We start from the raw sequence: 560,149 nt of genomic DNA, 5'->3' as shown, positions 1-560,149 counted from the left end.
AATTACCAAAACACAGTAAACCTTTAAAATTAACTACGAATTTAAAAAGTGTATTAAATATAATTATATGGTTTTTTATAATGTTTAAGAAGTATATTAATATCTTTGAAAATCATCGAAAAATATCGGCTAACAAAAATATCTTCACCCGTATTGATATAGATATAGTGTATCGAACATTTGTTATTTGTATGTGTGGTCTAATCGTTATAAAGTACAAAACATAAATTTTACTAGAACTTTACATAGAATTACCTTCAGTTCTCATTTCAACTGAAGAGCTTCAAAAAATACGGCGAAAGCCTCATTAACAGGTCTCGAAAGCGATGTGACATTTGACAACCGTTAAATAAAAATATAATAATATATAAATAAACCCTCGCTCTCTAGAAAAATATTTAATTAATATATTCCACTTAAAAACCTAGAATCGATTAAACAGAGACTTTTTTGTGTGTATTTTCTGTTTCCTTTTTCCTTTTTTTTTTTTGTAAATGTGTCAGGGTAGATAATTTTATTTGGGCTACCCTGTGAACTGTTCGATATTAGCCGAAATAAATGGATACTGGATATTGATTTTATTTTTATGTGTTAGGTAAAATGTAATTACAGGGGACACCTCAAAGATTCTACGATAAAATCTTGTTTAATCAAAAAATTCTTTTCTTCTTCGTTTAGTTCGGTGTTTACTTTACGTCGAATGATCTGTTTATTTTTAGTATTAGTTATTATTTAGTGAATCTATATATTTGATTTAAATCTAGAAGAAATTAATGCGACGTTTCACGGTATTTTCATAGAGTTCTATTTATATAAGATATTGTTTTTTAATGAACATATTAAACTACACAAAAATCGTAGTAATATTATATCAAGAAATATGAATTTACCGCCCGAAGACACAAGTTATTTTACAGCACGATAACGTGCCATTTCATAAAGCAGAACCAGCCAAGTAAGCGTTGAAAGTACTTGGATAAGTTGTATTATCGCACCCGCTATACTCTCCAGACTTTGCTCCGTTCGACTATTAACTTTTCGCATCAATAGGACACGCGCTTGCAGGCCAGGACTTCGCCAACTTCGAAGAAGCTACAAAATGGCTCGATGAATGGTTTGGAAGGACAAACTGTTTTTATGTGATGACATTCGTAAATTGCAAGATGAAAAACATGGGCAGGATATATAGAATCAAAATGACTATACTTTGTAAAAATTCATTTATTTTGTCATCAGTTTCGTCGACCACCTCTTCATTCGACGTAAATTTCTTCTTAGCAAGCATTCTTTTGAGATCTGAGAACAGGAAATAGCCGCTGGGGGCCATATCTGATCTTGGTGAAGCAGAACTTTCTTTTTCTTCAAATGCGGCTGTTTTCCGGCGATTTCGTCCTTCAAATGGTCCAACAACACTATGTAATAGTCGCTGTTGATGGCCCTTTCTTTTTCAAGGTAATTAATGAAAATTATTCTGTGCGCATGCATGCAATGGAAATTCCATCCATCAATGGCGCATCCCAAAATACAAACACCATAACCTTGCCAGCTGACTGTTGCCTTTTCCCATGCTATGGAGCGGGTTCATCGTATGCAGTCAACTCGAATGACTGTCGATTGGATTTCCGGAGTGAAATGATGGAGCCATGTTTCATCCATTGCCACATGTCGACGCAAAAACTTGTGTTTATTATATTCTACGATAAAATCTTGTTTAATCAAGAAATTCTTTTCTTCTTCGTTTAGTTCGGTGTTTACTTTACGTCGAATGATCTGTTTATTTTTAGTATTAGTTATTATTTAGTGAATCTATATATTTGATTTAAATCTAGAAGAAATTAATGCGGCGTTTCACGGTATTTTCATAGAGTTCTATTTATATAAGATATTGTTTTTTAATGAACATATTAAACTACACAAAAATCGTAGTAATATTATATCAAGAAATATGAATTTACCGCGAAACTAATGTATTATCTAGTTTTTGCGATAAATATCATAGGAAAGTATATAAGGTTAAGGATTTCAAGGAAAAACAAAAGTATATTACAATTACAAACAATTTTAGGAACATTTTAAATATTCTAAATGTATATTAAAAATAGGCGTTCTTTACCGTTATCTTTAGAAATATTACACCAAATACTGAGGAATACTCGATATATTAGTATTGTGTTAGGTACTTCCATGTACTATGATTATATTTTTACTTTAGGAAAGCCTTTACGTAGGAAAAGCCGTACAATATGAATCACGTATGCACTTATTCAGTATTTCCAAACAATCCACCAACCAGGTCACACTGCATCCATCTGAATAAGTGGTAATCAATAATGCTTCACAACTATTATAATCTGTGGTCGAGTATTCTCATTCAAGATAATGGTTTTATGATTATTACTCAATATGGCTGGTCTTTTCTGAAGCAATAAGTGATTCTATTTATCCAATTAACGTTGCTAGACATATGACGTTACATTTCTAAATTCATTACACCTTACTGATCTTACGGTATGCAGAACAAACTTTATGGTAATCAATATTACTATTCGGTGTATACGTGAATTACTTTTTTCAATTGGGATTGCTGGAAAATTCCAAACACAGAAACCGAAATATTGAAACTATTCGAAATGGTAATTTTCCTCAATTCTAAACATTTCTAAAAATTTTTGATAGACCTCAACAGCCTATTTCTAAAAATAAAATAATAAAACTAGTGCTCAACGTCTATATAAACGACATATCTCTACCTAGGGCAATAGAAAAAGTACAAGTACAAGTACAAGTACAAGTGGTGGTCAACAAAATTTACAAATAGACGAACGATTGGAAAATTCAACTTAATAGCTCCTAATCTATCCATGTTAATTTTGCATTGCGGCGAAATAACAAAAACTTAATTATATCACTCAATGGATGCCCGATTCCTCAGGCAGAATAAACTAAATACCTTGGAATCCATCTTGACGGTAGATTAAATTGGAAACATCACGTTAGATGAAAAGCAAAACACATTAGAACCAAAATAAAACAACTATACTGGTTAGTCGGAAGATAATCTCAACTTGATCTAAAATCAAAGAGGTTGATCTATGAGACTATAATTGCCTAATTTTGACCTATGGGGTTGCACTAAAAATTAAAATTAACTAGTCATACAACGCTGTCAAAACAAGGTTCTTCGATTGATTACCAATGCCTATCGCTACGTAACCAACGAAGATCTTCACGATGACCTGGAAATCAAATGGATTTGCGAAGTTCCGAATCCAAGATTTCGCCTTGAAACACGAAAGAAGATTACTAAATCACACTAACGTTGAAACAATACAACTGCTGGACAGCGCACAGGATGTCAGGAGATTGAAGCGAACCAAACCTTACGAACTTATATAAAGTGTATACCTTTAGTGTAAACTATAGCTATAGGTTATTATAATTTTATTATTGAGGAATACATATTGATGTATTTTCTCGCACTTGTTTTGCTTGTGAATTAATCCAAGTACAAATGAAAAGTAAATACTAATACTATAATGATAAGTAATAAATTAATGTATAATTAAGATTGTACCAACAGTAAAACGGATAGTTATTTTAATTCTGACTGCGGTTTTTAAAAGTAATTCGCATGGTCTTTTTCAAAAATGCGGTTTATTTTAAGTTAACATAACACCAATAACATTCCTATAATTTTTCATTTCATTTCATTTCATTTGAAATATTGATACATAAAAAGTAGATTCTATTAAATTTGAATATCCGACTAATAAGATAAGAGACTAACTAAACCTACATTCACATATTTACAAAAATATATTCTGTAATGAAGTGGGGTTATATATTTATAAACCATAGTGACGAGCTAGATTAATTGTTCGTAAACAATGTATATGATCTGTTTGTTTTATTAGATTACGCTACAACTGAACATAAAAGAAATAAAAATAATCTTAAGTTTTACTTCGGAAAACTGGTATATAAAGAAAAAATAATATGACAGGATATTTTTACTCAATGTGCATCTTTTGAAATTTATTACAGTTAATATAAAGGTTTTCAATAAAGACACTATATCTTTTTATTGTCTTGTTATATGTTATTATTTCTTAGTTATCACCCAAAAAAATCCATATTATGTAGTTGGGCAGTAAGTCCAAATTATAAAAATTATCATCGAAATATCTCGTACAGAGATGTGTTAAATTGGTCATCGAGATCATCAGATTCATCAAAAATTATATCACTCAGATCCATATCACCATGAGCATCAACGGCAAATGCTTGAACGATGTTATATTCTATATATAAAAGCATACGTGGATTCTTTAAATTAAATCTAATTTCCTTAACACCTCAGACTCAACCTTTCATGTACTATAACTATTCCATTGTTTACAGTTATCCCCTTAGAATATTACAACAAATGTTTTATTGAAAAAACACATGAACTTTATTACCGTTATTATCGCAATAAAAAAACTAAAGATACATATGGTTTTAATATAATTAAGTATAAACAAGAAATGTTTTATTATTATTTCTGAAAACAAAATAAATTGAAATTTATGATGTAATGGGTTGTAAAAAATTGATATATGCTGTAATAAAAATATAGTTCATAAAATGCTTCGTGAAATATACAGTGTATTGGATATAGAAATAAGTTTGCGCCTTTTTCAGAGAAGTATCGCTGTTGCTACATTTAAGCTTTTATTTTCATGTTGCAAAATTGCTTTATTTTTATTTCGATGAGCGCATCGCAAGAAAAACTGTTATAGTTTACAGAAACACCCTTATTTCAATTAAACAGAAAAAGCCCCATGATTATATAGGGTGGGGAAATAGTCCCGCTTGTTCTTGTGGCGTATATTTATCCACAATAAAATTTGGACCTCTTCACAACACAATGGTTAAAGCCAAATTGAGCTAAACGTCGCATAACCAAGATGGCGAGCAATCAAGATAGTAGCGGAACTTTTGCCCCATCTTAGTGTCAATCAATATGGAAGCGGGACTTTTGCCCCGACTCTATATGTCTTCAGAAATATGACAGTAGATGATGTCAGTAAGTATATTTTAATGTCACAATACCGGTATAAACTTATAATCTATCCAAAGTAGGAATGAACACAAGTCATCTCAACTTCAGATGTCAAAACGTCCCCATGTTGTCACATTAACTTTGACTTTTAGTTTATTTTAGCTTTTATTTATTACAACATTCGAATACAAATAAAATAGTAAAACAAAAATGTTGTAAAATATCATTTATTTTAACATTATAGTTCACTGTTTACTGCGATTTTGGAAAGTCTATATATTAACAAGGCCCTCTATCGTCAAGCCCTGTTACCATTTATAATTAAATATATGTTTTCTACATAAGTACAGGAAATGTCAATTGCATTAGTTAACATTGGGCCAAAATATAATACAATATTTTTATCAGAAATATCACAGTTTACTTTGAGAAAGCATCACTTACAGAATTTTTCTTATATTATTACACATTCAAAGAAAAATGTTTTTCAGAATGTCCTATATCCAGAGTAATATGCAAGAAATGGTTTAGATAAAAACTTGTCCGAAACGATCATATACATACATATATATATATATATATATATATATATATATATATATATATATATATATATATATATATATATATATATATATATATATTTATATATATTTGCACCTGGTTTTTTAAAGGAAAATAGCGAAAATGGAATAACAGACACAACAAACTGTTTCTGTTACACAACAACGCTATTATGCTAGACCCCACATTGAACTGCCGATCAGAAATATTTAGGAGGATTGAGTTACCAGACATCGTTATCTTTTTTTCTCGGTTCGTACAATGTTTAATTAGCAATAAAAAATCGCATAACGAATAGATCGATTTAAAAGAGCTCTACTTTTCCTCTAATAATTTTCCAATTTTAAATTGAAACAGAACATTGTTTTTGATAATTTGGATTTGTTTTAATGAACCTATTAAATCTATTGTTAACATAAAATATATTTGTCAAATTATGCACTTCTATAACTATATTCATGTCAAAACTCCGTCATTGGGCCTTTAAACTGTGACATAATACTGAAGTGTAAACACACCTCAACTCCTAGATTCTCAAAATATATACAAATTAATAAATCTCTTCTTGCGGGGCGTTCTACGGGTTCTATTTATTATAAAAAAAAGTCTTATTGGACATTTTCGATCCTATTGAGAACTTTGATGAAAATATTTTACCAATAAATTGATTATGTATGCATGTATTAAAGCATTATGTGTGACGATTAGTCTTAATTTTGGTTTATAAACTTTCTGTTGAAGCAAGCAATATATCTAAGCGTTTACTGGTATTTGTACAGTACGATTTTTGTTTTCATTGAAAGAATATTCCGATAAAACGTCAAAATTACTCTTCATACAGAAATGGCAAAAGAATTGTACAAAGTGTTTGGCAAACTTCCAGTCAGGCACTATGAAATTATTCACTCGTACTCAATGAACTGTCTGGATATTTTAATTTATTGTTACTGTAATGCGTTACCACCATATTATAATATCTGACAATGTTACTTATACCATAGATATAGCTAATTGGTATAAGTTGTACAATATATACAGAGTTCTAACTTATTCACAAGATTATTATATAGTGTATATGTTCCGGTAGGTCGTTGTTTAATTCAAACTCATAACATAATCGCATTAATGACTTTAAAACCAATAACAATCAATCAATCGAACAAATGCTTTCCCTGTCAAAGTTCAATTAATGCAATTTTTATTGAAACAAACAATCGGTAGTAATGTGCGTTGCCTTGCCGGAAGAATACCTTTTCATTGTCATACATTTTTTTCTGAATGTCAGCTTTCAATCGATCGAGTAAAACCATGTACTATTTGTTGTTAATAGTTATTCCCTTTTCAATGTAATATATAAATATTCTACGCATATCCTAATATGAAGGTTGTCGTCTTATTATATCATTAGTTTAACATTTAGGCCGAAGATAATCAACAATAATGTTTAGAAAAATTTTGCAGATATTTAACAACCAGACAAGTTTTATAGGCTAATTCCCTTACATGTTTTGTTTAAAAAGCTAATTTTTGTCCAGTGGTCCGACTATACATTACCTAAATATAATATCGGGTGTACCCCGCGATTGAAAAATATAATAGGGATCATATACATCAGTTGCAATCCTTCTGGCCCAAATCTAGTAGAGTAGGTACACATTCGAGGGTATTCGTGAATTGTTAAGTTATTCTCTTTTCTTAATGAATACATTTGATCGCAGTTAATTAGATAAATTCAGAGAAAAGCACCCATAACCTCCTTAGAATAATTTTATTGACCACGTTAATGTTTGTTATGTATAAGGAAAACAAGAAGAAGCTACTCTATAATAAATGAAGCTAAAGCAAGAGTACCACAAGGAGGAGTACTGGGGGTAATGCTTTATGCACTCTACATTTGTGATATACCACAAATGGAGAATATTGCGATGACTACATTTGCTGATGATAGTGCGATTATAGCTGTCAGAGAAAATAGTGAAGAAGCCACGGGAAAATTACAATAGGCAAGTAACAATACAAATAATTGGACACAAGCTTGGAAAAAAAAATTACGAAAGTGAATCTGTGTATGTGCAGTTCACCTACAATTAGACCGTACAAGCACCAATAACATTAATAATACTATCATCCCATATAGCAACAACGCTAAATATCTCAAAATGAATCTTAATACAAAACTTCGCTGGAAGGAACATATAAAGAAAAAAAGAAAAGGACTGGAATAGAAATATAGGAAAATGTATTGGCTAATTAGAAGAAAAACACAATTATGACCACATAATAAATTGCTATTATATAAGCAAATATTGAAACCTATATGGACAAATGGAGTTCAATTATGAGGATGTTTTACAAAGAGTAACATAAATAAAATACAAATTTTTCAGAACAAAGTCCCGAGAAGTATTGTAGGCGCACCCAAATACTACACGACTAAGTACCTACATCGAGACCTTCAGATACCCAGATTCACTCAAGAAATCAAGAGAATTGCAAGGGAGAATGAGAAAAGACTGCATTCTCATAAGAATATTGAAGTATTGCAAATTTTGGATACCACCAGAGCGGGACACAACTCAAAAGAATCAAACCATCTGATCTTGTGTAGTGTTGTGTAGTGAGGTGCATGTAATAAAAAATACTGCAGTGACATATATAAACATTATTTCATCAGAGACTGAGATAGGGCCGATGGGTCCTGCTAGTTATATACCTAGATGTAAGTTATCATAAAGACAAATCGTAGATTAATCGGAAATGACTATTAACAATGTAATAATTAAAGAATAAAAAAAGAAAAAAATGTATATGGACGAACCATATTATTTAATTGGTTAACTGTTAAATAAATTTGTATTTTATTTCTCATTTATAAATAGGCTGAGAAAAAAGAGAGCTTCCAAAAATGCACAAATTATCTATTACACTTTTATTGGTATTTGTTTGAATTTTATTTGTTTTGATGAAAGAGTTTAATTGTTGTACATTTTTATATAGGATAAGATAAGATTAGATAAAGTACATTACTCACAGATACGATAAGAAAGCATTGTTACGGATTAATGGCCGTAGATTCATCAACATATCTGTAAGCCCTTTAAAACGCGAATATAAATTTCGATTATTACTATGAAAGTGTTTCGTTGTGTATTAATTAATCGTACAATTTATATCTATAGATCTATTATAAATCTGGGTAAATTACAAATGCTTGCAATGCATTCTAATATTTATACGTTAAGAAGGTTTTCATATATTGTGATTGTATAAATGTCGCATTTCTTCATTGTTGTATAATAGTAATTATTAAGGGCTTGCATCATTTTTAACTTTGAAAATTCTAAAATCATAAGAATTGGTATATTATATATTAGTCACAATATTTAATGCTACAATCACTTTCTACAATTTTCTGGGAACATGGTGATCCTGTTGTGTGAAAGATTCCAGTTAATAAAATCACTTATCCAAAAAAAAGTGGTCAAAATTACATTTTTGGCCCAAATTCATTTTTAACGAAATAACATACATTTTGTTATTTCTATCTTTTTTCCTTATATTTTTATATCTCTTATCTCTTTTATTTCTTATATGCCTCCTCTCATAAATGTAATATGACTTCAATATTTTCATCAAGATACCGGTTTAGGTACCACTATGATACCTAAACCGGCATAATATTATAGATTGATGATTTGAGGAGCAAGAAAAACCAAAAGTTTCAAACAATTCGTATTTTAATTCGCGTTGGTTATTGGAGCTATGTATATAGGTGAGTTATCTTGATGGAAATAGTTCTTAAATGAACTTACCTCATTGTTAGTAAATATGACATATGTATTCTGTATTTTATATGCTACATTTATACTCAACATTCAGCAGTTAAATATTTTATTTATGAACCTTTACTTTATTCGTTATACACTGTCAGTTTACTTTTTTATGCAAATGCTTGACAATGTAATGATTTGGCCGGTATCTACTAAATAGCACATGAAGAAATAGTTATAAATCATAAAATATATCATTTTGTTTCTGGTAATATTTACTTTTGTTGTGTTTATTAGGATTTATTATATTTACTCGCCTACATATAACCATATATTTTTTCCGTAATCCTATATGGTGCCTGAAAAGAATAAAGAATCTTAAAAGAGCCTGGTGTAATAGTGCAAGAACGAAAATCCGGTCCCCCAGAGTTGCTAGAAAATCTGAAGAGCAATTTAATTCGAAAGCACATAAGTTTGTATAGAGTGCTAGGATCAGTTAGAGGCATTTTAGTTAGAGTTAGATGCCAGTTAAGCTCCTTTCTAACTTATGCACAAATAATATGAAATAGGAAAAGCAAATCAGAAAATAAACCAAAAATCTAATTTGGAATTCATTGTAGATGAATATCTAACATCTCAAATACAAACTTAAACAGAATTTGATGTATTCACTGCTACAGATACAATCCATATGAATATGTTTAAAGCTAATACTTGACATATTTTTCACACATAATTTGATTTAACCACACCGGCTTGAAGGTTTTTTCTTCAACCTTTGAGTTAGTCCAGTATTGTCAAACAACTTAATGTTGTCACGAAATCTCTCTTCGTGTTTTATTTTGTAAATAGTTTGATGTCTTTTCTGACTGTAAGTAACCTTAGATCCCTGCGGGTATTCAAATTTATAATGTACCATGGGACACTGAAAATAGTCCGAAACATTTTTTCAGATATGCTTGTATTATATGCTTGCTTGTATTTTGATCAACGAGATCTGTTGGTGAAGTCATTACGTTTGTTACATTTATTGTTTGATTTGAAGAAGAAGCAGACTTTCAGGAACGTATGATGATTTTGCTCTATTATATCTCATATCTCTCATCTCATCTCTCAAGTAAGGATTTTCATTGAAAGTTGACGACAAAGCACAGCTTAGAAAATAAAAAAATGTTCAACGATAAGTTTGCAAGATCCAAATAGAGGAAATACGCAATTTCTATTTGTTTTATTGCTTGTTAAGAAAACTAAAACTAGTTTTCTGAGGCGTATTGTGACTGATTATAAAAAGTGAATCAATTACGATAATTCCAAAAATTTATATATTAATCCGCATACATCTAAATAAAGTGAAATATCCATGGCCATGAAGTGTTGCTGTGCATATTAGTGGGATCAGAAATGTATAAGCTGCTAAAACTGGATGATACTATCAGTGCTGTTGTCTTCCGCTATTAGTTTAACAATTTTAATGACGTATTATAGAAAAAATTATCAGAAATATCGAATAACCGACAAAAATCTATCCTCTTGCATGGGAGTGCTCAGTCACACATTACAATAGTTCTGAATTATACACTATTGTAGCTTGAATGAGCAGTTGTGCCACATCCAGCGGGTTAACCGGGCCTAGTTCCTTCTCATTATTACTTGTTCAGATCGGGGCAGCATAGTTTGAGTTACATACGATTTTGAATGCAGAAGAAGTGCGAAAATAAATCGACTGAATCGTTAACCAACTAACATCGTCAGAAAGAAACATGAGAAAACGATGGATATTATTTTGGAATAATTTTTTGGAAAATATTCCTCAATGGAAGTATTTTAAATCGCAAAAATGATCAAAATAGATGAGAGCAACTAATATTGTAGTGGTATTTGATTTGTTTGTGTACAATTTAAACTTTCTTGGAAGACACCTTGTACATTCCTTTAAACCCAAATATATTCATTATATTGCTCTAATTATAATGGCTATAATTTCTTTTTCTGTTCTTTCTCTTTTAAGATTTTTGTTGCAATTTATTTAAAATTATGTACTTATCTATTTACTTTAAATCACCGTTTTTTGTTTATTTGATATTGTGGTCCTAATCTAGATGATATTTGTCTTAGTTCTTCAGTTACTGATATCCAGACTATACAATATTTACTTATTGTCATCAATCCATGAGAAAAACGACAGGAGAATTTCGAAATACTTCTCTAACAAAATAAAATATTTATACACCATCTTCTGTATTTTGCTTGACAACTGACAGCTGAAGCCTGTGTAAAAAAACCTATCGCGCTGCTTGAAAAAAATATTTACTCCAACTCAATTTGATAATGGAAAAATCTTTTCCCTGATGGTAGTTTTTTTTATTTATTAATCCTGGTAAAGAATGGATATTGTGCAAAAGGAAAAAAGCTAATGCATGTCGTGAAAATGATATATATATATATATATATATATATATATAAAACTATATATATACATATATATATACATATACATATATATATATATATATATATATATATATATATATATATATATATAACTATATATATATATATATAACTATATATATATATATATAACTATATATAACATATACATGTTACACAGCGCGATTAATACAGTACTCGATATTTTAAGAAATCGGTCTGGTGATGTAATATTCATAATTGGTCTCCATTACATTAACTGATTATTTGTGCCTTTGTTCAATAAATCGCCATTTCTGCAAAATAAAATTAATTTAAAGTTGTACAAAAGTTTTGTTTTCAAATATTGAACGTTATATAACTTGCACATACATCATCCCATCTGACAAAAATTGGCTCCAGAATAAAAAACTAATGTTCTTTGAAGCAATTCAATTCCCCGAATAGTCCAAATAATTATTCTTATGCTGCAATCGAGATAATTTCTTCACAGTAAGTTTCAACAAGCCAGCGACGACTTTCTCCAACAACTTTATTTTGAATAATATATAAAAGTTACGGTTTCGCGCAAGTGCTGTTTTACTAGAATATAATTGGATCTTGTTATAGGATACAAAAATAATTTAATATATAAATATCTAAATTAAATATAATCACCTTTAAAAATTTCTGACGTAATGAACGAACAATATATTTATTTCATCATATATATTATGCACACACTGTATCATAATCCGTGTTGTCAACATGTATATATATATATATATATATATATATATATATATATATATATATATATATATATATATATAATATATTTATTTGTAGCGCAGATTACACAAAAATCTCTTGTTCAGTAACTTGTTCTTGTTCAGTAAATATATATTTAGTAAGTTAAAATAACCTGGCTCCATCATTTCACTCCGAAGCCCAATCGACGGTCATCCGACTGGATTTCACATAATGAATCCGGCTGGCAAGATAATGGCGTCTATATTTTGGGATGCGCATGGAATAATTTTCATTGACTACCTTGAGAAAAGAAGGACCTTCAACAGCGATTATTACATAGCGTTATTAGACCGTTTGAAGGGCGAAAAAAGAAAAAGAAAAAGAAAAAGAAAGTGCTGCTTCACCAGGACAATGCACCGTATCACAAGTCAGTGAAAACGACGACAAAAATCCATGAATTAGACTTGGGAATACATGGAATGTCTTCCTTGTGCACCATATTCTCCAGATCTGGCCCCCAGCGATTATTCCCTGTTCTCAGATCTCAAAAGAAATCTCGCCTGGAAGAAAGTTTCGTCGAATGAATAGGTAATTGCCGGAACTGAGGCCTATTTTGAAGCAAAGACAAATCGTTCTACAAAAATGGTATCGGAAAGTTAGAGGGTCGCTTAATCAGTGTATCAGCCCTGAAGGTAATTATGGTGAATAAAAAAACTAATTTTGACAAAAAAATGTGTTTTACTTTGGTAGGCCGGGGAGTTTTCAATCGACCTGTTATATTGATTTTAAAATAGTATTATTTAAATTTAATTTAAATATCTTCTAAAACTTTATTCAAACATATTTCCAACCAAATAAGTTAATTTAATCCAAATTGATAATTGACAAACCGTTAAGTCTAACATTAAATCTAACGATCCTCAATAAGTAGTGTTTTAAAAGTGACCCCCGACATTTCGACGAAGTAGGGAACGTCGAGTCGAGAGGAATTTTTTACAATCAATTTTGGTAAATTAAATTTCCAATATACGATCTTTAAAGCTAATAAATCCCTTCCTATTGAATTGGGAAAACTTTTAATGTGGTGAATGGGAAAACAAGGCAAGTGAAAAACTTTAATGTGGTAGTAGGAAATCTTATCAAAACATAGTTTGTTTGGTTTTTCTCTTTTTGAAAACTTTCTAAACTTAATATAAGTGATATATAATGGTCGAGTTAGTTTTTCTGAATAGTTAACAATATCAATTATATTCAAAAGTGACTAACAAAAACAATTTTTGATTTTCTCGAAACTCTTAAATACGTTTTCGTGGAATATGTTTTATATTTATATTAATATTTTCTAGATTTTCAAGTATTATTATTACATTACTTCAGGTTATTGAGAAACTCACGGCTAGAAATTAGTATCATGCCTCAACAATAATTTAATGTAATTAATTTTTTTTCTAATTTTCTCTCCTTTTTACCAAGTAAGGACTTTTTATCTGACCTATTGCCATTGCTTAACGTGGGCATCGAACCATGATCCTTTGTGTCCCACTTAGAGACCATTCCAGAGACATCCGGTCATAACCAGCCTGGTTATTTGCGTGAGCATCCAAAGCTCTTATTATCTTTGGCGACAAGGCGAATGTTTTGATGAATTGTTAATTAATATAAACAAACATAACAATACCTATGAACACGAGGTCCACTCAGATGGTAATGTATCCACAAGAAGTTTTAACTGGCAGTAAATATTTTTTAGAAAACGGTAAGGCTACCATAGTCAACACAGAGTATTATAGATACGAAGGTGACTATTTATATTTAGGGAATTGGTAACACTATTATTATGTGAGTCCATCTGATGGTTCCATCGTAAAGTTTTACATTTTTGACGATATACGGACCCAGAACATTTTGTCGCACGGACCCTATTTATTTATTTTATATTTAATTGAAAATCTCGTCTCGGCCAAAAGTGAAACTGAATCGTGCGATGAATTTTAACGATTTTCGACGTGGATTATCACAACAAGAGTCATCACTCAATCAACTTAATTTGACATTTAGCCATGAAGCTCCATCAAAAACTACCGTGTATCGCTTGCTTAATGAATTCAATCGTGATCGTAGTTCGTGGTAGGTTCATGTATCATGTTGTGCCAAAAAACATCGATGCTCCGTGCGAAATGATTAAGCAAGATCTGTATGTTACCTATTGTGAGATTTGGGCATCCCTAAGCATTAGTTCAAACAGCATGTATGCGATTTTATATTAACACAGCTGTGCGAAAGTTATGTTCGTGTTGGATCTTACAATTTGACAATCGCTTAAGAAAGGGTTCGTGTCGATTGGTGCAAAGAAATACTTAAGAAATTCAATCCCGGTGCTTCGAGAGACGTTTATAAAATCGGGTCAAGTGACGAATCATGGATATATTCGTATGACCGGCAGCAGTCGACTCTATGGGTGCTAGAAGATGAACCAAATCCAACAAAAGTTGTTCGCGTACGAGGCACTTCAACGAAAAGGTGGCCTGTTTCTTCGGGAAAACTGGTCATATTACAACAGTGCCTCCAGAGAATCGTAGAACTTGAAATTCTGATTGGTACACAACCATTTGTTTGCCAGAAGTCTTCAGTGAAATAAAGAAATCAATCGAAAAATTATCGTCTGTCATTATAGAGTAGTAGAGATTTTAAGTGTAAATAGTATTCACAATATCACTATGGAACGTTACTTATTAGACAACTACATGACTGGACATTGTTTTTAATAATGAAATAAGAAATTCATAACATGTAATCTTATTTATGTTAGAATAATTGTGTGACATAGTGTTATAGATGGATACAAACTCTATATATACTCTATACAAATTGAAGGGTCAGTAAAATAAATATACAAACTGAAAATATAAAAATAGAACAAACAACCATGAATTTGTTCTTAGCTAAAAATAAAAAATTCATTAACAAAAAATAAATATCAAACAAATCGAAAATTTAAGAATAAAAAGTAATATACAGAACAAGCCAAACATTCGTTTGCGAGACCTGGATATTGTCAAGAAGGGATAAAAGCACGATAAAATCAGTAAAAAGTAAATACCTCAGAAGAGTCAGGAGTATAACAAAGATGGATAGGATGAGAAGTAAAGATATAAGAAAAGATCTCAATATTAAACTCGGTGGGGACACTTGGGAACTTGGGGACCCAGCATACGGAGGACAAAAGACAGCTAAAGAAAATTTAGGAAATAAGGCTTTATTCACCACATATTGTTTCTTGTATGTTCAGTTAATAAACAGTTCTCATTATCTGACGCTATTAATATGTTTGACACAGCAGTCTTAAAGATTAAAAAGAAACAAAAATATATTTTTTTTAACAAAAGACGAGAATAATTAAGAATGAAATTAATAATATTAAGAATAATTAAACTTATTTGCTCAAGTAAATAATTTGTTGGATTTCAACACTTACATGTGATATGGCTAGAAATTTAATTTAAACTTTTTCAAAAATTTACATTAAATAAATCCAAATAATTTTAATTATTATCATTCAAGCCAACATATATATTGAATTATTTTAAGCAATGTTAAATCTAATATTAATACGAAGGTGCTATTAATAATGCATAATCACAACTAATTGGATGAAACTAACATGTCCACAACAATAATTCGACGCACCATCACGTGGTCAGTGGCAGCAAACTTAAATTATTGCCACTATTAGCATAAGCAATCTCTCAATAAATATTCATTTCGTATATCACGTAAATACCAAGGCTTTACTCCTGTGGAAGTTTTCATAAATACAGTATTTCACACCATCCATTAAATGTTATGCTGGCAAAACATTTTCAACTTGGTGTTACAATAATTTTAGTTACTTTTAATAAAAATTTCTGATCTATTTTGATAAGTATATATTATACCAATATATTACTTTTAATAATTAAGAAAGTAAAAGGTTAACTGAAAAGTCCATAGTGTAACACATCTTTTTTGGCAAAATAACTTTTTTATTCAACATAATTCCCTTCAAGGGTGGTACACTGATTATAGCGACCGTCCAATTTTTCGATACCATTTTTATAGTAATTAATACGGTGCATGAGGAAGCAATTCGAAACCCAATTCATGGATTTTTGCCATCGTTTTCACTGACTTGTGACTCGGTGCATTGTCTTGGTGAAGCAACACTTTCTTTTTCTTCAAATGTGGCCCTTTTTCAGCAATTTCGTCCTTCAAACGATCCAATAACACTATGTAATAGTCGGTGTTGATAGTCCTTCCTATTCCAAGTTTGTTAATGAAAATTATTCCATGCGCATCCTAAAATATAGACGCCATAACATTGCCAGCCGACTGTGGCTTTTTCCCACGATTTGGAGCAGGTTCATCGTGTGTAGTCCACTCGGATGACTGTCGATTGGACTTCGGAGCGAAATGATGGAGCCATGTTAGGAGCCGAATCATCAACTCGTTGTTTTGGTCAAAAGTGAGGTTGAGCGGCACCCACTTTACGCAGAGCTTTCTTATACCCAAATATTCATGAATGATATGATGTACGCGTTCACTTGATATCTTTAGAGTGTCTGCTACTTCACTAAATTTTAATTTACGGTCATTTAAAATCATTTTGTGGATTTTTTCGTCGGTAACAGCCCCTTTTGGGCGTCCACTGCGTTCACCGTCTTCGCTGCTCATTTCATCCCTTCTAAACTTAGCATAACAATGCTTGTTGGTTGATTTTTCTGGGTCAGTGTCCGAAAACTCGACATCAAGACAGGTTTTTGCTTCAACTTTATTTTTTCCCTTCAAAAAGCAATATTTTATCAGCAAGCGAACACATAATTTTATTTTCACAATAACACAAATTGCTTCACTCAAAATGCTATAATTCATAAACTAATGATCCGACAACTGTCAAATTAAAGACGCATCTTTTGAGGATTAGGGCTAACTGAAAAACATATGGATTTAATTCTAGTAGCGCCATCTATGTGTCAGGCCTGGGACCTTTCAATTGGCCTGTTACAGGTATTAGTACATCTATTAGTGGCTACATTAACAGTTTTCACTTGCCAAGTCTCGATTGTGAGTTTTCGATTGGGAGCATCATCAATTAAATATTGAGATTGCCGGCTTCGTTGGCGCAGTAGTCAAGGAGACCGGACGGTCCTCCTAATGTTGCGATAGTCGCGGCTTCGGATTCTACAGGGACATAGGTGTAATTTATCTTTAGGATTGTAATTGTAAATGTCTTTATAGGCAACGGTGGAAAATGGAACAACGAATCCAGTCACGCCAGTAACCAGGCTGGGTAAGACCGGATGTCTTCTGGGATGGTCTCTATGCTGGTCACTGGTCAGTCGGTAGACTTAATGCTGAGGCCAGTTCAAATAAACCCTCGTTGGAAAAAAGGAGACTTTAAAATATTTTAATAAAATAAACTGTAAAACTAATCATATATATAAGAGAACCCATCGGTCCCTATTTAGTCTCTATAGAAGTAATTTTCACGTCTTAATACTGATTTCTTGAGTAGCAGTTTATATCTGAAGTTCTCGGTATAAATAATCATTCCTAAAGAATATAGGTCATTTACCATATCTCCTAGGAGTGTGTTCTGAAAAACGTGTATTTTATTTATGTTACTTTCTGCATAACATATGAGATTTTCTTCCAATTAGACAATAAATTATTTATTATTTTTTATATAAAATTAAACATTTTATGTCCACTTCATTTCATTTGATTTTAATGCCCTCCGGCCTCAAATGTGGACCTGATGTGTATCTACCAACATTTAAAATACAAAATTCACAGTACCTATATTTGCAGATATATATATATATTGCGAAATCTGACCATACGTCCATACGTTTTGACCAATCAAGTATAGAAAGTAACACGGGTGCGGAAGAAATACTTCAGTATATCCCAATTTAAGATTAAATTATATTAGCTTAATGTATAGCTAAAACTATACACTTTATACAAGTTCGTGTGGTTTGGTTTGCTTTAATATTCTGATTTCGGGTGCCTTGATCAGCAGGTTTATTGCTTCCACGTTGGTGTGATTTAGTAGCTTCTTTTCCTTAGTTACTTAGAGACAAGTATTGTTAATTACTCGAACATATTGGCTGTGTTTCTATAAGCGTTGTATTAGTAGTCAATTTGGCAAACAACAGCAACTTAATACAACCCAATATTTATCATCCATAAGTGCAAATAGGCATTAGACCGAGTTAAAAGTGTCTCTCGAACAGTTCATAGTTACTTAGTGATATTCAAAACAATTTCATGGATATATCAGTTAGCCTGATAGCCACAATGGTAAAGGAATTCTTCTTTAGGGTACAGGTGCGGTTAGATAAAGACAATATATTCGACGATTTATTTCCGTACAAATGGAATATAATGATATGCAGAAGAAATATTTATTTCTAGACGAGCAGATATTAAACAATAAACCAGATATTAAACACTAAACAAAATCACACCATAAGAATATAAAAAGAAAGAAATGCACGTGGCAGGGTTACCTTCACGTGTTACGAACAGTGGCATGTCTGACCACTCTCATAGTCGGGAACGGAAAGAACTTCGAGGCGTCGCGTCATCCCCTAGCTTCACCACCCGAGGTTGCCACGTTGTACCCTCTGTCAGTACCACTTGTTGCCACCTCACCGTAGGTGCTAACTTCAGGTATGTGCAACGCCTCGAGTAGATCTGTGGGCTGCTGAGAATTGCGGGAAGATTCGAAACATCTGAAGGTCGCTACACTTCTATCTGAGGACTTCTAACTGCAGATTATGCTTAGAAACATATGGTTGCGAGTGTTTGGAATTATAAATGACCATGGATAAGAGTGTAAAATTCAATAAGGTAAATCATCACAGTCATGTCAGTAAGCACATGTCTTCTGGTATAGATTATTAAAGTAATGAACCTGACCAAATAATGATAATATAAACTCCCAACTCAGAAAGCAATGCAACGATATAGATGAGAAAAAGCAACTAATACGTATACAAGAAGAAAGGATACAAGAACCCGGGAGTGAAACAAGAAGAAATCCGTTGATAGGAAGGTAGGAGGCTTTCTAAAAAATGATGGTAAACATAACAAACAACGAAATACATGTAGTAAAATTTATACAATTTGTTCAAATACTGAATACAAAAATATAAATAATAAAAACTGACACTTGTTCTAGTATTTCTTTGAATCGGAATATCTGGATAAATAACAGAGATCCAAAAGATATTATAATCATATCTAACTGCTAAATTGATCATAACTAAGGAAGAGAGAAACCTGGAGAGGTACAGTAATAACGGTCAGTAATTTTTAACCGAAAACCAAGAAACACTAATAAAATACGAAAAAAAGTAGTCAACAAGTGGAAGGCAAGAACGTTGTTATAAGCTGGAAAAATGAGAACTGGACACAGACTGATCCGATCCAAAAGATCTAGAAAGCTCCTTTAGATGAAGTTTTGTCGCTTAGTGGGGTGTTTAAGCCACCCCTATATTTATCCTAAGGGAGTCCTCTAAATTTTTCATAATTATTATATCAGGGATTTCAAATAACACTGAAATAATATTAAATAAAACCAAATCGCTAATTATATACAAATCAGTATTATCAGATTATAAATCTAAAAATAATATACCTAATAATATTTGGTGAGTTAATTACAATCGAAGGATTAATATTACTTAAACATGATACCGTTTATAAAGTCAAACCCCTAACATAAGTAAAAAAATCTTTAAAAAAGTAATAGCTTTAAGCCAGAAGACATAAAAAAACCTTTGCAAATATTAACACACCATATTAAAAGAGTTTGGAGGAGATTTTGTAAAGAAAATTATTTTTATGTGTTTTTTTTGGTGTATCCCTCTGACCCTCGCGTAACATGAACAATAAAAATGACGCTCGGGTTTTAGAAATTCTCAACTGTTAAAATATTTCTCTCTGAATATTAAACAGTATATAAAATTTGAGCAGTTGTAGCAATTGTTAACAAAATCATAATTGAACGAATAATGTTTGCGAAATTATGTTTATAATATTAGTGTTCTCATATTTTAATATATATTTCTAATTAAATAAACAACTTTAAATGATATTTTAATATTTTTAATGTGTTGATATCAAAATAGCTATTTAAATATAATTTTATAATTCAGCAATATTTATTTATAATTATTTCTGAATAAAACAAAAATAACGCGTATACTTACGGTATAACTGTCAATCGTCAAATTCAGGTTTCTTACATTTTTATTGTGCTTTTTAGGTTCTATAATACAAAATGACCTATAAAATGAATTTGGGGAAAAGTAGCCTATAATTTTATGATTTATGACTCCTGATACTAAAACACACATTTTTCTATATTAAATAGATTTGTTTGGTTTGTGTGTTTCTACCACATCAATAATCATTCTATTTTGATTTTTCCTGGAGTTTTTATTCTTGGATAAATAAATTTAGATAACTTACTTCAATGCTTTATCCGACAAATAATATGGGACATGTTTTACTAGACACAAGAATAAATACAGGAGCGATTCAGCTGTTTTTTAATAATCTACGTATTTTATTTTTCTCTTATTAGTGTTATCTAGTAAATTTAGTAAATATCTAACTCAATTAGTCATGCAGTTATTTTATTAAATATCACAATGGGTAGACCAAGTAAAAGTGCAACCCGAGGGAGAAAAAATAGGAATAAAGAAACAATAATTAAAAAACGCTTCAGGCCCCGGAGTCCGCTACCTGGTCTAGATTGTTGTTCTAGTTTGGTTAGAACATTTGTCAAATCTTCTAACCTAACTAGAACAACAAAAACTCATTGTCCCCGCCGGGAATCGAACACGCGTCCTCTGCGTGTGAGCTGAATTCTCTAACTACTACACCATAGGGGCAGTTCCTGTAATTGCCGGTAATTGTAATTGCCTGTATTATATTTCTGCGGTTTCTCATATGATATGGTTAGTGCTTAAGCTGAACGACTTTGATAAACAAACCCTTTCTAAAGTCTCCTTAAGAACCCCTCAAGGATATAGTGGTCCGGTCCCTGCTTTCATCATCAGCTTAGCCTAATAACTTCAAAGTACACATTTACTTGTCTGTACATCACCATAGTATTTTAAGAAACATCTTCTAACTCCTAATTGTTGAGGAGTCGTATCTTTCGTCAAATCAGCTCAGCAATTACATTATACCCAAATATTTGATTATTTTAGATAAAAAAATAAGTGAAAACATTGGGTGAACCTTTGAAATTTGAGGATTTCCCTCGATTTCACCATCAGATCCTGACTTGGTTCAAATGGGATTACCTCGAATGTGCACTCTTTCGACTAAAAATAGTATTTTGGTAATCCGTTCACAATTGACGGGGAAATCGCTGAACATACATTAAAAAAATATACAGCCGAACATAGAACCTCCTCCTTTTTTGAAGTCGGTTAAAAAAGAAGCTAAATCATTTATATTTTAACGCTGCATGAATCTAATCCGCGATTAGTTTCAAACATCATAAACTAACTCTTGTTTCCTGTGTGGCTTATGAGCTTATTCTGAAACGTCTATGTCCATATCAAACTAAGTTTGTTAGGTAACCAACTAAATCTACTAAACAAATATTCATTAAACTAATTAACGAAGTTGCAATGGTTTTTTATTGTTGAAACTTGTATTTCCCCGGATATTGGATAAGCGTACTACGTATAGTAATCTGCAGCTATATGAAAATCGTTAGTATTTCGTTGGCTAATGGAAATTTAACCTGTAAATTATCAGTAAGTTTAACAAGGGAAACTCGGAAACTTACCTACAAACATTTTGTCCTATTATCTAGTAAAACCGAAATAATAGTTTCTATAACAGAAACAACAGTGAAAATATTAAAACGGAATAAGCATCTCCCTTTATGTAATTAAACTAATGAGATAAAATGAATAAACGAATTGAGAATGCAATAAAAATTTATTTCTAAACGTATCCGTACTATTCAAGGACCAAACTCAATATTCATATTTTATATTAAATTATTTTTCATAGATAACACTGTGTTTTAACTTAATAATAGTTGTTAAAAACTTTGTCTATTGATATGGTTATCTAACACGTCACGTTCCTTAGTAATAGTGTGAATACTATTTACGCTTAAAAGCTGTATTACTCCACAATGGAATCTATTAACATACCTTTTGCATATTCAGTGATTTTATAAAAAAAAACAGGGCGGTTTCACGAAATATTCTTGTTTTCTATTTTTGTGGGACAGCACAGACACCAAAAACCACTATGAACTTAAATATTAGCCAAAAAGAACTGACACTGTGGTAAATCAAACGCTAAAACCCTCTTATTCCACAAGAAAATGTGATTTTTCCACCTTTACATATAAAACTTGAAAATTTTGTCAAGGCTCTGGATAAAAATGGTAAAGGATTTTTGTAATTGAAAACTGTTTTCTCTAAATTAAATGATGTTAAATTAAAAGAAGGCATTTTTGTTGGCTCACAAATAAGGAAACTTCGGTGAAAATCTTACGGCAAAAATATTTGCGGCTTGGTTATCTCTAAAGATAGTAAGTTTCAAGGGTTCTTTCACTCAAGGGTTTTTAGGCAATCTTAAAGCTGAAAATGTCGAGTTTTTAGTGAATGACTAGTTAATGACTAGCCATTCTCTAAAATTCGAAAGAATTCACTAAGTGAATGACTAATGAAGACAAAAATTTAAAACCATGAGGTGCAGAATGTCCTTAAAAATACATTTCCTGCATTCCCATTTTGATCCCCCCCCTATACTTGGAATAGTGAGTGAACGCTTTCACCAGGATATAAAACAAATTGAAGAGCGATATCAAGGTAGATAGTATACTAAAATTTGTGTTGGGAACAATCGACTGAAATCGACTATCGACTGTTCAGTAATTGACTACTTTTTACTATCGACTATTTCAGTCGCTATTTTTATTTCGACTGTTTTTACTAGTAACTGTTTTCAGTCGCTATTTTCGGTCCGACTGATTTTGTTACTATTTACTATCGACTGTTTCAGTCGTTTACTTTTAGTTACTATTTTCGATTCTACTAGTTCATTCGACTGTTTTTTAACATTCTGGCTTTCCGTCCTAGCCGCGACCGTAAAAGTAATGCGCCGAATTTATGCTTATATAGATCTATATATGTAATATATGTGGTTTTATGTTTTTTTTTTGTAGTTTGCTTGTGAATAACTATATATTGTAAATTAATATAGCAGCATCTTGGAACGCTAGTTTTCGAGGGCAAAAAAATTAAATTGTAAATGATAAATAGTAAGATACTTTTGACTGGCATAATAGGTAATACTTTGGACTAGTATAATAGGTAATAATTTTTTGATAAACTTTAGGATTTTTGTTCAAGCGTCTTGTTTCTTGAAACTTTTTTCCTAAAATCTTGAAAACTTTAATTAGGTTCCAAAGGTTTCAGAAATTGCATAGATCCAAAAAATTTGAAGAATTTTTTACAGTAGCAGTTGTTAAATTTCTTTTAAAAATATTAACCGTAAAGAGGTGAATAAACTATATTAAATATTTTTAATAAATACATTTTCTGATAGGAAAACTCTACTTTAATATTAAACAATTTATTTTGTTGGCTATTAAGAAAAGCACCACAGTTTGTATTTGTTAACGAATGGACTATCTTAACAGAAGGTGTTCAACTTTTAAAGTCCATCGAAATAATGACCACCGTGTTATCTGGTGAAAGATATCCTAACGATGTCTTTAATTATACGGTTAAAAAGAGGACTGCAACATTCCATCAAATCCAGGATTTTAACAAGTGAATGGGGAAAAATTTACAAAATTGTCTATTAGATGTCATCAATAAAAAACTGGCAATTTTAGAGATGAGTACGATATGCCGGAAATCCACATTTTTAGATCCTAGATTTAAAAAAACCGGATTTGGTATTGTAAATAATGCTGAGGCGATACAAAAAGTTATTACAAAAGAAGTATCGTCGATTCTAACTTCAAAAAATACAGATATAGTAATACAACTCGAAATTCGAGACAAAAAAATAAAATAAAATAAATAAAATTGATTTACAATTTTTATACTGTCCTTATTTATTTATAATAATTTAATTGATCATAAGTTTAAAATAGTACGTGCTACAAAAAATGTATTTAAGTTTTTAGATTCAGCAGGTACAATTTAACATTTTTTGAAAAAAAATAGTAATTTTATTTAATGTTATAGAACTGTTATAGAAAAAAATGTGTCACAGCGTAATTACTTACTAACGTAGATTTAACATACTAATCCACCTTTTTCGGTGTCAACCACGATGTTTTCTACACATTTTATTTTTCACATACAGATTTTGCGATTAGCCTGCAGTTCACAAAATGTTACTCGGTCTATTATTTTTTTACCTGACAATTCAGGTGGAATCCAAGTAGAGAGCTCCTTTTGATTGATTTCAATTTGACTTGAAAAATTTCATTGGCTTTTACAATGATTTTGATGCTATGCAAGCAAACCAATTTTGACACTAAGTACGTATTTTTATATCCTGAATATTGGGGCTGTAACCTACAAACATATGGCTTTATTGAATCTTAATTACTATAAACTACTTTAAAATCATCGATTAGTAATATATATATATATATATATATATATATATATATATATATATATATATATATATATATATATTAGCACTAATATTATGGATATAATACCCTTCTTGTCACTTCAAGCTCTTCTGTATAAAATGTTTACATTATCATGCAAATCACGATATATTGGGATTTTTCATATTGAGTTCTATATAGGGCAAGATATAGAAAGCATATTAAAATATTTTACGGCGTGTGGTATGTGCCAAAAGCCAGATGATTTCTTGAAAAAAATGAGACTAGCATTGCATATTAGATTTAATAGCTATACAATACGAGAATTAATTACATTTTGAAGAGCAAATATAAAAACGTCTAGTTAGGTATAACCCCCTAATAAAATAACTAATATTCTTTGTTACCATTAAATGTTAATTTACCTTGGTAAATACTCATCCTATAATTGATATTATATGACGTCTAGTAGCGTAATTGCATTGCATTTATTAATTAGCTTGTTGATGTTTGTTTTAGTCAAAACTATCTTAATTATCAAGCTATTATAAGGACCCCAAAATCTATTAATTATTACACTTTTTTTAACATTATAAGATAACTCTATACTAGAGTTTCAATAGGTCCAGTTAATACCATCACGTTGTGTATCTTTTATGTTTATTAGTTTAATATATGTAATTTCGCTAAAACTATGAATTAGAACGATTATATTAACTCTGCAGTAATTCTACAGGATACAAGTGTATCCCACGTTGTGGCGAAACATTTCTGTTTCAATATAGAAGCTAATATAATAAGTATCACCAATAACGTTGGGATCTGCTGACTGAAAATTGTAGAAACAGTCGATAGTCGCAAAATAGTCGAACTAGCCCACATTAAAAAAACTGATGACTGAAAATTGTAATTACTGTTTCAGTGAAATGCACACTTCTACTATTTTTCTATTCGTGAGGACAGACGGAGGTATACGAATTCCTTCTAGTAGTAATTTTGAGACAGGAAAAGACGGAGATAATTGTTTGATTCTACGTGCTATACAAATCAGTTAATTTTAAATAATTAACAGATTAAGTAATAGAGCGAGAAATTAATAGAATATTGATTCCAAATGTACTTGTACTTATTTAAATATTCAGAAAGCATCAATGACATAATATAATAAAAGTAATTGTAAAGTATTTCATTCCAACATGCGGTTGATATTTTTTTCCAAAAGTGCCATAAGTGGAACAGAAATGTACATATTTCCTTTCGAATTTTCTTGTGCACAGAAAAGGAAAGAGATTATTACTGTATTTATTACCTTCAAAATAAGAGTTTCATTTTGAATCATTTTTATCATTCATATATTTAACTTGATTGCAAAGATCAATGGAGCAATTATCACTAAATATTTGTATCGTATTTTCTCAATCAATATTTATCAACTATTTAATCATTACACCATTTTTAAATAAAATAATAATTTTGTTTATCGTTAATAAGGTATATTTTATAATTATGAATATTATTATATGTTGAAAGTTACATGTAAAAAGTTTTAACTTTCAAAAGACTTGAATGAATATCGAGAGACTTCCAAAAAAGGTTTCCAAAATAACATAAATGCAGTCAAAATTAGTTTTCTATTTATCAATTAAAATGTTCTTTTTATCATATTACATTTAAAAATGATTTTGAAAATAGAATTCCAAATTGCTGCTATATTAATGTATAATACATTTTTAGTTAGAATTATATTACAAACAAAACATAAAAGAATATATATTACATGTAAATCTATGTGAGCATAAATTCGGCACATAATTTTCAAGGTTTCAAGCCAGAACGTTAAAAATTACTCGAAAAAAACCAGTTGGTCCGAAAATAATAACTGAAAGTACACGACTGAAATAGTCTATAGTAAAAGTAGTCAAATCATTAGAACCAAAAATAACGACTGAAAGCAGATGACTGAAACAGTCGGTAGTAAAAAGTAGTAAAATCAGTCGGCCCGAAAATAACAAGTGAAATAGTCGATAGTAAAAAGTGGTCAATTACTAAACAGTCGATAGTAGTTTTCAGTCGATAGTTCCCAACGCTACTTACAAAACAAATTCTGTTATGTCTATACCACAGTGCAGATTCGTCGTTTTTGCGATTAAAGTATTTAAATATGTATTTTGTTTACAGTTGAAGACAAGCGTACCTTCCGCAACTGTATATATTCGACTTATAATCGTTAACATACCACAGATACTTGATATGTTACATTCTCCAGTATTTTGTAAAAATATATGTCAGTAAGCAGGACATTAATTTGTAAGTTTTTATGTTAAAAAATATTAAAATTTGTACAGTCATTAAAACAAATAGTATAATTTCTATGCAATATATTAACTTTGTCCCAGAAATATTACGGAATATTAACATTATTTTGATCAGCGAATTTTTTTTTGAGAGAAGTATGAGAGTAGTAATGAGAAGTATCAGCTTAAACTACTGCTATCTAACCTAACATAATAATTATATTCAACTGTTTCTCTACATAAAATAACAGTTTCCCAATCAGTACCGTTGAACTATTCCAATGTGTAGACGAGCGAATCATAGCAACGCTAAAAATTTAATGTTCTTTCTTTTACAAACATCTGTAGAAACTGGTGATGTTCTGCCATTATTAGCGCCAAGCCGCCTATAATATAACAAATCATATTGATTACGTTATCTTGGATGACGCTATTTAATATATCACTGACAGGATGTTCATATTTACCCAAAGCCCTAGTAGTGCTGAATTAGTGTTTACGTTATTGGAGATTTACGATAAGTCCAGGGAAGCAAATGTGCCCCGTTGATCTGACAGACAAGAGTATTAAAAAAGGTCTAATGATACGAGATCATTATCGTTCCACGCCTTGTCGAGGGCCCTTCTCTAATTTCTAATGAAGAATTTAACTTGCATCTATCCTATATGATTTTGATATAAACGACAAAGAATGCCCTGAATTACCAAATAGTTGGACCAAAGAATTTTACTGAAAACCTATCTCAAACGTTTAGTCAACTTAGTCAAAGTTCTAGCATATGCAGCGTACTCACCGGACTTGGCGCCTTCTGATTGTCACTTGTTCAGTTTGATACAGCATGGCTCAGTTAGCATACGGTTTTGAAATACGAAATGAGTGCGAAAATGTATCGATGATTGGATTGCGTGTTCTTTCTCCACGGTATTCTCATGTTGCCCAAATGATAGAAAAAAGTCGTAGAAAATAATACAAACAAGTTTGGTTACATGATGAGAATACATGCAAGCATCTAACACCATCAATTCACTGTGTAATTTTTGTTGCTGAGTATTCGATGTAAAATAAGATGCTTTTATGAAAAAGCTGTCGATCGATCAGTGCTAAGTTAGAATTTCAAAAAAGGTTGAAACAAATCAATCTCTGGTTATATGTACCAGAACTATCGAAGTCAAATATGCTGAAAGCTTTTAAAGTCATATTCCGCTTAAATAATCAATAAGGTTTTTTTTATATAATATTGTTCACGCTTACACTCGTTTATTTCACCTCGGTTAAACCAAATTCATTTTTTATTCTTAATATATTTAAAAACGGCCCAATTTCATGTCGGTCCTTTTTACAATTCGCATAAAAAAGATGATGTAACTTTTTTATGATTATAACATCGCACCCAAACGTTCAACTTATTTTTATATCCAGCTTTTCGCAAATAATTCCAAACTGTATTTTATCAATAGTAACTTATATAGCTGTGTTGCAACATGTTGATGTCAAAGTTATCCATATAAAAATACTTCGCAATGCAGTATGTAAGACATTGACTAAATGTCTCCATTCCGACTTCTAGACAGCTCTAATAAAAAAATCATCCCATGAATTTCGAAACTACCGTCTTCGGATACGATCTATCAAATTTTCATCTCCAACATTCTATATTGGATAATATTATTTATAGAAACTCTGCATTTAATTGAGAAAATATTTTCTGATGATCCTAATTTTGTTCCCTAATGAAAACATTTTTAGATGTACTAGTGTAGCTGTACTACAGCAAAAGATAAATTAAGGATAAAGTAATCATTTCAGTTTTTTGGAATACTAATGGAATTTTATTTGTAAATTATCTCAAAACTGATAAACAGCCTCTCAGATTCTGATCACACTGTTTAGATCCGTATACAGTCAGTTAATTAAAGCACGAATTGTTTCAATCTGACTCAGTCTAACGCCCTATGACTTCTGACTCAACTCACACTTAAAAATCATTTTGATTTAAATCGATTTTCATTAAATAAAACCGTCTCCATTTCATTTCATGGTTCCTAGTTAGCCAGTTGGCTATCAACATCGGTTATGAGCACCATCACAGGTCTGTTTTGTCGTTTCTTCAAAAATATGGTACCTTTTATCTTTCTTCTTTATTCGTTCTTACAGCCTCTCTTCAAACAGTCAGCTATATTGTCATGGCATTCACACCTAGAAATCCACAACAATTAGTATTCTTCCAAAAATGCGAAACTCTCCACTGCTGTGTACACGAAAGTAGAAACCCGTATAGAGCTTTCGACCAAAACGGTTTCTTGGTCTTCGGTCGGTATGGGTGTATTTTTAAGTTTAGCTTAAGTGGTTTAGTTGTATTTTAATTTGGTAAATGCATATTAATCCCGTACTCGCCTTGCTTGTATATTAGTGCAAGTACAACAGGACAGTAGTAATAAATAAATTTATAAATTAAGATTATACTAAGCATATCTAATAAAAACAAATTAAATAACGTTATCAAACGGTCCAGAGCTCCATAGTTTATCCACGGCTACACACTTAAATAAAATCAGTAAACTGAATTTGTAAAATAGAAGCTTATCATTACGGAGTATATAAATGTAGGATAAATATAGTTATATTAGCAACAACATAAACTGTATAAACCATAATTTGTTTTTAAATCCATCCAAATTAATTAATTTTTCTATTAATTTAATTTGCAGTATAAATCACATAATTATTATTCTTACTATTAAGCAAAATATACAACAGGATTGACTTAAAAAACACTATTATAAACATTAAAACTGGTTGCAACTAAAATTATCAAAATACAAAAACCCAAATTGTTTATTAAGATACAGGCTTTAAGGGATGACTCAGAAGGCGAACAAGAATATACGACGTTATATGGAGACATTACCATCATTAATTCAGTATAAAATGGATTCCATGCATTTGTAATCGCCCACATGAGAGGACAAAAGCAAATGGGCAGAGGAAAACCGCAGAACCCCAAACTCCAGAAAAAGAATAATACGCTGAATATTGACGATTATTTGAAGCCATTAGTTGAGACAAAATTAATATGATACTCATCCGGAAATATCTATTGATCCATATATTTCCGGCTTCAATCAAAAAGTTTGTTCGGTATAATAATATAATATTTGTTAGTCGTTGATAAAAATTGTTTAGCTATTTGTAAAAAGTAAATTTTTGAATAACACATGTTTAATTATTCATTGTGTAAAGGTAGAATGTAATGTAGACCTATTCAAAACATTATGTCATGATGATATGTTGTAATATATATATATATTTCACATGCCTGACCTGTTCCCTGTTCCTCCCCCTCTACCCTCCCCCCCCCCTAACTACGTAACCATACACACTTACAGTCACATACAGCCACTATACATTTCACAGCAAAACTAGACATTCTCTGGTTGCTCTGCTTTTCAAGCTACTACTACTTGGATAAACTCTTTTTCTAGAAATATTTTCCATAAATATATGACGATTCCGTTTCGGCTTTTCCGGAGTTTTTCGTTGGTCGATGTTAACTCTGTTTAGTTGTTTTGTCGATACATTTCCCACTGAAATTCCTAGGAAAAATCGGACCACACGAACATTTTAATCACATATCTATTATATTTATATATTATATTATATTATATTTGTGTATAATATAAAATATTTTGGCGCACCAATCATGAATATAAAAATACAATTAGTAGTAAATAATTATATTATATTATATTTAAATATTACTATAAAAAACATAATAAACTATAATATTATTTTAAGAGTACTTAAATTTATTTTGACTTAAATTTAAGTTTTTATTTTACCCACTGTTATATTTGGAAGTCTTCTCCATCCCCATATTTTTCTTGGTATAATATAATCTTCGGATAGAAAAAATAACTATAGACTATGTTGTATTGATCAATACATGTGGTAATCGCGGAGAACAATATCCGATGAATACTACAAGTGATTAAGACTTACTTACAAAGCGATTTATGTAATTTTTCACAGGAAACGTTTTTGGTGAACTTGAATGATTGGATAGGATAAAAAGATATCTGGAGTAGGAGTTGTGGAGAACGGATGGCGAAAAAGCTACGGGAGGTAGAGTTAACGAAGGTAATGTGTAAAAACAATGCTGTAAGAAGCGGAATTATAAATATCATGGGGAATATAGTGAGGAGAAATTGCAACAACAAAAAGTAATATCACGGGAGCGATTGAACAACAAGACACAGTGGACATGCCATGAAAATTAATGCCTAAATAATATAATGTAATAATATAATATAATATAATGTAATGCTAATGATGTAAATGTAATAATGTAAATCGTGACGTGAGTCCTGAACACTAGCTAATAAGAGCTATGTCCTTCTATACAAAAAAAAATGTGTGGTAATCGCCTGGAACAATATCCAATACTACGAGTGTAGTAAAACTTATAAGGCGATTTATGTAGGTTATGACAGATTTTACAAAAGAATGCATATCTTGTTATATTATACAAATACCTTATGGCTTTTGTAATTGTATAATGGCAGTTTTCCTAAATATCGGCAGAATACTTCTCTTGAACATATCTCTAACAATCGATATCAACATTTCATCATTGTTGAATTGTTAAACGCAAATGTCAAACAATTTATTTTCTCACTTCTTTGCGTAAATTAATGTAAAAAGACGAGTTTGCTTGTTTAAATTAATAATACACAAATTACATAAAATGAAAGATGTTAAATCTATACGTAATCTTGAAAGAATCACAGGAATTGGATGGACTACTACTGTTCTGATCTTAAACCTCTAACTTGAGTGTTCTCGATTATTTTCTTCCTACCCTTCACCTTTGACTGTTGTTACCCCCATCAATTCTTGACTGTTCTGAAATTTATTTGTTCTTAATTCTGTCTAATTATGTTTTTCTCGCTGATTCTGTTCTGGCTGTACTTTTTCTGTTCTTCTCTTTTCTGGTTGAATCTCCCGGATAATTTTGCTTTTCACTGTAGGTGCATCATCTTTTTATAACGCGAGTTTCTTCCTTGGGTTCTTGGAGGTGACTGAGAAGATTATTTCAAAAAAAACCCTTTCCTGCATCCTTTGTTAACCATATGGTATTCGTGTTCCTCGGTACTCTTCAATAGTACTTACAATTATCTGCCCTAACCAAACATTCGATGCAACACGATATTCTATATTGTCTCAAGTCAAAATTATTTTCGAATGTGTTACAAATATTATAAACAACAGTTATATGATCTAATAAATCAGACCCCTAAATTATACAAACACATTTTAATTTTCCCTCAATTTAATATTAAGCAAATTTCTTAAAAATAAATAACTATAATTGCGTCGCAACAATCATTATAATATTTAAATTCAGCTTGAACTGAGTCACTGCCATTGGATGTATTTAAATTTCATAATAAATAATAATTTAAAATTTCTTGGGTTGAAGAGTTCCAGGCGTAACGTAAGACGTTTTTTTTTTGTTCAAAATTGACTTTATTCATCAACGCAATCTCCATCAAGGGCCACACAATCATTGCAGTTAAATACTGCCCTAACATTTAAATACCACTTTTGTAAAACGATTAATTATTTTGCCTCAAAATAGAGCTGTCACCAGTTGCTGTCCATTCAGATGACGAAAGTTTCATTTCGGCGTGAAGTGATGGATCTATGTTTCATCCACTATCACATATCACATATCGATCGTCTTTGTTTTTGGTCAACAGTGAGCAAACGCGGCACCCATCTTGAACAGAACTTTCTCATACTCAAATGCTCATGCAATATAAAACCAACACGTTCTTTTATGACGATGTTAGCTAAGTCACGTAACTTCACTTCTCGATCATTCAGAAATGATTTTGTGGATTTTTTTAAGTTACCACCTCATTTGGACGTCCACTGCGTTCTGCATCATCGGTGTCTCTACGATCACGTTCGAAGTCATCCTACCAATGTTTTGTTGTTAATTCTGATGAAGCAGAGTCTCTTCAAGTCATTGCTTCGCTTGAACTATAATTTTCCCATAAAAAAACAGTGTAAAATTATAAAACACAAAATCGTTTTTGATCCATTGTTTTAAAAATAACAAAAGCAGTGTCACTCTTAGCACAATAACTTAGAAACTTATGAGTGGAATATCATGAAATTTTAACAGCTAGTAACTTGAAGTAATACTGACTGAAAAAGCGGCGACTGCAATATCACTAGCGCCATCTATGCGTTAGGCCTGGCGATTTTCAGGTCATGTGTTAACTATGTATTTTTGAATAGATATATAATTATTTGAATATGTATTTTCAGTAATATATTAGTTTTATAATACTAGAATCACTCTGGCAACTATTATAAAATATAAAACCATTATTTTAAGTATCAATAGATAAAGGCCTTCCTCGTCGATGGGATATACCAATTATTAAAAATAAAGATTTAATTAAATTTTGAAAAGTCGGCAGGTTTTAGGAAATTAATTAATCTATGAAAATTTCATTTAATAGTTCCTTAAATTGGGATCGAGGACGAAAAACTTGACGACAATGATTAATAGATGGAAGCAATACAGCAAAAAATCCTCATCCAATAAAACTTTTAACTAAATTTATCACCGCTTTCAATCGCAAACTCTCCTGAAGTATTACTGGTATGTAAACATTGACAATTGTTTTGGAACTTTCCACAATCTTCCAGTATTTTGCAAACTTTTCCTACGAAATTAGTCACTCTTTTCTAATGGATCGAGATCGGAACTTTATCGTTAATATTGATACAGTATTATATATTTTTAAATATCATCTATATTTTTATTTTAATGATATTATACCTGTAATTGTTTACTTGGTTAAATTTAAAAGTACTGTTCTTCAACTTCTAAGAATTAAATATCATTTGTAGACTTTACAGGTTCTGCTACTTATTCAATAAGTCATGACTTAACTGTGGCCTCTGGCATCTTTTTCAACATCTATTAACATGAGACTAAGTCTGGCATATAGTACAACGGGAATGTGGCTTTATTCTTCAAATAAGAGTTAGAGCTTTGTTTTACAGCTTTGTCGCATTTGTGTTTGTGTAATTCTAATTTCATTTCGCTCAAACACATAAATTGCAGTATACAACAATCTTCATTGATTTTTTTCTGTTTAATTTTTCATCACTTAATGTTAATTTAAATAAATCACGTATTATCTATCATACATGTTATCAAATACATGTTGCTGGTTCGAATATATCGAAAAAGAATAGTATCGTTATTATCGTGTCTTCGCTTCGGTATCGTCGCTTCTAAAGAAGCGTTCTATTGCTACTGATGAAGCTAATCCACAACTACAATCAAGATAAAATATGGTGCTTAAGCTACAACAAAATAACACTCCATAATAATACACCCCAATGACAGAATTTTGACATGGATTATGGCACCCATTTAGGGTGTTAGTACAATAAAACTTTTAAATTTGTTCACATGTATTAGGTATATATGTATATTTTGATCAGTGGTCTCTACTGGTGAAAATGCAAATTTAACATTTTGGTTATGTCGCTTATACTAATACTTCGCATTTTCACCATTAATATTACTGATCAAAATATATGCACATAGAACTGAAATTAACCTATAATGATATATAGAGAAACAACTGCTTCTAATTAGCTTTTTTATAAAGTTTGTTAAGCTAATATTTAAATTGTATTGCTTCCTATTTATTAATAATAGATCATAAATAAAATAAAGCAGCAAAGATAAAAAGGCTATGATAATTGAAAATCATGTTTAAATCTATATTACAATATACTATATTACTTATATATATTTTTATTATTTTTTTAACCATGTAGTTGGTCTATTACTATTATACTTTTTACATATACTATAACAATACATTTATCAAGTAAACTAAGAAAAGATCCTTGAGACTCGACTATTTTTAAAACTGTCCTACTATTTAGCAATACGGCCAAAATTACTTTTTATTACTTATTTTACACAATCTTATATCAATAAATTGTAACCCATCAAAAAATCACATTCCCAAAAATTTCAAAAGGTTAAATTTTTTAGGTCCGAAGAAACCGTCATTGAAAAAGTTAAATCACATTAAAGTTTAATAAAATACAAATCATATTTCAAAACGTTTTATATTCAGATACCGAAATAAATGTTTCATATCAAAAAAACTTGGAAACCCCTTGAAAATATTCACGGATAATCGATAACGAATATAATTTATATCATCTTAAATTTGTTCGCAAATTATTTCAGATTTTCGTTCTTATCTCTTAGCAATACTCCTAATAATTATTTTCGCTTCAATTATCATTAATGTCAATCGGTGTTATTTGTCTAGAATATTTTAGCGGGAATTATCTTTAGAAATACTTATAGTATGGTTTATTTTATAAGTAGATTTATATTCGTCATGCGATTATAGAGTACCCACAAATATAGTTTTTCAATAAGAGTGGGTCGATGTTAAAATGGAATAAACAAAGTGTATAAAGGCCGGCTTGATTGGCGCAGTGCTAAAGAAGACGTTACGCTCCACCTGCTGTTGCGATAGTCGCGGGTTCGAATCCTGCCGGGGTATAGTCGTATATTTAAGTTTGTGATTGTTCAATATTTGTGATTGTCCTAGGTAAGAGCGCAAAAATCTGACAAGGAAAATGATACCAATCACGCCAGTAACCAGAAGACCGAATGTCTTCTGGGATAATTTCATAGTTGGTCACTGCCAGTCGGCAGACTTAATGCCAGTATACCACATATTTGAAATGCAGCTAATTTATAACAACTAGACATATCAGCCTCAAAATTATGAGAAGATATTTTCTAGTACGCCATAAAGAATTCGTTGCTGATGACCAGCGTCAATGCGCTTCCATCGAAAAACTTGCCTTTGCCAAACACTGCTTGAAAGCAATGCCTTTCCAATTTAATTTAACATATGACTGAAACCGTAAAATAACCGCGACCCAGAGACTTTTCAGTTGCCTTTGATTAAACCAAGCATTTAATTCAAAAAAAACTCCGAAAATGTTTCCAAACATCTCAAAAAGCGTGAAAAATATTCATGTTTATTTGTCCCTTTCTGCTTGTAACCCAGTGATTAGTGAAAGAAATAATATTTTTGAAGTAATATTAATCGCTTTATTAAAAAGGTAGATGCTCACTTTTTTTACAACTAGATATATCACTAGGACCATTCTTGGCAATCCTATGCATATCCTAAATTCCGTTGCTATTTTGTTGGGAAAGTAAAAGTTGTTGGCAGTTACTAATCGACCAAGTCGAAGAAAACGCATGTATTTTGTAAACCTTTGCTCGAACAATGGTTTATTTCAATCTTGTTTATTTTTACATACTATATTGATTTACATCATTCAACATGAATGAAAGTCTGACAATACGAAAGAATAAAAATCTTATCTAAAGACACTCAAACTAAATAGATTACAAACGTTAACTTCCAAAAATTACGCGACCTTTCTAATTCATGTTTCAGAATTCTACCCTGTAGATACAGTTATTTTAAGTACGCATACGGCTTTGTTGAGAATTTGTAACATATATATGCTTCCGAACAAGAGCAGATAAAACTGTATCTTTAAATAATAAATGCTCTTGGGATTATAATGCTCTTTGTGGCGTGGTATGTTCTTTACGATATATAGAATAAATTCAGTTACATGACACTTAAAGATATTTTTCTCCTCTCTATCTAAAAACATTTGCATTCTTACTTAGATTGTCTGGTTTATTTCAGGTTTAGAAAACATTTCTCAGAACGTCAATGCTACCTTGTTATATAGAAGGTTATTTGAAAGAATTTGCCTTAGAATTTATTGAACTAAAAATATATAACATAAAATATAATACAATATACGACATAATGATTTTAATACAACTTAACGTGAAAGGTAAGTGAGTTTGTTACTAGACAATAATATATGATATCCAATAAATAAGTAGTTTAATTATCATACTCAATTAAAAGTTATTTTACTTTAATAAGATACAGTTAAACCGTTTATCCGTTAACTGACCAGTTAACTTAATTGTGACATACTTATTATTGTTATGTAGGAAAATCTCGTTACAAAATAATTAATAATAGTGAATTATCATTAGATAAAATATAAGGTATCTTCCAATTATTTATATTGTACTTTCCTGTTTGATTTTCGTATAGCTTCTTCAGTATTGTCTCCGACAGCTATAATCGCAGTATCATCAGCAAATGTAGCCATAGTGATATTTTCCACTTGCGGTATATCACATGTATAAATAATTGACCATAATACACTTCCTGGTGGTACACTTGCTTTAGTTTATTGTATTGTAGAGCACTCTTCCTCTTATTTGACCCAGTCTGGATGTAATCTTTAATAGTGTAGTGTATTGCTTCGATAACATATTCCATAGCTTAGGCTATTCCTTGCGGATGGCTTGTGAACATGTCAGAATGTACCTTCTTTTATTAATCTATTAGAACGTTCTCAATCTATCCGTTGGCAAGAAGTATTATTATATGATTTCCGCTATATAATATAACCACCTTGTAGAAGATCACTACAGTAAGTGATCTGCTGTATAATTTATAATCCAAATCTTATTCTAGATACTATTCTAACTTATTTAAAAATCCATCCTAACTTATTGTAAAGACTATTCTAATCAAGTCTTCCTATTCGAGCAACTCGTAGCGAATGTGCTTCCTCATGGTTCATTGAAGGATTTAAAAACTGAAGCGTGTTGCGTCAGATATAGTTGGTCTTGCGTCTGTTAAGGTCATTTTGGGGTTTTTAAAAGCCCATCCATTTTTTCTGTTAAAGTAGCATTTTGGAATATCTAAAATCTCAAATTTATTGAACCGAACGGTATGACCACTTTTCAGACAAACCCGACTGGACAATGTGTCCATATTTCATAAATCGTTCTTTTTTATACGTGTATTTATCCTCCAGAGTTACAGAGCATCTGTAACAACTTCCCGTATTGTTTTTGAATATAACATTGATATTGTGTTTGTTTAGTACTATTCCAATACGGTCTATTATTCCTTAAGCAAACGGTACGAAAACTGCTAGGTTGTACCATCTCCTGATTCCTTCCTTGTGATAGGTAGGCATTGAATCTTATTGCTCTTTAGAACGAGAGAGATTTTCTTTTTATATCCCCCCAGCTCTAGCAATTTAAGCTACAACAAAATAACACTCCACAATAATACAGCCCAATGACAGAATTATGGCATGGATTATGGCATCGATTTAGGATGTTAGTACAATTTAACAAGTATTAAACTTGTTCACATGTATTAGGAATATGTGTATATTTTGATCAGTGCTATCTACTGGTGAAAATGCAAATTTAACATTTTGGTTAGGTCGCTTATCCTAATACTTCGCATTTTCACCATCAATATTACTGATCAAAATATATGCACATAGAACTGAAATTAACCTATAATGATATACAGAGAAACAACTGCTTTGATCCAAAATTACTTCTAATTAGCTTTTTTATAAAATTTGTTAGGCCAATATTAAAATTTTGTTGTTCTTTAGAACGAGAGAGATTTTCTTTTTATATCCCCCCAGCTCTACCAATTTTGCGGAAGAACACGCCAGAGGAAGAAGATATGGGGAGTAGCGAATTATAAATGAACGGGTTCAGGAAATCAGGAGAAGGATAATGGTGTGAGTTGTCCTGGGGAAAGCTGTCTCTATGTGTTAATTTCCTAAGAATTTAGTATCCTAGTTGACCATGGTTCTTTGGCCTAGTTAAAATGTCTACGGTCTCAGAATTATGTTCGGCCACCATGGTGAATTGAATATTTTTAATTAAAATCCAGGTGAGTTAGAATTTGGTTTCATTTGACTCTTCCATCATTCCAAATAACAAAGGTGTCGTCCAGATCTCTAGACCTCCCGGAAGACTTTAGAGGGAGATGGATTCAATTTGACTTGTTTTCTAGGTGATTTGAGTTTTATAAGATGGAAAACGTTGTTTGTTTTTGTTTGTATTTTTTTAAGTTTATAAATAATGTTGATGTTTGAAAAGATATACCCAGAAATGAATTAAGTGAGAACCAGTTTTCAAAAAAGACTTTACAGAAAATCCCAGCCATTATTGAAAACTTCAATTTACATGAAAATAATTCAAAATAAAATAATGATCTTTATATGGTTAATACCGTACCTATGAGTCTGAAAATACAATTTTTATAACAATACGTAGATAGAATTTAACCATAAATATGATAATAATATCCCTTCGGTTTCCAGTTATATTTAGAATTCATTAAATTTGACATCATTTGGAACGTTTATTGACGCAAAAAAAAAACAAAGACCAAACCACGACATTTACTTGATACAAATTATATTTGCATTTTAATGAATTTTAGGAAACTTAATATCAACCATTACGAATTCTTTGCTGCCATTTCCAAGAAAGACTCCCCTTTAGCTATACGATATCTTAAAGCTGATTTGTTATACGATAGCTTTTTCCGTCCAATCAAATTTGGTTATGGAACTTACTCATTTAAATATTTAATTGTCAATTATACAAATATATAATTAATAATATATATATATATATATATAATATATATATATATATATATATATATATATATATATATATATATATATATATATATAATATATATATATATATATATATAATATATATATATATATATATATATATATATATATATATAATATATATATATATATATATATATATATATATATATGAAATAATTCTGATGATTTTAGTCATCCTTTATTGTCAAAAAGTTAATATCCCATGAAGTTTGTTGAAGTAAAGCCAGGTTTGCTAATAGATCATCTAAAACTACAGGAATAGAAACACAAATTATGTAGCTGTAACTAGCGAAAACCTCCATAAATGTCTATAACTAAACGGTGCAATTGGCAGTTAAACGTTTCTATTGTGTATAAATCAATTCTCTCTAATGTATATGTATTTATGTGAATACGTATTTATATTATGTATGATAATTTCATATATTATTTTCATTAAAATTAGCTTTATTCTAATAATGTTATCAAAATTATTTGTTATGGCAAATTAATTATTTAAAAGATTTACTACTACATAAATAAATATTATAAACTACAAATTTCTGGCGAATACAATAACTGACTATTGTTATTTAGAATTAATATTTAGCTTCGCTTCGATTAACACCAACACTATGGAATATAAAAGCTCATCCTAGGAAAATCATAAATAAAAGTATAGTTATAAATAGAGTTGCATTTTTTGAGGATGATGCATATTGACATATTACAAAATTTTGGCTATGTATGGCTATAGCTTCATTGGATAGTAATCAGCAAAAATCAGTGTATCATCCTTGGAGGGAATTATGTTGAATAAAATAAACTGATTTTGCCAAAACAATGTGTTTTGCTATAACAGGCCGGAGACTTTTCAATTAACCTGTTATGGTGAAAATTGAAAACCAAATTAAGTGAATATTATAATTTAGTTAATTACAATCACATCCCTATAAATCTCAAATTAATAAAAACATTTTATATGGTAATTATTTTCTTTAAAGTGAAAAAAAAAGAAAAATGCCTGTTATTTAAGGCAACTTTTCATCATATAGAAAATAATATAAATGCAAATAATTCCAAAATTGAAAATTAAACATCACAGAGGAGCCGTAGAGGCAAATATACTGCCAAGGCCACATCTTAAAATATTACCAAAGAAAAACGCAGAAAAAAACATAAAAAACATTATTAAATTTGTATATGACAAAAGCATAAAAAAGTTTTACTTTACATTTACTTTCAAATCGAAATGCCTTCATAGAATATATAAAAAACCGAAAAACATAATGTAAATAAGTTGGTATTAAATAACAAGAACAAGATATATCGAATATAAACATAAATTTTAATCATTATATGGACCTCTATGAATATATAACACATAATTTTTATTTTTGAATGTTTTGTGACCCAGCTTTCTTATTTATTTTACCAACACATATCGAATATAGTGATATTCCAGAAACATTTAATAGAAGTTTATTTTTGTTTAAAGAAGTCTTAGAATATATGAGTCTATATATGGTTTATGCATAGATTTCTATGTATGCTACTATTTACTTCTATAACAATATGTATAGTGTGAATTACTGTTCTTCCGATAGATTTCTTGTAGATTTCAGAAATTTACCTAGATGATTGAATTCTAGAGAAACCAACTGCTTCATTAAAGAGTGGTTGTTTGAAATGGTGTTATGAAAACAGTCACATTAAACAGATTGCACTCTAGAAACATGTTAACTGAGTTTTTGTGATACCTATCAATTATGGACCAACTTCGGTTTCAACACGATGGTTCAATGGCGTATTACCAGGTGTACCGGAAAGTCATAAGCGGTTTTTTTATTACAGTATATTTTTTATATTAAGTAAATAATTTTCAAGAAAATGGATAAATGAATTTACTCAGAATATTGGACATTTGGATTCTATAAATCTTGCTTATCTTTCATAAAAATTATGGGTGCCATCCCAAAAAAAACTGTTTGTCTATTGAGCAATATTATTTATCGAGACATTTTCTAACTGCTTCGAAGTTCAGTGCTGCTGCTCCCTCTCTCTCTCATGGAGGGACAAGGTCTGGTCAGTCGGGGGTTGCGATAATATGCGCCATCCGAGTCCTTTCGACGCTTCCTTGACCGGTTTTGCTTAATGAGATGGCGCGTTATCGTGCTGTAAAATCATTTTACAGATATTACTCGATATTAGGTTAACTTGTAAACATCATGTTAGACAAAAACCAAAGCAAATTAGACTCAAAGTCAAGCAACTGAACTGGTTATTCGGAAGATACTCTCAACTTAACCTAAAATTAAAGAGATTGGTTATCAGTCAATCATAAAGCCAATTTGGACCTACGGGGTGCAAATATGGGGATACGTTAAAACAAAAACAAACTAGTAATCCAGCGCACCCAAAACAATGTTCTACGACATATTACCAATGCTTGTCGCTATGTAACCAACGAAGAAATGCACGATAACCTCGGAATCAAATGGATACGCGAAGTGATCCAAGATTTCGCCTTAAACCATGAAATAATATTAATAAATCACAGAAACATGGAAGTAACTACTGTACATCACACAGGAACTCAGATTGAAGCGCACCAAACTACACGAATTTGCTTATTGTTAGAACTTATCTTGTATTTAGCTTAATTAGATAGTGGATTAGTTTTATTTTTATTTTGAAAATACACACTGATGTATTAATCCCTTACTCGCCTGGCCTATGTATTAACGCAAGTACAACATAACAGTAGTAATAACTTAATTTGTAAAGTGAGATTGTATTAAGCATATCTAATGTAAGATGTAACTAGTAAAAAAATTATTTTCATTTTGGCATAATAATTTCAAAAAAATACATTCCATCTATGAATTACTTTGATGAAATAATATATACACCTAAAAAAAGATAAAAAAACTAGTTAAATTTTTATAGAGTATTTATGGAATTATTTATTCTGGCGATAACACTATCCAGATTGTAGGAGCTATTAAAATCTGTGGTTTTTTTTAACTCTCGCAAGGTATTATAACCTTAACGAAATATCGCTATGGTAAAACAGGATGCATTAATGCGAGAAATTGTATCCATTCCCGTGCTATTCACTTCCAACTTCCAACAACAGCTGCAACAAATTAAATTAAATTCAAAATGCAATATCTTGGCGATATAGCACTGATAATTAATACGAAGAAAATATATACGCGCCAATTAGAGCTCATATGCTCAGTTGCTCATAATTCGAATCCTCAAAATAAATGATATTACAGTAATCAATACTGGAGAATCATTATTGGTTTCAAAATTTTATTCGAGATATCTAGCGGTTTATGAGAGGACATTCTATATAACAAGAACCGTTACTATTGGTACCTTTTCTATTCAATATTGTGGAATGTAAACTCGAAAAGTGAATTAAAAAATTGAATAATTTCACTCATGAACTATATTTCTTTTCGTGTTATTTTTATAGATTGATATTTCAATTATTATAGATATAAGTCCTGTTTATCAACCCGAACAGCTGGCACAAAATGTAATAAGCATGTTAACATATATATTTAATGCCTATTTGAGACTGAAGCATGTCCCGGAATGTCTTAAGGATTCTCGAATAATTATGCTTAAAAAGCCTGATAAACCGGAAGATCTTGTTGAATCTTGCAGGCCTATTTCACTGCTATCTGTGATGTTAAATTTATTTGAGAAACCAATATTAAAACGTATTAAACCATTTATGGAAATACCCAATTTCCAGTTTGGATCTCGAACTCACCACTCGACAGTCGACCAAGTGCACAGAGTAAGAGCGGTTGTTGAAAAAGCATTCGAAGAAAATAAATAATACCCTGCATTATTCCCAGACGTCTCACAAGCTATTGACCGGGTATAGCATTTGGGATTAATCATCAAAATGAGCAAATTGCTATCACGGAATTACGGTCGACTGCTGGAATCATATCTTTTTGAAATAAAATTTTGAGTGTCGCATGATGGGGCATTCTCAACACTTAAACTTATTTCTGCTGGAGTTCCACAGGGTAGTGTCCTAGTATGTGTAGACCACTCTCTTATCTGCTCTATATTACTGATATCTCAACAAAAAAAAAAGAAACAGTACTTGAAGCATTTGCCGACTACACAGTTATCATGGCAAAAGATGAATATATGTCTAAGGCTGCAGAAAAAGTACAACTAGCAGTCAGCAGCATCTACAAAAGGTCTAGAGACTAGAAAATACAGCTAAGCTAATTCTATAACTTGACGAATGTAATCAATACTAGAGAATTATTATTTGTTTCAAAATTATATTCGAGATATCTAGCGGTTTATGATAGGATAATCTATGTAACAAGAACCGTTACTATTGGTACCTTTTCTATTCAAAATTGTGGAATGTAAACTCGAAAAGTGAATTAAAAAATTGAATAATTTCACTCATGAACTATATTTCTTTTCGTGTTATTTTTATAGATTGACATTTCAATTATTATAGATATAAATCCTGTTTATCAACCCGAATAGCTGGCACAAAATGTAATAAGCATGTTAACATATATATTTAATGCCTATTTGAGACTGAAGCATGTCTCGGAATGTCTTAAGGATGCTCGAATAATTATACTTAAAAAGCCTGATAAACCGGCAGACCTGGTTGCATCTTGCAGGCCTATTTCACTGCTATCTGTGATATCAAAATTATTTGAGAAACCAATATTAAAACATATTAAACCATTTATGGAAATACCCGATTTCCAGTTTGGATCTCGAAATCACCACTCGGCAGTCGACCAAGTGCACAGAGTAAGAGCGGTTGTTGAAAAAACATTCGAAGAAAATAAATTATACCCTGCATTATTTCCGGACGTCTCACAAGCCTTTGACCGTGTATAGCGTTTGAGATGAATCAACAAAATGAGTAAATTGCTATCGTGGAATTACGATAGACTGCTGGAATCATACCTTTTTGAAATAAAATGTTGAGTATCGCATGATGGGGCATTCTCAACGCTTAAACTTATTTCTGCTGAAGTTCCACAGGGTAGTGTCCTAGTATGTGTAGACCACTCTCTTATCTGCTCTATATTACTGATATCTCAACAAAAAAAAAAAAGAAACAGTACTTGGAGCATTTGCCGACTACACAGTTATCATGGCAAAAGATGAATATATATCTAAGGCTGCAGAAAAAGTACAAGTAGCAGTTAGCAGGATCTACAAAAGGTCCAGAGACTGAAAAATACAGCTAACCTAATTCTATAACTTGACGAATATAATCAATACTAGAGAATTATTATTTGTTTCAAAATTATATTCGAGATATCTAGTGGTTTATGATAGGATAATCTATATAACAAGAACCGTTACTATTTGTACCTTTTCTTTACAAAATTGAATAATTTCACTCATAAAATTATATTTCTTTTCGTGATATTTATATAGATTGATATTTTAAGAAAATATACATGAACTCAATGTCCTGTTAAAGAATTTTTTCATCATTATCCTATCAAAAAAATATAGGAAACATGTTGAATTCCAAAAATGTCAATTCCTAATGGTTGCCAGCTTCTTACTTTCTGACGGTAGGAGATTAAAATATATACCGTTTCCTTCAAAAATATTTTTAACAAAAATATTTAACCGACTACAAAATATAAATAAGGAACACACTAAAAGTAAAAAATAATCATACTTAGAATTTTAACACAGAAAAAAAAATTTAAATAAAATATTTACATTATAATCGTTGCAATAACTAAACTAAAATAGTCTAAAACGTTATTTAACCTATCTATGTTTATTCTATATTTTACTAATAAATTATTTAACAAATTAGATTTAATTTTGTTCGTAATTTAATTTTGTGTCACAAAAGTATGTTATATTATTATTATTGTATTGTTAGGGAACTTCTTTTTTTTCGTCGGTTAATAAAAATAAAAGTATCTGACTTGAAAGTGTAGAGAAGTGTACATCAATTTGAGCATGTGATGTGATGTGATGATTAGATTTTCTTTCAGTTTCTATACCCAATTTCTTATCTTTGTTGAAAGGAATTCTTCAGTTAACCAGGACTTTCTTGGTTTACTGTGTTAAAATCACCACATCTACTAAACCAACTCTGAAAATTTTAAACTAAAACTTATTATATTTTGTCAGCCTTTTTTTGTATATATTTTAAAGTCTCCCTTTACCAAGTATGGGTTTATCTGGAGTGGGCCTAAAGTTTAACCTGGGCTCCGAACCACGGTCCCCAGTATTAAGCTAACCGACTGGCGAGTGACCAACTTTAGAAATCATCCAAGAAGACATCCGGTCTTACCCAGCCTGGTTACTGACGTGACTGGGATCACTTTCCTTGTCGGATTTTACACACTTGCCTAGAACATTCACAAATATTAAACAATTACAAACATAAATTTACGACCATGCCCCAACAGGATTCGAACCCGCGGCTATCGCAACAGCAGGAGGACCGTCCCATCGATTTTACCACTGCGCCACCAAGCCGGCTTTGTCAGCTTTTATTACCAAACAAGGATCATAGTTACAGAATTATCTGTATATATAACTGCATAAGTTAATCAATTTAAGACGAGTTTTGTTTTTTTATCAACATTATTATTTACATATAAATATTACGTCGTGAAGCCATTGCGACACTGCATAATTCGACTAATTCCATACTAAAATGTTCTTGTGGGTGAATATATATTATATATTTTAATTATTATATTTCTGTACATTATAAGATATAGAACAGATTAATTTTAACAAGTCTCTATTCCTTCTTATTGAAGTTAAATATTTTAACTTAATTAAAAGTGTCCCGCCATCATAGATCATAATAAAACTAATATGTTGAAAGCTTAAAAATTAATTAGAAGTTTATATGTGACTGATGCGTGAACTTTATAAGGTGACTGAAGCTGACCTAAATACAATAAACAAAAAGTTCCGTTAACTATCTAAGAATGGCATATGATGCCACAAAAAAGTTTAGTATAGAATTTTTTAGACGCTGTTTGGTATCAAATGGCCGTATATAATAAAGACAACTCTAAAACAAGGCCCCATTCATTGTTTTCAACAGCAATGTTGTGTAAAAAGAGGAATCTGTAAATTAACCTTGTAGTTTACCAAATTAGGCTTTTGACATGCGACAATAAAAGGGATTAATGCAAAATATCCCCATTGTATTTGACAATATAATTAATTGCTATGGGGTTATATACTAAAGCTATTCATCCGTATCTCGAAAGACAGAAAGGGAAATTGGATTTATTAAAACAAATTTATCATTTATTTATTTGTTCTTTTGCTCAATAAATTTGTCCTTTATTAAAATTAAATGACAGAGATGATGTTTTGGGTGTTTGTTAATTTATTTGGTGATATTTTTGTTTTCGTTTCATTTCTCTTATCTCGATATGTAAATTATATGGCTTGTGTTGACAAATAAATATAATTTCTGGAAAATCAACAATTTATATTTGTTTTTCTTAATACGCTTCAAATATTCAAGCAAAATTAGGGGCTGATATATCGAATATTTATCAATGAAAATTCAAGATAATAAAACTAATACAATTTTTATAGATTAACCGCAGATAACCATATTACTCTAAAGATAAATTGATTAAAGCGTCTGATTTTGATAAATAGCATTGGCGTATGACTAGTCGTGGTCATGCTCCAGAGAACTTTGACATAAATATTTGAATTTTAAGATAAATTGTGCATCTAAATCACGGTGTTGTAGAGAGCAGAGCCACCAGAAGTTGTTCACTTCACTAATAAATATAACAATGCTAATCATCAAGAACTACTACGACTTCTACAGTATGCTATCTTAAAAGTAAATATAATCATAAAAACAGCTTATCGACCTTAATTTAATGATCTGAAATTATAAAATTAATAAACTTATTATCGATTATCAAGTAAGAATAGGAATTTTATATGTGATATATAGATTAATAGAAAAATACCAATACATATAACCATTTTGGATTGTAAATCCTTAACATCTTCGTTGCAACGTCTTCTTTTCATTAGCACTATTCTGTACATCGAATACTTGAAACCACACGATACCAAACCAGTAATGACCAAAATGTAATATCTGGTAGAAAAAAAAATTAAAAATGCTCACTGAACTTCAATGAAATGTTGATTGATATGTGATGAAATTTCTTATAATTTAGATTTCAACATCAATTATAGGATGATGATGAGGCAAAATTTTTGTAATTTTTTTCAATGGGATTTTAAAAAAACTTTGAACTTATCTACCTACTTATTATTGTATGTTAATTAATAAGAAACGCAATAAAAGGTTTACCTCAGGTAGAACAAAACAATATTAGTTGGCTTGGTTGGCGCAGTGGTAAAGGCGACAGAACGGTCCACCTACTGTTACGAGAGTCGCGGGTTCGAATCCTGCTGGGGCATGGTCGTAAATTTATGTTTATGATTGTTTAATATCTGTGATTATCCTAGGCAAGAGTGTAAAATCCGACCAGGAAAATGGTCCCAGTCACGCCAGTATCCAGGCTGGGTAAAACCATGTCTTCTGGGATGATTTCTATGTTGGTCACTCGCCATTCGGTTGGCTTAATGTCCAGGATCGTGGTTCGGAGCCCACGTTAATCAGTAGGTCCAGTCGAGAAAACCCCCCGTTGGTAAAAAGGAATCTTATAAAATATTTTAAAAAAACAATATTAATTTTTAAACCCATACCAACAAATACACTAGAAATGCCAGAAGTCAATTTCTAAATCCTATGTAGCATAAAATTTATTAGTATTTGTGTTTGATATATTTAGAAAGTATTTTTTCGCTTTTTCAGTAAATTCACCAAAAAATATAAAAAATAAATCATTCATGAAATTTAAAGACAAGCTACTATACTAACATATACACTACGTATTGTTTATTATACAATCGATCATACGTTTAAAGTGGAAGAGACGTATATCTCCATTTCCAGATGTATAAGAAAATAAAATGCCTGCTGATATTTATTAATAACTTACCTCAACATGAAGAAAAATTAACGGTATTAAATCGTCTTTTAGTGTTAATATTTATTTAGTAATTAATAATAATATTTTTCTCAAAAATATATTTCCTATTCATGGTTTTTGATTTTATATTTATTATTTTAATTCATTTTGAATAGATGAATAAAATAAGTTAACTGTTACCTAGCCAATTAATTCACAATTATTTTGAAAGACAATCAATAATTGGACAAGAATATGGAAAGATAACATTAAACAAACACAGGAACTATATTCGATATAAAATTCCAATACATAATTTATCTGATAACTGAAGAATACCTTTGTTCCAAATATATAAGAACTAATATATTATTCAAAGGGAAATCTAAAAATAACTAATGAAAATATCAATATCGTCCTTCCACAACAAAAAATCATGGTACGTTAATTCTTCAAATATAAATGATTTTAAACCACGGCAGGAAAATCAAGTCGGCTGTGTAATAAACTGTGATAATCATGGCGTGATCACAAGTATCTTAATTTAAAAAAAAAGGACCAAAGTTATGAACTCAATAATATACTAATTAAGAAAATGTTACAGTGTAAGAGTATTAGTTTTCAGTTAAATACATAAAAGTTAAGGTTTATGCCCTGGCTAGGATTTTAATTAAAATGTAACGTTATTAATTCTGCTGGGGCTTGAACCCTTTTAATTTGTTTAAAATTATTTCTAGATGAACGCCAAGAAAATTGCAATGGTACACAGTTAATTTTATTATTATTAAATGTTTGTAGCACTAATTCTACAATTGCTATAAAACAAAAAGGAACTGACTAATAATAATTAAATTTAGTATTTCACATAAACACCTGTTGTGGGAATTTTGGTGTATTTAATTTAATAATGTTATTATATAAAACAACAGCAAACTCTCTTATTTTTAATTTCTTTCATTTTTAGATATGTTATTTAGATATTCAGGAAAAATAGAGCTATTGAGGGATAATTTGATACGACGATATGAAATTGATATGTGACATTCTGCTGAATATAACATATGGTCATTATTATATCCACCCATATAGTTACTTCACGTTCATATAGCATTAACGGTAACACAAAATATAGCATCCTATAAATCCACAATACTAGATTGTCAATGCTACAATAAACTATATTTCTTGATATAATCTATTTTACTTTCATATTAACCACATTTACATTATAAGACATGTTTAGCTTCAAAATCAGTGGGATATTGGAATAATAAAACTGAATTTTCAAACTACCGAAGATGTAAAAAGCAGTTCTTAACCTAATAGGTCAATTGAAAAGTCACCAGCCTGACGCATAGATGGCGCTACTAAAATCAATTATAAAAATAATAAATCTCGTATTTTATTTAGCCCTAACCCTCCAAAGATGCGTATATCAATTTGACAGTTATCGGATCACTAGTTTGTGAATTATAGAATTTGAGTGAAGCAACTTTTGTTATTGTGAAATAAATGGATATAAAAGAATTTCGCGTGTTGACAGAATATTGCTTTGTGACAGGAAAAAATAGAGTTGAAGCAAAAACTTGGCTTGATACCGAGTTTTCCGGCACTGCCCCAGGAAAATCAACCATCAAGTATTGCTATGCTAAGTTTAGACGTGGTGAAATGAGCACCGAAGACGGCGAACGCAGTGGATGCCCAAAAGAGGTTTTTACCGACGAAAACATTAAAAAAATCCACAAAATGATTTTGAATGACCGTAAATTGAAATTAAATGAAATAGCAGACACTCTAAAAATATCAGCTAAACGTGTACATCATATCATTCCCGAATATTTGGGTATGAGAAAGCTCTGTGTAAAGTGGGTACCGCGTAAGCTCACTTTTGACCAAAAACAACGACGAGTTGATTATTCGGAGCAGTGTTTGAAGATGATCAAGCGTAATAAACCCTAGTTTTTGTCGATATGTGACAATGGATGAAACATGGTTCCATCATTTCACTCCGAAGTCCAATCGACAATCACCCGAGTGGACTGTACAAGATGAACCCGCTCCAAAGCGTGGGAAAGCGCAACAGTCGGCTGGCAAGGTTTTGGCGTCTGTATTTTGGGATGCGCATGGAATAATTTTCATTAGCTACCTTTAAAAAGCAAGGACCATGAACAGCGACTATTATATAGCGTTATTGGACCGTTTGAAGGACGAAATCAACCGAAAACTGCCGCATTTGAAGAAAAAGAAAGTGCTGCTCCACCAAGACCATGCATCGTGTCACAAGTCAGTGAAAATAATGGCAAAAATCCATGAATTGGGCTTCGAATTGCTTCTTCATCCACCGTGTTCTCCACATCTGGACCCCATTGACTATTTCTAGTTCTCAGACCTCAAAAGAAAATGCTCGCTGGGAAGAAAATTTCGTTGAATGAAGAGGCCTATTTTGAAGCAAAGGACAAATCGATTACAAAAATGGTATCGAAAAGTTGGACGGTCGTTATAATCAGTGTATCACGCTTGAAGGGAATTATGTTGAATAAAAAACTAATTTTGCCAAAAAAATTTGTTTTACTATGGTAGGGCGAGGACTTTTCAATTGACCTCTTATACATATTTAATTTTGTGTATATATTGAGAGAAGATTGTTTTGCATGCAATTTTTAAGGTAACGTTAGAACTGAAAGAACAAAATTAATAAACTTTTTATATTCATTTTGAATATTTTACTGAAATATTGTTTCATTAATTTTTCTTTTGTAAACTGAACCAACTGTAAACAAATGAGTTATTTATATTAAAATAAAGAGCCATGAGACTGCAATATTTATATTCGTATTCTGATTTCTCTATTTGTCTGGTTTATATCTCTAATAGTTATAATTATATACAGAACTTTAAATTCTTTAACTTCAGCATACACTAAATTTTGCAATCCTTCTACGATTTCTTACCCGTATTTAGTTATTCAATTTATCATTATGTAGTTAAGAGTTCATGAATTCAAATTAAATTTTGTACCTTAAACTAAAACGTAGTTCTTCCGAAGTAACTTATTACTTATAACTGTTACATGTTGAGGTCCTTAATTAGACAGAAGTTCATTCTGAAACGTAAATAGCAAGTTACTAACGTATAATATTAGGTAAGTTTTAATATAAACACAAAACACCACATTGTAAACGAGCAACCCTATTACGCTTTCATCAGATTTTCGCATTGGATATTCTGATTGAAGATTTCAGTTCAGACACTTTCAAAAGTTGTTAAGTGAATAAACAGTTTACAGAACGGTAGTGGTAATTTTATAAATTATTTTAAAATGTTTAGTGACACGCACACAAACATACAAGATCACGAGAACATCTAGAATCATTCAATTACACTATCATGTTGAAATGAAATAAGATATTAACAAAAAAAAATATATATATATATATATATATATATATATATATATATATATATATATTCTGGAGCCCTAATCTACCTAATAAACAATCGTATATTAGTAAAGTATCCAAGTAAGGTATTTTACTTTCATTAAAGAACATATTTACGTTTAGTTTTTGTTTCCTTTGGTGCAGTGTTTCCTTGTAAAGTCATATTAATATTACTATATTTCTTCTCAGCTTGTTCTGTTACTACCTGTATTCGTCTTTCTTGATAAAACTATATTTAACCACTGCATTCTCCCTAATGCATTTGCCATATCTGAAAAACAGTTAGCATTCATTCTTTTTTCATACATTTTAACCAAATGCTCATGTATATTCTGAAAAGTTAAAAACATATATATGCATATAAATCCTTCACACTACGATACGATTTTGTATAGCTATTCTATATTAGTTATAAGCACACCTTTAGTTGTTTCCACACTCATCACCCTTTTTTTTATATTTGTCAGCATCGAATCATAATCCCACATCCAGAGAGATTTATTCAATCACTTTCACTTTCGGAATCGCTATTCATAATTAAGCTGTTAATTTCGAATCTGTCTAACGCTTGTTCACAATTCCGCCATTTGTCAATTTCTTCTACAGTCTCTCTGATAGAGTTCAGACAAACTGCTTTATTCAAAACTGTTCTTTGCAGATATTCAGACTGTTTTTGCTTGTATATCCTTCTTGACCTGCATATCTATTGTAATAATTCTTTGCCAAAGTCCATGCAGTAATAGGAAGGAAGACGTAATAATCTGTGGTCATATTGTTCAGCGATCTGATCTACTATATATCTTTTCTAGACCTATTTCTAAAAAAGTTAATTACACAAAACGCAATTAAACATTTCATTTATATTTGCCTAGTAATAATTTAAAATAATTCAGTCTTTAACATGGTTCCTTCAAAATTCAATTTATACGTTGCAAGCCATAACTTAATTTCAGCCTTTGCCGATACAGCTGTTGGGATTTTTTCCATCAGCCTGCTACGGTACAGAACATTGTCCACATCATTAACTAATAATTCCTCTAAGTTCTTTAAGAGCTGATGTAAAAACTCTGCTGGTATGACCAAACCAATGTAAAAACGTGTTATGGTTCATTTCTCCATGGTAGTCACTCTTGGACCTAGAGTAAAATACAAACTCTACGCCAGAAATAAAACCATTCCTGTTTCCAACATGAAAAACAATATATCTGCAATGATTTATGAATAGATGTTGTGACTATTGAAACCTAATCAAAAGTTTTTCCAACTTTTACCTTTTTCCATGAACTTTTGTTTCCTTAAGACTATTTTTATTATCATTTTGCCATGAGTGACCATTGGATATATTGGTCCAATTCTGAAATATCCATATCCCATCTAAATACACAAATTAAAATAATAAGGCTCCCTTGGTTTTATTATATTCTTTTAAAAATTGTATGCTTTTAAGATCAATGTCTGGAAGTTCCCTTAGACCTCTTCGGGGATTATCTTTACACCATTTGAATCCTATATTACATAATAGTGTATGAAGGGATGTTCTACTTCCCTCAAAGAGCTACATATTTCTGAGCTTTCTATGGGTACTTTCCAGACTAACAGTTTCCTTTGAAATAATTATATTAAATTATGTTTATATTGAAGAATTTCTTAGAAAACTTCTCATTGTTTTTATGCATTTCATATATTTGATTTCTGATAAAACTAACATCAAGATGATCCTGATTAGTCATCCGCTTCGTATGAGGGCGGTTTCTGGACAAATTAATAGTCAGGTCAACTGCAACACGCTAAAACAAATTTTCAAGAAAGTAAATAAACAAAATAAATAAAATCCGCACTAACTTAATATTTAACAATAAAAATTCTTATCTGTCTAACAATTTTTTTACTGGCAAGAAGTTGTTCGAAGTAACTGACTAGAGACGCAATATGTTCTGTCTGGTTTCAGTATTTTGAATGAGAGTAATAATAAGCAGCGATTTGAAATTCATCAAAACTAGCAAAGCGTTAAAACAACGTTTGCCGGTTTATAACCTGTAGTTATTACAACTAATATTTTGAAGAATTTTGCAGACGTTTGACAACCGGACGACTTGTGCAGGCGGAATCGGTTATATGTTCACACGTATCATAAGATATTGTGTCTCTTTTTAACTAGAATAAAATGAGGGGGAAAAGTAATCTACTTACTGGTATCAAAGTAAAAATTCACCTATTGTATCAATATCAATGTTAAGTAACGTAAAATTGTTCCGATTTTTTCGATATATTTTAGAGTATCCTTTTTAACAACTAGGGTTTATTTGAATTGGACCTACCATTAACGTAGCCTTGGAGCTACGGTCCTCAACATAAAGATCATATAATGGAGTAGTTGAAATAGTTTTTCCTTGTCAGATTTAATAATGTTGCCTATCAACAATCACGAGTATTAACAATGGGCTGTGAAGTCGCCCTGATAGGATTATCGTAGCACTAGAAGGAAAAAGCATCACCAAGTTGCCTTAAAATCTCGTATCATAAGATTGGTCGTATTTTCACAACACAACCAACCAAGTATTACCGATTTTGTATCAATATCATGTTTTTAATTCTATTCCAGATACAAGTCAAATAGTTTGGGGAAACTTATTTACTCTACAATTTAAGTAAATATATTACAGTTATCATTAAAGTTATCGTTCCAGAAATACATGGAAATGCTAATTTAAATGAAAGAAGTTGTTGCTAACAGTTTCAAGAACTTGACTAATCGTATTCACCGTACATTGACCACTTCTTCCAATTAGCACTTACTATAGACAATACTATTACATTGTGATGTTTCTTTTTGTAGAATGATCATTTATTTTTAAACATTCGACTCAATTCATTAGTACTCGTAATTCTTCGTTTATAAATGTTTTCCCAGGATGTTGTACATTTGTAAAAGAAGTAACATATAAACCTCTCGCTAAACTAAATACATGCTATCACTACTAAATATAAATTTATAAGTTACTTAAGTAAACAAATAAAATATAATGTAAACACAGTGGATCAAAAAATACATATATAAGGAAATACATAGAAGTTTATTTGTAAATGTGATGTAAACATATTCTTCAGAAACTTTATTTTAAACAATGAGTTGCAAGAAACGCAAGAAATATTTCCGAAAGGGACCAGCGGATTCCTTTGTGTAACATTGAGATCACGAAAGGTCAAAATTAGACTTTCCTTCAGGTGTTGCCACCAGCATTATGCCAATAATGTCCTAAATTCTCCTATTTCCGACTTCTGCTCCAAAATAACTTAATCCCAAAACTGTTTAAAATCTTATAAATCTTTAGTTAATTAAAGTTGTTTCATTTTCGAGTACATACGTACATACATTTATATATACATTTATTGAGTTTAGAAGGGAGGAAATTCGTCAAAGTAGAACTGTTCTTGCCATTTAAAAAGTTTTTGAATAAATTAATTCTAAATTAGCAGTAGCAAATATAATTAAAATATACTAGAACTCCTTTATAATTTTATTCTATAAGTTTTTTTTTCAACAAATGCGCCCGTCGGTATTTAAGTGGAATGAAACAAGCTGTATATATGTTATATCGCGCGACTATACCTTTGAAGGTTTTAATAGCAGTGTATTTATGTTAGCCTGAAAGATATGATGAGAAAGACGTGTAGACACAGTGGTTTGGTTTATATTAGAAAAATGTTAAGCTGGCAGTATCGTTTTGGTATTGCTTTTCAAGCAAGTTGCAGCTTCTGTCCCTAAAACCAAATACTAATTTTTAGTAACTTTTTAGGTACACAATGCTACCTAGTGAACCTATTATTTTAAACTATCCATTATATCTATTAAACACAGCAATTCGTCCAAATATCTGCCCCCTCATCCCTAAAGGTAATATTTTCGGTACATTACATTCGGTACTCTTATCGAACACTCATTCTAATAAAATATACTGAGTCATATAGTACTAATTTGGCATCAGTGACCGATGAATAACAAATAAGAGTTTAAACAAACATCTCCAAAAAACATGACTCCATAAAACTGCCAAATTTTGTTATATTATTTAACATCATATAATAATAAAAATATAATGAACATTCGTAATAATAAATAATCCTTACATAATAAATAAAATATAACTTAATTAATATTTTCTTATTCGCTATCTGTTTTGATAATTTTTATCCAATCTTAATTTTTATATTCTATCGTCTTATGGGCTATATAATCCCACTTTTTCCCATCCAATATTTAATATTTTATTACATATATGTCTGAACACTCCTTAATAAGAAGTTGGGTTATATTATTACTAAACCAAATATTCTTAAATATTGTTAACAGTTTAAAATAAATAAGTAAAATTAGGAAACATTCTCTGACTTATTCATTGATATTACTTAATATTTGAAAAAATTTAATAAAATTAGAATTAGAATTTCTTATTGAAAATAATCTTTACGCCTTGATGCAATATTTTAGTCTTATATTTGGTCATATATTATTATTAATTGTCAACTATTTAATATTTTTGGTGACTGTCATCAAAATGTTGGAGGCCAACATTGGCTTGAAGATCCAAGGTACCACTGTAAACTTTTTTATACAAAATAATAGTTCTCCATTTAATATTATCAAGTTATTCAGTGTATATAGAGGATAATCACGGAATGATCAAAATTGCATTTTTACATTAATAATTTTGATTCTTTAATTTTTAGAAATCTGAGACTGTGATGAAATCTGAAATCCGTTCTACTTTTCTATTTAAAAGTGGTGATTTTGATGTCACTAACAACAGATGGCCTAGAGGATCACAACTGGCCAAATATAATGAATTGCAACACTTAATTAGACAAAGACCTAGCTCAACTCCCAAACTCTAACAGAAAGCTTAACAATTGAAAAAAAAAACTGTATCCAAACGTTGGCATGCGATAGGAGATAATCCAAAGGAGAGAAAATGGCACCCACATGAAATGAATAAAAATTGTATTTCCAACCCTGACAACATTGCGATTTCATTGCATGTTAGGAAAAATAGAACAGTTTTCTGCGAAGTATCATGAACGCTTATGCAAAGCAAAGCTACTACGACAATCCGAAAGCAAAATGTTATGAGTTTGTCTAGATATTCATAACTAAAATTGTACTTGACATTGACAAGTATTAGTTTTTAATCTCTATGATAATATACTGATACTGTTAATTTTGATTTGGTTGGGTTGCGCCGGGCAAAAAGAAGGATATTTAGACAATTCATATGATTACAAATTATCAATTTTAGTCAACCAATTCCTTCGTAATGATCGAAAATCAGAACATATTCATGTCGTTAAATTATAACAAAACTAGCAAATAGTAATAAAAATCGAAAATATAATAGTTTATTTGATAAATATAAATTAGTACTTCCAGTAAAGTACAGAAACATGTGTTAATTTTCATGCTATAAAATTTATAGATTATTGATAAAACTAATATCTTAAATGGAGAGATAAAAGTGAATCCTAAAAAGAAATAAAAAAGTTATCATCAAAGTTGGAAAATACAGTCGACTTGACACGGTGTATTTTATAGGGCTGCATTCGAACTTTTAAATATACCCCATAAACTGTAATGCCCCCAAAAAGGAAGCTTTATTGCATCACAATGTAAATCCAAAATAAATAATAGCACAGCTTAAACTGTTGGAATTTTATTCAGCCGCTGGTGTTGCAATCGAGATTGAACCATGTTTACCACGGAAAAAAAAAACCCTATTGGACCAATAGAACTTTTATTACTTTACGAATGTTGAGAATCATCGGCTACGTTGTAATCTTTGAACATAAAACTAAATAACAATCATTTAAAGACGACGATATTCGTACTTAATGCATTTATTTAAAACTATTAATTACTTAAACGTTAAAAATTGTATTTAATTTAAGGAAATGGAAAGCGACTTGTTAAACGGTGAAACAAAGCCAAACTGAGAGTTTTGATCTGTTAGAAAACAGACCAAACCCTTCTCACTGGTTTACCATTCAACCAGTTTTAAAACAGATAGCCCTAGTCACAATACCCAGGACTGTAACGGCTACATGATATAACACATCCCTCATAAAACAATGGACACAGGGATGTACGTGATTGTTCTCCCGTTAGAACAGCATATAATTGTAAAATTGTTTCAACCCGAATTTTCATAGTCTATCTTTCTATTAAATGCTTTTGATGACTACAGATTCCAATAGTCTACGGCTGAGAAACTGATATACCACAATCCTCCTTTGGTGATTGAACTTAAATTGCAAGCTTCTTTCCATATTCCAGTAGATTATGTTAATTCACAACAACTTTGAAGACCCACGAACTATGGCTATTTTCAGGCCTTAAATGTTTTTTATTTGTAACAGTTTATGTATTTGAACACCTTCAATCTACCTATTGTGACCTTACAGCTTCAGCTGCCATACTTTTGTTCGAACTGCACTTAACTACATCAAGGAGTGCTTCGTGTAACTTAAGATCTATTGCCAAACAAGATTATCAAATATATAAGATACGTGAACGTTTGACTATTTATATGCGTTGTTTTGATCGGTGAGCTTTTGCCATTTTTGTGACTAAACTATAATTTTCTCATAGTAGAACTTCTGAGATTTCTGAGGCAAAAAATAGAACCAAGTGGATTTCACTAAGCTGTTTTGAAGACAGCTTTAATCCACTACCATATTTTTACAGAAACCAGACCAAATGGTAGCCGGACAGACCAAGGTTCAGGCTAAACGGTGGATACATCATAACATCCTAACCAATCTCTCTCGATATTTACCATTGAAGATATATGTTGCCCAACATTGTGGTAATGGTGCTTTTGGAGGTTGAAGTTAAACATATTCAATTTATAACTCTAATTTCCAAATCCAAATCAATTCAATAATTGGCTTTCACTTTGGAGTATTCACGATCGTAAACATAACATCGTTGTTGGTGAGATTTTGTTGCCTTTTACCTTTCTTGAATCTCTATTTTTAGCTATTGATCGAGTGAACGGATATACTTAGAATATTCAATTAACTATTACCTTTCAAATGCCCTAGAATATGACTTCCTTGAAATACTACTATGGATATGCGACTTTAAAACGGTATGCTGTGCTAAAATATTTTCATGGTCTTAGAGTTTATGTTGTGTATCGCAAAAACCTATTGTTATTCATGGCGCTATTTTAACTGTACGCTGAAAACACTACCAAATCTCTCAATTATTGTTTTCGAGTCAAATGTTCGTGCATTTGGCAACATGTGATCAAACATTTTGATATTGCAACATTAGCATATGGTTATGATCCTTTTATTCTGATTTTCTTTCAACACTAGGTGTATGGTGACACAATGGATAAATCCTGATCTTTAAACATTTTCAATTAGCTCCTTTAACAAACGCAGGTACATACAATAATAAAAAGTTAATTCCGAATTCAATACTTCGCTATAACTTTTTTGTGAATATAATGTCAACATTCAATAGCATTCAGTAGTGTCACTTGTTTAAACTAAATATAACAAAACAAAACTTTTCTCAAATCTTAATAATTAGTTATAATAATAACAATAATAATACATAATTTACATAAAAAAAATAAATTATTTATTGTGTTATCATTAATTAAATAGTTTTAATCACTATATATAAAAAAACAATCAAAGAACCAAATATAATTGGCTTTTAAAATGAACATAACCCTTAAATTAAACAGAAAAAACAACAACTTGATTTAATTAAAAGCATTTTCTACTATATTGTATCATCAATTGTAAATATTCATAAATATATCAAAGCGTATTCATATAACAAAAAATAAAGTAAAACTCAATTTAAATATTCTAGAGGTAAAAAATTGAAAATTTGATACTGCAATTAAATATTTAGCAAATATACAAAAAAATATTATTAAAAAAATCGTTATATTTATTAAAAACAAATATATTCGTGTATATAATATTAAAAGTAATTATATAATATTAAATATATAATTCAATAATATAATTTAAAATACAAAAGTTAGGTTTAATATTTACCTCTATTCTAAAACCGCTGATATTTTTTATATTGTAAAGTCTCCTTTTTTACCAACGAGGGTTTATCTGGATTGGACCTACAGTTTAACGTGGGTTCCGAACCACAGTCCTCGGCATTAAGCCTACAGACTGGCTAGTGACCATCTTAGAAATCACCCCATAAGACATCCGGTCTTACCCGGTATGGTTAATGGCGTGACTGGGATAAATTTCCTTGTCAGAGTTTGCACCCTTACCTAAGGACAATCACAAATGTTCAATCATAAACATAAATTTACGACCATGCCCCAGCAGGATTCGAACCCACGACTGTCGGCAATAGTAGGAGGACCATCCTGTCGCCCTTCCCACTGAGCCAACCAAATCCAAGTTTATTTTTAATTATTATAAATTTATATAAAGATTATTACTTAAAAAAGAAATATATTACTTAAAAGTCATAAAAATACCAAAACATTTAGAATATTATTAATTGTTTGTGAAAATTATATACAAATATTAAAACATTATAACCAGTGATTGACCAATCTGGTGAAAACAATTAATTTATTATGTATATTTCGTTAATAATTTATTATTAACATAAAATTCTTCTCTATTAGTTAATTAAAATTATTATAGTTCCATATTATAATCACGATCAACACGATAAAAGAAGTGGAGAAACACCTTTCTAGCTTTGGATGACCATAAAGTGGTAAATTACCATTAAGAATCAGAAGTCGAAGATACTTCACTCAGGTGCATTGTTCGCTGAGGAGAATCAGATTATCTTGTATTATAAAGTTTCTGTTTCTATAATTGACTTTATTTCAAGGTCCAAGTGAAAAAAAATCGGTTATACACAATCAAATTATTTCACGGTTCTAAAGAAACGTAAATTTGCTTTAAATAACCAGATAAAGGCATGGCAGAAAAGTTTAAGAACTGTTCAAAGTGGCATGATAAGGCAGTTGACTATGTGACATGTCCGTAAAAAATTAATAACCTCCTTTAATACTAAAAATTTAGCTTCCCTCTATAACGGTAATATACAGGCGTAAGGCTGTTATATCAGGAAACTAATTTAATTAAATCCCAATTATAATGAAGCAATTTATAAATATATTTATGAACTAACAAATTAAAGTACAATATTCCATTAGAAGATATTTTAACTTACAAAGAGCGTATATTATTAGCATGAACAAACATAACACAACGGTACAAATGAGTATTTGAACAGTGGAAACAAAGAAGAGCGACCAAATATAAATTACCGACAGGTAAAAAGAATGATAGCTATCAGAAAAAAATTAAACTTCAATTAATTGTTTCTGTTGTTTTACCCCTACCATTAATGGAACATTGATCCTTTTTCATATTCGAAAGGCAACAAACAATATATCAATTGTAATTTTGTTAAATCCTTTTGAAATAAAAAATTGATTTGCCACACCACTGATCACGTTAATAATTAATATTCCCCCAACTTCTCGTAATAAAGGGGTGAATGTTTGATATATGTTTGATACATGTAATCATCTTAATGTCATGCCCTCCCATGATAGCAAAAATCTAGATTCTATAAAGAGATATATATTTAGCCGGCTTGGTGGCGCAGTGGTAAAGGCGATAGGACGGTCCTCCTACTGTTGCGATAGCCGTGGGTTGGAATCTTGTTGAGGCATGGTCGTAAGTTTATGTTTGTGATTGTTTAAAATTTGTGAATAATCTAGGCAAGAGTGTATATTTATATAAGAGATATATTTATTCTTTCTGTTTTAAAATTTGTGATGAGTTGAAGTTATTTTGAAGTAATATCAAAAAAAATTATCTCTCAAAATTTGTAGAATTCAGCTGGTAAGAAAAATATCCTCCTATTGGCCGTTATTAATTAATTTTATATAAATATGTTTTTTATATCTCTTGTTTGGGTACCCTGTTCTGATAGAGAACAAACTTGTGATGAAGATGAACAAAAAAAGGAAAAGAGCTATTGAAAGGCAGTTTTAGATATAGTGTAGATAATACTATAATTAGGAATCCTAATTTCCTATAATTAGGAATCCTAATCCTAATCTAATTTAAGTGATATTAAGAAGCTGGTATGTTAAAAGACCGTAATATAATTAGTAATAAAATTCTCAACTGAGAGCACAGAACAATATGATAGCCAAGATCAACAAATCTCAACAAATCCCTGCACCAGTTCCTCACACATCCGCCTGGTCAAATCAAGGAGGAAAAAGACTAGATACTCAGAAGAGATCGAGATCGAAAATATTCTGCCTCATCGATTAGTTTCATCCCGAGCAAAAAACCCACGACCAATTTCTCTTACTTTAAAATCCGGCCATTCATGTAACAACTTCCAAAAGGCCAGTTGTCAGGGCGGCGGCGGGGAAAGAGATTACCGCAGGATTTACACCAGGTAGACTGTTCTACTGGAAACCCCCCAGATATGCTAGCCCTACATTATAGTCATTATTTATGTGATTTCTCACCTCGCCTCTGATTCACTTCATGGTCCCATTTAGTTAGCCAATTGGGTATCAACACTGGTTTTTAACATCACAGGTCTGTTATTTTTTGTATTTCGCTGTTCTTACGGCCTCTTTTTACGACAATCAGTATTCTTGTATACGTCGGTAAAACACCGCATAGGGCTCTCGCGTCCCAAAACGGTTTCTCGGTCTTCGGGTACCAAAAATTTCTCTGGCTTTATAATGTATAAGTGTATTCTTAACTTTAGCTTAAGTAGTTTATTTTTGTTTTAATTAGGGAACTATTTATTGCTGAATTAATCCCGTACTCGCCTTGCTAGAGTAACAGAACACCAGTAATAAATAAATTTGTAAATTAAGTAATTTTTAACTTTTCGGACTAATATCAATAAGAGAGCTCAGGCAATATTAGTCATATAAATATGTAACAGATATTTCTTTTAAAATTCATGTTAAGCCTTGAATTCTATAGTGACGATATAATTTTAAACACCACTTTTATGTAAAATAATTTTGACATTTATCGATACCGAAGCTGGTTAAATTACCCTCAATTTTCGTGTCTAAAAAGGTTGAGCTAATCATAAAAAGTTGCTCGTCTTTTACCGATTTAAAACAATTCGGAAAATGTTAATTTCTTTTCATTTTCGACAAATTACCGATCTTAATTAAATTAAAATCGGTCCACTTCTTTTATTTTCAAATTCAGCCATTAATCAAAGTTCGACCCAGACAGGCGCAATAATCGATATATCGATTCTGATTCCATTGAATACTTTCAAATAGCAGAAAATCCAAAGTGACTTGTTGTATAAACGGTCAGATGTTTGTATGATTAATAGTGTTACAATATTTTTTTGTATTTTGTAGGAAATCATTTAAAAAGCGATATATTATTTTTGGATTTTTATACAATCTTGAATTAGGACTGCTGATATTTATACGAATATTAAAATAATACTATCACATTTAAGTTTTACCAATATCGGAATTCGATATATGTGAATTTACAATCATTGAAAAAGAATAATAGGTCATTCAAGAGTGAATATGGTTTAATTAAATATATTTATTCATTATTCATACTGTTGGCTACTGAGCCTATTTATAGTATAATTTGCTACTAAATACTAAATACTAAATTGCTATTAATCGTCAGTATTACTAAGACTGGTCTCTATAAGATCAATTGCACATTAAGTACCCAAATGCTTCAACGAGATACATTTTTACGTTAGCTGCAAGTTATATTATGAACATTGTGAGCAATTCATTGTACAGATCGCTTTGTCGAATCTTAAGCAATGCAGAAATCAAGATAATCGCTTAAGACACGACAATCAGTGAATAGTTGATACAAAAATCCGTAGGCGTAGATTACAATAGTTTGGAGATATTTGCCCAGAACACGAATGAATAATAAACGAACTAAACCAATACTTCTGTAAGGACACCGACCTTTAAGGTGGAAGACGCAGAAAACAACTCTGAAAAGGGCATGGAACAAGATCATAGAAAGCAATATGAAATATAGGAGACGAAACCTGAACAAGTTGAAGCCAACAAGTGTAAGTTTAGGTGAAGATTGTTGCATCAAAACTGCACAAAACTGAACACATTAGGATCATCTTATTTTCAAGAACTAAATTATTGAATTTTGCGCCATAATCTATTAAATATAAAGAATATTATAATATATTATAGGAAACTTTAATAAATATTATGTTTGTATGATATAAATTTTATATTATGTGACTTGTGATTGACTGATTATCTCTAAGTAGGTCAGTCGGTAGGCGTGTCGTCGATAACCCTGGTTTGAACCCTATATTAAGCTCTAGTTTCATACAAACGTAAAATTAAAAAAAAAAATTAAATTAACTTTATTATACTAGGCAAGTTTGAGAAATGTTTTACAGTCCGATTTATTTTGTTACATTTTAGTCACCTTTTTACTAACTAGGGTTTATTTGGACCGAAACTACCTGTTTCCAGTATATATCCGATCTGGTATTTTTCCGTGTCAAATTTTACACTCTTGCCTTTTGGATAATCACAATTACAAACAATTAGAAACATAAATTTACGACCATGCCCAAGCAGGATTCGAACCCGCAACTATCGCAGCAGTAGGAGAATATATTTTTAGAAATATGTAAGGCTATAAAGCTGCTTTTATTATCAACAATAAGTGTTCTAACTTCATCCTATTTATTAAAAGAAAATGTATCGGATATGCTTTTTGATTTATAACGTTTTAATACTACACATAACAGGATCTAACTAAATTTCCAGAAAATCCTAAAATAAATGTTTACAGGTTATTGTTCCTGATGTAAATAAACTGAGGCAAATAAATGGTAGCGATCAAGTAATACATAGAGAAACTCTTACTATGCACTAATTAAATTAAATTTGTTTCCGTTTTCACTAGAGTAACTTTGTTAATAATAAACTAATATAATATCTTCTCTTAAACCTAACAAGACGCAAAGTAGAGTGAATTCATAAAGTAGAAGAAAGGAGTAAAAGAAACAGACAATTGTATTGGCCATTTGATCTATATCTTTGTCAGCGTAAAATTTCTTAGAATGTTGGATGAACCAACTGATTCTGACAAGATTTTTTGAGCCTAGATTTATACCTCTAAGAGAGTTTTGTAAACCGAAGTAGCAATTGTCGGACGAGATAAAGTCCAAGCTATGCGGTGTATCCATGAGAGCGTTCAAGTCAACCACCCTCATTCTTTGCGTTGTCATCTAACATTGTGGTAATGGAAAACAACATATTTCTTGTTGATACATTTTAGCCATTTTAGTTGATAAATTAATTGTCAGCTTCAATTGCAATGATCGCTAACAGTAGAGCAGGTAGGTAAACTCATATGATTTATACAGATGAACTATACTGAAGAAATTAGATCATATTCACACATGTATTTATACTCTATAGGGAACAAACCGTTTGGACATATTATTGCTCTTTTTCGTGTAATTCTTTTTTACCGGTGCACCTTGTTTAACAACGCCGCTCGATTTCTTTATACATATCTTCCGACAATTCGAACCAAAAATTACATTCGGCCTTTCTCTGGTTATTTGAATAGCCGATCTGGGCTCGGTGAGAATTTGGAAATTTCTGTGTGATTCTTGTTTCAGCGCCTCTTCAATTTTCTGGCGTAGGATTGAATCACCTCTAATTATATAATCAATATATGAAGACGACCTCCAAATGGCAAGTAACGTGTCTAAGTCAAGCATTCTTAATATGTAGCACCACAATTCCATGGGTAACTGAGGAATGACAGCAACAGATGCCAAAGTACATGAAAAGAACTTATACATTTTCAGATATTTGTAAAGCAACATTAGCGGGAAAATGATCCATACGCCTATTTGTGGCAGCATATATAGTTCAAGATGTGCATAAGACCGTGAAGAAATCATTCAGGTGTAACACGAGATGCTACAGCATTATGACATTACTTGACTGTCTATATTTATTGTCAGGTGGTAATTAAGTATTATACCATGGTAGTAACACTTCAAATGAATATTGTAAAAGGGTAGGTCCTCTCAGATGATCGATGCAGACGAAATAGTACTTATATATCTCTTAATGAGACTACATTCACACCTGTATTTATACTCTATAGGAAACAAAGCGTTTCGATATATTATGGCTCTTCTTCGGGTAGTTCTTTTTTGCTGGTGCACTTGAACTTGGAAATTTCTGTGTGATTCTTGTTTCAGCGCCTCTTCAATTTTCTGGCGTAGGATTGAATCACCTCTAATTATATAATCAATATATGAAGACGACCTCCAAATGGCAAGTAACGTGTCTAAGTCTAGCATTCTTAATATGTAGCACCACAATTCCGTGGGTAACTGAGGAATGGCAGCAACAGATGCCAAACTAAATGAAAAAAACTTATACATTTTCAGATATTTGTAAAGAAACGTTAGTGAGATACTGATTCATATGACTATTTGTGGCTGCATATATAGTGCAAGATGTTCATGGAACCGTGAAAAAATCATTCTGGTGTAACACGAGAAGCTACAGCATTTTGTCATTACTTGATGACTATAAACATTTTCTAATTTTGCAAATCCCGATCTACTTTTTCTGTAACACATTGTGCCTATCAAATATTCTATTTTGTGAATACCCATATTCGACAGTTTTTTCAAGTAAAATTCAACACGAAATATGGTTCACTCAAAAATATGATGGTCTTAACACTCAAATATAATATAGGAGACTGAAAAACACTTAATTAAATATATTTTCTTAATTATTGTTAACAGAGCGTAAAATTTCATTTAATTAACATTGTATAATGTGTTATTTTATCTACGGAATAAAAACGTATATGTCTGTTAGTTTGCATATTTGTTAATTTACTCAATATACGAAGCTATAATTAATATACTCTACGAAGGTGTGGAGAAATTGTATATAAAACCCGGATCGATATTCTTAATCTTTACATGACAGGATATCCCCATTTAAACGGAACGGTTAATTTGAAATAACATGAGGATTAGTACGGGATCAAATAATATTACATCGATAATCGATTTTAATTGCTAATATAGGACTGAGTTCATAAGAATATAAATAACGAATTTACGTTTATTTAAAAAAAACTATCTATTACCATAAAATCTATTATGAATTATATATCTATTACAAGTACTGCTTTCACTATATATCTACACTTAGTTGATTGCTAATTAATTTTTATCATTCATTTTTCCTACTACTGTTCATCTTTTTTAAAGGAATATTGGGAAAAATTTTATTGGCGAGATAGAATCGATTTTATGACATGGAATAACGTATGTCAAATTACTTTCCATTAAGAGCAATAAATTTTTATAACGTGATTCTTTCCTATACGCATTTATCAATTCTCGTATTTGACAATAAAAGATGAACAAAAACCAGTAATTTTTGTTGTTTTTATCGGTGTAGATTAATATGTCTCGGTGTACTATGTACGGTATATAATCTACCTTTCGGTTCGTTATATATCTTGTTATAACCTCAATTCAAAATTATAAATATGATAGTGCTTTACGAAATCAATAGAGAGTTTATATGTTGGGATAAGAATAGATCTTTAGTTTTGGTATAAATATCTACTGATATATTTATGATACCTATTATCTCTTGAAATATGTTCTTTTGTATCTAGATCAGAAATATATAACATGATAATATCAACCTATAAAAATATATTTGTGGTTTGCTTTCATTATCGAAATTAAATTATAAATTCAAATATTCATGTTAAATTAGTGTATATACTCTTAATATATAACAAAGTACATGTACCAATATTAATAGGGGTACAAATAATTATTCACCTTCAACAAAAGAAGACGTTTTCCTCGGCCAAGACTTTTCCTCTTCTAAAATATTTCATAGCAATTAACTTGCAGCCATCATCAGTTGTAAATACAACAGGATAAATTTGATTGTTGTTGTAACTATCTCCATCGTCTGAGTTTTATCTTATCTTTGTATTCTTTTGCTGATTCAATATTAAAGTCTTTTCTTATTTCATTACTTTCTCATACTGTCAAATTCTATTATACCTCTTCCTCCGTATTTCGTTTCTGCTGTTTGTATTTTACTTCTATCTCTCTTTGATAATATTTCCGTCTCACAACCGAAAAGTTAACACTGCGAAACTACAAATCGCTTTGTATTCTTACCACTTTAGTTTTATTTTATTTTGTATTTGCGAATTTCCTATTTATAGGGAAATAAAACTTTATAATGTTTCCTTTCTTCTGCCTTTTTCCCTTCTTTACCTTTTTAAAACTTTCTATATGGATTTTAGGTTTTCTTTACCATTTATTTCAATTTTTTTCCAAATTTTATCCAAGTTTTGTTACTTTGTTACTTTTGTTTCATTTATATTTTTTTCTTTTGTTAATACCAGAGGTCATTTTCACTCCACCCAATAATGAATTCCCCATCTTCGTTGGTGCAATAGTCAGGGCGACAGTATGGCCCTCCTACTATTGCGATAGTCGCGGGTCCGAATCCTACTCTGATATTGATATACTTTATATTTGTGAGTGTAATTATAAATGTCTTTATAGGCAACAGTGGGAATTCCGACAAGAAATAACCATCTCAGTCACGCCAGTCATCAAGCTAGGTAAGATTGGGTTTCGTCTGTGATGGTCTCTAAGTTAGTCACTGGCCAGCCGTTACACTTAATATCGAGGAACATGATTCGAAGCTCACGTTAAACTGTAGGCCCAGTCCATATAAACCTTCGTTGGTAAAAAGGAGACTTTAAAATATTGAAGTGAGTTCCTAAAATAATTCCAAAACAAGAGAAGAATAAAAACAATATGTTGCAAAACATTAACTGATAATGATTTTGGAGCATAATCGCCTATCAAGCGTCTTAAAAGAATGTCGTTTATTGAATATTTATTGATTAAAAAACGTATATCTGAAAAATATTTATTAATTATTAGTAATTAAATAAATAATATACATTCAAATTTTTACATATAATAAATATATGTTCTACATTTTCAAATACGCAGTAACAAAAATAACATTATTCAAATGTAAAATCCGTTCATAAACTTCATCTTCAGAAAAAGTAAGGGCCTAAAATACCTCGCGCGAATGCTTGCATTTCAAATTCGTTACACTCCACTAACGGCAGTTTTGCTTATTTACGTGTCCATTAAGATGAAAATGAGCTTCATCCGAAAACAAGATGTTGGCAAAATGAAGCCTCTAGCATACTGGGGCGTTTCGTTCTTGCAACTATTGAATTTTGTAGGGGTTCAGCTTTAGGTTTTTGCAGAAAATGTGATGTAATGACGGTTTATTTGTATGTAAAGCGCCAGCTCCATCATCCTTGGCTCCATCGTTTCACTCCGAAGTCCAATCGAGAGTCATCCAAGTGGACTGCACACGATGAACCCGTTTCAAAGCGTGGGAAAACGCAACAGCTGGCTGGCAAGGTTATGGCGTCTGTATTTTGGGATGCGTATAGAATAATTTTCATTGACTACCCTGGAAAAGAAAGGACCATCAACAATGACTATTACATAGCGTTATTGGACCGTTTTAAGGACGAAATCGTCGTAAAACGGCCGCATTTGAAGAAAAAGAAAGTGCTGCTTCACCAAGACATTAACCGTGTCACAAGTCAGTGAAAACGATGGAAAAAAATTCATGAATTGGGCCCTGAATTGCTTCCTAATCCACCGTATTCTCCAGATCTGACAAGTCGTAGTACAAATAAGGTATCGAAACGTTGGAGGGTAGCTATAATCAATGTATCACCCTTGAAGAGAATTATGTTGAATAAAAAACATAATTTTGCCAAAAAATGTGTTTTTTTGACCTTATAGGACATCACTATCCATTTTAGTTGTTGCGTTTGTGCAAACCACTAGAAATATCTTTGTTAACTTAATATAATTATATATTTAACTATATTTACTTTACAGCAAAAATGCATTAATATTCTTAAAATGGTTTCTATTCTCGGTGATATTTATTACTAATAGGAGACAATCAACATACATAAATAACAATATTTCTTTGAATTTCCAGTGAACATAGTGTTAGAACCATGGTTGTATTGCGAGTTTTCCCAACACTTTCTGGATTCTAAACAGCGGTAAGTTGAACACTCAATATATAATTGGGTCATCACTGTATTTTACCCATACTCCAACATATTCTATAAAATTAATTCTACGTTAATCAACATTAATGTAATTCGAAGTATTGTATATTTAACTTACAAAATATTTATTTAAATGATATTAAATTTGTTATAATATTGTATCACACTTTGGTTAAGAGCCATTTCCATTTTATCTCTACATCAGAAAGTATCAATTGCAGAGGCATTATGGTAAAATTAAGGTGCGTTATTTTTGTAGCTGTAGCGAATTGTTATCGTTTACACCCATTCAATTCACATACTTGAGAAGACTTGATGATGCTACTCTAAAGGCGCAAACTATTATTGGTCTACCAGTGGTTTTCCTTTCCCAAATTTGTCCTGTTTCTATTTGAATCTCCATGTAATTTGTTTGGATTTAAATAGACCGTAGCATATTGGCCAAACACTTTTGGTTCTTATTTCCTTCCACTTCGTTTTATTGGTCTTTATTATTATCAAGATATTCGCATATTATCTGGAAACTAAAAACTTATTTAGGCTAAAGCGAATAATTGCTAAAGAACTCTTCATAAAAATAACTACTTCTATTTCAAAAATATTCGTAATAGGATTATTTTTCAGGCCTCGTATTCTGGATAAAATTTCAAAGCAGGATGATATATTTTTTTGTCGATTCACATGGATAAAATTTGATTTCAGACCTAAGCCACATATAAAATCAGCATCAAAAAGTGACAATTTTCCACGTAATTTGGAAAAACGATTCGGCCTTTTCTATATAATAAAATTACTGTATTTTCTTGTGAACTGTTTATGTTTGTCGAACATTTTATTTGATCGCTTAAAGTCTATGTTGAGTTTCTTTTTATACGAACAAAATCTTAAGTCGTCTTTTGTGGCTATTTTATTTATGTTTTAATAAGTAGTACGAAACATCAACATGCGGTATACACTACCGTTCAAAAGTTTCGAAACGACAATGTAATTAAAATAATCGACAATATAATAGATAAGCTAACATTTTAGTTAAGTTTGATAAGCTAACAAGTTAGTTAAATATACGAGGGTGGTTCAAATATGATCGAGAAAAATACTATGACACGTTTATTTTCTATTGAAAAAATTTACAAAAATGTACAGTTTTTCTGGGTATTTCCCCTCACTAGTTACGCATTTTGTCCATTTTTCCGGAAATTTTTTTGATGCCGGTATCGAAGAATTCCTTGGGCAACTCGGAGAACCATGTATGCACGAACTCCTCTACCTCTTCGTCGGTGTTGAATCTTTGACCTCCGAGACTTCTTTCAGTGGTCCATATATGTGGTAGTCGCAAGGTGATAAATCCGGACTGTAGGGGGGAGGTGTTCCAGTACCTCCAACGCTAATTCCGATATGGTGTGAGGGCGCTCGTTATCTTGGGGAAGAATCGCGCTTCGTGCCGGAATGCTCCTCAATTTTGAACGATAAGCGGGTTTCACGTATGTTTTCAGAAAGTTGAAGTAGTATGCATTAATAGTACGTTGGGTGCGCAGGCAATCGACCTATGGCACGCCCTGCCGGTCCCAGAACCTTACCCGCAGACCTGGTAGTCTTCGCTTTGACTGGCGCTACTTCCTCCTTCTTCCTTCACTCTTTAAACTACATCTTGCTTTCGGGAGGGTAATAGTATACCCATGTCTCGTCTGCAGTGAAGATTCGCGATAAAAAAAACCCCTATGCCCCGTATCGCGTCAGCCAGCGGAGACAAACTTTCAACCGCATAAATTTTTGCTCAAAGTTCAATAGTTTGAGAAACCATCGCGCTATTATTTTGCGATATTGAAGGTGTTCGCGGATGATAAACTCTACACTAGCAATACTGATGCCGAGTTCATCCGAAATATCTCAAATATTCATCCTACGGTACTCCAAAATTAGTTCTACGCGTTGTTCTACGCGGCGAACGTTGTCTGGTGTGATGACCGCGAACCAGCGGTCGATGATCACGCGGCTCATTCTGGACGGTTTCGGGGCCATCCTTAAATGCTTTGGCCCATTTAAAAACGGCAGCCCTTCTCAGGCACATACTACCGAACTGATTTCGCAAATACAGATTTATTTCCGTCTTTTTAACGCCTATCCACACTGAAAAACGTTCACGTTCACTCATGGTCATAGCACGCGCGTAAATCATGCGCTCCCGACGAAAACTATGCCACACTGTTGGTAAGGGACCCAGCTATCACATACTTAAGTCACGACCTTCAAAACATACATGCACCATCTACAGCTTTTCTCTGCATCATATTTGAACCACCCCCGTATTTAGTACAAATAACAATATTTGGCGACCCTTATTTTTTATTTTACTGTTTTTTATATAAGTTATATAAGTAAGTCTTTCCACAACTGGAAAACTTTATCCCACAGTAGTTCGATACACATTATTTGTAAAATTTCGTTGTTGCATTCTTGCTCTATAACTTTCTGACATAATTTTGACGAATATTTAGTGTCATTCTCTAGCTAAAAAACAAAATAGACCAATTAGATTCACTTCAGAAAAAATCGGAATTTTCAGAAATATTTTCATCTATTACATCCAAAATTCTGAAATTTGGACTCATTCGATTTTTGGGTTTTTAGCCCACTTCAGTTTATTTCTTTTATGATTAGTAGTGGATCGCGTTTTTTTTTTGGCTACTACGCATCCTCTCAGACCAGCATATAATAAATGTTTCTCTACAGTTGTTGAAATTTAGTTTTCTCGGGTTTCATTTGAAGTGGCAATAATTTGAAGCCTATCTCCCCCTTTTGGTTTTCATATGGGAGGTCCAGATTTCTTCCGATCTTGATTTGATCTAGTTTGTATTTTACAAGTAAATGTATAATGTAAATTTCTACATTACCTTTATGACCTTTTCTACAATTTGGCACATGGAATATCTTCTCACTTTCGTGTTAAAGAGAAGTGTGTGGCCTCTTTGCAATTTCTTGCGCTTATGAATTGTTGTAACTATTACATGTACGTCAGACGGTGCATTGAACTCTAGACGAATTGTTTTTGAAATGATAAATCCATATTTTTAACGAAAAAAACACCAATTTTAGATATCACCAATGGGCAGTGTAGTAACATTTGTGGTCACACCACACATGTGCCGCTCTCTTATCAAAATAAGGGACAATTGATAAGAAGATAGTAAATGTTGATTATTGAAATAAACGCGGTTGTAAAAATAATTGTTTTTTATGTCAACCAAATGGTGATTTCAAACTTTTGAAAGTTAGTGTATGTATACAATTTCACCTTTTCTATTTTTAAACTAAAATTCTCCTTCGTAATAAAATGATTGTCAGGCACTGAGTATCATAAAATATTAACACAGCATAAATAAAAATCCACTAGAAAACAATAACTTAGTCTGGGGGACTTTTATTTTAGCATTTTCATGAAAAAATACTTTAACATCGATCTTAACTTGATTAGCACCTCGCCCTTTTGAACTTCTTTATAAAAGTGTTTGTCGAACTAAATTGCCCAAGACGTTGGCTGTTATTTTTATCGTTCAACATATATATGAGATCAATTGATTCTGTTTTACTTGTTGTTACAACAAAAATTGATATTTACAATAACTCCATTTTGTGTGTAAGCAATTACTTAGTTTAAAATATTATATATTTATATTTATTATTTATTTTATAAAATACATTTATGTCGCGTACCAACTACAATTTTCTTAAACAAATTGATTAAAATTTACTAACACATTTTAAAATAAATAAATACAAAAATTGTTAATGTTAAAAATTTAAATTGATTTAAAGTTAATTAACCAATTTTTACTCAATTATGTATAAATAATTCCTACTATAAATAATAACATTATAACCTAAGCAACCTACAACTATTAAAGAATCGTAATTATTTCGTTATTTCATCAATAGTCGTACAATCTATGTAATATTTAATATTATATTAATTTATTTTACTAATTATTTTTAATTTACTAATTAATTATAATAAATTTAATTAAAAATCAGACTTATTTGATAAAATAATCATCCCTTTATTTTTATTTTAAAATAAAATTGCATCGTTGTTTACTTATTTATTTAACTATTCAATATTTAAAAGAGTAGCTCTATAGCGATGCTTTTTCCTCTCAGTAAATTTACTTATTTCAAACAGTCATTTTATGTAATATTCTGGAATCTCAGCAATACAGATAGCTCATCTTTAAGTTGTCTTCTGTGCTTTTCGTTAATCTACTGCTTTCTACCTTGCCTTTTGTCCCACCAAAATATATCTGAACTGAGTATATCTTTTGATAGGACAGACACATTAATTTGATATCCCTACATAATGTAAAATGATCTGCCGACATTTTGCTCTACAGAGGTGCCAGATTTACGTCGCATCGTAAAATTACACGTCCGTAGACGATCTACGTACAGATAATCATCTACTATTCTAAAATTGGAGCTAGCAGCGGGCAGTGGGTCGACAGGTCCAATGCAAATAGAGCCTAAAATATTTGTTTAAATATTCTGTCACCTATCTGACGGCTATTTCGGGTCGCTTGATTTGGGCGTATTCCGTTCTATTGGAATTTACTTATTTGTAGGGCATATCACACAAAAATTTTAGGCCGAAAAATTATTCCCTCGTATAGGCTTTAATCGAGCCAAATTTCACGGCTTTCGGTGCTCTCGTTTTCTTCAAAAATGGAGGCAAAATTTTCGCTTTTTACTGTTGCGATAGTCGTGGGTTCGAATCCTGCTGGGCATAGTCGTAAATTTATGTTTGTAATTGTTTAATATTTGTGATTGTCCTAGGCAAGAGTGTAAAATCCGTCTAGGCAAAAGGAAAATGATCTCACTCGCGCCAGTAGCCAGGCTGGTTAAGACCTTAATTCTGAGGACCATGGTTCGGAGCCCACGTTAAACTGTAGGTCCAAACCAGATAAATCCCCAGTTGGTAAAAGGAGACTTTAAAATATTACATATATATTTAAAAAATACATATATAGATTAATCAATATTCAATTTTCCATATACATTGTTTTTCGAAATCAAAAATCGCTTATTAAAAAAATAATAAATTAAATTAGTCATAATTATTTTATAATTATGAAGCTTTTATTTTAAATTGATTCGAAGCTAGTAACGCTGACGCTATCGGATTTCGTATTTGTAGAACTCGCCGTTTAAAATTTGGGAAAGCCGCGAAAAAAGGAAATAGTGGAAAAACAAAATCAAGTACATGTAATTCTATACCATCCTTTAATGGTAGGAAGAAGGCAAACATCTTCGTAAATTTTATATTTGACTGCTAAGTACGGCATCAGCTTTTAAATGGAAGATAGATTGGGGTCATTTGTGTTAGTTATATAAATTCCTCGGCTTCGGCAAGTCGTTATATAAACTCCTATATTTTGCTTTTATTTTTCGTAGTATAAATATATCTATAAGAGAGAAATCTAAGATGTTTATTTTCTATCTATAATAATATCTATTACACTCACAAAACTGTTATTTGTTACTAAATAAACCATTCTCTGAATAATAAACTAAAGTATATTATTGAATACGAAGTGTCATTGAAACAACTTGTAAACCAACCTAACCTAACTGATTAAATTTGATGATTTTGTAGAAAATAACGGAAAATATTAATATAAGTTATGCAAACTTTGCTCAATATTTATATAAATGACTTTGTAATGACTTTTTAATGCTGAAACATGATCAGGATATATGCAAGGGCCCAATATATTAATTATTACCAGTAATTGCCAAATAGTCATAGTTCATGAAGTTAACTCTGTTTTTTTTATGTGAAATAGTACAGATATAGTGAAAAATGTAAAGAATGATTTCATTGCTTACGAGAGTTTACCAATTCGACTTTAGCATATGTTGTTGTCCTTAATTTCCTGTAATACCGATCAAATTAAAATTTAATGAAACATCTGAAAAAGCACAATAAACATGTCTTATTTGTATTTAGTTTTAATACAATTATTTGTTTAATTTTTTATAAAGATTTTTAAAATTAAACTTAAAAAGTTTTTTTTTAAGTCTCATTTTACCAATTATGAGTTTATCTCTACTGGAACTACTATTTAACGTGGGATCCGAACCACGGTCCTCGGCATTAAGCCTACCGACTAGCGACTGACCAACTTAGAAATCATCCCAGAAGACATCCGGTCTTACTCAGCCTGGTTACTGGCGTGATTGGGACCATTTTCCTTGTCGGATTTTACACTCTTGCCTAGGACAATCACGCATATTAAAGAATCACGAACATAAATTTACAACCATGCCCCAACAGGATTCGAACCCGCGGCTATCGAACAGAAGGACGACCGTCCCGTTACGTTTACCACTGCGCCACCAAGCCGGCTTAAAAAGTTTTAAAACGCTGTTACTCAAAACTTAAGTATAAACGAGTGTTTTTAGGTATGTAGAACTTCTAATCGTATAATCTTTATTTTATCTATGCCGTTTAACCTATCACGTACCTGGACTAAGACTCCTAATGACTGTTAATTATCAAAATTACAGATATAATTGGCAATTCAATTCTTTAGAGGTGAAAGTTAAATAATAAAATAAAAGTACCGGCAAAAGTTCCCTTATTGCTATACAAAGTATATACTTGATGCTCATTTTTGTTTAACTGACTAAAGAATATATTGTGGTAAAGTTTCTAACCAATAAAACGATACTGTAGCGACTTTGAGGCATGTCGAATTTTACATAGTGGAATAACGGTCTACAGAATACCCAGAAATATAATCCCAGATGTTGAACACGGGCGGAGTGCCAGTAGCGCCAACTAGAACCCGATAACGAATAGCTGTCCACCCCGAGACGTTTATCTGGGATGTTATTAAAGGGTATTTCCATTCATTCAGTGCTCAACCCTCGTTTGGTTTAGCCACCATCGACTGCCCAAGCCTCGTCTCCAGGTAACACCGCTGCCATCCTTTTTATCATTTGTATTTTTCACATTTTTTATATAGCCAATAAATAACGGTCACATAATGTAAACACCACTGTTTCATACCGTTTTACCTCCATTCACCGAGCCACATCATTTACCCTAAATTATAATTCTAAAGGATCTTGAATAATTTTTACAATTTTAAAATTTTATCATAACATTAACCAAATTTAATTGAAAAATAAGCATAAAATATTCTGTTTGATAAATTTGTGCTTTAAATCCAATCCATTACCATAAAAAGTTGCTTAATAATATTAAAAATTCTCATTATATCTGTTAATTTTTCCCCACTACCGAATACTGATACATTCTGTATTAATTTTGCCCGGCTTGATATGGAAATTAGCAGCTAAATAATGAAAATAAGGCAGTAAACTGAACAAATCCTTTTCGAAAAAAATGGGGAAATGTGTCGGCAGAAAAAAAATCAAAGAAAAATATTTTAAAGGATATAACTTTTTTATGGAATGCCGTCGCTTAGAGGGTGTTAAGAGCTTTGCATAATTAAAAAGGCTGTTTTAAGCTTATGGTAGAATGTAATCATATAAAGCCAATGTTGGTTATGTCGAAAGTAACAAATAACCACATCAAATTTTGCATTTCATGCATTGCTTATAATTAATAAATCATTCCATTAAGGGCCTGTCTTTTATGTAGCCAAACATCATTACGGTTTGAATATTTAATTTAACTTGTTAACTTCTTGTTATCATAACTAATTATTAATATAAGAAGAAGACGGAAGAGTATACATTATCACTATTTTCACATAAATTTATCAATATAGTTTTATTTATTTATTATTACTATTTTTATCTTTACTTACCACTTTACCACTTATTTTTCATTTTATTTATTTATAACATTTACATTTCATTACCATAAATTTAATCCCTTTCACTAAAAAAATTGAGTACCTGTTTTAGGTGGTCCAAAAGTTTGATACTCAATTGATCTCATAGGCCAAGTCAGGTACTTACAGATATCAGATATTAAAGTCACACAAGATGTGAATAACTGTGATTTAACTACCGCAATAAAGAGAGGTACATAATAAAATTTGAGTAAAATGGCAGTAGCCGATCAAGAATCTATTGATGCTCTTTGGTAATGGTGGTTAATTCCAGGACACAGTCGGATTTTAGGATAATTTACTTCTTTCAGAAAATCATACTTTGGTTGAACCTAATAGTTGGTATTAATATTAACGTATTTAAGTTTTTACCGGCTACCGTCATTCGATAAAAGTGTGCGTAGTGGACAGTATCCTTGCCCAGTCTCTCAGACTGACTGTCGGTGTCTAGAATGAATTTGTGGTTTATTTCATATATTCCATATTTCTATTTAATATATGATGACACGATGAATATTGTATAAATTTAAGCAATTGACCCTAACTTATTTTGAGTTTTATTTATCGAAACTAACCCTTCTTAGTTTAAATATTTGATTACCAAAAATACTATCTAATCTAATTATTTGCCTGTATAACAGCTATAATAATATTATTACAGCCGGCTTGATTGGTGCAGTGGTAAAAGCGAATGGACGGTCCTCCTACTGTTGCGATAGTCGCAGATTCGAATCCTGCTGTGACCTGGTCGTAAATTTATGTTTGGGATTGTTTAACATTTGTGATTGTCCTTAGGCAAGCGTGCAATATTCGACAAGAAAAATGATCCCAGTCACGGCAATAACCAGGCTAGGCAAGTCTTCTGGGATGATTTGTAAGTTGGTCACTCGCCAGTCGGTAGGCTAAATTAATTTTACAAGTATGTAATTGTTGACACTGGCATTCTTATTTATTTATTATTTGGCAATGTATTTTTTTCTAGTAACACCATATGTTGACAGAACAACTATATGTTTGGACTATATTTCGATGTATTTATGATGCATAGAAATACGTGGCTGTTACTTTCCTGTAAAGCTTTTTGACTCTTTGAAGAAATTTTACACCTAGTGAATTAATTTTAAAAAGGTTGTCAGAAAGAGACTTTATATATATATATATATATATATATATATATATATATATATATATATATATATATATATATATATATATATATATATATATTTATATCAATATTTTCTCTGAAGTAGTTTTTTTTATTAATACATACATACAGGACTGGACTTATGGACTTATATGGACTTATATCTACGACTATATTAGTCTAATTGAGATGACAATAAGTTTTGGAAGGTTGAGAAAGATTGCTATCTGAATCCAAATATGATAAACCTTTTTCAGCAGACGTATTTTGCTCCTATTCAGAACTATCCCTTTTCTACTAACGCACAAACACCTCCTAAGAGATGATCCAACGTCCATCCCATCTGTACTGAATGTAGTTTACTAATGACAGTGAGCAATGTATTGATCTAGAGTCGTTGTCTTCGTGACTCGAAACCCACTAGGTTTTTCTAACAAATGTCGCCATTCTTAAGTATGCAATGTTATTATTTGACACATATGTCATTTTATTTTACTGGCATCAAGCTTCAAATCAATATATGTTATATTTTGCAAAAGTGACACTATCATAGATTTGTACCTCTTTGAAAATATCAAGTTTAGTGACTGAAAATGTGCTTTTGCGGCACGTATTACTTTTCTTCTTTTTTAATCTGATTTTTTCTTATTTAATCAAAAGAAAAAAGTTGCTGAAAGTCATCATTTGTTGGTAGAAAGTTACAGAGAGCATGCTCTAACCTTAATCAGATGTGAGACATGGTTTAGAGAATTGAAAAGCGGTGATTTCGATGTACAAGGTAAAGAACGATCTGGTAGACCGAAAATGCTTTAAGATGCGAAACTGTAAGAACTATTGGATGAAGACACAACCCAAATTCAAAAACAATTGACAGATGCGTTCAGAGTGGCCCAAGAAACGATTAGCGATCAATTACGAGCAATGGGGAAAATCCAAAACATGGAAAAATGGGTACCATATCAATTGAATGCCGAGAAAAATCGTGTGTGAAATGCGGCTTCAAAGGTATGGTCGGTATGACAAGTCATTTCTGCATCGAATAATGACGGGTGATGAAAACTGGATTAATGTTTAAAAGCCAAAATGTAACAAATCATGGTTATCACCTGCAAAAGCCGCTCGATCGACTCCAACGCCAAATCGTTTTGGTTGCAAAACAATGCTGTGTGTTTAGTAGGGCCGGAACGGCGTGTTGTATTAAGAAGTGTTGAAACCTGATGAAGCAGTTAATAGTGATCGCTACCGACAACAAATGAGGGACACGGTAAAGTGATTTTACAGCACTCATATCGCCTCGTCTCATAAAGCAAAACCGGTCACCGAAGCGTTGACAGCAGTGGGGTGGGACATATTATCGCATCCGCCGTACTCTCCATACCTTGCCCCGCCCGACTATCTACCTAACTTTTAGCATCAATGGGGCGCGCGCTTGCAGAGCAACCAACTTCGCCAATTTCGAAGAAGATAGAAAAGATCTCCATGAATGGTTTTGCTCATAGGACAAACAGTTTCTTTCGGATAGCATTCATAAATTGCCTAAAAATAAAGGGTAAGCTATATAGAACCAAATGGTAAACACTTTGAATAAACACATTTTTCTATTTTCTAAAAAACTACGTAGTACTTTTTTTCGAAAACCCCGGTAATGACTTTACTGTAAACAAAGCTATTATACCCAAAAAATCCAGCGGGCGCTGTTTGTATTAACTTTGTATTAAGTAGCATCAGTAATTACTACTAAATAAATATATAATATATTAATTATTAATTAATTATTTATAATACATTTTTCATAAGTAATAACATAGTATAAAAGTAATATGATATATTTTAATAACAATAACAATAACAACCGTATGTTAATATATTGTACCTAAAATTATATATTACAAATATATAAATCATTATGAACTTCAACTTTAATTAAGTGTTATTTATTGACTATTAATTTTTTATATATTTTAATATTTTGCAGAAAAAAAATATTCATAGAGCTCTATCAAATTTAATATATTTTATTAAATACTTTTGTGTATTTTATTTGTTCAAGGAACATATAATGTAAATGGGAGCAGTTATACGATTCCAATAAATTTAGCTCACAACAAATTAAGTTTTCAATTCCCCATTGTTCCGCCAAGATAATTAATAATTCATTTGACTGTGTTAACGTGGAAAGTTACTTTAAATGTAATATATTATATGTTCAATTAACGTAGCATATCTGTTGAAGTTAACCTTTAAGTTAGTGATTATTTTATTGTAATACGTTTTAGCATTCCTCATTTCTAGTTTATTTATTTATATCTCTACTCAACTATTCAACAAGTTAGGAACTGTTGAGGGTTTAAAAATAAAAATTTTTATTTACTTATTTTAGTATTTTATTTTATAATAGTGGCAATTTGTTCAACAGCAAAAACAAACAATATTGACGACTTAAATATATTCTAATATAAACCAAATCCCTATGTCCAGGCGTCTTAATCATTACACCATTCAGTGTTAAAACAAATTGCGTCATACCTACGAATATACGGTTTTCCTAACCAGGGCCATAAAAGTCGCGTAATGTAACATATAACATATATAATGCTTCATGTTCATGATCATAACGTCTTGCTGTGCATATGATAAAATCAGGGAGGTGTAATATATTACGAGCAGAAACCCAATTAAACTGTTGTCTACTGATAACAATTGAACAAATTAAATTACATAGTCAAGAAAGACTAGCAATAGCGAGCGACAGGACCAAAGTGATCCTTTTACGTGACAACGATCCTCACACTTTGCAAGAGTTTTGAATTATACTCTGTTGCAGCTTGAATGGAAAGTTCTGCCCAATCCAGCGTATGCACCAGACATAGCACCCTTTGATCATTTTTGCACATCGATTCAGAAAACTTAGGTAGCACCTGATTTCAATATTCTGAAGTGCGAAATGGATCGATGATTAGATCATTCTGAAACCAACATTATTTATTTCGACATGGTATCGCCATGTTGTCAGAAAGATGGGAAAAATTGTAGCAAATGTTATTTTTTACAAATGCATATATATATATATATATATATATATATATATATATATATATATAAATATAATTAAAGTTTCCTTTTACCAACTAGGAATTTATCTGAACTGGACCTACAGTTTAATGTGGACTCCGAACCATGGTCCCCCGAACTTAACCTACCGACTGGCCGGTGACCAACTTAGAAATCATCCCAGAAGACATCCGGTTTTACCCAGACTGGTTACTGTTGTGACTGGGATCATTTTCCTTGTCGGATTTTGCACTCTTACCTAGGAATATTACAAACATAAGTTTACGGCCATGTCCCGGCAGGATTCGAACCCGCAATTATCGCAAGAGTAGGAGAACCGTCCTGTCTCATTTACCACTGGGCCACCAAGCCGGCTAATAACATTTGTTAATATAGGCTTTACCAATTTTTCTCAGCAAATGAAAAATGTTCAGAATATATGCAAGCAACTATTAAACTAAAAGTTCTGTCTTCATAACACGTTTAATAACTTAGTGTATATATAAATCAACATTAGTCACGGTACATTTACAAACACTGTTTGAATATAGGAAGCAGTAAAAATATAAGTATAAAAGAATATAGAATATAATTGTCGCTAAATAAGAGCGTATAAATGTATTTAACAGATATAAAGGTATGAATACCAATTACCTTAGTATGAATGTGCGTAAATATCAAATGATAAAGGTAGTATATCATAAATGGCCTATAGGGCGTTCAATAAAACAGTGAATGAGAGTCATCTGAATTGATGACGTCAAAATGTCGCAATGTTGCCGCATCAACTTTGAGTTTTAATTCATTTTGGCTTTGGCATACAACCAAATTCTAATTTAAAGAAAATAATGAATAAAATATCAAATATAATTTATTTTAAATTTATATTACATGCATATAACTACAACTAACAACAATAACTAGCAAAGCTACAACTTATTACAGAGTTATAATAGTTTGTAGGTTATTGTTGTATTTTATTATATGTCCACACCACCTATGAGTTAGAGTTATAGGCGCGTCTTTTATGTAATGGTATCGCCTGGAGGACCATTTAATTAACAATTGTATATCCGAGTAATGCATTTTAGGTTCATTGGAGAGCATCTTTTACGTTTAGTTGTTGTTTCCCTCGGTACAGTGTTTTCTTGTAACGTCATTTTAGTATCACTGTATTCTCCCTAATGCGCTTGCCATATCTGCAAAAGAGTTAGTATTATTTTTATCTTCACACATTTTAACAAATGTTCATTTATATTCTTAACAATTTCACATATATCTATACACATACATATATTACACTTTACAATAAGATTCCCTATACTTATCGTATATTAATTATATATTCATCTTTTGTTGTTTCCACTCTCACCACCCTGTCTTGTGTCAGCATTGAATTGTCAGCATTGAATCATAATTCCACATTCAAAAAGTTTCATTCCAGTAAATAATTAAGCTGTTAATTTCCAAACTATCCCATATTTGTTCACAATTTCTAAATCAATTCTATTTCAATGTGTCTCATCAAGTTCATCCAAGCTGAAGGAATTATTAACCATTCCTGTTTCCAGGATGAAGAATAATATAACTTCAATGAATTTTTAAATAAATATTATGACTAATAAAACCTAATCAATTTTTATTCCAATGTTCACCTTTTTCCCTCAACTTTTGTTATTTTGACATTATTTTTATTAACATCTTGCAATAAATTAACATTGGGTATATTGGTCCCATTCTGAAATATCAATGTCTTATATAAATACACAAATTGAAATTTGAATTGAAAGTTCGCTGTTTTATAACTTTTGGTTTTAATAATTAATATTTTGAAGAATTTTGGAGACGTTTTATAACCAGGCGATTTTTGCAGGCTAGTTTGATTACATGTCCGAACTTATCAGACATTATTTTGTCTCTTTTTAAATAGAATAAAATGAGAAGAAAAATATTGCCCGATTCTAAAACGAGTGTATAAAATGCGGCAGGCAATATATTAAACATTTTGATGAAGTGAGTTCACTGTTATTTTGAATAGACTACATATCTAAACACTATAAAGTAATAAAGCAGGATAATTACTAGAAACAGAAAGCATAAAAAGTATATTAAATAATTATCAAATAATTAGTCTCACCATATAAAACCAAAATAGAAACTAATTTTAAATTGAACATATTTGATTAACTAAATGTTTTTAAAAGAGTTTATTCAGACAATTTGCATTGTAAATTGTAATTAACCTTTAACTTAACTGTTCCGCGGAATTTACTCGCATAAAAAAAACAGTTTTTCGTTGTCCTTTACTATAGCATCGCCCTTATCTCCCTTTTATTTAGTTACGTATGAGAATCTTTCAGGTAAGTGTTAATTTTTCTTTTCCTCTGACAGCGGCAGTCGAAGCGTTTGGTAAATATCTCACGAATTTTACGCGGAAAATTGAATATTCTTTCTTGGCAAATATATTAAAATTTCCAGATAAAAAGAAGTGGATTCCTGATATATTTCCATATTTTTCTCTGAGGTTACGTACCATGATAAGGGAGCCCAAATTTAATCTTTATTAAATCGCGTATAAAGAAGTTCCACTAAACTTAGTTTCGTCTTGAAGATTTTCTTCTGTTTTTTTTCCGTTTTGCTACCCCTTTGTTTTTATAATGTTGCTTGCAGGTATATAATTAGATATATTCGATATCTTTATATAATAAAAGTTTTCTGATAAATGATTTTTTTTCAACTATATAAATAAATAAATATTTCTCCCGGATTACAATGCCTAACATTTAATGTAGGGACCAAGATTAATATATAGGATAGGTTCAACTCACCACTTATCCCTACTGGTGAACTAAAAAATTGACCATCAGATAAAGAAAACCCATTCTATAAACTTATTTATTACAAAAAATATTCGTACAAATGTGTGTCAATTGAAACAAATACAAAAAAAGTGTCAATCAGAATCATCTTCTGACCATTCTCCAGAAATAATAACAGTTTTTTCGAAATTTATCATCAAAGATAAACCACCTTAATAATAGAACCAACTGGCCACTATACAGAGAAGATATATACATAATCTCTTTATATTTACCATTAAAAACAGAAATAGATGATATAGAAACAGCAGTAATAAGCTTAAAAAACGGAAAAGACAAGTAATATCTAAAATTTAATATATTTTATATCTGAAAGAGTTGATCCAAAATGATCAAAACCAAGGGATTCAAGAATACTTGGAAAGTCTAACGCCAACTGAGGCTACAGGTTATTTTTTATGGAAAGTAACGAGAAAGCTCTAAAGGCACCAGCAGTATAACCTAGATATTAAAAAAATAACAATGGTTGAGTCACAAGTCCAGTCAGTTGAGTTCCGCAAAAAAATGTACTGGGCCCAATACTGAATCCATTATATATAGTCGATCTACCGACCACAAAATCACTAATGTGGCACATCAATCTTAGCATCTCACGAAGATCCAATAACAGCATCAAATAACCTCCAAACACACTTAAATAAAATACAACAGTGGCTAAAGACGTAGGGTATTAAAGTAAAAGAAAGAAAATCTACACATCTAACATTCACTCAACGTAAAAGAACATGGCTACCAATAAATATCAATCTTAGTGTCCCAATAAGTTCCTCAAGCCGAGAATGTTATATATGTTATCTTGATATGCATCTAAACTGATGCCTAACCTGGAAGAAGCAGATACTTGCTAAACAAAAACAACTTGTTTGAGTTAATCTATATCAAATATATTGGCTTATAGGCACAATTCAAAGTTATCATTAGATAACAAGTCCGAACAAAGTTGAATGTCATTGTCGATGCTTCGTAATATGTCTCTAGTGAATGATATGACTCTATATCCCCTAGAACCCGTAAGGAATGTAATTCAAAATGTTTTTGTTAAGCACTTAATAACACGATTAAGAAATGCTTATTGTCCACTCGGCAGATTATTAAAGGAGTAATAATTAAAAAAGTCCCTGAAGTTTTTCTGAATAAAATTAAATTAAATTTATACGCATACAGTTAATACTGATTAATAATGTGTTTTCTGATAAGTTCCTCGACTAGTTTAACTTACTAATATTAATATTAGTTTATAATCTAAATCGTCTAATGGTGATGACGAAATATCAGTTATATTTATACTTATGTCTTTTTATATATTTTAAAGTCTCCTTTTACCAACTATGGGTTTATCTGGACTGGACTTGCTATTTAACGTGGGCTCCGAACTACGGTCCTCGGCATTAAGCCCACCGACTGGCGAGTGACCATCTTAGAAAACATCCTAGAGGACATCCGGTCTTACCCAGCCTGGTTACTAGCGTGACTGGGATCATATTCCTTGTCGGATTTTACACTCTTGCCTAGGACAATCGCAAACATAAATTTACCACCATTTTTTGGATTTGAACCCGCGGCTATGGCAACAGTACGAGGACCGTCCTGTTGCCTTTACCACTGCGCCATCAAGCCGGCATATTTATGTTTTATTTATACGTTTATTGTAACTCTACTACCACTTTCATTTTAAAAATACGAAGCTGGGCCTTATAGATTATCTGTAATCTAACACAATGGGCAGTTTTATTAAGTCTAATAATTCTACATACTTTTTGATTGCTTGAAGATTGCTTCAAAAACTAGATATTTCAATTAAAATACATATTGTTTTCGAACACGTACAACAAACAATAATAAGGTAAACAATTATTTAGCCATATTAGACAAACTTGTATGTAATTCACAAAATGTGTAGGTTTTAAAATGATACTTTTTTGTTTTACTTGATAACTACTAATTTATTGCAACGACCAAACCGGAAATACTGTTGATTCAATCCATTTCTACTGTAAACCATATCCTTAAGATTTCCAATTTCTTAGAATGTCCAGTGCCATATTAATCGCAAGATGTGACATCTATCTTCTAAAGAAATATTACCGTGACCATTGTCATGTTTGGACACCTTACTAACCTACGCATATATCTTCGTCTAGCTTGCCTTTGGCAAAATTCTGAATACCACTGTTATTATCCAAATTTGCAAAGTATACCATGTATGAAATAGCTTTCCAAGTTCTGGTGACTCCAAATCCTTTGGTGGCGGTAAACTTTGATTTGCTTCTGCACAAATTCCAGTAGATTTTAGTTCACAGCAAGTTCAATCCTATTTTCGAATCAGCCAGAACTGCGATGCTTTGAATGCACAGACTAGCGACATTTTCCAGATCATAGTTGTTTGCTATATGTTTGCTAATCATGTTGTTGTTTCTATAAACTAAAAAAAAAACTCTCAAATATACCATAAAAATATTTGTAATTCTTACTGTCTACTTCTTATTATTATCTTACTTGTATTTTCTTACGTTACAGTAATAGAACAGATTATTGTAATTAAAGTATATATTTTTAATTAAAAAATTTTAATACAATTAAATTACCTTAGTGTAAAGATGATTTGTAATCATATATAATTTTAAAAATATATTAGTCAATACTAAAATATGTTATAGGTATAACATATATATAGGTAATACTATAGTAAAATATTTTTAATTTTACTATAAAAGTAGCTCTCGAATATTAATCATTTCTATGAGGAAATTTATGTCCAATATGTCCTTTTAAATTAAACAGTACAGTCTGAGTAAATGTTGGTAGCCTCAATATATATCCCCAATTTTTTGCAAAAACTTCAGGAAAAGCAATTAATTTTTCATCCATTTTATTTTATTTATTTTATATTCCAATGTGATAATAAATTATTTGGCTGGCTTTATTTTGGTCAATAATAAAATATATATTGTAATATGATGATGAATTGTAAACAAAATCCGTATATATTTTATCAATAAAAGGCAACTTTGTTTTAAAAAAATATCTGTTGAATTCCTTCTCCATCTGTTATGTTTATCATATATGTTTGCCGGTGATTACAATTTGTAATCAGACCTCAGAAAGAAACATCCGAGGAATTACATTTGATTTAATAAAAGAAGCTAAGCGACCACAGATTCACATTTTGAACTCAATGGTAAAACCTCAAGCCATCTAACTGTTTTATTTCAGAAAAATGGATAAAAAATAAATTGAAAACTTTTCGATATAATATTAAAAACATAATAAAATGTTTAGTATATATAGTGTGTGACTAAAAAATCTCAAATAGACATACCGACATTAAAATTCTATATCTTCTCGAGTTGTTTTGTAACATTGCGCTATAAATTTCTTAAGTTCTGTTTTTTTTTCTTCTCCGCATTTCTTTTCTTATCCTTCCACATAAATCCAACGAGTTTCAAGTAACGGAATGGATCCTGTCACTTACAAAACTAAAACAATGTTTATACTTTATATATTGTCGTTATAAATCAGGTGTATTTTGAAAAAAAAAAGTCTCAAAAATATTTTTATACCCGTAACATTTCTTCTTATATTAAGTAGGTTATATTTGTAGGTTATGGAGAATAATGATTTATTTTTATCATCATATACTGTAAAAATATGTTAAGTTTAACATTAGATATATAGTCTAAACATTTTATCAGCCTTTGATCTAAATAATGAAGAATTTTTTAAAGAAAAAATAATTAATTGTATTTATATCCAACATATTCTTTTTTCTAAGTTGATATAATTAATTAATATATAAGAGTCAGCTTTAACTCACAACTGATGTCTTGATTTCACTTACGGATATATCTCTTATGGAAAGCTTTAAAATTCTGTTACAGAGAGGTCAGCATCAACAACAAATTTTAAACAATACCCTGCTTATTGATGTGCTATTGGTTATGATCTCTCTTATTTTGTTTTAATTCTTTGTTATACTAATTCTTATTCTGCAAGAAACTTCTCTAATAATAAATTAACCAATAATAAAATATTTTATATATTTGAATATTCTGTAATAAATTGTTTTTAATTGTGCTATAAGGATAATCTCCAAATCATTCAACCTCAACCTCAACCTCATAATTTCTAACCGAAAATATATATCTAATATGTTATTATAAATTAAACAATATGGTATGAGTAAACCTTGTTAGCTGTCAAATATGTCACTGATTTTTTATAAAAAACTTTAGGGCTTATTTTCCAAAGAATTGTTAAATGTTAGTAGAAATAGATCGATTGGCTTAAAAATACTTTTTATTATACCGACAAAGGGAGGAGATCTTCATATAGCTCTAAAAGCATGATCTATAGTAATACTTATCAACTACTGCAATTACTGATATTACAGGAACTTGCAGAAATGATCAAGTCTAGTGGAGAAACATTATTTCATCAGCAAGATCAAAAAACATACAGCGAACATGGAAAATGCAATAATTCTGACTATATTGAAAAATGAAGATAACAAACAATCTAAAAACAATAGGCAAGATTTTCTTCTGCATTCGACTTTAAGCAAAACGACAACCGAAAGAAAATGAACATGTTCCCCTAAAAACTATGAAAACTTCTTCAGATAACTTTTATATCATCTTTTCTCTGCCTTTCAACATAGTTGCTTTTCAACAAGTAGTGCAAAAAATTATGCGAGAATTAATTAGACATTAACTACAATGCTACAAAACTTCTTGGTTAATATTTTCGCTCATGGGGTTTCAAGAATTTGTCATGTTATGGTTAGTATTGGAAACCCATATGGCTGGACAATAATTATATGGAAGAAACGAATTGACTACCCACAGTTCGCCTACTACTGTCGTCAATGTCAATAGCACTATATATAAAGCAATATATATATATATATATATATATATATATATATATATATATATATATATATATATATATATATATATATATATATATATATATATAGAATGACTATTTTTGTATCAATAACGTTTCGTAATTTTATAAAAAAATATAAAAATATACGTGCACTAAATATGGGAGATACGTGATATATTTCAAATATTAAATACTAACATCAATAAAGATTAAAGCAACAAAAATATATCAATAATATTTCTAGGGTGTTCTATAAAAAAATTATTTTTGTAAATAATTCTTCATCGTTACTACCTAAATTATTAATATAATATATAACAACTCATAACAACTTTACCTTTTCAATTTCCTAAATTAGAAGGCTGTATATAGTCAGCTTTTATATGCGGCATTTATAATACTTCAGTAAAAAGAAGAAAAACATAATTTCAATAAAAGTTTAATACTGTAAGAGTAGGCTGTGCGTAAAATTTCCATCTTTTTTATTACACCAAAAGGAATGTGTATATCATAAAATAAAATATAACAATAATGCTAAAATTGGAGTGAAGCAAAATGTTCATCTACTAATAGTGTTTTGGAGGAGTTATAGTGAGCAACGATATCATTATGTTGTTTTGAAAAATAATTAGCAATTATTTACATTACCCTTTTATGATTATTTCATTTTAGTATATTAAAGAAAATATATAGAGGTTGCATGCAGTAAAAATATATCTTTTCTCTAGTTTTGAGCATTCTTAATTAGTAATTTACTAAATAATTTACTAAGTTCTAATGATTCATTACACTAATTCAGCTGTACTATATTGAGTTCATTATGCTTTCTTGGAAAAATTGCAATAACCCAGGGATATACCACTACTGATATACTGCCCTTGGTGGTCATACATCGCGGACTGCAAACTTCTGTTTTGTTGTAAACTGTAAGTTGTAAACCAAATTTCAATAAACCAGCACTAAAACTACATTAATGCACAAGGACGAGTTTGTTTATTTCAATGAATAGTATAAAAATATATACAATTAAAGATATTAGATCGATACGTAATGATGAAAGAATTATGAATTGGATGGAATGACTTAATAAATTCTCTGTGTAGTTTAGATTAATACTGATTCTGTTATCGGGCCTAACTGATTATTGTACACACGACATATAAGAATTATATTGTTCTTGATTCCTGACTTCAATTCTTGATACCTTTTCTATCGTCTTATTTCTGATTAAATCTTTATTCATGTCCCTTGATTAATTCTGTAATCTTTTTTCTTTAGAAACCTGTTAATTCTGCTATTCTGTTAAATTATGATGGAAAATTCTTTTAATTCTGATGTTCTTCAATTCTATATTCGCTATATTCTCCTGCTGATGCATATGTTATGTTCTTAATTGTTTAGTTCTTTCTAATTATTTAGCCAATTCTATAGTCTAGCCCTGATATCTGAATTCTCATTATCGGAGATACTCGACAACGAGCTGATGAGACATCCTTTTTGTTTGACACGTGTTTTCTGTTTGCTCGATGCCTTTCTTACAAGGGCCTTGCTTCACTATATATTCCACACAATGCGATATTTTATGTTGTTTAAAATTATATAATATATAATTTCCCATGTCACAAATATTACAAAAAATAGTTAAACGGTCTAATAAATTAGACCTCTGAACTGCACAATAGAAAAAACATTGCAATTTTCGTAAACATAAAATTAAACAATTTTCTTAAATATAAATAAATTGAATTACAACTCAACACTATCCTTGGCAGGATTATTAAATTTAAGTTATTGCCATTTTAATAAAAGATGCAATAAACATAAATATACCTAAAACTTATCAGGCTTATACGTTAATTGTAAAAGATTTATAATAAATGATGTTATGGTGTAGAGTAGCTATTCTAAGTGAAGCCTGACTGACTTTCCAGTATATTCAGTATTTGGAAAGTTTTACTTTATTACCTAAATTTGAAGAGAAAGGCAGCTGAAGGTCATCGAATGCTGTGTGAAGCTTATGGCAACAATGTTGCAACGATTTCAACAGGGAAATACTGGTTACCATGTTTTAAAAGTTTTCGAAATGATGATTTTGACATCGAAGACAAAGAGCGTTCTAGACACAAAAAAAAATGAAGACTAGAATTTGAATAATTTATTCGAAGAAACCATCAATGCATCAAAAGACACAAGGTTATTCTTCAGCTTGATAAGTCTCGACTGCATGTTACACAATTGGCGAAAATGTACTTGGAAACAATAAAATGGGGCTAGCATTCATACCCGTATATTCCAGACTCTTGTACCTTGTGATTAGTATTTGTTCCGATTAATGAATCGTGACCTGTCTGAGGAGCTTTTTATTCGACCGATCGTAGATAGCCTCAAAAGATATATCATTCGTGTGAAATGAAATCCGTAAATTGCCTGAAAGATGGAAACAGTACCGGCTATCAATGGACACTATTTTGGATCAAATACAATGTACCTGTTTTTTACGAAAAGCTTCAAATTTAACAAAAAATATTTAAAGCTAATCTATAGGGCTCATATAACAATGCAAATGATTAAATTCATATGATTTTTAACATATGCGATTAAATACGTGATATATACAAAAGAAAATATACACAGAACAATAAAATAAAATTTAATATGACGTCATTGCATTATATTGTCAGTTAAAATGCCATCCAATATTCTGAAAGTTTATGCCATTCTTGTAGAAGCACATGAATTCGAAATGCATTCATGAATGAAAAGATTAAATATATTTCGAAGCAGTTCAATCTCTAACCAATTCCTCGACTTCCTCACAGGACTGCGTAAATAAATTATGAAAGTTCTTGAATCAAATAAGTTATAGTCAGAAGGAGCAATGCCTAGAGAATACAACGAATAAGATATGACACCTGAACGAGACGTTTCCAATATCCTTAAACTGACTAGCAACAAGTGGTCGAGCGTCATCGACTAAAAGTTATACTGACATGTATTTAAGCATATTTAAGCAATTCGTGCTTCTATGTTCAGTTTAATGCTGTAAATTGTTGTTTATAACGATCAGTTATAACGTTTTCAAAGTTTTAATAGCTAATAAAATAATATGCCCTTCTGATTTACCCAAACACATAACATAACTTTTACGATACGAAGGTATCGTTTCGGTATGAATGTTGACGTCAATAGGCTGAAATCTTTCTACATCATTATTAAGACTTAAGACCGGTTAAAGTTGACTCACTTTTTTTTCATAAAATGAATCTAGTTTCCTTCTGTCTGAATTACGTCCATAGTTTATGAGCATTTACTTACAGTTTAGACTTATGCTAGACCATTATATGACCTTTATTTTCTATATTAAAACGTTTATTTCTAAATATTCCGAGTCAGGAGTCATTATGCGTGCATATTTTTTTTCGCTATAACTTTTCACATGCTGCAATTACTTTCAGCGGTAGGCTTATTTTAATTAAAACGTAAAAGTAATATTAATTTAGCATAATTTTTTCTTTACATTATCTTTCTTTTCTGCTGAAATTGACCTAATTTATAGAAGACGATAATTATTCATCATTTACTTTGATGACCAAGATGTTTCTACTTTATGTAATATAAGAATTCTTAGGTATTATATATAAAATAGTGGCCAAAAGAAGTTCGAAGATAATGAAGTTTCATTGATTATCAGGCAAAAAAAGAGTTTTCTGTGGCGTATTGCGTATAACCACTTGTTCAAGTCGATCTAGCATGATTTGGCTGGCAGACGATTTCAAAATGCTGAATAAATGCGAATATGGATCGAATATTAGATCGCTGCCAAAGCAACATTGTTTTTTCGATACATCAGCAGAGAGATGGGAGAAATTTGTTGAAAATTATTGAAAATGTTTTAATTAATATAGTTGAAATACGAATTCGAAATACTGAAAAATGGAAGAAAGTTCGAAAAATTATAAGCGCGAATCCAAAAATGTCTCTAAGTGTGTCTAGATTCAGTTAATTTTGTACCTTAGTATCAAACACAGCAGGTTTCCTCAAGAAGACAGCTCAAAAACTCTACTAGTCCAATAACCTTCCATCAATTTCAAAATAAACTATTCCGAATATTAGTGTCAGATTGGAAGAATAATCTCAATCACCTAGGGTCAACATGATATTATATCGCAGACTAGTATGTAATTTTATGACGTAGATTTTAAAATAGGAAAGCAAGCGAACCGAACCTCTAGAATATGTAAATAAGAAATATGAAACATTTTCAAATAAAACCATATTTAGGGAATAATAATTAACTGTGGATATATATTTGATATTAAACCATTCATATTTCTTATACTTAAAATTTTAAATTAAATTGTTGTTGGAAATGACTTTAATATTATAAAAATAATCAGTAACAAAATACCAAATAGTTTATATTTTATGGATTCCTATCATTCCCTTCCCATTTTGGTATCCGATGTAATGAAATGTTATTTCGGTGAAAATGTGCTACCCAATAAATATCACTCGCCAGATGTGTAAAGATTTTTCCAACACATTTTGGCGAATATAGAGGGAAGGCAATAGGCCTAAAATATTAAAATATCCGAATTTGGTATACGAACGTTAGAATGAAATCAAATAGGCGGTTTAGCTTGAAAAACAATCGCCCGTATAACTTCAATTTCTATTATTTGAAAATCATTATGAAATCATAATAAATATCGATTACTGTGTGTTAATTAAGTGATATATTTATTAATATATTGTGACGTATTTGTAATACGTTTATATTTTGAAATGAAAAACACTTGGTTCGAAATGGTTTTTGTGTCCGTATCATGTTCAAAGGCTAACATAAATAGAGGTACTGGCTACTTGTGGACTAAAATATCTCCTTTGTTATTTTTGTTCTTTTCTTTTGTTTTAATATTTATCGCATTTAAGCATTTAAGCCCATTTTGGTTTAGTTCTGCGATACATTTTTCACTTTTAGCTGTTGATGAAAGCCCTCTTGCCATAACTCTAATATACATAATAGTACTACAAAATTGAAATATATAATTGCAGTAATACTAATAATAGCACAAGTACTGTTCAAATAACAGTTTTTGATCAAAATAGAGCATACTCACGTTAACAAAACCGATTTAAATGCAAAGAAACGTAAATTTATTGCCGAAGAAAAACAGTACTTTTCATGTACAGAAAATATATATACACGTTTAGCTTCTACTAGCGACGATTTAAAATGCCATCTTTATCTGTCAGACCAAAAATCCGCTTTTTATGCGTCAAGTGTCCTTTAATTTTATTTATGTCCTTATTTTCTTTTACTGATTTATAACAGTTTCACGTTGAACGTGTTTTTCTTTATTGTACGATATTGGGTTAGAGTCATGAAATAGTTAGACAGTGAAATATTACAATACATTACACAAATCAACAAAAAATTATTTTATTAGTTTTTTATTTGTAAGTTATTTTATACGAAACAGAATATTCGTTAGTTTTCTAAAAGGCACCATTAACAACGCAAATAATTTTTCCGATAAATAAAATATATAATAATGGACCGGGCATTATATGAAATATTTAAATAGTTGTTGTACTGTCCGTACACGTATAATCATAATTTTCACAAAATCGCCTAAAAATGCTTTTAAAACCAACCAACCAAAAAGGAAATTATAGTATTATATGTATATTTTACATATGTATAAATAAAAGTTGACCATAAAATAAATAAAATAACAGTAATTTACAAGTACACAATAAATTAACACTTAAATTTTATGACACAATCCAATTTCCCTTAGGAAATTCCTTAAATTATCACATGATCCTGCTGTCAGTATCTCACTCAGTGATTATCTCCTGCGCCTATGTAATAGGAAAAAGCAATCTCACAAAACATGTAAGACAGATATTGGTTTGCCACAAATTACATTGATTGTCTTGTTGAAGCTATCAGATGAGAGTGGTTACAGAGCCTATATTTTTTTGATTAAATTAAGTAGAATTATAAAATATATTTTGTTGTAAAGTTGCTTATTTTCCCATCAATAACAGAAAACATAATTTCGAGAAATGTTACTCGATATGAAGAAAGGGTTCCATACAAGATAACATATTTAACTAATTAACCGACACTTCCATTTATATTAATGTCTAAGAACGATATATATTTTCTTACTGATTCTATTAGGAGTTTGCATTTACGATTAGTAATATATATGAGCGAAAATGCAAAATATCAATGTAAGAATACTGTTAAAAAGCCAAAGTTAAATATTAGGTTCAATAGTTTTGATAATTCTCTACATGAAATAACCTATTTCCATTTAGTACTATTAAGTTATTCAGTGTATACAGATGCTAAGCATGTCGAGTTTTAGATCGTGGAATATAGACCGTTATTAAAATACCCAGAAATATAAACCCAGATATTGAATACGGGCGTGGTACCAGCAGCGCCAATTAGTACAAGATAACGAATATCTGGCATCCCCGACACGTTTACCTGGGAGATAATTTAAGGGTACTTTCATTCTTCAGTTATCCCCAGAAAACGACTGTGTATAAAATGCTAGTCCGTCCAGTCTGCCTCTACGGAGCACAGGTGTGGTATAGATATGTCTTTGAGAGACAACTTGAACTTCTCCAAGTGTTCCAATCTAAAAAAGTCCGCGCGTTACTCAATACCCCATGGTTCATCAGGAAGATCAGTACTCACCTCGAATCAGGCATCGCGTTCGGGAAGAGTTTCACGAACATGCTCAGTATAAGTTTCTCCCTAGGTGCTTTAAAATACAACAACACCTTGACAAAATCCCTACCAGTAGTAACCCAGTGTCTCTATCGTCCGCAAAACATTTCACTATCCTGAACCCGAAGCGATATCAGCAAAAGACCATTTGGTTCTAGCTGATCATCTTGTAACAAGAAAAAAATTATTTCAGTCACATTAAAATTTAAACGTTAAGAAAGGCAATATCTAATTCATAACGGACGAGTCCAGCGCTTCTTTAAATTTTTATAGAAATAATACAATTTTTTATACAATTATACATTTTTTTTAAATATAAATTCGTTAATTAATTTTATACATCTCTTAACATCAACATCCACTTATTTATTTGGTCCCAATCTCCATTCCATGAACATTTAGGAACAGCAAACGGTCAGTAGCCAGGATCTTGATTATTTGCAATTTATCCTATTTGTCAATAGTTATCATCAATTTTGTAACACAGTGTATTATTTTGAAAGTAACAAAAATTGTCACGGTAAAATCAATGAAACTTTGAAGCTAAACTATAGATTGTTATGAAATATTACACATGTCGTTTCAAAGTTATTATTACTAGGTCAATATTAATAATATATTAATAATATTAAGAAGTGGAAACTTAATCAGTGATGTGCTTTAACACACAAAATTTCTGGAAAAGCGTACTAATAGCTTGATTATTTGATATTACTAGTGGTCGAAATTCGACCACGACTTATTAAATATATCATGTTTCTCACATAACGTAATAAAGAGATTAATTTAAAAATTATAAGTTTCAATAATCAACAATGTATTGTTAAGTTTAAATTACTGCCGCACTGAACATTATAAAAAAAGAAGTATCTTAGAGAAGTATCAAAGGTAAGGTTTTTTTTTCAGAACTGTTATAAAAACTTCATCAAATCAAAAAGCATCAAATACAATTCTTTATATTTTTATGATAAATATAAATAAGAAATAACAAATTAAGTAATATAGGTTCGTATATTAAAAGAGAAACCATATTTCGCTTTAGCATGTATATTCAAACAATAATAACACACAATTTAGAAATGTATATCAAAGGAATATATTTAAAATAATTAATATATAGATATAATTGATTTTAAAATAAAATTTCAGCATGCCTTAGTATTTAATTCTATTAAAAGTTGGCCACCACACATGATAACACATAATGCCATTAGTTGGGGAAATTGCCTTAAAAAAGATATTGCAGATGGTTAGTATAGTAATAAGTGATAATCTATTATAAGACTTATGAGAAGTGGATCACCGTAAATATTATAACGACATTATTAATTTCGTTGAACTATAATATATAAATTCAACTCAATATAAACAAATATTGAAATTTGATTGAAGAGTAATCGTACGCAACCATAACTAGGTGTCTCACCATTTCGGTCCTATTTACATTATTTTTGAATTTAGGTTCCATAAACTTTCTGATCATAAAATTTTCACTATTTATAATGCGCTAACTTCATACTTTGTTTTGTTTACTAAAACTATAATATCTTCTTAACAAACCCATATTAATAAATTTAATTAATGTTAAATACACAAAACAGACCTTTACAAGAAAGGAGAACAATATTCCCTTATAACAGAAATTCCCTAAACATTCCAAAACATCGTCAGAAGACATTCATCAACAAAAATAAAAGCGACGAATATAGTTAATAGTACATTAAATTTGTAGCCAAAGGTAAACTCGAAACTTTCAAATAGATACGTGTCTTGTTTTTGAAGTATGCCCTAAACCTATCTAGAATGTAACCAGATAAGAAAAGAATTTAAACTTTCAACGTTTTCAGATGTAAAACGGCGTAACTTAGTTTACAGAGAGAGGAAGAGAAAACGAAACAACTATTCAATGCGAGAAAATGACCTTCTGATATTTAAAATTGAAAACAACAAACTATAGTATAAAATAACAAAATGAAATTAGAATTCTTGTTGTCATTTTCGAAATCAAAAATATATAATCTGTTTCTCTTTTTTTATGTTATATTAAATTTTAAAAAAACTTCGCGATCTGAACATGACATCTCTAATTAAAAATCAATTTTATGTGGAGATAACACAAAACATATCGACATTTAAAAATATTTCAACACTGCAGAACAAAAATACATTTTTTAAAAAACAAAACTAAATATTTTGTAAATTGCTTTTTCATCGTTTGGTTGATGGATAAAACTGTAAAAATAATTAATTAATTAAATTGTAAAATAAACGTTCATATACGAGGGAGATCATATACGGATACAAAAACGTTTCAGTGCTTTTAGTACACTTCACCGCACAACTACACAAAATCACATATTTTTAACAGGAGTTTTTCAAATACTTTGGACATTACTGCTAGCAGTGAATTTGGTCGATAAGTTTTTACTTCATTTAATGTTTTTCCGTATTTCACAATCATAATAACTTCACAATAATTAATTACGTTGGTGAGTTTTATAACTGCCTTTTCATGATAGTCGGGTGCTTTCCTTGGATTGATGTCAATTTTTATAACATTGGACACTTCTTTTGATATAACAAGTTTAATCCGTAAATATTCGAACTCGCTGATCTATAGATAATGTTCAAACTCAGTTTCATTTGGTGTGAAGGTATGTTCTAAATTATCGGTGCTTAAATTATAAAGCTTCAGGTTTTGTTTATTGTTGCGTACCCAATTTTCCACTAGTCACACAATTTCACAATATTCTTATTTACTCTTCTTATATAGTATGTTTCCTCGTCATCTGTTACATCTCGCAGATTATTTATGAATTCATTTTTTATTTCCAATACATCCGTTTTTCACTTTTGTGTTATATTTTTTAAACTATTTTCATTTTTAGGTATCCTACTTTATTGCCATTTTTTCGTAGTTTTCTTTTTTCACCTACAATTTGTTTAATTTCTTTGGTATAATCAATTCCTTAAAATCTATTAAATTTAATTATTCTAATTGTTTTCCTCTTAATTTTGGGGTATTATTCCAGCAGCTATCTGGATGTCCACAATAAGTTTTTATGCTTCTAAGTTTAATAGTCTTGGGTGGTTTCTTCAACTTAATGCGACTGCCGAATTCTTCTGTAAATTCTTCCGAGTATATTTGCTTAATTATTAGTGTTGGTTTCCATTTTATTTTTATTATGTTTTTACTTAGTTTGAGAATCAATGGTGAGTGATCTGAGCTTAGCTTAAAGTTTCTTCAACTTGCAAATAGTTTGAATATTTGTGCCTGGTCATAAAATCATCTAACAGGTCTGTAATTTCATTATGTGCCAATCGACAAAAATTTGACTCTCCTACTAACGTGTTCAGCAGCTGCTTATGCAATTAATTACCTTTAAATTGAACACATTAAAAATGAAAATTCTCTAAATACAGTGAATTAAATGGACAAAAGGTGCAAGCCACTCAAGATTAATAATGACTATCAGCAGGACATCAAAGAGAGTTAAGTTTAAACGAGAAAGGTGCAGTGTTGTTAGATTTTTCATATCAATGCAATAATTAAATGAATATAAAATAAAATTTGCCCACTCTATTATTATTTATTCGTTAATTTTAAAAGGTACTGCAAGAAAAAAATTACTCGGTTGCTTATTTGTCATAACATATTTATACAAATTAATTAAAACAATGAAATAATTAAATATTAATTAAATTGTTAAATCAATTAAAAGCTTTGCCTACCAACTTAATATACTCTTTATTAAGTATAGATTAATATTAGTTATAATAATTTATTTCAAAATTATATATCGAATTGTCCATATTATGACCATTTTCGCGATATAACAAGTATTGTATAAAAATTGTTTCACGTAAATAACCATATAGAAAAAGAAAAAATATAATTATTTACCAAGCCAAACCACAGATTAGGTTAGGTTGGTCATAATCCTCATTGATTTTTTGAATTTGAAATAACCACAGTAAAATTTTAGATATTGGCTGGCAGCCAATAGAAAACCTCCTATAAAACCTGCATATTTTCCTTCGACTGTTCGACGTTTTTACTATTGGTGCAATGAAAGAGTAAAATATAACGAGAGTTCTTTAATCTTTCCCTTTCTGTCCATTTGCCGGAATAGAATTTTGATATGTCCTTTGCATAATAATATAGTAAATTTTGGTTTAGTATAGTTTGCTTTTACTAAATTTTAGTTTAGTCAAAATTCGAACAAACTAATTAGAATATAAACCAAGTTAAATAAATACGGTTACAAAAATATATTAATTAATTTGTGATTCCTTAAAAATGTTATAAATTAATTTACTCAGCCAACATATTATATATTTACTATATGTAACAAACAAAGAAAAGCAAAAGTACTAGTCACTTAATTTTTAATGAAACTATGAAAATATGTACTTGAATTATTATAATGATATTTAATGGCGAAATAATTATATACATTTGGTCTGATGTCTACATCTAGAGAACAGAACAAAACAGTCTAGGAATCAAATCATGTATATACATATATATAAATAGAAATTAGTTTGTTTGTAGAGCTCTAAGAATGGACTTAAAAATTTGATGCGTTTTAGTATTTCGTCTTCCATAAATAATTATAAATAATATAACTAAATGATTGAACTCAAGTTAATTTGATAATATTAAATGGTACTCATTGCGTATGGTATTCACATTTCCTTAAGATGGAAGTAAAATACATTATAGTGCGGTTTTAAAAGGGATTAATAGGTTTTTATACATTGTCTCACTATTTACGTGATTACAACTTTACCAGCTTCATCCTAAATGAAAATAAGAAACTAAGACCCGTGTAAACCCAGTTCTTCAGCTCCGAAGTATTAAATAGATAAAATGTAATAGTAAAACTGTTAAAATCATCATTATAATTCCAATGATATAATTCAAATAGTAAACTCTAAACTACGTTGACTAAAATTCGCTACAAAGTGTTTTTTATTTGACATGTTAAAATATAACACGTATGTGACAAGAGGTGATTGCATCTATTTGAATTAGTCATGTCTATTGATGAAAATTCGAAGTAAACAACCTAACTTAACTGTTAAATTTCATGGTTTTGATAATTCTCTACATAAAATTAGAGTTATGCAAAATTGGGGCTGAAATAAGTAAATCTGAAATCGAGATAAATTATCTGCTTGGTTGTCACATGGTTTCAAAATGCTGAAGAAGATCGAGAATGGATATGAATGGATAATGAGGAATGGATTGGATCCCTTCGACAACAACATCTTTATTACAACACGGTGTCTCCATGTTAACAGCAAAATATATTAATAAAAAAATTAAAGAAAATAACGAAAAAAATATTGTGTAATATAAGGTGGGGCAAAAGTCCTACCATTAACACAATTTCCGCTGAGTGCCAATAATTGAATGATCATTTTCAATAAATATTGTCAGTGTTTCTACTCCTTCTTGTGGCATATATTTATCCATAATAAAATTTGGATGTCTCAACACAATGGTTAAAGAGAAACTGAGCTAAACGTCACCTAACTAAGATGGCGCCCAATCAAGATGGTAGCGGGACTTTTGCCCCACCCTATATATACCGTAACAACTTATCACTGTATCACTTTACAGATAGTACATAAATAAAATTAAATAAACAAATAAAAAAGAAAATGTAGATATATAATAAATAGTAGTTCTTACATTATTTTTAAATATTTTAAAGGCTCCTTTTTACCAATGAGGGTTTATCTGGACTGGGCCTACTGTTTAACGTAGGCTCCGAAACACGGTCCTCGGCACTAAGACTACCGATTGGCCAGAGACCAACTTAGAGACCCTCTCAGAAGATATCCGGTCTTACCCAGCCTGGTTACTGGCGTGACTGGGATGGTTATTCCTTGTCTTGATTTTGCAGTGTTGCCTATAACGGCATTTACAATTACAATAATAAACAAGCAGTACATCCATGCCCCAGCAGGATTCGAACCCGTGACTATCGCAACAGTAGGAGGACCGTCCTGTCGCCTTGAACATTGCGCCAACGAAGCAGGCTTATATATAATACTTATTTTGGTTTTTGCAAAATTAAATTTTTTACTAATTACTAATTGAATAATCTCACTAATTTTATTGAGCAGAATTTTGTAATAAACGATATGTAAGGAAGTGTGAAGGAAATTAAAAAAAAACTCAAATTGACAATAAGACCTCATTTATGATCATTTATACAGATAGTAGACGCAGTCTTATATTGACGTTTTCCAACCATTCAAGAATCACTAATTTTTTATATTATATGTTCACGTTCATTACCTTCGTCACCATGGCGTAGCTCTGAATCGACTGAGAATTTTTTACTGTTGAGTTTTATCACCTTGCCCTTACCTCAGTCTACCACATAGTCGGAAATTGTCCACAACTCACCCAGCTTAGGCCTATGTATGGGCTACACAGATTTAGGAATTTCTTAACAGGAGAAAATACAGACACTCCTAGAATTTCTACGACAAATCGATTGTCTTGATAGAGTCTACCTTTTGCTGAGACAAGTGTCGCTGACCAAATCATCATTACCACGTCGTTGTGGGTGCTAGTGTGTGCGTTCTGGATTGACTCTCTATTTTGTCATGGTTGTATTTGTTGACTTGAATTTGTGGTTATTTTATTTATTATTTTATATATACACTTTATATATGTTATATTTCCTGTTTCTATTATTACTATTTTTACATATACAAGCATGTACTTGTATCATGATTTAAATCAAAATCAAGTGAATTAACATTTTTGTAAATAATATATCCAAAAAAGCACTAACAATATTTTAAAATATACATATTTATTAACAAATATTGATATTTGGTACCTGTAACAGATAATCCAATTGTCTACATTATTTATTATTTATATTAATCTTTCCTCAATTTTCAATAATTCATACCCCACAATACACCAAATATGTGTTATGATTATGTCTTATCTAACTACTTTTATTATCTTTTTATTAATCAACAGAGATATGTATTGATAATACAACAAATATAAATAACGCAAAAGTAACATATATTATATTTAAGAGATATTTTTTACTTTTATTTTTGTATGTAACTTATTATTTATAAAAACTTTTTATAAATTAATAATACAGGTTTGAGAGTCGCACAGCATTAAATTGAGTCAGAATTGTATGATGTTTTTATATATCAGAACGAAGGATGTCTTGAATTGTTCTGGTATCGTTTAGTATATACGCCAGATGTCGGCAAAATCTTAAGGAAACAACAAAACTAATTAAATGCTATATTGCCTGGCTTGTGCCCATTTAGGCGGGGATAAATGTGTAGGTATACGAAAATATGAACTCATATTTTATTTCATCAAGAGTCATGTTTCAAGAACGATTTTCTGTTGCAATATTTCCTAATACATTTGACACAATAAATACTTTATTTCTAATTTCCTGCGGCTGATTTTAAAACTAGTTAATATTTCAACTCGTCGACATATATTGAGGTTTTAATATTTTAATATTATTAAATGAAGGAAATTTAATTTTCACAATATATTATTTTAGAAGCAAAATTATAATATCATTATAAAAACAGTCTCATTTCTCAGCTAAAGATTTTTTTCTTTTGAAGATTATGTAATACTCATTGCTTACACAGCTAAAAACCCACTAAATCACTAAATTCAATAAATCATAAAATTTATTAGGAATTAATTCAGTCTACAGCTTATTCACCAGATTTAACTCCTTATGACATATATTCGCATATCTAACATTTGTTTCATGGACTGAAGAAATATGTTGTGTAGACCATCCAAAAAACCTTCAATTATGTGTTCCATGAATCCAATTTGAAGTTTGTTAAAATAAGTGGACCGAAATTAAAGGGATTACTGAAGAAAATACTTATTGAACTTTCTAGTATTAAATACATTACATTACTAGCAATTTTCTTGTTAAAAATATATAAAGTATAATAAGTTAAAAATATATTAATTATACGCAATGTTTGTTAGTTTAACATAATAGAATATTTTTAATATGACCAAAATAATTATAAAGCGGATAAAAAATATGCAACACTTTTGTGATTTTTCCTTAATTTCGTATGTAAATTATACTTTCTATATTTGCATATTCAAATATGTATAAGAGAAATACCTGACTCATATAACTCTTTTATTTTGTCATGAGTTATATCATTACACTTTTTTTCCTAAAATTATTTATATTGTAAATATTCATTAAAATAACTCCGAAATTAAATAACATGAAAATACCATTAAGTGAATAAATTTTATTATTGATTCAGTATATAAAAAAATTGTTTTTTTTTTGTATGAACTCTTTTTTATATTCTTTTATGTTGTTAGCTCATAAATAATTATTTTCGGATAATCATCGATCAAATCCTTCCAAACTAGGAAAGTGACTGGGGAAAGCTTTTCTTTGCGGTCTTATAATAGATGGTGTACCCTATACCTGCAAATATATTCATGGATTCGTACTAGTCAATCTCGGTGGGGGATTATTATGCCTTGTCGCTTCTGAACATTTGATATTGCGAAGAAATTGTAGAGAAGTACATGACACTTCATTATAACAGCAAAGCTGATTTGTATATAGACTTATGCCGAATTTCGTTTATATAAATGGTACAAGTACAAAATAGAATTAACTAATTTTAATATGCACAACTAGAAAAATTGAAATATGTGTCAGCAAATTAAGTACTGTGAAAGACAGAATTAAAAAATTGTAGAGATAAGTCATGTTAGTAGATTATTAATAAAAAATATATATTTTTTATATATATTTTAAAGTCTCCTTTTACCAACTATGGGTTTATCTGGAGTGGGCCTAAAGTTTAACGTGGGCTCCCAACCACGGTCGTCAGCATTAAGGCTACTGACTGGCGAGTGACCAACTTTAGAAATCATCCCAGAAGACATCCGGTTTTACCCAGCCTGGTTAATGGCATGACTGGGATCATTTTCCTTGTCGGATTTTACACTCTTGCCTAGAACATTCACAAATTTTAAACAATCACAAACATAAATTTACGATCATGCCCCAGCAGGATTCGAACCCGCGGCTATCGAAACAGTAGGAGGACCATCCCATCGCCTTTACCACTGCGCCACCAAGCCAGCATAAAAAATCTATTTGATGAAGCCATACAGTGTATTTGGAAGGAAACAGTTCATAAAACAGTTTAAATGAAAAAGTAGCACTATTAGTTTATTTAGTTAAAAGTCATTACACTTTGAAAATGGAGAGTAGAGAAGTGTGGTGTGGAAGAACAGTAGAAGATTTCTGGTAGGAAGTATTCTATTCGAATCAACGTACGGTTCTTTTCACCTATTTCTGCACTAACACTAACTTACCTTTAATTCAATTCATTTCAATTTAAAGTCAATAATGTAAATATACGAAAGTAATAAGTGAAGTTATAATCTAATTGAGTATGGCACAATTAATGGGCCTATTCAAGTCATCGTCAATTGAATGCCCTGTCTCCTGGTACCGTTTTATTACTCTAGAGATGATCGATCATTATATCTAGAACTAGCTTTCAAAATAATCTATAATGAGAGGCGATAGATATAATTGAATGAATACAAAATATATAAGTTTGTGAACAACATCTCTTTAACTAAAGTAACAACGTTAACAACATTTTAGCAGTATATTAAAACATACATTAACCACCACTAAAACTGTTGGCAGTTTGTCTAAAATTATTTACAGAGAAATAAATAATGATTATATAAATTATGATTATACTTATAAGGTAAACTTCTAATGTAATTTACGAAAACAAAAGAGTCAACCTAGAAAAAGGTCATCAATCGTCAGAATTAGCTTTCAAAATATTCAATTATGAAAGACGATAAATATAATTGAATGAATACAACATATATAAGTTTGTGAACAACATATATTGATGATACATCATATATCATAATTTTATTACATCATCAGTTTAAAGAACCTCCTCTTTACAATGGAGGTCTTCGCTTGTCTCTATACTATGGCGCAAGTGCTTTATTCAGAAATAGTCATTATATCAATGTTCAACTAATATATGAAATATTTTTGAGAAATAAGTATACCTTGCCTAGTAATTTATGAACTGATGCAGAGTAATATTAAAATACAATTTTCATTATTATTATTTATATGATATTATTCCTTTATTATTATCAAACTACCATATGATTAGACAAAAACAAAACAAAACTTACAAACTTACAAACAAAAACAAAAACTTACGAAAACAGAAGAGTTAATCTGGAAAAAGATTATAAATCCCCAGCGCTATTAAAATAATCAATAATGTGAGCCAATAAATGTAGTTGAATACTGACTTAATGAAGACGGTAATTACAGGTTCATTAATAAAAAATGTATATGTTAACTTTTTATATTACATAGTTTTAATACATCATCAATTTGAAAAATCTTTAGATCGTAATGGATGTATTGGTTAGTCTTTATAAATATATGACAAATTAACAGGTCATTTGAAAAGTCCCCGTCCTACCATAGTAAAACACATTTTTTGGCAAAATTAGCTTTTTTTGTTCAACATAATTCCCTTCTAGGGTGATACACTGATTATAGCGACCCTCCAACTTTTTGATACCACTTATGTAGTACGATTTGTCCTTTGCTTCAAAATAGGTCTCAGATTCGGCGATAACCTCTTCGACTTCTTCCCAGCGAGAATTCTTTTGAGATCTGAGAACAGGAAATAGTCGCTGGTGGCCAGATCTGGAAAATACGGTGGATGCGGAAGCACTTTGAAGCCCAATTCATGGATTTTTGCTATCATTTTCACTGACTTGTGACACGGTGCATTGTCTTGGCGAAGCAGCACTGTCTTTTTGTCCAAATGCGCCCGTTTTTCGGCGATTTCGTCCTTCAAACAGTTTAATAACGCTATGTAATAGTTTCTGTTGATGGTCCATGCGCATCCCAAAATACAGACGCCATAACTTTGCGTTTTCCCACGCTTTGGAGCGGCTTCATCGTGTGCCGATGACTGTCGATTGCACTTCGGAGTGAACTGATGGAGCCATGTTTCTTCCGTTGTCACATATCGACGTAAAAACTCGAGTTTATTACGCTTGATCATCTTCAAACACTGCTCAGAATCATCAACTCGTCGTTGTTTTTGGTCAAAAGTGAGCTAGCGCGGCACCCACTTTTCATAGAGCTTTCTCATACCCAAATATTCGTGAACGATATGATGAATATCTTCAGTTGATATCTTTATATATATATATATATATATATATATATATATATATATATATAAATATAAAGATATATAATAATTTTATCAAATTAATATAATTTTATATTATGTTACCTTTAAATGTGGTTTTGTTAGTTTTGCTTTTTTCATTTTGAGGACTATAGTCATATTAGCATTATGTTAATATTAACATGATCAGTGATAGTTCGTTTCGTAACATTTCGCTGAACTTAAATTAATCTATTTAGATCCTTGTGGAATTCAAATATCGGGTTTCTTAACAGGTTCAAGATATTTTAAGCGATTTTCGGCTGTTACCCGAGACACATTAAACCTATTTGAGATCTCTAGAACATTTATATGACAATTTTCTTGAATTACGCCTTTGATTGGGTTATCATTAATTTAACCACCGTTAGGTGAAAGATTCTTGAAACTAGGAATTTCAGAATTTAGGGAACAAACTATTTAAAACTTATATAGGACTAGGATAATATATAAGTTCAGTCATTTGATAAAAAACCCATTTTGTGCTTTGAAATGCATTAAAAACAACCTCCCAAAATTTTCTTAATTATAGATTCCAGCATTCCGTGTAGGTTGTATATTGCACCAACTTGTACTTATTCGAGATTGTTGAAATGTTTATTCTTCCGCGAACCATATTTTTTCTCACAAATGTTTACATCTAGTTATTCCAAAGATTACAGCATTAATCCATTTATTGTTTATCGTTGATAAAATACAAATTGCATCCTAACAAACCGATTCCTTGTATCATTTTTAAATACTAACAAAGTCCGTTTAGTCTTTTAAAGGTCCGATTCGTATCTATTTCTTTAAGCTTCATTTTATAGCAAATGTTGCACCACGACCCTTTCATTTTATTGAATTTGTGATAATTAATCAGAATATAAAATATAAAATGTTCTGACCAACTTATCAGTTACTGCACAATTTTTTGTGAAATAAATATTGAATAATTAATTCATTTAAAATACACCAACACAACATTTGGTTAATGTTAGGTATTTAAATTAATGATCAACACTAACTAATTATAAACCTATAGCTACATGATTTAAAATATATTTTAAAGCACTCCTATTAAATCAATATCTATAATACTCAAAAAGTCTATAACTATGCCAATTATTAACATTTAATATAATAACTTGAAAATGTGATTCAATACTGTTTTAATTTTATTTATAATTAGTGCAGAAGATTTGCCCGCTTCTAAAGAAGCTTTCTGAATTCTTTGGAAATAATTACTCTCTGACTAGTATTTACTTAATGTTTTTTGTCTTTGTGCTTCGCACTCTCTTATTATTTTCCCCATGTTTTTAATTTCATTTAATTTCCCACTTTTTCTTCATCTTTGAATCCTTTCTTTATCATATTTCGTTGTTTATCTTCTCTAACCATTTGCTCGGTTTTCCTCTGTTTCTCTGTAATTTTTCTATTTTCTACCCCTCTTCATTAATGATTGATTTCTAATTGAAATATATTGCTCTATTTCCTTGCCTTGCTTCTATTTTAAATGCTCTTAGAAATTTTCTTTTTTGTTAATTACATTTTTATTATTATTATTATTTTTCTTCTTATTATCATTATTATTTATATATTATTATAGTTATAATTATTTAGTTTTTTTTTCAACTAGGCCCTATCTGGACTGGACCTACTACTTGACTTGTGATGCTAATCACGGTCCTCAGCATTAAGCATATCAAATGACCGAGTTACAAGCGTAACTGGGATAATATTCCTTTCCAGAAGTTGTACTTCTACTTTAAGGATAATTATAAACAATCATTTAATAATTATAAGAAATCACAATAATAAATTTACAGCCATACTTCAGCAGGATACGAACGAGTAATTATTGCAACAGTAACGTTCAACATGGTGCAAAACAAGACGGCTTAGAAATTCCTAAATTCTTATTAGAATTTGCAGTATAATGGCCGCGCGCATGCCTCATAAGAGTCTAGTTCTGGAGAATCCTCGCATGCCCACAAGAATTTGAATTTGCAACGTTGTCAGTTGATAAAAGTATACGTATATTTGAAGATTGTAATATAAATAGATTTAGTTATATTGTATTCACAAGTTAACCTAATATTTCTGTTGAGACCGACGTTAGAATGTTTTGGTACATTTTTCGAAGAAATATAATATGAAGAATATTTTATAAACATCGTCCATTTTAAAATAATTTGAATATGAGAGAGTATGCAATTATTTGTCAATATATAAACACTCAATAACAAACCAAAGTTATTATACTTGTAAATTATTCTTATACTTAAGGACTATTGTACAAGGACTATAAAAACGCAAGTATCCATTGATCCTTAAAATTACTCAATAACATATCTTACTTGTCACTAAAAAATACCATAGAATGCAAAAACAGTATAGAAACCTTTCCCTCAATTCATTCAATAAAAGCAAGGAATGCAATTCAAGTCGATATCCATTATGCCCGTGTGTAGAATATAAACGTATACATTCATGGCTATATTTTTTAAATATTTCATATTGTATTTGGCTGTAATCATATTTTTATCTGATTTTAATAACTCGCACCTCTCAACCTTTGATACACTCTTATAAATTCCTGATCGATTACGCTCAAAAATCTTCAAAAACGAACCAAGCTTCTTATTTCTTGTTCAATTTAAATGATATGGATTGACTATATCATCGAGCTGTGATATTGATAACATGTACTCACATAAAGGACATTAAGGCATAATTACCTATAATTTTACTTTCACAGGGTTAAATATTCCTAAAATAAAACGAATTTCGTTCAATTCAAATAAAAATTAATTGGATACCTCATATGTATTATAATAGCTTTTTTGGCAATATTCACAAATCGATGATTTATCATTTACTGCCTACCATTTATAGTACAAACATGAACAGCACAAGAGCAAATAAACTATAAACAACGTAATTCTTTACATTACAAAATAAAGCTTCTATCAGTACCAAGGTCAAATCAAAAACGTCTATTGTAGTTAGTTAGATTCTACCTCTCGATTGCTTGAACGGCAATGTCGCAAAATCAGGCAGAAACTACCGAAGTTTACCGAATACCGGTTAAGATTCTCCAGAAATAGCTACTACTTGACTTTAGTCAGATAGGACTGATTATTTTATTCACAACATACTTAACTTCACCACCACATTTTTTCTTTCTAGACCCAGACTTATTAACAATATTATTACTGTATTATTTTAATTAATTAAATATATAAGTCATATAGACGTCAGTTGTCAGGGAGCAGCATTAGTTGAATCTAATCACGATATGTAACAGGACATCCTTTTATACCCGTATATAAATAATATTTGAAATAATATTTATTTTTATGATTTCTGTGGCTTTCAAAAGGTAACAGTTATTTAACATAATCACCAAATTTAACAGGCAATCCTCGTATATATGATTGATATTTGATGTTGAATCATGAAACAACACGTTCATATATCGTGGATAATGCACTTTCTGCACGAAATATTTCAAATTACACGATGTTTCTCTGTTTTATAGTTGTAAAGGTGCACCTGACTGTCTAAATAAAACGTGTAAATTTGCTAGTGTTCTATTTTTATATGCAAAACTACTCTACACAGTATCCGAAAGTTCACAAAATAGTTTTTCAGAAAGGCTTTTCCCATTTGCATAGCATTCGTTTTAGTTTCCTTTTTTCAATCTATTTACCACAATTTAGTTGCAAAACAGTTAAGCTTTTTACATACCTTCCCAAAGTAATTTTCATATTAACTTTATTTTAAACCAAAACGTTTTAAATAGTTTCTGTTTATACTAATTTAGCGTTTAATTTTTTGACATAAATATGAGATATAGTATTATGAGGAATTGAACTCGATAATTTTGCACCAAAAGACGTTATGGTGTGTTTGTGAATGTTTCAGTCAGTATTCATCTAGTGTTCAAGCATTGCTGACTGTATCAAAGAAGTTTCCTTTGAAATCTCAAGTTAAATCACAGTTTATGTATAATACTTGTTACGTTATTGACTAATAGTCAATATGCCCCATTTCATTGACACATTTAGAGACATCTCTTTAAAATATTCTTAATTCCATGATAAAAGAAAGTTAGTGTTACTGCAACTATAAGCTGCCCAGGCAGGACCATGACCTTGTACATTACTTTATATATCAAGCGACTGCTAAGGCCCTGGTTGTTCAGAAAACAAGACGGTTTATCTATTAGACTAGATGAAGAGTTAGACGTCTAGACAGAGGAGTTTCGTATAAATAAAAACACAAAAGTCTAGTTTCGCATGCGCACAAGAATTTGAGTTTGCAACGTTGCCGGTTGTTCAAATTTATACGTATATTTGAAGAATATCATATAAATAGAATAAATCATCATGAATTCACAAGTTAACCTAGTATTTCTGCTGAAAGCCAAGTTAACATGTTTTCATATATTTTCGTCCCCTATAATATAAAAAATGTAATATGAAGATCCTTTCATAAACATCATTTTAAAATAATTTTGAAAAAGAAAATGAGAAAATAAAACAGCATGTAATTATTTAACAATACGTAAGCACTACAATAACAAACCAAAGTTATAGTTCTTGCAAATTATCTGTATACTTGAAGAGTATAATATGTAATTTGGAATTCACAAATTAACTTAAAATCTCACTTGAAATTTAAGTTTAAATTTAACTAAGTCTACTGTCTATTATTTTAAGCTTATATATTAGTTACTTAACTTTTTATAAACATATTCTATTTTAAAGCGAAATAGCTTGTGTGTAGAATATACACATATAAATTTATGGCTATATTTTTTTAACAATTCATATAGTCCATCATTTAATATGATTATTACCCATGTTTTAACACTAGTAGCGTCACTTTCATATTTTGTACCTGTGGAATTCAATTGATTATATATATATATATATATATATATATATATATATATATATATATATATATATATATCGCAAGTTAAAATACGTCGATTATTTTGCCAGTTTGGTAGATAATTTATAGTCAAATAAACACAGATATATACTGAAGAAAAACAAATCACCTTTTGTTTGACATATAACCGTTTAACACGCAACACGAGGGTCATAAAATATATTTCTTTTCTTTTGCCCGGCCTGACCGATCGAAGAAAACTGAAAATATCATCAATATTTACTTATTTTCCATGATTTATATTGAAGAGGTTTATTGTTTATCACAAGATTATTATTAAATATACATCGTAATTGGTTTATAAGAAATACAGGATAAATATTAAGATAGAAATATTTTCATGTCATGGCTTTGAAATAATTGTACGCTGGGTTTCAACACCGAAGGACAGACAAGTCCTTGTAAGTCCATGATTGAACCTCCAGGGTATACCATAGGTGGTTTAGAGAATAGTTCAATGTAAAAACAATAAAACACATCTCTAACCTACAAACTATTATGATTGTATAATTAGCTGTAGTTGAAGTCCTTTGATAATATATGCATTAGAAGTATAAAAACATTGTTATAAATCAAAAATGCGACAACATTGCAACGTTTTGACGTCATAAATTGAGATAACGTGAGTTTACTACTACTTTAGATATACATATATCCACGTTATGCTCATTGGGAGTCGGTCACCTCACAGAAAGTTGATGCGATTACAATAAGTGTATTCGTATAATTATTAATAAAATAAATCGAAATAATTGGATATTCGTTAACAATTGCATAAAATTTTATGGGGTGTTATTAATACTCATTTCATTATATGACGTTATTAATTGTTCGCTTAATAATTGTTTACCATTTAGTTATCAAGCTTTTGAATTTTAGTATATTTAAAAACAATGAATATCCAAACAATTTAATCTCTAAGGAACGAAACGTTGTTTCTCGTTACCTCCAGCAGAAGCGCTAATAGGTTTTTGTTTATTATAAAATGAATTTAATGAATAAAAGCGTGCTCCCTTACTAAACGAAATAGAAATTTTAATTCAACTTTTTAATTGCATATATTTATTTTGGTTATAGTATAGTTCTTATTAGTAAAACTTTCACTACAATAATAATATGTATCTCTTACGGGGGTACATTATATGTTGTTATGTCATTTTGCTGAAATAAAACCACATTTTATCTTAGCTTCAAAAACGTTATCATCAAGTTGGCTACTGACAAAGAACCCTCTAGCTAGCAGAAATAATTTGATGGATCGACTTATGCATGAAGTGTGAAAGCGAACAATATGATCTTGGGAAATAGTAATCGATTGCAATTAACGTCCTTTAGTGGAGAGCTGAAAGAAGAAAATTAGATATTAGCTAGGTAACCCAATTTGTTGAAAAATACGTGAACAAATATAGGGTGTTTAGCCATTCAATTCGCCGACATATTAATGTTTCATCTTTCATATGTATTTGGGATTTTCTCAGGCATCAACGTTGATTATTCCTGTTTTCTTAAAAATATATATATATATATATATATATATATATATATATATATATATATATTATTTATGTACTCTCTACTCATACATTCTAACAATAGAAACATGCTTACACAGCCTATTATATTACCTATTATATTGTATACTATGGCAAATTATACGATCATATCGATTATTACCATCTTGAGGCTTTACTTAAAATCTGCCTGAATTCTGAATTAATCCATATTACCTACATTTAGTCCTTTCAGCTCTCTTATAAGCTCGTAATCACATTGTCTTGGTAATTGTTAGCAATTCATCCAAAGAATCCAATAGCTTTTCAGTTGTTACTCGTTAGTTAATTTGTACTCAATAGATTATGATTCAATAGCCACGCTAATTCGTTAATTCCTTAAGCCATTCCTTAATTACAGACTTTGTCAGCCACCTATTGGAATCTTTTGTATTTCTAGCATGAAGAACAATATCTATATATAGGCAGTGAATTTTTAAAGAAATATTATGATTTACAAGACGTACTCAAATGTTATTCTATCTGTTACATTTTTCCATCAACTTGTGATGTTTTACACTGTTTTTATTAGTATCTTCCCAAGCTTGTTTTATTTTGAAATATCTATGTCTGTACAAAAATTGAAATAACAAGTCTCCCTTAATATTAATATATGCTTTTAAAAATTATATTCTTTTAAAAGCAATGCCTGTAAGTTGTATGTAACTTCTTCGTGGGTTATTTTTATGCTATTTATGCTTTATTCTAATTTAAAATGCTTTATTTGCTAATAGTGTTTGAAATGATTACTTATATCCCTCAAAGAGCTATATATCTCTAAGTTTTCTGTGGAAATTTTCCACGTTAATATTTATCTCTGAAACAAAATACACACACACACAATTTTTTTTACTAATCAGAACGTCAACAATCTGCCCGTGGGCAATAAATATTATTATATGATTTCGGTTATATAATAAAACTATCCTGACATGTAGTAGATCACTTCAGTAAATGATCTACTACAACTTATAATCTAAATCTTATTCTAGAACTATTCTAACTTATTTTAAAGTCTATCCTAACTTATTCTAAAAACTATTCTAGCTTATTCTAGAGATTATTAAATATCACTCTATATGTCTATTAATCAGTTCGTATGGTAGTTTGTAACATATGCTGACGATACAGCGGTTTTATCATCACACGAGGATCCAATATAATCCACACGAAACCTCCAACTTCATCTTAACAAAGTCAAATTGTGGTTGAAAAGTGGCGTATCAAAGCAAATGAGTCAAAATCTACCCATATGACATTCACCCTTTGTGGAAGAACATGTCCTTCAATAAAATTGATCAATCATGAACTACCGCAAGCAGAAAACGTTAAGTATTTGGGAATGCATTTCGATCGACGAAAAGGCAAGTATCTTGGGCTTAAAATAAACCAAATATATTGGATGATAGGGCGTAAATCTAAATTATCATTAGATAATAAGGCTTTGCTGTATAAGTCAATACTTAAACCTATTTGGACCTTTGGTATTAAAGCAAATCTAACATAGATATCCTCCAGAGGTTCCAGAATAAACTCTTGCAAGTCATCATGGATGGCCCATATTACGTGTCCAATAAACTGAGTCAACGTGATATCCCCATAGAACCCATAACGAGTTTGATTCGAAGTGTTAGTGTGAAGTACTCTGAAAGACTAGAATCCCAAAGCACTCGACAAACAGTTAAATCTGCGCGATGATTGTGAAGTGCGTAGACTCAAACGCAAACTGCCATACACACATAATTAAAAGAGATTTTTTATATTCATAATTTAATAAACAAAGTGTTTAATTGGATGCAAATGTTCCTGAAAAAAGGGCCCGTTCTTCCGTTATAGAAATCAAATCTTTCTAGAATTTTTATGAAATTACTTCTGTCATTCCAAAGTCTTTGTATAATACTTATATGGCAATGAATACTAAGTCATATACTACATTATATTGCTACATTTAAAGATTGTAATGATAACAATATAATATGATATTTTATGCACAAGCGAATTAAAAGAATATGGAAAAAGTTTTGTCGAAAAATGAAAACCCAAATAAATTTATGCACCTTCGAAAACATATTAGTTATATACCAAATACTAGCGACCCGCCCCGGCTTCGCACGGGTGCAATGCTGATACTAAATTAAATACACTACAGAAAAAATATGAACGTTGTATATAAAAACATAGCGGCCCGCTCCGACTTTGCACGGGCATAAAATATATATGCCTATGTCACTCAATGAAAACATGATTAAAATCGATCCAGTATTTTTGGTTCATTCATTACTGCCCTTGGCCTGCACGCATTAAATTTGGAGTAAAACAATTCCTCTTCCCCTATACTTACTATGAAGATTTCCTGCTATCTTTGGAATATCTAAATTCATACAATTTTTATTACATTACACATTTTTAAACGCAAATTTTAAATTTGTAATATCTCCGAAAATATTTGTTTAATTTACATGCTGTAAGGAACCATATTGATCTATATTAATTGCACAATGTATTTAAGGTACTTAATTCGATAAGGATTAATGCCGTATTGCTTAAAATAGCTTCGTAAATAAGCCATTTTCTCACGTAAAAAGTAAACAATAAAAATGGTTAATGTGGGTTATCCCTAAAAGACAAACATATACCATCGGGGACTTTTTTGTAGACCTTTTTATGGTGTACGATACTGTAGTACATTAATTTGATCTAACTCGTAGGGTTAGGCAGCGTTTTTGCTAATTGCTAAATAAGCCTAAAAAAATAGGTTAATTTACGACATCACGTTAGAAACCTCTAAAATTAGCAATGTTGCCTTAGTATATTATGCATGTATTATACATATAAACCTTCCTCTTGGATCACTCTATCTATTGAAAAAAACCGCATCAAAATCCGTTGCGTAGTTTTAAAGGTTTAAGCGCACATAGGGATATAGGGACAGAAAACTGACTTTGTTTTATACTATGTAGTGATAATGATATGATCAGATACCCTAAGAGACTTTCAATAGACAAATTTGAAACGAATACTACAAATATTTCAATATTCTAAGATAAAATTACAAATTTTAAATTAATGTTAAAGGCATTTAGATCAAACAAATACTTGAAATGTGGGAGGAAAACATCTAAATCTAAATTAAGCGGAAAGATGGAAAGTTGCGATAAGCAATTTACACCTGGATAATTCCAGTTATACGATACCGAATATATCGGTATGGTGGACGGGTCTCAAAGTGAATTAAAGGAACTAAACCACAAAACAAGAAAACTATTGAAAACCCACTAAACAATAGTGGGTTGCTATATTCCCGAGAAATAACTTTGGCCGTTCGTATGAAGTACATAAAAGTGATGATAAAATGCAAACACTATAAGTTAGCGATTTTAAAATGTTAGTAATGTAAATTAGTAATAATTTCAAATTAATAACGGATACTTAATATAAAAAATACCCGAAGTTATCAAAACTACAAACTTTATCCTCGTATATGGGAAATAATTTAAAATTTAAGAAAAATATTTATAAATCAATGTAATTGAAAATATATAAAGCCACAACTGAAAATTACGGAAGTAAACCTGTAAAACTATTTGTTATGCTATGTGCATCGATATTATACTATTACATGTATTATGATCAACGATATTTACAATTAACTGGCAATTAAATTCTATAGTCTTGACATTTTTCTACATAAAATAATAGTTTTCTGCTTAGTATTATTGAGTTAGTTTTTCTATACTGACGCTAATCCTTATCTAATCGATATTCATTACTTTTGTTGTTCTGCCAGAGCCCATCCAGAAGTTAGAAACCTATGGTGATGCCGTTGCATCATACGATTTTGGTTAATAAAATGATTTTGATGTCAATGGCAAAGAAAGGTTAATAATGGTAAAATGAATTGCAAGACTTATTGATAAAAATAAATAGCACATGAATTGATTAAAAAATACATTTTGAACCGTTTTAACATTGCTTATCAGACATAAAGTATAATTTCATGTCGCGTATTGTGACTAGCGATGAAAAGTATATCTAGGTTCCAAGCGCAAAAATCCATGGATTACCGAAAAATATTCATAGCCATAAAGTTTTGCCATGCAGCTTCTAAATCTGAATAAAAACAACAGGAGTGAGGTATGTAAAGGAAGTAGGGATCTAGTTAATTTATATAGTACAATCACAGAAATATCCAAAACAAACACATATTTTCTGTAACAATTTATATATTACTTTCTTTATCGTAAATGAGAAACCATTTTAATATAAAATCATAGCTCAAATATACACAATATTGATTATCCTTGGCAAAATATATAGCATTTCTTGATAAGAAACGGCCACAAAATGTTTAGAAAAAAATATAATAAATTGTACGAGATCAATTTTGAACCGAGTACTGCTCTATATTAAAGATATTTATTTCTATCATGACATTTTCAAGTTGCTCCATATTTATTTTGTACATTTCTTTCGAAATATTGAGGCTTGACATCTAAGTGTTGGTATACGTTCTATTTTATTTCCCTCTACAAAATTTCATGTTATAATACTTACCCAAAAATAATTTACAACTTTTTTTAATTGTAACTGAAGGGGTTACATTCAGGTTATATGTTGGTTGCATAACTTCGCAGTAAGACTTTCTCAATTATTACAAAGCCCTGTTTATTAACAGTGAATATTGGCGAACACATAGTTCTTTTATTTATCACCTTTTTTTCTTGCTGTATTTCTCTATCTTCAGCAACTCTCAATTTATCATATGTGTATTGCTAACAATTTAAGCAATCCATATATTTCTTATAAAATATTCAAGTTAGTCAAAAATGATAATATTCGCGATAATCGTTGATAAATTGCTTTTAGTATGACATCAGCGTCGATTTTTGAACCTAAGACATACCAAAGTAAATTAGCGTAACATATTTACATATTGACTTCCACTAGCTTCCTGACTTTATTCTAGGTCACTTTATTAATACATGAACGTATTAACTCACGTTAATTTCAACAGTTCTCTATATATTTACTACTTCCAGCGTTCTAGTTACAAAACTCTTCTTGTGTATCTTCATATCATCCTTATTTAGTACTCCCGCTCTCTTTCTGTTGGTACCTCCTCGACCGTGAAAACATCATCACCACAGATACATTCGTAAAACAAAATTGATTCAAAGAGATGTCAATGCTTGTGTATTGTAGTAAACTAAGGCATGAATGAGTTTTCAAAATTTTAACATTTGAGTTAATTATGTAATATAATATGTCTATTTTCCATGATAAGACCTCTATGCCACATTGCCCTATTTTATCATATATTTTAAGGTTTTGGTTTCAAATATTTTCACTTCACTCACAGTTCTCATTCATTTTATTCAAGACCAAATATACAAACAATCTGCAAATGTCTATATGATGATATATATAACATTAATATGAAAAGAAATTATATTAGCACGCATTCAGACTATTTCTTTTAGGTGATTCATAAAAAATTCAGCCTCAAAAGAGCTCTAGAATATGATTAAATAAGTGGCCAACTACTTAAAACAGCTGCCAAGAAAGGGTATACGAAACTTTACACGCCTGTTTAGTACCACACTATGATTATAATACGTACCTATGCAGTGTAACATTAAAGAAGTGATTATGATCCCTAAATTAGCTAAATCGGCCATCGAATAATACCACTACTTACTACTAAGTTGTTATTAAAATGCCTCACCTATTATTGAGAAAATAACAAATCATCTCCGCTTACAAATTTGGATTTAGTCATAAATACTCGACAACTGATCAAGTAAACTGTTTTAGGGATGTAATTAAAAAAAATTGTTCAAGTATATTTCTATATGTCGCCCAAGTCTTTGATAAAGTATGGCAAGAGGATCTCGAATACAAGTTATATTTACATACATTACATACACACATTATCTAGTGAGATGAACGAAATTCTCAAATCTCACATTTGTGGTCATCATTTCAGAGTAAGATATAGTGACTAATATTCAAATTTGAGACCCATCTATTCGGGTGCACCATAGTATTATGGCTTTGGATCAATATTGTATTTATTTTATTCCAGTGGTATCTTTAAATGTAAGAACGATCATATTTGCTGATTGTATTACCTTATTTGCTACAAACAAGGACATAGAGACAACTGTAAATATATTACAAACACCTGACAATAACATTACTGAGTGGACCAAGAAATGGTGACTTAAATGCTACCTTACTTAAGTTTATACATCTGGCCTTCACATACAATAAAATTGATTACTTGCAATTGATTCTAGTGGGCATAATATTGAATGGCATGCTCAAGTGAAATGAACATGTTAAGACGAAACTAGAAATGAGTTTTAAAAAATATGGATTTTCTTGGATGACCGTCCAAATTATAATTATTATTCTATATACAACTATTGAAGCGAGTGTGAACCAACGATATGCAATTACACGGTTGTGCATTGATATTTAATCTAGATACAATTGAAAAACTACAGAAAAAATACTAGATTACTATTACATACATGCTTTTTAAGTTAAAAAAAACTGATATGCGCTATAAATTAACTTTATAACTTAACAGCCTCAAATTCATATTCAGTATTTTGTCAATTTTAATATATAAATAATTATATGAAATATTAAGCTCTTAAATTTCTATATATTATTACATTAAGTACCAAATTTTAAAAGAAGTTGTACGTTAATATTAATTAAATATTGTATTATTAAGATTACGACATGAATATATATTTTTTCTACAAGTTATATTTATTATAAAGCTTATCATAAACTCTATTTCAAAAATATCTTAACATAAAATAAAAACAAATAATTCCTTATTAAACATAAACCATTAATTAAAGCTACTGGTGTTGAACGAATTCCATTTATTCTTAGAATAAAATGATTTAATACATCAATCAAAGTATTTTTCATCGTTTCCTTCAACTTTATCCATTATTTCGAACTAAATTTGGATGTTGTGGAGAAACAATAGCTGATATTTAGACGTAATGACCGATATGGAAAAACACTCTGAATCATAATGATAAATCATTCTTTTATTAAAACAATATAGTTTAAATTAAAATTAATATAAACCAAAATATTGGTGTAAAATATGTTTTAAATCCAGTTTAATATCAAATAAAGAAACTAAATTATAGTATCATACACTGAAAAAAATAGAAAACTAAAACTAAATTAAACTAAGCTAGTGCTAACTAAGCTAAGTATTATACAAATGGAAAAAGCGTGTCAGAAAACTTATTTTACAAACTTTCGGATAAGCTGTAGAATAGTTTTACATATAAAAAGGGCATTAGCTAATTTACACCTACATTTCTTTTCATTTATACACTCAGATTCGCATTTATAACTATGAGACATCGAGTAATTTGAAGTATTTCGTGCAGAGAGCACATTACCTGTGACACATGAACGTGTAGTTTCGGAAAATCAAATATCAATCATATAGACTAATTATTCTTCGCGTCAGTCATAAACTGCACTATGGTTATTTAGTTTTAAATTTACAATAACAATGTTTAAAGCTTCAATCAAATGTCAACAAAGATTTGTTAATGGTAAAAAATGGCTTGGAAGTTTGGACACAATGAATTACAAGACTTATAAAACGAATTTTTCAAAAAAAATTTTCAGAAGGCTTAGCAGTTAATGAATCAATTGTTTTCAAGCATTTATATGCGATTGGAATGATCCAAAATGACGGAAAATAATTACACAAATTGGCCATTTTGAATAGTTTCAAGGAGATTTCATTGCTTGCAATATTGCTATAAACATCAAATTAGCAAGGTGAACAGATATCGAGCTACTAATATCGAATGAAACTATTACTGCCGATGTCTTCCACCATCTAACGGACAAACTGAATGACATGTTGTTGTAAAAAAACACTATAAATAGCAAGTAACACGTTGCCAGAGTTGTGAGGAATAGGAAAGGTGAAGAATGAGAAGTTCTACCTCATACGTTGTACTCACCAGAAGTAATATCATATAATATGTTATATCTTTTTATAATTAGCACTTATTCAGATCGATGCAGCATGGCTTAGATGGCAAACGGTTTCGAAACGCTGACGAAGAAGAAGTGTGGAAATGAAACACTTATTGGACCCCCGCCAAACCAATGTCGTTATAACTTGAAAATTTCATATAAAATGATGGAAAATAATTTTATTAATACATCTTCTGTATTTTTCGCAACAAAGGCCTTTTTAAGGCGAAAAAAAATATCACAACACATGCAAGGACCTAATATATACCTACAATAAAACTACCTATAACTATATACTAATAAAAAGCAATAATCTGTTAATGAAAGATAAACAAACAATATTAAATATCCAAAATTAAATAACCATGTTTAAATGAAATCAAATGTTTGAACAAAATTGGCCGAATTATTCTAATATTACCTGTTTTGTCTATAGCGAACGATATGAAAAGTTACAACTGCTCATATTTAACTTTCTTTTCTATATTTTCTAAGGTTTTAGGATATTACCCTGTCATTAAAAACTGTCCAAATGTCCCTAAGGTACCGAGGTAACTCTATCTTATGTTCTCATTGTATTTGTTATTATTCTTATGTCGATAATCAATAAACGTTATTCTCTAAGTAGCTTCACAATTTTGTCCTATCTAGTCATCGAACGAATATGAGAAGAATTTTCCGTATAACCTATAGTGCAGAGCATTTGGTACTTATTTATGACAACGAATATAACTAATCGATTTCTATTATCGGTATATTTAAAGATATTAAATCAATTGACATTTTTAAAATGCCATTTTAAAATTTATTTACAACTAAATGGTTGATTGTCAATTCAACATGGTTTCAATTTCAATTCAAGAATATTTAAAATCAATTATACAAAGTGCAAAAACCATATAAAGGAGAGCCTGTGTGGGTGAAATATATTCATTACTTTACGAATAAAGATTTATCTTGAAGTGGTGGTAAAAAAGAACCTGCAAAATATATAACGAATAGCGCTAAGTTGAATAAGTGCATTATCATATCAGATTTAAAGCTGTCACGCACAGATTCCTCACCAAAATTCTCGCTATCTGAAAAAAAACTCATCCGAAACTTTTCAGCAGCAACGATAAAATATATTAAACTATCTTTTACTCTAACTTATAGAGAATACGATATATTTCACTCTCTAGTAATATATACCAATTACTATATAAAATATATTAAATAAACATATTTAATTAATTAAATATTTAGATATAATAAATTAAATGTTTTTTAAATAATAACTTCATGGACATTTGCTAATTTTATAACAGTTTCAATAAGAAATAGATTATAAATATGTGATAAAATATTTCAAAAAGACCGCTCAATTGGTAGCACAACTATGTTACTAAAGACATCATATCAGGTCTTTTGAAAAGTCCCCGGTCTGACACATAGATGGCACTACTAGAATTAAATCTATATTTTTTTAGTTAGCCCTAACCCTCAAAAGATGCGTGTATAAATTTGACAGCTGCTAGATCATTAGTTTGGGAATTAGAGCATTTTGAATGAAGCAAATTTTGTTATTGTGAAAAGAATGGATAAATAAATCTAGACGTGGTAAAATGAGCACCGAAGACGGTGAACACAGTGGACGCCCAAAAGAGGTTGTTAGCGAAGAAAATATTAAAAATATTCACAAAATGATTTTGAATGACCGTAAATTGAAATTGAATGAAATAGCAGGCATTCTGAAGCTATCAACTAAACGTGTATATCATATCATTCACGAATATTTGGGTATGAGAAATATATATTATATACGCTTTGTATATCATTATCAAACCAGATAAATAACATACACTTTCATAACATACTGCCCGCACTTCATGAGTCAGTTCTTTTAATTTTGGGTTAATACTAATCACAATATTATTAGCTTTAGTTTATGTTCCTTTTTTTCTAACAACTAAAGCTTGCAACTAAATCAATGCTAAACTAAATCTTGTTGACGTTTGTACTAGAGACTCCCGCATGCTTCTGTAGTAGATTATTCATTGATTGTATTGTTGTGAGTTTGACTCTAGAGAATAAATCTTCTCCTGTGGAATATCAAGATCTAGAATGAGACCAATTTCGATTGATTTAATTAATGGGATGTATTAATCCGATTCAAATGCGGCCGTTTTTCGGCGATTTCGTCCTTCAAACAGTTTAATAACGCTATGTAATAGTTGCTGTTAATGGTCCTTCCTTTTTCAAGGTAGACAATGAAAATTATTCCATGCGCATCCCAAACTACAGACGCCATAACGTTGCGTTTTCCCACGCTTTGGAGAGGGTTCATCGTGTGCAGTTCACTCGGATGACTGTCGATTGCACTTCGGAGTGAACTGATGGAGCCACGTTTCATCCGTTGGCACATATCGACGTAAAAACTCGAGTTCATTACGCTTGATCATCTTCAAACACTGCTCAGAATCATCAACTCGCCGTTGTTTTTGGTCAGAAGTGAGCTCGCATGGCACCCACTTTTCATACAGCTTTCTGATACCCAAATATTCGTGAACGATATGATGTATACGTTCAGTTGATATCTTTAGAGTGTCTGCTATTTCATCAATTTCAATTTACTGTCATTAAAAATCATTTTGTGGATTTTTAAAATGTTTTCATCGGTAACAACCTCTTTTGGGCGTCCACTGCATTCACCATCTTCGGTGCTCATTTAAACACTTAACACACACACACACACACACACACACACACACACACACACACACACACACACACACACACACACACACACACACACACACACACACACACACATATATATATATATATATATATATATATATATATATATATATATATATATATATATATATATATATATATATATATATATACAAATTTAATTAATTTTAGAAAATGTGTAAAGTGGCATATATTACTATTATTGATACGATTCTCTATAATCTGATTTAGTTTCTGTAACTACATAACGCTTCCCTAACTCACCTCATTACTCTAATGATCCTTTTTCTTCCAGCGTAATAGATTAAATTAATTTCAGGGATTATTTTCTACCGTAATATCCGGATTTAATTAGAATGTACCACTGTTGAATCTAATAAATATAAATTAGCAAATAATACGGCAAGCAATTTGCACTTGTTGGAAATGAAGTCTACCATAATTAGCTAAAATATCTTGCATACAACAGAAATTATAGTTTGCCGCTTTACACTATAATAACCTTTTGGATTTTCGTACTTGAGATACTATAGTTACCGGCAATTTAAATATTTTCAGAGCTTAAAATAATCCATTTAATTACGGTTTTGCCTTAAAACTGAAATATAAATTGTAAAAGGTCATAAAAGGAAATTTATCTTTAAATTACATTGTAATATTTTATAAAATACGCATACTAGTCGCTCAATTAACTTTGTATTAATAATTTGTAGGTTTTTTTTATAATATGTATATTAAAAATTATTAATATTATATTAGGTGTTAGATAGTTATATTGATCAGAATTATCTACTGAAATATAAAACTACGACGAAACAACTCTTAAAAAACATAATCATGAAACTCGATAAGTTTGGCATTTCCTTACATAAAATAACAGTTTTCCATTTGGTATTATTGAGAGATTGTGTGTAAATTTTGTGATTTTGAAGAAATATGCCGCTGAAGTCCATCAAAAGTTATATACGATCTACAACATAAGTTTAGGACTTTATTTTCAGATGATAATCTGGAGGACCAAAAAAATATTAAAGACAATGAATTCCAAGACACACAATTTTCAACATCGCGGTTTCATTGCTTGTTATAATAAAACAGAAAAATTTCCTGCAGCGTGTTATGACTGACGATGAAAAATGGAATGACTATGATAGACCCAAGTGCAAAAAGTTATGATCAATGCTGTAGTGATTGGCTGCCACACGGTTTCGAAATGTTGAAAAAGTTTAAAAATCTCAATCTGGTCGCCATGTTACCACAAAGTATTACGGTGTTACCACAAAGTGAAAATAATAATCAGCATACAAAGAGGCACCTAATTTATTCATATTTTCGTAATAAGTTGGAACGCACACATATCTGCACATTTGGATATTACGGAAAATACTTGGTAGCTGTCTCCGTAAGCGGTATTGATTAACGGATCTTCACTCCACTTTAAGCAATGACACCAAACTGAAGGTATATCCATCCGTCATCAAGCCAATCTGGTTATATGACAATTAACTATGGGACACAGCAAGCAACAGGCATATAGAAATATCGAAAATGTTTCAAAGCAAAGCCTTAAGGAAGTAAAAGCACAACAACACGTGAGGTCCAAGAGGTGCAACATTCTGTAGGTCAGCAACAGGTTCGTGTAAAGAGATGATTTTCTAGACTAAATGAACAAAATAGTAATAAGATCCGAAATGGACAGCCATGGCGCAAAACAGAGAAGGAAAAAAGGAGAATTTTGAAAACCATAGACTCCTTTTAAATACCTTCTTATAAAAAGATTTATTTAAACAGTGAATTATTTTGCATTACGCATTATTATTTTCGTCAATCAAACCGATATTATTTTAGTATATATTTAAATAATTCGATAAAATATAAAATAAATTGTTTAAATAATTAAATAATAAAATTCAGCTCCTCATCAGCTCGAAAATATTAATTAAAAAGGCAGCACTTATTATAGACGTTAAAAAGGACGACTTAGTGCGACGTGTTACTATCTAAGCCATGTTTATACATTCCTCAAAACTTACTTAACACCTTCTTTAAAAAGATTTATTTAATCAGTGAATTATTTTGCATTACGTGTTATCATTTTCGTCATTCAAACCGACATTATTTTAATGTTTTAAATCGATAAAACATAAAATAAATTGTTTAAATAATTAAATAATAAAATTAAATAAACAAAGTTTATTGCACATTTAGTTATGTCAAATATGTTAATTGCGATGGTGATTATTTTGATTATAATATATTTAAATTTAAAATATGCGGTTTAGGTCTATATTTTAATTTAGGCTAAAATGGCCGACATTGTTACGATATGTTACAGTTATAACACGATCAAGCACATCTCCGCTATTAATTAAAAATTATTATTCCCCGCTCGGATTTAATTTCAATCAATTTGCCATTTTTAAAGCATCCATATTTATTAATCAATCAAACTGTAATTATCATGCACTTTAATATTTTTCCGCTTTGGCTACTTAATGTGATATATCTAAATCAATCCTAGTCATTTTAAATCAATTTATAACGTTATAACAAATACAAACAACAACTTCTGTAGGTTTCTAAATAATATTCTCGCGCATAATTTGTATAAGCTTATATACGCAGCTTGATTTTTTTCTTCTCCAGTAACAATCGATATTTAATGAATCTGATGAATACAGCTGGTAGAATGGGGCTTTTCATGTGAGTATTTACTTTATTTAAGTTTCATAAACATATGAAGGAATGTTACACATTCACATATCCATAACAGGCATTCACTGAGATTCACTGAAAATTATTCAGATGTTGAAAATAATTTCAGTTGCTTTCCTGACTAAATAACTATAAACTAATGGATAAATAAGAATAACTAGTTTGCGACTAAATATCAACAATTCAGTAGTTAATCCATTTAAAACATAGAATGTTTCAAAACGTATTTATTTGAGAAAATTTGTGAAAAGTAAGTTAAAAAAAAACGATAACAAAATAAGATTCTTAAATAATTGCCATGGCCATTGTCAGTTCCTCTAATAATCCAAATAGGTTTGTAAACGTTATTTTCTTAAACGCATAAAACGTCGAAATATAAAAATTTGAGGATCGTGATTATGAAGAAAAACCACATTGATTGATCGGAACTGATCAATAAATCGGATTGATTCATCGGATCAATTACATCAATCGAAATTGTTCCCATTCTAGATCATGATATTGCACATTAGAAGGCCTAATCTCTAGAGCTAAACTCACAACAATACATTCTAGGCATAATCTACTACATAAGTATGCCATGGTTTCTAGTACAGACGTCAACAAGATTTAGTTACTTTTAGAAAAAAGGAACAAAAACTAGAGCTAATAATGTTGTGATTGATCTTAACTAGTGTTGGGAACTATCGAGTGAAATTTACTATCGACTATTTAGTAATTGACTGCTTTTTACTATCGACTGTTTCAGTCGCGATTTTGTTAAGATTTCCTATCAACTGTTTCAGTCGTAATTTTAGTTACTATTTTTGGTTCTACTTGTTTCATTCAACTGATTTGTAACGTTCTGGCTCTATCGTCCTAGCCGCGACCTCGACCAAAATGTACCCTATTTATGCTTACATAGATTTATATGTTATATATATAGTTTTATGAATTTTTTGGTTATTTGCTTGTAAATAACAATATATTGCAGATTAATATTATAGCATTTTGGTACGATATATTTCAAGATTGTTAATGTAATAGGGTAAAAAGATTAAAATTGTGAATGATAAATAGTAAAATATTTTGACTGATTTTATAGCAATAATAGGTAGTATTTCGATTACTCCCTCGATTTTTGTTAAAAATATTTCCATGATACACTCATAAAATGTATGTTACCTCTCTGGTTTGGTAATGATCGTTATACAAAGCATACATATATGGAAAAAGCTTTACAAAATTAGATAAGTCTCCCTTCAAACCACAATATTCAATAAATTAGTGTTTACTAAAAATTTTTCTTAACATTTAAACGAAACGACCTTGAAATTTTTAATCAAGCTATACCGAGTGAGAGAAGCTCTTGAGGCTATTTATCATAATAGCTGCTCATCAGCAGAAGGTCACAGATAAAAATGTATAAAAACACGATTTAAAAAAAATTACAAGTTAATAGTACATCAAATAAACAGTATAGAATAGAGTTATCATATAGCTCTAAAAAGCACGTCGCTATATAAGCAAGGTTTTTAGTAACATGCATATTTACAGATATCTCATGAGAAATTTTTCTTCTAATATTGTAAAACAACATAACAGTTGAAAATGCACTCTATGTGAAAAAACTTTACATTTATCCTACTCTCACAATTTTTAATTAAAACCTTATTTTGGAAAATAAAATAAATAATTAATAATATAATATATAATTAAACAGTAAATGAACATATAAAAAGTTCTTGCCTAGAACTAATAGATATTTTAATTAGTTTCTAAGATATTTTATAGTTCTTGTGCCATTTACACCTTAGCCTGTTATTTGACGTCTTGCTTAATTACTTGGCTTTAGTTTTTCTATGACATGGCCATAATCTATACACTATATGCTTGTCACTTGCTTGTTGGTAAAATTGACGTGCGGAGACCTTTCCCCATTTACTTGCCATTCCACTTTCTGGTTACAAATACATTTCCCAGTTTTTGTATCGTATATATTGTAATCACCATTTTCTTGTAGACCGCAAGGTCAAAATTGAACATAAAATAGTATATGTACATTTTATGAAAAGCGATAAGTAAAGTATCTATTTAACTAAAAAAGAGCTAAAAACTGTTTTATAATTAGTATAAAAAGCTATTATTTATGTATGATTTATAAACTAGTAATAAATAAGTCTAATAATGTTGTATCATTATATCAACTGCCTATTTTAACTAACAGTATGTTGTCTTTATCTTTATAAATAATTGTTATATCTAAAAAATTATTTTAATAAAAAAAGGTAATGTAACTAATGTGGTATTTGTGAAATTTAATTTGTGAAGAGACTATCTTCAGTGGAGAAGAGTTTCCAATGATTGAACAGAATTTAATAAACAAAACATCATCTACGCCAGTTTTGGATTTGCCTCCCAATAACCAACTACGCGATTTCCTAATAGATCAGAAATAAACACTTGGAATCTGGAATGAACATAATTTTAAAAAATACTTGAAACTTTTATAATGTTCAACAAATCAGCTTTCATGTACAAAAGGAAAATAAGGAAATCGATTTGACACTCTTTTCATCTGCCACATTTAATCAGACTAATGCAGAAACTAAGAGGAAAACGCCATATATGACCATCAATATATGTTTGTTTTCAAACAAAAGATTTGCGGTGAAAGACGACGCAACATTTCTTGTCTACGATCTTGCTATAATATATAAATATAAAGACAATTTTCGTAAATATAAAAATTATCTTAAACTGATTATATATATTTTGAAACAGTGAAACCGTGTACTTTTCATCTATATCATCCAGTTTTATATTTTAAATACACCAAGAATTACTCCTTGTTATATTTTAATATAAAAATATTTAATCAGACTATACGCTCTATTTACAAGGTCACCTATTTATATCTAATAGCATGAGAAAAAAATCTAAATAATATTCAAAAAACTGGAAAAATTTATTTATTATTTAAGTATTAAAGCCATTCGATTCTATACATCTTGCACATATTTCAGACAATTTTTGGATGCCATCCCAAAAAATTGTCTGTTCTTTGAGCAAAACTATTCATCGAGCCACTTTTTCTAACTCCTTCGAAATTGGCATCTGCAAGGGCATGTCCCATTGATGCGAAAAGCTGATAGTCCGACGGGGCAAGGTCTAGATATTACGGCAGGCGCGATAATATGTCCCATCCAAGGGTTTTCTACGCTTCCTTGACCGGTTTTGCTTTATTATACGTCGCGTTATAACACGCTTTAACAAAGTTTAATTTTGCTTAAAAGTTGTATTATTAGTTTTATAAATTCTAAAAATGTATCTCCTTTCTTTAGACGATTTTCTAAAAGTTAAGTTCTTTTGATATAGAATGTTTGATGATTGTTAAGTCAATAGGTTCCACTTGTTATTTCACTTATATACAGTTAAAATTCTATCTGCTCTACACTGCTGACATTCCAACAACAAAAGAAACACTTCTTGGAACCTTTGCTGACGACACAAGTAATATGGCAAAAGATATCTCTGCCTAGGGCAATAAAAAAAGTGCAAGTGGCAGTTAACAAAATCTACAAATGGACGAAAGATTAAAAAATTCAACTTAATAGCTTCAAATCTGTCCACGTTAATTTTGCATTGAAGCGAAATAATAAAAACTTAATTATATCACTCAATGGACGCCCGATTCCTTAAGAAGAATCAGCTAAATACCTTGGAATCCTTCCTGACGGTAGATTAAATTGGAAGCATCACGTTGGACAAAAAGCAAAACACATTAGAACCAAAATAAAACAACTATACTGGTTACTCGGAAGATACTCTCAGACTTGATCTAAATTCAAATAGCTTGGCCAACAATACAATTATAAAGCCAATTTGGACCTATTGGGTGCAGATATGGGGTTGCACTAAAAAATCAAATCAACTAGTCATACAACGCTGTCAAAAGAAGGTTCTTCGATTGATTCCCATTGCCTATCGCTATGTAACCAACGGAAAACTGCACAATGACCTGGAAATCAAATGGATTTGCGAAGTTATCCTAGATTTCGCCTTGAAACACGAAAGATTACTAAATCATACTAACGTGGAAGCAACTGCTGGACAGCGCGCAGGATATCAAGAGATTGAAGCAAACAAAACCATACGAACTTATATAAAGTGTATTCATTTAGTGTAAACTATAGCTATAAGTTAATAATTAATAAATAATTATAATTTTATAATTGAGGAATACATACTGATGTATTTTCTCGCACTGATTTCTAGTAAGATTGTACTAAGGGTATCTAATAAAGATGTTATACAAAAAAACAACACTTGTTTAATTAAAATATTTCATATAATTTGTTTATGCTTTTTAGTGAAAATAACATTACACTTTTGTAAGTCCTAATAAATCGAATAGAATAGATAACAGTAGTAAAAATTGTCGACAACTTTACTTTACTGGTTTAATAGACTATAAAGTGACGTATTTTATGCTGTCATTGCTGTTTCTTTTGTTTTGTTTGTATAGTTGTGTACTTGTTCTAGGACCGAAAACTTTTCTCCGTTCAAATAAAACAGTGAATATAAAATGACGACAAAAAGCTGACATGAAAATGTTACATACAATTTGAAGTGCAAAAGTTAGGTTAAGTTTAAGTCAAAGCGGAAACAGTAGCAGCTCCGTAATGTTTATATCGAAAACAGCTGCAAAGTTTCTTAACCAAATCAATATTTCTTTGTAAAGTTTCTATTGCAACTTCTAATGCGGATGCTTCCGAAATCAAATTTAATTTCAAATATTCACGCGCCATTTCAGTCACTATATTAAAATACTTTGAGCAAGTGATTAAGGAAAGTAAAAGTATTTAATTGCTATTAGATATAAATTGGTTACCTTGTAAATAGTGCATATATTTTGATTAAATATTTTTATATTAAAATTTAACAAGCAGTAATTTTTGATGTATTTAAAATATTAAACTGGATGATATGGATGAAAAGTCCTCGGTCTCACCATTTCAAAAGATATATAATCGGTTTAAGATAATTTTTATATTTATGTAAATTTTCTATATGTTTTTATATTATAGCAAATCATGGACAAGGGAAGTTGTGTCGTCTTACACAGCAAATATTTTATTTTGCGAAACCAAACATATATTGTTTGTCACATATGGCGTTTTTGTCTTAGTTTCTGCATTATATATTCGAAATATACTCTCTAATAGTGGCCACTACCCAATATATAATGTTTTTAGTAGTTGTGCTATTACTTGAGCGGTATTTTCGAATTATTTTATCGCATATTTCTAATCTATTTCTTATTGAAACTTTTAAATAACTAGCAAATATCCATGAAGTTATTGAGGAAAGTAAAAGTATTTAATTGTTATTAGATATAAATTGGTTACCTTGTAAATAGTGCATATATTTTGATTAAATATTTTTATATTAAAATTTAACAAGCAGTAATTTTATGATGTATTTAAAATATTAAACTGGATGATATGGATGAAAAGTCCTCGGTCTCACCATTTCAAAAGATATATAATCGGTTTAAGATAATTTTTATATTTATGTAAATTTTCTATATATTTTTATATTATAGCAAATCATGGACAAGGGAAGTTGTGACGTCTTACACAGCAAATATTTTATTTGGCGAAACCAAACATATATTGTTTGTCACATATGGCGTTTTTGTCTTAGTTTCTGCATTATATATTCGAAATATACTCTCTAATAGTGACCATTACCCAATATATAATGTCTTTAGTAGTTGTGCTACTACTTGAGCGGTATTTTCGAAATATTTTATCGCATATTTCTAATCTATTTCTTATTGAAACTGTTATATAACTAGCAAATACCTATGAAGTGATTAAAAAAAGTAAAAGTATTTAATTGCTATTAGATATAAATTGGTTTCCTTGTAAATAGTGCATATATTTTGATTAAATATTTTTATATTAAAATTTAACAAGCAGTAATTTTTGATGTATTTAAAATATTAAACTGGATGATATGGATGAAAAGTCCTCGGTCTCGCCATTTCAAAAGTTATATAATCGGTTTAAGGTAATTTTTATAATTTATGAAATTGTTCTTTATAATTCTATATTATAGCAAATCATGGAAAAGAGAAGTTGTGTCGTCTTACACAGCAAATATTTTGTTTGGAGAAAACAAACATATATTGATGGTCATATATGGCGATTTTCTCTTAGTTACTGCATTATATATTAGAAATATATTGTCTAATAGTGGCCAAAACTAAATATATAATGTCTTTAGTAATTATGCTACTACATGAGCGATATTTCCGAAATATTTTATGGCATATATCTAATCTACTTCTTATTGAAACTGTTATATAACTCGCAAATATCGATGAAATGATTAAGGAAAGTAAAAGTATTTAATTACTACAATTATACAATTAACATAATTATATAATTATATAATATAATTAATATAATTAAATACTATAATTAGGTATTTATTTTATTAAAATAAAGTACACAATAATATTGAATTGTGTTAATGTGTCCAATTAAATTGAAAGTGAAATTGTTAGTGTATAAAAGGTGTTGTTTTTATAAATCACGAATACAACCAGTTACTGACGGAAACAAATATAACTGTTTCGATTTAATGATATAAAATAAGTGACACAGCTCTTTCATCAAAAACCCATAGAAATAATCAAACTGTCGATAATAAAACAAAAACCGTAGCGTGCACTAACTACAGAAATATCGCGGAAAACGTTAGACAGGCTTTTTGCGACCATATTCCGAATTTCCCATCAATATTTTTATCGACTTTTGACTATTTCCTTTAACCGGATAGACTGATTAACTTTCTATTCTGTTTAGTTTCCTCTAGTATGAGTAAATTTTGCTCCGTATCCTCTCCACGGCAACTAATTTCATTTTGTGCTAGATCGGAAATAATTCCAAATTACACAAATATTGGTCCTCGTTAGCTTCACAGAAATAACATAAATATTGTACTAATTTAATGGAGATGGCTCCTAATCAGTAACTATGTTGCATGTGAACGTGATTCGTTAATAATGTTTAATCAAATAACTGCGTCTATATATATTCAGAAAACCTTTCATAACTTTCATAATTTTTTTCTTTTAATATTTTTCTTAATTTTCACATTTCTGATACTTATTAATATGATGAAGCTAATATGAATTACAGAGGACCGGCTCGGTGGTGTAGTAGTTAAGGCGACAGGACGGTCCTCCTGCTGTTGCGATAGTCGCGAATTCGAATCCTGCTGGGGCATAAATGCTTGTGATTGTAATTGTAAATGTCTTTATAGCCAACAGAGAAAAATCCTACAAGGAATAAACATATCAGTCACGCCAGTTACCAGGCTGGGTAAGACCGGATGTTTTCTGGGGTGGTCTCTAATTTGGTCACTGGCCAGTCGGTAGGCTTAATGTCGAGGCCCGTAGTTCGAAGCCCACGTTAAACAGTAGGTTCAGTCCAGTAAACCCTCGTTGGTAAAAAAGGAGACTTGAAATATATCCAAAAAAGTTACAGAGGCCAACAAACAATTTTTATATTTTTCTAAATTTAATATAAGATTTAATATAATAATTTAATATATAATAAAGAATACTTCCATATATTAAAGGTTTTCATCGATTTTTACACAAACATTGGTGGACCAACAAAAACAGACAAAGCAATACCGACGCTGGCGTTCACTTACACATTCATCACCATAAATATCACACAACTTTCGATGAGTCTCTGAGCTGCATTTTCCCCTTTCGAAAGCAAAAAAAAGTACAATATGACGAAATTTACCTTGTGGAATTTCCGGTGCAATAACTTCGAGTGCCTACCTTAATATCTAGAACAATTACTAAAGGTAGGCGTCGTTAGAGATAGTTTTATCTACTACAAAAACAAAGCCAATTTTTCTTTAGAAATACATAAGGTGTTCATTTCTTTATTTAATTTATGTTATTAATGTAATTCTTCATTCCCATGGAGAGCTTTAGAAGCTTAAAAATCAACAAAGTAATATGCGTAAGAGATACTGATACCATTTATATGGATTTTGGTTGTGTCCATTTAAAAGGGATAATGATAATCCTACAACCTGAGCTACCTATTAGATACCATATAGTTTTGTGCTATCTACTTTTTATACAAATATATGAAGCCCAAGTTAATCAATTTGAATAATCTGAATAACGAAAATAATAACTTAATTAATATAATCAAAATAATATAATGTTTTATTTGTTAGATATTTTTTCATTGATATTAAATACAAGAAAATAATTTAGTTTCTTTATTGTTTAAACAGAAAAAATTACTAGCTTCTGCCTATGAAGGTAACAAACATTCTCAAAGTTCAAGGTTAAATTAGTTTATTTGAATATTAATTTAGATATTTGAACTTACTTTTGAATGAGTTTACATTAAAATACTTTTTGACGCGAAAATATTCAACTTAAGTCAATAAAAAAGAAAAACATGAAAGCGAAATCTTTTTTTATAAATATTTGAAATAAAAATTAATTGTATTTAATTCAAAAAAAATATTATTAATAATTTATTTTAGCTCATTTAATGAGTTTACGTTTATTCAACAACTTATGCTTATTTCTATAGCGCAATTAATATAACAAAATGACTGTATGTAGACTGCTAAAATAACATCTTTCCTTAACATATCACTATTGTAAAAACTAGAATATTTTCGTCTTCTGTACTATGCTAGTACATCAGAAATATTTTAGTATGTGTATGAAAGAGGCTAGTTTAATTATCTGTTATCGTCTAGTATTTTAAAATATATAAGGATCAATAATAATCAAAGCCTAAATTAACTTAAATATTACGTATTTCTTTTTTTTTCTTTTTATTCAAAATAAAAAACGGCGCGATTATAACAGACTGGAGGAATATGATGAATGAAGTGTTTAAACATAAGGGTTTCGTTTACATTAGGATATAGAATTTAGACCGCAGTATCGTTTATAACATCAGTCCAATAACTCGCCATTTATTTCCATCAAATGAAATAGTTTTATATATTATATTCACAAGCATTATACATTATATACAATCAGGAAAGCAACTAAAATATTTGACCTTTTGAAAGAATTAGATGAGCGAAGAAAACAACATAGAAAATGTGCAAAAAGAAGAGTTATCCAAAATGTTGCCCAAAAAAAATCTGGCTAATTTGAATTAATAATAAGAATTATTTGATAAATAAAATTAAATAAAATTAACAATAGATATACATTTTAATTGATGTCAGGTCTCTAAAATACTTGATATATTGATAATATATTATGTTTACTATAGAGTTATAACAGGTTTTACATATAAAGATGCCCTATTGTTCAACTGCATATCAGTCAACCAAGTCAACTCAATAAATAACAACCACAAATGTCTCTTTATTAGTATTAAATAAAACAAAAGTTCGCCCAAAGTCTCAATTTATTATGTTTTCACTACGCTTCAGGATGGAGTTGATATCTTTATTATCTATATTCTTATTCTTATATATCTTATTATAAATTAATTAGTCCAATTTATTTCCGATCCGAGTCCGATTATTAAAAAAATAATTCTGGAATTCCCTGTGAGGACAACACTGAATGTATTCCCTTTTACAAAATTTTCTGCGATGGAAACCATGTTGGATTACGAGGCAATGATTAGAGTATCATCTTATGCGTGCATCTTCAGAGTTTGTACTACATTTAAATCATACAAAACACACTCAAACCAACGAAATGACTAACGTGACTGTCATTATTTCAGATCTATTATGTTGAAATTTATGAAATTCAGGGAAATCTTGTGAAAGACCTGTATCATTGGTAGAACGAAAAAAAAAAAGATCTACAAATAAACTGTAATTTTAGTAATATTAAAAGAGTTTTATATTTTAAATAAATATAATAGTAAATTCAAACAAATATCTTTTAGCATGACGTTCGTTTTTCATAACGCTCTTCTTCGGTTAAAAAATATTAATAAAGCTTACTCAGAAGCACAACAACATAAAATGTTTAAAGAAAAATTATAACGAGCCAGATTAAACTCAAGCTTGAAACATTTAACTTGTTCTGATAATCCTAAATAATTCCACTATTTCAACAAGAACTGAAAATATTATTCTCAATATTTAATGTTAAACGTAACGAGAAACAATTACGAACAGGGGTTTAAGTATTTTCTAGTAGAGTTCAACTAAATACTTGTTTTAACGGAGATAAAATTAATTAAAAAGGAGCAAAACATTAAAGCATTTGCTTTTAAAATTTTTATTGTAGGTTATATTTCATTTTGGCTTATTCAATTTTTCGATACTTTCTGTTTTTGTATCGTAATGTATAAAAATAATCTAAAACGTATATCTTTAAATTACAAAATCTTTAACATGTCTGATAGTATATTTTTTAAATAAATACTATTTTAGTCTTCTTTTTAGTAACTAGGGTTTCCCTGGATTTAATACTTCACTGTGGATTCCAAACTAAGGTACCCATTTCGAACAGCATTAAGGTGGTCATAAGCTGAGTGAATGACCAAGTTAAAGACCATCCCAGCTGATATTCGGTCGAAAGTGATATGGCGGTTCTCTATCATCATAACCATAAATAAAAAAACATGTTAATGAATCATTATCCATCGCTACCAATTTTTGTCATTTGATAATAATAACGCAATAATCATTTATTATTAATCATATTAATTAGAAATTCATTGAACTATTTAATATAATCTCCTTTCTTATTCAAAAAGCACATTTAAAACTAGTTATTCATTGTCTAGTATTTTTTCCCTAATGTCGTTCTTAAAGTCGTTCCTTACTCTCGTCGTTCCTTGTCTATCTTGAAAAGATTCGATATTACAAACTATACTGCGGTCTCAATTCTTTATTCTAATATAAACGAAACCCTTATATTTGTAGGCACTTCATTAATCATATCCATCCACTCTGTTACAATCACGCCGTGATTTTGAATAAAAAGTGCCCTATAACATATATACATTAGTCGCGCAATATAACATATATACATTAGTTGTCGTACCTAATAATCATCAATAATTTTATAGGAAATACGTTGCTATGAATTTTGTTAAGGTGCAATATTTGGCATACCATTGACTGACAGAATTTGAATTAAACTGTGACAAAACCTTCTTCCCAATTGTGACTAGTTCATTCAGGGCTTCCTGATTTGACTTCCTTCAGGGCTAACTTAGTTAGCGTCTAATAGATACTAGTGGTCGAAATTCAACACAATTTAATAAGTTAATAACGTTTCTATCATAATTGATCAAAGGGACTAATTTAAAAATGATATGTTACTAAAACTTGTTCTCACAGTATTTTTAATATAAAATCAGAAATGCATTTGATATATAACATTACTTAAAATATTAAATGTCTATATATTAAAACATATTAAAATATATGATAAAGATAAGGTAAATATATAATACGAAATAGATGAAAAATAGACCTAGCTGATTAAACAATTCACTCCGTGATATTATTGACAATTACATCACTGCGGTTTCAAGGTGTCACTCCTTCATTTTTTCCAATGTAGGTCTCAAATGTGTGTGTTAGCAAGTATAGTTTTTAGGTTATATTTTATTTCAAAACATACTAGCATAATAACTACTTATGAGGACTGTGGCTCTTCCATCCAAATCATCTTGTACTGGTCAGCTTTTATTTTTTTCACACTACTTAGCCATTGTGTCGGAAATAATTTAAACACAGTTAATAAATATTTCACCTTCAAAATAGTAATTAAATTCCCAGAATATAATCATAAACCATGCAGTAAATACAAATTCGTATCTGTTTATATTATTCTTGTCTTTATCTTTGACGAATGAATTACCTGATGACTCCGTTTATACATTTTGTGCCACCAAATAGTGAAACTTCCACATATAGAAAACTTCCTCTTGGGGCTGAACATACTATCTGATAATTTTTGATTATTTTGTAATAATTATACAAATCTCTTATTAAAATGTTTGAAATCTCTTCAGAAATCTAAAAATATAATACTAAAGCTGCATAACCATAAGAGTTCTTTGGCATATTCTTATCAGAGTTTTCAAACGAGTTGGATTTCAATATTATTCACATTTTCTTACCTAACACAACTTTATTTATTATGTTACTGGTCACAATCACAATAATTTGATATTCTTTAAAAAATGCTCAGATGGTACATTTATTTTGATAAAACATTGCTTTTTAGGAAAACAATACTGTTCACGTACCGTCGAAAAACCGTTTAGCCCAGAGAAACCCTAGTTAGTAAAAAAGAGACTTTAAAATATAAGAACAGAAAAAAACAAATAATGAATAACTCATTATTTCGTTATATTTGTATTCTTACTTTTTAATTTATTAACTAAAAAAATGCCCACGTGTATAGGCTTTAAGTTAAACATCAAAAGAAAACTTCCAATATTTTTCAAGATCAGTTATAAAAACACCACAAAAACAGATTAGTGCTCTTTTGCTCGATTAGCGGCCCTTTTATTGCTTGAAATATCTTTCTCGTGGGATAAAAAGTCCTATATATTTTTAATAAAATCCCAAAAGTAAATAGCCGTAAATTTGCACATTTTTTTAATTTAAATAAATATTTAGCAGATTGTATTTTATTTATTCGATTGTCTTTTATCACTTTTAAATTATAACTATTCTTGCATTAGGGTTAACTCGCTCATTATGGTATCTTTCTTGGTTAAAAATGGCAATGAAGTTTATGTGAACTTTGAGATATTAAAATACTAAATCAATAATAGTAGAATATTAGAGTCTTTTTTGATTATTTACGTACAAAACTAATAGCAATATTATCAAATATCATACTTACTACTAGAAGATCGGACAGACGTTATCCTGTTCAAAGCAATTAAATCCAAAAATTATTCATATTATTAATATTTTTTAAGTAGATTGTAATTGGTTGGACTGCTGTAATGAAAATATATGTAAAAGACTCATTACAACCAAAGAACCATGGCAATAATAAATGGACATTCTTCTACATCAAATAATATTCAGATAAATACACAAAAGAAAAGAAGATGATTTGTGTCATTATGAATCAAGCTATTGAACTTGTAGTCATTTGTATTTATTAACGTTTAATGCAATCAAAATACCATCCATCTTTCAATTTTATTTATTTATATTTGTTTTAATTAAACGAAAACGTTACACGAAATCTTGCGTCTACATTCCTTACATTTGCTCTGCTAGAGCCCTCTTTAATCATTTACATCAAGATATCTAAAACGAAATTAAGCGAGCCATCATGGGCTGTCGATTTTTATAGAATATCCGGGGCTTAAACATCTTTTTTCGCAGAACTGAGTAGCCTTATCGCCTTTATCGAGTTACTATATAAAATACAAAGAATAATCCCAAAATGTTTCTTTTAATTTTCATCCAAACAATATTTACCCAATATTAATCAATTCAAATGATTTAATTATTAAGTTATTATAATAGACTGAGGAAAATTAATTTCATTTCCTTTTCATGTTTTCAATTAGAATTATTTAATTTTTATTAATTATTAATAATTTATATTAATTTTTTTAATATATATATACCATTTTAATAGATAATTCTTTGCCATTTATGTAATAATTTCATCAATATAGAACTTACAGATATATCTGAACAAAAACTGAATCAAGTGTTATACCATTAAGAGAGTGCAGGGCTCGAAAGAAATGTTAGTCGAATAGGCTATACTGAGGATACATCGAAACTTCTCAGCCAATACCTCCATTTTTATTGATTATATCTAAGCATCATTATATCTAAGCACGTGTATAAGGTTTAACGTTATCATTGTAAAAGGTAAAGGCTTCCTAATCGATTATGAAATTTGTAGCATCATGAAAAGACTATGTATTTTTAATATTTTTCGCGTAATTGCATCAACCACGATAATTCCTTGGCGAACACCGGCTGGAAACATGTCCAGCTTCTAAAGCTGCCCAAAGTGAGGGACAGTTTATACAGTCTAAAGCAGAACAAAAACAATAAAAATGTAAATGAAACCCACATTTCTAGACTTCGTGGCATTTAATTTTATTCGTCATTTCTCAATCCACTCAGTAATATTATTAACACCTATTTGTTATTAGGATAACAAGAAGTTCAACGCTTAATATTCCAGATAGTAAAGAAGCTTGAAGTGGCGTACTGGACATGTGAAGACTTATTGTGGAGAAAGTTCAAGGATGGAATTTGGTACCATCCTTTATTATTACTCCTCGAAAGATTCCCTGGAATTAAAGAAACTTCCAATAGTGTGGCAGATTTGTACTGATTCCCTCAGCTCTATTCTGGCGATTGAAAATGCAAATTTTAGAAACCCTTTAATATAGAGGGTAATGATATCCACCACTCGAAGTGGTGGATATTCCTAGCTTTTCCCTCTTCCTAGCTTTTTAAGGATCTATATCCCAGTATAACGACTAAAATGGATAGTCTTGTTCCACTGTGGTTGAAAATTGTGGTTTATCAAGACTTTTTTGCTTCTATAACGTTATCTACTAATAGGTATAAGCAGGTTCTGTTAAATAGGCTAATGATCAGGCATTATGAGTTCTCACATTCGTATCTTATGACTGGCGATGTCCCTCCTTTGTGTGATTATTGCGGACTAGTAAATACAGTCCAACATGTTTTACAATCTTGTAAGGCTCTACGATATATTCGAGATAGACATAGCACACCTAGAAATCTGGAAACTTTTTTCACTTCAAACCACTTCGATAAAATATCTTATTATTTACATCAAATTCATTTACAATATTCTATTTAATTTCTTATCTCATATTAAATTTTATTTAATATGTATAATTTTATTTAAAATGTATAATATTTATTTATGTTTTATCTCGTTTTATATATTAATTGATTATTATTTTATTTATACAATTTGTGTATCGGGTATGTATTTTATACAGGTTTATTCGGTTTTGGTTTTGTCAACTAGGTATACTTAATAATATATATCACAGTCCTAATAAAATGAATATACGTTTAAGTCACCAAATAACACAATAGTGTTAAAGCTACTATATTTGTTTAAATGTTCCGGAAATTGAGAGAGAGAGAGAGAGAGAGAGAGAGAGAGAGAGAGAGAGAGAGAGAGAATCATTTATCATCATAACACAACTGGTCACATTGCTGATCTTCGTGTACTATTAAAGTACTAATTATTTCAAGCTCAAACTTATTCATTAAATTTACCTCCTATTTATTAATTCCCATAACATTAATTTTTAAATTTGATGAATGAATTTGTATCTGTGTTGCGACTATATTTTTACAATAATTAAAAACATAACCTTCCTATTTTTCCATTTTTCAAAATACTGCTTAATAATAAAAGGACTATACATTTTACACAGCAAGTAGCGCTAATATTTATATAAAAAAGTACATATTATTTGAATATGTCTCAAATCTTTATGTTAGACATATTTTAATTTTTTTTAATTATTAAAAAAACGTTATATTTCTATTTAGAAATTTGATAAGTTGTTTCAATTATAATTCTATATATGGCGATATTCGTTAAAATATTTTTATCTAAATATGCTAATGAACGTTTTATCGCAATATACGAATATTTAATGGATATAAAATTAATATTAAAATCAATTTATTCGTTGATTATACTAGTACGTGATGTTTGTAAGGGTGAAAAAGCCGTGAAATGTTTTGTTTCCTTTGAATCTGATATATTATGAAATATATTATTTACATAGTTATATGTGAGTATTCTGTTGAATTAATATTTGATATATAAAACCTAATCTGGAAAACAATAACATATTTAGAAATAAATAAATTAAAATACATTTCGATTATAAACAATAAAATCGCATCTGTTTAAAACATGCCATTCTGTTAACTTTTTGCTCATCGACCCATGGGTAACCAAAATAATTACAACTTTAACTGAACGGTATTTTCCTCATCAAAAAACAATGTTAAAGACACAAACTTTTTTTTTGAATTGACTTTCTATATGAATATTATATATATATATATATATATATATATATATATATATATATATATATATATATATATATATATTTTAATAGTCTTTAAGTATACGAATAATTTATAAGTACAATAACTTTGGTTTGTTATTGTAGTGTTTATATATTGACAAATAATTGCATACTTTCTTATATTCAAATTATTTTAAAATGGACGATGTTTATGAAATATTCTTCGTATTATATTTATTCGAAAAATGTACCAAAATGAAACATTCTAACATCGGTCTAAACAGAAATATTAGGTTAACTTGTGAATTCAATATAACTAAATGTTCAATAAATTGTAATAAAATTTTCAACTTTGTATAATAGTTTGTTCGAATAAGATGTTTTTTCCTATATGCCATACAATTATGGAATATTCTGTACGAACTTCGAAACTTCCTTATATGAGACATATTCCTTTGGTAATCTTATAATCTGCATTCTTTAGCCAAGTAAAACACTTGCCTACAGAAGAGTTTGACAATGTGAACTTTTAAAGCGACATCTTCAAAACAAAAGTTTTGCAAATTACAGTTAACTGGTTTTAATTCTATTCGCTGATGATGAAGATTTTTTGTTCAATTTAAATGAAAAATGTATCAGAGCCAAAGGCTGATTTTATTTTATGATTTAGTGTAGTAACATACCTTTTTGTCAATGTATTTTCACATTTTAAATAATATACAATCTGTATTATTACTATTTTTAAAAAATAATTTTATTTACCTTTTTTGATTTTTACTTATAAAATTATTAGATATTATTTATTATTTATAATTACTTACAAAAGTTATCAAACATCAATCACAAATATTTGTTATTTGGAACCTGCAACTCCTTCGTTTTTCTTTTTTCCTGAAAGAAAATAAAATCTCTCTATTAATGCTTTTATGTCAAGTAGACATAAATCAGATTCAATTAGAATACAACAGATTTCATATTTTAGATTGCTGCTATATCATTCTATTCGGTTATTGCAGTTATTAGTTATTATTTTATATTAGTTATTATTAATTTATTATTATAGTTATTACAGTCAATATATTCTTTTTAGTTAATAAAGTCAATGATAACTGAAGTTCTCATGACCCAGATATATTTTTAAATTTTCCCAATAAAAGGTAACCAGTTCTCTTTGGGTTTCGTAAATTCTTAGTAGTTCGTAAGTCCAATGTTTCAAATAATTACTAGTTGATTTATAAAATTCTGTAGTCATACTCTCAACAAACTCCTCGTAGTAGTACTATCAGTTTCATCCATCTGATTACGGATTGTAGATGGAAGATACTTATTAGTGTATTTCGCCAGTAATGAGTAACTTCTTCAGTCGCATCAATTATCGATAAAGTCTGGCAGTCATTTTGTCAAAACAGCTTGATGAAATCCGAACGTTCATGAATAAAACCCCACTTCTAATGCGGGATCTTTTTATGTGACTGGCTCATGCACAGTCTGCACCGCATTAACCCTATCAATTCTTGAAAACTGACTAGGCCACTAGGAAAACGAGACAATTTTGTCCCAATGCTTTCTGATGGGATACTTCAAGGTAAAAGTGTAAAACTGGATGGTCTTGTTAATAACAGAACGTATACCCATATTACCAATACACTAATCTAACTATTGATAGCAAAAATAAATTAGATAAAAGTAACCAACAATGCGCATGCACGTTATCGTTTTGCTATTGATTAAGAATTTTTAACTGGAATCACTTGAAACAAAATAATTTTAATTCCAATAACCTAACTTATTCCGATACCATCTTACCATTTAACTTGTAAAGAAATAAATTTCCAATTATACTCATGGTTAATTATTTCATGGTTTGAAATTGTACATTTCAAAATAGAACGGTTAAAAACGTTTAGTAAATAATGAAATATTTCACACAAAAACATCGTTTAAAGAGATTTTGAATAACTCTATTTCAAACTCTTTGAAAATCAAGAATATTTTTATTACTCATTACTTGGTGCATTAATAATACAAAGTACATTTTCAACTGTTTCATTAACATAGGTAACATGTGAACAACATAACTGTATACAGTATATGAATTATGGTCAAATTTCAACTACCATTACTACAATAATGTTATGCAAATAGCTATACTGCGATTTTTATTTTCTGGTATCTGTAAACTCTGAAGAGTTTTTCGGGTATCTTCATAACAAATTAACTCAACTTACGCGTGCAGTAATACCGGGAATACACGAATAATTACCAATTGCAATTGTTTCTAAAAATGTAAAATTCATTTTAATCTTGGAAAGGATTTTTCCTTCTCATTTTATCACACTTAAAAAGAGATAGAATTCTGTCTGATGTGTCGGAACATATAACCGAATCGGTCTATAAAATTTGGTCTGGGTGGTTACTAGTGGGCCATGCTGCATAATGTCTCTAAAACTCTTCTACACTGAACAAAAATTGTTTTACATTTTTTTCTTTATTTAAAGATATTCAAGATAGAATAAAAGTATAAGTAGTATGTATGTAAAATAAGATCATATTATTCTCCCATTTTGAATTTTTCAGAATTCATTCACATCATCTTGGCACATAGTTTTTTAGAGATTAGTAATCAAATAAAAAAATATGCATAAAAATTGATTTCACGCAATTATCAACATTGTTAATATATATTTATTTTATTGTATATAATAAATATATTACACATATCTTTTTGCATAAAAAAAAACTTTCGTAAACAGCCATATAGTAAAAAAGAAACGTCCGATTCGTTTTATTTTCAGACTGCAATTCGGAGAAAAGAGAAATAGAAACTATTCGACAGTTTCTCGGATTTTTTCCTACACAAGTAATAACATAAATCTTACAAGATCAATTTTTATACTGATCATGAAATAAAATTACCCTAGTAGAGAGTTTTCCCCTTTTAGAATAATTGGTTTCTCGAGTGAGTAGGCAAAGAAATAAGAAGACTTTTAATATTACCTCACCTCCTGATTTATATATCGTTAGAATTTTAGGCAATTTTCTACCTCGACAGATTTGATAAATACTGTCGGCAAAGGGATCACGACGAAATGACGTTTAAAGAAAAAATTGGCGACTAGCGAATTGAAATAGTACAATTTATTTTATTGTATTAATTTTAAAGCGGTATTATTTAACTTCAAAAACGAAGACAGTGGTAATACAGGAAATACGGTAGTATTACTTTAACCATATGTCATATGCCGCACAAAGACAATAAAATAGAAAAAGTGTAAAAAACTATCGACGAATTAGTCTCCGAAATAAGAAGCCGAAAAGAGCTAGCAAGGAGGATTTCGAAGGGGATTTTCGAGTAAATAGCAGAAGTATAGATCAAATTTTCGTGCACCGTCAGTCAGTGGAGCAACGTATTCATTGCAAAAATGTTCGATTGTCTTTTTTATTGACTTTTGACACTTTGAACAGCTTCGAAAAACGAACACATTCGGTCCAAGCTTGTTAAATATATAATTATTCAACCAACTATATACGAATTCAGAGAGTATATAGAATTCATGTACGATATGAGCTAATATACAAAGAAGATGTCGTCACCTCTCTTCTGGTTTACGATATAGATGTTTTAACTACATCCATTTAACCTGTTAGTTTTATTTAGTTCCTTAATTGAAAATGATCTAAAAAACTACATAATTTACTTTAACAGCATATCACAGCGTATAATGCCCTATTGTTGATAATGAATTTTTTTTGACCCAAATGGATATAACAGATATGAAGGGATGAAAGGGGGCGCCACTTGCCACACAGCGGATATCATGACGGATATTCTACATGTGGAAATATGGGTATGGTTACTTCAGGCATATTATGATGATATATGCATACCTTACACAGAACTTGTTTCATTTTTATTTTCATTCAATTATTCAAAAAGTTTTAATAGCTAGAATTACAATAAAATTATGAGTACAAAATTCTTGTATGTCTAATATATGGTGACAATAAGAAGCAAATGCTGCTTCTACCGTAACACATAGTATATATTATGGTACATAAAAATAATGCGGATGTCATAGCACCCAAAAGTTGTTTATGAGGTAAATTGGGTGGCCGAAACCAAATCAACAGTCCATTTTTTTAAATTTGTTCTAATTTCCGAAATTTTCAACCAATAATCCATTTTTTATTATTTTTGGTCATTAACGACCACTTATTGAATTAAAAGTATAACTCAGAAATGATCAGAGGTTAAGCTGAATTTTTTGCACTGCTTGAAATCTGTTTTACGTATTGAACTCCAACAGTAATCGCTCTTCATGCCTTCGTTCCTAATTCCTTGGTATGGCCTTTCGATTTTCGCTACATCGTCATGTAAGATGTAATATTTTGGTAATTTTGCAGCTAATTGTCGATTACGTGCTTGAAATCAGGTGGATTCAGGATAAAGTTTTGAACAACATCTCAAACGATGCCCATATTGCTATTTCATTGGGCGTTAAACATTTTGTAAACTTTGCATCAGCCACTAATTTTCGAATATCAGGTCTGACAAATATTCCTTCTTTGATTTTTACTGATGACCCTTGAGCACTATAGGAGAGGTGGCAGTAAAACATCCTGTGGGTTTACAAGTGGCACAGAGGACACGTTTTGTTGTCCTGACTGATAATGGATATAACTCGGCCATGTCTTTCTCACATAATTCTGTCTGTTCCACAAATAAAAAACAGAAAAATATCGTTTTTTTTCCAGAACCTGTAATAATGTAAAAAGTCAATTAATATTTCTAATTTAACTACAATTAATTTATTTATCTATATTTAGATCGCACAAATTTTCCATTGATGCTCATTGTATTTAATTTTGGCCAAAATTGTATCCATGGTGTAGTGGTATTCCTTAGTAGTGCGTGAATAATCGGCATAGGTGGTTTTTTTATTTTCTTATATAGAATAGAGCCATCTTCAAACCGTACTAGAACCATCTATGAACAAACGCCATTCATTGCAAGAGCAATGTCATTTTTTTTCTTAGAAAGGGTAAATTCGCGTGATTTCTATATCCATTTATAGTGTCCTGTGCTTTATAGTCAAGATATTTCCATACCTGAAACCGTGATGCAAGCAACTCTGCATTTTGTTAAAATAAATTCATATCGCGAATCAAATCACTCAATTCACTTTGCGAAATTAAGTATTTTTCTACTATAACTAAATCGCTTTCATCGCTCGCTGATGACAAAGACGAAGTTGTTAAGGTATTTTTGCACTTTTACCTGGATGTAAGGACTTAATAAATAAGACGCTTTCATAGTCTCGCTCGTAAATAAACCAAAACCAACCAATTCACTATCTGATAGATTTTGGTACTTTTCAATACATCAACATCCACCGGCCAGAGTTGCCAATCCTAATTGGTATATTCATGAAATTCTTTTATTAATCACATAATGCGTCACAGAACTATCTGAGATGATAAATTTAACCTGCTTAGTTAAAAGGATATAGCCTCATAGATCTAGTGTATTGATTTTCAATTAATTTAACTGGTCAATGGTTATAAGTAATGGCTTTATTAGCACATACACCTTTATTATTATGTAAATCTTAATGCAGAACATAATGTAGATTAGTGGTTTTCATTTCAGTTCACCGCTATCGTACTAAATGACATTTTACTCATTAAAAACTAAATTTTACTTAATTAATATAAAATTGGCTACGGAAAAGGTATTATAGGAGATGATATTTTTGCTATATTTTTAGTAATGTATCCAATATAGACCTGCTCATATGAATTAAGTGTTGAACTAAATTATTGAGTATAACTAAGTAATGTTCACAAGCCCCTTTTGAATCCAGTAAAACCATTATGGGAGTTTTACAAAGCCTGGAACAAATTAAACAAACGGAATTTTCGATGTTGAAGTGCTTTTTTAATTAGATTGACTTCTCGAATATGTAATTAATATATGCAATTTTCTTTAAAATGAAAATATTTCGTCTTATATAAAACAAAAACAAAATACAATACAAAAGAAATCATAGAATATAAGAAGAATACATTTTGTTGTCATACTCATTTTTCGTTACTAAAGAACAATTTTCGAACTTGAAGAACTGAAAGAAACATTATGTTTATTTTTTTTACTGTTGTGCTGTTATATTTTACAGGAAATACCATACCAATCATTATAAAGTTGAAATAACGTCATAATATATTATACGAAAATCTTAGACAGTTACACAAGAGACTATCTGAATAGACTTTCAGCCGTAAATATTATTTTCTGTTACTCAAATACCCTTTAATGCAATAGTTTAATATTTCTAAGTAGCTTACTTAACCTGTTGCTTACACAGATAAAGATCTCTATATTTGAATGATTTGTGGATTTTATGATATCTATATTTAACGTCCGTTCGTTATTTGATTCAATCTCTTATCTTTAATGAGTTAATGGCCCAATAATCTGCCCCTTCCTTTAAGACAACTCTAGCTTGAAGAGTGACTCTGCTTGAATAAACCTTTCATCTATAGCCTCGCCTTTTCTGAGGTACTTAGATTCACTTTAATGACATCGTTAAATACATCTATTAACATATATTAAATATTAATATTCAAAATTAAATGAATAGCCTTCCATATTATAGTCATATGAGTCATATATATTATTATTTTTATATGAAATTGTGGCTTATGGGTAATATGTATTGCTTAACTTATTATTATCTTCTACTCTAGTTGTGTAGGTAATAAATTGATATATTCATCATTTTTTATTTTATTTTATTATTTAATTATTACATTGTTACTAGTCGTTTCCGACTAACCTACAATTTATCTTTATGATAACTTAAATCTAGGTATATAACTAGGAGGACCCATCGGCCCTATCTCGGTCCCTGGTGAAATAATGTTGTCAAATAATGTCATACATGTCACTGCTGTATTTTTTATTATATGCACCTCACTATGCAACACTACACAAGATCAGATGTCTTGATTCTTTTGAGTCTGTGTCCTATTCTGGTGATATCCAAGAGCTGCATACCCCCTTACAGTTCTCTTGATTTCTTGACTGACTGTAGGTATCTGAAGCTCTCGATGTAGGTAATCAGTCCTATAGTATTTGGGCGCGCCCACAATACCTCTCAGGACTTTATTTTGAAAAATTTGCATTTTGCTGATGTCACTCTTTGCAGAACATCCCCATAATTAAACTTGTTTCAAAAACGTTGGTTAGCTCTTTCGGCGTGAGTAATTCAATCATTCAATTTTCAACTTCTATGTTCGGCAAATTATATTCAATATTAGTTTCGTTTGGTATGAAAGTTTTCTCTAGATATTCAGCAAATGTTTCTGCTTTTTCGCGGTAGTCACTTGCCAAGTTAACACATAATGACACATGATTCCCACATGATATGATGAATTCATCATTAACATAATTAATATGTTTATTTTCTGCCAGATCTCTGGGGGCATAACTGCTGTTAGAAAACCCGGGAATTGTAATAATTAGTAGACTATTATAAAATTCGTGAAGGATGTAATAGCACAATAGCTTAATAAAAATTAGAAAAAGTCGACGTCTACATATCACTATTCTATCATTTTACATTAAACGCTTTTGTTGATTTTCATACGACTATACAACACATTAGAAAAAAGTAACATTGAAATGCAAAAAGATATACAAGACTATTAAAGCATTGCTTATTTAAAAAAATCAGCAAATGTTTTATTTATTAAATGGGCAAAGTATCTATTACCACCATTACCTTCAGATCTTGATTCCAAATATACCCAAGATTAATTATAACAAATTTCCAGATACTCAATGTAAAAAGGTATGAATCCACCCTCATCTCAGCATAAAGGACAGTCGAACAGAATGTTAACTTCACAGAAAATTCTTATGCCTAAAATCTTAACACCAAATCTGAAGTTAAGTAAATGTAAAATGATGAATAATTTTTTCTCTTTGCGAAAGATTACAGTTTTTGTAAACTGAACCTCTTCTTCTGAGGCAGGCCGCATCAATTTCTAATTGTAAGTTTGATTTTCTAGCTTAACTCTCACAATCTTATGAATAATGTACAATATGCTAGCCAATAATTGCCTTTAACTGCTATTAATTTATTGATTATGTTTGTAAATATAAGTCGTTACCTTTTTATAATATATCACCCTTGGATTTAGACACATTTGTTGATAATACAGCCATAGAATATAGATAAATAAACTTTCTGTTATAAAAAACTAAAGTCCACTTTTTTGCCTGATTCAATAAATCACAGTATAAAATTCCAATGAAAGTGGAAGTTAATAAAACTGAATAAATAACAAGTGAACACAATTTTATTCAGATTACACTGTTAAGGTACTATAAATTAAGGAAAAATATCAATAAATCTCCTTAATTACTAGCATCAATTGAAAATCAGACATGGAGTGCGCGCAACGGTTGTTTTGACCAGCCGAGGCCTATTAAAATTGAAAGAAATTTATTGAAAATCGATAAATTATAATAGTAGACTGAAATAAGGCTTAATAGCGAAGCTGAACATTTTTACCTCCTTTGTTCGATTTTATTAAATTTCGTTATGGTAGTTTTCACATAAATAACGAATTCCAAATGGGTGTTCATTAAATGTTTTCTGTAGATAAAAGAGTTTTGTCCCTTTCTAATAAAACATCGTAAATAGTGTTGGGAACAATCGACTGAAATCGACTATCGACTGTTCAGTAACTGACTACTTTTTACTATCGATTATTTCAGTCGCTATTTGTAGTTCGACTGTTTTTACTAGTAACTGTTTTCAGTCGACTGTTTTCAGTCGCTATTTTCGGTCCGACTGATTTTATTACTATTTACTATCGTTTTTCCTAAAATCTTGAAATCCAAAATTAGGTTCCAAAGGTTTCAGAAATTGCATAGATCCAAAAGATTTGAAAATTTTTTTACAGTAGCAGTTGCTAAATTTCTTTTAAAAATATTAACCGTAAAGAGGTGAATAAAGTATATTAAATATTTGTAATAAGTACATTTTCTGATAGGAAAATTCTACTTTAATATTCAACAATATATTTTGTTGGCTATTAAGAAGAGCACCACAGTTTTTATTTGTTAACGAATTGACTATCTTAACAGAATGTGTTCAACTTTTAAAGCCCATTGAAATAATGACCACCGAGTTATCTGGAGAAAGATATCCCAACGATGTCTTTAATTATACGGTTAATATGACGACTGCAACATTCCATGAAATCCAGGATTTTAACGAGTGAATGGAGAAAAAATGTCAAAATTGTCTATTAGATGTCATCAATAAAAGAGTGGCCATTTTAGAAATGAATATGCATATATGTAGGAAATCCATATTTTTAGATCCTAGATTTAAAAAAGCAGGATTTGGTATTGCAAATAATGCTGTGGCAATACAAGAAGGTATCACAAAAGAGGTATCTTCCATTCTAACTTCAAAAATTACAAATGTAGTTCCACAACTCGAAATTCAAGACAAAACTACTGGCCAAGAATGTATTGACATCTGGAGCTATTTTGATAAAAAAAGGCTAGAATGAAAGAAGTAATTATTCCAAGTACTGCAGCAACTGTACAGATTTAGCAATATTTTAAATTCCATTTATTAGGCGTTTAGAAAACACATTGGATTTTTGGCAAACCCATAAAATGAAACTACCTGAATTATATCAGTTACACGTAAAATATTCCTCTATACCTGCAACATATGTCCCCTGGGAACGAGTTTTTACAAAATCTGGGCAAATAATTAACGATCGAAGAAATCGCCTCACGGGAGAAAAGTTGAACATGATAATATTCATAGTAATTGAAAAATATTTCTATTCAAAAATAAATAAAACTTTTATTTAAAAAGGGTTTGGTAGCTATTGTATGATCATTTTTAGGTTCATCATGGATTAGATTTTTTAATGAGGTATACGTTTACATTTTATTTAGTAGTTATGGTTATGGAAAATTTTTAGTTTTAGGGTTTATTTAAGTTGTATTGTACTATTTATATTTATTATGCTGTTATATAAAAATAGCAATTAATATATTAAAACACGATAAAACATTTGTGGTGCTATTATTCCATTCCTTTTTACACATCCACAGAACATTCAGTATAAAAGTAATCCTACTTCCTTTAAATTTATTTTATTTATTACATGATAATTGAATTTAGTAATTTAGTTTTCCTTTTCTTTTTTAAGGTTATCACGTGAATGAATATATATACATCTCTGTCTCGCTTATAGTACCATTGGAGAATATAGACATTTAAAATTAACTGCTCCAAGCATTTATCTCCATCCTTTCCTATCTCACATTTTATACAGACAAGAATTCGTACATCTTCATCTGACATCACGGATGGAAAAAAAATCGAACCGTGCATTTGACTGAAAATAGTAATTACTATTTTCAGTCGCTATTTTTTTAACTATCGACTGTTTTGGGACTATCAACTGTTTCCACTGTTTTCAGTCGATAATTCCCAACGCTAATCGTAAACTAAATGAGGTGTTTATAAAGATATGTTAGTTATAATAACTGTATCAAACTAAACTAACTTAACTATGTTTCTATGTTGTAAATAACATAAAATTTCTCTCAACATAAAAATTGATTCAATGAAAAAATATCTCATAATTTGGAGTAACGTTGGGAACTATCGACCGAAAACAGTGAAACCTGTCGATAGTCGCAAAACAGTCAAAACAGTCAAAACAGTCAATAGTCAAAAAACTAGCGACTGAAAATAGTAATGACAATTTTCAATCGCTAGTAATTACTATTTTCAGTCAAAAGAACGGTTCGGCTGTATTTTTCCATTCATGTTAGACGAAGATGCACGAATAATTTCCTGTATGATTAATTTCCTGAGATAATTGCTTGAAGCAGTTAATCTTAAATGTGCTTATATTTTCCAACAGTAGTATAAGCGGGATAGAGATGTGAATATATTCCTTCGCGTACTAACTTTAAAAAAGAAAAGGAAAAAAATAATTACTGAATTCTATTAAGAGGCAATATATAATTCCATTTTAAAGATGTAGAATTACTTTTATATTATATGTGTTACTCCAGCAAAACCTAAAAATAAAAATGTACAATAACCATAAATACTAAATAAAAATTAAACATATACCTAATCATAGAAAAGAAACTAATCGATAACATAAATAAAAATGATGACACAATAACTACCAGAACCTTTTTAAATAAAATAAACGTTTCATTTATTATTGAACGGAAATATGTTTTAATCACTATTCAAATATATAATATACATGTTCAGCTTCTCTCCCATAATGCGATTTCCTCTATTGTTAATAATGTGGTCAGATTTTAAAAAATCTCGTTCCGAATAATTTTATGAGCATGCCAAAAATCTAATGGCTTTTCGAATCGCCCAATAAGTGGCATTTCCAAATACTGCTTAATCCGATGATAATTTGTAAAGTTGTTGTAGCACCTGGTGTAATTATTTCTTTCATTCTAGCTAGTTTGTTTGCTGGTTTAGCTGGTTGTTTCCAAGTGTTTTCAAAGGAAATACATTCTTCGTCACTATTTTTATCTTGAATTTCGAGTTGTAGTACTGTATTTATATTTTTTGAAGTTATAATGGAATATATCTTTTTTCTTATAATTTTTTGTATTGCCTCAGCATTATTTGTAATACCAAATACTGATTCTATAAATTGAGCATTGCAGATAGCAAAAGTTGAGTATTCTATTTCAGAATATTCTGAAATATTCTGAAAAGTTATAAAATAATAAAAATAGATTTTAAAAATGATTTATCTGCATTACCTGTTTATAAAATAAATCTTAACTAAAAAGTGTCGCGACCTTCATTATTTTCTTGTATTTTTTAATAGCCAAGAAAATAAATTATTGAATATTAAAGATGAGTTTTCCTATCAGAAAAGGCATTTATTAGAAATATTTATATGATATATAAATACTGAATATAGTTTATCACCTCTTTACGGTTAATATTTTTTACGAAATTTAACTGCTACTGTAAAAATGTCTTCAAATTTTTTCGAATCAATTCAATTTCTGGAACCTTTCGAACCTAAATTTTGTCTTCAAGATTTTAACAAACAATTTTTTACAATCAAAAGACTTGACCAAATATCCAGAGAGTTAGATCGAAGCCAAAAAGTCAATCAAAAAAAGACGACCTATTATTGGCATAAAACAGTCAAAAGTATTTTACTATTTATCATTAAAAATTTTAATCTTTTACCCTCTTACATTAACAATCTTAAGAAATATCGTTCCAAAATGCTACTATATCAATATACAATATATTGTTATTTAGAAACGAACTACCAAAAAATTATAAAACTAAATATATTACATATAAATATATATAAGCCTAAGTTCGGCATATTTCTGTCAAGGTCAAAAAATAAGTTTATTGAAATTAGTAGGAACGAAAATAGTAATTAGAAGTACTCGACTGAAACAGTCGATAGTAAATAGTAACAAAATCAGTCGGACCGAAAATAGCGACTGAAACAATCACTGGTATAAAGTAGTAAAATCAGACCAACCAAAAATAGCTACTGAACCAGTCGATAGTATAAAGTAGCCAATTACTAAACAGTCGATAGTCAATTTCAGTCGAAATTTCCCAAAGCTAATTTGGACCATGGAAATATTCTTATTGGGTACTTTTGATCAGCAACATCGATTAGTAAATGAAAAAAATCCGAAATATGAACAATTATTAAACACAATGGTTTTTGATTTAGTTTTAGTGAGTTATATTTCACTCAAATTCGCTTATTTTAGCGAGAGTTTTTTGAACTTTATAAGCAAGTGCATTAATTTGATAGAATAAAATACATAAATTCGAGAAAAAAAATACAAGTATTTAAAGAAGAAAATAAATTGGGACAGAAATACGTTAATAAAATATGTAAAAATAAATACAAATGGTTTCAGCATCCGGCCTATTCGCGATATATAGCTCTTTCAAACCTACAATATTTCTCACTCTATCTTAAAGCCGCACAAATACAAAACCGTGTCTGATTATCATTATTGGACTTTTTTCCCTTATGTGCCCTCTCGAATTAGAATTTTATTAGAACTTGTTGAACATTTTTAGATTAAACTGTGGCTATTATAATACTATTCTCCTTAATTCAAAATAATAAATACAAAATTCTAGTTGTAACTGGAACAAATTTACAAATATATTTGAGTTTTAGAATACTCAATGCCATAACAATTTAGGAATAAAAATTACCAATAATTTTAAACCAAAATATGCAATATTTATGTCCAGCAATGCATTTTAATTTAAAATCAAATAAAATAGTATATACAAATACTAACCATTTGAAATAATATTACCATATAAATAAGCATACAACCAAATAATATATTGAACATAGTATAGTATTGTTAATGTGTCTACGATTTCGTTTTCAATAAGGCTTTCGAATCGAAGTTATAAATCATGTTTTACTGGTTCGTAATCTGAAGTTGAAACTTGATAAATATCCGCTCTCTAAGAGCACCTAACTAACACTAATCATTAATTATCGAAATCAATGAGCTTGTGTAGATAATCAAATTAACCTATATAAATAATTATACTCCGTTTCTGTAATCTTGAAACACTATTGCATATTAATACAATTTCAATAAATGCAAGAACAATAGTGTATATATTGAAACTTTTTACATTATATTTTACAGGTGGATATTTACTATTGCATATTTGTGTGGTAATATTAAGTTTTTTTTTATTTAAAATAGTCATTATTTGTAAAATGAAAATGTGCTTATGTTAGTTATGATTACTGATTATTAAAAATGATATTTAGACTGCCTTAAATTCATTTAATTTTTAATAACAATTTTTTCTAATATTTGATCAATGTTTTCTAGATTTAATTTTGAGCATTAAGCTTTTTTAATCAACTTATCATTATAAAGTAAATTTTGATCAGTTACCATGTACCACCATAAAAGCAGATATTCATCATAAATGTACAAGAATCAAGGTAATTAAAAGTAAAGAAATCTGGTTTACTTTCAGTGGAAATGGTTGTTTAATAAATTAATGTTATTTTAATTTACGAAATCTGAGTAGTTCTAAAAAAAATATGCGCCTGTGAGGAAAAATTAAAATCTTGAACCATCACCTGATATTTACAAAAAGCAAAAATGAGCAAACAAACTTTATATATATATATATATATATATATATATATATATATATATATATATAGATATATATATATATATATATATATATATATATATAGATATATATATATATATATATATATATATATATATATATATATAGATATATATATATATATATATATATATATATATATATATATATATAGATATATATATATATATATATATATATATATATATATATATATATATATATATATATATATTAAATACCGATAGGTACAAAATTATTAGTAAATTGTTACTCAGTTATATAAAGCATATATTTTAAATAGTTTATATTATCTAGTAACTTTATTTTAATCTCATATCTCTCGAAATTTATAATTATTAATTTATTATATGAAATATTTATTAACTCGAATTATTAATTTATTTCATGAAATACTATTATATTATATAAAACTAGCTGACACGGTAAACGTTTTTTTACCACGTAAATAATTTGAATAGAATTTCTAGTGTAGAAAAAAAATTAATTTATTGGAAGTATGTAAGGATGTGGTGTATGATTGAAAAAGGCATGGAGGTCTGTGAACGATGAGGGAATATAAAAATAACAAAAGATCAGACATTAAATTTTTTAATTTATTATAATTTACTTTAAGTAATAATTATTTATATCATTAATTCACATACTTTTTGTTAGCTTGTCTGATGAAATCACACCTCCTTTTAGCATCTAAATTTTTCTCTCATGTTGTTGCGATAATTATTACTTACATAATCACTGAAATCATTCGATTAAGGTGCGACAATCAATTCACAGTTGAGGAGACAAATTAAAATATGCAAATTGCTATCGTTTGGACTACTAGTCAATAGACTTATATATATATATATATATATTAAATACCGATAGGTACAAAATTATTAGTAAATTGTTACTCAGTTATATAAAGCATATATTTTAAATAGTTTATATTATCTAGTAACTTTATTTTAATCTCATATCTCTCGAAATTTATAATTATTAATTTATTATATGAAATATTTATTAACTCGAATTATTAATTTATTTCATGAAATACTATTATATTATATAAAACTAGCTGACACGGTAAACGTTTTTTTACCACGTAAATAATTTGAATAGAATTTCTAGTGTAGAAAAAAAATTAATTTATTGGAAGTATGTAAGGATGTGGTGTATGATTGAAAAAGGCATGGAGGTCTGTGAACGATGAGGGAATATAAAAATAACAAAAGATCAGACATTAAATTTTTTAATTTATTATAATTTACTTTAAGTAATAATTATTTATATCATTAATTCACATACTTTTTGTTAGCTTGTCTGATGAAATCACACCTCCTTTTAGCATCTAAATTTTTCTCTCATGTTGTTGCGATAATTATTACTTACATAATCACTGAAATCATTCGATTAAGGTGCGACAATCAATTCACAGTTGAGGAGACAAATTAAAATATGCAAATTGCTATCGTTTGGACTACTAGTCAATAGACTTCTGCGACGAAATCGACCTTTTGTATTGGCGCTACTGGCTTGAAATACAACCAGCTTTTAAGAAAATATATATGAATATCATAGAGAACATATAGATCTAATAAATAGGTCTAACATTTAGTGGCCAAATTTGTTGACCAGTTTGTTAAACAACTACTCAATATCCGTCCATAAAACATCCAAATTGATCTTTTAAATATAAGAAGAAAACTTAGATTTATTTAAACTTAAATTATTATTACTTTTTGCTGATGTAGCCCTTTTATGTATTTCACTTTTTGGTAGATACTTAATTTTATCATTAATGCAGTAATTTAAACATTACTTTGAAAATAACTATATTCATGTTCATATATAACAAATGTTTATAGATATATTATTAATGTTATAGTATCTTAACAGGATGATATAAAATGTCCATTTAAATAATATATATTCCAAATGCAATGATTGGAAGATAAAACGCTCATTTAAAGAAGAATTATTGAAGAATAACATACCGAGACCCCAGATTGCTAGTTCGGGTTATATAAATTAATATTTTTATGCGAAATTGTTCAGTCGAAGTCAAATATCGCAACAGTAGAAACATGAACAAAAATCAAGCTTTCTGACTTCTAATTTTTATTTTCGGATATAAAATATGTCGGCATGATACTGCAGCAGCAATAATGTTACTGTCGTAATCAGTGTTCAATTAAAGTTCAAGTTCAAAAAATGAGAAATTTTTCAATCCGTGATCGCTGTCTTCACCAACAATTATAATTTCCGATTATTACTTCACTGGATGCCTCTGCGTTATTAGCCAGCTAAATGAATCAATTATTGGCGAGCTAGAAAAGACATGTTTTTCTGACGTGATGATTAAATGTTTCAGAAAAGTATGAAAAAACTCTATTTGGCAACGGACAATGCATTGAATATAATAAAAATAATGTTCATAGTATATGTATAAAAATCACTAAAATGTAATTCGCGTTAATTATTAATTATTCGTTATTCATTGCTGTTATTATTAAGAAACACTTAAATATGCATGTGTCTTTAAAAGCAAAGGTATACTAATTAAAAACTTTTATACAAATGATATATTTCCTTTTGTGGTGTTTGCTTTCTTCTCATCTTCTTAACATTAACAAACACTTCTGTATCCAGGATATGATGCTGTTTTGGAAACTTTTTAGAAACGGAGCAGGTGTCATAGAGATCCGATATTAAAAAACTTTCTCGATTCGGCGACAAAGCTTAAGGACAACTTAACGGAAATGGATCTTACAAATTTACACACTACTTCTATTATTAAGAGTTTCACTGATTTTATTTTTTGTGAATTTCGTAAATGATAGCAGAATCAAGTCTATTTTTTCAACCCTATGAATATTTATTTTCAATTTATATTATATTGCGCAACTGACTCGATTTTAGCCGTTATTCCACTGGAACATGTGATGAATAAAGTGTTTTCCTATCCCTAAGTGGGATAGGTTCATTATATTTAGTGTTTGAGTTTTCATGTACAAATTTGTCACATTCTTGCTTCTGTTCAATATTCTCGCTTCAGTTGGTGATTTTAATCTTTTTTGCAGTATATATCCACATCGATTGAATGAGCTAGTGGTCCTTCTCTTTTCCGTCCTTCCTTTCAAAACTCTCTTAATCTGTTATGAGTTACTCTGTAATCATTACTGCATATCATTTGAATATATACTCTTATCTTATTTTTCACCACTTTGTTCCGATATAAACGGTAATTTTACTATTTAGCTTAGCACGTAATTCCGACCTAGAGGATTCGATGCTCGAGAGTTCTTTGGTTTATAAGGAGGGGGGAAACCGGTGTCCGCAATACAGCCATGACTGAGTGCGAGGTACCTTCGTATGTTGCACAACACACCATCATAATGTTTTTAACCAATGAAAGCGTTAAACCATCGGAAATATTCATTCGTTTGAAGGCACAATTTTGTGTATGCTACAATGTCTCAGAATCGAGTGTATACATGGATTAAAGAATTCAGCGATGGGCATAACGTGTCGAAAATGAAATTCATGATCAACGCCTACGAAAAAGTCTCACAAATGACAATATCCACGATGATCAAGGACTTATTGAAAGTTATTGCAGGTTAAATATTAAAGAAATATCATCAGAACTGGGTATCAGCTATGAAAGTATTCAATCCATCATCACTAATCAACTTGGCTTTTAAAAAACACACCGCAGTTTTGACAAGGAATAAATTGGAAGAAATGTGCTGGGAAACCCTCGAGCATCCTCCTTATAACCCCGACTTGTTACCTTGTGTTTATTTTTTGTTTGTCCGCTTGAAAGAATCACTTGGGGGCAAAATATTTGAAAGCAATAACGAAGTAGAGGAGTATGTGAGCAATTAGCTAACAACTCGCCCTCAAACATTTTATGAAGAAGGAATATTCAAGCTTCCAAATCGGTGGTCAAATTATATAGAGCACGGAGGTGACTATATTGAAAAATGTTAAATAGTTAGTTTTGTGTACTCCATTGATGAATAAATATATTTTACAAAATTACCATTTATATTTTAACTTAAAGAGTTTTCGTACGATGGACTTCAAAATCTATGCATCCAATGTTCTAACAAATTCTAATGCGTCCGGTATCTGCAAAACATAATGTGAATATCAAATCTTAACGGTGCAAAACCGGCTTCAAAAGGGGCTTGTGAAAGTTATCATGGAATTATTGTTTTGCCAAAAAATTTGAGAAGGTCATCAATCAAAACGGAGGATATATTTTCAATTTTTATTACTTTTATGTTTTAAATTATAATCAATTCTCAGAAGATTTTTAAATTTGTCCTTTATATATCAAAATAATAACCGGAAAAACAATTTATTCTACAAATAAGGTGTTTTGCTGACTGATTTTACTAATACATATATAAAATAAATAATAAAAAAAATAAAAACAAGGAATAGTTTTACTTGTTTTTCTGAGCTTAAGTAATTTAGAGTCTATTTATTATTAATAATATTTAACCCTTATCATCTTATATATAACATTCTCATGTCGCAATGTTCGTTCCCATATTCCTTCGAAGCGGCGTGACCGATTGTTATTGAATTGTCTGAGAATCGGCTACTATCTATTTTTCAAACCCCTAAGTGTTAAGGGGTGTTTACCCGAATTTTTTTTTATTTTTTAGATATATTTTTGTTATTATGTGGTATTAAAAAATACATATAACCCTAAATTTTCACTTTTCTATCACTTTTCCTTCCTGAGTTGAACTCACTGAATTCGCCAGGCATGCCACCGCATAACTTACAATTGAAGGTTGGATTTCTAATTATTTTGCTTCGTAATTTGAACTCACCACGGCTGTGCAACGGTACTCGATTAGTCATAAAAATTTTATATATTTTAAATATATTAATGCCACGAATACCTATTATACCGACAGATGTGCCAGTTCAATTTAAGCGTATTCAATTTCCGATTAGATTGGCATTTGCAATAACTACTAATAAATGCCAAGGCCAAACAATGTCTGTTAATGGCTTAAATTTGCGCATACCATGTTTTTCACACGGATAATTGTACGTTGCATGCTCTCGAGTGGGTAAAGCATCAAGTTTAGTTGCATTAGCTAAAGACAAGCTAACAAAAAGTATCATTAACGCTGTAGCATTAAGAGATTAATATTATGTAATGAATTAATGATATAAATAATTATTACTTAAAGTAAATTATATTAAATTAAAAAATTTAATGTCTGATCTTTTGTTATTTTTATATTCCCTCATCGTTCACAGACCTCCATGCCTTTTTCAATCATATACCACATCCTTACATACTTCCAATAAATTAATTTTTTTTCTATACTAGAAATTCTATTCAAATTATTTACGTGGTAAAAAAACGTTTGCCGTATCAGCTAGTTTTATATAATATAATAGTATTTCATGAAATAAATTAATGATACTATTTTATTTTTATGGACAAATTCCACAATATGCAAACAACAATTAAAATTAATAATAGTATTTATAAAGATTAAATATTTTGCATCAATATTTTAGGCCGTTTATCTACCATAGATACTATTTAATGTAAGCCCAAACCAGGGACATCGGATATTTCCATTGGGTATTAACCTTTGGTAATTCGTAAAGCCCGTCTAGCAAGTGACCCACATGGAGATCAACTATCGGAAAATATGTATAAGTTAATAATAGACGTGCTAAACTTTAAGTTCTCTCCTTTTAACATATCACACTCAATTCAATAACAATTCGTCAATAGGATCGTCAACACTATATCTAAAAATTCAACTTTATTTCAACATTTCATTTTTAATAAGAGAATAACACTGATTCGAAGAAAGAGGTCAAGTAATGGTGTGAACTTTTCGGATTTGCAAGCGAATAAGTATTCTAAAACCAGCCAAGAACGTATTTGAGTCAGTTCTGTGATATACAAACGGAAAGAATGATATAAAAAACTTAATTTAACAACAAACTCAGACCTCAAAAGGAAATTTAAAATATGTATATTATTTCAACGTCCATTTTAGTCGATGGATTCAGTCTGATTCTGATTCCTGGTTTCAAACCAAACCAACAGGTAGTAATAATTACCATAACGAGACATTTTACAGACTTTCCGGAAAAATTACTAGAATCATGATGTATATGATTATTAGTGTTATTTAATGCCTTGAACTCAGGTCTTCAATCCGTGTGTTAAAATTGGTTCTAATTTTTCAGTTCGCGGAAATTCATCGGAAACTTGTCTTTGTGCAGTGCATCGGAACGTGTGAAAAAGTTGCAAAATCGATTCAAGATATTTTTGTTTTGTTTGTAGATGTTATAAGCTCGGTAAATATAGAAAAATCATAACAAATGACACACTCAAAAATGTGTAATTGCAGTTTTTTGGTTTTGCTGTAGTAAATATTGACAAGCCAAACTTTTTATACCATTGTTATGGAGAAAACAGAAAAATCATGTAGATGATTGTTACAATTACTTGCTGAGTGTTGTCGGTATAAATACAGCAAATATAGCACAGTATAAATATCCTGACTTATCATCAGTTTCGAAGCCAGTTCCACATAAGGATAATGATGCATTCCCAATTCCTCCAGATGCAAGTGCAAAAAGCCTTAAGAGCTTCGTCTTTATCATCGGTGGTTAATGAAAGCGATTGATAAATAATATAAGAAGGAATATTTGTCAGACCTGATATTCGAAAACTAATGACGCAAAGCTCACAAGGTATTTAACGTCTGATGAAGCAGCAGCATGGGCATCGTTTCAAAATATTGTTCACAACTATCTCGCTAACCATAAATCACCGGTTTACAAGCACATAATAGAAAATTTACTTAATAAGATAAAATTATATAATAACGAATTTATTGAATATCTCAAAAAGTAGAATCAATATTTAAAAACCAGCAACTGATTTGGATTCAATTTACAATTTTCCTAAAAAAATAGCTTTTTCTCAGATTCAAAACAATGTATGATTGTGCTATTCAGTAATAGATATTGGGTTATAATCTAAGAAAGAAAGCATAAGAAAACATTTTTATGAGGAAAGGTCACGAGCGATATAATAGCAATCATAAGTTCATAGCTCATTCTGAAGGTAGTCTTGGTCGGTTCATTTCAAATTATTAATCAAATAATGTTTCTCGAAAAACTGATTTCACACAATAACGCATGGCCTTCGACCGGGCCATATTTAAGTCCAGCAGATTTATTTTCATATAGACAGGTTAAAACCAAGCGATACTCCAATAATCCAACCGAGCTACCACAACCGAATTTGAATATTCAAGAAGAAATAAAATCGATTTGGGGATAAACTTTTACGAAATTGTACTGCCTGATCAGACGAGTGTCGTAAACACCATTTTCATAATTTTATTTCAAAAAAATATAATTAGATTTAATTAACTTTGCATTGTAAAAAACGTTCTTAAATATAACAATATTTTTTTAACCACTGGCAACTCTGTATTTATGAATTAAATATAGACGTAATGTTTTGAAACTTTTCTTTCAAAAAGCTCGTTACATATAATAAAGCAAGGTAAACGAAGCAACGTGTTTATAAAGATTTTTTAATAATTCGTTTCGGTTAATTTGTCAATAAACAAAAAAGTTCTCTACATCAATAAAACAGAAAATAAGTACAAACGAGCTAAATATAGATCATCAACTCAAACATAATAACGGACATACATGAAATGAGTTTCAGGAATATTAATAAATGAAAAGGCAAAATATTCGGGATTATATAAGGATGGGAACTGTTTGGCAATTTTTGTGCAAATTCAAAGCTACATTGTGAGAAATTGTAATATATCATTTTTATAATAATTTGACGAAATTTAATTATATTTTTCTTCCATATTATTTGTTGAATGAATTTATTCGTATTAATTACAAAGAAGAATCAGTAACATACATGTTGTCTTATCCGATAACCTCTTGTCCCTTTTCTGGATAATTCCATCAATGAATCAAAATTTTCACAAACCTCTTTTAAAGCCATATCTATACCATTAATATGTCATAAATAAGAAATTAGACCAAACGTAAATAAAATTTAAGTTTAAAGTAAAACTCTAACTATTCAAGCATTCTACGAATGTATTCCCATAACAATTCAGCTATTTTAAATGTCTGGGGTCCATGTTATGTTATCCATCCCCTCTAGGTCTATCTCTATATCTCTATATTCCATGTTTAATATCTGCCACAGTCCTTTATTTAAGCACTTATAACTATTGGTTTTCGAAATCACCATTCAACTATCGATCAAGTGCACAGAGTAACTGCGACTATTGAAAGAGCGTTTGAAGAAAAGAAATACTGCCCTGCAATATTCCTGGATGTCTCACAAGCTTTTGATCGGGTTTGGCATTTGGGATTAATCTGTAAGATGAGCAAATTGTTACCGGGTAACTATTGTCAATTGCTGGAGTCATATTTATTCGGAAGAAAATTTAAAGTATCGCACGAAATGGCGTTCTCGACATTTAAAACTATCTCGGCTGGAGTTCCACAAGGTAGCGTCTTAGGACCTCTCCTGTATCTGCTCTACACTGCTGACATTCCAACAACAAAAGAAACACTTCTTGGAACCTTTGCTAACGACACAGTTATTATGGCAAAAGATATATCTCTGCCCAGGGCAATAGAAAAAGAGCAAGTGACAGTCAACAAAATCTACAAATGGACAAAAGATTGGAAAATTCAACTTAATAGCCCCAAATCTGTCCACGTTAATTTTGCATTAAGACGAAATAATAAAAACTTAATTATATCACTCAATGGATGCCCGATTCCTCAAGCAGAATCAGCAAAATACTTTGGAATCCATTTTGATGGTAGATTAAATTGGAAGCATCACGTTAGAAAAAAAGCAAAATACATTAAAACCAAAATAAAACAACTATACTGGTCAGTCGGAAGATACTCTCAACTTGATCGAAAATCAAAGAGGTTGATCTACAATACAATTATAAAGCCAATTTGGACCTGTGGGGTGCAAATATGGGGTTGCACTAAAAATTCAAATCAGTTAGTCATACAGCGCTGTCAAAACAAGGTTCTTCGATTGATTACCAATGCCTATCGCTATGTAACCAATGCAGAACTGCACGATGACCTGGAAATCAAATGGATTTGCGAAGTTATACAGGATTTCGCCTTGAAACACGAAAGAAGATTACTAAATCATACTAACGTGGAAGCAATACAACTGCTGGACAGCGCGCAGGATGTCAGGAAATTGAAACGAAAAAACCATACGAACTTGTGTAAACATTTAGTGTGTATTATTAGTGTAAACTATAGCTATAAGTTAATAATTAATAAATAATTCTAATTTTATAATTGAGGAATACATACGGATGTATTTTCTCGCAATCGTCTTGCTTGTTAATTAATCCAAGTACATAAGAAAAGTAGTAATAAATTAATTGTAAATTAAGATTGTACTAAGCGTATCTAATAAAGATGTTATAAAAAAAACATAACTATAAACAAAACAACAATAAAAGTTGCTGGAAAATGGTAAACGTTGAAATAACAATTGATTAGGTATTATTAGTAAAAATATTTATTAATAAGTCATTGCAGATATAATGTTCTTACTCATCTTAGAATTGTTGAGTTGGAATGGTTAATAACACCTTTGGTTTTGAAATCGTGAACAAATATTTTATGGAACAAATGTTTATGTATGTTTTATGTTTTATGTAAATGTGTATATTTTATGTATGACCGGAAATGAACAGCTTACTTATTCATTTGCATTAAACTTTCTGAATATGCGATTATGATTCAATGCTGATAATTTCCAAGACAGGGTAATGAGAGTGGAAACAACTAAAGGTTTGTATATAATTAATATACGATGACTGTAGGAAATCTTATTATAGAGTGTGAACGATTTATGTGCATAGATATGTGTGTAATTGTTCAGAATTATACATGAGCATTAGGTTAGAATGGATGAGAAGGGGATGAATACTAACTGTTTTGTAGATATGGCAAATGCATTAGAGATAATTCAGTGACCAATTTTATCAAGAATGCAGTACAGAGATAATAACAGAAGAAACAAAAAAATACAGTAAAATCAAATTGACTTGAAATGACACAAAATAAACATCGAAGGAAACAAGAACTAAACGTAAAAAGGTAAATATGGTCTCTAATGAAAGTAAAATACATTACATGGAGACGTAATTACTAATTAGGTGGATTAGGCCTTCAGGGGATACCACTACATTGAAAAACCCCGCCCAGAACTCTACCTCATGGGTGTTTGTTTATTACAATTATTCGATAATATATGTATTAGTTGTACTATAATATTAAAATAAATTATATTTAATAACATTTTTGTTTCATTATTTTATTTAGACCAGAATTTTGTTATATTTCAAAGCCAAAATAATCTATAACTCAGAATTGATGTGTCAACATTGCGACGTTTTGGTGCCTTAAATTGAGATGACCTTAGTTCACTCCTACTTTGGATAGATTATACTTGGTGTTACTATAATGTAGTATGCTCGTGTAGAATCATGTTTTCAGCAAAATGTATGCACACTGAACTGAAGTATTAAATCTTTTTCTCATATTGTTTCAGAGTGTTCAACTACTAAAGAAAGAAGAAACGAAGTATACTTGGGATGTTATTTGGATTTATTATCATACCACTTCTTCCTTTTCTGTTTGCCGAAAAAGATACATCCCAATCTCAACCGGAAGCCATTCAGGCATCGACAACCGTACCTGGCGATATTATTATCGGCGGTTTATTCCCTGTTCATGAAAAAGGAGAAAAGTCACCATGCGGTCACAAGATTTATCATCGAGGCATTCAACGCATGGAGGCAATGATGTTTGCAATAGATCGCATAAATGCGGATCCGAATATATTGCCTAATATCACTATCGGAGCCCATATCATCGACACATGTTCCAGAGATACGTACGCGTTGAATCAGTCATTGCAATTCGTTAGAGCTTCAGCTCTGAACAATATTGACACGTCCAGTTTTGAATGTCAGGATCATTCCATTCCACGTCCTCGAAACAATTACACCGGACCTGTCTTTGGTGTAGTTGGTGGTAGTTATAGTTCTGTATCCCTGCAAGTTGCCAATTTACTCGGTCTCTTTCGCATTCCTCAAATATCTCCAGCATCAACTGCCAAAGCCCTTAGTGATAAAACACGTTTCAAGTATTTTGCACGTACCGTACCTCCTGATACATTCCAATCCAGTGCGTTAGTGGATATAGTTAAGAGCGTTAATTGGTCATATGTTTCGACCGTTTATTCCGAAGGTTCCTACGGTGAATATGGCATTGAAGTGTTTCACAGAGAAGCCCAAGAGAGGAATGTATGCATTGCCACTGCCGAGAAAGTACCCAGTACTGCTGATGAGAAAGAGTTTGATAATATAATCATCAAGTTGAAGAAGAAGGTCAACGCCAGAGGGGTTGTACTCTTTACCAGAGCCGAAGATGCCAGGTGAGTTAAAGTTATACTGTAGGGAGGTAGGGGAGTCATGGGCACTTTTTTACTATTTATTGCATAAAAATCAGATTTTATAGATAATCAGCTTTTATTGCCAATTCTTATTATCCCACACATTTGGCTAGATATAATTAAAGAGATTTCTTAAAAATTACAATCAGTTTCAACATTACGAGATATTTTATAAACTAAGTCAAAAGTGCCCAATGCTCCCTATGGTAGGGAGGCTTGGACATACCCTGTGGAATTCAAAAATTAGTTAACAAATATAAAACATCTCAAACAGTATCTTAACTTATTTTTAACGTTTGGTTTTATTGCATGTCTTTGGTACTGGCAATTTAGTTTTGATGTCGTCTAAAAGGACACTAGCTATGTCATCTACTTCAGGAAAAAAAGGTCTTTCTTATCTTACTCAGCCTCATACATTTTATCGTAGCTATGGTAGGACTAATGTCTTCGATTTGGCCGACATAGTGCACAACAGTCTTTTTTGTATTAAATTTAACAAGAACGAAATCATTTAATTTAAAATTTCTGTCAACCATTATCACATCATCTTCATCAAACTCTTCTCCTGACGTTTAATAAAAGATTCCCCGGAAATTTCATCTGAACATAATAGGAAGGAGCATTGGCCATGCCCAAACCACCCGCGCGTCCAAATGCCCATTACTCCCTCTGTATACAATTTCGACATAGGTTACCGGTATTCTTTTGAACTTATGTATTTAGGCTTGAATTTCAGTTTAATTCATAGATTATTAAATATACAATAGATAAATAATAGAAAATACACATACTTTAAATTAGTTTTCTCTTTATTACGATTCAAAACCGCAACAAAATATTTACTTTTACGAACGCATAACCTTCAAACGTGTTTGTGTTTGACAACTGACACAAATGACAGATAGTAAAAGGTAAGGTAAAGTAAACTACAAAATCAAAAAAATAATCTATGATCAAATCAGAATAGAAGGGTTTGGGGAGGGGTGCCCATGTCTCCCAACTGCCCGTCCCTCCCTACCTCTCTACACGACTTAATTTTTAACACATTCTTTATTCATATTCATATTAAATTAATTTCAATAAATATTCTCAACATTAGTCTTCACAATATTTGTTTATTGAATTTGTTTCCCGCTGAACTTTTTGGTAATAATATTTTTAGACGACGGCTTTGCGGTTTCTTGAGTTTTTTTATCAACTTCCTGCCTTAAAGGTTACATTGCTATTTCTATGGCGTCTTTGTTATTAGTTCTCCCTTGTATACTATACAACATTAATAATTGGTAGTGCTCAAAGTGTTGATAATTTGTACATTAAAGGGTTTTGTTATTCTTCCTAGGGGGTTCAACTTTTATCTTACAATATACTAGATTTTTGATCTCTTAAAGGGTTTTGTTATTTTCATTGTGCACCAAATGTTCTTAATATATTTTTCACCATTTAAATTCCGATCTAGCTTCAAACTGTTATATAATAACGTAAAGTATTAGGGATATCAGGAATAACTTTTATAAGTCATTTAAAGTAATTTTTACACAACAGCGATTTTTTCCAAGAAACAACGTCATCGTTGATTAATAGGCTATCTAAACAGCTCTTTGAATATTTGCACACGAAATGGAAAACAATTATTTTGTACAATGTTCCCAAAATTAACTAAAGAAAACCGATTTTATTTCAAATAATTTTTAGGTTATCGCATTTGCTTTAATATATATTATCTTTTCTACATATTTCAATAGGTTTGCATCTAATTTCATCTTTACAAATCCTTTGATTAAATATGGATATGACAGAATATAATCCAAATTCCTCGTGTTTATATAATATATGATTACCTATCAGATAAACTTTATGATTATGTAATTGTTAGGTTTGATTAATAGGTTTAATTTTATAATTTAGTGTGTATTTTTCAGTCTCTTATATTATATTTGAGTGTTAAGATCATTATATTTTTGAGTGAATCATATTTCGTGTTGAATTTTACGTAACAAAAAAGTCGAATATGGGTTTACACAAAATTGAATATCTGATAGGCACAATGTGTTACACAAAAAGTAGATCAGGCCTTGCAAAGATAGAAAATATATAGAGTCATCAAGTAATGACAAAATGTTGTAGATTCTCGTGTTACATCTGAATGATTTTTTCACGGTTCCATGCACATCTTGCACTATATATGCTGCCACAAATAGTCATATGGATCATTATCTCACTAACATTTCTTTACAAATATCTGAAAATGTATACATTTTTTTCATGTACTTTGGCATCTCTTGCTACTATCCCCAGTTACCCATAGAATTGTGGTGTTACATATTAAGAATGCTTGACTTAGACACGTTACTTGCTATTTGGAGGTCATCTGCACATATTGATTATATAATTAGAGGTGATTCTATACTACGCCAGAAAATTGAAGAGGCGCTGAAACAAGAATCACACAGAAATTTCAAAACTCTCACCGAGCCCAGGTCGGCTATTCAAATAACCAGAGAAGGGCCTAATGTAATTTTTGGTTCAAATTTTCGGAAGATATGTACAAAGAAATCGAGCGGCATAGTTAAACAAAATGTCCCAGCAAAAAGGAATTACACGAAAAGGAGCCATAATATGTCGAAACGGTTTGTTCCATATAGACTATAAATACAAGTGTGAATATGGCCCATTTTAAAGGTATAAAAGTACTAGTTCATCTGCATAAATCATATGAGAGGAACTATATATTAAACGAAATGTAACTCGGGCTAGAAGAACCTAGCAAATATATTAAAAGTTTTACAAGATTAATTTGAAGTTTTACTACCAAGGTATAATACTTAATTAGCACCTAAAAATAAATATAGACAGACAAGTTATGTCATAATGCTGTAGCATCTCGTGTTACACCTGAATGATTTCTTCACGGTCCCATGCACATCTTGAACTATATATGCTGCCACAAATAGGCATATGGATCATTATCCCACTAACGTTGCTTTACAAATATCTGAAAATGTATAAGTTTTTTTTATATACTTTGGCATCTCTTGCTGCTATTCCCCAGTTACCCATAGAATTGTGGTGTTATATATTAAGAATGCTTGACTTAGACACGTTACTTGCTATTTGGAGGTCATCTTCACATATTGATTATATAATTAGAGGTGATTCTATACTACGTCAGAAAATTGAAGAGGCGCTGAAACAAGAATCACACAGAAATTTCACAACTCTCACCGAGCCCAGGTCGGCTATTCAAATAACCAGAGAAGGGCCTAATGTAATTTTTGGTTCAAATTGTCGGAAGATATGTACAAAGAAATCGAGCGGCGTTGTTAAACAAAATGTCCCAGCAAAAAGGAATTACACGAAAAGGAGTAATAATATGTCGAAACGGTTTGTTACATATAGACTATAAATACAAGTGTGAATATGGTCCAATTTAAAGGTATAAAAGTACTACTTCATCTGCATAAATCATATGAGAGGAACTATATGTTAAACGAAATGTAGCTCGGTCTAGAGGAATCTAGCAAATAAATTAAAAGTTTTACAAGATTCATTTGAAATTTTACTACCATGGTATAATACTTAATTAGCTCCTGAAAATAAATATAGACAGACAAGTTATGTCATAATGCTGTAGCATCTCGTGTTACACCTGAATGATTTCTTCACGGTCCCATGCACATCTTGAACTATATATGCTGCCACAAATAGGTATATGGGTCATTATCCCACTAACGTTGCTTTACAAATATCAGAAAATGTATAAGTTTTTTTCATGTACTTTGGCATCTCTTGCTGCTATTCCCCAGTTACCCATAGAATTGTGGTGTTACATATTAAGAATGCTTGACTTAGACACGTTACTTGCTATTTGGAGGTCATCTTCACATATTGATTATATAATTAGAGGTGATTCTATACTACGTCAGAAAATTGAAGAGGCACTGAAACAAGAATCACACAGAAATTTCAAAACTCTCACCGAGCCCAGGTCGGCTATTCAAATAACCAGAGAAGGGCCTAATGTAATTTTTGGTTCAAATTGTCGGAAGATATGTACAAAGAAATCGAGTGGCGTTGTTAAACAAAATGTCCCAGCAAAAAGGAATTACACGAAAAGGAGCCATAATATGTCGAAAGGGTTTGTTCCATATAGACTATAAATACAAGTGTGAATATGGTCCAATTTAAAGGTATAAAAGTACCAGTTCATCTGCATAAATCATATGAGAGGAACTATAAATTAAACGAAATGTAACTCGGGCTAGAAGAACCTAGCAAATAAATTAAAAGTTTTACAAGATTCATTTGAAGTTTTAATACCATGGTATAAAACTTAATTAGCACCTGAAAATATATATAGACATACAAGTTATGTCATAATGCTGTAGCATCTCGTGTTACACCTGAATGATTTCTTCACGGTCCCATGCACATCTTGAACTATATATGCTGCCACAAATAGGCATATGGATCATTATTCCACTAACGTTGCTTTACAAATATCAGAAAATGTATAAGTTTTTTTCATGTACTTTGGCATCTCTTGCTGCTATTGACCAGTTACCCATAGAATTGTGGTGTTACATATTAAGAATGCTTGACTTAGACACGTTACTTGCTATTTGGAGGTCATCTTCACATATTGATTATATAATTAGAGGTGATTCTATACTACGTCAGAAAATTGAAGAGGCACTGAAACAAGAATCACACAGAAATTTCAAAACTCTCACCGAGCCCAGGTCGGCTGTTCAAATAACCAGAGAAGGGCCTAATGAAATTTTTGGTTCAAATTGTCGGAAGATATGTACAAAGAAATCGAGCGGCGTTGTTAAACAAAATGTCACAGCAAAAAGGAATTACACGAAAAGGAGTCATAATATGTCGAAACGGTTTGTTCCATATAGACTATAAGTACAAGTGTGAATATGGTCCAATTTAAAGGTATAAAAGTACTAGTTCATCTGCATAAATCATATGAGAGGAACTATATATTAAACGAAATATAACTCGGGCTAGAAGAACCTAGCAAATAAATTAAAAGTTTTACAAGATTCATTTGAAGTTTTACTACCATGGTATAATACTTAATTAGCACCTGAAAATAAATATAGACAGACAAGTTATGTCATTATGCTGTAGCATCTCGTGTTACACCTGAATGATTTCTTCACGGTCTCATGCACATCTTGAACTATATATGCTGCCACAGATAGGCATATAGATCATTATCCCACTAACGTTACTTTACAAATATCAGAAAATGTATAAGTTTTTTTCATGTACTTTGGCATCTCTTGCTGCTATTCCCCAGTTACCCATAGAATTGTGGTGTTACATATTAAGAATGCTTGACTTAGACACGTTACTTGCTATTTGGAGGTCATCTTCACATATTGATTATATAATTAAAGGTGATTCTATACTACGTCAGAAAATTGAAGAGACGCTGAAACAAGAATCACACAGAAATTTTACAACTCTCACCGAGCCCAGGTCGGCTATTCAAATAACCAGAGAAGGGCCTAATGTAATTTTTGGTTCAAATTATCGGAAGATATGTACAAAGAAATCGAGCGGCGTTGTTAAACAAAATGTCCCAGCAAAAAGGAATTACACGAAAAGGAGTAATAATATGTCGAAACGGTTTGTTCCATATAGACTATAAATACAAGTGTGAATATGGTCCAATTTAAAGGTATAAAAGTACTACTTCATCTGCATAAATCATATGAGAGGAACTATATGTTAAACGAAATGTAGCTCGGTCTAGAGGAATCTAGCAAATAAATTAAAAGTTTTACAAGATTCATTTGAAATTTTACTACCATGGTATAATACTTAATTAGCTCCTGAAAATAAATATAGACAGACAAGTTATGTCATAATGCTGTAGCATCTCGTGTTACACCTGAATGATTTCTTCACGGTCCCATGTACATCTTGAACTATATATGCTGCCACAAATAGGTATATGGGTCATTATCCCACTAACGTTGCTTTACAAATATCAGAAAATGTATAAGTTTTTTTCATGTACTTTGGCATCTCTTGCTGCTATTCCCCAGTTACCCATAGAATTGTGGTGTTACATATTAAGAATGCTTGACTTAGACACGTTACTTGCTATTTGGAGGTCATCTTCACATATTGATTATATAATTAGAGGTGATTCTATACTACGTCAGAAAATTGAAGAGGCACTGAAACAAGAATCACACAGAAATTTCAAAACTCTCACCGAGCCCAGGTCGGCTATTCAAATAACCAGAGAAGGGCCTAATGTAATTTTTGGTTCAAATTGTCGGAAGATATGTACAAAGAAATCGAGTGGCGTTGTTAAACAAAATGTCCCAGCAAAAAGGAATTACACGAAAAGGAGTCATAATATGTCGAAACGGTTTGTTCCATATAGACTATAAATACAAGTGTGAATATGGTTCAATTTAAAGGTATAAAAGTACCAGTTCATCTGCATAAATCATATGAGAGGAACTATATATTAAACGAAATGTAACTCGGGCTAGAAGAACCTAGTAAATAAATTAAAAGTTTTACAAGATTCATTTGAAGTTTTAATACCATGGTATAAAACTTAATTAGCATAGAATTGTGGTGTTACATATTAAGAATGCTTGACTTAGACACGTTACTTGCTATTTGGAGGTCATCTTCACATATTGATTATATAATTAGAGGTGATTCTATACTACGTCAGAAAATTGAAGAGGCACTGAAACAAGAATCACACAGAAATTTCAAAATTCTCACCGAGCCCAGGTCGGCTGTTCAAATAACCAGAGAAGGGCCTAATGTAATTTTTGGTTCAAATTGTCGGAAGATATGTACAAAGAAATCGAGCGGCGTTGTTAAACAAAATGTCACAGCAAAAAGGAATTACACGAAAAGCAGTCATAATATGTCGAAACGGTTTGTTCCATATAGACTATAAATACAAGTGTGAATATGGTCCAATTTAAAGGTATAAAAGTACTAGTTCATCTGCATAAATCATATGAGGGGAACTATATATTAAACGAAATGTAACTCGGGCTAGAAGAACCTAGCAAATAAATTAAAAGTTTTACAAGATTCATTTGAAGTTTTACTACCATGGTATAATACTTAATTAGCACCTGAAAATAAATATAGACAGACAAGTAATGTCATTATGCTGTAGCATCTCGTGTTACACCTGAATGATTTCTTCACGGTCTCATGCACATCTTGAACTATATATGATGCCACAAATAGGCATATGGATCATTATTCCACTAACGTTGCTTTACAAATATCAGAAAATGTATAAGTTTTTTTCATGTACTTTGGCATCTCTTGCTGCTATTCCCCAGTTACCCATAGAATTGTGGTGTTACATATTAAGAATGCTTGACTTAGACACGTTACTTGCTATTTGGAGGTCATCTTCACATATTGATTATATAATTAGAGGTGATTCTATACTACGTCAGAAAATTGAAGAGGCGCTGAAACAAGAATCACACAGAAATTTCACAACTCTCACCGAGCCCAGGTCGGCTATTCAAATAACCAGAGAAGGGCCTAATGTAATTTTTGGTTCAAATTGTCGGAAGATATGTACAAAGAAATCGAGCGGCGTTGTTAAACAAAATGTCCCAGCAAAAAGGAATTACACGAAAAGGAGTAATAATATGTCGAAACGGATTGTTCCATATAGACTATAAATACAAGTGTGAATATGGTCCAATTTAAAGGTATAAAAGTACTACTTCATCTGCATAAATCATATGAGAGGAACTATATGTTAAACGAAATGTAGCTCGGTCTAGAGGAATCTAGCAAATAAATTAAAAGTTTTACAAGATTCATTTGAAATTTTACTACCATGGTATAATACTTAATTAGCTCCTGAAAATAAATATAGACAGACAAGTTATGTCATAATGCTGTAGCATCTCGTGTTACACCTGAATGATTTCTTCACGGTCCCATGCACATCTTGAACTATATATGATGCCATAAATAGGCATATGGATCATTATTCCACTAACTTTGCTTTACAAATATCAGAAAATGTATAACTTTTTTTCATGTACTTTGGCATCTCTTGCTGCTATTGACCAGTTACCCATAGAATTGTGGTGTTACATATTAAGAATGCTTGACTTAGACACGTTACTTGCTATTTGGAGGTCATCTTCACATATTGATTATATAATTAGAGGTGATTCTATACTACGTCAGAAAATTGAAGAGGCACTGAAACAAGAATCACACAGAAATTTCAAAACTCTCACCGAGCCCAGGTCGGCTGTTCAAATAACCAGAGAAGGGCCTAATGTAATTGTTGGTTCAAATTGTCGGAAGATATGTACAAAGAAATCGAGCGGCGTTGTTAAACAAAATGTCACAGCAAAAAGGAATTACACGAAAAGCAGTCATAATATGTCGAAACGGTTTGTTCCATATAGACTATAAATACAAGTGTGAATATGGTCCAATTTAAAGGTATAAAAGTACTAGTTCATCTGCATAAATCATATGAGGGGAACTATATATTAAACGAAATGTAACTCGGGCTAGAAGAACCTAGCAAATAAATTAAAAGTTTTACAAGATTCATTTGAAGTTTTACTACCATGGTATAATACTTAATTAGCACCTGAAAATAAATATAGACAGACAAGTAATGTCATTATGCTGTAGCATCTCGTGTTACACCTGAATGATTTCTTCACGGTCTCATGCACATCTTGAACTATATATGCTGCCACAGATAGGCATATGGATCATTATCCCACTAACGTTACTTTACAAATATCAGAAAATGTATAAGTTTTTTCATGTACTTTGGCATCTCTTGCTGCTATTCCCCAGTTACCCATAGAATTGTGGTGTTACATATTAAGAATGCTTGACTTAGACACGTTACTTGCTATTTGGAGGTCGTCTTCACATATTGATTATATAATTAGAGGTGATTCTATACTACGTCAGAAAATTGAAGAGGCGCTAAAACAGGAATCACAGAGAAATTTCAAAACTCTCACCGAGCCCAGGTCGGCTATTCAAATAACCAGAGAAGGGCCTAATGTAATTTTTGGTTCAAATATTCGGAAGATATGTACAAAGAAATCGAGCGGCGTTGTTAAACAAAATGTACCAGCAAAAAGGATTTACACGAAAAGGAGTCATAATATGTCGAAACGGTTTGTTCCATATAGACTATAAATACAAGTGTGAATATGGTCCAATTTAAAGGTATAAAAGTACTAGTTCATCTGCATAAATCATATGAGAGGAACTATATATTAAACGAAATGTAACTCGGGCTAGAAGAACCTAGCAAATATATTAAAAGTTTTACAAGATTAATTTGAAGTTTTACTACCATGGTATAATACTTAATTAGAACCTGAAAATAAATATAGACAGACAAGTTATGTCATAATGCTGTAGCATCTCGTGTTACACCTGAATGATTTCTTCACGGTCTCATGCACATCTTGAACTATATATGCTGCCACAGATAGGCATATGGATCATTATCCCACTAACGTTACTTTACAAATATCAGAAAATGTATAAGTTTTTTTCATGTACTTTGGCATCTCTTGCTGCTATTCCCCAGTTACCCATAGAATTGTGGTGTTACATATTAAGAATGCTTGACTTAGACACGTTACTTGCTATTTGGAGGTCGTCTTCACATATTGATTATATAATTAGAGGTGATTCTATACTACGTCAGAAAATCGAAGAGGCGCTAAAACAGGAATCACAGAGAAATTTCAAAACTCTCACCGAGCCCAGGTCGGCTATTCAAATAACCAGAGAAGGGCCTAATGTAATTTTTGGTTCAAATTTTCGGAAGATATGTACAAAGAAATCGAGCGGCATAGTTAAACAAAATGTCCCAGCAAAAAGGAATTACACGAAAAGGAGTCATAATATGTCGAAACGGTTTGTTCCATATAGACTATAAATACAAGTGTGAATATGGTCCAATTTAAAGGTATAAAAGTACTAGTTCATCTGCATAAATCATATGAGAGGAACTATATATTAAACGAAATGTAGCTCGGGCTAGAAGAACCTAGCAAATAAATTAAAAGTTTTACAAGATTCATTTGAAGTTTTACTACCATGGTATAATACTTAATTAGCACCCGAAAATAAATATAGACAGACAAGTTATGTCATAATGCTGTAGCATCTCGTGTTACACCTGAATGATTTCTTCACGGTCCCATGCACATCTTGAACTATGTATGCTGCCACAAATAGGCATATGGATCATCATCCCACTAACGTTGCTTTACAAATATCAGAAAATGTATACGTTTTTTTCATGTACTTTGGCATCTCTTGCTGCTATTCCCCAGTTACCCATAGAATTGTGATGTTATATATTAAGAATGCTTGACTTAGATACTTTACTTGCTATTTGGAGGTCATCTTCACATATTGATTATATAATTAGAGGTGATTCTATACTACGTCAGAAAATTGAAGAGGCGCTAAAACAAGAATCACAGAGAAATTTCAAAACTCTTACCGAGCCCAGGTCGGCTATTCAAATAACCAGAGAAGGGCCTAATGTAATTTTTGGTTCAAATTGTCGGAAGATATGTACAAAGAAATCGAGCGGCGTTGTTAAACAAAATGTCCCAGCAAAAAGGAATTACACGAAAAGGAGTCATAATATGTCAAAACGGTTTGTTCCATATAGACTATAAATACAAGTGTGAATATGGTCCAATTTAAAGGTATAAAAGTACTAGTTCATCTGCATAAATCATATGAGAGGAACTATATATTAAACGAAATGTAGCTCGGGCTAGAAGAACCTAGCAAATAAATTAAGTTTTACAAGATTCATTTGAAGTTTTACTACCATGGTATAATACTTAATTAGCACCTGAAAATAAATATAGACAGACAAGTTATGTCATAATGCTGTAGCATCTCGTGTTACACCTGAATGATTTCTTCACGGTCCCATGCACATCTTGAACTATATATGCTGCCACAGATAGGCATATGAGTCATTATCCCACTAACGTTGCTTTACAAATATCAGAAAATGTATAAGCTTTTTTCATGTACTTTGGCATCTCTTGCTGCTATTCCCCAGTTACCCATAGAATTGTGGTGTTACATATTAAGAATGCTTGACTTAGACACGTTACTTGCTATTTGGAGGTCGTCTTCACATATTGATTATATAATTAGAGGTGATTCTATACTACGTCAGAAAATTGAAGAGGCGCTAAAACAAGAATCACAGAGAAATTTCAAAACTCTCACCGAGCCCAGGTCGGCTATTCAAATAACCAGAGAAGGGCCTAATGTAATTTTTGGTTCAAATTGTCGGAAGATATGTACAAAGAAATCGAGCGGCGTTGTTAAACAAAATGTCCCAGCAAAAAGGAATTACACGAAAAGGAGTCATAATATGTCGAAACGGTTTGTTCCATATAGACTATAAATACAAGTGTGAATATGATCCAATTTAAAGGTATAAAAGTACTAGTTCATCTGCATAAATCATATGAGAGGAATTATATATTAAACGAAATGTAGCTCGGGCTAGAAGAACCTAGCAAATAAATTAAAAGTTTTACAAGATTCATTTGAAGTTTTACTACCATGGTATAATACTTAATTAGCACCTGAAAATAAATATAGACAGACAAGTTATGTCATAATGCTGTAGCATCTCGTGTTACACCTGAATGATTTCTTCACGGTCCCATGCACATCTTGAACTATATATGCTGCCACAGATAGGCATATGAGTCATTATCCCACTAACGTTGCTTTACAAATATCAGAAAATGTATAAGTTTTTTTCATGTACTTTGGCATCTCTTGCTGCAATTCCCCAGTTACCCATAGAATTGTGGTGTTACATATTAAGAATGCTTGACTTAGACACGTTACTTGCTATTTGGAGGTCGTCTTCACATATTGATTATATAATTAGAGGTGATTCTATACTACGTCAGAAAATTGAAGAGGCGCTAAAACAAGAATCACAGAGAAATTTCAAAACTTTCACCGAGCCCAGGTCGGCTATTCAAATAACCAGAGAAGGGCCTAATGTAATTTTTGGTTCAAATTGTCGGAAGATATGTACAAAGAAATCGAGCGGCGTTGTTAAACAAAATGTCTCAGCAAAAAGGAATTACACGAAAAGGAGTCATAATATGTCGAAACGGTTTGTTCCATATAGACTATAAATACAAGTGTGAATATGGTCCAATTTAAATGTATAAAAGTACTACTTCATCTGCATAAATCATATGAGAGGAACTATATATTAAACGAAATGCAGCTCGGTCTAGAGGAACCTAGCAAATAAATTAAAAGTTTTACAAGCTTCATTTGAAATTTTACTACCTTGGTATAATACTTAATTAGCACCTAACAATAAATATAGACAGACAAGATACGTCATAATGCTGTAGCATGTCGTGTTACACCTGAATGATTTCTTCACGGCCCCATGCACATCTTGAACTATATATGCTGCCACAGATAGGCATATGAGTCATTATCCCACTAACGTTGCTTTACAAATATCAGAAAATGTATAAGTTTTTTTCATGTACTTTGGCATCTCTTGCTGCTATTCGCCAGTTACCCATAGAATTGTGGTGTTACATATTAAGAATGCTTGACTTAGACACGTTACTTGTTATTTGGAGGTCGTCTTCACATATTGATTATATAATTAGAGGTGATTCTATACTACGTCAGAAAATTGAAGAGGCGCTAAAACAAGAATCACAGAGAAATTTCAAAACTCTCACCGAGCCCAGGTCGGCTATTCAAATAACCAGAGAAGGGCCTAATGTAATTTTTGGTTCAAATTGTCGGAAGATATGTACAAAGAAATTGAGCGGCGTTTTTAAACAAAATGTCCCAGCAAAAAGGAATTACACGAAAAGGAGTCATAATATGTCGAAACGGTTTGTTCCATATAGACTATAAATACAAGTGTGAATATGGTCCAATTTAAAGGTATTAAAGTACTAGTTCATCTGCATAAATCATATGAGAGGAACTATATATTAAACGAAATGTAGCTCGGGCTAGAAAAACCTAGCAAATAAATTAAAAGTTTTACAAGATTCATTTGAAGTTTTACTACCATGGTATAATACTTAATAAGCACCTGAAAATAAATATAGACAGACAAGTTATGTCATAATGCTGTAGCATCTTGTGTTACAACTGAATGATTTCTTCACGGTCCCATGCACATCTTGAACTATATATGCTGCCACAGATAGGCATATGGATCATTATCCTACTAACGTTACTTTACAAATATCAGAAAATGTATAAGTTTTTTTCATGTACTTTGGCATCTCTTGCTGCTATTCCCCAGTTACCCATAGAATTGTGGTGTTACATATTAAGAATGCTTGACTTAGACACGTTACTTGCTATTTGGAGGTCGTCTTCACATATTGATTATATAATTAGAGGTGATTCTATACTACGTCAGAAAATTGAAGAGGCGCTAAAACAAGAATCACAGAGAAATTTCAAAACTCTCACCGAGCCCAGGTCGGCTATTCAAATAACCAGAGAAGGGCCTAATGTAATTTTTGGTTCAAATTGTCGGAAGATATGTACAAAAAAATTGAGCGGCGTTGTTAAACAAAATGTCCCAGCAAAAAGGAATTACACGAAAAGGAGTCATAATATGTCGAAACGGTTTGTTCCATATAGACTATAAATACAAGTGTGAATATGGTCCAATTTAAAGGTATTAAAGTACTAGTTCATCTGCATAAATCATATGAGAGGAACTATATATTAAACGAAATGTAGCTCGGGCTAGAAGAACCTAGCAAATAAATTAAAAGTTTTACAAGATTCATTTGAAGTTTTACTACCATGGTATAATACTTAATTAGCACCTGAAAATAAATATAGACAGACAAGTTATGCCATAATGCTGTAGCATCTCGTGTTACACCTGAATGATTTCTTCACGGTCCCATGCACATCTTGAACTATATATGCTGCCACAAATAGGCATATGGATCATTATCCCACTAACGTTGCTTTACAAATATCTGAAAATGTATAAGTTTTTTTCATGTACTTTGGCATCTCTTGCTGCTATTCCCCAGTTACCCATAGAATTGTGGTGTTACATATTGAGAATGCTTGACTTAGATACTTTACTTGCTATTTGGAGGTCATCTTCACATATTGATTATATAATTAGAGGTGATTCTATACTACGTCAGAAAATTGAAGAGGCGCTAAAACAAGAATCACAGAGAAATTTCAAAACTCTTACCGAGCCCAGGTCGGCTATTCAAATAACCAGAGAAGGGCCTAATGTAATTTTTGGTTCAAATTGTCGGAAGATATGTACAAAGAAATCGAGCGGCGTTGTTAAACAAAATGTCCCAGCAAAAAGGAATTACACGAAAAGGAGTCATAATATGTCGAAACGGTTTGTTCCATATAGACTATAAATACAAGTGTGAATATGGTCCAATTTAAAGGTATAAAAGTACTAGTTCATCTGCATAAATCATATGAGAGGAACTATATATTAAACGAAATGTAGCTCGGGCTAGAAGAACCTAGCAAATAAATTAAAAGTTTTACAAGATTCATTTGAAGTCTTACTACCATGGTATAATACTTAATTAGCACCTAACAATAAATATAGACAGACAAGATACGTCATAATGCTGTAGCATGTCGTGTTACACCTGAATGATTTCTTCACGGCCCCATGCACATCTTGAACTATATATGCTGCCACAGATAGGCATATGAGTCATTATCCCACTAACGTTGCTTTACAAATATCAGAAAATGTATAAGTTTTTTTCATGTACTTTGGCATCTCTTGCTGCTATTCCCCAGTTACCCATAGAATTGTGGTGTTACATATTAAGAATGCTTGACTTAGACACGTTACTTGCTATTTGGAGGTCGTCTTCACATATTGATTATATAATTAGAGGTGATTCTATACTACGTCAGAAAATTGAAGAGGCGCTTAAACAAGAGTCACAGAGAAATTTCAAAACTCTCACCGAGCCCAGGTCGGCTATTCAAATAACCAGAGAAGGGCCTAATGTAATTTTTGGTTCAAATTGTCGGAAGATATGTACAAAGAAATTGAGCGGCGTTGTTAAACAAAATGTCCCAGCAAAATGGAATTACACGAAAAGGAGTCATAATATGTCGAAACGGTTTGTTCCATATAGACTATAAATACAAGTGTGAATATGGTCCAATTTAAAGGTATAAAAGTACTAGTTCATCTGCATAAATCATATGAGAGGAACTATATATTAAACGAAATGTAGCTCGGGCTAGAAGAACCTAGCAAATAAATTAAAAGTTTTACAAGATTCATTTGAAGTTTTACTACCATGGTATAATACTTAATAAGCACCTGAAAATAAATATAGACAGACAAGTTATGTCATAATGCTGTAGCATCTCGTGTTACACCTGAATGATTTCTTCACGGTCCCATGCACATCTTGAACTATATATGCTGCCACAGATAGGCATATGGATCATTATCCTACTAACGTTACTTTACAAATATCAGAAAATGTATAAGTTTTTTTCATGTACTTTGGCATCTCTTGCTGCTATTCCCCAGTTACCCATAGAATTGTGGTGTTACATATTAAGAATGCTTGACTTAGACACGTTACTTGCTATTTGGAGGTCGTCTTCACATATTGATTATATAATTAGAGGTGATTCTATACTACGTCAGAAAATTGAAGAGGCGCTAAAACAAGAATCACAGAGAAATTTTAAAACTCTCACCGAGCCCAGGTCGGCTATTCAAATAACCAGAGAAGGGCCTAATGTAATTTTTGGTTCAAATTGTCGGAAGATATGTACAAAGAAATCGAGCGGCATTGTTAAACAAAATGTCCCAGCAAAAAGGAAATACACGAAAAGGAGTCATAATATGTCGAAACGGTTTGTTCCATATAGACTATAAATACAAGTGTGAATATGGTCCAATTTAAAGGTATAAAAGTACTAGTTCATCTGCATAAATCATATGAGAGGAACTATATATTAAACGAAATGTAGCTCGGGCTAGAAGAACCTAGCAAATAAATTAAAAGTTTTACAAGATTCATTTGAAGTTTTACTACCATGGTATAATACTTAATTAGCACCTGAAAATAAATACAGACAGACAAGTTATGTCATAATGCTGTAGCATCTCGTGTTACACCTGAATGATTTTTTCACGGTCCCATGCACATCTTGAACAATATATGCTGCCACAAATAGGCATATGAGTCATTATCCCACTAACGTTGCTTTACAAATATCAGAAAATGTATACGTTTTTTTCATGTACTTTGGCATCTCTTGCTGCTATTCCCCAGTTACCCATAGAATTGTGGTGTTACATACTAAGAATGCTTGACTTAGACACCTTACTTGCTATTTGGAGGTCATCTTCACATATTGATTATATAATTAGAAGTGATTCTATACTACGTCAGAAAATTGAAGAGGCACTGAAACAAGAATCAAGCAGAAATTTCAAAACTCTCACCGAGCCCAGGTCGGCTATTCAAATAACCAGAGAAGGGCCTAATGTAATTTTTGGTTCAAATTGTCGGAAGATATGTACAAAGAAATCGAGCGGCGTTGTTAAACAAAATGTCCCAGCAAAAAGGAATTACACGAAAAGGAGTCATAATATGTCGAAACGGTTTGTTCCATATAGACTATAAATACAAGTGTGAATATGATCCAATTTAAAGGTATAAAAGTACTAGTTCATCTGCATAAATCATATGAGAGGAACTATATATTAAACGAAATGTAGCTCGGGCTAGAAGAACCTAGCAAATAAATTAAAAGTTTTACAAGATTCATTTGAAGTTTTACTACCATGGTATAATACTTAATTAGCACCTGAAAATAAATACAGACAGACAAGTTATGTCATAATGCTGTAGCATCTCGTGTTACACCTGAATGATTTCTTCACGGTCCCATGCACATCTTGAACAATATATGCTGCCACAAATAGGCATATGAGTCATTATCCCACTAACGTTGCTTTACAAATATCAGAAAATGTATAAGTTTTTTTCATGTACTTTGGCATCTCTTGCTGCTATTCCCAGGTTACCCATAGAATTGTGGTGTTACATATTAAGAATACTTGACTTAGACACGTTACTTTCTATTTGGAGGTCGTCTTCACATATTGATTATATAATTAGAGGTGATTCTATACTACGTCAGAAAATTGAAGAGGCGCTAAAACAAGAATCACAGAGAAATTTCAAAACTCTCACCGAGCCCAGGTCGGCTATTCAAATAACCAGAGAAGGGCCTAATGTAATTTTTGGTTCAAATTGTCGGAAGATATGTACAAAGAAATCGAGCGGCGTTGTTAAACAAAATGTCCCAGCAAAAAGGAATTACACGAAAAGGAGTCATAATATGTCGAAACGGTTTGTTCCATATAGACTATAAATACAAGTGTGAATATGGTCCAATTTAAATGTATAAAAGTACTACTTCATCTGCATAAATCATATGAGGGGAACTATATGTTAAACGAAATGTAGCTCGGTCTAGAGGAGCCTAGCAAATAAATTAAAAGTTTTACAAGATTCATTTGAAATTTTACTACCATGGTATAATACTTAATTAGCACCTAACAATAAATATAGACAGACATGATACGTCATAATGCTGTAGCATGTCGTGTTACACCTGAATGATTTCTTCACGGCCCCATGCACATCTTGAACTATATATGCTGCCACAGATAGGCATATGGATCATTATCCCACTAACGTTGCTTTACAAATATCAGAAAATGTATACGTTTTTTTCATGTACTTTGGCATCTCTTGCTGCTATTCCCCAGTTACCCATAGAATTGTGGTGTTACATATTAAGAATGCTTGACTTAGACACCTTACTTGCTATTTGGAGGTCATCTTCACATATTGATTATATAATTAGAGGTGATTCTATACTACGTCAGAAAATTGAAGAGGCACTGAAACAAGAATCAAGCAGAAATTTCAAAACTCTCACCGAGCCCAGGTCGGCTATTCAAATAACCAGAGAAGGGCCTAATGTAATTTTTGGTTCAAATTGTCGGAAGATATGTACAAAGAAATCGAGCGGCGTTGTTAAACAAAATGTCCCAGCAAAAAGGAATTACACGAAAAGGAGTCATAATATGTCGAAACGGTTTGTTCCATATAGACTATAAATACAAGTGTGAATATGGTCCAATTTAAAGGTATAAAAGTACTACTTCATCTGCATAAATCATATGAGGGGAACTATATGTTAAACGAAATGTAGCTCGGTCTAGAGGAACCTAGCAAATAAATTAAAAGTTTTACAAGATTCATTAGAAGTTTTACTACCATGGTATAATACTTAATTAGCACCCGAAAATAAATATAGACAGACAAGTTATGTCATAATGCTGTAGCATCTCGTGTTACACCTGAATGATTTCTTCACGGTCCCATGCACATCTTGAACTATATATGCTGCCACAAATAGGCATATGGATCATTATCCCACTAACGTTGCTTTACAAATATCAGAAAATGTATACGTTTTTTTCATGTACTTTGGCATCTCTTGCTGCTATTCCCCAGTTACCCATAGAATTGTGGTGTTACATATTAAGAATGCTTGACTTAGACACGTTACTTGCTATTTGGAGGTCATCTTCACATATTGATTATATAATTAGAGGTGATTCTATACTACGTCAGAAAATTGAAGAGGCGCTAAAACAAGAATCACAGAGAAATTTCAAAACTCTTACCGAGCCCAGGTCGGCTATTCAAATAACCAGAGAAGGGCCTAATGTAATTTTTGGTTCAAATTTTCGGAAGATATGTACAAAGAAATCGAGCGGCATAGTTAAACAAAATGTCCCAGCAAAAAGGAATTACACGAAAAGGAGTCATAATATGTCGAAACGGTTTGTTCCATATAGACTATAAATACAAGTGTGAATATGGTCCAATTTAAAGGTATAAAAGTACTAGTTCATCTGCATAAATCATATGAGAGGAACTATATATTAAACGAAATGTAGCTCGGGCTAGAAGAACCTAGCAAATAAATTAAAAGTTTTACAAGATTCATTTGAAGTTTTACTACCATGGTATAATACTTAATTAGCACCCGAAAATAAATATAGACAGACAAGTTATGTCATAATGCTGTAGCATCTCGTGTTACACCTGAATGATTTCTTCACGGTCCCATGCACATCTTGAACTATGTATGCTGCCACAAATAGGCATATGGATCATCATCCCACTAACGTTGCTTTACAAATATCAGAAAATGTATACGTTTTTTTCATGTACTTTGGCATCTCTTGCTGCTATTCCCCAGTTACCCATAGAATTGTGATGTTATATATTAAGAATGCTTGACTTAGATACTTTACTTGCTATTTGGAGGTCATCTTCACATATTGATTATATAATTAGAGGTGATTCTATACTACGTCAGAAAATTGAAGAGGCGCTAAAACAAGAATCACAGAGAAATTTCAAAACTCTTACCGAGCCCAGGTCGGCTATTCAAATAACCAGAGAAGGGCCTAATGTAATTTTTGGTTCAAATTGTCGGAAGATATGTACAAAGAAATCGAGCGGCGTTGTTAAACAAAATGTCCCAGCAAAAAGGAATTACACGAAAAGGAGTCATAATATGTCGAAACGGTTTGTTCCATATAGACTATAAATACAAGTGTGAATATGGTCCAATTTAAAGGTATAAAAGTACTAGTTCATCTGCATAAATCATATGAGAGGAACTATATATTAAACGAAATGTAGCTCGGGCTAGAAGAACCTAGCAAATAAATTAAGTTTTACAAGATTCATTTGAAGTTTTACTACCATGGTATAATACTTAATTAGCACCTGAAAATAAATATAGACAGACAAGTTATGTCATAATGCTGTAGCATCTCGTGTTACACCTGAATGATTTCTTCACGGTCCCATGCACATCTTGAACTATATATGCTGCCACAGATAGGCATATGAGTCATTATCCCACTAACGTTGCTTTACAAATATCAGAAAATGTATAAGCTTTTTTCATGTACTTTGGCATCTCTTGCTGCTATTCCCCAGTTACCCATAGAATTGTGGTGTTACATATTAAGAATGCTTGACTTAGACACGTTACTTGCTATTTGGAGGTCGTCTTCACATATTGATTATATAATTAGAGGTGATTCTATACTACGTCAGAAAATTGAAGAGGCGCTAAAACAAGAATCACAGAGAAATTTCAAAACTCTCACCGAGCCCAGGTCGGCTATTCAAATAACCAGAGAAGGGCCTAATGTAATTTTTGGTTCAAATTGTCGGAAGATATGTACAAAGAAATCGAGCGGCGTTGTTAAACAAAATGTCCCAGCAAAAAGGAATTACACGAAAAGGAGTCATAATATGTCGAAACGGTTTGTTCCATATAGACTATAAATACAAGTGTGAATATGGTCCAATTTAAAGGTATAAAAGTACTAGTTCATCTGCATAAATCATATGAGAGGAACTATATATTAAACGAAATGTAGCTCGGGCTAGAAGAACCTAGCAAATAAATTAAGTTTTACAAGATTCATTTGAAGTTTTACTACCATGGTATAATACTTAATTAGCACCTGAAAATAAATATAGACAGACAAGTTATGTCATAATGCTGTAGCATCTCGTGTTACACCTGAATGATTTCTTCACGGTCCCATGCACATCTTGAACTATATATGCTGCCACAGATAGGCATATGAGTCATTATCCCACTAACGTTGCTTTACAAATATCAGAAAATGTATAAGCTTTTTTCATGTACTTTGGCATCTCTTGCTGCTATTCCCCAGTTACCCATAGAATTGTGGTGTTACATATTAAGAATGCTTGACTTAGACACGTTACTTGCTATTTGGAGGTCGTCTTCACATATTGATTATATAATTAGAGGTGATTCTATACTACGTCAGAAAATTGAAGAGGCGCTAAAACAAGAATCACAGAGAAATTTCAAAACTCTCACCGAGCCCAGGTCGGCTATTCAAATAACCAGAGAAGGGCCTAATGTAATTTTTGGTTCAAATTGTCGGAAGATATGTACAAAGAAATCGAGCGGCGTTGTTAAACAAAATGTCCCAGCAAAAAGGAATTACACGAAAAGGAGTCATAATATGTCGAAACGGTTTGTTCCATATAGACTATAAATACAAGTGTGAATATGATCCAATTTAAAGGTATAAAAGTACTAGTTCATCTGCATAAATCATATGAGAGGAACTATATATTAAACGAAATGTAGCTCGGGCTAGAAGAACCTAGCAAATAAATTAAAAGTTTTACAAGATTCATTTGAAGTTTTACTACCATGGTATAATACTTAATTAGCACCTGAAAATAAATACAGACAGACAAGTTATGTCATAATGCTGTAGCATCTCGTGTTACACCTGAATGATTTCTTCACGGTCCCATGCACATCTTGAACAATATATGCTGCCACAAATAGGCATATGAGTCATTATCCCACTAACGTTGCTTTACAAATATCAGAAAATGTATAAGTTTTTTTCATGTACTTTGGCATCTCTTGCTGCTATTCCCAGGTTACCCATAGAATTGTGGTGTTACATATTAAGAATACTTGACTTAGACACGTTACTTTCTATTTGGAGGTCGTCTTCACATATTGATTATATAATTAGAGGTGATTCTATACTACGTCAGAAAATTGAAGAGGCGCTAAAACAAGAATCACAGAGAAATTTCAAAACTCTCACCGAGCCCAGGTCGGCTATTCAAATAACCAGAGAAGGGCCTAATGTAATTTTTGGTTCAAATTGTCGGAAGATATGTACAAAGAAATCGAGCGGCGTTGTTAAACAAAATGTCCCAGCAAAAAGGAATTACACGAAAAGGAGTCATAATATGTCGAAACGGTTTGTTCCATATAGACTATAAATACAAGTGTGAATATGGTCCAATTTAAATGTATAAAAGTACTACTTCATCTGCATAAATCATATGAGGGGAACTATATGTTAAACGAAATGTAGCTCGGTCTAGAGGAGCCTAGCAAATAAATTAAAAGTTTTACAAGATTCATTTGAAATTTTACTACCATGGTATAATACTTAATTAGCACCTAACAATAAATATAGACAGACATGATACGTCATAATGCTGTAGCATGTCGTGTTACACCTGAATGATTTCTTCACGGCCCCATGCACATCTTGAACTATATATGCTGCCACAGATAGGCATATGGATCATTATCCCACTAACGTTGCTTTACAAATATCAGAAAATGTATACGTTTTTTTCATGTACTTTGGCATCTCTTGCTGCTATTCCCCAGTTACCCATAGAATTGTGGTGTTACATATTAAGAATGCTTGACTTAGACACCTTACTTGCTATTTGGAGGTCATCTTCACATATTGATTATATAATTAGAGGTGATTCTATACTACGTCAGAAAATTGAAGAGGCACTGAAACAAGAATCAAGCAGAAATTTCAAAACTCTCACCGAGCCCAGGTCGGCTATTCAAATAACCAGAGAAGGGCCTAATGTAATTTTTGGTTCAAATTGTCGGAAGATATGTACAAAGAAATCGAGCGGCGTTGTTAAACAAAATGTCCCAGCAAAAAGGAATTACACGAAAAGGAGTCATAATATGTCGAAACGGTTTGTTCCATATAGACTATAAATACAAGTGTGAATATGGTCCAATTTAAAGGTATAAAAGTACTACTTCATCTGCATAAATCATATGAGGGGAACTATATGTTAAACGAAATGTAGCTCGGTCTAGAGGAACCTAGCAAATAAATTAAAAGTTTTACAAGATTCATTAGAAGTTTTACTACCATGGTATAATACTTAATTAGCACCCGAAAATAAATATAGACAGACAAGTTATGTCATAATGCTGTAGCATCTCGTGTTACACCTGAATGATTTCTTCACGGTCCCATGCACATCTTGAACTATATATGCTGCCACAAATAGGCATATGGATCATTATCCCACTAACGTTGCTTTACAAATATCAGAAAATGTATACGTTTTTTTCATGTACTTTGGCATCTCTTGCTGCTATTCCCCAGTTACCCATAGAATTGTGGTGTTACATATTAAGAATGCTTGACTTAGACACGTTACTTGCTATTTGGAGGTCATCTTCACATATTGATTATATAATTAGAGGTGATTCTATACTACGTCAGAAAATTGAAGAGGCGCTAAAACAAGAATCACAGAGAAATTTCAAAACTCTTACCGAGCCCAGGTCGGCTATTCAAATAACCAGAGAAGGGCCTAATGTAATTTTTGGTTCAAATTTTCGGAAGATATGTACAAAGAAATCGAGCGGCATAGTTAAACAAAATGTCCCAGCAAAAAGGAATTACACGAAAAGGAGTCATAATATGTCGAAACGGTTTGTTCCATATAGACTATAAATACAAGTGTGAATATGGTCCAATTTAAAGGTATAAAAGTACTAGTTCATCTGCATAAATCATATGAGAGGAACTATATATTAAACGAAATGTAGCTCGGGCTAGAAGAACCTAGCAAATAAATTAAAAGTTTTACAAGATTCATTTGAAGTTTTACTACCATGGTATAATACTTAATTAGCACCCGAAAATAAATATAGACAGACAAGTTATGTCATAATGCTGTAGCATCTCGTGTTACACCTGAATGATTTCTTCACGGTCCCATGCACATCTTGAACTATGTATGCTGCCACAAATAGGCATATGGATCATCATCCCACTAACGTTGCTTTACAAATATCAGAAAATGTATACGTTTTTTTCATGTACTTTGGCATCTCTTGCTGCTATTCCCCAGTTACCCATAGAATTGTGATGTTATATATTAAGAATGCTTGACTTAGATACTTTACTTGCTATTTGGAGGTCATCTTCACATATTGATTATATAATTAGAGGTGATTCTATACTACGTCAGAAAATTGAAGAGGCGCTAAAACAAGAATCACAGAGAAATTTCAAAACTCTTACCGAGCCCAGGTCGGCTATTCAAATAACCAGAGAAGGGCCTAATGTAATTTTTGGTTCAAATTGTCGGAAGATATGTACAAAGAAATCGAGCGGCGTTGTTAAACAAAATGTCCCAGCAAAAAGGAATTACACGAAAAGGAGTCATAATATGTCGAAACGGTTTGTTCCATATAGACTATAAATACAAGTGTGAATATGGTCCAATTTAAAGGTATAAAAGTACTAGTTCATCTGCATAAATCATATGAGAGGAACTATATATTAAACGAAATGTAGCTCGGGCTAGAAGAACCTAGCAAATAAATTAAGTTTTACAAGATTCATTTGAAGTTTTACTACCATGGTATAATACTTAATTAGCACCTGAAAATAAATATAGACAGACAAGTTATGTCATAATGCTGTAGCATCTCGTGTTACACCTGAATGATTTCTTCACGGTCCCATGCACATCTTGAACTATATATGCTGCCACAGATAGGCATATGAGTCATTATCCCACTAACGTTGCTTTACAAATATCAGAAAATGTATAAGCTTTTTTCATGTACTTTGGCATCTCTTGCTGCTATTCCCCAGTTACCCATAGAATTGTGGTGTTACATATTAAGAATGCTTGACTTAGACACGTTACTTGCTATTTGGAGGTCGTCTTCACATATTGATTATATAATTAGAGGTGATTCTATACTACGTCAGAAAATTGAAGAGGCGCTAAAACAAGAATCACAGAGAAATTTCAAAACTCTCACCGAGCCCAGGTCGGCTATTCAAATAACCAGAGAAGGGCCTAATGTAATTTTTGGTTCAAATTGTCGGAAGATATGTACAAAGAAATCGAGCGGCGTTGTTAAACAAAATGTCCCAGCAAAAAGGAATTACACGAAAAGGAGTCATAATATGTCGAAACGGTTTGTTCCATATAGACTATAAATACAAGTGTGAATATGATCCAATTTAAAGGTATAAAAGTACTAGTTCATCTGCATAAATCATATGAGAGGAATTATATATTAAACGAAATGTAGCTCGGGCTAGAAGAACCTAGCAAATAAATTAAAAGTTTTACAAGATTCATTTGAAGTTTTACTACCATGGTATAATACTTAATTAGCACCTGAAAATAAATATAGACAGACAAGTTATGTCATAATGCTGTAGCATCTCGTGTTACACCTGAATGATTTCTTCACGGTCCCATGCACATCTTGAACTATATATGCTGCCACAGATAGGCATATGAGTCATTATCCCACTAACGTTGCTTTACAAATATCAGAAAATGTATAAGTTTTTTTCATGTACTTTGGCATCTCTTGCTGCAATTCCCCAGTTACCCATAGAATTGTGGTGTTACATATTAAGAATGCTTGACTTAGACACGTTACTTGCTATTTGGAGGTCGTCTTCACATATTGATTATATAATTAGAGGTGATTCTATACTACGTCAGAAAATTGAAGAGGCGCTAAAACAAGAATCACAGAGAAATTTCAAAACTTTCACCGAGCCCAGGTCGGCTATTCAAATAACCAGAGAAGGGCCTAATGTAATTTTTGGTTCAAATTGTCGGAAGATATGTACAAAGAAATCGAGCGGCGTTGTTAAACAAAATGTCTCAGCAAAAAGGAATTACACGAAAAGGAGTCATAATATGTCGAAACGGTTTGTTCCATATAGACTATAAATACAAGTGTGAATATGGTCCAATTTAAATGTATAAAAGTACTACTTCATCTGCATAAATCATATGAGAGGAACTATATATTAAACGAAATGCAGCTCGGTCTAGAGGAACCTAGCAAATAAATTAAAAGTTTTACAAGCTTCATTTGAAATTTTACTACCTTGGTATAATACTTAATTAGCACCTAACAATAAATATAGACAGACAAGATACGTCATAATGCTGTAGCATGTCGTGTTACACCTGAATGATTTCTTCACGGCCCCATGCACATCTTGAACTATATATGCTGCCACAGATAGGCATATGAGTCATTATCCCACTAACGTTGCTTTACAAATATCAGAAAATGTATAAGTTTTTTTCATGTACTTTGGCATCTCTTGCTGCTATTCCCCAGTTACCCATAGAATTGTGGTGTTACATATTAAGAATGCTTGACTTAGACACGTTACTTGTTATTTGGAGGTCGTCTTCACATATTGATTATATAATTAGAGGTGATTCTATACTACGTCAGAAAATTGATGAGGCGCTAAAACAAGAATCACAGAGAAATTTCAAAACTCTCACCGAGCCCAGGTCGGCTATTCAAATAACCAGAGAAGGGCCTAATGTAATTTTTGGTTCAAATTGTCGGAAGATATGTACAAAGAAATTGAGCGGCGTTTTTAAACAAAATGTCCCAGCAAAAAGGAATTACACGAAAAGGAGTCATAATATGTCGAAACGGTTTGTTCCATATAGACTATAAATACAAGTGTGAATATGGTCCAATTTAAAGGTATTAAAGTACTAGTTCATCTGCATAAATCATATGAGAGGAACTATATATTAAACGAAATGTAGCTCGGGCTAGAAAAACCTAGCAAATAAATTAAAAGTTTTACAAGATTCATTTGAAGTTTTACTACCATGGTATAATACTTAATAAGCACCTGAAAATAAATATAGACAGACAAGTTATGTCATAATGCTGTAGCATCTTGTGTTACAACTGAATGATTTCTTCACGGTCCCATGCACATCTTGAACTATATATGCTGCCACAGATAGGCATATGGATCATTATCCTACTAACGTTACTTTACAAATATCAGAAAATGTATAAGTTTTTTTCATGTACTTTGGCATCTCTTGCTGCTATTCCCCAGTTACCCATAGAATTGTGGTGTTACATATTAAGAATGCTTGACTTAGACACGTTACTTGCTATTTGGAGGTCGTCTTCACATATTGATTATATAATTAGAGGTGATTCTATACTACGTCAGAAAATTGAAGAGGCGCTAAAACAAGAATCACAGAGAAATTTCAAAACTCTCACCGAGCCCAGGTCGGCTATTCAAATAACCAGAGAAGGGCCTAATGTAATTTTTGGTTCAAATTGTCGGAAGATATGTACAAAAAAATTGAGCGGCGTTGTTAAACAAAATGTCCCAGCAAAAAGGAATTACACGAAAAGGAGTCATAATATGTCGAAACGGTTTGTTCCATATAGACTATAAATACAAGTGTGAATATGGTCCAATTTAAAGGTATTAAAGTACTAGTTCATCTGCATAAATCATATGAGAGGAACTATATATTAAACGAAATGTAGCTCGGGCTAGAAGAACCTAGCAAATAAATTAAAAGTTTTACAAGATTCATTTGAAGTTTTACTACCATGGTATAATACTTAATTAGCACCTGAAAATAAATATAGACAGACAAGTTATGCCATAATGCTGTAGCATCTCGTGTTACACCTGAATGATTTCTTCACGGTCCCATGCACATCTTGAACTATATATGCTGCCACAAATAGGCATATGGATCATTATCCCACTAACGTTGCTTTACAAATATCTGAAAATGTATAAGTTTTTTTCATGTACTTTGGCATCTCTTGCTGCTATTCCCCAGTTACCCATAGAATTGTGGTGTTACATATTGAGAATGCTTGACTTAGATACTTTACTTGCTATTTGGAGGTCATCTTCACATATTGATTATATAATTAGAGGTGATTCTATACTACGTCAGAAAATTGAAGAGGCGCTAAAACAAGAATCACAGAGAAATTTCAAAACTCTTACCGAGCCCAGGTCGGCTATTCAAATAACCAGAGAAGGGCCTAATGTAATTTTTGGTTCAAATTGTCGGAAGATATGTACAAAGAAATCGAGCGGCGTTGTTAAACAAAATGTCCCAGCAAAAAGGAATTACACGAAAAGGAGTCATAATATGTCGAAACGGTTTGTTCCATATAGACTATAAATACAAGTGTGAATATGGTCCAATTTAAAGGTATAAAAGTACTAGTTCATCTGCATAAATCATATGAGAGGAACTATATATTAAACGAAATGTAGCTCGGGCTAGAAGAACCTAGCAAATAAATTAAAAGTTTTACAAGATTCATTTGAAGTCTTACTACCATGGTATAATACTTAATTAGCACCTAACAATAAATATAGACAGACAAGATACGTCATAATGCTGTAGCATGTCGTGTTACACCTGAATGATTTCTTCACGGCCCCATGCACATCTTGAACTATATATGCTGCCACAGATAGGCATATGAGTCATTATCCCACTAACGTTGCTTTACAAATATCAGAAAATGTATAAGTTTTTTTCATGTACTTTGGCATCTCTTGCTGCTATTCCCCAGTTACCCATAGAATTGTGGTGTTACATATTAAGAATGCTTGACTTAGACACGTTACTTGCTATTTGGAGGTCGTCTTCACATATTGATTATATAATTAGAGGTGATTCTATACTACGTCAGAAAATTGAAGAGGCGCTTAAACAAGAGTCACAGAGAAATTTCAAAACTCTCACCGAGCCCAGGTCGGCTATTCAAATAACCAGAGAAGGGCCTAATGTAATTTTTGGTTCAAATTGTCGGAAGATATGTACAAAGAAATTGAGCGGCGTTGTTAAACAAAATGTCCCAGCAAAATGGAATTACACGAAAAGGAGTCATAATATGTCGAAACGGTTTGTTCCATATAGACTATAAATACAAGTGTGAATATGGTCCAATTTAAAGGTATAAAAGTACTAGTTCATCTGCATAAATCATATGAGAGGAACTATATATTAAACGAAATGTAGCTCGGGCTAGAAGAACCTAGCAAATAAATTAAAAGTTTTACAAGATTCATTTGAAGTTTTACTACCATGGTATAATACTTAATAAGCACCTGAAAATAAATATAGACAGACAAGTTATGTCATAATGCTGTAGCATCTCGTGTTACACCTGAATGATTTCTTCACGGTCCCATGCACATCTTGAACTATATATGCTGCCACAGATAGGCATATGGATCATTATCCTACTAACGTTACTTTACAAATATCAGAAAATGTATAAGTTTTTTTCATGTACTTTGGCATCTCTTGCTGCTATTCCCCAGTTACCCATAGAATTGTGGTGTTACATATTAAGAATGCTTGACTTAGACACGTTACTTGCTATTTGGAGGTCGTCTTCACATATTGATTATATAATTAGAGGTGATTCTATACTACGTCAGAAAATTGAAGAGGCGCTAAAACAAGAATCACAGAGAAATTTTAAAACTCTCACCGAGCCCAGGTCGGCTATTCAAATAACCAGAGAAGGGCCTAATGTAATTTTTGGTTCAAATTGTCGGAAGATATGTACAAAGAAATCGAGCGGCATTGTTAAACAAAATGTCCCAGCAAAAAGGAAATACACGAAAAGGAGTCATAATATGTCGAAACGGTTTGTTCCATATAGACTATAAATACAAGTGTGAATATGGTCCAATTTAAAGGTATAAAAGTACTAGTTCATCTGCATAAATCATATGAGAGGAACTATATATTAAACGAAATGTAGCTCGGGCTAGAAGAACCTAGCAAATAAATTAAAAGTTTTACAAGATTCATTTGAAGTTTTACTACCATGGTATAATACTTAATTAGCACCTGAAAATAAATACAGACAGACAAGTTATGTCATAATGCTGTAGCATCTCGTGTTACACCTGAATGATTTTTTCACGGTCCCATGCACATCTTGAACAATATATGCTGCCACAAATAGGCATATGAGTCATTATCCCACTAACGTTGCTTTACAAATATCAGAAAATGTATACGTTTTTTTCATGTACTTTGGCATCTCTTGCTGCTATTCCCCAGTTACCCATAGAATTGTGGTGTTACATACTAAGAATGCTTGACTTAGACACCTTACTTGCTATTTGGAGGTCATCTTCACATATTGATTATATAATTAGAAGTGATTCTATACTACGTCAGAAAATTGAAGAGGCACTGAAACAAGAATCAAGCAGAAATTTCAAAACTCTCACCGAGCCCAGGTCGGCTATTCAAATAACCAGAGAAGGGCCTAATGTAATTTTTGGTTCAAATTGTCGGAAGATATGTACAAAGAAATCGAGCGGCGTTGTTAAACAAAATGTCCCAGCAAAAAGGAATTACACGAAAAGGAGTCATAATATGTCGAAACGGTTTGTTCCATATAGACTATAAATACAAGTGTGAATATGATCCAATTTAAAGGTATAAAAGTACTAGTTCATCTGCATAAATCATATGAGAGGAACTATATATTAAACGAAATGTAGCTCGGGCTAGAAGAACCTAGCAAATAAATTAAAAGTTTTACAAGATTCATTTGAAGTTTTACTACCATGGTATAATACTTAATTAGCACCTGAAAATAAATACAGACAGACAAGTTATGTCATAATGCTGTAGCATCTCGTGTTACACCTGAATGATTTCTTCACGGTCCCATGCACATCTTGAACAATATATGCTGCCACAAATAGGCATATGAGTCATTATCCCACTAACGTTGCTTTACAAATATCAGAAAATGTATAAGTTTTTTTCATGTACTTTGGCATCTCTTGCTGCTATTCCCAGGTTACCCATAGAATTGTGGTGTTACATATTAAGAATACTTGACTTAGACACGTTACTTTCTATTTGGAGGTCGTCTTCACATATTGATTATATAATTAGAGGTGATTCTATACTACGTCAGAAAATTGAAGAGGCGCTAAAACAAGAATCACAGAGAAATTTCAAAACTCTCACCGAGCCCAGGTCGGCTATTCAAATAACCAGAGAAGGGCCTAATGTAATTTTTGGTTCAAATTGTCGGAAGATATGTACAAAGAAATCGAGCGGCGTTGTTAAACAAAATGTCCCAGCAAAAAGGAATTACACGAAAAGGAGTCATAATATGTCGAAACGGTTTGTTCCATATAGACTATAAATACAAGTGTGAATATGGTCCAATTTAAATGTATAAAAGTACTACTTCATCTGCATAAATCATATGAGGGGAACTATATGTTAAACGAAATGTAGCTCGGTCTAGAGGAGCCTAGCAAATAAATTAAAAGTTTTACAAGATTCATTTGAAATTTTACTACCATGGTATAATACTTAATTAGCACCTAACAATAAATATAGACAGACATGATACGTCATAATGCTGTAGCATGTCGTGTTACACCTGAATGATTTCTTCACGGCCCCATGCACATCTTGAACTATATATGCTGCCACAGATAGGCATATGGATCATTATCCCACTAACGTTGCTTTACAAATATCAGAAAATGTATACGTTTTTTTCATGTACTTTGGCATCTCTTGCTGCTATTCCCCAGTTACCCATAGAATTGTGGTGTTACATATTAAGAATGCTTGACTTAGACACCTTACTTGCTATTTGGAGGTCATCTTCACATATTGATTATATAATTAGAGGTGATTCTATACTACGTCAGAAAATTGAAGAGGCACTGAAACAAGAATCAAGCAGAAATTTCAAAACTCTCACCGAGCCCAGGTCGGCTATTCAAATAACCAGAGAAGGGCCTAATGTAATTTTTGGTTCAAATTGTCGGAAGATATGTACAAAGAAATCGAGCGGCGTTGTTAAACAAAATGTCCCAGCAAAAAGGAATTACACGAAAAGGAGTCATAATATGTCGAAACGGTTTGTTCCATATAGACTATAAATACAAGTGTGAATATGGTCCAATTTAAAGGTATAAAAGTACTACTTCATCTGCATAAATCATATGAGGGGAACTATATGTTAAACGAAATGTAGCTCGGTCTAGAGGAACCTAGCAAATAAATTAAAAGTTTTACAAGATTCATTAGAAGTTTTACTACCATGGTATAATACTTAATTAGCACCCGAAAATAAATATAGACAGACAAGTTATGTCATAATGCTGTAGCATCTCGTGTTACACCTGAATGATTTCTTCACGGTCCCATGCACATCTTGAACTATATATGCTGCCACAAATAGGCATATGGATCATTATCCCACTAACGTTGCTTTACAAATATCAGAAAATGTATACGTTTTTTTCATGTACTTTGGCATCTCTTGCTGCTATTCCCCAGTTACCCATAGAATTGTGGTGTTACATATTAAGAATGCTTGACTTAGACACGTTACTTGCTATTTGGAGGTCATCTTCACATATTGATTATATAATTAGAGGTGATTCTATACTACGTCAGAAAATTGAAGAGGCGCTAAAACAAGAATCACAGAGAAATTTCAAAACTCTTACCGAGCCCAGGTCGGCTATTCAAATAACCAGAGAAGGGCCTAATGTAATTTTTGGTTCAAATTGTCGGAAGATATGTACAAAGAAATCGAGCGGCGTTGTTAAACAAAATGTCCCAGCAAAAAGGAATTACACGAAAAGGAGTCATAATATGTCGAAACGGTTTGTTCCATATAGACTATAAATACAAATGTGAATATGGTCCAATTTAAAGGTATTAAAGTACTAGTTCATCTGCATAAATCATATGAGAGGAACTATATATTAAACGAAATGTAGCTCGGGCTAGAAGAACCTAGCAAATAAATTAAAAGTTTTACAAGATTCATTTGAAGTTTTACTACCATGGTATAATACTTAATTAGCACCTAACAATAAATATAGACAGACAAGATACGTCATAATGCTGTAGCATGTCGTGTTACAACTGAATGATTTCTTCACGGTCCCATGCACATCTTGAACTATATATGCTGCCACAGATAGGCATATGGATCATTATCCTACTAACGTTACTTTACAAATATCAGAAAATGTATAAGTTTTTTTCATGTACTTTGGCATCTCTTGCTGCTATTCCCCAGTTACCCATAGAATTGTGGTGTTACATATTAAGAATGCTTGACTTAGACACGTTACTTGCTATTTGGAGGTCGTCTTCACATATTGATTATATAATTAGAGGTGATTCTATACTACGTCAGAAAATTGAAGAGGCGCTAAAACAAGAATCACAGAGAAATTTTAAAACTCTCACCGAGCCCAGGTCGGCTATTCAAATAACCAGAGAAGGGCCTAATGTAATTTTTGGTTCAAATTGTCGGAAGATTTGTACAAAGAAATCGAGCGGCATTGTTAAACAAAATGTCCCAGCAAAAAGGAATTACACGAAAAGGAGTCATAATATGTCGAAACGGTTTGTTCCATATAGACTATAAATACAAGTGTGAATATGGTCCAATTTAAAGGTATAAAAGTACTAGTTCATCTGCATAAATCATATGAGAGGAACTATATATTAAACGAAATGTAGCTCGGGCTAGAAGAACCTAGCAAATAAATTAAAAGTTTTACAAGATTCATTTGAAGTTTTACTACCATGGTATAATACTTAATTAGCACCTAACAATAAATATAGACAGACAAGATACGTCATAATGCTGTAGCATGTCGTGTTACACCTGAATGATTTCTTCACGGCCCCATGCACATCTTGAACTATATATGCTGCCACAGATAGGCATATGAGTCATTATCCCACTAACGTTGCTTTACAAATATCAGAAAATGTATAAGTTTTTTTCATGTACTTTGGCATCTCTTGCTGCTATTCCCCAGTTACCCATAGAATTGTGGTGTTACATATTAAGAATGCTTGACTTAGACACGTTACTTGCTATTTGGAGGTCGTCTTCACATATTGATTATATAATTAGAGGTGATTCTATACTACGTCAGAAAATTGAAGAGGCGCTAAAACAAGAATCACAGAGAAATTTCAAAACTCTCACCGAGCCCAGGTCGGCTATTCAAATAACCAGAGAAGGGCCTAATGTAATTTTTGGTTCAAATTGTCGGAAGATATGTACAAAGAAATTGAGCGGCGTTGTTAAACAAAATGTCCCAGCAAAAAGGAATTACACGAAAAGGAGTCATAATATGTCGAAACGGTTTGTTCCATATAGACTATAAATACAAGTGTGAATATGGTCCAATTTAAAGGTATAAAAGTACTAGTTCATCTGCATAAATCATATGAGAGGAACTATATATTAAACGAAATGTAGCTCGGGCTAGAAGAACCTAGCAAATAAATTAAAAGTTTTACAAGATTCATTTGAAGTTTTACTACCATGGTATAATACTTAATAAGCACCTGAAAATAAATATAAACAGACAAGTTATGTCATAATGCTGTAGCATCTCGTGTTACACCTGAATGATTTCTTCACGGTCCCATGCACATCTTGAACTATATATGCTGCCACAAATAGGCATATGGATCATTATCCCACTAACGTTGCTTTACAAATATCAGAAAATGTATACGTTTTTTTCATGTACTTTGGCATCTCTTGCTGCTATTCCCCAGTTACCCATAGAATTGTGGTGTTACATATTAAGAATGCTTGACTTAGACACCTTACTTGCTATTTGGAGGTCATCTTCACATATTGATTATATAATTAGAGGTGATTCTATACTACGTCAGAAAATTGAAGAGGCACTGAAACAAGAATCAAGCAGAAATTTCAAAACTCTCACCGAGCCCAGGTCGGCTATTCAAATAACCAGAGAAGGGCCTAATGTAATTTTTGGTTCAAATTGTCGGAAGATATGTACAAAGAAATCGAGCGGCGTTGTTAAACAAAATGTCCCAGCAAAAAGGAATTACACGAAAAGGAGTCATAATATGTCGAAACGGTTTGTTCCATATAGACTATAAATACAAGTGTGAATATGATCCAATTTAAAGGTATAAAAGTACTAGTTCATCTGCATAAATCATATGAGAGGAACTATATATTAAATGAAATGTAGCTCGGGCTAGAAGAACCTAGCAAATAAATTAAAAGTTTTACAAGATTCATTTGAAGTTTTACTACCATGGTATAATACTTAATTAGCACCTGAAAATAAATACAGACAGACAAGTTATGTCATAATGCTGTAGCATCTCGTGTTACACCTGAATGATTTCTTCACGGTCCCATGCACATCTTGAACAATATATGCTGCCACAAATAGGCATATGAGTCATTATCCCACTAACGTTGCTTTACAAATATCAGAAAATGTATAAGTTTTTTTCATGTACTTTGGCATCTCTTGCTGCTATTCCCCAGTTACCCATAGAATTGTGGTGTTACATATTAAGAATACTTGACTTAGACACGTTACTTTCTATTTGGAGGTCGTCTTCACATATTGATTATATAATTAGAGGTGATTCTATACTACGTCAGAAAATTGAAGAGGCGCTAAAACAAGAATCACAGAGAAATTTCAAAACTCTCACCGAGCCCAGGTCGGCTATTCAAATAACCAGAGAAGGGCCTAATGTAATTTTTGGTTCAAATTGTCGGAAGATATGTACAAAGAAATCGAGCGGCGTTGTTAAACAAAATGTCCCAGCAAAAAGGAATTACACGAAAAGGAGTCATAATATGTCGAAACGGTTTGTTCCATATAGACTATAAATACAAGTGTGAATATGGTCCAATTTAAATGTATAAAAGTACTACTTCATCTGCATAAATCATATGAGGGGAACTATATGTTAAACGAAATGTAGCTCGGTCTAGAGGAGCCTAGCAAATAAATTAAAAGTTTTACAAGATTCATTTGAAATTTTACTACCATGGTATAATACTTAATTAGCACCTAACAATAAATATAGACAGACATGATACGTCATAATGCTGTAGCATGTCGTGTTACACCTGAATGATTTCTTCACGGCCCCATGCACATCTTGAACTATATATGCTGCCACAGATAGGCATATGGATCATTATCCCACTAACGTTGCTTTACAAATATCAGAAAATGTATACGTTTTTTTCATGTACTTTGGCATCTCTTGCTGCTATTCCCCAGTTACCCATAGAATTGTGGTGTTACATATTAAGAATGCTTGACTTAGACACGTTACTTGCTATTTGGAGGTCGTCTTCACATATTGATTATATAATTAGAGGTGATTCTATACTATGTCACAAAATTGAAGAGGCGCTAAAACAAGAATCACAGAGAAATTTCAAAACTCTCACCGAGCCCAGATCGGCTATTCAAATAACAAGAGAAGGGCCTAATGTAATTTTTGGTTCAAATTGTCGGAAGATATGTACAAAGAAATCGAGCGGCGTTGTTAAACAAAATGTCCCAGCAAAAAGGAATTACACGAAAAGGAGTCATAATATGTCGAAACGGTTTTTTCCATATAGACTATAAATACAAGTGTGAATATGGTCCAATTTAAAGGTATAAAAGTACTACTTCATCTGCATAAATCATATGAGGGGAACTATATGTTAAACGAAATGTAGCTCGGTCTAGAGGAACCTAGCAAATAAATTAAAAGTTTTACAAGATTCATTAGAAGTTTTACTACCATGGTATAATACTTAATTAGCACCCGAAAATAAATATAGACAGACAAGTTATGTCATAATGCTGTAGCATCTCGTGTTACACCTGAATGATTTCTTCACGGTCCCATGCACATCTTGAACTATATATGCTGCCACAAATAGGCATATGGATCATTATCCCACTAACGTTGCTTTACAAATATCAGAAAATGTATACGTTTTTTTCATGTACTTTGGCATCTCTTGCTGCTATTCCCCAGTTACCCATAGAATTGTGGTGTTACATATTAAGAATGCTTGACTTAGACACGTTACTTGCTATTTGGAGGTCATCTTCACATATTGATTATATAATTAGAGGTGATTCTATACTACGTCAGAAAATTGAAGAGGCGCTAAAACAAGAATCACAGAGAAATTTCAAAACTCTTACCGAGCCCAGGTCGGCTATTCAAATAACCAGAGAAGGGCCTAATGTAATATTTGGTTCAAATTGTCGGAAGATATGTACAAAGAAATCGAGCGGCGTTGTTAAACAAAATGTCCCAGCAAAAAGGAATTACACGAAAAGGAGTCATAATATGTCGAAACGGTTTGTTCCATATAGACTATAAATACAAGTGTGAATATGGTCCAATTTAAAGGTATAAAAGTACTAGTTCATCTGCATAAATCATATGAGAGGAACTATATATTAAACGAAATGTAACTCGTGCTAGAAGAACCTAGCAAATAAATTAAAAGTTTTACAAGATTCATTTGAAGTTTTACTACCATGGTATAATACTTAATTAGCACCTGAAAATAAATATAGACAGACAAGTTATGCCATAATGCTGTAGCATCTCGTGTTACACCTGAATGATTTCTTCACGGTCCCATGCACATCTTGAACTATATATGCTGCCACAAATAGGCATATGGATCATTATCCCACTAACGTTGCTTTACAAATATCTGAAAATGTATAAGTTTTTTTCATGTACTTTGGCATCTCTTGCTGCTATTCCCCAGTTACCCATAGAATTGTGGTGTTACATATTAAGAATGCTTGACTTAGATACTTTACTTGCTATTTGGAGGTCATCTTCACATATTGATTATATAATTAGAGGTGATTCTATACTACGTCAGAAAATTGAAGAGGCGCTAAAACAAGTATCACAGAGAAATTTCAAAACTCTTACCGAGCCCAGGTCGGCTATTCAAATAACCAGAGAAGGGCCTAATGTAATTTTTGGTTCAAATTGTCGGAAGATATGTACAAAGAAATCGAGCGGCGTTGTTAAACAAAATGTCCCAGCAAAAAGGAATTATACGAAAAGGAGTCATAATATGTCGAAACGGTTTGTTCCATATAGACTATAAATACAAGTGTGAATATGGTCCAATTTAAAGGTATAAATTACTAGTTCATCTGCATAAATCATATGAGAGGAACTATATATTAAACGAAATGTAACTCGTGCTAGAACAACCTAGCAAATAAATTAAAAGTTTTACAAGATTCATTAGAAGTTTTACTACCATGATATAATACTTAATTAGCACCTGAAAATAAATAAAGACAGATAAGTTATGTCATAATGCTGTAGCATCTCGTGTTACACCTGAATGATTTCTTCACGGTCCCATGCACATCTTGAACTATATATGCTGCCACAGATAGGCATATGGATCTTTATCCCACTAACGTTACTTTACAAATATCAGAAAATGTATAAGTTTTTTTCATGTACTTTGGCATCTCTTGCTGCTATTCCCCAGTTACCCATAGAATTGTGGTGTTACATATTAAGAATGCTTGACTTAGACACGTTACTTGCTATTTGGAGGTCGTCTTCACATATTGATTATATAATTAGAGGTGATTCTATACTACGTCAGAAAATTGAAGAGGCGCTGAAACAAGAATCACACAGAAATTTCAAAACTCTCACCGAGCCCAGGTCGGCTATTCAAATAACCAGAGAAGGGCCTAATGTAATTTTTGGTTCAAATTGTCGGAAGATATGTACAAAGAAATCGAGCGGCGTTGTTAAACAAAATGTCCCAGTAAAAAGGAATTACACGAAAAGGAGTCATAATATGTCGAAACGGTTTGTTCCCTATAGAGTATAAATACATATGCGAATATGATCTAACTTGTAGATATAAAGGTACTAGTTCATCTGTATACATCATCTAAGAGTACCTATAATTTAAACGAAATGTAGCTGGGGCTAGATGAACCAAGCAAATAATTTAAACATTTTATAAGTTTCATTTGAAGTTTTACTACCATGGTATAATACTTAATTAGCACCTGACAGTAAATATAGACAGTCAAGTAATGGCATAATGCTGTAACATCTCGTGTTACACCTGAATGATATTTTCACGGTTCCATGGTATATTAGCTATAGCTTCGTATATTGAGTAAATTAACAAATATGTAAACTAAAAGAGATATATACGTTTTTATTGCGTAGATAAAATAACACATGGTACAATGTTAATTAAATGAAAATTTACGCTCTGTTAACATTAATTAGTTTTTTTCAGTCTTTTATATTATATTTGAGTGTTAAGACCATCATATTTTTGAGTGAACCATATTTCGCGTTGAATTTTATGTGACAAAAAAGTCGAATAAGGGTTTTCACAAAATTGAATATCTGATAGGCACAATGTGTTACACAAAAAGTGGATCGGGCTTTGCAAAGACAGAAAATATATATAGTCATCAAGTAATGACAAAATGCTGTAGCTTCTCGTGTTACATCTGAATGATTTTTTCACGGTTCCATGCACATCTTGCACTACATATGCTGCCCCAAATAGTCATATGGATCATTATCTCACTAACGTTTCTTTGCAAATATCTGAAAATGTATAAGTTTTTTGATGCACTTTGTCATCTGTTGCTGCCGTTCCTCAGTTACCCATGGAATTGTGGTGCTACATATTAAGAATGTTTGACTTAGACACGTTACTTGCCATTTGGAGGTCGTCTTCATATATTGATTATGTAATTAGATGTGATTCAATCCTACGCCAGAAAATTTCCAAGTTCACACAGAATCACACAGAAATTTCCAAGTTCTCACTGAGCCCAAGTCGGCTATTCAAATAATCAGATAAAGGCCTAATGTAATTTTTGGTTCGATTTATTGGAAAATATGTATAAAGAAATCGAGAGGCGTTGTTAAACAAGGTGCACCAGCAAAAAAGAACTACCCGAAGAAGAGCCATAATAGGATTATATAATTATATAACTGGATGTTTTTAATAACGCACTGCTTCAATAAATGATAATCACTGATGGCTAAATCTGGCAAGTATAGGTCAACAAAACATATTGGTGACATGATATATTTTTAAATTGAGTGATTATGTACATTATGCTGACTTTCACTTTGTCATTTAAGACATTTGAAATCCCACAATAAAAGTCTCTCGATGTCAAATCTCACAATCGCTATGACCACTTCATTCCATTTATGTAGATTCATTCACAGAAATACACCACTATACATATGAAATGTTTTACATTGCGTATCAAGTTCTCATTATTGTTTTTCAAAAGTAAGTTTTTTTTATATATATATTCAAGTCTCCTTTTAACCAACGAAGGTTTATCTGGGCTGGACCTACATTTTAGCGTAGGCTTCTTACTTCATCCATCACAGAAGACATCTGGTCTTACCCAGCCCTAGCGTGACTGAAATGGTTATTCCTTGTCGGATTTTCAATTGTTCCTTATGAAGAAATCTACGATTACAATCACAAACATAAAGTACATATATGCAGCAGCAGGATTCGAGATCGCGACTATCGCAGTAGCAGGAGGACCGTCCTGTCTCCTTGACCACTGCGCCAACGAAGCCGGCTTAAAAATGAGTTTATTTAAATACTCTCATAGTATTAAAAGTATTGGTTATATAGAACTGGTATTCAGTGCTGCCACGTTTGCTCAGATATTGCTGAATATGTGAAGTGTTAAACTTAACTGTTAAATTCGGTGGTTCTAATCGTTATCCAGTATGTATGCTCAAAATTGTACTTTTGACATCATCAATTAATTTTTTGTGAATTCAAAGTGACTTAAGAATAATGAGAAGATTGGATTGGAATATTGGGCAATTAATTGATTGGATGAAGACCCTGCTCAAACTCTCAAATAACTTTGAGATACATTAGCAGGTGCATGAATCTGTTTCCGGACGATCATATGCGATTGGAAACATCCTAAAAAAGTCAAAAAGATTCCATTACATAGAAAATGAGTGAAAATACCATTTCATAAAACCGTTTTGATCTAGTACACTACTACAAGCTGTGAACACCGAATGAAAGTATCACTGTAGATGTAGATGCCGATATCAATTGAACAAATGCAAAAATGATTAATAATACAGAGCAACTGAAACAAAGTAATCCTGTTATAATGTAGTAATACTCGGTCGCACGTTGAAAGAGTTAGCGTACTCAACAGATATAGAGTATTCTGTTTAATTTTTCAGGTCGATGAAACAAGACTTGGCAGGCGTAGGGTTTCTAAATGCTAAAGAAGTATGAAAATAGATTACTGGATCGCCATTGAATCGTTCTTTCGGCACGGTATCGCCATGTTGCCAAAAAGACAATAAAATCATTTAATCATGATGAAAAACAGCTTTATTAATATAAATTTTACAAATTTTTGTCTAATATTAATAAATATTTTTCTAAAGTGAAACGACTGGCATACTATATGCAAGAACCTAATAATTTATAACATTTTTGATGTTTTCCAAAAGGCATTTTCAAATATCTTCTTTAAAACCAAAATGGGGCCTAACTAGAATATGCCACATTCATCGGATTATGTTTTAATCAGGGACTGATGAATAAGGCATGCAAGGTTGTAATTATTCGTTCTTCAAACAATTGGGTTTACAAAGTATATAAATAAGTGTTAGGGAATTATATGGCTAGGTGAATGGATGTAGGACGAAATCAAACAGTTTTGGTTACATTGTGTGACCGTTATTTATTACAAATAGTTAAAAGCTAATTTTACCTGAAGACGAGGCTTGGACAGTCGATGGTTGCACTTCTAATCTGAATGTTGGTCAGTGTCTGAATGATTCAAAGTATCCTTAAATAATATCCCAGATCAACGTCTAGGGGTTGCCAGATCTTCCTTATCATTTACTGGACGTCGCTACTCTCAACTCGCACCTGTTCAACATCTGGAATAATATTTCTGGGTATTTTATAAGGCATTATTCTAGGATATAAAATTCGACATGCTTGATGGACTTACAAATCTAGTATGATACCGCATCCAAAAATCTTTTACTATATTCTTGTTAAATAGTTATCATTTTTCTTTAAAAAGTAGTACGTAGAGTTTTGCTGAAGTGTTAGCGATATACCTTCCTTGAACGCTTACAATGTCTGTTTTTCTGCCAATGCGGGATTTGTTGTTTAATCTAAAATGCAGCTGATGGATATCGATTGACATGTGAAATATGGGGGGAACATGCGCCATCAATAAAAATTTATAAGTACTGATTCTGAAATTTTAAAAGTGGTGATTTTGACAAAGAACGCGAAAAGATGATCGTAAGTGTTTATTTAAATGGGATCAAGCCTTGGACAGTATGAAAAAACTAGGATTTTTTCAGCGCGAAACCAGTATATTGGATAAAAATGTACAAAACTATATATTATAACCAATTGTGGACAACAGTTTCAATAAAATGTATTATACTCGTTTATAAAGTACCAGTAGTATTGTATCAGTTTATCAGTAAAAAACTCAAATCTTATTTGTATGCTATATACTATTTTTTATACACAGGTATCAATTAATTTTCATAGACAAAAATCTAATGTAATAATGCAAAACATGATAATACAATGGGAAATATTATTTAAATACCCAAAATATTATATCAGTTTTCTAAACATATTACTTACTCAAAAATAATTAATATTTCATTTTATATTCATCTAAAATCTAATTTTCATAAAATTAACAGGATCTCAATAAATTTCCCACGTTCAGGCTACATTAGATCATTCATTATGCTTCAATGTTTCAACAGTATTAAAAAAAATAAGACGGGATTCTTGGAGTAATAAAAAAAACTAGAACGAGATATACAGCCAGCTGACGTTTCCATGCAATTTCTTTTAATTGAAGCCACTCAACGAATTTCAGTTTTAAAACAAACTGGGTTCCAACTTAAATCCCAAACGTTTATTGACTTAATAAACCTCGAAATATAAAGTGTTATTTACTTTAAAGACGGCACATATTGATATAGCGAGAAGAAACATTGATTAACCAACTAAACCCCGGATAGATGCAGATTAATTCGTTTTTAAATACAGATATTTCATTAATTTTAATTGGACCTTATTGAATTTATAGTTTAAAATCCTAAATATATAAAATCGGAATATTCCAATTTTTATGAAGAGCACTTCAACTTTTAATGGCATTTGGTAAAACCTTGAATATATTCTTGCTGTTTTTATCGTTTATTTATAAGGTGTTCTTTAGTTTAAATATCTTTAAAAAAACTACAAAAGTTTGATATTTCTGGAAAGTAGACAATGTACTTCAGGCTTTCTTATACTAATCGCTATACTACAAACCGGCAGCCTATTGTTAGTAAAACATAACCGCTATAATAAAGAACAACATACAGTCAAATGGTGCGTGTATGTTGGCGGCTATACATTAGTAGGTATTCCAGAAAGACACGGGCATATTTTTTTATTGTTCAGTAGGAATTTCATGCATTCCACCTGCTAGAAATAGAAAAACTCTCAACTTCATGGCTTTATACCCACCCGTGTATAGAAGGGGTGTATTCAAGTTTGCCACATCAACCCATCTTATAAATTTTATGACTGATAATTAATATAATGATGTTTTCCATTTGATTTGAGCTCAGCGTAAATGTTGGAACACATTGATAATTTAATTAATATCTCAATAATATATATTGTTATTTCGATAATTATTTGGTTTTCTATAATGATTTTGAGCAATTTCATATTATTTATAGATTTAAAAGAACTGAGATGTTTTTTAAAACACTTTAAAGCCTTCTTTTTACCAACGAGGGTTTATCTGGACTGGACCTACACTTTAACGTACGCTCCGAACCACGGTCCTCGGCATTAAGCCTACCGACTAGCCAGTGACCACCAGTGGCTAGAGACCATCCCAGAAGACATCCGGTCTTACCTAACGTGGTTACTGACGTGATTCAGATGGTTATTCCTTGTCAGATTTTCCACTGTTGCCTATAAAGATACTATACAATCACGAACATACAGTACATCCATGCCCCAGCAGGATTCAAACACGCAACTTTCGAACAGAGTCCGTTCTGTCGCCTTGACCACTGCGCTAACGAAGCCGGCAGACAGAAATAATTACTTTCTTGAGAAAGGGAGAAAGGAATAACTGTCTACAAAATACCCAGAAATTATAAGTATATATATATATATATATATATATATATATATATATATATATATATATATATATATATATATCTATATATATATATATATATATATATATATATATATATATATATATATATTATATTATAAGGATTATAGCCCAGATGTTGAACACAGGCGGGGTGCTAGCAGCGCCTGGGATGCTATTGAAGGGTATTTCCATTCATTCAGTACTCGACAAGCCTTTGATTTAGACGTGCCACCATCGACTACCCAAACCTCGTCAACAGGTAACTCCGCTGCTATCCGTTTTATCATTTGTATTTTTCACGTTTTTTTATATAGCCAATAAATAACGATCACAAAATGTAAACACCACTGTTTCGTTTCGTTTTACCTCCATTCACCGAGCCACATCATTTACCCTAAAGTAACTTTTATTTAAATAAGAAGAATAATTTATTTATATTTTTGGTTTCTATTTCCGAGAATGTTGCTATTTTGAAAACTTCTGACCATATAATTTGTAATTTTAGGCAGAAGCGTAATATCGGACATGGAATAATCATCTTCGTCACTAGTAATTAGACTACGTAAGATCGTATACCCCCATAGATAATCTCCATGTAGGTCGCTTGCCAGTCGGTCGGCCTCACTACTTGACAAATATTAATAATAATCTCATAGGGTGTTAATTGGGGATAATTGATGACCGGGGTTCGTCATTCGGATATTAATTTTAGCCGTAGGTCCATTTACTAAAAATCCAAAATTTGACATTAAAATCCATAAAACTTATGCTCGTGAAAATTGATTAAAAAATATGAATTCAATTTATATATTAGCCATTCGTTGATTATGTGGTAAATATTTAGTATACAGTATCGAGGAAAAGCTTGTATATACATTTTATTGTACAATTATATTTATACTGTAATATAAATGAAAAAAAAATTATGCGTGTATATCATGACTGTCTATTAATTTTATGCGGTTTTCGTACATTCAAGGCCTTGCTTAAAAATTTTCCCAAAACATATTTCAAACCTTCCATCGTTAATCACTGTTTTGTTCTATATTTTTTGTGATTTATCTATTTTTAAAAAGCGTTACTTTTTTTCCTATCCATGATATTATATCGTAGAAACGCAGAGTACTGACGTCTGTGAATGTAGCATCAAACAAAATAAGTTAAAATCGGAATGGCCTATCTCTAGAGTCATAAAACATATATGTATCACATAAATTATCCAGCATTATTAAATATTAATATTTTCGGTAAATAAAGTTATACTATCTATTACAAATGTGTCAAAATTAATCCGCAATCCTGGTACATATATACTAAACTGTTACATATAAAATGTTTTCTTTATTTTTCTCCTTATTTTCGTATTAGACATGTTGTTTTTCTGCGCACGTTCTCCCTTGTTGATCTAGGTTACAAATATATTGAAATATAAACTGCTTCCCTTATATATTATATACTTGTACTTTTATGTTCTTAAATTACATATGGCTGGTAGTCGAAAATTCAATTTATCATAACACATACCAACAATTAAAAACTCGAATGTATAGACCTACAAATATTGTTTATATTATAACATGTATTAATCATTATTATATTCATTATATCATATTCAGTGCTTTTTAATTATATTTTAATTATACTTTATAATTTATATTTTTAATAAGATGATTTATTCAATAATATGATTAAAAATGCCAATTAATAAAATAATTATTAAAAAGTAATTATTAGAACTTGGATGATAAAGAACATTCTGACAGTAGTTTTAACATCTGTTTTCTCATACTAGTTGATCTAGTACACGAAAATTTAATAAAAATCAAAAAAGGAATTAATAGTTATAAAAATAGCTTTATTCTTCGGTATTCCTTTCCTTAACTTCAATGCACTTATTATATTGATTCCCAGTTATTATTTTTCCGAAGATATACAAGGTATGATATCGATCAAGATAGATGAAAATCATTTGATATGAAAACATGTTTGTAAATAATTCGTGTTTATTCACTGATTTTAGTGACTTATTTTAGTTTTTTCTTGCAGAAAAATTGCTGTAAACTAGGCCCAGTTTTTTACGAATTCTTTGAGTCCAATAAATTCAATATGTTACAATAATATTCTGGAGCCAATTTCTGTTGAATACCAAAAACCTGACGCTACTTACCTTCAAAACCCAAGAACTGAGTTCACAGTCCTTTTAAATATCTTATTTCGATTTAGAATCATTATTGTGGACCGAATACATAGTGATGAAACCACTCACAAAATATTTTATTTAATATTTGAATAACATCAAAGGTGTTTTATATCATTTTTAGCATATTAGATACTATAGCTTCCACTACGTCGCTCTCCAGTCATTTAATATGTTTTATTTAAAAAGCATAGACTGCGACTAGGTATACACTAACTAGTGATTTTTCCCTAATATTGTTCTTGCAATATAATATTTCAAACGCAAACTTCATTAGCATTTCATGAATGTACTCTAATTTGTACACTGTATACTTGTTTTCCCATATATTTTAAGAAAATTAGTTCAAAGGGTTTTTGTCTCTCCAATCTCCGAGTAGATCCGTTGGTTCTTAATTGTAGTACTTCAGCGTTTCTATGTTCACGCAATCTCAATTGCTGATTTAAGTTCTTGAGCACCAAAAGTTCTTTAAGCCTCCTTGTTGTTACTGCTTCACACTTAGGGATATCATTGGCATAAAACAAGTATAATATTAGTACAAACATGCTACTTTGTGATATACCTCCTGATATATATAGAATTTGAGAATCTGGCTCATCTGAGTAGGTTATTTATTTGATAACTTGTATTCGAGAACCTCTTGCCATGTTTTAACAACATTTTGGGCCACGTCTAGAAATGTAGTTGAACAAATATCCTTCTTTAAAAAGTTTTCTCATTTAGATTCGTAATACAGTTAAACAATCATCGAATATTTATATCTAAATCCATATTAGTGAGCCGCGATTAATTAATTTTCTTGAATAATTAGTTAATTTAAAACAAACCGCTTTCTATCTAGCACCAATTTTCAAAAGAAAACTGTTGAAATTTCATGATATTCTACTCATAAGTTTATGAGATATTGTGCTAAAAGTGACATTACTTTTGTTATTTTCAAAACACGGGGAAAAAACAGTTTCGTGTATTAATTTTACACTGCTTCTTCATGGGAAAAAATACCGTTCAAGCAAAGCAATGGCAAAGGTGTTATAAAGACTCCGCTTCATCAGAAACAACAAAAACGTTGATTTGCTGATGTGGTCGTAGAGACACCGATTATGCAGAACGCAGTGGACAGTCAAATGAGGTGGTAATGCCAAAAAACATTATAAAAAAATCCACAAAATAGTTTTGAATGATCCAAAAACGAAGTTGCGTGAGTTAGATAACATCGTAAAGGTACCAAAAGAACTTGTTGGTTTTATATTGCATGAGAATTTGACTATGAGAAAGCTCTGTTCAAAGTTGGTGCCGCGTTTGTTCACTGTTGACCAAAAACAAGAACGTGTTGATAATTCTGACCAGTGTTTGGCCATATTTAAACGTAACAAAATGTAATTTTTTTGTCGGTATGTGACAATGGATGAAAACTGAATCCATCACTTCACTCTGAAATCAAAGCGATCACCTATTTTGGCCACAAATGACAGGCCTATTTTGAGGCAAAAGGTAAATAGTTCTACAAAAGTGCTATGAAAATATTATAGCGGCGCAGGAATAATTGTGTGGCTCTTGATCGAGATTACGTTGATGAATAAAGCCAATTTTGAACAAAAAAGCGCGTTTATTTTGTTACGCCCGGGACTTTTCAGCTGATGTGTTATATGATGGGTAGGAGTGATATTGGTCGATATGATGTTTTATCATTGGAGAATTTTCTATACGAAGATAACCTAGAGATCATAATATTTTCCGCTATCTTCCACAGCATAGACACATATTGCAATAGCAAAATAAGTTTGAAAGGGTGTACAAGTTTTTGGCCATTACCATTATTTTGTACAACTTATTAGGCCATTACCTGAACCCTTTTTGATTTTGACATTTAACACACATTTTACATTTTTTGAATTTAGTTGATATCTATCTTTGGAGTTTATGGGTTTATAACTATACCTTCATTTCTTTTGGAGTAGGTAAAGTATCCATCAGCAGGATGAAGCTAGAATGAAATAAAATACTTTGCACGTAATAACACCTTTACATTTTTCTGCATGATATTTTAAAATCATATATTGTATTTTGCGGAAGCCTTCAAATGAATCGTTTTTACGAATTGTAAAATCTCTTTAACACAAACTAAACTACATTTACTACATTTTTACAATCCATTGTTTTTAAAGAAGTAAATTCGCCTAGCATATTTGGCATTTCGATATGAACTTCCATAGCCTCTAAATCCTATTCTATACAGACTTTAATTATTATATTGAGTTTCAAAAATTAATTAACAAATCCAAAGGAAACTATTGTTATGTTATTATAAAAGGCGAGGTAATAAAATGACGTGATGATGGTGATGTAAAAACTTATTAAACAACTTCGTATTTTAATTCTCTACTACCGTATAAAATATGAAATATAACGATGTCTATAATAACGAATACAATAATAAATAATTCAAATATATTATAAATGCTTTTATAATAACGAATATTAATCATACGACCATAGTTGGTAAACAATAGAATGTATCAGAGATATAAATGTCTTAATGGTTTTTCTATAAAGACCTCAATTAAAATCTTGCCCATTGATATTCTGGTGAGGCCTTATCTCATATAAAGCTTCTATTGAGCATCGCTCCCTCAGGATACTATTCTCTATAACCAATATTTTATATTTTGCTGCAAAAAATATTTTTCATTGTCGAACCCTACGAGAAATTCCTTATAATAGAACTACTTTTATAATAGAAATATCTGAAAAATTTTCGATGTTTGCAAAATTTCATTGTATACGTGGTTTACTAGAAATTTACTAGTAATATTAACACCTAAAAGAACTATAATATTTTTTATTATTGGGTGCTTTCATGTATTCTAATCAGCAATGTTATTGTTGAAAATGTAAATGATCTATGTAATATATTAATCGAGTTAGCGAATATTTTGCTTTCCTTGTTGAAGAAAATGAGAGTACCGTATGCCCTACAAATAATAAATTACGATAAAAGGAAAAAAGCCCAAATCAAACATCCAGGAATATCCTGTAGGATTATCCTACTCATTTATTCATACTTTCTAATAATATTCTAGGTCAAAAATATGTATAAAAGATAAAAATTATATTAATATATAAACGAAGTAATCATATATGTGGATAAAGTGAAACTAACTACATAATTTGCTTAGATGGAACACATGGGACAAATACTAGAAATGCTTTGTTGATTACTAAAACTTAATGGAAATTACATTTAATTAAATGCCATTTAATAAATGTATTATCCATTTCTAAATATTATTAGAAAAATCTATTTCCTCATCAAAAACAAATGCATCTAACATGTTTGCATATAACAAAAACAAGTTCTACTAGTTCGATATAGCTGCTTTATATTACCCTATATTTGCTCGGAACAACGTCATATTTATTGTTGAAATTAATCTATTAAAATTCATGAGAAAATGCTAATTCATTCGATATATTAACTAAGCAATTTGTATTTTATCAAGTTATGAATTTCGTATAAACAAGATATACAATTTTTTAATTATTAGTTTTATTGATATACTCCATAGAGCGTTAATAACATCTATCTGGCTAAATTGCGTGACGTATATTGTTTATTAAAAAATATAATCATGTTTATTCCAGTCACATACAAACAAAATTACGTATATTAATTTTATTAAACATTTGTATCAGTTTTAATACTGTTTTATATTAACATATATTGGTTCATATGTAGCTTACATTCAATGTTAAAATTAATCAGCTATAATTAAGGAGAAAATGCTAATTCAGGCAAAATATTAGATAAAACTTTTCTGCGTTATGATAATATAAATTTAGTTTATAAATAGAATCTTTTTTTTATCCACATTATTTATAAATATAATTATAACGATGTAATGACTGAAGGAATGCCAACATGTGATACGACCAAAATGTTAAAGGAAGTGATAAGTTTAACATTTCACATGATTCAGTTGACATTTTATTATCATGGTATGTTACTTGTTACTCTAATTTTAACAGCTTTCTTTTAAAAGTTAGTACTAAATAGAAAGCGGCTTATTATAAATTGTTCGAAAAGTTGTTTTTTAAAAATATCAAACCAATTATTCAAGAGAATCAATTAATTGCGGCTCACTAATATGGATTTAGATGTTATTAATTGCTCAAGACAATAAATATAAACACGAAATGCTGAAGAATGTCTTGTTGCATCTGAATGATTTTGTCACGGTCCCATGCACATGTCGCCCTATATATGCGGCTAGAAATAGGTGTATGCATCATTACTCCACTAACGTTGCTTTGCAAATATCTGAAAATGTATAAGTTTTTTCCATATACTTTGGCATCTATTGCTGCTTTTCCTCAGTTACCCACGGAATTATGGTGCTGCATATTAAGAATGCTTGACTTAGATACGTTACTTGCCATTTGGAGATCGTCTTCATATATTGATTATAAAATTAGAGGTAATTTTATCCTACATCAAAAAATTGAAGACGCACTGAAACTGGAATCAGACAGAAATTTCCAAATTCTCACCGAGCCCAAGTCGGCCATCCAAATAACCAGAGGAGGACCTAATGTAATTTTTGGTTCAAACTGTCAGAAGATTTGTACAAAGAAATCGAGCAGCATTATTAAACAAAGTGCACCAGCCAAAAAGAAATACACGAAAAAGAGAAATAATATGTCGAAACTGTTTTTTCCTTATAGAGTCTAAATACAGTTAGTCAATGGTTAAAAAATCGACAAATATATGCAATATTTCTATTTTTTATAGTTTTACATTACCTTCGTAATTTTGCTTCAATTATCATTTATTTAAATTATTTGCGAAGTATTTGCATGTATTCTGATAAGTTTTTTTTTATTGTAGAAAAACGCTTACTAAAAAACTATAGCCTTTTTTCTATAGCGTTGATCTAAACAAAGGCTAATCAAGAAGTTGTTATGTTTGATTAGTATATTGAGTATCGCAGAAATTTCCATTCGAGCTCCAACAGTATATCCTGCATAAATTTAAAAAGCTGTGACCGAGAGTTGTCATACAAGAGGGTAATAGACGTTATTGTGTTGATGGAAGAATCTTAGAAAGAGCTGTTTCATTCAGTTGTAGAAGCTCGCAATACACTACACATTTTGCCCTTGAGAGTGTCAGTTTAAATCCACTCTTCATCCCCAGCCACAATACTTCACAGATTTTTTTTGCCTGACAAGTAATAAAACTGCGATGTTAAAACAGTTCAAAGTAGCATTTTCAGTCAGTTCGTGTTATAACAATTTTCTTTTAGATCCTTGGAACAGCATGAAGTCCTCCAGAAATTTAGGTTGTTGAAAGTTTGAGTTCGGTTTTCGTCCAATAAGTGTTGTCATTCATAATCTTCAAACTTTTTTGGTCGTCCTGGTCATTCTTTCTCATTAACATATTCGCTAAGCCGAAATTGAAAAAGAACAATTGAGATATCACGCAGCATCATCACCATGCTTTTCTTTAAGTATCTGATGGTCTTCTGCAATAAATTATTTCATATCAAACAACAAAAGTAATGAATGTTGAAATGAAAGTTTAAGCCTTCCATGATTAGTATCACTATATAATGATCTGAATTAAAAGTCAATGATGCTAAATTAAAAGATTTTGTTGTTTAATCACCAATAGATATCACTAAACAAAATACATACTCTTACCTAATGTTATTATCAAATTTCTTAAGAGTTATCGCCTTATTGCTTTAGTAGCAGTACAACCCCAATATTTAAATCGCTCTACATATAAAAATTGAATATATAACTAACTATTACAATCATTAGAGACCGAATATTATAAGTTTAGTAAAAGAAAAGTATGACTGTAATTTAACGATAAATTTTCTTAATGAGGAGTATAGCTTTCTTGGCAATTGCAACCAAACTTGGTTTTCCCTAAGCGTAATGATATGAGAATCATCCAAAGAGTAAACATCCTCTTTACTAGCACGTTAAAATATTAATTTAACAGGGTTAATGTAAAATTTATTTATTTTTTTCTTTATTGGGCAAATCCACCATACATTCTGCTTTGCTATTAAATTTCAAGTATTTCGTTTCAATCTCACTAAATTCTAATAACGTACAATTACAGTTATCCTCTGAATCCTCTATTATTTTCAAGGCATTAGCGAATTTATAAACCAGGAACTTTTCAATCGATAGTTCATATATATTATATCAAGATAAATTATCCATGTATAATTGTATTACATATCGTTATATTTATTTTAATTATGTTTATGAGAAAGTGATAATTAAACATTACAAACAATATATTAAAAAAAATTCTCTTAAGCCTTGAACATTGAAAAGATTAATAAAACAGTAACATCGAAATGTAAATTTATACCGACAGCTTTAAAATATTAATTACATATTGTTTTATTAATAAGCATTAATTAATTTTATAATTAAATATCGATTTATAAAAGAATGATATTAATTATCTATCATAATTTTTATAAATATGAAATAGATTTTCGAAACTGATTTTATTAATGATTATATACATTAAGAATGATCTGAAAAACTATAGTATCTGTATTAAAAATTGCGTGGCACACACATAAATAGTTTCAATTTCTAGGAATTTTTTGTTTCATAGACAATATTATAAGTTGGGTTGGGAAATATCGACTGCAAACAGCCGATGCAGTAATTATTATTTTCAGTTTTCAGTCAATTACGCGGTTCGACTGTTTTTTTCGTGATGTCAGACGAAGATGTACGAACCCTTTCCTATATAGACTGTGAGAGAGGAAAGAACAGAGGTAATTGCTTGGAGCAGTTAAACTTATATGTGCTTATATTTTCCAACGGTAGAATAAGCGAGACGGAGATGTACATATTGCTTAACGTACAAACTTAAAAAATTATTACCGAGTACTATTAACATGCAATTAATAATTTAATTTTAAAGGAAGTAGAATTACTTTTATATTTGTATGTTCTGTGGATCTGTAAAAAGGAATGGAATGTTTCTATGGAATGGAATAATACCCCAAAAATATTTTATCGTATTTTAATATGTTAATTGCCATTTAAATAATAATAATATATAATAATAATAAATTAATAAATTAAATAATAATAATAATAATATAGTATAACAAATATAGACAATACAATAAAACTTAAACAACACCTATTAACTAGAGATGTACAATAACTATAAATACTAAATAAAAATCCTAATCCTAAACATACCTAATCATATAAAAAAACTAATTCATGGTATAATTAAAAAAGATCGCACAATATCTACCAGAGTTTTTTAAATAAAGTAAATGCTTTAGTTATTATTGAGCGGAAATATTTTTTAACAAAAATCGAGAGAGTAATCGAATTACTACCTAATTTTACCATCAAAGCAGTCAAAAGTATTTTACTATTTATCATTCACAATTTTAAACTTTTTATTCTATTGCGTTAACAATCTTGAAAAATATGGCTCCGAAATGCTGCTATATTAATATACAATATATTGTTATTTACAAGCAAGCAAAAAAAATAGCAACTAAAAGTACAAGACTGAAACAGTCGATAGTAAATAGTAACAAAATCAGTTGACTGAAAATAGCGAGTGAAAACAGTCGACTAAAACAGTCACTGGTAAAAAGTAGTAAAATCAGTCGAACCAAAAATAGCAACTGAAACAGTCGATAGTAAAAGGTAGTCAATTACTAAACAGTCGATAGTTGATTTCAGCGGATAGTTCCCGACACTAATTATAAGTATATAATGAATATTTTTTACAGCGAAATTTTAGTTTGAATTTTTTAACTTGACTTGAACTTAAACTAATATAAATTAATTTTGAAAACAACATTTTTGTATTTTATAGATAATATTGCACGATGGCTCTCTCTAGGAAAACGGATTGTAACAATTTCATTTGTCAGAACAAAAGATCACCATCATACATATACAATAGCATAGTATAGTATATGTTCATATATATATATATATATATATATATATATATATATATATATATATATATATATATATATATATATATATATATTGGCAAAAAGCTATTACTTTCAAAAAATATTATATAAGTATAAAGATATAGAGTATATATATATAATAAAGAGTGATGAAATTGTGGACCCATAAACACACTATGAATACCGTAGATCTACTTCAATTAGTTTGTTAATCTTGTCCGGGCTTCAACCACAATATTTTTGCCATATTATTATCATTATTGGTCTCAATAACTGCTCTATTTCATTTCGTTTGAGCACAGATTCATAAATGGAAAGTCGATCTATTTTTCACTATTAACTCATTTAGAAACCAAGTATATTTTTGACACATTTTTAATAAATTAATGGATTTTCCGGTCAAGGTGAATTTCATCTTTAACATCGAAATTTCTATAGCAAAAACGAGAAAACCAACCTAAACTTTTCAGTTTGTGGAAGATTTCACCATTTCACAGTGCCTGTTTGTTGATCATGCTTTCCAACCTTTTTGGAAAACAAGAAAACCTACGTATACACAGAAATATAAATACAATGATGTTTTCGCTTTTACTGATTCCACGTCAATTTTGAAATGATAAAGGAGTGAACAAGATAATATAAACACCTGATATACACAATATGTATGCAGTAATAAGTCTTTAGTCACCATTTGTTTTTAAAGCATATTTGAGGAATATAATCGTAGAGTGTCTGAATAGTTTCCAACGGAATGTTGTCCCAGTATTGTACCAAAACATCCACCAGTTTCTTTAGTGACATTGGGGATGGAAACCTATTGCCCACTCTTCGCTCTAAAGCTCGTCATCATCACTATCATTCTTAGAATATGTTTGGTACACTATTTGATATGTACAGTGCTGGATAGTCATAATAAGAACTTAATTATTGAGGAGGTTAATTCATAGTAATCTAGCCACATATGTGAATTAGAGGACCAGGTGAATACGATATTGTCACCCAAATAAGAGAGACTACCGCATGCTTGTCTCCAAGAAGCAAGCTGTCCGGATTGTAAGGAAAATGTAAACAATCATTCCACCAATTCTTCCAATCATCTAGTGTCTAGGTGTTCAAGTTTTATGATAGTTGCAGATGTCTTGCTTGAGGTTCTCTATACAGTGTTTCCTACTGAAGCCATCTCTCTTATTTTGTTACTTACAAATTTCCCGTTCTTCAAAATGAATGGGACTGCAAATATGAAAATAACTCACCCTGTTCATTGAGTTGGTCTCTGACGACTACTATTGTTTTTAAACCTAAACAAATGCATAATAAACAAGTGCTGAGATGTTGAATGTAAAAATTAATAATCTTTGAAGTGAGATTGATTAAGAATTGAATATTGACTTATTATTAGAATAAATTATAAACATATAGAAAAAACTTAAGAAATAATCTCTTAATTCCTGAATACATGTTTCCTTTGATAAACGTCTCCAATAAAAAACGAGACAAGTTTAAACCAATTAATATTAAACTTCAATTCATGGCTTCTTTTTAAGGCGAAATGCTGAAGAAAAAAAATGATTGAAAATTAATTAGCAACATTTTAAATATTTGCTAAAGTTGTTTCCCTCGGGGATATTACACGGTTGATATTAGGGAGGAAAAAAGTACAAAAGCAAACTGAAATTTTCGTCGTTATTTAAATTTCTGTTTTATTTCGTTTTCTGTGACATTTTCCATACAAACGGAGATAAATAGCAGAATGAAAATAAAGTAAACATATTTCTAGTTATTATATAATTAAATTTTTGCCCCTAAAATGATTTTTTTTAATTTAATTAATATATTGTTACTAGTCGTTTCCGTCTAACCTACAATTTGTCTTTATGATAACTTAAATCTAGGTATATAACTAGGAGGACCCATCGGCCCTATCTCAGCCTCTGGTGAAGTAATGTTTATAAATGTCACTGCTAAATTTTTTAATATATGCACCTCATTACACAACACTACACAAGATCAGATGGTTTGATTCGTTTGAGTCTGTGTCCTGTTCTGGTGGTATCCAATAGTTGCAATATTTCAACATTCCTGTGAGAATGGAGTCTTTCCTCATGTCCCCTTGCAATTCTCTTGACTTCTTGATTGACTGTGGGTATCTGAAAGTCTCGATGTGGGTAATCAGTCCTATAGTATTTAGGTGCACCCACAATACCTCTCAGGACTTTGTTCTGAAAAATTTGTATTTTATTTATGTTACTATTTGCAGAACATCCCCATAATTGAACTCCATATGTCCATATAGGTTTCAGTAATTGCTTATATAATAACAATTTATTATGTACTGATAATTGTTATTTTCTTCCAATTAGCCAGTGCATTTTAATATATTTCAATTCCAGTTATTTTCTTTTCTTCTTTATCTGTTTCTTCCAGCGAAGTTTTGCATCGAGATTCATTCCGAGATATTTAGCGTTGTTACTATATGGAGTGATAGTATAATATAATGTTATGGGTGCTTGTACGATCTGTTTATCGGTGAACTGCACATGTACAGATTTACTTTCATTAATTCTTATTTTCCAAGCTTGTATCCAATTATTTATATTGTCACTTGCCTGTTTTAATTTTCGTGAGGCTTCTTCACTATTGTCTCCGACAGCTATCATAGCAGTATCATCAGCAAATTTAGCCATCGTAATATTTTCCGTTTGTGGCATATCACAAGTGTAGAGTAGATAAAGCTTTGGTCCCACTACACTTCCTTGTGGTACACCTGCTTTAGCTTCTTTTATTGCAGAGTAAGCTTCCTCTTGTTTGACTCTAAACATTCTTGTTGTAATGTATGATTTTAATAGTTCGGTGGGTTGTTTTGGTAACATTTTCTGTAGTTTATGAACAAGGCCTTCATGCCAAACCTTATCGAAAGCTTGTGCTACGTCTAAAAATATAGGTGAGCATACTTTTTTACTTTCGTAGGCTTCTTCAATAACATCTGTTATTCTGTGGACCTGGTCAATTGTTGAGTGCTTGTTAATAAACCCAAGCTGGTGTATTGTTATTAGGTTTTTTCCTCTCTATGATCGGTTTTATTCTTTTCAATAGGAGTTTTTCAAAAACCTTAGATATTACTGGCAGCAGTGATATAGATCTATAGGCTTTTATTTCGTTTTCTGACTTCCCAGGTTTTGGAATCATTATAATTTCCGCCATCTTCCAAATGTCTGGGACATGTTTTAATCTAAATGCTGTATTGATCAAGTTAGTGAGTTTTATAATTCCCTATCTTGGTAGTTTTTGCAGTAATTATCCTGTTATTAAATCGTAGCCTAGTGATTTCTTGGAGTTAATGTCAGTTTTAATAACTTTGGTTAACTCTTTCGGCGTATCTATTTCAATCATCGAATTTTCAGCTTCTATATCCGGCAAATTATGTTCAATATTAGTTTCGTTTAGTTTGAAAGTTTTTTCAAGATATTCAGCAAATGCTTCTGCATTTTGGTGATTGTCGCGTGCCCAATTCCCACATAGGCCTCTTATAGGTGGACTGTGTAGGCATGAGCGCTTTAGATATTTGGTGGCTTTCCAGAGTGAGTAAACAGTTTCTTTATAATCTGTTAAATTTCTCAGATAGTCATTCCTGGTTTTGTTTTTATTTTCCAGTATTTCCCTTTTTAGTCTTTAGGTTATATTGTTTAAACTATTTTTATTTTCAGGTGTTCTGTTTTGTTGCCATTTTTTTCGTAATTTACATTTTTCAGCTACCATTTCCATCACTTCTTTTGGATAATTAATTCCTTTAGTTTTACTCTTAATTTCTGTAGTATTATTCCAAGCAACTTGTTGAATATCTACTACGAATTTTTCTGTTTCAAAATTTAATTGTTCGTTTGTCTTGAGGGGTATATTTAGTTGAATTCGTTTGTTCAATTCTTCAGAAAATCCTTTCCAGTCTGTTCTTATTATATTTTCGCTCAACGTCAGAATCACTGGCGTATGATCTGAACATAGCTCAAAATTTTCTTCGACTTTTATATTGTTGGATGTTATGTTTCTTACTATGAAGAAATCTAACAGGTCTGGGATTTTCTCTTGATCAGTCGGTCAATAAGTTGGTTTTCCAGTTGACATGTAACTACATCTTAGTTTAACAACTACTTTATGCAGTTCATTGCCTTTAGTTGTTGTCATTCTGGATCCCCATCTTGCATTTTTTGCAGTGAAATCACCTCCAATTATAATTTTTTCTCACAGGTTGCTTAGGACATTCAAATAATTTTCCTTTTTTTAATTGTATCTTGGAGGAAAATAAATTGCGGCTATTGTAACCTTGTATGTGCTTGATCTAATAGTTACTACTGTTACCTAATTTTCTGTTGTACTGAGCCCGAGTTCTTGATGGTGGGAAATGTCCCTTTTTATTATTATTGCACTTGCACTTTTATAAAGGATTTTTTTGTTAAATGGGTTTGTGATATTACCTAAAATGATAATATGCAAGTTCATATAAATTAATGATATTTATATAAATTTATTTATTTATCAGAACTTGTATATTTCTAACATTTGTTAAAATTTTTGATATATGTTATGTTATATTAATAATTACTTTAATAAAATATTATATTTTATTCAAAATACGTACTCAACATTTATGAAAAATACTGATTTGAAGAACGCTTGATCTTTAGATAGGTAATTAAATAGAATATCGGACAGTTACCTAAGGTTGCGCAAAGCGGGTATATTTACTACAGAGGGAAATTAAAAAATTGGTATTAAAAATATTATTTTAATAAAATATATTATCTGATTATTTATTTAATAAAATATATTAGTTTGTAGTTAACATTTCTATAAAACATTTCAAAAATGTACCAAAGAAAATATATATAATCTGAAAACTACTAACCTACTTTCTAATTATACATTATTATTGACCTAAATATTGCATAATAAAAATATATTTATTTGTTCAAAATATACTTAAAAATAGAATATATGGATTTACTTATTATAGTTAGTATATTCTACAATTTTTACCACGAAACATATTTTTCTTCTTTATATAGCTTTAATAGGTACTTAGTTGGGCACTATCCATATTATACGTAACCATGCACAATTTTCCATTTTTGCTCTTTTTAATCTTCTTTATTTTTTCATCCACCAGGACAAGCAACACCTAATTAGTTTCTTATTTCATTGCTTTTGCCCAGTATGTTTGTATGCAAAATTAATAATCTGAAAAAGATAGTCATTTGCTGACAACATCTGAATGACTATTTGAATTACATTTTGTTATGTACATGGTTATTAATAAAAAGTCTAGAGAAAACTTACACAGACGAATTTAGCTAGATACTTAGTCTTTTTGGTGTTATACTTTCTGCTTCTTATCAGCATAAAAATGAAGGCATAAATTCGTCTATTCAACGTAACTGTCAGTCAATTCAAACTTGTACCAATGTACTTTATTTGACAAAAGATGATGTTTCTACTTCTAATTCTTTTTCAAGATGTGGGCTAAGAAATTGTTGAATCCAATATTTAACTTGTAGCCATATTTTCCTTTTCGGTAGGTTAGAGGAAATGATCTGTGAATAAACACATTTTGTGTATTTTAATTCAATTATCGATGTAGGTTTTAATGAAAGACTTACTATTAAGATTACAATTAGGAATTGCATCTTGGTTAAGCATTCATATTCCACATTTGTGACCATAATCATCTAATCGGCCTGAAATGCAAAGAATTCATATAGGATGTCATAGGAGGTTTGCGAAAACTTAGACACCTGGTATTTAAATGGTCACAGTTAGAGAACTCTATAGGTACACGCTGACAAATCCAAATATGGTTCCAGATAAGAAAACAATACGGTAAACAATCAACAATAAAACAGCTCACTTAAGATTTATTACACTCAAATCTCAATCAAACCATTGGCCTTAGTTATCCAGCGACCATTATCAGCGACCAACATCTAGTTATAGTTAGTTAAATATAGATAGTATTTCACTTCATTTCATTTTTACTCCAACAAGCCCTAATATAAATTTGATGAATGTTTATGATCATTGTCTCATTGAAAAACAAATTTTCAGCCAATTAAATGCACTCCAGAAAGAATCGCTTTTTCCTAATGTATTTTTTCCATCAATTTTAATCATATGGCCAGGTTCATTATTACCGAAGAATTATTGTTACTTCTGAAAGCCTTTCACCTTTTGATCAGCGCACAAAAATATGTTTATTAGATCAGTCTCAGTTGTTTGGATGCTACGCGTCCTCTCAGGCCAGCAGTCAGCCAACGATTCTTTATATTACTGTTTTTTTGTAGATCTGAATCATATGGGTCTAAGCTCACTCTAGTGTAAGACGTGTTTAAAATTTGTATAACATATAATGCATAAATTTACACTGACCTCTGCAATTTTGGGCGTGAAATATCTTTCCTAGCTGAAATTACGGAGAGCAGTCCGTTGTTGAAAAAAATCTGTTTCTTTTTTTGTCATTTTTGCACATATTCCATTAAATATTACATGAACGTCACATAAGACGTATACCAAAAGTACACCAAACTGTAAACTAATAGTACATAAAACAACAGTTGACAGTGTAGTAACTTTTGTATTCATAAAATGTTATTTAATAAAATAAGGTAAAATTAAAAAGAAACTAAATTTTGTTAAATATCGGTATGTTTATTTAAAGATCTATATAATATTTCATTTATGTGAACTAAAAATAGGGTGCCACCCAAACTTTTAAACACTAGTATATATAATCAAAGAGAAGTTTGAAAGCTGAAAATCTATGTATTTTGATTTATTTTTGAACCGAAATAATGCAAAAGGGCTAACTTAAGTATATATATCAAATATAAAATCCGTTATAGACTGCCTTTTTTAACGTTTTCAATATTACCTGAATATTTTATTTAATTAACAATTGAATGGATTGAATATTGAAATTAAAAGTAAATGACCACATAAAAATATTAATCGGTAATTCTTTTCTAATTTTTTTTTTGTTTTGTTTGCCAAGACAAATTTGAATCTGAAAATTGAATCTGCTAAAGCTTAAATTATGTAACCAGTCACTGAACTTGCCAAAACTGACCCACAACCATTAATTGTTCACAGACCTTAAAAGGTAGATAAAGGGAAATTAATTAAACGCAAATTAAAAAGAAGGACTACCCATTTTGAAGACAAAGATTCATCGTCCTTTTTTTTAAATATATAGAAATGTTGAAAATGTAATAAACCAATTATATTTTTATTTTGATGAATAGTATACTACTTAATCATTTACTTTAAACTGACGACCTTTCATCCGTGTGTAGATTCCAAATGAATTAAACAAATTTTTACACTATTACTATTCATGCCCCCAAACTATATATAAAGAAAGATATTCGACTAAATTAACTGAAATAAAGTGACTGTTTAGTATTCTATCGCCATTTCAATTCTATTTCATTATTCATTTGTTTGTTATACGACGTATATAACTGTCCAAAATTAAAACGAGACGATGATTCAATAGAGTTCAATGGAGAGAATTAATCCAATTTACTCGTTTATTTAATGTCTACATCTCTTCCATCTACTGCATATATTTAATTCGGCTGTAAGATAAATATGTTTTTCATTAGTTTCATGAAAACCAAATAAAATTTTTAAAGGTATATCTATAAAAAATGTAAACAGTTTTATATTACATGCGGTATTATATTAAGTTATCTTATGATCAGTGTATCTTATAGTTGATTCAAAATATTGATTATAATAAGATTTTTTAAAATGTACTTGTCTTTACCATAGTTCCATTCTCGTCAAAAGCTTTCTCTATTGTTGCATATTTACAGGATTGTATTTATGATTCTTGAAGATCATGTTGTTAAAGGGATAGTAAAATAATTAAGATACTGAAGAAAAGAAAGACCCACAATCGAACATTATAGCGAAATATTAAGTCGTTATTCTAATATGCTACTCCACAAAAAAAAATTGAATAATACTCACAATTTAAATCAGAAAAAATAATAATAGGGACTTTAAAATGTTTCTTAATTGAACTGGAAAAGAAAGCCCTTTCATAAATTGTGTTTGGTGTGTATTTATTCAACGTCTCTAGAGGTCATAGAAGTATTTCACAGCAACAATTCAAATGTTTAGCAGATTGAGATATAACAAAAGTACCTAGATGGAACACTGACACTGGAAATTCATTCATCTAATGAAAGCACACGATTTATATCGTGTATAACTCCAACAGACAAAAAGAAATTATAAAAAATAGTGGGTAGTTAATAATATTTTAAAGAAAATATAGGGTTCATTTCATTCGCAACAAACGAAACCTAATGATACTCCAAATATATAAAATAATTGTGTGTTTTTCGTGTAGAAAATAATCACAGTGTCTGTTGCTTATTAATCATTTTCAATCATGTAAGTCTTAGTTAAATATATATATATATATATATATATATATATATATATATATATATACATTTTTTCTTTTTTTAGTAACCTCCCAATTAGAATTACTTCCGTTTTTCAGCTTCTTTTTTTTGTACACGAAGAATTCATGCTTGAGGTCCTTTTTCAGCCTTGTTGATTTTCATCTGCAAAATATTATTAAAAGGTAAGAAATGTCGAAAAAGCGACAGATAATTTCACTCTTCTTTGTATTTATTTTCCGGAAAACGGCAATGTTTTCAAGACAGATTAGAAGGATTGTTTAAAAATGTGTAAATCGCCATGAAGATCATTATAAATAAAATATCAAAAACAAAAGATTTGTTTATTTTAAATGTTATGCTCAGCGAGTTCGTTAAGGAACAAAAAAGAGCTTATTAAAAGTCTAGTAATACCACCAGAGAGGTTTAATGGTGTGTCAGGGAACTTGATGTTTAAAAGACAAGATCTCCTTATATTTAAAAATAAAAATAAACAAACTTTCAACCCATATATAATTCTTATACGAACCTTTAGAAAAAACATTCCATTACTTCTTCGTAATCTACGTAAAAGCTTTGTAATAATTATGAAGGTTATATAATTAGACCATTCCAAATAAGTTAAATTTACAATAACTCTAATAAGTCCAGTTACATCAAATTACGTCAAGTGTTATTTGAAATAATAAAACACACATAAATAAAAGTTATATTCAAATTAATCTGTTCAATATACACTTTTAAATAAAAACAAATTCTTTTTTTATTAATCTCTTAGAACTTCAACAATCTGCCCGTGGGCAATAAGTATTATTATATGATTTCCATTATATAACTATCCTGACATGTATAACATATTCTAAAATCTATCTTAACTTATCTAAAGACTATTCTTCATTATTTTAGAGGTTATTAAATCTCACTCTATATGTCTATTAATTAGTTCGTATGATAGTTTGCGTTTAAGCCTATGCACTACCCTGTCATCGCGCACATTTAACTGTTGGCGAGTTCATTGGGATGCAACTTGGAAGGAACACTTCGAATCACACTCGTAATGGGTTCTAAGGGGATATCGCGATGAATCAGTTTGTTGGAGACGTAATATGGGGCATCGACGATGACTCGCAACACATTATTCTGAAACCTCTGGAGGATAGCTATGTTAGATTTGCTAGTAGTACCCCATAGTTTAATAGCATAGATCCAAATGGGCCTATGTTATCTAATGATAATTTAGATTTACGCCCTGTCAGCCGATACATTTGGTTTAGTTTAAGCCCAAGCTGTTTGCGTTTTGTCACTATATGTTTTTTCCATGTCAAACGTCGATCAAAATGCATTCCCAGGTATTTAACGTTGTCTGCGGAAGTTCATAATTGTTCAGTTTTACTGAGGGACAAGTTCTTCTACAAAGGCTGAATGTCTCATGGTCACATGGTGTCTCATTTGCTTTGATACGCCACGTTTTCAACAACAATTCGACTTTGTTAAGACGAAATTGGAGGTTTCTTGTGGCTGATATTGGATCCTCGTGTGATGATAAAACCGCTGTACCGTCAGCATATGTTGCAACAGTAGTATTTCTTGAGGTCGGTAGGTCAGCTATATACAATAGATATAACAATGGGCCAAGAACACAGCTCCGCAGAACACCCGAGTATATTGAATGTAGGTCAGTGAATTCGTCACCCTGTTTCACAATTAAATATAGGACTAAATAATTAGTTATATGCATTTTTTTGTATTACAACGTCTCTATTTTTCTCTCTATTTATTATTGCAAGAGACCCGAAAGTTCTGTAAGGAATTCGTTTAGCTTTCACACAATAGACATGTCCAAATCATTGGAATCTGTATATCTGAATTTGTTCCTCAAGATAAATGAAATTCAAAAAAAAAGTAAATAGTAGCTTTCCATTGGTAATTATTATAAGAAATTAAAAAATAATTGCAAAGCTACGACGAAAAATGTATATATAAATGGCAACAAGAAATTCATTATTCCATTAAAATTAGTGATTTGTCCAATTATATATTACTATTATTTTAGTAATAGTCAATTTATGGTTCCTTCAAAATGTGCTTATTGAATCACTAAAAATGTATAAATCGAATTAGTTACAGAAGAATCACCGGAAATATAAATTTTATATTACTAGTACCAAATTCATTGAAAAACTATTTAGAATCAAAGTAGGAAGTATAAATACAAATTAAATTACATAATGTCAACAAAATTACCAGTAAAGTTATTTTCAAAGTTTACATAATAGCAGAGAATGTAAAAAATAATGTTATCTAACAATGTTATGTGGGGAATGTGAAATTATATATGAATGAATATTATTGCCATTGTTCATAGTCGTTATAATATGATGTATAAGCATGTACATTTGATATGAATATGTTAAGAATATATAGGTACTAGTGTCATCGATACGATTATATAAAACATAAAAAGTTATCAGAAAAACTCCAGACATGCGAAGTGCATTTATTGATATATATCAATACTAGGATTTTAGTTAAAGATTGAAGAAATCTCGTCAAATCAGGGTATCAGCTATGGAAGTATTCAATTCATCATCACTAATCAACTTAGAAGGGAGAAATTGGAAGAAATGCGCTGGGAAACCTTAGAGCAATCTCCTTATAGCCCTGACTTGTCACCTTACGATTATTTTTTGTTTGCGCCTTGGAAGAATCACTTGGAAGTAAAAGATTTGAAAGCAATGAAGAAGTAGAGGAGTATGTGCGCAATTGGCTGATAACTCGCCCTCAAACTTTTTATGAAGAAGAAATATTCAAGCTTCCAAATCGGTGGAGTGAAAGTGTGTAGAGCATAGAGGTGACTACATTGAAAAATGTCAAATGTTTAGTTAGTTATACCATTTGTCAATAAATTTATTTATTTATTTTACAAAATTACTGTTTATATTCTCCTTCGTACCATGTTTGACACCAATTTTGTGTTACTTCCATTAATGTTTCGAATACCTTAATTTAAAGCATTTTATTATATAATTTTGAGTTATTTAAGTCAAGTTTTGTGATGAACTGCTTTCACAATGGATTTTGAATATATCAATCATACGTAACCAAGCTAAACTTAAAAAGTATTCACTTTATTTAAAAGCACATATGGTCAACTAGAAAATACTACATCTTGTTTGTTTCCCTGTAGTCTATGAATATATCATCATTTGGGATTTTAGTATATACTGATATATCCTTATACCGATGATTTTCAAATTGCTTCATCGAATTACTGATTAGATGATAATATAAAATATAGCCCATTATGTCATTTACACTGATATGTTTTTATTAGCCAATTATAGCAAATAAATATAAGGAAAATCAACTATTACTTTGATTATTAAAAAATTCGAAAAAGGGATATTTATTTGAAAAATCTAATATTTATTACTAAAACGTATAATGAACAATATGAGAATAATAAAATACAATCCCTAAATAAAAGTCTTTCATCATAAGAACACCAATCTCCCCAAATGTGTGGGAGCCTAACAAAAACTAGGAAAGCTTGTCTAGGAACTTCTGATACATCCACCATACAGCACCGCCAGCCAGACTACCATTTATTTAATTTTTTGCAAAATTCCCTTAATGGAATATAATTGGCGTCAAAAGAAGCCCGCTGGAAATACTTGTTTCAGTTCTAAGTCTAAAAAAAGTTTTGCACTAATGGCTCTGCGAAAAAAATGCCAGAAGGTCATCGATCAAAATGAAATATACTTTAATAATACATACATTTAACAAAGTCAAAAGAAAAAGTTTGTGTATTTTTACTACTAGACGACATTTTCTTAGAGCCATTACGACGTTTTTGTAATATAAATATGTAAAAGCATTTTAATGAAAATGATACAAAACTATGTATAAAAGGTTTTATATATGAAAATTAACTAAATACTTAAATAATAATAATAAATAAATAGTAATAAATCAAATTTGTTTTATATAAGAACCACAAATATTAAAATTGGATATATTATCGTAAACTATATTGTTGGCCATGTTGTTTCAGCAAGTTTAATATCATAATTTGTATCATATATACTTTTTGTACCACGCTGTAGGTGTTTTGCGATTAGTGTCTGTTCTGTCTTGCTCCATGTACAAATTATATCCAACTTTGTTGCATCTGCTCAGCCTTCTAGATTAATATGCATTTCTTGTACATTTGCTCTCTTCTAAAATTTATTATATTACTCTCCGTTTCTGTCTCTCAGATTCTCTTTGCCTGCCTTGCGCATTATAAATACTCATGTTGTGTTATCACAAAATGAATAATGGAAAAAAATGGTTAAGGAAATAATAGGCAGTAATATTAACCCAGAAATTTGACGGCAATACCGATGATAAACAACTTTTTAAATTGCCATGTAGTATTAACAACAGTATGGAGGTCCCAAGGAATAAAAATAGAAATAAGACAGAAGAGCAAAGCTTGGATAAACTATTTAAGTGAAAAGTCAACTGAAAACTACAAAATATACAACAAAGGTGGTCAAAAATTTTTAAAAAATTATATAAGAAGTAAAAAATAAAAAACTGGTACAATTTAGAAAGAGCATAAAAAGGATATAAACTTTAAAGAAAAAGGTCTTGAAAACTTGCACAACATAAAAATCATGTAATTATAGACACATAAAAAATAAAAAATATGACTGAGTAATAACTGAAGATGAAAAATCAATTGAGCGATGGAAGTAATTGTCCCAGGAAAGTCTGGAGGAAAAACTCTCAGGGTGTACTGAGAGCACTCGTGGACGGAAAAGCACCCGGTCAAGTTAACATTTCAAAAATTCATGTTCAAAAATGGAGTAGAATGTTACAGAATTATCAGTCGAAATTTATAATGGAGGATGAACAAAAACGAATCTCACAGGATTGTAAAACAGCACTTGCTCAGATACATAAAAAAGGGACATAAAGGACTGTAATAATTGTAGACGGATTACTCTGTTGTACACAGTCAAGAAGATATACAAATCGTTTAAAATCAGTAGGTGATAAGATGCTAAGAAAATCGCAATCCAAATTATAATACCAACCAAGGAAAAAAATTACCATGAAATTCTAACATTTCAAAGATTTTATGACATTTTCTGCAGATACTGAGTGCGTTTAGTAATATCATAGACAACGTACAACATGAGCAACATTGTGGCAGATTCAACATTAATATGATGCCACTGGCTTTCTCTTTAACTGTATAATTTCTGGTTATCCTGATGTGATGAATACCTATCAACAATAAAAGCAGATTTTTTTAAATGTTTTATATAACAAATTTATTAAAATTTATTCATAGACTGAGAGTTCTCGGCCAAAAACTGAAACAAGCAATATCACCAAAGATATGTGTGGTCAGAAATTAACAATTTCAGGTAAATTTGTTAAAAGCCCAATCCAATTAAATCGAATTAATAGTTTGCTCAGGTTTCTAATGCCACCATATGCTTAATATTACCTACCTTGACGTCAACAAAGGCTTTGCAACCAATTGTGAAGCTTGTGTATCTTCTCGTCTCTGTAGATTTTTATTGTCGTTCACATTTTATTTTTCATCAACCCTAGACGTTTAAAAAATTCTAAATTTTGTTTCGTTTCAGCATCCTTTCATAAACCGGAACTAAAACAAGCAAATCAATTGTGACACTAGCATTCACATAAGCTTTCATCACTATAAACACCAATCAAGTTTCTGGATTATTCCCTTTTCGGAAATAAAAGCCAAAATAGAATGAAGAAACACTTGGGATTATTATTTTTAAAATCGCAGTAAATTTTAACTGAATTACGCTAAATTTGTCATCTACATTCTCAACGTAATTATTCCTAATACAATCCAGAAAAAATATGTAACGTTGTTAAAAATAAATATTTATATATTTGGTAATACCATTAAAATAAAATAGAAATCGTAATTTATATCAAAAACCAAGAAGACTGCATGTAATTTATTATATTTTTAAATTAAATTATCCTAGAATTGCGAAAATTACATACTCTGTATCTGAAAACAAAAATTTATTTATTTCCAACAACAAATAATTCTGTTAAACACATTTAAAATATCAAGGAAGAAGCTTTAAAAAAACAGTATATGAAATTTAAAATTATTGAAATACTTGATTAATATTATCAAAAACATACTTTATTGAAAACTGATGACAAATCCTGAAAATCGTTAGTTTTAAATATCTATAGGTATTTTTTCCATCAGACGTGTATATATATATATATATATATATATATATATATATATATATATATATATATATATATGATTCTTTCGGGTCTCTGTCCTGTTCTGGTGTTATATCCAAGAGTTCTATTACTTCAATATTCACACAAGAATGGAGTCTATCCTCATGTCTCTTGATTTCCTGAGTGCCATTTGGTATTTGAAGATCTCGGGGTAAGTAATCAGTCCTGTAGAATCTGGGTGCACCTACAATACTTCTCAGGACTTTCCTTTACAAAACCTCTATTTTATTTGTATTACTTTTCGCGGAACATCCCCATAGTTGAATTCCGTATGTGTACATAGTTTTCAATACTTGCTTGTATAGTAGCAATTTATTATATACCGACAATTGTGATTTTCCAGCGAGATTTTGCATCAAGAGTCACTTCGAGATACTCAGCGTGGTTGTTATATGGAATTATAGTATTATGTATTGTTATTGGTGCTTGTACGGTCTTATTATACGTGAACTGCACATGCACAGATTTACTTTCGTTAATTTTGATTTTCCAGGTTTGTGTCCAATTATCCAACGTTGACCAAAACATTCTCAGATTGTTTGTTCCTACACATCATTTGCCTTGCATCAGTCAGCAATTTGCAAATAATAAACATTAGAAAGTCTTAATTCTTGAATAAATTTAGTAATTTTAAGATAATATGTTTTTGGATAATAGTTTTATAAGTTATATAATTAAAATTTAAAGCTGTATTTACCCTATATTTAGTACAATTCTATTTAAAAAATAAATAATTCAGACCGTTCTCCACGATAAAATGTTAATGCATCCAGAACTGTTACGGGGATTATTTTAAAATGTTTAGGAAATGATTCTGAACAAGTTCATTAAAATGCAAAAGGGGTTTATTGAAAATCGAGTAATATTACCAGAGTACAATACCTTGCATGAATTTCACTTTAATGTTGAAAAGCAGTTTCACAGCACGCTTATATATCCGTCAGAATATTTGAGTAAAAATTTCTTCTACTCTATAATCTTGTCTCTCAATAACCAGTTAGTTTGTGTATAAGTAATAGATCGAAAAGAAAGCAAGTTTTACAATTCCAAAAGCTTTATAAACTTGGTAATAAATGTCATGTCATCTGAGCATACATCAATTTTTTCTTTGCATTGTTAATATATTAGCTGATTGCATGTAGTTTGATCAACGGCAGCTATTGATGAAAATGCGAATTATAACTATAAATAACTGTTAAACTACATAACTTAACTGCTAAATACCATGATTTTGACATTTATCTACATATAATAGTTTTCTAGTTAGTATTATTGAGGTATTAAGTATATACAGATGCTATATCACAAATCATTACTATTGTAGGAAAAATCTGCAGCCGAAGTCTACAGTCTTCCCAATTGTCGGTTTTGGCTTTATCAATTTAAAACTGATCATTTGATCTCAATGAGAAAGTCTGTCAATTGAAAAACTTACGGGACGAAAACCCAGTGTAAACCCTCAAAGAACTTTATAACTCTTGAGGTGTATATGAGAGAGTTAGAAAGATATAGTGTGGCGCTCTCTGACTTGCACACGGCTTCGACATGCTGAAAAAGTGTCAAAATGTATCGATGATTGAATGGCTACGAAACCAGCATCGTTCTGTAGATACGGTATCACCCTGTCGCCAAAATATTGGAAAATGTTGTAGAAACTAATGGAAAATATTTTGATTTATATATATTGTGTCAATTTTTCGATATGAAAAATGATCACAATACATTTATGCAGTACATAAAATTATTTTGCCTACCATAAACCACAGTAATTACTGTATATTAATGTCTCACAGATAATTTAGATGATTTTATTACTGTTAATATTTTTGATAATTTGTTTTACATAATAATTTATAAAATTGAGTAATTTATGAATTGAGTTCTAATCATTTAAGTAAATATATGCAATTTAAATCTATATAATATCATAAGCAGATATTTTTTTTATATTTTAAAATCTCCTTTTTACCAACTAGGGTTTATGTGGAGTGGACCTACTGACATGGGTTCCGAATCACGGTACTTGGCCGACTGGCGAGTGATCAACTTAGAAATCATCCCAGAACACATCCAGTCTTACCCAGCCTGGTTTCTGGCGTGATTGGGATCATTTTCCTTGTCGGATTTTACACTCTTGTCTAGGATAATCACAAATATTAAACAATCACAAACATAAATTTACGATTATCACAACAGTAGGTAGACCGTCCTGTCGCCTTTACCACTGCGCCAACCAAGCCGGCAGTTCGATTTTTTGAATGCAGTAGATCAGCTACTCGTAATACTCTATATTATACCTACATCAAAAAGTATTATACCTTAAAAAGTTTATTTTTAAAATAATTGGTAATAAATATTAAAACGACGAAATCATCAATAAAAATATTTTTCTAAAACTTTAGCTAGTTTTTAGATAACGTTTTATTCTTTAATTAAAATAAAATGTGGTAACACAATTCAATTAAACAAAGGTCAGTAAATAAAAACTTCGTAAAAGTAAGTATTGTTTAACAAGAGAAACCTATCAATTCTCCATTCCTTATGTTTGAAAACTGGCCGTGATTCTAAAACCAATATCCCTTCGCATTAAAAAGGAAAGCTTTCAACCTATGTTTCCTACCTGCCTAAAACTTTGGGAGCAAAATTTCGTTTCCCATGTCCCAATTCATACAAGAGCTTTAAGAGTGTTTTGTACATCCCCCTTATTTTCTTAATTTAATTTTTCTTAATTTGACTTCGAAGTTTGTCTGCTTAAATAAATATTCAACAAGGTTTTCATATATAACATATAAAAATCAATACCAGTAAAATAGACTATTAAATTATTACATTATAATATTAATATATAGTGTATATCTAATCATATTCAGTATATCTAATATATAATTCAATATATAATAAATAACTTGTAAAATTGTACAATCATATTGAACAATTTTATCTGCATTATTGAAATCAAAATTATGCTTTATACGAAGTAATATTTTTTAACTACTAGCCAAAGTATATCTGCAAATAGTTAGTTATATACTTATTTTTTATATATACATATACCCTAAAACGTAAAAGGATAAAATCATCTTGATCGCCGTTATGCCTGAGATTATTTTCCTTGTCATATTCTACACTATTGTCCGTAAATACACATATACTCACCGTTTTAGCAGCGAAGTAAATGATTCTATAATTTTTAGTGAATATAGGGTGATAACAGCCTTGTTTCTTTGTGTATGTGTGAGATATCTTAACATTGACATATATTAGTGTCACAGCGTCCTTTGAGCAACACTGGTAAATACTGAAAAATTATTCCCTTGAGATACACTGACACTCTTTTGTAGTACTTCACACAAACACGTTGACTTATAGGCGTTATAGGTTCTAGAAGAATATCGCGTTGTATCACTTAATTTGAAACATAATACGGAGCATCAACAATGGCACGCAACACTTTATTTTGTCTGCGGTCAAGTGGTTGAAATTCTGGAGGTTGCAAATCAACCCCCTGAAAACCCAGGCCATCATTTTCCATAAGAAGCGTTACGCACTGCGCGTCTCGCAACTTAAGATCGACACCGCAATAATTCCATGGCAGGATAACGTCACGTACCTAGGTCTTCACTTCGACCGGCAGTTCGGTTGGCATTCCCAAATCCAGAAAGCAATCCAAAAAGTTCGGGGATAGCAAACCTGCTATATTCTCTGATCTGCCCTTCTAGCAGACTTCTCATCTCCATCAAATGCTTATTTTACAAGATAATAATTCGGTCCGTATTCCTCTACGGATCTAATGTCTACTTCAAGCTTGTTACACCCAACCAGGTCAAACAGCTTTAAGTTTTCCAAAATAAGCTCCTCAGGAGAATATTAAACGCTCCATGGCTTGTGAGAAATAATCAAATTCATAGAGAAACTGACACTCCAGAAATCAAGCACTTCATATCTCAATCATTCCACAATCAACAACTCAGCTCAAGTTCTTCTGAAAACGCGCTTATTCGCGAGCTGGTCGACATGATGGGAGCTTAGCACCTCGTCACCGCCAATGTCCCCCCCTTTTCCAGGCTGAAACAACCATACAACAGTATCCAGTTGTCGGGCCCTCGTGCCCAATAACGGTTGCCCGATCAGCGGGTGCCATATCCCCAAATTTAATGCAGTAGCAGTAGCGATTCACAGGGCTCAACTATGAGGCGGTTTCGGTTTAGTGTAATGGTAAGCCCAGAGGCAGTCCTACATAACCCGGTCCAACTTGTCACTCCAGGGCAAGTCTCCGCGACCAGGTATGCGTCATGCATTCCACGGCCTGGTTTTTAGGCCAGAACAGAAAAAAACTTTATTTTGTAACTGTTGAGTGATAGATATATTAGATTTGCTAGCGGTACCACATAGTTGGATTCCATATTACCAAATAGGCTTGAGTATATACTCATAAGTAATATACCTTGTACCTTGTTGCCTAATGATAACTTGGATTTGCTTCCGATGCGCCAATATATTTGATATAGTTTATGTGCTTCTTCCAGGTCCGGCGTCGATCTAAATGCATACCAAAATATTTAACGTCCCCTGCTTATAGGAGTTGACAATGATTGATATTCACTAGTGGAAATGCTCTTCTACGCTGAGTAAATGTTATATGGGTGGATTTTGTTTCATTAACTTTAATGCGCTGTTTTCAAAAAGAGTTGTATTTGGTAACATAAACGAGCTGAAATGTATTTGCAATTTGCCAAAGCTATTGTATCCTGCATAATAAAATAATACTTAATTTTAAAATTCACATATGATTAAAAACTTAAACAGTGACTTTTTGAATGGATTTTTTTTGGGAAAAGAGCGTTTTATTTCTCAACATAATCCCTTTTTTAAATAAATACATTGAGTCCAGCGATTTTGCAATATTTTATTCCTTTCAAATAATAGGTTTTTCTCGAGGCCCTCAAATTAGACAATATGCTAGATGATTGTAATAAAGAATTACAAAATTGTTGATTTACAATAATAATATACTATCGAGAAGTTATCAATATTTAACCGTTACCGTTCCCTAACCATCATTTCACGTACCAACATTTAAACTTTTTAGTGCACTTCGATTTTATTTGGATTACTTATTTCATATTTCACAATTTAAAAAAATGATTTTGTGCAACCAACGGAAAGAAAATATAAATGAAAAAATTGAACTGCGATTTATCAAGGCAAATTACTTAAATTTGCCCAGTATTGATTCGTTGACTGCACTCTGTGACCGCAACTGAAATAATAATTTTAAAAAGAATACTAGAACTTTACTCTTTAGAGTACTCTTAGAATTGAAGTGAGTGAGTATTCCAGAGGCACTAGCTAAGAAACGTGGTAGAATAATGAAGAACATTAAGTAGAAATACTATCAGTATAACACACTAACGGCAAGAAAATTGATAAGTGCAAGTAATAACTAAGTAATAAAGAGTACCCAATAATAGCACAATAAAACTGTTAACAACACTGTTATTTAATCCAACACAAAAAAAATATTTAATTTATATACATTTGATGATGCATCTACGTGTTGTATCAAATTACCTTGCAATACCTTGGTAAACAAAAATACACAAATTGTAATTTTGAAATTCATTTTAATAAGCCTAATACTCTTATGAGCACGTACAACTTCAATACTTCATCAGGTACTTTAAGACATCTATGCGTGTGTGAATTTTATAAAAAAAAAACTATAAACTAAAAACTTTCTGCAATATTCCAAGTTTTCGCCACTTAAATAATAGGCCAATTAAATTAGAAACTCAGATAACTGAAAAATCGATTTTTATTTTTAATAGCTACAGTAGAGGTTACGAATAGTATAATATTAAACTAAAGCTGAGATTAGGAACAATATTACTATCAAACTGGAACTAAACTAATGGCTACACGGCTACTTTATTTATACGATTATAATACTCGGTCAGCATATCTACTATACACGTTTACATGTTTACTGGCTGACCCTACTGTAATGACCATATAACTCCTCCCTTCTTAAGCCTGACAAAATGGAGTAGTATTTTTGAGGATATCGAGTTGTATGGTCACGTTACAATTTTTTGTGCCTTATTATATTTGGTCTGATAGCATGTAGGTAACCCGATGATTAAAATATAATAATTATAATAATTACAATAAATGATGAGGAATTGTTTGTATTTAGAATAAACTAGCGCGGATATTAAATGTATTACTTCTATTGATTCTGATAAAAACGTAAACTGGGTAGTTGATATGTCAAAATATTGCCATCCAAAATGATCAGTTTAACATTAACAGTACATGTTGCAGGGGTTATTAAAGAAAGACCTTTTATAATTTCAACGATTGTATGTTGAGGACGGTAGAGTGTAACATATTCTTGTGACGCGGGAAATGTTACCTTAAAATTGTCATGAGCCTGGATTATGCCTGTTTGATTGTGTCTTATAGGAATCATAGGGCAATGAACGTATAGAATATTGGTAGTTTTAATAGTCTATGTAAACTCTAGTCTATCCAAAGTAGCAGTGAACTCACGTGAATGACGACAAAACGCCACAATATTGCCGCACTAACGTGGAGATTTTACAAATTTTAGTTTATTTCATGATAACAATATATAACAATATTCACATATAAATAATATACTGAAACAAAAGTGTTACAAAATATAATTTATTTTAACATTATAGTGCATCTAATACATATATTACCGAAAGACTTAAAATTACAATTAATTATACAGTTATAATATTTTGTAGGTTAGTCATATTATTATATATATATTGAACATTTTTCTAAACCACCCATGGTATCCCTTGAAAGCTTAACCCACCTAATTAATAATTGTACATCTAGGTGATGTATTTTATTTTCATTGGATAACATATTTACCTTCTTATGTTAAATTCTTGTTTACTTTTTTGCTGTGTTTTCTTATCAAATGATTCTGGTATCACTGTATTTTTGCTTAGTTTCTTCTGTTTCTACCTGTGTACATTTTCCTTCATAACATTAAATTTAATCACTGAATTTTCCCTAGAGCATTTACCATATCTGCAAAACCGTTAATACTCATTCTCTCCTCGAAGCTTTTAACCTAATGCTCATATATATTCTGAACAATGACACGCATATCTATACCCATAAATCTGTCACACCCTACGATACGATTTTCTACAGTTATTCTACATTAATAATATACTCACCTTTAGTTTTTTCCTCTTTCATCACCCTGTCATGCTAATGTGAACATTGAATCAAAATACCACATTCAGAAAGATTAATTTACTCACTGTCACCTTCTGGACCATTACTCAAGTCAATAAATAAGGTGTTAACTTCTAATCTAATACTAGTTCAGAATTACACCAATTGTCAATTTCTTCTTCTGTGTTGTTTGAATCATCAGGCCTATTTCTAAAAAAGTAAATTACATTAAACTAATTTTTATTGTAAAAATTTCATTTATATTTACCAAGTTACAATTTGAAATACATTACTCTTTAACATGGTATCTTCACAAATCTTTACTAACTCTTGTTGAGACCTTTTTTGGATTCCTGTTTCTAGTATGAAGAACAATATATCTGCAAATAATTATTAAAAAATATCATGATTTACAACCTAATCTAATGTTACTCTAACTTTGAACTTTTTCCATCAACTTATGTTTTCTTTACACTCTTTTGATTATCGTAGGTTTGAAATTTATCAATACAAGCATTGTGCCTAAACAACGTTCTAACACGGTTATAACCCTATTATCACTAATGTTTTGAAGAATTTTGACATTTGACAACCGAAAGACATTTGCAGGCTGATTCGGTCACATGTTCGAATGTATCAGACAGCACTGTATCTCCTTTAACTAGAACAAAATGAGTAGGAAAATATAGTCTGGCGTATATAAACGAATTTACAAACCGCAATAGGCAATACATTATATAGATCCTGATGACGTGGGTTCACTGATACATTGGATAGACTATGTATGTGTTGTGATGTTTTTTATGTTATTATAAATATATTATATATATATATATATATATATATATATAACTCCTCCCTTCTTAAGCCTGACAAAATGGAGTAGTATTTTTGAGGATATCGAGTTGTATGGTCACGTTACAATTTTTTGTGCCTTATTATATTTGGTCTGATAGCATGTAGGTAACCCGATGATTAAAATATAATAATTATAATAATTACAATAAATGATGAGGAATTGTTTGTATTTAGAATAAACTAGCGCGGATATTAAATGTATTACTTCTATTGATTCTGATAAAAACGTAAACTGGGTAGTTGATATGTCAAAATATTGCCATCCAAAATGATCAGTTTAACATTAACAGTACATGTTGCAGGGGTTATTAAAGAAAGACCTTTTATAATTTCAACGATTGTATGTTGAGGACGGTAGAGTGTAACATATTCTTGTGACGCGGGAAATGTTACCTTAAAATTGTCATGAGCCTGGATTATGCCTGTTTGATTGTGTCTTATAGGAATCATAGGGCAATGAACGTATAGAATATTGGTAGTTTTAATAGTCTATGTAAACTCTAGTCTATCCAAAGTAGCAGTGAACTCACGTGAATGACGACAAAACGCCACAATATTGCCGCACTAACGTGGAGATTTTACAAATTTTAGTTTATTTCATGATAACAATATATAACAATATTCACATATAAATAATATACTGAAACAAAAGTGTTACAAAATATAATTTATTTTAACATTATAGTGCATCTAATACATATATTACCGAAAGACTTAAAATTACAATTAATTATACAGTTATAATATTTTGTAGGTTAGTCATATTATTATATATATATTGAACATTTTTCTAAACCACCCATGGTATCCCTTGAAAGCTTAACCCACCTAATTAATAATTGTACATCTAGGTGATGTATTTTATTTTCATTGGATAACATATTTACCTTCTTATGTTAAATTCTTGTTTACTTTTTTGCTGTGTTTTCTTATCAAATGATTCTGGTATCACTGTATTTTTGCTTAGTTTCTTCTGTTTCTACCTGTGTACATTTTCCTTCATAACATTAAATTTAATCACTGAATTTTCCCTAGAGCATTTACCATATCTGCAAAACCGTTAATACTCATTCTCTCCTCGAAGCTTTTAACCTAATGCTCATATATATTCTGAACAATGACACGCATATCTATACCCATAAATCTGTCACACCCTACGATACGATTTTCTACAGTTATTCTACATTAATAATATACTCACCTTTAGTTTTTTCCTCTTTCATCACCCTGTCATGCTAATGTGAACATTGAATCAAAATACCACATTCAGAAAGATTAATTTACTCACTGTCACCTTCTGGACCATTACTCAAGTCAATAAATAAGGTGTTAACTTCTAATCTAATACTAGTTCAGAATTACACCAATTGTCAATTTCTTCTTCTGTGTTGTTTGAATCATCAGGCCTATTTCTAAAAAAGTAAATTACATTAAACTAATTTTTATTGTAAAAATTTCATTTATATTTACCAAGTTACAATTTGAAATACATTACTCTTTAACATGGTATCTTCACAAATCTTTACTAACTCTTGTTGAGACCTTTTTTGGATTCCTGTTTCTAGTATGAAGAACAATATATCTGCAAATAATTATTAAAAAATATCATGATTTACAACCTAATCTAATGTTACTCTAACTTTGAACTTTTTCCATCAACTTATGTTTTCTTTACACTCTTTTGATTATCGTAGGTTTGAAATTTATCAATACAAGCATTGTGCCTAAACAACGTTCTAACACGGTTATAACCCTATTATCACTAATGTTTTGAAGAATTTTGACATTTGACAACCGAAAGACATTTGCAGGCTGATTCGGTCACATGTTCGAATGTATCAGACAGCACTGTATCTCCTTTAACTAGAACAAAATGAGTAGGAAAATATAGTCTGGCGTATATAAACGAATTTACAAACCGCAATAGGCAATACATTATATAGATCCTGATGACGTGGGTTCACTGATACATTGGATAGACTATGTATGTGTTGTGATGTTTTTTATGTTATTATAAATATATTATATATATATATATATATATATATATAACTCCTCCCTTCTTAAGCCTGACAAAATGGAGTAGTATTTTTGAGGATATCGAGTTGTATGGTCACGTTACAATTTTTTGTGCCTTATTATATTTGGTCTGATAGCATGTAGGTAACCCGATGATTAAAATATAATAATTATAATAATTACAATAAATGATGAGGAATTGTTTGTATTTAGAATAAACTAGCGCGGATATTAAATGTATTACTTCTATTGATTCTGATAAAAACGTAAACTGGGTAGTTGATATGTCAAAATATTGCCATCCAAAATGATCAGTTTAACATTAACAGTACATGTTGCAGGGGTTATTAAAGAAAGACCTTTTATAATTTCAACGATTGTATGTTGAGGACGGTAGAGTGTAACATATTCTTGTGACGCGGGAAATGTTACCTTAAAATTGTCATGAGCCTGGATTATGCCTGTTTGATTGTGTCTTATAGGAATCATAGGGCAATGAACGTATAGAATATTGGTAGTTTTAATAGTCTATGTAAACTCTAGTCTATCCAAAGTAGCAGTGAACTCACGTGAATGACGACAAAACGCCACAATATTGCCGCACTAACGTGGAGATTTTACAAATTTTAGTTTATTTCATGATAACAATATATAACAATATTCACATATAAATAATATACTGAAACAAAAGTGTTACAAAATATAATTTATTTTAACATTATAGTGCATCTAATACATATATTACCGAAAGACTTAAAATTACAATTAATTATACAGTTATAATATTTTGTAGGTTAGTCATATTATTATATATATATTGAACATTTTTCTAAACCACCCATGGTATCCCTTGAAAGCTTAACCCACCTAATTAATAATTGTACATCTAGGTGATGTATTTTATTTTCATTGGATAACATATTTACCTTCTTATGTTAAATTCTTGTTTACTTTTTTGCTGTGTTTTCTTATCAAATGATTCTGGTATCACTGTATTTTTGCTTAGTTTCTTCTGTTTCTACCTGTGTACATTTTCCTTCATAACATTAAATTTAATCACTGAATTTTCCCTAGAGCATTTACCATATCTGCAAAACCGTTAATACTCATTCTCTCCTCGAAGCTTTTAACCTAATGCTCATATATATTCTGAACAATGACACGCATATCTATACCCATAAATCTGTCACACCCTACGATACGATTTTCTACAGTTATTCTACATTAATAATATACTCACCTTTAGTTTTTTCCTCTTTCATCACCCTGTCATGCTAATGTGAACATTGAATCAAAATACCACATTCAGAAAGATTAATTTACTCACTGTCACCTTCTGGACCATTACTCAAGTCAATAAATAAGGTGTTAACTTCTAATCTAATACTAGTTCAGAATTACACCAATTGTCAATTTCTTCTTCTGTGTTGTTTGAATCATCAGGCCTATTTCTAAAAAAGTAAATTACATTAAACTAATTTTTATTGTAAAAATTTCATTTATATTTACCAAGTTACAATTTGAAATACATTACTCTTTAACATGGTATCTTCACAAATCTTTACTAACTCTTGTTGAGACCTTTTTTGGATTCCTGTTTCTAGTATGAAGAACAATATATCTGCAAATAATTATTAAAAAATATCATGATTTACAACCTAATCTAATGTTACTCTAACTTTGAACTTTTTCCATCAACTTATGTTTTCTTTACACTCTTTTGATTATCGTAGGTTTGAAATTTATCAATACAAGCATTGTGCCTAAACAACGTTCTAACACGGTTATAACCCTATTATCACTAATGTTTTGAAGAATTTTGACATTTGACAACCGAAAGACATTTGCAGGCTGATTCGGTCACATGTTCGAATGTATCAGACAGCACTGTATCTCCTTTAACTAGAACAAAATGAGTAGGAAAATATAGTCTGGCGTATATAAACGAATTTACAAACCGCAATAGGCAATACATTATATAGATCCTGATGACGTGGGTTCACTGATACATTGGATAGACTATGTATGTGTTGTGATGTTTTTTATGTTATTATAAATATATTATATATATATATATATATATATATATATATATATATATATATATATATAAATATATATATATATATATATATATATATATATATATATATATATATATATATATATATCATTATAAGATTTTAGTTAACTATTGCAACAAATAAATATAAAATATAATTACTAGAGTTCATCTCACTTCATCTTAAAAATTTTAATTTTAAAATTAATTTAAACTTAATTCTTTCGAAAGCCCCCAAGATACGCTTTATAAATTAAATTAACTTTAAAATACCCCGTTAATTATTTACACAACTATCAGTAAGTAACATCAAATACCAGCAAAAACATAATTGTTTATCGGTCCTACTTAATGTTCATCCTATAATGGTTATTAACGTTATCTCCAAAATAGACTTAAAAGGCAGTAGATTCGGAACCGTAAACAATGAGGAGCATTTGTTGTTTTCCCTCCTCCATAAAGCGGAAATGTTTTGAAGATAAACAGCTACAGCAAAAATAAGCTTAGGTTTCTCGCAGGATATCAGGATATTATATAAAAGGATTGATACCTCCTTATGGCGTTTGAAGGACGGAGAGATAAAAAAATAAAAGTTGTTTTTTATTCCGTTAAAAGTTCTCATCTGAAATTTTATATTAAATTACTTCTGTAGCGGATACCATCCGTAGTGTACATCTAGTTTAAAAGTTAAGACATATCTATAAGGATTCATTTTTACAAAAACAATTAACCTACTTTAGAATATATAGTTTTAATTCTCATTCTAAAATATCTCCAGCTTTTTAATGATTTTATTTCAACTTAAATGTGAGTTTAAAAAACATTATCCTGATCAAATCTTTATATATGTATTATTCTGTCCGTGTGTATGTAATTCTAATGAATGCGTCTTGATGAATTTTTTGGTTTAAATTTACAATTGGACCGTGTAGGTGGTCTCAATAAGACTCCAGAGATTTTCTAAATATTTTTTGAACAACTGTATCTGTCAGACTGACCTTCTCGTAATATTTGTCGCAATAATGACTGTTGTCGAGTGTGTGTGGAGTATAAAATTAAGATCTTCGACAGATCAAGCTAGATTGAACTTACTTCCCATAATGTTGGGAAATGTTTTCGTCCAGCCTCGCAGATATTTGCTGACTTTAATCTTTCATGGGATGTAGTGTGTTTTAACAATAAATAAAAACAGAGATCAAAATAAATGGTATAACAACACAATAAATGGCAAAATAAATAAAGCAAATAAAGATGCGACATCTTGGTGTCGACGTGATCGAGTAACAGTGCGGAAAACATAATGAAAACCTACCTGATCAACCTATTTTCAAGGACAAAGGTGAAATTAACATTATACATGAAATATACAAGAGATCAGTGACTGTTACAATTGATACATTTAAAGACAAATAATATTGAAATATAACGGTACTACCAGTCATTATGCTGGCAACTAAAATTACGGGTAATTAATTATGCTACCAGATCATAGTACTTATAAATAATAGTATCGATAAATAAACGTACTAACAATTCCTCATAACGGATGGTATTGTTAATATTAATAAGAGAGGATGACAATGATGGAATAACCAGGATGGTTAACAACAATCTAAGACCATATAAAACAGACAATAACAATAATAAATTACGCTTAAATGAGATATATCATGTACACATGGTACGGAGGGAAGATAACGCAGTTCGTACCAGCTTATGTCCTAACACTAATAATAATGGATGTGTAATTAGATCAAAGGAACCAACGTAAGACATCCTGCGAGTAAGCCTCGCTAGGATTAAGTTAAAAAATTAAATAATTAAATAATTAATACTCTTGCTATTGTGCACTCACTTCTCCAGCTGCAGCTATGATGGACGTGCGTGCAATGCATACAAAGCAAGCCAAAGACCACACGCTAGATACACTGCCAGCAAGAACTAGCAGAAACCAGTTTATGTGGCGTTTATGTATGCTTCACGTTATCCATAGTTACTTTGGTACGCATCAGTAACTTTGGCCACTTTGGCGTTAGTTTCTGGTTTATAAAAGAGTTACAATTTATATTTACAGTTTAAAATTTACAATGAGTAAATAAATAAATAAGTAGAGGTTATGAGTAGAAAATAATAGATAGAAAATAATTAATAGAAAGTAATAAATGAAGAATAACAAACACAAAATAATATATGGAGAATCATAAATGGAAAATAATAAATAGAATATAATAAATATAAAATAATAAAAAGAAAATAACAAATAGATTTTTAATAATTAATAAATGAAAATGAAAAAGAGATATATCACATCTGGGATATATCAGATATCACATCAGGCAAACACAGCCCCCGAAGAAACATCAACAATGTTACCTTTATTTTTGTTGCTAAATATTCGCAAAGGCGACACATTCTACATTCTACAGTTTAAAAAAAGCGGCAATCCCGCCTTGTTTCATTATCTTTCAAACCTTTTTTTTATAAATTTTTAAGTCTCCTTTTTACCAACGAGGTTTTTCTTGGACTGGGCATAGTGCTTAACGTGGACTCCCAACCACGGTCCTCGTCATTAAGCTTACCGACCGGCCGGTTCAACTTAAAGACCATCCAAGAAGACATCCGGTCTTACCAAACCTGAATATTGGCGTGACCGAGATGGTTATTCCTCGTCGGGGATTTTCCAATATTGCCTATAAAGACGTTTACAATTACAATCACAAACATAAAGTACGTCCATGCCCAAGCAAGATTCGAACCCGTGACTATCCCAACAGCAAGACAACCGTCGCCTTAAACACTGCGCAAACTAAGCCGGTAGCGATGAAGTTATTAAAAATATTGAGTTAGGCCAATATGTTTCATCTCGTTATATTTCCAAGGAACTAAACCTTGACTATACAACATTTTCTAACCAAAACACTGACAAAAAAACAAATCACAGCAGTATCAACAGTCACAGTATTTTCTAAATCATTCTTTTATAACATTATATGAGGCTTTTATCGATTTGAACTAATATTACTCTTGAAAATTGAATAGAAAACAGAAATTTTAACAAAATGCAATTTAAGAAACGTTTAACTATTTAATTATAATAATCGTATACATCGAAACATAAATCCAAAAATAAACTTTTATGATGATGAAACAATGTTTAAATAATCGCCAAGGTGGGGTTGGAAAGGTACGTAGTATTCGCTTGTAACAGTAAATTTACTCACTGTATGCATCTAGATTGACTTTATTAAACGAAAATTTAAGCCATTTTCTATTTTGTATAGAGAAATACAGATTTTTTGAAAAAGTATTGCCTCATTTCAAATTTTGATATGACTCCTACACAGACGACCCATATGAACTTTCATATTGCTTGCATGTATTTTAATCAGCGATATCTATTGATGAAAATGCGAAGTGCTAATTAAAGAACATAAACTATAAGTTAAATTCGGCGATTTTAGTATTTCTCTACATGGAATAACAGCTTTCCAGTTAGTATTATAGAGTTATTCATTGTAGACAGCCGTTAATCATTCATGCAACGACCATTGTATACTTTTAGAAACTCATGGTGATGCAGCTTCGTCATATCCCAAATGTCGATTTCTGTTTCAATGACTAGAGAACGTAGTATCGTGGTGATTTTGATGTTGATGACAAAAAATAACCTGTAACACCAGGATGATACAAAGACAATAAATTGCAAGACTTATTGGACGAAAATCTAGCTGAAACTCTTAAAGAAGAAACTCAGATAATTTAGCAATTAATGATCAATTAACTGTTTCCTGATCTTTACATGCCATGGGAAATATCCTATAGGAAAAATTACTACCACACGAATTGACTAATGACAATTCGAACTGTTCTAATTTTATTGTTACCAAGCAATAAAAACAGAGTTTTCTGTGGAGTATTATGACCAATGTCTGATGAAAAATGATTCTACTATGACAATCCCAAGCGCAAAATGTCATGAGCTTGTCCATCCATCCATATCGACACAGAAGTGGAATATCCATGCCCAAAAAGTCTCATTAAAGGTGTAAAATGGAAACACCACTTCAATTAACAACATCAGAACCAAATATTGTTTAATTAGTAGCTCTACATATTAACTGATATGAACATTTTTGCAAATATAGTGAACGAAATTATCTGGTTTTCTAGAACCATTTATTAATAAATAACCCTCACTGTGTGTAATAATTCTTCAATGCGTTACTTTATAATATAAAATTTCGAGGAAGAAAATAAATGGATTTATGATTTAGGGTTACGGTACTGCGTATAAAACTATTCAAGTTATAGAACATGCATGATTTAACAGCCACAATAGGTTGTACATTGTAGGTTGTACATTGAACTCTTTTTGAACCATCTATGATATCCCCTGATAATTATACATCGGAGTAATGTATTTTATTTTCATTAGAGGACATATTTACCATTTTTTGTTTCGTTCTTGTTTACTTCGTTAATGTATTTTCTTGTCAGAACAATCTGATATCACTGTATTTCTCCTTAGTCTGTTCTGTTACTACCTGTGTACATTTTTCTTGATAAAATTATATTTAATCACTGTATTCTCCTCAATGAATTTGCCATATCTGTAAGAGAGTTAGTATTCATTATCTCCATGTTTATTTTTGACCAAACGATCATATATATTCTGAAAAATAACACACATAATATCTTTCATCCTCTATAATTCGATTTTCTACATTTATCCTATATTAATCATATACTCGTCTTTAGTTATTTCTACTCTCATCACTCTGTCTTAGTATTGTCAGCACTGAATCATAATCCCATATCCAGAAAGTTCCATTCGCTCACCGTCACATTTTGAGCTAGTACTCAAGTCAAAAACAAAGCTGCCAATTTCCAATCTAACACTAGTTCAAAATTCCGCCATTTGTCGATGTCATCATCATTGTATCCGCTGGAGCTTATCTAAATCGAAGGGTGTTATTGTAAACAATTCTTTCCACATATCCAAAGACTTCTTGCCTGTATATCTTTCTCGGCTTGCATATTTACTATAGTTATTCATTGCAACCTTCACTTTCCTTTTTCCATCAAGTTTTGTTTTCTTTACACTCTTTTTATTAGCTTCTTGCCAAGGGTGGCCCATTGTTCAACTTTGAAATACCTATGTCTATACACAAATTAAAATAACAAGTCTCCGTTAAGTTCAAACAAAATAATTAGTTTTCTATAGAATAATACTATTACTCATTATACTTATTATTCCAATAAACTTTTACTCTATGATCCTACAACTCTTGCTATTATCGCAGCTGTTACTTTTTATTTGTTTTTTTTTTAATATGGGAGCAGTATATTAATGTATGTCTAATCTTAATTGAATATTCTTTTTCCCTGTAAACCATTTCTGTACGATATTTTCACTAATGGCGAAAGTCGCATTCAAAGATGTTTTAGGTACACACCTAGTTAAATATTAGAGCGTCTACTAATTTTTTTTCAGTGTATAAACTATCCTTCAGAATTATATATTGTATATATATTATTTATTATTTACCTATTTCTTTTGTTGAAGCGTTTACCTTTTGGACGTCACGTCTTCGAGGCTTGAGATACCTCTTGTAAATGAACCAGTTCACTTATAACCCACCAGCACTAAATTCACATAACACATTTGCCATTTGGATGTGAATTTCTATAGACTTTAGACTATTTTTAAATGTTTTTTTATAGTAATTATTTTAAATAATTCTAAACAAAAATTGAATTATCAATATCCAATTAGTACATACTATCTGAATGAATTTTGTACATTAATTCTAAATATTATCTTGACATTATCTTTACAGGAGACTTCTAATGGCTGCCAAACGTGGAAACGCTAGTAGTCATTTCTACTGGGTAGCAAGTGATGGATGGGGAAAACAACAGAAACTGGTTGAGAGCTTAGAAGAAGTTGCCGAAGGAGCAATTACAGTCGAACTACAATCAACCAACATTCCAGAATTTGATGCGTACATGACATCTTTGACACCGGAGGAAAACAAAAGAAATCCTTGGTTTGAACAATACTGGGAAGATTTTTTCCAATGTACGCTACAGAAGAACCTTCCATTAGAAACAAACGTTACGTTTAATGTGTGCAATGAAGATTTAAGACTTAGTCCAGAATATGGGTAAGTTAACAATTTTATTTTTAGATTACGTATTTTTATTTCACGACTACCTTTTCGCCACTAAATAAATCGATTTTATCCTCAGTGTACTATCGTATATGCTGTCATAAACTTGGTTGTTTTATATAACATAACAAAAACTAAACTCAGCAAATATTAATGTTCTTATAAGAATAAAAAGTAGTAAAAACAGTTTTATGCAGGGAAGCATAAGTGACGTATATTATTAAAATATAAAATAACTGTAGGAACAGGTGTTTATTATAACTTTTCAGTATTAATGTAAATGTTTTTACAGTCTGTCGAGGTTTCGAAAAAATTGGACGCTAGGTTTTCACAAGCCTATGTAAGTTCGATTGTTTGAATCATATATCGACGAAAACCCACCGTAAATACAATAAGGGGTTGCATTTCTATAAGGAGTCACTCAAACGGTTATTTCCAAGTTCTTATGCCCAGTAGAATAAAACGAAAATCTTGGAAAACATCCACTTCTTTCAGATTATCCTGCATTTCTACTGAGAATGGCAAACGTAAGGCATTTATTTTATTGTGAATTTCTGAACACTATTAATCCAGAACCAACAACTAAATAAACTAAACAAAAAACTTGATCAAAAAATGGCTAGATATAAAAATAAAATTGGCATACACCTAAAATTTGTTGGAGCTGACTAAAAATGTCTGATATAAGAAAAATCTAAATTTATGAAGCATTTATTATTAGTAATAAAAGTAAGTAAACAAAAAATCACTTGTGTAGTTTATGAAGTTATGGATCCGAGCAAATCTTCATTAAAACTAAAAGATATTATAGCTAACATAATTACACTCAAACTGTTAACAATGATATTGATATTTGATTGATATAAAAAGATATTGATTTAATGTAACAATAATATATATATTTATTTCTAGAATGTACAGAACGTTTGAAATGCCCATAATGAAGGTTAGAAACCTTTAACTACACCCATTAATATTTCGAACAAAATTAAGTTTGAAGAAGATTTAATTAATATTTTGGCAGGTTCTCATTGCGCTAAAAATACTTCAAATAACAAAATTATTACTTATTTCAAATGACTTCAGTAAAAATAACAGTTTGGAAAAAGCATATTTCATATTATGATTGTAATATATAGTTAATATACTATTCAAAAAGTAATAAACTTTAAGACGATTCAGAATAATTCGAATAAAAGTAAAAAATATATGTGTAATGACAGAACCTGGTTTGAATATATTTGAAAAAGTGCCAAATATCCAAAAAGGAATATAGAAATTGACTGCAAAGTATAATGGACCCATTTGAGTAAGCAAAAAATTCGGATATATAACCGATTTATTTATTATTCGATAAATTTCGCCTATTTTTTATTAAGGTTTGAAAAACGTTCAGGCAATATTAAACTCAACTATTAGATAGTGCTATTTTTTTATATATATATTTTAAAGTCTCCTTTTACCAAGTATGGGTTTGCTTGGACTGGGCCTAAAGTTTAACGTGGGCTCCGAACCACGGTCCTCAGCATTAAGCCTACCGACTGGCGAGTGACCAACTTTAGAAATCATCCCAGAAGACATCCGGTCTTAACCAGCCTGGTTACTGGCGTGACTGGGATCATTTTCCTTGTCGGATTTTACACTCTTGCCTAGAACATTCACAAATTTTAAACAATCACAAACGTAAATTTACAGCCATGCCAAGCAGAATCCTATCCCGCGGCTTTCGCAACAGTAGGATGACAGTCTCATCGCCTTTGGTAATCACCAAGCCGACTGCTATTTTTATTGTTCAATACCATAAACTATCTTTGGTAACATATTGAAAATACTAAAAATTCTAAGCCATCACATTTTAGTACATAATACAAACTTTACAGACAAAATAACCATGGAATATTAGGTAATTTGCATCACATATATCATCATATATATCAAATTTTAAGCCGGGTAACTCTTTTTTTTAATTTGAGCAAATCTACAGTTCGTACTGATGATAAGTTTGTAAAATCACATGGTAAGACTAAATAAGATATTCTCTCGTTAGCAAAATTTCAGGACAATGAATGAAACGTAATGAAACCATCATAGGATATCGCTACTGATTGAAGCTAATATGCTTTGATGCGAATATAGTAGTTACTAGAGGCAGAAATGCGGTCAAGCGATTTTACATGACAGGCTTGGAATGCTTAAATAGGAACTCTTACCTTACCCACCACCTTACCACCCACAGCACTTAATATGAACCTACCAGGAATTGGATCTATTCTCAGATAGCCTTTCAAGTTCAAGCTCTCTTCAAACTAGTATCATTATACTCCTAATATTTAATAATATACCTAAAATAGATGTCCAAATATATGTACGTATAATAGATGAACAAAGATCAGGTCTGAGATAATAAGAAGATGACGAAAAAATCCCATTGGGAAAAATTTGCATCCCATACATAAAACTGCAATTAAAATTATCCGAATCCTCAGTAAAACACATCATCTATAACAATTTTTTACACCGACAAAAATTAGCACAATTCTACCAACCCCACAAATCAAAATAGAACTTTAAGCCCAAAGATTATTCGAAATTCACTGCCAAAACTGTGAAAAGGTCTAAATATAACAAATAAAATAATAGTACGTAGAAAGAAAGGAATATCGCTATACAGTCAATAAAACAGAAAAAAAACTGTCTCTCGCACAACATGTTATAATTACTTCACACAAAATTGATTTTGGCAACACAACACAAATCGAAAAGGATCATAAGAGATACTTTTGAGATCGAAAAACACCCCAAAAATATCAACACTAGAGATACAGCGCCTGCCCACATCTTGGAAATTAACGCTACAAATTGAAGTCAGCCAAGCAGAATCTTCATATACTAGCAGTAAAGTAGTATAGATCGAATATAGACCACCAGCACTGCATGAGACCAGTTCAGCTCATATAGCGGCGAATAAAACAAGAGAAAGCTAGGCCTGAAGGTGGCAGATAAGATTCTGCAGAAACGTCATCAAAATATTTAAGGGTTCTTCAAATCACTATGCAGTAATATCTCCTTAATATTGGTCCTAATGCCTAGATCTAAGATTTCAGAATCAAGCTTAATCAGCTTTTGATAGAGATATTCCGAGTGGTGCCCTCCACATAAGTTTAAAACTTCTAACATTCTATACTAGCTCAAAAATGTCTTGCCCCTTCAATCTCAGAGTAAATGCTCTGTTGTTGAATAATTGCAGTGCTTCAACCTTTTCATGACGCAATCCCACTTGCTGTTTTTTTTTGTAAATGGTTAATTTCGTTCACTAATCCACTGTACCCTTAGGTCTTTAGATAACAAGTGTTTTTTGATAATTTGTAATAAGTAACTCTGGAAAAAGAGACTGTAACAAAACATAATAAATATCATGAATATAAAAAATATTATTATCGAATTTTATTGGTAACCATCAAAGAATTTTATACATGTGTTGGATCCAAAATTTTTAAAAATCTACTAGTCGAAGTATAACATTGAGACTCCCAAAAAACAATCAAAATAAAATTCTTAAATAAAATGTCTAAACTGGAAAATATTGAAAAATTACGATATATACAACTGATTGTCATTTAATAATTTAAAATAAGCTACAAGTTACTGGCATAATAAAATCCATAAAATACTGAAAGGTACCATCTGTAATTAATTACAGTTCCACTAAAATTGAACGATTCATTTTTTTAACAACAAATAACAACACATTTTTAAATAAAATAAATATAATAATTGACATTTTTACTGGAAGGTATAGGAAGCAACGAAAATAATATCGATTTAATATCACAATGATACTAATACTTATTTCTACATTTTACAAAACGTCCAAAGCACACAATGTACAAAACCGTTAATTAGCATCATTAAAATTTTGAACACAATTAAGTTTCAACAAGATTTAATTAATACTATGGACAGATCTTCATTTAATATTTCCAAAATGTAAAAAAGGCTTAAAATATAATGGTAAAATTACAATTTAGTTATTACAAATAGTTATTAACTAGGTTATTCAGTAACTTTGTTGAATTGAAACGAAAATTTCCAGACATGAAAAAAAATTTATATTTAATAGGTCAATTGAAAAGTCCCCGGCCTACCATAGTAAAACGCATTTTTTTGGCAAAATTAGTTTTTTCTGTTCAACAGAATTCACTTCAAGGGTGATACACTAAGAACAAGAAATCTGAGAGATCTGAGAACAGGAAATAGTCGCTGGGGGCCAGATTTGGAGAATACGGTAGATGTGGAAGCAACTCGAAGCGCAATTCATGGATTTTTGACACGGTGCATTGTCTGAACGGGTGCATTGACGGGTGAAGCAGCTCTTTCTTTTTCTTCAAATGCAGCCGCTTTCAATTTGTGGATTTTTTAAATGTTTTCGTCGGTAACAACCACTTTTGGGTGTTCACTGCGTTTACCGTCTTCGGTGCTCATTTCACCACGTCCAAACTTAGCGTACCAATCCTTGATGGTTGATTTTCCTGGGGCAGTGTCCGGAAACTCGACATCAAGTCAAGTTTTTGCTTCAACTGTATGTTTTGCCTTCAAAAGGCAATATATTATCAACATGCGAAATTCCTTTTAATCCATTTTTTTCACAATAACAAAAGCTGCTCAAAATGCGATAATTCACAAACTAATGATCCCACAGTTGTCCAATTAATACACGCATCTTTTGAGGGTTAGGGCTAACTAAAAAACATATGTATTTAATTCTAGTAGGTCCATCTATGCCGGGGACTTTTCAATTGACCTGTTATCTATTAAATAAATAAAATCGTATTATGATATTATAGACTTATTTCAATAGAGTTATTATGTGAATTATTTTTCCAAGAATTTTTCAAAGAAATGATGGATCTCATCAACGTAATAGATTTTCGGAAGCACCAGTTGATAAAAATCGTTTTCCAAGAAAGAATGAAAAGATCAACAAGTATGTGAGCATTTTAATAAAAAGTATTACGTATTATTGATCCAAAATATTAAAATAATACTTGTAATATTACTTTACTGTTTTACGAATGTGGACGTAAGCTACAAACATATTTTTTTTGATCGATATCTTTATCTCTTGTATTGATTTAGAATCATAGTGAATTTTTATTTTAATCATAAAATTTAATTTTTTTTTAACTATAAAATATTAAATTAGATCTATTTATTTCTACTATTTTCAAATATATATCTAGAACAGTTAAAATAAGAAAATAAACGATAAAAATCGTGGCAATATTTGAAAGGAATATAGTCACAGAAAAAATCGACCTCGAATCGAAGAAGCAAAAAAAGATCGAATATTTAACAGAATATGACGATTTTCCATATTATTCAATAAAACCCGACTATTTTTATTGAGGACTAAAGAAATCTCAAGGAATACTAAACTCAAATATCAAATAGTAACTCAGCAAATATATTACCGAATTCTAAAAATATTTTCTAAAGTTCGATTTATAGGTATTTTCTTCGTTTAAAATCGGATTTTCTCTGCATTTTTTATGATATAACAAATGGAGTCGGTGCATTCCGTGGATTATATAAATCACGCTCTTGAAAAACAAGCTATTGTCGTTTTATTCGATTTCTGACGTTATTTTTTATTATTCAGTAGGATAGAGTATTTTCCGTAAAATATTTCAAGGGATAGATAAACATAACTATAAATTAGATAATCTCCAATCTGTTTGTGATAGTTTTTCCGGTTGTATGTGATAAAAAGATCTTCCATGTTAAGTTTAGGTAGCTTGTTTTCGTATATGCGTTAAATGTTATACTACAGTTATTATAATTTAACTGAAAACTAGTTTAATTTATTGATATTATAAATTTATATAAAGGTTATTAATTACACTGCAAATGCTACATTAACTGTTATATAAACATTACAATAATGTATGAAATTTATTCATATGTATTTAATTATTTATAGGAGCTTAAAAGCCTCTTTAAACTAACATAATCACGTTTGCTCAATTCGAAATTTGTTAAATTTTATATATATTTATATAGTTTTTTTTATCCAACATAATTCCCGTCAAGAGTGATACACGGCTAATAGCGACCTTCCAATTTTTCGATACCATTTTTGTAGTACGACTAGTACTTAGCTTCAAAATAGGCTTCGGTTTCGTCGACCACCTCTTCATTAGACGAAAATTTCTTCCCAGCGGGAATTCTTTTGAGATCTGGGACCAGGAAATAGCCGCTGGCGGCCAGATTTAGAGAACACGGTGGATGAGGAAGCAATTCGAAGCCCAATTCATGGATTTTTGCTATCATTTTCAATTGACTTGTGACATTGTGCATTTTCTTGGTGAAGCAGCACTTCCTTTTTCTTCATATGCGACCACTTTAAGGCGATTTCATCCTTCAAACGATCCAAAAACGTTATGTAATAGTTGCTGTTGATGGTCCTTCGTTTTTCAAGGTAGTCAATAAAAGTTATTCCATGGGCATCCTAAAATACAGACGCTATAATATTGCCAGCCGACTGTTGCGTTTTCCCATGCTTTGGAGCGGGTTCATCGTATACAGTCCACTCAGATGACTGTCGATTGGACTTAGGAGTGAAATGATGAAATGAAATGATAAAAAGTGAGCTCGCGTGGCATCCACTTTGCACAGAACTTTCTCATACACAAATATTCGTGAATGCTATGATGTACATGTTCAGTTGATATCATTAGAGCGTCACATATTTCATTCAATTTCAATTTACAATCATTCAAAATCATTTTGTGGATTTTTTTAATGTATCTTCGGTAACAACCTCTCTTGGGCGTCCACCGCGTTCACCACATCTAAACTTAGCATACCAATCCTTGATGGTTGATTTTCGTGGGGCAGTGTCCGCAAACTCGGCATCAAGCAAAGTTTTTGCTTTAACTGTATTTTTTCCTTCAAAAAGCAATATTTTATCAACACGCGAAATTCCGTTTTATCCATTTTTTTTTTTCACAATAACAAAAGTTGTTTCGCTCAAAATGTTACAATTCACAAACTAATGATCCGACAGCTATCAAATTTATACACGCAACTTTTGAGGTTATTATTCAGAAGGATAGTATATTTGCCGTCAAATATTTTAATGGATACATAAACATAATTATAAATTAAATAATCCCCAATCTGTTTGTGATAATTTTTCTGGTTGTATGTGATAAAAATATCTTCCATGTTAAGTTTAGGTGGCTTGTTTTCGCCTATCTGTTACATGTTAAACTACAGTTATTATAATTTAATGAACACTTTTTTTATATATATATTTTAAAGTCTCCTTTTACCAACTATGGTTTTATCTGGATTGGGCCTAAAGTTTAACGTGGGCTCCGAATCACGGTCCTCAGCATTAAGCCTACCGACTGGCGCGTGACCAACTTTAGAAATCATACCAGAAGACATCCGGTCTTACCCAGCCTGGTTACTAGCGTGACTGGAATCATTTTCTTTGTCGGATTTTACACTCTTGCCTAGAACATTCACAAATTTTAAACAATCACAAACATAAATTTACGTCCATGCCCCAGCAGGATTCGAACCCGCGGCTATCGCAACAGTAGGAGGATTGTCCCATCGCCTTTACCACTGCGCCACCAAGCCGGCGGGACTAAAATTAAACGCAAAGAATCCATATATACATATATAATATATATAATATAAAAATTATAAGATCAATTAAAATCTGTTAACATTAGTGGACCCAAAAATATTTTTATATGCTAAATTCGAAGCATTATCTACCTGTATCAAAAACAAATTTACTGTGTTTTCCTTTAACATAAAACATTCTAAATTTCTGACGGGTAAAAAACTTTTATTTATACAGATTGCTGCAATATTTTAGTTTTATGCTTGACATTGCAAGTTATGGCCCGTGATAACGGATAATCATATATGAGAGATATTGCAAATGCCAGCCATATGACACAAACTATACCCAACAAATTTTCTTTTACATTTTTTCCTTATATTTACGATATAGATTTTCAAATATTTATTTACAGATATGCTATAAATGCTCTATTTTTAATTAGCATATACTTAGAATATTTCATTTAACATTCTATTTTAATACCAACAGCAGTTGAATTTATGAAACATTTACAATTCGTTCGTTTAAGAAATGAAAATTAATCGTTAAAAAGATGAAATTGTTTCCTTTGGGACGCCATAAAAGCGCCATGGATATATAGCAAACGTCCAAATTCGCTACATTGTTGAAATTGAGGTATTTCATATAGGTCACATGCTTGTGGTGTAATTATACTGCATTTAGGTCGCTTAAGAATCCATTATATTTGAATGGAGAAATTTATTTCAATTAAGTTTATAAATATCTGCGTATATAGAGTGCATTACGAGTTTAATATCCTTTACATTTATTTTAATTTTAATTTCTAATATTATTTACTCTTATGTAATTATTTTAGATAAAATATTAATAATTTAGGAACACCTACATACAATAAAGTACTCCAAGTATAATTTCGGCATTTCTCTTAATTTCTGGTCTTGCGCATCACGGGCCATGTTATCAAACCCACTGACTGGCGAGTGACCAACTCAGAGAACGTCCTAGAAGATATCATGTCTTACTCAGCCTGGCTACTGGTATGACTAAAGTGATTTTCTTTCCGGATTTTACATTAGTGCTCATGAAAAGCTATAATTACAACTAATTGCAACTGTTAAAGCACTGAAACAATTCCGTGAAGCATTATAACACTAATTATGGCAACTTATTGCGAATACATATAACATTGTATCTTGAACATTCACATTCATACTCATTCATACATTTAAGACATAACATTCTTCTATTACACAGATCAATACGAATTTTGACCATTATAAAAGAGTAACTTATCAATAATTAGACGAAAATAAATATATGAACTGCCGGCTCGGTGGCGCAGAGATAAAGGCAACAGGATGATCCTCCTACTGTTGTGATAGCCGCGGGTTCGAATCCTGCTGAGACATGGTCGTAAATTTATGTTTGTGATTGTTTAATATTTGTAAAATTGTCCTAGACAAGGGTGTAAAATTCGGCAAGGAAAATGATCCCAGTCACGTCAGTAACCAGGCTGTGTAAGACCGGATGTCTTCTGGGATGATTTCTAAGTTGGTCAATCGCCCATCGGTAGGCTTAATGCCGAGGACCGTGGTTTGGAGCCCATGTTAAATAGTCCAGATCCAGTCCAGATATACCCATAGTTGGTAAAGGAAACATTAAATTTTTTTTAAATGGTATTTTGGTATAAAAATTTTGGTATTTTATTCAGGAGAGCGGTTTATCAATATTTTAGAAAGCCTATAGTTTAATTTTTTATTTATTAATAAATCGAAAGAAATTAGTATTAGAATACATATTCCATTGCTTCAAACAAGAACTGAAAAGTTACAATTCGACAAACTCAAATATGTTATTAAGTCAGTAGAGTCTTCTGCGGTAAGGAAATAGGATTTTGGTGGTTCTTCTGGCCGTATAAATTCTTCATCTTCAAAGTTATTATTCTTATTTTAACTCCGAGATGGGTTTGATTGAATCACATTTGTAGAAGATTCAAGTACTAATTTGTGAGACAAGCAAGGCCGGGATATTTGTGAATTTAGCATTTTTGCCGTTGTGTCTTTTAGCATAATTAATCACACAAATATAACACTCACTCATGTGTTATTTTGGATCTCGCCAAATTCTTGGTACTGCGAATTTTATTTTTGTTTGCCACTACAAAATATTACACTACCATTACACTAATATTATATTTATAACATTATATATTAATAACGATAACTGAAAAAAAGTATCATAACTACCACAAAACAAGCTTTCTATGGAACTTTAGTTTGGAACATAATGAATAGACAAATCATGTTTGTAGAGTTGCGTTATTACTCAACTTTTATTAAAAAATGCATCTGTCTGTCAAGCACTGGGATTAATATATCAATCCGGCTGCAAATTTTCCGCTACCAAATTTTGCCCATTTTGATTTCTATTGATTTGGAATTTTTTTAGTTTTTTAGACTTTTTTATAATTTTTAAAAATTCCTGTAGATTCTATACATTACTGTAGTTCGTTAGTATCTTGAATAAATCCTCGCTGTCATTATTTATTCCTCTTTTTATTTAAAAAAGTCATAAATAACTTATCTTAAGTAGTACTTAAGTAGTACTTTTCGTTTACAACTAATTACATGAGCATTTAAAATAAATTCAAGGAAAACATTGTTATTCAGTTTATCCAATGAACTCATTTCAGATATCTTCATAAACATATAATTTAACAAAATAACCACATAATTTTTAGTTGACATAAAATAAAAGTAAAAAATCAAGTTAAATATTTCTATTATATTATGAATATTAAAATTCTCAAAAGTCTATAAGTAAAATATCAATCATTTTTGAAATACTACATTATTTTCTTCACCTAACCAAAATGCCAGCAAATTTGTTTTAAAACATCATTTTTTATCGATATAAAACAGACAAATTCGGAATTTTAAAGTAGCCATATTTCGAACGAAAAACTGATAAAATCGAATATCTATTTAAATAAATGGACTACTGAAGCTTCACTAATATAGAGAGATGGTTCTACGAAAATGTATGCCAATGCACGAAGAAATCGATAAGTTTATATCCTTAAATAAAAGACATTTATAACCGAATGTTTTATTTTCGAATTTGTACTAGGGCCAACTTCAGTAACTAAAATCATAAATAGAAAATTAAAACGAAGCTTTCACATATATTGTAAAATTTATTTAGAGTTAGTTTTAAAAAAAATCAATTTTATATGCATAAATATCCGAATCAATTTAAGCGAATACAAGTAGAAACCATTAGAATCGCTGTATCTAAGCCGCTAAGAAACAAGTTTATTAGCATATAATTCTGAAGTTCTGGATGCGACTAGCTAACTCATTGAAGACGATTTTGACATTAACTGAACATTTAAAGTATCTCTCAAACAGGAAGTTACCGCAAAGCCTAAGTACTAGTCAGTTCGTGAAACCTCTGAGGTGACAACGATAAGTAAAGCTCGGATTTGTCAATCAACTCAAATTTAAATGCTATTAAAGCATAGAGAATCATATTACATACTTATTATATGACGAGACTAGGTGTTTAAAAGTTAATGAACATTGGAACACATCTCTTGAAAAATAAAGTCTCACCGATAAAATCAATAATCTAATAAAAAGTTATTTCTGAATGACTTGTTCTTAAAAGATATATATTCATTTTCCTAGATGTATGATTGATTTTCTGGATAATGAGAATTAAAAATATAGGTTCAAAAATTTACAATCTGATCTATAAAATTTCAATAGAAATTCTATTCATTATAACAAATTATTAAAAATTATTAAAAAGCAAAAATATCGTGTTGTAACATCATTAATCCAAAAAAATTGTTAACAACAACGTTAAGTGATTGTTAATATATCTTTTATTAAATGTTTGCATATATTCATCTTTTCACTTTATACAGGCATTTATTTAGAGAAGCTATTACAATATATTACTCAAAATATTTTCTATTATTTTCTACTACTTATTTCTGCCAACATGGCGATACAATATCGAAACAACATTGTTTATTTGCCAGTGATCCATTTTGAAATGGTAACAAACATTCATACATACACAAATGATAATCAGAAGCTACTATCAGAAGATAAGTACGCTGAGTGTGGCAGAACTTGCCATTCCAACTGCCACAGTATAGTCGAACATTGTTCTAGTTACTTGCTAATGTTGGTCTCTTTTTGCAACAATTCAATTTATTTAATTGATAATAGAATAGTTGATTTATTGATATATTGATATATGCCAGTATATATGCAGTAGTAATAGCTTATCCGCCCGTAATACACCACATCTTACTTGATTGAAATATCAATTTTTTTACACAGTTTATTCATCAACGCTAGAGTATTTGAAAGTTCTTTGAGACTTTGAGCTAGGTTTAATAATCCAATCCAACAAATCGACTTTGTCATTCACAACAATATCACCACTTTTGAATCGTCAAAACCAAAACCGACAATTTAGATATGATCGAATATCAGCATATTTAAAATTGTATTAATTTTATTAGCATTAAAGGGTTTGATAGACTTAGTAGGTTTCGGTGGCAGATGTTTTGAAATTAATCAACAAAAGTAATGAATAGAAAATGGAAAATGTGATTTTCAGCCTTCCATGATTAGATTCTGTATATACCGCCGCAATAGTAATAAATGAAAAACTATTATCTCATGTAGAAGAATGTGAAAATTATGGAATTTTCATCATCGAACAGTTATTTGCCCTGATATTTTATCATTAATAGAAATATCTGATCAAAATACATCAAGCACTTAATTATTGTATTTATAAACCTTATTATATTTGTCTTTTTATTGTAAGGGATTACCATATAACTATAAATGTAATCTGCTAAATATGGTTTTCTTTGTAGTAAAACAGTTTATTTTTATATAGGATATACATAAATGTAAATGAGTATATGATATATTTGGTATATAGTCATAATGAGGGTTTAGATAAAAAATATAGATACAGTAAAGTATTACTTGAATAATTTGCTTTTGAATGTGAACTGAGGATGTTACTGATGTAAAAATTCGGAATGAATTAGGCCTAACTCCCAATGGAATGCCGCGGAACTACCTACTCCAAATGCGATAATTGAGTCATTGTCATTGTCAATGCATACTCAAAGATCCAAAGAGAAATATAATTACTTTACTTGAAACTGATTTATGACTGACATGTAAAACTTAAGCAAATACTGTTTAAATAATGAGAAATGTACATATATATAAACTTCAATTTTTTCAATAGATGATTTTATTAAAAGAATTATAGAATATATTCATTCTCATACCAGATAGACTCTTAATAAATTATATTTCATTAAAATATATGACAATATTTAATAAGTTAAATATAATATAATATTGATTTAACATAATATTTTCATAAAAGTGATAAAGAAATGAAACTTAAAATATTAAGATACCTATTTTGATCTTGTTAAAATGATTGTTATCATATATCAATTAGTATGTCTTTTTCTAGTTTGGATTAAGTTCTTTCGTTAATTTCCAGTAAATTAATCTAGTCTTTAGCCTTAGACCTCTGGCTCTAGTTGTGGTCTTGATTTATGGACTCACCCTTGTCCAAAATTATTTTTTAACGAAACAATTTTAGCGGGAAATCGAGAAATCCCCAACATCAATTTAGAAGACTTACAACTAATGAGATTATTTATAAATTCTATTTTTTTTTGATAAAACACATTTTCACATTATTTACCAAGATAAAGATAAAGTTAAGTAATGAAGATAGGACTGGGAGATATGGGAGATAGGGACAGATACCCCACCTGAAATTCATTGTTTCTCTTCTGGTTTTCTACTTTTTTCATGTTCCCTTTAATGCCGATTAAAGATATGGTGACAATTTATTTAGCAATGCTTTATAGTCGAGATAAAAACCTCAAAGCTGATAAAATATCGACCATACCCAGTTAAAATATTTGTATATTTTAAATTCTCATTTTCATTTAAATATTAGAACAAATAATTATTTTTCTTCTTGAATTTCTATTTTGGCTGTTATATTCATCGATTCAAATTCCTATTCCCAAAATAGATCAGCAATAGTATATTGAATCAATCTGAACAAATAATCAATTGATAATCAGAAGGCACCAAATATTGTGATGCGCTGGGTGCCCAAAGTTTGACTTTGCGTTTGTTACTCACAAGTTCTAACCTTTTCTGCAAGAGTTATTCATTATCGTTCTCGTCGTTCTATTAACATTTATAAATATCAATGGTGATAGCTTAATTAGGTTTATCTGCTGATTCTAAACCACTACTTGTTAATTATTTTATAAACTTGTTTCTTATGAAAGCAAAGAATCCAATATGGTGAATCAACTTCCAATCGTTTCAATCCATTCGTGTTATATCGGTTTTGTTTCTTTCTTAAGCATGTAGTGTTTTTCAAATATTGATTTAAAAATACATTTGTATGATTGAACATCCAGGGTATAGTCAAAATAACAATTATTTTATTTGTCCATGCATTAGGCTCTTTTTTCTACGGCAGTTAAAACAGAATATCGGTGAAATATGTGATCTGCCAGGCTTCGAAATAGGGAAAATCGGTGCTTAGTTAGCGGTAGCGCCTGTAACGGAAACATCTGAATTGTTTAACACTTCACGCGTGACGGTACCCACAGTCATGACAAAATACACAAATCAGGGCAATACATCATCGGCAAAGAGGGATTACAACATTAAAAAGGATTGTGGCCAGACAACATAAAACTACCGCGGCAAAAGTAACAGCAGAACTCGGAACTCACTTAAATAATACAGTTTCGACAACAACAGAACAGCGCTAAGCTACGGAAGAGGTGATGCAGTGATCCTAAAACTGGATACTTAATGGTTAAATGTAGTATGATCCCAGGAATCATCCTTTAAATTGCTTCTTACAAAAAATTGGGTTCATGTATACCGGAACGTCATTACCAGTTTTTCTAATAGATGTCGCTAGACTTAAGTATGCAATGCTATGATTTGACACATATGTCATTTTATTTTACTGACAACTGGCATGAAGGCCTTGTTCATAAACTACAGAAAATGCTACCAAAAAAACACACCTAACTATTAAAATCATATATTACAACCAGAATGTTTAGAGTTAAGCAAGAAGGAGCTTACTCTACAATGAAAGAAGCTAAAGCAGGTGTATCACAAGGAAGTGTACTGGGACCAATGCTTTATCTACTTTATACTTGTGATGTACCACAAATGGAAAATATCACGATGGCTACATTTGCTGATGATACTGCAATTATAGCTGTCAGAGACAATAGTGAAAAAGCCTCACGTAAATTACAACAGGCAAGTGACAATATAAATAATTCGACACAAGCTTGGAAAATAAGAATTAATGAAAGTAAATTTGTACATTTGCAGTTCACCTATAAACAGACAGTACAAGCACCAATAACATTAAATAACACTATCATTCCATATAGCAACAACGCTAAATATCTCGGAATGAATCTCGATGCAAAACTTCGCTGGAAGGAACATATAAAGAAGAAAAGAAAAGAACTGGAATTGAAGTATAAGAAAATGTACTGGCTAATTGGAAGAAAATCACAATTATCAATACATAATAAATTGCTATTATATAAGCAAATATTGAAACCTGTATGGACATATGGAGTTCAATTATGGCGATGTTCTGCAAAGAGTAACATTAATAAAATACAAATTTTTCAGAACAAAGTCTTGAGAGATATTGTGGGTGCACCCAAATACTCTAGGATTGATTACCTACATCGAGACCTTCAGATACCCACAGTCACTCAAGAAATCAAAAGAATTACAAGAAGACATGAGGAAAGACTCCACTTTCATACGAATATTGAAATATTGCAACTTTTGGATACAACCAGAATAGGACACAGACTCAAAAGAGTCAAACCATCTGATCTTGTGTAGTGTTGTGTAGTGAAGTGCATATATTAAAAAATTCAGCAGTGACATGTATAAACATTATTTCACCAGAGACTGAGTTAGGGCCGATGAGTCCTCCTAGCTTTATACCTAGATTTAAGTTCGTGCCTGAAAGCGTTCATTTGCGGCACTCATTACGTTTGGCGGTAGAAACTTAGAGTGAGGATGCTCTAACCTTAAAAATATGTGAGGCGTAGTTTCAAAAATTGAACGGTGAACAACAGTGAACCGGTTGAGTTCAAAAAAGGATCGCTCTTTCAGCAATCTTGGACATTGAACTAAGCAGGCTGATGGGCCTGTAGTCTGAAGGCGAAGAATCTGCTCCTTTTTTCGGAATCACGACTCTGTGTGCATGTTTACAAATTTTTGGGAAGTGTTGCAGCTGCATGATGGAATTTATGATGTTGGTTAATTCCGAGAGCTGCTTGTGTGGAATTCTCGTGTTCCATTTACCAGCGGTAAAATATATCGGTTTTATTCAGACATAAAACTGTTATGAATTCGAAAATGACTCTCTAAAGTGAGAACGCTACATAAAATCGTGCTAAAACAATCAACATCTGCCGTTTTCTTATAAACAAACTAATAGATCCGATCGATATTCTAGCCGGTCATTCATATTCATGACTGGCAACGTTCTAAGTTATAAGACAAAGTTTACACAAAGTTTGTAGAGAGGGGAAAAAATCGAGACCCAAATAAAATTTCTGTAGGCCGTGATCCGAAATAAAAGAATTCAAATTAAATTTCATTCCAAATGGTCCCTTATTCATATTATATATGGACTATCATTTTTTATATTTATTTATGTTTCTTCAGTCAAATGATACAGTTCATTTTGCCTCACAAAACTTAGATTATCAGTGTATTTTCATTTTATGTTTGTTTATTGAATGTTATTCTATTGATATTGATAGTTATCCTTTAATCTATAGATATATAGGGTTTTATTGATATATTAGATATCTTTATTTTTTCTCCACGTATCCGATGACAAAATAACAAATACATATTTTATTATCGGTCATATAAACATATTTACAATATATTGATTAAACAATAACAATTACATAATTTAACTTACTTACATTATGGTTCACTAAGTTAGCCGACTTACAATCCATTGTTCTTGAAAGAACAGATTCACCTAACTCATATATTAGTTAATTATTATTAATTAATATTAGATTGTTTTTAAAAAAATAATGAATTGAAAAGTTGAAATCAAATTTATTCTTATCAAAAAATATTAAAATTAAATATTCAGCATATATCCAATTAATAATCATATAAATTATGCAAACTGTACAGTACATTTACTGAAAAAATTGCATCATACAGCTATTACTGTAAAGGTATTCAGTATGTTATGAAATGAAATGTTCATGAAATTTCATTTGTTCACCTGTAACGAAAAACCAGCTGAATAAAAACAAAATGCTGATGAGTAATATCCGGATTCACATCTTCACTTCTGTTAGGGTCTGAAGCAAATTCATGTCCAAAAACTAAGAACAACTAAGAAATTGAATTTTGTTCTTTGGGATGCACGGGTACTTTCTGATAATCTCTTTTTAAATGTCTTTGTTTCATTTCCTCGAACTTAATCTAGTATTAACTAATATTTCATTATGTAAAAATATGTGTATTATGGATTTAACTTCAAACATGCAAAATGTAGCCCACCATTATCGTATAACAAAATCACTGTCATTTTTTAAAAATATTCATAACAACACAAAAACTATATATTGTCATACATTTTTTCACGTGATCAATTGCTGATTAATATATTTTATAAAATGTTTGAATTACATAAAATATCACCACATTCAAGCAACACTACCAAAACTTTCAACACTACTTTTCTTTAAATTAATTATGCAGAATAACTGAGCTTTGACATAAAACAGTAAAATGTGATTCGTAACCTTTTGTAAATGCCTTAAAATTAATTCACAGTCTTAAACACATATTATATTAATATATCAATTCACATATTACATTTAAACTAATATAAAAATGTTCAGTCGCCGACATGGTTGACACAGTGGTATAGGCGACAGGACGGTCCACCTACTATTGCGATAGTCGCGGGTTCAAATGCTGCTGTGGCAATTGATGTTTGCGATCATTTAATACTTGTGATTTTCCTAAGCAAGAGTGCAAAATCTGATAAGGAAAATGACCCCAGTCACGCCAGTAACCAGGCTGGGTAAGACCGGATGTCCTCTGGGATGTTTTAAAAGTAAAGTTACTCACTCGCCTGTCGGTAAGCTTAATGCCAAGGACCGTTGGGAGCCCACGTTAAACAGTAGGTCCAGTCCTGATAAACCTTCATTGGAAAAAAGAAGACTTTAAAATATAAAAAAAACATAGATTTTATTCGTTTACGTATACTATTGTATTATTATTTTTTCCTGATGAATTTAACACAAAATGACTATAAAAACAAATTTATCATTTAATTCCATATTTTATAAAATCCTTTTAAAAATCATCAACTTTAATTCAAAGGTACATCAACACTTCTTGACGTTAAATAAGTGCTTCTTTAAAATATGTTTAAATCTAGATCTTACTAACTTACCCCTTGATATTAATTACAATTTAAAGTCACTAATATCATCATATAACAGATAATATCATGAACCTTTTGATTGATTTACTATCATAAATTTATTACGACTGAAGCTGACAAAATATATTAACATATTCATTCATTTTCTGAAAAATTTCTCTAATTAATATTTCAATAGTATTATAATTAAAGCTTTCTCGAATTTAAATGTTCCTTAATTTCTTTTGTTATTTCTTTAATAAGCCTCCAAAATTATCGATTCTGCTTTTTGCTCGTAACGCATACTACATATTTTTAATGAGCGGTATTAATGTTATTGGCCATTTTATTTTCTTAGTTTCCCTTTATATAGGATAATATATGATTTTTTTAGTATTGGTCTTAGCTTACATTTGTTGAGATACTATTATTATGTTAAATTATTGTTAAGTTGTAAGATCAAAAAAAAACAAGGCAACAAACAAGAAAATAATGTTCCGGAATATGTAAGTTTCTTATTGTTATATGTTTTAATTTTCAAATTGAGATTAATTTGAAAAAATAAAATTAATGGTTACTCTAAAGAAACTGTTTTCAATATCATGTATCAATCTTAGATACCCTAGATAATTCCGCAGCTGATATATCTGAGAAGCTACAATGAATATTTTTGCTTAATGAAAAAATGCCTAGTCGATTAAAATTCCAGAATATATCTACTATATGGAAAATTACATTACAGGAGGAATGTTTTGCATTAAATTAATTAAATTAATTACATAAATCATTAACTAATTACATATACATTAATACATAATACAAATACATGTATATTAATTACATATAAATTAATTACATAAAAATTAATTACACTAAAGGAGGAATTAACTAAATAATTCATTCGCAGAATTTTTCTTATGTTGTGTATAAAAGGTTTAATATCGAGTACTTACATAGACACAGCTGGTTTAGGAGTGTATATATTTCCAAAGTACAGCAAAAGCTTCACTTTTGCCAAATCCACAAAGAATCCTCTCACCTACCGACGATGCTTTTTTTTGATGATACACGTTTTAATCCAATTTAGTATAAGGAACACTCAACTAAATCTGATTATTGAATAAAAGCTGATAAATTAACGCTTCTGCACGTAACTTGAAGTAATACACAGTACCGCTTCTTCTTTAGTGTCTTTAGTGAATCAAACGATTTTTGAAATCTTAATGAACAACAGTTCAATAACCAACTGATACCGACAAAAACTACCAACAGAACTATAGCACCTAAAGCTGTTTCGAAAAATGAACTATACAAGTTTTTTATAAACATTTAAACGACGTTACATTACGTCGAAAACACTAATAAATATATTTTGTAATTATATAATTGATCATCATACATTCGTAGACGGCGCTTGCTAAGAGTGTCTACTTCTCAATCAATCTGCTGCTGTTGATGCCGCAGGACTTCATTCTTCATTAAATTCCACCTTAGATAGTTGTCCTGGTGTCGAACCATCGTTTTCAATGATCTTGATCCATGTCATTTTCGGTGCTGTTCGCTTTGCCTGCCACCCAAAGTGTCCATTTCGCCATAAAATCGATCATATTCTTGTCCATGAACATTTTGCCTAGTTTCCCTGGTCTCCCAGTTCTGATCGCTACGACAATTTGACCATCTTCTTTTACAGGGGAACTTGGAACTGTCCTTGGCAGAGTTTATATAATTATGTGTTATATTATTAACTAATAATGCAATAAATAAGTAGTTTAACAAGAGTGGCCAGAATATAAAATATATATGTCATTTCGTCTTTTTGATGAAAACGAAGACACCTGGAGGCGTGAAATTTGGCACGGAGGAATTTTTAGGCCTAAATTTTTTATGTAATATGCAGTACAAATAAGAAAACCATATTCCAATCAAACGAAATACGCTCATATGGAGCCATCAGGAATGGCCGTCAGATCGGTGACAAAATATATAAACAAATATGTTCAACTCTGGCCAAGACTCTGCCAGCTCCATCTCTTATATGTTGCGTTCGTGGATTCTCCCGTACGTAACAACCACGGATGCGTAATATTTAAAATAAACATCTGGCAGCGTTGTATCGCAAAATATCAGCTTTAAGTTCTGAAATGAAAGTGAGTGTGACTGATTTCAAATAATATTACCGCTATATTCATATTCACACATCTTGTTAATTACTACCTGTTAAATTTCTAGAGTTCATTTCGTTTAAACCGAGACTGAATCCCATCTTCCATCATAATTACGAGGGGGTCATCAAATATAAATGGTAATTTTGTAAAATCAATTTATTGATCAATGGTATACACAAATTAAACATTTAACATTTTTCAATGTAGTCACATACACAGCTCTACATACTTTTGCCACCGATTGGAAACATTGAATATTCCTACTTTATAAAAAGTTTGAGGGCGAGTTGTCAGCCATTTGCGCACATACTCCTCTACGTCTTCATTGCTTTCAAATATTTTGTCTCCAAGTGATTCTTTAAAGGGCGCAAACACAAAGTAGTCAGAAAGTGATAAGTCAGATCTACAAAGAGGGTGCTCGAGGGTTTCCCAGCGCATTTTTTCCAATTTATTCCTTCTGAAAACTGCTGTGTGTGGCCTGACGTTGTCATTGGAACAAGTTGATTAGTGGTGATAGATAATTCTGAGACAATATAGCATCCCCAAAATCTATGCCTTGAAAAGAGTGAAAATTTCCGATGGTTTAACACTTTATAATAGTCACGCACGTGAATTTACGACTCCCGTAGATTAATCGAATAATATTGAGATTTACGGTACAAATAGCTAATGCATCATCTAAGCAAATGATATAAATTGGAAACAAATGTGATACTTTAAACCCTGGCCTTATAATTTATAATATAAGCTTTTCAATCGGAATAAGTCGACGTTGACATCGTGTGGCATCCATCTTAACCTGTATCTAATTCTAACATCAGATAACATATGTGATACGAAACCATCAAGTCAAACTAAAGGATTAAGAATCATGTCCTAGTAATAAAGTTTTATTATTCAAATGTTCGTTAATATAACGTTACGACAATTTTGCATCAGACATAATCACTCATCAAGGTTTGTCGCAGCTTTATATTCGAAACTCAATTTAACCAATTGAGCTTTATTTCAATTGGACTTACTGCTTAATATGCCATTTAGTTAATCGATTAGCCGATGAGCAAGTTAAAAACTATCTCAGAAAGGCTGGGTAAGACATGATGTGTCCTACCCAGCCTGACTACCGTTACATCTGTGATGGTTGTTCCTCATAGGATTTACAACCCTTGGTGAAATTTGAACCCGCAAGTATAGTAGCACTAAGAGAACAATCTTGTCGCTTTAACCACTGCACTGTTACCAAGACGGCACATCACCTTGGCAGTATACAAGAGAACCCGAGGGCCATATCAATTCATCGATAGATAAACTACTTCATGAAAACAACATAACAAATAAAAAACAGGAGCAAAATAATATAAATACATTTAGATATTAACAGATATTTACTGTAAAAAACACAAATTATGTTATTTAAAAAGTAATATATATTACAATCTATAATAAAGAATGAAACATTAATTACTACTCATTGATAAAGAGAACTCCACTATAATTGATGTTAATAAAATTATTACACACTCTTAATTCAATAAAACGTCTGATAAAATCGTATAATATTTTGCCTTAGACGCAGCCATCAAGTTTTATCAAAATAACGCCGAAAAAATACAGCGATTCTATTTTAATTACTTTTTTTTAATCTTGCTACATCGATTAGATTGCTTTTTTCTATTTGAGATTAAGGTTTTTTTCCCCAATTTCCAGTGAATTAATCTAGTATTTAGCCTTGGTCCTCTGGTTCTTGTCTTGATTTATAGACTTGCCCTTTCTCAACCTTTTTTTTAAACAAAGCATTAACTAATTAACCTAGTAATTAACCTATTGTGAGTTATCTTTGTCAATAAATTATTTCATTCATTTTGAAACATAAATATTTCTTAATATATAAACAATATTTAATATAATAGATTGGTAGATTTTTCATAATAGATGGCCTTAAGTCGAATATACCTGGTAATACTTATTCAATCAAGCCAGACTGTAGCATGTTGGAAAGGCAACATTAAGTCAAAAGTTAAAGATGAATTTTGTCACAGTTCTCTAATAATTGAAAACATAATTCAGGGCGCCAGTTATAGTTACTGAAATTAACATCCACCTGAAATCATTCAGAAACAGTTAAATAATACTGGATTCCAGAAAGGTTCCAGAAACGAAAAATTGGCCGAGTTTTCTTTTGTCAATGGATGTCAAAATGGCAGCCGAGCAATGAAAACTAAATATCGCTGATCAAAGCATGATTGACGATGAAAGCATTGACGCCAATGATACGTTTGTTGGGATTGACAAGAAATTGTTTATCATGAGTTGCTCGAACCTCGCAAATTCAATAGATTCTATTGAAACTATCCAATGGAACTATTTAAAAAATAAAAGGCAGTTTAATAGCCTTTTATTGACTATATAATATTGGCTAGGATTGACAGAAGAACATTAAGAAGAAAGTTTTGATGGATTCACAGTAGAACAGTACTTTTTCCAATCCCACTATCCTGTATTCCGATATCAGTAAAATCCTTTTAATGCTGTAAAGAAACTTCAAAAGAGCTTCGCTTGTGAAATTTACTTGGTTCAGTTTTTCGATCAGAAATGTAAAATAATTTAGAGTGGCAAAATTATGCTTTTAAACTATCAATTAATTAGTTTAATAATTAATCCGATTAATATAATCGTTTAATAATTGTTTTGTAAACATGTTTAAAACCGATTTTAAAACATTAATATATCCATATATTCATGAAGAACTTTATTTATTTATATTTAAATAATATTTTATATCAATGCTAATTGTTCGGTATATAATTTGTAATTACATTTGTTTTAATTATTTTGATTTTATGTCATTTTATCTTAATTTTGAATAATAAATCTGGCTAAGAAATTCAAGATAAATACGGTGAATACGGTTCAAGATAAAAACATTTAAACGAAAAAAAAATTATTTTGCATGATCACTAAAGGGTTATAGCTGAAGGAGACTAGTTAGCTGAAAGGTGTTAGTTAGTAGTTTAAAATATTTAGCTATACGTGTTAAGACAAAGCTTTGAAAATAGTAACGAAACGAAAGTTATTTCCGGAAACATAAACTTAAAAACACATTTATTTAATTTACTTTAACTTCTTGCTTTTAACTTCTTCGTTCCTGCAATACATAGATCCTGTAATGGTGTTTAGGAAGCTTGCGTTGCTCTTCTACATCAGCTGTTACTAGTCTTCGATTGATGAAAATTATTTTCCACAAGATCAACCAAGTCAATGAGGGCTAAACATGGCAAATAAACATGTCTTAATAAATAATTCTTTATTTAACTGAATTTGGCGGTTAAACGGTTCTTTGAACTGTGTCAGACGGTGGCTAAATAATTCTACTACTTACTTTACACTTACAATTTACAACACAGTAATGTTAGGATAATAATCTGACTTTATGTTTGAACTAGTCGTCCACGATTAATGTTTTTGCATTCCAAAAAAAAAACTTCTTTGCCCGATTTTTGAAAACAAACTTACTTTGGCGCTAGGTGTCCGGTTACTCTATCCCTTTAGATTTAGGATCATAGATCTCATTAATATGAGATTCATATTATAAATGGATATGGATTCACAAAATCCTTTTAATCCTTTCTAAAATCACACAAGAATGTATTTTTGATCCGTTGTTAGAAATGTGGCACCCATTTTGCATAAATCTTGTTATATACTTACGAAAAAATAACGTCGAGTTCTTAGTTGTAGTGTCTAAATACAAATGTTACTTTAATGAGCAACTTCAAGATTTAATCGATAGTTGTTGATTGAATATTGAAGGCTGCTCGGATACCAAAAAATTAGAACAATATTAAAAAATATATCATCAAATATTCAAATTACATTTTTATTCAATTCAAGAATCTTAATTTTCACTATTTTATATTTTTTGTAGCTTATTTCTTTTTTAACATTTTATCCTTATACTTGCAATGAAAATGTAATGTTAAGAAGAAAACCGAAACTTTAATACACATTTCACAGTTCTACTCAAGTTATATAAGAAAAATCGTAGCTAAGTAAGGTTTATATCGATATAAGATATGTGCATTTTAAAACTGACGGTTGAAAACAACATATACTTCCCAGACCTAATATTTCTAAACGACAATCTAGCTTAAATCCGTATGCGGCATCAGATAAAAAAGGACCAGATTCCATTCAAGGGAAACACTTATTGTTGATGACAGCTCAGACAGTAAAGAATACGTACAATCATGTAATATAGAGATATAGAAAAAAGTATTCAACGTTTTTCCGAACAAATAAAATGGTTTGTTAGCAAGCCTGGCTATAAAACAAAGAAAAATCTAGACTTTGTTGAAACGAGTGGTGTTATTATGTCATTATGAATTCGTTTTAAACTTCTTTTTTTCTGGTTTACCACTCCAAACTAACTCTACTTTTTGTCACCTTGCTTTAAATCGTTAAGTAAAAAATATTTCTTTTATTATTTGACTTGATTACACTATAAACTGGTTAGACGAACTAAAATAGGTTCTAACATATTTTACATTTATTTTAAAAACATATTAAACATTATATGAACGACATGTTATATTTAATTGTATTTTAGGTGTCAGAGTTAACTTGTGAAACTTCTCTATATAATAATATCAATATATTATATTACATTTAGTAAACTACATAATAATTAGCCTAATAATTGACCTGATTATACTATTGTTTTTGTAAATATTTTAAACCTATTTTATAATATTAATATCACCATATATTCATAAAAAAATATTCGATACATGTTATAAACAATATTAATTAAAACTAATTGAAGTTATGTTTTATATTAATAAACTCTATAATAACTAACTCTACTTTTTACCATGTAGTTTTAAATTTTAAGTAAAAAAAATCTTTTAATATTTGAATTTATTACACTATAAACTGGTCAGATGGACTAAAATAGGTTCTAACATATTTTACATTTATTTTAAAAATATATTAAACATTATATCAACAAAATGTTATATTTAATTGTTCTTTAGGTGTCATAGTTAGCTTGTGAAACTTCTCGATATAATAATATCAATATATTATATTACATTTAGTAAACTACATAATAATTAGCCTAATAATTGACCTGATTATACTATTGTTTTTGTAAATATTTTAAACCTATTTTATAATATTAATATCGCCATATATCCATAAAAAAATATTCGATACTTGTTATAATCAATATTAATTAAAACTAATTTAAGTTAAGTTTAATATTAATAGACTCTATAATAACTAACTCTAGTTTTTACCATGTCGTTTTAAATTTTAAGTAAAAAAAATCTTTTAATATTTGAATTTATTACACTATAAACTGGTTAGATGAACTAAAATAGGTTCTAACATATTTTACATTTATTTTAAAAATATATTAAACATTATATGAACGAAATGTTATATTTAATTGTATTTTAGGTGTCATAGTTAGCTTGAGAAACTTCTCGATATAATAATATCAATATATTATATTACATTTAGTAAACTACATAATAATTAGCCTAATAATCGACCTGATTATACTATTGTTTTTATGAATATTTTACACCTATTTTATAATATTAATATCGCCATATATTCATAAAAAAATATTCGATACATGTTATAAGCAATATTAATTAAAACTAATTTAAGTTATGTTTTATATTAATAAACTCTATAATAGCTACTTTTTACCATATCGTTTTAAATCGTTAAGTAATAAATATTTATTTCATAATTTGACTTAATTACGGGATAAACTAGTTAGATAATTCAACTAAATTAAGTCAATAAATAAAATAAGTAATATATGATATATTCATTTTAAAATTTTATCACACCTTATATTTGAGCCGGCTTGGTCGGCGTAGTGGTCAAGGCGACAGTAAGGTCCTCCTACTGTTGCGATAGTCGCGGGTTCGAATTCTGTTGGGACATGGACATACTTGTTTGGATATACATGGATATACATACTATGTTTGTAATTGTAAATGTCTTTATAGGCAACGGTGAAAAATCTGTAAGGAATAACCATCCCAGTGTCACCGGTAACCAGACTGGGTAAGACCCGATGTCTTCTGGGATGGTCTCTTAAGTTGGTCACCGACCAGCCAGTAGGCTTAATGCCGATGACCGTGGTTTGTAGCCCACATTAAACAGTAGGTCCAGTCAAAATCCACCAAAAGAACCTTATATGTACGAGATATTATATATTTATTTTCCTTTTTTAGGCGTCAGAGTTAGGCTGTAAAATTTTAAATATATTCAAGTATATTAATCTAAAATTAGTTATTATCAGATGTCATTATTTACTGAAAAAATAGCAATTCATTTCAATAAAATAACTTTAAAGATATTCGAGAAAACCAATATCTTTTATATATTTTGAAAAATCGTTCGGTATTAATTTTTTTATTAAATGTAATTTTAAAGCTCAAAAGTATGGGATATATTAAACTAATAAATCTGATTGCTGCAATTTAACATTTTCACTAAATATTAAATATTATAATTATATATGCTTTAATCTGTTATACATGTTTCTTAATGAAACTGACGGTCTAAAATTATGTTCAGATTGTTCCTTTTGGTATAGCTCCACGTCTCGGCCTATAACAATTTTAGCAGTATCAGCAGCAAAAGTACTATCGCATCACCGGTGTACAATCTATTACCATGCGATACTCCCGGTAGTATTTGTTTCAATTCCGATTAGTTCAAATTGATGTGCTGAAACTATGTTATTATTCTCTATTAGTTACTTCAATATTTAAGCAGAATTTTTAGGTAAAATAATAATTAAATAAATGTTTAATTTTTACTGAAAATCAAACCGAGCGAAACTATCATGGAATATTGAGACATCAAGATGATTTTTAAAATTCCTAAAAACCTGCATGGCAACTGCATTTCAATCAATTAATAATCAATTAAAACTATAAACGTAAACAGCAACTTATTCCATTTAGTATTATGGAGTTATTCAGTGTAGTCTAAGCGTTTATCTTGGATTGTTCAGAATTGTCTTTTGAACATTTTCAAACACTTTGGCCAGGCGCAAAATGGGACGCAGCTTTGTGAGGTGATTTTTTTGTGGATTGAATAAAAAACGATAGTTAACGCGCAATATTGCTTCGCAGCATGGTGTTGCTCAGTTTTGGCTAACGTGGTCCTGCGGTGTTCTTGTTCCAATTTTTCGTGCACAGTCACGGTAAGTTTGGGATGCCGAAAAAATATCGATATATAGATATTTTTCGGAGAAAAATTGATATTTTTTATCGATATTAATAAAACTTATCTCAATTCTTCTATTATCTCAATTGTTTATCTTATCTCTAAACTCTTAACTCTAACTCTCTTAACTTATCTTATCTCAATTGTTTTTATTACAACAGTCTAGAGGACCAAAAAAGTTCGACAATAATGAATTGCAAGAGTTATTGGTAGAAATAACAGCTCAATATCTCAAAGTTCAAACAGATTTGTAGCTGATTAATGAATTATTTTCAGACGTTTAGATGCAATTGGACTCATCCAAAATAAAACTGAAAATGCGCCTTTCAAGCTCAAAAAGTCATAGGTTAGTCCAAGAGAACCATCCATATTAACATTGAAAGAAAATATTCATAATCATAAAGTCTCGCAGTGGATATGGTGGGATAAGTAAGGTGTAGTGTATTGTGAGCTACTAAAAATTAATTAAACTGTTACTGCTCGGACACATGTTGCAAGAGTTATTAAGGATACACTGTTGCGTTCGCATGGGAAGTTTTAGCCAAAACTAGTGTATTCATCAGACATAGTTCTTATAATTTAACTTTCAAAGATATTCAATTTCTTCATCATAAAATCAATATGTTTATGACAAGACATAAAATTGTTTAATGATGAAAAGTTCATTTTTCGAATTAACCATTGTTGTTTCTAGTTGAAAATGTTATAAAATGCAGTATTATAATATTAATTCATCTATTGTCGATAAAAATACACATAAAATTTCTTGTTACAAAAATTATCTATAATGTAAATTATTCAAAAGAAAGTCCTTATTCGTAACCCTCACGAATATTTAAATAAAAATGCTCTTGGGAATGGAGAGATGCCTTTAAACTGAGTAACGGTAGACAATTAATTCTCTAAACTCAGAAATGACAAATATAAACTTCTTCTAATAGTTTGAAAGAAGAAAAATGGTTTGTAACTGAAATATTGCCCGTTTATTTGAAAAGTTTTCTTTTTTTTTTCTCCGAGATAACCGGTTATATAATCCATCTGTATAATCAATTCAAGAAAAAAATAAATATTCTAGACAGTTTTCGGTAAAAATCTCACACAAAAATGATTAATTGTTTATCACTCTTGTCGCTATTTAAAAGGAAATACGAAATAATATTAATTTAATATGAACGCAATTTTCTTAAAAACAGAAACGAACTCCAACGTTTCGTTATAACGAGCATTCTTTTATTCTTATTTAAAATTCGGCTTCAGCAATTTGTGTGACTCAGCTTTAGGACAAAATATTTGATTATTAATTTATATTACGCTACCGAGAAAGTTTTCTTTGGCCTTTTAATTACGAAAAAAAAATGTCTTTATATTTTCCCATAATATATCGTTAATTACGAACATAGTAATTAAGAACTATTTTTAATATAGAGGACGGAAGCCAGACAGTTTATCATGTCATTTTTTAAATGTTTTTTTACAGACGAATTAGAGCAATTAATTAATTTTAAACAATTGTCGTACCTTGAAGGTATTAGCATTTACACTACACGTCGCAAAAACATTTAAAGCTAACTGATACAAGTGACACAGGACTAATTTCGTAAATACGAGGGGGAATCAATAAATGGTAATTTTTATCGACTGAAAACAGTCGAAACAGTCGATAGTTAAAAAACTAGCAAAAACTGAAAATAGTCATTACTATTTTCAATCAAATGCACGTTTCTACTGATTTTTTTTTAATTCGTGATATCAGACGAAAATGTACGAACCCTATCCTGTATAAATTGTGCGAGAGAAAAAAATGGAGATAATTGCTTGGGGCATTTAATTTTATTTGTGCTTATATTTTCCAACGGTAGTATATAGCAATTAATAATTCTATTTTCAAGGAAGTAGAATTATTTTTATACTGCAATGTTCTGCGAATCTGTAAAAGGAATGGAATTTTTCTATGGAATGGAATAATACTCCCCAAATGTTTTATCATATTTTAATATGTTAATTGCTATTTTTAAACAATATACTATAATAAATATAGACAATATTAAGGAATTGATAAAAAAGACGAAAAGCTAGAAGAATATGGCACAGAACCAAAAATGCTGTAGACAAAACAATATTTAATATAATTCGTAATTAGACAAATCAAAAGATTAAATAATATAAACAGAGTTGCTTCGAAAAATATGTAAGTGAATTAAATTATTTGAACAATTATCGCAAGTACAACAGAACAGTAGTACTAAATTAATTTGTCAACTAAGATTGTACTAAACATATTTAATAAAGGATAATTAAAAAAATGTAAATGGTTGTAACGAAAACCCACGATTGGATATTATAGAGCAGCATCTCTATAAGTTTCTAAAAGTATTTCATGAATTTCAGCAGCATGTTTCTTATAATAAAAAATAATAATAATGAATGTCCGAAATGCGTAAAATGACTGAAGGGTTGAATGATCTAAATATACTGAATAACTCATTAATACTAAACACAAAACTGTTTTTAATGAAGGAAATTATTTTGTGTCAAATGTAGTATATTGTATACTCCTTAATATGAATCAACTGTTAAAATATTTCATAAATAATTTAACAACTAACGATTATTCTTTTTAATAATCAAACACTGGTTGTAACATCTCATTAATGTCATATGATGTAGAAAAGAATAGATAAACTTCAAATGTTCATAATCATAGAGAAACGTCAGCTTTAAAATACCTAATAAAAAGGCTCTGATCGATGGTAGGAAAAAACGGTCTAAAGCAAAATTTCTAAAGCCATAACTAAAAGTTTCTACGCTTACAATGCCTGCACGGATATGTTAACACCCTTTTAGATAAGATAACATGTTGACATTTGGCATTCTTAAAGATAATCCCCCCACACAAGCCAGAAAAGAGGATTTCCAACCATAGTGTTTCCCCCCTAAGGACAAGATTAAAATCAGATATTTTACAGCTTTTCATGAAGAAAAAACACCTATATACCTGTTATTAAATTAGAATTATATGTTATATGATAGTTTAGTTTAACATATTTATTTTTATAAGTATTTAAACAAATATTAACAGCATTACATTGTTAACTGATTTAATGCTTATATTCTACATTTAATATGATAAAAATAGATCAGTAGTGTAATAAGATTTATATAATATTAACATAAAACTAGGCAAAATTACTAGTAGTATTAATGACTTTAATTCATTAAAAATAACCCAGAGTATATAACCTTATGAATTTTACTTTATTTTGATTTATGTGTTACTTTTGAATTACCTTAATACATAATAGGAATATCTAATTAATTTCATAATTAATACCAGACAAAAACATTTAATTGAGCTTTTTTTATATAACGAGTTAATTCGTATACATTTCAAGTACAATCACTAATTCAATATTACTACTCCATTCAATAAAACAGTGAATTTACGTCATTTGAATTGATGACAAAACGTCTCAATGTTACCGCATCACCTCTGAGTTTTAGTTCAATTTGGCTTTGACATACAAAAAAATTCTAATCTAAATAAAATAATTACACAATATTAGTGTTATCAAAAATAATTTATTTTAACATATATTATCGAAAGATTTATAATTACAATTACTCTTTGCCATACCACTTACTAGTTAGACTCCTAGGAGCATTTTTATGTAGTGGTATCCCTAGAGGTCAACCTCAGAGTCAAAAGTCAGATATTTTACAGCTAATGAAGAAAAAAACACCTACATACCTGTTATTAAATTAGAAATATATGTTATATGATATATGAGTTTAATTTAACATTTTATATTTTTATGAGTATTTAAACAAATATTAGCAGTATTACTTTGTTCACTGATTTAATACATATATACTGCATTTAAAATGATAAATATAGATCAGTAGTGTAATAAGATTTATATAATATTAACCTAAAACTACGCAAATTTATAAAGAGTACTAATGACTCTAATTCATTAAAAATGACCCCGAGTATATAAACTTATGATTTTATTGATTAGTTAGTTTTATATTACCTATTACATAATAGGAATAGTTTAAATTTAATACCAGACAAAAACATATGATATATATATATATATATATATATATATATATATATATATATATTGTCGCGGTTTCGCCCATTTGAAGCAGTTTTTTTCGCCTTATGGTTGTCTGTGGTTTTACCATTTGTCGACAACAATATAAAATCCGACAAGAAAAAACAATCATAGTAACTCACTAGAGTACTCAGCCCGGTTACTAAACCAGGCTGAGTTATTGTAACTTTGATAACTCAGAAAGTGTGTTAGTCTTCTCGAAAATCAGAAATTCCTCTTCAGCTTTCGGATCTGCTAATTTGAACATATGAACTCTAATTTAGTAAATAGAAGATAGAAAGCTTCTGCAAAGAAATTATTGTATTATCCAAATGAAACATAAAAATAAATTGGACATGTTTTAAGTATCATATAATAATTTCGTTTTCTTAAATTGTGACAAGTCAAGGACGAAAAAGATAAATTAAACAATTTTTACATTGGCCCATTAATGAAAAAAAAACAGTAAACCCACATTAATCAAAATATTAATATTATGAACAGTATTTTTTATAACCCGTTGTTTTAAATATCAGATGAACTTTTATAGTTTATTTAAATACTACATATATATAAAAAAATTACCATTGAAACTGGTTGCTTTTATTAGCATATAATAACGAATTACATTAATGTAAATTATAAGTGTATCTAATCATTACAATTTTCAAATTTAATTATATTACTATAAGTTTTGTCAGAAGTAAATTACCAAAATATACTAAAAATAAAAAAATGACCTGCTTTTTGTTCTATTATTGATCGCTGAGCACAAGGATACCGAATATATTAAAGGAAATGCCATGAAACAAACAGACAAAAGGAAGGAGTGCAGAGTTATGGCACAAAGCGATGTTTTTTCGGTTTTGCGCCTGATAGAGATTAACTGCAATTGTTCGTTAATTATATCAGAATAATATTAGCGATAATATTAACTACTTATTAAAATTCATAAAAATATTATTGTGCTATTTATGTAACTCTCATTCTGTTATTCTAAACATACACTTAACAGAGTCATTTGATTGTATACGTATTTATACTTATACGAAATATAGCTGTCCAAAAACTCAAAATCAGATTTTATTCTGTCAAAAAAATTAAGAATGAATTTTCGAAAGAAACATACATTAACATATTTATCTTTAGGTTAACATTTATTGACAACAATGAGTATAATATCATTTTTGCTATGTCTCTGGCAACATGGAGTTACCCTGTCGAAAGAACGATGTTAGTTTGGCAGCGAACCCAGCATGGATCTTTGCAATTCATTTTCTTCGAAATATTTTGGTCCTCTGGTAGTTCTTTATTATTGACATCAGAATTTCCACTTTTAAATCGTTGAAACCAAAACCAACAATTGGGATATGATGGAACATAATTTTAAAAAAGCATTTGATCTGGCAGCAGATTTCTACTAATCAAAATACAAAAATATTGAATGTGGAAGAAGGAATTTTCAGCGTTCAGTGATTAAAGTCTATACCCACTGAGTAACTCAATATTATATTCTAATTGTTATTCTAATGTGTATATTCGATTATTCGTGGTTGAGATATCAGCTCTATTTGCTCCTCACCATCTACATCTACATTTAATGTTTAATAATTTAAGGTATGAATTGCTTTTTATAAGTTTATTTATTCTATTTATTTTTAACTGGTATCCTAAGGCATAAGTAAACTTGTCTAGGGATGTATCTTTAGGTATTTGTGCACATAGCACTGTAATGATGACCTATGCACATTGAAACTAATTGTATGCTTTTGAAAAAAAAATCGGATCGTTACAGATTTCTTAACTCTTTTCATACAACGTTCTTAATATCCTTTATAGCAGGATTTTGGTTTTCCCCTAGAATAAGAGGAATCTTCGACACACCAAAACTACTTAAGGCAAAAACAACAAATCACGGTTTCGAAAGGGAAAATGTTTAATTTTCGCACATACAAAACGCAGTCCATATCCGAAATTCACTCCATAGTGACAGAATACCCAATAGCTAGGCTACCGATTGATAAATCATTGGTCCCTCTGATTCGTTATGTTCGAACAATAAGCGAAACAAATCTGAATATTTATTTGAGGCATTTATATTAAAAAGTCACTGTCTATCACAAGGAAAATTTATTTTCATTACTGGAAAGCATATGTCTAACTATTTTTATACTTAAAAGAAAATAATTATCATAATTATATATGAATTATGGTAATATATAACCGTTCTCATAAAAATATCGTATAAAGAAGCGTTGCACAAAATATATAAACTGGCCAAAATCATATTTTATCGCTTCTCATGAAGATAAACTACCTCAGTACCTGTTACGAAATAAAAATTAACTTTTTCTTTCGACGCTTGTGAGAAATTGATGTTTCAGCTGTATAAAAACCATCGTTTCGATCTCTGCGAAGTATTGCCATCAACAATTTTACGAGGATAGTCGCCAATTTTAAACAGTTTATTGTCACTTTTAACTGTAATAAAATATATAATATAAAAAGTATTGTACGATTTTTCTGGCTTTTATTTCACTTTTATTCGATCGTGTTGATCACATCTGATGGAAGATAATTAAACTTTTGTATTTTTATAAGAACAATAATTTTACAGAAAATATGACAAAAAAGCAATCCAATCTTCGACCAATATATTATCTTGGTATCTTAGTTTATTGAAAGGACTATGTAAATAGGTTATATTCAATTAACTGAAGCAGGTGATAGTCAAAACTAACAATGTTTAGTAAATATGACGGATGAAGTAGGACATCTCAGTATCGTCAATTTTTCATTACTGGACTCAGAAATTGACAATATTACTTATAGTGCAGAACAGTATATTGTTCATTGTCTCAGGTTCAATGTGATTTATTGTTTATAACGATGATCAGATCTGTTTAAAACGTAATACCCCATCTGATCTCATTCTTTAACACCAGTAACTGTTTCATTTAAAAATGACTTCTTTCTTTCTTTGAAGCAACATTTTCATATAAGCAACGACTAGACGGCTTTTGACTAATACTTCTTTTAATTAAAGTATAGATTTTTCTTCTTTCTGAATTTGTTTGACGATACTTAAGCGTTTATCTATATTTTAACAATTTACAGTTAATGTTGTCGCAAGTTATACTATACAAGCAAACTAATATCGGAAAAGGGATCATCTTTTTGGGCATTTACCATTACTTTGCTATATGCAATACAGCATTATTAATACTCCAACGGCTTCTGGATGATTTACTAAAATTGTTATTTTGACATCTTAATGCTGAAAAGGGTTAATACATAGTTCTATAGTATAGAGCTGAAATATAGACATAAAGACTCGAATTACTAATAGCTATAATAATATATTGAGTGCTGCCTTTTTTACACACATATATATTATAATATAAGTTGAGGAAAATAAATACACTTTTTATATTTTTGAAAATGAGTTAATTCGTATATATTTCCGTATATATAAAATATAATTCACAACTATAGAAATTATTAATTTTTTGGATGAAAGATTGAAAGCTTTGTTAGTAGTACAGCAGCTTTATATTGAAAAAAGTTATCAAAAGCAAATTTCCAGATTGGGAACATACGAATCTAATGAGAATAAATTAATTTAACATCAAAACATAAAAATAATTAAGCACTGTATTTTTGAGGGGTACAATCTGAAGTGTATAGTCAAACAATTCCATTGGCCCAAAATTCGGAAAAAATCATCACGTAAAACATTTATTGTTCTAGCAGTTGTACAAATCCGTTTTGGCCTAAGTTTTACGTTGCCTACAATAATATTTCTTAATCTTATTGTTTATTTAAGTAAACACAAACCCAAACCATTGTTAAAATTAGGAAATAGCTATGACCAACGGTTGCTGATGTCATCTAGTATGAATTTTTGAATAATTTTAACCACAACAAAATTTTCGTCAGTGAAACACAGCACTAGTCGATACTTTTCCATCCAATCTCTTCGTCATTATTTGAAGATTGTGTTTTGATAGTGTGGCGTCTGAAATATGTTAAAATCTTTTCTACAGTATTAATTCCCATCTTACATCAACTCTAGTAAACCAGTATATTATACGACAACTACAGTAGATATACAGATAGATTACTGACTTGAAACTAATAGTGCCCAACTGAAAGGAATTTACTCAATATTCCAATTAAAAATGTATAATTTACAATAACAACAAAAATTGCTAAAAATATATGCGGCTAAACTTTAATTATTCTCTATATATAGGAATTAATAGATATTTAGTTTATTAAGATAAAATTAATAATTCCTTTAATACTGACGTCAGAAAAAGAAACTGGTAATTAGAAAAATATCCGCAATTCCACGAAATAAACAGTCAAAGAGAAAAATACAGAATGCTGGTAAATAACGTCTTTTTTCTCATTCTTGGAACTTTGGAGAGATTAACGTTCTTTAATTGTATTTCAAAAGTAAAACAGTGGATATCACAAGATTTATAGAGTGAGTTCCCTTCAAAAGAAAAGTCAGAAAACGAGACTAAAGAGAAATAGCCAAAAGAGCTTGTTATCTTGATGTAGTAATGTTACTTGCCAGTTTTTTAGGAATTAAATTGAATAAAAATGTTTTATGTTACCAATATTATATTTATCGATCGTCTTTTTTTTCCAGATATGAACAAGAAAGTAAAGTACAATTCGTCGTTGATGCTGTATATGCTTTTGCATTAGCTTTAGACAGACTTTATAAAGATATATGTTTTGAATATGATAAGCCCGGAGTATGTCCAGCTATGACTCAATATGATGGTGGAGATTTCTACCAAACATATATACTCAACTTAAATTTTCATGGTAAGTTTTTACCTATTTCATCTATATTTATTAAGTAAACACTAATAATAATACGTCATTTCAAATTATCGTCTTTCGTCTTAAAATGTCACTCAAATTGTTAAATTTTAATTAAATAAAAAAAGCTAAATTTCTATTAAAGCTAAAATGTCAATCACAGAAAATACAGAAGAAAACTTGAATACGTTTAACACGTTTATCACATCATATCACTAGCAATTTGTTTTATAAAAATCTCACATTTCAAGAAAACAACTCAATAATTCAGAATATCTGAAAATGTAACATTTAATGCATGCGATGAATTATCCCATTCAAATGAAACCAGAATATTTTTATAAAATATTCAATCAATCAATATCAAATACTCATGATGAACATGAATTAAATCAACAACAATACCACATGATGGCTTTATTCGATTTTAAACTTTCTTGAAAAATTTTAACTTCTTTATTCTTCATTGGTTGGCATTGATAATTAATCGAAGAAGCTTTGTATTAGAAACGTCGGATTATTAGTCAGTTTTAAATTAATAAGTAATAAGTAGAGTTTTCTGATGTTAAGTCTGATCGGCACTACTGTTTTTCCAAAGTGATATGAGATTACAATAATTACCAAGTTTTGTCAAGCTATATTGATAGCAGTACATTCAATCAAAACGAAATTCAATCAATCGTAAAAAGAATTGGCTATTCTGATCGTTGCTGATCTAAGTAGGCTTTGTAATACTAAAGTAAATATTGCAACTTCCGCATAATTCACGATTTTAAGAATTTTTTGTAAGATATTTGTAGTTAATTATAATTTTTAGGCTAAACAAACTTGCTTGAATAACTAATAAAAAATTAGAATTGTTTTGTTCGTAGTTTAATTTTATGTATTTCACAAAATTATATTATTACTTTCGCATTGTTTGGGCTCAGTACCGACTTCAAACTGATCAGTTGGTAGTAGTTACAATAATATTGTCATAAGATAAATAGGCTTAGGTAGGTATTAAGCTAAATTATGTGTATAGTAGAACATAAAATATCTGTAGTATAGATTGAATTAGGTTTTTGTTTATTTTAATTTAGTTATTACAACGATTATTATGTACATATTTTAATTAAACATTTTATTTTTGTGTTACAAATCAACAACAATATTTTGTGTTACAAAGTTTGATTATTTTTTGCTTTTTGGTAAGTTCCTTGTTTATTTTATGAAGTCGATTCAATTTTTTTAACATTCGATTTTTCTCTATTTATTGTTAGATATTTACTCAATAAATTATGCAGTTATTTTATTAAGTATTACATTATGGGTAGGCCAAGTAAAGGTGCAGCCCGTACGAGAAAAAATAGGAATAAAGAAACAGTGATTGCAAATAAAAAACATTTCAGGCCCCGGGGTCCGCTACCTTGCCTAGGTGATTTGACAAATATTCTAAGCAAACTAGAACAACAGAAAGTCGTTGCCCCAGCCGGGAATCGAACCAAATTATTAAAAACTCCTCAAAAACCCCTGAAGCGTATAGCGCTTCTTTCATCACCAGCTTAATTAAATAACGTCAAAGTATAAAAGCAGTTGTGTGTACATCCCTACAATATTTAAATAAATATCCTCGGACTCCTAACCGGTGTGAAGTTGTGCCTTCTGTTACATCGGCGCGGCAATAACATTATACACAAATATCTGATTATTTGAGATAAAAAAGTATGTGAATACATTGTAAGTACTTTTAAGATTTGAGGGTTTCCCTGGATTTCCCCGGATTCTCCCATTAGATCCTGACTTAGTTCCAATGGGACCACCTCGGAAGTGCACTGTTTCGAATACAAAAATATTTTGAAAATCGGTCCACAGTTGACGGAGAAATCGGTGAACATACATAAAAAAATATATACAGTCGAAAATAGAACCTACTCCTTTCTTGATTTTGGTTAAAAATACTACTAGCCTATTGTAGAAACATTTTTAATAAATTTTTAAGTTATGGCATCTGTGGGGAAATACCTTATAACGAACTTATATTAGTTATCTATTAAAATACCATTCTGTATATTCTGTGAATCCAATGTATTTAAAACTAAAAAGCAACGCTTAAACATCAAAGTAATACAGAAACAAAATACACATTAAAACATATTAACACATCTTCGACTGATCTAGATAAATCTTTACAATATTAAAATGATGGTTTTGAATTGAACATTGTATTTCATAATACAGTAATCTCTAAAGCGATCTCAGTACACGTTCAGCATTGGTTTAATTATGTATGCCTGTCAAAACAGATAATTAGTAAATTACCCTAGTAAGACTAATTACTCGCTAACCATATATTTACTGCAGTACAATCCTAATTCTTAATAATATGTTTTTGGTCTCAGAGATAACATAATTAACTTGTTTCATGCAAAATAAAACTTTTTTAAATACATCTCATATCAAAGAGTTCAAAATCAAATGCATATACCAACAAATTAAAATATATATTTTTAAATTGAAATAAACGCTTACCAAATAAAAAAATAACCCGTTTTCAACCGAGTAATATTTAATCTTTTAATTTCGCTTTAACAAGGGATGAACTTTTAAAGGGTATAAGATTTAACGGTAGATTTTTTTAGGTTTTCACAATTTTAATTAGTTCGCCGGTTTTAATATCTGCCCTTATCTGTTCCAGATTTAGTCGGAAGTCCAGTCAAATTTGATGAAAGTGGAGATGGTTTGGCAAGATATGATATACTTAATTACCAACGATTACCCAATTCTTCTGGGTATCATTACAAGGTAAGGAAGTTTGAACATTATCGAAGGGCCGAGTTTCGGAAGTATTTCATTTATTAAACGTGATTAAAATTAATTTAGGATTAACAGCATATTAAAAAAATAATACATGTTATCTAATATTTAAGGCGAATAATTCCAAAGTAATTGAAATTAATAATTTACATGATAATGACCGATTTTTACAATTATGCTCAAACTATACTATTCCCGTTTTACATAATTCTATTTAGCGTTCGGAACAACCAACTGAAAACGACTATCGACTGCTTAGTAATTAACTACTTTTTACTATCGACTGTTTCAGTTGCTATTTTCGGTCCGACTAATTTTATTACTATTTACTATCGACTGTTTTACTCGTGTACTTCTAGTTACTATTTTCGGACCTACAAGTTTCATTCGACTGATTTTTAATGTTCTGGCTTTGCCGTTCTGGTAGCGACATTGAAAATAATATGCCGAATTTATGCTCACAAAGATTTATATGTAATATATATGGTTTTGTGTTTTGTTTGTAGTATGATTGTAAATAACAATATATTGTACATTAATATAGCAGCATTTTGGAACTCAATTTTTCAAGATTATTATTTTTTTATTATTTAATTAATATATTGTTACTAGTCGTTTCCGTCTAACCTACAATTTGTCTTTATGATAACTTAAATCTAGGTATATAACCAGGAGGACCCATCGGCCCTAACTCAGTCTCTGGTGAAATAATGTTTATACATGTCACTGCTGAATTTTTTAATATATGCACCTCACTACACAACACTACACAAGATCAGATGGTTTGATTCCTTTGAGTCTGTGCCCTGTTCTGGTGGTATCCAATAGTTGCAATATTTCAATATTCGTATGAGAATGGAGTCCTTATGCCCCCTTGCAATTCTCTTGATTTATTGACTGACTGTGGCTATCTGAAGGTCTCGATGTAGGTAATATAGTATAGTATTTGGGTGCACCCACAATATGGGTATGTCAGGACTTTGTTCTAAAAAATGTGTATTTGATTTATGTTGCTCTTTGCAGAACATCCCCATAACTCAACTGCGTATGTCCATATAGGTTTTAGTATTTGCTTATATACCAGCAATTTATTATGTACTGATAATTGTAATTTTTTCCAACTAGCCAGTACATTTTCCTATATTTCAATTCCAGTTCTTTTCTTTTCTTCTTTATATGTTCCTTCCAGCGAAGTTTTGCATCGAGATTCATTCCAGAGAGTTATTTAGCGTTGTTGCTATATGGAATGATAGTGTTATTTAATGTTATTGGTGCTTGAACGGTCTGTTTATAGGTGAACTGCATATGTACATATTTACTTTCATTAATTTTTATTTTCCAAGCTTCTGTCCAATTATTTATATTGTCACTTGCATGTTGTAATTTTCGTAAGGCTTCTTCACTATTGTCTCCGACAGCTATAATCGCAGTATCATCAGCAAACGTAGCCATCGTAATATTTTCCATTTGTGGTATATCGCAAGTTTAAAGTAGATAAAGCATTGGTCCCAGTACACTTCCTTGTGGTACACCTGCTTCAGCTTCTTTTATTGTAGAGTAAGCTTCTTCTTGTTTGATTTTAAACATTCTGGTTGTAATGCATGATTTTACTAGTTCGGTGTGTTGTTTTGGTAGCATTTTCTATAGTTTATGAACAATGCCTCCATGCCAGACCTTATGGAAGGCTTGTGCTACATCTAAAAATATAGCTGAGCATACTTTTTTACTTTCGTAGGATTTTGCAATAACATCTATTATTCTGTGGACCTGGTCAATTGTTGAGTGCTTGTTAATAAACCCAAACTGGTGTGTTGGTATTAGGTTTTTTCTCTCCATGATCGGTTTTATTATTTTCAACAAAAGTTTTTCAAAAACCTTAGATATTACTGGCAGCAGTGTTATAGGTCTATAGGCTTTTATTTCGTTTGGTGACTTCTCAGGTTTTGGGATCATTATAATTTCCGCCATTTTCCAAATGTCTGGGACATGTTTTAATCTAAATGCTGTATTGATCAAGTTGGTGAGTTTTATAATTCCCTTTCTTGATAGTTTTTGCAGTAATTCTCCTGTTATTAAATTGTAGCCTAGTAATTTCCTGGGGTTAATATCAGTTTTAATAACTCTGGTTAACTCTTTCGGCGTGACTAATTCAATCATCGAATTTTCAGCTTCCATGTCCGACAAATTATATTCAATATTAGTTTCGTTTGGTTTGAAAGCTTTTTCTATATATTCAGCAAATGCTACTGCTTTTTGGTAATTGTCACGTGCCCAATTCCAATATAGGTCTCTTATAGGTGTGTAGACATGAGCGCTTTAGATATTTTGTGGCTTTCCAGAGTGAGTAATCAGTTTCTTTATCATCTGTTAAATTTCTCAGATAGTCATTTATGGTTTTGTTTTTAATTTCCAGTATTTCCCTTTTCAATCCTTATATTATATTGTTTAAACTATTTTTATTTTCAAGTGTTCTGCTTTGTTGCCACTTTTTTCGTAATTTACGTTTTTCAGCTACCATTTCCTTCACTTCTTTTGGATAATTAATTCCTTTAATTGTACTGTTGTACTTTATTTATTAATTTAATTAAGTAAAATGAATAATATTTTGATTGATAAACAGAAAAATAATTTTGATCTATATTATTTTGGAAACTATCGGTTTTTATATTGACTTTTTAGATGAGTCTCTCCATGTTTGTTCAAATCTTTTGAATGTTAAAACTTCTTTCATTCAAGATTCAACGAATAATAATCTTAAACTATTCCTTATTAACGATAAATAAAATTATTACTGTAATTAAAAGAGATGTGACTGTTAATAGTTCATAAAGATTGATTGAGAATATACGATACAAATATTTAGTAGTCATTATTCCACTTCTCTTTGCCATCTATTCAAATATATAAAATAAACAAATTAATGTCTTTAATTCTAATTTTGCCCTTCGCCAACGAAGATAATAAACAAATTCAACTCAACTCAGCTCACTCGATACTCAACAAGTAGAATCAAACTGAATATATTTCAATATTTTTAATTTTTCAAAACAAAATGAGTAATTTTTAACGAACCCATACTGTACATGATCTGATTAACAGGTGATGATATGAACTTGTGAGATAATTTGTAAAACCCTAACAGTTGTTTCCATGTAACATAAAAAATTATGTCATTCCAAAATATATATTAGGTGCTTACATGCATTTTAATGATTTTTCACTTTATTTTCATCAACTTGTTTCTTCACAAGTTCTTTGAAGTCTTATTTATTAAATTATTTTATAAACATATTTCCAACAATTAATTGTATTTTCCAGTAGTTTCCAACAATCTCCTTTTTAAATATTAGAACTACCAGGTGTACCGGAAAGTCATTACCGTTTTTTTTTCGGAAAAACTACATAGTTTTCAAGGAAATGGAAAAATTTATTTATTCAAATTATTGGCCATTTAATTCTATACATCTTGTCCAACTTTCAACCAATTCATGTATGCCATTCCCAAAAAAAACTATTCATCGAGCCATGTTCTACTTTCTTTGAAATTGTTGAAGTACTGCTCTGCAGGCGTGTGTCCCAGTGATGTGAAATGTTGATAGTCGGGCGGGGCAAGGTCTGGAGAATAAGGTATGTGTGATAATATGTCCCATCCAAGTTCTTTTAATGCTTCCTTGACCGATTTTTCTTAATAAAACCGCGTGTTATCGTGCTGTAAAATCACTTTATCGTGTCTTCGGATTTATGGGCTTTTCTCGATCAATACATAGTTAAAATTGATCATTTGTTGCCGATAGAGATCACTATTAACTGTTTCACCAGGTTTAGCAACCTACAACAGTTCGTAATACACCACGCTGCTCTGATCCCTCCAAACACAGAGCATTGTTTTGAGACCAAAACGATTTGGCCTTGGAGTCGATTGGCCGGCTTCGCCAGGTGACAACCAAGATATTTTATTCGATGCAGAAATGACTTCCTTTCATATACCTGAAGTAGCATTTCACAGACGAATTTTCAATTTTCTAACTGCCTGTCATTCACTTGATGTTATTCAATCTTCCCATCTTTTGAATTTTCCCTTTTCTGTCGCTAATCGTTTCGCAGGCCACATTTAACGCTTCTGTCAATTGTTTTTGAATTTGAGTTGGGTCTTCAAGCAATAATTCTTGCAGTTTCGCATTTTCAAACTTTTTCGATCGATCAGAACGTTCTTTGTCTTGCAGATCGAAATCACCACTTTTGAATTCTACAAACCACGTCTCACCTGTTTGTAAGGTTAGTGCATGCTTACCGAAAGTTTCTACCCTTAAACGATGATTTTTGGCAGCTTTTTTCTTTTCTTTAAATAAGAAAAGTAATGCGTGCAGCAAATGCACGTTTCCAATCGCGAAACTTAACGTTTTCAAAGAGGTATAATTCTATGACGGTGTTACTTTCGCAAAATATAACATGTATGGCTCTGAAGCTTGATGCATATATGTCAAATCGTAACATTGTATACTTAAGCCTAGTGAAATATGTTACAAAAACCGGTATGACTTCCCGGTACACCTAATATAATTGTTTTCTTTCGTGCTCATAGTTCTTGTCTTTTCTAATACCGATTGCTAAATGTGCATGAGTACAACGTGACGCTATTTTAAGGTAACCTGATATGGCTCGACGAATGGAGATAAAGCGAAATGAAACAGTGGTGTTTACATTATGTGGCCGTTATTTATGGAAGTAATATAAAATCGTGGAAAATACAAAATAGATAAAACGGATGGCAGCGGTGTTACCTGGAGACGAGGCTTGGGCAGTCGATAGTGGCACGTCTAAACCAAACGATGATTGGGTACTGAATGATTCGAAATACCCTTCAATAACATCCCAGATAAACGTCTCGGGGTTGCCGCCAGCTATTCGTTATCGGGTTCTAGTTGGCGCTGCTGGCACCCCGCCTGTGTTCAGCAGCTGGGAATATATTTCTCGGTATTTTGTAGACCGTTATTTCACTATGTAAAATTCGACATGCCTCAAGGTCGCTACATTATTAAGACAAAGTTTCTCTGCGATCCTTGATAATCCCTACAACAACTACCAAATAGAAGACAAGCCATCAGATTTATATAACACATTAAACAATTGTTTAAAATATTTGTTTCCTCATTGATTCAATAACACTACTAGATAATTGTTATTTGTTATTGCAATTTGGAATTTTTGTTGATATTTTAAATTCCGCCATTAGCTCCAGTCGCACCTGGCACCATGTATAGAAATTGCCATATTGCATAGACAATATAGTGGTTAAGTCCACATCAGGACTCTAAAAGAAAACAATTGAAACAATGTAGTTTTTAAATACAGACAACATAAGATAGGTAATAATAAAAGGCAAATGAGACTAATCCAAAGAGAATTTCAAATACTATAATAACCGTTGACAAAAATTTTATCTACAAAAAATGTTTTTAATGAAGCTAAATAATAGGTAATAAGATAAGTAATAATAAAAGACAAATGAGACTAATCCAAAGAGAATTTCGAATACTATAATAACCGTTGACAAAAATTCTATCTATAAAAAAAAAAGGTTTTAATGAAGCTAAATAATAGGTAATAAGATAGGTAATAATAAAAGGCAAATGAGACTAATCCAAAGAGAATTTCGAATACTATAATAACCGTTGACAAAAATTCTATCTACAAAAAAATGTTTTTAATGAAGCTAAATAATAGGTAATAAGATAGGTAATAATAAAAGGCAAATGAGACTAATCCAAAGAGAATTTCGAATACTATAATAACCGTTGACAAAAATTCTATCTACAAAAAAAAAGGTTTTAATGAAGCTAAATAATAGGTAATAAGATAGGTAATAATAAAAGGCATGTGAGACTAATCCAAAGAGAATTTCGAATACTATAATAACCATTGACAAAAATTATATCTACAAAAAAATGTTTTTAATGAGGCTAAAAAAAAACAGTTTATTATTATTTTAATTTTGATGGAAAAAATGAATATTGCAAGACAATTTCTTTCATTGTATTGATAAATTATAGAATATACGGCATGGTGCATACCGTAAAAAAATCTGCACCAGATATCATTGATTTTTTTACATTGCCTTTCAAAGAGTCTCTACATTTCATCGCTTAAGTCGTCTTACACTTAATTGGCCCACCCTAGAAATCTTGGTGAACAAAAGCCTTATTTAACCTATCTGCTACACGTATTTTATATTCTACTATATAGACACAATTTAGCTCAATACCTGTCCGAACCTATTTATCTATTTGCGATATTACTGTAACTACTACCAACTGATCAGTTTGAAGTTGGTGCCGAGCCCAAACAGTTATATTAACTTATATTCATTTTGTTCGTAATTTAATTTTGTGTACATGACACAAATTATATTATTTGTATTGTTTTTGTCTATACGTCCTCATAATATTTAAACAAATATCCTCTAACTCCTTACCGTTGAGGATTTGAGTTTTCTATTACATCAGAGCAGCAATAACATTATACACAAATATCTGATTATATTAAATCACGAACATCAGATCCTGACTTGGTTGTAATGGGACCACCTCGGAAGTGCACTCATTCGAATAAAAAAGAATTTTGAAAATAGGTCCACAATTGATGGACAAATCGGTGAACATACATAAAAAATATACAGTCGAACACAGAAGGGTTGAAGTTGGTTAATAAATAAAATAAATTCTATCTTTACAATTAAATCAACTACAAACCACCTCAAATTCGGAATCACCAAGGGTTGCCGCCAATGTCATTTTTATCCGTTTTCAGTGTACAAATAATAAATAATAATGTATTTATTACATAAAATATATAAACCTGATGTCAACATTAGGAAGAACGTTATTTATAACCCTAATTTTAATTTTTTTATACTCTTACAATAATATTAATCAGTGTCGCCTATTACAAACATCCTATATGTCCACTTTAGGTCCTTTTCGGTTTATTTTTCATCTTATTTAACAATATAACAAATAAATAACCGCCCCATCTAATGACGCTAAAAAGCAGAAAAAAATATCAGATTCTAACCCCTTCAACATCATAACAACACTTTACTCAGTGGGAGGGATAAAACACATTCGTTTTTTTCTCGTTTTTTTTTTTGACATAAAAAGCGAACAAACTTGAAACGGTCATTCGCTGACATCACCCAGAAATAGGCAGGAAAAGAGAATGAGAAAAAAATTGACGAAATCACAGTTAAATATACGGAATAGGAGTTGTTTCCGGTTGTTTAAAGTGATGTAGTTTGATCTATTTATTTTTTGTTATTTCTTTATTCGTTGGTTACCATTTCAGGAATAAAATATGCTTAAATTCTGAAATAACATAAAACGTTTGCAAATCAGATAAAAGTCTCAATGAAATTAATAAAAATATTTTTTTATACATTAATGTCAGAAACCTAGAGAAAATATTATACTTTTAAAATAATAAACTTACATTTTATTATAGTATTATTATAGTATCTATATATATATATATATATATATATATATATATATATATATATATATATATATATATATATACCAACGAAGGTTTATCTGGACCTGTTATTTAACATGGGCTCCGAACTAGAACTACGATCATGCTGTACATGTAACAGCGAACAAAATATTTCATATTCTCGGCCGTTGGGGTTTATGTACAGATAAGATAAGAGCAAAAAATTATGACACTATGAGAAATAAGTGTATATTTGTCTCATGGTATGTGAAAACAGTGAACTTTTATAAAGAATGCTCAAGAAAATATTATGTAGAATACATATTTTTAAAATAAAAGGCAGTCATACCCCTCAAAGAGATATATGTTTAAAGTAATATTTTCTGTAGTTAAACATCTTTCACCACATATATTGGAAGAATAGTGAAAAAAAGTATTACTTTGTTTAATTTACACTCAGTAAAAATGATTTTAATGAATATATCGATATAACAAATGTAATGGTCAGTCGGGCTTTTACTTAAGATATTAAACCAACTAGTAAACGAATATTGCCGATGAACACTAAATCATAGCAATGTTGAAGCAGTACAACTATTGGGCAACACACAAGGTATTGGAAGATTGAAGCAAACTACACGTATAGTATAAAATAATATAAGCTTCTGACCTCATTAAAAAAGTACCATTTTTACATTTTTGGCATGAAAATTGTTATTTGGTATCGATGATAACGTAAAATTAAACAAAATTATTATTTTTTACCACCATTAAAAAGGAAGAGAATGAATTGTGACTTATCGTCAAAATCGATGTATTTTTTAAAAATATTTTATAAAAAAATGCATTTACAGCAAATATTTAGCAGTAATAGTAATGATGTTGATAAATCAACCAATATATCGAATTTTTTATATTGTTATATAATAATATACTAATTAATATAAAATAAAAATAAATTAAATAATAAAGTTTATTGCAAACAACGTTCAGATATACATTATTAACAAAAACAAACACATTTTCCATTAAAGAGAAATATTAAATTTGCAAATGCCAACAAATAAAACACTATAAACATCACAATTATTCTTTTGTAATACTTATATCCACTAAAACTTACCGTTCCTAATAAAACGGGCAATATATTAAACTCTATCTATTTTCAAACCGAAAAATGTGATAAATGATCAAATAAAAACTTATAATATTTTGTTCGCTGATATCCATCAACATTGAAGAAAAGACCAAAAGGACGTCAATATTTCAAATAAATGTGTCCTTTTATAAAATATTATTTGATCTTTTGTCGTCGAATAAGATCAATAAAAAAAATGTTATTTCTGCTTCCCCTGGTCCAATTTATTAAAAATACTCTTAAACTATTTTAAAGTTGAATCATTTTTTTAACTACTAAACGAGTGATAGTTAACTTACATTTCTAGAGAAGTGAATTTATTATAAAAGCTTTAAAATAGATTATTATTAGACTATAATGTTCATGTGAAGACTCCATTATTAGCTTTATTGCTTGTTAATGTCGCATTTTGATAAAGCATAAGTAGTATAGTTTAAAAAGGGAAGCATTTGCAGGTAGTTTTACTTTTCTTATTTAATCCAAAGAAAAGCTGCGAATGATCATCGACTAAAATGTTTCCAAAACTTCATTCTTGGAATAAAAGCATTTAGGTAAAAAAAGGTTATCATATATTTCACGTCACATGTCATAGTGTATTTTACCATATTATATAATTTAATTTAAATATAGCGTAATATTATGCAAATACTTAGACTTAGACATGTTTAATAAAAATACTAAACAAAATTAGAGGAAAAAAATAAGAATGAACCACAATCTCCATTGTAGTAGTTATCAACTATAATATTTTAACATATGAGTTTAAATGTATATATAACAGCTTATATGTATAATATTCAACTGCTAACAGTAGTTAATGTGTTTATCATATCATTAATTTAATCTCCCCTGACTACAGCGACTCTCTGTAGCGATGAGGAATAATACAGAGCCTCAGATATTACATCGTTGGTGTCGAATTAACTAAAATATATCTTGAATTTCTAATTAACCTATTGACACTGTTTGTATTTTGTAAATATTTGACAAGTAAAATTGTCCGATTGCTTTTTTTCGACATTTTTTTGAGATATCTCTTAAATAACCGAAAAATGTAATATAAATAATAATATAATCTTCATTTATATCGATCTTCAACATAATACATATATTATATTAGTTGCAATGTTTTATTACTATAGTTTTGCTATTGTAAATTTAATAATATTAACTGTTGTAAAAAATAATGTATTTTACATTTCATATTCAACATTTCATCTTGGACAGAAAATATTTTACTGTTATGACAGATGTATTAAAGTAACAGTCTATAGAATATTCTAGATGCCAGATGATATCTTTTACTCAACTAGAACTTAGAAAATGTTGTTTACATTTCTTCTTATTTTGCTTTTTGATAATAATGTAATATTGATGGTGATAAGTACTTAAGTGAAGGCTTCAGAATTTATTTGATGGTCTTCTTTTCAGGAATATCGATGTTAAACTCAGGTGATGTAGAGTGATATATTTCCTCTTCTAACATCATTACGAAACTGAACATTTTTGAACAATTTATGTAAGACCTAATATCAAAAGAAAGTCGATACTCGTTCAACAAGAATAAACACTGAAAAATACATGTTTTATTAATCGTCCCGAAACATACGACAATTATGTGCTAAAATGATCACGTTCGAAGCAATGTTAAGCTTCGCAGATGTTTGATAGGATTAGAAAGGTATTGTTCTCCATGAGCTATCATACATAGTTAAACTATTAATTCGACTCTCCACTGTCAACATCTCATACGATTAAAAAAAGACGTGACCCATACATAGATCTTTAGTGACACAGCATAAATTGAGATTGGACTACATATCAGATTATTATTTCAACAAAACAGATCGCTAACTAGCAAGATATATACATAAAAAATAAAATAGGTACATATAGAAACCCATATAAAAAATAATCATATAAAATCTAATATTTTCAAAATAATAACGCTATAACATTCTGAAGTCCCGTACTAAAGCTAGTATTATATAGTCTATCCAACGTAGCAGTGAACCCACGTCACCTCAGTTTATGACGTCAAAACGGCGCAATGTTGCCGCATATATATATATATATATATATATATATATATATATATATATATATATATATATATATGTATATATATATATATATATATGTATATATGTATATATGCGGTTTTTTAGCATGAAGAGCACTATATTTGCAATGAATTATTAAAAAATATTGTACTATACAAGACCTTATTCTAACATTTACCTTTTTCCATCAACTTTAGTTTTCTTTACACTCTTTTTATAAGGGTCTTGCCAAGGGTCTAATGTTCTATTTTGAAATACCTGTGTCTCCACAAAAATTGAAATAAAAATTCTCACTTAATTTTATTTTATGCTTTTAAAAATTGTAAGCTATAAAAAACCATTGTCTGAAATTTACATTGGAATTTATCGTGGGTTATCTTTATACTATTTAAATCCTTTGTTACCTAACAGTGTTTAGAGTGATGACTTATATCCCTCAAAGAACTGCATATCCCTAAGTTTTCTATGGATACTTTCCATACTAACAGTTATCTCTGAAGTAATTGTGTTAAATTATTTTTATACTAAAAAAACACCGTTTTTATAGATTTCATAAAGTTAATCTTGTATAGAGCTAATATTAACGTATTTAAATACTTTCTTTTTGGTGAATTCAAATTATATTGTTTTTCTTTATTTTAAGAGATTTTAGTTATAGTGCCCATATTAATATTCAGTGCAACTGCAACGCTATTGCCAATAAAAACCCCAGCTGCTTAATATTTAATATTATCAATACTTACCTCTCTAACTCATTTTAGTGGTAAGAATGGGCCCCCATTAGCTGGTTCATATTCGAAGTTATTGATTAGAAAGGTAATCTATTTCTGACTGACTATTCATTTGGCCTCGCCATTTTCAACCAGAGTAATCAAAAATATTAAACAGCGATTTGAAATTTATCAGAACAAGCAAAGTACCAAAACAACGTTTACCGGATTATAATTTCTTATTATCACTAATGTTTTGATGAATTTTGCACATATTTGACAACCGAACGACTTCTAATTAGGTTACATGTTCGAACGTATCAGACAGCATTGTATCTCTTTTTAACTGGGTAATAAAATGAGAAGAAAAATATTGTCTGATATTACAACGAACTTACAAACTGCAACAGGCAATACCCGGTACATCTTGATAACGTGTTTTTAGTGCTATTTCAAATAGAGTAATACCATGAAAATACTAATAAAAAAATTCGTCTTCAAAAGTTTAAATAACTTAATAATAAATATAATTGTATCAAATAAATTAAATAATATTCTATTAATAAAATATATGTTTGTATCCTTCGAAGAAATTCGTCGAGGGACGTTTCCCGCATTATTTCATTTCAAGTCAGAGTACATTTAATAAAATAGTAATTTCAGCTTCAAGAATTTTTTTTTTTTTTTTTTTTTATAATTATATACATTGTTACTAGTCGTTGCCGACTAACCTACAATTTGTCCTTATAATAGCTTAAATCTAGGTATATATCTAATAGGACTCATCAGTCCTACATAGTCTCTAACATAATAATAATTGTTTTAACACTTTGAGTTTTTTCTAATGCACCTCACTGCACTACACTACAACACACTACACAAGTTCAAATGGTTTGGTCCTTTTGAGTCTGCGTCCGGTTTTGGTGTTGTCCAAGAGTTGTAATACTTCGAAATTAACATGAGAGTGAAGTCTCTCCTCATGTCTCTTTGCAATTCTTTTAATTTCTTGATTGACAGTCGGTATCTGAAGATCTCGATGTAAATAAATGGTCCGGTAATATCTGGGTGCACCTACGATGCTTCTTAGGACTTTGTTCTGGAAAACTTGTATTAGATTTATGTTGCTTTTTGCGGAACATCCCCATAATTGTATTCCGTATGTCCATATAGGTTTTAATATTTGTTTATATAGAAGTAATTTATTATGTATAGTTAATTGAGATTTTCTTCCAATTAGCCAATACATTTTTCTATATTTTAACTCAAGTTCTTTTCTTTTCTTTTTGACATGTTCCTTCCACCGTAGTTTTGCATCAAGTGTCATTCCGAGATACTTAGCATTATTGCTGTATGGTATGACAGTGTGGTTTATGGTCAATGGTGTAAGCGCGGCCTGTTTATAGGTGAATTGAACATGCACAGATTTGTTTTGGTTAATTTGTATTTTCCAGATTTGGGTCCATTTATTTATAGCGTCAGTAGCCTGTTGTAGGTTTCGGGTTGCTTCTTCGCTATTGTTTCCGACAGCAAGAATAGCAGTATCATCAGCAAATGTAGCCATTGTAATGTTTTCGATTTGTGGTATATCACATGTATAAAGTAGGTACAGAATTGGCCCCAGTACACTTCCTTGTGGTACACCTGCTTTAGCTTCTTTTATTGTAGAGTAAGCTTCCTCTTGTTTCACTCTAAACATTCTGGCTGTGATGTAAGATTTTAATAGTTCGGTGTGTTGCTTCGGTAATATTTTCTGTAGCTTATGGACGAGGCCTTTGTGCCATACCTTGTCGAAAGCTTGTGCTACATCTAAGAATACAGCTGAGCATACTTTATTATCTTCATAGGCTTTTTCAATAACATCTGTTATTCTATGCACTTGATCAATCGTTGAATGTTTGGTAATAAACCCAAACTGGTGTGTTGGTATTAGGTTTTTTCTCTCTATAATTGGTTTTAATCTTTTCAAGAGGAGCTTTTCAAATACCTTAGCTATCATCGGTAACAGTGAGATAGGTCGATAAGCTTTTATATCATTTGGTGATTTTCCAGGTTTTGGAACCATTATTATTTCAGCCATTTTCCAAACGTCTGGGACATATTTCAGTCGAAATGCTGCATTGATTAAGTTAGTGAGCTTTATAATACCCTTTCTTGGCAGATTGTGCAGCAATTGCCCTGTTATTAAATCATAGCCTGGTGATTTATTTGGCTTGATGTTAGTTTTAATAACGTTGGTGACTTCTTTCGGAGTTGTTAATTGAATTGTCGAATTTTCGCCGTCTATGTCCGGTAAAGTATGTTCAATTTCACTTTCGTTTGGTTTGAAAGTTTTCTCTAAATGGTCAGCGAATGCTTCTGCTTTCTCCAGGTTGCTGCGTGCCCAACTTCCATGCATGTTTCTTATCGGAGGACTATGTAGACAGGATCGTTTTAGGTATTTAGTGGCTTTCCAGAGCGAGTAGTCTGTGTTCTTGTCATCTGTTAAATTTCGTAGATAGTTATTTATGGAATTGTTTTTAATTTCCAAAATTTCCCTCTTCAACCTTTGTGTTATGTTGTTTAAGATATTCTTATTTTCAGGTGTTCTATTTTGCTGCCATTTTTTCCGTAGTTTTCGTTTTTCAGCTACCATTTCCTTGATTTCTTTCGGGTAATTTATTCCTTTGGTTGAAGTTTTAATTTCTGGAGTGTTATTCCAAGCAGCCTGTTGGATGTCTGCAACGAATTTTTCGGTTTCATAATTTAATTGGTCTTCTGTCTTAAGGGGAACATTTAGTTGAATTCGATTGTTTATTTCTTCAACAAATCCTTCCCAGTCTGTCCTCTTGTTGGTTAATGTTGGATTTTGTTGTTTTCTTATAATGTTTTCACTCAGCGTCAAAATCACAGGTGTGTGATCTGAACTTAAGTCAAAATTTTCTTCAACTTCCATGTAGTTAGTGGTTATGTTTCTAGCTATAAAGAAGTCTAACAGGTCTGGAGTTTTCTCTGGATCGGTAGGCCAATAAGTTGGTTTTCCTGTCGACATGTAACTGCACCCTAGCTCAGCAGCTGCTTTATGTAATTCATTACCTTTAGTTGTCGTCATTCTAGATCCCCATCTTGTATTTTTAGCATTGAAATCACCACCGATTATAAATTTTTCTCCTAGGTTGTTTAGAACATTCAAGTAATTTTCTTTTTTTTGGTTGTATCTTGGAGGGCTATATATGGAAGCTAATGTAACCCTGTATTTGCTAGATATAACAGTTACTGCCGTTACCTGATTTTCTGCTAAACTGAGTCCGGGTTCTTGATGATGGCATATATTATTTTTTATTATTATTGCACTTCCTCCTCTTGCTGTGTTAGCTGGATGAATGGTGTGGTAAAAGTAATATCCTCTAAATTTAATAAAGGATTCCTTTGTCAAATGGGTTTCAGATATTAAGCAAATATCTATTTTTTGCAATTCTAGGAATACTTGTAGGTCAGCGTGATGTTTCTGAATCCCATTAGCATTCCAAATTGCGATGCGGATGTCTTTACTTGCCATTTTTAGTTCTTGAGGCCACCGCCCTATTGTTTTCGAGTTTAAGTAATCTTTCAGAAAACGATTCAATAATCTTTTCCTGGTTGTCCAGCTTTGCTATAAGTTTCAATAGCAGTTCGTTGGTTGTAACGTCTTCTTTTTTTGTTTCTTTTTGAGCGGTTTGGTTTATGCTTTGAGCATAGGTCATTTCATCGTTGATTTCGTTGTACATTTTTGGTTGTTTATTTTGAGTCACTGTTTTTTGCTCTTTAGCCTGACTGATTTTATTTCTTCTCTCTTGGAATGTTTTCGCAACTACGCATCCTCTGTAGCTTGCTGGATGCGCTTCATTGCAATTCGCACATTTCGCTTTTGTTCCTTTGGGTTTTTTGCATTCTCCCGTGATGTGTTTTCCTGAGCATTTTACACACCTTGGTTCCCTTTTACAGAATTTTTGTGTGTGTCCATGTAATTGGCATCTCTTGCACTGTGGCACAAGATTTGCCTTTCTAAGAGGTTCTATTTTTACTTCGACTCCTAGAATTTGTTTAATTTCATAAATTGCTTTTATGTCCGTGTTATGTTGGAATGATAACATAAACAGTGGTAAAGGCTTCTTCTGGACAACTATTTCTCCATTGTTATTTTTATTTCGTTCTTTTTTCAGGATATTTGTGACGTCAGTACATTTAAGTCCATTTTTTATTAACTCTTCCACTATTTTAGTAGTTTTAGCTGTCGGTGGAAGCCCTCTTGCCATTACTTTAATGTCTCTGGTTTGCTTATCTTCATACGAGTGCCATTGTAATTTTAGGAATTCCAAGCACTCAGCAATTTTCGTAAAAGTTTTACGACATTCGGCGTTTAATTTGATTTGTCCATTGTTTAATGTTGTTGCTCTAAATAGTATATTATTTGTTTTCATTGTTTCATATAGCAAGTCAAAGTCTGTGACATTACTTACTATAATTGGAGGTGGTCTCGGCACTTTTATTTCTTTATTCAATTCTTGTGCTTTAATGGTTTTTGGTTGTTGTGGTGAAGCTTCAGGTGTGTAGTTTGCTTTTCGTTTCTTATTTCTTTTAACTGTTATCCAGCCTACTTCTTTTTGCAATTCTTCCTCGTCTGTTTCATAGTTTACAGGCAATTTGTTTTCAGTGCACTGGTTCACTACGGGAATGCTAGTTGGATTGTATGTGTTTTGGTTTTTTATTAGGAGTTGTAGTGCATCTAATTGTTTTTGCATATTTGTTAGTGCAATTTCCAGATTCCGTCGGGCTGTTTTTTCGTTAATATACGCATTATAGAGAGCTTGCTCATTTTGCGTTCTCTTATGGTTTTCTTGACAAAAGATTTGATTCTGTTGTGCCAGATAAGCTTCACCTGACGTTGAGGATTGTGTTTCCATCTCATTTAGTCTCTGGTTCTCTCTATTAATCATTTTTATTTAATGAATAGTTTAATTCACGTTTTTACAAAAATTTCAGTACCGGAATTTGTTTCAGAACCGTTATAACGCCGCATTTGTGGTACAGATGATGCACCTCCGACCCTTAACAGCCCCCAAAATTTTACCTTTGTTACTTTATTGCAGTGACCATCGTTTTAAACACATTTTCACTAAACATTTAACGCGCAGTTTTAACACTGTTATTGTCGTCACGGTTTTTACTTATTTTTTAAAATCGCATTTGTGGCACAGGTAGTACACTTTCAAATTTATTACACTGACCGTCGCTCCAAACACGTCTTTACTCTACGAAGGTCGAACGACAACTGCTTCAAGAATATACAAAAGTTAATCGAATATTAGCAGATGATTCGTTCGTATTATCATTCAAAATATCAGTTACTGGTGACGCTTGGCTAAAACAATCAACTGCAACGGCTAGATCTTTAGAATGTAATATATATATATATATATATATATATATATATATATATATATATATGTATGCATGTCTGTTTATAATATCGAATTGCTTGTATGTTTCCAATATTGTTTCCTGAATAATTTCGAATTAGCATATATGCAAATAGAAATATATCCGCATATAGGCTGCCACCAAATCAAACATAAACAGAATATCAACCATATATAAGCTTTTGTAAATATATATTTTTCCATAATTCATTGATATATGAAAATAACAACAAACCATTAAATTGAATTGGATTGTATTTCAAATATTTGAAATTCCACTAGTTTAACTAATACTAAATAGTATTGGTTAATAAATAATACTGAAATATAAATTAATACCCATAAAGAGGTATTAATATATAGGCATATGTGTAATATAAAGACATCACGGAAAATAATTTTTGGGCGCTCCAGAAATAATTATTTTAATCAGCATTCCAGGAATAGTCCAGTATTAAAAAACCAACTGAAAAGGCTATATAGCAAATTGACAATGGTTAGTAACAATACATTTAATAAAATCCATATATGTATAGGGTGGGGCAAAAGTCCCGCTATCATTGTCGCAATTTTCGCTGAGTGACAACAATGGAACGATTATTTTCAATAAATATTGTCAGTATTTCTGGTCATTCTTGTGGCATATATTTATCCATAGTAAAATATGGACGTTTACGCAACACAATGGCTAAAGCGAAACTGAACTAAACTTCACATAACCAAGATGGTGCGCAATCAAAATGTTAGCGGGACTTTTGCCCTACACTATATAAGTGATTCTACTCTTTGATATCATCATATCATTAATTAATCGTGTTTATCATATCATTAATTTAATCTCCCCTGACTACAGCGACTCTCTGTAGCGATGAGGAATAATACAGAGCCTCAGATATTACATCGTTGGTGTCGAATTAACTAAAATATATCTTGAATTTCTAATTAACCTATTGACACTGTTTGTATTTTGTAAATATTTGACAAGTAAAATTGTCCGATTGCTTTTTTTCGACATTTTTTTGAGATATCTCTTAAATAACCGAAAAATGTAATATAAATAATAATATAATCTTCATTTATATCGATCTTCAACATAATACATATATTATATTAGTTGCAATGTTTTATTACTATAGTTTTGCTATTGTAAATTTAATAATATTAACTGTTGTAAAAAATAATGTATTTTACATTTCATATTCAACATTTCATCTTGGACAGAAAATATTTTACTGTTATGACAGATGTATTAAAGTAACAGTCTATAGAATATTCTAGATGCCAGATGATATCTTTTACTCAACTAGAACTTAGAAAATGTTGTTTACATTTCTTCTTATTTTGCTTTTTGATAATAATGTAATATTGATGGTGATAAGTACTTAAGTGAAGGCTTCAGAATTTATTTGATGGTCTTCTTTTCAGGAATATCGATGTTAAACTCAGGTGATGTAGAGTGATATATTTCCTCTTCTAACATCATTACGAAACTGAACATTTTTGAACAATTTATGTAAGACCTAATATCAAAAGAAAGTCGATACTCGTTCAACAAGAATAAACACTGAAAAATACATGTTTTATTAATCGTCCCGAAACATACGACAATTATGTGCTAAAATGATCACGTTCGAAGCAATGTTAAGCTTCGCAGATGTTTGATAGGATTAGAAAGGTATTGTTCTCCATGAGCTATCATACATAGTTAAACTATTAATTCGACTCTCCACTGTCAACATCTCATACGATTAAAAAAAGACGGGACCCATACATAGATCTTTAGTGACACAGCATAAATTGAGATTGGACTACATATCAGATTATTATTTCAACAAAACAGATCGCTAACTAGCAAGATATATACATAAAAAATAAAATAGGTACATATAGAAACCCATATAAAAAATAATCATATAAAATCTAATATTTTCAAAATAATAACGCTATAACATTCTGAAGTCCCGTACTAAAGCTAGTATTATATAGTCTATCCAACGTAGCAGTGAACCCACGTCACCTCAGTTTATGACGTCAAAACGGCGCAATGTTGCCGCATATATATATATATATATATATATATATATATATATATATATATATATATATATATATATATATGTATATATATATATATATATGTATATATGTATATATGCGGTTTTTTAGCATGAAGAGCACTATATTTGCAATGAATTATTAAAAAATATTGTACTATACAAGACCTTATTCTAACATTTACCTTTTTCCATCAACTTTAGTTTTCTTTACACTCTTTTTATAAGGGTCTTGCCAAGGGTCTAATGTTCTATTTTGAAATACCTGTGTCTCCACAAAAATTGAAATAAAAATTCTCACTTAATTTTATTTTATGCTTTTAAAAATTGTAAGCTATAAAAAACCATTGTCTGAAATTTACATTGGAATTTATCGTGGGTTATCTTTATACTATTTAAATCCTTTGTTACCTAACAGTGTTTAGAGTGATGACTTATATCCCTCAAAGAACTGCATATCCCTAAGTTTTCTATGGATACTTTCCATACTAACAGTTATCTCTGAAGTAATTGTGTTAAATTATTTTTATACTAAAAAAACACCGTTTTTATAGATTTCATAAAGTTAATCTTGTATAGAGCTAATATTAACGTATTTAAATACTTTCTTTTTGGTGAATTCAAATTATATTGTTTTTCTTTATTTTAAGAGATTTTAGTTATAGTGCCCATATTAATATTCAGTGCAACTGCAACGCTATTGCCAATAAAAACCCCAGCTGCTTAATATTTAATATTATCAATACTTACCTCTCTAACTCATTTTAGTGGTAAGAATGGGCCCCCATTAGCTGGTTCATATTCGAAGTTATTGATTAGAAAGGTAATCTATTTCTGACTGACTATTCATTTGGCCTCGCCATTTTCAACCAGAGTAATCAAAAATATTAAACAGCGATTTGAAATTTATCAGAACAAGCAAAGTACCAAAACAACGTTTACCGGATTATAATTTCTTATTATCACTAATGTTTTGATGAATTTTGCACATATTTGACAACCGAACGACTTCTAATTCGGTTACATGTTCGAACGTATCAGACAGCATTGTATCTCTTTTTAACTGGGTAATAAAATGAGAAGAAAAATATTGTCTGATATTACAACGAACTTACAAACTGCAACAGGCAATACCCGGTACATCTTGATAACGTGTTTTTAGTGCTATTTCAAATAGAGTAATACCATGAAAATACTAATAAAAAAATTCGTCTTCAAAAGTTTAAATAACTTAATAATAAATATAATTGTATCAAATAAATTAAATAATATTCTATTAATAAAATATATGTTTGTATCCTTCGAAGAAATTCGTCGAGGGACGTTTCCCGCATTATTTCATTTCAAGTCAGAGTACATTTAATAAAATAGTAATTTCAGCTTCAAGAATATACAAAAGTTAATCGAATATTAGCAGATGATTCGTTCGTATTATCATTCAAAATATCAGTTACTGGTGACGCTTGGCTAAAACAATCAACTGCAACGGCTAGATCTTTAGAATGTAATATATATATATATATATATATATATATATATATATATATATATATATATATATATATATATATATATATATATATATATATATGTATGCATGTCTGTTTATAATATCGAATTGCTTGTATGTTTCCAATATTGTTTCCTGAATAATTTCGAATTAGCATATATGCAAATAGAAATATATCCGCATATAGGCTGCCACCAAATCAAACATAAACAGAATATCAACCATATATAAGCTTTTGTAAATATATATTTTTCCATAATTCATTGATATATGAAAATAACAACAAACCATTAAATTGAATTGGATTGTATTTCAAATATTTGAAATTCCACTAGTTTAACTAATACTAAATAGTATTGGTTAATAAATAATACTGAAATATAAATTAATACCCATAAAGAGGTATTAATATATAGGCATATGTGTAATATAAAGACATCACGGAAAATAATTTTTGGGCGCTCCAGAAATAATTATTTTAATCAGCATTCCAGGAATAGTCCAGTATTAAAAAACCAACTGAAAAGGCGATATAGCAAATTGACAATGGTTAGTAACAATACATTTAATAAAATCCATATATGTATAGGGTGGGGCAAAAGTCCCGCTATCATTGTCGCAATTTTCGCTGAGTGACAACAATGGAACGATTATTTTCAATAAATATTGTCAGTATTTCTGGTCATTCTTGTGGCATATATTTATCCATAGTAAAATATGGACGTTTACGCAACACAATGGCTAAAGCGAAACTGAACTAAACTTCACATAACCAAGATGGTGCGCAATCAAAATGTTAGCGGGACTTTTGCCCTACACTATATAAGTGATTCTACTCTTTGATAGCAGTAAAAAAATACAATCAAGTACTACCAGAGGAATAGAAAATAATGAATGCCACTTACAATAGCTTTTCCTGTTTTTTTCTAAATTAATTTTCCTACCAAAATATTGATAACTCATCAAAGTTCTAATATAATTTTATAATTCTAAAAATATGTTATAATATTACTATAAATTAGTTTTTAATTTTATTTTGATCTATTTATTTTTACTTTATTAGAACGTATATAAGTGCCCCAATTCCAGTTCCTTGATATTTCAACATTCTCCGAAAATTCTTTCCCTAATATCTTATATTCAGTTTTATGACTTGCCAATCTTGAGCAATCAAGGAAAAACAGTATCACAAATCCCCTTTGATTGAAATCTTGATCACTGTTGGATTTATGGAGATAACCAATACTCTACATACCTTCATTAAGTTAACAGAGATAAAACTTAAGCAAACTTTGGTCTATGGATCCATTACAGTAAATCCTCTTTAGAGTTATCCGATATTTCTATTTAGAAGACCTTAAATTAATAATGTTACTGTTAAATTACTAATATAGGTTCTGAAATATATTTTTCTTATTTAAAAATCTTATTATTTTAGTTATATATATATATATATATATATATATATATATACATACGGAATTCAACTATGGGGTACCGCAAGCAAATCTAATATATCCATCATTCAACGGTTCCAAAATAAAGTGTGGCGTGCCATTGTTGATGCTCCATACTATATTTCAAATAAAGTGATACAACGCGATATTCCTCTAGAAGCTATAACGAGTGTAATTCAACTTGTTTGTGTGAGATACTTCGAAAAAGTGTCAGTGCATCCCAATGTACTCGGTAGTCAGCTAAATATGCGACGTGATAGTGAAGTGCGTAGACTAAAACGTTTCATACCACCTGATCTGATTACTGGACATATGTAGACTCTAGAATATGCTTTAGAATAAGACTACACATACAGAAGATTGCTCAATGAAGTGACTTTCTACATGCCATGCATATATAATATAGACAGGAAGAAGAAAGAAATACTTATTACCAATAAGGCAGATTGTGGACTCACGAAGAGTAATAAAAAAAAAATATATATATATATATATATATATATATATATATATATATATATATATATATATATTATATACTACATATATTAAATAAATTATATATACAACAAAAGAAGCTATATTTTTAAAAAAATGTTTCATGGCTGTTGTTTAATTTCAAATTTGTTTGTACAAAAAGTATCAGAGTTCATTACTTGGAAAGCTTGCTTAAAGAAATTGTGAAAATTATTTTTGCCGCTAACCATTAACATCGCTAAAGTGGAAAAACTGGTCAGTAAAAATCGTCATTTAAATTTGTGAAACAAATTGTCAAAGGGCCAAATTAGGCTGAAGAAAACTATTGAAGGCATTTCGCAATGCATCATTTCACTAAGTCTCATTGTAGATAAATTTCTGACCAAAATCTTAAGAAATACAATCGAATAACCACCGTATTCACCAATATGTTTCTGGTTGATTTGTTAGTTAATAAAACTAAAATTGCCATTTCTAGCACACAAGCTTCAATGTCTTGTTGCTACAGTATATAATTCTATGAACAAAATCAGAATCAACATAATTTTGAACTAGCCGTATGATACCTCTATATTGAATATATTTTGATACATCAATATTCAATATTTGTATTACGCACTACGCGCCTTGCAATCTAAGATCGACACCATAACAATTCCATGGCTGAATAACTTCAACCGATGGTTCTGTTGGCATTCCTAAATCCAGAAAACAATCCAGAAAGGTTGGGGGACAGCAAACCTACTATATTCTCTGCTCTGCCCTTCTAGCAGACTCCCATCTCCATCAAATGCTTATTTAACAAGATGTTAGTTTAGTACGTACTCCTCTACGGATCTAATTTGTACTTCAAGTTTGTTACACCCAAGCAGGTGAAACGGCTTCAAGTTTTCCAAAATAATCTCTTCAGGAGAATCTTAAACGCTCCGTGGCTTGTCAGAAATAATTAAATTCACAGGGAAACTGACACTCCAGAAATAATGCACTTCATATCTCAATTATTCCACAAACAACAACTCAGCTCAAGTTCTTCTGAAAACGCGTTTGGTCGCGAGCTTTGCGACATGCTGGGAGCTTAGCACCGCGTCACCGCTAACCTCCCCCTTTTCCAAGCTGAAACGACCTCATTCGTCGCTGCAGTCATAACTTTTGCCCCCACACGACAGTATCCAGTTGTTTGTTAACTCAAGTTCTGCAACCTCAAGCTACTGCTACTGCATTAAATTTTGGGATTAAGACTAAATTGAGTGAAATGTCTAAAAGCAAATATCGTTGAGACAGTTTGTTTTGTGATATATAAAACCCTCATTGTCGTTTTGTAATGCCGCTTAAAAGTCGCCTCCTCTTTCCATAAAATAAAATAATATTAACTAAATTTTAACTAAATTAAAAGATTTTGTGCCTTAAGCCCTTGTACATATCATAACTTAGGTATATATAAATTTAAGATGAAACATATTATTTAATATAACAACTTCTATTCATTCTTATATTCCCTTGAACAAGGGCCGTACTTTAGCAAAGGATACCATCCAATAGCAAAATTAATCATCTAGAACTTGTAATTGCAAGCAGTATAAAATAATTTAATTCTTTCATAGAACTTATTACGTCCTCTAAATATCTATAATTATCTTCGTGTCTCATACAAAAATATAACTTTAATCCCTCAGTTGATGTCAAAATAGTATTTTGATTAGATTAAAAGCAACTTACATTGCATTTAGTATTTAATAATCCTTATTTAAAATATAGAAAATTAAATAATTTTAACAATCACCCATTTGTAGCAGCCATCGCTGACAACCCTCTCCAGGCCGTCGCTGTCTCCGTGTATCATTTTACTATACAAGACCCCATTAATTCGCAGAGCATTGGTGCAATATGCTCCTGCTTGCGGTCCTTGTTAATTAAAGCAACAATTTTAACAATCAATTAACTTAAATGCGTTATTACAAACAGAAAACACAGAATCCACATAAGATAATTAGTTTTATTATAATAAACTAAAACAAAGAGTAGTTTTATAAATCACTAAAACAAACTAGATGACAGTAGAGAAATGAGCATATATTTATAGGTATATATAGAATATAGTAGAGTTTATAGATCTTAAATGCTGTAATACACTTCAATAAATAGCTATCTAGTCTAACTATTGAAACAGTTAACTCACGTCTTCTAAATTTATGGCGTCAAAACGTCGCATGGTTGCTGCATTTACCTTTTAATTAATTTTGTCTTTGAAATAAAACAAACTAATGTAACAAAATTGTGATATAAATAATATAATGTTAAAAATAAAAATGTTATAAAATATAACATATTTTAACATTATGGTACATCTAATGTATATATTATCTAAGGACTTAAACTACAATTAATGAGAAAGCCACCATAGTTTATAGGTTAAAGTTTTCTTTCTTTTCTATTTTTCTCGGCTCTCGTTTTCTCGTTTCTCGACTATTATAGATTCTCGCACTATATTAATTATATACCTACCTTTAGTTGTTTCCAGTCTCATCACCCTCTTTTGGTAATTGTCAGCATTTAATCATAATCCCACATCCATAAAGTTATATCCAAATAGTTATGTCCAATAGTTATCATCCCATAATACCCAGTGCGTTATAGTATGATGGATTGTCCATAAAAATAATTATAGTCCATATAAAAATTTTATCTCCTTTTAAAAATTACATTATTTTAAAAGCAATATCTGGATGTTTCGTAATATCTCTTCGTGGGTTATTTTTATACTATTTATCCTATGTAATCCTGTGTTTCATATCACTAATGTTTTGAAGACTTTTGCAGACATTTGACAACTAGACGAATTTTATATGTTACTATTTAAACCCTATGTTATCCTATGTTACATATCACTAAAGTTCTGAAGACTTTTGCAGACATTTGACAACTAGACGTATTTTATATGTTACATTTTCGGACGCATCAGACAGCATTGTATCTGGTTTTAACTAGAATAAAATCAGAAGGAAAATATTGTCTGATATTAAAACTAATATACAAACTGCAATAGGCAATACATTATTCATCTTGATGGCGTGAGTTCACTGCTATTTTGGATAAACTATATATTTTTTCCACAAATAATAATTATTTATTAAAAAATAACGATAGATAATATTTAATTTTATAAGCACTGATCAAATCATCCATCGATTATTTCCAGCTAACACCCTGTGCAATATTAAAATTCACCCAGCAAGACTCAATATAGCTACTGGTTCAATCAAGATACAATTCATCCATTCACAATGAAATTTAAACACTTATCCGAGACACCAATAGTTGAACTGCTTAATTTTATTTATATTTGATTCATTTCGTAAATAACAATGAAAACAAAAATGCAAATTAAGACTAATGTAGTTATTTCAAGAAATAACTCTAAAATATATTGATAATTTCAAGCAAAAAAATAGCGAGTTTATAGCTTTTAAAAATGTTATTTTTACTTTTATGCAAAAAAAAAATTGGATAAAAAAACCCACACTACTCCAATATCGCTACCATTACAAAAAGCCCTTAATTGTTATGAAATTTGAATGTGCCAACTGTTTAAATTTATAACGTTCAATAGCACCATTTGCAGTTCCATTTTTGCCTATTAAATTACCATTTGATAAATTCCCCGAACTTGAAAATAAATACTAGTCAATGGACGCCAATTTTGTGTATTTTAGTTGAGTGGCACTAATTGTTCAATTTCAATACACTAACTCAAAATTGATTGCAAATGTGACCAACGAAAAACAGTATTTTTTCATATAATCTATATGTGAATCCGCTTACCGAACATTTTACTTCCCTTTTTGAGGAAAATAGGAGTACCTAGGTGCAGGAAATTTGGCATGGTTAAAGCTTATATCGAAGAAGAATATTTACGCCTAAAATGTTTGTATAATATGCGTTACAAATAAACAAATTTCAATAAAACTAAATACGCCCTAATCAAGCAACCAGGATAAGCCTGTTTACTTAAGATATATATATATATATATATATATATATATATATATATATATATATATATATATATATATATATATATATATATATATATATATAGTTATCGTTTCTAATGTACCTAAATCAATGCATACTTTTTAAAAGCAAAATCTGGCAGAGCTGTACCGCAAAATGTCAGCAGGCAAGTTTGAATTCGAAATCCCTAAATTTTACATTCGAAACGATATCAAAACGGAAAGTGAGTTTTTAGGTAACGTGTTATGTCTGTTATTAGTTGCGATTGTGTGTTACTTTTGGTAAAAAAAAAAAAGAATAATATGGTCACGTAAAGTTATATTTCACATTTTTTTAGAAAGGATAAATTAATGTGTATTAACTATGTAAACATATACTCACTACTAGGTATTTTATATTAGTATATTATATTTTATATTGACTGTTAAAATTAAAAACTAAAAGTTTTTTGCACCTAAACATAAAATATCTGCAATTTCGTAAGAAATTGGAAAATGCAAATAAGGAAAAGGAATGTCTGGTGAATATAGCAGGTATAGTAGAATTCCAATTTATATATATCCCAATGCAACAGCTTTTGCATTTAAAATATAAGACGTTTTCAAGCATCAAAATATGTGTCTTTATTCCAGCAAAGAAAAAAAGTGCTAAGATAAAAATGAAATATAACAGTAATACAATAGATAAAACTTACCGAAAAGTAATAATATATATAATTAGTCAGAATAAATCCCGGAGTTTATAAAACAAAAATATCACAACTAATTCAGTGTCATTGTAATGTCATAAATAATACCATATAAAAATGAATCATATTTTATTAATATTCATAAATCTATATAGTCACTAGTAGATATTTTATATCACTTGTTGAAAATCATTTTAAAACTAGAACATCTGTAACAAAGACTTTTGCACCTAAATATAAAATATCTGCAATTTTGTAGCATTTTGGAAAATGCAAATAGGGAAAAGGAATGTCTGGTGAATATAGCAGTTATAGTAGAATTTCAATTTATATATATCCCAATGCAACAGCTTTTGCATTTAAAATATAAGAGGTCTTCAAGCATCAAAATATGTGTCTTTATTCCAGCAAAGAAACAAAGTGCTAAGATAAAAATGAAATAGTCACTAGTAGATATTTTATATCACTTGTTGAAAATCATTTTAAAACTAGAAACATCTGTAAGAAAGACTTTTGCACCTAAATATAAAATATCTGCAATTTTGTAGCAAATTGAGTTTATGTTCTAGTAATTTTCTACTTATAAGGGCAATTTTTCCGAACAAAATAAATCCCAGGCACTCTCAAGAAAAATAGAAATAATCGCTCTATTTTACACGAGATCCTAAAAGCTTAATGATCTAAAAAAGAAATGAAAAAGTACGACACGCTAGTAAAAAAAATGTGTCCAATTTCCAACAACTAAAATCGGAGTTTCAGGTTCATCACGAAACATACGAGGTATAGCAATTTCGAGATAATAATTTTAGCAACAGAATAATTTAGTAATTGACTAATTTCGATATTGATCCTTATATATCAGGCTAATAGAACCAATGTCTAATGCAACTCTAAAATTGTGCTACATCTTTGATTTGATTTACAAGGCTGTATTAATTTTGTATAAAGATACTATATCTCTTCGAACATTTCTATAACTATGTCTTCCTCAAAGTTTATTAAGGTTACTATTTATTACGTGTGATTTTCATCACACGAGGATCCAATATCAGCTACAAAAAACCTCCAACTTCATCTTAACAAAGTCGAATTGTGGTTGAAAACGTGGCTTATCAAAGCAAATGATATAAAATCTACCCATATGACATTCACCCTTTGCAGAAGAACATGTCCCTCAGTAAAATTGAATAATCATATACTTCCGCAAACAGACAGTGTTAAATATCTGGGAATGCATTTCGATCGACGTCTGACTTGGAAAAAACGTATAGTGACAAAACGCAAACAGCTTGGGCATAAACTAAACCAAATATATTGGCTGATAGGGCGTAAATCTACATTATCATTAGATAACAAGGTTTTGCTATATAAGTCAATATTTAGGCCCATCTGGACCTATGGTATTGAATTGTGGGATACTACTAGCAAATCTAACATAGATATCCTCCAGATGTTCCAGAATAAAGTGCGAGTCATCGTCGATGCCTCGTATTACGTGTCCAACAAACTGATTCAACGCGATATCCACATAGAACCCATAACGAGTGTGATTCAAAGTGCTAGTGTGAAGTACTCTGAAAGACTATTAGTGCATCCTAATAAACTCGCCAAACAGTTAAATGTGCGCGATGACAGTGAACTGCGTAGGCACAAACGCAAACTACTATAAGAACTGGTTAATAGCGACTAAAGTGATCTTCTACATGTTACGATGGTTATACTATATAACGGAAATCAAACAATAATACTTATTGCCCACGAGCAGTTTGTTGACGTTCCAAGAGATTAATATAAAAAAACGTGTGATTTTGCTGAGATTTTACTAAATATAAAAATTAAAAATTAGAAGAACTCTTCGACAAACATGCCTAAGAATATTTTTATTTTAATGGTCATCATAGTTTAGAAATGTTTAAATGCGCTTTCTAGAATTCAAAAACAAATAAATTAAGTAATAAAAACGACGATACATAAACCACATTTTAATATACGTATAAATGACAAATAACAATTTGACACGCATTTGACAAATAACAATAGCTTGTCATCGTATCATCAGTAGCCATAAAATATATACGTTATGATAATAAAAAAAAATTTGTGAATTAGGAAATTAGTGAAATTAGCTTTGCCATACATCAACATCGATAACAAAACCGAATATAAGTTTACATGTTCCATATTTAGTGGCATCAGCTTAAGGCATAGCTTTCAAGAAGCAAGGTATGCAATTAATAATGAAAATCCTCGACATAATCGTAAATCTATTTACATTTCGCCCAATACATAACAAAGCAGGCTAACGACAGAGCTTTAAAATAAATATAATTATAAAAGCAGCTGGTGTAATCTGATCAACATATTTTGTAAATTAATGAAAATTGATTTTCCATTATAATATTAAACTAACTAATATAAAAATTATTTATAATTTTAAAACACAAATAAATTATTTACCAAATTATTGAATCACGTTATCCAATTAATTATCTACTTTTAATTATTTCGAAATAAAATCATGGTGAAATGTTAAATTAAATATAACGATGTTTCGTTAACTGTAACAATAAAATTATTTAGATCCAGAAAAATGTATATTCTGCATCGTTCATTGGAACTAATTAAAAGTGGATCTCTGTATTCTATTTTTATTTTATTAAATCGACATTTTATTTACATTTCTCTACCATACTCAAAAAATAAATATCGTTTTTCCGGCAAATATTTGATATATTGAAGTAGCTTCAACTCTATAGCGCATCACTTCAGCAGAATATTTGTGCTTAAATAATGAATTAGTGTTTCAAAACAAATTTAAAAAGGTTTTCCAATTAGGCTAAAATAAAAATCAAATGTTTGTGATTCTTCATCTGTAAACCTTTAATAAAATTATATTGAATCTGATAACTATCGCTGACATAAACTTAAGCTTAATTGTAAATAAAATACTCCTGCGATAAAAAAATAGTAAGACTTTTAAATTTAAATCTCTCAGGAATTTCCAAATCGGATTCATTTTTTCGTTAGGCTGGCGAGACTTTCATTGCAGTTTGCATCAAATTTTAATATCACAGGATTAGTTAATAGGATTCGCTTGCATTCGTCCAACAAAAATTACTTTTCGGTTTTTAACGCGTGATAAAAATAAGCAAAGAATTTGCGTTATACTTTGGCTTAAATATATTTTACCAAACATTCGAAATGAAAAATAATAAACTTTATGGACACTCATCAACACGCACAAACATTTATTTACCATTTGCATTTAGTTATTCATCTAAGGAAGCCGGAAGTTAAATTCTCCATCCAAATACAGACTAAAGTCATCATTTCAATAATATTCAGCCTCCTTTGATTTCCCTGATTTCTAAAGTAACCCGATGGAGAGATTTCTTCATGCAACTTTATAATCACAAATCACCACAGGATTTAGCAACGCCGCATTGAATTGACATTCCAAAAACTTCATTTGAAAATAAGGTAAAACCGCTACAGACGACGATGTGACAGCAAAAATTATCATAGCCAGTAGGGAAAAATTATTTCATGTTCTGATAATACAAATTTGGCGATCCAAGAGAGTGCCGTCAAAACTGAAAAATTAATCAACATGGAAAAATGGAGATTTTTCTGGATCAGTCGACGATCAATGCGATATTATTTTTTGAGTATCATAAAGTATTGTTAAATTAAGCGTTTTATTTATAAAATGAGTCGTCAACGATTGAGACCGTCAATAACTATAACCGAGGAAATACTACAAGAAGATGACGAGAGTGAATAAGATCTCAGCGACCAAATTAATCAAATTTAAATATCAATAAAGGAACAATTATTTTCAATAAATATTGTCACTATTTCTGCTGAATTATCATAGCCAGTAGGGAAAAATTATTTCATGTTCTGATAATACAAATTTGGCGATCCAAGAGAGTACCGTCAAAACTGAAAAATTAATCAACATGGAGAAATGGAGATTTTTCTGGATCAGTCGACGCTCAATGCGATATTATTTTTTGAATATCATAAAGTATTGTTAAATTAAGCGTTTTATTTATAAAATGAGTCGTCAACGATTGAGGCCGTCAACACCGAATACCATAACCGAGGAAATACTACAAGAAGATGACGAGAGTGAATAAGATCTCAGCGACCAAATTAATCAAATTTAAATATCAATAAAGGAACAATTATTTTCAATAAATATTGTCACTATTTCTGCTCGTTCTTGTGACGTATACTTATCCATAATAAAATTTGGACGTCTACACAACACAATGGAACTCATTGCGGTTTGATGATGCAACCATACGTGCATTTCGTCGTATTTTGGATAAATCTGCACTAATAAGAGATATTTTAGAAAAAGTAACACATAACTGCGTTGTTGAAAAACTACTTCTTGGTGTTTCTACATTTTGACCTCAATATTGAGCTTTATACCAGCAACTTCATTTGAAAATAAGGTAAAACCGCCGCAGACGACGATGTGACAAAAATTATCATAGCCAGTAGGGAAAAATTATTTCATGTTCTGATAATACAAATTTGGCGATCCAAGAGAGTACCGTCAAAACTGAAAAATTAATCAACATGGAGAAATGGAGATTTTTCTGGATCAGTCGACGCTCAATGCGATATTATTTTTGGAATATCATAAAGTATTGTTAAATTAAGCGTTTTATTTATAAAATGAGTCGTCAACGATTGAGGCCGTCAACACCGAATACCATAACCGAGAAAATACTACAAGAAGATGACGAGAGTGAATAAGATCTCAGCGGCCAAATTAATGAAATTTAAATAAAGATAATTTGCTTCTTTCAGAAATAACTCTGTGTTTTACGGAACGTGATAAAGTAACAAAGTGGAAAAAGTCTAACAAAAATAAAGTGAGATGCCAAAATATTATCACAGAAGATTCGGGTACTCGTAGAATGTGTTTATTTCTGAGAATATTATTGAAAAAATTGTTATACATACCAACCAATTTATACAAAAAAAAAGACAGATAGAGCTCATATGACAAACTCCATAACTGCAAACCTACTGATGCTGTAGAAATTCAGTCGCTATTCGGGTTATTATACAACGTGACTGAGACTGAATTTCTTCCATTGCGTGACGAATATTGTCTTTAAGATGTTGAATCATTTGAAGCTTATTCACATAAACTTCTGATTTTAAAAACCCCGTAAGAAAAAGTCTGGTGCTGTTAAATCCGGAGGTCTGGGTGGTCATGCTAAATCGTCACTTCGCGAAATTAGTCTTCGTGGAAAATCGTCATTCAATAATTGAATTGTTGAACGAGCTATTTATGCTGCGGCTTCACCTTGCTGAAACTACATGTCCTCGAGTCCTTGCTCTTCCATTTCGAGCATAAGAAAATTTCGAATCATGTCTTGGTATCGTTCAGCAGTAACAGTAACGGCAATAACTTATTCAATGATATTCATTTTCAAAAAAATAGGAACCAATGATGTTTCCAGCATGAATACCACACCATGCAGTTGTCTTTAGTGGATGCAATGTTTCATTAATTAATTAAGGATTCTTTGTTCCCAAAATCGACTATTCTGTTTATTGACATGGCCACTGAATAGAAAATGGGCTTCATCGCTCATTATTAATTTAGGCGAAGCATCTTCAATTTCAACAGACAGCCTTAGGATTGCATTACTGTACACATGTATGTACTGTAAAACTCGTTGATTAAGATCTCTCGGTAGTAATTTTTGGACTAATTAAATTTTGTACGGGATCATTTTCAAATCCGTTTTCAAAATTCACTTTAAACTGCGTGCAGAAACTTTTAACTGGGACACGTCTCCGAATTAATATTTCTGGAGACTCTATAACTCTATAGCGCACCAGAACCACACTTTAAGTGTTACGAAACGTCTGTTATCTTCCAGAACGAGACCTGTCTGCTGTCGTACAGTACTGTTGAAAATTCGCATGTAAATGATAAATTGCGGTTTTGTGAGACACTGGACGATATTTGACGCAATTTCCGCTAAATGGCAATAAAGGAACAATTATTTTCAATAAATATTGTCACTATTTCTGCTTGTTCTTGTGACGCATATTTATCCATAACAAAATTTGACGTCTACACAACACAATGGAACTCTTTGCTGTTTGATGATGCAACCATACGTACATCTCGTCGTATTTTGGATAAATCTGCATCAATAAGAAATATTTTAGAAAAATTTGCACAAAACTGCGTTGTTGTAAATCTACTTCTTGGCGCTTTTACATTATGACCTCAATATTGAGCTTTATGCCAGCAAGCAGCCAGAAGGTCCATACTAGTTGAGTAATGCTGCAGCAGATGTAGAGAAGAGGCTAATTATACCAATTTCTGATACAGAACGAAATCTAACGATCGACAATTTGTACATTAGTGTTCCTTTTGTGAAGGATTTGCCAAAAATCATAAGATTTCTGTTGTGGGTTCCATGCGCAAGAACAAAAAAGAAAAAACCTCCTTGTTTTACACATAAAACCCTACCTGAAAATGTAAGTCAATTTGGATTTTCTGACACGGTCACTCTGATGTCGTACGTGCCTAAAAAAAGATCTGTGGTATTAATATCATAACTTAATTGGGCTACTGAAATCGATGAGAGTACAAATAAAAGGCGTAAGCCAAGCATAGTAACTGTTTACAATAAAACGAAAGGCGGTGTCGATGAAATCGACAAAAAGGTTAAAATGTATAGTAGGTCAATAATAGATGGCCGTTGATACCATTCTTTCGTGTTTTGCTTATTTTTGGAATAAATGCAATGATAATATTGAGGGCAAATAAAGTTGTGATTCAAAAAACCCGGAAGTATTTACGTCAATTGGGCATGGAGCTAATGATGGAGTATCTTCAAAGAAGATCTTTGATTCAAATCTTCCAAGAATGCTAAAACGAAACATAAAAGAACTTTTCAACATGGATGTTAATGGTATTAGTATAGAAACGAGCACTAGTTCTAGTACAACATACAGAGGAAGCTGCAAAAGGTAGATTTAATAGCTGAAATACTTAAAAAACCTACAAGACCTTTTAATTCTCTAATGTCTTCGAAATACAAGCCTTGAGGCACGCATTCTATATGTTTATCATCAACATCATATAAGAAACTAAAAATCGTTATCAGTGCACCGTTGGAGGACAAATACAGAGCCGCAGATTATAATAATTTGAATATATTTGTCAAACAAAAAGATAATACATTCCTTACGGTCTGACGAAATTGACTTTTTCCATGGAAGACTTGTTTCCATAATAGACATGGATCAAAATCATAGAAAGCAATCTGAGAAATAGGATAGTCACATTATCAAGAGCCAGAACGGTTATGACCAATTATGACGTGATTTGGTGAACAATATCGACGTCCTGAAGAACCAACAGCAACATATTGGTTGATAGTGATGATGCCTGAAGGTATTAATATTATTCCAGAAATCAAATTCAACAAGTTTTGAAAACTGGAAAATGTATGTCAATATTATGTTTAAAAAATGAATAACCCCTTCGAGTTTCATTTCAATAATCTTACGATTTATCGATCAAATTGATAGATTGAAAAATATTTCACACAATATATAAAAAAATCGCTATATATTAAATTTCAAATATTTAATGCATAAAAATCCATCGACAAAATAACATAATAAAAAATTTAATACGTTCCATCTTTTACAAAAATGTATTTTATTGCTTCCAGGTCGTTGGAAAATGGTTCAATTTCCTGGAGCTGAACCAAGATATCTTAATATTTGACCACAATCTGTCAACAACGCCTGTATCGGCATGTTCTTTACCATGCGAAGTTGGAATGATAAAGAAGCAACAGGTAAAGCTTTTTAAATATTTTAGAACTAGTCAAGTTTTTTTTATGAAATCATAATTTATATTTTACTTAATAATAGTTTAGTTTTATCAATACATTTTAATTTAAATTAAATTATTTGTGTAACAGTTCTTATATTTTTTCAGGGTGATACTTGCTGTTGGATTTGTGATAAATGTGAAGAATACGAATATGTTTTTGACGAATTTACTTGTATGGATTGCGGACCTGGATACTGGCCATTTCCTGACAAAACAGCTTGTTACCAGCTTGAGCTACAATATATGCGTTGGGATTCACTATATGCCATAATACCAACTGCATTTTCCTGTCTGGGTATTGTCGGAACGTTCGCTGTCATTGGTAAGCAAAAATCACTATTTTATTTTATTTCAATTTATAATATTCATCTTACTATTTAATGAGTGGACATAAGTGTTAACAAATTTACGTAAGTCTACAATCTAACTAAAAAAAACATATTCTTTTAAAAATTATTTTTTAAAAATTTAAAAACTCATTAGCACACTGGTATTGAAAAAGTAACATTTTTATTCCAACGCTTCTCTTTTTCCATGTCTTTGTTGTAGAATGATTTGTTTTTGCGCGTTGCGCTATTTTCACACTTTGGGTCAACAGTATATTAACTCGTCAAAAATAATACTTAATCAACACACAAGATCATTTGTTATCATTTGCTTTAAAAGACAAATATATTTTGTTCTACTAAAACTACCTTAAATTAGTAGTTGGAATAACATAATACTTTGACACGAATTAATAGTAATCTTCAAACGGTTAGTATCATCCAGAAATCACATAAATCTGTTAACAATTATCTCAGTATCAGGCCGGAGGCATTACACTATACACTATTCCCTGTAAACAAGAACAAATATCATTCCCCAAGGAGATAAGAAACCGCCTTAGTACAAGCGAACAGTATATATTGAAAAATCTATTTTGCATCAAAATAATATCAAATATTTCCTTTAATATTTTGCAATTTAAATTTTTTTATATTTAATTGAAATAAAGAGCATCAAAACGTATTTTTCAGTCAAAGGAGTTTTTTGCGCAAATAAAAAGCATATATAAATAAATATAATAACGAAATAAATTGTTATTTTTAAACAATAACATTTGAATAAATATTAATTCGCAAGTGTTATATTGTTAGTGTTGTTCAAAATGGAAATAGTAATTAAAAAAGTGTATTATTTCAATATATGGAATATAGACTCACAAAAGTATTTAACCACATTCATTTGAATTCTTCTACTCGAGAGAAATATTTAAGGACATAATACCATTCCGATGTTATAGAGAGTTTTTCAAAAAGAACGGATAGATATTGAAATGGAATAAAACTAGCTGTGCGGAAAGTATTAAAGATATTTTTCTATTATTTAAAAGACACCATTATAGAACAATAATATATAACAATAATAACAATTACTGTGGATCACCTATAAGAAGTCTAGCGAGACATTTTTGTTGGCCAATTCAAATCACCTCTGCAACAGTTAATTTGTTAATTTAACTTCAGCAACGTTGCTTCGAAATAGAATGGACCAATGGCGACTCAAACTCAAACTTAATGTATCTAGGCTGGGTTGGCATCGATCCATATAAAGCAATTGTGCGTGTGTTAGAGTCCTCTTTCAAATGTTCTGAAGACCCTCTAAACGAACAAATGGCGAAATCTATTGTCGTTAACTCTATTCTATTAACGTTAAATATTTGAACTCGAAATATGTCGGATCTTGTGTGAGCTCAAACCTAAGCTCCTACTCAAACACCGTTAAAATTAAGCCTACTGAAGCCACTAAAATAAAATTACCCCTCTCGATTGAAAATTACTATGTGACTATATGTAACAAAAACATAAAAAAAACAAACGGAACAACTTACAAGACACCAAATTGAACTAAATTCATTATAATAACTGTTTATTGCTATTTAATAGCAATACCTTGTAATAAAGCAATGGCCGTGAAATTGTAACTTACGGTAAATTTATTATTTGCAATAATGGAACCTCTTGGCCAGAATAAATCTCACAAAGTACATCATTGAGTTGAGATCCAAGATTTTTTTAATTATGCAAACCACTTTGGAAATCACAGTTACCTTTTTGCTAGTAGGTGGAACATCCTTAATCTAGTCCACATATCCACAAATCTAGCTATGCATAGGTCTCACTGCTCGTCACGTTGACCTTAGCACATCATTCGTTGAAAATCGGTGGCGCAAATATCAACCGAAAGTGGAAACTGGCAACTCCAATAAGTACTGAGTAACTGGCCATGATTCCACATGTCGATTCGAATTCAAAAAGATTTACCCTAGTGAAAAACGTGACTGAACATCTAATAATTGGTTTCAGGTTGCTTCATCGCCTCACGAAAAGTTGTAGTTTGTTCCTTCTTGACGATTTTGTTATATTATACATATTTGATGATAACAGCTTAAATTCAGTATGTAACTCATTGACTCAGGGTTGCCATAACAATTTGACACTGCGATAACTCATTCCCCTCGTAGAATGTTAATTTCTTGAATACAATTATTTATATCTAATCCATCTATCAGTCATCTATTTCTATTCTATCAGCTGACAATGATTTTACGAGTCAGTTCGAATAAAAAATCTTTTGCTTTGTGAGAGACCCATCACCGGGAGACCCATCATAGAAATCGCGAACTTAAACCCCGCAGGGCACACAACACCCAATAATCAAATACCCGGCTAATATGAACTAACAATCACAGTACGAATTCTACGTTAAAAACGGAAATTTACATGACTGAAATCATTAAAAATAGACAATAACTATTCGTTATATAATGAAATTAAAACGTCCTTTTTAATATCGAAAAATATGCCTAGATAAAATATAATAAATAAAAGCAGACGTTGATTACTATAAAGAAAAGACAACGATTTTCTCTTTTTTCTCTTGAGATTTCTTGAAATGGGAAGACGCATTGGAAAAGGGAAAAATAATTTTGGAACTACCATTTCGATACCCACGAAGACTAAAGTAAAATTGGATCCTTTCTATCAGATATGCATCGACTTTAAGATAAAGTTAAAAGAGCTCTAGATAAAGTAGTTTTTAATTAATGACCATATTTCTTATTAGAAAATATAGAAAATATATACATACTACACATAGAATTATTGTGAATAATTTTATACCTTGTTGTAGAAACTAAACGTTATTTCTTCCGTCATTTTTTCAGCAATATCTGGAGACATAATCATGTTTATTATCATCATCAAATTATCATTATTAAAACATTATGTTGTAAAATAACTACGTAGTGGTTCTGGTTGATAGTTTTATTCGTTTTAAACCTTCAAAACATCTAAACGCTTTCAAACTACCACCCTTCGTTGTCATCTGTATCCAAATAACTACTTCTAAAATATCAAAGCTAACATTCACGGATTTTTTTGATAGAATATTTTATGGTAGAACTCTAACAACACTCGATAATTTTCAGTATTAATATAAATAATTTGTTGGAACATATTTGTCAATAAATATATTAAATAAAAGATATAAATGTCGAAAATTCAATTTTGACAATTGCTGGCTCCGTTGACGCACTGTTGCGTTAGTCGCGGGTTCGAATCCTGCTGGGACATGGATGTACTTTATGTTTGTGATTGTAATTGTAAATGTCTTTATAGGCAACAATGGAAAATCCGACAATAAATATCCATCCAAGTAACGCCAGTAACCAGGCTGGGTAAGACCGGGTGTCTTCTGGAATGGTCTCTAAGTTGGTCACTAGCCAGTCGGTAGGCTTAACGCCAAAACCGTGGTTCGGAGCCACATTAAAATGTAGGGTTAGTCCAGATAAACCAGCCTTGGTAAAAAGGAGACTATATTTTAAACAATTGAAAATTCCTTGATTAGCATCTGAATACTCGGAATATAAAAGTATGATAAACAGCTTTTTTGTGTAGAAAAAGGTCAAAACCATAGAATTTAAAAGTTAGGTTGAGCTGTTTAAGAGTTGTTTATATTGATATTTCACATTTTCACCAATAGATATCGCTGATAAACACACATGCAAACAGCTAATATAATAAAAATAAAATCTAATGATTGCGCTGGAATATAGTTACAAAAGGACGTTGTTATAACTTATATAGAATTAGATTATTTATTGCAAGCCCCTGATCATCCACAATAATTCATTAATATCAAAATAACTGATAAAATTTATTTTGTGAAAACTGACTTAATAATGCCAAACATATCCAATAAAAAGCTTAAAATATGGAACGTAATTTGGAAATTGCAAAACAAATAAACAAATAAATTGAATAACTGAATATTGTGCACTGAAACTACAAACATATTTAATTTCTATTGTTGGAAATCACAACAACCTTATTTTTATGTAATATAAAGAGAAGTATGTCATTTTCCCGTCATCCTTACTATTAGATTGAAAAGCTTTTTAAAAATCTACATTCGATACAAAAGCATTCAGCATTTATTGTGATTCAAAACAAGAATAGTCTTATGCTAACAAATAAAGCTTTATATTTGCCATAGAGCTAAAATATTTATTTTCTACTAAATATAGATAATGGCCATCTGGAATCAAAATAAACAACAGAACGCAAAGCACTTTATCAAAATAGAGTAGAACTAATTTAAATTGCCACAAAATTGCATTTACAGCGTGATATAAAATTTCCGGCAAAACGTATTCTTTATTTGTACATGTTTTGTTTAAATTTATACTGCTTAATTAACTTTCAGTATATCTTATTTAGGAGTGATTAAAATATGTATATGAAGGTCTTATATTTATATGTTCTGCTGCTCCTTGAATATGAATATGTTTTTATCAGCAATATATATCGGTAAAAATGTAAAATATAAACAAAATAACTAATTGTTAAACTCAATCGCTATAACAATTCTCTACATAAAATAACAGTATTCCGTCGAGCAATGTTGTGTTATTCAGTCTATACAGGCACTGTATATTTAGGACATTCGAAGTCCACGTCCAAAGAATAGTTGAGAAGAACCATCCACATCCACACTGAAGCTGAATATTCATTTATCAAAAGTATTCAGCAATATCAAGTAAGAGACGCAAAAGTATACTCTTGCATAATAATGCTCGACCATATATTCCAAGAGTTGTTGCAACTCGAATAACTTATTCTGTCTTACCCAACGTACTTTCCTGACATAGTACCTTCTGATTACCACTTGTACAAATCGATGTAACATGACTTGACTAGCACTTTGTTTCGAAATGCTGAAGAAGAGCGAAAGTGGATCAATGAAGTGCTGCCAAACTGATATCATTCTTTCGGCACAGCATCATCATTATGTTGACAGAAAAATACGAAAAATTATACAGTAAAATGGAAAATATTTTGATTAATGTATATGGTCGACATTAAGCCTACCGGCTGGCGAGTAACCAAATTTCAGTCCAAGAAATCATTCCAGAAGACATCCGGTCTTAAAACAGCCTGATCGCTAGCTAGATATAAATAAGCGAGTATTGGGTTCTAGTGTCACTATTGGCGCGATAATATTATATTATCTGACCACAAACCTTTGTAATGTGCATCGATTTCAATTAGTTAATTTTGAGTTAACTATTTTTTTGAGGTCGCCCACACTTATTCTCTCCGCCGATGATGTTTTACCATGTCTTGTGTATGCTTGCAATTTAATCTGTAATCTATTCAACATTTGGTATACATAGGCGTCGTACTAATTACACGAAATTAGTGTTCCGACATGCAACAAGATATACTATATATCAAAACATTCATATTAATTTATCTAGCCCCTGTATATATTACTAATTAAAACGATATATATTAGAAAAATTAAATAATCAATAATTAATCATTGCCACCTTTCTAAAAACCCCAATTATTTAAATATGTTTTTATTATTGAAATAAGCATACTTTATAATGAATATAATGTATACATAGGAAGCCGTCATAACAACACGAACAAAACCATTATATTAAATTAAAAACAGACAGGCATTAAACAGAAAAACTCATTAATTAAATATATGTTTATTCCCTTATTGACAACATAATACAGTCATACAACACGAATTATTAATTACAAAGTAGATGTTGAAAAAGCCCTTTTATATGTATTTAATGATATAAGATTATGGGACTAAAAAATGACAGTATATGCTGTATCAAAATATTTTCTAAGCCAAATTATAGATTCCATATTTTCCAAAATATTATACCTTTACAGATAAGTCTATATCTATTTTAGAAAAAATTTAAGTAACATATTATTTTATGAATTTTTCTAAACATATGTCTGGTCAATTCCCCTAGTGTTTCATGGAGTAATAACATCGTAACTCATTCTGTCGGAAGATGTTATGTTGTTTTTCAAAAACAAACATTTGAAATGCACATTCTAAAACTTTATTTTTAGGTATTAGGGAAAAACATACAGTCTCAAGATGTTCTGTCTCTATATCGATTAATTTATTAAACGGGCTTTTACTGAACGCAAAACTAGATTAGAAATGAAATGTTGAATAAGTAATTGCTGTTTTCCAGTCGAATTTACGAGGTTAACAGATCTTGGTACACAAATTCTCATATAACGTAATCCTACTATGCGAAAAAATTATACAAATATCTTGTTCGAAGGAATTCGGTTAATTTTTAAGTTATTGGACGCTTTGATTTCTTATCGTTTAAATTCGATATTCGTAAACATACTCACATCTCAACTATCAAGTATAGTTTATTTGCTAAAAACCAAACTACGAAATATGCACTATAAATGAATTCTAATTTATTATCGTAACCTAAGAGAGGTACTACTCCTACCCTGAGAGAATATTATATCTTCCAAAAATGTTGTTTCATTAAGGGATGTAAAATTAAAAATACAAAATTATTTAGAGAGTTTTTCAATCACATGTTCTAAAATGGGTTCTCTTTACAATGCATATGCAATTACAGAACGTACTCAATAGCCGATAAACATATAGTATCAGTAAGCTTAAAGTTCAGAGCATAACATTTCACTGAAACATAAACCGTTTTATTATTAGTATTAAAAATTTCGAGGTTCTGATTATTATAAGTCAGTTCCAATAGTCCCGTTTTGAAGCCAAGTTGCTAATAACAGCTATTTCAAAGACAGAAAATGAAAACTTGTTTGAATCATGTAAAGACAAAGCATACAGCATACAAAGCAACTTGTCGGTTGGTTCAGTGTTGTTATATCCAATGGCAAGAATTGTAGTGTCATCTGCAAACGTAATAACAACAAATGCATTAAACGTATGCAAGTTCCGAATGAACAGTAGATAAAAGAACTGGCCCCAATACCCTTCCCTGTAGAACACCTACTTGTATTTTCCTCAAGTTAAAATAGGCATCTTTTTGTTTGGCTCTGAAGTATCGGTCAGTTACATATGACTATAATTTTTGAATAATGGTCATGGTATTGGACCCATCATTGATTTTAAATTGGTGTTGATATCTATTGTCTCACTTACATATGAAACATAGAAACTTTACAAACAACCTCCTAAATCTCCACGCAGCATCCAGTCATAAGCTACATAGTTAATCCGATATATATGTCTATCAAAACTTTCTATTAAGTAAGAATATGAATATTTGAGGCATATCGAATTTTACATCGTCTGCAAAAATAGTCTTAGATGTGGAACACGGGCGGAGTGCCAGCAGCGCCAACTAGCATACTATAACTAATATCTGGTAACCCCGAGATGTTTTTCTGGGAGATTATTGAAGGGTACTTTCATCATTCAGTGACTGACCATAGTTCAGTTCAGACGTGCCACCATCGACTACCCAAGCCTCGTCTACAAGTAAACACGAGCTTCCTTTTATCTATTTGTAATTTCATATTTTATATAACTTCAATAAATAACGGTCGCATAATGTAAACAACCACTGTTTCATTTCTTCTTACCTCTATTCACCGAGCTATATAATTTATCCATAAATATATATAAAAGTGTGCAAAATATTAAAATTTGTGACATGTTAAAATACACCAAATAACATAGGAATTATTTTAAATTTCCGAACAAGTTTACTCATTATTAACCTGTGTCATGATCTGTGAAAACATATCAAAATAAATCAATCAAAATAACACAAAATAAATTTGTAATAAAATTAAAATACTAACGAAAACATGAAAAAAAAAATGGGACTGGCAATATGGAAGATGACATTTTTTCTTAATAAAACTTTGACTTATCAATAATAAAAGTTATAGTTAGTATAATTAACTGTCTCCTTCATTAATATTATATCGAATAATAGTCATTAACAGCGGATTTATTTGTCTTTAGCATATGTGTTATAACTCTTACTTTCTGACATCTATTATTGAAACAAACAATGAATATACGCGATGAATTCTCTACTTGATTAATTAAGTGAACTAAAACGCGATACAAATCCTTATCTAGTTTTACTTGTTATGTATTCTGTTAGAATTTCATTTTTGACAATGATTCCATTCTGTATCCATTAGGGTTTATTATATTGAATTGCATCGTGTTTCATGTTGGGTAAATAAATTGTGTTTTAGATAAAATAGGGAACAAAATATTAATATTCCAGTCATTTCGTCAATACTTCCATATAATATATTTTAAATATTATTTTTTTCTCTGTGAGTATGTTGGAAATACTGTTAGGCAAAAGTATGAAACATTTTTTAAATACTTTTGACTATAATATACTTACATATAACTATTATTTAACAGTTGACTTAATACATCAATTATAATAAGTGTAGAATTATATCATGTGATATACGTGCTTTGATCATTCATCACTGCTGCCATATTATCTTGTTTTATTCAACAGATATTATTAAGGTAATGCTAGTGAATTATGTGTTTTCTATCAGTATTTGAAACATTTTACACAACAAACTTCATTCAACAAACATTGTTTTTTTTTGTTCTGGCCTAAAACCAGGCGGTGGAATTCATGGCGCATACCTGGTTGCGTAGACTTGCCCTAAGTTCGATCGGATTATATGGGACTGACTCTGGGCTTACCAATACACTAAACCGAAACCGCTTCACAGTTGAACCCTGTGGGTTGCCACTGCTATCACATTAAATTTGGGGATATGGCACCCGCTGATCGGGTAACCGTAATTGGGTACGAGGACCCGGAGAAATAACAGATAGTGAAACTACCTATTGATTCGAGAACTTGAGTTATCACACGACTGGATACTGTCGTATGAAGGCAAAAGTTATGACTGTAGCGACGGATGAGGTTGTTTCAGTCTGGAAAAGGGGGGGGGGGGTAGCGGTGACGCGGTGCTCCCAGCATGTCGACCAGCTCGCAAACAAGCGGGTTTTCATAAGAAGAGCTGAGCTATTGTTTGTGGAATGATTGAGATATGAAGTTCTTGATTTCTGAAGTATCAGTTTCCCCATGAATTTGATTATTTCTGACAAACCATCGAGCGTTTATGATTCTCGTGAGGAGCTTATTTTGGAAAACTTGAAGCCGTTTCACCTGGTTGCGTCTAACAAACTTGAAGTAGACATTAGATCCGTAGAGGAGTACGGACTGTATTAACACCTTGTAAAATAAACATTTGATGGAGATAGGAAGTCTACTAGAATGGAAAATCAGAGAAGATAGCAGGTTTGCTATTGCCGAACCTTTCTGGGTTGCTTCTCGATTTGCGAATGCCAACCGAATCTTAGTGAAGTGGAGACCTAGGTACGTGACGTTATCCAACTATGGAATTGTTGCGGTGTCGAACTTAAGTTACGAGACACGCAGTGCGTAACGCTTCTTATGGAAAATGATGGCCTGGGTTTTCAGGGGGTTGATTTTCAACCTCCAGAATTTGAACCAGTTGACCGCATGATCGAGCTGCTTCTGTATACGTTCTTGAATTGTAACCTCGAACCTGGAGGCCGTGAAGAAAGCATTGTCGTCAGCGTACAACGCGACGTCAATGTGCTTTTTTCGTGACAGATCTGAAACAAAGAGGTTAAATAATGCTGGGACCAGCGGGGAACCTTGAGGTACGCCAGCGTCGATTTTTTTTCGACTGGAAAATGTTTTCCTGATCTTGACCTGGAAAGATCTGCCCGATAGATAGGACTTGATGAGAGCGGTTAGGTCTTCTGGGAGGTCTAAGCTCACGCATTTTGCGATCAAACTGTCGTACCAGACCTGATCGAAAGTTTTAGTTAGATCCAGGAGGACAGGTCCAAGCTTTTACGTTGATCAAAAGCGCGATGGATGCGTGCGGCCAAACGGGTAGCCTGATGGACAGATGAATGGTGAGTATGAAAGCTGAACTGTTCGTCAGGAATGATGTTGTTTTCCCTCGTGAAAGAGTTGAGAACATAGAGTATTTCATAAGCACTGAGAAGGCTGATGGGCCTGTAGTCAGATGCAATTGACAATATGATCTAAACTTATTAAAAGAAAATTCATTGGAGCATTGTCAAAGCTTCAGGGATATTTCAATTGAGGATATTCAGAAATACATAAGAGTAATTATAGTCAATGAAGAAATTGTTAATTGTCAATGCCAGTTTGTGAAAAATCATTTTACTCCATCAAAAAGCCATTGAGTATAGTTAAGCTAAGTTTTAAGCTTATATATGGTGCACCGGTGGAAGATATACTTTCATCAAACGCTATTTCAGTATAGATGTGAAACCTTAGATCTGCACTTATCAGCATTAATAAGGAACAATTACTATATAGTGAAAAACTAGTTATAATATATGCGCTATTTATGTGAATTAAAAAAAATTAATATATTAAACTCTGCTATTTTAAAAAGTTATGTAACTCGCGCTTTTGATAGTGATCGCTTTCAAAATAGTAGAAAAACTGCAAATATATTTATTTTATCAGATTTACATATCGAACTTAAACTTAACCTGAAGAAAAAATCTGTAATAATTAAGCCATACACCAAATATTAAGAATCATAATAATTTATGTTACTTATACTATAGCTCTACGTGTTTTTTTTTTTCAGGTCTATTCATCAAGCACAATGATACTCCTTTAGTAAGAGCCTCAGGACGCGAGCTAAGCTATATGTTGCTATTTGGAATACTCCTCTGTTACCTAAACACGTTTGCTCTACTTGCTAAACCATCAGCAGTTGTTTGTATCACCCAAAGATTTGGCGTAGGTGTTGGTTTCTCCATAATTTATGGGGCCCTACTTACCAAAACCAATCGTATCTCCCGCATATTCGACTCAGCTTCAAAATCTGCAAAAAGGCCCAGCTACATCAGCCCAAAGTCTCAAGTCTGCATAACATGTTCCTTGATAGCTGTTCAAGTTATACTGACTTTAGTTTGGATGATTATTGAGCCACCTGGTACACGATATTATTATCCCACAAGAAAAACAGTAAGTAGTGATATAATAATTTTCATTTATTTATTTTGGAATATTATACTAATATTAAAATAATTTATTCGTAAATATAACTGTTGCATTTTTATATCGTTATTTTACAATTAAAAATATTGTCAATATTGTAAAATTTATATATTATTTTTGAAGTCATAATATATTTTAACTTAATAATATTAAACTAATGCGTTATATGGAGATGTTTCACTAGAGAACTCGATGTCAATTAACTTAAGTATTTTAAAATTCACAGACAACTTTAAATTTCATGTCATTAATGTCAATCATTAATCTAAAGTAACCAAATTTTGTAGATCTTATCTGAAAACGTAATTTAAACAAAATTGCACCCGGAACTTCTGTTAAAAAAAACACACTACTTCTGTTTATATCGTTTAAAATGTACATTTTAAACTACTGAAATCAAAAACCCAACTAAACTGGACTTATAGTCTATCCAAAGTAGCAGTGAACTCACGTCATTTCAATTTATGACGTCAAAAATAGTGCAATGTTGCTGCATTTAACGCAGATCTTTTACCCATTTTAGTTTATTTTAGCTTCGATATAAACTAGCATTCTAATATAATCAAAATAATCAAACAAAAATGTTATAAAATATAATTTTATTTTATTTTTTTAAATTTTAATTTTATATTTATTTTTTAATATTTTTATAAGTTATTTAAATAGCCACTATAGTTTGTAGGTTAGAGTTATTTTATTATATTTACATTGAACCCTTTTCTTCTACTACTTAGGGTATCCCCTGGAGGCTTAATAAGCCTAATTAATAATTGTACATCTAAGTAATGTATTTTATTTTCATTAGAGAATAGATTTACCTTTTTATGTTCAGTTACTGTTTCCTTCGTTGCTAGGTTTTCTTGTCAAATCACTCTGATATGACAGTATTTCTTCTTAATTTCTTCTATTACTAGCTGTTTACATTTTTCTTGATAAAATTAGATTTAATCACTGAATTCTTGTTTATGTATTTGCCATATCTGCAAAACAGTGTTAATTCTCTCCTCGAATATTTTAACCAATTGCTCATATATACTCTAAACAATTACACACATATCTCATACATAAATCTTTCACACTCTACAAAACAATTTTCTACAGTTATTCTATATTAATTCTATACTCACCTTAAGTTTTTTCCACTCTCATCAACCTGTCTTCGTATTATCAACATAGAATCATAACCCCACATCCCATTTCATTTACTCACTGTGGCATTTTGAGCCACTATTCAAGTCGATAACAAAGGTATTAATTTCTAATCTAACATTAGTGTATAATTCCACCATTTCCCAATATATTATCTTTGTGTCTGATGGAGCTCATCCAAATCGAAGGGCTTTATTTTAGACAATCCTTTCCACATATCCAAACAGTTCTTGCCAGACTATATCCTTCTGGACCTGCATATCTACTGTAGTAATTTTTCCTACATAATATAACAATTCAATAGCGAGGAAGACGTTAGAGTTTGTAACCATATAATTCAGCCATCTGATCTACTATGTATCTCTTTAGGCCTATTTCTAAAAAAGTAAATTGCATAAAACGCAATTAAACAGGTCATTTATATTTACCAAGTGACAATTTGAAATACTTCACTCCTTAACATGGTATCCCCAAAACTTAATTTATGTTTTGCAAGCCATTTCTTAGTTACAGGCTTTGCCAACCACTTGTTGTGATTTTTTGTTGGATTCCTCTTTCTAGCGTTAAGAACAATATATTTGCAATGAGTTATTAAAAAATATTATGATTTACAAAACATAATCAAATGTTAATCAAACTTTTACCTTTTCCCATCAACCTTTGTCTTCTTTACACTCTTTTTATTAGCGTCTTGTCAAGCAGATATTTGATAACCGAACGATTTTTGCAGGCTCTCTCGGTTATATGTTCAAACGTATCAGACAGCATTGTATCTCTTTTCAACTGGACTAAAATGAGAAGGAAAATATTGTCTGGTATTAAAACGAATTTACAAACTGCAACAAGCACTACATTATACATATTGATAATATGAGTTCACTGCTTCTTTGAATAATCTATAAGTAAGAGTTATCGTTGCTAACGTGTCATGCTACGGAACTCAATATTCACATTATTAAATTTAAATGACCAGATGTTGCTGAAAGTGGCCGACATGCCATATTGTTTGTACCGAAAAAATAATAACAATGAAATAATAACACATCCAACGTTTTTGGTATGTTTGTATGATATATGTTTGGAATTTCACGTACAGTAGTTTCGGTCAATAGGAAAGCGTTGAGAAAGCTAATGTCGGCGCCAAACGTTTGAAAGAGAAAAAAGAAGATTGAGAAGCCCCAAGGAAAGGTCGAGTCCTTTGTCTGTTTCATACCTATCTTGTAAATTAGTAAAGCGTCTTTACATAAAGTTACACTGTTGGAGTGATACTCACGCACATGTTCAAAAAGCTCATTTTTGTGGGAAATGTTTGTGGTTTTGTGGAGAAGTTAGAGAATCGTTAGTAAATATTTATAAATTTGCTCTCCAAGATTAATTTTAAAATTTTTTAATATTTTTAATAATTATGCAACTCCCTATATTTAATTCACAAATTGTCGGAACTGAAATACGATTGAGATTCCAAAATCCCGAAATAGAGTCCTCTAATCACTTCTTACAACCCATGACTAAATATTTGCACCAATAAAGTCAATACACCGATTTTTTAGGTAAGGCATGTTTTCCTTTGGACCGTCCTTTATAGTAAACGCTATTGTTAAATTGGTTTTACTATTGTCTAACTAATGAAATATGTTATGATTAAAACAAACGCATTTTAAATTTGTTTCAAATTAATTCATTTAAAAAGAAAAAAATGGTGACTTATTTACGATATTTTACCGATAGCATAGATATATACCAATTAGATTTACGATAGTACCGGCAATATTCCCGACCCAATCTTATTATAATATATAACAAAAGCAACATTATAGACAGTCATACTTTAGACCAGGCACTAATAGCCTACAAACGATATATTCTTTAAGCTCACGCAATTAAATTGGAAATAATTATTCACGAGAATAATCATCAGGTCATGTGGTATCGATCCTTACAGATGATAAGGCCAAAGTTTGGTAAATACAATTTGTGGAGATATTCCAATTAATAGTTTCCATATGGATTTTTCTTTTGTAACACATGAAAAAAGGACGCTTTTAAATCAATATTCGATACAAATATCTCATTAGATTCAACATTCTAGGTCCTAATCGACACTCACATAAGTTTATCATTTATCGTTGAAGTCGATAGTTGTCGATAATCGCCATCTTTAACAGCACCCAATGAACATTTGGAAATGTCTAGAACTTTAAACCATTATGTTATTTATATAACAATATATATCGTATATAACCAAACATCTAATTTGACGTAATTAATATGTGTATTGACACGAATATAGCTACAGAAGTATCCAATATCTCGTAATGTGTAGCGACCGATACAAACCTTAAGCAACCACAAATACACCCACTCTGAATTCTAAGGTTGGCAAGGCGTATGATTAGTATCATGCGGTTCCGGATATAAAACAGCAGCACGACAATGTTTCTCTATATATTTTGTACAATAAATAAGTCATTAAGAGTCGGCTGGAGATCGATATCGAAGGAATAGTGAGTTGGTTGGTTGGTTCGCAGAAGGGGTGGTGAGCATTGAAGTGTCAAAGTGACAAATTTGGTCGAGTTTTCTTGAAATAGAGATTTGAATTATTCTTTATTGAAATGTTCTGCATCTTCATAGACATATGTAAACTGAATTCGATTGTTATTTGCCTCAATTGCAATAGAGGTATGTTTAATGTTAGAAAGCGACTGCAGATACAGCTGGATGTGTTTGATGCTGTTTTTAACGACGAATAATTTGGAATATTAAATCGGATGGACGGCTTTAGAAAGGTTTTCTGGCAGAGCAATATGTCAACAGCGCCGCAGTAAGTCCTTTCTTCTTACCGCGCACAGAAAAAACATTCCAGTATACTAACAACCAAACCAAACTAAACTTCAGACCAGCAAGTTCTTCAAGACCTTGATTCAGACCACGGACCAATACTCCTCTCAATCACCGACTTTTTCCTGAGGTCCATTATTCCTAGACCTCAAAACACAATCGACTGGAAATTTTATCAATCAAAATTACTCAAAACAGGACCTCCAAGTATCAACTCTCCAGACCATCTAGAGCAGTCATCAGGCTAACTTCAAGGTCCACCAAAACGCGCAGTGTAGAATAATTAAATTTACTCTTCCAAGGGATATTCAAAGAGCTAATCAGACCTAAGAATCGCTTAGAGAAGGGCTCATGCCACATTGATCCCAGACGATAAATGCAAGGCACAACGTGCGATCAGGAAAGGTAAAATCCTGGAATAACAGGAAATGGGAATTATTTCTCAAATGGCACTGCTTCTTACTACCTCTGGCGCACCTCCAATCACGTCATCCTCTAGGGATTTCGCCATAACAATTCCAGAAAAAGCCGAACTCCTTCTCCTTCTGGTATTAAACTGAATTTACAAACTGCAATAAGCAATACACTCTATATATATATATATATATATATATATATATATATATATATATATATATATATATAACTGCAATAAGCAATACATTATATATATATATATATATATATATATATATATATATATATATATATATATATATATATATATATATATAACATAACATGAGTTCACTGCTTCTTTGAATAATCTATAAGTAAGAGTTATCGTTGCTAACGTGTCATTCTACGGAACTCAATATTCACATTCTTAAATTTAAATGACCAGATGTTGCTTAAAGTGGCCGACATGCCACATTGTACTGAAAAAATAATAACAATGAAATAATAACACATCCAACGTTTTTGGTATAGTGTACATTCTTGAATAAATGTCCAAATTCCTAGACTAAACCAAATGAAACTAAAGCATACTGGCATACTGGTAAAATCCTGGAATAACAGGAAATGGGAATTATTTCTCAAATGGCACTGCTTCTTACTACCTCTGGCGCACCTCCAATCGCGTCATCCTCTAGGGATTTCGCCATAACAATTCCAGAAAAAGCCGAACTGCTTCTCCTTCTGGTATTAAAATGAATTTACAAACTGCAATAAGCAATACATTATATATATATATATATATATATATATATATATATATATATATATATATAACATAACATGAGTTCACTGCTTCTTTGAATAATCTATAAGTAAGAGTTATCGTTGCTAACGTGTCATTCTACGGAACTCAATATTCACATTCTTAAATTTAAATGACCAGATGTTGCTTAAAGTGGCCGACATGCCACATTTTTTGTACTGAAAAAATAATAACAATGAAATAATAACACATCCAACGTTTTTGGTATAGTGTACATTCTTGAATAAATGTCCAAATTCCTAGACTAAACCAAATGAAACTAAAGCATACTGGCATACTGGTAAAATCCTGGAATAACAGGAAATGGGAATTATTTCTCAAATGGCACTGCTTCTCACTACCTCTGGCGCACCTCCAATCGCGTCATCCTCTAGGGATTTCGCCATAACAATTCCAGAAAAAGCCGAACTCCTTCCTGAAACGTTCGATAAACCAATGATATGCATTCCTGCACTGGGCCCTCCACGACAGATGCTAGACGTCATCATTGACACAGTTGTTTATTTGAAAAGGAAAAACTTCATATCAGAAAATCTCTAAAAGTGTCTAGTCTCTCCGAGAGACCTGCAGCTCTCAAGCGTCTTCCTATAAAAAAAAGCACCAGGCCCAGGTGGTATTTCAGCAAACCACCTGAAAAACCTCAATTTCAATCAGCAAGCAACTTTCCGAGCTTACAAATAAAAGCAATTCCAGGCTGAGGCTCAAATATTTCCCTAAAGAGTGGAAACACATCGCACATCGCAATTATCCCTAAAAAAAGACACATGTCTGATGAGCTCTCCAAACTCGCAGAAAAAGCGATACTGGACGCTTTAAACAGCTTCACAAACGCAAACCACATAATTCCCGATGAACAATTTGGTTTCCGTGTTTTTGCAATTCCAGCCCAGGGACTAAGTCACCCGCAAAATCAAAATTTCTTGATCTAAAGCAACATTAGCAAAAGATTATTTGGTACTAGCTGGACAATTTGGTTTCTACAAAAAAAGGAAAAACGTCTCTCTTTCTTCTTTATTATTTCATTTCCTCAACCCTTCCGTATAAACTTGACCCCATATAGTCTTTAACATCGAAAAAAACATGTTTTAACCAGTGTTTTTCGTTCCAAATTCCTCCCACAAAATTGTAATGAGTATTGTGAGCAAACAAACCCAGTCAATACAAAAACAATAAACGAATAATTCCACAACTGTACCATATGTTATGCCATCTATTGTAATTTTCTTAAAACGTATTTCATTTTTATTATTAGCAGATATTTGATAACCGAATTATTTTTGCAGGCTCTCTCGGTTATACGTTCAAACGTATCAGACAGCATTGTATCTCTTTTCAACTGGAATAAAATGAGAAGGAAAATATTTTCTGGTATTAAAATGAATTTACAAAACTGCAATAAGCAATACATTCTAAAACTAAAACAAATAAAACTAAAGCATATTGGCAATAATTGACAATTAATATATAATATATAAAATAATATATAGAATAGAATCCAAATGATTGTAAACAAAACAACAAAATAAATAAATTATTAAAGATTCCATATTTATCTTTAAACGATTTATTTTCTGGGTATCTGAATAGGGTCAAATCTCTTAAATAAAGCACAAAAATATATGAAACTTCTGGTTAGGAATATATGAATTATATTTTATTATGAGTTGGCATCAAATTTGAATAATATTATCCGAACTGTTTCTGAATTACATTTTTTCGGTTCCTTATCGTTTTTGTAATCTTTGATCTTATTTTTCATGAATATCAATTTGAAATTTTCTCTATATTTTCAATCGTTTCGATTTTAAATTGATTTAGATATCTTGAAAAGTTTTCATTAATATCCTATAGGATGCGGTGCCTGATAAAGGAGACATAAGCAGAATGAAAATCAACGATTATATAAAATACTCACCTATCTACACTTTAGGAATTATACGGATATATAATATTATATTTAAATACATTTTATTTAATACAATCAAGATATTACGGTATCAAATTAATTATTAAAAAATATTCCAGTAAAAAAATAATAATCTGACAAGCATAACCAGGAAATCAAATAAGATCCGAAACTAATAGATGAGTGTATAATAAATCAAATGGAACATCCAAATAAATTGAGTGAAAAGCTTGCTAAACGATTAATACCTGCTACTACATTGTGTGTGAGCAAGATGCAGTCGAAAATCGTTTCGAAAGTTTTCAAGGGAAGTAAAAGAGCATTTTGGTTATTTTAGGAATTAGGCTGTTCTAATCTTGGGAAAAGATTCTTTAATGAAAAGCCGGTTAAAGGGGGCCTTTGGACATAATAAGGATTTCATCCCTTTTTGACCAAGGCTGAATACGCCAGCTGAATCACAATGAACCTTTTTAAGCTGCGTTATCGAGGCTTGCTGTTAATTGGTATTTAATGGTTTGTCTTTTTCTCTCGAGGGTGAAACATTTGCATGCCGGCTACTGATCTATTATTATTAAAATATACTTAGTCCAAAGCAAAAAAAAATCAAAGAAAAGAATTTCATAACTTCAATTTCATAATTCAAAGAATATATAGATAATAATATAAGAAGAGAGCTCAAAAAGTAAAAAAGAAATAGATATATAATATATTTAAAAATATTTAATATATAAAGATTCACCTAACGTCTAGTAAAATCAATTTCATTATTTTACATTATTAAATGGCTTCAATAATAATTCATTCGCTTTACAGTATGGCATTAGAAAACTAACAGTTCGCACAAAAACATACTTACCATATTTGACAAGTAAATTTTTTTAATAACATCTTTAATAGATACGCTTAGTACAATCTTATTATTATTATTATTATTACAATTAATTTATTACTACTTTTCCTATGTGCTTAGATTAATTAACAAGCAAGACGAATGCGAGAAAATACATCAGTATGTATTCCTCAATTATAAAATTATAATTATTTATTAATTATTAACTTATAGTTATAGTTTACACTAATAATACACACTAAATGTTCACACAAGTTCGTATGGTTTTGTTCGTTTCAATCTCCTGACATCCTGCGCGCTGTCCAGCAGTTGTATTGCTTCCACGTTAGTATGATTTAGTAATCTTCTTGCGTGTTTCAAGGCGAAATCCTGCACAACTTCGCAAATCCATTTGATTTCCAGGTCATCGTGCAGTTCTTCATTGGTTACATAGCGATTGGCATTGGTAATCAATCGAAGAACCTTGTTTTGACAGCGCTGTATGACTAACTGATTTGAATTTTTAGTGCAACCCCATATTTGCACCCCATAGGTCCAAATTGGCTTTGACAAGTAAATGCATTTCATCAAGATAACGCTAGATCACCCACATACATAGCAACGGAACAGAATAGACCGGAAGCTTTGTTGAAAGGTTGTACAACCTTCGCCTGATAATCCGGACTTAGCACTGAGTGATTAGACGATTATATTTTGGAACATTTTTTTACAATAGGGGCAAAGACAATAGGGCATGAGAGCGGTATAATGCATAATGCATCCTGCATAAGAAATTCCCTTCAAAATGTTAACAAGTTGTCAAAAAAGACGGTGCATATTGGACATTTCTCATTCGATTTCAACTTAGAATAATAAATAATAGAATAATAATAATAATAATAATAATAATAATAACAGAAAAATATTTTTTGTTATTCATTAGTATAAACAATTTAAAGTTTAAATTAAAAACGTTAATTGACATTGACGGTCATTTACAGGATTGATTGTAATTGTAACAATTGTTGATTGTAAGTTAGAATGCTCTAAAGACTCACAAGGTCCAAACGAATCAAAAATAAAGAAAAACCTATAAATGCAGTCACTGACGGAAATACAGATGAAAAGAGCTGTTGGTGGCTAAATAAAAACAAATCGGACCCCAGACAAACTTTGAACAAAAACGAAAACCTTGAAACAAGAAATAAAAAATACTGAATCAAGCTAGTACATCACAAAAGTTGGAGTTATAGTGTATAGTTCTTATACTCTACAACTCAGCTTGCTTTAACCAGGATTGTTGCCAAATATTTTCGAAAATATAATTATATATTATATCTTGTTTTTTATTCTTACGCCTATACTTTTCAAACGTTTATTATGTAATTTGCTAAACATAAATTGAAACAAATCTTGTTTCAGGTAATCCTGAAATGCAAAATCCAAGACATGTCCTTTTTATTCTCTCAACTGTACAACATGCTGCTGATCACCATCTGCACCGTATACGCAGTAAAGACCAGGAAAATTCCGGAGAATTTCAACGAATCGAAATTTATTGGATTCACCATGTACACCACTTGCGTGATATGGCTTGCATTCATTCCGATTTATTTCGGTACAGGTAATGCTTACGAGGTAAGGCCCAACAGAATAGATATACATATATATTTTAAAAGGTACCTACGCAGGTATACAGGAATTAAGCCAGGATTGTGGACTTAACAGAGGGAAACACGTTTCACGAAATACGAATTAGGTCATAAGCTTTTACTTAAAACCGTTCTGTTTTTCATTTTACGTGTTTCCAACATAAGGAATTATTTATTAAAACTACAACAATAATCACATTTTCATTGAATCAGTGAAGAACTACTGTATTGCTAATTTTAACTACTTAAAATAATATAAAACAATAACAACTAACTTTATTTAATATTATGTGGTATACTAATCATTTTTATGTATACCCATAATAATAAGAACCCAATAATAAGGTATATAGGGTACGAAGTAAGATTCCTGAAAACATTGTTACAAAAATTTCAATATAAAACAATATCTTTGTCATAATGTCAGCTAATCGACAGTATTTTGACTGAAACTTATTTTCTGAAGAATGAATTTTGAAAACTAAAGAAAAAATTTTTTCACTTGTTACATATATACTTAAATATTACGCAGACTCTAGATTCTTCCTTTTGCGATTCTAGTAATTAAATAATATTAATAAACACCAGCAATTCCTTGTAAGAATATGCATTCCCATGCTATTTGAGGTCACGGAAAATTAAAACAATTTATGCGATATTATTATTTAAATAACTCTACTTCATGAAATTATTTCTCAACCTTCGATTTAAAAAAAAAACCTTTAGAAAAAAGTCGATTTTTTCAAATTTCTAGACTAGACTTTCTAGAGAATCTTAACTCGGTATCTTCAACTCATAATAAAGACCAAATAATAGAAACCCCACAATAATCAGCAAAACCGAATGGCACAATTTGGATATTTAATATACGAAACAATATTTCTTAATTAATTTTTATAAATCAATCAATTAACACGATTGTATAAAACTATATTTAATGATAAAAGGTTTATAAATTGAAATTTGTTTTAAGTATAAAAAATAATACATAACATGTGTATTTATTATTTAACTGTGCGTTTAATAACAATAGCCTAAATAAGATATTTAAAATGTAGAGAAATATTACAAAAGCTTTTATATTTATATAAACTATGCTTTAATACACTCAAAGGTTAAAGTTTAACTGGAAGGAAAACAATGTACTATACATAACAAAGCTTCAAGCTTATTTGGAAAAAGGAACAGTATTTTTCCATTTTCTAGTAAAGAGAACCATTTGTTTCAAAGCCCCTATGAAAGATAAGTTTACAGCATACATAAAATGTGCAAATTAGACTATACGTTTCACAAGTACATAAAATGTACAAAGTAATTTTGGTAATGAAATAGCCGTATTTGATAATCTTCTTGAGGAGATTGCTTGGTTGGTATCGTCTTTTTGGCGTCTCTAATTCAAGGTGCATCCATCTTGTGTATGCTGGATATCCCTAATACTCCTTCAGGCAGTCCAGGTTTAGCGAGAATTAATTAATTTATATTTAGAATAGATCATGAACGAGATAATAATAAAGTTTATTTTAAAGCAACGATTGCACTTACAAACTGTAGTTAATCTAAATTTCAACCTGATGTATAATATAATATATAGCATACTATCCAATTAGCAATACCACAACGCAATTCTTTACCTAGACAAACACTTAATTAAAGTTAATTAAATTGATGTGACAATTTTGATGTCAATAAAACGTTTTGTCTGCTGAGCTGGGTATTCTGAATTTCTATAGTGCCTGTTTTTATGTTCCAAAAATTAAAAATTAAAAATAACTACAATTAAGAACTTAAGAAATTTTATAATAAATTTAAAAACCAGTAGAATGAATTTTTGAAGAAAAAAATCGCTCTTAAAGTACGATTCAGTTTATTAAAAGGTTAATTTAATTAACTTAATCATTTAATTTTTAATAATATACAAACACAAACGAAACCCCATTTCTAAATAACTTTCTATCTGATTTCGTTTTTCTTTTCCTTTTTTCGGGGTTCCTTCCCTTCATAGCATCAAACGAATTAAACTGGTCCGAGAATGTATAATTCCGAGAGAAAATATCTGCTTCTTCCTAATAAATTATAATATCCGAACAGTAATTTGCACTTAAACACATTTTCTGAATAAGCACAAATGCAAATAAAAGTAAGAATTATTTAAATGTGCAAAACTGCTTGTATTTTTACGGGATTTTAATTTTTAATCTGACAATATTAAAATTTGAAACACAAAATATTTTTTAAACTTCCTAATGTTTAGTTAATTTGCATAATATAATCCAAATATCTAACTACTAGATATATATATTTTGTCGGTCGATAAGAAACCTCTCATTGTCACTGAATTACAATATTGTCCTTCTTTGTTTATCATTTTAAAGACTTTTACAATAATTCAGATAATTCTCGTCGATCAAGTCGTTCCTTGTTCTGTCCATAAGTAAAAATAGCCCCTTTGGAAGCGGTACTACTATTCCATAACTTTATTACTTAAAATGTAAATACTCAACATCAATTAACCTCCAGCGGTTTTTTAATAAGTGAGAATCAGAAATCTGGTAGTCCAAAATGTTGACCCTAACCCCTTCTTAATTTATCGATCTTAAGTCACTTGAGCGCAGAAATACTAACTTCAAAAAACAACTATCAACGTTATTAAAGTCACCTTTTGTGAACTTTGTAGTTCGGACTTGCGCTGTACAATTTGTCAGTTGGAATCGTTGATTGTAATAAGGAGCCCAAAGGATACGTCAGTCAGGTATGAAGTCCTTTTTTAATTACCAATCGGTATACTGTTGTAAACTGTGTAACATGACGACATGGTAGTAGAGCGGGAATTGATCCAATTAACCTATTATTTATTCTGGAAGGTTTCTTTATGACCTTTTCGGTGACTATGTTTGTTTAAAATCAAAGATTACTGGCACCCTTGTTTCTCGATGTATTTGGTTGTTTGTGGCATACAATGAGCCATTCAGAATCACTCTCAACATATTATTTTGAAACAATTTTAGAAGGTATTAGTAACCATTCTTGTTTCTAGCATGAAGAACAATATATCTGCATTGAATTATTAATAAATGTTATACCTAATAAAACCTAATCAATTGTTATTCTAACGTGTACCTTTTTCCATCAACTTTTATTGTCTGAACACTATTTTTATTATCATCTTGCCATGAGTGACCATTGAATATAATGGTCCCACCCTGAAATGTCTCATCTAAATACACAAATTGAAATAATAAGTCTTCCTTGATGTTATTATATGCTTTTAAACATGGGGTTCTTTCAGAAGCTATGTCTGAAAATTCCATTAGGCCTCTTAGTATGTTATTTTGGCACCATTTAAGTCGTATATTACCCAACAGTGTATGAAAGGATGTTCCCTCAAAAGGGCTGTATATTTGTACATACTTTTACATACAGACTAACAGTATCCTCTGAAACTATGTTTCTCTGTATTAAATTATGTTGGATTATTATACAAGAGACGGAACAGTACTCTTAATACGCCATAACCCACAGCAGTGATTTTCTGAGTTTGATCTGACAATCTTAGATGCCGGTCAAAATGAAGTACATGGTGTGCAACTTTCTATAGCCAAAACATGGGAATTTTTTCAAGCAGCCAGTTGCGCCCACTAAGAGAATGTTTACAGTATTCGACAAGGAAACGCCGACTTTGAAGTGAAATAATAAATGTTTCAAATATGAATGTATCAGGTTTACAAGATCACAGATCCTTTAATATCTTGAAAATTAGACCACTTTTACATACTTTATCGAATGCCCCGATGGGCTCCAAGGTTTGCATCGCTTGATAATCTCATAATTTGATAGATTGACGACGCAGTTCTCTGATACGCAAAATTTTAGCTAAAAAGTTGCTCATACTGACATAAGGCTTCTACAAAGCATCTCTAGGTTAATAAAATCTCCTATTGAATAAATAACCTATTATTCTTTGTAAAATATTAGAGAGGATCTATTGTTTAATGCAGAATTCGAACCACTATCTGCGACATTACACCTATTAATTATTGATTAACTAAAATATCATTAATGTTTGTGATTCTTTCTAGGCAAGTGTGTAAAATCCGACAAAGTAAATACATCCTAGTCCCACCAATAACGAAACTGTGTAAGATTGTATAGCTTGAGGAATGCTCAATCACCACTTTATAGTATTAATATCGAAAAAAGACCATGGTTTGACGTCCACGTAAAACAGTAGGAAACACAAGAGGTTAACATGACCGATAGAACCGATATACACACTTTTCCAATAGTATTTTTAGTATATTAAATGTGCACAAACGAGGGCAGCCCGATAAGTGTTAAGCCTCACCGCCCGATGGCACCACTATCACAAGAGAAATTTACTATCGTGTAGTACGCTTACATTCTCGTAGACGGCTACTGACAAAATTTCAACCGAATTGAACTCATAGTTCTGTTTTGACCGCGTGTGAAAGCGGGCGTGTCCGCAGATTTAAAAAAATAGCAATATCAGTCGATAATTCAATTCTTATTTTTGAAAGAGAAATCGCGCAGCGAAATCAAAGTGTGCTTTGATGCTCTATAAGTTAACTCTTCTCTTTCGATCGCGACCGCCAAAAATTGGTTTAACGGGTTTCAATGTAGTCCCACTTCGGTTTTTGATGAGCCAAGCCCAGGTGCCCCGAAAATGGCTACCATGGAGGATAACATAGCAAAAATCTAGGATCTCGAATTGGCAGCCCGATTATTGAAGATGCACGAAATAGTTGAGGCAGTGGGTCATATTCTGCATGAAATTTTGGGCATGAGAAAGATGTCGGCGAGACGGGTGTCACGGTTGGTCACTCCGGACAACAAGTGCATCCTTGAAACCGCTTCAGAATAGTGTTTAACGCTGTTTAGTCACAATCCGGAAGAGTTTCTGCGTCGTTTCGTGACCGTCGACGAAACACGGATCCACCTGAGACCAAGAAATAGTCGAAACAGTGGATTTCACCAGGTGAACCTGCTCCGAAGAAGGCGAAGATTGTCCTATCGTCCGAACTGGTTATGGCCTCCGTTTTCTTGCAGCTACAAGGCATGATCTACATCAATTACCTTGAGAAGAAACGATCACAGGGCTGTACTATACCAAATTGCAGAAAAAATGGCATCACTTAGCGAGGAAAAAAATGCTCTTCCACCATGACAACGCACTCGGTCACATCTCCACGGCCAAATTAGTCGAAATGAACTACGATCTACTTCTCCATCCACTGTATTCTCCAGATTTGGCCCCGTGGGACATCTTTTTGTTTCCGAAATAGAAAAAGTCACTCCCCGGGCAGAAACTTGAGTCTAAAGACAAAATCATCATCGCTAGCGAGGCCCACTTTGGAGACCTGGAGAAAACATATTTTTCAGACGGATTAAAGAAGATGGAGCATCGATAGGTCAATTGTATCGAGCTAAAAGGAGACTATGTTGAGAAATAAATCGCCACTTTTCAAAATTTGCGTTTTTCTTGTGTAGACTAAGTACCTATCAGACTACCCTCGTACACCTATTAATAGTTAAATACCTATAGTTATATACCTATAATTTTTATTTCCTTATATTTATCTCGCAACATATTTTTTTGCAGACCCAAACAACAACACTCTGTGTAGCCACCAGTATGAATGCTACCGTTGCTCTAGTCTGCTTATACTCACCAAAAGTATACATCATCGTATTCCACCCTGATAAGAATGTTCGAAAATTAACAATGAACAGCGCCGCCTACAAGAAATACAATGCTCAACCATCAACCTCCTATGCTACATCATCTATTTCAACTAGAGGTAAGTAGATATTTAGCAAAATAGGCGAATACAGTTAGTTTGTTAGCAAAACAAACAATAAAACTAGTCTAAAACACGACTCGACTCTAATTGGTTAACAGTAATCTGAGAGTATTTCATGTTATCTAACTTTCTCTACAGGCAAATTAAATAGCTATAATTAAGTATTTAGTTGATACATTAAGTACGAGGAAATTTACTCTAAAATACTAAGCCGTAAGATTTATAAATATTGTAATTAAACCTGATAAAATATCAGGAAGTATAAAGTTTAAATCCCATATAAACCGTAATCAATGTTAATTTATTATTAAAATTAACTTATAAATTACTTGATAGGAGTTTCCAAACTTTGACATTTATCGCTGAATAACTTTCGTTGTTAATAAATAGACAAATTCTACTATAAGATATATAGAATATTTGTGCATATAAATAAATATATTTGTTATTACGTTACTTTACATTTTTATGTTAGGTGCTTGCGTGTAATATGATCAATTTTTTCACTTTAAGAAAGCATTTATTGACAAAAATTGGAATACTAGCAATAATATTAATAAAAATACTTTCATCAATAAAAATTTCTACAACTTTCATTTTTTCATCCCAACTTCATGGCAAAATGGTGATAAATTTTTGGTATTTGCATTTATTTAAATATAATTTCCGCTAACTCAATAATTAAAAAAGTGTTAAATAAGTGTAAATTACTACGTCACTGAACATTATAACGAAGTATCATAAGGAATATTATTTTCGGAACACTAACAATTTTAGAGCATCAAATATATACATGATCTATCTTTATTTTTATATTATAAACATAAGTATGGAATAGTAAATGAAGAAATATAAGTTTCTATATTAAAACAGAGAATATTTGACTTTAGTATGTATATTAAAACAATAACGAACACAATTAAGTAAATTATTTTTTACAATTTGGAAATGTATATTAAAGGAATGTCTTTAAAATTAAAAATTAACTATTGATTTTGCACAACTTGGGTCTATAAAGTAAATGATCAAAATAACTGATACATGGTTCAGAGAATAAAATGTCATATAGTTTTAATATTTATCAATTCTTTAAAATATTTATAAATGAACTGTTAATAATTCATAGTTTCTTCTATTTGTCCTATGTATTCCATTTATTCAAATTATGTAGTTAGTTTCATTTTAAATCCTGCATATTTTCATTACTTCATTTATGTATTCATATAATGTTTATCTTTTATCCATATTTCTGACCTAAAATATATATTACAAAAAACAATAAATGCACCAGGCTGATTAAAAAATAATTTCTTTACCTAAATTTTTAAATAAAATAGCAGTATTCCTTGCTTTTTTATTTATCTCTTTCATTTATCTATTACTTTTTAATATGACTTATGTCTCACGTGGAAACTAACAACCCGCCAACAAATGAGGAATTAGAATTCTATGAAACATTCATTTTTATTTTTGATGCACAAATTAACGTGTATATTACCTGCAATATTCGGATAGTGCTTTGTTCAGAAATGTATTTACTAACGAAACCTGAAATTAATCAGAAGTTAATACCACTAAAATTTACAGAAAAATCTTAAGAACCTTTAGAATTACCTCTAGTATAATGATATATTATGTCTCCAGAGCCATCTCAATTAATAACAGTCCTTAAGCAAGAACATTTTTTCTTTTTTCTTTTTCGTCATCAAATTAAATCAATAGCTGATTTCGAATATCTAAATATCTTGTAAGCAAAGAAAACAGACGATTCTTGTTATTCTCGAATTTTGTTAACGTATGTTCGGATGAAATTTTTACATATGTCGAGTTTTTCTTTCACAGCTATAATATACCTTCCGATAAAGCAAAATGTAAAATATAAGTTTACATGACCATACAATTCCTAATAATTTTTTAACCAAACCTGCCATAACTCTTTAATAATACCAACAATACGGGAATAATGGAAAGTAACACAAAATCTTAAATAACACTGCTTAAAATTAAACAACTTTGTTTAATAATGTTTTAACCATTCACTTTCCATTTTAACATCGTCTAGTTCCTTAAAATTTACATTTATTTTAAGGATTTATCTTACAGCGTTGCCAGATTTTGATTTTAAAAATTACGCGTCCGTTCATTTATGTAGAAGTTTAATTTAGAAACTACGAATAATCTACCATACTAGAATTGGAGTTGGCAGCACGTTGCATAAAGCGTTGGATAAAATATTTGTTTAATTTATTTATTTATAGTCGCATTATTTAACGATTTCAGACACTCATTTAATTTTAACGAACACTATCTTTTATAAAATTATAGTTTTAGCTAAACTCTTAGCCCGCACGGCTACCCGCTCGCTTTATTTATATATTTTGTATCAATAATCTAATGATTGCTTGATTTGGGCGTATTTCGTTGTATTGGAATTTACTTATTATATAAAAAATTTAGGCCTAAAAATTCTTCCTCCGTATAAGCTTTAACCGTGCTAAGTTTCAAGCTTCTCAGTACTCCCGCATTCTTCATAAAGAAAGGTAAAATTTTCGCTAAGTCGCTAATATATAGATAGATAACTCAAGAATATATCATGGTCAATATTTACTTAACGTATTATATTTAGTTAGTATGACGTTGCGAGATGAAATATGTCGATCTACCTCGACATTATTCAGAATTTCATAAACGCTTTCAACAATTGCCAGGGCAATATTCATCTTTAACATCGAAATTCCTGAAACGAAAGGGAGTAAACCAATTCTAACAGTGGCATTCACCTAAAAATGCATCACCATAAATATCACATAACATCCTGGGTTGCATTTTCCCCTTTCAAAAGTTAAAAAGAAAAATATGACGAAAATGAACTTCTAAACTGTCCATTTATTAAGCTCAATGACAAGAAATGACGATAACTTCATACCTAAAATTATTACTTTTTAAACTCCCTATAGTATGGCTTTATTGAATAAGTCTTACTAGACATAATGGATTTCCCTAACCTTGCATTCTATCTTAAATTATTTAGTGTTGTGTAGTATTGCATAGTTTATCTCATATGAAGCACTGTTGTTGTAAAGAAACGTATTCTTTACAGGAACTCCTGGCGAATCTATTCCAATGGAACGAGTTGGAGCAGCAACACCATCACGTAGCTCTTGCGCTGGTGTACAGACCGATCCACCAGAATCCGCTGAACCATCTGATGCGATATCGCTTCTTTGAGATTTAAAGAGTAAGTTATTTGCTAGAATAAAGATCTAGGTTGGGACATGGAATCAAGGCTGGCGTAGAGCTCGGTCACATACCTGAAGAAGGTCCATCTCCCATCGAGATCGTGACAGAGTACCTACCCGCTATTCTAATGGCTAACCATGCCTTACTAAGTATCAGAAACCTCTAGGGTTATGATTATGGAACAAATTAAATAACAAAATTTTAATTAACAATGAAATTAAAATTGTTCATACCACTATCACTATTAAACAACAATGATACGTTACATTTGAAAATTATGCATTACCTGTTGGAACAAAGTATCGTGCTAATAGTACACAGTAAATGAAAGTATGCAAAATGATGTAAATATAACGATAAGATAGCTTCTACACGGAAATCACTTACTGAAGTTATGTTATATATGTCATGTACACAATAATTATCATAAGAAATACTTATTCCGCACTGAGCAGATTGTTGAAACACTAAGCAAAATAAATAAACGTAGCAAAAAATTTAATTGAACTTTTTAATTTTAAATTTTTTAATTGAAGCGACTTCAAAAAATAAATTAAGAACGAAAAGTAAAAAATAATCAAATTTAGATTTTTAACGCAAAAAACAACGTTTAAAAATAAAATATGTATATAATAATCATTGTACTAACTAAATAAAAATAAACAAAAACCTTATTTAGCCTATCTACTACACGTATTTTATATTTTAAGATATACACACAATTTAACTTAATACCTACCTAAAGCTATTTAACTATTTACAATATTATTTTAACTATTACCAACTGATCAGTTTGAAGTCGGTACGAGTAACAAATTAGATTTGTTTTGTTCGTAATTTAATTTTGTGTATATGACACAAAATTATATTATTATTTTTGTTTTGAAAATAATAAAAGTAGTGACACTCTTAATAGCTCGCGCAATAACTGCCAAACTTATGAGTAGAATATCATGAAATTTTAACAGCTTTCTTTTAAAGATTAGTACTAACTGAAAAAGCTGTAAATGCACTAAAACTAGTGCCATCTATTTGTTAGACCAGGGACTTTCAGTCCACGTGATAAATATGTAAAAAACTGAAAAAAATTATTAAAAGACACAGAACAAATATATTAAATATGAATACGTAAAGAAAAAAACATCACTAATATGACATATGCAAGGTTTTTGGATATTATCATCTAATGAATATGTCTCATTCCATTAAAACATCCATGTTGTGACAGCAAATGAGTTCAGACTAATAAATATACCTTCTAATGTTATGGCAAAGAAAATGGAAAATTACAGTATAAAAGACAAAGTATTGAATTATACAACTATAGAAATAGAAAAAATAGAATCAAAGTTGTAGAGTGCTATTTAGGTGAAAATAATTTTAAAAAAATATATAAAAGAATGCAAAAAAATTAATGCAAGTAAAGGAAAAATTTGTAATTTAACTATAATTGTAAGGGACACTAGAAAAAATATTCAAAGATAATATCTAATGAACTGGAGAGGATTTCAATAATGAAATATTTAACGATCATGATAGACGACAGATTGAGAATTTGTTGAATTCAAAATACTTATATTAAGTTAAAATAAAAACTGCTTGAAATTTATTTCAGACGTAAATGCTATTCTATAGTATAAATCACTAAATAAGAATAGATAACTGATGCTGATAAAACATTATTGTAATACCATGACATAAAAGACAACATACAACATTAATAACAACCTAATATATAAAGTTTGAAAATACTGCTCTTTATTATTGAACTTCTAACATTTTTCTCAGACGACAGATGTATTGTTAACATATTTCAAGCACAATATATTTTAAAGATACTGAGATCGAGAAAACAATATACACTAAATAAGTTTGAATTTATGATTCACCATCATAATTTTCTCAGATAACTTTTCCAAAAATGGAAATAGGACAAATATATTGCGAGGTATAACCTAATTTCATTCTAAGAATAAATGATGTTGGAAATTTCTGTTCGTGATTTATTGCACAGGTCTATTATTCAATGTATTGTTCAATTCGAATAAGATATATAGAGGAAATGTCAAATGTCGTACGTTTTGTCTGCGTGCAACTTGTTTACGAACAAGATTTTCAATTTGCTTCTTTCATACTAGGACATCTTATATATTTCACACAAAGTACGATGTCTGATGCATTTGTATAGTCATTCTTTTACTTTTACTAGACTATTATTTATAACACTGCTCTTTCAGGTAATATTGTTAAATAATATAATAGGTTTTACTGAAAATAATTAGGCACTAAAACGTTTTTTAAACTTAATTTCAATTTTAAAATAAGATTAAAATAGCATATTAAGTTTCTAATTGAAAATAATTTTGTCGCAAAATGACCAAATTCGCAGAACTAGATTCACCTGGATTATTTCAACAATAGTCAATAAATAACTTTTAGCAGCACTTTTCTACGTCATAGAGAGAAAAAACCTAATACCAACACACCAGTTTGGGTTTATTAACAAGCACTCAACAATTGACCAGGTCCACAAAATAACAGATGTTATTGAAAAAGCCTACGAAAGTCATAAAGTATGCTCAGCTGTATTCTTAGATGTAGCACAAACCTTCGATAAGGTTTCGCATGAAGGCCTTGTTCATAAACTACAGAAAATGCTACCAAAAACAACACATCGAACTATTAAAATCATACATTACAACCAGAATGTTTAGAGTCAAACAAGAAGAAACTTACTCTACAATAAAAGAAGCTAAAGCAGGTGTACCACAAGGAAATGTACTGAGACCAATGCTTTATCTACTTTACATTTGTGATATACAACAAATGGAAAATATCACGATGGCTACATTTCCTGATATATTGTTGTCGGAGACAATAGTAAAGAAGCCTCACGAAAATTACAACAGGCAAGTAACAATATAAATAATTGGACACAAGCTTGGAAAATAAGAATTAATGAAAGTAAATCTGTACATGCGCTGTTCACCTATAAACAGACCGTACAAGCACCAATAACATTAAATAACACTATCATTCCATATAGCAACAATGCTAAATATCTCGGAATGAATCTTGATGCAAACCTTCGCTGGAAGGAACATATAAAGAAGAAAAGAAAAGAACTGGAATTGAAATATAGGAAAATATACTGGCTAATTGCAAGAAAATCACAATTATCAGTACATAATAAATTGCTATTATATAAGGAAATATTGAAACCTATATGGACATACGGAGTTCAATTATGGCGATTTTCTGCAAAGAGTAACATAAATAAAACACAAATTTTTCAGAACAAAGTCCTGAGAGGTATTGTGGGTGCACCCAAATACTATAGGATTGATTACCTACATCGAGACCTTCAGATACCCACAGTCAGTCAAGAAATCAAGAGATTGCAAGGGAACATGAGGAAATACTCCATTTTCATACGAATAATGAAATATTGTAACTTTTGGATACCACCAGAATAGGACACAGACTCAAAAGAATCAAACCATCTGATCCTGTGTAGTGTTATGTAGTGAGGTGCATATATTAAGAAATTCAGCAGTGACATGTATAAACATTATTTCACTAGAGACTGAGTTAGGGCCGATAGGTCCTCCTAGTTATATACCTAGATTTAAGTTAGCATAAAGACAAATTATAGGTTAGACGGAAACGGCTAGTAACAATATATTAATTAAATAATAAAAAAAAACTTTTCTACGAATTAAACTGAAAATGACGAATACGAAATGACTTGAATTTGATCTTCGAGATTAAGAAAAAAATAGAGTGTTTGGTGAATAAAATCGGTGTAAAATAGGACTAATTGAAATATGTTGAACATATTATATATCGATTTATTCATGAATGAATTCAAGCCTTTTACAGCACTTAATGCATTTTTCTAAAGATTACTATAAATGTTGAGGTCTACAATGAATTACGGACAGTAATTAAACAACATACATATCCGTTTTTTTATTTATTTAATTTTTTACAATAATTAAATCTAGGAATATATTTAGGATATCTATATTTATTTGTGATAATCTAGGTGTAATAATGTTTATGTATTAACACACATACACAAGATCAAATGATTTTATTGTTTTCAATCGTTCTTTTGCTCTTCCGTGTTCTGTTCTAGTGTTATCCAAGAGTTGTATTAATTTGATATTGACATGAGAATGCAGTCTGTTCTCATGTCTTCTTGCGATTCTCTTGACTTTCTGAGTGACAGTATATGAAGGTATCGGTCTAAGTAATCAGTGCTACAGTATATGGGTGCACCTACAACACTTCTTAGGACATTATTCTAGAAAACTTATATTATATTTATATTACTTTTCGCAGAACATCCCCATAATTGAATTCCGTATGTCCATATAGGTTTCAATACTTGTATAATAGAAATTTATTATGCACTGATAATTGTTTGCGAATTTTTGCATCAAAATTAATTCCTAGATACTCAGCGTTGTTGCTATATGGAATTATAGTATTATTTTTTGTTATTGGTGCTTGGGTGGTCTGATTATATATGAACTGCACATGCACAGATTTATTTTCGTTAATTTTTATTTTACTTCACAATCTCCTCGTCAATAATTATGTGAAACGGGTGCCCATTAGTAATTGCATCACCGTCACCATAGCTCACCGATTCAGCGGAATGCTGAAGCCCTACCGATACGACCAAACGGGTACACTTCGGTTTTCTTCGTCTTGTTTAGTTAGCAAGAACCAAAATAATCGTGTAAAATCAAAAAATAAAACAAAACATAGAAGTTAAGCGAGAAGTTGGTGAATCACGTTTTAAAATATATTTTAAACATAGTATATATTCATAGAAATAAATACTTTTTATGCCAGCTTCATTGGCGAAGTGGTTAAGGCAACAGGACGGTCCTCCTACCGTTGCGATAGTCACGATAGGTTCGAATCCTACTGGGGCATGGATGTAGCTTATGTTTGTGACTGTAATTGTACGTGTCTTTAGACAACAGTCGAAAATCCGACAAGGAATAACCATCCAAGTCGCGCCAGTGGCCAGGCTAGGTAAGACCGGATGTCTTCTAAGATGGTCTCTAAGTTAGCCACTGCCCGGTCGGTAGGCTTAATGCCGAGGTCCGTGGTTCGGAGCCCACGTTAAACTGTAAGTCCAATCCAGATAAACCCTCGTTGGTAAAAAGGAAACTTTAAAATATATTTTAAAAAAATTACGAATTCTTAATAGGAATAACACTAAATTTCCATTTAATCTGCGCAAAACTTAAACTAGATTTAGTAGTGGAGTAAAATTGGCATGGAATTTGAATTAAAAATACTTTTGAATCTGATGAAAAAGGTCATTGTTAAGTTTGTTTTTATTTTTATTGGGGACGAGCTGAAAATGGATTATCCCCAAAGTTGTTTTACCGCCTTAAAAAAAGAGTAAAATGTGTTATGGTTAACGGTCGAAATGTGGGAGCTGGGATAGCGTTGTTGAGGTGCTTCAGGCAGTATGGAGGTGTAAGATTCTTTTGTTTTAAAAAAGTTTTTACTGTCCTTTTCGAATAAAAAGTGTACACGTATTTTACATTAATGTCCAACATTTTATCTCAGCTTTTATATATCACATATTTCTAATTTATTCACGTTAATTTAAAACATTAATCAATGATATATGTGCCATTTTGATCGATGGCCTCTTCTGATAAAACCATAATTCCGACACTCTAGAATTTTGTAAAGTTATTTACCTTGATCATAACGCCTTAAACGCCTGTTCTATTCGATAATTCTGATCATTTTTAAATTTCTTGCTTCAATCGCATTAATAGTTAATAGCAGAGAGTTAAACTAATAGTTTGACCAAGTTCGAACAGTCCATAATGAACAATTCCATTCCAATCCCACCAAACACTTAATATCGCTTTGCTTGAGATCAGTGCGAGCTTTTCAACCGTTTCTGAAGATTACCTAGGCTTCACCCACGATCTTCTTCATATATTATTGTAATTTACTTAATCACTCATGACCATAAAGAGCAAAAATTTTTTAATAACACATATTTTCAAATTGGAAAGTAGAACCAAAATGACCTACTAAAATTTCAATTCCCAAAACGCGAATGACGCTACCTTTATATCTAGAATGTTGCATAGAATGTTATCTTTAATGCGCTGTAGTATGGTTTCGCTGAATAAGTATTACTAGAGATATGTGACTTTAAATATATCAGTTAGGAAAAACGGAAATTACTTTTTTTCTAATGGTAATAATTTTTACTAAAACTTCTCCAGTCGTCTTCAAAATATTCTCCATTAGATGCGTTGTACTTTTTGGACCACTATTTGAAGCAGATCTAGGAATATTCGGAAAGAATTTAATATCGTGTACTCGACCCATAGATCCAAAGGCGATTTACTAGCAAAGACGTTGTCTTAGAGAAGCAACCTATCACCGTTAAAGTCGCTAAAGTTCCAGATGTTTCCTTCGAACATCTTCCTTTAGTCATTTTAAACCTTCTAAATAAAAGTATTGGTTAAAAATCCAGTTAACTGGGGTAAATTTCCGATACATAATTCAACATTGAACATTGAAATAGATAATAATCGACCTCTTTCATCTGCGTTTTTGGCCGCAATTGGAATTTTTCAATTGACTTTTATTCATCAACTTTAACAACATCAATTTTATTATCAACTGACTCAACATTTATTTTTCAAGTATTTCTATTAGATTCTATATATTCTGTTCTAAATAAAACAATAAGATAGACGTTTAATATGAATTAATTATTCAGCATCATTACATATTATAACTTTCATTTAGTTATTCCATTTATTCTCCAAAACTACAAATATCTTATCGTAAAACTTATCACCATTCTTGCTAGACTATTGGATGTTATTAAAAATATACATGTATCGTGTAACTATTGTATATGATACTTTACATTAAAAAATATTTTCAAAAGTTTCTTCTTAACAATCATGTTTAAACTTCTCTTCGTATTGTATCTTCCTTTAGATGTAATTCATGTCGCTTTCTACATATACCTCTACAAGTACATCCATATATCCCTAATAAAGACTGTGTATGACTGTACGTATTATACTGAGTCACTGATTTCTATTTTACAAAGGCTAATTACAAAAAAACGTGTCGAAATTATGAATTGTTTTTCTTATATTTCATTGAAGGGAATTACATTTCTTGATACTCTCGATAGTACAAAATTTTTTAAATAATATGAAAAAAGTATTTCACAACTGATCAGAGAAAATATGTTCAATAATAATCTCATATAAAATAATTATTAACAACATGAAAATTTTATGTTTGCCGACTAATTTTATTTAATTCATAGAACAATGCAAACATTTTAAAATGTAACTAACACATCAACATATAAAAATAACCACCCATCAAACGCACTACACCCAACAAACGCTTCTTAGCTTCTTTCCAAAAAGAACTATATCTTCGACCTAAAATATAAAGTAATACTCATTAAACACAGTAGTTTTAGAGAAAAGAGTCATATACCTATGTTATTCTTTAGACAGTACTAGTTTCAACGTGTTACTTCTTTATTTTTTCCAAGATATGTCTCAAATGTGTTCAAAAGATTGATTGATTGAAAAGATACTAGCATAATATCCTCTTATAAGGACTGTGGCTCTTCCATCCAAATCATCTTGCACTTGTCAGATTTTATTTTTTCATAATACTTAGCCATTTAAAATAGTAATAAAATATATACAAAATACATCATGTAGTAAATACAAATTCATACCTGTTTATATAATTTATGTCCCTATCATTAAGGGATGAATTGCCTGATGACTCCATTTATACATTTTGTGCCACCAAATAAAAGTAATATTCTTAATTTAAGGTTTTATTATATCTACCTCATAATTAAATTTACGCATATACATTCTTTTTTCTTGGGACTGAATATATATTCTGATGATTTTGGATCATTTTGTAATTGTTACAGAATTGTAAATGTTTGAAATTTCTTTACAAATCTATAAATAGAATACTAAAGCCGTATAAACATACGAGTTTTATGTTATATACCTACCTTAAACATCCAACGAGTTGAATTCCAATATTATTCGTATTTTCTTCCTTATCATAACTTTATTTATTATATTACCAGCCATACTTACAACAATTTGATACTCTTTTAAAAACGATTATACGGTACATATTATTTCAGCAATAAACATTGCTTTTTAAGAAAAGAACGCTACACGTACCGTCGAAAAATGTTTCACAAAATATTTCATTTTGGCATGCCATTGTAAAAAGTATGGTTATAAACAAAAGAATACAGGGTACCGAACCAAACTATGAAAACAGTCAAATTATTTTTGGAGGCCGAAACTTTCCGAGAAGAACCGAACGGCCCACGAATTCATTTCGATCACTGTGAATGGAGAGATTTTCACTGAATCTTCGCGCAGACCTCGAACTTTCGCTTCGTTCAACTCTGTACTCACCAGAATCTTCCCCGTATATTCGCGCATTGTCTCGCGCAGATCTCGAACCATTCACTTCGATCATGTCTGTACTCACCATAATAATGTATTCACGTATTACCCACAGTTACTTATATAGCGTTTATTCAAGATTGTAAGAATAAAATCCAAAACAACCTCAGACCAGATCAAACAGTTGCGGTTCTTTTCCTCTGATAACAAACGCGGCCTCCATCTCGCTAAGAATTTTTTCATAGTGACTTTTGGTTGCAAATTGCCGACCTTGTAATACACCTGAACTAACTGGCGTACTTTAATTAATTAATACCAATTGAAAGAGTTTGTCAATCGAAATATATAACAAGCCAATTAAAAACTTCTCGGCCTATCATAGTAAAACACATTTTTTTGAGAAATTTTTTTTTATTCAACATAATTCCCTTCAAAGGTGATACACTGATTATAGCAACCGTCCAACTTTTCGATACCAATTTTGTACTACGATTTGCCTTTTGCTTCAAAATAGGCCTCAGTTTCGGCGATCACCTTTTCATTCGACGAAAGATTCTTTCCAGCGAGCATTCTTTTGGGATCTGAAAACAGGAAATAGTCGCTGGGGGCCAGATCTGGAGAATTTGGTGGATGAGGAAGCAATTCGAAACCTAATTCATGGATTTTTGTCATCGTTTTCAATGACTTGTGACACGGTGTATGTCTTTCAGCAGCACTTTCTTTTTCTTTAAATGCGGCCGTTTTTCGGCGATTTCGTCCTTCAAACGGTCCAATAACGCTATGTACTAGTCGCTTTCTCAAGGTAATCTCGAGTTTACTACACTTGATCAACTTCAAACACTGCTCCGAATCATCAATTCGTCGTTGTTTTTCGTCAAAAGTGAGCTCGCACGGCATTCTCATATTGCACAGAGCTTTCTCATACCCAAATATTCGTGAATGATATGATGTACACATTCAGTTGATATCTTTAGAGTGTCTGCTATTTCATTCAATTTGAATTTACGGCCATTCAAAACCATTTTATGCATTTTTTTAATGTTTTTGTCGGTAACAACGTCTTTTGGGCGTCCACTGCGTTCACCGTATTCGATGCTCATTAGCATACCAATCCTTGATGGTTGATTTTCCTGGGACAGTGTCCGGAAACTCGGTACCAAGCCAAGTTTTTTCTTCAACTGTATTTTTTCCCTTCAAAAAGCAATATTTTATCAACACGCGAAATTCCTTTTATCCATTTTTTCACAATAAGAAAAGTTTCTTCACTCAAAATGCTATAATTCACAAACTAATGATCCAACAGCTGTCAAATTTATACACGCATCTCTTGAGTATTAGGGCTAACTAAAAACACATAGATTTAATTATAGTAGCACCATCTATGTATCAGGCCGGGGACTTTTTAATTGACCTGTCACACTCACTACATATTTATCATTATACCAAGAGCACCATCTCTTGATTTTTTAAAAAACTTATTAAATGGCATTCATATTTGGATTTCTAACAATACATCTCATCAATGTGTAACATGCGAAATTTTTGTAAATAACTTTAATAAAAATATTTGTTACAGAAGCAGAGCCTGATAAACGAAAAAAGGAACTGTCAGTCGTATTCTGCGATGATCATAATCAACACTAAATAAATGTACGTATTAGATATGAATATTTTTGACCGTTACCATGTGTAGTAACAAATATTTAAAGAAAATCCCCCATAGTAATCGCATTGTTAAATTTTAAGATTAAATATATTGAATCAAAAGAATTTAGAAAATCGTTTATGAAGTTGTTAAAGTATAATAATATTGTCATCGGTGTCAACACCACTTTACTATATGGCCTATTTTACAGATATATATAATACATAAAACATATTCATTAAATGTGCTTCTGGGAAAAGCATTTTATATATCTAATTGTTAAACATTCCTCTGTGAGACAAACTTAGTTTAAATAATATTTATTATATCAAAAGAATTAAGATTGAAGAGTTTATCAAATGTCAATATTAAATACTATAATTTAATTTGGCGTAAATATTTAGCAATAATAAGAAAATACATTGTCAATTTTAAGAAAGCGTTTCAAATTTTAATTTTTTATATTAACTTTAGATATTAATGAAGTTGATTTAAACTAGTGTTGGGAACTATCGACTGAAAACAGTCGAAACCGTCGATAGTCGCAAAACAGTCGAAACAGTCGATAGTCAAAAAAATAGCGACTGAAAATAGTAATTACTATTTGCTATATGCGCGGTTCGACTGGTTTTTTTTTTCGTGATGTCAGACGAAGATGTATGAATTCTTGTCTGTATAAATTGTGAGATAGGAAAGGACGGATATATTCTCCAATGGTACTATAAGCGAAACAGAGATGTATATATATTCATTCACGTGATAACCTTAAAAAAGAAAAGGAAATCAAAATTAGTAATTTCTATTATCATGTAATAAATAAAATAAATTTAAAGGAAGTAGAATTACTTTTATACTGAATGTTCTGTGGATTTGTAAAAAGAAATGGAATAATAACACCACAAATCTTTTATCGTGTTTTAATATATTAATTACTATTTTTAAATAACATATTATAATAAATATAAATAGTACAATACAACTTAAACAAAACCTAAAAACTAAAGATGTTCAGTAACCATAAATACTAAATAAAATGTAAACGTATACTTAATTGAAAAATCTATTCCATGACGAACCAAAAATAATTGTACAATAACTACCAGACCCTTTTTAAATAAAAGTTTTATTTATTTTTGAACGGAAATATGTTTAAATTACTGTTCAGGAATAGTATCATGTTCAACTTTTCTCCCGTCGGCCGATTTTTTCGATCGTTAATTATTTGCCCAGATCTCGAAAAAATTCGATCCGAGAGGACAGATGTTGCAGGTATAGAGGAATATTTTACGTGTAACTGATATAATTCACGTAGTGTCATTTTATAGGCTTGCCAAAAATCCAATGGGTTAAAACGCCCAATAAATGGCATTTCCAAATACTGCTTAATCTGTAATGTTGCCGCAGTACTTGGAGTAACTACTTCTTTCATTCTAGCCATTTTTTTATCAAAATATCTTCATATATCAATACATTCTTGGTCAGTAGTTGTGTCTTGAATTTCGAGTTGTGGAACTATATTTGAATTTTTTCAAGTTAGAATGGAAGATACCTCTTTTGTGATAACTTTTTGTATCTCCTCACCATTATTTGCAATACCAAATCCTGCTTTTTTAAATCTAGGATCTAAAAATATGGATTTCCCGCATATCGTATTCATTTCTAAAATTTCCAGTCTTTTATTGATGACATCTAATAGACAATTTTGAGCATTTTTTCCCCATTCACTTGTTAAAATCCTGGATTTTATTTTTTATTATATATTATTTTTTTGCCCTCGAAAACTAACTTTCCAAAATGCTGCTATATTAATGTACAATATGTAGTAATTCACAAGCAAACAACGAAAAAACACAAAACTATAAATATTACATATAAATCTTTATACGCATAAATTCTGCACACTATTTTCAAGGTCGCGGCTAGGACGACACAGCCACATTATTAAAAATCAGTCGAATGAACTAGTAGAACCGAAAATAGTAACTAAAAGTAAACGACTGGAACAGTCGATTACTAAAAAGTCGATAGTCGATTTCAATCGATTGTTCCCAACACTAGTTAAAACCAAGAACAATTTTAGTACGAGCTGGTAAAACTGTCATGTCAACGTTTTTTTATTTTAATAACCCTCAGCGTTCGTTCAAATGACAGAGAAAATATTTTACAACGGTATTAAAACCATAACAGAACACAAAAATTAATTTTCGTCTAGACTATCAGTATTACCAAGAAACGTACTAAGCATATGACTAGTCACTTTTATCGTGTATAATACCGCATATTTTAAATTAAAGATATTTTATTATTATTTTTAAATCATAAAAGATATATGTATATTTATACATATTTCTTATATGATGTAATATTAAAAAAGATGTATATATTTTCGTATATTTTGTATATATTATTTATATTAATACTCAGTGAAAATGAACAAAGCCAAATACAGAAAGTATTAGTTTTAAGTTAAGTTTTAGCAATAAAAATAAATTCAAAATTTTAAAGCTCAAAGGAATTCAAGTGGTTATAAAGATAAAAATGTTATTTGTTGCTATTTTTAAATATATATACATATAATATACCGAAACAAAATAACACTGAAAAGAACGACAAGGTATCACTTTATTAACACTATTTTGTATACACATATGATATAATAAATATTTTAAATATTTAAATATTATTTATATATATGATGTATAAGAGTGTGTACAGTTATTTTAGAATTTAAAAAAAAATCTCAAAATTATATGAACTGGATACTCGAAATTGTAAATAATTATTAGAGAAGCTTCTATTAATGAATAATTTTTAAAAAATTAAATATATTTCGTATATATGTTGAAACCTAGATACTACTATGGATATTAACAACAAAATGGCTTTTCTTACATAGACTGGTAGAAATATGTGCTATACAACATGTATATAATTCAAATAATATATAAAAAAAACATATCAGTTTTTATTCGAAAGATCTAAATTATGTAACAAAGTGTATATATTCTATAATTCGTAATATGTACGGTTTAGTTCAAAGTAGAATATCACCATTGCAACGTGATAATATATGAATTTCTTACTCTCATAATTATATATGATAATTACTTTCAATAGCAATAAAAAATTATATTTATTTATTATTAGAACATTTTAAAAATAAATAAATTTTAATTTCGCAAAATATATCATACAAAATTAATAAATCTCAATTGATGATGATATTCTATTTACATATATTTAAATTAGTTGAAATGAGCATATGTCAGTATTAATTATGTACCTAACTAATAGTTGTTAAGAAAGAAAAGAAAAAATCTAGTATATGTACAAATCTGTAACGCCTCATATATTACCCAACTAAACTATCTGAAATGGTCCATTCATACTTTATTAGTGGTAAATTATCCATCCAATTAAATACTAAATGTTTCAATGTTATTATGGACCTATAATCAGTTTAATAAATCCTGTAAAACTTTATCTCGAGCACTGAAGGAATAGTCCTAATTCTTGTCATTAAAGAAAAAACATGTTCCGTGATAAATATCTTGAAAAGTAATAGTTAACCAACAATTCTGAATTGCTAGCAAAAAAAATATTCAAAACTCTTCAGTGCTCTACAGAAACATCGTACATGTGCTTACTGAAATAAATGTTATTAAGTATCAATGTTTTTTTATTCAATTCCTCCCAATATCTATTGGATTCCCTACAAATACGTTGTTTATTCTTTATATGAAATAAATTTAATGAAAAATCTGTAAAAATTAAATTTAATTAATAATTAATAATTTTTTTTTATTATTATTTAATTAATATATTGTTACCAGTCGTTTCCGTCTAACCTACAATTTGTCTTTGTGCTAACTTAAATCTAGGTATATAACTAAGAAGACCCATCGGCCCTAACTCAGTCTCTGGTGAAATAATGTTTATACATGTCACTGCTGATTTTTTAATATATGCACCTCACTACACAAGATCAGATGGTTTGATTCTTTTGAGTCTGTCTCCTATTCTGCTGGTATCCAAAAGTTGCAATATTTCAATATTAGTATGAGAATGGAATCTTTCCTCATGCCCCCTTGCAATTCTCTTGATTTCTTAACTGACTATGGGTATCTGAAGGTCTCGATGTAGGTAATCAGTCCTACAGTATTTGGGTGCACCCACAATACCTCTCAGGACTTTGTTCTGAAAAATGTGTATTTTATTTATGTTACTCTTTGCAGAACATCCCCATAATTGAACTCCGTATGTCCATATAGGTTTTAATATTTGCTTATATAATAGCAATTTATTATGTACTGATAACTGAGATTTTCTTCCAATTAGCCAGTACATTTTCCTATATTATTAATAAATTAAATTAAATTTAACTTCCGAACAGTGCTGAGAAATAATTTGAATTATAACTGAAAATTGCAAAGTCGAAAATATCTATAGTATATTTTGATAAATTAACAACACTGCAATAATTATTAGTAAACTGCTTTAAAATGTATATATGACGGAAGATCTTCTGTCCTGTCTTTTAACCCACCCTAGAATGACATGAAATGTTAAACTTTTATTAACGAAGTCACATTTTTAATCAATGCCAAACGCTTAGAAAGTTTGGAAACTGTATTTCAGATATTTGAATAATTATGACTTCTTTTTTCTACCTGGAAACAATGCAAATTTAATTCATGGCGATCATTTGAATATGACTCGCTTAATAAACTTCGAAAGTTTTGGAATTATTCTAGTTTGGAAATGATGTCGGTTATTCATTAAAAAACCATTAAAAAATTAAATTTGCATACATAATAATGACTAAATAAATCCCATTAACTGTTGTTGAGTTAAATTTATTCGGTTTTATTAACAAAAATATGAGGCAATATATTAATAAACAAGAAAGTAATTTCGATTTTAAATGGTTTATTCCATTTTGTCTTATAGCTTATAGCTATCTCTATAGTAAATTCATTACAACTAATATAACAATATGTACAATAATTTTAACAATGAACAATGCTATAAATAATTTATCCTTGCATTATACAAATGCTTTCCTATTTTGTTTGAGAACTGACAAGTTATTTTAAGTTTGAGTTAGGTTTATTAGTCCTTCAAGAAAATGCTGTAGGTTTTAGCACCTGTTGTCAATGATACAGATATGTAATGAATATTAAAAATTGCACAATTCAAATGATGCTAACTTTATTAACGGAACTTTCGCCAGGTAAAGTAACCGGCAGACCTTGTCCTCCTAACTATTTGTTGAACAAGACGGTAAAATTGCAATTCAAATAGTGTTTTCTCTTCATTCCGTGTTACGCTTTACAACATGCACGACATAAATTACCCCTGAGATGTCCATACAATGATTTTTTTTTGTATTTTGGTTATACTTAATGCCTGTAGTAATTAATTTAGCAAGAACGTGATAAGATATATTTGGTATTTTAAAGTTTGTTTGAGATACCGTTGAAAAGCGGTGTTAGATTTTTTTTTTATACCTCATAATCTGGTTTCTTACTAGGTTGTTCGAGGATTACCATCTACTCGTCAACAGTACAAATAAAAATTTAACGCCATTTTAATATATCATCTTGTATAAATATGTTAGTAACCATTTTGTAAATTTTTACAGACAGCGGATGAGATACAAACATAACACCGACGCCGGTGATCGATTTTACCGTCGAAGCAGTACATGTGTTAAATTAAATGTAATTAGTTTTAAAAAAAGTAGAGTTTTAGAAAAAGAAATCTGTGTACATGTAGTTACCACCAAAGACACATTTAAAAGCAACTTTAAGAAATATTAAAAGAATGTTGTGCATCATCTCATAGGTGAAACTTGTAAATAAACGTTCATATCATCCTTAAATTGTTCTTAAATTGAAACAAATACATTCCTTGAAAACGAAAATAAGCATATTGCAGGCAGTTCAAGGTTATGTACAGCTTTTGCTAGTCCATACAACCCTTCAAGAGGAACTAGAAGAAGCCAATAAGGTCGTTTCTAAATATGTTTTTCTAAGTCTACATTGACTACAAAGACTAGAGTCGCTCATCTTAAAGAGATAAATATCCATTAATGTAGGAGAACAAGTCAAGGTTTACACTTTGCTTATAATAGCTTATTAACAATCGTACCAACCAGTAATGAGCATCAAAAGATATTTTTAGCTGTTAGGCATATAACAAATACCTGACAAACCTGCAGAACAAGTCGAATCTTACAGGGCTATTTCGCTGCTACCTGCAATATCAATACTATTTGTGAAAATAATAATTAAACGTGTTAAAAAGGTTGTAATAATACCAGATTTCCAGTTTCGATTTCGAAATCACCATTCAACAATCGATCAAGTACACAGAGTAACTGCGGCTATAGAAAAAGCGTTTAAGGAAAATAAATACTGCCCTGCAATATTCCTGGATGACTCACAAGCTTTTGATCGGGTTTGGCATTTGGGATTAATCTATAAGATGAGCAAATTGTTACCGCGTAACTATTGTCAAGTGCTGGAGTCATATCTTTTCGGAAGAAAATTTGGAGTATCACACGAAATGGCATTCCCGACATTTAAAACTATTTCGGCTAGAGTTCCACAAGGTAGCGTCTTAGGACCTCTAGTATATATGCTCCACACTGATGACATTTCAACAACAAAAGAAACACTACTTGACGTAAGACGAAAGATTGGAAAATTCAACTTAATAACTCCAAATCTGCCCACGTTAATTTTGCATTGCAGCGAAATAATAGAAACTTAATTATATTACTCAATGGATGCCCGATGTCTCAAGCAGAATCAGCTAAATACCTTGGAATCCATCTTGACGGTAGATTAAATTGGACACATAACATGTAACATCATATAGACAAAAAGCAAAACACATTAGAACCAAAATAAAACTTGATCTAAAATCAAAGAGGTTGATTTATAAAACAATCTTAAAGCCAATTTGGGCCTATGGGGTGCAAATATGGGGTTGCACTAAACATTCAAATCAACTAGTCATCCAACGCTGTCAAAACAAGGTTCTTCGATTGATTACCAATACTTATCGCTACGTAACCAACGAAGAACTGCACGATGACCTGGACGTCAAATGGATTTACAAAGTTATCCAAGATTTCCTCATGAAATACAGAAGAAGATTACTAAATCATACTAACGTAGAAGCAATACAACTGCTGGAGAACGCGCAGGATATCAGGAGATTGAAGCGAACCAAAGCATACGAACTTATACATATGTGTATACTTTTAGTATAAACTATAGCTATAAATTGTTATAATTTTATAATTGAGGAATTCATATTGATGTATTTTCTCGCACTCGTCTTGCTTGTGAATTAAGTACAAATGAAATGTAGTAATAAATTAATTTATAATTAAGATTGTACTAAGCGTATCTAATAAAGATGTTATAAAAAAAATATAACTAAAATAATGTGCCATTGGTCGCACAACGCCACCAGTACTTTTTTATTAGGTATCTTCAAAATTATCTATAGCTAGACTTTTGAATGGCTGATTTTAATAATAGCCTTTCCATTGTATCAATAATTATTTGAATAAAAAAAAAGAAAACAAGCCCAAACTAACGTTAACGCTCACAACATTGTTATTAATGGTCTGTAGATCTTGTAAATAAACGTTCACATCATCCTTAAATTGTTCTTAAATTGAAACAAATTCATTTCTTCTAAATAAATTAAAACTTTTCAAAATATCTACGAATTAAAAATACTAAGTTTTAAATTAATTCCATTGAATTTAAAGACTCAAACCAATCGATTATTCACATAGTACCGATAGACATTTCCGGAATGCTGACAACAGATCGAAGCGGAATTAAACCGCATATTAAAATCAATTAATAACATACTGGAGCGATTGAAAAATTTGTCGAATTACACCTAATTTTCTACATTCTCTACTACAAAACTTAATGTCGTCCTTAGTCATGACATTTATCACACGCAAAAACCGACAACAACATTACATAAACAGTTTTATATATCAGAAAGATAAATTACGTTTATGATTTTCAGCTTTTTCCGATTCTCTGGCCTTGTATAAAAAAGATCTAACACTTTTCCTTAGAAAACCTTTTCGATGCAATAAGGTCATTAGGATCTCCCTCACGTTTTTTTCTCATTCATCTCTTTCTCAACATCTTTATGCAATCTTGTAAAGCGTAGTTGCAATCTCTAGAGCTTTTGTTTACAGCTGACGCCCTGGGAAGCCTGGAAAAAATCTTCAACCTTCCAATTTATCGTTAGAAATGGATGTTAAATATATCAGGATATTTTTTAAAGTTTATAAAGGCAAACAATATAATTTCTTACAAATATAAAAAGATATATAATACTTATTTCAACCATAAGCAAACAGTTTATAAAAAAATATAGATTAGTATTGAAAAAATTAATTAAATTAAAATATATATAAGGAATGTAGGGTTATTTTTAAACTTAGGGCGTAAAATAAAAATTATATTTAATAATATAAAATACAATATAAAATATAAAATAATCTAATATCTTAAATACATAAAAACAAATCAAAATAAATGATTTAACAACTAATTACAGAATCAAGAGCACAATAATAAAGCAAATAAGCATGCGAGATCTTATACATACAGATATATACAGATACATACAGATACAAAAACGTAACTGAGCAACCAATCTTCAATGACAAGGGTGAAATTAAAAATATATTTGAAATATAAAACGGCTCGGTGATTATTATGATAGATTCTTCTAATGTCAGGTAATATTGAAATATAGCGATACTGACAGTTAAAATACTGGCAGCTAAATGTACGGGTAATTAATTATGCGGATCATAATATTGATGAATAATAGTATCGATAAATAAATGTACCGATAAGTACTGGTGGTATTGTTAATATCAATAAAAGACAAGGGTAATGGTAGGCAATAACAATGTCGAAGTAACCAATATGGTTCGCAACAATCTTAATCCATACGAATAATAGTCAGTAACATTGACGGACAATTATAAAACAGGCAATAATGGTAACTGATAGCAATGATAAACTATACTAGGATGGCGTATTTCGTGAACACGGTACGAAGGGAAAGTAAGGCACGACATACCAGCTTGTACCTACCCTAACACTAACAATAATGGACGTGCAATGAAATCATGGGAAGCAGGCGCACGATATCCTGCAATTAGGGTTAGTAGTATTCGCTAGGGTAATGCTACAATCTTCAATATATAAATAGTAGTAAATAAATAAGTAACTTTGTTGGAATTGTGCACTTATCTCTCTTAACTCAGACTATGATGAATGTACAATGCATACAAGGGAAAAAACCAGAGGCAAACACGCTAGATACGCTGTCACCACATTTGGTGGCGTTTATGAATGCTTCAGGTTATCAATGAACCATAATTACAATATATAGCCAACAAATAACTTATAATGAATTGGATGGTAGGTCCTTTCAGGTGAGGATCAGTAACGCAGTCTTCTCTCGTAAACAAATCTCCGCAGGAGTCCCGCAAGGCGCACCATTAGCCCCAGCCCTATTCAACCTTTATATAGCTGATTTCCCGCTCTATAAACTTTCCCACACAGCATTTTATGCAGATGATACCGCTTTCTTCACAACCGGATACTATCCCGACGCAATACGCAATAGACTCCAAGTACAACTGAACCAAGCGATAGCGTGGTACAAATTCTGGCGGCTTCAGATTAGCCCGAGCAAAACTCAGGCTATTCTGTTCCACCGCAAGAAGGAGTTTCGCGCCTATCGCCTCCAAATCGATAAAGTCCCTATCCCATGGCTCCAGAAAGTTTCATACCTCGGTCTCCAGTTTGACAGCAGATTCCTGTACAGCCTATTATTTCCTCTACTCTTCAGAAAAAGCAAAGTCCCAATTCCACAGAAAGCGACTCTGTATAAAATACTGGTCCGTCCAATCTGCCTCAATGGAGTACAGGTGTGATACAAGTATGTCTCGGAGAGACAACTTGAACTACTCCAAGTGTTCCAATCCAAAAATGTCCGTGCGTTACTCAGAGCCCCTTGGTTTATAAGGAACGTCAATACACACCTCGAATTAGGCATCCCGTTTGTGAAAAACTTCACAAACATGCTCAGTGTGAAGTTCTCCATCGGAACCTTAGAACACGATAACACCTTAATAAAATCCCTACCCGTCCACAAATCCCGATAGTAAACAAACTACGACAGTCCCAGTCGTAACCCAGGGTGTCTGTCGCCCGCAAAACAATAATATCCCAAACCTGAAGCGACATCAGCTGAAGGCCATTTGGTTCTAGCTAGTCATTCTAGTAAACGAAAAAAAATATGATGAACAAACAACATATAATCGACAAACAACATATAATCGATAGTAGCGATAATTGATAACAACGATAAACTGTGCTAGGATAAAATATGACATATGCACACGGTACGAAGGAGACGTAAAGCACGACATACCAGATTATGTCCTAACACTAACAATAATAGACGTGCAATGAGAACAAGGGAGGCAACGCGGGAAATCCTGTCACTAAGGTTAGTAGGCATCAGTTAGTAGGAAAAATCCAGAGGCCACACTCTAGATATACTGCCACCAAGAGCTAGCAGAAACCACTTTCGGTGGCGCTTATATATGCTTCGAGTTATCCATAGATCAAACTACACATCGGTCTTGCGTTAATTTCTGGTTTAATAATAGGTATAATTTATATTTAAGGTTGTAACCATAAAACTATTATCTTTCATTTACTATGATTTAAGAATTATGGGGGATCATACGACGATTCGAAGAAATAACAAAATAGATGGCGATAAAATAGATAACGATAAATGGATAAATAGGTAAAGGATAACTAATAGAGAATAATAAATATAAAATAATAAATAGAGAATAATAAATTGAAGATAAAAATAATAAATAGAATATAAGTAAATAATAAATCGGAACTAAACAGAGAAAACTAGAATACTCTGTGAAACATTTGATGAAACTCAGCTTGGGAGGCACAAAACACACTAAATTCGAAAAAGGTAGTGACTCTGTTGTATGGACACAGTCACTGAAATATCTCAAAAATTGAAAAATATAACCGAAAGAAAACGTACTCATACGAAGCGGTGACGAATCAAGATCAGCTTAATGTTAGCTAAAAAGTCTTTAAAGTATCTATGGAAAATTGAGAGATATGCAACTCTTTGAGGGATGTAGAACATCCCTTCATACACTTCATTATAATATGATACTGTTGGGTATTATAGGATTTAAATGGTGTAAAGATAACCCACGAAGAGGTCTCATGGACCTTCCAAACATTGCTTTTAAAAGAAGATTTATTATTTCAATTTATGTATTTAAATGAGAGATGGATATTTCAGAATGGGACATTGGCATGGCAAGATGATAATAAAAAGTCTTAAGACAATAAAAGTTGCTGGAAAAAGGTAAACGTTGGAATAACCATTGATTAGGTTTTATTAGTCATAACATTTTTTAATAATTTATTGTAGATATATTCTTCTTTATGCTGGAAACACAAATAGTTAATAACACCTTCAGTTTGGATGAACTAGATCAGGCACATTGAAGAAGAAATTGACAAATGATGGAGTCATGAACAAATTTTATATAGATTGGAAATTAACAGCTTAGTTATTCACTTGAATATAATATATACTGACAATTTCCAAGACAGGGTGATGAGACTGGAAACAACTAAAGGTTCGTATATAAATAATATATTATAACTGTAGGAAATCTTATTGTAAAGTGTGAAAGATTTATTTGCACATATTTGTGTGTGATTGTTCAGAATATACATGAGTATTTGGTTAAAATGTGTGAGAAGAGAAAGTTCACTGTTTTATCAAACAGACTATATGTCAGACTATTCGCAGTTGATACTATCTCCAGACGATTACACGCGATGAGAAAGTACCAAAAGGAGGGAAAATGGCTATCACACTTAACTGAAAAGGTAATTTCGAACTGTTTTAACAACGCGATTTAATTACTACTAGGCAAAAAGAAAACATTTCTGTAACCCATTGTGACTTGCTATGAAAAGTAGACTTACTATGACAATTCCAAGTACAACTGTTATTGCGAATGTCATGTAGCCTCAAATGTTAAACCCAAATTAAATATCTAAAAACTCTTAAAACATTTATACTACAAATGTCCGCAAAATCTATTAATATCCGTCTTGTTGGAAACCTAATATGTGGCTGTTAATCGTACTTGTGCGTTGTACCTATCACTATAAAAACCACCTGTTAATAATTTTATTTCAATAATTTAACATCTCTCAAAAACCATAAATTATATCTGTAAATCATGAGTACCCAAGACATTATACTACTTTGGATCCAATACAAATTATGTTCAAGCTAGGATTGGAACAGCCTTTATTAACTAAAACTAGCCGACGTTTCGGAATTCTTATAAATTGCCTATTAAAGGCAGAATCTCTGATAATGATGCTCTCCTAAATAGATCATCCTATTTAAATAAGTATACGTCGCGGCGAGTGATCACGGATATTAAGCCATGTGATAGTATTGGTCTTAACCCCTTGTTCTTGTTGAGATCATTTTAGTGTTTATAACTCTCAAAACTGTTTTAAATATTCTTCCCAAAATAACCTTTTGAAATGGCTAAAACCTCGACATTATTAAATTGAGTATGTGTGGTCTCTAATATTCTGATATCCCTATATTTCCATGAGCATCAATTACCATTTTACCGTTTCTATTTGTGTATGATACATACGTCCCTTTATTTTCACCTCCAAAGACTCTAGTCTCACTCTCAATATTTTCCAGTTAGTTATTGCATTTTCTTTCCATTTATGTTATAGTTTGTCACTCTACTTTTAGAAAGAACATCTCTATTGGTGTCTTAGATAGCTATTCCATCCTCTTCAAACCTGTAATAATACACAAATGGGAACCTTTTTAATATTTTTAGCTTCTCTTCTCCGCTCGTTTCTTTGTAAACTATTCATAAATTAATTCTTGGATAACTTTTAAACTCTTAACCCTATAAATAATCAAATTATCTAAAACTACTCCAATGCGCTCTATAAGTTTTGTCATAATCCTATGACTCTTAAACAATATGTCGACAAAGCAACGCGTCATCAAGATACGAATGCAATTAAGACATTACACAGTATAATGTAATGATATTTTCTCTAAGGACAATTAAGTAATTCCAGTAAAGTATTCCCTTTAATTCCATCTTTTCTCTCTTGCTCTATCTCTTGTATTTATTTCCCTTTTCCAACTGGGTGCATTATGCGCTCCGATATTTATTTCGAACTCAGACTCTCACATTTTGTCAAACATTTTCTTCCCCTTATCTTATATCTTCCATAATTTTAAACTTTAAATTAACAAGCCAATTTCCTCTATGGGGAACAATTTATCACCACTAACAAAAAACGCGCTACATTCTTTATATTAATTTTATATTTTTTATCAGTACTTTACAAGTTTAGTATTTCACACAAAATTAAATGCCACCATACGTCCTTACTTGAACACATTTAATAATTATAACACAATTTTTTAGTGTTTATATTGGTAAAACCATCTACGGGATTAAGTTCACTCAAACCAAAACAACTAATATCAATAAATAGAAAAGTATCGCAGCAAAATAAATTAAGACTAATAAAAGAGAATCAGGTTGTCCAAACAGTGCTCATTGCCTCTATATGCCTCAACTTCTGATAATACAATTAACATCACAGAAGCAGACGTTGAAAACGAAAATTAGTAGCATCTTGTAGTCCGTTTTAGTTTATCTACAGCTTCTGCTAGTCAATACGACTCTTCAAGAGAAACTAGAAGAAGCCAATTAGGTCGTTTCTAAGTATGTTTTTCTAAGTCTACACTGCCTACGAAGACTAGAGTCGCTTATCTTCAAGAGATAACCATCCATAAATGTCGGAGAACAAGTCAACGTTTACACTTTCTTTATAATAGTTTATTAACAATCGTACAAACCAGTGATGCGCATCAGAAGGTATTTTCAGCTGTTGGATAAATAACAAATGAAATAATGTGCCATTGGTCGCACAACGCCATCAGTACTTTTTTTTATTAGCTATTTTCAAAATTCTCTATAACTAGACTTTTGAATTGCTGATTTTAATAATAGCCTTCCCATTATATCAATAATTATCTCCATAAAAACAAACAAAATAAGCCCAAACTTATGTTAACGCTCACCACATTGTTAATTAATTGTCCGTAGATAATTGTTATGAAAACTAACTTTAACTGTAAGCTGTTATGAAAATAGCACTAAGTAGACGTTAAAAGCAACTGACACCAAAAGTGAAGAACAAGAATACCTTTAATAGCAAAATTTCAATTTGCCTGTGTATATAATTTTTCATAGTATATTAATTCAACATGTACACCTTCGAGCCTCCAGTTAATCCACAAATCAGGTTTCTTCAGGACCAAGACAAACACTTGTAGCTTGAGTGTAGAATATATAATAATCAAATTAATCGGGAGATATAATCAAGAAAAACAAAACAATGATGAAATACACATTAATTTATTTAAAAAATAGCTATTTGTTTCTACATTTTGAATACAAATAAACTACAAGATTATGGAATAATTTAATATCATTATTTTCGCCTAGCTGACAGGTAAGATGATTTACAACTTTTTACATTATACCAAAATGACATTATATATTATAACATTTTATTGCGGATAAAGAAATCTTAAATGTACCATAAAAGAGTTAATAAATTATATAAAGTGGATATAAAGGAAAAGAATAATTACACCATATATAATCAATCGCTGAAAACGGAATATATCACACTATATTTAGACAATTCTGAAAATAGCAATTGTCAAGGCGACAAGATGGTTTTTGTAGGTATGATTGCCTATAGGACACAGTGTGAAATTCTACAAAAATAACAGTCACGCTAGTAATCAGGCTGAATAACATCGGCTATCTTCTAAGCTGAACTGTAAAGTTGTTTATGTTAGGCAGTAGGTCTAGTCCAAACAAACCCTAGTGGCTAAAAGAGAGTCTAAAATATAACAAAAAAAGCTGAACAAATGTAACTGAAATATTTATGGACAAAACTAATAGTAAGTACAATTTCCACATCAAATTTAAAACTGTAAAATATGTGTAATATAAATTCAATGAAATTGAAAAAATCAACTGAATGAAATTCAAAAACTCAACATATTCTAGAATAGTATCAATAAAATCACTTGGGCACTAATCGTTTGGATAGTTTTTAGTAGAGGTAGGATCGCAATTTGTAATTCCTCAAGGTTGTCATCTCAGCTTAATATTACATTCCCTAATAGAAACTAATAAACAGCATATTCAGTATTGCATTCTATATGAAGACCAACAAGAAAAATACCTTTGAAGCAATAAAATATATTTGTAGTGCTCTTGGTGATGGTGTATATTTTATTATTGGTAAGTCCAAAAATCTAGAAATTGAGCTTACAATTATTGCGACAAGAGCTTACAGCTAACTCAGAATCATCGAAACAGTTTCTAGTTTCCAAGCGTTTACACCAACTCGCATACCAAATAAATCGGCGTCAAAACAAGATATCCGCTTAAAGAAGGGTTTATCATGTGTAAGATTCAACGCAAAGGAAGTGTTTTATTATAAACTCGAGGAAACTGCTAAATATTACAGGTAAGAAAGAGTAAACAAAGTAAACTTGCAGGAAAGTCATACTGTTGCATGACAACGCTCGACCTCATGCATGCGACACATTCAACAGACTTGGCCCTATTTAACCACTATTTGTCAATTCAACACTTTCTGGTGGAAAAACTGGATGCTAGACAAAATAGGAAATGTTGACGTAGTATTCCAGTAGCTGATCCAAAATCGGCAAACCATTTACTAGGAGATTGGATCTTAGAACTTCTATAACCTCTCAATAGAAAAACTAAATTCTCTGTTCGCATAAAATTTACTCTTCATGGTTTAAGTTTATCAAATCGGATAAATTAATCCAAAAATGGATTTGTAACTTTATAAAATCAGTCTGAAAAGGTATACAGATACATTTTTGGCTTACAAAAAGCTATAATTAATAAATAATAATAAATTATTACCGCTTATATATTAACATATGACCGTCGGAAAAAAACACATAATCTGCTTCAATCACCTTATGTCAGCATTTATCAGAATTATAACTTGAAAAATATGCTGCAATGGGCAACAACTGCTGGTATAGATTTAACTATTATATTTGACTGAATAATTAATACCTATAGAGATAACGAGATTTCACATAAAAATTTACCACCAGCTCCAAAACATTAGATCAAATTGAGAATAAGTAAACATTTCTAAAAATATATGTAAGCTCTTAAAGGATGACTTATTTGTAAAAAATCTCTAAACAAATATCCAGAAGCAAAACATTTCTCTCAAAGGATGTAAATTTACTAACCTATCATAGTTAAAATTAAAAATAATAGTTACATATATCTTTGACTATCTCAATTGTTTCATGTATCATAATCATTTAATATATCACAGTATTTAAGTTGATCTCGTAAATAGGATACACAAAGTCATTGATCGAAAAGAAATTAGTTAGATCCGATATTTTAAAATCCGGAAAAAGTAGAAAAGTTTGAAAACAATATGCTTAAATACAGTAATACATGTGTATCTTAGATTAGTATATATAAGTATTAACACATTCGATGCGTCTGGCACCCGCAACAGCATACCGTTATACGTTTCAGTATTTCTCTTGCATTATAGTAGGTATATTATTCGAGTGTTGCCGTCCGTGAAGGTTTCCACTTTTTCTTCTGGTTTCCTTAACCAGACGCAGCGAATGTGTTATATTAATGACGCCTCAAAAATCAATTTAAATGCAGAAAAAAAAACAAAAAACGGTACGAGGAAAGCATTTTTCTTTAATTATATGGCACATAAAAAAGTATATCTCTATCAATGTTTACAGTATACTAGGGTCTTATATTAGGCACATTTTTGTATGTTTATATCACAGTATACTGAGCTTTAATATACATAAGAACAGTAAAAAATCAACGATCAAATAACTAAAAGAATGCGTTTTTTTTTTTAAGTTTTCTAAATAGTAAAAATCATAAAAACAAAATATATAACGCTCATGGAAAATAGTACATTTAACAATTTTAAAATAGAGAATCAGGAAATTTTAATTTGATATCATTCCAGACCACAGATAGAATGATATGCAATAGACAAATCCATCTCTGAGAGTTTTTTCATAGCCTATGCCCAAAGGATCCGCATCTTCTTGTTTGTGGGGTTCTCGGTATACAGCATGAAGTTCCTAAAAATATGAAATTAAAAAAAGATAAAAAAAAATAACTGTAATATACCCCTCTAGCTGTATGCAAATCCAAACTTAACATCATAAACGCACCATAATAACGAGGATGTAAAATTACATAATAATATACATTTCCATCTGTTGATGAATATATTCTATGCTGATCGGAATATTTCACCAGCAATAGTTTTGCAAGACCCTGATACCATTGGAGTGGCTGATTGAGGAGTGGTTGCAAATTGGGATGTAAATCGTATAAAGGCCTTAACTTGGCCAATCTTTTCAATTCAATAAATTCTTCGAATGTTAACTGGTTTGATTCTTGAGGTGATATTAATCTATTCCATAACAAAGTTGTTCTACAATGCTCCATACCTAAAAATTCCAGGGAACAAAATTAATTAAACCTAAAACTTTTACTGCATCATCAAAACATAAACTAAGTTTTTTCAACAAAACTGATCATTGGCTTTCCTAATAAAGAATAAAACTTTAATCGAGAAAAACATGACATATAGTCAAAAATCCATCAGATTTAACAGGTTTTTAGAGTGATTGTTATAATGAAATCAATGCAAAACCATAAAATACCTTGATAAAATTGATGCGGAATTCTCGTAAGATTTTCATCATCAAAAAACTGTACTTTTCGATCAAACGAAATAATGAGAGAAATAATAACCCAATGAAACAAAATAAAAAAAATACTTGTACCTTTATATACCATATCTCTGATATCATTCTGAGTAGATTTGGCTTTCTCCATAATCAATTGATGCATTATTTGCTCATGTGGTGAATAATATCCCAAATAAGTAACTGGTTCTTGACGAATTATCATTGTGTTATGTACTTTACTCATTGGTGCATCATCCAACGATGTATTTTGAGATCCATCATCACTAGTCCTTGGGTCTGTATCATCAGCACTTGATTCCAAATTGGGGCAACTTGCTTCTAACTGCAATGATGATGATACCGTACGAAACTTTCCCAGTTTTTGCTCACTCTCGTACATAGGATAAGTATCTCTAAAATATAAATCGTTAGCTGTTTCTTAAAATAGTTTTTAATAGTAAATCAAACTGGCAAATATATCTAATATATGCTTGATAAATGTCTTCACACATTTATGTCTTAGATATCTTAGAAGAACAAAAATAGGATTAGTAATACTAGAGAAGAATGTGGAATCGGTCAAGCTGCAGTAGTTTTTGCTTCCCTAAGTACGTGTGAAAGAGGTGAGATATTACAATTCAGATTAAAATCCATCTCATTGGAACACTTATATTGCCAATTCTTTCTGTATAGTTCTGAAACTTGGACACCATTGCAGTCTGATATCTGTAAGCTTGAGGTATTTCAAATACGATGCTTAAGAGAAATTCTACATGTTTCATGAAATGAAGTCATTCGTTTAAGATACAACAATCAACAAAGGCGAACGAATCCTTCATACACTCCTGACGAAATCGACCTTTTGGGGAGAATAAAAGACAGATATAAAAATAGGAAACTAACATTATGCGAGACCAGAAGAGTTGCGAGCAATCGCTAATCGTAGCGGGATTTCTGAGAGAAATCCTGCGGCACCAACGACAGTGTATTGGTTGTGATGTAGACACTCACCCCAACCGTCGGCTATGGGTTGATAATAAAGAATAAATCAGAGAATCAATGTTATAGTGGATGTATAACCAGCTGCAACTTGAACAGCCTATAAAATTTGAAGATATCTAATTGCAAGCCCTGTTGGGTGTAAACTGAAAAGTTCAGTTAGGAGTTACCTAAACGGTAGGCCTCCGATCTACTAAGCAAAGTAAGTTTCACCAGCTAGCCGGCCACACAAAAGACCTTTTGTGGAAAACTATGACGGGTGTTGAACATGGACCCAAGAAATGTATAAAAAGTAATGGGTACATCCCACAAAGAAAGTTCTCCTGTGTAAAAATTAAGTCACAATAACTTTTAAACAGCATACATCAAATATGTAACATTATTACAATTAAATAAAGTCAAAACTGGGCGTAATCCAGCAATTGTGAAAATATATTATAAGTCTCACCTTTTAGAAGTTAATATAAGATAATACTTCAAATGTAAAACATTATCTGTAGATTTATATGGAGCACATAGATTGTAGACTACCAGAGTCATATCAAAATCATCAGTATGTTTCCTCTCTTGAGAATCCTTATAGGATATTTGTCTAGCTGTTGAAACTTGTACCAAAATAAAATTGGATGAACCAACATCCGTTTCGAGAACTTTAAATCCATATTGTTGCACATTTAAACGCAAATAGTCATAAAGTTGTTTTCCTTCAGTCACCAAATTATCAATTGTTAAAGTATCTTGAAAATATTAACAAAATTACATTAAATTTACAAAATAAATATTTACTTACCTGTATGAACTAAGTTTCTGGCATAATTTGGAGCTTTGTTATAATATTTCAAAAAATCATCCAAAAATTGATGTACATTATATTTTTCAGTTAGTTTTCCGATATTTCCAGATATGTAATTATATATTGATCGTAAATGATAATCATAAGTGAATGAATGTAAATGCATTAAAACTTTTACTTTATCACATTCATCCAGAAAACTTAAAGTAAACTAAAAAACAACCATTTTATTAATTCATTAATAAACTTAAAATAATACATACACTGTTAGAAGTTCTCGATGTGATATTCTGAAGCCTGTTGCATTCTATTGCATGGAGTTTAACCACAAAAAATGGTTCCTCAAACGAAACCGTAAAAATTAATATACCTCCTAATATTGTTCTTTGGATATAAAAAACAGAATTGTAAAATGATTTGTCTTTGGTCCAAATTCTATAAAGAATTAATGTTAAAATATATCAACATATTAAGTAACACTAAATTAAACAAAAAGTAATTAAAATGTATAACTTGCAAAAGTAATTGGAAAAAATAAACTAGCAAATAGCATTACAATACAATCAGTAAACAAGCAACGACATTTATCAATTACTACGCACCCAGCTTAGTAGCTAAATGAGCTATACAACCGGTTTCTCGCCGACAAAACCGTACCAGGATCAAAAGCTTGTGTTTAGTGTATTCAGACATGTTCGAAAGTCATTGAATAACGATAAAATATTACTATGATTATACATAAAAAAACTCCGCAAATACAGTATCACGCGAAAGGGTAAACAATTATTACTTGATATACAATGACTCCATATACACCGTTAACCACATTAACACAAACCATTCAATAATAAAACTTACCCAGCTGAACTTTGGGAGTTATCAATTTGTAATGGTGTAAAACCTAACGTATGCAAATAATTCTTATAATCACAAAAAAATGCGTAACAAAGTTCTGTATGCCAAAACTCCCTTTCTTCATCTATATCTGATAACTGTATGGCTTGTGATGGATAGTAAAGTGAATGGTCCCTTGTAGATGCACTTTTTAATCTCCACCTTGGCAAGAATAGTAACGGAGTGTTGACATAATGAATAATCCGACAATTTTGCATCAACAAATTAAGTTGAGGTACTGAAGTTATACCAGTTCTCGACTGGTACATCGAATGTAACTTTTTCATTTCCTCTAAAATTGTTAATAAATTGTAGGATATTTTGTTTTCATAAAATCCGTAAGAATATAAGAACCTCTATTCTTCTTTTCCAACGATTTCATTTCTTTCATTTCAATTGTAAATATTACTGCAACATCATTATAAATATACTTCGAGTGATAAAAATTATCCCGAAAAGCTTCTAATATCGTGGGCAAATTAAAAGTTGATGGTGACTTTTTATGTTGATAGTCACGTGGAAACCTAAATATAGCCTCCAAATTACCAATTAAACTGTAGTAATTATTCGTTGATAACTTCTAAAATCGTTATATTTAAACTAAAGATGTAAACAATAAAAAAGAAAACATACAAAACATTTCCTTGTTAAAGGCTGGTTGTGGAACAGTCCTAGTTTTTGGGAAATGACCGAATTTAAATAACAAGAACGCACTGATAACCAGTTAGCCAAATTTCTACATTTTTGGTCAAGCTTATCAATACTATCTTTAGCCCAATTATACGTGTATATTAAAATCTAAAATGCAATAAATAATTTTAAACCCATATTGAAAACCTTATAATAAATTGTTATTAAAAAAAAGAAACAAGAATAAACAAAGAAAGAACAATTAGGATATTATGAGGACTGTGAATTAATCTGTTTTAAACATTTATACACATTAAACCTCAGAAAGAATATATTCCTATAAATTTAATGAGAAATTCTGCAAATGAGAAGATGGGAAACTTTTTAATTGTTTTTTGAAAACGTGTGAAAAGTTAACAACACAGTTTCCTGTATTGAATGAGTAATAGCTATCAATCAGCAACATTGAAAAGGATTAATGCTTCCAATTTACAAAAAAAAACATCACCAATTCACAGTTCTTACTGATCACTTCTTACGTTCTTAGCTGATCAAAATTACATAAATCTATACTACTTACATTTTCATTATCCACAGATATCCAAAATATTTTTCTGCGCGGTATTAAAATGTTATTTACCATTTTTGGTTCAAATTTTTGACTGTTTTTAATGTCATCTTCTACAGTGGAATCTTGAAATCCTCTGGATATTATTATATATTTCTGTATTGTATTTGAGGCTATAAAAGGAACATATATTCTATCGTTGTTATTGCTAAGGTAACTTGTTGATATAGCTCGAAATGACTTTGGTTTATCTTCTAACATAAATATAAGTTCTTTGACAATTATAGAGGGAATATGTCGATTAACAAGTCTAATAACATTTTTTTTAACAGATGGAGTATTCATTGAATGACCAAATTCCAACCACGATGGTAAAAACCTCGAATATATCATTGATACTGATCCATTATCAAAAGTATCAAATGAATTATCCTTTTCTAGGTCATAAGATATTACTCGTGAAGCTTTTAAAGTGGTGGAATGAAGTGTTCTTTTATTAATTTTCCTAGTGGGATATAAGTGAGCATCTAATTTCTTTGGAAGTGATTTTGTTACTACTTTCCTAACCGTTTTATTATAATTTAGGTCCAGTTCACAATCATATTCAACTTCTTTTTCTAAGTTAATATCCAGTGAGTCCACGTCAACTTTCTTTTTATTCAGATAAGGACACTCTCCATAATCCTTTACGCATAAAGGCTTCTTCAATAGATAATATTCCGTTACAATATCCCAATTTGCTTGACTCACAGATAATTTTAACAATTTTGAAAGGTTGTCTAAGTTAATTCGTCCTTGTTTCCACACTCTGAACTCCAAATATGAGTTGTAATGTTCATCATTTTCTATTATATTAGCATTAATAAAATCCTTATACTTTTTATTGATAAAGATATTCTCTAGTTCTTGCTCTGCATCATAATGGGGAACGGGATCGGTGTTTAGTATTAAAGCAAGCACAATACATGCTATTCCACGATTACCAGCTGACAGTATTTGTCCTTGATTATAAATGAATATATTGTCGGAAACAAGAACGTTTTTATCGTCTTCATCACAAAAATCTTTAAAATGATATTCAGGTCGATTATCAATATATTTCGGAATGTTTAAAAAATGTTGCAGATTATGATTTAAATAAAGAATGAAGGAATTGGTTTTTCTCCATTGTAGAACGATATTCTGAATGCTAAACTGTAAAAAAAAAACATAACATTCTCATGTATAATAAAATAATATGTTAAACTCACTCTAAACACATAGTCTGGTTTTTGTTGCGGCTTTTGTATGAAACGTACATCTTCGGGCGTTAAAGGACACATTGAGTTTCTTGCCAACATTATTGATAAAAATTCGAGAACAGCATCATCCAATCTATTTTGTAACACCTGTACTAAGTCCTCTTGCAGCTCACTCCCTGCTGGTGTTATGCCATGAACTTTCAGAACCAAAGTATCTTCATTTAATTTTTCCTTTGAATCGTATGATCTGATTTCTTTCTCTCCAAATGATCGGACCCTAGGTCTTATATCAGACTGAAAAATGCAAAAAATTGTAATAATGTTTAACGCACATAAAGTAGAATATGTTTTTTATTACCGAAGAAAGTGAAGGTAAACTTTGTTCAGATACACCCAAATTTGGGATACTATTCTGACCAATAGGCAAAGAAGCTATAGAGGGACTCCTTGAAAAGGTTGTGCTATCATTATCTGTTGATTTCATACATAGTCCACTATTAGTTGTGTTGGAACTTTCATACAATCTCAAATAAAATACATTTTCCCCTTTATCCTTATAAACAAACATATTATTCCTATTCTGCACCAAAAATTTGTCCAGGATCAGCCTTAAAGCCGATATTCCTCGTGTTTTGCCCGCAGTTCCTGTTTTTAATCGTGGATGTAATACAAAAACTTTTTGCCACACAACTGGACAACTAAAATACCCAGGTGTAAAATGAGGCGATGCCTCAGGCTGAGAAAGTGTTATATCCAAATCATCACTTAAATCAGCTAAAATTCAACTTGACGTTACTTTAATTAATCACTATTTATACTCTATAACTTACGATCTGTTTGCCTAAATTTATTGGTAATTTTTGGTGCTGAAGTATCATGTGCAAGATTATCATCAGGTTCCAAAAGTGTGTTACATAATTGACTTTCATACATGCATTGAAGTAGTAAAAGCTGATTCACTCTCTTACAGAGATTAAATATTGAGCCTCGTACTTCTCCCTCAATATTTTTGTAAGCTTCCACATGGTTTGTAGCTAATTCTAAAAATCTAGTAAAACAACTGAAGTCAAACAAATGTTAATGAAACATAAAGATAGATCAGAATATTAGAAATATGATGAAATTACAGAACAAATATAGCTGGCTGAAAACATACATAAAGATTACCTGCAATGAAAGTAGCAATCAACATGATTCTCCTCTATTTTTAATATTAACCAAAAATTTGACAATAAAGGTCTCTTATTGCTTAATATATCTAACCACTCCCAATCTTCGTCGTCTTCACTAACATCTTCATCATAGCCTGAAATAAAATTTAATCTAATAAATGTATATATAATATCAAACACAATGATGACACATAATAATGGTAAAGTAAATTTTAGTCTAAAAACAGCAAAGCGGTAACAATTGTTTAGCAAGTAGATAAATGATGAAAATGGGGACAGAACTAAAGGAGCTGCAAGGAATATAAGATAACCGTGAGAAAAGAGAGTGCACATCAGGCAATTCAAGATAATAACAAGGCGTCTGAAATAAAGGTGTCACAAATAGAGAGAAAGGGAAAGAGGAAAGAAGGAAATTATCCTATATCCTATATGTATATAACATAAAAAAACTGCTTAATCAGAAATGAAAAAATCAGAACAATTAGTAATTACACAGTAAAAATAATAAATTAAAAATGTATTGAATATAAAACATTGCACTGCAAACGCAAGAGTTACTGATTAAATGGATTAGTCTCCAAGTGATTACAGTGTACTATTTATTGATAAAACTAAAATTTAAGGAAATTTAGAAATATAAGAAACTTACCATCCTCAGTTTCTGATAAACTGATACTTGAAATATCACTATGTTGTGATGTATTATCTTCCTGGATAAGACCTCTGCTAATGAATGTATCTGACTCTTCTTTCAGTACATTTTGAACGTTTGAAAATCTCTTATTATAATGCAATATATCATTGTCTTTTTTATCTTTAGCTACAAAATAATATTCTCCTACTTGGCATAATTTATAGCCAGTGGGTAATGGTAATTTTGAGAACTCTTGAATAAATTTTTTATGGCTACTATTGTTACTGTAAACAAAATTCAAATCAATCTTATGCATTTTACAGGACGGACTTGTCTGATATCCATCAGAAACATGTCGGATAACATAATGCAAAATTTCCATGGTAACTTGCTCTGTATCTAAAAATGAGGTACATATTTCATCTTCTAATAGCCAATTAATTTCGTCACGTAATCTATCAACAGATTTTCTCTGAGTTTCAGTTAAAAACTTCAGTTGCACTTGGAAACTAAAAATAAACAAATAAAATAATTAAAATAAATGCATTTGGTTAAAAGTAATGTTATTGTACATCCATCTGAATTCACAATTCAAAAACGCTTCTTATACTCACTCGGAACTGGCACTGCTTTCTGATATACTTCTTTGGAATCCATCGGAACAAAACGAGCTAGTTCTAATATCATGTTGTGGATAATCCGTCAGAATATTTTGAACATTTGGCGGTAAAGTCAAACACAGTATATCTAAACTAATGTACAATTTTGATTTATCAAAATGATCAATCGTAGTCTCCAATTTTTGAATCAATTCTCCTAAGCATGTAGGCAATACTCTAACTGAAGTGTGAGTGACATCCCTTGAATTATATTTAACGGTACAAATTAAGTGAAGAAATAATGGACTTATATCGCTCATCTTGGCTACATCTGTTACACCTCCTTCCAAGGCCTTTGTCAACAAATGAGGACCTTCTGAATATATGCTCATCTCTTTGTCAGAACGAAATTCTATATCTGATGCACATATACTGGTTTCATCGTCGCTGTCAATTGGAGGTTCTTCAGATTTGGAGGAAAGATTCTTGTAATAATAATATTCCCCATTACTTGGTACCCGATAAAAAGATGTACATAATATTTTCAAAAACTTTTTCTTAATTAGCTCGTGAAAATTACTGAATGTTCTGCAAGGATAAGCTTCGCGTAATGTTTGAATAGGCACGAGATCAATATTGCTTTGCTTCACATGATAACAAACATTCTTCATAAATTTGGTAATATCAATTTCAATATATTCCTCCTCGCACATATCCATAGCATTTTGTATATCGGAATCCCATATATAAATACTATTATGCAAAGCAAGAAATAATGATAAAGTAAAGCACTTTGAAGTAGTAAAAGTTAACGCTTTACAATGTTCTTGTAACTGCTTATTCTTTGGTTCAGGCATTTCATGGGGAATATAAAAGCTGCTATCTTTAGGCCTAAAATATATTATAATTCAATAAATATCATTTCGGAAATAAAAATTATATTACTTCAAACTATCCTCCTGAAAAACAAACCGATGATCTTCATAGATATCTTCAGCTGCGTATCTTTTATCGTTATCGCTATTAACAAAAACATTCACTAACAACTTGGACGGACAATTATAAACATAAACTGGCAGGCATAAAGAATTTGGATTATTAATAGGTACATCACTGATATTACTAGACCTAGATGCAGCTCTTTCTTCTACTTCATCTAGATCACTGGTAATATTAATATAGACCCCTGTTAATCTTTTCACATCTTCTACGGAAGCCGGTAAAAACGTTAATATTACATGAGTTTTCGAAACTCCTTTTATGTAGCATTTCCAATGAATATTGTCATCGTTATTTAACTTCGATATTGGACAAACATGATTCAGTTTCTTTTCGTGTCTCAACATTATTTCTCTAGTAAATTTTTGAGAGTCTTCATTGGTAATCTCTATTTCTCGTTCATGAAGCAACGAGAAGTGTTCAAAAATATTGTCTAGCAATAACTTATTTGCCTTAGAATTAAGATCATTATCGTCTTTACTATTTGTCACTACATTATTACATCTACCTTCTACTAACATTGAATATAATAGTTCAGTCTGTTGGCATAGATGTAAAACATCAACTGTATCAAATTTAAAAGGAATGTGTTCTATACGTGGAGTTATTATTGGATACCATGACGATCTAGATATAATTTGTGATGTATTAACTTTTATATAAAAAGGCACTTATAAAAACTTACCCATTTTCAGGTACATTATGACGGTTATAATTATCATTAATAGGAACTCGACAACTTCTTTGTGATATACTCCTTTTGAAGGTTTTTGACCCTGTTATTTCACCTGTACTATCACTAAGATTATGGACAGCTTTATTTACACACATTAGTGACATGTGCTCCATTGTTAAAAGTACACTAATACAGGAGTAATCAACTTTGCTAATCTAAAATAAGAATAATAACATTGCATACAATTTGAATTATATACAATAAAATAATACTAGTGTTACAAATACATACAGTATCGGCTATTTCATAGCAAGTCTTTCCATTGAAGTAACTAATTTTAGAATTGTCTGAAACCACTCTACCATACTGGGGTTCAATCCATACTTCTGTTACTAGCTGTAATTCCATGTCCAGCTCTGATATTGGTTCGCTTTCTTCGTCAGAATCACTTAAATATTCGTCATCACAATTTAAGTGTGGAGGAAATAAAACATACTGAACTACACAACTTCCTTGAGGTTCTAAATTTATTTCCAAAACCATAGTAACTATTCCAGATGACGAATATGCAAATTGAAAACCTTCTTTTAGACGTGTGCTGCAATATAATTTTAAACAATTGTAATTTATTGCTATGAAAATTTGTTACTAGGATACAGGGTCCATCCAGAAAGTAGTAGTACTGAACTCAAAACAAAAAAACACAAACAGACCTCAAAACAGATCTGGGCTAAAAGGTAGATAATATATTGAAACGCGAAGCTGGTGTGGCTCGCCGTTATGTTCTGAGTCTTTCAAGTACTCTCGCAAAAATACAGTATTCACAAACCTTGACAAAAAGGTACTTCTCGGTGAAATAAACAAAACCATCTAACCAACTTCTGTTACTCAAAAACATTTGGCCTATGATATCACTTCTATACACAGTCTAAATCACGTCATCGGGCTCATTCGCAGTTTTGCCTAGATAGACGCTACTCTAACAAACGATTCACTGCGGACAGTGACCCCTTGGCAGGGGTTCACCTTAAACTCGATCCACACCCTGGTAACATCCGTAAACGAATAGCGACTGATACAATAGTAACTAAGACCCACCACCTAATTAGCACAATAACTGCGTCAAAAACGATCCCAACGGTAAGACGAGGAGGATGATTACATTGCCCCGGTAATCAGAACTGGGAAACTAGCCATGATACCGATGGACATGAAAATGTTTACTAAAAGTTAACATACTTTTTTAACATAACAATATTATTACTAAAAGTAGTTACTGTTTAATAAATTATTTACAAATTCTACCGCTTCGTATCTCAATCCTTCGAGAAACAACACCTCAACTCAATTTCATCTGGAAACGCGCTTGTTCGCGAGCTGGTCGACATGCTGGGAGCTTAGCACCGCGTCACCGCGACCGTTACATCCCAAAATTCAATGTATTAGCGGTAGTAATCTACAAGGGTCAGCTGTGAAGCGGCTTCGGTTTAGTCTATTGGTAAGCCCAGAGGCAGTCCAACATAACCCGGTCAAACTTGTCGTTCCAGGGCAACTCTCCCCGGTCGAGTATGTGTCATGCATTCCACCGCCTGGTTTTAGACTCGAACAAAAAAAAAGCATGCAAAAGAGGATGGAACCTTCCTAAAGTCACATGATGAGTGTCTCGAACGATGGAGAGAAAGAAGTCTTCACGCAGCTCTACAATCATATACAGAATGCATACAGAAAGCATGCGATTGTCGTTTTTATTAATTTTTACCCTGCTTTCAAATGTATACACAAGCCCTCACTTCGGGTAACTTTGGAAACTGAACATGTTCCCCTAAAAATTATTAAACTTCTTCAAGTGTCTTACGATGGTTCCATTAGTGAGTGCGAAATGATTAGTAAAATTAATTTGAGATCCAAGTCGACGTATAGAATTGTTAAGCCAAACACTACTTTTTAAATGGACCCATGTTATTATACATATACTTATATCTAGTTGGAAAATTACACTTTTTTAATTCATTTTTTATCATTTGGTTCTAGGATTATTGGGCATTTCTATTATAAACTGCTATTACTTTAAAATAATACTTACTTAATTAAAGTAGTTAGTATCCTGTCTGTAGAAATGTTAGATAGAGTAGGGTTCGTTTTATAACTGGTATGCCAAATCCAACGCTTGTGAAACAAATATCTTGATAACGTTGTGAAGAGGGATCCACTAACTGATGAGGAAAAACAACTGACATTGTCTGGTGGCTGAGTACCATCAGGAAATATGACTGTCGTATAGCTACCTGGTACCTTCTCGTATCTAATTAAAATTTTCTCTAACGGTTTTTGCAGTAATACACAACATGACATTGCTTTGGCTTTCGGAATATATGATAAGGAAGCTAATTCTACTTTAAGTAAGTCACAAGTCTAAAACATATATTACAGTAAAATTCAATTAATAATGGAATAATTAAAATTGACGCCAACCTGTAGTCGAATTTGACCAGGAATATTAGTTGAAAATCCTAAATTAAGTACGGCACTCGGAAACTTGGAAATCACTCGAACTATACAAAACCCTATTGGTGCGATTTCTTGTTCATTATAGATAAGTTTAAGATATGTATGATTGTAAATTAACATGAACGTTGCCCATTTACTTAACATTCCCTCTAAAGCTTCTATTGCTTCTCGACATTGTACTACCTGAAATCATTAAAAAGGTAAAATGCAATTATACAAACCTTCATAATTAAAAATGTTACCTGATATAATTGGGAATTTGAATAATCTACTGTAGTTGATGATGGATTATCATGAGTTAAAATTAGTGAAATTCGATGGGTATGAAACCATTTCCTCCAATTATTTGTCTCTATTTTATATATATCATGCCATATTTGTGCAAATTTCCTATTTTAAACACACAAAAAAAGCTAAATGATAACATTAGTGAAACTTAAGATTAGGCTAAACAATTTACCCAGATGTGTGAATTGAATTTTGTGCGTCTGACAAAGAAGCAAATAAGGGAATCCCATTCTTTATGCTTTCTGGCAAAGTATACCAATCTTTACTGTTACTAAAATTGCTTAGCTGAACGGCCAATTTTAAATCACCAGTTGATATTTGTCGTAATCTACTCCAGATTCTTCGAACAATCTCTTGCTGGTAAACTGATTTTGTTTCTTTTTTATTAACACAAGTCATATCGTGTAAAAATTCATAAGGAGCTATAACAATATAAAAATTATTTGTTGATTTGTTCAGAAACTCCTAATTAAATAAATAACATTTTTATTGAAGATATATGGTATGACAAGTGTTATGAAATGGTCACAAGTACGTTTTTGCAATACAAATATTTCAGATTAGGTATTCATTTGTACATACATCTATAATAAAATCTTGAAATATTTGATGACGATCAGATATTTCCAATTAAATAGAAAAAATTAATGTTGAGTGATTTAACATTTATAAATAACTAAATCTTACTCACCACTTATACAGATCTCAAAATGGGTCAAATTTATTGTGGATGGCCATACCGATGTCAACTTATAATGAATATATATGAACGACTTCCACTGAAGAATCAATTTTATTTCTAACTTATTATTCATATAAAATACACTCTGCAAAAAAAATTATTAGTATTATTAAAAAATATTATATAATAAATGTTTACTTGAATAACTAGAGAGGATCGAACGATTTTAATACTCAAAGTAGGTAAACATTACCAAATATATTTCAGAATAATGTATTCCTTTATAAAAATGTAACCTTATACAATATGGACATTATTTAGAAATATGAAGTGTCCATTATTAATATATTACTAAGATTACCACTTTAGCATTAAGAAGAATGTAAAACTTTCGCTACTCGAAATTGATTATTTACTCCTAAACAACAAGAATGTAAATAGAAACTCGAATAAACACTATATATACTGTAGATCCAAGTTTGATTTGGATAAGTATTCACAGATATGACTAGGCGCAATATCAAAAACAAATGTTATTAGAACATTGTACTAAATATTCGATATGTTACACCATCTCAATGCGCTACATATAACTAATAAAATAATTGTAAAGCAAGATATCACGTGATTGTCAGAATAAATCTGTTAGAAATGTATTTATATATTAAGTAATTATTTAATTAGCTCCTTACATCCACTATAAATCCTTCTCGTAATCGTCTAGCTAATAAAAGAGTAATGGAAGCGCCAGTAGTTTCTTCAGTCTGCTTCTTGAATAACAAGGTGGGCGAGGTCTGGCTACAATATTTATCATTGCTGAAATTGTTTCACGAATGTTATGTTATTCAATAATCATCTTAATACACCATATTTACGTAGAAATCCAGCGGTTTGAATTATCACAGGGTTTTTGAGGAGAATCATCAGTGTTACTTCTACTATGAAACGACCAGAACATAAACAACCGTTGATAAAAGTTAATTGACTCGGAGGAATCGTTGATCTAAAATTCCCATATATTATAAATGTATACACATTCAGAATATATACATATCTTATACATAATACATACATATTCATAATAATTAAAACTGCAAATAAAATAATTTTACCTCAATTTTTAAAGAATAAAAAAATTAATGCCAAGCAGAAACTGCTTAATTATTATTATATTACTTGCAGCCTTTAAACAAATGATAAAAAACGAAATGAAAATTATAAACTACTACAAAACTTGCTGTGCATTTTATCATGTTGCATCTCACCATCATACAAAGGTATAATATATCCATATATTTAACATTTATATTTAAAATTTTTTTATCTTCAAATATATTTATTGATATTCCGAACTCTTGCAGACATAGAGAAATACTTCAAAAAATCATTTCAGTTCTTCATGTTTGTGAGCTATCAATGATATATTAAATAACGACAAGAACATTACTTACTTTTTTGGGATAATATTCTAAACAGGTACCTAAAGTTGAATGAGAAAAAAAATCTAACAAGTCAAAGTAAGAGACCAGACCAGCTGCTGAATGCGGATGATAGCTGGATCCTACTTTCATGAAAGACACTGATATTGCATCATAATGTAGTTGATGCAGTAATGTTTCCATTACATTGGAATCAGGCATTGCAACTATTCCATCCGTTATGACTAGAATATCTGAAACAAAAAAAAATTATAGTTTGGTCAAAATTATGTTGTATTACTCACGACTTATAGTAATTTCAGGAAGTAGTGATATGGCTAACATTGAATATCTCAACATATTTACAAAATTAGCATCAGCTGTTACCATAGGTACTTTTAATGATTTCCCCATTGTAGATATTTCAAAGTCTCCTAATGTACCTACATATGATGCCTACAAACAATAAATGTATATGAAATATCACATAGAATAACTTTATTATTCAACTTACTTTTTGGTTATCTATATCATCCAAAGCTTGCTTACAAACTTCAGCAATTTCGCCTTCCAACATATCAAAATGAGCCTTAACACTACCGATTATTTCCGGTAAATTTTGTGGTGTGATTTTAACACCTTTCAAAATCACTTGCTGAGCTGGACTGACGAAAAATGGCGTGTTTACCATAATAGTAACATATATTGCTGGTTGAAACGCCACTAGACTACTAGGTACTGTAAACTAAATTTTAAATTCAGTAAAAATGAAACGTTAAATGAAAAAAGGAATTTCGGCCCTTCCTACTATTCGAATTAAAGATATAAGACAAGAAATATAAATAAGTATAAGAAATATATTTTTTGACATTCTATACGTGTTATTTTATGATTGAAATTAACGGAAGCACCAAAACAGACCTTTTTAAATAACTTTCTTTTTATGTCAGTAAAGAAAGTTATGCTCTATAATGACATCGCAAGGCACTACTCATATTTCATAAACTGAACGATACTGACTCTTCGATAACTAATAAACCATTCTCCGTAACTCATCACTAACTCACTGTATCATTTAAAAAATGTTAATAATTTATTGTTTCCTTTAGAAGTTGCATTGTCTCTAATTGTGAATGAAATTTTATATATCCGCTCGTTATGAATATAAGACAACTATTTGTTTAATCACATACGGTATTTTGAATCCGACCCATGTTTAAGTGAAAACTATTGATTGATTGTGATTTAACTCTCAGTATTTTTTTGTAACAATGTATATTAAAATCTCCAACATTCCTAGCGTTACTATTTATAATAACTTAAATATGCTATATCAGATTTTTATTTAAAACAGCTTTATATTCTATTATATAATAATAGAACTATAAAGTTACCAGAAAGATATCAAAGTTAAATGACCTTTAACATATTCTTTTAACATATATTCTTAGTGTATGAAAAAGATGTTAAAAAAGAAGAAATTAATTTCTTGTAAATCTAATAAAAATTTTCTTGGTAAGTTGATTGAACTATTTTAAGTAAATATCCATACAAACAAATAAAACTTGACAGTTTACCTTATCATATTATCTACATTTTTATTTTTATAGTTGGCAATGATTCAATTAAAGAAAACTTGGCAGTCTGTATTGCCATCTTTCTTATTATTTTGTTTCTATAATAAGCTGAAATTGAAATAATTTACCGAAAATTTTTTGAAATCAGTCAATATTATAACACATTGGAACGACACCCACCCATATAGAACTTTTGACTTAAAGGAATACCATAATAACTATATCGACAAACGAATTCCTCAAATGTTTGAATAAGAAAATTATCAATATTTTTTTATTAATTACATCTTACATTATCTATGCTTAGTACCGTCTTAATTTATAAATTAATTTATTACTAGTGTTCTGTTGTACTTGCATCATTACACAAGCAAAACGTATTGCTCAGAAAAAAATTCAAATGATCATGAACATCAAAAAATTATTAATATGATCGATGAGATGTGGTAGAGAACACAACATAACTCACAACAGTAGACAGTTACATTATTACTCAAAGTAGTTTTACTGCGGACATTTTTAGAGAATGCTAAATCGAGAAATAATCCTATTTTTAATAAGACTGATTAACAATGATGAGACGAATGAAACCTGATTATCGACAATAAATTTCAAAAAAGGATGTAATAATAAAAAGAATAAAATGTAATATGTTATACTATTTAATGTATTTAAGTTTTAAGTCCTGTTAATAAATTGAGTAATTTTTTAAAATAACGTATTTTAATACAAATAATATACATAAATAATTATAAACCCTACACATTAACATCGGATAAAGCGAATGTTCCGCAACGTTACCGAATGCCGGCCGTTATGAGGTGACGCCCGGCCAAAGTATTGATTTTACTGTCGACAGCTCCAGTTTCGCTGCAGCATGTTTATGTTCTTGATTTAAGTGAAAATAATGTACCATTAGCAAATAATATTTTTCTGTTTTAATAAAGTACTTATCAGGATTGCTAAAAGTAAAAAAATATTCAATAGTTTTCGCGACCTACAATCTGTCGTTACATCCACCAACCAACTGTAAAAAATACTTTTAACAAAACAATCCGAACCGCCTTCAGAAAATGAATAACGAACTCACTAAAAAGTAAAAAATAATCATCCTTAAATTTTTAAAGGTTTAAAAAAAAAACGTTTTAAAATAAAAAATGTAAATAATAATCGTTGTAATAAGTAAATAAAAATAATCAAAAATTGTATTTAACCTATCTACTACACGTATTTTATATTCTATTATAAACGCACAATTTAGCTTAATACCTACATAGACCTATTTATCTATTTCCAATATTATTTGAACTTAATTAAGTAGTTTAATTTTTTTATTAAAGTTTTTTCCAAGTCAGCTTTAACATCCTTTAAATATTTTCACGAAAGATGTGTGTGGTTTGTCGTTGTCACAATGGAAAATAACACATTTGTTTTAAATCGTCTGCTTCAGTCATATTAATTATTATCGATAGAAAGTTGAATTAATAGCCTAGTTAGATTCGATCGTAAACAATTCGATCCATCAAATTCTTAGAATTTAGATTTTCTTGGTGACAATATGGAATTTGAAGTTGTGAATCTTATCCGGGCATCAGCAATGATCTTTTTCTCACATTATTGTTTCCCACATATTTAGGAAAAACATAAATTACCTTTTCCTCAACCTTACATTTGTAATTTGTTGAAAAATAGATATGGCAGCTTTTAAAAATAACATTAAATAATGGATGAAATTTTTCGAATGCAATTAAGCTATCATTCTATCACACATTACTTTGAAAGACGTTTCCATAAGGTATTGAAGAATAAAATATGATGAATCTAACCATTAAACTGAACCAAATGTTCTAGCACTGAAAAAAATTTAGGTACTAGGAAATTGTATCAAAAAGAAGAACACTTTTTGTAAATATGTATCCTTTCTAACATCATATTAGACAAAAAACAAAACACATTAGAACCAAAATAAAACAACTATACTGGTTAGTCAGAAGATACTCTCAACTTGATCTAAAATTAAAGAGATTGATTTATCAGACAATCATAAAGCCAATTCGGACCTATGGGGTTCAAATATGGGGTTGCATTAAGAATTCAAATCAACTAGTCACCCACCGCTGCCAAAACAAAATTCATCGATTAATTACCTATCGCTACGATTTCGCCTTAAAATACGAAAGAAGATTACTAAATCATACTAACGTGGAAGCAATACAACTACTGGACAACGCGCAGGATATCAGAAGATTGAAGCGAACCAAAGCATACGAACTTATATAGTGTATACCTTATAAAGTGTAAATTATAGCTTAAGTTATTATAATTTTATAATTGAGGAATACATATTGATGTATTTTCTCGCACTCGTCTTGCTTGTGAATTAATCCAAGTACAAATGAAATGTAGTAATAAATTAATTTATAATTAAGATTGGACTAAACATATCTAATAAACATGCTATCAAAAAATATGTATGTAATCAACGAAGAACTCCACGATCAAATCAATGAAACCAAATGGATCCAAAAAGTCATCCTATTTTCTTTAATAATGTAAGAAATGTATGTAAACCCTTCCCATCTGAGAAATCTACAAATGAAGAAAATCAAATTACTGACGCATGGAAAAACTGCTGTGAAGGAACAAATAACAATGAACGAAATTAAGTGTAAAAAATCTCCTGGATGTGACCTAATAACTGGAAAAACCGATAAGAACTACTAAAAATACATGTTTAGAATGAATTACTTCACTAACATTTGGACTGGGGCTGAAATGGTTATGATTCTCAAACCTGGAAAAAAAAAGAGAACAGGTCACTTCCTACCGGCCTATAAATTAATTACCTATAATTGGAAAAGTGTTTGAGAAGCTGTACATCATGAGACTTTCCAGAAGGCAATATAATGGGTCCAGTATTCTATATCCTGTAAAATACTGATCTACTAACCACAAAAATTACTAGAGGTAACATCCAAACACACTTTAATAAAATACAACTATGCCTGCTTGCAAAACTTGGCCTATTAAAGCCAATGAAACTAAACCTACCCGCGTACCTATCGCGTAGGAGAATATGCCCACCAGTGAATGTTAATAATTGCTGATGTTCCGTCTTCAATGAAGTGATACATCGTGACATTCCTTTAGAATCCATACGAGTATAATTCAAAGTGTTAGTGTGAGGAACTTCGAAAAAGTGTCGGTGCACCTCTTGACAATTTGATCTGATCTGATTATTGGACCCATATAGACTTTAAGATAAGGTTTGGAAAAATATATTTTATATAAGAAATCACTTAATAAAGTGATCTTCTCTACATGTCATATATATAATAATTATCATACGAAATACTGATTGTACATTGGGCAGATTTCCGAGCCACTAAGGGTAATAAAAAAAGTTATCCAAGATGAAACAAGATTATTACATCACAGCAACGTGAAAGCAATGCGGCTATTGGACAAAGCGCAGGATGGATATCAAGATGATTGACGCGAACCCAATCACAAGAACAAGAATTTTACCGTAAGTGGTTTAATTTAATTTTAATTAGCCTTACTATGAACTATCGCAAGTACAACAAAACAATAGTAATAAATTAATTTATATTAATTACAATTAATTAAGATCGTAGGTAAGATGTAAGTGGGGCAGTTCAGTAAGTACTAATCGCCTTTATATCCACCATATTCACTAGATTTATTTATCAGGCAGTGGTTATGCTCTACGTGCCGTTTTCCAAATATGAAAAAATAACTCAACGCAATAAGAAATAAAAAAGGATTCAGATGTATCAATATACTTAACTGAAATTGAAATAGTATTACTTATTACTTAAATAAAATACAATCCGTCAAATCAGTACCAAGAATTGGCCAGTAAAACATAAAGTACGCATTTTCTGAAATGAGGTGCTTAAAACTCGTTGGTGTACCCAATATGCAATGTCCAATTGTCTAAACATTTTTAAACGTATTTTCCAGGATCGACTGCCGCAAATTCTATTCGTTTTTTATACACTTAAAACGAATTCCTCAAAATGGTGATATGATAAGTTTCGGGAATAAAAATAAGTCGGCCAGAACAATCTACGGTACTTCCTCGAGGTAGTTTGTTAAGTTGGTGAAATTATGCGTTGTGTTGGTACAAAATTCAACAGATTTCTTTCCACAAATCCAACCTTTTCAAGGGACTTGTGTCTAATAATTATCATTAGCAAAATTAATTTCAGTTAAGAGGAGACGTTGAAATCGAACCATAACGAGACAAATATTCCACCACTCTGTTAATCGCTTTTGAATGCACTGCACCATTCATATGCACGTATTTTTAATAAATTCCATTCATCATTCTCGTTACCACGAAAAGCAATCATGTTGACATATATATGTAATGCCTGTTTAAGACTGAAGCATGTCCCGGAATGCTTTAAGGTGGCACAAATAATTATGCTCAAAAAACCTGACAAACCTGCAGAACAAGTCGAATCTTACAGGCCTATTTCGCTACTACCTGCAATATCAAAGCTATTTGAGAAACTGATATTTAAACGTGTTAAACATTTGGTAACAATACCAATTCCAGTTTGGTTTCCAGTCGGTTTTCGAAATCACCATTTAACAATCGATCAAATGCACAGAGTAACTGCGGCTATTGAAAGAGCGTTTGAGGAAAAGAAATACTGCCCTGCAATATTCCTGGATGTCTCACAAGCTTTTGATCGGGTTTGGCATTTGGGATTAATCCGTAAGATGAGCAAATTGTTACCGCGTAACTATTGTCAATTGCTGGAGTCGGATTCGAAAATTTAGAATATCGCACGAAATGGCGTTCTCGACATTTAAAAATATCTCGGCTGGAGTTCCATAAGGTAGCGTCTTAGGACCTCTCCTGTATCTGCTCTACGCTGCTGACATTCGAAACGACAAAACACTTCTTGGAACCTTTGCTGACGACACAATTATTATGGCAAAACATATATCTCTGCCTAGGGCAATAAAAACAGTGCAAGTGGCAGTCAACAAAATCTATAACTGGACGAAAGATTGGAAAATTCTACTTAATAGCTCCAAATTTGTCCGTGTTAATTTTGCATTAAGGCGACATAATAAAAACTTAATTATATCACTCAATGGATGCCCGATTCCTCAAGCAGAATCAGCTAAATACCTTGGAATCCATCTTGACGGTACATTAAATTGGAAGCATCAAGTTAGACAAAAAGCAAAACACATTAGAACCAAAATAAAACAACTTTACTGGTTAGTCGGAAGATACTCTCAACTTGATCTAAAATCAAAGAGGTTGATCTATAATACAATTATAAAGCCAATTTGGACTTATGGGGTACAAATATGGGGTTGCATTAAAAATTCAAATCAACTAGTCATACAACGCTGTCATAACAAGGTTCTTCGATTGATTACCAATGCCTATCGCTATGTAACCAACGAAGAACTGCACGATGACCTGGAAATCAAATGGATTTGCGAAGTTATCCAAGATTTCGCCTTGAAACACGAAAGAAGATTACTAAATCATACTAACGTGGAAGCAATACAACTGCTGGACAGCGCGCAGGATGTCAGGAGATTGAAGCGAACAAAAACATACGAACTTATATAAAGTGTATACATTTAGTGTAAACTATAACTATAAGTTAATTAATAAATAATTATAATTTTATAATTGAGGAATGCATACTGATGTATTTTCTCGCAGTCGTCTTGCTTGTTAATTAATCCAAGTACATAGGAAAAGTACTAATAAATTAATTGTATTAAGATTGTACTAAGCGTATCTAATAAAGATATTATTTAAAAAAATCATTCTCGTTTTAAAAGTGGCAATAAGCACTTGAGGTAAACTGACAAAATCGTACAAAGTAAACAAGACAATGGTAGTGCAGGCACAAGGTGCTAGACGAACCGAGTCGCAATTTAGATCTGAAGAAAAACTTCATATTGTGAACATAACCATAAAACCTCAAAAGGGCACGCTAAAATTGAATATCCAAACTGTATAAGAATTTACAAGCTCATGTGTTCCATCCGAGTGAGAAAATCATAGTTAGACAAATCTTTGTAACTACCCCCCACTCTTGAAAAATTCAAAGAACTTCAACCTGCACAGCCACCACCAGCAATCCGAGGGATGAGTTTCAAGATAATATATGCTATGTCTAGTCAGTCAGGTCAAGCAGATTATTTGATCCAACTCCACATAGAACAATAGACAACGTACATGTATCAAGCATGTCGGTTATCATCATTAACAAGTCATATCAAATTGAAACCAATCGCGTACCAGATTAAAGCGATGGTTCTCGTCAGTTTGTATTGAAGTGGACTTATTAATAGTTTCAAAGAAAAGGCGTTTACACAACAAATAAACAATTAAGCGACCACTTAGGATTTAGGAACGACATATTTTCGCCAGAAATCTCTTTACATAATTCTCGCCATTTTCATCTATCTGTAACATTATCATTTTAGTTTGATCAATTGAAGTTATCCTATGTAATAATTTAATTCCAGTTGTTTTTAAAATAAATGTTTAAAACTAATTACGTTTGTTAATTAGTCATTGCGGATTAATTTGCAAAAAATAGAGAAATACCTTTGGATTTTTTAATATATTATGTGACCCTCCTAGAAAAATTAAAGATATTTCATTATTTAATTTTAAATATGGTGCCTAAATGTACTTAATTTTAAATGTTAATTAGTAATATTCCTATTTTTTTAAACGTTTAGAGGATATCGACATTTTTCTAGCCGATGTATCAATATTTTTATTTTTTCTTAAAACATCAATATATCTTTTGTAAAATATCGATATTTATCCTGGCTGTTCACAAAAAAAATCGATATTTTTCGAATAAAGTCAATATATCGATAGTTTTCTCGGCGGAGGTCATCCCAGTTCCTCCTCTACATGTTTACAAGAAAATTGACAACTGATTGATTGTGATCAATTGATTGTGACAACTTAAAGACAAAAATAATTTTGACAATTCCTTTAAACGGACTTTTCAAATGACTCCTGATCTCCTGGTATACTCCGACAGAATGTATTTTACACATAAAAATGTTTCTTCTTATTATTAGTAATATACCTTGTTCAGAAATAATGACGTCCATCTAGACCTTGAATATATATAACCATATGAATATTATACATACGATGCATATATATGCATCATAACCAAGCTATTACGAAATACTCAGATAAACATTATAAACCAGATTTTTATTAAACAAGTCTACTAATGTGAAAATGTTGAAACAACTCAATACTCAAAATTATGTATCAATTATATATTATAAAATATCAGATCAAAAAGTGTGCTAATGAACGAGACCTTTATTTTTGGAATAATCAATGATCAAATTATTGATCAGTAAATTTAGAAATTATTCCAGTTTATAAATTAATAAAAATAAATAAATAAATAAATAAATAAATATATACATATATATATATATATATATATATATATATATATATATATATATATATATATATACAGATGTAAAACTTTGTTTTCTTCGTTTTTTAAGTCACTTAAATCTATAAAAACTGTTGTACACTTAAAAAAACACTTTTAACTCGAAGTATGGGTCCTCCACTGAAAAATCTGATGATCCTTTCCGACGATCAACAAATCGACCGATCGATGTCGAAACAAGTGATAGAAGAAGCAACCTATGAAGAATAAATACAGCGGAAGTAAACTACTCCAAGGTTTCGAAGTATTTTTTGCCCACTTTCGAAACATAGGGTCGATAGTTATAAGGTTCAACTCAACTGTATTAACGTAAAGTGTTTGATAATACATTAGAGCTAATTTCACCAACAACAGAGCGTAATCTTGGAGGCATAAATCCAATTTGACCGTCGACAAATCATGATAAGCATTATTCTCAGAGCCCGAGCTTCTCCTATGTTACGAAACACTGCAGAAATGCCATACCACTATTTTCTTAGCCTCTGCAGCATTCTCATAGATTACTTTCAAGGTAGTTTGGATCATCCCAATAATCGATGCAAATACTCTTTGACAAGTCTTCATAAAGGAATTCCTTCAATTATGGATTTCAGAAAACATGTTCACCATTCTTGAAGCGTCGAATCACTCACTCACTCACCACACCACACCGTATTTTATTTATTAATAGATGCATTTAATTAATTATGTTAAAAAAATGAAACAACTATAGAAAAACGAGGAAAACAAAATTATACAAATTTTATATATAAATTTTCTGAATTTTGAGAAAAAATATCCAAAGGGTTCAAATATAATATAATAAAAATTTTAAATGGGACTAACCTGAGCAGATAATGATTCTAAACTATTTTGAAAAATATTCAAAATTTCATCAAACAAAAATTCTTCTTGTTCCGTGTCCACATTGGCATGGCTGGGGCTCATATCCAAACAATAGACGAATCTATATGCATGCGCTACGAATTTCAGTTCTGTCCTATAAGTTATCAAAAAACGAGGGCATTTTACATTTTGTTCCCTTGGTACAGCTGATATCACTTCAATGTTTTGTGATTTATCGAACTGAAAAATGACCATATAAGATAACATTTCAATATATTAAAATAACAAACCAAATAAATAACAATTAATAAAATGAATTAATAGCTAACTCCAATATATTTTATGTGAGCTATTTTTGGTAAATATAATAAATATAGTTAATTTGTAGTGATTGCTCATATATTGTTTAATCACTTGCAATAAAATGTTAGATATCAACTTGAAATAACAAAACTATAATATTAAGCAGCAATGAATACATATATTAAATGTATGCATTTGATTTATAGCATCTTTAGCATTGACTGATGCTATACAATGTCTGAAAAGTCCTCAGGCTAACTAATAAAATAAGTTTTAGTCAACCACTTGGATTTTTAGTGACTAACTGTTGTTTAATGTGAGCTTTAAATCATAGACTTTGGCTACCAATTATTCGTAACTGAACGTTCTTCTCTATAAATAATTGCAAACACCCATCCATCCAACTTCTCACCAGCATCAGCAGCGTTACATGTCGTCCATATTTAAAATCAGCTGAAATTTCTGTCAAAAGAAATACAATCCGGAAAACGCATCTTCAACATTAATACGCTGCTTTTATAGAATAATACATCGTCAAAACATCATTTGTTCCTTTATTCACTGAAATTGTTGGCCAGTAACATCCAATATTCCATCCACTTTCCAAAATACAAGAACTATAATAAAACGGGCTCCATTTCCATCATGACTTTTTATATCTGCTGCAATTTCAGTTTATAGTAATTCAAAGTCATTTTACTGGAATAACTACTTCATCTAAAAATGGTTAGCCATAAGCCATAGATTTTCTTAAGCCACATTTATCGTAGATGCTATCTACGTGTCAGTTTGGGAACTTTTCATTCGAAAATTATGACACGATTTACATATAGAAAGCTCTAAAAAACGTCTTGTCATAAACCATAAAAAATATTAAATGTTGGTAAGCACTAAAGATTTAATTATTATCTATAATAATATTAATTATTCTTAAAAAGTAGTTTCATTAATAACTAATTAATAAAATATTAAGTTTGATAGAAACAGGAAGTAATAGAATATAATGAAAATGTAATTATTTGGTCATAAAGGTTACGCATTTTTGTATATAATTAAGCAATATTTAAAACCACCATATCTATAACTTATGCGGTGAAAAAAGTATAAAAAGAAATAGTAAGCCAGAAATATAGGTCAATTAAAAACACATTTAACTAATTTTATTTGAATCCAAGTAAAAATTGTCATTGGAGTTCTATAGGAAATATAACGTATGTGAGGTTCTTCCAAAATGTTAATAAATCTGATAAAATCTAATACTGTAGAGGAACTATATTAAAAAAAAAGAACTTATAAATAGCATTTAAATATAAGTGTGCTAAAGAAAAGTTTACTAATTAATGTAATAATTCGTTATATTGAATTCATCAAAAATAGGACTAACAAAGCACCCAGCCTTTCTAATCTTTAACCCAACAAATGATAAGCGTACTACACTTAAATGAGAATAGGAGAAATATGAACTTGATGAATTATGTTGTTTGAAAAAAGGCTGAAATATGGCATTGAAAGAAAACTAGTAGATTATATACTTATAGAGTTTTAACATTAGAAACTAGAGGAAGTATGCTCGGACCTTCCAGAATAAATATCATGTCAAGACTAAAGATATTTTATCGTTTTATAATTCATTTTTCAAGATTACGAAGCAACTCAAGAATTCAAGGATCTCCATTAATATACAAAACATGAATTGAATGTGAACTCTAGAACTCATAACACAAAGATTATTGATTAATATATACCAAAAAAAAAATCAGTAAATCCAAAAAGTCCAAAATATTTGCCACCATGAAACTATTTAATTATATAATTATGAAGGTTGCTATTTATATTTCTGGTCTAATGATGAAAAAAATAAATACTGATGATCGAAATTGAATTTATTGTTTTCTTTAAAAATTAATGCACTTTTGACTGCGTTGGAACCAATTTTCAACTCCGATTAGGACTGTACGGTGACTGACCCATCAATTAGATATTTTGACCAATTAAAATTCTTGTAAGAACACTTGTATTGCCGTAATGGAGAGTTTTCATCTTTGACTTTTTCAGAATTTCTTCGAATGCTTGCAGACTGGCAAATAAATGACCGAATACAATTCAGAATAGATCCCCTGCGTTACTCCAACATCGCTGTCGCTTTGTGAAACACATTTTTGATACACTGTGGACGTATTTAACACTTCTTTGCACTGATTGACAATATTTATCATATGACCAATGTCTAAAGAATATAGACTCAATGTCACGATATATCACATGACGATCTGGCTTTTCTTAATGAAGATCCTGCATAGATGGTACAATAACCCATTTTTGGACGATTAGGAACCAGTATCGGCCAGGGTTGAATTTGTTGAACTAGTTTTTTGCACTACTGTAGGATGGTGCTTTATCGCCGTATAAATAATTAAGTTCACGGATACACTGTCACCGTTATAATCCACATCGAAAGTTATGAACGATGATTTCACAAAAAAATGTCCAAAAAAGTTAATTTGTTTCTTTATATTTCTACTATAAACACAAATCACCCAAAAAATAATAAATGTTCCGAAGAAAGTTAAATTTAGCAATGTTAAGTTTTCAATGAAAATGTCAGATGGCTTGTGGCAACACTTGGTGCTCTCTGCTCTTGGCTCTCCAAAGGCAGAAATATAAATAGTTATCCTCAAATAATTCATCAACCAATAAATTATATAAATTAACAAAATTACGTCTTGATAAATGCTACATATGATATATTATCATGTATAAAGTATATTTTGATACATAGTTTACAGTGTATTCAGTGGGAAAGTTCAAATTTTAAAGCCTTATATATAAAACAACGTAAAATTTATCAACGTGGTAATAATTTCAGAGGGTTTAGTTTTCAAAGGAAACCACTCTCCAAATGTTTTCCATCCATTCTAACACACTCCTTTAGCCGAAAGAGTATGAACCTAAAGCACCAAACCTTTGGACTTTTGGACTCTTCTTGTGCATTTTTTTTTCTCCTTTAGGTCAATTGTGATCCAACATAACCTTATTAAAAAATGGGCTTCGTCACTGAAGATTGCGCTAATTACTCCACATTACCGATGAAAAGCCTGCTATATAAGATTTTGTTCTTAAAGCTCGCACCACCTTGCTTTAACCATCTCCATACAATCAAAATAAAATATGAACTTTCCCAAGGGATACCTTGTATATATTATATATAAAAATGTAAAAATGCTTAATTTCAGTGTCTCAATTAATTTTAAACATGAAGAAATAAGGACATACACATAAAACTAGGTCAAAAGTATTTTGCCAAAAAAGAAAACTGAAGAATTAATTGAAATGAAAGAAAAGGATTAGCGTGAATAAAATAAGCATAATATACTAATAAAACAACCAAAGAATAAAGGAAAATAAACCTACAAAAAATTAAAACTGGTATTTTAAATTGTGTATCTTTTTGTAAAGAAGAAAAATACTCTCAACAGAAACAAAATAGTTGTGAAAAGAAGATATCACTATGTTATATTTGAAACAATTAGCAGTGTTGCACTGTATATAATTTTTTTGAAATTTTAGTTTGTTGATATATTATTATTAGTTTTACAGTGACTTAAAACTAGGTACTTATCTAGGAAGACACATTGGTCCTTACTTAGTCTCTAATAAAATAAAAGTTAGTAGTACTTTTCACTATTTTTACCATTTACTGCACTTCACTACACAACCACACAAGATCACACACTTTAGTTCTCTTGAGTCGGCGTCCTGTGGCGTTAGGTGTTGTCCAAGAATTGCAGCACTCCGGTATTTACATGGAAGTAGAGTCTTTCTTCTATGACAGTTACAATCCGAAGCTCTCAGTATAAGTAATTATTCCTATACTATCTGAGTGCATCCACAATACAACTCAGGACTTTATTCGGAAATACTTGTATTATGTTGATGTTCGCAGAACCTCCCTATAACGGAATACCATAGGTCCATATAAGTTTTAGCAGCAACTTACTATGCATGGATAATTTAGATTTTCTTCCAAATAACCAATAATTTTTTGTATTTTAAAGCGAGTTCTTTTCTTTTTCTTTTTTACGTGCTTCTTCCAACGACATTTTGAGTCAAGATTCATCTCAAGGTACAACATCATTACTGTATGGTGAATTCAATATGCACTGATTTGCTTTGTGGTAGTTTGTTGATGGCTTCTTCGCTGTTGTCTTCAGTAGTAAGTATCGCAGTGTCGTTAGCAAATGTAGCCGTAGGAAAATTTTCTATTTGGCACAAGTCACGTGTGTAGAGTCGGTAAAGAACGGGCCCCAAACCATTTTGTTCCTCCATTGTTGAGTAAGCTTCTTCTTGTTTTAACTCTAAACATGCTGTATATATAAATTGATGAAACTAAATAAAAGCAAACAATTGTCGGTATTCAAATCAAATTTTATACAATCAAATATCATTATGTGACTGAATAACATTATATATTATATCAATTTCCAAAGTCGTTCCAACACAAATCTGATATCAGTAAACTTGAAATAGTTGAGATGGAAATATTTAAGCCACTTCTTTCGATTCTTAATCATATCAATATACAATTAAAACAAATATCTAAGGCGCAAATTTCTGTAATCAAGAGAACCTAGTTAATGAAGGTTCAGAGTAGAATGTAAATAAGATGTAAAATAATTTGAACAACCGAAGAATCTATATAAAGAGTCCAAAACAACTATTTCAATTCAATTCCAAAGATTGAAGAAATGTAAGTCCGACTTCATCAACAGTAACGTGTTAGTTGAGAGTAAATTTTAGTATAAAAAGATATAGTATGTAACAAAGTCGTCAGAAATGCTAAATCGCGCTTTGGTTCAATCGGTGATAAGTGAAACAATAGTTTACGAGCGCATGAGTCGTCTTATTACATCAGTAATGATGAGAACGTGAAAAAAGTAAAATAATTAATTATGAATGATCGTCGAACCACAATTCAACGAAAATTTTAAAAACAATCGTTTCTGCATCCCAATAATGTACTTGATCATACTTAATTGCTTGTTCCTGAACTTGTGATAAAAAAACAATACTTCACTATTAGGAAGAAAAGGGCTTCGTGTGACTTTCCTATTTTTGAATTTCAAAAACCTTGGAAGTGAATCTTTAAACGATTTCAAGGCTACCTCAACGAAATCGAATCACTTCAGGTTTTGGTAATTGGAAGAAGCACTGGCGTAAGTGCACAATACCTGATGGAGATTGCTTTGAAAAGAATATTACTGTAGATTAATAAACATTTTTATCCAGAAAAGTGTCTTTATAATATGAAAACGCCATATAACTGAGCATGTTAAACCCATGATGCCTACATAGAAACACTGAAACGGGAAATTCCATTCCATGCATATATTCACAAACCATCAAAGCTACTGATATGATCTAATTAAGCAATCATTTAAAAAACAATTCCAAAAATAAGCCGACTTTTAGATAGTCTAAAAATATTTTTTCATATATGACATTCAACTACAAATATGACCAACTGGGTGGGGGAAATACAAATTTAAAAATCTCCCCCAAAACTGAATTGAAATATTTCAATAGTAACATTATATTATTACAGCTCAACGATGTGTTAATGAAAGGAAAGAAGTATATCAGCAAGTTCCGATTTTTATCTTTCTGGTCACCACCGACTATCGTATAAATGCAGTGTAACATTTTACATTACTTTAGCTTTATAAATTAATTAAATGATAAAAGAGACAATATAAGAATCTATAGTCATTAAAATATAAATATTATATTTTTATTTATTATTACCACGCCTAATAACAAAAATTAATACATAAAAATCATATGTCGGTGAGTGAATTTTGGTGAAAAACAAATCACATTATAAACTAGCAAATTGTGTTTCTGTCAACGCATTTTAAATCAAGGGTCTCGCGCTGAGAGTATTATTGATCGACCCGGAACAATTAGTTCGCAGAATCAGCTGCGCCGTTGGAAATCTCCAGACTATATATATATTATTTTAAATTTTAGTTTGTTGATAAATTATTACTAATCGTTAACGACTAACTTACGATTTGTCTTTACAGTGACTTAAAACTAGGTACTTATCTAGGAAGACACCTTGGTTCTTACATAGTCTCTAACAAAATAAAAGTTAGTAGCACTTTTCACTATTTTTACCCTTTACGGCACTTCACTACACCACTACACAAGATCACACGGGTTAATTTTCTAAAGTCTGCGGCCCAGTTCACTATTGTCCAAGAGTTGCAGCACTTCGGTATTCACCTGGAAGTAAAGTCTTTCCTCTATGACAGTGACAATACGAAGGTCTCGGTGTATAAGTAATTGTTCCTGTACTATCTGGGTGCATCCACAATACATCTCAGGACATTATTCGTTAATACTTGTATTATGAACCTTTCCATAACGGAATTCCATAGGTCTATATAAGTTTTAGTATTTGCTTGTAGAGCAGCAACTTATTATGCACGGATAATCTATATATTCTTTCAAATAGCCAATCAATTTATTTGTATTTTAAAGCGAGTTCTTTTATTTTCTATTTGATATGCTTCTTCCAACGAAATTTTGTGTCAAGATTCATCGCATGGTACAACATCGTTACTGTATGGTGAATTCAATATGCACTGATTTGCTTTGTTGACTTTTATTCTCCATATCTGAGTCCACTTATTTATATTATTGCTTGCATGTGGTAGTTTGTTGGTTGCTTCTGCGCTGTTGTCTTCAGTAGTAAGTATCGCAGTGTCGTCAGGACATGTAGCCGTAGTAATCCATTTGGCACAAGTCACGCGTGTAGACTCGGTAAATAACAGCACACAAAACACTGTCTACCGGTACACCTGCTTTTCTTCTTTCGTTGTTAAGTAAGCTTCTTCTTGTTTAACTCTAAACATGCTATATATATATATATATATATATATATAATTTGATGACACTGAATAAAAAAAACAATTGTTGGTATTCAAATCAAATTTTATACAACCAAATCTCATTATGTAACTGAATCACATTATATATTATATAGATTTCCTAAATAGTAACACAACGCAAATCTGTTATCAGTAAACTTGAAATAGTTGAGATGGAAATATTTAAGCCACTTCTTTCGATTCTTAATCATATCAATATACAATTAAAACAAATATCTAAGGCGCAAATTTCTGTAATCAAGAGAACCTAGTTAATGAAGGTTCAGAGTAGAATGTAAATAAGATGTAAAATAATTTGAACAACCGAAGAATCTATATGAAGAGTCAAAACCAACTACTTCAATTCAATTCCAAAGATTGAAGAAATGTAAGTCCGACTTCATCAACAGTAACGTGTTTAGTAAGTAAATTTTATTATAAAAAGGTATAGTGTGTAACAAAGTCGTCAGAAATGTTAAATCTCGTTTTGGTTCAATCTGTGATGAGTGAAACAATAATTTTTCGAGCGCATCAGTCGTCTTAGCACATCAATAATGAAAAATAATGAAAAGATAAAATAATTAATTGTAAATGATCGTCGAAACAGAATGCAATCTAAATTAGAAAAAACAATTAATCGATTTTGCATCCTAATAATGTATTTGATCATACTTAATTTCTTATTCCTGAACTTGTGATAAAAAAAACAAAACTTCAATGTTAGGAAGAAAAGGGCTTCGTGTGACTTTCCTATTTTTGAATATAGAAAACCTTGAAAGTGAATCTTTAAACGATTTCAAGGCTACCTCAACGAAATCGAATCACTTCAGGTTTTGGTAATTGGAAGAAGCACTGGCGTAAGTGCACAATATCTGATGGAGATTGCTTTGAAAAGAATATTACTGTAGATTAATAAACATTTTTATTCACAAAAGTGTCTTTATAATGTGAAAACGTCATATAGCTGAGCATGTAAAATCCATGATGCCTACATAGAAACACTAAAACGGGAAATTCAATTCCATGCATGTATTCACCAAACGATCATGGCTACTGATTTGAAATAATTGAGCAATCATTTTAAAGAACAATTTCAAAAATAATCCGACTTTTAGATTTTTAGAAAACTGAATTGAAATATTTCAACAGTAACATTATATAGCTCAACAGCGTGTTAATGGGAGCAAAGATGTTAGCGTTGGGAACTATCGACTGTTCAGTCACTATTTTCGGTCCGACTGATTTTACTACTTTTTTACTATCGACTGTTTTAGTCAACTACTTTCACTTGCTATTTTCGGCTCCACTGATTTGACTACTTTTTACTATCGACTGTATCAGTCTACTAGTTTCATTCGACTGGTTTTTAACGTTAATAATGTGCTGAATTTATGCTTATGGTTTTAGGTTTTGTTTATATTATGATGTAAATAATAATATATTGTGATGTATAATAATGTATTGTGATATATGATATATATATATATATATATATATATATATATATATATATATATATATATATATATATGTGTGTGAATGTATATAGCAGTATTTTGGAACTCTATTTTTCAATATTATTTATTAATATAACAAGGTAACAAGAACATTTTGATTAATAAATAGAAAAATAATTTTGATTGCATTTATGTTATCTTGGAAATTATTGAGTCTTTTTTTGACTGACTTTTTCGATGTTTATTCAAGTCTATTGAATTTTAAAATTTCTTTCATTATTGTTTCAACAAATCATAATATTCTTAATAATAAAATATTCCTCATTAATGATAAATAAAGTTTTTATTGTATTTAAAAAGGCTGCAATGGTTAAATAGTTGATGATTGTTAGAGAAGATACGATACAAATATTTAGTCGTCGTTACTTCGTTCCTCTTTACCATCAAGGCAAATATATAAAAATAATTCTACATCATTCAAAATAAAACTGTTATTTTGAAGCTAATAAATTACAGCAATTATCTCTTTCCTCCAAACAAACCTATAGCGCGCTTTAAAAAAAAGTTTATTATTAGGTTTATTATTAAAAGGTCATTATTACTTCATTATTACGAATATTAAAATACGATTAAATATATTTAGGATCATTATTCCATTCCTTCTTCACATTGTCACTTGTTAATTGATAATTATATATAATTAAAATTAACTGATCTGTACAGCGCAGAAAGTTATGAAGGAATTACCTCTGTCTTTTCCTCTCTCAAAATTAGTACGGGAAGGAATTCGTACATCTTCGTCTGTTATCACGAATAGAAAAATAGTCGAAGTGAGCATTTGAGTGAAACAGTAATTATTATTTTCAGTAGCTAGTTTATTATCGACTAGTTCAACTGTTTCTACTATTTTCAGTCGATAGTTCTCAACGCTAAAACAAGTATGTCACGACGTTCTGATTTTTATATTTCTGGTCACTATCGACTATCGCATAAACACAGTGTAACGTTTTACATTTCTTCAGTTCTATAAACGGATGAAATCATAAAAGACAAAATATAAGAATCTAAATCATTGTCTTTTTATTTATTATTAAATTTTAACATTACCATCCCTAATAACAAAAATATATAACCAAAAAATGTTGTACGGGTGAGTCAATTTTAGTGATAAATCACATTCTAAACTATCAGACTGTGTTTATGTCAACGCATTTTAAATCAAGGGTCTCGCACGGAGAGCATTATTGATCGACCCGGAACAATTAGTTCGCAGAATCAGCTGCGCCGTTGGGGAACCTCCAGAGAATACATTTTTAGAATTTGACGTTATTACAGGTTTTTAGAGATATACCTTATATTAAAAAAAGATGCAAAACCACGGTTTATAATCAAAATTACAAATAAACGTCTAAAGGATATAAATATCAATTAAATTTCGATTTTATATAATAAAGTTAGGATTTTAAGTAACCAGCTTGTAAAAACTGGATCTGTTCGAACGATGATAGTTTAAGACTGAGTAGACTAAAACCAAAGAGCTTGTGCAATTGAGATGATGACTAATTTGGAAAAATTATTTTATAATATGCTGATGAATTTATTATTTCTTGGAAAAATATAATTTTTGCATCATCATATGACATCGATGTACAAGTAGTAAATAGTGAAGATGCGAAAGCATCAAAATCTTTTATTCTCTGTATCAACTACGGATTCCAAAGCTTATAAGGGAGTGATGTGTGTTCCTGTACTAACGCAGATCAAGTTCATCCAGAACTATAAAAAAATTAAATAAAATGAAATATCTATAAAATCAAAAAAGGTATCGAAAAGAAAGCTCATCGACAAAACGATATATTTTCTAGACCAAGGACATTTTTTGTCGTTGAGGATAATAAATATATAACACTTTGGCTGAAAAGTTCTGGGCCTAACACATAGATGGCGCTAGATTTATTGCATTCAATGATTTTTCAGTTAGTAATAACCTTCAAAAGAAAGCTGTTAAAACTTATGATATTCTACTCATAAGTTTGTGAGTTATTGTGTTAAGAGTGATACTTTTGTTATTTTCAAAACAATGGATCAAAAACAATTTCGTGCTTTAATTTTATATTGCTTTTTGATGAGAAAAAATACTGTTCAAGATAAGCAATGGCTTGAAGAGTGTTCTAAGGACTCCACTGCAGCATAAACAACAATAAAACGTTGGTTTGCTGGCTTCAAACGTGGTCATAGAGACACCGATGATGCAGAACGTAGTGGACGTCCAAATAAGGTGGTAACACAAGAAAACATAAAAAAAAATCCACAAAATCGTTTTGAATAATCGAAAAGTGAGTTTGCTAACATTGTAAAGATATCAAAAGAACGTGTTGGTTTTATATTTCATGAGCATTTGACTATAAGAAAGCTCTGTTCAAAGTGGGTGCCGCGTTTGCTCACTGCTGACCAAAAACAAGAACGCGTTGATGATTCTGGGCAGTGTTTGGCCACGTTTAAACGTAACAAACCGGAACTTTGGATCCATCATTTCACTCCGGAATCAAAACGATCGTCATCTGAGTGCACAGCAATTAGTGACAGGCCTATTTTGAAGCAAAAATAAATCGGTCTACAAAAGTGGTATTTAATTGTTAAAGTGGCGCTGGAATGATCGTGTGACTTTTGATCGAGATTATGATAATAAATAAAGCCAATTTTGAACAAAAAAAATTGGTTTTCTTTGTTACGCTCAAGACTTTTCAGCTCAAGTGTTATTTTATATCATAAATTATTTAGTTTATTTAGTCTTGACTTACACACGACAATAAAGGTATTTTTACAAATCCATTAATGTAATTAGATAAATTATTATTTATTTAATTATTTTTGTGATTATATATTACTGACATCATCTCAATTATTATGTCCATAAAATCATTATGAAACAAATATCTATGTTATAGATATTTCAATATCATATTGTATTTTATGATAGTACTGCTAAATGGTTCGGAATCGCCCTTAAGATAAAAGCAAAATGGAAAAAGTACTTCGATAAAAACAGCACATAAATTAAACTATATTATTTATAAAATAGTAGAAAAAAGGTTCTTAGACAAAATACAAACAGAAAATAATATGTTAAAAAAGAAACAAATATGTATAAATGTCTAATAATATGCACGGAAAGAAGTGGCGTATTACTCATCGCAACTTATTGTTTTTTCTTTCGAACATACAGGCCGTATCAGTCGCGTTATATAAGATATACACAGTATATGAGCAAGTTAGTTTCGTCGATAAAAAAAAGTCAAAAACGCAACAGATTCTTAGATTCTTTATAACCGGAAGACTCGGACTCAAATCATACGATTTTGTACAGACCCAACCATAATTTGAAAACAAACATTAGAAAACTGTTGATATAAAAAGTTAATAAGAAAATTATTAAAGTTAAATTAAGAAGAACTTTTAATGCCGAAATATTAGGTATTTGTATGTATATATATTGAAGAAGATGCATCAATAGTATCAATGTAAACAACTGTTTGACATTTCTCTATATAACAGCTTTCAATTTAGGTATTGAATTATGGAATTATTCAATTCAATTCAATTATTGAATTAAACAGACGCTAATTACTTTTATATATTGATTTGAAGAAATCTGCTGCCGAAACTCATTAAGCACTTTTAGAAACTTATAGTCATGCTGCACCGTCATCGTACAATTGTACGCCTTTGTCCTAATGACTTAAAAATGGTGATTTTGATGTCAATGGCAAATAAAGATTTGAAGGAGCAAAAAAGTTCGAAGATTAGAAAACTTATTGGATGAAGCCCCAGTTGAAATTGTCAAAGAACTTTCCAACAGCAGTTTTTAGTAGTTAATAAATCTACTATTTTCAGGCGTTTACGTGAGGTGGGAAGTATCACAAAGGAACAAAAATGATTCCACGGATCGACTGAGAATGTCTTTTTGAATCGTTTCATTGCTTGCCAGACCAAAAAGATGTTTTTGCGGACAAATATGACTCACGATGAAGCGTAGATCTACTGCGACAATCCCGATGCAAAAAGTCATAGCCCAGGAGAAATGAAACTGTTACTACGACGTCAATGGTTAGTTATCGCGTAACAACTCCCTACCATAAGTCGAAAACTGCAAAGGATATCACTTGTTCTGATTCTGATTACCCCTTGTTCAGATCGATGCATCATCGTTTGATTGAGACACTGTTTCAAAATGCTGAAGTGCGAAAGTAGATCGATGATTAGATGACCGCAAAACCAACGTCGTTCTTTCGACGCGATACAACCACGTTGCCAGAAAGAGAGAAAAAGTTGTAGAAAATGACCAGAGTACATGCAACCACCTAATATTTAAATACTCAATTCGTATTTATACTTAATAAATACTCAATTCGTATTTATAGTTAATAGCTTCGTTATCCAAGAGAAATCGAGCTCGTCAAAACAGTCATCAATTGCAGACTCTGTTAATCAATGACAAATATCATAACCCCAAGATATTTTCAATCTTGGAAAAGGAAAACTAATTCAAAGCGGAAACATAAACAAAAAGTCATCATAAAAATTACCATATTCCTAATATTAATAATTAATAGCTTCCCTAGAATACAAAGTAGTGTGATTTTAATACTCATTAACCTGATATTTGTCAAATTTCTTAACTATATTTCATAATTGGATTGATACAAATTCATTCAAACAAATCATAAACAACTTCAAACCCAAACTTGCCTATATGATAAAATTATCCCACGTTTTTAACAACCGCTATCTAATCAAATACTTCTGTACAATAAATAGAATAATAATATTTACAACTAAATACGAGAAACACATACACTTTCGAACAACATACAGTAAATTGCGGGTTAAATGTAATGATACAGTAACGTCCTATAAATTTTTCCACTTCTGAAATGATATTTAATATGATTTTCTACACAATCAAGCATATCTTTATACAATAAAATATTGAATTTTAATAATGAATAATTGAAATAAAAATAAGTACTACAAAGTACTAAATAAGTATATATATATATATATATATATATATATATATATATATATATATATATATATATATATATATAATCATACAATAATATGAATAGAATTTTGGGTTCATTACACTCCAAATATAATCAAAAGGAACAATATATAAATAAGCACTATTAATTAACAATATTATCGATTAGTGATATCTTCATTACACAAAAATGTTAGTTGAGGATAGATGCAATATAATGTCAGACATATAAATGATCAAACAATATATATCCTAAGGAATATTTTGTTTTATTAAAATATCGATATACAAGTCGATTTACTTAATATTATAGTTTTGATATTTTGCTAGTTAAACAAACCAACCTTCATGTAAGCTGATATCCTGTGGATGGCAAATACTTTTTACCTACCTACTGGACTTTAAAAGAGTTCACGAGTAAAATAACATGGAGAAATAATAGACATTACATAACACAAACCACAAAATCATTGATACGCCCTCTATACTTCAAATATCAATGATAATTGTGATTTCAAGACAAAATATACGAGAATAGGAGAAATATGAGCATAAATTTAATATAAAAAAGAATGTTAAGCCATATAGTCCCAATACAATACTGTACACATACGGCATTAACAATAAATTTTAAAAAACCTTTAAACGTGGAAATAAGAAATGTCGGTGCAAAAAGAATGTCGGTTTGACGTTTAATTAACATTGGCCTTTTAATCATCATTAAGGTATCAGTAAAATTCAGTTATTATAAACGTGAAAAATAAATCGGTTTAAATTCCTTGGTGTCAGTTTTATTTATTTAATTAATAAAATAATAGAGATTCACATCACACATTCTAAACTCTGAACTAACACTGAAACACAGCTTATGATACATAAAACCTTGTATTTGTATATCGTTTTTAATGATTTTCATAAGATGATGATATAGCAGCTGTGAATTAATTTTGAAAGATTTTCTGGTAAACGGTAAAAGGCTTTATTGAAAAAAATGTAGATTTTTAATATTATTTTTCCCGCTATTATGCATAATTCAAGTTCCATGTAAAGCGTCTGGTTTCCTGAGGCTATCCACAAGTTATGACTAGTCATAAGATAAAATAAACCTAATATAAATATTTCTATTTATATTTCCACGTACAGCATTCACATTCATGTTTCTCTTTGAGTTTTTTTTGGTAAACGATGGTAAAAGGCTTTATTGAAAAAAAATTAGATTTTTAATATTATTTTTCCCGCTATTATGCATAATTCAAGTTCCATGTAAAACGTCTGGTTTCCTGAGGCTATCCACAAGTTATGACTAGTCATAAGATAAAATAAATCTCATATAAATATTTCTATTTATATTTCCATGTACAGCATTCACATTCATGTTTCTCTTTGAGTTTTTTTTTGATCATTTTTCTTCCAATAAGACAATACATTTCTTAATTACAATTGATAAAAATATTTCATGATGATTTTGTTCAAAATTATTACTTCTAAAATGTTGAACTTAACATTCAAATGTAATTTTCCAATTACCTTCAATAACATTTTTCCGTTAACAGAACTTAGTTGGCTTCTATCGACACTTACGCAACTGTGAAAAGGTGTTGCTCACACACACAAAGATTAATGACAGAATATATGACAAATAAGTTGCGTCCATCTCTATTGGAAATCCCTCAAAATTAATCCACAGTTTAATTTAAAACATAAATCGAAATTAATGCATGTTAATAAAATCAGTGTGACAATGACAAAACAAGAAAACATCAAGGTTAATAAGACCGAATACAGATTACTATATATGACGTTAAATATTCCCTTAAGACTTTTATTAGGCGCTTGCATATATTTTGATCAGTGATATCTATTGTTGAAAATATGTAGTATTAATGTATTTCGGATTTTAACTTTGTTCTTGTTCATAGTATAGTTATCTCGTAAAGATGGATTCAATATTAATAAAATATATTAATTTTATCACGTAAATATTAGGTGCTGGCATTATCTTTATCAGAGATACCTATTGGTAAAAATACGATAACATCCAAACCTAAATCTCAGATTCCATGGTTTGAACATTTCTCTATATAAAATATGGGTTTCCCATTTAGTATTATTGAGTTATTCAGTGTATACATACAATAATATTGGAAGGCACATAATTGCATTATCGATATTCATTACTTTTGTTGTTTGTTTTAAAGAAATCTGCTACCAAACACTTCTAGAAACTTATGACGATGATGCTTCATCATATCCCATTTGTCGGTTTTGGATCCAATTATTTAAAAGTCAGGAACGATCTTGATCTCGATGATAACTATCTCGCAAAGAACTATTAGGCGGCTTAGTCGTTGATGAATCAATTGTTTCCAGATGTTTACGTGCGGTGGAAAAGATCCAAAAGGAAGGAAAATAGCTATCGTACGAATTATCATTCAAATCAACTGAATATATCAACGAATTAGCTGAAAAAAGTAATTTCGCACGGTTTCATTGTTTGCAAGGCACAAAGTACTTTCTATGGCCTATTGTGTTTGTCAATGTCAATGAAAAATGGATGTACTAAATCGATTCAAAGCGCAGAAATCATGGGCTAGCCCAAGAGAGCCCTCTATACCCTATACAACATTGAAGCCGAATATTCATGGCTATAAAATCTGGCTGTGAATTTGGTGTGATCAGCAAAGTGTAATGTATTACGAGCTACTGAAACCGAATGAAATTGTTATTGTAGATAAATATCGACGTTAATTGAACAAACTGAATGACCTGTTGTTGCAAATCTGCCGAAATTTGTTGGAATTTTATGAAAAGTACGAATCGGAAAATCGGTACGTACGAAAGAAAAATCATTAACGGATTTGGCAGTGTGCGATGAGGCCATACTTGTTACTTTTGAATTAATATATGGTATTAATATATGAATTTTTTAACTAAGAAACAAACTTTCGCAAGTCTACACAAGCCTAAGCCTAGCCACAAGTTTAAACAGCCGTAAGAAACTTTTGCGCAGATCGAAATCAATCAATAACAGAAAATATCGCCTTTCATCAAGCTCTAGTAACCCATAATGAAAAATTCGTTTCCAATATCATCAAACACCTCAAGAATCTCCTTCCTTAGCATCAATATAGGTTTTACAATTGTTTGTGAAGCTTCCAAACTTTAACCACGATATTTTTCGCCAATTATTGTCGTACATTATCCATTTCTTATTGCCTATAATCACTGGTTTGAAACTCGATTTCGTTTTGTTTCAACAAAGATTCACAAATGGACTCGAGCCTTTTCCAATTAATGGCCAGTCAAGGCCAGGATTCTAAAACCATCTATTAGGAATACTGAAATTATTTTTCGCTACCTAATATAATAGATATTCCGATTCAAAATCATAATTTTTTTAAACTCTTCGTGGTTCCACTATCTGCCCTATAGGCAATAAGTATTTCTTATGTGTATATTACATAAAATCATAAATGAGTCTGAAATAATGAATAAAACAGTCTGGGTACGTCTATTTCCGAAATGCAATTTAATATTTCTTCGTGCAACAATTACAACAAAGTATTACAAGGTCTGCATGATAAATGTAAACTTTCACTATAATATTCAAGCAATAAAGTTGTTGGGTACATTTATTTGTGACAGGTATTGAAATATAACAACTTTTGTGACTATTATAAAATAAATTCAGAAGTTAAAAAAATATGTAATTGACTATAACCATGAGATCATCGCTGAAACAAACAATTAATTTAGAAAGATTGAAGCAATAGTCTTTTAAAAAGGAATATAAAATATAGAAAAACATCGAACAGAAATATAATTTCAACCTGATGTTGAAAAATAAAACTAATTGTATACATAAAAATGTGTTTTATTATCATCAAGGCCAAATGTTAACCTTCATATATAAAATATTTAAATTTGTATTAACTAAACAACAAAATATGAACAAAAAAGTCTATTAGACAAATAGAAAACATATCATTAAAGGGTATTAGTCCGCCGCATATTCGACTATTTATTAAAGAAGGCGATTGAAGTTATATCGTAAACAGTGTAAATTTGATCAAAATATTCAGAAGGCAAGATTAATTTGCGATCGGCTAGGAAAAGTCGTCTATAAATAAGAAAGATGAACGTTTACCATTTGTGAAAGGTCATATTAGTTATTATATTAAATTCTGGTAACGAGTTTTCTTCAAGGACAAATGTAAATTTAATTTGTTTATATTTTATGAAGAAATCTTAATGAAGCGAAATCAAAATAACAGAGCAATTCATGTTTTAGTACAATATGAGTAGGCGTATGCCTGGCATTAGAAAAGTAAATACTGTTGATAACATACTGCACCTGTTTTGAATATTTTTCAATTTTAACGTGATATCTCTGTAATTTCGAATATAGTACATGCGTCTATTGCTTTTTTGAGTATATTAACTGTTGCAACGCAATAATATTTTAATTAATGTTAAACTGTATCTTTATAAAGTTTAATTCGTAGTTGTATGTACCTATTAAGTGCTTGCATTTATTTTGATCAACAATATTTATTGATGAAAATGGGAAGTGGCAATAGAACAATTGAACAATTTAAATTAACTATTCAATTCGATGATTTTAACATTTATCTACATAAAAAAGTTTGCCATTTATTATTAATAACATCACGTTAGACAAAAAGCAAAACACATTAGAGCCAAAATAAAACAACTATACTGGTTAGTCGGAAGATAATCTCAACTTGATCTAAAATCAAAGAGGTTGATCTATAAGACAATTATAAAACCAATTTGGACCTATAGGGTACAAATAAGGGGTTGTAGTAAAAATTTAAATCAACTAGTCAAACAAGGTCCTTTGATTGATTACCAATGCATATCGCTATGTAACCAACGAAGAACTGCACGATGACCTGGAAATCAAATGGATTGCGAAGTTATCCAAGATTTCGCCTTGAAACACAAAAGAAGATTACTAAATCATACTAATGAGGAAACAATACAACTGCTGGACAGCGCGCTGGATGTCAGGAGATTGAAGCGAACCAAACCATACGAACTTATATAAAGTGTATACCTTTAGTGTAAACTATAGCTATAAGTAATAATTTTATTATTAAGTAATACATATTGATGTATTTTCTCGCACTCGTCTTGCTTGTGAATTAATCCAAGTACAAATTAAAAGTAGTAATAAATTAATGTATAATTAAGATTGTACTAAGCGTATCTAATAAATATGTTATAAAAAAATTATTAATGAGTATACAGATACTAATCGTGGAATGCTTAAAATTACATTTTCGGTATTCCTTAGTTTTGTTGTTTCATTGGAAGAAAGCTGCTGCCGAAACCCATCAAACGCTTCTAGAAACTCATGGTGATACTGCACCGTCATATCCCAACTATAGGTTTTAGTTTCAACGATTTAAAAGTAGTCATTTTGATGTCAATTACCAAGAATAGCCTGGGGGGCCAAAAAACCTCGAAAACAATGAATTGCAAGATTAATTTCATCCATTGGACGAAAACCCAGCTCAAACTGTCTAGAAACTTTCAGACGACTTAGCGGGTGATAAATCAACTGTTTCCAGGTGTTTACTTGCTATAGGGAAGATTCAAAAAGAAATAATATGACTACCACACGGATCGACTGAAAATGCCATTTCAAACCGTTTCAACATCGCGGTTTACTAACCAGACAAAAAAGAAGAGTGTGGCGTATTGTGACTGGCAATGAAAAGTGTATCTTCTACCACATCTCCAAACCCAAAAAGTCCTGGGTTAGACCAGCAGAGCCATCTACATTGACACCAAACCGGAAGGTTAATGACCATGAAGTCTTGCTATGGATATTGATTAGCAAAACAATTTGAAATCTGTTTAAACCGAATAAAAATATTTCTGCAGATATCTACCTTGAGATAGAACAAAATGAACGACATATTATTGCAAAAAAATACCAGCAATGGTCTGTTACTAAAAATAGACGCATCCTAATCATCCTATTGCCTTAAAACGTTCAACCACGTTCTGATTTCCATTTGTACGGATCGATGCAGCACAACACACGGTTTCGAAATCCTGAAGATCGAAATGGATCGATGATCGCTGCCAAACTATGACCACGTTGCCAGAAAGTTGGAAAAAGTTTTAGAAGATGATGGAAATTATTTTGATTAACATATTTGTACAAATGTTTCTTACTAAATGCATTTTTTATGATGATGGGTACATTAAAGCACCTAATATATTTTTTACAATATATCTAATCTAATAATTTTATTGATATCTAAAAAAATATGTCTTTTAAGTTTATATCCATAAAATTCAGATTGTAAATCTACGAAAAATTACGGAAAAGACCCAATAGTATAGAAGTTATCGTCTTATAGCATAGAAACTGAGTTATAACCCAATGAACCACCGCTAGTAACCTGGGGGAGAAACATCATACTCTTACAAGGGAGCGTATAGTCTCTACCAGTAGGAAACACAACGTGCCACTTGTACCATCTGTACATGTAGCCAAGCAAGGTTTCCGTTCATACGACACTAATCTCTCAGCAAACTTGAAGCTCACTCAGTAGAGATCTTCACAAATTTTGTACTTTTGTAATCATTTCATAGTGCAATTTAATTTAATACATTTCATAAATAAATTATTTAGTCTAACTACATCTTTGCGTATTCATTTGCACAAAGAAGTTGATACACTTATGTTTTCTAATCCAACAGAGATCCTCTCCTACATTTCAACATTCACACTTGAGATTGTTCTATGCAATATTAAACAATAATAATATTGCTACAATATAGTTACTATTTTTGTTTAAAAAAGTTGATTACCAGGTGTTCCGGAAATTCATTGCCGGTTCGTAGATCTCGCTAGGCTTAAGTATGCAATGTTATAATTTGACACATATGTCATTTTATTTTACTCTCATCAAGCCTCAAAGTTATATATATATATATATATATATATATATATATATATATATATATATATATATATATATATATATTATAGTTTGAGAAAGTAACACCGTCATAGATGTATACCTTTTTGAAAATATTAATTTTCGTGCCTGAAAACGTGTATTTACCGCACGCATTACTTTTCTTATTTAATGAAAAGATAAAACCACAAAAAGTCATCGTTTGCTGGTAGATACTTACGGTGAGCAACCTCTAACCTTAAAAACATGTGAGGCGCGGTTTCGAAAATTCAAAAGTGGCAATTTCGATGTGCAAGACAAAGAACGTTCTGGTAGACCGAAAAAGTTTAAAGATGCGAAATTGCAAAAGTTATTGGATGAAGACCCAACCCAAACTCAAAAACAATTGGCGGAAGCGTTAAATGATGCCCAAGAAACGATTAGCGACCGATTAAGAGCAATGGGGAAAATCTAAAAGATGGCAAAGTGGGTAGCACATCAATCGAATGACAGGCAAATGGAAAATCGACAAATTGTCTGTGAAATTCTGCTTCAAAGGTATGATGGGAAATCATTTCTGCATCGACTAGTGAAGGATGATGAAAAGTGGATTTATTTTGAAAACTCTCAACGAAAAAAATCATGGTTATCACTGTAAGGCCAAATCGTTTTAGTCGTGAGACAATGCTCTGTGTTTGATGGGACCAGAATGACGTGGTCTATTGCGAACTGTTGAAACCCGGTGAAACAGTTAATAGTGATCGCTACCGACAACAAATTTTGAACCGAAGACACAGTAAAGTGATTTTAGAGCACTATAATGCTCCGTCTTATAAAGCAAAATCAGTCAAGAAAGCGTTGAAAGCACTTGAATGGGACATATTATTGCACCCGTCGTACTCTCCAGACCTTGCCTCGTCCGATTATCAATGGGATACGCGTTTGCAGAGCAGCACTTCGCCAATTTCGAAGAAGTTAGAAAATGGCTAATGAATAATTTTGCTCAAAGGACAAATAGTTTTTTTTTGGATGGCATCCATAAATTGCCTGAAGGATGGATATATAGAATCAAATGGCCAATATTTTGAATAAATAAATTTTTCCATTTCCTTGAAAAATATATAGTTTTTTTTTCGAAAAACCGGTAATAATATTCCGGTACACCTAAAATAAATAATAAAATTAAATGCTGTTTTAAAAACGCCTTCAAACTTGTTAAAACTTTATGGAGACAGTAAAATATATTTTACTGACCTCCGTTTACTGTTTTTGTTTAATGCAGTAAAAAAACCGAATGGTGTACCCAGACTTTTTAATTATATAGATGATGAATTAATAAGAATGCAACAGAGTATCACTGAACAAATGTTATACTGCGTTAATTAAATCTTATACTCTTTGATGTTAGCCTATATTAAAGAAAAACTAAACTTTCGATAGAAAAAGCTGTGGATAAAAGAAGTTCTAAAACATCAAACAACTACTATTATGATTAAAAAAATAAAAACGTAAAAATCGTTCTGTATTAATCCTTTCTACCAGGTCAAAACTGCCAACAAAGAATATTATTTGAGTTTTAAGCGTCGTCGGCATGAAACTCTTAATTCACCTTAAGAGAGAGGAATTATGGTACACAGCTCTTAATTTTTCTATCACGATAGTGTGCGATCTCACGCAGCTTCGTTGGTTCTTACAGACATTTTCGTAAGATTCAACTCATATCATTCTTCAAATTGTCTATTTTAATGATTATTCTTTTAATTATCTTGGTTTAAGAGTATTAATACCAAATACCACCACATTAAAAAATATTTCAGAATCTATAGGTACTTGACTTTGTTTCGTTTTCATGTCAACAATTCAGATGAGTACTCTAGGTATTTTATATAAATAAAAAACGTCATTCTTTTTACACCAACTTATATGCCCCTGCTACTTTGGTCAAACAATTCATGTTCTTTAACATTCTATAGTTATGGCATGGAATAATCGTTCACCATTTATTCAACACTTCCACATCTAATCATTAACAGAGAAATAAGAAAACAAGAATTTATTTTAGTATTTTAAATTTATTATAAATTATCAGTATTAATTAAAAATAGAACAAATATACTTTTAACAAATAGTTTTAAAAAATACATAAAGTACCTGAGTGACATTAACTGTTGAATATAACAGCACTATAGTAAAATAGAAAAAACATTTAAAAAAGTAATTAAGTAATAGAACGTATTCTGAGAATATTTTAATTATTGATGTCGACTATTTCAATAAAAATTATTTCTAATTTATCCCGATTGATATCGACAAATGTAGCTTACTGATTTTTTTGAAATTAAAAAAAAACTATAAACTTTGAATAAGCTCTTGCTGTTGATTATTAAATCAAATTAATTCTCAATAAGGGCAGTTATTCACGCCTCATAGTCAACAAAACCACCATTCCATGGCTGAGAAATGCCATGTACCTTCCGAGCGGAGGCTCAGTTGGTCATCACAAATCCTGCTGGTCAAAAGGGCGGCAAGATAACAATTCGGAATGCATGCATCTGCAGATCTAGCAGGTTTCCATTAGTACTAGGCACTAATTAGCACAATTAGATCCGCAACTTTATACGGATCTAACGTCTAGTTCAAGTTCCTTACACATTCACAGGTATATCCTGAGATCCGGGAAATTCATACTTCGTTAATCCAGACATTTATTTCTCAACTATTTATGGACTCCCAATTAAGATCGACATTCAGAAAATAAAATAATGCCTACTTTTCAGATCATACACACAAATCAGAAATGCACACACGAGTATTTCTTGGTACCAATCGACATAAGCATATTTTTCATATTTTTTTCTCATTTGAGATTAAACGAGAACAAATCTTTTTCACTGCTAAATAAGTTTAACAAGATGACACATGAAGAGTTTGCATTATCAATTTGTGCACCTTATCAAAGTTTTCTGGCACACAAAACAGCATTCAAAAATTTGGGAACTGTTTTATCTAACTTAAAACCCCTAAAAAAGGGGCTAGTTTTTCCGAAATGATTTTCCAAGTATCGCTGATTCAGCGAGAACTTATTCAAAGGCCTTTTATTAAACACAATACAAAATTCGTTCCGCGAATAAAAAAAACTCGACTTTCAGCTAATTAACATAACTTTTTTAACGCTTATTAATTTTTAATATTAAGCTCAATTAATTAATAAAGAATGACAATAAATAACTTTATTAGTAATTTAAAAAAATTAAAAATGAAAATAATGCTACCGCAGACAGAAAATTATTATTTCGATTACAAATGTATACACTATAATTAAATAAGGTAGGTTTTAGAATGAGTAAACTAAAATGTAATAAAAATATGAAAATTGGTACGAATCACCAAAGTTTGACCAATCTAACAGTCGGCATTCATAAAATATTTCCATGTGAAATCAATAAAATGTGCGCCTGTAAAAATATATTAACTAAAAATTGAAATAAGATAATGGCACAAATATACGCATTTATAAAACAAAGCCGAAATATACAGAATCGAACAGTACAAAATGCGTAAAATATCATAATAATTCGAATAATATATAGCTGAACTAAGAAAATTCACATCTCCCGTAGTCTATTTACCTTTCAAAACTATTCCCTTTTTTCATTTGTTGTATTGTTTCTACTGCATAAAAATCAAAACGCATTTTTACTTTACTTAAGCCATTTTATTTCAAGCATAACATACAGTTGATGTTTATGTATTTTAATATAAAAAAACAAACAAGTATAATTAAAATAATAAAAACAATTGTTGCCATCTGAAATCAAAACACTTCAATAAAGACTATCTGTTCTTGTCGATGTGATAAAATTACTAAAGGCACTCGTGAAGAAAACGAAAGGGTTGTTCATGGTCAATTAAGCTTTAATGATGATCCCAAGGGCAGTTCTATCCAAATTTCCGTGGTACACAGCAGCAAAGCTTCACTTCTCCTTTGGTGGCCGTATGTCCTAAACTGTAAGCATCCAAATTCCAGTACACTAGGTTAAATATATTTCTGCAAAGAATTTGATCTTTCCAAATTCCAACAGGTCTCATATGAGCAAGTGTGTTAGTTCAATCCATCTTTGTTGACCGTACCCTCGAAATCGGAGTAGTCGAATCTCGTGATCGGAGATACACAATGATGTCACACCGTTTTCATTTCTTGATAAGTTGTTCGATTTTAGATGATCGAATACATTCAAAAGAGAACAATAATAAGACCACAGGATCTCTTAGAAGTAATAAAACTAGTTCTTTTTTTTATATGGGTAGGGGTGAACCTCATTTCAAGAACAATAATTGGGACTTGAATTGAATCCACCGAAACACTAACGACACTGCCGACAAATTCATATTTCAATATAACTTAAAGCATATAACACTTGCCACTTTAAAAAATAATCCACGTACCCCTCATATGACGTAACATTATGTACATGGTTGAAGTCGAAGTTGAAGAATAATTACGCTTATTATATATATATATATATATATATAGATATCCTTCGATTTCCATATTTATATATATATATATATATATATATATATATATATATATATATATATATATATATATAATATTAAGTATTATATTTGGATTTTTAACTTCCAAAGAAGGAAAAACACCGTGCAGTCTTTGTGAACGCCACTGTTAGCAATATGAAATTTCAATTTAAAGTTAATTTTGTTCAAATGACAATTAGTGTAGAAACGCCAAATTCGTTCAAGAAATTAACATTGGGCAGATTGTTGAATCACCATGGGTAATAAAAATTGTTATAACTACTTCCGAGGTGGTATATTAATGTATATTAATATATATATATATATATATATATATATATATATATATATATATATATATATATATATATTAATGTTATGAATGACATAATGAAATGAGTAAATGATCTGTTAAATGATGCTTACATTCGTATTCCATAACACCAGTGCAAATCATCAAAATCGTTAGAAGTGTTTATCATGCCTGTAAAATTATTTGCCAGGAAAAGCTTCAAAATCAAAATTCACTTCCAGTTCGACTTTGTGCTGATTATAACCAAAAAGTTCAATAAAATTGACCGTCGCACAAATATAAATATGGAAATTAAAATTTTGCCAACCTAATATTTTTAAAAATCATTACTGTCATTATTAGAATTACCTAAAATGTAATACTTGATATTAACAGGATCAATTTATAATCAATCAAACCATGTATGGCACCAAAAAAATAATCAGATTAAATTGCATTTAATTAATCCTTTATATAAACTGTAAAAATTATTGCATATCAGGGAAAATATATTCTAATGAAAAACAAAAATTATTCAATGTTTATTATTGTTCCATTGTTATGTATAAAACGAGACAGAAAAAACTGTTGATTATGATGGGTCGTTCCTTGTTATTACATTTGCTTGTAGACAACTACAAACCTGTGACTACAGCATCAGTAGCATATCTATTATATCAGTGCTGTTAAGGCGGCAAATACTAATGTTAGCATTTTAATTCATATTAACTCTTAAGTAATTATTAGATTAATAAGAAACTTAAACTGTAAATTACTTTGAGAACATACTTGAAATTATGGGGAGACACAGTTTAAACAACATGACAAAAACATGAAGACATATTTCCAAAACCATTTTATTCAAATCTTTACACCAAATAATGATTGCCAAACTGACAATATTTTAACAACATAGCTAAATTAACAAATAAGAAATCCAATTGAATTACTCTATATTACTGTACTTATAATAAAATTTTAATTAAATGACATTATACTATATATAAAAATTAAACTAAGAAAATAATGATTTTGTAAGATTTCAAGCATGATGGTCACATATTTTGATTTAGGTGTGAAAAAGGAATTTAAAAAACAGTTAAATTTGCCTGAAAATTAAAATAATGTTTAAAAATGATACCCCACTATCACTAAAAAAATTAATGAATGACAATTTGAAAGCAGTGTTTATTCCAAAAAATGATTATAAGAGTAGTAGACTGATTCAAGAAACTGACAATTGAATCGATAATATTGATCATGTAACAGGACCTAACATATGATATAATTGTCCTACTTGATATGCGTAATATAGTTTTCTCATCAAACAAGCATGAAAAAATAAATTATTGACCTTGTAAAACCAGTAAAAAAATAAAATTATATTATATTTTGTCATATATATATATATATATATATATAGAAAAAGGGCAATATTACTATAGGTAATGTTTATTATATTGTTATATTATATATATATATATATATATATATATATATATATATATATATATATATATATATATATATATATGTATAAATAGAAAAAGGGGAATAGTAGTATAGGTAATGTTTATTATATTGTTTAATTATTGTTAATAATTACTGTACAATATATGAAAATTATTAATTTTAGTATTTCTAAGGCTCTTTAGTTTTCTTATGGTTCGCTTATTCCCAATTGCTTTAGAAACCGCTTGATCAATAGCTTATTATTATATTAAAATATATTATAATAAGCAATTCAAGAGATATAAATATAAATGCAGTATAATTCATTTGTAATAGATATAAATAACAACTGAATTAAATTTCTCGAGATACACAATATAAATTACTAGGGGAGATGTGATCTATAGTATTTAAACTGAACTTATAAGCAGAACAAAACAAATATACTATAAAATATTATAGTTTTCAACCAATAAATTTATTTGAAAACTATATAAAAACCGTGACTAAATCCGTTTATGAGCTTTTAGCAGGAGGCTAAGATACTTTCTCCCCAAATATTTTAAGATAAAATAAAAAAATGTACATGTAAAAACTTACTGTTTTAGAATTTGATGGTGTTACAATTTTATTTAAGTGATCCAAAAGCCACTGTACCCTTGAAGCTCTTGATACGGGTACATTTTTAGGTAGCAATAAATAAACTGTTTCAGCTTCAACATAGTCTCGCTGGATATCATCAGAATATACAAAATCATTTGATATATTTGTTCCATGTTCTGTAACAATAATAGTTATAAGAATTAGTCTCTCATCACACTACGTTCCCGATCCACGAAAAACATTCAGTATTTTCTATGAAATATCAAACTTACCTGAAAAAGAAAATTCGACTGCATCATCTGAACACTGGCTTTGAGAATCAAATTCCATTATCACTCACATTATCAAAAATGATTTCAAAATATCGTGGGAACAGCATAAATATATAACTCATAAATCTGACAGTACTCTAATGCCTACATACACTACGTAAATAAAATCATAGAAAAAATAGAAATTTCACGGTATAGGCGACCTTGGGGAAATGTTTTGTTTAGTTCAATCAACTGTAGCGCTGTGATCGCAAATTGTGATTGGCAGTTTAAATGCCACTAACATGAATGTGACTAACAGGCAGGTGCCGCCACTAACATGAAATGTGATTGGTCGATCAAATTGTGTGAAATCAGCATTTTCTATAGGCGTCCATTTTTATGTTTGTTGTTTGTAGGTTATGGTTTTTGTTTAGATCACGAAATTTTCGTTTAACGTTGTGCATATTTTCTGTTTTACATTAATTATTATGGGGTAATAATATAAACATTGATGACAATACGTCAGTGTAGTAAAAGATGTAGTGTACCGGGGTAAAATTCTACTACGGAAATTAGACATCGTTTCCCAAAGAATGATCTCGATACTTTCCAAAAATGGGTTGATCAAGTAAATAATAGTAAGTTACCTGGATAAACCACAATGCAAATATATCAACGTCATGGTGTTTGTTATGGACATATTAGTGAAAAATTTAGAATTATCCTTCCTTCACGAACAGGTATTTGGGTAAATGCATATCCATCATTGGTTTTATCAGGTACATATAAAATTATCTATCTACTACATGTCTGTTTATATATTGTTTGTTTACAGAAACTCAAAAACTTATGAAGATGTTAGTAGTAATAAAATTCAATTAATCTACCAAGTTGTGCATATGTTGTCAATGTGATGTCTCTACATAAAGAAGTCTTACAAGAAGGTAATAATTAATATAACTGGATAATTAGTAGTAATAAATACTACTTTTAATTGTAAAATATCCCTAAAATATTTGCAATACTTTAACTTTTTAGAACAATCAGTGTTCAATCATTTTATAGTAGAGGAATTATATATTTAAATTTGATTGCCTTGTTAAGAAAATATTTGTTATGGTGCCATCAATTAAAAATTTAATTGCTACTTTTAGGGGATTTATTAACTTAAAGAAATCTATTTTGTCTAAATTTACAAATAACTACATTGGTTTAACAAATCTTAACCAAGATTGCTTAAAGATTTTTGTTGGATCTATTAGAGGTCATAGAGGTAGAAACAGCATCCTTCCCCTAGTATGTTCGAGAAATTTCTAAAAGGGCTCATCATTTCATTTTTTTCACATCATTCGCCCGGAGCAAATTGTGAAGAAGATGAACATGTTGGCGCTTTAGATAACTTACATTATTTTTTAACTGGAGATGTAGCATCACCAGAGGTTGTAGAATCACCAGTTGAGTCTATATTTTCAGTTCCAGAGAACTTTGCTCTGAGGAAAACAAGAGTGGAACGTTGCACGTTAGTCTATATTTCAGGCTATTTGATAAAACTTCTGAGAAAAAAGACAACGTGCAATATCTGTCTACATTCTACATTAAGTAGTTCCACAGATCAAAAACTCGATACTGATTTTATAGAAGCGATGCAGCCGCGTAGACCCAAATTAACAACTCCATCAAGACTGTTTTACTATACTGTTTGTAGATCTTTAAGCTATCTCTTTTATTTAATACCTAGATTTTGTCATAAAAATAGCATATCTGTTATTCTGAGAGATGTCTTAAAAAAACACATAAATTTTAAACGTTTCAACTGCCCAGTCCATAGCGATTTTGAAGACCACATTTTAAATCTTATTGTCAAATGTTCATTGTATTTTTGGGTTAAACAAGTTAATTCAATATTAACAGGGAAGGACTTAAAGTTTACCTTCAGTATAGCACAAATACAAGATAGAACTCTAATAGATCCTATAAAATTGATGGCACTAAACAAATACGAAAAAGGGAGCAGGCGTTATAGAAGAGTATTTTAATTATTTTGTCTGGAGTATGGGGCTTTTAATTTTTTTTATTTACATTTTTGTAGTTTATTTATTTTTGCTTTTTGCAATTATGTATATTTCTGTTGTTTTTTATTATTATTTATATTATTTACATTTATGTATATTTGTATAGGATTTTATTTTAATAAATTAGTTTTTTAAATTAAATTCGATTTTCATTCAAATATTATTGGCCAGCAAATGTGACGTCATAAAATAGTCACGTGAAATGGCTGACCAATCAAAGCAAATTATTTTCCTTACAGGATTCTATATAATATTTTTAAACTAACCAATCAAATTCACGTTGTCAGCGCCACCAATGATTGGACTAAACAAGATTTTGCCCCACCACTTAGCATTGTAGTTGCACACCCCTGAATAAAATGTAATAACCCTAAGAGAACGCAGGAACACAACTACAACCAATTTATCAGATGTTCTTTGACAGCTGTCTACCTAATGCATTGTTGCCAGAAGAATAACAAATTAAGTAAACATCCTCCTATTATCCGATTACATAACTTTGTAATATACTACAGGATAAATCAATAAATACATCTTAATAATGAGAAACATCAAACTTTATAGTATGTATACATAATATTTTAAATATAGGTAAACGGTCCATTATTGGCGGTCTCAACTTGCATTTAGCTAAAACAAAGAAGTCGAAATGCGCATGCGATGAGCTCAAAATGGCGCGGAATTTGTTTTTTTTTCAGGAAATTTTGGGATTTGGAGAGGGAGGTTCTATTTATAACTTAAGTCAGAGAAACCCAGAGTTATAAAGCTTACTTACTGAAGTTTTACTAAAGTTATTAGTGTTTACTGAAATGACACATTCAGTATGTGTAAGTTCGATTACACCATTGCTTAAAAATAAAGACATCTTTGTGTTTCTCATTCTAGCAATGAAAGTATATTTTAAGATTTATGGAAGATTTTGACGTCATAAGATGTCTCTGAGTAAAGGAGCTTTTGGAATAGTTTTTGAATTAAAACACAAATTTGTAACTGCTACGCAATTAAGATTTCTGAAACCTTATGATTATAAAGTAGATATATATTCTTTGGGTATTATTCTGTTTGAATTTCTGGTTCCTTTCTTACTGAAATAGTAGCGAGTAAACACTAATTTAAAAGAACAAGAGAATTTCAGCAGAATTATCCTGATGAGGCAGTTAGCTATATATAGATGTTTACTACTAGAGTGATCTAATTCATTTTTGGCATTCTTTGTTGCAAAATAAACTTGACAAGAATCCTAATAAAAGGCTGTGCTCTGTTTAAATATGATATCTTATTACTTACGCTCCCGAGGTCAAAATAATGACAAATCAAAGATCTGTAAAGACAAAGGGCACATTAAATATCTGCAAAGAGCAACAGCAGAATACAGTCTCTAGAGCAAGACAAGATTTCATAAAGCCCTACCAAGGCATTCAGTGATCATCCGATATCAATGGTAGATTTTAATATATTCCAGATTCCTAGAAACACTCATATTAATGTGATACCAAAAAAGGGACAAAAACATCGACAGCAGACTTTTTAAGATGCTAAGGTGTGATATTTAGCATTTAGTTTTTTTGTGATGTAATAGTAACTGCTAATTTCAGTGTTATTTTTAGATCTATATTTTGTATATTCCTTTGAAATAAATGGCATATGAAAATATTATATTATTGTCTAATAGGAATCATATCAAATGTTTGAAAATGAATGATTTTCGATCTATTATATAAAATAGATCTGAAATCTTAGGCTGCTCTAAGAATCTATGAATAAATATTTACAAAATATAATTGTTATATTCAACAGTATTATTTCTAGACCTCGATAAGAAAGCTGACGATCTAATTTAAAATTTAATAATCGAAGAGTTATTTATAATTTTATTTTTGCTCTGGCATGAAATTTAAAATTTTAATTGCAAATAAAAGCCTGTGTTATTAAATTATATACTGCAAATTTAGAGTGCACTCAAATTATCTTTTGTAAATTAAAAAATACATATTAATGCCTACTTATATATAATAATATACAATAATATTAGGCATTAACCTCCTAGTATCACTATTGAATTGAAACAAACTCTATTAAACAACAGATTTATTTTGTCACTTAAACTTTTATAGAACTTCAAAATAAAAATAACAAAAATCCAAATAAGAATATTCTTACTTGAAAAATTAAATTACCAAAAGTTAGACACTTTATGGTAATAAATATGACTTAGGTGGATTAGCTATATTTGATATAGCTGGTGGTGAATTATCAACAGGCGGTGGTGGTATTGATTTGGGTTTTTCTAGCAAAGATCCTATTTCAGATAAAACAAACCGGGATAATTTTATTAGAGCTACATGAGCAGCATATTGTAGAATAAGAGCTCCAAATCCTTTATATAAACCTGAGGTGCCTTCTTGGGATAAGCAACTATTGTAACAGTCCATAACACCACTGTAATTTGTTAAAATCGCTAACACTGATCTACCACTATCTAGATTATCAATAATAGTACGAGTGCCCTAAAAAATATAAAATATATGTATCTGATTTACATTATAACATGTAACATACCTGTAAATATAAACGATGGACAACTGTTTCACAGGGATAAAATACAACATCACTAGCTATAGTAGCTGTTAATGATGCTGTTAAATTTCTTTCTTGTACTGCAGCAGCATTAGTTGCATCTTTAGACATAGTACATTGTAATATTCTAAAGGTTGCACCACGTACCATCATAGAAAATAAGTACCTTGTTATTCCCAATGCCACTGTGGGAACTATTAGAGCCCATATTGGTAACATTCGGCCTTTAGCTGGAGCTCCCCAATTTAACAATCTTATGAATCCTTCTCGAAACACATCGAGTATACCTGGTTTCTCACTGGCTATTTCACTTTGAACTGTTTCCACAAAAGAAGCAGAATAAAAAGGGGTTACTATAGCTAAACTAACACTAAAAATGCAAGTAATTAATATTTGCCTTATAGTTAATTTAAGTACATACCATTTTAACATTGTGTGTTGACAAAACTGTTTCAGGCTACTATGCCAACTAATTTCTCTACCAAATTATAATATTATTTTAGAATATGCTTTAATTAAACAAACTTACTTTGGCCAAGGTGTTAATTTAGATATTAAATCTTCTATACCTAGGGTCATACCCCGAACAAGTAGTGCTGATCCCAATCCTTTCCATAAGGTAGTAAGTCCTTGATGTTGATGCAGGTGACATACTGTAGGCACTAATGTAAAAGGTAATAAATGGTAGCGAACTGAGGCATGGTTTACCTAAAAGTACAGTAATGATCTTCATAACTCTAGAAAATATATAATAATATTTCACCTGGCACTGCCTTCGTAATATGAGAAATGGATGACTTAATAAATTATCGGTAATTAAACTAACAAAAGCTACACCAGAACCAATATAACGTTTCACGGTGATATCTAACCAAAAAACATTAATGCAAACATCATTAAAAAAATAATATGTACAAATAAGACACTGCCTACCTTCATAGTTTTGGTATGTTTTAGAACTTTCTGTGTTTGAATATTGCAAAAGAAATTCGCGATTTGTAAAGTAATCATCATGCCCTGGTCTACTTCCATATTCTGGATATTTGTATTCATCATTTAGCTCCAAGTCTAAGTAACGACTTGAATTTTCGCGAGGATCCATTGATATTATTTATGTAATATTAAAACATTATTAAACAAACCTACACGGAAGAGAAATTAGTTACAATAAAATAAACATTTCACGTTATTCAATGAAATGATATTGCATCAGATATATCGCACAAATGAAGAATCAAATAATTACTCCATAGCAACTATTTAAATACAAAAAAATTATAAGATCACCGGCAACAACACAATATACAGCTGAAGATGTCAAATGTAAAATAATGTCACCTTTCATATGAGTAATCAGTTTTGCTGCCCTCTAGTGGACGCGAAGCAAGTACACCTATAACTATTGCTATTTAATATATTGCCTATATACGAAAATATTAATAATAATTTTCTAATGTACCAAATTAATCCAAATAAAAGGTGTATATTTAGGAATACTGTTTATTTTGTATACAAATCATTTACATTACAAAGTACTGCAAATTCATTAAATTTGATACAATGTTCTTTTTCGAATAATACCAATATATCCAATAAAAGAATATACAATTATCAGTGCAGATAAAAAAAACAAATTAGTAGTAATCCTATCATAAGTATGATTAAAGTCATACATTTTTAATACCTCTGTGCCATTTTTAAAGCATGTTGTGCTACTGTTTCTCGTACAATTTCCTAAAAAAACATTGTCAATAATAACATCATCACTATTGTGATATTATGTGGTTTACCAATTTGATCAATATCAGCCCAATAAACTATACATATTGATTCAAAAGTTACATAAAAAGGTGATATGTACTTAACGACAGAAAACAATTTTGGTAATGTATTAATTTTTACCCATAAGCCCGATAAAACTAAACAAACTAATTGAAATGGTACTAGAAAGAGATTTATAGATTCTAAGCTGGAAAAGATAGCAGAAAGGCATAAACCTACAATATGAAATAAAATAAAATTACAATAAAATAAAAAGAATAAATTTACCTAGCGAACTTCCAGATAAACATGTCACGAATAGAATTAACATCATTTCTAGGAATATATCAATTTTTGTTAGAAATGGTAAAAATATGAAATATATTAATAAAAATCCTCCTGAATGAATCAGAGCAAATGGAATCTAAAAAAAATTATTAACATCAAATTTATACTAAATTATTTGTGTTTCATTCAACAATTTATTTCATTGAATTACTTATACAAGATATAATTTTAATATTACCCATAACAACATATGAGAGTTATTGAAGCAGTCATATTTTAATTTATTAAACCTAGTTAATAATAACGTGGGTTCTGGACGATGGACTTGGGTTATTGATGGGATATGGGATATTAATCTTTGTCCATTTATGAAATTTATGGACTGTGTAATGGCAATCGTAGAAGTCATATAAAAAATGCATTTGGTCTTACTCTGCCTGCTTACTAATATGCTATAATAACAGATCAATTGAAAAGTCCCCGGCCTACCATAGTAAAACACATTTTTTTAGTAAAATTTTTTTTTTATTCAACATAATTCCCTTCAAGCGTGATACACTGATATTCGATACCATTTTTGTAGTACGATGTTACTTGCTTCAAAATAGGCCTCAGTTTCGACGATCATCTCTTCATTCAACGAAAATTTCTACCCAGCGAGCATTCTTTTGAGATCTGAGAACAGGAAATAGTCAGATCTGGAGAATACGGTAGATGAGGAAGCAATTCGAAGCCCAATTCATGGATTTTTGCCATCGTTTTCATTGACTTGTGACACGGTGCATTGTCTTGGTGAAGCAGCACTTTCTTTTTCTTCAAATGCGGCCGTTTTTCGGCGATTTCGTCCTTCAAACGGCCCAATAACGTTATGTAATAGTCGCTGTTGATGGTCCTTTCTTTTTCAAGGTAGTCAATGAAAATTATTCCATGCGCATCCAAAATACAGACGCCATAACCTTACCAGCCGACTGTTGCGCTATCCCACGCGTGGAGCGGGTTCATCGTGTGCAGTCCACTCGGATGACTGTCGATTGGACTTCGGAGTGAAATGATGGAGCCATGTTTCATCCATTGTCACATATCGACGCAAAAACTCGGGTTTATTACAATTATTCGTAAATAATATGATGTAGACGTTCAGTTGGTATGTTTAGAGTGTCTGCTTTTTCATTCAATTTCAATTTAAGGTTATTCAAAATCTTTTTGGAGCGTCAACTGCGTTCACCGTCTTCGGTGCTCATTTCACCACGTATAAAATTAGCATACATATCCTTGATAGTTGATTTTCCTACTTCAGTGACCGATAACTCGGCATGAAGCCAAGTTTTTGCTTCAACTGTATTTTTACCCTTCAAAAAGCAACATTTTATCAACACGCGAAATTCCTTTTTACCCATTTTTTTACAATAACAAAAGTTGCTTCACTCAAAATGCTATAATCAAAAACTAATGATCCGACAACTGTCAAATGTATACACGCATCTTTTGAGGGTTGGGGTAAAAAACATATGGGACTTTTCCAATTGACCTGTTATAATTAACGTTGAATTATAGACTTGCCCACAAATGTGTTAACATTATATTGGAAAACAGTGAGAACATAAAAGTCCAATAAAACCCAAATTGGTTCTAATAACACTCAATAGTGATATGCTTGGAATGTCTAAATTATAACTAGTAACTAGTAATCATACTTACCAAAGATACAATCTTTGATAAATAATATGGCAGCGATGTGTATAAGGCCTTCTCTTGAACAAACACATCTATTTCTTGTGGAAATGTGTATAAATTCTGACACAGCTGGTGAAATATCAATTCTGAAACTACTAACAACAACACACCCTGTATATTTTGAACAGAACTAGCATCAGTTAGAGTAACTTTGGAATAAATAATTCCAATTATAACAGCTGCAATCTTTAAAACACAACACAATAACATTATAATTACTAGCATTATATATTGTTTACTGTCCTTACTTACCATGTTTACCAATAAGCCAGAATAATATTCTTTTATATTTCGACCTAATAAAATAAACACCCTCCAAATCAACCAATTTAATTCAAAAAAGAAACTTTTCTTGTTCTCTCTGAAACATTTTAAATACTAAATATTAATCAGTCAGTATAGCATTGTTGTTGTATATGGAAGCAGAAAAAATATCAATATATCGATATTTTCTGAAAAAAATATCGATATTTTTGGCCGATATATCAATATATCGATATTTTTTTAGCCGATATATCGACACTTCTTTAACGGATATGTTTCGATATTTTTTGAGAATAAAATAAATACAATTTTTAACAAACCTTTAAAATTGGTACTTAATTTTAAAACTCTCGTTATTCTTTAAGAGATGTTGAAAAAAAAATTTTTTAGGCTAATATTTCACTATTTTTATTTCTTCTTAAAAATATCGATATAATTCTTTTGTATATATCAATATTTTTTAAAGAAATCGAAAACAATATATCGATGTTTTTATATTATTTAAAAAAATATCGATATATCGAAATATCGATATTTTTTTCGGTGGCCAACACCTCTAGTTAGGTATTTTAAGAATGGATATGGTTACCTGTATTTTAATTGTATTCCATCATATTCGGCTTCAGAAAAATTAATTTTTACTTCGTAATGTTCTTTGTAATATTGAAGCATGCTATTGATTCTTTTTTCATCTATTTCTGACTTAATCGATATATTTTTAATATAAAAATCAGAAGGGTTATAAGAATGTGGACATATTATTTGTTGGCTAAAAGACGTAGTGATTGTTTAATGATTATACATAACTTCCTTTATAGTACATACGTTTCAAAAAATGATTTTGCATTGTCCGTCGTACCTTGGAAAATAATTTTACCATTCGAAGATAGCAGAATAATATTACTGAATAAATCAAATATTTGCGATGATGGTTGGTGTACTGTCATGAATATTAGTTTTCCTGTTTCTGTTAGACTTTCTAATGTTTTCACCATGGATATGGCATTGAAGCTATCAAGACCCGATGTTGGTTCGTCGCAAAATAGAATAAACGGATCTAGCAATAGCTAAGAAAATATTTTAGTACAATTTTTTTGACTGACAAATCATATAAAAGAAAAGTTTAAATAAAAGCAATGATAGAACGAAAATGCGGCTTCAACATAGGTCAGCATGTATCGACAATATAAATAACAGATCAATTGAAAAGTCCCCAGCCTGACACATAGATGGCGCTCCTAGAATTAAATCCACATGTTTTTTAGTTAGCCCTAATCCTCAAAAGATGCGTGTATAAATTTGACAGCTGTCGGATCATTAGTTTGTGAATTATAGCATTTCGAGTGAAGCAACTTTTGTTATTGTGAAAACAATGGATAAAAAGGAATTGCGCATGTTGATAAAATATTGCTTTTTGAAGGGAAAAAATACAGTTGAAGCAAAAAGTTGGCTTGATGTCGAGTTTCCGGACACTGCCCCAGGAAAATCAACCATCAAGGATTGGTATGCTAAGTTTAGACGTGGTGAAATGAGCACCGAAGACGGTGAATGCTGTGGACGCCCCAGTTGTTACCGACGGAAAATTTAAAAAATCCACACAAAATGATTTTGAATAACCGTAAATTGAAATTGAACGAAATAGCAGACACTCTAAAGTTATCAACTGAACGTTATATATATATGTACATCATATCATTCACGAATATTCGGATATGAGAAAGCTCTGTGCAAAGTGGATGCCGCGCGAGCTCACTTTTGACCAAAAACAACGACGAGTTGATGATTCGGAGCAGTGTTTGAAGATGATCAAGCGTAATAACCCCGAGTTTTTGCGTCGATATGTGACAATAGATGAAACACGCAACAGTCGGCCGGCAAGGTTAGGCGTCTGTATTTTGGGATGCCCATGGAATAATTTTCATTGACTACCTTGAAAAGGGAAGGACCATCAACAGCGACTATTACATAGCGTTATTGGACCGTTTGAAGGATGAAATCGCCGAAAAACGACCACATTTCAAGAAAAAGTAAGTGCTGCTTCACCAAGACAATGCACCGTCTCACAAGTCAGTGAAAACGATGGCAAGAATCCATGAATTGCTTCCTCATCCACCGTATTTTCCAGATCTGGCTCCCAGCGACTATTTCCTGCTCTCAGATCTCAAAAGAATGCTCGATGGGAAGAAATTTTCGTCGAATGAAGAGGCGATCGCCGAAACTGAGGCCTATTTTGAAGCAAAGGACAAATCGTACTACAAAAATGGTATCGAAAAGTTGGAGGGTCTCCATAATCAGTGTATCACCCTTGAGGGGAATTATGTTTAATTAATACAAAAAAAACTAATTTTGCCATAAAAATGTGTTTTACTATGGTAGGCCGGGGACTTTTCAATTGACCTGTAATAAAGCTAATTAAAACAAAATATAGTTTCTTGATAAAGGCAGCTACTAAATATATATTGACAAAGGTCATTCGCACGGCTAAACTTTAGGAAATAAAAAGAGATATATGGTTATTGAACATTAATTATTAGACTAACTAATTAGAAAAAATCTGTCATACAGTGTGTTGAAATATATTAAAGTGGATGCTAATTAACATGCAGTAAAATAAAAATATGACAGATATTTTCCATCAGAAACGCAAGTTGCCTATTCGTATTCTCTCCTAATAAGGATATACTGAGATTTGTCAGGCTGAGAGAAATAGGACCAGGAAGATCGTCCGGAGGAGTGATGATAGAAGTTAAAATAACCCATTTAAAATAAATGCAATACGATTTTGACCTTTTTCTAGGAGCACATTGAAAACAGATCTGATATTGTGAAAATTGAAAAAAAGTGCCATTGAGAAAGCATCAGCCGTAAAAACTTCGATAAATATTATAAATACAGGGAAGAATAAATACATTAAGATGAATGATGTATTTATTCATTAGGACGATGAACTGGGCAATGGGAATATAAAGATGTACATACAGAAACTCTATTTAGGTGCATATAGTAAGGATTTGGAAACCAACAAACATATAATTCTACATAATTAAATTGAAGCTGGCGTGACTATACACTTAGATAATTGAACGGATTATGATTGCATGATATGGACGGATGGTGGAATGAAAATTGTGTGAGAATGTCTGCAAAGATAATTTCGGGCTAAAATTATATTTATATGTAGATTTTGGAAAGATCTACCATAAGGTTCACAAGATCGAATAACATATCTATGCCAGTTACATAACATTCAATAGTAGCACATTCTATGCGAATACCAATTAAGAGATATGCTTCCAAAGTATGGGATTCATTTTTCAACATTCATCGAAATGCCCCGATTGTTATATCTTATAAAATTCCAAATCTGTTCATGTTAATTTTGCATTGCGGCGAAATAATAAAAACTTAATTATATCACTCAATGGATGCCCGATTCCTCAAGCAGAATCAGCTAAATACCTCGGAATCCATCCTGACGGTAAATTAAATTGGAAACATCTAGATAAAAAGCAATACACATTAGAAACAAAATAAAACAACTCTACTGGTTAGTCGGAAGATACTCTCAACTTGATCTAAAATCAAAGGTGTTGATCTATAATACAATTATAAAGCCAATGGACCTATGGGGTGCAAATATGGGGTTGCACTAAAAATTCAAATCAACTAGCCATACAACGCTGTTAAAACAAGTTTCTTCGATTGATTACCAATGCATATCGCTATGTAACCAACGAAGAACTGCACGATGACCTGGAAATCAAATGGATTTGCGAAGTTATCCAAGATTTCGCCTTGAAACACGAAAGAAGATTACTAAATCATACTAACGTGGAAGAAATACAACTACGGGACAGCGCGCAGGATGTCAGGAGATTGAAGCGAACAAAACCATACGAACTTATATAAAGTGTATACCTTTCACACTAGAGCTATAAGTTGTTATAATTTTATAATTGAGGAATACATGTTAATGTATTTTCTCGTACTCGTCTTGCTTTTGAATTAAACCAAGCACAGAGAAAAAGTAGTAATAAATGAATTGTAAATTAAGATTGTACTAAGCATATCTAATAAAAATGTTATAAGAAATATTTTATAAAACTGCAACAAACTGGCCAAACGAAATTTCGTGAAAACAACAAGGATACATGCATGAATATTATGACGCGTTAAAGCATGTAATATAAACATTGACATACATTCTTAGAATATGATCTTATCTATAGAAATTACAATTATTCAACTAGAAAATTAAGAACTTTAAACGCTTTGTTTAGTATATCTTCTTTATATCTTACATTAGAAGCGAGGGAGAGTTTCCTTTTCTCGCCACCTGACAAGTGCTTTATTTTTACATGCTTTGACTTTTCTAAACTGAGATTCTTCAACAATGTGCTGGCTTCCATATTACGCTGCTCAGAATGTTTCTTCAATGACATTGCTGCCTAATAATAAGTAGCTTGTACATCTATTCAAATATTTAGAATTTGGTATTACCATAAATCGTATATGTTCATGTAAAGTTAAGTTTTCAAAAAATACGTCATTCTGTTGTAGATATATTGAATTATGTCTTAATATGGCACCTGTTATAACGCGCCCGTTCATTTTAAGTATACCACCACCTATAAAATATTTAAGTGTTTTAATAATTTGATATTTAGAGATTTTTGTTGCGAACCTTTCATTTGTGCGGAAATGAGTTTAAGAAATGTCGTTTTACCACACCCACTGAAAACATAAATTGATATATAGACCTTTTATCTCAATTAACAGATAATAAAATTACCTCTCACCCATTATCGCTATAAGCGATCCAGAAAAGGCATTACCTGAAACTGAAAACAACAGAATAACTCTAAATTTTTGGTCTATGCACACTAACTCATACGATTCTATACATACCATTGTCAATGATAAGTCTCTGGCTTTTCTTCGGTTTCCAAAATACTCCCTCAACTCTATCCACAGAATAGGTTAGGTTTTCCCAGGTATATATAAAACTTGCCTTAAACAGATTTATATACAGTTTCAAACATTTGTTTTGTGGATAAATTCATTTAGAATATGTTAGGGATTTTCAACTATAAATAAGAGCTTTTCTATTAACTTGGTGTGAATGAATTTTGAAGGATTTGTAAGTTAAATGTCAATGTCAAAACCTTATCATTACTAAACATTACTTAAAAGACTAGATTGTATTTCGATATACGGAAGTGGTGATTTCGATGTAACACATGGGGCTGAAAAGTCCCGGGTGTAGCAAAGCAAACGCGTTTTTTTTTGGTTCAAAATTGGCTTTCTTCATCAATGTAATTTCCATTAAGAGCCCCACAATCATTCCAGTGCCGCTTTAACATTTCAATTCCAATTTTGTAGAACGATTTATCTTTTGCCTCAAAATATGCCTGTCACCAGTGCTGTCTACTTAGATGATCGTTTTGATTCCGGAGTGAGGTGATGGATCCATGTTTCATCTATTGTCACATATCGATGCAAAATTTCCAGTTTGTTACGTTTAAACATAACCAAACACTACTCAGAATCATCAACACGTTCTTGATTTTGGTCAACAGTGAGCAAACGCGGCACCCACTATGAACAGAGCTTGTTCATAGTCAAATGCTCATGCAATATAAAACCAACACGTTCTTTTAATATCTTTACGATGTTAGCTAACTCACGCAAATTCAAGATTTTTTTGGTGATTTCTGGTATTACCACCTGATTTGGACATCCACTACGTTTTGCATCATCGGTGTCTCTATGACAACATCTGAAATCAGCAAACCAACGTTTTATTTTTGTTTCTGATGGAGCGGAGTCCTTATAACACACTTCAAGCCATTGCTTCGCTTGAACAGTACTTTTTCCCATCAAGAAGCAGTGCAAAATTAAAACACGAAATTGTTTTTGATCCATTGTTTTGAAAACAATTAAAGTACTGCCACTCTTAGCACAATAACTCACAATCTTATGAGTAGAATATCATGAAATTTTTACTTCCTTTCTTTTGAAAACTAGAGTAATTTATGTGTTAGGCCCGGAACTTTTCAGCTTTTATGTTAGTAAGCAAACATTACTCTGACCAGCAGTGTCCCAATTTTAACACTTCAAAGATGGTGAATTGTAAGTTAAAATCGAATCATCAATTATCTAATCTATCTATCACAAATAAGATGAACAAAATTATTTATAAAAATATCTGGAATTATATTGTTTTTACATTCCAAAAGAATGGCATCATATTTTTAGTGCAACTACTAACAAAAAGAAAAAAAAGTGTTATATTCAAGATGAAGAAATATTTAAAAATTAAATTATATAATAAAATCATTTTTATAAACTATAAATTCGTTTTTCATTTCCGCAAACTTAGTATGGAACACAATAGTACATATAAAAAATCAAAACGTAACCATAAAAACGACTTAAAAGGTAATTGTTCCATATGATTCAATTCAAACGTATTTTATAATTCTTAAATATTGTACTTACCATGTTATTTTAAACCAAATTGTCTTGATATTTCAACCAGTTTCAAAACCATTTCGGTTAATCTGTCTTGAATTGTTTGGTATGTAAATAATGTGATAAGCTTATTTCGGTAACATGAAACTTAAATAACAACCTCTCAAACCCATGCACGTTATTAAAATGTACAAAATAATACATCCAATAAAATAAAACTATTGTTTAAAATCAGACAAGAATTTTATTAAGGTATATTTATTATTTCATTACAATTATGATAAAAACAAGATAAAATTACTCCAAGTGGTATTTCACAATTTGAATTTAAAATCTTTTTAAAAACGGTGGGAAAACGCATAAAAATATATCAGACATCAAATGAAAATTGTCAACAGGAACATTTGCTTCGACTGGATTGGGCATTTGCGTCATCAGCCAGCGAAAATTGTTCTCCACCTTTATTTTTGTTAATTACGGTATCTAATTCGAGAATCTATAAGGAAAGGGAATAATTTGGTTAAAATATTTTATTTAATGTATTAATGAAGCGCTTACCTTTTCGATTAAAACTTTGGCACATTCGTCGACATTTATGTTGTCTTTGGCTGAGGTTTCCATCCATGCAGTAAAACCATTGTTCTTACAATATTCGTCCATTTTAGCGGAATTTGTAATTAAACCCTCTTTTGGTTGATCACACTATAAAGAAAATTAAATTAAAAAAACATTTCTAATTCTTTTTTAACTGCTTTTATGTATATCGATCAGCTACATCTATTGGTGAAAATTCGAAGTATCAATAACTTAATTAAACCAACAGTTATGAAATGTATGAACATGTTTTGAAATTTCTATACATAAATTAACATATTTCCATTTGGTATTATCAAGTTATTTAATTTTGCTACCGAAACACATCATACACTACTAGAAACGTATGGTCATGTTACTCCGTCATATCCCATTTATCAGTCTTGGTTTCAACGATTTAGAAGTGATGATTTTGATATCAATGGCAAAGAATCGCTAGGAGGATCAAAACAGTTCAAAGATAATTAATTGCAAGACTTATTATTCGTAAACCCACTTCAAACTTGCGAAGAACTTTCAGACAGCTTAGAAGTTAACCAATCTACTGTTTCCGAGCGTTTTTTATATGAGATTGGAAAAATTCAAAAGGAGAGAAAATGGCTACCACACGAATTAATCGAAAATACCATTCTGAATCCCTTCCAAATCATGCTTTCATAACATGCCAGACAAAATGGACAGTTTTCGGTAGTATATTGTGACTGGCGATGAAAAGTGAATCTACTACGATAAATCCAATGGCACATCGACACGACGATCGAAGCGTAATATTCATAGTTATAAAGTCTTTTTTTGTTTGAGAATAATTATAAATATAGTCGGCTTGGTTGGCGCAGTGGTAAAGGCGACAGCACGGTCCACCTAATGTTGCGATAGTAGCGGGTTCGAATCCTGCTGGGGCATGGTCGTAAATACATGTTTCTGATTGTTTGATAACAATTCAATTGAAAAGTCTCCGTCCTGACACATGGATGGCGCTACTAGAATTAAATCCATATATATTTTTAGTTAGCCCTAAGCTTTAAAATACTCGTGTATAAATTTGACAGCTGTCGGATCATTAGTGATCCGTTGTAAGTTATAGTATTAGGAGTGAAATAACTTTTGTTATTGTGAAAATAATGGATGAAAAGGAATTTCGCGTGTTAAAGGAAAAAAATACAGTTTAAGTAAAAACTAGGCTTGATGCCTAGTTTCTGGACACTGCCTCAGGAAAATCAACCATCAAGGATTGGTATGCTAAGTTTAAACGTGGTGAAATGACCACCGAAGACGGTGAACGCACTGGACGCCCAAAAGAGGTTGTTACCAAAACATTAAAAAAATCCACAAAATGATTTTTTGAATGACCGTAATTGAAATTTAATGAAATAGCAGACACTCTAAAGATATTAACTGAAAGTGTACATCATATTATTCACAAATATTTGGGTATTAGAAAGCTCTGTGCAAAGTGGGTACCGCGCGAGCTCACTTTTGACCAAAAAACAACGACGAGTTGATGATTCGGAGCAGTTCTTGAAGATGATCAAGCGTAATAAACTCGAGTTTTTACGTCGATATGTGACAATGGATAAAACCATTTCATCCATCCATCATTTCATTCCGAAGTCCAATCGACAGTTATCCATGTGTACACGATGAACCCGCTCCAAAGCGTGGGAAAACCCAACAGACGGCTGGTAAGGTTATGGTGTCTGTATTTTAGGATGCGCATGGAATAATTTTCATTGTCTACCGTGAGAAAAGAAGGACCATCAATAGCGACTATTACATAACGTTATTGGACCGTTTGAAGAACGAAATCGCCGAAAAACGGCCGCATTTGAAGAAAAAGAAAGTGCTGCTTCATCATGACAATTCACTGTGTCAAAAATCCATGAATGGGGTTTCGAATTACTCCCTCATCCACCGTATTCTCCAGATCTAGCCCCCAGCGACCATTTCCTGTCCCCAGATCTCAAAAGAATACTCGCTGGGAAGAAATTTTCGTCGAATATAGAAGTAACCGATGAAACTGAGGTCTATTTTGAAGCCAACGACAAATCGTACTACAGAAATGGTATCGCCAAGTTGGAGGGTCGCTATAATCAGTGTTGAAGGGAATTATGTTGAATAAAAAAAACTAATTTTGCTAAAAAATATGTTTTACTATGGTAGGCCGGGGACTTTTCAATTAATCTCTTATTTGTGATCGTTCTAGGTAGGTCCAAGAGTGTAAAACCCGACAAGGAAAATTGATTCCAATCACGCCAGTAACCAGGCTGGGTAAGACCGGATCGGATGTCTTCTAGGATGATTTCGAAGTTACTCCCTGGCCAGTCGGTAGGCCAGACCTAATGCCAAGGACCGTGGTTCGGAGTCCACGTTAAGCAGTAATACACCCTTGTTGGTAAAAAGGAGACTTCAAAATAGATAATTAAAAAACAACTATAAATATAACATATTTTTAGCTCTATAGGTATTTTTCGGTTGTAAGTCAGTTGTCGTTGAGTGTGAAACCATTCGCATTACAAATTATCCTATAATCTCCATACCGTTCAGTATATTTTAATATCAAGGATGACTAATCCCAGCGATATAGATATGAGAGCCAAAACAAAATCGTTAATATAATAATGTTACCTACTTTATTTGCAAGTAAAATGCATGGAATTGGTGACCCATCTGGGAGCTGTGCCTTGGAATCAAGATCTGTCTTCCAATTGATTACAGATTCGAATGTTGTCCTTCTAGTAACATCAAAAACTATGAATGCTCCAACTGCTTCTTTGTAGTATACCCTTGTCATGTTACCATATCTTTCTTGTCCTGTATTATTATTAAACAATTATGACGTAACCACAGTGACGAAACAAATTCATTTATAAATGGAATCATAGAAAATTATATAACAAAGAAAAGAGTACAATAAAAATAATGAATAATGATCAAATAAAGCAATTAACTAATACTTGCTTCATTAAAAAATATTATTATAACCACCAAATAACAAACGTAAAGTAACAATGCTAATTCTCGATAAATATTTAAACAGAATCAGATTAAAATCAAATTTGCCAACGTGTATTACCAGTGAGTGAAAGTAACAATACACCTGATTAAATAATATTTGCTGTTTTACACTGTAAAATGTTATCAGGAACATTACAAATTAAATAAAGTATTTTTAGGCGCAAGAAAATAAAAACTATTTTTGAAATAATTAACTCATTTTAATAAATTTATAATTCAGTCCAGTATTCTAAATAGCCCAATTATTAAGGGTTTATAGAATATGTTTATAAATATATAGTATGATATATCTGGACGAGAGTTAATCTGACAAGCAACATTTTCATAAATTGTTGAACTGGGTAAAATTAAAGGACTTTTAATTAATAATAATAAAAGTAAAACTTATTAATACGAAAATATTGAATTATGTCTAATATTTTAAAATAAATAATTATTATTTTGTTAATAAGAGAAGAGTTTTTGTATTTCTATGAAAAGTTAAAATATATTTGTTATAACTCTAATATTACAGTTTACTTCAGCGTTTGCAACAATCAGTTTAATAAAAATATATAGTTATACATTTATGTTTTAAGAGGCTATATAAACGTTATTTATTTTCAATCAACAATCAATTTTACATTATATCAAAGCTTTGACCTGAATAATTAGTTAATAATTGAAACATATGTAAATGTATGATTTTCAAATGATTGTAGTGTTCACATAATAATATGATTTTTTGTACTGTATGAATCTCTGTACTCTGAAAATTAATTTCTTTAGTTTTTTAGTAAGAATTTAAAAGTCATTACATTACATTTCATTTGGCGAACATAAAATGATTTTTGATTAGAAATGAACTAATAATTAATAATTCGTAAAAAGAAACTGGTAATTATATTCGAAATGAATAATAATTGAAATAATTACCTGCTATGTCCCATAACTGAAGACGTATGACGGTATGTTCATCCCAATTAAGTACTTTTAAAGCAAAATCAACACCAATTGTTGCTCTATAATGTTGAGTAAAAAATCTATGAACGTATCGTTTGATAAGTGAAGTTTTACCAGTTCCCAAATCTCCTATAACCAATATTTTGTACAGGTGGTCTTTTGTTTTTGTTGAATTTGACTAAAACAAAAAAAAGTGATATTACCATATCAAAATACGACATTAAAAACCAGGATCGGTTATGTAACGCTCGCTTACACCTTCTCCATTCTCAACAGCCTCGGCAGCTTCAGATGCAGTACCCGTGGTTTCTGGTACTGCAGAAGAAACGGAGGCTTCTGGTTCCGGAGTAGCAAATGTTACAAAAGTTGCATGACCTTCAGGAATATCAGGAAGTCCTATAGTTTTAGGAACTTCAAGGTCTGCAGAAGTTATTTCGACAATTTCACCTGCAGCGACTGATTCGGTAAGATCGTCAGGTTCTGCTATTTCTACAGATTTGAGCGTTTCTACTGGTTGGGAGTTTTCGGATGCTTCAACAAACTCAACACTTTCAATCATTTCGGCTGATTCAACTTCATTCACTTCAGACATTTTTAAATTTTTTAAAATTATATTACAGAGACAACAAGGAGTACAACATAAATCGAACGATACTAAATCTAACACATTGCAAATGGGATATTTAAGGTATTTTTTAACCGAATTCTAAGAGAATAAGTTAGACTATTAAGACATCTAGAATACAATCTGATTCTAAAAGTTGTAGTATTCATTTAAAAAGCACAGTATTTATTGATACTATAATGTGTTATTTATTATTAATAATAATATGTTTTGTAGTAGAATAATTTGCATTAATTCCACTATTTAAGTAACCCTGGTAAATTTGTAACATCATTTACGGAAAAGAGAACATTCTAATTTATTTCTATTGATTTCTGAAACAAGATATCACATCCAATATCGATTTACTAAGCCTTGAAAAAATATTTTATTACAGTTCATACAAATACGAATAGGAATTGTGTATCTTAGAAAAATCTTAGAAGTTTAAAAACAGCTTTAATATAATATTAAATCTTATGGGTTATTACAGATACAAGCGTTGCTTTTCCGCTTTATATAACCTTCAATAAAAAACAACATTCTTTAACAATTTAATATTTTTATACGTACTCTGTGGTGAAATAAAGGAACCGCTAGGGCGTTGACGCAAAAGCAAATATCTTTAAAATCGATCTAATGTAATGGATTAAAATGAAATATGACTAAATCAAAATGTTCAAGATCACAATTCACTTCATAATTTTATAAATACGTTATTACTTTTATTAAATTATATAATATATAACCAAGAATATGTAATTTTCATATAAAATGCAAAATGTAGAAACAAAATGTTAGCACGTACAATTTAAAGATAATAATTGATAAAACTTATGTTGTAATTATTATTATATTACCATACCAATACTATACATGTTGGTTATATATATTATTTATTATGTAAAACGTAATTTAGTCTTAAATATAATATAATCTGATGATTTAACATTGTTGTCTAATACATTAAAGAATACAGTATTTCAAATAATGTACGTAACACAATACGAACTTGAGAAGAGAAAAATCATATTTGTATATAGTTAGAATTAATGATCGTAAATTCCTAATAAATGTATATAAATTTAATACGTATTATTAAGAAAGAAATCTTATTTAATAATATTAAATTGAACTATGTATATTTAAAGAGCAGATAATTAATTAATGGCGATTAATTAATTTTAAAAGCGAGTCTAATTATAATTGTATAAATAAAAAACTAAATATAAATATGACAAAAATTATTTCAAAATTCTCTCGGATATTTTTTGTTTAATTTATTTAAAAATAAATTTATTTAAAAGCAATTACCGATAATACTGCAGCTTCAAGCATCAGTTCTCCATAATCAGGCATTTTGGGTAAATTTTCTAGTGATCTGGTCCGTATAAGAGGGTTTGACAATTTAATACTACCACTATCAATCACTGGTAGGTTTGATATTATTTCAATTGACCCGGTCTGTTCAAAATGTCCTGCTGATGCCGATTTTGCGATGGTGCAATACCGTTCCACTGCCGTTCTTTTTTTATCGCCGTCTTTCCTCCAGATTTGTTTGTCCCTCGGTTTCTTTTCAGAATCAGTCTTTTTCATTCTCCTCAATTGAACCTTTTCGTGATCATTTTTCACGATTCTCGTCGTCTGATTCTTCTTTTCGGTTTTATCAGGCAAATCGCTCGTTTTTTTCATCTTACTACACCTTCAACTGCATTTTGAACTAATAAGATCACTTTATTGGTTTGAGACTGGATTCGTTTTAGGTTTCATGTGTCAAGTAATTAGTCGATGCAAAGGGAGAAGGGATAGGAAAACCTAAGCTGGACATCGATAGTTTAGATCCGGTGTGTGAAAATATAAAATATCATGTTATACGCGGTATGTTCAATTTTCTCACTCTTATTCCATTCCATTACAATAGATTTTGAGAAAGGTGTAACTTGTACTAAATAGAATACTTATTTAATAATTAGGTGCTTGCATGTAATGCGAATTTACATGAAAATGCAAAGTATCAACTTAATTTAACTGTTAATTGTAGTATTATAGTAGTATTGTTAACTTAATTCCATGGTGTTGATATTTCTTTACAGAACAACAGTTTTCCACTAATTGTAGTATTATTGGCTCTTTCGGTGTATACAGACGCTAATCATAAAACACTCAAAATTATAATTCATTACTTTTTTTTGCTAGATTTGGAAAAATCTGCTGCCAAAGCCTATCAAACACTTTTTGAAACATATGGTGATGTTACGCGGTCATATCTCAGGTGCCGGTTTTGGTGTCGGAAGATTTAAGGGTGGGGGGATAGGTACAAAAGCTTCAAAAATTCGTGTTTTTTGTTTCATAAATCGATAGTACAACTATTCAGAAATATACTCAGAAAAGATATATCAAAAAATTTCAAAATAAAATTCCAATTCAAATAAAAATTCAAAATAAAAGTGAGGATCCTCCGATCTAAGAGGTGAAGTGCGTGACGTATAACGGGGCGGCAAGGATTCTTTGTTTATCTTAACAATAGAGATTTTTAATATAAATGTGCAGAAGTATTAGTGACCCAGCAAGGATATTCACATTTTAAGAACAGTTCTAACTTAACTTTCATGGCGTGAGTTTCATTTATGTATTAAATGTATTCGTATCCGAAGAACGATCATGGTGGTTCATGCCGTAATATTAAACCTCGTAAAAGAACATCTTACGGAAATCGGTATACAAATCGGCAGTCAAATAACTGTAGTGTAAATGAAGAAAAAAAAGAGCAAGTGAAAGAAGAAGAAGAAGAAAGAAGAGAAAGAAGAAGAAAGTAAAAATGAAGAAAATGAAAGTGATTAAGAAAACTTTTGAAAATTTGTTAATAAACTCTTAAATACATGTACAATATGTTCTCTATAATTAATATAAATATAAATAAAATAAATTTATTCTTAATTGGCTAAAAAATCATAAAAATGACCTGAAATACGCCGTCCTACACCTATTTCCGCCCTTAAGGGATTATTTTCATGTCACTGACAAAGAACAAGTAGACCTTGGACCAAAAAAATTCGAAGACTTATTGGACGAAAATTGAGCTCAAACTCTCAAAGAACTTTCAGCATATGATGAATCAACACTTTCCGCACATTTACGGAAAATATTTAAAAAATGGTTATCACAAAAACGGACTGCAAATGTAATTTCGGTCCAATTCAACATCGCGTTATCATTGCTTGCCAGGCAAAAAAGGAAAGTTTTCTGTAGAGTTTTGTAACTAGCGATCAAACCATTACTGAAAATATCTACCGACATCAACTGAATAAACTGAACAATGTATTGCTGAAGAAAAAAATTTTTAAAGCGTTACCGAAATACATCAAGTGCTATTGGAAGTTTCTGTGGAATTTTTAAAAAAATTTGAATGATTTTGATACTATTGGCAAAGAACAAAATCATAATAGGAGAACGCAGAATTCTGGAGATATTGCTACTTCAACATTTCAACATGAAGCGACTTTTGGACAGATTCACGAGGCGTGACATCTTTTTTATCTGTGATTTCGAATTCTGTTTATAAGATAAAATATGTTTCACACATTATAAATAACATATATAAACTAGATCACTAAAAATGTGCTACCAACAACCACTATCATCAAAGTAAATGTTAAGACATTACAATCTAATCGTCAAATAATAAAACAAATTAAAGAGAAAATGTGTCAGATTGAATTATATTTTCATATTTACCTTTTTATAAATAAGCATGACTTTTAACGAAAAATGTTCCCTGTAGATTAAGATATTATAATTAGATTTCCATATTTCAAATTCATTATTCAGTAGAATTCAAAATGACTAATATATCTTTTTGTTGTTTATCTATTTAGGCTTATACGTTTCAATAATCAGAATCTATTTTTTTGTTTACTCTGAACTCTTGATCTATTTGATCAAGATTAATTGAGGAATTAATTTATATTTACTTTTTTATTATTCACGTCGTAAATTTTTTAAAATATGACATAAATATAGGCTGGAGTGCACACACATAATATAAGTGATATAATAATATAAATTAATTATTTAGAGATTTAGAGATTAATTAACTCTTAATGTAAAAATAAAAATATGTAGTATTTTACATAATTATATCATATTATATTTATAATGCATGTTTTTATATGACCACTTCATAAATAATTAAAAATATTAATAAATATTTAAGAATGTCTGCTTAATTAAGTTTATGTTGTAAATTTTACGAATCAAAAAAATTAAATATAAAATATATTCAGTGATTAATTAAAACTATAAAATGTAATAGTGGTCTTAAGAAATAGAAAAGAAAATATAATACATTTAATACATACAAAAAAGATCATATAATTTGAAATGATTAATTAATAAGAGGTTCAAGAATATTGATAAAAATTTAAAAATATTTTTCGTAATTTTAAGAAGAATATTTCATAAAAATACACTACTATATGACCAGAAATAAAATCAAACAAACATTCCCACTGTATTAAATAATTTTTTTCTTTAGATTAGATAATTTTCTTGAACATCAACATATTGACCATAAATGTTTTAATTCCACGTTGGATATTAAAGTTATTTTGAAATATCCTACATTCCAAAGAAAACATCTACACATGTATATTCGTATGGTAAAATAACAAATATGACTTCATTAATTATCAGTTATCATTAATTATTCCTATCACATTTGAATCAAAAATTCCAATCCTTTTTTAATACGAATAAATTATATTAATGAAATTTATACTACACGATAATAATTTCGACCACATAAATACATAAATTACCCTAATTTTTAATTTAGAAAATACAATTATATATACCGTCTCTTTTCTGTCGTTTATAAAGGTCTCATTATTTCCATTTGTATTTGTCTTCAAAGTTACATCAATATTTTTTGTCCTATCCGAAAACAAATATCTTTCCCTTCTTTTGGTTCTTTCACTACGAGTTCTTCGACTTTTTTTCTCTTCAAGCATTTTATCTTCTAATTAAATACACAACTAATGATATTTTATCATGTTCAAGTCAAATCTTTTAAATAGATATATTCGAAATACATTTTTATCATTAAATATTGCCAAATTTATGCTTTTAAAAAATCTATTACTAAATATTAATTTATATTTAAATAACGTTAATATTAATAATTTGTATTATTACTACAGTTTTACACATTTTATACTTTGTATATATATATATAAACGTCCTTTTTTCGATTCATTTTCAAAATATAGGTTATATGTAAGTATTAGATTTTTCTAAAAAATTGGCAACAATGTAATATATATATATATATATATATATATATATATATATATATATATATATATATATATATATAAAATAACATAGTAACTCACCATTTCAAGTTTTCTGTCTATTTGGCATATATCACTTATCAATAAATCCACTACACAAATAACTAAACTTAAATATGAAAAATATACTTCTTTAACTTATATTAGGTACAACAGTGTCTTCCTAGCATTGTTACTGATAAGACTTTCATAATTGATAAGAACTGTTTATTAAAAAGCTTTTCTTCATATACAACATAAATATATCGTTCTCCAATTCAATGTTTTTTGATTCAGAATGCTCTCAAAACTGACTAACGCGTTGCTTTATTTTTCTGTTTCAGTTTCAAGCCAGATACTTTCACTGTAATTTTGGTTCTTAGATAATAAGAATGTTACTTTTAAACTTTATTTCACCTAAACATTGTTAGCACTCTTGACCTTTATTATATGGGACCGCGATAATTGTTTAAAGCTATATTTATACATTTGTTATTATAGTATAGTAAGATTTTAAATTGTTATTGATTGTTTTACCTGTAATTTTACATCATGTTTAAAAATAATTTTATTGTTTTTAAAACACTAGGGAGCAACTCAGGTCAATTCTTATTTATATTATGTTAAATATAAATATACATCCATTATTCTACATAACATTTTCAATTAAAAAAATACACATTTAATTAGATTAATGATTACTTTATATTTACATCTAGCATAAAATTGTTTTAGTTTGCTCGTTGATAATTAAAACAATGTTATATTTGCATTTATTACCAATATTATACAGATTATTTAAGACTGTTTTACTGTTTTATGATGAGCATGAAAATAGATTATTTTATGAAGAAATTTTATTGTAAATTTATAAAATCATATGCTTTATGTTTAAGATACAATTGTAGGATGTTTATATCCTACTTTTCTAACAACTAAGTAACATAGGCAACTATTTATACCATTTTATTAAAGTTTGGTTAGATTTCCATTAATACCTTAATTTTTGTTTTACTATCCGTTTAAATTTAAAAAGTTTGGATCTTTATAAGTTTATAATTTTCATTAAAATATTATATTGTATTAATTTTTCAATAATTTAAAAAATGTTAAGTAAATCACGAGAAAACTCTAAAGGTTTTAAAACTCGTCAAACACCTTATACAAAAAGGTTTGTATATATATCTATAAATTTAACTATTTACTTGATTGGTATTTTTTAGCAATATAGTTTCTCTCGGAAAATCTACAATAACTATAGGAACTACAAAATATAAGGATACTAATGGTGGGTTTTTATTGGAAGACAAGCCTGAAGAAGATAATGTAAGATTTACACTTGTACTTACACATTGTATTATTTTCTATATTTTAGAAAGAACCGGTAATTGAAGATCCTCTTGTTGATCTAGAAAGACCTGAATGTGAGATATGTAATAAACCATTTGTGAAGTCTTGGCTTTTTGAAAAATTTGATTACAAATGTTGTGACAGTTGCAAGTAAGTAGAATTAAACAGTTTACATATCTATCAATATAAAAAAAATATTTTTTAGGGAGACTCAAGAGTACAAGCTTATTACAAAAACAGAAGCAAAACAAAAATATCTTCTTCAAGATTGTGACCTGGATAAAAGAGAACCTCTTTTAAAATTCATAAAACAAAAAAATCCACATAATGTGAGATGGGGAGATATGAAACTTTATTTAGAATATCAAGTCGAAAAAAGAGCTCTAGAAATATGGGAATGTTTAGAAAGAATTGAAGAAGAAAAAGAAATAAGAGAGGAGAAAAAAAGTTTAGCCAAAGCCAAGAAATATCATAAGCAGCTCAAAGAATTGAAAATGAGTATGCGTAGTAGCCTTTATGATAGAACTACTAGTACAAAACACATACATGAATTTGGACCTGAAAAATATAATGAAGAGGATGATACTTATACTAGATCTTGTGTAACGTGTCCATATTCAGAAACATTTGAAAAAATGTAAAGAATTTTATAATTAGAGAATGCATCATTTGTGTAAAATATTTTTAATTTAATATCTAATCTCATAATATACACAAATTTTTAAAACATACTAATCAGGTTTAAAAGTTTCCCTATGTATGTATATGTGCCGTGTACCAGAGATCTAAATGTTATTGTAGTGTTATGAAAAGTGTAATAGAATATGTTTTGTCATAAATAAGTATAAATTTTTTAGGCATATCAGATAGCAAATAATTACATGTATTTGTTAATATATCATTCGTATTTTAATTATTTTTAACTTACAGATGTAATATAATTGTCTTTCAATAATCCGACATATGTTACAGCAAAGCTGAACCTATTGGTTAAATAATTATACACAGCAATTATCAATTATATATTTTATTCTTAGAAAATAAACAGATTTTTAATTCAAGATATTACATATGTTATATGTTTATTGTGTGTCCTGAAAATAATTCTTTTTCTAAATAAGTTATTTTTAGGAATAATGTCCCTCAAGATAACTATATAAATAGTTCTAATTTTGTTTTGTTATTGCTTATAGTTTTCATTTGTCCAGTTTTATAAACCCATTAAAAGTGTGTAGGGTATTTTAAGTTTAGAGATACACTTTTTTAATATTGTCTATATATTTTTAAATCACAGTAATGCAATAAATTACAATTTATAATTCATTAGGAACTCCATACAACAATTTAATAATAGTATTTCAATTAAATACTATTTTGTTTTTAATACACCAGATAATCAAACCATATCTTTACAGGGTAGTAAATATCGATTTTTTGAAGGATCTAGAGCTTGCGATAGAACAGTTGTTGATCTGTTATGTCTTAAATGGCTTTTAACTAAATCTCCAGCTGTAAGGGCAGATAACAATGATAGTTCGCCTGCGAGAACTGTACCACAAACAATTTTGGCTAATTGAGCTGAATTAGCACCAGGTTGTTGAAGGTTGGCACCCTTCACTCCAAGAATATCTAAGCAAGCTCCTTGAGCTGGTAATATTGTCCCACCACCTACCGTTCCTATGAACGCAGTAATATTAGAACGTTTTTATTTTGATTTATTTTAAAATGTATTACCCAATTCAATACATGGCATGGTGCATGACATGTAAAGATCTTCTCCATTCAGACCCCATGGCTCCATCAAGGTCATGCAATTGCTGCTACCAACGTTCTGTGCGGGATCTTGTCCTGTAGCTATAAAGATTGCAGTCACTATATTAGCGGCATGAGCATTAAAACCCCCTATGCTTCCAGCGACAGCTGAACCGATTAGATTTTTTGAATTGTTGACATCAATTAATGCGTTAACATTAGTTTTTAGAACTTCCCCTATTATTTTCGCAGGTACTATTGCTTCACATACCACCGATTTACCACGACCTTCAATCCTACAAAGAAATACGTTTTCAAAACTATGTTTTATTTAAGTTATTATGACTACACTAGAATTAAGGTAATCCTTACCAATTTACTGCAGCAGGTTTTTTATCAGTACAAAAGTTTCCACTCAAACTCAATATTTCCATATCCTTAAAAACCTGTTGTACATATTTCAAAGAATATTCTGTTCCTTTTGATAGCATATTCATTCCCATAGCATCACCTGTGGTAGCAACAAACCTCATAAACAAATAACGACCAGCAATTTTTACAGATATTCTTTGGAGTCGGGCAAATCTACTACTTGAATCAAATTGTTCTTTAATTTTTTGGTAGTTGTCTTTATCCTGTACCCATCCCATCGCATCGCTAAAAAATAATCAATATTTAGTCCCGTTTATTTAAAAAGTCTTCGTTAAATTACCTCGCTCGTGTTATAGAAGGAAAACGTACAACTGGCCCTCTTGTCATTCCATCACCAACAACACTGCTCGTAACGCCATTTAATCTCAGAGCTCTACATCCCCTATTTGTACTTGCTACTAAACAACCTTCAGTGGTAGCCATTGGGATGTAAAGCTCTTTACCATCTAAGAATAGAGGCCCTGCATATCCAACAGGAACTGGCATGTATCCAATCACATTTTCACAACAAGCTCCCATTACCTAAAAACATTGTTTCTAAATTTTATACGAAAACTATAAATATATTTTTTAAAAATTAATTACACTTACACAAGCTAGGCGAGTACGTGATTAATACAACGGTATTTCTCAAATTAAAATAAAACTAATCTACTTAAGCCAAAACACTTATATACTAAACAAGTTCGTGTGGTTTGTTTCGCTTCAATCTTCTGATTTCCCGCGTGTTGTCCAGTAGCTGTATTGCTTGGGCGTTGCTGTGATTTAGCAAACTTATATAATGTTTTAAGGCGAAATCTTGGATCGCTTCGTGTATCCATTTGATTCCGAGGTCATCGTGCAGCTCTGCTTTGGTTATGTAGTGATAAGCTTTGGTAATTAATCGTAGAACTTTGTTTTGGGTGCATTGGATTACTAGTTGCTTTGATGTTTTAATGGAACCCCATAGGTTCAAATGGGCTTTATGAATGACTGATAAACCAATATTTTTGATTTTAGGTTAACTTGAGAGTATTTTCCGACTAACCAGTACAGTTGCTTGACTCTGAGTCTACTCTGCTCTGCATTTTGTCTAACATAATGTTTCCAGTTTAATCTACCATCGATATATATTTCGAGGTATTTAGCTGATTATACTTGAGAAATCGGGCATCCGTTAAGTGATGTAATTAGTCTTTGTCATTTTGCCGCAAAGCAAAATTAACATGAATGTATTTACCAGTCTCAAGTCCATTTGTAAATCTTGTTGAGCACTACTTGTACTTTTTCTACAGCCTTAGACAGAGCTACATCTTTTGCCATGATAGCTGTGACGCCAGGAAATGTTCCAAGTACTGTTTCTTTTGTTGTTGGGGTATTAGCAGTATAGAGCAGATATAGGAGTGATCCCATGACACTACCCTGTGGAACTCCAGCCGAAATAGGTTTAAGTGTTGAGAATGCCTCTTCATGGAAGGCTCTAAATTTTCTTTAAAGATATATGATTCCAACAGTCGACAGTAATTCCGGCGACGCAATTTGCTCATTTTGTAGATTAATCTCAAATGCCATACCCGGTCAAAAGCTTCTGAGACGTCCAGGAATATTGCAGGGCAGTATTTCCTTTCCTCGAATGCCATTTCAACAACCGCTGTTAATCTGTGCACTTTGTCGAATGTAGACTGGTGATTTCGAAATCCAAGCTGGAAATCTGGTATTTCTATAAATGGTTTAATACGTTTTAACAGCAGTTTCTCCAATAATTTTAGTTAAATCCAAGTTGTTCTGCCGGTTTGTCAGATTTTTTAAGCATAGTTATTCGAGCAACCTTAAGACATTCGGGAGCATGATTCAGAATCAAACAGGCATTGAATATATTTGTCAATATGATTATTGCTTTTCATGGCAGCTCTTTTAATAACCCAGGTGAAATTCCTGCTCCCGAAATTCTGTGGCAACTTCCATTGGATAAATCAGATTTACAGCTACATAGGATGATAAACAGGATTTATATCTATTGTAATATCTAAATGTACAGTGAATAATTCACCTTTTCATTTCGATTATTTTTAATAGACTGTACTATAATAGTTGGTCTTTTGAATCTCCGAGTTGGTTTACATAGCCAGTAATCTTTGTTTGCTTCTGGGCTTAATATGTTAAAGATGTCGATGAGTATTTGATCCCGTTTTTGACCGCTACCTAACCTCTGGCATATCTTGAATATGGAAAAGCCCTTATAATTGACCATTGGCTAGAGGAGAAGGTGATTGGTAATCTACCAAGTATGTTTCAAGTTAGTTAAAACTCACAATTCGCAATAATTTTTGAGATCAGGGTCGAGAAATCACTGGTTCACTTAACTGGTAATTAGAGTAAATAAATTAATTAGTGTAAATTGAAATATTTAATTATTCACAGGAAAGACTAGCTGAAATCGTTAGTTGTGAGCAACCGAGGCACAGAGTGAATGAGCTTGTTGCTCAATCAAAAGGGCTTCAACGGCAACCCACTAAGAGAGCTATCGAACAGGTGGCGCCTGTCTCAATAAAATCTCTCCTGTACAAAATGCTGGTTCGATCAATCGTTCTATACGGCACCAGTGTCTATCTAAAATACGTCTCACCTAGCCAGGCGGAACGTCTTCAAGTCTTTCAAAACAAAATTCTCAAGAGAATAATCAGTGCCCCCTGCTTCGTCAAGAACAATCAAATTCCTAGAGAAACAGACGTCTCCCAAGTTCACGATTTTATATCCGAGCTCTACTCGAACTTTTTCTCCACTCTTTTCTCTTTTTCACTTTTCACTTTTTCTCCCTCTCGGACAATAGATGTATTGCCGATATTTTAGGCCAATAACTCATTCGGCTCTTCGCGGCCTTATTCTATCATAGCCGACGCTACCCTTTCGTATTCTAACTCCAAGTTATCTCGACCTTTTCTCATCAGCTCTTGAAGCAGGATACTTTTGATTAGGGTCGCTGGATCAGCTGATAGGGTGGGGTATATCGGCTAGCCCAGAGGCAGTCTCCACATAACTAGTCCAACTGGTTTATTCCTGCGGGTCTCCTCGACCAGTTATCCGTCAGGATTCCCCTTACTGGTCTCAGGCAAAAAAAAACGAAGAGGTGGCAAACAAAGAAAGAATTAGCTAATTAATCTAGCTAGGTTTTTTCTCATTAACATAATTCACTCACATATTTTTCGAAGCAACTCTGTTATAAATAAACATGAAAATATTTTTTATAAAAATATAAATATTCTACTAACTATAAGAAGACTAAAAGACAGATAAACAACAAAAATAACATAAAAAATATACTATTAAATATTTAAAATCAATATACCTTGGAATAATCATAATTTTTATAGGGTAAATCAGCTAATATGCCTGGATGAACCAAAAATTCTTTTTCAACCATTTTTCTTCGAATACCAACTCCTCTCTCTGGGTCGTCTACAGCTTTTTCTATTTGATGGGGTGCGATATGTCTGTTTCTAATCAGCATCATTAATTCATCGTCACTGAGCGCCGTGGCGCCCAGATCGACATTCCTGTAAATCTTTAAGCATTCCTCCAATGTTCTACATAATCTCGGAATATCATCATCGGCGCCCTCTACATCTTCATATTTTATACTTGGCGATGTTTGTACTTCTTTATCCTCATATACTGGCCCTAAAATATATAAAATGCGATAAAAATAGGTTTCCTGCAATGGAAATCTGGAATTTACCATCAATTGTAAAATTTGATTCCGGCATTTTTTCGATGTTTTGTTTCTCACTTGAGTTAATTTCGTGGTCTTCAACGAACATAAACTTAATCACTATTGCTATTATTGAAATTAGTAATATGTCACCACCGTTGTTCAACCACCTGCAATTGATCGATAGACATAACAATCATTTTTTAAATATTCTAAGAAAATTATCTATAGTTATTTACGGTATATTAGAAAGATGCTGAAAAACAATATGAAGCTTTATGTAATCGTTAATAACGGCATGAGCTTTCGACAAATTCTGGATTGTATTAAAGATGGCATCGGTTCTTAAGACGGACAGGACATCTCTATCCAATGCGAACACAAATGGCAATGAGTAAGATTAACAAATCAACAAAGACCCAATGACAAGGCAAATGTCACACTATCATGTCGCATATGAATATCAAACAATACTTTTTGGTTCTGTTCTTAAAAATATATCGTACAAAACCAAAAATTAGTCTACGAATAATAGAATTAGAAGAAAAAACAAAATATCTTCGAAATAAATTTTAATATGGAAATAAAACTAAGCCGGCTCTGGACAAAAATTTAAAAATGTTGCTGTAATAATAGTTGTTCTCGAAAGTTCGGCACTTATTTTACCCGACTTGAAAATAGAATATTTGACAAAACCGGAAGACTTACACGAGGCAATCTTAACGTATTTTGTAACAATTTGTTGTATAAAATAAAAATGTTCTTCATTTGTCCTTTTCTTGTTTCTTTACGGTTTAAAGTTATTGTTACATAATTGAAATTAATAAATCGTGTTGGCAAATCCAACATAATATTTGGTTAATTAGAGATGAATATTTAGGATAGAACTGATGGCATCGTAATGTTTAAATTTGTTAGCATTTTTCAAGTCCAAATATATTAAATTTATATATCATATCATATATATCATCATCCACATCAGATTCCAGCAAAATTTAATATATGAATAAGAGAAATGCTTCTGGGACTTTCGCCTTTAATAAAATCTAAATATTTTGACGACGTTTCGACAGAATCTCATCGCCATCTTCAGGCCTTTTCTCTACTTCTCATTGAGTCTCTCTCATCTCGTGATATCGACGTCATCGAAGGAGTTCGAAAAGAAAATTTCCATGAATTAACAGGGCTAATACTTTTGAATCGATCTATAAAAATGTTATCAAGTCCAAAATTAGCTTCGTCCTAAAGAACTTCTCTACTAGACTAATCTAGTAGACTACTCTATTAATTTAACATGTTTGTATACAGTTACATTAAGCATGGTTAAACCTGAATAATATTGGTCGTTCAAAATTAAATATTATAAGCCATAAAAGAGAAAAAATTGCAATGCTGATGCAAAGACTATGTTTATTTTTTATATTTAAATAGCTTCTAATGATTCAGAGGATATACGAACGAGCTGACTAATATTTGATCACAGTGTGTTAAAATATTGTGAAATATTATTTGATCGCTTATATAATAAACATTTTATAAATCCATATAACTAGCTGTAAATTAATAAAGGAATATATATTATTTAATCGCTTACCTAGTCACAAATTCGCTGGGTACGCTATCGTCTGTCCTGTTAAAACGTGACAAGCTGATGTCTTGTTCTTCGTTACCGTTGAACATCCAACGACTGAAAAATGTTCATATGTCAAGAAAAAAAAATACAACCAAATATATAACCGCTGCTAAAAATCAATAGAATAGTACTTGCAAGGCAACCTTATTCATTTACATATTTATGTATAGAGTTATTTTAAGTTTGATTTACATTTAAATTTTTGTACCTCTTTGCATGAACTAGTACCAAGCCCGCTGCCATTATTAGTTTGACACGTTGTATCACTGGATTCGGTTTCTGATCTTCCTCCTTGAAAGCCATCGACAATAAAGATACTTTTGTCTTATAGAAGTTTGTTAGGAACGATAACTGAAATTGAAGAATATATATTTAATTTATTACATTAAGTTATTGCGATTTGATAGTATGAAATAAAATAGCGATATTCCGATATGATATTCTAGATTATATATAATTTTGTTGGGATGAACTTTTGCCATCTTCTTGATAACATGGCTGTTAGCAAGTGCAATCAATAGCAAAACTCTACTGAATAAAAATATTTTGCATAAAGGATAATCAGATGACAACGCCCATGTATAACAGATTATAATGCCGTAAGCAGAGTTTTCTGCACCCAAAAGTGGCGAAGAACAAATTAAGCAAACCGAGTGATGCCAACATATAAACACTTATTGCCTATAGCGAAATTAAATATTGTCAAACTTTGTAACGTTGCAAATTGTTCAACTCCAAATTCCTCACACAAACAATTCAAGCAAGACATCTTTTATTACAAGTACGGTAAACAAAACTTGTATACTTCATACGATTTAGTTTTGCCAAGCTATGTTGAACCGATCTGTTAATTAATTTATTCAATTAACGTCGGCAGACATCTGCAGTACCTCTTTCATTCAGTTTTAGTAGCTCGTAATACACCCCACCTTGCTGATCCCATCATATGCGTAACAAAACTGTATGACTATGAACATTCTTCGGTGATATCGATAGCTATCCTGGAGTAATCCTGATTGAACACTCGCAGCTATCATTTCAACTTTTCAAACACTATATGATACACCAACCGACAGAATTATGTCATTGTAAAATTTCCAAGTGTTTAAAAGTTAAATATTGAATCAAGCGGAACTAACTTTCAAACTATTGTAACAGTCACAACCGATAAAAAGAACAGATAATAAATGGAGTATTAAAAGCGAATTAAATCATTTAAATAAAATCATTAAAGTTCTATATTTTCTTTTCTTAATACATTTATATTTTTTCAACACTTACCTCTAATACTAACGAAAGACACGCTGGGTAAAACGTCATAAATATGATATAGTTAACTAAAACGGATAGACAAGCTAACCATGAAAGTATTTCCAACCTAGGAATACCTAAAATAAACGTAAATTACTATACTTAAGTATTTGTAAATCGCGCTTCTTAAATAAAAGGTGGCATCAACATAATAAAGTGGATAATCTATTAAAGATAAGGTAAGGAGTCAATTCGTCAATTCCAACTATGTAATACAAAGTAAAGTTTCATTAAGATTGACGTGCATTATTCTATATTCGTGTTTATAGCTGAAAATACAGTATTTTTTTTAATGCGCTCGAACTTTGAGGAAATGAGCTGTGTGCCAACTATTATAATCTTGTTTAAATTATAGGTCGAGTTGCGATACATATCTCTAAGTGTGGTTACAATGAGTGCCATTAAATGTGTCGTCTATTATCATTGTCATTGTGTACAATGATAATTATGGTGATACTTTATTTTTGGAGGAGTATGCATCATTAACTCCGCTGTTCGAAAATCCACACCCAATGATAACACAGACTTTATTCACAACTGATGAATGTTATCTAGATCGTTATTTGTTCAAAAGGGACAATTTTTTTACTAATATAAACAACCGTTAAAAAATAGGCGTCGCAGCTACATATTTCTTCTGAAATCGGATTTTAAACTGCTTTAGATTCGTCCTATGATCTTTGTTACTTATTGTTATTTGCTGATCATATAATCAAACTTAACCATCGAAAGTCGACTGCGTCGGATTCTTGCCAGTAATAATAAAACCAAAACTGATTTGGTGACAAAAAAGCAAAAAAATTGCAATATATTTTGTTCTAAAAATGGTTATTCGGTTTCCGAAACTTTTGAAATGATAAAAGTGTGATTTGGTGAAACAAAAAGAACACATATATTGTGTGGTGGACGTATTGCTCATGTTTCAATATCTACCTAAGAAAAACAAGTCAGATAAATCAAGTACTTCAAAGTACAAGCCCAAAAATAATCAAGTGATAATTAAATTTTTTTTAGTGATATTGATATCACTAAAAATCATTTGTGTTAACACAATCGATTTTAAAAGACAAATTAGAATAGACGGGTAGACAACACACCAGAGCAGTTGATGTTGACAGCTTTGTTGTTCCTTATAAATTCCTGTGGTCGAGCCAAATTGTAAGGTAAAAAACAAGAAATATCATTTAAGTGTAATGGAATATTCGAGTGAAGCTATTGGCCACAAGAATCTTTTTCCTCAATATGATGCGCTTTCTTATTATAGCATTGCTGATTATTTTGAAGGATGCTAAATAAATTTTGAAGTAACAAATAACTTACTTATCAGCGGTAACTTATAATGAATACTGAATTTGCTATACTCTTTCCTCAATACTTTTATTATCCATAAATATTTGCACAATAACAAGCTGTTAATATCGAACTGGAGATGGCTATAGTTGTATATATAAATATTTTACCTGATAGCGTGCCAACACTAATTAGTAATATTTCAACAATAGTATCCAAAGTAATACCAGGTCCTAACAGTGATAGTCCATTTGCTATGTTAGATTTAACTTCATTAGGGCCTTTCGAGTCAAATGCAAACATAGCTAGTACAGCTGCTCTTGATAAATCAATTAGTAACAGAAAGAAAAACAGCGCGTCTCTAAAAAGAATAATAAAACGATTAAATACCAATATTTATAGCGTTTTATTAAAATATCTTACCTTAGATCACTGGTTCTGATTGCAAAAATATTCAGCACAGTTGAGGTGAAAACAATACTTGAGAATATAGTGAATACAGTGGCAACAGCTGACAGAAAAAGATATATATACATTTATAACATCTTATAACAAAACAGAGAAAAACAATAAAGACACTTAAGCACGCCTTCCAATTTTTCAAAAAGTAAATATTTTGATGTTACAGATAACTATTCAAAAAAAATTACTATTCATTATTATCAAGTTATTTGGAAAAAATTTATTTATGTCGCGTGTATGTTCAAACTTTATTTTGTCAAAAATGTCGCAATACAATAGCATAGTTTTAAGTTTTCTTTTAAATTGCCACTTATTTAAATAATTGATAATTAAAAAAAATTGACATTGAAATTATAAATATTTATGTCATTAATGGTCTGGTATGGTATTAAGAAAGATTTCTTCAATATATTTCATAATACATTTTACCCAACTACGCATATCATAAAACATGTTATAATATATTTGACAATGAATCGCTATAATCAATATTTATTAGATGTTAAAAGTAACACGAGAAGAAAGGAACGAGGTTAAAGAGAGGTATTTTACAAATAACATAGAATAACTAATATTCCTTTAATTATTATGGACAATATATTTTTGAATGTGAACAAACAGCATCTGGTTCTATCACTAATAGCTTTTTTTTCTAATTTATACTGAGTACATAACATAAATCGACATAAATGAATACTAGTTATATCTGAAAAAAATATCTTCTATATTATTGCAGCATGTATCATTGTGCAGATTTGTGGCTTCATTTTAACATGTGTTAAAGAAACATTTCTGTTTGTTTTTGAAAAAGAATAATCTATATATTAAGAGGCTTATCGAAAATGCCGAATGAAAATGAAAAAAGAAAACAGAATCACCGAAGGTTTGAAATTTGGCAGTGTTAAAGCTTCAAATAAATATATTCCAAGAACGAAAAACGCCTAAATCAATCAAAAGCAACCAGGAATATCTGTTAGATCGGTGGCACAAAATGTATAAACAAACATTGCGTAACCGTGAGGGCTAAGAGTTTAGCTCGCCGACAATAACATCCTAGGAGGCTCTGAGGTAATTTTTAAAATCAAAATATGGCAACGTAAGATTAATCCTTTTTTTACATTCAAATTTTACATTTGAGACGATGTTAAAATGGAAAGTGAATGGTTAAAACATTATTAAACAAAGTTGATTAATTTTAAACAGTGTTATTTAAGATTTTGTGTTACTTTCGATTATTCCCGTATTGTTGGAATTATTAAGTAGTAAAAAAAAACTATTAAGAATAGTATGGTCACGTAAAGTTATATTTTACATGTTGTGGAGAGAAATCAAATTAATATGTCCGCTTTATCGGAAGGTATATAGAACTGTGAAAGAAAAACTTAGAAATAACACGAATCGTCAGTTTTCTTTCCTTACAAGTTATTTAGATTTTCGAAATGAGCTTTTGATTTAATTTGATGTCTGATGAAGAAAAACAGAAAAAGAAAAATTGTCCTTGCTTAAGGACTGTTATTAATTGATATGGTTCTGGAGTAATTCTAAAGGTCGTTAAGATTTTTATATACATTTTACTGGTATTGACTTCTGATTAATTTTAGGTTTCATTAGTAAATGCATTTCTTAACAAAGCACTAACTGAATATTACAGGCAATAAATAAGTTAATTTGTAGATCAAGAGTTAAAATGAATGTTCCATAGAATATTCACAGTTATAAAATAGTTTCATAGAATTCTAATTCCTCATTTGTAGATGAGTTGTTGGTTCCCACGTGGGACATAAGACAAAGTAGAAAACAATAGATAAATAGAAACCATAGAAAACCATAACCATAAAGATAAGCTATTTGCAAGGACAAGATTGAAGATTGAAATAAATAAGCCAAGAATAATACAAATTTATTTATAAATTTAGGTAAAGAAATTATTCTTTTAAGCAGCTTGATGTATATATTGTTTTTGTAATACATATTTTAGGTGACATATACGGATAATAGATAATGATTATAAGAATGCAAGAATGAAGTAATGAAAATACGGAGGAGGTAAAATGAAACTAACTACATAATTTGGATAGATGGAACACATAGGACAAACAGAAGAAATTCTGAATTATTAACAGTACATTTGGAAACATTTCAAAGCATTAAGGCATGTGTCTGTATGACATTTTATTCTTCGAACCTTGTATCATATATCATTTTGATTATTTACTTTATGGACCTAAGTTTTAGAAAATCAATAGTTAATTTAATGGTGATAAAGTCATTCGTTTAATATACATTTCTAAACTGTAAAAAATAAATCACCTAATTGTATTCATTATTGTTTTAATATATATGATAACATAAAATATCAATTTCAAAATTGTTTTATTCATATATTCTCGGTTTTAATATACAATATATATACATATAATAAATATACATTCATTTATTATTCCATACTTATGTTTATAGTATAAAAGTAAATACAGAATATATTTAATTACATTTGATGCTCTGAACTTGTTACAGTTTTGAAAATAATCTCACTTAAGATACTTTGTTGTAGTTAATGTTCAGTGGCGTAGTAATAATACTTTGTAAATTATTGAAAGTTAATGAAAATTATCTTTAGTTCTTGAGATAGTTTGCAAATATTTTAATATATTTTATTACAAACAATTATTATTTTAATTGATGTTATGTATCAAATACATTTCTGGTCTTATATTGAAAATACTGTGAAAATAAGTTTTAGTAACATATCCTTTTTTAAATTAGGTATTTTAATCTATTTTGAGAGAAACATGATTAATTTAATGTGAAATGAGTATGAGTATCTAAAAGCGCAAATTATTAATAGCACAAATATCTACTATTAAAATAATTTAATGATGTTTGATGCGAAAAAAGTTATTTTGTTATAAATACTCATGCCAAGTTAAAATATAATGAACCTTAATTAAAGAAAAATGTTGGATCAGAAAATGCAGTTATCTGTCATAATAATTAATGAAAACATTAAAACTTTTATGGATGTATGGTGCTAAACTGTACAGAATTTTTAAAGACTATCTTAAGCGAAAACCATATTAAAATAAATTATAAGTGTAAAGCCTAGCGAACAAGATTTGTAAAATCAGTAAAATTTGTAAAATTCATTAGACAGCACTACTGATAAAACATGTATTCTGTTGCGGTTTACACCGGTTTAGCACACTTGAATCAATCAGTTTTGAATGATGTTAATTAGAGATAATAAAATATCCAAAATATAATTTTTACGGTTTAGTGTTTTTGCGCTCATTATAATTTCACATGCTAATTTGAGAAACTCAACAAATTTTGAACCGAGTTTGTATATTATTTTTGTATAATCCAGTGTTTCTCTGTTGATTAAACCAGGCAGTGTATTAATCATTAATATTGTAGAGCCATTGGACCGACCGTTTGGTTCCCTGACTGACACTTTCATTATTTTTGTAGCATAGGAAAATAAACTATTTTAAAATATTTTTCTCTTTACCACCTATTTACAGTATAGAATATAATATCGATAATGATTAATCTTAAATAAACAGCCGTAAGGCTAAGTAAGTCTTTCTAAAGTCGGCATAACTTAATATCTTTGAATCTTATAATCACTTATAACTTCAATCAAGATGTGTCAAAAACATGCCGTCTGACATTAAAAAACCTTTTACAAATGCTGTTACTTTTACAATCTTCAATAATTGATACCTTGAACTTTATTTCACGGAAATTATTTTGTTACTTCCCATAAAATGGAAAAATCAAATATAAACTATTAAATCCAAACTCAAACGCTTGATTGCAATATAACATGAAAACACCTGCATATATTCAGCGTTTATGATATCGTTTTGGGTTTAGTGCAAATGTAGAGTCATTTCAGTAAGTAGCGGAACTGGTTGAAAAGGTCACAAACGTCAGCTTCTGATTGGTTTTGATTATGTATTAATTGCAATAAAAATAGATTACACTGAATATAGATATTAACATTTTAATAATTTAGAGTGCTATTTGATAATTGATAAAACACACGTGTACAAGCAATTTGTTCGCTTATCGATGGTTTCGATTTTAAAAGGTTTTAGAATGACCTGTTTTTTTATTAATACAAACCTACGTTATTCACAATATTCACCAAATCAGTCACCTGGAGAAAAATTTGTTCACAGTCTCAAAATGAGCCTCAAAGAAAAGATCAAATAAATAAATTATTGAAGGTATAAATGTCTATTTTGAAAATCCATACACCATATCATTTTATAAAACAAGAAAACACTCTCTTGACAAACCTTAATATTTGAGAAAAAATATAGTAAATGATAGTATAAAATTATATAATGGGTTTAAGAAAAAATAATTTCGGCTTTTTGTGTTTTAAAACGATCGATTTTCTTTTTGATAGTTTCGTCACTGTAGAACATGCAGTATGTTGGAAAACGTAAAATTTCTGGGCGACAAAACTGAAGACTGAAGAACCCTTAAGAGATCTTGTAGAAACCGGAACAAATGGTAGTCGGACGGGACAAGATCCGGCGGTTGTGTGGTCTAATCCTGTCTTTTCCATTCATCAATTCAGGCGATTAAAAAATCATTCATTTTTTAACCGCCTACTTTAATTACATTAGTTCTAGTAGAACTTCGAATTGATGGTTTGACAATGTTTGAGCAGTTGAAATCAGAGCAGCTAAAATGCAGTAAAAAATTACCGACAACAACATCCCACCAAACACTTAGCATCACTTTTATCATTTAAACACGTCATAGTATGGCTTCATTAGGAAAAAAACGACATTTTCACCAAACTAATATAATAATACCACTTTAAATATGAAATTAAAAAAAAACAAAACCCACTATTAAAGACTTTTAAATAGAAATTAAGTTCAAACAATAATTCCATGTCTGTAATGTTTCTATTCAAGAGTTTTTATTTTTAACAACAATAAACATTTAATGAAATAATCAGGAACTATACCAAATGTATTAATTGCATTTTCGGTTACATAAAAGTATGTTTAGATTTATCCGCTTTAATATATGTAAACGTCCAATTTAAATTCAAACATTTCTCCATTGTATTTTTAGTTTCATTCTTTTTTTTTCAGTCTCATTCAAAAACCGCTAACAAATTTAGTTCATTTATGCAAAATAAATGCTTTTCAAACATTGTCAAGGTGAACTTGACTACCTTTTTTGTTATCACGTAGAGTCTGTTTGGTACATATCTCTTAGTCGTTGGATCGATAGGAATATGCATAATAGTAGCACAAATAACATACATTATAGATACAACTCGAAATAACTTCGTCGAAATAGACACTATATTATTATGTTATATTGGCGATTAAAGTTTTATAAAGAAAGTTGCTGTACTTATAGAGAAAGATACTGCATTGGAAACAAATTTTAACTAAAATGGGATTGTTTCCTTTGTTTTCTTTTTAAGTCATGAATTAGTATGTTTTAGTTTTAGTTTTATATTTGCTATACAATTAATTATATATTATATAATTTCAATAAATAAAAATGTTATATTTAACATTTGCTTCTGTGTTATTTTATGTTAAAAATAAGGAATATAGGTTTAGAATTTATCCAGTACTGGAAACCCGTGTTAAAGTATTGTTCATAATAGTTATACTAATAGAAACAATTTTCCACAAGCATCTTGACTATTTTATTCAGCCTAATCAGTACCGTTACCTAAAAATTAAAATACAAAATATAAAATAATTATACATATTTGCACGATCAATAAATTTGATGAGGCTAGACACACATATATCAGATATGATATAAGGAATTCATGATTTTCCGTTTTGTCATTTTAAATCTTTGATTGTACATAGAATTTTAGATTTAATAGAATATATTGTTATGTATAATAAACTAATATACAAAACATGAGCTATAATATTACGATACGTGCAATTGCACATAGCTCTTCATACATAACATAATTTATATAAACAAATTACGAAAGAACGCACGTTATCCTAAGTGTAATTTAGAAATTTGCATTAATAACAAAGCACTGATGATATAATATTAAAACGAATACACGGTAGCTATTTAATACTTTTGTCGGATATAATAGGTGCTTGCATATATTTTAATGAACGATATCTATTGGTGAAAATGTAAAATATCAATATAAATAATTTTAAATTCGATGATTTTGACCTTTCTCTACATAAAATAATAATTTACTATTTCATATAATTGAGTTACTCAGTGAATACAGACTCTTTAACACTATTGCTTTATATAATAGGTGTTTGCATATATTCTAATCAGCGATATATATTGGTGAAAATGTAAAATATCAATATAAATAATTGTTAAATTCGATTATTTTGACCTTTCTCTTCATAAAATAATAATTTACTATTTCATATTATTGAGTTACTCAGTGAATACAGACTGTTTAATACTTTTGTTTTTAATAGTAGGTGTTTGCATATATTTTAATCAGCGATATCTATTGGTGAAAATGTAAAATATCAATATAAATAATTGTTAAATTCGATGATTTTGACCTTTCTCTTCATAAAATAATAATTTACTATTTCATATTATTGAGTTACTCAGTGTATACAGATGCTAATCATGGGACATTCGAAACATTCATGCATATTTGCACGATCAATAAATTTGAAGTTGACACATGAGGCAGACACACATACATCAGATATGATATAAGGAATTAATTATTTTTGATTTTATGACATTAAGTCTTTAATTGCGCATTAAATTAGATTTAATAGAATATATTGTTATGTATAATAAATTAATATACAAAACATGAGCTACAATATTACGATTGGTGCAATTGCGCATAGCTCTTCATACTTACCATAATTTATATAAACAATTTAGGAAAGAACGCACACTATCATAAGTGTAATTTATAAATTTGCATTAATTACAAAGCACTAATGATATAATATTAAAACAAATATACGGTAGTTTTTTAATACTTTTGTTTTATATAATGGGTGTTTGCATATATTTTAATCAGTGGTACATATTGTTATAACTATTAAATTCGATGGTTTCGTCCTTTATCTTGTTATTAATTCTCTTGTTATCTTGTTAAGTCTCTTTTTAAGTTGTGTTATTAATTCCGCCGCGTCCCGAATTATAAGTGATTTGTAACATTACTTGCCTTATTCATAACACATGCATAAAGCGTATTGTTTAGCGAGTCACCTTTGTGAAGATAATCTCAGAAAGACTTCGGCCTTATCTAGCTAAATACTGCAGTGCCTGAGATGATTGTTTCGTATCAGATTTTACCCTCTTGTCTATAAACAATCGAAACATCCATTTCGAAAGAGATAATTGCCCCCTTGCTGATGTTCTACCAGTCTAGCCACTAGTACATTTTAATAATTTTACAAAGATGTCCTTAAATATTATATCCTTCAATTTTTAGAATTATAATAAAAAGGAATCGTTTGTTGATCAAATATTGATTTTTAGTGAAAAAAAAACCGGCCAAACAAAAGATTAGTATAATGACTAGACGAATATTAACAATAATTGACTTGTAATGAATTTAAGAGTAGTTGTATAAACACCGATTACATTCATCACTAAACAGAATACTAGTTGAAGTGTTTACTTCAGAATTATAGGAAAGTTTTAAAATAAAAAAGACAATTCGTATTGTGCGTAATAGACATAATTGTTTTTTATAATACCGTTGTTTCCAGATATAACTTATTATACTTCACCTGATCGTCATCAATTTGAAATGAAAGATCGCGTATTATATACTTTTGCTTGCTTTTTTTAATACTTGAAATACTTGAACTTTCTTTACGTTGCTATCCCGGAGATCAGTATCTTATTGTAAATTGGCATTTTGGATTTTCTTCCAAGGGGTCAATATACTGTTTGACTCTGAACATTCTGGTTGTAATGTATGATTTTAATAGTTCGGTGTGTTGTTTTGGTAGCATTTTCTGTACTTTATGAATAAGGCCTTTATACCAAACCTTATCGAAAGCTTGTGCTACATCTAAAAATATAGCTGAACATACTTTTTTACTTTTGTAGGCTATAACATCTGTTAACCTAGTCAATTGTTGAGTGCTTGTTAATAAACCCAAACTGATGTGTTGATATTAGTTTTTTCTCTCTATGATCGGTTTCTATTCTTTTCAACAGGAAAGAGGAGGTTTTTCAAAACCTTAGATATTACTGACAGCAGTGATATAGGTTTACAGGATTTTATTTCGTTTGCTGACTTCCCTGGTTTTGGGATCATTATAATTTCCGTCATCTTCCAAATGTCTGGGATATGTTTTAATCTAAATGCTGTATTGATCAAGTTGGTGAGTTTTATAATTCCCTTTCTTGATAGTTTTTGCAGTAATTCTCCTGTTATTAAAACGTGATTTCTGGTGATTTCCTGGGGTTAATGTCAGTTTTAATAACTTTGGTTAACTCTTTCGACGTGACTAATTCATGTCCGGCAAATTATGTTCAATATTAGTTTCGTTTGGTTTGAAAGTTTTTTCTAGATATTCAGCAAATGTTTCTGCTTTTTGGTGATTGTCACGTGCCCACATAGGTCTCTTATAGGTGGACTGTGTAGACATGAGCTCTTTAGATATTTTGTGGCTTTCCAGAGTGAGTAATCAGTTTCTTTATCATCTGTTAAATTTCTCATATAGTCATTTATGGTTTTGTTTTTAATTTCCAGTATTTCTCTTTTCAGTCTTTGGGTTATATTGTTTAAACTATTTTTATTTTCAGGTGTTCTGCTTTGTTGCCACTTTTTTCATAATTTACGTTTTTCAGCTACCATTTCCTTCATTTCTTATGGATAATTAATTTCTTTAGTTGTAGTCTTAATTTCTGGAGTATTATTCCAAGCAGCTTGTTGAATATCTACTACGAATTTTTCTGCTTCAAAATTTAATTATTCAGTTATCTTGAGGGGTACATTTAGTTAAATTCATTTGTTCAATTCTTCAGCAAATCCTTCCCAGTCTATTCTTTTGTTTGTTAACGTTTGTTAACGTTCTTTCCTTTCTTATTATATTTTCGATCAACGTCAGAATCACTGGCGTATAATCTGAACTTAACTCAAAATTTTCTTCGACTTTTGTATAGTTGTATGTTATGTTTCTTACTATGAAGAAATCTAACAGGTCTGGGGTTTTCTCTTGATCAGTCGGCCAATAAGTTGGTTTTCCAGTTGACATGTAACTACATCTTAGTTCAGGAGCTGCTTTATGCAGTTCATAACCTTTAGTTGTTGTCATTCTGGATCCCCATCTTGTATTTTTTGCATTGAAATCACCTCCAATTATAAATTTTTCTCCCAGGTTGCTTAGGACATTTGAATAATTTTCCTTTTTTTAATTGTATCTTGGAGGACAATAAATTGCGGCTATTATAGCCTTGTATCTGCCTGATTTAATAGTTATTGCTGTTACCTGATTTTCTGCTGTACTGAGCCCGGGTTCTTGATGATGGAAAATGTCCTTTTTTATTATTATTGCACTTCCTCTTCTTGCGGTGTTAGCTGGATGTATGGTATGATAAAATGTATATCCTCTAAACTTTATAAAAGATTATTTTGTTAAATGGGTTTCTGATATTAGGCAAATATCTATTTTTTGCATATCTAGAAACAGTAGCGTGGTGTTGCTGGATTCCACTATTTACATATGGTACTATAGCACCATATAATTTGCAGACTGGTGGGTTGTTGAATTTCTTGTTGGTAAAATTAATAATAACATATTTTAGCTCATTTTATTTTTTTCTCTATTGTTTAATAAATTCTGTTAGTATAACGCTAACTATAGTCTCTTTATGGATGCCTCTTGCTTTTTTCTCACTGCTAACAGTGCTGTACCATTTTTCACCGCCAATTTAGTTATCATAATTTCCTCGAGTTTTTGGTATGTCACTATTATAAAGCAGATAGAGGATAGGTCCCAGGACGCTGCTTTGGGGCACGAGTTTGTATTTTTTTAGTTCAGAATGTTCTTCTTCTTGTTTAATTCTGAAGAATCTATTGAAGATATATGATATTAATATCTCTATATATTCCTTTGGCAGAATTTTTTAAATTTATATATCAAGCCCTGCTGTCAGACTTCGATTGTCTTGTTGTACTTGTGCTACGTCTAGGAAAACTGTAGTACATATTTCTTTTTCTTCCAAGGAACGCTCAATAATATTCGTTATTTTATAGATCGATTCTTAAAGGTTTTTTTTTCAGAATCCGAACTGATAATCTGGATTTAGGTTGCTTTGTTTTATTATTGGAGTTATTCTCTTGAGTAATATTTTCTTAAAAAGTTTTGACACAATTGGAAGTAAAGAAGTACGTCTATACGTCTATACTTTGGTATCATAATTATTTCTGCCATTTTCCAATATGCAGGCAAATATTTCGGTATAAGATCTGCGTTAAAATATATTGGTAAGTTTGTACTACCAATAGTACTAAGGTTGTATTGTAGCTTTTCTAGGCAGTGGCTTTGGGATTTCTCCAATGATTACTTTCTTGGTTTATTCTTAGCTCATTGGTTAGTTCTCTTATGGTTACTGGTGTGATAATTTGTGATCAGCTTTGAGCTTTGTTTATTGTTTTTATGTCTTGATCATGGTCCATTGTTGCTCCTTATCTAGATGGTTTAGATGTTATATGCTTCTTAATCTTCTTAATTGCTCCCCCAAGGGCGTAGACGGTCTGTTTAGATGCTCATAGTTCTTTAATATAGGTGTTTATGGAATCTGCCTTTAGTTTTTAGATTTCTCGCCTCAATCTTTGAGTTTTAGTATTAAGTATTGTCTTGTCTGATATTTTACATATCATGTAAATAATAATTTATCATAAGAAATAGTTATTGGCCTCAGGGGCTTAGTTGTTGAACCATTAAGTGTAATAATTTTAAAATTTTGTTCAACAATACAATCACTTATTTAACTGGGTTGAAAATTCCTAATATTCTAATAATGTATTATTTCTTGGAAGTTTTATTGCAAGGAAAAGTGTTATAAATAGGTATCGCTCGCTTTCAAATATTTACGCTCTATCAAAAACAATCAATCAAGATTACAGTCAACGTTATATTTATATAGTGAACAAAACACGGAAAGTATTCAAAAAATATAAATACGGAATCGGAAGCAAGAAGCAAAATTTCAAACACAATCACAATTAGCTGCTATTAGTTTCATAACATAAGATTGGAATGATTTTTTCATAAACAAACATATTAGATACCACATTAAAGGAAAAAAAACTCATTAAAACATATTGAGCTATGTTGTTATTAAAATGTTGGGTATGGTTAAAACATGTTCATGCCAATGGACTGTAAATATCGGAACAACGAAGACATTGTCATAAAAACGTGTTATAACAAAAATATTTATAATTTGAATGCTAATCAGTTGCCAATGTTGATGTTGTAAATGTGCACAACATAAAAAAACTAACTAGTAATTATCATTACATAAAGAAATCTCAACATGGACTTGTATGACGAACAAATTAGCTTTCACTGCATTAATCAGATTGCGATACATTTTGTGACCTTGAAATTTCATTTTGCTACTTTCCTCAACATTTAGTTCAGTGATTTTTGATTTAAACTATGATGAATTTTTTAAAAATTATTATTTATCTATGTTTCATATGTATAATAAAATAAAGTAAAAGGCGCAGTTTTTTTTTTAAATTTAATTGTATTTAAATAGTATCATAGATATAATTAACGTTTAAGAAACTATTCACAACAGAAAAGAAACATACTGGAAATTAAGCAAATAAAATGAAAGTGTGTTTATAAAAATTGTGTTGTAGAAATTTAGAAAGTGTTATCAATATATGCAACGACAAAAATTAATTAAACATTTGTTAAATCAATACGTAATACTGATAACATTTTGAATGAATTTGATGTACCAGGTAATATGAAAAGTTTACAGCAATCATAGTTAATACTCACCGAAAATATATTTGGATTTCAGCAGTCGTTTGAATTGATAAATGCAATAGATGATTGTTAGACATCTGATAGCATTCATGCCGATCACCTCGATTGAAGAATAATCAGCCTATAATAAAAAAAACATTTATCTCCTCAGATTTTATGTAACCTATGAAAGAAATATTATAAAAGTGCATAAAGAACAAAATTAATTTAAACATATGTAGATAAATTAGTTAAAATATTTAATAGTAAATTCATTACAATATGCTAATATTATAATTTTTTTTCTGCTAATCTATGTACGCTAAATTTTGAGTGGTATGTTCTAATAATAGACGAAAATTATCGTTCAAATGTAAACAGATTCAACAGATCATTACAGTATTTGTTTATTTGCATAGCCTAAGTTTGGACAATATTTTGCTTGTATAAGTTATGGAAGCTTTTCAACATTGAGACACTTATTCAACATTAAAATATTTTTGAGAAAACATATTTAGCGAAACAGAACACAGTTATACAATATTGTATCATTCCGAGGATCTTTTGAAAGTAATTTTAAAATTACATCTATTTTACGTTATATTACATTACATTTGGTCTAATAATTATTCTTACTAGCGCTAGTTCAATAGTTGCTTAATTTTAGTTGAAAATGTATCTAGTAGAACATTTTTAGTCCCAAAAAAATTCAATGATATGGTAAAAAGAGCGATATAATTGCATTTAGCTGATTTTGTACTGTTTTCTTGATTTAAACTTTAACATTCTTACACAGCCTAGATGCAAAATAATATGAAGGCTTCTAATTCATTATTTTATAATAGAAAACATTAATAAGCTATTAATGCAATAATATTTTAATTCTTATACTTGAGGTCATTAAAATATAATTCCAGAAAAATATCAAATATCAAAAATTGGTGCAAATTTAATGTTCATTAAATGAATCAATCAAATGGCAAGGTGTTTAAATATTAAATTAAGTTATATAATATAGATTAAGTTATATAAAAGATATGATATGTGTCATATAGATTATATAATATAATTTGCAGGTGATTTTATGGATGATGATTACGAGTAGTATTAGGACAACGGTATATTGATTGGTTAGTTATAGGACCGATAGTTGTATACAAACGTTTATCATATTAAACCTATGTTTTATTTTAGTATGTTATGTAAATTTCTAAAATGTTGTTTAATAGCATTTATAATTTTCTTACTTAGCGGAATTTAACTTGGGGAAAATATCTACTTTTCAATCATTACGGAGTTAATCATTATTACGGAGTTAATTATGCCACTGTCAACTGTTCTGGATTCTTATATTGTCACCTGTTTTCCAAACTGCTCTCTATGCCTTTAATCCAGTTCTTAGGAAAGGTTGCTAGTTGCTTCTCTAATGTCCAAACTAATGTAATATTTTTCCCGTTTTTAATCTTGATTGACCTTCATTTCGTTTCTTCCACACACATCGTGTTAATGAACCCAAGGATTTGAGAATATTGGCCTTTTCTTATTTCATTTTTAAGTCATGCAGCTCTAAAATACAAATTGTATTACGACGAAAATTCAACGCCTCAATACATTTATCAACGAATATAGTACTATTATAGTACTATCATTAGGGAACATCGGATTGTTCAAGAAATACCATCATACTAAATATGTTTCGCTTGAACTTGATCACAAATAAATTCGGCAAATCTTTGGCATACGCACACAGCTAATGAAAATATCTTAAGGTGAGGAATTTAGTACTTTTTTAAGCGTACGTATTCAAATTCTAAACTTGCTCAAATAAGGATCAATTGGCACAGTTAAAGCAAGATGAAGACCATGCGATTTTTAAAGATACTCAATAGTCAATTTGGTCCTATTACTCAGCATGCTTAAATGTTTAGTACAAAGTACATATTCACGTTTCAATATAGCCAATCGGTAATCGTTCCATTCAAATCGATGAATGTTGCTTGTAAAATTTATGTTTGGGCTCTATTGGACCACGCGAAGTACAACAAAGGGACACAGTATATCTTTCCCCCTTTTTCGGTCCTTATTTCTTTGATTCTCTCGGAATGGGCTCCTTTTTGTTGATCTGATTACTTGGTTCTGGGTTTCCTAGGTTTCCCTGTCTGGTCCAGCTGACAGTCGCAAACTTTCCAACTAAAAACATTTCTATTCCATATATCTTATTATGGCTCCTTTCAGACCTTGCTTAATTGAAGGGATTCATTTCATTGTTTCAATCTTGGCGTTACTGCGAGCTTCATAGAATTCCACCACCTGTCTGGTCAATCTGTTAACATTTCTACTTCCTTATTTGCCTTCAGCCTGTACATTTCTTCTTCAATGTGTTTTTGGGCCTAAAATTCTTCTAATAATTATTCTTTCTTTCTTTTGGATCTCCAATGTCCCTCTTTCTGTTCAAAATTAAAGCTTCAGGTGCGAAAAGGCACCCATGCTTGATCACAATATTGTATTGTATTAGTTTTGCATATTTAGAGATACATTCTTTGTTGTAGATGCGAATAATATTAACGATCCTTTCCAGTCCAGTTTCTTGAATAGTTTCGCCTAAATATTTTAAATGAGAGACTCTTTTGATTTTACAGTATTTATTTTCTAAATATGTTGGTGCTAATTTCTTGTCAGTCATATATATACATAGCACATAGGGGCATTTGCAGATTATGTATTAATAACAACTAATAAACCAGTTGTCCTATAGAAAACCTTAAACAGATGGAATTTGGTAACGAGATAATACGGAATGATATTGAATAAACGCAGTCTTGGGAATGGAAGAGCCAGAACAAATAAATATCCAAATTGAAGCTTCAAAAATAGAAAAACGTGATGCATTTAAATATTTGGATAGATATATCGAAGGCAATCGCAGCCAGGAAAAAATAATACCAGAATGGAGAAATCCGTGAATTGTATTATGTATTTAATTCACTATAAATAGTAAAATAATTAACAAAAAAACCGTGATATCCGGTTGCGAGACGTGGGAATTGTCAAAGAGAGATAACATAAAAGCAAGATACAAGGGGTAGAAGTGAAGAAGAGTCAGGGGTGTAACGAGTATAAGATGAGAAGTAAAGGAATAAGAAAATCTTCAATATTGAATCAGTGAAAGAGTAAGTAGAAAGGAGACAACTCAGATCTTGGTAAGGGATGAAGGAAAGGAGACCAGAGACCTGGGATGGTTTTATCAGGCAGATACTAGATATTGTAGAGATTAAAAATTCCAAACAAATCAAAAAAAAATAAGTAGAGACAGAAAAAATGTAAAGAAAAAACAGACATATATATTGCAATTTGACATCAGTAAGTTCGACGATGCTAGATTGTAGATCCGATGCGATTGATTGGAGATTATATGGTAAGAATGTTGAGAAGTAGACACTCATACTGATTACTGTTTAATATTTAATATGATTATATATACTTTTTCTTTAAATTGATAATAACTATAGTAACGCCATAAAATGAAAACATATTTTTGTATGAACATAACATAAATTCATTCAACTTAAAAATTATTAACCTTATTACAATCAGCAACATAGTACAACATGTATTTACAGTATTTTAAAATAGAAATAAACTTATCAATAACTTTTTAACATATAATTTTTATATAATTAAATTTGCACGAAATGATCTTGAATTGAAAGCTAAATTGTATGTAATAATTAAAATTAATAACAGTACAGTGGTATTTACCTGATCTGATACCATTTTCTGGTTTTATCTTTTAATATTCTAACACAATCTAAGAATAAAATAATATGAATCCAACTGATTCTTTCTGATTTATAATATTAGAATTAATGACTTAACAGCATTTTAATTATCGTATTTGACATCATTAAAATGCAATTCCAGAAAAACACCAAATTTAAGAAACTGGTGCAAATTTAATTTTAGAATCAACACAGATCAAATGTTATTTAAATATTAGGTTACATAATGGCTGAATAATGGTAACGATTTATATTCGTTTAGATGTAAATCGATATGACACATATGATATCGATCATGACACATATGAGTTAATTTTAAAATGAGTATACGTTGTGTTTTGTTTTCGTGACTATCCTAACCTGCTCTAAGTTAAGCCTTTAGCGATTAGTTGGTTATATCAGGGAAATCAGCAGTAGCGGATATTACTATCAACATAGGTTTCTTTATCACGTAATTCTTCAACATAACGTGTATTACTTTTTTCATTATCTCATCAGAAATAATTTACATAATTAAAAAATTCGCATATTTTTCCAAAAATAAATAAGAATCAGCATAAATTGCCATATTATTTACAGTTCATTAATATTTATTGTCACATTATTTAAATTGTTTTTATAATGCTAAATAATCTTTACTTAAGATAAAATTAAATTTATTTTATAGTATTTCCGTACATATTTTTTGTTTTTTTTTCTCCAATCATTTATATATTATCTAGATACATACAAAATAATTATTTACAATTCCCTGTTATATATTAATGTTTAGTTTACCATTCAGACCAAAATGGCACTTGCCAAAAAGACTTTTACAATAAAGCAGGGCATAATATTGAGATATAAAAGAAAGTAAGAAATTGTAATGTAGCGTGACTTTGTATAGAGTTAAATCAAAAAATTATTAATTATACATCAATATATAATTTACTTGAAAAATAAGAATCATCACGGACTACATTTGTAAAAAGCACTTAATTTAAGCATTCAAATGAATAAAAAATGTTTTGTAGGGGTATAACACTTACCTCTTGCGTTATCGATGATATTACTGGTGACCAAAGAGGATCAGATGTCACTGGCAGATTTGGTTTTTCAATCGTTAACATAAACGATATCATTGTAAATAAAGCTACTATGATTTCCCAAGGGTAATTAGTGCAGAACTCACCATACGATCTGAAGATTTCACTGGCCATGATTTTGTTTTTCCCGTTCAAGTATCAGCCAAGACCTAAAAATTGTTTTTTGTTTTAATTTTAATATAATATATTTATTAGATATATTAGATTGTTCGATAAGTTTTATTATTTTGCGAGAAACAGGCAGAAATACATTTTAAAATATTACATGATACACTAAAAATAAATTGTATTATTCAATATAACTTTAGTGATCTCTCTAGATCACGAGATCTTTTAGTGGTTGTTTACCAATTTAGAGGTAATCCACATAGAAAAGAAAATTGCTGCATAGTAATAATAAGATCTAATAATAGGTTTAGAGTATCTGATAATTAATAATCAAAATTTGTCAATCAATTATCGTCAAATAAAGCAATGAACCATATTTTATAGAACAAAAGTGTCATTGAACCACCGATATAAATATGAAACCAAATATTAATTAGTTTGAATATGAGTGATGTGCCTATATTAAATCATTATACTTCACTCCGGGCTATTCAAACTGATAAACCATTATTAAGATATGATGATTGATATTACTGTATATGCTCATTAATTATATATGATATATTCTAAAGTTTCATAATGAATTATTGATTATCTCTTTGATCAACATACTGCGTAGGTACCTTATGAAATATCACATACTTTGATTAAAAAATCAAAAGTATGTTATATTCGAGAATGATGTTTAGTATAATTGCAGCTATAAGATAATAGCGGATCGTATACATAGCATATAATAACGGCAATTTTCCAAATCTAAAGCTTTAAATTTGTTGTTTTGTATTTACTTATTATTTTAGAGTCTTTATTTGGACTGGACCTACTGCTTAGTGCTTACTTCGAATCACCGACTGTCAAGTGTCGAACCTAGAGATCACCCTAGAAGACATCCCAGCCTAATTACTGGAGTGACTGGGTCGTGATTTTCTTTGTCAGATGTTGCAATATTACCCTATGGATAATCACATACAAATTTATAACGATATCCCAACAATATTAGAGTCCGCGTCTGTCATAACAGTTGGAGATAGGGATGCTGAAAAATATATTTTGTTATATCGATATTTTTGTTACCCGATATTTTTTCAACAAATTAATTATATTTCTTAAACATCATTAAAAACCATTTAATGGTTTTTTATAAACTGTTTAAATTGGTACTTAATTTTAATTTATTTTAAGAATTTATTAAAAATATCAATATATTTTGTGAAAATATATCGATAAAAATAATATCGAAAATGGTATATCGATATTATTTAAAATATCAGTATATCGAAATATCTATATTTTCCTCGTTGGCCAACACCCCTAGCTAGAAAACCATATTGTCATCTTGGTCAATGCGACAAGCAAACCGCCAATAATATTAAATGGTCTAATTCATTTCTGAATAACTAAAACTGACTAAAACAAATCGATGTTTCGCAATCGTTACAGATTGCATATTCACAGACCAGAATATTAAACTAGTTTTATTAAAATTAACTGCTATTTAGTTTGTAGTTAAGTTTAGTTATAGTTTAAGCTTTTTATATTTTCAGTGCACCCTTTTAAAAGTTGTGAGAATAATTGAAGCACATTATTATTTTGATGGATTTTTAAAATATCAATAAAAATTCAGTGATAAAACTATTTTTTGTTTCATTTTAATTACCTGTGGTAAGTCTATGCAAAATATATGCCTCTATACCAGAGTACGACTTTAAAAAAATAGAATGGTTAATCAATTCTTATTTTATGTATATAATGTACACGAAACTAAAGAATGTTATGAAGGTCATCTTTGATACTGATGAGGCGTATTAGAGATTGCAACCTTCAATAACGAACGTGTTATTAATAAGTTCTCCTTCAGTTCCTTTTGATTTATAACTGTCTTTAATTTCGCTTACTGATTATACACAGAATAATCGAATAACCATACGATCACAAGCTATGTATTTCCTAATATCCTGAAACCATATCACGAACAGATTCTGCGTTCGTTAGATATACAGAACTAAGGAAACGTCTTCTACGTAATTCAGAACCTTGACAATAATACGTTAAATATTTACGCCATATTATTACAAAAGAGTTAAAAATTACATAAATGATATAACAGTATAAAAACTAACAATGATTTTTTATTAGAAATGAAATTTATTTATATAGTGTATGATCCTTATGATAATGTATAATTTTATATCACAAATTCAATAATATTTTGAGTTATAATAATATATAACACCGGTTTCCCTGAAAGGTGTTCAAAATTAAACTGGTCCCTTTCGAATTATTATTTAGTTTCAGTGAATTTAAAACATTGAGACCGAGCCATCACTTATATTTAAAAAAATAAAATTAAGATAATTGTAAGAGGATATATAAAATACATTATAAATGTTCAAAACATACAAAAAGATTTAGTTAGACATAAAATTAAGAAACGGTTCAAGAGACTTGAAAAATGTTTTATATTAGTTCATATAAAATATAAATCTGTTTATGCATATTACCTACATCACAATAATTTTGCTTTGTTGTGTATTTCTGTAGTATGTACTATAGAAAATTATCTCAATATTAAAATAAGAAGAATATGAAAACAAATTAAAAATTATGCTAATATACAATAAGAATCAAAATTGATTTAAAAATATGCATACTGCATTTATTAAAACAATACTTAAACATCCAAGATTTTTTTTCAGATTTTATCAAGATAAATACAAAAAAATATATATCACGGAAGGATTCAGATGCTTTTAGGAAGAAACTTAGAGCCTCTGAATAGCTCACTGATGAAAGTAATATTTGAGACATAGATATTTGATAAATCAGTCAAAATATCTATTTGATCACCGAAGTGGTTTTGTTTGTTTTGAAAATAGTATTCGGGAATATATTTTTCTTTTGGTAACAATAATAATCAAATTAGTTTTGTGGGTTATCTATAAACAAATTCTTTTTTATAACCTAAAAACACTGACGCTTTATGTAGTGTCTCTTTCATTTTTATACTAATATGTTTTATTCCACATTGTATAATGTATATCTGGTCAACCCAGCATAAGTTTTATTCTTATATGTTAATAGTAATAAAAAACCGGGTTGGTGGGGCAGTGGTAAAGGTAATAGGACGGTCCTCCTACTGTTGCGATAGGCGGGTTCGAATCCTGCTAGGGCATGCTCGTAAATTTATGTTTGTGATTGTTTAAAATTTGTGATTCTTCTCGGCAAGTGTGTAAAATCCGACAAGGAAGATGATCCCAGTCACGTCAGTAACCAGTCTGGGTAAGACCGGATGTTTTCCGGGATGATTTCTAAAGTTGGTCACTCGCCAGTCGGTAGGCTTAATGCTGAGGAAAATGGTTCGGAGCCCACGTTAAGCTTTTAGGTCCAGTCCAGATAAATCCATAGTTGGTAAAAGGAGACTTTAAAATATATTTTAAAAAAATACTACTAAAAGGATGAAATTTATTAACGAATAAACTAAATTATATATTAATACCATAACATAAGTTAAACATTTCATTTAAAATAATATATAGCATTTGAAAACATAATAAACAATAACTAATACAATATTTTATTCATAATAATAGAATAATATATTATATTTAAATATTATTGCAAATTCTAAATATCTTCTAGACTCATTAAATATATTTCCGTTATTCTTACATAATTTATAACGTTATTTCACTAATAACGTCATTCTTTTTTCGGTGTTTTTATGTCCCTAACTTCTATGTCGGCTTGGTTGGCACAGTGGTCAAGGTGACAGAAGTGTTCTTTTACTATTGTGATAATCGCGGATTCGAATTCTACTGAGTTATTGTAAATTCACGTTAGTGAATGGTTTATAATTGTGATTGTTCATAAGGCAAAAGTCCAAAATCCGACAAAAAATTATCAGCTTGCTCCAATAACCAGGCTGGGTAAGACCGGATAATTTCTGGAATGATTTGTCAGTTGATTGGAATTTGACCACTCGCCAGTCGATAGATTTAATGCCGAGCACCGTGCCGTTCGAAGTTCACGTTAAGCAGTAGGTCTAATTCGATAAAACCAAGTTGATAAAAAGAAGACTCCATATTCCAGCTTTCGCACAACCCCAAAACCCAGTCTAAGCTGCCAAGTAATTAATTTTTCCAATGTTTTAATCAGTAATACTAATGTATATTAACCATTCAACAATACTTAATTTTTATAAATATTCGAAATGTAGCTAGATCTATAAACATACACATTTATGAGTATTTGCATTTTATTGAAGAATAAGAACGGTTGATTTTAAACAAATTTTAGTCACTGGTGTTTGGATGAATTATCAATCAGAACGAGATATTACTCTGTCTAACATTCACGCCACTGGTACTTATATGTATAAAATTTCTTGGAAGAATTAAATTTAGAATTATGCGCAAAAATTAAGAATACCTATACAAACTATAACTAGTAATTTAGTGATGTTGAAAAAACAAAGCGATAACATAATCTAAATTGTTTTGTTTTCCACGTGAAAATAGATCTGAATATAAAGTCTATACATAATTAATCGTTTATTCATCTATTGCAGATAAAAGTTTTCAATATAATTAGGCACGTAGTTTATGTTAATATATAAAAATATAATACAAAAATTAAAAACGTTTTTGAAACCTATGAGGCATTCATGCACCACTGTATACGGTTATGGAATTTAAGATGATATCTTTACGCAAGCAAGATCTTATATTCGCTTAGTAAAAATGAAAAAAGGCCACATAAGCAAATTTGAAGTTTTTTCTATTACATATAGAGAACGGAAAACGAGAACCGACGTTTTTTAAGCGTTATTTAATCTGGGACATAATTACGAAATACTTTCTGGATTTAAAAGGTTTACGTTTGAGATAACGCGGCTGTTATTAGATATAGTGGAAAAAGTACATTTAAGCCGGTTCTTATTTATGCTTACTATTTTGTTGGATATCCATTTTCTACCAACCTAAATATAAAAGGCTTAAAATTTGAATGTAGATATTTTGTTGTATATTTATATTTTGTTGGAGGAGAAGTAACTAATATAATTTTTTTAAAACGTATTTATTCAACATTAATCAATGACGTATGCTCCCTTTACTCGGCGACTTTTTGTCACTTTTCTGACAAAATTATAGTTTGGCCACTGTAGCACTATTGGGGAAAATTTGAGCTGATTTCTACCAGCATTATTTGAATGTACACGATTATTATTTTGTTCTCTTGACAAGACCCTTTTGTAGAAGCCGAAAAAATGGTAGTTTGGTCTATACGGTGAATGCTCTTTTCAATGTTTTCTTTTTGTTTATTTAACCGCATAGTAAAGGTGAGCACATTGCACAACGTTATTCATTAACTAGTAATTTTTCCCCCAAATTGTTCGTAAAATCTAGATCGAAGACTTAATTTAGATCAAAATTAATTAGCGTTTGATGAACTTTTGGTTAGGTTCATTATTGTCGCGCAGTTGTAGTACTTCGACGTTTTTATGTTCACGCAATCTCACTTGGGGTTTTTTCGCAAACTATTTAATTTCTTCGCTGATGCCCTAGTGCCCTTCGCTAATCGCAGAGCGTTCTTGATATTTCAATTTTCTCAGTTTCCTTCACATATTCCTTTAGAGTTTATATTATTTATTTTGGGGCTTATATTTCTTTGGCTTATAACTAGGTGAGGTAGAAAGTATTTTATAAAGTAAGTATCCATATATTTCGGCTTTCTTTTTTTGTCCACTTTCATTCTCTTTTTATGGATTTTTTTTAGTTTGGTATTTTGGTCGATTTTTTAACCGCCTTCCAAAAACTATTTCAAATTATTTACGTTTTCGTAATGTATTTTCGCTTGTATTTTTTTTATTTCTCTTGGATAAATTTGTTTTTTTTTATGTATAGGGGTATTCTTCCATACTGCTTTTTGTAAAATGATCCCTAGTAATTCGGCTTTCGTATCTGCAACGTGGGGCAAAAGTCCCGCTACCATTTTGATTGCCTATAACTTTGCTCAAAGAAAAGATAAGTAGTAAGTTTGGTTTTCAAAGAAATTTAATTTGGTCTTTACATTTTTATAACAGAGGCTAAATTTCTTCAGTTTTGTGACGAATATTGTCTTTAAGATGTTGAATCGTTTGGAGTTTATTCACATAAGCTTTTGATTTAAAAAAACCCCATAATAAAAAGTCTGGTGCTGATCCGGAGATTTGGCTGGCAATGCTAAATCTCCACTTCGCGAAATTAGTCTTCGTGGAAAAATGTCATTCAATAATTGAATTGTTGAACGAGCTGTGTGAACTATGGCCCAATCTTGCTGAAACCACATGTTCTCTAGTCATTGCTCTTCCATTTCAGGCACAAGAAAATTTCGAATCATGTCTTGGTACCGTTCAACAGTAACTGCAACACCTTGGACATTTTCAAAAAAATTGGGATTAATGATGTTTCCAGCATGAATACTACGCCATACAGTTGTTTTTAGTGGATACAATGATGTTTCATAAATTAATTGGGGATTCTGTGTTCCCCAAATGAATGTTCTATTTATTGAGGTGGCCACTAAAAAGAAAATGGGCCCATCACTCATTATCAATTTAAACCAAAAATCTTCAATTTTAATGTTTCTCAAGACTGCAACACTATCGCGCACCAGAGCCACATTTTCAGCGTTACGAGATGTCCGTTGTCTTCCAGAACGAGGGCTGTCTGCTGTCGTACCGTACTGTTAAAAATTCGCATATAAACGATACATTGTGGTTTTGTGAGGCACTGGACGAATGGGATATTTTTGACGCAATTTCTGCTGACTGACAATAATGGAACGATTATTTTCAATAAATATTGTCACTCTTTCCGCTCGTTCTTGTGGCGTATATTTATCTACAATAAATTTCTGACGTCTACACAATACAATAGTTAAAGCGAAAAAACTGAGATCACATAACCAAGATGGCGCACAATAAAAATGGTAGCGGGACTTTTGCTTACCAATATATGCAAGGATAAATCATAATTGTCTTCAATATTGATGTAATTGCTTGATCTATCTTACAGTAGAAGTCGATTAGTGTTTTGTTAACTTTTAATGGCCAGTACCAGCACCAGTATCAGTAAAATTGATTTACCAGTAGATTACCACACATATTTAGTGTGTTTAGGTGTAAATGCATGTTTAGTCTTAAATTCTCACTTAATTATGAAGTAAGAGAGTTTCAAAAGTTCTTCAAGAGTTCGAGGTAGTCCTCTTTTTTTAATGCATATCTATGTGGGTAGTATATCGCAACAACTCTATAGGGTGTAGCTTTTAGCTTTTCCCTTGTACGCATTGCACGTTTATCATAGCTGGAGCTGGAGAAGTGAGTGCACAATAGCAACAAAGTTGCTTATTTATTGATTTACATAATTACTTATTTATATATTGAAGATTTTTAGCTCTACCCTAGCGAATACTACTAACCCTAATGGCAAGATCTCTTGCGTCTATTTCCTTTGATTTCATTGCACGTCCATTATTGTTAGTGATTCATTAGGGTCCCTTCGTACCCTGTGAACATGTCATACTTGATCCTACCATATATAAAGTTTATAATTGCTATCAGTTACCATTATTATCTGTTTTGTAATATAACTGACAGTGCCGTTATATTTCAATTTCAATCTATCTTAATAAATACCAATCCTTGCTATATTTCAAGTATATTTTAATGTCACCCTTGTCATTGAAAATTGGTTGCTCAGGTAAGTTTACATTATGTTTTCAGAACTATCACCCGATGACATCGACATCAAGATCTCGCACTTATTTGCTTATTTGCTTTACTTATTTTGCCATTTATTGTGTAAGTAGTTGTTATATCATTTATTTTGATCTCTGTTTTTATTTATATAAGATGTTAGAATATTTTATATTGTTTTATTGAATACAATTTTTATTTTACGCCTTGAGTTTAAAATTAACCCTACACTTCTAAATAAAGTAATATGTAAAAAGTTACCGGTGTAGCTGATACTGTCTTTTTATATTTATATGGTGATTTATTATGTAATCATGAATATTTCTATCCTATATTTATCTATAGAGGGCTTTAAGTATATCTTATTGACAATATGACAATACTGTAAAATATAAACGAGACTAAAGTCAATATTGAATACATTTTCACGCTAAATTCATCAAAGGGATAGATATTGAATTAATAATATATATTGGTAGCGGGGCGCCGAGGTGCGAATTATATTTTTTAACTGCAACTACGCGGAATTTCCCCGGAAAAGAATCATCAGTATTGCTCATAATTGCGAATCGTACTTACATGTTTATTTATGGCAAAATTAGCACCACTTATTTTGGGTAGATGATTTTTTCCTTGCTGCATGTCCTTCCAAATCGTCTTAATATTTTTCATTAGCTTAAAGTGTTTGTATCAGGCGATTTACTACGTCCACTTTTTACTTTTCGATCACCGCACAAGTCGCTTTAGTTATTTTCTAGTAACAGAATTAATCTTCAGCTATTCATGTTGTCAATTTTATATACTATTCATGTTCTTAAGCTGAAACAGTATACCAATGGACGATATTTAACTGCTAGGATGTTGGCCATCGAGAAAAATATCGTTCAAGATTAAATACAAAAATAAATGGTTTATTAAAAATAATTAAATAATTTTTTTATAATGCTTAAAAAATATATTTAATTTTGTTAATTATGTTGAAGAAACATCGAAAAATATATGGTCAAAAATATCGATATAACTATATATCGAGATCACTATTCTCTACATAATATAACAGTTTTCTATTTATTATTACTGAGTTATTCAATGTACGTAGAAGATAATCATTGAACGCTCAAAATTGTATTTTCTCCATTCATTAATTTTGTTGTTTTATTAAAAAAAATCTACTGCCAAGGCCCACCAAAAACTTTTACAAACTTATAGTGATGCTGCTCGGTTACATCCCAATCGTATGTTATTTGTGATGAAAAACGGTCAGGATGACCAAAACAAAATAAATGATTTGCCAGACTTATTGGATGAAAACTCAACTCAAATTATCAAGGACCTCAACAGTTTAGCAGTTGATGAAACAACTCTTTCCAAGCGTTTATATGTGACGGGAAAGATTGGGAATAAAAAAAGCGAAATTTTAATAAAATAAAGACAAGATAAAACAATTCTTGTGTATGTATTATTAAAGTTGTATTAAAGTACTTTAAAAATTGCTACTATGGTTAAAATTGAATATAAAACAAAAGTGCTACTTTTGTTTCAACTTATTTTTGTGTTTTTATTAAACCAATTATTAAAAATGACGAAGAACGAATTAATGAGGAAAAAGTACAGTGATTAAAAATTAACTTATTTATCCTATGCTAGATAATTACAACTAGATTATAACAATAAGTATAATACTAATTCAATTTCTCATACTTAATTGCAAGATACTGATATCAATGACGTGAATCTTATGTACATTTTGGGAAACTATATAAATATGTACAGATTACATCGTTTACTACTCGACATTAATCAATATATTAAAAAAATAAAGATCTCCTGCGAACTGTTTAAGCATTAAAGATAGCTGATATATGTCAATGGTAATTACTGTTATTCACTATCCCCATATACAACCTTGATTAAATAAACAGTTATACAGCCAAATTGGCTAATATATAATTAAATTTCTATTAATTTTCTATTTTAATCACGTTACACATCTTTATTGCAGTTAACCAACACGACTCATGTTTCTCAAAACATTTATATGTCTTATTGTTAAAATACAGTTCGAGGAAATCCAGATAATAAAACATATGTAATGTTTACAAATGAGGTGCGAATATTTATTGAGCTGAAAATTTAAATAGCTCTTAGAAAGGATTGAATCAAATAGTGGAAAATCCTTTTAGAACGACAAATGAGTTATATGACATCATTTCTTATTATTCATATTAGAACTAATCAGAGTCACAATTTTTTATTACTATTAATTAAAATATAGCAAAGTACATTCATGAAAAAATTTAGTAAAAATATTTACGTAAAATACGGATTATTTATAACGTATAAAGGTGAATGTTTGCCTCTTAATTTTTTCTTTACCTCATCATACGAAGATCTTTCTACGAATTTACAATAAATCAGTCTAACCAATCTCTTGTAAAATGTGCTAAAATTAGTTGTGTTTGAATATTTTTGTATGTTTGAAACATTCCAGTTTTATCCAAGTATTTATAGTACCAACGTTTGATGTTTCTATTCATTCCGTAGTCCTGTATCAGTATAATAATAATGTAAGTCACAATTTTAACGAGACCTATGATTTATTTATTAACCATTGAACTGATTTAAATCAACCTCATTTTACAAAAGCACCATTAACTATTTTATCATTTATTAAGTACCACAAAATTAAGATTTTTTTAACGGACACGTTTTTAGCTAAACAATGAAAAATCTGATTGAAATAATTATTACGTATATACATTAACTGATAAGATTGAAAAAAAATTGTGCCTCATAATTCTCAACAGATTGAATAGACGAATTGAAAGTCTAATGGTGAGTACAGACATGAACGACGCGAATGGTTCGAACTCGTGGAAGATTTGGTGAAAAGTTCTTCGTTCGTGATATTTTCTGGCGATCAAAGTTAACTCAGGATACGTTACTCCTCAGTCATCTCCGGATTTGGCGCATGCGCTTTATCCTGCATAGAATAAACCATAGAAAAGAATAAACGAGTCTTCATTTTCTAATGGCACATTCTTTTCGTGTTGATCGGTACAGACAGATCAAAACAACAAAAAATCTAGGATATTTAGATTTTGTGTTACATTATTAATTCTATAGTAATTAAGAGGTTTGCCCATCAAGAATAGTAGCAAAAATTGTAGTAACTGGTAATAATTAGACATTTATTCTAAACATAATATGTTTTAGTAATGATTTAATAAATTTTATTTTATAGGTAAAATGTAGCTAGAATTTCTCGAGAGTGAAAGTCGAAGAATGTAAAATTCAGAGAAGAAGAAATTAGACAGCATTTTGCTAAGATGTAAGAACATTGACATTTACAGTGATACTATGAAATAATTAAATTTGCTAACAAAAGTAGACCTGGATCAAATAAACAAAATATGAAACTATCAAGGGACACTCTATTGATCTAATGACAAGGAAAATACAATGCATTATTATATTAGAGTATAAGTAAATAAATTATTATTTTGTAAAAATAATGATGTATTGACTGAGATTTCTTTCAGCTTAAAGTACGATAATACATTAATTAGGACTAGTAAATGTACAATACGTCAATCGAAAGCTCGAGGTAGTTAATGGGGTTTGTGGATCAAGAATAGTAGCGATCATAGTTGATCATATTTAAAGATTTTTAGGAGAATTTCACTACTTTCATATATAGTGATGACTTTTTCATTTGGTTTTAACTATATTGGCTGGGTTTGATCAGAATGATTTTGGCCATTTTTATGGTGTTTATGTTTATTCATGTGGTTTTTGGAGACAAAACAAATATCTGGATAAAAAAATAAATAATAAAAGTTAATATAGATAAAAGTCGAGTTAAAATTAGACTTCTGTGAGGAAATCAAATTAGGGCAGATTTTGAGGCAAGAACACATTCAATGAATTAAACAGTTAATACGTTTATGAATTGCACTAGCTCCAAAACATAGAGGACTGTCATAGGTTCCTCACAATTAGGAGACAAAGCCACTCATTTCGATTCATTAGGTAATGGAATGGGTAAATTGGCAGTGACCAATCAGTAGCCTGTTTAATTTTCTTGCAATTCTCTCTTCCTTACGAGGTAGCAGGGGAAAAGAAGTTGTGTATGTGAAGAAAATACATCATCAGTACCTTGAAGGGAACAGAGATGTTTTAGCATAACTATTAAGTGATATTATGAGTTTTAGCTTTTACTTTATTGCGAACATTTCAGCTGTAAGTGCAATGGAAATAGAAGACATCCTTATAAACGACCTGTCAGGTCAACACTCGACAACACAACACTCAAACTAGGGTACTCTGACAAGATTTGAAGGAATAATCTCTGAAATACTAACGAACTCAAATTTTGCTTATTTTAAGCAGCTAATGTCCAATCTATTTTGATGACGGGCATAGTCCACGGCGGCTCAGATGTGAAACATACTGGTTTCTGTATTATAGGAGGTATATAAATTGTTTTTAATATCTTTGTGATGAAACATTTTTCTCCTTTGGAGGCTATGACCATATAAGTATCTGTGACTTCAGAGTTGTCACCATTCTGGGCATTTTTATATCTAATTTGAGAGCCAGTGTCATTCCTCGATATTTAAGCGATTCTATAGAAGTGAGGCATTGCATACTAGCTATCAGACTAGATTTAAAAGCTCCCAGTGTCATTCTCAAGCCAGCGTTTAATTTTCTGCAGGATAAGTACACTTATTTATATTAAGGTCTTTAGCTGTTTTAGATTTAAGGTATTCGGTACTCTCTCTCCAGGAGAGATAGAGTAGTCCATGCCGAGGCCCAATATTTTAGCAGATGATTTTGTTGGTATGACATTATTACCTAAAGTGATTCTATAGAAATGGACGACAGATAATTTTGAAACTGAAATCAAGAGGCAGACCATTGAGTAATGGTATCCAGACAATTCTGCATTGTACTGGATGCAGCTTTCAAACTTGATGAAAAACAAAAGAGAATTATATCATCAGCAAAAAACGAACATTGATATCTGGACTTACAGCATGGAATTTGAAATGTATTGCAATATCAAATAATGTAGGACTGAGAACAGATCCCTGAGAAACACCTTTATCTTGAGTATACGTGAGAGATAAGCAGTTCCCTAAACGGACCTTGAATGTACGGCTGGTTAAAAATTGTTTAATAAAATAAAGGATATTGCCTCTTATGTTCCAGGAGTGTAGTTGTTTAATAGTTCTATATCTCCAGGCTAAATCGAATGGTTTGTTCCAAGTTAAGGAGAGGGTCAATTATCAAACGACCCCAAATAAAACCAAACTGGTAGCGGAAGTAGATAGTTATGAAGTATATGCGAATTTAGTCTTACTCCCACCAATCTTTCAAATGTTTTGCAAAGGTAATCAGTTAAAGAGATTGGTCTGTAGCTAGAGAGTAATTTGTTTGGTTTGTTAGACTTCCGTTTTGGGACTAAAGTACTGACACTTCAGTTAGAGGAGAAATGATGGGAAATGAGGTCCATATTTTATTATATATATTATATATTTAATGGAAAATGTAGCACTAAAGGTGGTAAAAATGTGGAACGCGTCCCGATTTTCTTATCATCCTTACGCACTAAATTCCTTTTTAATGTAAACAAATTATCACAGTACAATAATTTATAATAATATAATTTGCAAATAATTTACATGGTATCAAATGGGCTTAAATGAAATAATTGTCGATGTGATTTTATAAGCTTAAAGGGGCAGAAGGCCAAAAGTATATGTAAAAAATTTATCTACTAACTGTGTATCAAGACTGGCGGTAAAAAGCTTTTGGAGAAAATTAATTTTTTACCAACGAGTGTTTATTTAGGCTCCGAATCACGGTCCTCGGCATTAAGCCTACCGACTGACTAGTGACGAACTTAGAGACCATCCCAGAAGACATCCGGTCTTACCCAGCCTGGTTACTGGCGTGGCTGGGATGGTTATTCCTTGTCAGATTTCCACTGTTTATAAAGATTTTTACAATTACAATCATCAACATAAAGTACATCCATGCCCCAGCAGGATTCGAACCCGAGACTATCGCAACAATAAGAAAACCGTCCTGTCGCCTTGATCACTGCGCCAACGAAGTCGGCCCTAATAATTATTAAAATTTATTTATCAGTGTATAACAAAAATCTGTTACGCAGAATTGTTTTACTAGAACAAATATGAATCAAGATAAAACTCATTGAAAAAATCTTCATTACTCATAATGCTAATTATATCATGTTTATTTATTACCCGAGAATTTTCAAAAACATTTATGCCATTTAATTCACAAGAAATTTAGTGTATTTCGAGCTTTAAAATTATCAGAACTGTTATTTGAATATGTAATGATATATAATTTTAATATTATATGAATAGTACTGGCATCAACACTTTACGTTTCACCGAAAGTATGATTTGAAGAAATCTGTTTCCCAAGTACACCAAACACTATTAGAAACAAATGGTGATGCCGCTTAGACATATCCCAATTGTTATTTTTCGTTTCAACGATTTAAATTTTTATATTTTATAAGTTTTATCTTTATTATTTTATGACGATCAAAAAAGTTCAAAGACAATGAATTGTAAGACGTATTGGTTAAATATCCTATCCAAGCTCTCGAAGATATTTCACAAAGCTTAGAAGTTAACGAATCAACTACAATATTTTCATGCGTAAAAATGGGTCGAGGCCATCCACATCGAAGAGGAATATTCATTACCAAAAAGACTTGCTGTGCGTATGATAACATCCGCAAAGTGTAACATGTTACAAGCTAAAACCAAATATAATTATTACGGAAAATATTTACAGACGTCAATTAAGAAAACTAAAGGACGTGTTGCTGCAAATAAGACCTCTCAAATAAGAAGTCATCGACTCGCATAACAGCGCTCGAACTCACATTGCAAGAGTTGGAGAATACATTGTTGCAGATCCAATCGGAATGGGTGCCAAGAAATGCAAAAATACATCGTCAAACCAACATCGTTCTTTCGAATTGGCACTCCCATGTTGCCAGAAAGACGTGAAAAAGTGGTAGAAAATGATGGAAAATATTTTGAGTAATACATATTGTACCGATATTTCTCAATAAATTATTTTTAAAACTAAATATGAAAGGAATACATGCAAGCCCCTAATACATGGTTTTCTCGAGTATATGTTATTTGCATTAATTAAATAGAAAAATAAAACTTAAAAAAATTCTATACTTATATAAAAGGAACTAAATCTAAAGAGCCCTGATGCTAAAATTATTAGTGTGATTCTAACGAAATGTTGTAAAAAAAGATGGATAAAAACGCGAAAAGTTATTAAGTTATAATATTACATTCTGGTAATCATCTTGCATTATTGATCACTAGAATAATACATTGATATAATATTAACATACATAATTAACCATATTTCAATTAAATTAAACAAATTTATAACAATAATATAAATAATATATAAAATACATAAATAGTAAACATAGTTTAATTTATAGTAATTATTAAGAAATATTTAAATAGCATTATTGATACTAATAAATAATTATTAATTATATTAATGGTTATATACGTTATATTTTATTTAATTATAATAAGCAACTTTTATATACAATATATTTACTGTAAATTACTGCCTATAAAAACAAGTGATTTTTTCATTTTTAATTTTTTAAACTTTTTTAAAAATATTTTGTTCTTTTTTATTAATAATATAATGAGAAACATTTAAATGGATATATAACAATTATAATCTTCGTTATAAATTAATAATATCAAATTAATAATTATTAATTGAATTAATGTATAAAAATATTTGTAAATAATTTGCAGATATTAATATGAAAGTGTTTTTATAATAATATGTTGAATAACACTTTCTATTGGTAACATGTAAACGTGAATGAAACTTACCGTACAAGTCAGAGTAATTAAATGAAGAACAATAATCGAGCACTATAATGTTTGAAGAGAAACTAACCAGGAAAAAATGACTTGACCTGCCGGCGGATTGATTTTGAATGAAAATTAGTAACTCACGGACTAACTTGCCGCCTTCTTAATAGATTTCTTACTTCATAATTTTACGCATACAGTCTGTGATTACGTTAATAGAAAGACTAATTAATTCAAACTTTTTACGTCGTCCTAATTATAATATGTTAATTTAAATTATTTTATTTTTATCAGAGGAGTCAAATTACTCGTAAAATTACAGAAACATTTAAAAACAACCTCGTTTTTCTAATGTCCTGTATTATTCAAATAGAAAATGGCCATCGGGATATATTACTATTAAACTATTTCATAAACGCATTATTGCTCACTGGAAATGAATTGATACTAGAGAACCTGATTATCGAATATGTGAAGTAATATTTGCTATGGCTCAAGATCCATCTCCCTTTCACAATAATTCAATAAAAATATTGGTTCTTGTGATGTCTGATGACCTCCTTTTAGTGAAGGTCAAACTTTCTTCAGTTTAAATACTCAAATTTTGTTGGTAAACATTCCAAAAATATAGCATATATGATATAATTAATTTTAGTGCTAAATGTATTATCATTACTTATTACCGAAAACAATACATTTATTTAATATAAAATTACTAGTTTATTACTAGTATCTAAAAAAATCCTAATATTTATTCAAAAAAAAACATAGTTCAAAATATATCAATCTAAAATACACATGTAAAATTTAACATTTGTTGGACATAAATATCGATATATCAAAATATTTCTAAGAAAAATAATACTATTAAAATAATAATATAGTTAAAATTAAGTACTAATTTTAAAATGATTTCTTTAAAGGTTTTTTTATAATGTTTAAGAAGCATATTTAATTTTTTTGAAAAATATTGAATAATATCTGCAAACAAAAATATCGATATATCGAAATTTTTTCGGCATTACAATGGAATCTTGACATATTCTATATTGTGGCTTTAACCGAGTTGTTGGTAAAATATAGAGAGCGATGCTGATGAGTCCATTATTTTAATTGCCCCCCACCTTCACCAAATCAGTTCTGCAAAATCGGTTCACAACACATGTCTATTCTTTTTCATTTCTTATCTATGCAATGTTCCATACAGTAAAAATCACATTATTTTGTTTTCTAATACAGTTTATATTGTAATTATATATATACTGACTTAAAGGATTATCCATACTATAGAAAACCAACAATACTAAATTTTTAATTTGATATATATTACCAAATATAATAAAATAATGTTATTTATAACACGTTATGTGTCGTTACACCTTTACAACAGAACTTTGAATTTGAAAATTTATTATAAATTATTTTAAATCGTTATTATCAATATTTGATCTGCGGCTTCTGTTCACAGTAATGATGAATGCGCAATTTATTACATATAAAGATTCAACATACATGGCGAATGCGCATGAATGAATACGCAAACTACTGACTTGACTAAAATATAGATAAAATTTAATAAAGCAAAAACATTTTTAATTCTAAATTATAATAAAAAATATATAAATATAAAATAAGATGTTAAAATTAAAAGAAACCCTATTTTACAATTACATTTTTTACATCTACATAAACATTATAATCTAAAATAGTTGAGATATTAAGCAGTTGACAAGATTTTAAAATTTTATTAATATATTCTTTCCTTGACAGTTTTATAGCATACTATAGATAATTTTAGTTCCCAATAATAATAGCCAAATTATAAAATCAACCGATTATAAACTTAAAATTATTACAAAAACACACAACTGATTATTTATAACCACTTTTTATTTAATTTAAATCTTTGATATATTTGTCTCCATATTAATTTCAAGCAATTTATCTACCTTTTACTTGCCTGACAATAAGGAAATGTTGAATAAATTGTTCAAGGTAAATTTTTGCAAAATAGACTGAACTGCGTTGAATGTGATGTTATACAAACAATACTCAATCTAAGATGATATTAAGGAAGTATACATAATTATTTCCTTTTTGCACAATATTTTAATAAAATTGCTAATAAAACACTATTAATATGTATAAGTATTTTTAAGGAATTAAATAAAAAATATAAAATGACTATGTTTAGAACTATAAGAACCTGTACAATGTAATGGTATAATATTTTATATAAGTCTTTGTTTTGTGGATGGTGGATGATAGGTGTTATGTATACTTCTATTTCTTTCTTTATTTAGTAAGTATATTTCTGATTTAAGTTATTTTCTTGTTTTTTTTTATTGACAAGTCTGTTATATGTCTATGTAGTAAAAAGCTTTTATTTTTTCCTAGTAAACGATGTTTATTAGTCCTTGGAAGCAAATCGAATTCACACCGCAACACATACCATGTTTACTTCATTTCTATTTATCTTTTACAAAATTACTTGGTTTAAATTTTTAATCACAATTTGAAAATGGCGATAAAATATTTTATATACCATTGTTAAGAAAAATCAATTTCTTATAACGTTAACAAACATGAAATTATGTATTGAAACATGAAATTATGTATATTATGTCAAAATATGTTCGTAAAATATGTACCTCAAAAGTTTAGTTTAGTCATGCAGATATTTATGGACATTAAATATGCCTTATATAAAACTATATAACAAATGTTACTTCTTCAATGCATAGAGAAGATTGAATCTTAACAGCAGCAATTTTAATATATATTTGATATTTGAAAAGAGTTTTATATTTAAAATAGAAATTTTCCTCTAAAATATCTTTAATTAATTTGCTGATTTATCATGATGAGGGTTAAAATGAATAATAGATTTAGCTGGTATCATATCAATATCTAATTCCCCCAAAATGTTTACTCAACCAGTATACCTAAATATTCTTGTTTTTTATTAGCATAAATAAATTGATCGATTTAGATGGACTCAACACACCCACAATGTTTACACTATCTTTCTTCGAATTGTTTTCCAGTATTCTTGCCATATACGTCATGTAATAATCTAAACTAGATTAAACTTTTAACGAATGATCAATGTTTTTGCTTTCTATAAGATGTGCAGTTTTGAAGGTCGAATAGAAAAAATAATTTCAACATCTCGTTAATTCTGATGTACATTAATCTCTTACTCAACTTAAGGGGTTATAATTATTGGTTTTTTCTGTTAAATATATGACTTGTCTCGATACAGTAGTCAGTATAGAAAAGAGGAAGGAAAGTTAATCGAGGGCGCTGTGACTTGTATCGAGTGGTTATAAATTACCAGGGATCAAAATAAAGTTTCTCTTTTGTTCCAAGGCCATAAGTGGTGCATTAATTCCGTCCCATCCCGAATCATAAGTGATTCGTAAAATTTTTTTCGCATTCTATGAACTTTGATGCAAATTTAATATGATAGATATTAAAATCACAAATGTGCTAAATTTAATTGTTAAAAAAAGACTATAGTATATCCAAAGTAGCAGTGAACTCACGTCATCTCAATTTAGGACGTCAATACATTTAACGTTGAAATTTTACCCATTTACGCAGCGACCATTCACCAGGTTCTTCGTAAAGGTCACAAGATTGATGCCGTCTTTATAGACGTCTCCAAAGTTTTCGATCAAGTTTGGTACAATGGTACAATTTTTAATGCCAAAAAAACTAAGTTTATCGCATGACCTAGTATCATTGATTCACTCACATATAAAAGAAAACCATTTGGTAGTAACTAGACAACTAGATTTACACAAAAAGAACAAAATTGGAATTATGCAGCAATAACAGCGCAAATTATCTCATTTTTAATAGCCTCTCATTTTCCTAATAATACATCTATAGCCTATTCAAAATAACAGTGATATGATAAAGATGTTTAATGTATTGCCTATTACAATTTGTAAATTCCTTTTAAGATGAGACAATATTTTCCTTCAAATTTAGATATATATGTATATATATATATATATATATATATATATATATATATATATATATATATATATATATGTATATATTCCTATTTATTCATCATCATTATATATTTTTTCGCCTGTTATAGTTGTACTAAATATTAGCATGGGAACAGTCACTAAAATATCTCAAAAAAAATATTGGATTCACTGAAAAGAAACCGTTCTCAAATGAAATGGATGCCGAATCAAGATCATCTTGATGTTAGCTCTATAACAGATTCAATATATGAAATGTATAAAAACAGCTGATGCAAAAAGGTAAACATTGGAATATTAATTGATTAGGTATTATTAGTCATAACATTTATTTCAAAATTCATTGAAGATATATTATTCTTCATATTGGAAACAGGAATGGTTAATAACACCTTCGGTCTGGATGAACCCAGGATCATGGATGAGTCGGATGAACACATTGAAGAATAAATTGACAAATGATGGAAGTGTGAGCAAATGTTGGATAGATAGGAAATTAACAAGTTAGATATTCACTTGAATTAAACGTTCTGAATATGGGATTATGATGCAATAGATAAATAAAAAATAAATAAGTAAAAGATAAAGAATAGAGAATAATAAATATGAAATAATAAATAGAGAATAATAAATAAAGAATAATAAATGGAATATGATAAATGAACACTAACAGATATAAAATAATAAATAGAACATAATAAATGGAGATTTAATAGATATTAAATGATAATTAAAAATAGAAAATTGGAATACTCTGTGATCAAACACACCATTTGATAATACTCAGCCTAGGTGGCACAAAAGACAGTAAAATAAACTGAATAAGAAGAACGTAGACCAAGTAGAACTCTGGCCAACGCGTCTTTAGAAATGAACTCTTAGGAAGTTTTATCGTCCCTAGGACGTGATCACATCCGCCAAATACAACCTCGAAAAAAGAGCAAGAATGTTGCGATTTATGGTAATTATTTCTGTTGCTGAGCATTCGCAACGCTGACAAATCATACAATTAAAAAGAAGTGGCAATATCGCCTACCTTCTTTACATTATGGCTCAATCACTTTTTTTAAAAGACACTTAAACGACCTAAAATTAAAAAGTTTAAAATATCGAACTAACAGATGGAATCCTAAGTACCATAGATATTCGGAACGATTTCCTTGAATTATTTAATTTTATTTAATTTCCTTGAATAGTACATGTCTTTGTCTATGTTTTAGGAAAAAAAACTGAGAAACCAAAACTCGCTTTTTCATGAAAAAGTCTTTTTCTGAGCACCAAATAAATATGACACTTTTAACAATTAATTTTGATATGAATGCTGGGTTGGTAGCCACGATTTTCAAAAGGGACAGTACGGTCCTCTTCCTGCCGCGATAGTCTTATGCTTGTGGTTGTAATTATAAATATCTATAGGCAGTACCAGAACGATTAAGACCTGCTGGAATAGTCTCTAAGTTGGTCACTTGCCAGTAGGTAGGCTTAATATCAGACTGTGGTTCGGAGCCTATATTACCAAGGAAGCCCAGTCTAAATTAACCCTAGTTGATTAAAAGCATAGTTTTTCCTTTTTCCATAGTGACCAGCTAGAACCAATTGGTCTTTTGCTGATGTCGCCTCAGGTTCAGGAAAATTGGGTTTTTCGGGAGACTGAGACCCGGGGATACGATCGGGAATGCCGTATTTGGATTAACTGCCGAAATTTGTGGATAGGTAGGGATTTGATCAGTATATTTTAATGTTGTAAAGCGCCAAGGTAGAATCTCACACTGAGCATGTTCGTGAAGCTTTAAACGAACGGGATGCCTGATTCTATGTGGGTATTTACGTTCCTCACAAACCATGGGGCATTGAGCAACGCGCAGAATTTTTTAGATTGGAACACTTGGAGTAGTGCAAGTTGTCTCTTGTAGACTCTTGAAGACCAAATATTTATATAGAGACGCTTTCTGGGGGATTGGAAGTTTGCTTTTTCTGTAGAGGAGTGGAAATAGTAGGCCATACACGCCATTGCCTTTGCAAATAGCGTGCTGAATTTGGGCTGAACATTGGAACCCGAGGTTGAATAGGAGACCAAGGTATGGTACCTTCTGGAGCCAGGGGACAGGGATTTTTTCAATTTGGAGGTGATATGTGCGGGACTCTTTCCGGCGATGAAACAGAATAGCCTGAGTTCTGCTAAGGTTAATCTGCAATCGCCAGAATTTGTACCACGCAATCCCTTGGTTGAGTTGAACCTGAAGACCGTTGCGTACGGCGTCGGGACTGTAACCGGTGGTAAAGAAAGCTGTGTCATCTGCATAAAATGCCGTGTTCGATTGCTTGTGGAGTGAGAAATCAGCCATGTATAGGTTGAACAGGGTCGGGTCAAATTGTGACACATTTGGTCGAAAGATTTAGATACATTTAGAAAGATGGCTCCAATTTCGCCAGCTTTTATAAGTGCCTGATGCTTAATGATGCTAAGCTTGATGAAGGCTTGAGGAAATCGAATTGTTCATTAGGAATTATGTGGTGCGCGTCAGTGAAGATGTTTAGCATAGTTTAAAACATAATAATAATAACACCTTTAGGCATTAATAATGTTGTAGGAATGTTCGTCGTGTCGGTCAGTCGGTCGAAATGTGTAGCTGACGCTGCGATTATTTGTCAGAACACTCACAACTATTTTTGGAAGGAATTTTCACGAGAACTGAAAACACTGGTTGAAGAAATACTGTTTATTTCAATGTTAAATTATACACGTGGTCGACGGGAGAATTGACAGGATATTAGGTTAGGCAGAGGAAGTACGGTAGCGCTGTGGAAGTGGTACTATTACAAGGGGATGGAGAAAATAAAAGAGAGCGAAACGTCGTTGTGATGGTTTTTTATAGCCTGGAACTGCATGGTACCAATCCACCGGCGTTGCCAACCTTTGTACTTTTTGGTGAATTCGTGGTGGCCTAAAGGGTCGTGGCGGTCGCCACATAACTCCCCTCCTAGTGGAACTACCGTGGAACGTACCTCTATGTGGTGCAAGTTCCGGAGTGCACCCGCAATCACGCAAACAAACGCTTGGGGACTGCTGATGAGATGGGGATCCCAACCTGAGCGAGGAGTTTTACGGGATCAGCTGCCATCGGAGCTGTAGCAGGACGTCGTTCGTCTTGGGGCGTTCAGCTTTGTTTGAGGGTACCTATAAGTGTGTTACGTGTCCCGTTTCGTGATGCGAGGGTGTTCATGTGTTGATGGTATACATGATGGGTTTCTGTAGTTTTCGTCCATCTGGCTAGTCTCGTGGGATGTATTCGACCATGTGATGTTGATGGGTTCCGTTCCTCGTGCTATCCTTCCATGCATGTGTCAAGCACTTGTCAAGTGGCTTATGTTGAGTTGATTTACCTGTTGGTCACTTTGATCACGTCGGGGTCACCAATTGTAGGAATGTTCGTCGGGTCGGTCAGTCGGTCGAAATGTGTGGCTACCGCTGCGATTATTTGTCAGAATACTCACTACTATTTTTGGAAGGAATTTGCATGAGAACTGAAAACACTGGTTGAAGAAATACTGTTTATTTCAATGTTAAATTATGCATGTGGTCGACGGGAGAATTGACAGGATATTAGGTTAAATAGAGGAAGTACGGTAGCGCTGTGGAAGTGGTACTATTACAAGGGGATGGAGAAAAGAAAAGAGAGCGAGACGTCGTCGTGATGGTTTTTATAGCCTGCAACTACAACCTTTGTACTTGTTGGTCAATTCGTGGTGGCCTAAAGGGTCGTGGCGGTCGCCACAATGTATTGAATTGGATTTATTCCAAAGAAATTATATTATGCATTTATTAAAATTGGCTATCAAGTGTTTATTAGTTTTTAGAAATAAACACTGATACTGTTCAGACCACAATACGTACCGCATTTAGTTAATTTCTATTATTTTATATTGAACTTTGTTATAATTTGAAAATAGCGATAAAGGTATATTATTTACCATTGTTAGGGAACCATACTACACAACCAAACGATAACATACTCCTCGAACTATAAAAAAGCAAATCTAAAACAAAATTGAAGCCAGTCAAATTCAAAAATTACTAAGCTATAAAATAATTTTATGAAACTATTCAGCACTAATTATTTAGGGATAATTTTCTAAACATATTGGATTATGAAATACTTGAGATATTATCTTATGGATATTTGTTATCATTAACAGACAGATTTATGTAATGTAAAAAGAAACGCTGATAAGATAAACGCATTCATAAAGCAAGTCATTACAATAGCAAGCAATTAATTACGTATTATCAAAATATGTTGACCTCAAAACATGAATTTCATATAGACACATCCCAGATATTATTGAACATATTTTAAATAATGTAATATAGCATACATGGAATGCTACATTGTATGTTACTTATGGTTCGTTTCTTAATAAAACATAAATTGTATTATGCTGAGTACAGACCTGAGCATTCGGGGCGAATTTCGCGAGAGAATTGAAATTGCGCATGAGCAGATCTGAATTCGCCGAACTTTCGTGATGAACAGGATTCAAGATTGGTTCAAAGTCGTACTGCGCATGCACTTTGCTTAGTTCCAGTGTTCGCCACAAATTTCGATTCGATCGGGCCAACAAATTTGAGTGAATGTGGGAAAAATTGGCGCGAATATGAATGACATATGTTCTGAAAGACAAATTCATACCTGTTTATAAAATTTATATCCCTATCATTTACGGGTGAAATACCTGATGACTCCATTTATACATTTTGTGCCCTCAAATAAAGGTAATATTCTTAATTTAAGGTTTTATTATGTCTACCACATGATTAGTTAGACAATTAATAGTTGACATAAGTATTTCTTTAATGACTTTCTATAAATAACAAAAAATCACAATTTCTTTTTGTTTTTTTCGACTATTTTATCGTCATTTCGCGACTATATAATAAGCTTTTTCGCTTAAAATAAGACATTCCATACAAAGGACAATCTCAAATGTTTATATGTATAATTAAAATTTATATAATAACATAAAATATACGACAAACAAAGTGTGTATAGATAAAATTTGTGTATAGATTAAATGAGCGTCAACAGCGAAATGATGACAGGAAGAGGTAAACAGTTGAAGGATGAAAAGACAAACGATAATTATTGAGAGTCAGGAGAGCATGACTCATTGAATATGAGATAAATTTTATGATAATAATCGATCTCTCAAAAAAATCCCATCAAACGATCACTATTTTCGCCGACTAGAGTGTTCCTATAATTATTCAAAAGTAATAAATAAAAAGACGGTGGCAGTCGCTCAAAAGGTGAAAGACAGAGATTGAGGATTGGTCACAGAATTTACAGCTCACTGCAGCCCTTGATCAAGTGGTTGTGGAAGAAATAACAGAGTACCGGTCTCAATCAATTGAGTTTTACTGTATGGGAAAAGAGTTTTTTAATCCATCCTCTCAATCCTAGCGTTTTTACAGGCGCAGCCTCTGATGAAGGTTCTGATGATGGTATAGAAGTCAGTGTGGATACATATGTTTTCGATACGGAGTTGAGAGTGGACGGCAGACTTCGTAGTGGCATCTGCCTATTCATTATCAATTATCTCAACGTTCCACACTAGCGTCAGCAAATAACCAATAAGCTAGAATGATCGCTGAAAACTTAGGAATTTGGAGACTATGGGATGACTGTATTTCGTCCAAGGAAGCAATTCAGCGAACTGTAGCAGTATGAAAGGATGGGGTTTGGTTTTTGATCGGGTTTGTCCATTACCGAGACAAACGCACAACCAAGTCTTGTACTGGATTTTGAGCCATCAGTATAAATGTGCATATTTAGTACATAATCCTAGTACAGTTTGTTTCATAATTATCCATCAATGTTATTGACTATTATGGATTAAGGTTGTTGTTAACTATCCTGGTTATTCCATCATTGCTATTGCCTACCATTGTCATCGTTTTTTGTTGAGATTATCAATACAATCCATTATCAGAATTTATCGATACATTTATTTATCGATACAAAATTACCTGGTATTAGAAGTATCTATCGTAATAATCACCGATACCTGTAATCTTTCGTGTACATTTTAATTTCACCCTTGCCATTGACAAATAGTTACTCAGGTACATTTTCATTATGTTTTCAGACCACCTCGACATCAAGATCTTCTACACTTATTTCCTTTATTCATTGTGCCATTTATTATGTTAGTAGTTATCTCATTAATTTTGATTTCTGTTTTTATTTATTTAAGATGTTAGATTATTTTATATTGTTTTATTAAATATAATTTTTATATTACGCCCTAGGCCTAAAAATAAACATACACCTTCACTGTATATTATTGAAACCCAAAAGTGACAACTGTAATATGACGGAGCAGAATCACCATAAGTTTTTAATAATATTTGATGTGTTATGACAGCAGATTTATTCAAATAAAACAACATAAATAAATAACGTCAACAATCGAACTTTAATCATTCCATTATTAGCGTCTCTATATACTTATAAAACACAAATAAGCTCTATAATACTAAATAGAAAACTGTCATTCTATACACCAAATTATCAGAACCATCGAATTTAATATTCTCACGCTTAATCCATCTGATAATTTATTAGGCGTAACTCCTAAAAGTAAATTTATTTTAGAATGTTTTAGAATATACTAGATTACGATTAGAGTACCACTCGAGACAATTCTGTACATCACCTGATATAAAACATAAAATTATTCATTATATAATTCACTTCACTTTTTCTGCAGAAGTATCTAGACACTTTAATATAATTTTTATATTATTTAAAATATATTCATAAAAACGTAATAATATTACATTGTAGTATATATTAACTCCTTAGAATAATTAATATTTCAATATATTTCTTAAAATGTTTCAAGATCTGACAAATTGCGTAACATGGCGGCAGTTCTTTCCTTGGTGGGACACACCCACGACATTTGTCCGACCTTGACTTCCAATTGTATTGCAGTATTTATTCCATATTCCAACATTAATCGAAATACGAGGGGAATTACGAATTAGTTTTTTTTCCACTTTTATAGGTTGTTAAGTTTTATTCAAAATTAATAAAAATCATTTAGAATTCTTCTATTATTTCATGAATTTGACAAAAATAATATAGACAAATTTTTCATTTTTGCAAAGAGTACCGATGTATATAGATCATTGAATTATTGTATACATCATCGGTATTAGCATACTATTAATAAATTATGATTAATTTACAAATTGCGGTACATAGTAAATATTAAGTAATTTTTCTAAGTAACATTCTGATTATACTGGGATTTTAAAGATACGTATAATCTGTTATCGTATTGTAAAGTGACCTTTAATGATTTAATTCTCACTATTCTTTTACAAACTTATTCCATAAATACATTAAAATGTCATGTCATATGAAAAAAATATCGTTTAAAATTAAAAAGTTCAAAAAGCGATTCATTTTGATTGTTTGTGGAAAAATTTTGCGAATATGTTAAAACATACTGATATCCTTGTTTAGGGTAACGTTAGTGGCAAACAAGCGATTACCTTGACACACATACAATGTCGATACAATTTAAATATTCTAAAATTAGAAATTCCCAAACCCAACAACATTTTAACATTAACAACAAACCTACCACATGATTAGTTAGAAAATTAGAAGTTGACATAGATATTTCTTTTATAACTTTCTGTAAATAATAAAAAATCACAATTTCATACAAAAGATGCGCATATTCTCAAATGTTTATATGTATAATTAAAATTTATATAATAAAATAAAATATTTGACAAAGTGTGTATAGATAAAATCTGTATATAGACAAAATGAGCGTCAACAGCGTGTAGCGAATTGAGGCATGTCGAATTTTACATCGTGGAATAACGGTCTACAAAATACCCAGAAATATAATCCCAGATGTTGAATACGGGCGGGGTGCCAATTGGAACCCGACACCGAATAGCTGGCGGCAACCCCGAGACGTTTATATGGGATATTATTGAAGGGTATTTCGGTCATTCAGTGCTCAACCCTCGTTCGGTTAAGACGTGCCACCATCGACTGCCCAAGCCTCGTCTTCAGGTAACTCCGCTGCCATCCGTTTCATTATTTGTATTTTTATATTGTTTTTATATTGCCAATAAATAACGGTCACATAATGTAAACACCACTGTTTCATTTCGATTTACCTCCATTCACCGAGCCACATCATTTTACCCTAAAAGCGAAATGATGACAGGAAGAGGTAAACAGTTGAATGATACAAAGACAAACGATAATTTTTGAGAGTTGAGAGAGGAGAACGATTCATATGAGTTAAATTGTATGATAATAATTAATCTCTCGCAAAAATCCCATCAAGCGATCACTCTTGTCGCCAACTATAGTGTTCGTATAATTATTCAAAAGTAATAAGAAAGGCGATGGCAGTCGCTCAAAAGGTGAAAGACAGAGATTGGGGATTGGTCACATAATTTACAGCTCGCTGCAGCCCTTGAGGACTGAGGATGAAGTGGCTGAGGGAGAAATAACAGTGTTCCGGCCAATAGAGTTTTACTGTATGAGCACGGATAAAGGGAACAAGAAGGAGACTGAAAAAGTCACCTTTTATTTCTACGATTTTTTCAATCCATCCTTTCAGCCCTAGCGTTTTTACAGGCGCAGCCTCTGATAAAGGTTCTGATGATGGGATAGAAGTCAGTGTGGATACAAATGTTTTCGATAGGGAAGACTATTTTGAGTATTCATTATCAAGTATCTCAACGCTTAGAGGGGATCCATACTAGTGTCAACAAATGGCCAACCAGCGAGAGTGATCGCTGAAGACTTAGGAACTTAAAGACTAGGGAATGACTGTATTTCTGAGTCTGAAAGGATGAGGTTTGGTTTCCGATCAGGTTTGTCGATTGCCGAGACAAAAGCACAACCAAGTCCAGTAGAGGATTTTGAGCCATCAGTATAAATGTGCCTGTACTAGCTCAAAAAATTTTGCTCTTGAGAAAGACGGAGGTTGCTCCCTCTTGGAATATAGACGGAGGGATTTTTGGGAAATAGAGAGAGAATAGAGAGTAAATAAAGGGAGCTAAATCCAGTTTCGGAGAGTTAGTCAAACATGATGGAAGAAGTGCTGATTACACGGATAGTAGGGTGGCGGTTGGGGACAGGAGGATAAATCCATGAAGAGATCAGTCAGGTGGAGAAAGGCAGTGCAATCAATTTTACTACGAATTTGAGGGAGAGGTAGTTTCGGCGGTAAAGTTTCGCATAAAATTTTAAATATGTCCTTCCTATCCAGGGGAATGAAGCTTAGTCATGATCAGCTCTCCATGTATAGCGCTAGAAGATATTTAATTTTAAACGCATCCCTAATGTCTCTTTCAAACCCCATGAAGTGATTAAGACCTGGTCGAAAGCCATATTTATTGGGAAAGAGTTAAGAATTGGTTTTCAGTGACCAGGAGAGACGATTTAGGATCATTCTCTTGAATAGTTTGGATAGGCGGTCCGTGAGGGAGATGGTTGTGTAACCAGATGTGTTTACCCTTCCTCCAGATAGGAATGAGAATGGTTCATCGTCCAAAAGTCACTGTAAATGACGAAGAGGAAATAGAGGGTACAGCAGGGAAGATTATTTATTAGAGGAAAACGAATCTCGTCAGGCCCAGGAGTAGATGAACTACAAGAGAGAAGTGCTTGGGAGAGTTGGTCAAGAGTAAATTTCAGGTTGATAGGAAGGCCGTTTGAGTTTCTGGGTGAAGAGGAGGAGGAGGAGGAGGTAGTCCTGGGACGAATAACCGATGGGCTTGAGTGGTTATTGATGTTTGATGCCGATGAGAAATATTTGGCAAGTATATTAGAGATTTCACTTTGATATGAGCACCAGGAATTACCTGAATATAGTCCGGATATTATATCAGTGGGTCGGCCTTGAGTCTTCCAACTTTGTTCCAAACAACGTCTGGAGCACGGTAATCCAGAGTTTTTGTAAAATTTGACTAAGATGATGTTTTAGCCTGGACGATGATTTTTCTAGCGGCACGCTTATCGCCTATAAAGCGATCCAAAGACGGGCTGGACCTAAATGGTGGCAGTGCTCGCTTTCTGTTCCTAATTACTTGGATACATCTGTCATTCCATCAGGGAGAAAGGAAATAAGTAGGGTCGGAGTTGCGTTGGGGAATGAAGATGGAGGCCGTATGTTTGATGACCGATATAGTCTGGATAAATAAAAAGAACCATGGGCGAAAAGCCTAGGAAGATGCTAGATAGCGCGATTCTACAGCGATAGAAGATCTAGGAGAGATTCTAAAAAAGTTAATTTAATTTTTAAAATAAAACTTGATTACTAAGAGCTTAAATAAAAAATAAAAAGACAATTGCTATATTAAGCCAAACATCAGTCAGAAGCGTTAAGACCATCATTTCGACAGTTTGTATATATGAACTTTTTCGCGCGTTTCGATTTGAATTATTTATCTTATATTTCATGACCAGAAAATCAGTTTTATGCTACCAAAAGTGCGAAAGACAAAAAAATAATTCCAAATAGTTCAGAGGTCGTTATACACACCCGCACGATGACCTGGAAATCAAATGGATTTGCAAAGTTATCTAAGATTTTGCCTTGAAACATGAAAGAAGATTACTAAATCATGCTAACGTGGAAGCAATACAACTGCTGGACAACGCGCTGGATGTCAGTATATTAAAGCGAACAAAACCATATGTACTTACGTATAAAGTGTATACATTTAGTGTAAACTATAGCTAAAAGTGAATAATTAATAAATAATTATACTTTTATAATTGAGGAATACATATTGATATATTTTCTCGCAATCGTCTTGCTTGTTAATTAATATAAGCACGTAGGAGAAGTAGTAAATTAATTGTAAATTAAGAATGTACTACGCCTATCTAATAAAGATGTTATAAAAAAAACGATTGATGGATGTTTCATTTTCTTAAACTTTTAGCAATGTAAAAAGAAAAATGTATGCAGTGTTGTATCAACATATCTTGTAATATTTAGGCAAATAAAATACACCAATTATAATTTTAAAATTTTATTTTAATATTAACCTTGCAAATTTATAACACCAATAATAACAAATACTATTTTGACAATTTTTTCAAATGTTTTATTTTACTTAAGTAATAACGCTTGGGTGTCGTAAGCTACCTAGATATAAGTATTGTTCAAAACATCTCACACATATTAGGCTGTAAGAATTCAATACATGTTCAACCAAACGTTCCTGATAAAGTATAATTCATCAAACCATTTGATGTACAAAACACCCTATATTTATCATATCTGACCATGATTAATATTTGATTGACACTTTTTGAAGGCTTGTATTTAATTAATATGTTCCTTGGTTTTTTTTGGATCGTAACATATTCAGTAATATTAGAAGCCGGTTTTCATCTGTCTGGTTGGCATTCAAATCTTGTTGGAATATATGGTGGAATGACGCACATTTGTAAAACTAAACCCATCACATGATATTAATATAATTTTTCATTTTATTTATATAAATGAGAAATAATTAAGAGTAATATACATAAAATTACACATTAAACAAAATAATTGCAATCTAAATGAAAATAGTTTTTATAGAAATAGATTGCAGGTGGTGGCGTTGTGGGGTTTCATCTTTCATTTCATTTAGGCACATATTTCTAACTAATTTCTGTCTTGCAACGGAAATAAACAGCTTGTTTGGAGTTTTTACCATTACACTATTACATTTCATCAACTTGTATAATGTATAACAAAACTTGTAACTATACAAATTCTCGAGTGCTACAAACATTTACGTCGCCACATATTTGGAATATTTTGGCGCTCCTTTAAAATAGACTAAATGACTATAACAAAGAATTATAAAAACATTAATTTATAATGATAATAAACTATAGAAAGATTATTAAAAATGCGTTTATTTTAAAATTAAAAGTGGAATTATTAATATTCTACCAGAAATAAGAAACAAAAAACTTTAAAATTCGCCATGTTAAGTCAAGCACCAATCAGAATAACTACGAAACGTTGACGTTACTTACCGTTTCCCAACCATCACTTCCGCATTCCAACATTTGAACTTTTTAGCGCGCTTCGATTTTATTTGGATTATTAATCTCATATTTCACAGTCAAAGAAATGGTTTGGTACAACCAACGGAAAGAAAAGCAAAATGAAAAAATTTAACTGGAATTTATGAAAGCAATTATTTGCTTTATATTTTATTTGCCTTAATTAATATAATATACTAAAGAGAGTATTTAGACACCATAACAGTGAAATGTAGTAGAATATTGAAGAATATTAAGTAAAAATACTATCTGTAATAACTCAAAAGAATATCCAATAAAAGCATAATCATCAGCTGGGAAGTGTGAGAATAGCTTCACAATCTTATAAGCATGTGCAACTACAATACTTCATCAAGTACTTCTACAAAATATGTGTTTAGACATGCTTTAACATATCAAGTTTTCCTATGAATTTTCAACTAGATATATGCTTAGTTTCTATTATTTGGCTTGACTTCAATAACAATATTTGGTTTATATATTGTCTCATATATGTGTATGTGAAAATTGGGGACGGGCACGTGGTAAAATGATAGAAACTAACGGGATTATTCATGGTTTATTCAAGTGATTGACAAATTACAGTTGACAACATAGTTACTCAAGGGAGCCCCGAAGAAATAGACTGTCTAAATCTGTGTCGGGGTTTTTATAGGTCCAGCTCCATCGTTGGGTCCTCTATTGAAGGCGGAGAGTCCTGCGGAAGGTCCATAGACCTCTATGGACGAAAGATTGGAATATTCAACTTAATAGCTCCAAATCTGTTTACGTTAATTTTGCATTGCGGCAAAATAATAAAAACTTAATTATATCACTAAATGGATGCCCGATTCCTCCTTGGAATCCATCTTGACGGTAGATTAAATAGGAAACATCATGTTAGACAAAAAGCAAAACACATTAGAACCAAAATAAAACCACTATACTGGTTAGTCGGAATGTACTCTCAACTTGATCTAAAATCAAAGATTAATATGACAATCATAAAGCCAATTTGGACCTATGGATGACCTGGAAATCAAATGGTTTTGCGAAGTTATCCAAGATTTCTCCTTGAAAGAAGAAAGAAGATTACTAAATCATACTAACGTGGAAGCAATACAACTGCTGGACAGCGCGCTGGATGTCAGTAGATTGAAGCGAACAAAACCATACGAACTTATATAAAGTGTATACATTTAGTGTAAACTATAGCTATAAGTTAATAATTAATAAATAATTATACTTTTATAATTGAGGAATACATATTGATGTATTTTCTCGCACTCGTCTTGCTTGTTAATTAATATAAGCACGTAGGATAAGTAGTAATAAATTAATTGTAAATTAAGAATGTACTACGCCTATCTAATAAAGATGTTATAAAAAAAACGTTTGATGGATGTTTCATTTTCTTAAACTTTTAGCAATGTAAAAAGAAAAATGTATGCAGTGTTGTATCAACATATCTTGTAATATTTAGGCAAATAAAATGCACCAATTATAATTTTAAAATTTTATTTTAATAATAACCTTGCAAATTTATAACACCAATAATAACAAATACTATTTTGACAATTTTTTCAAATGTTTTATTTTACTTAAGTAATAACGCTTGGGTGTCGTAAGCTACCTAGATATAAGTATTGTTCAAAACATCTACCATCACACACATATTAGGCTGTAAGAATTCAAGAGCAGTTGTATGCTGGACAGCGCGCAGGATGTCAGGAGATTGAAGCAAACCAAACACTATGAACTTATATAAAGCGTATACCTTTAATGTAGACTATAGCTATAAGTTATAATAATTTTATAATTGAGGAATACATATTGATGTATTTTCTCGCACTCGTCTTGCTTGTGAATTAATATAAGTACAAATGGAATGTAGTAATAAAATTAATTTATAATTAAGATTGTACTAAGCGTATCTAATAAAGATGTTATAAAAAAAATTAATAACAATCAATCAACAATCAGTAAATTTACATCAGTGGCAATCTTCAGACTAATAATTTCAATATGTTGATAGCTGACAGAATTTTGTTTATTTAAAATCTATATTTTATCATTTATTTAATAACTTGTATGAAACAAGATCTTATTAGTCATTTAGATAATCATTAAATTTATTATACTCTCTAAATCTTTTCATTGTGGCGCACAGCTATTTACTTTAGTCATAATAATCAATCTCCTGGGTTTTATTGATATACACAATGAATGTACGTCATAGAACGACTAAAATGGGTTTAATCGGCCATATCGTCATGTTTTGTCTCAATTTAAAAGTGTAGTATATATAAACGAGATAGGATTTACTAATTATAACTATTACTAATGTTATTTTCATTCACATTTTGTTTTATGTATAGGTTCATTCGTTCATTTATTTATTTAGTCATATTTCAATACTGTCCATAATATCACCATTGACACAACTGTAAAATGATCGTATTTTCATAATTTAATATGAATTAAGTTCAGTAATTGGGCCATTACATTATTTCTTATGGATATATGTTAAAGACGAGTGTTTCTTCAATGCACCACAAGCTATTACTGCATTAAGGATAAATATATGAATCGAGCTATCACTGTGCTGTATTATTCTGTATGTTTTCGGTTTGCTAAATCCGAAAATATGTTTTTTTAATCGACAATTTGGGTAACTATGTTAAAGGAGTTATCACATTAAGATTAAAGAGAATAAACTTGAAAAATATTATTTTATTTACAAACCTTTAACGATACATATTTTTATGTAATATAAATTTACGAAAATACACAAATGTTTCTTTCTCCCAGACTATTTCCAGAGACTCCTCTTTTTATATTTTCACTTATAGGAAGAATCTAGAAAAGAGGTTTCTCTGAGGAATCCAGAAGTAGACTGATATTTTGATATGGTTGAGACGCCCCATTATCCTTGGTACCTTTTTTCCATCTCTTTAATGTCCTGGTTAAATATATCATTTCACATCTTCCAAATTTTGAAGAAATGTGCATAATTTGGAGGATAAAGAAAATATGCTTTAAGGCTCATTAAACAAACTAAAGCTTTAAATGTTTTTAGCATTTCTCTGTTTATAGTTAGGGTCTTTAACTCTGTAGTTAGGTAAAAATCTCTCTATGACCTTCTTAAAAGCAATCTACCCTTCTTTTTGAGCAAACGTCATGGTGAGAGGTCGTCGGGTCAGTGAATCTATATTTTAATCTCTATTTTCAGACGTTTACGCATTCATAAACATTTTAATATCGACAATCTTATCTTACATCTTGTTATTTTGTTTCTATAACATAATCCTGTATTCCTATTTATTTTAAGTGTGTAACTGTGATTTAAGCTGTTCATAAATAAACAATTTAAAATTAAATACGTCTTTGAGGATTAATTTGCACAGAGAAGAGATATATATACTTGCATTTTTATATCCAGCATGTTCATCTCCTATACATATACATATTTTCTTCTTCATATGGAATTCTAATGTCCATTTGTTTTTCATTATTTAAAGAAGTGAACTGCTTTTTAAATACGATCGATCCTATGCTATCCTTCTGAGTATTTTTCAGTATATTTGTAACAAGATGCATAACATAATATTTCGTATTCAAAAAATTTATTTTTCGTTTCTCTTAAAACAATCCACAAATAATTTTGTTTCTCATCTTCAAATCTGTTTAGTTGATTAGTATGTTTTTAGTTACTTTATCAAAGTCGCCATATATAAGACGTCGAAGAAAATATATAATGAACATAATATTTATGTTATCGTCACGTATAATAAAAAGTAAAATATAACGGAAGTTTTCCATTTCCTATACATTTTTAAAAATTCTACTAATCTGTACGGTTTGGTATATTATCATACCTGTTAGATTTAATAAAAGATCATAATATGTGACGTTAAGAGATAAAAAATTCGTAGAAAATCATGGTATATCCTAAACATTTTTATGATATTTTTTAAGTACAATTATTACAATTTGTTATCTCAGGAATAAGATCATAATATAAATATTCATTATAAATATGAATAATTATTTTCCATTGCTATATTTGTTGGCTTACTATTTTAACTACTAATATTAGGTATTTGCATGTTTTCTGATCATGTTTTACTTAAAAAAGGAAACTTTTATTAAGAAAAATCGGTAGGAATTAATCAAAACATGTGCCCCATCATTTTCTATAATTCTTCACAGCACAACTTTTTTAGTACCTAAAAATGCCATTGTTCACGATCACAGTGTATCCTTCACAACTCTTTCAATATGTGACCGAGCGTTGTTTTGCAAGAGGATGACTTTGTCTCTCTTACTCGCTATTTTTTCTATATTTTGCTTTAAATGTATTCACGTGACGTCAGCAAATATCTGCAGTTTCAAAAGAGTTCCATTCGGTTGTACGAGCTCATAATGCAATACACCTTATCGATTCCGCCTTTATGCACTGCAAGACTTATATAATACATCGATGAGAATAAGTTTTAATCGATCTAATGATTACGATAAGCAGACCTCTTGTATTAGGTATTTTGATCAGATATAAGAGGTGAATTGAAAAGTCTCCGGCCATAGTAAAACACATTTGCACAATTAGTTTTTTTATTCAACATAATTCCCTTCAAGGGTTATACACTGATTATAAACCCTCCGACCCTCCAACTTTTCGATACCATTTTTGTTCGATACCAACAGCAACAAAACAATCCACACCTACCAGTCCACCCATCAGACCAAGTCAACCAGACATAACTTACGCCCAAATGGTTGAAAATGGTTCAATACAAAAACGACAAACCACATCACAACCTACTAAAACTAGCAGCAACACCTCTAGATTAGAAAACATGACCGCCAAGCTAATGGATCAAATGAGTACGATGCTTGGTCTACTCGCAACTGTCGTCAGCAAACTTGCCTAATGCCTGAAACCATTAGCTACAAAATCGCCGTCTGGAATGCCAATGGACTCCAACATCATGCCAGGGAACTAAAAATGTTCATAACTGAATCATATATTGACGTTAGGATGGCTTCCGAAACACATTTTACGGACAAACATTATTTGAAAATTCCCAAATATAAACTTTATCATACCAATCACCCTGATGATAAAGCACATGGAGATACATCCATAATCATTCGAGATGAAATGCTTTATATTTCAAAAAAGAAAAATTCCGCAAAGACTACCTGTAAGCCACCAGTATACAATAGAGGAAGTCCATGGACCATTAACAATGTCTGTGATTTATTGCCCACCTAAACATAACAACAAGGCAGAACACCTTCAAAAATTCTTCAGTGCGCTAGGTAATAGATTTATAGCCGGAGGAGATTACAATGCAAAATATTTAATGTGCGGTTCAAGAATAATAACCTCAAAAGGTAGAGAACTGCTAAATCCAGATACTATAGATTTCTGTATTACAAGAAATATTCATTGACACAAAAGTGTCATGCAGAATCATGTTTCGACCTGTCTTCTGATCATTCACTAATAATAGTAACACTTTCTTCAAAAATTACCATCAAAGATAAAATCCCCCTTCTCTGTGCAATAATAGAACTAACTGGCCGTTATTTAGAGAAAACTTAGACCGATACATCTCTCTAAACATACCTTTACAAACTGAAATGGATATAGAAATAGCAGCAATAAACATTACAAAATATATACAGGAGGCAGCATATTCCGCGACTCCTAACAGTGAAACATTTCCAAGAAAAAATAGACATATATCATGTACAATACAGAAAAAAATCGCAGAAAAAAGAAAGTTACGATGGAATTGGCAACAGCAAAGGACTGAAGAGAATAAAAGAAAATTTAATAGGGCAGTGAAAGAGCTGAAAGAACTAATCCAAAATGAACAAAACCAAGGCAATCAAGAATACCTAGAGAATTTGACACCAACTGAGGCTACAGACTATTCGTTGTGGAAAGCAACAAAAAAGCTTAAAAGACCCCAGCAGCATAACCCACCTATTAAAACAAACGAAAATATTTGGGCTAGAAGCAATAAAGAGAAGGCCGAGATTGTCTCAAAACACTTGAAAAATGTTTTTAAACCTTTCCGGTCTCAGATACATAAAGATGACGAAAATAAAATTACTAACTTTCTAGATTCGCCATTTCAAATGGACTTACCGCACGAGAAACTAAGGATCAAAAAAGTTAAACAAACAATAATGAGAGAGATTAATATTAAAAAACTCCTGGTTATGATTTAATTAGTGGTACAATTTTAAAAGAACTATCAGAAAAAGGATATATTAATGATTCCTAAACCAGGAAAAATAGTAGAAGATGTGACCTCCTAACGGCTTATAAGTTTATTACCGATAATCTCGAAAGTTTTATACTATACATAAAGAAGCTAAACTATACAATGGAAAAAAGAAAATTATTCCAGAATATCATTTTGGTTTTCGCAATCAGCATGGGACTATAGAATAAGTGCATAGACTTGTAAACAAAATAAACACTGACCTAAATGCCAAAATATATTGTTCGGCTATTCTCTAGATATATCTCAGGCTTTTGACAAAGTATGGCATACGGGCTTGCAGGTTAAACTAAAGAAACTTCTCCCTCATCCGGACTATCAATTACTAAAATCGTATCTCACTGATAGACATCTTCTTCTAAATCAAGGCGATGAACATACCAAATTAAATCCCATACATTCAGGAGTTCCGCAAGGTAGTGTACTTTATCTTCTGTATACGGCCGATCTGCCCAGCACAAAAATGACTACTATGACAGCATACGCAGACGACACAGCAATCTTAGCATCCCATGAAGATCCAGCCACAGCATCAATAAACCTACACACCCACATGGAGCAAATACAATCATGGTTGAAGACATGGCGCATTAAAGCCAATGAAACAAAATCCACCCATGTAACGTTTACCCTGCGTAGAAGAACATGTCCACCAGTGAATATCAATCATCGTTAACTCCCCCAAGTAGCATGTTAAATATCTTGGTATGCACTTAGACCGACACCTAACCTGGAAGAAGCACATACTCTCTAAACGAAAACAACTTGGACTAAAATTATATCAAATGTATTGGCTCATCGGGCGCAAATCCAAGTTATCATTAGATAACAAGGTATTGCTGTATGAGTCTATACTCAAGTCCAATTTGACCAATTTTATTCCATATGACCAATTTGGTTATATGGAATCCAACTATGGGGTACCACTAGCAAATCTAATATATCCATCATTCAACGGTTCCAAAATAAGGTGTTGCGTGCCATTGTTGATGCTCCGTACTATATTTCAAATAAAGTGATACAACGCGATATTCCTCTAGAACCTATAACGAGTGTAATTCAACGTGTTTGTGTGAACTACTTCGAAAGAGTGTCAGTGCATCCCAACATACTCGCTAACCAGCTAAATATGCAACGTGATAGTGAAGTGCGTAGACTAAAACGCTAAACACCACCTAATCTGATTAGTGGACATATATAGACTTTAGAATAAGCTTTAGAATAAGACTAATTAATTAAGGTAATATTTTATACAGGAGAGAATACTCGGCATCAAGCCAAGTTTCTGCTTCAACTGTATTTTTTCCCTTCAAAAACCATTATTTTATCAACACGCGAAAAGGAATCTTTTTATCCATTTTTTTCACAATAACAAAAGTTGCTTCACTCAAAATGCTATAATTCACAAACTAATGATCCGACAGCTGTCAAATTTATATACGCATCTTTTGAGTGTTAGGGCTAACTAAAAAACTACTTAATTCTAGTAGCGCCATCTATGTGCCAGGCCGGGGACTTTTCAATTGACCTGTTATATTGATAAAAATGCGAAATATCAATATAAACAGCGGTTAAACAACCTAAGTTTCTCTGTTTTCAGACAATATCCAAAAGGAGGGAAATAGCTGCCACGCGAATTGACTGAAAATGCCATTTCGAACCGTTTTAACATCGCGGCTTCATTGCTTGCCGGACAAAAAAAGAAGAGCGATCTTTTATAACAATCCCAAATGCAAATGGGTTAGCCCAAGGGAATTATTCATCGACACCGAATTGACTTTACATTCATAGCCATAAAATATTTCCGAGCATATGGTGGGATCAACAAGGAGTAAGTAGTAAATTAGTTAAAGAAAATAATTTCCTTAATATATATTGTTGTTCTTAGTAAATGACTTTTTAAAGAGAAAAAATGATCAGGGTACATGCAAGCACCTAATATTATACATCATACATGGTAAAAATTATATTAATATTCATATTAGGCTAACAGGACTAGATAAGTGAAAATGCCTACTTCTAATGTTTTAATGGACTAAATTTATTTCGTCAATGCTAGACGTTCACCGCAAGACCTGTTCCGCAAATACTTTTTTTTGTTTCGAAATTCACAATTTATGTATAAATTTAAATATTTTCTTGTCTGAAGATAAGCAATAATCAAATAGTTTGCATATCTTAATAATATACACGCAATTTCATAAACATTTTGCAACTAATTAGTAAAGTATGTATCTAGGTTCATCTTAAAAATTATCAGTAATAAATAATTATATAATATATATAATTATGTAAAATATTTGTTGAAAATTTTTTGTGTTACCAATGTTAGTTTTCATGATTAGAATAGCATTGAACATGAGCTGGAAAATAGTCATGTCGCAGCTTAATGAGAACATTTAGTTCGTCTTTTATGAGTTCTAGAATTCTAGAACACAAACTAGGGAAAATGGCATTACTATAGTCTATATCTCAACAGTTCGCAACATTTCATAGAAAATGGACTCTTTCTTATTTAATACTTTCTAATTTTAATTTAATGACAATTAATATAAAGGGAAATTCCTGCAAGTTTCAACTAATGTTATTACATGAGAACTGTTGATGACATGTAAGAATTTATTAGGTCTACAAACTTATGTCTTGCGTTCATTAATTTCTTTTTTTAAATATTTATTCTTTAAATTGAAGAAATCTATCGATTTGTTTTTTATATGGGCTCGATGAATGGAGGTAAAATGAAATGAAACAGTATTGTTTACATTCTGTAACCGTTATTTATTGAAGTAATATAAATGTGGAAATTACTAGTGATAAAAAGGATCGGCGCTGGGTTTACCTGTTGAGGAGGCTAGGGTAGTCGATGGTGGCACGTATGAACTCAATGCTGTTCAGATACTGATTGATCAAAGTACCCTTCAATAACACCACAGAAAAACGTCTCGGGATTGCCAGATAATCGTTATCATTTCATAGCGCTGCTGACACCCCGCCTATGTTCAACATCTGGGATTATATTTCTGGGTATTTTGTATACAGTTATTCCACGATGTAAAATTCGACATCTTTCATAGTAAAAGTTATTCAATTAAAATACAGCACTCCTCGAATGGTTGAAGAGCAAATCTCAAGACGTCGATTTCAATTTACATAAATAAAAATCATTGGAGTGATCCGAGATAAGAATAGTTGAAGCAGAAAGTCAATGGCATATTGATTAAGAAGTAGACATTTTCTGCGAGCGCCAACCATTAATTAATGATGATGATTATGATGAGCACCAGCGTCTTCTATACTAAGACTATGCGTCTTCTATACGTCTATTTCTTTCTATACAAAGAAAACTGCCAAACATCACTCCTTCCTTTTTTCTCTACACTCGTAGAAATACATCTCTTACTTTCTAAGAAACTGTGATATATTTTCTTCTAATTCGTCTTGAAGGGTTGGCGTTTACAGTAGCAGCTGCACATATAATCTAATCTATATTCTAGTCGTTGAAATACGAAAGATGATGAAATTCATCCTCGTTTTCTACGTTTGTTGCTGTGGTATTAATCAAATTCTCTCCATACGAGTCTCCTGTGCAATTGAAAATGTTAATTGACGTTTAATAGTTTAATCAGTTTGATAATTACATGGAGTTTTCAAATATAACCGTTGGATGTCATTTATTTTATGATCGCTTTTTCCATAAATAGAAAATCATTTCTAAATGTGGAGATTTCAGGTTGTCCAAATGACCAACCATGAAACCTAAAGTATGTTCTGCACTTAATAAATCAGTATATAACTACTATCCCTTAATACAGCAAATATCGTGAAATTTTATTGATTGTATGCTCTTCGGGATTGATCTGGTAAAACGAAATTTACTTCATTCTAAACAGAACTTCACTTTGCTTCAAAATACAATGCTTTTTTTCAATATAAAATTCATATGCTGCCATTCATATGAAAGGTGAGGACAAAGCGTAGCTAACGATGAATAAAATATATTGCACCAATTTGTCTGAAACTTTATCAAAGTAAAAAATATAGAACTACTGTACACCCAATAAATCATATCTAAACCTCTAAAGTTCAAAATTAACTTACAATTTTTAATTCAAAACATTTTTATTGTTAACCAGTATATCTTAAGGAAATGAAATGTAACTGTTTAATAAATCACCTGCTTTACTCTGTTTAGAAAGAAGTTATCAAATAAAAACTAAAAATAATAACAAAATCAGCCGGTAAAAATGATCACTCATCTTTCAGTAATTTCATCAGTATTTTTGGCAAATCTATAAATAAATAAAATTTTTAAAAATAAAATTGCTATAATTATTCAGGTCTGACCTTTACGTGATTATTGCAATTATTATGACTGATTGCATTTGTTTTCTTGCCAATGAAAATAATCAGTTGATAGCAAGGTTATATGGAAATTTACCAGATAAATATTTCTGTTTGATATCAAGAATTGATATGTCTTTGAGTGCTTTTTATGAAATCAAACCGCTAGTTTATTCAATTTCAATTTTACGGATCATTTTTTTAAATTGAGCCGACTTCAGAAAACTCACTAAAAAGAACTCACTAAAAAGTAAAAATAATTATACTTAATTTGTCAACTTTAATTTTTTAACACAAAAAAACAACCTTTTAAAATAAAATATGTATATAATGTAGGGTAAATGATGTGGCTCGGTGAATGGAGGTAAAACGAAATGAAACAGGGGTGTTTACATTATGTGACCGTTGTTTATTGGCTATATAAAAAATATGAAAAATACAATTAGATAAAACGGATGGCAGCGGTGTTACTTGGAGACGAGGCTTGGGCAGTCGATGGTGGCACGTCTAAACCAAACGATGGTTGAGCACTGAATCAGTGGAAATAACCTTCAATAACCTCCCAGATAAACGTCTCGGGGTGGCTAGCTATTCGTTGTCGGGTTCTAGTTGGCGCTGCTGGCACCCCGCCCGTGTTCAACATCTGGGATTATATTTCTGGGTATTTTGTAGACCGTTATTCCACGATGTAAAATTCGACATGCCTCAAGGTCGCTACAAAACGTTATTTGATGCCCTAAACTCAGATCCATATGTCAAGATTGTTTCTAGTTTTCGAGTTCGCGTATGGTGGCAGCACTGCGCTCTTATAACGGCTATCAGCAGACGACGTTGCATTATATGTCATTTGAAACTTGTTTGGTACTGTAATTGTGCTTCAGGATGTGTGAAAATGCAGATACAACATTTCACAATCGATTAAAAGTTCAAGGACTCATCTCAACCTCTGCTCAATTTACCTTACAAACAGTTTTTAGTTGTTCAGGTCCAAAACCTGTGTACTTGTATAATTATCAGATAACGATTATCTGGCAACCCCGAGACGGTTATCTGGGGTGTTATTGAAGGGTATTTTCGATCATTCAGTAACCGACCATTGTTTGGTTTAGACGTGCCACCATCGACTGCCCAAGCCCCGCCTCCAGGTAACACTGCCGCCAGCCATTTTTTATCACTTGTATTTCCACATTTCTATATTACATCTGTAGCGAATTGAGGCATGTCGAATTTTACATCGTAGAATAACGGTCTACAAAATACCCAGAAATATAATACCAGATGTTGAACACGGGCGGGGTGCCAATTGGAACCCGACACCGAATAGCTGGCGGCAACCCCGAGACGTTTATCTGGGATATTACTGAAGGGTATTTCGGTCATTCAGTGCTCAACCCTCGTTTGATTAAGACGTGCCACCATCGACTGCCCAAGCCTCGTCTTCAGGTAACTCCGCTGCCATCCGTTTTATTATTTGTATTTTCACATCTTTTTTATATTGCCAATAAATAACGGTCACATCATGTAAACACCACTGTTTTATTTCGTTTTACCTCCGTTCACCGAGCCACATCATTTACCCTAAAGTGGTGACGCCGACGTGATCTTTCGCAAAATTGGGTTTGGACTCGTGAATGGAGGGTACGTAGAAAATGGTGTATTTTACGTGACCGTTATATATTTTTTGTTTCAAAATTTTAAATATTTTTAATTCAATTTGTTTTCAATATTACCTTCAAGATTCATTTTCATTTTATTCCGATTAATTTCATTATTTCCAATTCATTTTTAAATTTTTTTTTTGTCAAAATTTTTATTTCACAATCTTTTGAATATTTTTCTAGCATTGCTTAATCATCAGCGTATCGGCTAAACATTTCTTTCGGCGCTATGTTTAAATCATAATGTCTTCCTTCGCTCGCCGTCTCCGTCATAATGGCAGATATTTTGATTTGAAAGGCTTTGGGCAGCTTCGGTCGGATACCGTCGTTATTTGTTTTTTTCTGAATTAACCTAACGTATGTGACTACGGATTAGTCACAGAGCAGCTCCAGAAGCTAGGTACCGATTGCAGTCACCGTAGACTCGTCATGTCTTCGCCGAAGTACCAGAATTGCTAACGTCTCGTCGTCGAAGAAAATAAGCTACCACGTCGTCGAACAATCGATCCTCCCACAGCGTCGATTAGGGGAGCCCTGTCCGAACAATAGCTTGTTTTCAACGTCGTCGATGGACCACATTCAAGTGCCAAAGCGACGATGATGCAACGGTATCTGTAGGACCGGAAGATAACAACAGCCGTACCAGATCGCAACCGTACCAACCACAACCGTTTCGAACTATCATATTTTTAGGGTATAAAATGATGTGGCTCGGTGAATGGAGGTAAATCGAAATGAAACAGTGGTGTTTACATAATGTGACCGTTATTTATTGACAATATAAAAGCAATATAAAAAATACAAATAATGAAACGGATGGCAGCGGAGTTACCTGTTGACGAGGCTTGGGCAGTCGATGGTGGCACGTCTAAACCAAACGAGGGTTGAGCACTGAATGACCGAAATACCCTTCAGTAATATCCCAGATAAACGTCTCGGGGTTGCCGCCAGCTATTCGGTGTCGGGTTCCAATTGGCACCCCGCCCGTGTTCAACATCTGGGATTATATTTCTGGGTATTTTGTAGACCGTTATTCCACGATGTAAAATTCGACATGCCTCAATTCGCTACATATTTTTTCAAAGCCCATTTTACACAGCACATTTTGTTTGGTATATGTTTTTTTTTTGTATTTGATATTTTTTGCATTTTTGTATTTTTGTTGAAGTAATTTTATGTAAAATTCTGGCAGGGGAGTATTGTAGCGAATTGAGGCATGTCGAATTTTACATCGTAGAATAACGGTCTACAAAATACCCAGAAATATAATCCCAGATGTTGAACACGGGCGGGGTGCCAATTGGAACCCGACACCGAATAGCTGGCGGCAACCCCGAGACGTTTATCTGGGATATTACTGAAGGGTATTTCGGTCATTCAGTGCTCAACCCTCGTTTGGTTTAGACGTGCCACCATCGACTGCCCAAGCCTCGTCAACAGGTAACTCCGCTGCCATCCTTTTTATCTTTGTATTTTTCGCATTTTTTATATTGTCAATAAATAACGGTCACATCATGTAAACACCACTGTTTTATTTCGATTTACCTCCATTCACCGAGCCACATCATTTTACCCTAAAAAACTAAAAGAATGATAAGTACACACGCGTACAGATTAAAGAAGAGCCGAGTCAGCTTTAGCTGAACATGGCATGGATACTGGCCATAACATTCAAATAAGTAAAGTCGAGGTTTAGCCAATCTAAAAGATTATATTGAAATAAATCATCGAGCAGGTTTTTGAGATTTATAAACACTAAAATAATCTCACTAAAGAAGAGTTATAAAATTCGGTTAGTTTTAGTCAATATCATTTGCAGTTGACTATTGAGTTACAACGCATTTTAAATGACACTTTTCATAAAATAGTTTATATATTCCGACCGACCGACCAGACGAACATTCCTACAATTGGTGACCCCGATGTGATCGAAGTACCTAACAAACAAACCAGCTCAACAGAAGCCACTCAACAGGTGCTCGACAACAGCCACTCAACAGGTAGTCTAAAGGGTTGTAACAGTCGCTACACCACTCCCCTCCTAGTGGAATGTACCTCTATGTGGTGCAGGTTCCGGAGTGCACTCGCAATTACGCAATGAATCGCCTAGGGACTGCTTATGAGATGGGAATCCCAACCTGAGCTAAGAGTTTTACTGGATCAGCTGTCATCGAAGTTGTAACAGGACGTCGTTCATCTTGGGACTTTCCGATTTGTTTGAAGGTACCTATAAGTGTAATGCCTTACGTGTCCCGTTTCGTGATACAAGATGTGTTGATGTTATGCATGATGGGCTTCTGTGGTTTTCGTCCATCGCATCGTTAGCCTCGTGGGATAACATCGACCATGTGATGTTGATGGGTTCCGTTCCTCGCTATCCTTCCATGCACGTTTCGAGCACCTGTTGAGTGGCTTCTGTTGAGCTGGTTTGTCTATTAGGCACTTCAATCACGCCGGGATCACCAATTGTAGGAATGTCCGTCTGATCGGTCGGTCGGAATATATGGCTGTCACTGCGATTGTTGCGCTACAACCCTTTAGGCCACCACGCATTCACCTAGAGCAAGTTCAAAAGTTGGCAACGCTGGTGGATTGGTAGCATGCGGTTCCCGGCTATAAAAAAACCACCACAACGACGTCTCGCTCTCTTTTCTTTTCTGTACCCCCTTGTAACAGTACCATTTCCACAGTGCTACCGTACTTCCTTTACCAAACCTTATATCCTGTCCATTTGCCCGTCGAGCACATGTATCAATTTAAATTGAAATCAACAAGTATTTCTTCAACCAGTGTCTTCAGTTCTCGTGCGAATTCTTTCCACAAAATATTAGTGAGTGTTCGGACAAACCGAAAAATGCTTCTTCTATTTTAAGATTTAAATTTCCGGCACTTTTATGTAAATAAATCGCAAACTTCAAGAATCAAAACATCAAACAGTGCGAATTAAGTATATTAGTCGACATGCTACAGCATGTTTACAGATTCCCTATAAACACAGTTATGACATTGCACTGATTTGAATCACTCCATATAACCTTGCTTCGATATAAGCCTGTTTCGAGCTTATTTCAGCTTTGACTATGTGCAGAATTCTATCGCGCTTAAGTAAAACGTACATTGTACAGTCATCATCATATGATCACCTGGAGAATCTAAAATAAAGAAATCAATATGTAAGTATCTGTTCTCATAAATATGTTAGCCCATATCTTATATTTCTTTCTGATAATCATACTTGTAATATATAATATTAAATTCTAAAAAACTTAAAACAAAAGCAGTCTAAACACCTTAGTCATACTTTATGCATCTGTATATCATTATTTAATAACTATTTAGGATACAAACTAAATCGTAAAACCGGAAAAAAGACCCAAAGGTCAAACGCAAACAAACATAATTCGACTGTTCATACATATAGATATTCAACATATGTTATTTGCCTTGCAAAAAAATTGCCTCTAATGATGCCCATTACGAAATTATATTACTTTTCATGACGAGATGGTTCAGTTTGGTCTGATATTGTTTTGGTTGATGTAAAAAAAACTAACAAATATTTACTGACGTTTTATTGAGACACGAAATAACATCTACATGTTAATGGTTGACGTACAAGTTGCGTTCCATTCGATCACGTCGCAACTAAAATAATTGGTTGGCTTTCTATACTGATCATGAGTTGGCGGAAATTCATCTGTTATATTGTAAATTTAACAGCTGAACTGCCTGCAATACAGTATCACTTTCGTGACATTGACGACTAATTTTGGTTAATTTAATTTACAAGACTTCTAAGGCTGAACACCACAACTATGAATAATTATTTTATTGCTTCGTTATTTTTATTTTTGGATATAGAACTGAATCATAAGACTTTTTATTATGTCTCATTTTGCCGACGTAAAAGAAAAAACGTGTTGATCAAAGATGGTACTAGAAGAAACATGACTCATTTGAGTAGGATTAATTTACAGTGTCTCTATAGTTTTAACTTTGTTTTAAGAAATTTAAAGATTATATTTAGAATTTTAAAAAGAATTTAGAAAAACTGAAATTTAAATTTAAAAAAAGATCTATTATTAATTGGAACAAAATCTTAATTATTCCTACACATTAAGTTGCTGTTGCATAAGTAAATTCTAAAAGCGATATAGTTTGATGGAATCCAATTGTGGAGAGGTTCTCCAAAAACTAATAAAAATATAATACCAATTCTTCAGATCTAAGAGGTATCGTAGATGCACCCAGGTATTATAGAACTGATTATTTATAACGAGACCTTCAGGTACCTTCTGCGATGTAGAAAATCAAGAAAATGACAAATATATATAGAGAGACTGCACGTCATCACAATTTATGACGTCAGCACGTCGCAATGTTGCCGTACTAACTTAATTAACTAATTAACCGCATAATAAAACTTTTGCCGGTTTGTAAGCTGTAATTATTATCACTAATGCTTCGAACAATATTGTAGGCATTTGACAACAGTGTCGACCAGTACCAACACAAATCGAATTTTGAACTGATTTACTGATTCGGTTGCACATTCAGACGCAACAGACAACATTCTGTCTCTTTTTAACCAGGATAAAATGAGAAAGGATACTGCTATCCGATTTTAAAATGAATGTTACATTTTTACAAATTTCATTTGACAGTATAGTCGTAACAGACATGCATTGGCTATTTTATTGGAAATATTATACTTAATTTGTATGTTATTATAAATACGTATTGTAGGTTACGGCTAGTAACAATGTATTAATTAAAAATATACGGCATTGCCGAATCATACTTACAATTTTAGTTGATACTTAGTTTTTCAATATAGTTGTGTCGATGCTATTTTTCGTGACTTAACAGATCAATGGAAAAGTCCCCGGCCTACCATAATAAAATACATTTTTTGGCAAAATTAGTTTTTTTTTGATTCAACCTAATTGCCTTCAAGGATGATACACTGATTATAGCAAACCTCCAACTTTTCGATACCATTTTTGTAGTACAATTTGTACTTGGCTTCAAAACAGGCCTCAGTTTCGGCGATCACCCCTTCATTCGACGAATATTTCTCCCCAGCGAGCATTCTTTTGCGATATGAAAACAGGAAATAGTCGCTGGGAGCCAAATCTGGAGAACACGGTGGATGAGGAAACACTTCGAAGCCTAATTCATGGATTCTGTCTTGTCAGAGGAGCCTATCCTCCTCTCATATAGTCACGAAATATAAGCCATATATTATATGTCTATGCAGATACTCAAAAACTATATTAAAACCTTAGGAGAGAAGATCTTCCCTCACGTTATCCCGAAAAATTTAATCACAATATTAACGAATATTATCATCGCTATAATGCATAAAGAAAAGGCTGGAATTATCTCTAATAATTAAAAACATGTGAAACATAAAATACCTACAGATTAAAATCTACCCCATGAAAAAATTATTGTGATTATAAAGAAAATTAAACAAAAAAAACTCCTGGATATGATGTAATAACGGGAAATATTCTACAAGAACTACTAGAAGAGTGCGTAAAATTAATAAACTTTATATTTAACGCAATGTTTGGAAGGAATTACTTCCCCAGTATTTGGAAAGTGACTGAAAACATTATGCTTCTCAAACTAGAAAACTAGAATGGATAACCTCCTACCTTATAGATAGATAATTTACTATAACTCAGTATGATGAACAGGCCCAACTATATCCAATAAGTTCAGGAGTTCAGGAGTTCCAAGGCAATGTAGTGGGTCCAGTACTGCATCTCCTGCATACTATTGATCAACCACAAAAATCACTATTGTAGCAAAACATGCAGACCACACGGCAATCATACCATCTTACGAGGACCTAATGATAACAGCAAAGATTTCAAACACTCCAACACAACATAAAATTGTGGTTGAGAACTTGATACATAAATGCAAATAAAACAAAATCTACCCATGTAATTTTTACATACCAACTAATGAATGTTCTTGCATTCAAATCTTGCATTGTATTTTTGGGTTGCATCTACGACGACAACAAACGTAACTTGGAAGAAGTACATACTTGCTAAACGAAAACCACTTGGACTTAAGCTATATCAAATACTTTAGCATATCGCACGTAGATTGAAGTTATATTTAGATATCAAGATATTGTTGTAGAAATCAATATTTAGGCTCATTTGGATATATGGAATCCAATTATGGAATACTTGAAACAAACATAATATATAGTCATCATTCGACTTTTAAAAAGTGTCAGTGTACCAGCAATAGACTAAATGGAATAAAAAATAAATATTTCCGGAAAAAATGCTTCTTCTGTTTTAAGATTTAAATTCCCCGAACTTTTATGTAAATAAATCGCAAACTTCAAGAATCAAAACATCAAACAGTGCGCATTAAGTATATTAGTCGACATGCTGCATGTTTACAGATTCCCTATAAACACAGTTATGACATTGCACTGATTTGAATCACTCCATATAACCTTGCTTCGATATAAGCCTGTTTCGAGCTTATTTCAGCTTTAACTATATGCAGATTTCTATCGCGCTTAAGTAAAACGTAGATTGTACAGTCATCATCATATGATCACCTGGAGAATCTAAAATAAATAAATCAATATGTAAGCATCTGTCCTAGTAAATAAGATAATATTTATGTAACAAGGCCACTAATATTAATTTATGAAAAAGTGATGTTAAAAATTGATTTTACCGGTTTTTAAATTATCGTTTTCTTTTAAAATTTACTGATATACATTAAATATTTTGACATTTTTAATGAGTAATTTTATGTTTGTGATGGTCCTTAGGTAAGAGTGTAAAATCCGACAAGGAAAATGATTCCAGTCACGCCAGTAACCAGGCTGGGTAGAACCGGATGTCTTCTGGGATGATTCCTAAGTTGGTTATTCGTCAGTCGGTAGACATAATACCGACGACCGTGGTTCGAAGCCCACGTTAAACTTTAGGTCCAGTCCAGATAAACCCTCGTTGGTAAAAAGGATACATTAAAATATAAAAAAACTGCTGTCAATATGCAAATTTAAAAAAATATAATAAAACTTTATGTAGTCCCACAGAAAAAATATTGTAAATTACGGAATTATTTTATTCTGAGTGGTATACCAAATTTGTTCGAACTTACATCGTATTTTTTCTAAGAAAAATTAGGTTTTCCGCTTATCTAATACGATATCCACGATGTCTTGTAATTTTGAATCGTATATAAAATTTATATAGAAAATAGATTATGTATACTCGAAGACTAATTCTTAAAGCTTGCATAATTATTATTAATGAGCTACAATAAAATTAATCCTCTAAATATTTTTTGAAAAAAACGACAAGAAAAGTTAATTTTTCAGGGGGCCGCGGTAGTATAATATAGTACATGAAATGTAAATAATAATCATAACTATATTTAAATTAATCATTATTTTATACATAACATTTTTCATTTTTAATTTTTTTAAAAATCCCCAGATGTGAATTATTTAAACTCATAAGTTCGCATACTGAAAAATAAAAACCGCATACTGAAATTACGATGATATCACTCAAAATAAGAAGAAATTAGTTGATTAGTGTTAAAAGCGATATATACGTGACTGGATACTACTATGATCCATATATGATCGATGTAATAAAAGTTTTGAAATAATTCACAAAAAAGTTCTTTATTTTTCTGAATTTCTAAATTATTTTACCTGTTTTAAAGCATGTCTCCTGTAAAAATATATACAGTGCAGTTTTAGTCCTGAAACCAGTTTTTGAATTTTGTTTCTCGAATTATCTTTAAATCCTTCCTTGATTCGGTTTTAATCACCACGACAGTCTTGAATCTATATCCAGAAGCGTTTTTTTACGTTTAAAAAATATCAGAATTTCGTAAATATGTCGAATTAGATAACCGCGAAAAAATAGTGTTGTATGGGAGAGTAATAAAATTTATTATTTGATATTTTTTACCAACTAGGGGTTTATCTGGACTGGACCTATAGTTTAACGTGGGCTCCGAACCACGGTCCTCAGCATTAAGTCTACCGACTGGCGAGTGACCAACTTTAGAAATCATCCCAGAAGACATCCGGTCTTACCCAGCCTGGTTACTGGCGTGACTGGGGTCATTTTCCTTCTCGGATTTTACACTCTTTCCTAGGACAATCAAAAACTTCAAACAATCACAAACATAAATTTACGACCATGCCCCGCAGGATTCGAACCAACGGCTATCGCAACAGTAGGAGGACCGTCGTATCGCCTTTACTACTACGCCACCAAGCTGGCAGATTATTTCATCATTATTATAGTATTTTCGTCGAATGAAGAGGTGATCGCCAAAACTGAGGCCTATTTTGAAGCAAAGGACATATCGTACTACAAAAATGGTACCGAAAAGTTGGGGGTCACTATAATCACAACGTCTGTTTTTAAATATATCACTCGTTACACTGTTCAATCTTAGCACAAACACTCGCACATAGAAGGGATTCCTCAAATAGATAGTCTCTCCCCAGTCTTCTCAGTAACCAGGCTGGGTAAGACCGCATGTTGAGATTATCTTGTAGCGACCTTGAGGCATGTCCAATTTTACATAGTGGAATAACGGTCTACAAAATACCCAGAAATATAATCCCAGATGTTGAACACGGGCGGGGTGCCAGCAGCGCCAACTAGAACCCGATAACGAATAGCTGGCAACCCCGAGACGATTATATGGGATATTATTGAAGGGTATTTCCAATCATTCAGTAACCACCCATCGTTTGGTTTAGACGTGCCACCATCGACTGCCCAAGGCTCGTCTCCAGGTAACACCGCTGCCATCCGTTTTCTCTATTTTGTATTTTCCACATTTTTATATTACTTCAATAAATAACGGTCACATAATGTAAACACTACTGTGTCATTTCGTTTTACCTCCATTCACCGAAACCCTAAAGTGATGACCCCGACGTGATCTCTCGCAAAATTGGATTTGGACTCGTGAATGGAGGGTACGTGCAACATGGTGTATTTTACGTGGCCGTTATATTTTTTGTTTCAACATTTTCAATATTTTTAATACGATTTTTCTTCGATTTTACTTTTGTTCGTTCAGAATCACATTCTTTCAAATATTTGTTCCTCATTAAATTTTATTTTAGTGCTGGAACAATGAACCTTAAATTTGATCCATTTCATAGTTTTTAAATTTTTTGTCCAAATTTTATTTTTCACAAATTTTTGAACTCTTAAAGATTTTGCCATCACTATTTAATCATTAGCGTCTCGACTAAACAGTTCTTTCGGCACTATGTTTACATCATAATGTCTTCCCTCGCTCGCCGTCTCCGTCATATTGACAGACATTTTGATTTGAAAGGCTTTGGGCAGCTTCGGCCGGATACCGTTCGTTATTTGTTTTTTCTCTATTACCGTAACATATGTGACTACGGATTAATCACAGAGCAGCTCCAGAAGCTAGGTACCGATTGAAGTCACCATAGACTCGTCATGTCTTTGCCGAGGTAGCAGAATTGAAAACGTCTCTTCGTCGAAGAAAATTAGCTACCACGTATGTATGTAATGCATTTTTATATTATTTCAATAAATAAACGGTCACATAATGTAAACACCACTGTTTCATTTCGTTTTACCTCCATTCACCGAAACCCTAAAATATATACGTTGGCCACTCACCAAACTATGTTGAACACTGTAATTCGGAACAAGAATAAACCTAGTTATTAAAAAGAAGACTACAACAAATAATAAAATTAAAAAAAAACTATAATTGAATGCTTTATAAACAAGCTGAAACAAATAGTATAAACACTAAAAGATTATCAGAGACATTAATACAAATAAGTCTATGTTTTATTTGGTAAAAACTATGTAGTTTCTTAAATATCGTTGTATTCCAATACGCTATAATAAATAATATAAATCAATTAACTCATTGCGGTTATATTCTCTACTTTGATCGAAGTGTTTGTAAACAAAACGTTTTAGAATGTTCGCATTCAACCGTCATCGATGATCATTTTCTGATTGTCAATATTTTGATATAATTCAGTTGAAGCTCGACTATTGGCCAGAATCTGCTTTCGAAGGTTAACAAGTAGAAATCTTGTTTTAGTAGCTAAATTCCCCAGCAATAAATTTACATGATCACTGACAATATTTTAATTCGCGTTCAACTTGAAACAATGGTTATTTTATACGTCGCAACCGATTTTTATGATTTAAATTATGATCAGTTATGTTAATATTTTTGTGTAATAGTTATAAATTATGTACATTTGATTACTAAAAAAACATTTAGTCTAACATCTTAACGTATGAAATGTCGAATCTATCTAATAAAAATAAATATTTTAATATAAGATCAACAAATATTAGCTTAGAAGTAATCATACCCTTACCCAACATTTCAATATCATTCTGATATAGAACAATTATCATTTATTCTTAAATTAAGTCTATACGTAGTATGCACCTTTTCATAATAATTTTCTAATAAAACTTATGTTGGAGATTTGTATTGTATTTTATCCTTTAAATGTTGTTCTATTAAATCATATACAACTATACTGAAATGGAGCTTCTTTTGATATTAGTCTTATGTAAACGATTCGAAAGTATTTTATAGTCAATGTTCGGTTCCATAGCGATATCACGAGATGAAATTTGTTGATGATACTTAGATAAGTTTAAAGCGTGGCGGAATTCAATTTTAACATCGAAAGAAAGAAAACGAGCCAACCCATTCTGACGCTGGCATTTACTTAAGCAGTTATCACTGTAATAACCACACAAAGTTCGATGAGCCTGCGCTACATTTTTCCCTTTTCGAAATTAAAAAGTAAAACAAAATACGACGAAAATAACCTTCTCGAATATTGATTTTCAAATCGCAATAACCTTTGAATGAGTAAACGAATGGCACTACCTTTATATCTAAAATGATGGATCTATGGACCAGTTACTTTCTTATCTTTATGATGATTTTGATGCCAATGACAAAGAACAGATTGAAGGATCAAAAAATTTCCGGATAATCATTTGCAAAATTTACTGAATTTATTGGATTCAGTTTTCAGACGTTTAAATGTAATGAGAATGATCCAAAATGGGCGAAAAATGAAATGAATACCACACTTATTGACCAAAATGTTATTTCGAACAATTTCAACACTAGGGTTTTATTCTTGTCAAAAACTAAAAGTTTTCTGTGGTGTATTGGAACTGGCGATGGTAAGTGTATTCACTGCAGTATTCCCCAAGATAAGAAGTCATTGATTCGTCTAGCCCATCCCATTGATACCGAAGCGGCCATAAAGTCTTGCTGTGAATTTGGTAAGATCAACAAGGTTAAGAGCTGCTAAAACCCAATAAAATTATGTGAAAATACTAAAAATGGCGACCAATAGATCCAAGGACATCGTCTTGCTCGAGCCGTGAAGAATATACAGTTACCAATGCAGCTTACTCACCAGATATAGCGTTTACGGATTACCACTTGTTCAGTTCGATACAGCATGGCTTGGTCGTCACATGGTTTCGAAATGCTAAAGTAGTACAAAAATGACCAGAATACATGCAAGCAACTAACGTTACTACAAACATGAGACTTTAAAGCCATCAATCAGGAAACCCGAAAATAGTTTTCCCAACTTTATATTTCAAAGGGGCAGTATAATATACCATAATTATCAAACTGTTCAAAAAACAAATATTTATGTCATATTCCAATTAACTCAATAATTATAAATCTTACATAATGGTAAGGGCATATTAAAAATATGTAATAAAATAAATTTAATTATATTGATACAATGTTATATTAATTGCTTTTTTTACCAAATAGATTATTGATTTACAATGTTTTGTTGCATCATATAAATTATATTAACCATGTGACCTTTTATAAATAGTTTTTTGGCTTTGTTTTGCTGATTAAATATTGCAAAAATAACAAATATTGCGGAATTCTGGAAATTTTGCAGTTTTGTTTAACTAATATTTATCGCCAGGGGAGCGTAATTTATAATTTAAAGAAATATAATTGACATCTCTAAGTACCCATACACTTTGTACCTTTATACTTTAAATTGTAAACAACAGCTTTATCGACATGTTATTTTCAAATCACAGAAAAAAGTATAATTTGTATATAGAATTTGGAACATTTTGTTTTAATATTCAAGGAAAGGAATAATTTGATAAGCATTGTTTAAGCGTGACACTATACCAATTTTAGTACTTTAGACGGCCAATTAAACTATTTATAATAATAGAGACAGATTTTGAATGTTATATCAGAGATAAACATCGATTACAGTGAACATAGCTCAGTTATGATATATAAATAGAATATGATAGATTAGTATGTGTCATCTGTTTATTATATCAATTATACCCAAAACTGCTAATTACATTCGTATTTTTGACCCCTTACCTTCATTCTATGAAAGATTAGATTAGTTTAATAAGAGTCGTGGAAAATCCTACATTTCGGACTTTGAATATAAGCCATTTATCCCAAACATGACTGAAAGCCTTCCTGATGTCTGAAAGAAAACAGCACTGATTTCCGTTCACTTGGGAAAGCCTGATATTGCCTGGAAAGCTGTACATTTGACAAGTTTGTTTGTCTGATGAAAGGAACTATGATTCACCAGAAACCAAATTACTCGTCCAGGATGATGTTATGTGTTGTCGATTTTGTTATTCTTCTAGAATCGGTGTATAGCGTGAAGGACGCTACTTTTTACGCTATATGATCCTTGGCACTAAACAGACTAATAGAGCTGTAGCCTGAACAAGCGTATGTCTTTTTCTATGAAATAAAAGATGGTATTAGTGTACTTCTGTGATATCCACAGAATATAGTTCACACAAAAAAATTATTTTTTTCAATACTTAACAGGTCTATTGAAAAGTCCCCGGCCTACCATAGTAAAACACTTTTTTTGGCAAAATTAGTTTTTTTATTCGACATAATCCCCTTCAAGGATGATACACTGATTATAGCGACCCTCAAACTTTTAGATAACATTTCTTTCCAGCGAGCATTCCTTTGAGATCTGTCGCTGAGGGCCAGATCTGGAGAATACGGTGGATGAGGAAGCAATTCGAAGCTCAATTCATGGAATTTTGCCATCGTTTTCATTCACTTGTGATACGGTGTATTGTCTCGATGAAGCAGCACTTTCATTTTCTTCAAATGAGGCCGGCGATCTCTTTTCGACGATTTCGTCCTTCAAACGGTCCAACAACGCTATGTAATAGTCGCTGTTGATGGTCCTTTCTTTTTCAAAAGTAAACTAAATTTTAATCTTCTTTTTAATTTCCTTTTTTCCTAGGATTTATTTGGGCTGGATATACTTCTTAATGTAGGCACCGAACCACTTTAGATGCTTATGGGGTAACAACCCGGTCCTAACAACTCTTCTTACTGCAGCGATTAAAATGGTTATTCCTTGTCGGATTTCACACCATTTTCTATGGACATAATTACTATCACAAATAAAAAATACGTTCATTCCCTAACGGGATTCAAACTTATGATTATTGCGGCAGTAAAAGAACCATTTTGTCATTTTTCTCTCAATTTAACTTAAATTAAACCCTGTAGTATAAACAAGCTCTGAGTTCTGTAGTATGGGTCCAATGCGTTCAGTTTGTCACGTATTAGGCAATATTTATGAATCACAATGATTAAATTACACAGTCGAAATTATTATTCCCAACATACTATAATGTACATTCAGCATTTTTCAATTATATGGGCTGTCAAGACAAAATTAAATGGTTACATTCTAACAAAAAATAATTAGACTATAAACAATAGAATATAGGACCATGATAAAATATAAATAATTTAACATTAGTTAAATTATATAACTTCATTTATACAAAAAATAAAATGGGAAATCAGACATCGTAATTGTCATAAATATTTGTGATTTATTTATTTATAAATATGCTTTAAATTACTAATTTATAATTATTTCCAGAAGGAAATGTTGACAATACTTAAAATTATCACAATTAATTCATTTAAGAACTAACACAAAGAAAATAACAAGGAAATAGACAAGGTACTTACCACCGCGATAAAAGTTTTTAAACATTAGAGTCTTTAGAGAATATACTCATTCATACTTGTAAAACAATAAGTTAAATTAGATAATTATATTTTACAAGGAATAAAAATACAACTATAAAAAAACCTTATGGCAATGGTAACTCTCATAAAATATTAATAACGGATAAGTCGATTTAGAAATATAAATAAGTGGTTCAATTTCTCCAAAAATACATAGAAAGTAATGATTAATTTCATAATTATTCAAAAAAGTAACTTAACATTTAGCTTTAATAATCCGACAAGGAACCACTATTCCAATAAGCAGGTAAGGTACGATCGCATGTCTTATTGGATAGTCTCTTCATTTGTTAATCCGGACCTTCATAGTGAGAACCGTCCGGACTAAGAAGTCTAACAAATAAAAACCCTCGATCGTAAAAGGAAACCAAGTAGAAATATTATAACCAAAAAAATAATGATGCATTTAAAACTTTCAAATATTAATTATAAGATTGTCATCAGAATACTCAGGGTACGAAGTCCATCGTGTTCTGTTCGACGAACTGAATCAAATGGGAATCTCGCAACGTTGTGAAATTTACCAGTCTAAAAATAACGAAATCATATATGTGTAAAGACTGGATACATGGTTAAAATCACACAGGCGTGACAATACGTCAGCAATTTGCCGAAAAGGTGTGTCCTCTGTGTTATTTATTATTTTTAATACGTTTCAATTTGTTATATCAAGATTCTAAACATGGGGTCAAGGCACCAGTATGATGAAAACTAAAGCAGACGCATGCCAGATACTAACAATTAGAAGTTGACGTAAATATTTAATAGAACCGTATTTAAACTTTATTGTTGTGAACGTGTGTGTGCCAAGGACATATGACGTCGGAGGCTTGCCAACAACAACGAATTCCCATTGGTTGGTTTGTTGCACACCTCCAACAACAAACCACATTCCGTTGAAGTACTGACGTTCCGCTATAACAATTTTCTCTAATACACTGCTCACAGATTATAGAGGAATTTGATAATCCCTTGTATTAAGTTGTATCATATTGTGTGTTATCATCATAATGTGTCATATAAAAAAATGTTTTTAAATACATTAACTTAATTCTATAAAAATTATATAATTATTATAATAATTCGAAAAAGATGAAGTTATAGATTTTGAGTATACATATTATACAACTGTTAATAAATAAAAACAGGGATCAAAATAAATTATATAACAACTACTTAGACACTAAATGGTAAGATAAATATAGCAAATTCTAAGCGTGCTAGATCTTGATGTCGAGATGGACGGGTGACTGTTATGAAAACATAATGGAAAGGTACCTGAGCAACCAATGTCCAACGACAAAGGTGTAATCGAAATTGAAAGTGGACAAAGATATGAATGAATGAAATATAACATGTATCGGTGATTATCACGACAGATACTTCTAATGTCAGATAATATTGAAATATAAGGGTACTGACAATTATATATTAGCAGCTAAAAGTACGGATAGCCGGCTTGATGGCACAATGGTAAAGGCGATAGGACGGTCCCACTACTGTTGCGATAGCCGCGGGTTCGAATCCTGCTGGGGCATGGTTGTAAATTTATGTTTGCGATTGTTCTAGTTCTAGTAACTGCGTAAGACCGGATGTCTTCTGGGATGATTTCTAAACCTCGCCTTTCTAAAATCGCCAGTCGGTAGGCTTAATATAGAGGACCGTGGTTCGGAGCCCAGGTTAAACTTTAGGCCCAATCCAGATAAACCTATAGTTGGTAAAAAGAGACTTTAAAACATATTTAAAAAAAAGTGAAGATAACAAATTACGCTGGCGGATCCTAGTAATAATATACAATAGTACCGACAAGTAATGGTACTAATAATAGATGGCAATCATAATTTAAATAACAGATAATGACAATGGTAGTCAATAACAATGATAGAACAACCAGGAGGGTTAACAACAATCTTAGTCCATAGTAGTCAAAAACATTGATGAACAACCATTAAAGAAAATAACGATAACTGATATCTATGATAAACTATACTAGCATGAAGTATGACATGTGCACACGGTACGAAGAGAAGGACGCACGACGTACCAGCTTATACCCTAAAACTAATAATAATAGACGTACAATGAGATGAAGAGAAGCAGACGTACGAGGGTAAAGCCAAATCTCTAATAAATAAATAAGTAAATACGTAACTCTTTAGCTGTTATGTACTCACTTCTTCTAACTTCGAATAATAAATGAATAAGTATAAATAGAGAATAATACATGGAAATTTAATAAATAATAAATGAGAATTAAAAAGACAAAAGCCTTAACTTAATTCTCTAGAAATTACATATTTATTATTATAATTTAAAAAAGATTGTGACCTTATCATACTTTTTTTATTACATATTATTTAGAATTTGTAGTTATTTATTTTCAATTATATCAAATTTACTTAAAGTTGGCCAACAATAAATTTTAATACGAAAAAAGTGTTTCTGTTAGATTCTTGCATGTACCCTCTAATTGAAAGTATATATGAAATTGCATTTGCATTCAAACAAATACTAAAATAAATCTTTCTGGGTTGGTTTGGGAGCATTTATTTCAACATTTGCATTCAACAACAACATTAAACACAGTACATTGCAAGAGAGTATCTTTCACAACTCTTGCAAGAGAATCACTTTGCGTATGTTACTAGGTATTGGTGGTCTTTTTTGCAACAATACGTTATTCTATTGACGTCGGTAGACATCTCCAATAACAGTTTCACTCGGTTTTAGATGTTCGTAAAACACTATACCTTGGTAATTCCAACATATCTACAGCAAAAATATTCCGTTTCCCTAATATTCCGTTTCGGCGTCGATATAAATAGCTCGCCTGGACTAACTAATAACTTTTTACCCTTGGCACTATAATAGTACATGCACTTTGCATTGCCGGTCACAATACACCATTGGGTTCAGGTCCCATAAGTTTTGCAATTCATTATCTTTAAAGATTATTAGTCCTTTGTCATTGCCATTAAAATAACTTGTAACTAATTGGAAAACTGTTATTTTATGTAGAAAAATATCAAAATCAAATTTAACAGTTTCGTTAAATTGTTAAAAGTTATTTACAATGATGCTTCCGCGTTTTAATCAATATAACAGCTGATCAAAATATATATTTTTCGAATTTGTATCTTATATTAATTTGTATATTAATTTTAACCAATATTGTAAATATCTGAAAACAAAAACAATATGTTGATTGTTACTTAAAATTAAGAATTAATACATTTTAATATAAAAAAAATATGTTTTTGGATATTGACCCATACATATGAGTCACTTCAGATATTGTACAGTGTAATATCTGGGTAACAATACGAGCTTTTACACACCCAACTTTAACTTATATTACAAAAATATTTTTTTAATATTTTTTACTAAATTTTTTCCATCTATTTGTGACTGGCCAGAATGTCCTCGAAACAGACACACCCACGAATCTACTGTTGTCCAACTTAATCAATACAAACTTATTACGCAATACTTTTTTCTCATAATCGGATTAATATATTCACATCTACCTGTTCCACAACAGCAACTTCCTTAATACATCATTAGGATGTAAAAAAAACACCTATATTATAATGTATAATGGAAATATACCATCATTTATTGAGGCTATAATATGGTGTACAACGCGAATTGAAAAATAGAAATCAAATTCGCAATGGAATATTTTTCAATGATTTTAATTTAATGTCAACCAGCTAATAAAATTGACCAATTAAGAAAGTTCATTTTTGATGTGGAAGCTTTGTTGTAAAATTATGTGAGCTAAAAAGCTTAAATGTTATATTTTCTAATAAAGGTGACACTTGGTGATAAGTGGTTTATTTTTCTGAATAGTTCCTATAATTTTAAGTCTAAATATTTGTTGTTCACATTAAAATATAATCTTAAAATTGAAAAAAACAAATCTAACAGCTAACCTAAAGAATATATACATAAAATCCAAAATAACAGGTTAAAATAGAATTAAAATAGTTTATATCGTAGACACTCGCTAACTTTAGAAGATATATATTAAATATATCTTAAATAGTGTATATTATACTATTTTTAACACATCATACATATAAAATGCACCCAAAATAACGACAAAATCTCTAAACGAAACAGTATTTAATAACTTTAGTAACGTATCTCGAAGTATATGATCGGAAATTTCCACTAACAGAGACGGACTCAAAAATCAAGCGTTCATCATTTCGTCTTTTTTTGATTCAAAAAATAATATATATGTTATACATGATATTTTGAAAAGAAAGGATTTTAACAGATATATGTCGCAACAAAAGCAATACATATAAGAAAAACTAATCTATAATAATAAATAATTTAATGTTTATACATGAACAATTGATGTTTTTTTATTCGCCTTACAAATAGGACCTTTTCATTTACACACCACCATTGCATAATTCATATTTCTAACTACCAATATCACATGTCCTCCTAACCGTATTACAGGGCTTTTCATGACAAGGTGTCTTAACTTGACAATGTAAAAGAATAGGGAACTAGCATAGGGGTTAGTTTATAGGTAGTTAGTAGGTATATTGGAATTTTTTTATTTAATGCTTTAGATATATTTTTTAAAGACATAATTTTACTTAATATTAACTAAAATATTTTAGTACAACATAATCTTTCTTGCACTGGTCATTCACATTGGTGACATTTTAAGGACGTGAAGGCGTCAGACATATGTCACGTAGCGCCGTTTCAAGGGAATAATGGTCCAGTTATGGAAGATACAAAGTATACAAGATATATAATATAATAATATATATATATATATATATATATATATATATATATATATATATATATATATATATATATATAATATAATATAATAATATAATATTTTTCTTGAAATTAATTACATGTTTTTGTCAACTGTATTTTTAACAGGGTACATATATTAGAAATGATTAAATTATAAGCCTGATTTCGGAATTTATCTCAAAATTTACGTATTCACATATAGAATTACTTTCATTCGCGAACATTCTTGCGTCTCTATTGAACACATTTACGGATATTTTTACAGATTATTTATTTATTGATATATTTTTTTTACTCGTTTTATTAATAATTGTTTATTTTTTATTAATATAGCATTAAATTGAAATGTCGAAATAAAATAAAAAAATCGTTTTTGGAAATAATAAGTATCATATACATAATTTAAT

The 560,149-nt window shown here is 30.7% G+C and overlaps 7 protein-coding genes and 3 long non-coding RNA genes across 14 annotated transcripts; 4 read left to right on the top strand and 6 right to left on the bottom strand.

The window, feature by feature from the left end:
* The first annotated feature begins 169,699 nt into the window (after positions 1–169,699).
* Positions 169,700–372,422, top strand: LOC143197308 (metabotropic glutamate receptor). The gene is made up of 11 exons (XM_076405665.1): positions 169,700–170,579; positions 257,526–257,852; positions 294,219–294,400; positions 297,075–297,181; positions 331,958–332,086; positions 332,230–332,446; positions 343,155–343,537; positions 352,937–353,152; positions 358,784–358,982; positions 362,086–362,223; positions 372,285–372,422. The coding sequence occupies exons 1-10, from the start codon at positions 169,735–169,737 to the stop codon at positions 362,211–362,213; spliced, it is 2,733 nt and encodes a 910-aa protein (XP_076261780.1). The 5' UTR covers positions 169,700–169,734; the 3' UTR covers positions 362,214–362,223; positions 372,285–372,422.
* Positions 372,423–389,332: 16,910 nt separating this feature from the next.
* LOC143197302 (KICSTOR complex protein SZT2) lies at positions 389,333–444,735 on the bottom strand. Its single transcript, XM_076405657.1, has 33 exons — positions 444,632–444,735; positions 442,230–442,382; positions 441,955–442,133; positions 414,392–414,631; positions 404,990–405,220; positions 404,781–404,931; positions 404,509–404,729; positions 403,933–404,060; positions 403,750–403,873; positions 403,067–403,202; positions 402,548–402,797; positions 402,330–402,477; positions 402,052–402,270; positions 401,663–401,991; positions 399,871–400,177; positions 399,589–399,794; positions 398,850–399,530; positions 397,920–398,795; positions 397,321–397,814; positions 396,667–396,805; positions 396,330–396,547; positions 395,858–396,273; positions 395,509–395,793; positions 394,271–395,452; positions 393,694–393,858; positions 393,415–393,640; positions 393,025–393,352; positions 392,430–392,601; positions 392,164–392,377; positions 391,822–392,110; positions 390,471–390,787; positions 389,806–390,131; positions 389,333–389,756 (listed from the first exon to the last, which is right to left on the bottom strand). Exons 2-33 carry the CDS (start codon positions 442,285–442,287, stop codon positions 389,619–389,621), a joined length of 9,393 nt encoding a protein of 3,130 aa, XP_076261772.1. The 5' UTR covers positions 442,288–442,382; positions 444,632–444,735; the 3' UTR covers positions 389,333–389,618.
* LOC143197306 (uncharacterized) lies at positions 418,757–421,440 on the bottom strand. Its single transcript, XR_013005974.1, has 2 exons — positions 421,343–421,440; positions 418,757–418,854 (listed from the first exon to the last, which is right to left on the bottom strand). It is a non-coding gene; the product is annotated as an uncharacterized LOC143197306 (long non-coding RNA).
* On the top strand, positions 442,582–444,424 carry LOC143197304 (uncharacterized). Its single transcript, XR_013005972.1, has 2 exons — positions 442,582–442,990; positions 443,047–444,424. It is a non-coding gene; the product is annotated as an uncharacterized LOC143197304 (long non-coding RNA).
* A 282-nt stretch (positions 444,736–445,017) lies between the features above and the next one.
* LOC143197305 (uncharacterized) lies at positions 445,018–445,315 on the top strand. Its single transcript, XR_013005973.1, has 2 exons — positions 445,018–445,110; positions 445,169–445,315. It is a non-coding gene; the product is annotated as an uncharacterized LOC143197305 (long non-coding RNA).
* Positions 445,316–446,356: 1,041 nt separating this feature from the next.
* Positions 446,357–448,182, bottom strand: LOC143197303 (mitochondrial outer membrane protein SLC25A46). The gene is made up of 6 exons (XM_076405658.1): positions 447,794–448,182; positions 447,624–447,727; positions 447,390–447,568; positions 447,282–447,338; positions 446,843–447,230; positions 446,357–446,790 (listed from the first exon to the last, which is right to left on the bottom strand). The coding sequence occupies exons 1-6, from the start codon at positions 447,960–447,962 to the stop codon at positions 446,476–446,478; spliced, it is 1,212 nt and encodes a 403-aa protein (XP_076261773.1). The 5' UTR covers positions 447,963–448,182; the 3' UTR covers positions 446,357–446,475.
* A 164-nt stretch (positions 448,183–448,346) lies between these two features.
* LOC143197285 (protein white) lies at positions 448,347–457,547 on the bottom strand. Its single transcript, XM_076405612.1, has 13 exons — positions 457,409–457,547; positions 455,816–455,918; positions 455,700–455,748; positions 455,592–455,641; positions 455,408–455,535; positions 455,209–455,355; positions 451,733–451,974; positions 451,497–451,676; positions 450,896–451,004; positions 450,608–450,829; positions 448,910–449,045; positions 448,651–448,857; positions 448,347–448,594 (listed from the first exon to the last, which is right to left on the bottom strand). Exons 1-13 carry the CDS (start codon positions 457,409–457,411, stop codon positions 448,407–448,409), a joined length of 1,764 nt encoding a protein of 587 aa, XP_076261727.1. The 5' UTR covers positions 457,412–457,547; the 3' UTR covers positions 448,347–448,406.
* Positions 457,548–457,605: 58 nt separating this feature from the next.
* Positions 457,606–468,207, bottom strand: Rab32 (RAS oncogene family member Rab32). 4 transcript variants are annotated; one of them, XM_076405637.1, is made up of 5 exons: positions 467,930–468,207; positions 461,906–462,110; positions 460,605–460,786; positions 457,940–458,083; positions 457,606–457,877 (listed from the first exon to the last, which is right to left on the bottom strand). In XM_076405637.1, exons 1-5 carry the CDS (start codon positions 467,930–467,932, stop codon positions 457,773–457,775), a joined length of 639 nt encoding a protein of 212 aa, XP_076261752.1. In that variant the 5' UTR covers positions 467,933–468,207; the 3' UTR covers positions 457,606–457,772. The 4 variants fall into 4 exon arrangements, with proteins under 4 accessions (XP_076261752.1, XP_076261751.1, XP_076261749.1 ...); XM_076405636.1 differs by lacking the exon at positions 467,930–468,207 and adding an exon at positions 467,390–467,560; XM_076405634.1 differs by lacking the exon at positions 467,930–468,207 and adding an exon at positions 463,851–464,280.
* Positions 468,208–468,843: 636 nt separating this feature from the next.
* On the top strand, positions 468,844–470,536 carry Xpac (DNA repair protein complementing XP-A cells homolog Xpac). Its single transcript, XM_076405641.1, has 4 exons — positions 468,844–469,037; positions 469,090–469,192; positions 469,242–469,366; positions 469,422–470,536. The coding sequence occupies exons 1-4, from the start codon at positions 468,973–468,975 to the stop codon at positions 469,855–469,857; spliced, it is 729 nt and encodes a 242-aa protein (XP_076261756.1). The 5' UTR covers positions 468,844–468,972; the 3' UTR covers positions 469,858–470,536.
* On the bottom strand, positions 470,228–512,534 carry Hmgcr (HMG Coenzyme A reductase). Of its 2 annotated transcripts, XM_076405604.1 has the most exons (15): positions 512,395–512,534; positions 496,704–496,766; positions 496,561–496,610; positions 491,787–491,895; positions 479,746–479,833; positions 479,493–479,683; positions 478,003–478,109; positions 476,930–477,072; positions 476,683–476,775; positions 475,116–475,258; positions 474,726–475,057; positions 471,681–471,922; positions 471,341–471,625; positions 470,951–471,264; positions 470,228–470,893 (listed from the first exon to the last, which is right to left on the bottom strand). In XM_076405604.1, the coding sequence occupies exons 2-15, from the start codon at positions 496,729–496,731 to the stop codon at positions 470,613–470,615; spliced, it is 2,406 nt and encodes an 801-aa protein (XP_076261719.1). In that variant the 5' UTR covers positions 496,732–496,766; positions 512,395–512,534; the 3' UTR covers positions 470,228–470,612. The 2 variants fall into 2 exon arrangements, with proteins under 2 accessions (XP_076261719.1, XP_076261718.1); XM_076405603.1 differs by having other exon boundaries at positions 496,561–496,766.
* Between the last annotated feature and the right edge of the window lie 47,615 nt (positions 512,535–560,149).

This window comes from Rhynchophorus ferrugineus, unplaced genomic scaffold (assembly GCF_030347505.1).
Source record: "Rhynchophorus ferrugineus isolate W39M unplaced genomic scaffold, kcgeb_rfMv2 rfM5, whole genome shotgun sequence".
NCBI classification, from domain to species: domain Eukaryota; kingdom Metazoa; phylum Arthropoda; class Insecta; order Coleoptera; family Curculionidae; genus Rhynchophorus; species Rhynchophorus ferrugineus.
Note: the sequence above shows the minus strand (reverse complement) of the source record. Positions and strands in the feature narration are given on the sequence as shown.

Bases quoted from the DNA above. Each gene is read 5' to 3' on its own strand.
- LOC143197302 (XM_076405657.1), bottom strand. From the start codon at position 442,287: ATGGAATTTGATTCTCAAAGCCAGTGTTCAGATGATGCAGTCGAATTT. The intron at 399,531-399,588 runs GTAAGTTTTTAT...AATTATATCTAG, and splicing joins CATAATGTACCTGAAAATGG to ATCGTCATGGTATCCAATAA. The intron at 397,815-397,919 runs GTGAGTATAAGA...GTTTATTTTTAG, and splicing joins GAAAGCAGTGCCAGTTCCGA to TTTCCAAGTGCAACTGAAGT.
- LOC143197303 (XM_076405658.1), bottom strand. From the start codon at position 447,962: ATGGATCCTCGCGAAAATTCAAGTCGTTACTTAGACTTGGAGCTAAAT. The intron at 447,569-447,623 runs GTGAAATATTAT...CTGTACTTTTAG, and splicing joins TATTACGAAGGCAGTGCCAG to GTAAACCATGCCTCAGTTCG. The intron at 447,339-447,389 runs GTAAGTTTGTTT...ATAATTTGGTAG, and splicing joins AAATTAACACCTTGGCCAAA to AGAAATTAGTTGGCATAGTA.
- Rab32 (XM_076405634.1), bottom strand. From the start codon at position 464,228: ATGAAAAAAACGAGCGATTTGCCTGATAAAACCGAAAAGAAGAATCAG. The intron at 462,111-463,850 runs GTAATTGCTTTT...TTTTTGTTTTAG, and splicing joins TTGAAGCTGCAGTATTATCG to TCAAATTCAACAAAAACAAA. The intron at 460,787-461,905 runs GTAATTATTTCA...ATAATAATACAG, and splicing joins TCAGTTATGGGACATAGCAG to GACAAGAAAGATATGGTAAC.
- LOC143197285 (XM_076405612.1), bottom strand. The intron at 455,749-455,815 runs GTATGTATAGAA...TGTTGTTTTCAG, and splicing joins GAGACTTATCATTGACAATG to TTTCAGGTAATGCCTTTTCT. The intron at 448,858-448,909 runs GTAAATTTATTC...TTCATATTGTAG, and splicing joins TTTATCTGGAAGTTCGCTAG to GTTTATGCCTTTCTGCTATC.
- LOC143197308 (XM_076405665.1), top strand. From the start codon at position 169,735: ATGTTATTTGGATTTATTATCATACCACTTCTTCCTTTTCTGTTTGCC. The intron at 297,182-331,957 runs GTAAGGAAGTTT...TATTGCTTCCAG, and splicing joins CTTCTGGGTATCATTACAAG to GTCGTTGGAAAATGGTTCAA. The intron at 332,087-332,229 runs GTAAAGCTTTTT...ATATTTTTTCAG, and splicing joins GAATGATAAAGAAGCAACAG to GGTGATACTTGCTGTTGGAT.
- Xpac (XM_076405641.1), top strand. From the start codon at position 468,973: ATGTTAAGTAAATCACGAGAAAACTCTAAAGGTTTTAAAACTCGTCAA. The intron at 469,038-469,089 runs GTTTGTATATAT...GGTATTTTTTAG, and splicing joins CAAACACCTTATACAAAAAG to CAATATAGTTTCTCTCGGAA. The intron at 469,193-469,241 runs GTAAGATTTACA...TCTATATTTTAG, and splicing joins ACAAGCCTGAAGAAGATAAT to AAAGAACCGGTAATTGAAGA.
- Hmgcr (XM_076405603.1), bottom strand. From the start codon at position 496,731: ATGGCCAGTGAAATCTTCAGATCGTATGGTGAGTTCTGCACTAATTAC. The intron at 475,259-476,682 runs GTAAGCGATTAA...GATCAATTGCAG, and splicing joins CCCAGCGAATTTGTGACTAG to GTGGTTGAACAACGGTGGTG. The intron at 471,923-474,725 runs GTATATTGATTT...CAATGTTTTTAG, and splicing joins AAAATTATGATTATTCCAAG to GTAATGGGAGCTTGTTGTGA.